The sequence below is a fragment of the Geotrypetes seraphini genome, chromosome 5 (assembly GCF_902459505.1).
Source record: "Geotrypetes seraphini chromosome 5, aGeoSer1.1, whole genome shotgun sequence".
In the NCBI taxonomy this organism is placed as follows: domain Eukaryota; kingdom Metazoa; phylum Chordata; class Amphibia; order Gymnophiona; family Dermophiidae; genus Geotrypetes; species Geotrypetes seraphini.
In genome coordinates, this window is record NC_047088.1 from 114503397 (window position 1) to 114925697 (window position 422301).

The 422301-nt window shown below is 42.4% G+C and overlaps 2 protein-coding genes across 2 annotated transcripts; both read right to left on the minus strand.

The window, feature by feature from the left end:
• Positions 1-23779: 23779 nt before the first annotated feature.
• LOC117361348 (class E vacuolar protein-sorting machinery protein HSE1-like) lies at positions 23780-63157 on the minus strand. Its single transcript, XM_033946544.1, has 6 exons — positions 63063-63157; positions 57146-57171; positions 50143-50181; positions 48302-48367; positions 34364-34662; positions 23780-24211 (listed from the first exon to the last, which is right to left on the minus strand). Exons 2-6 carry the CDS (start codon positions 57150-57152, stop codon positions 24161-24163), a joined length of 462 nt encoding a protein of 153 aa, XP_033802435.1. The 5' UTR covers positions 57153-57171; positions 63063-63157; the 3' UTR covers positions 23780-24160.
• Positions 63158-74958: 11801 nt separating this feature from the next.
• Positions 74959-366926, minus strand: FTCD (formimidoyltransferase cyclodeaminase). The gene is made up of 14 exons (XM_033947252.1): positions 366755-366926; positions 349667-349850; positions 345731-345859; positions 343036-343124; positions 299621-299800; positions 283971-284108; positions 256804-256935; positions 249751-249812; positions 224968-225097; positions 139513-139674; positions 130610-130656; positions 121495-121633; positions 85476-85571; positions 74959-75753 (listed from the first exon to the last, which is right to left on the minus strand). The coding sequence occupies exons 1-14, from the start codon at positions 366806-366808 to the stop codon at positions 75667-75669; spliced, it is 1629 nt and encodes a 542-aa protein (XP_033803143.1). The 5' UTR covers positions 366809-366926; the 3' UTR covers positions 74959-75666.
• Between the last annotated feature and the right edge of the window lie 55375 nt (positions 366927-422301).

The window sequence follows — 422301 nt, forward strand, 5'->3', positions numbered from 1 at the left end:
GGTAGTACATCTACTACTACATCAGGGTGATTATATCAGCAGCTTTGCAAGGCTTAAATGCCAGGACACTACAAGGAGCAGCTTTGAAAGGCTAAAAGACGCCGGTAACACTGAGAATGATATGAGAAGCAGACCTGAAAGGCTAAAATGCAGGGACTGGTGATGCAAGCATAAGACTGAGATAAGTGGATATTTAAAAATGCTATTGGATATGTTTATTCACTTCTGCTCTAATGGCTATGTAGTTAATGAAAAGAATTTGAAGATATTTGAAAATATTTGAAAAGTTATTTATAATAATCTGGAGTTTAAGTTTTTAAAAATGAAAAAAAAAAGAAAAAAGAAAAAAAGGAAGATTATATAAAATAGATAATGAATAAAGGAAAGGGGAGGTTTTTATGCCAATAACTGGCGCAGGAGCAAGATAAAAGCTTTTCATCTGAAGAGATATACAGTATAGTTCCCTTATTCTAAGGCTTTTCCTACCCCACTAAATAATAATAAAGGATACCACTGGCTACTATAGTGGAATTTTCTGTTTTAGTATTCTATAATGGCATCTTGGTGCCTGGATGCCATTACAGAATTGGCACTCAGTGTCCCTTGTATCTTAATAGATCAATTAGTCTATACGGTTTCACTGGCCTCTATGTCAAGTAATGCTCCTACTTTATTAACAGGCTTTCTCTTTGTCTTTCATCTTAGAGAAAGGGAGTGGAAACATCAGTATTTTCATGTTAATATTATTCCAATGGTCTATGAAGAGATGAGGGAATAACATAATAATACTTTAGGTGCCCTTCATCAAGCAGTGGTGTTATATAAATACCATTTATATTAAATGGAGAAATCTCAGGTAGGTATATCTGGTAACTCCATATCCAGCACTAGCTTGACCCCCCCCCCTACCCTTTCCATTTTAAATGTCTGAAGTCTTAGACAAGTTGGTTGTTCAAGGCCATGGATGCAGCCAAGGTTGATTCAGCCTGTTTTGTTTTCCTGGAGCCATCCAGTCAGCCTGGGCTTCTTCTTTCAAAGTCTAGGTTCTCTTCCTCCACAAAAAGCTGCCATTTCTTTTAGCTTATAGACTAGCAGCAGTAAAATCCTACCCTGACATGAATTATAGAGTACTGTGTGAGCATTTGGTGTCTGTCACAATAGATGTAGTTGCTCCTGGAATATGCATTGGTACCCTTAAGCTTCACTGTATTTTTCAAGATGGATAGATATCTTCATTTTATTGTCTTCCTCCATCCAGTCCCATAAGGCTATATGATTCAGCCTGCCCTGAACGATCTAGAAACTCTCTCTTGTTATGAGGGCTCTGTTGAATTGAATTTCTCATAGTTAAATATTTGCCCCAGTGTACAGAGTGACGAACACACGTATTCAATTTGGATTATATGGAATTTGTTAATAAACTGTTTTCCTCCCAACTTCATAATCATGTTACTCTTTTGTATATTTTGGGGATAATATTCAAACTGCATGCATCAGGTCAAAGTCTTTATGTGTTTTTAACCTCTTGATCTTTGCAGCAATTTTCAAGCATGTACTTACTTTTTGTTTGAAACTTGCTGCAGGTACAAAGTAGATGGGATGTTTTTAACATTCTGTTCTCAGGTATCTCTCTTATTGCATATATATATATATATTTAGACTTTTCCAGTAAGACCTCCAATACAAAATTCATAGCCTTGTAACTTCCTGGTACAGCAACAAATACAATTTAACCCTCAAAACTCCACCTCCACTTAGTTCCTTCGCCTCAACAGGGTGGTTAGAATATGGAACATAGGAACTCTATGAGCATCGGGAGCAGCGCGGAGCATTCAGCGTGGCTCCCTGCGCTAATAATGGCTATTGCAGTTTAGTAAAAGGAGGGGATAATTAGCTAGTAATTAGCTCTTAAGAAATAGTCAGAGAAATCCTTGGAGGGTTACCTTCCAATTACAACTACAACATTGCAAAATAACAATAAAAATTAAACATTACTATAACATAACATATAACTAGCAATCTTAGGGGAACTTAGAGTACATATTCCAACTTCTGTAACAACTAAAGAAAGATATCACCAATATTAAGATGCAGGCAGCAGCCCAGCAGCAAGATGGGGGCTATCCAGTTTTTTGCACTGAGTGTCACATGTTTGATTATCTCCCAGTTGGTGAGAGGTCTTATATGTGTGCTCATTGAAAAGAACTCCTACCACTCAATGAACAGGTCTAATCTCTTGAGGCTAGAGAGCAGAATAGAAGCAGCTAAGGGAGACAGAGAGGTACATAGAGGAGACCTACAAGGATGTTGTAGAAAAGTCCCATCTCTAGTCTGGCAGCTTTTGTGCTGCCTTGGAAGAGGGAAGTCTTCTTAAAGGAAAGCATCACCCTGATGAAGTAGGAGGCAATCCTGTAGCCTCGACCTACCTACCAGGGGAAGCAATGTCCTCTTGCACCAAGGATGTATCTCCAGGGGCTTCTGCCCAAGAGGGAGGGTTAGGACAGCCGTTATAGTGGGAGATTCAATCAGGCATGTAGATAGCTTGGTGGCTGGTGGACGTCAGAATTGCTTGGTTACTTGTCTGCCTGATGTAAAGGATACCATGCAGGATACTAGAGGGGAAGACTCACTAGAGGATACCGTGCAGGAAGATAGAGGAGAAGACTCACCAGAGGATACCGTGCAGGAAGATACAGGGGAAGACTCACTGGATCACAGGCAAGACAGATCGATAGGGACACAAGAGGGAAGAAAATGCAAGAAAAGAACAGGCCTCAAACTCAAGTGTATGTACATGAATGCAAGGAGCCTAAGAAATAAGATGGGTGAATTAGAAGATAATGTTGACATCTTCGGCATCACGGAAACATGGTGGACTGAGGAAAACATCTGGGACACTGTGCTACCAGGATACAAACTATACTGCAGAGACAGGGCGCTCAAAAAGGTGGGGGCGTTGCCATATACGTCAAAGAGGGAATTGAATCTACTGGAGAGACTACACCACAACTGACAGATAAGTTAGAGTCTCTATGGGTCAAAATTCCAGGAACAAATGGACTGGAAATGAAGATTGGCATCTACTACCGACCCCCAGAGCAGTCCGAAAAAATTGATGGAGAAATGACAGACGAGATTAAATGCAACTGTAAGGGAGGCAATACAGTTATCATTGGTGACTTCAACTATCCGGGGATAGACTGGAACCTAGGCACCTCCAGCTGCGCTAGGGAGACCAAGTTCCTGGATGCTGTAGGTGATTGCTTCCTGGAACAACTTGTAAAGGAAAATTCAAGAGGAAATGCAATTCTGGACTTAATTCTAAATGGACTGTGAGGACCGGCACAAGGTGTAGAAGTAGAAGAGATGCTGGGAAGCAGCAATCACAATATGATCCACTTCGACCTGGATGTAGGGGAGAAACATCAGTCCAGAATGACGGCTACGGCGCTGAACATCTGAAAAGGGAATTAAGAAAGGATGAGACTCATGGTGGGGAAGAAGATTGAGAAGAGGATAAAGCAAGCTTGGTCCCTTTTAAAGGGCACAGTCACCGAGGCGCAAAATCTATATATACCGCATATCAACAAAGGATCCAAGAGGAAAAAGAACAAATAAATGGTGTGGTTCACTGTAGAGGTGAAGGAAGCGATCAGATACAATAAAACTTTGTTCAAGGAATGGAAAAGGTCAAAAACGGATGAAAACTGGAATAAGCACAGACAACATAAACGTAGGTGCCAAAAGGCAATAAATTGGGCCAAAAGAAACTATGAGGAAAAAATAGCTAATGAGGTGAAAAACTTCAAGTCATTCTTTCGCTATATTAAGGGGAAACGACCTGCGAAGGAAGCGGTGGGACCGTTGGATGACCAGGGAGTGCTAAAGGAGGACAAAGAAATCGCAGACAAACTGAACACATTTTATGCATATGTATTTACTGAAGAGGATAAACACAGCATACTGGAGCCCATCAGGCTATATGCTGGAAACGAAGACGGGAAACTGACAGGATTGACGGTCAGTTTAGAAGAAGTATGCAGGCAGATTGATAGGCTTAAGAGCAATAAATCCCCGGGACCGGATGGCATCCATCCGAGGGTCATCAAGGAAGCTACAGACCGGTGAGTCTGGCCTCGGTACCGGGAAAGATGGCAGAGGCGCTGTTAAAGGACCACAACATTGATCACCTTGATGGACCAGCCAGCACGGTTTCAGCAAAGGCAGATCTTGCCTGAAGAACTTGCTGCACTTCTTCGAGGGAGTAAACAGGCGGATAGACAAGGACGACTCGGTCGACATTGTATATATGGATTTTCAGAAAGCGTTCGACAAGGTTCCACATGAACGACTACTTCGGAAAATTGCAAGCCATGGAATCGAGGGTGAAATACGTGGATTAAAAACTGGCTAGAGCATAGGAAACAGAGAGTGGGGGTAAATGGACAATACTTGAACTGGAAGAGCATCACCAGTGGGGTGCCGAAGGACTCGGTGCTTAGACCCGTGCTCTTCAACATCTTTATAAATGATCTGGACATTGGTATGAATGAGGTGATTAAATTTGTGGATGATACAAAGTTATTAAGAGTAGTGAAGACACAGGGGGATTGCGAAGATCTACAAAGTGACATAATCAAGCTCGAGAAATGGGCATCGACATGGCAAATGAGGTTCAATGTGGATAGGTGCAAAGTGATGCATGTCAGTAACAAAAATCTCATGCACGAATACAGGATGTCCGGGGCAGTACTTTGAGAGACCTCCCAGGAAAGAGACTTGGGGAGTTCTTTTTTTTTTTTTAAATAATATCTTTATTAGATTTTCAAACTACAATTGTGCAACAAATAATTCATGTACATAAAATATCTCAAGACAAGCACAATAAACTTTCAGACATTAATATATAGTTGAATTCCCCCCCCCAAATACTCAAATAAAATAAAACCCACAAGAAACTATCCATATATACCCTGAATCAAGTTCCAATTCAACTCCCTTCCCCCACCCCAACTCACCCTGGATGTGTATGTTTACAAAGTCTATAAAATCAATTATTCTTCCTTACAAAATTTAGCCAATGGCTCCCAAACATCCATAAACTTTCTGTAATGCCCTTGCCATGAAACGTTCCATTTTAAAAATGTAACACAGAGATTCCCACCAAATATTGTAACTTAATAGATTCCAATCCTTCCAATTCCTTAAAATGAGCTATATGGCTTTTAACTCTCATCAATGTACCAAATAAAATTGTTTCGTTTTGACTTTCAATTCTTGCGCTGCACTGCTGGCTCAGGATTATATCTACACAGGCATTTGCTTCATACCATTTTTATTGTGGTTAATTCTAAACCTTATCAACCATGGAACCCAGAAGAAGGTGTGGTCTCTGAAACACGGACCATGTTGGGTCCCTTGGTTTGTAATATTTGGTACAATAAATGTAGCCTGCATCTTCTACATATTAGTCTGCAGTTTTTCTTTTGTTTTTTGCTTGCTCCTACTGTACTGCAGACCCTGTTGGATTTTTTTGTTGTTTGCCAAATAAAATGGTGTCATAGGTTAATGCCACTGGATTTTCCAATATGTTGTTCACTTGATCCCATATGGATCCCAAAATTTAAGTATCAAGGGACATTAGTATAATAAATGATGCATAGTCCCAGTTTCGAGATGACAGTACCAGCATCTATTAGACTTTGAACTATCTAATTTCTGTAACTTAACAGGGGTCCAAAATGCTTTATGTAATAAGAAAAACCATGTTTGTCTCATAGATGCAAACACCATACATTTCATCTTCCAAGTCCAAATTTGTGGCCATTGAGATGCAGAAATCTGATGCTTTATCTCAATGCTCCAAATGTCACGTAGATCAGTCTTTGGTTTCTTATTCAAAAATCCAGATATTAATTCATACCACTGGCAGCCTGGTGTCTCAGAAAATCCACCTGAAAACATAGACTGGAAAGCTATATTGATTTTTAAGATTTTTCCAATCAGGGAACCCCTCCTGAATGGCTTGCTTCAACTACAACCATCTATAGTTTTGTGATTTATTAAGACCAAATATGTGTTGCAATCGTGAAAAGTCAAGCAGCTTACCGTCTGATATTACATCATCCAAAGTGCGTATACCTGCCTTCGTCCAATGCTTCCAGATGACCTTAAACCCACCAATTTGAATCTTGGAGTTCAGCCATAGGGACTGACAAGTGGATTTATGGATCGGAATAGGTGTTACATTATTAATATATTTTAATGTCTGCCATGTATCCATCAAAATTCGATTGTCTTTATATAATTTTGGAAACTTGATACTTAAAACGTGACACAATCTCAGCGGAGACAGGAGTTGCCATTCCAACCATAACCAATCAGGAAGATTTTCCATGAGCTTGGGGAGGATCCAGTACATACCCTGACGCATAATATAGGCTTCATGGTATAAAAATTTGGGAAATTTACCCCACCCTCCGCAATTGGTTTTTGTAAAGATACTAAAGCAATTTGAGCTACATTACCTAGCCAAATAAATTGGTAAGCATACTATTTATTTTTTTGTAAAATGACCCCTGAAAAAACACTAGCAACATACCCATTTGGTAGCAAACTACAGGCAAAATCATCATCTTAACCGTTTGAACTCTCCCCCACCAAGACAAATGTAAGGGGTTCCATTGCTCACACATTTCTATGACCTTTAGTAGTAAGGAATTTTAATTTACTTTCATTGTTTCTTCCAATGTACTTTTTATCCAAGTACCTAAATATTTTATACCCTCTTTCTTCCAAAGAAAGGGGAATATATCAAATAATCCTTTTGGACAATACACATTCAATGGAAGAACTTCTGACTTACTCCAATTTATTTTATAACCAGAAAATTGTCCAAATCGACCAATTAAATCCAGTAAATGTGGAATGGTAGTTTCTAGATTCCTCAAATGAAGCAAAATATCATCTGCATAAGCAGAGACTTTATATTCCCGACCTACATAAGGAATACCCTGAATCTCCTTTGACTGTTGAATAGCCAATAACAAGGGTTCCAAAACAAAGAAACATAGAAACAGACGGCAGATAAGGGGCATCAAGTCTGCCCACCCCAATAACCCTCCCCTACCTTTCTCTGTGAAGAGATCCCATGTGACGATCCCATTTTGTCTTAAAATCAATGTCAAACAGCAAAGGAGATAACGGACACCTTTGTCTAACTCCCCTCTCCAGACGAAAACTGTCTGAAAAATTATTTTTAATATATAATCTGGCAAAAGGGGAGCTATACAAGATTTGAATCATTTGTATAAATCCAGAACCAATACCAAACCAATCCATTGCTTGAAACATAAAAGTCCATTCTATCCGATCAAAGGCCTTCTCTGCATCCAATGTTACAGAGAAAGCTGGATCTTCCATAGCTTTTGTTAAGTTTAGCATATGAAAAGCTAATCTGGTGTTATTTGAAGAATGTCTTTGAGCAACGAACCCCGTTTGGTGGAGACCAATGATATGAGGGAGAGCCTTAGCCAAGTGTAAACCCAATAACTTAGCCAAAAGTTTTCCATCTACATTAATCAAAGAAATAGGCCTGTAATTTGAAACCAACATAGGATCTTTATTTGGCTTTGGCATGACAATTGTTAAAGATTTTGCCATAGTACCATTTTGCTCAACTTCTAGTCAGTTGAGCCTGATATAAATTTAATAGATAAGGTAAGAAGGTAATTTGAAATGATTTATAAAACTCTACAGTGAACCCATCACCACCTGGAGCGGATCCAAATCTAAGGGACTTCAACGCTGTTTGTAGTTCTTTTAGTGAAATAGGCAATTCAAGAGATCCCTTTATATGCTTGGGAATTTTAGGTCCCTTAATTGATTTTAAAAACTCTAATCTATCAAGTTTTTTTATTTGAATAGAGCTCAGAAGAATATAAAGCTTTATACTACTTCAAAAATTGTTTTAAAATATTTCCAATTTGAAAATGGGTTTCCTCATACTCATCTTTGATAGCCATAATTTTTATTTTCCTTTTTTTAGCTTTAAGATAATTAGTTAATACTCTTCCCGCTTTATTCGAGTTTCCATAATACAGAGCCTGTTGAGCAAACAACTCTTTCCTAGTCATTTTAGAGGAAATCTCATTATATTTGTATTTAGCTTTTAAGAGGGCCTGTAAATTATTTTGTTCCCATTTCAAAGCCAGCTGTGACTCTAAGTCCTTAATATTTTGTTTCAAATTAGCGAATTCTATCTTAAGTTGCTTCCTGACTTGAGCCTAATATGAGATAATTTGCCCTCTCATGGTAGCTTTAAAAGCATCCCAAAGTATTTCTAAAGAGATTTCCTCCGAGGCATTAAGTTGAAAATATTCCTCTATTTTTATTTGGAATTCCTCAATAAATTTTGCATCTGCAAGCAATGCATTATTAAATCTCCAAACAGGTCTATTAAATTCTTGATCCTCAACTTTAAATTCAATCCAAACTCCACCATGATCTGACAAAATGATTGGATCAATAGTGGCTTTTGTGATCTGTTGTACAAATGTGTCTGATACAAATACATAACCTATATGTGAAAATGATTTATGCACATGGGAATAAAAGGAAAACTCGTGAGCATTATAATGAAGAATCCACCATATATTCTTCAATCCACAAGACTGAACCAAATTATCCAATCCTAATGATTTTAACATCCTACTAGGTTTTTTTATCCAGCAATGGATCCATTACAGCATTGATGTCCCCCGCCACCCCTAAATCAGAGGCAGCCAGTGGTAGAATCAACTGTTGCAGAGCCTTGAAAAATTCAATTTGATTTGAATTAGGGGCATATATGTTAATGAGCTTCAGCGTATGTTTCCCCATGCTCATGTTTACTTGAACCCATCTATCTAAAGGATCAGCTGAAAGGAATTTAAATGTAGCCAGACATTTTTTATTAATTAAAATAGCCACTCCCGCCTTCTTGCCCACTGCAGGAGTGTAAAAGCAATGTTTAACCCATCCTTTTTCTAATTTACTTGATTCTGAGGCATTTAAGTGCATTTCCTGAATGTAATATATATCTGTATCTTCTTGTTTCAAGAATTTAAGAGTTTTTTGTCTCTTAATTGGATGATTAAGGCCACTGACATTTAATGAAAACAATTTCAGTGTCATATATATTCTAGCAAAAATGGGACCCAAAAATATAATCCAACATGCTTAACCCTTACTAGCATTATATAAACATTACACATCCTTATACCCCTATAAATAATCCCTCCCCCTACCCCATATATAATACGAACCCTTGAAAGCACCTATTTAGTTCGGTAACTCAAAGACCCCTCTCAGACCTGCTTTAAATTCTTTTCCAAATTCAACCTTGTATCCCTTACAGATTACTGCATGAATCAACTTCTCATATGACACTACTAATTAATGATTTATAATATATATGAGATAATCTTTATAACTTATCAATTTATCCCAAAATAAATTATTGCTCTGAAAGTCTTAAAAAACTATAACTATAAATAAATAACAAATCTTAAAAAGAGCCACAGAAACTCCCCTCCCCTCTCAATATCATTCCACTACACCCCCATTATATTCAGTTAATATTAGCAACATTATCTATATCAAGGACCGGGAGCACTCGGGGCAGAGTGGGAGCAGAGTAAGGCACACTCTGGGCATGGGAACGAACTCCGCCTCCTCCCCTCCCGACGGTGCACCGCTGAGCCAGTTGGAAGGCTCAGTGGGATCTCCCCAGCAGTTTAAAAGTTTGTTTTTGCCGGTTTCAGTTTCTTTTACCTCTCGACGGACCTCAACACCTCCCTCCACAACCCACTCTCCTACCCAGACACTAAACACAGCCAACAACCTAACTACTGGAAACTACACTGCCCCTACCAGAAGCCCCACCTCCATAATGAAGCTAATTCCACAAAAAACACCCAGATTATCCTATTAATAATCCTTCTCATATCCAGCTGTAAGGTAGAAGCAAACAACCTACCCAACATTCCCACTAGCTCAATTGCAATCAAAACCCTTCACCCTAACAGGAGAGTTCCAATAGACAGAAACTCCAACCACCAAACAAGCGTTCAACACCCCATAACACCAGCATGGGAAAGAAGAGCAACACAACCCAAGACCAAACCGCACCATAACCCAAATTCACTCATCTACCCTAAAACAATTCACAACCACCAAACAGAAACCATCACACTTAACTGTGCCTACTTAAACGTCAGAGCCCTAGGTCCAAAAACAGAACTTATAAAAACCTGGATAAAAAACAAAAACCTATACTGCCTCTTCCTCACAGAAACCTGGCTAACATCGGACACAGACCCAAGAATTACAGAAGTCTGCCCTCAAGGATAAAAAATTACAGTGACCTGAAGAGAGAAAAAAAGAGGAGGTGGATTAGCGATCTTACTCAAAGACTCCCTAACCTTAAACATATTGGAAAAAAACTTCCACCCCTTACATGGACCTTTTAGCATGTTAAATCTCTTCCACCACACTGAAAAACTCACTAAACTGCATGCTCTGTTATATAACACCGGGAAACTGGGCCATGGTTAGATCCGAATTTGAAAACTTCATATACCAAAACTCACTTACAGCAGCACACAATCTTATCCTAGGAGACCTAAACCTTCATCTTGAAGACCATTCATCCAAGCCAGTAGACAATCTACTTTCTTTACTCAATGCCCTATCCTTCCAAATTTTAAACCCACAAACTACTCATGAGAAAGGACACCAACTGGACATTGCAGCCTTCATGACCCACCAAACATCTACTTCAGAAATTCAAACGTCTAATGGAACCTGGTCCCCATCCCTTTGGTCAGACCACTACACTTACACCTTCAACATCATCTGGACCAAAAACAAATCCAAACCAATATCCAAAATAGTAACCTACACATCACGCAAATGCATCGAGCCCGCCATTTTCTGGTCAAAAGTAGACGAAACAATCCAAGAAGATAACCCCAAAGACTTCATTTCACACTGGAGCTATTTGAGCAACAACATCCTTGATGAACAAGCCCCACTTCGAACCAAAACCAGAACATGCAGATGATCAGACCAATGGTTCGACGAAGAATTACTCCTACTCAAGAGACAATGTAGACGTCTGGAAAGAAAATGGAGAAAAACCAACCAAGATCACACGAAAACCGCCTGGAAAAAAATTAACAAACAATACAAACTTCTATTAAAAGAAAAGAGAAAAAACATTACACCAACCTAATAGGCACGGAAACCCAAGACAACAAAATCTATTCCAAATATTAAAAGATCTAACTAACACCATACCCTATTTGACCACTAACAATAACTCCTCCCCTTCAGCCTCCCTCCTAGCTGAACACTTCAAGAATAAAATTACAAACACCAGAGCTACTCTCATTAGTAACCCAACCCACCTACTCGAAGTCACAATACTCCCCACAGAAAATGAATCTTGTGCTGCAGACAGATCTTGGTCCCAATTCCCTAAGATACATTGGACCGAATTCAACAAACTCTACAATAAGTACAGCCACGCATCATGTGATCTCAACCACTGCCCGCCATATCTCCTGTCATCAGCGAGCACTAAGTTCCGTACCTTACTCCTACACTGGATACAAACCATGCTCACAGATGGCATTTTTCCGAATGACCTCAGCGAAATCATCATCACCCCAATCTTAAAAGACCCAAAAGGACCAACAGACCTCTCATCCAACTACAGACCAATAGCCTCAATACCTCTATATATCAAACTAACAGAAGGATTAGTAGCCAAATTCCTCACCAACTATCTCGAGGACCATAACTTACTCCATCCCACGCAATCTGGCTTCAGAACTAACTTCAGCACAGAGACATTACTAGGCTCCCTTATCGACACAGCAAGACAACACCTCAGCATTTGAAAAAAAATGCTGCTCATACAGTTGGACCTGACGGCGGCATTTGACCTGGTAGACCATAACATCCTACTGCAAATCTTGGACTCAATAGGCATCTCAGATAAAGTATACTCATGGTTTGAAGGTTTCTTAAAATCCAGAACATACAAAGTAAAATCAGACAAAGAAAAATCCAAACCTTGGTCCAACTCCTGTGGTGTTCCACAAGGGTCCCCACTGTCCCCTACTCTCTTCAACCTATATACGGCCTCTCTTGGCATTTACCTGAACAAACAAGGCCTATCCTCTTATAGCTATGCTGATGACATCACCATCCTCATTCCTTTCGACCAACCAATGCTTTTAATGTCAGACACACTACACAGAACTCTAGCTACAGTTAGGACTTGGATGGAAGACCACAAACTGAAACTCAACCCAGACAAAACTAAATTCATCTTCCTAGAAAATAACAAAATCCCAACCATAATCAACTTAGAAATCAACTCTATCAACTACCCTTTGCAAACCACCCTAAAACTTCTAGGTATGACTATTGACAGAGGCTGCACCATGCAACCACAAATTAACAAAACAATACAGAAATCTTTCGCAGTTATGAGAAATCTTAGACAAGTCCGAAAATTCTTAGAAAAAACACAATTTCAGCTCCTAGTACAATCTCTAATCCTAAGTATCCTAGACTATTGCAACATCCTCTACCTCCCCTGCCCTGCAATAATGATTAAACAACTACAGACAATTCAGAATACAGCTCTGAGACTCATCTATTCATTGAAAAAACATGATCACATTACTGAGGCATTCATCAATTCTCATTGGCTTCCAATCCAGGAAAGAATACAATTTAAATTCTACTGTATACTATTTAAAACTATAAATGGAGACAGCCCAACCTACCTAAACAACCGCCTCATCCAAACCACCTCTATTAGGCATAGAAAAACACCCCCCCCCCATTCACTTACCCCCCAATCAAAGAAGTAAAACGGAAAAAACTATACAACGGACTACTGGCCACTCAGGCAGCGAAGATAGACAACCAAGTCTCCAACCTATTGACAACAACCCCAGACTACAAGATGTTCAGAAAGGAAATAAAAACTATACTCTTCAAGAAATCCCTTAATAAAGCTTAATACCATGATAAAGCTTAACCCCCCTCTTACCATCCCCTCCCTAACCCCAGATCCTACTTTTCCCTCTCTTGGAAACCTTCTCTGATCTAACGTTGTAACCCTTCTTCCATAACTCTTTTTGTAATCCGCTTTGAACTGAAAGATAATGGCGGAATAGAAATCTGTAATGTAATGTAATATAATGTAATCACTCTACAACAGAACAACCTGTATGGACAAAAATATATATCATTCCCTGCATTTGATCTATTAAAACACAGCCAATCAAAACAAGTTCCCCACATATCAAGCAATCTTTTCCATATACTCCAATCACTCTCACAAAATTAAATCAACTTAAATTAATAACCAACAATAAAAGTTACTCAAAAAGCTATTTCATTCACATTCATGCTCTGTCAAATCCAAATGAATAAATTAATATTGAATGAGTAGATAATCCAAAGAGACTATAAAGAATCATTATATTTCATATCTACCCCCTCCCACCCATCTTACAAAACCATTCATCCCAACCCCCACCCCACTCTCTACAAAGGTTCCCCTTAAACATCCATATACTACCAAACACACACCAATATATGCACATTGCTAATCTACAACAGAACAACTTGTATAATCCTTAAGCAAAGCTCAGGAAGAAGCAATGTCAGCATTGCCAGGGTTCCTGATGCTCCACTAAATAAAACCAGTTTTGTAGTCTTGTTCGGTCCAGGTGCAAAAGATAGTAACATAGTAACATAGTAGATGACGGCAGATAAAGACCCGAATGGTCCATCCAGTCTGCCCAACCTGATTCAATTTAAATTTTTTTTTTTTTTTTTCTTCTTAGCTATTTCTGGGCGAGAATCCAAAGCTTTACCCGGTACTGTGCTTGGGTTCCAACTGCCGAAATCACTGTTAAGACTTACTCCAGCCCATCTACACCCTCCCAGCCATTGAAGCCCTCCCCTGCCCATCCTCCTCCAAACGGCCATACACAGACGCAGACCGTACAAGTCTGCCCAGTAACTGGCCTAGTTCAATCTTTAATATTATTTTCTGATTCTAAATCTTCTGTGTTCATCCCACGCTTCTTTGAACTCAGTCACAGTTTTACTCTCCACCACCTCTCTCGGGAGCGCATCCACCACCCTCTCCGTAAAGTAGAATTTCCTAACATTGCCCCTGAATCTACCACCCCTCAACCTCAAATTATGTCCTCTGGTTTTACCATTTTCCTTTCTCTGGAAAAGATTTTGTTCTACGTTAATACCCTTTAAGTATTTGAACGTCTGAATCATATCTCCCCTGTCTCTCCTTTCCTCTAGGGTATACATATTCAGGGCTTCCAGTCTCTCCTCATACGTCTTCTGGCGCAAGCCTCCTATCATTTTCGTTGCCCTCCTCTGGACCGCCTCAAGTCTTCTTACATCTTTCGCCAGATACGGTCTCCAAAACTGAACACAATACTCCAAGTGGGGCCTCACCAATGACCTGTACAGGGGCATCAACACCTTCTTCCTTCTACTGACTACGCCTCTCTTTATACAGCCCAGAATCCTTCTGGCAGCAGCCACTGCCTTGTCACACTGTTTTTTCGCCTTTAGATCTTCGGACACTATCACCCCAAGGTCCCTCTCCCCGTCCGTGCATATCAGCTTCTCTCCTCCCAGCATATACGGTTCCTTCCTATTATTAATCCCCAAATGCATTACTCTGCATTTCTTTGCATTGAATTTTAGTTGCCAGGCATTAGACCATTCCTCTAACTTTTGCAGATCCTTTTTCATATTTTCCACTCCCTCTTCGGTGTCTACTCTGTTACAAATCTTGGTATCATCTGCAAAAAGGCACACTTTTCCTTCTAACCCTTCAGCAATGTCACTTACATACATATTGAACAGAATTGGCCCCAGCACCGAACCCTGAGGGACTCCACTAGTCACCTTTCCTTCCTTCGAGCGACTTCCATTAACCACCACCCTCTGGTGTCTGTCCGACAGCCAGTTTCTGACCCAGTTCACCACTTTGGGTCCTAACTTCAGCCCTTCAAGTTTGTTCAACAGCCTCCTATGAGGAACTGTATCAAAGGCTTTGCTGAAATCCAAGTAAATTACATCTAGCATATGTCCTCGATCCAGCTCTCTGGTCACCCAATCAAAAAATTCAATCAGACTTAGTAGATAAAAATTCAACTAGACTTAGTAGATAAAGACAAACTGTTCACACTCTACAAGGTAGGGAGAATGAGAGGGCACTCTCTAAAGTTGAAAAGGGATAGATTCCGTACAAACGTAAGGAAGTTATTCTTCACCCAGAGAGTGGTGAAGAGCTGGAATGCTTTTCCGGAGTCTGTTGTAGGGGAAACACTTTCCAGGGTTTCAAGACTAAGCTGGATAAGTTCCTGATAAACTGGGACATACGCAGGTGAAGCTGGACTCATTTAGAGCACTGGTCTTTGACCTGGGGGCCGCCGTGTGAGCAGACTGCTGGGCACGATGGACCACTGGTCTGATCCAGCAGCGGCAATTTTTATGTTCTTATGTTCTCTGACTCCCCTGTCATATCATAGCTTAGTGATCTGCTAATGTATCATCTGCTTAGTTATCATATCACAGTTAGCTGAGACAAAAGACTGTTAGCTCAATGGTTTAAAGTACTGGTTTCATTGTCCCAAAAGCCAGAATCTCAAGTATAGTTAAATAAATGTGACATGGAGTCAAATACTGTTTTTTATATCAAATGCAAACTCCACTTTTGGAATTGCTCCTAGTATTGCTAATGTTGTGCTGTTTGAGATGAAAATTAGATTTGATTGGTCTGTAGCTTGTCATTTTTATTAAAATGAGTATTGTGTCAGCTGAAGTACATGAGAGAGTCGAACCCACACCAGGGTCACACGCCAACCTTCATTCTAACCGCTGTGCTACACAATGAGCCATAAAATCATAGCAATTCAGGTTTGATTATACTGTTCTGTTTAGGTGTTGTTACGGCAGTAGCTATGGTGTGCTTGCGGCTCCATAGCAGAGCACTGGAAGCACACCATAATGGCTGCAGTTAAGCATATCTTAAGCTGTCAGGGTAGGAAACTTCCACCCTGACTGAAAGAAGCCATTTTTGGCTCACCAAGTTAAGGCACCTCATTGCACCTTATTCATCCTCTCCAGCTGTCATATAATCTCATTTTCTCAAATATTATGCTGGTTGCAGGCTGTGAGGCAGGAGACATGCCAGCTACCCTATTTGCCACCCCCTAAGAGCCTCCCCACTTCTCTCCTTTGCAGCCTGGGCCTCATGGAACACTAGATAAGACAAAGGTCAATGTGATGAAGTAGCTGAAGTGGTGCTTATTAAGGAAACACTAATACCTGGTTGCTACTCTATGTAAATAAGCACAAGTTGAAAACTGGTTTAAGATTTTTATTGCACAATCTAGGAAAGCAGCATGCAAATGTAATGTCAGGCAACTGTAGTTCCATCAGATGGATGAGAGGTATGCAGAGTAAGCCACTCCTAGGTCAAAATTATTACTGTGGTAAAATTGTTAAGATCCTATAATCTGCTCCTGGTAGGAGAAGGTAGGCTGTAGAAAAAGGAAGATGGATTAATAATAATAATAATAATTATTATTATAATAATTTATTTTTCTATATACCGCCCTACCAACAGTTCTGGGCGGTTCACAACAGAAAAAGAAAACTGAAACATTTCAGTGAAAAAAATACAATTTCATAGAAAACAATACTTCATACAGCAGTCAGATACATTAGTTAAAATACAGTTTCAAATATTACTAAAAAATAAAAAGTTTAGAAGAATAAAAATAGAACCACATCGTAAAATTTAAATGAACATTCTTGTTTATCAAATAAATAAGTTTTTAATAATTTCCTAAATATAAAGTAGGTTTGAGCAATCAGTGGATTTATCCAGGAGTTCATCTTCCCAGCCTGATACTCCAATGTCCTGTTCAAAAACTTACGTTTATTGGTGAGTTTTAGGCTCTCTTTTACAAAGGTTTGCTAAATCAATGCATGCGATAACTGCTAACGTGCCCATAGGATAACATGCAAACGTTAACATTTAGCACATGCTAATGGCGCCCTAAATGGTATCGCTTTAAACATGTGGTAAATGTTAATGTGTGCATGTTATCTATGGGCATGTTAATAGCGCATGCGTTGATTTAGCGCACCTTTGTAAAAGAGAGCCTAAAACTCACCAATTTACTGTTCTCTCATAAAATCATCAATGACTACACCCGTCTGAAGGAAAAAAAGTGTGAAACATGTTAGTATTTTGAAAATGTATATAATTCATCACAAGGGCAAACAAAGCAAACAAAGGTTGCAGTACATCATTCTCACCTATTCTTTCTGTTTTGGTATTTGAGCTTTTGGCTCTTTGGCCAGGTACAAGCTAGTGTGCTGAACCCAGTTTTAAAAGACCTGCTCTGGTCTCTGTGAAACACAAGGGGAGTCACTAGTCACTCTGGGAACTTGAAATCAGGAGAAAATGGGGAATATGTTATAAAGATATCTGTGGCAAAAATAAAAAGCAGAAGTTGTGGGAGAATATGTCACAGCACAGTCTCAAAATAACAGCTAGAATGAACAGAAGCACAAACACTGTTCCCTTTTTATAATAAGGATGCCTAACAATTATGACTCTAAAAAGATTTACCTTTAGTTCTATGAGGAAAAGCACTGCTGTAGGTTCCATATATTCATGTAACTTGCATATCCATTTTCCTGACACCAAAGTTTCAAACAGCATGGGTGTTTTTTCAGCAAACACACCTGGAACCAAATTTTATCATCAAGAAGTCTCAGACCTGCTAATGACCCTGTGGAATGGAGAGAGTTGTGGCAGATATCAGGGGGACAAAAAGTTAATGGAGAATCACCATAAGCAATAACACAGAATGGGAGTCCAAAAGAAGAAATCAGTTCTGCCTGAGCTTTTATCTAATTAAGACACCTAAGTAGCTAGCAATATATCATTCTCACCTGGATTTTGTATCTGAGCTGCTAACAAGGAGTTCCTTGCATAGGTGCAGCATATTCACCTGAAAAGATGAAACAGGTTAGAAAGACATCAAAATTGCAATCAAGAAAGGTAAGGTCTCAGAAATCAGCATAAGCAATAACACAGAATAGGAGTCCTAAAAGAGAAAACGCTGCTCTGATGGACCTTCTTATACTAAGCATGCCTAAGTAGCATATGACATCATAGGCACTGTTAGGACTTCCCGCCAGAAATCTTTCAAAACTGATTGTGCGTGCTCTGAGTGTGGTTTGGACAAACACACCTGTACTGACTTTTAATCATTTCCTTCACTTTTCAAAGCTTTGACAAGAAGCCATTTGTCATCTGCTTAGTCTGTAGAGACTCTGTTACCAAATTCTAAATGAAGTTCCCTCTATAGCTCTATGCCTTATGGCTCTGCTTTTATCTTCCATACATCAGGGTTTCAAGTTTTGAGTGCGGTTAGCAAATATTTTATATTCATTTTTCTACCAAAAATCCTTCAAACTCTTTGGCCATTCCTTTGCTTAAACATATTTGGGTTGAGCTTAAAAACGATCTGCAGCAATTCTCAGATATCTAAAGCAGCCTGTTCTCTCATCCTAAACCCCCTCCCCCACCCCAACACACACTCCTCAGGCATGAAATGACACCCGCAATTCTAAAGCCAAGCTGAATTTACCAATAGTAATGTCTCTAGGATACATCTCAAAACATATACCTTCCTTCAATACCTGTCCAAGCCCTCTGAAGTTTTATTAAACTTATACCTGTTGCCTTATGCGGATATTGCATAAAAAGAAATACATTCCTACCATAATGGCTTGTAGTTGAGAGCAGATGAATGTCTGATGAACTTGTGCCTGCGAACTGCAGAATGCTGATGAAAAACAGCAAAGTCCACCACTTATGAGAGTTGTTAGGATGCTGTTAAAATGAATGAATGTGGGATTCGAACTGGTGGACTGGAGAGGATAGACAAGATGCAACAAGGCTTTAACTTGGTGAGCCACAAATGGCTTCTTTCAGTCAGTGGAGAGGTTTCTTACCATGAGAGCTTAGGATGCCCTAGCCATGGCAAGATCTAAATAAATGTGTCTGAAAATTGCACAATGCTGTAGAAAAACAGCAAAGTCCACCATATATATGAGCTATGAGAGCTTAGGAAGCTGTTAAAATGAGTGAAGGTGAGGGTGGGATTTGAACCGGTGAGCTTGAGAAGATGGACAAGGTGCAATGACTTGGTGAACCAGAAATGCTTTCTTTGTGGTGATTGTGATATCATTCCTAAGCAGATGATACATAGGCAGGTGAGTATGCTATGATATGACAGGGGAGTCAGAGAATCTGCAGTGGTGTAGCTCAATGTGTTAAAATCCTGTGTTGAATCTTGCAGAGGTTGTGAGTTCAACACCCAGCGCATCTTTTAATTGTGGCATTCTACCTTGCAGGTGCACCTTGATGATCTCACAATGAGGTCAGCTTTGTGCAGCTGTACAGCTCCATTTTGCAATGAGGGAAAATGCATGTTAAGGTCTGTATCTGGTTTTTCTATTTGTAAGCTTTGAGAAATGAAGTAATGTGTGCAATATTTATATCTTTTTCATGTTCTTTGCTTTCAAACAAGAGCTGATTGCAGCATAGTTTGGTGAGAAAAAAGGGGTTCTTTTTAAGCAGGAAAGCCAAAGGTGCTGTAATTAGTAAATCATCTAGCTGTTTGGGCAGAAAAGTACTATGTTTTGCATGCAATATGTTTGTATTGATGTGCCCTATTGATATGGTGGCTTATTAAATCTATTAGGAGGAGAAAAAAGAGGAAAAAACAGATTCCTGAAGTCTATGTAGAAAATATCATTTCAGAAGCCCAAAGCACGTCTATGTTCTGCCCATAGAAACTCGCATTCAGTCCAAGCAGAAACCAAGCAGAAACCACACTTAGACCAGCTTTTCATTCGCCTACAATTTCCATGATGTTTAGATGCGGTCTGATGCCCAACTAGTGACTATCTGGTGCCTATCCTTAATAATTCCCAGGTTATTCCCTCATTACGCCCACATCTACATACTTGGATGTGAATTTTCTAAAAACTCGCGTCTACCTTGCGTATATATTCTGAGAACGCCTACCTGATGCCTAACTCTGTCTAAGTCCCAATTAACGCTTGTTATGACCCTTAAATCACTCATTAACCACTTAAATCAGACGTCTAAACCACGCCTAAAGTTAGGCGCAGTTTGCAGAATCGGAGCCTTCATGTCCCACTTGGGGACAGGTATAGTAAACCACCCAAGCCTTGAGGTGGACAGCTCAAACACATTCTAGGTTAAAAGATATCATATCCATTGTAAAGGGATATCTGAATCCTAACTGTGAAATTAAACAGTGTAATGCAGCTTGCCTTGTTAACATTTATTGTACTTTTATATGCTACAATCGATAAAAAAAATTTGAACTTAAAAAAACAGTGTAATACAATTTATATGACCATTAAGCAAACCTCATGGCAAGAACAAATTGAGCGAATCAGGAACAAAGTATTAATGACACTTTATTTTGGATAGGGATTTTGATTACAGGGAGAGATCCTATAACATGTTGCTTCAGAATTAGACTCAACAAAAGTAAGGTAGTCAGATACACTGAGAAACCATTTTCTAAACACAAGCATACACCTTTTCAGACTCCTAAGGATCCAAAGGTAATTCAGGTCATAGAAGTAAAAGACTTGAAACAGACCATAGAAATAAAGATAGAAAGGCTCAAATGCTTGAGTAAAATGGGTTCAATTACTGAGAAATGTTTGCACAAGAGCAATTCGGTCTGTCCCAGTATGACAATTTTTATGTTCTTATGAGTACCAGTGTGTTTTCAAAATAAAAATTATGCACATACTTCAGCTTCAAAAATTACTGTGAGAGATGTGCATATATTTTCACTTGTTTTTTATTTTTTTTTTTGGCTTACATCCTTTTCTTGGGTTAATTAATATACATGCTTGCATATTTTATCAAATATAAGGTAATCCCTCCCTATCCCTGGAATACTTCAACTCTAAATAAACATTAATTACACTGTATGTGTTCCAGTTTACCTGTGTATCTGATTGGAAAGCAGTCTTCTAAGATCCTCTTTCTGCACATAAAACACGGTTTTATCCACTAAAAGACCAGTTACAGATCAATCTATATTATATTCAAGGACACACAGGCTATTGCTGCCCATCTTTGGGGTTACCATATGGCTCCACAAAAAGGAGGATGAATTGAGACATCCAGTTTTTACTTCCATTGTTTTCAACATCTTGAGTAAGAGGCTTGAGTGTTCTGGGACTCTGGAGGTGGTGGAAAAATGTGGCTTTCCACCTGATTTTATTCATATTTTACATGTTATTTATACTACTCCATCTGCGAGAATCTTGACCAACGGGGATCTCTCTGGACATTTTGCCCTTCAAAGAGGTACTAGGCAGAGGTGCCCTATCTCCCCCTTGCTTTTTGAGTTGGCGCTAGATCCACTCCTGATTGCCATAAGACTCAATACTAACATCCATGGCTTCATCTTTGGGGCAGAGTAATACAAATTGTCTGCCTATGCAGACGACATTCTCCTCTATTTAACAGATCCTGAAACCTCTTTGTCTGCTCTGATTGATCTTATTGACCTAGTTTCCATCTTTTCGGGATATAAGATCAATTGGGATAAGACGGAATGTGTGTCACTGAATGATCACTTTCTTTAACATGGGTTTCCTCATCCATCAAATATTTAGGAATAAATTTCAGTAAAGACCTATATACCTCAGCCAAGATAAATATGGATCTTATTTTGAATTAACTTAAACAAGCTATTCTCACATGGTCCCCCCTACACCTTTCTTGGTGAGGAGGCTTGAATCCCATAAGATGGTTTTACTCCCCCAAATCCTATATCTCTTGAACATGTTTCCGTTACTATTTCCTGCTCCTTTTTATAAATCTTTGGAGAGACTACTTGCCAGGTTCTTGTGGAATGGTAAATCACCTAGAATATCATTGCTGAAATTGAAAACCCCCAAACTTAAGGAGGCAATGGATTTTCCTGACCTCCTCCTATATCATAAATAATTTATTCTATGACACGTCCTTGAGTGAATCTTACCTCCTCATTTATCTGCTTTGCCTAGATGGCTTTCTTTTGAGAATCATTACATGAACCCCATGTCACTGTCTAAACTTCTTGGAATGACTCTCTCTAAACATGAGAAAACTAACTCCATCATAAAGAGTACTTATGAATCCCTCAAATTTTTGGATTCCACAATAAAAATCCCCATTTCCAAGTCATTTAACATTCCCCTGTAGAATAACCCAGCTATATTGATAGACAAAATCTTACTATTTGGGATAGTTCTTTTTTTATTGATCCCGAAACCAAAAATTGGATACCCTTTTCCCAGGTTAAAATTTCCCATGCATTAGCTGACTCCCAGTTCTTCCCCTGGTTACAACTGAGATCAGCCCTTCGTAAGAGTACCATTTCTTCATTAAAAGGTGAAGCCTCCATTTTTGATCTTTCACTAAAATTATATGCTGGTGGACACTCTGCCCCCAAAATTTACAAACATTTCAAAAATATTAGATCTATCAACCTCTCATCTCTCTGTTCGATCTGAGAAACTGACATTCATGCTGAGATCTCAGATTCAACATGGGATTATTTCTAGCGATCTCTTTACAATTCTTCTAAATCAGCATCTACTATTCAATCTCTATTCTTCCTCACACACAGAGCCCTGTGGATCCCTATACGCTCTCATCATATAGACCCTACTTTTTCCAAACTTTGTTGGTCTTGTGGGTTACAGTCAGGCGATTTAAAACATCTTATTTTTGAATGTTCACACTTACAAAAATATTGGACAGACGTCTGGTCTACTACAACTGAGATTCTTCCCATTTCTAGTTCCATTTCTTTGAATATTATCATATTGAAAGGAGCCTACTTTAGCACCAGTTTGCCAGACACCTCTTGCCCGTTATTAGACACATTACTGGTTACTGCTATAAAAATTGTTTTTACGGCTTGGAAAGATCTTTCAAAAGTTTCTCATGCACACTGGTGGAATATAGTATGCCTCACATATAGATATGAATGCTATTCTGTTATGAGAAAAGGTTTGATTAAGGCCCTAACGCCTTCTTTGAAGAAATGGTCTATACTTAAGGATTATTTGCTGTTGATTCCAATTCCTGTACAATTCAACCTATGTCCAGTGCTTAGCTTCTTGTATAACTTGGCCTACATTATATGCATATCCTTGGTTATATTTCTTGTTCCTTGTATTTATTATTATTGTATAAAAATTTCTCAATAAATAAACTAAGACTAAAAAAAAACCAAAAAAATACTTTCTGGGACTTCTGCAGCAGGAGGCAGTGTGCTCAAAATCAACAGCAGACATGAGATGTAGGCCATGGCATACTAGGAATTCCTCAGTAGTGGGTCAAATTCTCTTCAACCTCAAAGTAAGTGACACAAGCCTTACAATAGGTGACTTTAACAGTACTCTGAATATCAAAGAAAATGTGACAAAAATCAAGAGATTTCAGGAGATTTCAGGATAGCTCCAAAACTGTTCTAAGAGTTTTGAATTGGTGCTTTCCTTATGTACACCATCTTACAGTGAGACACTAAAGTTTTAATTATCACCCAATCTGTCTCTTGTAAAGTTGCAATCAACAAATTTATTTAGTCACAGAAGGAAAGAATACATATCGTATACATCGTATATTAATTTCCTGACATAATAAAGTTCAAAGAAAACATGATGTAGGGTTGAAGATGAAAGAAAAAACATTTTTTTGCAATACAGAAGAAAGCAGTACACACTCAGGCTGATGTCATAGGAGTTATAGGCAGGTAGCCAAATGTGTACAGATACTGAGAGGGTGTCAGCAACAGAAATATGAGGAGAGAACAAAATGCATGCAGGGCCTGCTAGGCTGTTGGCACAGGGATATATGGAGATAGTCTCTGCATCAGGTGCTGTATGGATTTATGCTCCAGTAGATAGTCACATCATTTGCTTAATCAGAGCTAGAGCCCGATCCAGAGCCAGAGCCCGATCCAGAGCCATGCTGTAAATACAAACAATACAAATATAAACTTGCAGAGATACAGCATGATGATATATGGTGACTGTTCCAGCAGACACTCTACAAATAGCAGTTACTAGCAATGAGAGATCAGGCATTCGTCCCATAATGGCATGCCTCTCAAACTATCGGATAACAAACCCCTCCTTACCATACAGTCACCTCTGTAATCTTCAATTTATCTCCATAGACATTCACTATCAAAACATTAACATTGAGTTAGTTTGTTCAATGGCGTAGCAAGGGGGGGCGGTCCGCCCTGGGCATCATCTTGGTGGGGGTACCGGCACCTCTCCTTCTCTCCATCTCTCCCTGTACCTCTTTGGTTCTTCGCTGGTGTGAGCAACATCGCCATCCTGCTACTCGCACCGGCCTCGGCTCTACCTCTGAAGTCACTTCCGGGTCGCATGAGGAAATGACCTCAGAGGAAGACCCGAGGCCTGTGCGTGCAGCAGGTTGGAGATGCCGTTCATGTCAGTGAACAGTTAAAGAGGTATGGGAGGAGGGGAAAGGAAGGCACATGTGCTGGAGGGGGAGGTGGGAAAGGAGGCTGGGCGCGCCACCGACCCAGGCATCTCCTAACCTCACTATGCCAGTGAGTTTGTGCATACCATGACAATAATGAAGCACACTCGTAAATCAAGATATACTTGCATCTCTTAAATTTACTGCTAGTTCTTGTTTCAACACTTCAATTATGACAAAGAGAACTTCCTTCTGGAGTTCATAACATGTAACATACACAATTAACACAACAAGGAGCATTTGGATGTTCTTTTTAATCAGGCCAGCGATTCCCAATACAATTGTGACAATCTATGTATTTTTTTGCCATATGATCTTGCTCTCATTGAGTTTGTTGGTATCTGAATTGTTCCTTGGAACCAACACTTCTGTTAATAATATTGGTTAACAGATAGAAAACAAAGAGTAGGGTTAAATGGTCAATGGAGAATGGTAGACAGTGGAGTTCTCCCAGGGTTCTGTGCAGTGATCATTGCTTTCTAACATTTTATAAATGATCTAGAGATGGCAATAACTAGTGAGGTAATTAACTCCCCCCACCCCCCTTTTTTTAAAAAAAAGCCTCACTAGCAGCTGCCGCATGGCAAAAGCCCCAAAGCCCTTTAGATTCCTATGGGCTTCAGGGCAGTTACCGCAGAACTCACGCTATCGAGCTTTGTAAAAGAGGGGGTAAATTTGTTGATGACACAAAATTATTCAAAGTTATTAAATCAGAAGAGGATTGTGAAAAATTGCAAGAAGACCTTACAAGACTGGGCATCCTGATGGCAGATGATGTTTAATATGAGCAAGTGCAAAGTGATGCTTGTGGGAAAGCAGAACCCAAATTATAGCTACATGATGTAAGATTCCATATTAGGCATCACCACCCAGGGAAAGGATCCAGGTGTCATCAATGAAAAAGTGAAATCCTCAGCTCAGTGTACAGTAGCTGCTAAGAAAGCAGATAGAATGTTAGGCATTATTAGGAAAGGAAAGGAAAACAAAATTAAGAATTTATAATGCCTTTGTGTCACTCCATGGTGTGATCGCACCTCGAATATTGTGTGCAATTCTGATCATCATATCAAAGATATAGCAGAATTAGAGAAGGGTGACATAAATGATAAAGGGAATGAGACAACTTCCCCATGAGGAAAGGCTACAATGGCTAAGGCTCTTCAGCTTGGAGAAGAGACGGCTGAGGAGAGATATGATACAGTAGAGGTCTATAAAATACTGAGTGGAGTAGAATGGATAGACATGAATCATTTGTTTAACTTTTCCAAAAATACCAGGACTAGGAGGCATACAATGAAGCTACTAAGTAGTAAATTAAAAACAAACTGGAAAAAATATTTATTTTCTCATCATGTAATTAAACTCTGGAATTTTGTTGCCAGAGAATGTGATAAAATCAGTTAGCTTAACAGGGATTAAAAATGGTTTGGATCAGTTCCCAAAAGAAAAGTCCATAAGCCATTATTAAGACAGACTAGGGAAAATCCACTGCTTATTCTTAGGACAAGCAGCATACAATCTGTTTTACTCTTCTGGGATCTTGCCAGGTACTTATGACCTGGCTTGGCCACTGTCAGAAACCAGATACTCAGGGGTCCTTTTATCAAGCTGTGGTAGGGGTTTAATGCGCATAATACCGCGCGTTAAACCGCCTGCCACGCTAGCCGGCCGCAGGGGTTAGCGCGTGATGAAATGTCCAACGTGCTAACCCCGCTAGCGCGGCTTGATAAAAGGACCCCTCAGTCTGCCCAGTATGGTAATGCTTATGTTCTTATGTTTCAATATTCAGTGTGGTTTGCCAAATTAAACCATGCCTAGCAGGCCAGCCAGTGAAATTCAGTGGCACTTAACTGGGCAGTACAAATGACAAAACAAACAAAAAAACCAACAGGATGTGCAGTAAAAAGACAGTGAAAGCAAATGAAAACAATACTGCAAGAAAATGTACAGGGTACAGCAGTTTATTAAAATCACAAAAACAAAAAAATCTAAAAACAAAATGCATGGTCTATTCCACAGGAACATTGGGACCAGTCGTTTAGGATTTATACTTTTTATGCAGTCCATGTATTTTGTTTTTAGATTTTTTGTTTTTGTGATTTTAATAAACTCATGTACCCTGTACATTTTCTTACAGTATTGTTTTTGTTTACTTAACTGGGCGGTGACACTCAGTGGCGTACCTAGGGTATGTGGCATCCGGGGCCCATCATTTTTTGACACCCCCCCATCTATATGAAAAATATGATTTTTAGTAACAATCTACATATCGCACCACAAGAGTGTACCTAGGAAAAGGCTGCATCTTAAACACTGCAGTGAGCACTAGAACACCAACACATACATTGTAAAACTAAACAAGCCAGATCCCGCACAGTCAATTGATTCTGTAGTCTATGCCAACTGAAAACTGTGTTCTTTTCATACACACAGAACAGAGATACACCCTCGTCCAAAATGGAATAATCACAAACTAAAAATAGAAATATGTAGACAAAAGTTAAACTGATCCGCCAAGAAACCAGACCCTGGATACAATGCAACACCACAAAAAACAGTAACACATGTCCTCTAATACAGTGCAAAATATAAAGACAGTAGATGTAAATTTGAAAAAAGATACATAACAATCACCACTTTATAAATTAACAAATAAAAATAAAACAAATAATGAGAAATAAAAAAATACCATTTTATTGGACTAATCCCCGTAAGCTCGGTCCCCATCCCCGCAAACCACCTGATTCCATCCACACAAGCCTTGAATTGTTTATATTAAAGTATAAAAAGAAACAATATTCTGTACAATTGTCAATTTATAAATCAGCGTCTTCTCCCCACTCTCTTCCCCATTTCCCTTCAGCATCCTCAGCCCACTCTCTCTCCACTTTCCTTCAGCGCACGCACATAAAAACAAGCAAGTAATTTTATATCATTTTCATTCTATTCATTCATAGAAATTAAAGTCTAGATAATGCCAGTCACATAACAAAACATGATTTTACAAAAATAATTCCCTGCAGTCAAGCCTGCAAGGATTACTAGATGTCTTTCAGCAGCTCCCCTCCCTCCCTCCCCCTTACCTTTGTGGCCAAGTCAAAATGATCTACCAACAATAAAATTTTAAAAACACAAAGCACGCTGTACGCAGAGAAAATGTTAATTATCATTTATATTCCGCGGGTTTTCAAAGAGGTCAAGGCAGATGACTTTATGCAATGTCACCTCAGTAACAACTATACAAAAATAGACAAATATTCCCCCTCCCTTTTTACTAAACTGCGATAGCGGTTTTTAGCATAGGGAGCTGCGCTGAATGCCCCACGCTGCTCTCGACGCTCATAGGCTCCCTGCGCTAAAAAACTCTATTGCGGTTTAGTAAAAGGGGGCCATAGTGCAAAATATAGACAGCAGATATAAATTTTCAAAATGGACACATTTTGATCACTAAGTTGAAAATAAAATCATTTTTCCTACTTTTTTATCTGGTGATTTCATGAGTCTCTGGTCCTTCTTCTGGTCCTTCTTCTTTCTTCTCCTCCCCCCCCCCTTTCTTTCTCTCTCCCCCCTGGCTCCCCTCTTTATTTCTGCCTTTCTTTCTCTCTCCCCCTGGCCCCCCTCTTTATTTCTGCCTTTCTTTCTCTCTTCCCCTGGCCTCCCTCTTTATTTCTCTCTCCCCCTGGCCCTCCTCTTTCTTTCTGCCTTTCTTTCTCTCCCCCTTGACCCCCTCTTTATTTCTGCCTTTCTTTCTCTCCCCTTGGTCCCCCTCTTTCTTTCTGCCTTTCTTTCTCTCTCCCCCTGACCCCTCTTTATTTCTGCCTTTCTTTCTCTCTCCCCCTGGCCCCCCCTCTTTATTTTTTCCTTTCTTTCTCTTTCCCCCTAGCCCGCACAAAGCCATCGTGCCAATTTCTCCACTTCCACGATTCTTTCCCTACCCTCACCCCCAAGCCAGCAGCCGATTTCTCCCTGCTCCTTCCCCGATGTCCTGAACTTCATCAGGCAGCAGCAGCATTCACAATTCACTGCTGTTGCCCGCTTCAGGCCTTCCTCTCTGTCGGGTCCTGTCTTCATGAAAACAGGAAGTAGGCAGGATGTCAGAGGAGGGGGCAGGACCGTGGCGGAGGAAACAGTCGAAGCAGGCAAAGATCTCTGGCATCGCGATCTTGCTGCAGGCTGTTTCCAGACGCGACACCCGGCGCAGGGGGGGGAACTGGACCAGACCGGGAGCACCCCCTCAGGGCTTGGCACCCGGGGCGGACCGCCCCCCCCCCACCCCTCTTGGTACGCCACTGGTAACACTGAATGTCAGCTCTGACTGCTACAGCACTGTCCAGTTAGTGCTGGGGTGGACTGTGGCAGAGCTGAAATTTAACTATTAGCAGTGATAATGAGTCTGCTAACTAGTTAAATAAGTGAATAAAATTATGACAAAAATCCTAACTTTACCCACTGAGTTAACTGGGCAGAAGTCCAAATATCAGCTGGTGCCCGATTAACTTCTGGATTACTGCACTGATTAGGATAGCCCAGTGTTAGTGCCCGGACATGACCTGGCATTGGATACCTGGGCTTAATTCAGCCCATTACTGTCTGTGGCTTAAAAACTGCAGACCACTACAGGCTGAAGGTCAGGTCCATCATTCTTATGTTTTTTTCTTTTCCACAATCTATCTGGTTTTCTTGCTTCAAGCTTTATATTGGTGGAAATAGGGCTATCCTAGATGATCACAACTTTTTCATTCTCCAAAGTACTATCAGGATTATGATCCCAATGTTTTTTCTGAGGCAACAATGTTACAGTGTTTAAAGGGGTAAAAGGTCATAGATTTGACATACCGCCTTTCTGTGAGTAGAATCAAAGCAGTTTACAGTACATATATAATATGCAGTTACTTTTTTCTGTCTCTAGTGAGCTCACAATCTAAGTTTTGCTGGGGCAATGGAAGGTTAAGTGACTTGGTCAAGGTAACAAGGAACTGCAAAGGAAGTCGAACCCAGTTCCCCAGGTTCTCAGCCCACTGCACATAGTTTCCACTTGATAAAACATTCTACTTTATTGTGACCTTCTGTATATAGGAGTTTCTTACATCAGCACATCACAGTTAGTAATAAGATGTGTAACTACTTTTAATTTTGTGCTACAGAATTTCCACTGTATATTTTGCCACTTATTCTTAGAACCTAACGGATGTAGCGGTATATAAGAAATAAATTACATTACATTACATTATTCTATGCTACCTATGAACCAGGGGCAGTGGAATGCCTTTTTATTTTGGGGACACCCAAACTCCATTCCCAGCCCTTTGCTACCATCTAACATCTCTCTCCTTCTGCCCTCTCAATCCCCCTCCCACTTCCAGCATCTCTCTCCTTCTCTACCTCCCTCATCCCCTCTTTAATATATCTCTCCTTTCCTCCCCCATGATTTCCAGCATTTTTCTCCCTCCCCACCTCCCTCATCCTCTCTCTCCTTCCCTCTCAACGTCCCCTTAAGCATCTCTCCTTCCCTCTCTCCCAACCCCCCATGGTGTACATCATTTCTCTCCTTCCTTACATCCTTTACTTCCTCTTCTGCATCTCTCTCATTCTCACCTTCTTCAGCATCTCCTTCCTTTCATCCCTCCCTCCCCCATGATTTCCAGAATTTCTCCCTTCCCTTCCTCTCAACTCCCTTTTCAGCATATCTCTCCTTACCTCTCTCTAATCCCTCCTTCCCTTCATCTCTCCCCTCTTCAGGATTTTTCTCCATCCCTCCCATGGGGATTAGTGATTATTATATTTTAATGAACTTTATATGTATGTGTTCTTGAAAGAATGTTAATGGTGTCTTATATACCACTATATCTCCAACTGGATTCAATGTGGTTTATAAAACAATTACAAAAACTTTACAAAGAGTAAATTAAGAACAAAGAGTGAATAAGGACAAATAATAGAAATTAAAGACATTATAAGGCATCATGTGTTGAGCAAGACCTATATGCTGTACTATTCAGATTTGGAGCTCTTTTCTTACTTTAAGAACATAAGAACATAAGAAATGCCTTCACCGGATCAGACCGAGGTCCATCTAGTCCAGTGCTCCGCACACGCGGCGGCCCATTTAGGTACTCCTTTCTGGAGACCCGACTTTACCGTATCCCTCAATATGATATGCAAGAAGGTGTGCATCCAACCTGCGCTTAAACCCCAGTACAGTAGTCTCCGCCACAACCTCCTCCGGGAGTGCATTCCAAGCACCCACCACTCGCTGTGTGAAACAGAACTTCCTGACATTTGTCCTGAACCTGCTGCCGCTCAGTTTCAGGCTATGACCTCTTGTCCGTGTCATATCCGAGAATGTTAGCAATGCTGCTTCTTGGTCTCTTATATCAAATCCTTTTAATATTTTTAAAGTTTCTATCAAATCCCCTCTCAGTCTTCTCTTCTCGAGGGTAAACAATCCCAGTTTCCTGAGTCGTTCTTTGTAGCTCAAATTCTCCATTCCTTTGACAAGTTTCGTGGCTCGCCTTTGCACTTTCTCCAAAAGAGTTATATCCCTCTTGAGGTATGGAGACCAGTGTTGGACATAATATTCTAAGTGCGGTCTGACCATTCTTAATTTTAAATTGTACACCCCTGTATTTTTATATATAGCCAAGTGGTATAACAAATATAATAAACTGTAACTGTTCAGCATCTCTCATCTCCATTCACCCCTCCCCTCCCCGGGTCTCCATCACTGCAAAGCATTTATTCCCTTACCAACTGTCATCTGCAAAAATGGTATCATGCAGATGGCCAACATGGGGCCTTGAACATCTGTGTATGCTCAAGGCCTGAAGACTCCTGCCTTTTCCAAACTTCCTATTTTGGATGGGTTGGAAGCCAGCAGGTCTTGAGCATGTGTAGATACTTAAAGCCTGTACCAGCCAACCATGCTGATGGCTTCTTTCCAAAACCTATGCCATGAATCATTATGATATGATTGAAGTCTACGAAATCTTGAGTGGGGTAGAACGGGTACAAGTGGATCGATTTTTCACTCTGTCAAAAATTACAAAGACTAGGGGGACACTCAATGAAGTTACTGGGAAATACTTTTAAAACCAATAGGAGGAAATTTTTTTTCACTCAGAGAATAGTTAAGCTGTGGAACATGTTGCCAGAGGATATGGTAAGAGTGGATAGGGTAGCTGGTTTTAAGAAAGGTTTAGAAAAGTTCCTGGAGGAAAAGTCCATAGTCTCTTATTGAGAAAAACATGGGGGAAGTTACTGCTTGCCCTGTATCAGTAGCATGGAATATTGCTACTCCTTGGGTTTTGGCCAGGTACTAGTGACCTGGATTGACCACCGTGAGAACGGGCTACTGGGCTTGATGGACCATTGGTCTGATCCAGTAAGGCTATTCTTATGTTCTTACCCGTGGAGGGGCATAATTGAAAGGGACGTCCAAGTCTGTTTACATCCATCTCGCAAGTCGTCCACAGTTAAAAAGAGCCTAAGACACATTTTCGAAACATATGTCCAACTTTTTTTTACTTTTGAAAATCGTCTAATTATACGTCCTGCCGATCTGATCATCCAAGCCACTAAATCATCCACATTATACCACATTTCTGTCCAACTTTCCGTCCAAGTCCAAAACGCCTAGAACAAGCCCTGTTGGACGTGGGAGGAGTCTGCAAAGTGATGGACTGCACACCCAGACATGCCACCTAAATAGTGGGGTACCTTACAGGGCACTGCTATGAACTTCACAAAAAGGGTGCCATGTCTTCTCCTCATTAGGTGACGGTGAGCCCCCCAAACCACCTCCAGAATCCCCTAGACCCACTTATCTACCACCCCAATAGCCTTTATGGCTGCAGGAGACACTTATATGCCAGTAAAAAAGGGTTTTGGGGGTGTATAGGGGAGTGCACATGTTTAAGTATCAATGCAGTGATTAAAGAGGCTTATGGGCATGGGTCCTCCCTCTCTATGGGTTCCTAACCCACCCCCAAGATGACTTAAGCTGCCTCTGGGCTGGACGACTAGGCTTTCCTATGCCAGGCGGCCAGGTGATGATGGTCTGGAGGCTGAAATTTAAAGTTGTGAATAAAATTTTTATGGGGATGTGGGGGGTGGTTGGTGATCACTGGGGTAGTGTGTGGGGGTCTGTGTTATGTGTTTGAAGTGCTTAACTGATTCAGTGCACAAAGCTACGGGCAGTGGCTCCTACGGGCATCCTGCGCCTGAACCGGAAGCCTTCTCTCTGACGTTGCAACATCACCGGGAAGGCTTCCAGATGAGGCACGGGACATGCAAAGTGCAATTAATACTATTATGGGGGCGGGGTCTGGGGTGGAGATTGGATAGAGATGGGCGGGGTCTGGTCCATGACTTAGCCCAGTGTTCTTCAACCGCCGGTCCATGGACCGATGCCGGTCCACAGAATAATTCTTTTATTTCTGCCGGTCCATAGGTGTAAAAAGGTTGAAAAACACTGCTCTAGAGTTAGGCACCAGACATTTGGGTGCTAAGCGTCAATTCCATAACAGCAATTCCTAGCATATTAAACCAACATTTACAGGCCTAACTTTAGACATGATCACTTATGCCAGCTCAAAGGCTGATGTGCTTGCATCTACCTGCATGCAGTTAGGCATGTAATTGCACGTCTTCTATAACATGTGTGCTCAAGTATTAGACCCACCCCTGACCCACCCATGCTTCTCCCCAGTTGCACGCTATGGATTTTACACAGATATTATACAGAAAATCAACTAAGGTCTGTTGCACACGGGTTCATTGGTGCCCGTGTCTGTTATTGTTAGTTAACCACAGTTATTAGCTCATTATTACTGTGTGGGATGAACATAGAAGTCTCTAATTAGAAAAGGAATTGTATAAAACAAACTAAGGCTGGTACTGGGCAATCCTATACTGTCTTGGTCCCAAATATGGTGATTTGGTTCAGGATGAGCTGGGGAGGACTTTGATAGCAGCTCCAGTTAGGATAGACTGGAGTGGGCTTCAATGACAACTCCAGCAGTGGGAACCTAAGGACAGTACCAGGAGGACTTCTATATTAAGGAAATATTAAATATTTTAAAGAAAAGATAATTTAACCATAAATATACTGTATAATGAGTGTACCTATTGGGCAGACTTGATGGGCCATTCAAGTCTTTATCGGTTGTCATTTTTACTATGTTATATTAAGTTACATGTGCAACTGACCTTATTTTATAACTTGTGCACACAACTTTGCACACTAAGAATAATGTTGGGCGCCCAATTTTACAGAATTAGAGGGAAATAGTAAAACAATAAGGGGCTCATTTTCAAAGCACTTAGACACACAAAGTACCATAGTAACCATGAAACTTTGTGTGTCTTAAGTGTTTTGAATATATGTCTCTAAGTAAATCATTGGTATTTCAAAAGGTTCAAGTGACCTAATGGATTCCTTCATTTGAAAGAATCTATCTGCTCAGTTACTGCAATAAAATTCAATACAAACCAATTTTATTTGATCTTAGAATTGTTTCTTCTAAAATGCACATGGCAACTTTTTGGTTTAAAGACAATCCTAATACACTTACAGAAACTACAGAAATAGATTTAGAAAAGTTTTCTTACCTTTCCTCTGCGTTTTTGCTTGTTTTTCTTATTTTTCTTGTAATAACCATGGGAGTAACCACTAGGAAGATTCTGAGGTTGACAGATAGAACATCCTCCTTGTGTTCCATGGTGCCCATGTCCTTGATGTCCACAAGTAGAGTAACCAGTTTGGCAAACTCCAGTTGGAGGTGGATGACCATAACCTGGATGCTGCTGCTGCAAACCTGGGCCTGGTGGACATATCACAGGAGGAGGAGGAGGAGGAGTAGGAATAGGACATACTTGTATGTTTTGAGGAGGTAGCTGGTAAGATGTTTCTATTAAAAAAGAAAAACATTTAGAAATTACAATATATTCCTTCTATCCCTTCCACCTCATTCCTGCTTAAAAAATGTATTGCAGAGGCATTTGGAACAGCAAATCAGACTGGGAAAATAAAGAGATCAAAATAAGTTAATCTTTCTTCATTAAACATATGTGAAACAATGGTCCCACTGTGTCCAAGGAAAGAGAAATCAAAGCACCAGAATGTCATAGCACCCCAACATGCCTGGCACACTCAAGAACAGGACAAAAATCTAGAATGAAAAATTATGTCCCCTATGCAACTATCTCATGTATTAAGTATCAGGCTACCTAGATATGCTAAGGACAATATAATTTTTTTGGTACATGGAAAACAACTAAATTTATTGATAAACTAACAGATGTTCCTATAATGAAATTTACTTTGCAGTCCTTATGATTAAACTCCATGATTCAAGTAGGCGGTGCTGGGATCGCAGGCAGGTACTCAACCAGCTTCTCTTAATATTTCCAGATATTTTAACCTGTCTTCCTCTTTCTGCTTTCTTTTGTAGTTTATGAAAGCTAACCTCTTTTTCCTTACCTTTTTAGCTATTGCTTTTGAGAACCAAAGCAGCCTTCTTTTCCTCTTACTTTCCTTACAAAATGGTTTGTTGCTCTTACAGTTGCTCCTTTCAGTTTTGTCCACTTATTTCCTATTCTGTAATTCGCTTATCCAGTAATTTGCTGTATCCTGTAACTCACTTTATTCTGTAATTCGCTTCATTCTGCAAGTCGCCTCATTGTCCAGTTCTATTCTAAATTTCACAGATTGATCAGATTATTCCTTGGGTTGCATACATGAGATCTATACCACATACTTAAAATTCATATTTTCCTTTTATCTATTTCTTATGTAATAAGTTGTACCCACACTTCTTGCATTCTGTAATTCGCTGATTGTCCAGCCTTCATCGATGTGAACCGCCTAGAAGTCATTCGACTGTGGCGGTATAGGAGAATAAAGTTGTTATTATTATTCGGACATTGGATGATGTTATATCTAATGAGAAACTGCTTGATTTTTCACGGCTGCAACAATCATTTGGCATTCTAAAGTCCCACCAGTATAGGTGGTTGCAGTTGAAGCAGGCTATTCAGAGTAGGTTCCCTGAATGGAAAAACTTAAAAACTTATTACAGCTTGCAGATCATTTGCTACCAGACAGATCTAGTAGGACATCAGGCCACCCAGTGGTACAAATTGATTTCTGAATTTTTAAATAAGAAGCCAAAAAATAGTCTTAGAGACAGTGGCGTACCAAGGGGGGCAGGGGGAGAGGCGGTCCGCCCCAGGTGCATGCCTTTGGAAGGGGCACAGCCGGCCAGGTCCGGGTCCTCCTGCTCGACTGTGCAACTGGACCTGCACCTCCTTCCTTTCCCCCGGTCCGCGCCACTGCAGTCTTACCTCTCCGCTGCTGCTGCTAATCGCCAACAAAAAGTCTTCTTTCCAACGTCAATTCTGACATCGGAGAGGACGTTCCGGGCCAGCCAATTACTGCCTAGCTGGCCCAGAATGTCCTCTCCGACGTCAGAATTGACGTTGGAAAGAAGACTTCTTGTTGGCGATTAGCAGCAGAAGTGGGGAGGTAAGACTGCAGCGGTGCGGACCGGGGGAAAGGAAGGAGAGAGGCTTTTTTTTTCCGTGGCATGGAGGGAAGGATATAGGCAGGCAAGCTGGCTGGCTTTAGCGCGACAGGGAGGGAGGGAGATAGGTAGGCAGGCAGGCTGGCTTTGGGGGTAGACAAAATCTGGAAGGCAGTGGGGGACATAAGAAGGCACTGGGGGCACAAAGGACACAGGACGGAGGCACCGGGGGCACTAAGGACATGGGAAGGAGGCCCTGGGGGCACTATGGACAGGAGACGGAAGCACCGGGGGCACTAAGGACACAACTCCCTGCGTCTGCCGGGTCCACCCCCTCCGACGTAACTTACTTCTTCCGGAGCAGAGCCAGTAGACAAGTCATCTCAGGACCTTCCAGCATGCGGCTGCTGAGTCTGCTCCAGAGCAAGTACGTCGGAGTGGGGTGGACTGGTAGCTGGCAGCTACAGTCATCACGGGACCTTGCTGCATGAAGGGAGAGAAAGGAGCAGGTGGAGGGAAAGAAAGAGGGCAGGTGGTATGGAATGGTAGTACTGATGGAATTGATGTACAGAGAAAGGGGAGAGACATAAGGGGGAAGGATATTGGAGGGAAAGAAAGGGGGCAAATGCTGATTGAAGAGGGGTGGATGGAGAGAGAAAGGGCAGACATTGGATGGTATTGGGGAACCTATGCAGATACTTTGTCCATCAAAAGCTGCAAAACCATGCAGAAACTGACAATCCGGAAACTATGTGGTCAAACCTAAAATCCATCCTGAACGAAGCATCTAGCCGCTACGTAAAAACATTAAGCAAAAGCCGGAGAAACAAAAAACCACAATGGTTCAACAAGGAAATTTCGGACCTCATTAAAATGAAAAAAGAAACATTTATTACCTACAAACATCTTGGGAAAAGGGAGGCAAAAGAAGACTATCTGGCCAGATCTAAGGCTGTCAAAAAGGCAGTCAGGGAAGCCAAACTTCAAACAGAGGAAGATCTAGCACGGAACATTAAAAAAGGGGACAAATCCTTCTTTAGGTACATTAGCGACAGGAAGAGAAACAAAAATGGAATAGAACGCCTTAGGCAATCAGATGGAAACTACGCAGAATCTGATACTACCAAAGCAGAACTGCTAAACGAATACTTCTGCTCAGTATTCACCTGTGAAGCACCGGGAGATGGTCCGCAACTACAAATAAGAAACAGCCAAAATGACCTGTTTCGTGACTACGAGTTTACACCTAGTAATGTCTACCACGAACTTTCAAGACTCAAAGTAGACAAAGCCATGGGACCAGACAATCTACACCCCAGGGTACTCAGAGAGCTGAGTGAAGTTTTGGCTGAACCAATATCCGTACTCTTCAATCTTTCCATGCGCACGGGAAAAGTACCCCTAGACTGGAAAACAGCTAACGTAATTCCACTCCACAAAAAGGGCTGCAGAACGGAGACAGGAAATTACAGACCGGTGAGTCTTACATCCATAGTGTGCAAACTCATGGAAACACTGATCAAACAGGAACTTGACAAAATTCTAGACGAAGAAAAGTTACGCGATCCACATCAACACGGATTTACCAGGGGAAGGTCCTGCCAATCTAATCTGATTGACTTCTTTGATTGGGTAACCAGTCATCTGGATGCCGGTGAGTCCCTTGATGTGATATATTTGGACTTCAGCAAAGCTTTTGATAGCGTCCCACACCGCAGGCTGTTGAACAAACTAAAATCGATGGGATTAGGGGATACATTCACAACATGGGTAAGGGATTGGCTAGATGGTAGGCTTCAAAGGGTGATGGTAAACGGTACCCCCTCCAAAACGTCAGCAGTGATGAGTGGAGTACCTCAGGGCTCCGTCTTAGGGCCAATTCTATTCAATTTATTCATAGGAGATTTGACCCAAGGACTTAGAGGAAAAGTATCACTGTTTGCCGACGATGCCAAACTATGCAACATAGTTGGCAAAAGCAGTGTGCCTGACTTTATGACGCAGGACCTAAGACAGCTTGAACAGTGGTCATCAACTTGGCAGCTGGGCTTCAATGCTAAAAAATGTAAAGTAATGCACCTAGGCAAAAAAAATCCACACAGAACTTACACACTAAATGGTGAAACCTTGTCCAGGACCACGGTGGAACGTGATTTAGGAGTGATCATCAGCGATGATATGAAGGCTGCCAATCAAGTGGAGAAGGCTTCATCCAAGGCAAGACAAATGATGGGATGTATTTGTAGGGGTTTTGTCAGCAGAAAGCCTGAAGTCATAATGCCACTGTACAGATCCATGGTGAGACCTCATCTCGAGTATTGTGTTCAATTCTGGAGACCACACTACCGAAAGGATGTGTTGAGAATTGAGTCGGTTCAGCGAATGGCTACCAGGATGGTTTTGGGGCTCGGGGAACTCACGTATGAAGAAAGGTTGAGGAAACTGCGGATGTACTCACTGGAGGAGCGAAGAGAGAGAGGGGACATGATTGAGACCTTTAAGTATATTACTGGGCGTATAGAGGTGAAAGATGATATCTTCAGTCTTACAGTACTTCTTCACTGAAAGGGTGGTAGATCATTGGAACGAGCTGCCTCAGCGGGTGATTGAGGCCAGCAGCGTGTTAGACTTCAAGAGAAAATGGGATATTCATGTGGGATCTCTAGGAGAGTAAGAATCAGGGAGTGGGTCATTGGTATGGGCAGACTCGATGGGCTATGGCCCTTTTCTGCCATCAATTTCTATGTTTCTATGTTTCTATGATGGAAGTGCAGATGGGAGAGATAAGGGAGCAAATGCAGGAAGGAAATGGGAGGAGATAAAGAGGGGAGCAGACGCTGGATTGAAGTGGACAGAGAGAGGTGAAGGTACTAGATGGAAGGGTTAGAGAAAGAGGGTACATGATGGAAGGAGGGGATAAATAAAAGGAGGGCACATGATGGGGAGAAAAGGATTGAGTTAGGGAAACACTGGAGGGGTGAGGGAAAGAGGTGACAAGCTTTAGGTTGACAGTAAAAAAGGAAATTGATGAGAGGGTAGTAAGAACGTAATCTAGACAGATGCAGAAAATAGATTGAAAAGGAAAATGAGGGAAAAAAGGAAATTGGATTGCAGAGGAGAGGTGTGGGAGAGGGAAGAAGAGGAGAGAGATGCCAGACCAATGGGGGTGAAAGGAGAGATGGAAAGGGGAGGCATACAGTTTCTGGAAGGGGCATAGAAGGAGAGAAGTTGCCATATAGGGGAAGAGAGATGGCAGCCAGGGATGGAAGGAAGAGAGTAACAAGAAAATGAGGAAAGCAGAAACCACAGAAGACAAAGGTAGAAATTTTTTTTTAATTTATTTATTGCTTTAGGAGACATGTGTCACTGTTTCTGTGGTGCACTGTATGCAGAGTCCAGCTTCTTACCGGTTCAATTTAACCTTTATCTATGTATTTCTATTTTATCCCCCCTTTTACAAAACTGTGGAGCGTTTTTTAGCGCCATCTGTGGTGGTAGCAGCTCTGATGCTCAGAATTCTAGGAGCGTCAGAGCTGTTACCTCCGTGGCTAAAATCCACACTACAGTTTTGTAAAAGAGGGAGGGGTTAGTTTGTGATTACATATTCCATACTAGGCGAATGTGTTCTGTGTGTTCGAAAGACACGGTTTTTTGTTAGGATTGACTGCACTAGTCTGGCTTGTTTAGTTTTACAATGGGTGTATTGATGTTGTACTGCTCATTGCAGTATGTTAAATGCTGCCTTTTCCTAGGTACTCATGTGTGACGTGTGTATTGTTACTAAAAATCATGTTTTCATACAGATGGGGGGTTGTCAAAAAATGATGGGCCCCGGGTGTCACATATGCTAGGTACGATAGAGTAAACACTTTCAACACTGAATGTGAAGATGTCCAAAAATGTAAGACAGGAACAGCATAGACCTAACTCAATCCAAAAAATGAAGGAAAAAGCCTCAGAAAGGGCCCTCCCACCTCATCAAAACAACTCAAAGAGGTGGTCGAGCGTTCATCTCACTGGCAAAAAACCTTCATTGTGTGATAAAGTCTTAGGCTGTGCTGTAATGTGCCAACAGAAATTAAATAATAGAGGAAATATTCCACTTACCTTCACTGATCGGTACACCAATGGGATCGGTACACCAACGGGATACACCCTGAGACAGTATGAATTTATGAAATGCTGGCCACCGTTGGTGTACGCTTGACCACCTCTTTGAGCCGTTTTGGTGAGGTGGGAGGGCCCTTTCTGAGGCTTTTTCCTTCATTTTTTGGATTGAGTTAGGTCTACGCTGTTCCTGTCTTACATTTTTGAACATCTTCACATTCAGTATTTACTCTATCATACATTGGTTTTCATCACATCTGAGTTACCAGTGGCTATCTACATATGCTAGGTACGCCACTGCTTAGAGATATTTGGAGCATTGAGATAAAACAGTATATTTCTGTGTCTCGTTGGCCAGGAATATGAATTTGGAGGTTGAAATGTACAGCGTCAGCATCTATGAGACAAACATGATTATTTTTATTACTTAGGATTTTTTTGGACCCCAGTTTGATTACAAAAAAATAGATAATTCTAAATCTAATAAATGCTGGCATTTGTCATATTAATATAGGGACTTTGGATCATCTGTTATATTTTTGTCCACTGATACTTAGTTTCTGGAAGTCAATTTGGGGACAAATAAATCTCATTCTTGGGTCATCTATCCCCTTATCCTATGAGGGTGTAATTTGTGGTAGGTTACTTCATGTTAAGCCTACTTTAGACAAGTATAAAAGTCGCCTTTTCCTGATCATGACAGGAATAGGTGTTCAACTGATCACACATAATTGGAAGAACCGTGACAGGATTAATTATACTTTTTGGTGGGTAAATGTGTATACCACATATAAGTATGAAAGAATGATGGCGTAACGTTTGGGGACTAGTAAGCCCTTTAATGATGTATGGAGTCCATTGCCTACTTTTGTTGCATTACAGTAAGGGTCATGTTTCTTCCCTTTTCATTAGATTTCTTTACACATCCAGGGAGGGCGGGTGGGGGAAGGGAAATGTACTTTGAGGAGTTAAATTATTTAATTATAATATTGAAATCACTGTATTAATAATTAAGATGAGGATGGGAGTAAATGATTATTAAATGTAATAATTGTATAGTTAGTGCATTTTATGCAGTATTTATGATTTACCAATTACATTGCACTATCAAAGTTTGAAAATCAATAAAGATTTAAACAAAAAAAGAACAGGACAAAGTGAACACAGTTCTGTTTTTCCTAAGGCTATGTAAGAGATGTTTCAATAAAAGCAAATAAACACTTCCAGTATTTATAGATTTGTCCTAATACTTCAGTGTCAAAGCTGCATGTTTGATCTAAAAGACCAGTGTTTCCTCCTCTGGGTGATGTAACTGAAAATATTACAAAGCAATGGCCAATCAGGGACTTCCTTAGGCTCAACCCTATGTGAGGAATCTACAGCAACCCTATGTGAGGAATCTACAGTAAGCCATTACACAATAGTAACAAATATATATTATGGCTGAATATATTATGAAAGTTCTAAGAGAAGAGGATATTTCTCTGGGTAAGTGAAAATTTTGTTCTGTGTATTAGTGATTTTAAGATTGGGGCTAACAAACAAGAGGGGGAGCTATTTTAGATTTAGGGGCCTAAGTAGAATGCAGAGTATACTAATAATGGGGTTGGATCAGTGGGGAAACAGTGATCATAACATGTCTAATTTGAACTGATATCTGGAGTGAAGTTACTAAAGAAACCGACTGTAGCAGCATCTAATTTTTGAAAGGGTGACTGATAAAATGAGGAAAATTGCTAAAAAGAAGCTTAAAGGATCAACTGCAAAAATTAGAACTTTAAATCAGGCATGGATGTTGTTTAAAAATATCAAAAAGCCTAAGAATGTATGTATTTGAGGAGGGGGTCAGTCTCAAGTGCAAATCAATCTCAAAGACCTGCTCCTGGTCCTTTGTATTCTATCTTTGCACATGCACACCTACCATTCAAAAGGAAGAAATTGTATTAAGTTAGATTTAATATGGTTTACACAGGGTGACTAATCAGTTCATGGGAATTTCTTTAAAAAAATTTTATATAAGGAGTTCACCTGGGTATATCCTCAGCGCATGAGCGCAGAAAGCATCCTACAAGGTTTTACCCACAAACATCATCTTCTGTCACTCCGTGAACCTTTTAAGTGCCTTTTTTTATATATGAAAAAATAAACAATAAAGAGCCATATGCAAGTTTAGAATCAAAGAAACCATCAGTGTATCAATAAAAATGATCATATCAAACAGTTCTTGATAATAGCAGTTTCCTCCACTAAATCAAATATGAAGAAAAACTTATCATCATAAAATGCATTGGGTTAGTCCTTCGTTTTATTTCTATATATTATCATGAAAAGTAGACTAACACTGGCACCACACCATTTCACTGTATAATATGTAAATGACAGAAAGGCAGTACAGTCAAATTTCGGTTTGCGAGTGTTTTGCAAGACAAGCAAAACATTCCTGCAAATTGAGCTTCGCAAACTGAGCGTTGACTCGATTTGTGAGGCCCCCTCCCCCCATGATCCAGCATCCCCCCCGCCGCGATCCGGCATCCCCCATTCACCCACCCAATCACACAAACACAATCCCTTACCCCGATCTGGCACCGGCACCAGCACCAACGCACAGGACATGCCAGTGCTGGTACCCGAAGATCCTCCCTTTTGCTTGGGCTGGGCCTTGAGCATTTGCGCTTGCTCAAGGCCTTCTGGTTTTCGCTCTGTTTAAGTTCTTCAATTTCTTGCATGCACAGGTTGGCAGAGTGCTGCAATATAGGGACAAATTCCAGTTTGTAGAGCCTTTTTGGAAGGCTTGGAGATGGTGGTGTCATCGGCAGGGCCTTAGCCCCAATGTTTCTCCATTCCTGTTCCTGGAAGGCAATTCCAATTTTCCCGCTCGATGTTGAATATCTGGGCCCAGTCCCGGCCAATTCAAAGGCATGACCTCTGTTTTAGATAGATTTAATTTGTATCCAGAGCAATGAGAATAAGAGTCAATTATCCTCAATACTGAAGGAATGGATTCTGGAGTAATGTATAGGAGAATGTCATCTGCATATGCAGAGAGTTTGATTTCTAAATCTGCAGAATGAAAACCTGTTATTTCAGTAGCTGAGCGAATTGCAATCAATAAAGGCTCCAGTGTGAGATTGAAAAGCAGAGGAGACAGGGAACAGCTCTGCCTAGTGCCTCTGCTAGGGTTGAAAGGAATGGAAAATAAATCATTATCATATATTCTATTAGTCGGAGAGGAGTACAGCACCGTAACCATTTCAATAAAAGGTGAGGAAAAACCAAACCATTGCATGACCTGGAATAAGAAGGGCCATTCAACCCTGTCAAATGCCTTTTCAGCATCTAGCCCCATGGCTAGTAACGGGTAATCTAAGGAGCTGGACAGGGAAATAATATTAGTAAATATTCTGGTGTTATCGCCGAACAAACATCCAGCCATAAAACCAGTCTGGTCCTGATCAATCAGTTTAGGGAGGATTTTTTGTAATCTATCAGCAATCACTTTTGCATACAATTTAGCAACCACATTAATTAGTGAGAGTGGCCTATAATTCTGCACCTTTAAAGGGTCTTTCCCAGACTATGGTGGTGGCCTCTTTAAAGGAACCTCTAACATCATCGGTGGTAATCATGTAGTTAAAGAACTCTGGCAAATGAGGTGAAATCCATTCCTGGAAAGTTTGATAGAATTCAGTGGTCAGTCTATCGGAGACTGAAGAAGTGTCTCCCATCAGTTCAGAAGTGTATAGTTTAGAGTAATAGTTATGAAACTGGGACAGAATACCAGGAGTGTCTGTAACTAGTTCATTATCATCAGTGTGAATTACTGAAATATTAGATTTGTTGTGCTTGCCCTTCAAGTATATGGCACACATTTATTGCTATCAGTATAATATTTAGCAGATTGTTGGAAAACCTGTGACGCAGCCTGTTTGCTCAAACAAACATTATATTCATAGCAAGTTGAATCTCCAGGGTGTTTTATTGGGTCCAAGTGTGTGTACAGTAAAGAAGAGCGCAGCATGGTCTGAGACACTAATCTCTTTAATTTCAGTAAGAAGGATCAATTTGACAAGGGAAGGACTGATAAGGAAGTAATCTTTTCTCGAGTAAGAGGAGTGGGGTGCAGAGAATAAAGTGAAGTCATGGTCCTCTAGATGGGTAATACGCCATGGGTCAGTAAGCTGGAATTGAGAAATAATATCTTGTAATCTATACCAGGCCTTAGTCTTCCTGTAGGTGTATATGGATTTTTAAAAATCTTTGAGTGGGTCTTGGATTAGATTGAAATCACCTCCAAAAAAGTGGGTGTCCTGATAGCTAGTGAGCTGAGTGGCTATGTCATCAAATAATTCACAGTCATCGATGTTGGGGCCGTATATGTTCAGGAAAACTATTTCAGAGTGGTTCAAGCTTAATTTGACTGAGGCCCATCTACCATTAGTGTCAGTGTCATGGGATACAATCTGAATACCCCCAGTTTTCCTAATGATGGTGAGAACTCCATTTTTTTTGTCAATGGCAGGGGAGAAAATTGGCGGGAAAGCCCAGGGCAGAGATCATTTGTTAGAGGCCACAGCATCCAGATGTGTTTACTGACAGATTGGATACATAGCTCAAGATTTTCTTTAATTTAATTGGATTATTCAATCACTTAACGTTAAGAGTGCAGCATGTCAGTGGCATATAATGAGTTGTGAACAATACCATATCAGATAAAGAGAGATATTACAATGATAAAAACCAAATGAAAAAGCAAATATTAATAGAAGTAGCTGAAAGATCATAAATATAAAGCCTGCTTTAAAGAAAGAGCAGGAATACATGTCTATGTGGCTTAACACGGGTCAGTGAGCCACGTGAACACAACAAGCAGAAGCAATCTGCAAAACCAGTAATAAAACAAATGAATTAAATCCTGCAAAGCAGGAACATGGAGCATAACAAATCAGCCCAGTAACAAGGCAACAGAGAGTCACTACATTAATGAAATAGAGCAGTATGAATAGCAATATACAGCAAACAGTTACCATCCATAATACTTATCAGGTACAATCAATTGTACTCAGTGCTAGTTGTTCCAGGTAGTCGGCGAGCTCTTTAGGATTAGTGAAGTCTTTTGTACTTTTGTTATATGTAACACGAAGCTGGGAAGGGTACATCATTCCAAACTTGGCCCCTAACTGCTTCAGTTTGCGGTGGTATTCCAACAGCAGTTTCCTCATTTTCGCAGTGTGTTTCCCTAGATCTGGGACAAATAGAAGGGTATTCCCTTCAAACTTTATAGGTGCCTTGACAAGTGCCTCCTGCATGATGGTCATTACTTGGGTGTACCGTAGCAGTCGCACAACTGTGGGCCAAGGGTATTTGGAAAAACATAACTTACTCCACCCCTCACAATCAGGATTTCGAACTAACCATAGTACAGAAACACTACTTGTCTCACTTCTAGATACAGCCCGGCAACACATCAGTAAGGGAAAAAAGATGGTGTTAATACAACTAGACCTCTCCGCAGCATTTGACCTAGTTGACCACACCATATTACTACAAATACTCGACACCATAGGGATCTCAGGCAAGGTCTACAATTGGTTTCAAGGGTTCCTCAAATCAAGAACCTACAGGGTAAAGTACAATGATATAAAATCAGAGCCATGGGCAAACCCCTGCGGAGTTCCACAAGGATCACCACTCTCACCTATGCTCTTCAACCTCTTTCTCTCCTCCCTAGGAGCCACTCTAGATAACCTAAATGTCACATCCTTCAGCTACGCAGACGACATCACCATACTCCTCCCCTTCGACCCATCAGATACCACCACCACAACAAAGCTGGAAACAACCTTAGATACAGTAGAAAAATGGATGATGGATCACAAACTAAAACTAAACTCAGAAAAAACAAAATTCCTCTTGCTCGAACAGGCCAAAACGCCTACCATCACAGAACTGAAAATCAAAAACACCAAATACCCAATACAACCCGAACTAAAACTCCTAGGAGTTATAATAGACAGATGCTGCACAATGCAGTCCCAAATCAACAAGACGACCCAGAAAGCTTTTCTAACCATGAGAAATCTACGTAAAATCAGAAAATTCTTCAACCCAGCACAATTCAGACTAATTGTCCAATCCCTAGTCTTAGGTCTGCTGGACTACTGTAACTCCCTCTATCTTCCTTGTCCAGCCACTATGATAAAAAGACTCCAGACCATACAAAACACCGCCCTCAGACTGATCTACTCACTCAGAAAATATGATCACATAACTACTGCCTTCTTAGACTCCCACTGGTTACCCATACAAGCACGAATTCAATTCAAATTCCACTGCCTATTATTCAAAGCGTTACATGGCTCTTCCCCTTCCTACCTAAACAACCGCTTAAACCAGATCTCCACCTCAAGACACAGAAGAACCCCAAACCCTTTTACTTTTCCCCCACTCAAAGGCACACTACGCAAGAAATTGTTTGACAACCTTCTGGCAACACAAGCAGCAAAACTCAACCATACCATCTCCAATCTGCTGATAACATCGGACGACTTCAAAACATTCCGAAAAGAAATCAAAACCCAGCTTTTCAAAAAATTCATCCAAATATCTTAACCATTCTTCACCTACCTCAAGATATTACTTCCCCAAATAACCCACCTAAACACCTTCCAAGCAAACAGACCCCAAAAATTAGATGGTAATCTTACCTACTCTAACTATATTCTCTTTGTCCATATCACACAGTTCGGCACTGTCATTTTACTATCCAACCCCTAATTCCCCTTAGGAATGTATCCAGCTATCTCTCTTCTGTCAAAAAAAAAAAAAAAAAAAAATTGTATCTTCACTGGAAAATGTCCAGTCAAATCTTTTGTAATCCGCCTTGAACTGCAAGGTATAGGCGGAATAGAAATCCGTAATGTAATGTAATGTAATGTAATGTAATGTATTTGCCAGCACTATTTGGTAATGAATTTGTGGGAACCCTTTGGGCTCTGTCGATTTCAAATGGCAGATCGAAGATAAGGTCAAACAGCTTTGGTAACATTTTAGCCAGAAATTCAGCCATGTTCCGGCCTTCTCATGCCTCTGGTAGGCCCAATATTCTGAAATTGTTGTGACGTGCATGGTTATTAAAGTCTTCCAATTGGGCCTCCAGCAATAAAATGAGCTTCGTTTGTCTCAGGAGCTCTTTGATATTGTTTTCTGCAGTGGTGACTCTGACATTGGTTTCCTCTGCTTTAGATTTTAAAGAGGCAAATTGAGAGTTAAGAGCAGCCAGCTCGGTTTTGATTTCCTCCATGTTGCGCTTCACCTCTGACCGCATGAAACGCAGCTCTTCAAGGATGGTCTGGGAGTTTTCATCATCTGCCTTGCTACTGGCCAATTTTTGAGTTGAGACTGGGTCAGTGTTTCTCTGTTTGCCTGATTTGCTAGTAGCCATCACTAGTGGTTAGCGGAAAAGCTGAGCCAAAGTAGAATCGGACGGCTGCAAACAGGGTAAATCGATCCTGTAATGTGGTTTTGCAGGAGCTTTAGCTCTATGCGTCCTCTATGTTTGGTGCTCACTAGTGCCTCCCCTGGCTGGAGTGAGCTTTGACGGAGACTCCAGTAGATAGAACCTAAGCACACTACCAGGTAGAGTTCTGGGTTTCTGGCCTAGAAATATCTAAGAAAAAGGACCATTTTAAATTAAATGATTAATTTATAGAGCGTGTATGGTTGGACAGACTAGATGGACCATTTGGGTCTTTATGTGCCATCATTTACTATGTTACTAAAGACCCCCTGAATTTCTAAAAGAAAACTCTGCAGGGATTTCAACATTGCAGTTGCTACACATGTGCAAATAACTCAGAATCCCCAAATCAGAGAAAATATGGTCCCAGGAACAGGAAAACCACAATGCTAAGACACTAACCTGTATAAAGCACAGTACCAGCAGGGTGCACGTCTGCTATTTGAGAAGATTGTCCAAAAGATGTTCCTAAGAAAGTAAGAAAAAGATCAATATTTACAGTGCTAGTCTAATGGTTCTGCATTAATGCTGTACACTGCTAGAAAAGATCTAAGTCAAACTCATTAAAATGTAATAAGAAGGATTGGCAACTACACCTTAGGCTTAGTGGGGATGGGCGGACCCGCTATACCTAAGGCCTGATTGGTCCAGGCTTTTAGAGCCTGGCCAATCAGGCCTTAGGCTTAGTGGGGATGGGTCGGGAAGGGGCAGGTCCATCTCATTTCAACGAGGCGGGCCAGACAGACTGATGGCAGCAAGACCCGGCTGGCCGACCAACAATTAGAGGTTAGTTGGGGGGCAGATTAGTTGGGGGGAGGTTAGGGGGTCATCAGGAGGTGTTAGCGTGGGGGGGTCCAGAGGTGGGCGTCCTCTGGCAGGTGGGGTTGGGCACCCTCCTGCCAGTGATCGGGGGTATCGGGTGGGTGGCCTTCCGGCAGGAGGGGTTAGCCACCCTCCTGCCGGCGAACGGGGGGGTCAGGCGACCGCGGCCACTATACTTATCGTGGCAGGGAGATCCTAGCTGCGATATGTATAGCGGCAGCATCTACTTACAATGTAGGCCAGCATTTTGCTGGCCTACATTGTAAGCGTCTCTCCCTCTACTAGGGAGACGTGTAGGACCACCTAGGTTCGCCTGCCTTTAGGTGAGCTTAGGCGGTCTTGTGGGCCTCCCTAGGCTCCTGGAGGCACCTTCAATATAAGTGGCCTGCCTGGAGAGCATTTTTTTTTTAACGTGCATCCCGATTGGCTGATTAGACAGCTGTAGGACGCCTACAGCTGCCTACAATTGGGACGCACTTTGCAGAATCAGGGCCTCTGTGTATAATAGGCCTTTTATTCTGCAAAATAAGGGAAGAATTTGGTGGTAGCTAGATATCAAGAGAGTGAAAACAGAGATGAGCATAGTCGTTTTAGCACTATGAGAAGATAACTTGCCTTCAAAACACTTCAATCTCATTCCTAGTCTCTTTCCTGTTCTGTGACCATTAGAATCACATGCTCCATTGAGTACTATGCCACAAATACATAGTTCTGCAATTTTTTAGTATTGAAACAGCTGCCAATCAGTAGACTCTTCTTTGAGCCTTTTTAGATCATTTCTCACACAGTCTATTGCTTGTCATCTACAAAAAGGCTGATATTTCCCCTCTATGCCCTATGGAATATCATTCCATTTACTATCACATATGTGTTAAATATCCTCCTTCAGTTTCTGAATCAGCTCATTATCTTAAGTCCCAACCTAGACTGCTTAATTTATTTATGAATCTCCTGTTTGGGGCACTATCAAAAGCATTGCTGAAATATATACAGTATATACTAGAGCCAGGCTCCACCTTCAGTCTAATTTTATGGTCAACCAAAGAAATCAGATTTATTGGTCATGATCTGTTTGCTGGACTGCTTGATTCAAGATACGTTTTTACCATTTTGCCTAGCAAAGTCTCCACAAATTTTCCCACTTTCCCATTTTACCAAATTCTGAATATCCAGCCTATAATTTTCAACCTCTTCACTCTATCACATTATAAAGAAGGGCAGCACCTACACATCCAATCTGCAAAAATATCCCTTTTTGAAAAGATCTGTTTCTTTCTAAGATTCAACAGATCTTCTATGAGTTCCCATAATATCATATGATGTATTCTGAACAGTTCCATAGCTACTGTCCACTTTCAATTATTGTAGTTTCAAACTCATCTGTAAAATAGTGTGGTGTCTTTCCCCATTATTATACATACCTTTGGCAGAACTGCTTTCATAAATTTGGTAGGTGAACTCTATTGGTAATAAAAGAAGAGAAAAATTTTACAAGATTATTAAAACTTGAATTCTGATAGAAAATCAAGCCATGGTCAAATGATTTTATTTTCATTTTTTATACATTTCTACTGTATATTTCATTCTTAGAGAAATGAATATGAAGGCACCTTTAATAAATTTTTACATAAATAAACATAATTTGCACTTGCAGTATGTGAGGTATTTCCATATAACTATATGTGCAATCATCTTTATGGGTACCAATTAGTTTACATGCAATATTGATTTGTACTTTTGTGGAGATTAGCTTTCATTTTATATTTTAATGAAAGATTCTTCTTTGGATAAATTTATGATAATAATATGTTAATATCTTCTAATGTGGACTGGGATATAACAAAATATTTTCTTATCTTTTAAAATTACAATTTTTTATTGTAATTTGATTATTCTAAATATTTTATGGGACAAGCAAGTATATATATCTGACTTCTGTTTATTGCACCACTGATAATGTATTTGTGATTGTGAATTACCTTTATTTATGTTTATTTGGATGTCTTTCAGATAGTTACAATCATATTTTATCAGTTTAACCTTGCAATATAACCATTATTAGGTACTGTTTGTGTTCATTATGCCTAATTTATTGTCTTCAATTGAATTCACCATTATCTGGTAAACTAGATAAGAATATAACTTAAGATTTGCCGCTGCTGGATCAGACCAGTGGTGCATCGTGCCCAGCAGTCCGCTCACCCAGCGGCCCATAGGTCATAGACCAGTGCCCTATTTGAGTCTAGCCTTACCTGCGCATGTTCTGGTCCAGCAGGAACTTATCTAACATTTTCTTGAATCCCTAAAGGGTGCTTTCCCCTATAGCAGCCTCTGGAAAAGCATTCCAGATTTCTACCACTCTCTATGTGAAGAAGAACTTCCTTACGTTTGTACAGAATCTATCTCCTTTTAACTTTAGTGAGTGCCCTCTCGTTCTCTTCACCTTGGAGAGGGTGAACAATCTCTCTTTCTCTACTAAGTCAATTCCCTTCAATATCTTGAATGTTTCAATCATGTCCCCTCTGTCTCCTCTTTTCAAGAGAGAAGCGGCTCAGTTTCTTTAGCCTCTCATTGTACGGCAACTCCTCCAGTCCCTAAACCATTTTTGTCGCTCTTCTCTGGACCCTTTCGAGTAGTACTATGTCCTTTTTCATGTACAGCGACCAGTGATGGACGCAGTATTCCAGGTGGGGGGTGTACCATGGCCCGGTACAGTGGCATGATAACCTTCTCAGATCTGTTTGCACCTTCTTAATCATTCCTAGCATTCTATTTGCCCTCTTCGCCGCCGCCGCACATTGCGCAGTCGGTTTCATTGACTTGTCTACAAGTAATCCGAAGTTTCTTTCCTAGGGGATTTCTCCGAGTATAGCACCGGACATCCTGTATGCGTGCATATGATTTTTGTCACAGACATGCATCACCTTGCACTTATCCATGTTGAACTTCATTGGCCATTTTGTGGCCCATTCCTCGAGTGTGATTATGAATTTTATAAAATATGTTTTAAGTTTTAATCTCTGCTTTCTATTTTTGTACTATTTATTTAATTGTCCATTTTCTATTTATGATGACTAATTATGGGCTCCTTTTACTAAACTGCAGAAGAGCAAGAACAAGCTATATGCTTCGATGCTCATTCAATTTCTATGAGCATCAGAGCATTTCCTCGCAGAACTGGGGTAAGAAGCTGTTCCACAGTGCAGTTTAGTAAAATCCAGCATATGTTTTGATTTTTTAATTTATCTATTCATATCAATTTTAGACCCTTGATGCAGGCATAAGTTGAAATCCAGTCCATGCCGAGTGCTTAATAAATGGTTTGCATTCACTTAAGTGTTTCCTGTGTTTCCTTCAGTGGTAAACTCCTGTTGTTTCTAGCCATAGCCACAGAATAGGGAACAATTAGGAATAAATATTCAAAATTCCTCTGGACTACTAATATAACCAGCTAGGTTTGTGGATAACAATTCACTTATATCTATACAAACAAAAAGATATACAAATGTTTGTTGAAAATGGACACTTTTGCAACAGGCTCCCTAACCTCTTTAGAAAGTATGAGATTAAGTTACACCAATTTTAAAAGCTAAATATGTGTGTTTAAATTATTTTGTAGCAATACATTAGCATTTGAATCTAGGAATGCCATGATTATTTTTCCCTCTGACAATTGTGATAAGGAAGCTCATGTGCTCGAGGGGAGAGATTAGGATAGGACCCAACACAGTTTCATATGAAAAAAACACTTTTTATTCTTTTTAGTTTGCCTCACACTTTACAGAAAGCTAGCTTGGCTTACCACAGCCATGCAGTATAGGCATTGGTCCTTTTCCCATAGCTTTCCCTTATATTCTCCTCCCTGCCTGAGAACTGCCCCTGTGGCTCAACAGGAATGCTGAGCTCAGTGCCTCCTGGAAGCTGTAGTTTTTGCACCCCTGGGTCAGCGCCCTCTGCCGCTCAGTGAAAGAACATCATTACTGAGGGAGAATCTCTGACTCTTTTATATATCCTCCCCCTCAGCTCAAACCTAATGGGTTGAGCGCTTGCTTCTACTTGGGGATTCTCCTGAAAAGGCTGAGGGGTACTCACTCTAAGGGCACCCATCTTCTTCTCCCCCAGCATGAATCTCTGAGACTGCCCTAGGGCTCTCATCACACATACACCAACTTTCACCCTCCATTATAAGCACTGTTGCCATTGGGCCCAATCATGCCAATGACTTTGAATTTTGGACTCTGGATCATCCATGCTGTTCCTGGAAATTGCTCCCTTAGTCACCAAGACTTCCTGGGCTCTCTACTGTCTTTGTTGCAGACTTGATCCCTACCTGTACAGGCATCCCTATCTGTACCATCATGGCTCCTGCTGCACTCATCTCTTCTTTTTCCTGTAGTCCAGAGTAGTCATCAGGCTACTAGTCATCACTTTCTTGGTTCCCTCTCCCACTGAAGAGCCTCAGGTCAACACATCCTTTGACTACTTCTATATTTTACCTTTGGCCACATTACCGCTTGTAGCTGTAGATATGGGTTTTGGTTTAGGACTATGTTTACCTTTTATAACCAAATTAGAGTCCTTTGCTGATTTAGTTTTAGCCTTCTCTCAACTCTTTTTCTCAGAATTCACATGTTTTGCTTTCCTCAAAGCAGGTCTAACATGTTTTATTCTTTCCTTATATTTAGGTTCCATTCCCCTCCTTGGACTCACTCCAGTTTCTCCCAAGGTATTCATTCTTTTTGGGAAGACTTCACTACCCTCCATCCGGGGAGTTTTGTCAGGTCCTACAGATTGAGATTCCTTCCCATCTGTGGTTATTTTACTGGTATCTGCGCTTCTAGGCATAGGATAGAATTGGACTGTAAACCACAATGGATAGCCACTTCTAGAGAACTCCACCGTGGTATTCTTTACCTTTATCTCATCACCAGGCATGCATGCCTTTCTTAACTCCTTCCAAAATTCTCTAGAGGTTGTCAGGCTCCTCTCTTCAGGGTCACCCTGGGTGCTCTCTTCCCAGGTAGTCTCTTTCAACCCCATAAGGGCATCAGGAAGCCACTTCCCTGGACCTGGGCTGATTCTTATTCCATTCTATGGGTCTGTCTCATTCTTAGCTGCTTCTAAATGGCTTGCAGCTCCAAATCTAAATTTTCTACTTGCTTCTGGCACTCCTGCCCCATGGCAGTCTCGGTAGCAAGCTGATCCTAGGTCTCCTCCAAATTCTGGGACGACACATAATTCCCTTTTCTTAGCTGAGTGCACTCTTGCTGGATTTCCCCAGCCATCTTTGCCCCTCCTCCTCCTCCCAGAGGTGCATGTCTTGTAGCTTCCTTTGGAGCTTGCAATTCAGATCTTCCAGTCCCCTTGCCTTGGCTTTCATTGCCTCACAGTCCTGTTCTGCCTCATTTAGCTGCTCCTTCAGTCTGGTATATTGCCAGCTTGGCACTATTGCTTCCAACTCCTGCTGCAGCTGCTCCACTTTGGTATTTGCAGCCTCTGCTTTGGCTTGATAGTCATTCCTCTGGACTGTTACAAGGCAGACTTGTTCCTTTAACTTTTGAGACAATACCTCATTTCTTGTTCTGAGGTTGTCAATTTCCTCATTCAATTTTCACTATTTTATTCTTATATACTTCCATCTCAATCAGCTGAGTCTGAACAGCTTTATATTCTTCTCAAGCCTCTTCCATAACAAAATTTGCAATAGAATAGATACCCAGGATGGTGTGAATAGCATCAAGAAAGACCTGGCGAAGCTTGAAGAATGGTCTGAAATTTGGCAGCTAAAATTTAATGCTAAGAAATGCAAGGTCATGCATTTGGGCTGCAAAAACCCAAGGAAATGGCACCGTTTAGGGAGTGATTGTATATGATGACCTTAAGGTGGCCAATCAGGTTGAAAAGGTAATGGCAAAAGCTAGAAGGATGCTAAGGTGCATAGGGAGAGATATGGCAAGTAGGAAAAAGGAGGTACTGATGCCCCTGTATAAGACTTTGGTGAGACCTCATTTAGAATATTGTGTACAATTCTGGAGGTCGTACCTTCAAAATATATAAAAAGGATGGAGTTGGTCCAGAGTAAGGCTACTAAAATGGTGCATGGTCTTCGTCATAAGGCATATGGGAACAGACTTAAAGATCTCAATCTTTGGAGGAAAGGCAGGAGAGGGGAGATATGATAGAGACATTTAAATACCTACGTGATATAAATGCGCATTAATCGAGTCTCTTTCATTTGAAAGGAAGCTCTGGAATGAGAAGGCATAGGATGAAGTTAGGAGGTGATAAGCTCAGGAGTAATCTAAGGCAATACTTTTTTACAGAAAGGGTGGTAGATTCATGGAACAGTCTCTCAGAAGAGGTGGTGGAGACTCAGACTGTGTCTGATTTCAAGAAAGCCTGGGATAGGCACATGGGATCTCTTAGAGAGAAGAAGATAATGGTTACTGCGAATGGGCAGACTGGATGGGCCATTTGGCCTTTATCTGCCATCATGTTTCTATACTTTCATTTTGCCTAGACAATTGGCCTCAAACCTGATTGGCTGGGGCTTGAGATGATTGACACAGGAAAGTCCATTGTTCACGAATTTGAATTTTGGTGGGAAAGTCCATTGGTCACAACTTTAAATTCTGACAGGAAAGAGGCTAGAAATATATTGGGACTGTTCTGGTTCAGGGAGGGAGGATTTTCTGAGGTTATATTTGAAATCTTTTGAGAGAGAGATAGAAGGCATTTGTCCTCAGCCCCAGTGCTTTTTGCTCTAAATTTCTTTTGGATGAGCGATTGCCATGCTTTGTGTGGGAAGAGCCCTTTATCTCCATTGAAGTTATTGGAGTGTCTTGCTATCTCTGTTGCCTCTTTGATTCTTCTTGGCCACCAACAGTCTTCTTTTTCCAAGATTTTTGTATGACTAGTTGCCTTGTCATGAAGGACTACAGCTGATTTTTCTATGTTGCACTTTTTGTTCTACTGTGACCCATTTTAAGTACAATCCACTTGCCAACCCACCCTCTAGCACCACATTTAAGAACTTTAACAACATAACTTTGAACATTAGAGATTTTGCCCATTTCATAGAGATCCTGCCCATTCCCAGGGCGTAGTTTGGGTAGAGAAGATATGGCAATTCTATCAGCACATGCATGCTCATAGTTATTATAGCTGTCTCTCTGCAGTTCCCTTACTTTCTAATTGTCTTTAATGAAGTCAGTCACATTGGTGGGTCTAAATGTAGAATTAGAATGGATGACATTGATTTAGTTTTGAGATTTTATTAAACACCTTGGGCTCCTTTTACTAAGCTGCGCTAGCGGTTTTAGCGCACGCTAGGCGCGCACTACAATGCCGCATGCGCTAGACGCTAACGCCTCCATTGAGCTGGCGTTAGTTTTTCTGCATAGCGCAAGGATTAGCGCACGCTAATCTTCAGCGCATGCTACAAATGCTACCGCAGCTTAGTAAAAGGAGCCCCTAGTTTTGCATGGTGATGAGCATGCATATTCCTTCATAAAATTGGCTCCTAGTAGTACATAAGTGCAAACACACAAATTTATAGCTGATTTGAGGGAGGTACAACTTTCTGTGCAAATAAACTCATACGTCATAAAATGCATACACAACTCACTGCTTTACTCAAATACCACCTGTGAGAATAAATATGAGTGCTTTTGTCAGTACTTTTAGTCAAACATACATCCTCACAATTTTATTAAGCCTATTTTTCACATGTAAAACATGCTTTACACACAAGAAAAGTAATAGCATTAGCCCATGTATTTTGTTCATTTCTAAGTGATTAAATTATGAATGTGGTATAGTCATTATCTATGGTTGAAATTTTGACAAATGTGTGCAAATACAAGCATTTTCTAGCAAATTCTATATAATCTGCCAAAAGTTAGGTGCCTATAGTGGCACACTTGCCCCCTCTTTTACAAAGGTGCGCTATGCTTTTTAGCGTGCGCTAAACACGCGCTAAATGCTAGCACGTGCATGTTATGCTATGGACATGTTAGCAGTTAGCGCACGTGTTGATTTAGCACACGCTAAACACGCGCTAGAACACTTAGTGCACCTTTGTAAAAGAGGGTCTTAGTCAATGTAGGCACCTAACTTAATTGGTTAATATGCTTTTTTTTATGCTAATTGTTACTTAACATCTCATAATTACCCTTATTTGGACTTAATTGAAAGATAGGGCCTAACTAAAAAAAAACCCCACACAATTCTATATAAAGTAGGCGCCTAGTCCAAAGTGCCTACCTACAAGTAGGTGAAGTTAAGGGCGGATCATGAGCATGTTTTCAAGTTAGTTGCCTCTTTTTGAATTAGGTATGATTTTTTAGGCGACCTATACAGAATTGGGCCCTTTATAATTACCAAAGTACCCATCCATACACATGTACTTATTTGTACTCCTACCTGACATTTTGGAGGCCCAGTTGAACCTGAAATAAGTAGAAAAGAGTTGTTGATTTTATAATGTGCAAAGACTCTATTGTGACTGGTCATACTAGTGTTGCATATGTCTACAGTGGCATAGCGAGGGTAGGGTTCACCTGGGACGGAGGCATACTTCTGTGCCCTCCCTGCCATGCATGCACCCCCTCCACCAAAACTGGGACCCCACAAAATCCTGGTGTTCTAGTAGGCTGGAGAGGTTGTATCAGACTCTCCCCCCCCCAGCTTGAGAATCCTTCACCCTGATACCAGGATGCCCACTCCCTCCTGCCTTGAAGTACCACCTCTTCATAATGGTGGCTCTTCCCCCTCCCCCCAATTGGCTAATGCGGCTAAGGCCCCTCCCTTAGGCATCTCTCCTGCCTGATTTTCAATGAAAGGTACGGGGGAGCAGTGTCGGGGGTGGAGGGTTCTCGAGCTGGGGGAGAGTCTGATCTGAAAACCCCCAGCCCATTAGACCACCAGAATTTTGTGTCAGAGGTTGAGGAGACTGGAAGTCAGGCGAGGGGGGGGGTGCTTGTTCTCTGGGGTGTCGAAGGGAAGGCATGCGCATGGCAAGAGATTGGAGAGGAAGAGAGGTGCCGGTACCCCCACCAAGATGGCACCCGGGGCAGACCATACTACACCACTTCTTAGCTACGCGGGCCCTTACACTGAATATCGGCTAGGTCCTGAAATAACTACTTTTGAGTTTAAAAGCCCTCCTGATCCTCTCCAGTCCACCTCCCCAAGGTCTAGGTAAACCCATCCAGGCCTACCTGTCTCCCTAGTGGTCATAGTGGAGTCATTGGAGGCAGCAGAGACCCCTTGCAAAATGTCTGCCATGACCTCTTACAACAGCTCTTGGTACTACATGAAGTACTGCAAGCTGCTGCAAGAGGTTACGGCAACCATTCTGCAATTGCAGCCACAAGGAGCAGGAGCAAGGTAGCTGAATATTGGCCAGAGTTCTACCTAATACAAGAGAAATTCCAAAGTTTTGCTTTCTGAAGTAGTAACAAAATAGTTTGCACAAACAGCAGCTACCAGTAGGTATATCATGTTTAGAAAAAAAATTGTATCAGCCCCCAGAATTACAGGCGCATACAAGTGCTGGAATGCTATTCTGTTCTTTCCTTAAAATGTTTGTCATTTATGTGCAGAATAGCACTGGAACACATGAACAAATGTACATGTAATTCTGCGTGCTAATATTGTGTATACTTATGTATGTATGCATCTCTCAACAATCCAGCATGTTTACTGTCTGTTGTAGCACATCTCCTCCTCAGTTCTGCTTTTGATTTCAGGGGGGGACGAGAAGGGAGGTTTAAGCTCATGCTTTATGGGAAGTCAAAAAGAGAGTTACGGGTCTTATATGCTCACAGTATAAAGAAGAAACGGACATGAAATCCTCACTATTGCTGACCACATAAGAATAAGTTAATCTTTTACATCTCTTCAGACCTTGCATTAATATTTAGGGCATGGCACTCAGCCCTTTGGTCTTTGCATCTGTGCTGAATAACTAATATCTTCATTAGCATGGATTTTTCATCTGTGCTGAATGAATATCTAGTATAGATTTAGATTCACTGTATGCTGCTTTCTATGTGAGGCTTTGTGCATGCTTAGCTCATGTGTAAGACCCATTTTTGCATAGGATACCCACAAAATATTGCATTAAAATTGAACTGGTGCATAAAGCCTAGTATATTTTATTGCACTGGCCCCAGACACTTGATGCAAATGCCTCATAGACTACCAGGAGGCAGTGACGTGTATGCAATGGAGCAATCTCCTCTACCCCATTACTCAACTAAGAATTAAACTGTGCAGTTGCTATGCACCAGATTATAAAAATGTCACAAAATTAAACTGTCCAATCCAAAATTAGCCAGTTGGCAACTCTGTGCTACAGGTGAAGGTAATATTCAATCTACTGATCTTATGAAGATATATATCAAAGCTAGTTACCCAATTCAACAAAAAATTTACCTGAGTATATTGGACTGTATGGAAATTACCTGCCTCTGCCCAGTGTGACCAGCCAGGTGCTGTGCCTGCCAAGGTCCCAGGAAAAGCCGGAAGAAAGGGTACTGAGAAGCCCAGAAAGGGGTTTGCCAGGGATAGCTACCAGGACCAAACTGACCCACTGGAGGATGACACTGGCCCAGAATGGGGGGAAGAGGAAGCCCCGCACTTTCACCACCATGCACACAGCAGGGTTAGGGACAAGGGTTTTAAACCTCCTTCTAGGAATAGTCAGGAAGGCTCTTTCCCTAATGTCCACCGGGGGAACCGGAGAGAAGCCTCTTGAAGAGAAAGCTCAGCTAGAACAGGGTGTTGCTCCCTTTTTGAAAAGCCAGTAGAGGCTAGCAAGCAAGGGGGCAGGTTAGGAAGGAAGCTCAGGTCTCTCCCTAAAGAGGAGTTTTCCAGTGCCAGCAGGGGTTATACCTGTGACCCTATGGAAGTGGAAGAGACCGGATCCACTCAAGAGCTGTTGGAAGCAGAGGAAGAAATGCAACTGGAGTTGCAAGGAGAGCTGGTCCCTGAGGGTTTGGAAGTGACTCCCGAGCCAAAGGAAGTAGGCTTGGCAACCCTTTTCAGGGACTGAACTTAAAGCTGTGAGGTTTTTTTTTTCTGTTTGCTATTTTTTTGGGCTGTTTGTTTTCGTCAGCCAGCTATAGTGACTGTGTGAACTGTGAGAGTTTTGGGTTCTGCACTGTTCTGTTCCTCAGCACAGTTTGTTTAAAGCTGGGAATGTTTAATGGGGAGAGGTTTGCTAAAAACCAGGAGGGATTTTTGAAAGCTGTTTAGTGCTTTTTGCAAGGCAAATCTGAGACACTCCCCTGAACCCAGCAGTGCTACAAAATAAGCTGGAGGCTTGTGCTGAGACTGAGCGTGTTTGAGACATTAAAGCAGGAGAACTGTATTTTGAGAAACCTGCTAGGAGCAGGCTTTTGGAAGCCTTAGTGTGAGGAGCTCTGGTAAGAGCAGAGTCACAGAGCTCAATACTGACTTTGATGAGGAGAAAATCCTGACAGCAACCAGAGTTTTCCTTTTCGATATTTTTGTTTTGTGTTTTGCAAGTTGCAGCATTTGTTTTGAACTTTGCCATTCTGATATTAAATTTTCATTTGAAGAACCAACCTCGGAGCTGTGTACTTTGGTTCTGGTTTTTGTTGTTTTGTTTAAATTACTTATAATACAGTGTCTGCAGGGTGACTCCTTACTGAGTCACACGCCGGTGCGAGTTTGGCTGTAACCACTAGGGGCAGTAAGGAGTCCCGTGGCTAGGCTCTACTGCCGGTTACACCAGCTAAACCTATATACATGCTTCTATATCTTGTAAGCTTTTAGTCAAAATGATGGGAGACATTCCTGGTAAGGGAAAGTTTGCAAAAGTATATACAAGGAGTTAAAAAAGGATGGAACAGTTTCCTTATTTGGAATGACTTATATTAGGGCTTCTCAGTTTGGAGATAAGATAGTACAAAGTACCCATGGACTTTGCATCTACAAAGGCTAGCTGAACGGGCCTAATATTTATTTATTTATTTATTTAAATGGAGCTCATACCTTTGTCAGTAGTAGGTGAATTATATTTAGATGCAATAGTTATTTTTCTGTCCCAAGAGGGCTTACAATTATAGACCCTCTTTAAAAAGCAGCGGTAGAGGTTTCTACCACGCCCAAGGTGCTAAATGCTCTGACACTGCTCCAACACTCAAAGGAATTCTATGAGCATCAGAGCAGTGTTGGAGTATTTAGTGCTGGGCTATGGTAGAAACCTCTACTGATGCTTAGTAAAAAAAAAAAAAGGGGGGAAGGAGGGTAAGTTCATGGAAGATTAAGTAACTTGTTCAAGATCAAAAAAAGTAGCAGTGGGATTTGAATTGGGCTTTTCTAGTGGTCAGCCTGGTACTCTACCACTATACTACTTTTCCACACTTGTGAAAGAAAAAAATTAATTAGCATTGTTCCTTTCTTTATGAAATTCCGCCCGACTAATTCTAGCCATTCTCATAACAAAATAGCTTTAGTAAAATTGGGAATTATACTCTTTAAAAAGTTTCTTTTATAAGGACACATTTGAGACATAGATAGGATAATTCATTTATCATTAATGCTTATGTTCTAATACCTAATTTCAATCAGATCTTATGTATAGGTCGAAATCTTCTTTACCTTCTTTACCTTCTTTACCTTCATGATTATTCTGTGTTACCCTCAAGATGTTCTTTCTCTAAATGTTTCTTTATTTTCTTTAAAGATTGTAGTTCATCCCCCTCTTCTTTTGTATCGGTAATTATTTGTACGTAAATACTGTATGTCTATTTGTATACAATTGTTTTATTTTTGTCTCCTATTTTTAAATTGTCAAACGCATTGAATTATTTGACATTGCGTGTACAACAAATTTTTAATAAATTTGAAACTTGAAACTCTAAGGGGTTCATAATCGAAACAGAAAAACATCTAAAAACCGGCCTAAATCGGCACTTGGACGATCAGTAACAAAAGTCGTCCAAATGCCAATAATAACAGGGTGTTAGACGTATTTAAAAACGACTTAGGCCTTCACAGTGCTGCTGAATGACCAGAGCTAAAAGGGGCATTTTAGGAGGAGTGGTGAGGGTGGGATTTGGGCAGGACGTGGGCCTCCTAGACTTAAGTCATACTGCATGTATAACTGAAGGTTTTACAACATTGCCTAGACGGAACTTGGACGTTGTGACTTAGGCCATCTAAAAGCAGGTCTAAGTCCACAAAAGGTATCCAAAGTGACCTGATAAGCACTGCAGACACAAAGTGCAGACCCCCATATACAGCCCCAGTCATCACTGACCCACCCCAAACCACATAAAAAACGTAATAACAACTTTACATATCTGCCTCCAGAACATCAGCACCTGGCAGCTTGGCATAGGAAAGCCTAATAGAGCTTCACAGAGGTAGCTTAAGTGGTCTTGGGGGTGCGTTAGTGAACCATGGAGAGGAGGACCCAGGCCCATAAGCCACTCTAATCACTGCATTCATGGAGAAATGTGCATCCCCCCCAAAACCCCAAAACCCTTTTGTACTGCCATATAAGTGGCTCCTGCAGCTATAAGGGCTATTGGGGTGGTAGATATGTGGGTCTAGTAGATTCTGGCCCCCTTCCATGCCCAAAAGGTCTTTTTCTAAGCGTTTTTGAGTTGGACGAATTTTTGGTTGAAATGGGGTATAAAGATAGACGACTTAGCGGTCTGGACGATCAAATGGCTGGATGTACAGTTGGACAATTTTCGAAAAAAAATATGCTGGACATATATTTTGAAAATGGACCTTTTCCCATGTCCGACTTTGGACGACTTGTGAGTTAGGCCAAAACGGACTTAGACGTTTCTTTTGATTATGCCCCTCTATGTGAAAAATTAATATTTTTTGACTACCAATAGAGGAATAAAAGATTATTTCTAAAAAATGAGAACATATAGTACAAAAATTCACAGCAAGCGATCACCTAACATGCCTTTCATGTATTCTCATGCCTTTCCAGTGATATGGAAAATTTTCCCAGCTGTCACTTTCTTTGCTATATAGCAACATACAAGGGGCCGCTGAAAAGTTCTCAGCCCAACCAAGAAGAGAATGATGTGGAGCAATGAAACTTACAAGTTATTCCATACTTTCCTTGACACATTTTGTTTCAGTGATATGAAATGAAATGAGAAGGGTAAAAAAAAAATGTATGAAATAACTTGTAAGTTTCATGGTTCCACATCATTCTCTTGGTTAGGCTGAGACTTTTCAGCGGCCCCTCATATATGAACATTACTCACACTGGCCCAATTATCCAGGAAAATAAATGCAAACAGAACCCAGAATACAAAAGTTAAAATGTGAATATTACCTGTGGTTAGACTAACAGCAGTAGGAATCTCTCTTTTGTGTTCTTTCCTCTTATTCTCACGCTGCTATGTTGATACTGCAGTGTGCTTTTGGGAAATCCAGGCACCTGCTTTTAAATACTTGCTGCCCAGTTCTATTAGGCTCTACCTATCAACTAAAAATATAATGAAGGTGGTAGCCAATCAGGAGCAATAGAGGAAGGGCTCGATAATGAATTCTCTTTCCCTCCCTATCTCTTCTTAACATTTGTCTCTCTCAAACTTTACCTTCACTGCCAGAGGCAAACAAGAGAGCATAGAAAAACAATAGCTTCGCTCTATAGAGGCATGACTACCTGAGCATATGACCAGAGTTGATTTGATGGTGATTGCAACATTTGTGGTTGTATTAACTCACATATTTATTGCATGACAGGATCTCAGTTCCTCCTGGGTTTTCTTAGTCGAGATCTATGTGCTAGAATGAGTATTGACAAGATCAGGACAATTAGAGATAAGTGTAGAATTTGGTTCTCCAAGCTAGGGATCAGTCTGGAAATAGATACTCCTTATTAAGGGATGCTGAGAAAAAGTCCAGCAGTGAAAATTAATTTAAACATCATTCCAATCATTCAATTGAAAAAATCAAAAAATAGAGAGAGTTTCAAAATAAAATATCTGATTGCTGAACACTGGCTACCAATTTCATACTGTGTCCCATCAGGTCTTCTATTCTGACTTACCTATTTTCACATAGATAACACGCACCCGTGTAAAACGCGCACACGGGTATAGCGCGCGAAAAACACAAATTTATGTACAGAAATTTTTATATACCGCGCACACCCGTAGACTGCGCATGCTGCCCGACTCTCCCGTCGCCGCCTGACTCTCCTTTCGCCCGCCCCGACTCTCCTCTGGCCACCCCGACTCTCCTTTCACCCGCCCGACTCTCCTCTCCCCCTTGAAGTCCTGTCCCCACCCTGAAAGCCTGATGCCCCCCCGACGTCCGATTCACCCCCCCCAGGACCACTCGCACCCCCACCCCGAAGGAACGCTCGCACGCACCCGCACCCCCACCCCGAAGGACCGCTCGCACGCACCCGCACCCCCACCCTGAAGAACCGCTCGCACCCCCACAGCCTCCCAACCCCCCCATCATGTAGAAGCTCCTACCGGTGTCCTGCTGCTTCCTCTTAGCGGTCCCGACTCCCCGACACGATCGGGGCAAGAGGGAGCTCAAGCCCTCTTGCCCCAGCCAACTGCGGCACCCCTGACACGATCGGGGCAAAAGGGAGCTCAAGCCCTCTTGCCCCAGCCAACCGCGGCACCCCCGACACGATCGGGGCAAGAGGGAGCTCAAGCCCTCTTGCCCCCCCGACTCCCCGACACGATCGGGGCAAAAGGGAGCCCAAGCCCTCTTGCCCCGCCCGACTCCCCAACTCCCTAACAATATCGGGCCAGGAGGGAGCCCAAATCCTCCTGGCTCTGGCGACCCCCCCCCCCGCTAGTTGTTCGGGCCAGGAGGGAGCCCAAACCCTCCTGGCCACGGCGACCCCCTACCCCCACCCCGCACTACATTACGGGCAGGAGGGATCCCAGGCCCTCCTGCCCTCGACGCAAACCCCCCTCCCCCCAACGACCGCCCCCCCCAAGAACCTCCGACTGCCCCCCCAGCCGACCCGCGACCCCCCCTGGCCGACCCCCACGACACCCCCACCCCCCTTCCCCGTACCTTTGTATAGTTGGCCGGACAGACAGGAGCCAAACCCGCCTGTCCGGCAGGCAGCCAACGACGGAATGAGGCCGGATTGGCCCATCCGTCCCAAAGCTCCGCCTACTGGTGGGGCCTAAGGTGCCTGGGCCAATCAGAATAGGCCCGGGAGCCTTAGGTCCCTCCTGGGGGCTGGGCCTTGGGCACATGGTCGGGTTGAGCCCATGTGCCTCAGGCCCCGCCCCCAGGTGGGACCTAAGGCTCCCGGGCCTATTCTGATTGGCCCAGGCGCTTTAGGCCCCACCAGTAGGTGGAGCTTTGGGACGGATGGGCCAATCTGCCCTCATTCCATCGTTGGCTGCCTGCCGGACAGGCGGGTTTGGCTCCCGTCTGTCCGGCCAACTATACAAAGGTACGGGGAAGGGGGGTGGGGGTGTCGTGGGGGTCGGCCAGGGGGGTCGCGGGTCGGCTGGGGGGGCGGTCGGAGGTTCTTGGGGGGGGCGGTTGTTGGGGGGAGGGGGGTTTGCGTCGAGGGCAGGAGGGCCTGGGATCCCTCCTGCCCATAATGTAGTGCGGGGTGGGGGTAGGGGGGTCACCGTGGCCAGGAGGGTTTGGGCTCCCTCCTAGCCCGAACAACTAGTGGGGGGGGGGGGTCGCCAGGGCCAGGAGGACTTGGGCTCCCTCCTGGCCCGATATTGTCGGGGAGTTGGGGAGTCAGCGGGGAAAGAGGGCTTGGGCTCCCTTTTGCCCCGATCGTGTCGGGGAGTCAGGGGGGCAAGAGGGCTTGAGCTCCCTCTTGCCCCGATCGTGTCGGGGGTGCCGCGGTTGGCTGGGGCAAGAGGGCTTGAGCTCCCTCTTGCCCCGATCGTGTCGGGACCGCCAAGAGGAAGCAGCAGGACACCGGTAGGAGCTTCTACATGATGGGGGGGGGGGGTCGGGAGGCTGTGGGGGTGCGAGTGGTCCTTCTTGGTGGGGGTGCGGGTGCGGGTGGGAGTGCGTGTGAGCGGTCCTTCGGGGTGGGGGTGCGGGTGCGTGCGAGCGGTCCTTTGGGGTGGGGGTGCGAGCGGTCCTGCGGGGGGGTGTGAATCAGACGTGGGGGGGAACTATGTAAAAAAAATTTTGTACAACGCGCTCACACGTATAACGCGCAAGGGTGTGCGCGGTACGTAAAAACCACGTATAACGCGCGCGTTATATGCGAGAAAATACGGTACTCCTTTTTCTCTATGGTTTCTCACTCCCATATGAGCCCTCTTGCACTCTCAAATTCTCTCAGCATAAATTGCTGGTTGTTCCATCTCATTGGATTTTATTTTTTTTATAGTACCTGTCAATCATGCTTTGTTTTGGCTCCAACTTTATGAAATAGATTGCCTATTGACATCCACACAGAAAAAAACCTTTAAAAATTTTAAGAGATTGCTGAAAAACTATACATTTACCATGGCCCTTTCTACTCTGCTGTGTTTCGCTGCTGACTCTGGCCTGTTTGTGCTTCCCTTCCTCTCCTTTTATGTTTTAGATATTTTTACTAATCACCTTGATCTCTACTGAATTTTTATTAATGTCATAATCTAATCTTCCTAATGAGATTCCCAATAAACTTTTCCCCTTTTATTATTCTACTGTACACTGTTTAGATAAGTATCTTTATGAGTGTAATATAAAATAAAAATGAACTCTGAACTGTACGTAACTATGAGCTATATGGCCTCACGCCAGTGCTGCTGGGAGATCCCTTGGCGCTTATATTCAAGCTAGTGAATAGGTAAATTTATTTGGATAAATATATTCAGATATGTTGGATCAGATATTCAGTTGATTTAACCAGACAAGTCTTACCTTTTCAATATATAGCAATGAAAAGAGAGTCAAAGCTTAAATCACAAAAGAAGAAAAAAAGCACCAAGGGCCGTCAAATAGATGATAATCAAAAGTATTGTTTAATGATGAACATGACACGAGCTGAGTTTCGGTGTCAAACATCTGTATCAGGGATCAACCAATCATGGACTCTTAGAAATGATGGTCCGAAATGTACTGTCAAAACTCAAAAGCTCAAAAAACTTCTCATCACAAATAAGATCAACCAAATCAGCGCTAAGAACCAGCGTCCTTACTAAAGGAGTCCGTATTTGATTGGTTGACACCTGATGCAGGCATTTGACATTAAAACACAGCCCATGTCAGGTTTGTCATTAAAGGACTCTGGTTTTATCTTGATTATACCATACTAGATGGCCTTTGGTGCTTATTTTCTTCATTCTTCCATACCTCTTGAATATAATAGGTTAAAGTTATTGGGATAACTTCAGGCCAGCTATTGGGGTGATCCAATTTACCTAGTTAAGATTTTTTTTTTTATTTATGCAATTTCAAATTTATATTACAAGAATAAATCTTGAATCAGAAAGTAAGACTGAATACAGAAATAAATAATAAAAAAGAAATCCTCATAATCTATAAGAAATAATCTCTTCACTTTAAGGGTTTGAGTAACGCAGCAAGGAGTAATTAAAAGAAAATAAAGAAATAGGAAATAAATCATATACTGTGTTGTTTCTTAACCATAAAAAAATGACATACTTGTACTTTTCCTAGGTTGGAGAACAATGAAGCACAATTAAAGAGGAGTAGATGACCCAAGTGGTATCTTATCAGCAAGAAGCAGAGTCAGAGAATATTTTAAAACCAAACAAATTTCCTATCCTTATATTTCACAATACATTTTCAAGAATTTTTTTTTAAGTTACTCTCATCTGTAATACTCTAGGATGTCATAATAAAAACTGTTGTCCCTTCCCCTGTGTAGCAAATGCTACATCAGGAAATATATGAATTTTAAGACCACAGAACCACAGAGGGGTCGATATTCACACCACACGGATCATGGATATTCAATGCCCGTCATTTGAAATGGCCTGGCATTGAATATCCATGGTTTTTGACAAGCATAAACTAAGCCAGCTAAGTCAATATTCGGTGCTGGCCAGTTAAATTTATAGTGGTCAAAATAGGACTGTTATTTACGGGTGGCAGGTCAAATGCGCGCAAGACAACAGCGCGCTGACAAAAATGTCAAGACAAGTGAGCGCAAGACAATTCAGCGCAAGGATAACAGCGCGCAAGACAATTGAGCGCAGGGACAACTCAGTGAATGACAATTCAGCGCGCCTCGAAATGGCACATGGCGGAGGGCACGCACATGTTCACCATGTCACCATGTTATCAGTATGGTTCCCTTGCCTCTTTGTGCTTTGAATATAAGTCACGTGAATGCATTTTCGTGGTTACGTTTCCTCTTTATATATGTGCTCAGAACAGCCCTCCTTCCTTTCACTGCCTGACTGTGTCCGTTATAGGTATAAGCTCTGGTTTTGCTAGAACTTGCTCTATAACAGATATTTGTCTTGCGCGGATTTTACTCGCCTTTGGTGAGAGCAACACTACTTCCAAATTTCTTCATTTGCAGGTATGTTTATATTTTCAGTTCATGGTTCATAGACAAAAGCGCGCGGACAAATGCACACGGACAGTATATTTTCATTTCATTACTTTTGAAAGCTATATATAATGCGTGCTATACAATCGCAAGATAACCGAGGGTATAATAATAAAACTCTGAGTGCGCTTGTTCAGATTAAAGTTTTGTTTGTGGTCATTTGTACACTCACATAATTAACATTGACCTGAGTGTAGCAACTAGAATGGAACGCTCAGCGCACATGCGCGGATCAAAGTTTGGTCATTATTGCACCCGCATCTTTTCCTCAGTTCTTTGGCACTCAGTTATCTTGGCGCTCACTTGTCCGCGCGTTGTTGTCCTGCGTGCATTTGATTATGAACCGTTATTTACGTTACCTGATTTGGCTGCTAAACCTGGCTTGTCTGAATTGAAAATTGCTGGTTATTACATGATATAGCCAGTTAACTTTTAGCCACTAATTGAGAATATTCAGCAAAGATAACCAGTTTTCTCACACCGAATATTTGCATGTAACCAGTTAAGCACTATTTAGCTGGTTAGTACTGTTTCTGGCTAGTTAAATAAGGCTGAATATCAGCCAAAGAATCTGTTTATGAAAAGAAAGTTCTTAATATCCTATCTCAGTCAGACTTCAGAGTTAAAATCACAATCAAAATAACCAGAGTAACTTGCTGTTCTATTGATTTTTACAAGAATGTTGTAAGACCCATATCTGTAATGTCTAAAACAGGATCCAATGAGTTCACTGTAGTCACTAGTGGCATGGAAGTCTCTGGAAGCATATATCTTTGAAGGAGTTTAGAAAATATTTCATGGAAATATTAATTTGGCACCTTGGGAAAGTTTATGAAATGAAAATTTTTATTCCACTTTACATTTCCCATAAACTGAGTTCTGTTGTGAAGCACACTCTGACTTTAGTCTCAACAAACTGAATACAGTTAGAAATAGTTTCTATTGTTCCTGAACTCTTACCATAGTTTATAAAAATCTTGATTCTGCATATGCAACAAAAAATTAAAGAGCTAACAGCTTACCATATAGAGCCTAGAGAAATGTTAGTGAGCTGTTATAATATAAAAATAAAAGCGGAAGAAACCTCTTCTTTTTTCCTCCAGTTTCCAGCTCAGGTATCCACCAGCTCACCACCATTCTCCACTGGTTGCTCCAACTTCATTCACTGGAGGTGCACTTCATCAGCACCCTCTTCTTTCCATGTGGCAGGGTTTGGGGAAGAGAGTGGGACTGCCCTACACCTGGGCTCAAAGATGTCTCCAGCAACAGAGAGTAACCTCCTTAGGCCCTCCAAGCAGTGATTCTCTGGGCACTCCAACCATAGATAAGATCAACAGTAATAGCAATCAACTGGGCATCCTTACCATCTCAGATGCTACCTTTCATTTTCCCCCCCATAATAGGTAGAAACAAGGATAAGAAAACTCATTCAGCATTCAAGCTGTGCTGCCAGCCATCTTGCTCCACCCCCCCCTCTTTTTCAGGGCAGGAACTAATGCACTGTTCTTATCCAGTTAACTGTACAGTATGTAGCAGCACTAAGGAAGTAATTCTATAAGGAGCCACATATATTTAGACAGCAAGTATGTGCAAAAATTCCAGTATTCTGGTCATTTATTCCCTTATGTGAGCATATTACCCCCAATTCTGTATATGCCGCCTTATTTTGTGTGCACAAATTGGTGCCCACAGCCAATTTGCATGCACAATTTAATTGGCCTAATAAGTGCAATAATTGGCATGGCAATTAATCTCATAATTGATGCTAATAGGCATTAATTAAAAGTTACACATGCAATTTGGTAAGTTTATTTTATAAAGTGTTAAGCATCATGCCCAGTGCGCAAATCTGAAAAGGAACAGCCTTACTGGGTCAGACCAATCCTCCATCTAGCCTAGTATCCCATCTTCACGGAGGCGTGATTGTTGGCAGATTGTGGGCATTCTTAAAAGATATGTGCATTATTATAGAATACACCTGATCACAACTTGGTCACAGGCATTAGGCCTGGTTTTAGCTGGCCTAAAGGGGTACAACTAAAATTTATGTGATGCACTAGGGCTTAGTATGATTCTATAAAAGGTACGTGTACCTTGTAGAATTACACTAAATGCTGTTATAGTTGGTGCTTAATTTTTTTTGTTGCTATATATAGAATCAGGCCCATAGGGTCAGATTCTGCAAAAGGCGAAGCAATCAGTAGCCACCGATCACACTATTCTGCCTTTGCAGAAGCATAGCTAATGACAAAGGCGCCAGAAATGTAGGCCAGGGTTTTATAGGCCTACATTTCTGGGCTAACTTTGATGAGAATTATGTCTTCAGAGATGCCTAATGGTGCCTAAGGTTATTTCCAATGTAAACCACACCTACTCTAACCATATGTTCCGTTAGGCATCTCTGTAGATTCAATCACAGCATCCTTTTTTGCAGGCACCTCCAGAAATGGAACGAGGCTACTTGCAAGCAACATCAAGAAAGAAATTGAGAAGCTTTTAAACTAGGAAGAAGGGGAAAGCCGACAGTCGACCGAGAGAGAGAGTCGATGGTTCGGGAACCAGTATTCCCAAAGAATACCGTGCAAGAAGATAGCGGGGAAGACTCACCGGATCTCAGGCAAGACAGATCTAAAGGGGCACAAGAGGGAAGGGGTTTTATAGGCCTACATTTCTGGGCCTAACTTTGATGAGAATTATGTCTTCAGAGATGCCTAATGGTGCCTAAGATTATTTCCAATGTAAACCACACCTACTCTAACCATATGTGCCGTTAGGCACAGTGGCGTACCAAGAGGGGGGCAGTCCGCCCCGGGTGCAAGCCCTCAGGGGGTGCTCCCGGCCTTGGCGTCCAGTTCCCCGCCCCCCAAGTCCAGATTTTCCCCCCGCACCGTTTGCGGTGGAGAAGAAGCCCGCAGCGGGATCGCGATGCCAGTGATCCCTGCGCTGCTTCGGAGCTGCTTCCTCCGCCGCAGTTTCGCCCCTCATCTGATGTCAGAGGAGGGGTGGGACCGCGGCGGAGGAAGCAGCGCAGGGATCGTTGGCATCGCGATCCTGCTGCAGGCTGCTTCTCTCCGTAGGTGGTGTGGGGAGGCCAGGGGGGGCGAGCGGTCCTTCGGGGTGGGTCAGAACATGAGGCCTTCAGGGTGGGATGGGCAGGCAGGCAGGCAAGCCTTCAAGGGAGGGGGGTGACAGGTAGGCCGGCAGGCCAGGGGGACAGGCAGGCAGGCCTTCAAGGGGGGGTGACAGGCTGGCAGGCAGGCCAGGGGGACAGGCAGGCAAGCCTTCAAGGGGAGGGGGACAGGCAGGCAGGTAGGCCTTCAAAGGGGGGACAGGCAGGCAGGCAGGCCTTCAAGGGGGGGTGACAGGCAGGCCAGGGGGACAGGCAGGCAGGCAGGCCTTCAAGGGGGGGACAGGCAGGCAGACCTTCAAGGGGCGGACAGGCCTTCAAGGGGGGACAGGCAGGCTGGCAGGCCTTCAAGGGGGGACAGGTAGGCAGGCCTTCGTGAGGGGACAGGCAGGCAGGCCTTCAAGGGGGGGACCGGCAGGCAGGCAGGCTTTCAAGGGAGGGACAGGCCTTCAAGGGGGACAGACAGGCAGGCCTTCAAGGGGGGGACAGGCCTTCAAGGGGGCCAGGCAGGCAGGCAGCCTTCAAGGGGGGGGATAGGCCTTCGGGGGGGTGCAGGCCTACGGGGGGGGACAGACCTTCAGGAGTGGGATGCAGACCTTTAAGGGGGGGACAGGCCTTCAGGGAGGGTGGCCCTGTTGTAGAAGTACACGGAGGGAATGGGGGGGTTCAAAGAGATGCGCATATGCCGGACTTTGGGTGGGAAGAAATAATGGTTCTGAAAATAGAGAAGAGGGAGAGAGATGATGGACCATGGTTTTTAGGGAGGGAAGGAACAGAAAGGGAGAGAAGTTGGACACAAGGGATGGTGTGGAGGGAGGGATAGAGATACTGGATAGGAGGGTAGTTGGGAAAAGAAAGTGAGAGATGGTGAACCCTAGGGTGGTGGGGAAGGAGGGAGAGATGCTGGATGAAAGGGTAGTTAAGAAAAGATGAATCTGTGGAGGGAGACGAAAAAAGGAAAGATACCAGACCTCCTGGGGAGGGAAGGGAAACGGGGAGGACAGAGATGGCAGATGGATGGTTAGTACGCAGAAAGAAGGAAGAAGGAGACCCTGGCAAGCAAGTTATCAGAAGACAACCAGAGCCTTGGACCAACAAGATTTGAAAAATAACCAGACAACAAAAGGTAGAAAAACTAATTTTATTTTCTGTTTTGTGATTACAATATGTCAGATTTGAAATGTGTATCCTGCCAGAGCTGGTGTTAGATGTGTCAATGTGTTGAGAGGAAGAGGTGGTCTGGGAAATTCTGCTGAGCAAACTCCGGGCCCATTTCCACCCCCCAGTTAGTCCACTCCACTCAACTGGTTCACACACTGAGTGGGTCTTTGGGTGTTGTGCCTGGGTAGTTGTTTTGGGATCTCTTTCAGTGGTTTGTCAGTATCTCCTTGTGGTCCAAGGAAGGAAACTTTGTTAACCTTAGCACTGACCTTCAGAATATTTTTGTAACAGCGCTGCTTGTGTGGCATTAGGCTATGTAGTGATCAAAAGAAAAAAACAGACCTTTGCACATTTTTGCACGATATGATGGGTGTATGAGGAGATTCACACTTCCTGCACAGCTAAGTCCTTGTGAAGTTACCTTGTTCTTTCTGTATTTGACATCTAGCAAGGTCTCTGTTTGGAAGGAAAGATCTAAGCTTAAAAATGAAGTGGCCAGAAGTTATGGTAAAAGCAGATAGCATTGCTGATTTTAAGAAAGGTTTGGACAAATTCCTGGAGGAAAAGTCCATAGTCTGTTATTAAGACATGGGGGAAGTGTCTGCTTGCCCTGGATCGGTAGCATGGAATGTTGCTACTCTTTGGGTTTTGACCAGGTATTAGTGACCTGGATTGGTTACCATGAGAATGGGTACTGGGCATGATGGACCATTGGTCTGACCCAGTTAGGCTATTCTTATGTTATGTTCTCATCTGTAGGGGCCTTTGTTTTCACTTCTTATTTTAATGTATTTTTTTTCTGGGAACTTATCAGTGTTTTTTATAATGGGAACAAAAATGGAAGAGAATTAATGTGTGTGGAATGGGGGGGGGGGGGGTTTACTAATTTCTTCAGCTAAATAATTCAATCCACCTCAACCAGACATAGGAGAACTCAGTCACCATTCACATACCCTCCAACCAAAATCGTCAAAAGAAAAAAAACTGTTTGACAACCTCCTAACACTCGACTCCCAACTCTACAACCTATTGACCTCGACCACAGACTACAAAACCTTCAAAAAAGAAATAAAAACCCTTCTATTCAAAAAACACATAAAACCGAACTAACACAATCAGAACTGTCCCAAGCATCACCTGCAACTACTCCATATGTACTTCTGATGTCATGACAATTCAGACATAATTTATGTTATGTTTGGAATAATGGTTCCATATATGAGGTTCAATAAAAGAAAATTTTCACTGCTTGTTTCTATTATGACCATTTATTCTGTTTCATGGTTATTACAAAAAATATTTTTTTACATGGGGGGGTGTCAAAAAATGATGGGCCCTGGGTGCCACATACCCTAGGTACGCCACTGGTTAGGCATCTCTGTAGATTTAATCTCAGCATCCTTTTTTGCAGGCACCTCCAGAGATGGAACGAGGCTACTTGCAAGCAAGATCAAGAGAGAAATTGAGAAAAACAGTCACCAGCGGCCAGAACCGCTCTGTGCGTAACAGATCTCACAGGATTAGCAGACTAAGGAGACTTTTTCCCAGAACTGCGCTTGCATTTCTCATCAGCAAAGCTGCAGAAACAAACTGAACTTCAAGGGGAGTGGCCGCACAGGTGACCTCGCAGAGGGGATTGGTTTTATTTTTAAGTTCTGCAGCTAAGGCTAGAATAGATGCACTACCCGCTAGTTCAGCCTCCAGAGGGATTGTACAAGAACAGCATTTTTTAATTAATTTAGGTGCTAGTAGGGCACCTATATTTATGCACTGGTTTTAGAATTTACCCCTTAATATTAATTGAATTCAGTTAAATCACAATTAATGAAAAATAGCAATTCAAATTGTCATATTGCACAATGGACCATTAGACAACACCTACAAGCTGTGATAGCATCAGAGCATCAAAACTATACACAACCTACTGTACTGTATGCACTCATAATCTAAGCAATACACATCAAAAGAATCACGACCGATTGCTTACCTTTTTGATGTCAAATTACTAAAAGTAATTCCTAACCACAAAATTACTTCACAAATATTACTGATGTTTATAAACAATTAAGGCATGTATAAATATCATATGTTGTCGGATTAAATAAATAACTGAAGCAACAGTTGAATAAAGTTTTTGTGAGTTTTCCATTAATACAGGGGTAGGGAACTCCGGTCCTCAAGAGCCGTAATCCAGTCGGGTTTTCAGGATTTCCCCAATGAATATACATGAGATCTATTTGCATGCACTGCTTTCAATGCATGTTCATTGGGGAAATCCTGAAAACCCGACTGGAATACGGCTCTCGAGGACCAGAGTTCCCTACCCCTGCATTAATAGGTAATTAACTATTTTGCATACTTTTGCATCACATTTTCTCAGTGCAGATTTAAAAATATATATTTTGAACAAATTAATTGAATCCAAGTCTTTATTTTGATTAGTTTTGGTTCTTGAACTTGCAGAATTCCACAGAGAACACTAAAACTATACAAAGCTCTTTTGTATCACCCTACAGAGAAATAAACCACCTCAACCTTCAGTGTTCAGAAGAGCAGAAACCAACATTACTTCTATATGTGAAGGTTATCTGTGAATAGACTAATTTAATCTGCTTTCCTCAGTGCATAAAGCTCCTCTGCATAAGGCATTCATGGTTTGTTCTGGAGTACATTTCCAGGTTTTTGGGGCTGCAAATCAATCTTGTTGGGAAGATAAGAAATATGAACAAATGAATCTATTATTTAAGGCAAAGATATGTAAATATATGTTCATAAATGTTCATTCTAGATAGGCTGAAAACCAAACCATTTTGTAGTCCTGGATTATTAAAATTACACATTTCTGAGAGTTTTACTGCATTGAAAGTTGGATATTGTTCCAACAAACTGCTATGCTGTATGCATGTGTATATGTGTGTATATATATATATATATATACATACATACACAAACACACACATTATTGAACATCCAGAGTTTCTTCAACAGACAGGTATGTAAAGTTCTTTTAATTTCCATGAATTAATTTCATATTCCTAACATTTCTTATTGCTATAATAAAACTGAATATGTAAGACTTCCATAGTGGATATATGCAACCATTGTTATCAGGTCCTTCTTTTCTCATTCAGTTCGCTTCTCCAGAACCTCCAGCACCTGCTCAGCACCAGCTTTTGCTTTGTCCAGCAAGTCAGAGATCTTTTCATTAGCCTACATATAAAGCAAAAGATAATTAAGGAATCTATCTGTTGCTGAGTCTAAAAGGTGAGAAAATCTTGCTGATTCACTGGCCAAGCAAAACATTCATCTTTCAGAACACAACATAGGATCTAGTCAAGGAACAACTGACTGAGCCCTTACTGTTCTCTGATCAACCCTGTAATTGTTTCATAATATATAAAATTAAGAAAATGATGTCATAATAAATGCTTACTTCCTTGTTATTTTGCCTGTCAAAGGGATTACCAAAGTTGCTTGTGACCACTTCCCCAGATTCTACACTTATCTCAGAGACATAGATAAGAGTTCATGGAAGAGATCTTAATTATAGGGAAGACAGTTTTAAAATATGGCCCAGATTCTACAAATGGCGTTGTTGGCTAATGTGACCATTTATTTTTTTTCATCAAAACGGGACATCTATTAATTATCAGTCCCGCCCCCAATCCCACACCAGCCCCGCCCTAATCCTGCTCTAGCCCCGCCCACAATCCCACCCCCAATTTCTTCCATTCATATTTAATGTACACATAATATCTTATTAATTCATAATGGTAACCATAAAATTTTAAAAAACCACAAAGCACACTTTACGTAGAGAAAACATTAATTATCATTCATATTTGGGGGGTTTTTAACGATGTCAAGGCAGATGACTTTAAAAATGCAATGTCGCCTCAGTAACTATAGAAAAATAGACAAATATAGTGCAAAATATAGACAACAGATATAAATTCTCAAAACTGACACATTTTAACCACTAAATTGAAAATAAAATCATTTTTCCTACCTTTGCTGTCTGGTGATTTCATGAGTCTCTGGTTGCGTTTCCATCTGACTGTGCATCCTTTCTTTCATTTCTGTCTTTCTTTCTGCACTCAGGCCCAACAATTGTCCCTTTCTATTCCCTCCCTCCTTCCTTCCTATGTCCTTAGTGCCCCCAGTGCCTCTTTCCCATGGCCTTAGTGCCCACAGTGCCTCCTTCCTATGTCCTCAGTGCCTCCTTCCTACGTCCCCCTCACTGCCTTCCAGCTTTTGTCCTAACCACTCCTCCGAAGCCAGCCTGCATGCCTGCCTACCTCCTTCCTTCCCTGCCGTGCAAAAAGAAAAAAAAGCCTCCCTCCTTACCTCCCTCCAGCACCAACCCAAACCACTGCTGCTGCTAATTGCCGCCCAGAAGCCTTCTTTCCAATGTCAATTCTGATGTCAGAGAGGAAGTTCCGGGCCAGCCAATCGCTGCCTGGCTGGCCTGGAATGTCCTCTCCGACGTCAGAATTGACGTTGGGAAGAAGGCTTCTGGGTGGCAATTATCGGTGGCGGACTGGAGAGGTTGAATAGGGCACTGGAGGGAGACTATTTTTTTAATTTTGTGCGGCAGGGAGAGAGTTGAAGCGATAGCCTGTCCTGTTGTCCCTGCGCACAGCTTCGGGACGCTGTCACTGAAAATGGGACATTTTGGCATCGTGAAGCTGTGTGTGGGGACAACGGAACAGGGGACCTAAAAACGGGATGTTCCCATTCAAAACGGGACGTATGGTAACCTTATTGTTGGTGGCTGCCTTAACAGCAACCGCTGCTCACATGTCAATCACTAGATGGTGCCATTTAGAGATTCGTGCCTTCAGGAAATTTAGGCACCAGAAATGTAGGCCAGGGTTTTCAAGGCCTACATTTCTGGTACCTACCCTTGACGTGAATCACACCTACAGAGGTACTTTATGGCAACTAACACCACTTCCGGTGTTAGCCATGCCTACAATTGCATTAGCCGTCATAAAGCACCTCCATTAGGTGTGATTCTGGTGCCTATTTAGGCACCTACAAATTTCTTTTAAAAGTACTTGTAAATGGTGTTTTGTATTTAGGTGTCAGTAAGACACCTACCAGCGCCTAAGTTAAGGCACCGTTTATATAGGGTGGACCACAGAAAAGTAGCCCGCCTCTAACAAGATGAATGAGCAAGTGGATTGTTTTTATTCACTTATCCATAAATTACAACAAATGGTGAAAGTGGTCCCCATTCACATGCCTTTGGGCATGTCGGATCAAGTTGGCTGATACTGCTTGCATCTCTTGAACAGTGATGCTGCGGATAGTGTTTGTGATGATTTCCTTGAGTTCATCCAGGGTATGTGGATTGTTGGCGTACACTTTCTGCTTTAAATTTCCCCACAGATAAAAATTGCATGTGGACAACTCTGGGGAACACGGTGGCCATAACCCCTTGCTCACAGTTCACTCCTCTTTAAACAGTTCATGAACCCGTGCCAGTGAGTCGCATGAGGTGTGGCATGTTGCCCCATCTTGTTGGAAAGAGCAGTACATTTTTTCTTCTGGTGTTAGTTGGTCATAAAATTGTTCAAAGATGTCCAGGTAAACCGTTGATTTGAAGAAAATTGGGCCCACTATTCGTGTTCCTGACACTCCGCACCGGTATTAAAGGCAGGCTACTTTTCTGTGGGTCTAAATGTCCATGGATAAAACAGTCTTTTATGTGTAGGGCTTGCATTTTTATACAATTGAAAATCCAACGTCCTCTAAATTTTGTAAATGCATTCAAACTTAGGCATCTATATAATAAAACCCTAGCCGCGCATGCGCACTCTTAACTGTGTGCTTCCATGATCTGTAGGTTGTGGCCACTGGAGTTTGCATGCGCGAGTCCCCAGCCTTCTTCCCAGCACCTACCTACACTGCCGACAGGACTGGCCGCCAACGCTGGACTCTCCACAATATTCGGCTCCTCTCACCAGCCGCACCAGCGTCGGAGAAGGCTTCCAACACTGGCGGGGATCGAGAAGAGCCGCGGCAACACCTCGTGGGAAGGGAAGCGCCGAAAAATCTCTCCAGCCACTACGTTCTTCGCGGTCCCGAATCCAGCAGCATGTCTGATGATGTCTGATGATGTCATCAGGGACATGCCAGAGTAAATCAGGGCAGTAGAAGGTCCCGAAGCAGCGTGTGTAGAGTGCTGCACACGCTGCTGGAATCGGCAGATTTGTCGGCACCATGGGAAGGGAAGGGGGGGTAAGGGAAACGCTACTGCTGCACAGGGAAGTAGTGTGGGGGGAGGGAAGGCTGCTGCTGTGGCTGTTGCACAGGGAAGTGGGGGGGTAAGAAAGACAGACAGCTAGCACCCATTAATGTAATGGGCTAAAATACTAGTCCAGTTATAAAGTGAAAGGAAAATGGGTGGGATTTGATACACTATCCTTCTGTGGTTAAAATCAAAGCAGTTTATATATTATATACAGGAAAATATTTTGGATTTCAATCAGTGGAGAGCTAAGTGACTTGCTCAGTCTCAAGGTGATGCAGTAGGAATTAAACGCAGTTCCCCTGGTTCTTGGACCATTCCACTAACCATTAGGCTACTTCATCCATTAGCTTAGGGCCAGTTACACATATAAAACAATTAAAAACAATTAAAAATGAATAACTTGTACTAATTTGCAGTTGCAAACATAATAGACTTCTGCCCTTATTCTATAAAATAGCCCACCTAACTTCTTTTATGTGCAAATGATATTGAAGTGGGAGCATAGGTATGGCATAAGTAGTCAAGCCTAAAGTCTAGTATATAACTGCAGACTTGTGCTAATATTCTACAACAAATTTGGTGTTTAACTCTGCCATTATAGAACACTAGCTTAGCATCCAGATTTCTTATCTAACTTTTAGTGATCTATATAGAAATAACTCCACATGGTTAAAATACACGCAGTGGTGTAATGAGGGTGGGGCGCCTGGGGAGGCGGCGCACTTCTGCGCTCCCCCTCTGACATGCGTGCCTCTTCCCCCGCTGCCAAAACTGGGACCCCCCTAGCATCCTTATGCTTGCTTTTAAATATTATCAGAAGTAGGAGATCAACTGCTTTTACACCTAAGCAGCCTATAATAGGAGCCCTTGCCCCGATCCAACCAGGCATGTGAGCTCCTCCCCCTATATCCCGTTTAAGAGATCAATCTACCTGCTTTAAATATCAGCAGCAGTAGAAAAACAATTGCTTTTACATACAAGCAGCAGCGAGACCTACCGCAACCACCAAGAGCCCACAGACCCGATCCTGCCAAGAGTGTGAACTCCTCCCCCTGCAGTCCATTGGAGAGATCAATCTGCCTGCTTTTAAATATCAGCAGCAGTGGAGATCAACTGCTTTTACACCTAAGCAGCAACGAGACCAGCCACAACCACCGAGAGCACACAGACCCGATCCTACCAAGAGTGTGAACTCTTCCCCCCATGCAATCCGCTAAGAAGATCGACTGTCGGCTCCGGGCGGCTTTCCCGCAGAGGAGAGAATCCTGCATTCACCGTGGGCCTCATCTGGGGCAGCCTCCTTGGAACGGCTGGGGCACGGGCAGTGTGTCTGGGAGGGAATGCATGGATGGGAGAACATTGCAGGGGAAGAGACATAGGCATCCTGGGACTGTCTGCCAAGTCTCTTCCCTGAAGAAGCCCTTTCTGGAAACGTCAATCGCTCCTCCTAAACTTACTTGCTACACTTCATCACTGACGCTGATACCGTGGATTGAAGACAAAGTTTTATTTTATTTTTCTTTCCAGCTTATGATTTATCTTTAATCTTATCTATTGTTTTGCCTTTTGTCTTTGTTTTGTTCTATTTCTATCATTTAAATTTCTCCAGAATTCTACTGTTCAACGGCTCCCCCTTCTGCTTCTATTCCTTTCTCTCCTCTATTCTACCTTCCAAAGTATTTAGATCAATGCTGTCTTGTTAAAATGTTTATTTTATTTTTATTTTTCCTCTAACTCTACTTTTCACTTCTCTATTACCCTCCAGGTACTTTAGTTAGATTGTGAGCCTTCGGGACAGTTAGGGAATTTTTCAAGTACCTTTCTTATTTCTAATCTTAATGTATATTTTCTGTAAACCGCTTAGAACCTAACAGATGTAGCGGTATATAAGAAATAAATTACATTACATTACATTACATCCTCCCAACACCAAGCGCACCTGTCTTCCAAACATCCCTCCCCACAAAATCCTGGTGGTCTAGTGGGCTGAGGGGTTCATTTCAGACCCCCCCCCCAGCTCAAGAACCCTCAACTCCTGACATCCCCCCTTGTATCTTTAGTCAAAAAGCAGGCAGGAGGAATACCCACTTCCTCCTGCCTTGAGCCGCCTCTTCAAAATGGTGGCCATTCCCCTTCCGGTGCATCCTGGATGCACTGGAAGGGGTCTAATGTTCTGATTGGCTCAGGCACCTAAGGCCCGTGTGCTATTCTTTCCTATTTGAATTATGGCGTAATTTTTCTATTTTGATTTTTATTATTGTATATACACCACTTTGGCCTGCTTGTCAGTAAAGGTGGTATATAAATTTAAACAAACATAAACAAACTCATTCCCAGCCCCTCCCCCAAACATGTCAATGATGAAAAGGTTATGCCAAGGTCCATGATATCAAGGACAAACGAGTGCTGCTTAAAGATTGCTGCTGATGGTAACATAACACTATGAGTACAGCTGCTGAAAACAACAAAGGTGCCAGACTCAAAAATTACTAGACACACAATGGCCCTGAACTCACTATTGTTTTGGAAGAACTCTGTTTCCATGGAGCACTTAGCATCCTGTAAAAGGGAGCATACTGCTACCAAAGAATCCATGGAAGAGCAAGGGTCAGCTTTTGTCCCTTAAGCCAAATATCACTGCTAGGTGGAGGACCTAAAAGGACCTATAGTCCCTCCAGCCTTTAGCTATAGAAGGTCTAGCCCAGGCCGCATAGTAGCACTGAAAGGAAGAAAACAATAGTAGCAGGTTGACTGAAGAGCATGCAGAGCTGCTAGGTTATAGCTAGTGTATGAAATATTACTGAACTAGGTACACCATTAATGAAGACAGTTTAAGACAGGTAACTTGGTAGCCCTAAAGAAAAACCCAGTGACTGTGAATACACAATAGTGAACAGCACTGCTCCCCAGAATTTCTGAAAAAAAGACAGAGTAATTGCAGAAACAGCAGAAAATACTCTGTGCCACCACTTGCAATGACCAAACTTGGGACATGTAGCACCAAGTACTGAGGTATGGCAATGCTGTCCTAAGAGTAAAAGAAGCAGACATATATGCAAAAACATTTTTTTAAAGATTCTCGCTGCCCCAGAACTGAAATAAGCTACCTGATGTTAGCCTTATAGCCACAGGCTACTACTGTTTCATCTTCATCCCAACCAGATCACCCATAACTAAGGTGACCATATGTCCCATTTTCAACGGGACAGTCCCATTTTCGGACCGACCATCCCGTTGTCCCGACCCACCACTTCGGGACACCGAAATGTCCCGTTTTCAAGGACAGCATCCCGAAGCTGTGTGTGGGGAAACCAGAATGGATGATCACTTTCCCTCCCTGCCGCGCTGATTCAAACCCTGGTCCGCCACCGCTGATGCTTCTTGCCTTCTTCCCAACGTCAATTTTGACGTCGGAGAGGAAGTTCTGGGCCAGCCAATCGCTGCCTAGCTGGCTCGAAACTTCCTCTCTAACGTCAAAATTGACATTGGGAAGAAGGCAAGAAGCAGCAGCAGTGGGCCAGGGTTTGAATCAGTGCGGCAGGGAGGCAGGCTGCAGCGGTACACGGATGGGCGGGCAGGGGGTTGAATCAGGCACTGGAGGGAGGGAAGGAGGTAGGCAGGCAGGCAGGCTTCGGGGGAGGGACAAAGGCAAGGGAAGGCATAGGAAAGAGGCACTGGGGGCACTATGGACATGGAAAGGAGGCACTGGGGGCACTAAGGACACAGGACAGAGGCACTGGGGGCACTAAGGACACAAGACAAAGGCACTGGGGGCACTATGGACATGGGAAGGAGGCACTGGGGGCACTAAGGACACAGGACAGAGGCACTGGGGCACTATGGACATGGAAAGGAGGCACTGAGGGCACTATGGACATGGAAAGGAGGCACTGTGGGTACTAAGGACACAGAACAAAGGCACTGGGGCACTATGGACATGGGAAGGAGGCACTGGGGGCACTAAGGACACAGGACAGAGGCACTGGGGGGCACTATGGACATGGGAAGGAGACACGGGGGCACTAAGGACACAGGACAGAGGCACTGGGGGCACTAAGAATACAGGACAGGGGCACTATGGACATAGGAAGAAGGCACTGGGGGCACTAAGGACATAGGAAGGAGCACTAAGGACATGGGAAGGAGGCACAGGGGGCACTAAGGACATAGGAAGGAAGGAGGGAAGGAATAGAAAGGGACAATTGTTGGGCCTGAGTGCAGAAAGAAAGAAATTAAAGAAAGGATACACAGACAGAAGGAAACGCAACCAGAGACTCATGAAATCACCAGACAACAAAGGTAGGAAAAATTATTTTATTTTTAATTTAGTGATCAAAACGTGTCAGTTTTGAGAATTTATATCTGCTGTCTATATTTTTCACAGAACTTAAATGTCAGGAACTAGACCTATTTTATTTATATATTTTTTTAATTAATAATTTTTTATTAAACACAAGGAAAATATACATGAACAGCAGAGCTCTAAACTGCACAACAAAAGAAGTAGGAGCACAGAGTTTCTTCAGCGCTCCCCGCCCAACAATAGCAAATAGCACAGCAAAATTCCCCCACTACCCCCATAACCCCATAAGAGATGCCTTAAACAGGAAGGGGTCAAACAGAGCCTTAGGCCCCTCCCTAGTGCATCTGGGGAGGGGCCTAAGGCTATGATTGACCCAGATGCCTTAGGCCCCTCCCATAGAATAGACTCCAATTGTGTGATCTCAGAGCACCTAGTTGTAGATTTGCCCCAATTAATTACAAAACTGCCACTTATATACCTAAGTACTGTACCTAAATGTTCAAAATCCTGTGTGATTTCACTCTTTTTTTTAACATAAATTTTTTTTTTAAAGACTCTTTTATCATGCAAGCATTTTCTAAAAATAAAAATAAAAATTTCAAATTGTGACCATCCAAACCTAGATCTCTTTTTTTCTATCTAGAAGATCTGTGCAAAATCAAACTTTCATGTGCCTTATCTGAATTTAGGTCACACCTTTTCAAAGTAAGTTACATTCAGGTACAATAGGCATTTTCCTGTCTCTGGAGGTCTAATGTTCTTTATCTGAACCTGAAACAATGAGAGGTTGAGAAACCTAACTTGGATCCCTGGAAATGTCCAGTTATCTTTTTGTAACCCAAAACTCCTAAATTTTTCCTGGAAATGTCCAGTTAGTCCCTTTTGTAATCCGCCTAGAACTGCAAGGTACGGGCGGAATAGAAGTCATTAATGTAATGTAATGTAATGATGCTGATTTTGTTCTTGCCATTCTAATTCTGCCTTCATGGCCCCAGCACTTTTAGAAATCTAAATTTAGGCACCTGTTTAATAAAATGTAGTAAAGTTTTGCACTTAACACATACTAGATGCAATAATTAATGTGCAGTAAGTGCAAAGCCTGTGTGTTAATTGTTGAGAGTATTCCCAGGATGTTTCCACAATTTACTGCACAGAAATGTACCTTAAGTGACAGAGGGCTAGATGCACAAAACATGGTCGTTAAGACCGTGTGAGTCACTGTTGGCTGATATTTTTGGCCAACTCTGGAACAGTGACTTGATGTTCCAACAAGTTTGCATGCAAATGATTTGCACAGAGGTTCCCAATAATCCTGTCTGATCAGTCACTGTGAGAGCAACTTTGACACATGCATAGAGACAGTTTGGGGATGTCCAAATGACTAAACGGCAGGAGAACCCCCAAAACAGCCTCCTGCAACTCAGCTATTGAAGCTTTTTTCTTTTTTAATGGCACAGATGTTGTACATGTGTTACACACGCACAATATCTGCACCATTAAAAAAATAATAATAATAATCCCCCCCCATGAATAATCCCAATATCAAAAAATTGGCAGGAGGGATGCCCACTCCCTCCTGCCACCGCAAACCTCCCCCACAGTGACCCATAAATCAGCAGGAAGGATACCCACTTCATCATGTGGCCAAAAACCAATCTCCCCCTACAATGACCCCCCAACCAACCTCTTCCTTCCCCTTCCTAAAAAGGAAAGGAGACACCTACTTTCTTTTATAGAATTCTAGAGTAATTGTTGTGTACTTAGGCATGAGCACTTACACCAGGCAATATAAATATTAGCACCTAAGTGCTGCAGATCCCAGAATAACTTACAGCTGGGATTTAGCGTCAGAGGGAAGGCTTCTTGATCAGCCTTCCCTCTGACGCTAAATCCCAGCTGTAAGTTATTCTGGGATCTGCAGCACTTAGGTGCTAAATCCCAGCTGCGGACAGCATGTAGGAACCGCTGCCTGCAGCTTTTTGAAGACTGCAAGTTCGGCTGCACTGAATAATAAAGAAGGAGAGAGGAGGTGCTACTTGAACTTCTGGAGCCGGGCCCGGAGATACTCTCTCACAGGAGGGAGAACATGGGGGACAGGGGTGAGGAGGGGGCGGAACCATGGAGCAGCGGGTCCAGGGGCCCAATGTACTTGGGTGCCTAAGGCCCACCGCAGAAGTAATCCTGCTCTGGATATTTGTAGACTAATGCTTAGGCACAATTATGATGGTTATGTGTATATGTGCAAACACTATTGCAAACATTTACTCAAGAAATGGGGGGGGTCTAAATGTTTTTACCTATGTTATAGAACTGCATCCATATATCCTTTAAACATTTGCCTAATAGATATAAGAAACAGTATTACTCTACCTGCGCTTTGAAGTCATCATCTCTGATATCTTTCAGGTTAATTGTAACATTGAAGTAGGCACCAAATATTGCAGTCTCTAAAGCTTTGGCTGCCACCTGCATTGAAGAGAAGTATAACTTCATGTCATTATTTTAAAAAGAGAAACCCATACAACTCAAGACACTACACCTCTAGAGCTCCCAAAAACATCTATAATTTCATGAGCTGGACAAAGTAGTAATATAATTATAAGACTGTTTAATATGAAGCAGCTTATAAAATTAAAAATATCCTTTTACTAATTATCCCCCTCTTTTACAAAGCCACACTAGCATTAGCCGCACTGCACCAAAGTACCAAAGTCCTTTAAATCTCAATGGGCTTCAGAGTAATTACTGCAGCAGCAACCACTAGCATGGCTTTTTAAAGTGTGTGTGTGGAGGGGGGGTAATACCAAATTTCCAAATTTATTAAGAATTTGTTATCCTGCCTTATCAAAATTCAAAGTGGTTTTACATAAAATATAAGCAAAGCAAACATGTGCAGTGGGAGACAAGATGGCTGCGGTGTAGTGAGGATGCTTGCAACACGTTCTCCTGCTGAGCAAACTTTTTCAATCCCGCTTATCGGAGTTATCCAATAACAAAATGCCTAAAAGAAGAGGAAGAGCGGTTGTCACAGCCCAGCAACCTGAGCTCACCTCGCGAAGGCAGGAGATGATAGTGGGCTTCTTTACGTCTTCCCCTTAGGGCGAGCCAGCTGAGCCGAGTCAGAGGGAAGTCTTGGTGCTCGGGAGCAAGGTGTCGCTTAGCCCTGCAGGACCAGTGATTCCCCAACAGCCACAAGAGAGGGAAACGACAGCAGCTCAGAAGGGACAGGAAGCAGCTTCCCTAGCTGAGCTGGAGGGCTTACCGGCGTCCCAAATCTCGCAGGCAGAGAAATCAATGATGGAGAAGGCAGCGATGGCTCCAGCAGTTGAAGGACAGATTCCAGCGGTTCCCCTGTTGGTAAGGCCAGCGGAGATCACTTTGGAGTCTATCTGGACGGCTTTAGACTCACTTTATAAATTGTGTGCAGGAACTCTACCACTGGAAAATGCACAGACAATAAGAATTGACTCTCTTCAGGAAGAAATAAAGTCTCAGGAGGGAAAAGTGGACCGCTTGGACCGAGTTCAAGGGCTGCAAAAGACTCAAACTACTGCTAGTAAGGAAAGTTGAAAATTTGGAAAATTATACTAAAATGCTGAATTTGAGAATACTTAACTTTCCTAAAATTCTAGCAATGTCTCCTAAGATTTATTCTATAAATTTCTTAAGGACTCATTTAAATACCCAGAGACTGGTTTTCCACATTTACATAGGATATATTATCTTCCTGTTTCTAAGAAGGCTTCTCAACCTGAGGTCTCATCTGATCCATCGAGTCCAATGAATTTAACAAGAATATTGGAAATCTCGGAGGACGAAGTTACTTCATACTCTACACTTCTGTTAACATTTGTCTTTCAACAAGACAAAGATAATAATAATAGCAGTTTATATACCGCAGGACCGTGAAGTTCTATGCAGTTTACAATAATTAAAAAGAATGCTACAATTGAGTAGGACTTACATAGTTGGAGATTAGTGACTAACAGAATATGAGAGCAGTTGTTGTGGGAGGGATTGTGCGGATCAGCTACCTAGGTAATTCAAGAACAGATATGTTTTTAGGTGTTTCCTAAATTCAGCATAGTTGTTTGTATGCCTAAGTAATTTTTCCAGGTCTTTGCCCCATAATGCTGCTTGATAAGCAAGAAGATGTTGATGGTGTCTTTTAAATTTACATTCTCTGACCGGTGGGGAGACGAACTTCGGTGTGTGAGCTTCTCTTATGTTTGTTGGATGAGAAGGAGAAGAGGTCAGTTATATATTTAGGGGCTAAATCGTATAGTGCCTTAAAGCAGAAACATCCCAGCTTAAACTTTGCACGTGCAATCAGTGCAGGAGTTGGTAGGAAGAGGTTATGTGATCAGACTTCTTCAACCCAACAATCAGCCTAACCGCTGTGTTCTGCACCAGTTGTAGTCTCTGCAAGTTCTTCTGGGAGATTGCCAAGTGGGCTATATTACAGTAGTCCAGATGGCTTAGTTAAAGGGATTGCACCTGAATTCTGAATGATGAAGCGTCAAAGTATGCTTTGATGGACCGAAGCTTCCAGAGAGTAAAGAAACCCTTTCTAACCAATGAGTCTACTTGGTCTTTCATGGTTAAGCCTTGGTCAAGTATTACTCCCAGAACCTTCTAAGAGGCACTTCTTAGACTGTTTTTTAGGCTTAAAGAAGTGACCTTTATGGATTCTAAGATCTCCATGTTCCCAGATGTCTCAAAGTTAACTCAGACCAGGAGAGAGTTCCTACTACTGAGACAATCCGTACTTTCTTTGGGGGCTAAATTTCAGCTTAGATATCCTTGTAAATGTTTGATCCTTTCTTTGTAAATGTTAGATCAACTTTCTTTTTCTTTTTTTTTTTACCCCTCTCAGTTACGTTTTTGTTTTTTAGAAGGAAAGGGAGTAATACCTTCCAGTGCCTCCACAGTGATGTAGGTCCTAATGAATAATGTAGAAGATGTAACACTAATGATTTTTTTCTTTACCCTTGTTAAATATCAAATCCCATGATAATGTGAATTGTCTCTCCTAGATTGTGGGCTTTATTTGAGAGATTGGTAATATATATTGAATTTCATTTGTTTTTGTATCCTTTTCCTTCTTAATTTGTATGTAAAATCTCTTTTTTTTTCCTTATATATATACTGGTTTATGTATATCTATAAAAGTATAAATAAAAAATTATATATATATATATATGTGTGTGTGTGTAAGCAAAACAGGTAAACAATCAAAAACTTTAAAATAATACAACAAAAAACATCAAAAACGAGATAACAAGACTTACAAGACTGACCTAAACAAACTGGCATGAGAGGAAGGGGGAAGAACTACAATTGATTGGAAAGGAAAGAACAATAAAAGGGAAAACAAAAGGACGGGGGAACAGAGGATTCTGTCAGAAAGGCTGGCTAGCATTGAATTAAAACATCCTTAAAAGGACGGTCATACTTCAAAAGCATCTTTAAAAAGAAATGTTTTTAGGCTAGACTTAAAATTATCTAATGTTATGATCTCTCTTAAATAGTTTGGAGCTGAGTACCAGAGCGAGGGGATAGAAACATAGAAACATAAAAAATGACGGCAGAAAAGGGCCATAGCCCATCAAGTCTGCCCACTCTAAGGACCCACCCCCTTGATTATACTGACCCACCCCATGGTATTAATATGTCTTAATGAAGGGACTGCAAACAGATTTTGGTTAAATGATCGAAGAGTGCGCTGAGAGGAGTGAGGTATCAAAAGTCTATTGATTGATTCAGGCTGCCCTGTTTTTCTAATTTTGAATGTCAACAACATAATTTTGTAAGTGATACGGTGTTCAATAGGAAGCCGGTGTGCTTTGACCAGAGGAGGCGTGACGTGATCAAATTTTTTTGCATTGGAAATGATTTTGATGGCAGTATTTTGTACTATTTATAGGCACCTAATTTCTTTCTTAGTAATTCCTTTATAAAGGGCATTACCATAGTCCAGATTAGAGAATGACACGGTGGCGGTTTACCCGCGGCCACCGCATTTTAGCCGCGGGTCACCCGCCGAAAACGGGGAAGAAAACTAGCAGTCGCTGCGGCGATGGGGACAAGGCCATTCACCGCCCGCGGGGCGGTGAATGGTCTTGTCCCCCGCAGTGAGGCATGAAGGATCGCGCGGTCCCCGCAGCTCACACCCGCCCACCCAATCGATTCCAGTGTCCAGCCAGTTCTCTCCCCTCTCCTCACCCCAGTCCGCAGATCCTCCTCCTCGGCGACCCGCACGCTACCAGAGAGCCGCGCACACCCGCCGCTGCTCAGCCTCGATCTTCTGCTCTGACGCAACCGGAAACAGGAAGTTGCAGCAGAGCAGAAGATCGAACACTGAGCAGCCGCGCGTGTGCGGCTCCCTGGGAAAGCGCGCAGGTTGCCGAAAAAGAAAACCCACAAACCAAGGTGAGGAGAAGGGAGAGAGCCGGCCAAACACCAGGATCGACCGGGCAGGCAGGTAGTGGCCGCGGGGACCGTGCGATCGCTAGTGTTCCCGGCTCAAATTGGAAGGAGGGAGTGAAAGGAAAAAGGATTCTGGGCCAAGGGGATGAAGTCGGAAATAAAAACCCACAGCAGGAAAGAAAGGGAAGGACTGGCAGGTGAGCCAGATGCTAGAAGCGGGGGGGGGGGGGGGGGGGGGAAGAAAGAGGGAAAAAAGCTAGATGGGGTTGAAAAGAAGAGACACACTGGTATGGAAGAGGAAGATAGGGGAAATCTGGACACAGGAAGGTAACAGAAAGAGGGGAAATTATGTGCATGGGGCATAGGGACAGAGACATAAAGGGGACATGCCATGGGGATGGTATATGGACACAGGGGGGGCAATGACAGATACATAGGGGAGATATTAGAAATGGAGAAAATAGGAGCACAGAAGCGAGATGGTTTGTGGGGATGGGACAGGGACCGAGCTTGCAGGCTCCAGTGGCTTGCACAAATTGCATTGTAACGTGCCATGAAAATAAGAGGAAGGAAGGTAGATAGGCCACGCGAGAGGAGCTGAAGGGTAGTAGAAAGGAACAGATGGTAAAGGAGGGAGGGAAGGGTGGTGGTGGAAAGGAATAGAACAGACATTGAAGGAGGGTGGAGAGGAACAGACCCCCAAGGGAAATGTGGAAGACAGAGTGGGAAGAAGACAGATGCCAGACTATGCGGGAGCGGAGGGAAGAAGATGGGTGCTAGACCAATTGGGGGGGGGGGGGGGTTAAGGGAGAGGCACAGTAACAGCAAATGGAAGACGCAGAGAGAAGACACACAGTGGATGGAAGGAATTCAATGAGAAGATGTGGAAAGCAGAAACCAGACAACAAAGGTAGAAAAAAAAATTATATTTATTTATTTATTTTTTGCTTTAGGATAAAATAGTATATTAGTTGTGTTGATAAAAATTTATAAACAAAGCCCTGCCAGCTGAACATCTCTTTCTCTAGTTCAGCAGCAGGAACTTTGATTTATAAGAAAGGAATAAGCTAAATATTACAGTACTAAGGCTTATATGGATGCAGCGGGGACGGTTACGGGGCGGTGAATGGGATGGCAGTGGCGGTGACAGGGCAGTGAAAGGGATGGCGGTGATGGTGACGGGGCGGTGAAGGGAACGGCGGTGACGGGGCAGTGCAGAGGATGGTGGGCCGGTGACGGGGCGGTGACGGGGACAGATTTTTTCCCCGTGTCATTCTCTAATAGCTAGCTAAGAAGCCAACCAGGGGAGGTGGGTGGGTTGTGAGATTATCTGCCTGCTGTCCCTGGATAACATCTGTTATGGTAAGTAACTGTGCTTTATCCCAGGACAAGCAGGCAGCATATTCTAACATAAGGGTGACCTCCAAGCTAACCAGAATGGGATGGTGGGAATGTTGGCAATTCAGGAGAATAAATTTTGTAATACTGCCTAGCCAAAGTGGCCATCCTGTTTGGAAAAAGAATCCAGACAATAATGAGAGGTGAATGTATGAACCGAGGACCAAGTGGCAGCCTTGCAGATTTCCTTGATAGGAGTAGATCTAAGGAAAGCTACAGATGCCGCCAGGGCTCTGACTTTATGGGCTGTGACTCAACCCTGTAGATGCAGCCCAGCCTGAGCATAGCAGAAAGAGATGCAAGCAGCCAACCAGTTGGAGATGGTGCACTTGGAAACTGGATGTCCCAACTTGTTTGTATCAATGGAGACAAAAAGTTAAGGAGCAGATCTGTGTGGCTTAGCCCTTTGCAAGTAGAAAGCCAAAGCACGCTTACAGTCCAGAGTATGGTGAGCTGTTTCTCCAGGATGAGAATGAGGCTTTGGAAAAAAACACTGGAAGTACAATAGATTGATTGAGATGAAATTCTGAGACCACTTTAGATAAGAATTTAGGATGAGTTCAGAGGACCACCTTGTTATGATGGAATACTGTGAAAGGTGGGTCTGCAACTAAAGCTTGTAGCTCACTGACTCTGCGAGCAGATGTGAGAGCAATGAGGAAAATTATTTTCCAAGTGAGATATTACAGATGAGACGAAGCCATTGGTTCAAATGGAGGCTTCATCAATTGAGCAAGAACAACATTGAGATCCCAAACCACCGGAGGTGGCTTGACATTGAAAAGTCCTTTCATAAATCTGGAAACTACAGGATGAGCAGAAAGGGGTTTCCCTTCTATAGGCTGATGGAAAGCAGCAATTGCACTGAGATGGACTCGAATGGATGTCGATTTGAGACCTGATTGAGATAAATGTAACAGGTAATCCAATACTGAAGACACGGAGGTAGATTGAGGCTCCTTGTGATGAATCTAGACCATTTCTGGTTGTAACATTGACTAGTGGTACGCTTCCTAGAAGCCTCTAAAATGTCCTTGACAGATTGAGAGAACTTTAGAGTGGCAGTTACGTTGAGAGGTACCAAGCTGTCAGGTGTAGAGACTGCAGGTTGGGATGAAGCAGAGACCCCTGACTTTGTGTAAGCAGAGACGGAAAAACTGGTAGTAGGAATGGCTACCTGATGCTGAGTTGAAGTAGAAGAGAGAACCTAGGTTGCCTGGGCCACCGAGGAACTATCTGAATCATAGTGGCATGTTCTTGTTTGAGTTTGACAAGTGTCTTGAGAATAATGGGAATGGAGGAAATGCATACAGAAACTGATTCGTCCATTCGAAAAGAAAAGCATCTGCCTCCAGACGGTGAGGAGAGTATATCCTGAAACAGAACTGAAGCAGTTTGTTGTTGTGGGAAATGCAAAGAGATCTATCTGAGGAGACCCCACTGAGAAAAAATGTTGATGGAGAGACGAGGAATTGAATATCCATTTGTGAGGTTGTAGAAGATGACTTAGTTTGTCTGCTAGACAGTTTTTCTCTCCTTGAATGTAGACTGCTTTCAAATAGGTGTTGTGATGGATTGCCCAATTCCAAACCTTTTGTGCTTCCTGGCAGAGAAGGAGAGATCCTGTTCCTCCATGCTTGTTGACATAGTACATGGCAACTTGATAGTCTGTACAAATAAAGACTACTTGATCGTGAAGAAAATGTTGAAAAGCTTTGAGATCATTGAATATCGCTCTGAGTTCCAACAGATTTATGTGACATCAACGTTCTGTCCAGGACCAATGGCCTTGAGTACAGAGACTATCGAGATGAGCCCCCTCCAAGCATAGGTCGAGGAATCTGTCGTTAGGACCTTCTGATGAGGGGGCGTTTGAAACAGTAAACCTCTGGAGAGATTGGAAGAGAGCATCCACAAGTGGAGAGACTGTCTCAATGGAGTCACTGCAATGTGCTGAGAGAGTAGGTCAAAAGCCTGCACCCACTGAGATGCCAGGGTCCACTGAGGAATTCTGAGGTGAAGTCTGGCACAAGGAGTCACGTGAACTGTAGAGGCCATGTGACCTAGGAGAACCAACATGTGCTTCGCTGAGAGTAAAGTGATGGATGATACGTTGTGACAAAGTCAAATAAGAGCATCCTGACGCTGTTGAGGAAAGAATGCTCTTAGTTGTGCAGTGTCCAGTACAGCTCCGATGAACTGTAGAGTCTGATAGGGCTGTAGCTGGGATTTGGGAAAGTTGATTTCGAACCCTAAACTTTGGAGGAACCAAGCAGTCCTTTGAGTCGCTCCAATAATCCCCAGGAAAGAGACTTAGGAACACTGGTCGACAAGTCAATGAAGCCGTCCGTGCAATGCGAGGCGGCGGTGAAAAGGGTGAACAGAATGCTAGGAATGATTAAGAAGGGGATCATGAACAGATCAGAGAAGGCCATCATGCCGCTGTACCAGGCCATGGCACGCCCTACACCTGGAATACTGCATCCAGCACTGGTCGCCGTACATGAAGAAGGACACGGTACTACTTGAAAGGGTCCAGAGAAGAGCGACTAAAATGGTTAAGGGCTGGAGGAGTTACCGTACAGTGAGAGATTAGAGAAACTGGGCCTCTTCTCCCTTGAAAAGAGGAGACTGAGATGGGACATGATCGAAACATTCAAGATAATGAAGGGAACAAACTTAGTAGATAAAGACAGGTTGTTCACCCTCTCCAAGGTAGAGAGAAAGTTAAAAGGGGATAGATTCTGTACAAACAGTAAGGAAGTTCTTCTTCACCCAGAGAGTGGTAGAAAACTGTAATGCTCTTCCAGAGGCTGTTATAGGGGAAAACACTTTCCAGGGATTCAAGACAAAGTTATACAAGTTCCTGCTGAATCTGAATGTACGCAGATAAGGCTGGTCTCAGTTAGGGCACTGGTCTTTGACATAAGGGCTGCCGTATGAGCGGACTGCTGGGCACGATGGACCACTGGTCTGACCCAGCAGCATCTATTCTTATGTTCTTATGAGCCAATCGTCCAGGTATGGGAAAACCTGAAGACCATGGTTATGCAGAGCTACTGCTACTACTACGAGGCACTTGGTGAACACTCCAGGAGATGATGCCAGGCCAAAAGGCAGCACTCTGTATTGAAAATGATGATTTCCCAAATGAAATCTGAGGAATTTGCGAGAGGCTGGATGAATGGGAATGTGAGTGTAAGCCTCTTTGAGATCCAGAGAGCATAACCAATCGTTCTGATCTAGAAGGGGATACAAGGATGCTAGAGACAACATCCAAAATTTTTCTCTGACATTTAATTTGTTGAGAGCTCTGATGTCCAATATAGGTCACAGATCCCCCGTCTTCTTCGGAACTAGGAGGTAACAGGAGTAAAAACGACTTCTCATGGTCAGATAAGCGCTAGGTAGCTGCCTCAACAGAGTCATCAAACAACTCATTGCCCTGGCATGGGATGTTAGCTAGGCGATCTTGAAGATTTGGGTCCATATCCACAGTGCGGAGCCAGGCAAGACGGCACATTGCCAATGAGAATGCAGTGACTCTAGAGGACATTTCAAACGCATCATATGCAGCTTGAACCATATGCATGTGAATTTGACTCAGAGTGTTATGCATTTGTTGAAACTCTTGAAGTCGATGTTGAGGAAGATATTTTTAAAAATGAAATGCTTGAGATAAGAGGTGAAAACAAAATTGTAGTTCAAAATTCGGTTTGTCATCATTGAATTTTGATACAGCCGACGACCAAACTTGTCCATGGTCCTGCCCTCTCTTCCAGGAGGGATGGTGGCATAAACCATGGCAGGATTGATTCTTTTTAAAGAAGACTCCATGAAAAGAGATTGATGGGATAATTGAGACTTCTCAAATCCCTTACAATGGATCATCCTGTAACGAGATTCAAACTTTGCTGGCAAAGCAGGAACAGAATATGGTGTCTCAAGATTTCTTTTGAAGGTTTGAGAAAGAATGCCATTCATTGGTAATTTAAGAGACTCCCTAGGAGGATGAGGCAAACCCAATTCTTCCAAATACTCCTTAGAGTATTTTGAGTCAGATTCCAAAGTGATGTTAAGATCTTTACTCATTTGGCAGAGAAACTTGATAAAGGATACCTGATCTGAAGAGGTACGACCTCGAGGAGAAGGTGACCTGGAGGTTCCTCTCATCACAGAGAACGAGGGTGAAGCCTCTCTGGATTATTGATATCTGAGATCTGAATCCATAGGCAAAGATGGCCCACTCATAGAATGTGACGAGAACCTCGGAGGAGAGGAACTCGACTGACGAGAGTGGTGAGGCTCTCAAACACATTTCCTCGACAGAGCAGTTGGTGACCTCGAGGATTCTCTATGCCTTGGTAAATGAGACCTGTCTCAAGAAGACGACCTGGGCCTCGATGAAGACCTCAAAATATGCTGTGGAGAACTATGCGTCAAATCTCGGTCCCGTGACTGAGTCAGATCCGGCCTGGAAGATGAATGTTGAGGAGTCCTCGACTTATGCCTCAAAAAGGGCAACGCCTTATGTGAGGAAGGAGGACTGGAAGTTAGAGAACAATGTTGAGATACCAAAAAGGACTCAACTCCTTGTGTCACAGTATCTCGAGGCATTCTTAAGGACTCAGCTCCTTGTACACAGTGGGTAGATTCAGCTCGAGGCACTCTTAAGGACTCGACTCCTTGCACAGAGAGGGTAGATTCAACTCGAGGCACTCCTAAGGACTTAACTCCTTGTATAGAGTGGGTAGATTGAGCTCGAGGCACTGCCAAGGACTCGACTCCTTGTAATACTGCTGAGTGCTCAGGCTGGACTGCGGGAAGCAGAGTCGAGGTAGGAGTTAATTTGGAAAGCATGTTACCGAACTCCTGATACAGAAGAGTTGTCAACATATTCTGCAAAACCGGCACAGAGACCACTGAATCTGGTACATTTGGTGTGGCTATGGTCTCCAAGGAAGACGACCTCGAGGAAGAACGATGCCTCAATTTTGAGTCCAGCTATTTGATAAGTCTTCCCTCGTTTTTACTATGTACTGTAATGTCTGTTAAGCATGAATTATGTGAACCAAGAAAAGACTTTTCCTCCAATACCTATAGAGATCAGTTTAAACAAAAGGACATTGTAGTCTACCCTCCAATCTTCTGGTACCATGCATATGGGAAAGAGGAAACCGAACTATAGCTATGTGATTCTGGGTTCTGTGTTAGGAGTCACTGCCCAGGAAAAGGATCTAAGTGTCATTGTTGAGGATACATAGAAACCCTCAGCTCAATGTGCAGCGGCTGCTAAGAAAGCAAATAGAACGTTAAGAATTATCAGGAAAGGAATGGAAAACAAAGATGAAAATGTTATAATGTCCTTGTATCGCTCTACGGTATGGTTGCACCTTAAATACTGTGTGCAGTTCTAGTCACCGTATCTCAAAAAAGATATAGCGGAATTAGAAAAAGTACAGAGGAGGGCAACAAAAATGATAAAAGGGATGGGACAACTTCCCTATGAGGAGAGGCAAAAATGGCTAGGGCTCTTCAGCTTGGAGAAGAGACAGCTCAGGGGTGATATGATAGAGGTCTATAAAATAATGAGTGAAGTGGAAAGGGTAGATGTGAATCGCTTTGTTCACTCTGTCCAAAAATACTAGGACTAGGGGACATGTGATAAAGCTACTAAGTAGTAGATTTAAAACAGACCGTAGAAAACATTTCTTCACACAATGTGTGATTATACTCTGGAATTCATTGCTGGAGAATGTGTTGAAATCAGTTAGCTTAGCGGGGTTTAAAAAAGGTTTGGATAGTTTCCTAAAAGAGAAGGCCATAGGCCATTATTGAGATGGCTTGGGGAAATCCATTGCTTATTCCTAAGATAAGCAGCATAGAATTTGTTTTGCTACTTAACATCTAGCTAGGTACTTAGGACCTGGGTTGGCCAGTGTTGGAAACAGGATACTGGGCTTGATGGACCTTCGGTCTGTCCCAGTATGGCAATTCTTATGTTCTTAAGGTTTCTTAAGAAGTGGTGTACCTACTTTATTACTATTTTGAAACTGGCTGTATAAGCACCAAAACAACAAATGACTGGAGCCATAGGCAGCGGAATGCTTTTTTGTTGGGGGAGGGGAGCAAAAGTTCCACCCTAGACCCCACCCCAGACCTGGCTCCCATAATAATAGTACTAATTGTAAATGCCATTTCTTCCATTCATTTTTCTTATACACACAATATCTTATTAACAATACATAATGGTAACCACAAAATTAAACTACACAAAGCACACTCTTTTTCCCCTCCCCACCCCTGCATAGCATTTCTTCTTCTCTCTTCTACCCCCATGTGCAACGTCACCCTCTCTCTCATTGTCCACCATCCCTTTCTCTCATTCCCTCCCTTGCTGCAACTCCCTCTACTGCCATATCCAACATTTCTCCCTCTCTTATCCCCCAGACTTTGTGCAGCATCTTTCGCCCCTGCCCACCAGCCCCATGCTCAACATTTCTCCTTCTATCACCCCTCTCCAGCACCATGCCACATCTCTTCCTCCATTCCCTTCACTACCATGTCCAACATTCCTCTCTCTTGCATCACTTGCTATCTGTCCCACTGTTCGCTCTCCACCACCATATCTAACATTTCTCCCTCATCTCTCTCTACTTCGTTCCTCTCCCACTACCATGTCCAACAATTCTCTCCTTCCCTATACCTAACAAGTCTCCTCTTTCTTCCTTTCCCCATGTACACTGTCTCTTTCCCTCTCACTCACACCCATGCTCAACAATTCTCCCTTTCTATTCCCTGCCCCACCTCAGCATCTCTTCCCCACCCTCCATCCTATGTCCCAAGTTCATGCCCCCTCCCTTCCTTCTGTGTCCCAAGTTCGTGCCCTCTATCTCCCTTCTGTATCCCAACATGTGTCTGGTGGATCTCTTCTTATGGTTACTAAAATTTTGCCAAAGAAAATCTGACACCTGCCCCCATGCCCTCCCATGTCCCACCCTCATGCCATGCTCCAAGTTCCTTGACACACATCCTGGGTATCCTTCTCTCACCCCTCTACAACCAACTATCCACACTAGAGCTGCCATCTAAATAGAAAAAAAGCTACTTCATGTACAAACATTCTATGATTATTTCACATACAGTACTTTACATAACAGAAACAGAGCTCCAGTAACCAAACTCTGGAAAAACAAACTACTATAGAAAATTTGTCATAAGAAGGCAGCACCAATGTTCAGGACAGGGCAGAGGAGTAGCCTAATATGGTAATTAGAGTATTCCCCCCCCCCCTCGAGCCTGACATATATATATATATATCTCTCACCAGTTCTGAATACCCAGGGTTTTTTTTTAAAGCAACAGAGTGCATGCCTGGTTAATTTGCTATTCAGAGCTTATCAGCCATTCATTAGTGTATAAATATACGACAGCTGGGGGTCACGTGATGACGCGCTGCTGAGCGGTGGCTCTCTGCCTGAGCTCCTATCTCTCCCCGCTCCTTTCTTATTTTATCTCGGCATGAAGTGATTAGTTTCGCTCTCATTTTCCCTCGCTAACACTGCCTCACTGCAGGAATCAGCAGGAGTGCGATTTGGCTTGAACAGACACGTATTCGGGGTGTTATGCCCGCTAAGCTCCCGTGACCGCATAAACTTCGGCAAACCATGCTCTTGCCCAATATGACGTCGGAGGGGACTCCAGCGTGCACCACTGTTACCCTGTAGGATGAGACGCTGCGGGAACTTACCAGACATCTGTCTGCCCTCATAGATGACAAACTTGCTAAATTTCAGGCTTCTGTTGACGAACTGAAAGACTACATAGAATGACACGGGTCTCAACTAACCCAGCTGAAACAGAGAATGTCGGCACAGGAGGACCACGGTAATCAGGATGCCCCTCGCCTGAGGGCCCTGGAGTCTCAATGCGCTATCCTGCAGGCCTGATTGCAGGACCAGGAGAATCGCAGGCAACGTAATAACTTGAGGGTGCTCGGGCTCCCGGAGCGAGTTTGGGAGGTGGATCTCTGGAACATCATGGAGCAGTGGCTGCCAACTCAGGTGGGCTTAGATATGGCGGAAGCCCGAGCGGTGGTGGAGTGAGTGCACCGTATTGGGCCCTTCTAGCAAAGAGAGCCTAAACCTCACCCTGTGATTGCCCGGTTGTTAAATGCAGCGTTTAGGGATCGCATTTTGGCCTTATACAGGAAGGCGGGCTCACTGGACTATGAGGGCGGCAAATTGCTCTTATTCAATGACTACTCGCCAGCTGTAGCCACAAGCCACCGCGCTTTGGCGCCTTACTGTGCTGAATTGCACAACCAGGGGGTCCGCTTCACTGTTCTGTTTCCAGCGAAGGTTCGCATCCACACGGAGTCTGGCCCTCATCTGTGCAACACCCTGGAGGAATTAAAGTTCTACACTGAGGGCCTTCGTGGAGGGGCGGCCTCTTGACCTGAATTTGCCGCAGGGCCCAGGACGGGCTGTTCTTTGGATTGTGCTTTCCTGCTGTTCTCTTTGGTTTTGGTTCCCTTTTTGATTGGGTCTCCTCAGGGTCATCTCTGTTGCGGTTATTGGAACCTCTTCATTGCTGATGCCTTCAGTTCTTGGGATGAACTGTAGCGGGGCGGAGTGAGGACTTCTTTTCTGCCTCAGCCATTTTCTCCTACTCCACATGCAGCGTTCTGGTGTCCTGCTCTGCTTCTGGGCTGCGAGCGCCTAGCTCTGCTTGCTTGCAGGAGACAGGCCCTACCTTTTGGTGGACTGCCTGTGAGGGAGGACTGATTCTGCCACGGGGGCCCGGTGGATCGGAGTGGAGTTGGATGCCAGGGGCAGTCGGGTGGTGTCTGGAAGTTGCCGGGTGCTCTGCTGTGGGTTGCCTGACATCTTGATGGGGGTTGCTAGAGAGTCCCCGGCTGGACCTTTGCTCTGTACTTGTTGATTTTTTTTTTATTTTTTTCTTTCATTATCTCTCCCTGGTCTTACCGAGGAGGCGGCTGATTGCTGTTTTGGGTTTTTTTTGGGGGGGGGTTCTGTCTCCTGGCTGCTGGATGTTCTTTTCCTCCATGTTTACTATTACTGAATGGGTGCTCATATGGGAGCTCTATTGCTGATTTCATGATTGTTCTTTCTTCATGCTGGGATATCAAACGGGCCTTTTTTTTTCTTTCTTTCTTTGGGAGGGGAGGGGGGAGGTTGGGAGTGGGTATTTATTGCTATTTTAATCTGGTTAGTGGTGGGGGGTGGATGATAGTGGAGGGTGGGGGGTGGCAGAGTTTATATGGGGGATGGGGTGTTTAGTGTTGTGGTGGGGTATGTTTGTACTGGGGTTTGGGTTGTTTGACTGGAGGGTGGGAGAGGGGGCGGGGGAGGGGGCGGAGTGGGTTACCCTCAGCGACTGGGGTTTCTCTTTTTTCTTTTCCTGGGGGCTTGGCTTGGAGGCCCACTGGGGAAACTCTTTACTGTTTCTATTTCTACTGATTGTTCTTTGTTTTTCTCATGGCTACGGCTGACATGACTTATATTACTCTCAATATAGCTGGCCTTCATTCACCAATCAATCATAAGAAGGTGCTTATGTTTTGAAGAGGGAGAAGGCTTCTGTGGCATTTCTACAAGAGACACACCTCACCTCTGGTGAGCATTCCAAGTTGGTGCGGGATTGGGTGAGTGAGGCTGCCTATTCATCCTACAATTCTAGACAACGGGGTGTTGCTATTCTTATCCACAAAACTGTAGTAGCGGTCCTGCATAAGATTATCACGGATCCCCAGGGTCGTTATGTTATTTGAGCTGGCACCCTCCAGGATCGACACGTAGTACTGTGCAATATTTATGGCCTGAACGTTTATGCTCACTCTTTTTTTTTTCCATAGTTTTAGCCCAATTGGTAGCACTACCCAATTATGAACTTATAGTTGCAGGAGACTTTAATATTCCTAGTGACCCTTCCACTGACTGCAAACCTCCTTGGGTGGTGCGGAGCGACAATGAAAGGCTTGGAGTGAACTTTCTGAAGGGCGAGTTAGGCCTCGTGGATGTCTGGTGGGTGGGCAGACTTCACTTTTTATTCTGGGGTGCACCACACTCATTCTAGACTGGATTATATCTTGTTGCCATCTCAGTCTATTGGACGAGTGGTGTGCTCCCATATTACTGATGAGAGAGAAGAGGAGCAGTGAGGAGAAAGGCAGCGTTTCACTGCTCAGTGGAGAGGAAAAGGCAGTAGCAGAAGGCAGTAGCAGAAGGCAACCAGGCTCAGGGAAGCGGTGAGAGTTCGCTCCGCCCCCCCCCCCACCGCGTCAGAGGCAGCGCCGGACTACCCCTTAAAGGGGGAGGAGCCAGCACGGCACACGCGGTGCCGAAGAGAGAAGAGGAGCAGTGAGGAGAAAGGCAGCGTTTCACTGCTCAGTGGGGAGGAAGAGGCAATAGCAGAAGGCAACCAGGCTTGGGGAAGCGGCGAGAGTTCGCTCCGCCCCCCCCACCACGTCAGAGGCAGTGCCGGACTACCCCTTAAAGGGGGAGGAGCCAACGGCACCCAGCCGTTCGGCGCCCGGCAAAGGCGCGCAGCAAAGGCGCTCGCCTTAGCGAGAGCGCCTTTGCGAAGGGCCTCAAAAAGGGCCAAGTTACTACACCCAGGAACACCAGGGAAAGACTGAAAGGTACGGAAGAAGCAGGCGCAGAAGGAACGACACACACAAACAACAGTAAGGTAAGGTAGAGCAAAGGCAGCACACACAAGAAGAAGGCAAGAAAGCAGGCACACAAAGAACAAACACAAACAAAGTATAGTAAGGTAGAGCGAAGGCAGCACACACAAGAAGAAGGCGCAGAAGAAAGCAGGCACACAAGGAAAACGTAATCTTAAGTGTTATCTTAAAGTAGGAATGACTATGGAAGCAGAGGGAAACCAGAAGATGAGCTTTCCAGTGTTCTGCACCGGCTGTCATATGTATGACTACCTCCCCTCGGGGAGACAGTCGTATGTATGCGGTCGGTGTCAGGAGCTGGAAAGCTTGAAGAAGGAAGTCAAGCGACTAGAGGACAAGATACAGGAACTAGAAGGACTTTACACCACGGAAGACCCAGTCAGTTCAGCTGAAGATTTCACGAGCGAGAGACACATCGAGGAGGAAGTCAGGGAACTTGAGAAATTCATTGAAGAAGCGTACAAGAGGAGGGTGGAAGAGAATGAACTTCAGATGATAGAAGAAGCTACACCTACATCGAAGGGAGAACAAGAAGCAGAAGACCTCAAAGAAGACACCCACAGAGGGAAAACGCACGAAGGGGAGAAATTGGCCAGTCGATGCCCAGAAGAAGAGAGAGCAAAGCACACCGAAGACATTGACCTGAGACCAAAGCGAACATTGAAGAAGGGAAAATCAGCTATCCTAGTGGGGGACTCGATCCTGAGGCATGTGGACAGCCACATAGCAGGAGGGAGGGAGGACCGACTGGTGACCTGCCTCCCAGGAGCGAGAACCAAGGACATCGTGGACAAAATTGGAAAGATCCTGGAAGGAGCAGAGATGGAAGAGACCGCAGTAATGATCCACATTGGGACGAATGATGTCAGCAGGAGAGACTACAGAAGAAGTTCACTGATAGAACAATCAATAAATGCGTGGATGAGGAGATGGTGTGAGGAAGAAGGATTCCACTTCATGAGGAACTGGACGACATTCTGGGGCAAGAGCAAGCTCTACAGGAGAGATGGATTGCACCTGAGCACGGAGGGAACTAGACTTCTAGCAAACAATGTCAAGAGAGAAATAGAACAGGCTTTAAACTAAGAAGAAGGGGAAAGCCGACAGTCGACCAAGCGTCGATGATTCGGAAGAAGGTATCCCGTGAAGATACTGAGGGGAAAAAAGGCTGGGAAGAAACAAGGGACAAATTACAGGAGTCGACTAACCAAGAAGAGGAGGTTAGAAAGATTGTAGCTAAAGAGAAGAATCTAAAGACCGAAGGACAGGGAAAGGAAATAAAGGCAACAAAATTCCAGGAGCTAAATTGCATATATACTAATGCAAGGAGCCTAAGAAACAAAATGGGGGAATTAGAAGCCATGATCATTGTGGAGGACATAGACATCATTGGAATCTCTGAAACATGGTGGAATGAGGAAAGCAAATGGGATACAGCACTGCCAGGGTACAAGCTCTATCGCCAGGACAGGTCAGGACAGAAAGGCGGTGGAATAGCACTATACATAAAAGAAAGCATACAATCAACAAGAATGGACACAGCGGAGACGGCCAACAAGCTAGAATCGCTATGGGTTAAAATACCAGGAAGGAAAGGGCCTGAAATAAAGATAGGCCTATACTATCGTCCACCCGGACAAACCGGAGATATCGATGAAGAAATGGAAGCCGAGATGAAGCGAGAATGCAAAGGCGGTTAACACGGTTATTATGGGAGACTTCAACTACCGGGATAGACTGGAGTCTTGGAAGCTCAAGATGCGCTAGGGAGACAGAATTTCTGGAGGCTGTACAAGATTGCTTCATGGAACAGCTTGTTAGAGAACCGACAAGAGGAAATGCCACTCTGGATCTAATCCTAAATGGGCTAAGGGGACCTGCAAAGGAAGTGGAAGTAGTGGGACCGTTGGGAAACAGCGATCATAATATGATCAAGTTCAAGATGGAAGTAGGAATACTGAAAGGAAAGAGAACCATAGCGACAACTTTTAACTTCAGGAAGGGAAACTACGAAGCAATGAGGGGCATGGTAAAGAAGAAACTTAGGAACACTTCCCAAAAATGGCAGACGGTAGAACAAGCCTGGTCCTTTCTCAAGGACACGGTGAGCGAGGCACAAAATCTATATATCCCCAGATTCAGAAAAGGGTGCAACAAGAGTCGAATAAAAGACCCGGCGTGGATAACTAAAATAGTGAAGGAAGCGATAGGCAATAAGAAAAATTCATTTAGAAAATGGAAAAGGGACAAAACTGAGGTAAACTGGAGAGAGCACAGGAAGTATCAAAAAGAATGTCACCGTGTGGTTCGAAAAGCCAAAAGAGAGTATGAAGAGAGACTAGCCAGGGAAGCACGAAATTTCAAACCGTTATTTAGATATGTTAAAGGGAAACAGCCGGCTATGGAAGAGGTGGGACCGCTGGACGACGGAGACAGGAAGGGAGCGGTGAAGGAAGAGAAAGAGGTCGCAGAAAGACTTAACGTTCTTTTCGTCTGTATTTACAAGCGAAGACACAACCAATATACCGGAACCTGAACAAATCTTCAATGGCAATCAAGCACAAAAGTTAACATCCATAGAAGTGAACCTTGATGATGTGCGCAGACAGATAGAAAAACGAAAAACTGACAAATCCCCGGGTCCGGATGGAATCCATCCAAGGGTGCTGAAGGAACTAAAGGAGGAAATAGTGGAACTACTACAGCAAATTTGCAACCTATCTCTGAAAACAGGTGTGATTCCGGAGGATTGGAAGATAGCCAACATTACGCCCATCTTTAAAAAGGGATCAAGAGGAGACCCGGGAAACTACAGACCGGTGAGTCTGACCTCTGTTCCGGGGAAAATGGCGGAAGCACTGATAAAAGAAAAAATCGATGAACATTTTGAAAAACACGAACTTCTGATAACCAGCCAACATGGTTTCTGCAGGGGGAGATTGTGCCTGACCAACTTATTGCACTTCTTCGAGGGAATTAACAAACAGATGGACAGAGGAGACCCCATAGACATCATATACCTAGATTTCCAGAAAGCCTTTGACAAGGTGCCTCATGAACGTCTACTCCGGAAACTGAAGAACCATGGGGTGGATGGAGACGTGCATAGATGGATCGGAAATTGGTTAGCGGGTAGGAAACAGAGGGTAGGGGTGAAGGGCCACTACTCAGACTGGAGGAAGGTCACGAGTGGTGTTCCGCAGGGCTCAGTGCTTGGGCCGCTGCTATTTAATATATTCATAAATGATCTAGAAACAGGAACGAAGAGTGAGATAATAAAATTTGCGGACGATACCAAACTATTTAATGGAGCTCGGACAAAGGAGGACTGCAAAAAATTGCAAAGGGACTTGGACAAATTAGGGGAATGGGCAGAGAGATGGCAGATGAAGTTCAATGTTGAGAAGTGTAAACTATTGCATGTGGGAATCAGAAACCCGAGGGATGGGAGGGATGTTATTGAATGAGAGTACCCAAGAAAGGGACTTGGGGGTAATGATGGACATGATAATGAAGCCGACGGCACAGTGCGCAGCGGCCGCTAAGAGAGCGAATAGAATGCTAGGTATAATCAAGAAGGGTATTACAACAAGAACGAAAGAAGTTATTTTGCCGCTGTACCGGGCAATGGTGCGTCTGCATCTTGAGTACTGCGTCCAGTATTGGTCACCATACCTTAAGAAGGATATGGCGTTACTCGAGAGAGTTCAGAGGAGAGCGACATGACTGATTAAGGGGATGGAAAGCCTTTCATACGCTGAGAGATTGGAGAAACTGGGTCTCTTTTCTCTGGAGAAGAGAAGACTTAGAGGGGATATGATAGAGACTTACAAGATCATGAAGGGCATAGAGAGAGTAGAGAGGGACAGATTCTTCAAACTTTCAGAAAATAAAAAAACAAGAGGGCATTCTGAAAAGTTGAAAGGGGACAGATTCAAAACGAATGCTAGGAAGTTCTTCTTTACCCAACGTGTGGTGGACACCTGGAATGCGCTTCCAGAGGACGTTATAGGGCAGCGAACGGTACTAGGGTTTAAGAAAGGATTGGACAATTTCCTGCTGGAAAAGGGGATAGAGGGGTATAGATAAAGGATTACTTCACAGGTCCTGGACCTGGTGGGCCGCCGCGTGAGCAGACTGCTGGGTGCGATGGACCTCAGGTCTGACCCAGCAGAGGCATTTCTTATGTTCTTATGTTCCCTTCAGTGATCATGCACTGTTACTTTCACTCTTAAATGGCAGGGCCTTGCCTCTGATCGTATCTGGCGTCTTAACCTTACACTCTATCTTGACAAAACTTTTCAGTTCAATCATTTTTATTAATATTTTTGTTACAGAATATAACCTTGCTGAGGAGTGGGACCAATTTTGCCGCACCAACATGGGAGGGGAAGTCTTGGATACTATCTTTTGGGAGGCTGCTAAGGCATACCTTCGGGGCCAAATTATCGCCTAAACGGTGAAACAGATGAGGTGCCGGGACGCAGCCCTAGTGTCGCTTGCCCAACAATTGCGACTTAGTAAACGGACCCTTCTCTCACAGCCATCGGAGGCTTCCCGTGCACAGTATCTTAGTCTGCGCAAACAAATTGATGCCATACTTACAGAGCGCGCTATGACCCATATTGATGTTTATAAGTTCCGATTGTATCGGTGGGAAAACAAGGCTGGTAAGCTTCTGACTAACTTGGTGCGGCCATTCCGGAAGGAAATCCGCATTTCCCGCATCAAGGACAGTCGTCATAATGTTCATACGGAAGAGGCGGCGATCCAGGACCAATTCATTCGTTTCTATAAGGATCTTTATGGACCAGGCCCTAAAATCTGGAGGCTAGAGACTCCTTTTCTCATGATCTTGATCTACCTCAGGTGTCGGCCTCTCAATTACAACTGCTCAATGCCTCGATTTCTTGTGATGAGGTTCGAGTGGCGATGGGGAAACTGAAGCTGGCAAAGGCTCCTGGCCCTGATAGAATGGGGCCTGAGTTCTACAAAATTCTGCACGCCCGGATAGGGCCCGCCTTAGTTGCCATGTTTGCTGACATGCAGAAAACTGGGCGTATTCTCCCTGAACAAAGCCATGCTCATGGTGTGGCTCTACCTAAACCGGGAAAAGATCCTGAACTAGTGGGGTCTTATCATCCGATTTCTTTATTAAACCAAGATATGAAGCTCCTTACCTCAATTTTGGTGAACCGGTTGGCGCAGGTAGTACCCTCCCTGGTCCATGTTAATCAAGTTGGCTTTGTTCCCAGGCGCTTTGCTTCCTCTAATGCCTTACGGTCCTTGGCAGTGCTCAGGGAGGATAGGAGTCGGGCGGGAGATGATCTTTTGGCCAGCTTGGATGCTGAGAAGGCCTTCGATAAGGTAACCTGGCCTTATCTTTTTTGGATCATGCAACAATTTGGTATTTTTGGGCCCTTTCATCAGTGGATAGTCAGTCTTTATACCGCCCCCACGGCGCAGTTGCTTATCAATAAACATCGCACTGCACCCTTCTCACTTTATCGGGGTACACGGCAGGGTTGTCCCCTTTCTCCACTTCTATTTATTCTTTCTTTGGAGCCGCTGGCCCATAAGATTCGAAACAGCCCGGATATATCGGGCATGCGGGTCGATCCTTTTTGCGGACGACATGCTGCTGTTTGTGAATAGGGCACAAGAGATGATCCCCTGCCTGTCTGCTCTTATCGAGGAGTTCAGAGCTTTTCAGGTCTCTGCATCACTTTCGATAAATATGAGGGTCTGCCTGTTTCCTCTTTGTGTGCTTCGTGTTCTGACCCGGCTTTTCCGTTTCGCTGGGCGAGCGGGGCACTTAAGTATCTGGGCATTTTTCTTAGTGCGGACTGGTCCACTGTTTATCGGCGTAATATCTTGGCCAAGTTGCAGAGCTTGCAGGATCTTCGTACCCATTGGGGGGACTTACCTCTTTCCTTATCTGGGAGGATTGCTTTGGTAAAGATGGTCCTCTTTCCTAAGCTTCTTTACTCCTTGCAGATGATCCCTTTGTGGCTTAGGCCTGCCGATGAACGCTCATATCGGTCCTATATAAGCTCTTTCATCTGACACCGTAGGAGAGCATGTATAAGATGGTGGCAGCTTACCCAGAGCAGGGACAGAGGGGGATTGTCCCTGCCGGATCTTCGCTTCCTGTGCTGGATTCACGAACTTTTCACCACCGAGGCTCGTTTTGCTCCTGCAGGATTATTTGACTCTTGGGTGGCTCCTTATGCCGCGCTGGCATGCTTGACCTGCCCTCAGTGGCAGCATGCTCGTCTGGGTTTCAACTCTGTTTGGTTGCTTCCACTGCGGAGGGCATTGAACTGGTGGAGGCATCGGGTTGGTAGGGGATAGGGTAATTGGACCTTCCGGATGCTCAGTCATAGCCCTGACTTTCTGCCTGGAGTGGGGGCCTCTAGGGGTGTTGCGGCGCGGTTTGGATCCCGTCTCTTCTTGGATCATGTGTCTCTGGTGGGCCCTACCCCCTTTGTCTTTCCTGTCTATGATACCTTCCACACCACCTGGGATCTGCCTACTATGCCCTTTTATGCATATCTGCAGTTGTGCCACTACTATTTAGATCATCTCCGTCGTTGCCCGGGTGGAAGTTCTTTTTTAAAAGTGGATCAGATATTCTTGGCCCTCCCTCCTGCTCTCAACTCTTTGTCCTTCTGGTATGGGACGGCGAGGGCAGAGATAGAGGATATACAGCTGCCTATTTTATCATCTAAATCAGTGGTCTCAAACTCAAACCCTTTGCAGGGCCACATTGTAGATTTGTAGGTACTTGGAGGGCCTCAGAAAAAAAATAGTTAATATCTTATTAAAGAAATGACAGTTTTGCATGAGGTAAAACTCTTTGTAGTTTATAAATCTTTCCTTTTGGCTAAGTCTTAATAATATTGTCATTTATAGCTAAAGAGACATATGATCAAGAAACTGTTTTATTTTACTTTTATGATTTTGATAAACATACTGAGGGCCTCAAAATAGTACCTGGCGGCAGGCCGCGAGTTTGAGACCACTGATCTAAATGGTCCTTGGAGCTGGGGAAGGAGACTACCCCGAAGGTGCTCAAAGCATGCTTCTCTAATATTGCTCATGGGGCCCGTAGTGCTCAGCTCCAAGAGATCCAATTTAAGCTGCTCCATCGCACTTATTTCACTCGGTTGCTGGGGTTGCGGGCTGGTCTATGGGAATCTGCGGACTGTGTGAAATGTAAACGTATGCCCAGGACGTTACTGCACATGCTCATTAAATGTCCGGCTTTGGGCGTCTATTGGAATGGGGTCCTGGATTTTCTTGCCAGGATCCTAGGGATGCCAGTCCAGTGGTCCTATGGGATCTTGGTGTTGGGTTATGATAAGGAGTTCTTGGATCATGGATTTACCACTGCCCACTGGCGCTTTGTTTATGTTGCCTCCCTTGTAGCTAAACGGGGCATACTTCATAAATGGATGGATGAGGAGCCCTCGGAGTTGATGGGTTGGAAGTGGTCCCTTCAAGAATTGGCACATTGGGAGAGGTGTAGCCTCAGCGAGCCCGCATTAGGACATCATAGCTTATATAGGTCACTGTGGGATCGGGTCATTGCTGATGCTTTTTCCTCAGGATGCTGCCTGATTTCTTCTTCCTGATGTTGTCTTGTTTCTGTTTCTTTTTCTACTTTTTCTATTCTCTTCTTTCTTCTTTCTTCAGTCGCTGAGGAGGGGGGGATTTGTGGGGTTAGGGGGAGGGGTCCTTATTTGTTTGTTTGTATGAAAGGGATTTCTTAAAAATTATAGGAGTAAACTGACAGACCATGTTGTTGCTTTTCGTATTTCTTTCTTTCTTCTTAGCTGGTCCCTGGGACTGGGACCCTGTTTGGCCTGTGTTGTATTGGTGTCCGATTGGGGTTTCCACCTTACTATGTTTTTCTCGGGGGGGGGGGGGGCTGTACCATGTATTTTTGCTTGTGCTGTTTATGGATCTTGTTCACAGCTTCCATGCATTGGATTTGTTTGTATTTGCTTCTTAATAAACATGTTTCAAACTAAAAAAAAAAAAAAAGAGATACAACAGCTATTTATGCGATCCTATGTATGTGTCGGTTAGCTCTGAATATCAAAAGCTAACCAGTCTCCGCCCCTTGGAATGCCCCCAACTTAATTATTTTGCACTTCAGTGCTAACCGGTCTTTTTCAGCAAAGATAACTTGTTGAGTGCTTCTGAAAATGACTGGATAGCCACCAATAAGTGAGTTAACCAGCCAGTTAACTCTCTTTGATATCAGCCCCAATGTGTCCATGGCTTCAAAGGTAGGGCAAGTCCCTGGTTTCCTTGGAAGTGGCTGTCTTTATCCTGCCTCTCTTCCAATAGCTTTTGAGCCCTCCCCCTTCTTTTCCTCAGGAATTTTCTCTAGTTATCCTTTTCTCTTATTGGAGGCTTTTGTCAGGGACTGCATTTCCCATCCTCCCCACAGGATTCTTCCCTCTGGCTTGCTTCATCCTTCCTGGGGAATGTGCAGCCTTCCTATACCTGCCCTCCCCCCACCTCATTCTCTTGTCATTCTCTCAGGTAAGGGCTAGTTTTCTATAATACTCCCAGGGCTTGGCTGCCTGCCCTCAGCATTTGACTCCTCCACAGCTCTTAAAACTCAACCTATTGATTCCTGTGAGAGAGTGAGGGGTACTCCCTCACCGATGCTACAATTATACCAATAAACAGTAGGGGGTGCTAGATTATTGGGATAGCAATTAGACCACTGGACAGTAAGGCTCACTAGTCTAAGAGGAAGTCACCTTAGGGGAGGTGAGATAACCCTGCTAAGTCATAGGGGCAGGACTCAAGTTAGGAGGTATACATATGCCCCATAGTGGAGTGGAGTGAGTTGAGGAGGTACCACAGCCAGAGACTTCCTGAGAAAAGGGCTCTGAGACAAGAGGTCTCCCTTAGAAGAGATAATCTCTAGCTGTGGGCTGAGGCAGAGCCATGGGAAGTGAAATGATTCAAGTGACTATAAGAGAGACTGTACAGGTGAGATAACTTCTCTTTACTTGGCTAAGGTAAGCCACTTTTGTATAGTGAATAGACTTTTGTACTTAGTATTTGGGGCGTGGTAGTCAGTAGTCACAACCAGATCTGGGATCCTGTAAGCCACAGGCCCTTATAGGAATCACATGTGAAGTAACAGGATCAGGTTTGTAACTAATAAAGACTTTGTTGCAACTTTGAAGTGTGTCAGACTGGATGTGTACAGGTCTAATCTTCAAAGTCTGCTCAGGCTCTTAGAATTCCCTTCTTGACACTCTCCTTTAATTCAGGGTTGAATATCAAACGGAATCCAAGGGCCATTCCTCCCCTCCCCCCAATATCCTCCACAAAGCAATGATCAGCAATTGTATTGTTTTTCCATATCCAAGGTAAATATTCACAAGACCTGTCATAAGACTTGATATATAGAAATTCTTATTCACAAAAATATGAAATGCTAACCATTGCTAAAAGATTTATTAACTACTGTTGCAGAGTTTTCAAAAGGTGACTGGAAGTGTATGCTATGCCACTAGCAGATGCTGAAGAAAGGGATTGACTGGAAATGTATATTATGCCACTAGCAGATGCTAGGAAAAAAAATAAATATTATTAGGAAAAGCTGACAGAGTTATGAAGATGTTCAATAGTTCTGTTAACATTAAAAGTTCTTGTTTTACTAAACTGCCTCCAGTATCTTCTGTGAGTTACTAGTTGATACTCATGACATCAGCAGCAGAGTTAAGGCTGAACCTTCATTTAAAAGATACCTAGAAATTAACATAGGTTCAAATTGGAACATAAAACCTTATGTAACTCTACAATAAAAAATAAAACCGCTTCACTGACCATTTATAGATTGTATTTATTTTTCAGAATCAACTTTCATCACTAAACTATACATACAGGAGTGCTCAAAGCAGTCATCAAGTTCAATTTATTTAATACACCGCAAATATAAAACAAAAATGTTAAAATCTAAACATTTACAATAAGTATAAAACAAGGGAATAAAAAGCACAGTTACTTACCGTAACAGGTGTTATCCAGGGACAGCAGGCAGACATTCTCTACATGTGGGTGACGTCATCAACGGAACCCCCTAGCGGACGTTTTCGCAAGCAGACTTGTTCGAAGATCTTCAGGCTTGCGATTGGCCCGCGCATGCACACGTGCCCCTCCCGCCCTGCCTAGGGCATGCGTCTCCTCCGCGTGTACTCAGTTCAGATAGCTAGCAAAGAAGGCAACCAGGGGGAGGTGGGTGGGTTGCAAGAATATCTGCCTGCTGTCCCTGGATAACACCTGTTACGGTAAGTAACTGTGCTTTATCCCAGGACAAGCAGGCAGCATATTCTCTACATGTTTGTGACCTACAAGCTAACTACAATGGGATGGAGGGAAAGTTGGCAATTTAGGAGAACAGATGCTACAAAACAGACTGGCCAAAGCGGCCATCATGCCTGGCGAAAGCATGCAGACAGTAATGCGAGGTGAACGTATGAACCGAGGACCAAATGGCAGCTTTACAGATTTCCTCAATGGGTGTCGAGCGGAGGAAAGCAACAGACGCCGCCATCGCTCTGACTCCTTCCGAGACACTTCCAGGACATCCAGGACAGGCTGGGAGAGCTGGAACGAGGGTATTAAGTCTGGAGGAACCAAGCCGTTAAGTGCAGAGACTGGAGGTTGGGATGAAGCAGAGAATCCTTACTCTGTGTAAGCAGAGAAGGAAAAATAGGCAGAGGAAGAGGCTCCCCGGAACTGAGTTGCAACAGAAGGGAGAACCAAGGTTGTCGGGGCTACCGAGGAGTTATCAGAATCATGGTGGCATGCGAAGACTTGTGCCTGACGAGAGTCTTCAGAATCAGAGGGAATGGAGGGAACGCATACAGGAACGCGTTCGTCCAATCCAGAACGAAGGCATCTGCCTCGATCCTGAGAGGGATGTAAACCCTGGAGCAGAAGCAGGGCAACTTGTGATTGAGGGGGGGACGCGAACAGATCGATGTCGGGAGTCCCCCAATGAGCAAACACCTGATGCAGGTGACGGAGTGGAGAGACCACTTGTGAGGCTGCAGAAGACGACTCAACTTGTCTGCCAGACAGTTTCGCTGGCCCTGAATGTAGACAGTTCAAATGAAGATGTTGCGGTGGATGGCCCAATTCCAGAGCCACATCGTTTCCTGGCACAGGGACCTAGACCCCGTGCCCCCCTGCTTGTTGATATAATACATAGTGATCTGGTTGTCCGTGTGAACCAGCACCACTCATTCGCAAAGCAGATGACAAAAAGCTTTCAGAAGAGGAAAATCGCTCGATGCTCCAGAAGATTGATGTGACAAAGGCGGTCGGCACGGGACCATAGACCCTGGGTGCGCAGACCGTCCAGATGAGCCCCCTAAGCATAGGTCGACGAGTCCGTCGTGAGGACTTTCTGCGGAGGAGGAGCATGGAACAGAAAACCTCTGGAAAGATTGGAAGAGAGTATCCACCAACAGAGAGACTTCCTCAACAAAGAAGTCACGACAATGTGTCGAGAGAGAGGATCCCGAACCTGGTTCCACTAGGACGCCAGAGTCCATTGAGGAATACAGAGGTGAAGTCTGGCAAAAGGAGTCACATGAACCGTGGAGGCCATGTGACCTAGGAGAACCATCATGAGCTGAGCCGGCGCCGAGTGCAGATGGGTCACCATTCAGCACAAACGGATAAGGGCCTCCTGACGAGGCTGAGGTAAGAAGGAGCGGAGGCGCTCTGTGTCCAGGACCGCTCCAATGAACTCGAGAAACTGGGACAGACAGAGGTGGGACTTGGGAAAGTTCACCTCGAAGCCGAGACTCTGAAGGAGCAAGATAGTCTGTTCCGTTGCTCGCAGGACTTCGGTGCGAGAGGACACCTTGATTAACCAGTCGTCGAGGTAGGGAAACACCTGTAGGCCACGGAGGCGCAGGGCCGCAGCTACCACAACCAGACATTTCGTGAAGATCCTCGGAGAGGCCGCCAGGCCGAAGGGAAGAACACGATACTGGAGATGGAGATCCCCCACCTGGAATCTCAAATACCGGCGAGAGGCCGGGTGTATCGGAATGTGTGTGTACGCCTCCTTGAGGTCCAGTGAGCACAGCCAGTCCCCCTCGTCCAAGAGGGGATACAACTTGGGAAGGGTGAGCATTCTGAAATGTTCCTGTATCAGAGACTTGTTTAGAGCACAGAGGTCCAGGATCGGATGCAAATCCCCTGTCTTCTTGGGTACCAGAAAGTACCAGGAATAAAATCCGGAGTTCCATTGTTCTGTGGGAACCTCCTTGACCACCCGAAGGTGAAGAAGGGTCCGAGCTTCCTGTAGAAGGAGAGGAAGCTGAGACTGAGCAGAAGGAAACTCTGTTGGAGGCAGGAACGGGGGTACGCGACTGAAGTGGAGGGAGTACCCCTCCTTGATGATAGACAGTACCCAACTGTCGGTGGTAAGATTCTCCCACTGGGCATAGAAATGATGAAGACGGGCCCCGATGGGAAAGGGGGAAGGCTCCATGAGGAAGGGAGCCCGAAGGCCCGGACTGTAATTGTCAAAAAGACGGCCCGGTCTTCACCAGGGCCGACGGCTGAGCCTTAGGTTGACGTTGCTGCTGCTGCTGCGGAGGCCATTTTGAAGGAGGCCTAGAGAAAGCAGGAGTGGATTTCTGTGGATACCTCCGGAGAGGAATTTTATATTGGCGAGCCGGAGGGGCCTTAGGCTTAAGTTTCACCAGAGACGCAAAGGACCGCTCATGGTCTGAGTGGCATTTCGTGGCTGCCTCAATGGACTCATCAAAGAGCTCATGACCCATACATGGGAGATTGGCAAGACGATCCTGTAGATTCGGATCCATATCTACGCGCCGGAGCCAAGCGAGGCGACGCATAGCGATCGCAAAGGCTGTGACTCTCAAGGACAATTCAAAGGCGTCGTAAGAGGCCTGAAACATATACAGGCGGAGCTGGGAGAGGGTCTCCATGAGGAGACGAAGCTCCTGACACCGAGGCTCAGGCACCACCTCCGGGAACGAGCGGAGGGCAACCGAAGGTAGGACGTGAAGAAGAAATTGTAGTTAAGGACTCGGTTTGCTATCATCGAGTTCTGATAAAGATGACGACCAAATTTGTCCATCGAACGGCCCTCCCTGCCAGGGGGGACGGCAGCATAGACTTGAGAGGGATTAGACTTCTTCAAGGAAGACTCAACCACCAAGGATTGGTGGGAAAGCTGAGCACCTTCAAACCCTTTAACCGGGGTAGTCCGGTAAAGGGACTCCAACTTGGAGGGGATAGAAGTGATAGCATATGGCATCTCCAGGTTCCAGAGAAACGTCTGTCAAAGAACCTGATGCAATGGTAGGCGAAACGCCTCACGAGGCATATTGTCAACTCCCAGTTCCGCCAGGTATTCCTGGGTAAAGCGGGAGTCGGACTGAAGATCCAAGTTCAAAGCTCTGCCCATGTCAGAGATGAAACAAGAAAAGGAGGAGGTCCGAGAAGAAGATTCACAGCTGAGAAAGAGGGAGAAACCTCCCTGGAATAGTAAGCCAAAGCCTCAGAGTCCCGTGAATGGGAGACTGAAGAGGTTCGACTAAGGCACATAAGTGGCGTCGAAGAACGGCCCCATGCCATATGGACCGGGGAAGACCCCGGAGTCTGAGAAAATCACTGAGAAAGCTTCGGAGAAGACGGGGTATATGAAAAATCCCCAACAGGCTTTGAAGCAGGTCCCCTGGAAGCCCGCAAACTTCTCGATGGGGAACAAACACTAGAGTCCAATTCGAGGACAAGCGTGTGCGTAGATTGCCTCGAGGTCGGAGATCTGCTCCGACCAGGCGGGGAAGACTGGGGCATTTTAGAAGAGGCAAGCCTCGCCCCAGTAATGGGGGAAACACGGGCCCCCTGCCAGGACCCCTGAAAAGTCTTCAGCGCCTCAGGGGAGGAAGAATCGCTTGAGGGAGCTCAACGAGTCTTGCGGGCGAGGCCTCGAGAAACGAGGGGACGCTCAGGCTGGACCGACCGCGACTGGGTCGAGATCGAGGTCGGGACTAGTTGGCTCACCACCGAGGAAAGCTCAATGGTAATGATAGCATTAAGCATGTCCTCGAACATAGGCACCGAGACCAAAGGAAGGTGGGTCAGAGGTGCAGCAGTGCGCTCCTTCGGGGGCGACCTCAAGGAAGAGTATTCCCTACGCGAGGAGGCACGCTTAGAGTGATGACTCGAAGGTGCCAATGAGGCGGCGCTAGCATGAGACTCAGAGGTAGGCTTCTTTGCTGGCACACCTGAGGAGGAAAGAGGAGACTTACCCAAAGCCGGAGTAGCAGAAGAGGCCGAGGCCGACAGGGACTTCGAGGCCGAGGACTTCTAGGTCGAGGTACCCAACGAGGGTGCTGAGGCCAAGGCGCCCAACGAGGGTGCCGAGGCCAAGCTCGAGGCCTGCCCTGCAGGATCCATGGGGCCAAAGAGTTGTAGAATCTTGGCCACCCTTCGACGAAGAGCCCGCGGTTGCAGAGTCGCACAACGGGGACATGACTTAGCGCAGTGCTCAGCACCCAGGCACTCAACACACCAATGATGGGGGTCGGTGATGGAGATAAACCGGTTACACTGAGTACAGTTTTTAAAGTCTGAATGAGGCTGGGACATAAGAAAAAGTACGGCCGCGGCCCCGGGAGACCAGGCAGCCAGATGAGGACCGGGAACCCGGTTGAAAAAAATACAAACTGAAAACAAGAAAGACGCGAGCACAGTGACTGAAATCAAAATAATAAAGAAGCCACGGTGCAAGAGGGACAATGAGATTTGTGCAGCAAGGGAGCAGTGCTTCTGGCTCCGTGGAAAACATTGAACTGAGGACACGCTGAGGGGATGCATGCCCTAGGCAGGGCGGGAGGGGCACATGCGCATGCGCGGGCCAATCGCAAGCCTGAAGGTCTTCGAGCAAGTCTGCTTGCGAAAACGTCCGCTAGGGGGCTCCGTTGATGACGTCACCCACATGTAGAGAATATGCTGCCTGCTTGTCCTGGGATAACAAGACAAACTAGTACATTTAAAGGGAAAGACAATATGGTAAATTACAATAAGAATTGCAAGGAAAATAAAGAAAGGGAGAAAAAAATAAATAGGAGAAAGGGCATGATCTATTAGAGAGCTCAATAAGAAAGCAGTCTTATTGCAAAATAGGCTGAACATATGCAATTACAAGTCACCTACAGTACTTTCAGGCCCGAGTGTCAGGTATTGCTCTCTTTCATATGACTCAGATACTTTCCTATAGGTAGGATGTACAGGACATAGGCAGCGGAATGCTTTTTTGTTGGGGGGGGGGGGCCCGCAAGCTCCACCCCAGACCCCGCCCCCATAATAGTACTAACTGTAATACCATTTTTCCATTCATTTTTCATATATACACACACAATATAATCTTATTAGCAATACATAATGGTTAACCACAAAATTAAACTACACAAATCACACTGTATGTTTCTCAACATTCATTCCTACCAGAACACCTGGCCTTGGTCACACATGCAGAACACAGATAACCCTTATGCGAATATAGGACCAGAAACTAAAGTACTAATATATACAAACAAAACCATAAGATGCAAGATTCTGCATGCAGTACAACCCCCAGAGAAATATAAACAAATGCATTTCTTCATGAACAGTGCAAAATATAGACAGCAGATGTAATTTCTTAAAACTGACACAATTCAGTTACTAAATTGAAAATAAAATCATTTCCCCTACCTTTGTTGCCTGGTGATTTTGGTTTTCAAACCATCTTTCTTCTGTCTGTGCTCTTAACTGTGTATCCAGGGCACTTTATCTATTTGCTTTTTTTCTCTCCTTCACTTTCTGCCATACATCCATCTTTTTACTGGAATTCGTTCAGGGACACTAATGTGTACACCAAGGTCAGAAAGAGCACAAAATAACCAAAAACAAAAACTGACCTTATAAAGGTAAGAAGCCTTTAAAGAGTGATCAAAAAATTATTTATAAAAATACTCAGAGATATGAAACTCTGAAGGGAAGGCTGAAAAACCTCCCTTGGGTAAAGAGTTTATCTTCCAGTCATTGTTTTTCCATAAAAAATTTTTGATCACATTCTGGAAAGGCTAAAAGTAATTTAATATTTCCAAGATTCAAAGTCCAATGGTTTTTACTTTTCGTGAATACTATGCAAACGTCACTGCACAAGGAAAGCTAATGAAAAATGCACTTAGCTTGTTAAGCAGGATTGAGGGGGTCCCAACATGGCCCAGTTTCGATCCCTGCTTCAGAGTGGTGTTAGTTCAAACAGGTTGGTTCTTTTTTGTTTGACAGCTGCAAGTCACGAAGTTACACCACACTAGCACCAGTTTTCACCCAGGAACCTGTTTGAACTAGTACCACTCGAGTCCCCTGAAGCAGGGATCAAAACGGGGCTACGTTGGGACCCCCTCAATCCTGTTTAACAAGCTAAGTGCATTTTTCATTAGCTTTCCTTGTGTAGTAACGTTTGCATAGTATTCACGAAAAGAAAAAACCATTGGACTTTGAATCTTGGAAATATTAAATTACTTTTAGCCTTTCCAGAATGTGATCAAAATTTTTTTTATGGAAAAACAATGACTGGAAGATAAACTCTTTATCCAAGGGAGGTTTTTCAGCCATCCCTTCAGAGTTTCATATCTCTGAGTATTTTTATAAATATTTTTTTGATCACTCTTCAAAGGCTTCTTACCTTTATAAGGTCAGTTTTTGTTTTTGGTTATACATCCATCTTTAGCATTAACTTTTAATATTCAACTTTCTTCCATTTTTCTGCTTTCTTTTCAAAATCTACTTTTCCATGTCTTCCCTTCCCATCTAACCATGTGTACCATCTCCTCCCTTTTTCTTCTTCCCTATTCCCATCTGTCCATAAGGAGCATTTCTTCTTATTTCTTCACTGTCGCACCCATTGCTGTGCACCATCTCCTCACTCTGTCTCCCCTTCCACTCAATCCCTCTCCCATGATTAGACTTCTCTGGCATCTTTCTCCTCTCCTTCTGAGGGAAGAACAAGCTAGACAGGAAGGATGGACTCCACCTTAGCAGAGACGAACAAGGCTACTTGCAAGCAACATCAAGAGAGAAGTTGAAAAGTTTTTAAACTAGGAAGAAGGGGAAAGCCGACAGTCAACCGAGAGAGAGAGTCGATGGTTCGGGAACCAGTATACCCGGAGGATACCATGCAAGATAAGGGGAAAGACTCATCAGATCACAGACAAGACAGATCAAAAAGGACACAAGAGGGAAGGAAATGCAAGAAAGGAACAGGCCGCAAACTCAAGTGTATGTACACAAACACAAGGAGCCTTAGGAATAAGATGGGTGAATTAGAAGCTATGGCACAAAAAGATAACGTTGACATCATAGGCATCACGGAAACATGGTAGACTGAAGAAAATGTCTGGGACATTGTACTACCGGGATACAAGCTATACCGCAGAGTGGCTCAAAAAGGGGGGGTGTTGCCATATACGTCAAAGAGGGAATTGAATCTACTGGAGAGAACACACCACAACTGATGGATAAGTTAGAGTCTCTATAGGTCAAAATTCTGGGAATAAATGGCCTGGAAACGAAGATCAGCATCTTCTACCAGCCCCCGGGGGAAGTCCGAAGAAATTGATGGAGCAATGACAGACAAGATTAAACGCAACTGCAAGGGAGGCAACGCAGTTATCATGGGTGACTTCAACTATCCAGGAATAGACTAGAACCTGGGCACCTCCAGCTGCGTAAGGGAGACCAAGTTCTTGGATGCTGTAGGTGATTGCTTCCTGGAACAACTTGTCAAGGAAAATACTAGAGGAAATGCAATTCTGGACTTATTTCTAAATAGCCTGCGAGAACCGGCACAAGATGTAGAAGTAGAAGGGATGCTGGGAAACAGCAATCACAATATGATCCACTTCGATCTGGACGCAGGGGAGAAACATCGGTCCAGAACAACGGCCACAGCACTGAACTTCCGAAAAGGGAATTTCGAAGGGATGAGACTCATAGTAGGAAAGAAGATTAAGAAGAGGATAGGCACTGTAAAAACACTAGAGCAAGCTTGGTGCCTTTTTAAGGAAATAGTCACTGAGGCACAAAATCTATACCACGTATCAACAAAGGATCCAAGAGGAAAAAGAACCAGCGTGGCTCACTGTAGAGGTGAAGGAAGTGATCAGAGACAAGAAATCTTCATTTAAGGAATGAAAAAGATCAAAAACGGATGAAAACTAGAGCAAGCACAAACAACATCAATGCAGGTGCCATAGGGTGGTAAAAGGAGTCAAAAGAGACTACGAGGAAAAATAGCCAAGGAGGCAAAAAACTTCAAGCTGTTCTTTCAATATATCAAGGGGAAACGTCCCACGAAGGAAGCGGTGGGACCATTATATGACCGTGGAATAAAGGGAGCACTAAAAGAGGAAAAAGCAATTGCTGACAAACTGAACACATTTTGTGCATCTGTATTTACCGAAGAAGATTTACACAGCATACCGAAACCCATCAGATTATATGCTGGAAACGAAGACGGAAAGCTGATAGGATTGACAGTCAGTCTAAAGGAGGTGTGTAGGCAGATTGATAGGCTTAAGAGCGATAAATCACCGGGACTGGATGGCATCAATCTGAGGGTCATCAAGGAACTGAAAGGGACCATAGCTGAACTGCTTCAACTAATAGCCAATCTGTCGATCAAATCGGGAAAGATTCCAGAAGACTGGAAGGTGGCATATGTTACACCGATCTTCAAAAAAGGTTCGAGGGGAGATCCGGGAGACTACAGACCACCGAGTCTGACTTCGGTACCGAGAAAGATGGTAGAGTCGCAGATAAAGGACCACATCATTGATCACCTTGACGGACATGGGCTGATGAGGCCCAGTCAGCATGGTTTTAGCAAAGGCAGATCATGTTTGACGAACTTGCTGCACTTCTTTGAGGGAGTAAACAGACAGATAGACAAGGGCGATCCGATAGACATTGTGTATCTGGATTTTCAGAAGGCGTTTGACAAGATTCCTAATGAACAACTATTTTAGAAAATTGCGAGCCATGGAATCGAGGGTCAAATACTTACGTGGATTAAAAATGGTTGGCAGATAGGAAACAGAGAGTAGGGGCTAAGTGGACAATACTCAGACTGGAGGAGCATCACCAGTGGGGTGCCGCAAGGCTCAGTGCTTGGACCTGTTCTCTTCAACATCTTTATAAATGATCTGGGCATTGGTACAACGAGTGAGGTGATTAAATTTGCAGATGATACGAAGTTATTCAGAGTATTGAAGACACAGGGGGATTGCGATGATCTGCAACGTGACATAATCAGGCTCGAGGAATGGGCATGAACATGGCAAATGAGGTTCAACGTAGATAAATGTAAAATGATGCATGTAGGTAACAAAAATTTCATGCACGAATACAGGATGTCCGGGGCGGTACTTGGAGAGACCTTCCAGGAAAGAGACTTGGGAGTTCTGATCGACAAGTCGATGAAGCCGTCCATGCAATATGCGGCGGCGGCGAAAAGGGCGAACAGAATTCTAGGAATGATAAAGAAGGGGATCACGAACAGATCGGAGAAGGTTATCATGCTGCTGTACCGGGCTATGGTGCGCCCTCATCTGGAGTACAGCATCCAGCACTGGTCGCCATACAATCTAAACAATGGTAACTTTTTGAATAAAGACCTATGACCTTTGACTACTAACAGCAATTATCAATCCATGCCGTGGATACAGTTAAGGGGAATGGTTAATCTGCTGGCTATTCTGTGCATTAAATAAATACCTGCAGGTCTGATTTGCAAACGATGTTCCCAAATGTTCCCATTTCCTTAAGGATTGGCCACAAAGAATCCACCTTTTCAGCCATCGACATTGGGACGCCAATTGCATTCTTCAGTGCATCCTGTATCGCAGCATCACGTCTGCAGGAGAATGAAAACATGAAAGGGAAGGTACATTTTTTAAAGCACTATCAATTAAGATTAGCCTTGCATTTCTATCATACTTGGCATTTTGATTGTTTCACATGCACTATATATTCTGTCTGTAAAAATCTGCTTATTGAAATGCTGTGAGTCTTATAGGTCAGATTTACTAGAAGATTCAACCACACACAATACCATACACTATCATGCATCAATGCAGCCACTGTATTTAGCATGGGCCCTATTATATGCAATGCAACCTATTTATTAACACCACAAGTTAAGGTATTAACATATATAAATGTGATAACATACTTTTTGAATAAAGACATATGTCCTTTGACTACTAGCAGCAATGATCAATCCATGCTTAGACCTAAGAATTGTGAGCCAGTGCCCTTGTACCCTACGGAAGGAAGTCCCAGGAAAGAGGTTCCCCTTAAAAGAACTTCCCCTTAAAAAAAAGAAGCCCCTCTCTGTCTCAGGGAAAGAGAAGCCCCAGAGTAGTGCTGCCCAATTCAGGGAATAATTTTTTGATTCAATTCGATTTGGCCCATTGAATTGATTTTTCAATTTGATTCAATTTTCCTGCCCAATTGGGTGTTTTTTTCAAACATCCTGGCGGGTTTATTTTGTAGCCTCTTCACCCACCCCACCCCCCTTTGCCCTCTCCAACCCCACACTAGCACCATGGTGTAAACAAAATAAATAAAAAAAGACTTTTCCTCTTTCTGTAAGGTCCTAGCTCATGCTCGCTGTCTAACACCAGCTCTGGCAGGATACACATTTCAAATCTGACATATTGTAACCACAAATTAGAAAATAAATTTATTTTTTCTATCTTTTGTTGTCTGGTCATTTATTATTGAAATCATGTTGGTCCCAAGCTCTGGTTTATATTTGTCTTCTCTTAACTAGCTTGCAAGGGTCTCCTGCCCATTTTATATTTTCTTCTTTCACCATGGTCACCATCCATCTTCCATCTCTGTACCTTCCCTTCCACTGCTATATCCAATATTTGTTTCTTTCTCACTGTCTACCATCTCTCTTGTGCCCTGTGTTAAACCTCTCTATTTTCCTGCAGGAAACGAAGACGGGAAACTGACAGGGTTGACGGTCAGTCTAGAAGAGGTATGAAGGCAGATTGATATGCTTAAAAATGATAAATCTCCGGGACCGGATGGCATCCATCCGAGGGTCATCAAGGAACAGAAAGGGGTTATAGCTGAACTGCTTCAACTAATAGCCAATCTGTTGATCAAATCAGGAAGGATTCTGGAAGACTATAAAGTGGCAAATGTTACGTCGATCTTTAAGAAAGGTTCGAGGGGAGATCTGGGAAACTACAGTCTGACCTCGGTACCGGGAAAGATGGTAGAGGCGCTGATAAAGGAACGCATCATTGATCATCTTGATGGACACAATCTGATGATGATCAGCCAGCACGGCTTCAGTAAAGGAAGATATTGCTTGACAAACTTACTGCACTTCTTCGAGGGAGTAAACAGGCAGATAGACAAGGATGACCAAGTCGACATTGTATATCTGGATTTTCAGAAGGCGTTCGACAAGGTCCTACATGAATGACTGCTTCGAAAAATTATGAACCATGGAAAAGAGGGTGATATATTCACATGGATTAAAAACTGGTTAGCGGATAGGAAACAGAGAATGGGGGTAAATGGACAATACTTGGATTGGAAAAGCGTCATGAGTGTTGTGCCGCAGGGTTCAATGCTTGGGCCCGTGCTCTTCAACATATTTATAAACGACCTGGAAATTGGTACAACGAGCAAGGTGATTATATTTGCAGATGATACAAAGTTATTCAGAGTAATGAAGACACAGAAGGATTGCGAAGACCTGAAATGTGACATAAACATGCTTAAGGAATGGGCTGCGACTTGGCAAATGGGGTTAAACATGGATAAGTATAAGGTGATGCATGTCAGTAACAAAAATCTTATACACAAATACAAGATGTCCGGTGCAGTACTCGGAGAGACCCCCCAGGAAAAAGACTTGGGAGTACTGATAGACAAGCCAATGAAGCTGTCTGTGCAATGTGCGGCGGTGGCAAAAAGTGCAAACAGAATGCTAGGAATGATTAAGAAGGGGATCACAAACAGATTGGAGAAGGTTATCATGCTGCTATACTGGGCCATGGTATGCCCCCACCTGGAATACTGCATCCAGCACTGCATTGCCGTACATGAAGAAGGACATTGTACTACTCGAAAGGGTCCAGAGAAGAGTGACTAAAATGGTTAAGGTGCTGGCGGAGTTGCCGTACAGTGAGAGATTAGAGAAACTGGGCCTCTTCTCCCTTGAAAAGAGCAGACTGAGAGGGGACATGATCGAAACATTCAAGATAATGAAGGGAATAGACTTAGTAGATAAAGACAGGTTGTTCACCCTCTCCAAGGTAAAGAGAACGAGAGGGCACTCTCGTTAAAAGGTGATAGATTCCGTACAAACATATGGAAGTTCGTCTTCATCCAGAGAGTGGTAGATATCTGGAATGCTCTTCCAGGGGCTGTTATTTGGGAAAACACCCTCCAGGGATTCAAAACAAAGTTAGACAAGTTCATGCTGAACCAGAACGTACACAGGTAAGGCTAGACTCAATTAGGGCACTGGTCTTTAACCTAAGGGCTGCCACGGGAGTGGACTGCTGGGCACAATGGACCACTGGTCTGCAATTCTTATGTTGTTATATTCTCCATTATCATCTGCAACATTTCTTTCTCTCCCCTTGCACCATCTCTCCCTGCTCTCCACTCTATGTCCAACATTTCTCCCTCTCTCTTCTCCATGCATTTCTCTCTCCCCTCCACCATATGCAGGATTTCTCCCTGTCACCCCTTTCTACCTCTTTGTTGCATCTTTCCCTTCCTCTCCTGCATCCCTTGTCCAACAATTCTTTCTCTCTCCCCCCCATGTGCAGCAGCTTTCTATCCTTCCTATCCTCCTATGTAGTAGCTTTCCATCACTCCCTCCCAATCCCCCTGTGCAGTAGCTTTCCATCCCTCCCTCCCATCCCCCAGTGCAGCACCTTTCCATCCATCCCTCTCATCCCCCTGTGCAGCACCTCCCAAACAACTCCCTCAAGTTTCAAGTTTATTAGGTGACTTGATTAATCGCTTAATCAAACATTCTAAGCGATGTACACTATAAAATTTACAATTATTAGAAAACAATACAATACGTACAAATACTTAAATAATGGTAAATTGCTCTTAATTTTAACATTACTAAACATAGGGTAAGGAGGGATGAAATACAATTCATAAAGTAAAGAAGAAACATTGAGGGAAAATACAAAAGGGAAACAAAGTAAAATATAATACTCCAATAATAAAATTATGTTGTAAAGGCATCTTTAAAAAGGAAGGTTTTTAACTCGGTTTTAAATTTTCCAAACTCTTTCTCCTCCCGTAAAAAAATAGGGAGGGCGTTCCAAGTCTGCGGTGCTGTACATGAAAAAATAAATTGTCTCCTCCTATTAATAATTTTTAATGAAGGAATAGATAGCAGATTTTGTTCGCTAGATCGTAGAATTCTCTTTGCAGAATATGGAATAAGTAACCTAAATAAAAATGCAGGGGTCTTATTGTTTAGAGTTTTAAAAATAATTATGCATAACTTATAAGTGATTCTATGAATAACAGGAAGCCAATGAGTCTTTTTGAGGAGAGGTGTTACATGATCAAATTTTTTAGACTTAGTTATTAATTTTATAGCTGTATTTTGTATAATTTGTAGTCGTTTTATATCATATAATGCAATTCCTTTGAATAAAGAATTGCAGTAATCAATTTTAGACATCACCAAAGAGTGAATCAATATAGTAAGTGCTTTGGGACAGAGAAATTTAGAGATGGAACAAATTTTACGTAACCTATAAAAGGTAGTTTTCACAATGTTACTGATATGATCATGATAATTAAGTTTATTATCAAAGATTACCCCTAAAATTTTTGTATTTTTAACTAATTGTAGGGGAGCGTTATGAATTGAAATTGGAGAAACAAGAGGAAAACTATCCTTCCAAGGAAATAGCATAACATTGGTTTTTTTGATATTGAGTGCCAGTCTGTTTTTATCTAGCCAATGATGAACTTGATCAAGTTTTCCATTAATGGCCGAAATTTCACTTATGTTATTATTATTTAAGGGGTGCAATAATTGTATATCATCGGCATAGGCAAAAACATGAAATCCTACGGATTGGCATAATGTCATCAGTGGTGCTAGAAAAATATTAAAAAGCAAAGGTGAAAGAATAGATCCTTGTGGAACTCCATGTGAAATCTGAGAAGGTAGGGATGAAGAATTATTGAAAATAACTGTAGATGTACGATCACTAAAGTAAGATGTGAACCAGGCTAGAACTTCATCTGTAACCCCAATAGATTGAAGTCGAGCAAGGAGTAACTGGTGATCAATCGTATCAAACGCTGCTGAAAGATCCAGAGAAATTAACAGCACCGATTGATGATGATCTAAGAAATATTGAATAGAAGTTGTCATACCAATAAGGGAGTGTTCTGTACTATGGTGTTGTCTAAAACCGGTTTGATTCGGATGTAACACATTAGTTTGTTCTATAAACTCTGAAATTTGGTTGAAAACAATTTTTTCTGTTAATTTTGCCAAAAATGTAATATTAGATATTGGTCTATAGTTAGACAGTTCATCGTGATCTACATTTTTTTCTTTAATAATTGGACGGATATATGATTTTTTTTCCAATCTAAGGGCACCGTATGTTGATTTAAACTCTCTGTAACTAATACATGAATCAAAGGCCCAAAGATGTCAAAATATTGTTTAAGAATTAGTGGTGGTATTTGATCAGCTTTTGAACTTTTGATATTCAGAGTTTTTAGAGTAATTTCAATCTCATTTATGCTAGGCATTTTGAATTTTGAACATTTAGAGGATAGTAAATCTGGATTAATCTGTTCAGAATCACTTGAAAGTGGTAAATTTTTGAATGATTTCCTAATGTTGATAATTTTTTCAGTGAAATAGTCAGCAATTTCTTGGGCTGTAGGAACTCTGCTACTTGAATCATTATGTATTTTATTATTCGATGTTATTTTATTGAGGATGTTATAAAGAATAGAAGGGTTTTTAGCTTTTAAAATTTTTCCAGAATAGTATTTCATTTTGGTTTGATTTATTTTTGTTTTATAAATTTTCACATGTTCCTTGTATGTCATAAGATTATTCTGGGATTTATCCTTCCTCCACCATGATATCCAACATCCGGGCCTCCCAAAGCAGCAGCAGTGGTGGCAGTGGCCGGCAGGAAGAGGCAGCGCTCTGAACAGTCTGCTTATGGCCTGCCCCGCCAAGGCTTCCTCTGCCACATCATCAGTGATGTGGCAGAGGGAAGGTTCTGGTGGGGCAGGTCAGGAGCATCCTGTTCTGAGCACTGCCTCTACACACCGGCTACCACAGCTGCTGCTTTAGGAGACCCAGAGGTGTCAGGACTCACTGAATCAATAAGACCGATTTTTTTAAAAAGTGAATCGGTGAATCGATTCGAATCGGCATATCGGGCCGCACTACCACTGAGTGAATCATTTTCCTAAAGCCATAAACTTACATAGGGAGAAGAGAAGTGTAATTCAAAACACTTTAGGAACCTGGAGAGACCTAGGGAAGGGCAGGACTGGGTTCCATGGCAAAGGAAGAGATGAACCTTTATTTTTAAGGAGGTTGACCAATCCCTGAGAAATAGCTGCAAACCTATCTCCTTCAGGGAATAAATTGAGTAACAGCTGAATACACCAATAGCAGAGGAAGAACACGTGGAAGTGAGAGGAGCCCACGTGAGAGGAGAAGAGGCAGTGACAAGCAAGAGGTTTACTGAAAGAAATGCTCAGGGAAAGGAGATGGCAAAGGCTAGAGGTTTATGAACAACCAGAACCTATGCAGGTAGAAGCTCTGGAGAGAGAAATCCTAAGCTGGATTAGTTCGCCAGCTGAAGGTGAGCCAGTCATCTTTTCCATGCAGTGGTGCAGTAAGGGGGGGGGCGGTATACTCTGGGCACCATCTTAGTGGGGTGCTGGCACCCCTCATCCTCTCTGCCCCTCCTGCTCTTTCCCACTCATCCCCCCGCTGCGTGCACGCCTTCACTCTCCCCACCACCATCACCACCACCGTACCTCTAGGTCTTCTCACATGAGCAGTAACTCCAACCTGCTGCTCACGCCAGCATTGGCTCTCCCTCTGATGTCACTTCTGGGTCCTGTGCCCAGGAAGTGATGTCAGAGGGAGAGCCAACGCTGACAACAAGTTGTGATGCTGCTCGTGCTGAGGAACTTAAAGAGGTATGGGGAAGGGGAAGGGCTCACGCGTGTGTCAGGGGGGTAGGGAAGGAGCAGGGAGGGGTATATCTCACCCTTGTTGTGCCACTGTTCCTATGCATTTGGAATAAAAGGGAATTAATCTACCCTGTTAGTAGAAAAATTTCCTGACTTTTGTTTGTGAGCAGTGTAAGAAAGAAAAGACTGCTGAGATAATAGGTGGGAAAAAGTTTTTTAGCTTTTGTTTGTGAGTAATGGGAGACACAAGAGACTGCCAACCAAGCTAGCAGATACATCCATTAGTATGTTTCAATACAAGTTGTGATTTTTTTTTTTTTTTTTTGCTTGGCACTGCTGCAATTTTGGGAGAAATCAGCTACAAAGGAGAACTGGGGGAGGGCCTAGTAATTACTGGAGTTGGGTGGGTTCTCCCTTCTCCGTTGCAGTTTATACCTGACTGGAATTGGGGTGAAGTTAAAGGTAACAATATTGCTGTTAATCCAGCCCCCCTCTAAACTGTTTTTTCCTCCCTCTCTCCCCTCCATCCATGTTGTTTTGCCAGCCCTCCATTTACACTGTTTCTCCAGCCCCTCCTCTCCCTCCTCTAATGTTGCTTCTCTCACAACCTCTCTAGCTCCCAACTTCCTCACCTACCTCCTCCCTGGGCCCGAATGCTGCAATTTAATCTTTGAGCAGCCATCAGCAGCGAGATAAGCCTGCTGCAGACGGCCTGCTCCTGAAGCTGCCTCTCTGCAAGTCCTGCCTACATGGGAATAGTAAGTTGCAGCAGAGAGGTGGTTTCCGGGGCAGGCCAGTAGCAGGCATACCTCATTTCTGCTGCTGACTGCTCGAAGATTAAATTACAATAGCCAGCCCTGGGAGGAGGTAGGTGGGGGGAGCTGTAAGAGTCGGCTAAACCTGGAGAGACTCCCCCATTTTAAAAAATGGGCACCTGGACAGTCCTTGAAAAGGAGGACATGTCCGAGTTTTCCTGGATATCTGGTACCCCTATGTGAATGGAACATAAACCTTTTTTAATAATGCCCTGAAAAACACATTAAGATCCCAAGAAAGGAATGGAAGTTTTACCAGGAGCCTGATACCCTTTAGAAATCTGGCTATGTTCAGCTGAGACACCAGTGTAGATATGTGGTCTCGAGCCTTAAAACAAGAGTGTCCCGCTACTTGGACTCTGAGGGATGCTACCGTAAGTCCCTTGTCAAGGCTGGCCTGGAGGAAAGCTAACATCACAGACATTGGAGCAGAGAAGTGCTCCTCATTTTCCTGGATGCACAGTGCTAGAAAGTTTGCCAAGCCTTAGCATAGGCAGAGATCATTGTTGATTTCTTAGACCTGAATAGTGTAGCAATGTCTACCTCTGAATATCCCTTGCACACTAATGCCTCACACTCAAGAGCCATAAGAGCAAAGCAATCTGGATCTTCTATAACCAATGGTCCCTGAGAAAGAAGGTCTGGCTGCACTTACTGTCCAAGTCTGGGACCTGTCTGAAAATGCACTACATCTGCATACCACAGTCTGGGGCCACAACAATGACCTTTCCTCGATGGCTTGCGATCCTGTGGAGGATTTGTCCTATCATGGGCCACAGAGGGAACATGTACAACAGCTTGCTCTGTAATCATGGCTGGACCAGAGAGTCCAGACCCAAGCTTCTGGGCTCAGACCTTCAACTGAAGAACCTGTCCACCTTCTTGTTTTGTGCTATTGCCATGAGGTTGAACAATGGGCGACCCTAGCGACGAACAATGGTTTGGAAGCCTGATGCAGACAGTATCCACTCGCCTAGATCCAAGTTCTGTCTGCTGAGGAAATCAGCTTGGACATGTTCTCGCCTGCTACATGTGCCGCTGAGAGTTCTTGAAGATGAAGTTCTGCCCAGTTGAACAGTAAGCGTGCTTCCATACACAGCTGGGTACTTTTGGTGCCTCCTTGGCAATTGACATAGGCCACTGCAGTAGCATTGTCTGAGAAGACTTGGACTGCCTGACCTTCCAGAATCTTCTGCAGCTTCTGTAAAGCCAGTCAAATGGCTCGAAGTTCCAGCCTGGTGATCGGCCAATGACCCTGAATCGGTCGATGGTTGTAGTGAGCTCCCCAGCCAAAGGGACTGGCATCCATCGTCACAATTACCCAGGAAGCAGCACTTAGGGATATGCCCTTGATTGATGACTAAGGGTGGAGCCACCAGTCCATACTGGCCTGGGCTTCCAGAGGGGGTTCTGGAGGGGGGATGGAAACAGTATTTTAGGAAACTGTTTTTTTACAGCAGTGAGTGTATGTGTGTGTTGATCATTCATCATTTTCTGAATTAGAATAGGGCTTTTCTTTTCATGATGATCCTTTTTTCTATTACATGTTATGTCAAACCTTTATTTTTCTACTTACATTGTAAGGTCTTGCTGGTTTATCATTGCAGAGGGAATTTGAGCTCTGCTCAGCTAAATAAGGAGATGCCATTTTATTATTACAGAGTGCTAAACAGTTATTTTATAGACATCTTTAACCTACCACAGATATCTAGTGGTGATTTCTAGATTAACATTAACACTTATTCCTACTTGGTACATGAAGCAGTGCAGGGTTCTTGTTCTGAGGATAATTTTACTTTCTGTGTTCTCATGATGCATACCTGAATTTATCCTCAGTACCACCAACTCTAGGAAGTTTTGTTGCAACCTGTAGAGCATATATACAGAACAGTGATTAATGGATAGCATAGTGATTAAGCAGATTTTTTTTTTTTTTAAATCAATAAATATGCTAAGTACTTCTTTGCACAGTGACTGACACAGCAAAGAATATCCCAACTGAACAGCAATCCCTGATGAACTACCCAGACACAAAACCACCACCAGAGAAGGAAAGCCAACAAGAATCCACACAATGAGGTGAGAATCTTCTCCCATTAAAGTTTAAATAACTTATCTAAAAAAAGTTTTGTATGAAAAAGGACTAAATGCAGAAAAGAGGAAAAACTGGAAAACAGACCAAAATAATAGAGCCCCTAGCCCAATCTAAAGCTCCTAGTGCATCTCTCAGAATTAAATATCCTCATTACCTAGATCACAGAAACAACAACTTAATACTCGACGATCAGGTAATCAACCCAACGATTTCTTCTCTCTTGGTTAATACTACAAATTACTAACATCACTATTCTCCATCAAGTGAGCCAACCCTTCTCATACTGTCACACAGCAAACTGACTACGATGAAATGGGTACTTTTAATATGCATATGCCTGATGTCAAGATCATCTGGGAGGTGTGTTGCAGGGTTGGCACACAGCAGCAAGGATTTTTTTCTTTTAAGTTTGCGGTATGACTATGATAGTGTGAAGGTTGGGGATAGTGGCATAGCCAGACTGCTAAATTTGGGTGGGCATGAAACAAATTAGGTTGGCACAATATTTTCTCTGCTCCTCTCCTACCCCCACCCCCACTCTTTACTCCTCCAATGGCATATCACAATTCAGAATATAAATAACTGTAGCTAATAAGGATCCCCAAGCTCTGTGTGCTGAAGACTTCTACTGAAGGTGGCCAGAACTCCCTTTTTTATCAAGTTTGGCAGGCAGCAGCAATGTTCCTGAACCACTGATGTTGGCATCCTACTCAAGCATAGTTATCGGTGACTCAAGGATTGTGCTACACATGCTGAGGTTGGTAGAAGAAAATTCTGGCCGCCTTTGGAGAAGGTTCTCAGCTGGTGGCACTTGGAGACCCCCACCAGCCACAGCAAGAGTCAGGGCTGGTATAAGACATGCTGGGGTCCAGGTCACAAAATAAAGACCTCCTGATTTCCTCTCTTACCTTCTCCCCTTCAATCTCCCCCACCTATCATTACTATCCTACCAACATCCTCTCACCAAATACAGAAGAGAATCCCAAACATTGAACTGGAAACCCTAAGACATTAAACTTCATATGTACTACAACACTAAAGAAATAAAAACAAATGTGTTTCCTTTAATATTTAACACAATACAAAGACATCTGCTATGCACATTTCTTAAAGTATTTCATTTAATACATTCAAACATTTCTACTTTTGTTTTCTGGACATTTTATTTTTCTTTCGTGCTGCTTTCCTGCTAATTCTCTTTCCAGTGACTACTTGTCCATTTTTTTTCTCATCTCATGTACTTCTCCCTCACAACACCTACTTTGACATACTGATCTTTCTTTTTAGCTGTTTCCTTTTTTTTTTTCTTTACTGCCTCTCTGTTCATTCAAATTTCATCCTTTTTCTCATTTTTTTTTTCCTTTTTAGCTATCTATCAAATTCAATCTCCTGAGGATTTCCAGTAGACCTCCATGTCAAATGGACACATATAAGACTGCTCTGTGTCCCTCCATCACCCCTTCAGTAATTTTAGCACTGCTGAGGGGCTGAAATATCACGGTGAATTGTTAACAGATGTCAGAGCAGTGGAGTCCTCGAAAATGCCTTGGGTCCTCAAAGAGAAAGTTACACCAACAATAACAGAGTTATACACATACAAGGCCACTAAACCTGGGGCTTTAAGCAGTGCCATGCCAACCAAAAGAGCTCTGCCAATGACAGTCACCACCACATCAGGTAGCTGCAGCAGCAGAGAATGAATCCTTAGCACATGTACTATCTGTGAGCCTGTAACCACATCTCACTGGAAAGAAAGGGCTGAAGAAGAAGTCTCCAGCTGGGGGAAGGGGAGAAGTAGCTAATTATTCCCTGTCACGAGAGAAAAACATATCCCTGCCCTGGACACTGGGAAGAACACAGGTTTGTTCCTTTCCCAGAGCCACAAACTCAGATAGGGATAATTCAGTTTTAACCCAAGAGACTTTAGGTTCCTGGGGAGGCCAGGAGAATAATAGGACTTTGTCCCATTGTAGGAAGGGCAGGAGGAATTTCTTTCCCCTAAATGTTGACCATTCTTCTGAGGACTGAGATAAAGCCCCTGAGAATAAGCTGATGAGCAGCAGACCTCACCAATAGGTGAGGAAGAGCCCATGGAATTAGGTGGGGAAGACATGGGGAAGGGGGAGCGAGTCTAGGGGCGATATGCCCAGGAGAGGAGAAGGACAGTGTAGGAAGATTTTGAAAAGTCATTACCCATGTACATACAAGGGCCAGAAAGAGATGCAGGAAGCTTGGGGAGCTCTGCTGAGGAAGGTGAACCTTTCTATGGACTTTTAAATAACAAAGGCTATCCTAAATAAGGTATGTGCCTGTTTGAAAGTTTACCTGTAACCTGAGCTCCCCTTGAAGCCCCAGAAAGAAGGGGAAAGGTTGGTTGGGGTTTTATAAATAGTGCTTGAGAGGCAATAGTGTCAAGACAGTTGAAAGGGGACAGATTCAAAACAAATGCCAGGAAGTTCTTCTTTACCCAACGTGTGGTGGACACCTGGAATGCGCTTCCAGAGGATGTAATAGGGCAGAGAACGGTACTGGGGTTTAAGAAAGGATTGGACAATTTCCTGCTGGAAAAAGGGATAGAGGGGTATAGATAGAGGATTACTGCACAGGTCCTGGACCTGTTGGGCCGCCGCGTGAGCAGTCTGCTGGGCACGATGGACCTCAGGTCTGACCCAGCGGAGGCATTGCTTATGTTCTTATGTTCTTATGATACAATGGCAGCTTCTCTCCTTGTGTTTTTCTTTTGAGACTTTTAAAACATTAAAAGGATCCACCTATCTTGGAGGATTAGGGAGGGCCTGATAAATACAAGGGTTTGGGTGAAGTTCTCCCTCCCTTTTTCCAGTCTGTACCTTGCTAGGAATAGGGTAAAGTTTAGAGGTAGCTGAAATGATTTTTGTTAACTGAGTGATGTTTAATCTTTGAACAGAGCTGTATGAAAAATGAAGCTAAAGCAGTGGTATACCTTTGAAAGGAGATGCATGGGAAATGAACAGATTTTTTTTTTTTTCAGGGGGGGGTGTATTTTAGAACTGAAAGGGGTTTAGCAAGAATAGGATTGAATCTGGGAGCCTCTGGGCCCCAGTTGTTCTTTCTGTTTTGGGGGAGAGCTAGAATATAAAAGATTTTTCTTTGAATTATCAAGGACTTTTTTTGGGAAAGCGCTGCTTGTTTTGTTCTACTGTCCTGGACAAAATAAAGTTGATTTTTGAGACAAGATTAACTAGAAGACTCTGTCTGTTTATTGCTTGAGGAGAGTGGAGGTATCCTTGCCCTTGGAGAATATCAGTTGAGGAAAAGGCCCCAACTGGGAGCCTGCTTGGGGAGTGGCCAGGCATCCACCTAGCCCTTGGTGACATATTGGAGCTGAAGTCCATGAAGCTTGAAATTGCAGAGCTGGTGGTAGGAAAGTTGGCTGAAAAAATAGCAGCGTTATCGGAGAGACTGGATCAAGCTGAAGGGTATCTGCATACAATTTGCTCGCTCGCCCACAGTTCTTATGTATACTAGGATTGACTATTTTAATTTGTACAGGTCTATAGTTCCCAAATCACAGAAGCCCAAATAGGTAGCTTGATGATTTTAGATCATACTCCTTGCTGGGTGGAGGTATCAGGCTTGCAGGATGAAAAGCATATTAACTACTGATCCTCAAATAATACCTTTTTGCAAAGATAGGAGCTATGCCAAGCCTTTGTAAAAGTCCTTTCTGATTGTTTTGAATTGAATTTGGGCAAAAGAACTTCCATGCAGATAGTTTGGGATGCCCTTAAGGCAGTGACGAGGGGATTTTTTAAATATATATATATATATATAAAGAGGGCATCCCTAGAAAAAAAGGTTAAAGGAAAAAAAAAATAAGCAAGTGGAAGGGAAAAGTTCAAGAACTGGGGATGGGCATATGCAAACTGGGATGCAGTGCCTCAGTTGGATTTTGCATTTTCTGATCACCTGTCCTTTCTTAATTCTAAACTGAATGCAGTACATGATGAAAGGAAAAATACAATAAGTTTCCAATTAGCTTATCAACTTTGGAAATTATAGTATGTTCTCTCTATTCGCAGCAGTATGGTTCCTGAACATCTTTGCGAACCACAAATTTTCAAATAACAAAACAATACATCTGTGGGGAAAATAGATACAGTAGTGCCTCACACAACGAACTTAATTCGTTCCAGGAGCAAGTTTGTCATGCGAAAAGTTCGTTATGTGAAACGCGTTAAGCGCAGTGACTAACGACTGCCTGCAGTGCCTGCGCGGAAGGATGCAATACATCGGCAGCGATCGTGGAAGCTCGGGCGACTTCGTTGTGTGAAACGAAGTTCGTTGTATGAATCATGAAATGAAGTTTGTTGTGTGCAGCGTTCGCTGTGCGAGGCGTTCTTTATGCGAGGCACCACTGTACTAGGTTCCAGCCATATATGTGATTCATCAAAAACACAGAAAGAGAATAATGGACCCTATAGGAAAACCAGGGTTAGATTACTGTATAGGACAGCACTTGACAAAATCCATATAGAACATTCAGAATGTTGCAAACATATATATATATATTTTTTTAATAGTACTTGTGGCTTGCAACTCACTCCCTGGTTGCATGGTAGCCATTTTCAAAAGCAAATGCGAAAGCAAACGTGAAAGCAAAGGCCAATTTTAAATGCGAAAGTCTGTGAATACATGAAAACAGTGGCACAAAAAACAAATAGCAGTCGCAATTTGTACACTCGTGGATATGCAAAATTGCAAATATTGGATGCATGAATAGCAAGAACTCACAATTAGAAAGAACTAAATTATTTTTATGATCAAGAATTCCAATGGCAATTACCTAATCCAATCAGCATTAATAAGGGAATGATAGAAACACAGAAATATAGAAACATGATAGCAAATAAAGGCTGAATGGCTCATCCAGTCTGCCTGTCCACAGCATCCACTATCTCCTACTCTCCCTAAGACAGAGGTCCCCAACCCCCCATCCATGGCCCACTAGCAGGTAGTGGCCATCTGACAGCCGGGCCATGAGAGCTCTCCTTGCGCAACAATCTAATCTAATCTAATCTAAACCTTAGGTTTGTATACCGCATCATCTCTACATTCGTAAAGCTCGACACGGTTAACAAGAGTTAGGGTAGAAAGGAACTCCACAGCCTTGCGATATATAAATTGATTATTATTATCTTTCCATCCCTCCTTCCCACCCCACACAGCAGAACCCTGCCAACCCTCCCACCGTGAGGCCGACATACCTCCGTTCCAAACAGCAGCGGCGGCGGCACTGAACAGGCTGCTTCTTTGCCTTCATCACTGGGGCCTTCCCTCTGCCACTGCATCACTGTGATGCTGCGTCACAGTGATTCTGCTGACACTGCTGTTTGGAACGGATTCATGTTGGCCTCGCTGTGGGAGGTTCAGCAGGGTTCTGTGCGGGATGGGATGGGAGTGAGAGATAGAAAGATGCTGCGTAGGGGACTGGGTTGGCAGGGTCATTGGGGTTCTGCAAGCTCAGGGCTCCCACTGAGTCTGTATTATGGTAAGTTGTATGATTTCTGTTACGATATTATAACAATAATAATTGAAATATAATGTACAGTATATTGTGTATAAAACTGCCCTACAAACCTGCCTCAAATTCCACCCCCCTCCCCCTTACTGATCCCTGGAAAAATTTGCTTCTATAAAAGTGGTCAAAAATGGGATCACTGCCCTAAGAGATTCCACGTACCTGTCCCATGCTTTCTTGAATTCAGACAGTGTCTTTGTCTCCACTACCTTTACTGAGAGACTATTCCACGAATCTACCACCCTTTCTGTAAAACAAATTTCCTTAGATTACTCCTATGCCCTCTCATTCGGCAGATGAAAGAGACTTGCCTCATGAGCATTTATGCCATGTACATATTAAACGTCTCTATCATATCTCCCCTTTCCCACATTTCCTCCAAAGTATACATATTGAGATCTTTACCGACACCATCCTGTTTAAACCTTTTTAAAGAATGGTCTCCTGAATTCTACACAATATTCTAAATGAGGTCTCACTAATGTCTTATACAGTGGCATCAATACCTTCTTTTTCCTACTGGCCAGACCTCTCCCTATGCACCCTAGAATCCTAGCTTTCACCATCATCTTTTCAACCTGTTTGACCACCTTAAGATCATCACATACTATCTCACTCAGGTCCCGCTACTCTTTCGTGCACAAATGCATGACCTTGGAGTTTTTAGCTGCCAAATTTCAGACCATTCCTCAAGCTTCGCAAAATCCTTCCTCATGTTATCCAAACCATCAGGTGTGTCTACTCTATTGAAAATTTTGGTTATCATCCACAAAGAGGCAAATCTTACCTGACAGCCCTTCAGCAATATCGCTTACAAAAATGTTAAAAAGAACTGGCCCAAGAACTGAAATTTGATGCATACCACCGGTAACATTCTTTTCCTCAGAGTGATCTCCATTGACTACTACCCTCTGTCGCCTTCCACTCAACCAGATCCTGTCCCAGTCCGTCACTTTGGGGCCCAAACCAAATACATTCTGCTTATTTGTTAGACGCCTCTGTGGTACACTGTGAAAGGTTTTGCTAAAATCTAAATACACCACTTCTAGCGCATTCCATCTATCTAAGATTTCAGACATACTATAGAGACCTGAATGTCAGGGAGGACTGTATGCCTAAATTTTTGTAGGGATTTAATCTGCCTAAACTAACACCTGAACAGCAAGCCTGTTCGGACATAGATGTTATTCCTTAAGAGATTATTCCTGAAATTTGGTGCTTACCCTCAGGCAAATAACCTGGGCTAGATAGATTTACAGGTAAAATTTATAAAGCTTTTGCCAATTAGTTGGCACATTTATTGCCATTGGTGGTCAATTTGGTTCAGAGTGCAAAGCCACTTCTGATCTCCCCGAAGAATGCTTGAATTGTGGTTCTGCCCAAACCAAAGAAGGAACTATCTGAGTGCCTGTCCTACCATTCTATTTCCATTCTGAATGCAGATGCGAAGATTGCAACCGAGGTGTATGGGCTCTCTGGTGTACCCAGATCAAGTGGGTTTTGTTTCTAACATTCACAGAATGATTGACAATGTTTGTGGCTAAAAAAAGACAAGGTGCCAGCATGCTTTCTAAGTACTGATTCTGAAAAGGAATTTGAAAGGGTGAACTGGGGCGGGATTCAAGAATAAGATTCTTGGTAAATTCAGGTATGGGCAACAGTTCTATGGGTGTGTTCAGGCTTTATACGCAATGCCTAGAGCATGAGTATACATTAATGGATGAAACCCTTCTGTATGTACTTTTGAGCAGGGAACATAAGAACATAAGCAATGCCTCTGCTGGGTCAGACCTGAGGTCCATCGTGCCCAGCAGACCGCTCACGCGGCGGCCCAACAGGTCCAGGACCTGTGCAGTAATCCTCTATCTATACCCCTCTATCCCCTTTTCCAGCAGGAAATTGTCCAATCCCCTCTTGAACACCAGTACCGTACTCTGTCCTATTACGCTCTCTGGAAGTGCATTCCAGGTGTCCACCACACGTTGGGTAAAGAAGAACTTCCTGGCATTTGTTTTGAATCTGTCCCCTTTCAACTTTTCTGAATGCCCTCTTGTTCTTTTATTATTCGAAAGTTTGAAGAATCTGTCCCTATCTACTCTCTCTATGCCCTTCATGATCTTGTAAGTTTCTATCATATCCCCTCTAAGTCTCCTCTTCTCCAGGGAAAAGAGACCCAGTTTCTCCAATCTCTCAGCATATGAAAGGTTTTCCATCCCCTTTATCAGACGCGTCGCTCTCCTCTGAACCCTCTCGAGTAACACCATGTCCTTCTTAAGGTGACCAATATTGGACACAGCACTCCAGATGCGGACGCACCATCGCCCGATACAATGGCAGGATTACTTCTTTCGTTCTGGTTGTAATACCCTTCTTGATTATGCCTAGCATTCTGTTTGCCTTCTTAGCGGCCGCTGCGCACTGTGCCATCAGCTTCATTGTCATGTCCACCATTACCCCCAAGCCCCTTTCTTGGGTACTCTCATTTAATAACATCCCTCCCATCGTATAGTTGTACCTCGGGTTTCTGTTTCCTACATGCAATACTTTACATTTCTCAACATTGAACTTCATCTGCCATCTCGTCGCCCATTCCCCTAGTTTATTCAAGTCCCTTTGCAATTCTTTGCAGTCCTCTTTAGTCCGAGCTCCACTAAATAGTTTGGTGTCGTCTGCAAATTTTATTATCTCACACTTCGTCCCTGTTTCTAGATCATTTATGAATATATTAAATAGCAGCAGCCCGAGCACCGAGCCCTGCGAGACCCCACTGTCCCTCTATCTGTTTGCATTGGTCATGGAGTCCTTTGTAGAAGCTGTTTGTGGCTATATTAATATTTATTTATCCAAATCTCTATTCTACACAATCCTGCATTCTTGGTGGATTGGGAGAATATGAACATACTTTCCAAGGAATGCCTCCACTCATGTTGGATAAACTTATGCACATAAAGGTATTTTACAAAATGCTATTTCTGCATATGAAGCACTTTAATTTGGAATACCACCTTTTACAATTATCTCTACTATGATCTGATCCATTTTTCTTTTCCATCATAAATATCACTCACCATATAATTGTTGAAGGCATTGGAATCAGCATCAACCATAGTAAGGAGCTCCTTCATTGCATTGTGAAATGGCATGATCAGCTGCCTCATTGTCCCATCCAAGTATTCAAATTGGCGCTTTCCATAAGTCATCTGCCCTACCATGCAGCCAAGTGCAGACCCCTAAAAGAGTAATAACATAATTTCACACTATATGAAACCACTATTGCTAACACTATAAAGCATATTTTCCAAATATCCTTGAGAGTTTGCTCCCATTTCAGTAAAATGCCTCTACAATAAAGCACAGTTACTTACCGTAGCAGGTATTATCCAGAGACAGCAGGCATATATTCTCACATGTGGGTGGCATCATCCACGGAGCCTGGTACAGACAGTGAAAAGTGACTTCAAGAGTTCATAAGCTTTTAGACTGCCCGCACCATGCATGCGCGAGTGCCTTCCCGTCTGACCAGGGCTTGCGATACCTCAGTTTCATAAGCAAGCTAAGAAGCCAACCAGGGGAGGTGAAAGGGATGTGAGAATATCTGCCTGCTGTCTCCGGATAACACCTGTTACGGTAAGTAACTGTGCTTTATTCCAGGACAAGCAGGCAGAATATTCTCACATATGGGACTCCCTAGCTTACTGCAATGAGATGGAAGGAGAGTTGACCATTAAGAAGAAAACAGATTCTGTAATACTGTTTGGTCTATATGACCATCTCGTCTGGAATATGATTCTAGACAGTAGTGAGATGTGAAAGTGTGGATTGAGGACTAAGTGGCTGCTTGGCAAATCTCATCAATGGGAGTAGATTGTAAGAAAGTCACTGAGGCTGCCATCGCTCGAACTTTGTAATGTAATGTAATGTAATGTAATGTAATGTAATTTATTTCTTATATACCGCTACATCCGTTAGGTTCTAAGCGGTTTACAGAAAATATACATTAAGATTAGAAATAAGAAAGGTACTTGAAAAATTCCCTTACTGTCCCGAAGGCTCACAATCTAACTAAAGTACCTGGAGGGTAATAGAGAAGTGAAAAGTAGAGTTAGAGGAAAAATAAAAATAAAATAAACATTTTAACAAGACAGCATTGATCTAAATACTTTGGAAGGTAGAAAAGAGGAGAGAAAGGAATAGAAGCAGAAGGGGGAGCCGTTGAACAGTAGAATTCTGGAGAAATTTAAATGATAGAAATAGAACAAAACAAAGACAAAAGGCAAAACAATAGATAAGATTAAAGATAAATCATAAGCTGGAAAGAAAAATAAAATAAAACTTTGTCTTCAATCCACGGTTTCAGCGTCAGTGATGAAGTGGAGCAAGTAAGTTTAGGAGGAGCGATTGACGTTTCCAGAAAGGGCTTCTTCAGGGAAGAGACTTGGCAGACAATCCCAGGATGCCTATGTCTCCTCCCCTGCGATGTTCTCCCATCCATGCATTCCCTCCCAGACACACTGCCCGTGCCCCAGCCGCTCCAAGGAGGCTGCCCCAGATGAGGCCCACGTTGAATGCAGGATTCTCTCCTCTGCGGGAAAGCCGCCCGGAGCCGACAGTCGATCTTCTTAGCGGATTGCATGGGGGGAAGAGTTCACACTCTTGGTAGGATCGGGTCTGTGTGCTCTCGGTGGTTGTGGCTGGTCTCGTTGCTGCTTAGGTGTAAAAGCAGTTGATCTCCACTGCTGCTGATATTTAAAAGCATGCAGATTGATCTCTCCAATGGACTGCAGGGGGAGGAGTTCACACTCCTGGCAGGATCGGGTCTGTGGGCTCTTGGTGGTTGCGGTAGGTCTCGCTGCTGCTTGTATGTAAAAGCAGTTGTTTTTCTACTGCTGCTAATATTTAAAGCAGGTAGATTGATCTCTTAAACGGGATATAGGGGGAGGAGCTCACATGCCTGGTTGGATCGGGGCAAGGGCTCCTATTATAGGCAGCTGGTCTTGCTGCTATTTAGGTGTTAAAGCAGTTGATCTTCCTAGCGGACTGCAGGAGGTGTGGAGCTCACACTCCTGTCATGATCTGGTCTATGGGCTCTTGGTAGTTGCGGTTGGTCCCAATGCTGCTTAGGTGTAAAAGCAGTTGTTCTCCCACTGCTGCTGATATTTAAAAGCAGGTAGATTGATCTATCCAATGGAATGCTGGGGGAAGATCTTATATGTCTGGCTGGATCGTGGCAAAGGGTTCCCGGTAGTGGCGGCTGGTCCTATTGATGCTTAGGTGTAAAAACAGTTGATCTTCTTATCGGATTGTAGGGGGGGTGGATCTCACATTCCTGGCAGGTTCGGGTCTGTGGGTTCTTGGTGGTTGCGGATGGACCCGCTGCTGCTTAGGTGTAAAAGCAGTTGTTTTCCCAATGTTGCTGATATTTAAAAGCAGGCAGATTGATCTTTCCAACAAATTGTATGGTGAAGAGCATACACGTCTGGCTGGATTGGGACAAAAGCTCTCGATCGTGGCGGCTGGTCTTGGTGCTGCTTAGGTGTAAAAGCAGTTGATCTCCTACTTCTGATAATATTTAAAAGCAAGCATATTGATTTTTCCAACGGAATGCTGGGGGAAGAGCTTACTTGTCTGGCTGGATCAGGGCAAAGGGTTCTCAGTAGTGGTGGCTGGTCCTGTTGCTGCTTGGGTGTAAAAAACAGTTGATCTTCCTAGTGGACTGCAGGGGGAGGTGGAGCTCACACTCTTGGTTGGATCGGGTCTGTGTGCTCTTGGTAGTTGCGGATAGTTTCCGCTGCTGCTGAGGTGTAAAAGCAGTTGATTTCCCACTGTTGCTGATATTTAAAAGCAGGTAGATTGATCTCTCCAATGGACTGCAGAGGGAGGAGCTCACATGCCTGGCTGGATCGGGGCAAAGGGCTCTTGGTAGTGGTGGCTGGTCCTGCTGCTGCTTAGGTGTAAAAGCAGTTGATTTTCCTAGCGAACTGCAGGGAGGGTGGAGCTCATATTTTTGCAGGACCGGGACTGTGGGTTTTTGGTGGGTTGGTCCCGTTGCTGCTTAGGTGTAAAAGCAATTGATCTCCCACTGCTGCTGATATTTAAAAGCAGGCAGATTGTCCAGGGAGAGGAGCTCAGCCCGAGCATAGCAGAAGGAAATACAGGCCGCTAGTCATTTGGAAATAGTTCTCTTGATGACAGGCCGGCCTAGTTTGCTGGAAGATGAACAGTTGAGGTGAAGTCTTATGTGGTTTAGTCCTTTGCAGATAGTATGCCAAGGCACACTTACAGTCCAATGTATGATAAGCTGCTTCTCCCGGATGAGAATGAGGCTTTAGAAAGAAGACTGGAAGCACAATAGATTGATTCAGACAGTGGCGTACCTAGCATATGTGACACCCGGGGCCCATCATTTTTTCGCACCCCCCCCCCATCTGTACGAAAAACATGATTTTTAGTAACAAGCCACATGTCACACATGAGTACCTAGGAAAAGGCAGCATCGTACATACTGCAGTGAGCAGTACAACATCAATACACCCATTGTAAAACTAAACAAGCCAGACTAGTACAGATCAATCCTACACCGTCAATCCTAACAGAAAACCATGTCTTTCGAACACACAGAACACAGAAAACACCTTCGCCTAATATGGAATATGTCAGCACAAACTAACCCCTCCCCCTTTTACAAAACTGTAGTGTGGATTTTAGCCACGGTGGTAACAGCTCTGACGCTGATAGAATTCTGAGCATCAGAGCTGCTACCACCATGGCTGGCGCTAAGAAATGCTCCACAGTTTTGTAAAAGGGGGAATAAAATAGAAATACATAGACAAAGGTTAAATTGAACCAGCAAGAAGATGGACTCTGAATACAATGTAACACCACAGAAACAGTGACACATGTCTCCTAAAGCAATAAATAAATAGAAATTTTTTGTTCTACCTTTCTCTTCTCTGGTTTCTGCTTTCCTCATCTTCTTGTTACTCTCTTCCTTCCATTCACTGTCTCTCTTCTCTCTGCATCTTCCATTTGCTCTGTTACTGTGCCTCTCCCTTTCTCCCTCCTTCCAAATTGGTCTGGCACCCATCTTCTTCCCTCCACTCTTCCCATAGTCTGGCATCTCTGTCTTCTTCCCTGCCAGTGTCTTCTCCCAACTCTCTCTTCCCCATTTCCTTTCAGCATCTTCTCCCCACTCTCTCTTCCCCATTTTCCTGCAGCATCTTCTCCCCACTCTCTCTTCCCCATTTTCCTGCAGCATCTTCTCCCCACTCTCTGTTCCCCATTTCAATTCAGCATCTTCTTCCCACTCTCTGTTCCCCATTTCCATTCATCATCTTCTTCCCACTCTGTCTTCCCCATGTGCTTTCAGCGTCCTTCTCCCCCCTCTGTTTTACCCTGTTTTCCTCTCCACCCCACCTTTTCTCCCTTTCTCCCTCCCTGCCCCTTACCTTCGTGGCGCTTTCTCGCCCCTCCCCCCCAGCCCGGACAACAGGCCCGGTCCAACAAACCTCCCTGCCCTGTGGCTGACGATGTCTAAACTGCCTTCTTACAGCAGCCGGAGCATTGTAATTGCATATGGCTGCCGTAAAGGTCATCTCTGATGCAACTTCCGGTGAATGCAAGGGATGCCTTATTGTATCTCTGAAATGCCTCCGGATATACTTGACTACTCTTAACTTGCTAATATAACTTGAAAGCCTTTTTCTGTAACATCGCTGTCTGTGTACAGTCTCTTCCTCTGTAAACCGCTCTGAACTGCTATGGTATTGCAGTATACAAAATAAAGTTATTATTATTATTATTATTATTATTCAAGTACTGTAGTTGAAATATCTTCTTGAGAAATCCAGGCTAGCTGGATACTCAGGATATATGGATTATGGGCAGGGGGCTTATTCAGTCTATCTGCACTAACATTCCCCGAGTCAGATTGTTTAATATAATATCCCAGAGTCCTTTGCTGACATTCTGGTTAGACCAACAGAAATGCTGACAGCTATTATACAGTAATGTAAGGCTGACATAGCCCACATTGGTTACTTCCTCCACTATTTCTTTTTCAGTGCTTACAGTTTGATTTTTGATTACAATTGTTTCAGAGTGTATTATGTTAATGTGTGTTAGTGTTCAAATGCTGTATTACAGCAACAAAATATGAAAATGTAGATGTTTTATAACTTCATGGTACATGACACGAGAAAATGTAGGGTTAGAGAGAAGCAATTCTTTAAATATATTCTCTGTGAGAGTAATTTTGCAACAGCCTGCGTACTGTAGGTTAACAAAAAAAAAAACAACAACCCATAGCTAAAGTTCACCTAAAAGCTTTAGGCTAATTTTCAAAATAAAAGTACACACATACTTTCATTTGAAAATTACTCCAAGAAAAACATCCCCATATATTTATACCTGTTGATGTGTACATATTTTTTTCCAGGAAATCTTATATACAGGTAAAAAGTCTTTATAAAATTATCCCATTACACTTATACAGGTGTTATAAAAAAGACATGCATAACTGTCAATTGTTCCTGCCACATATATGTAGAAAGTTATATGTTGAAAATGGAAACTCCTCACTAATCCCATCTCTAGGAACACCTCTAATTGTATGCACCTAGGTGTCTTTATAAAATAGCCTATTCACATAAAACTCCTCTCCTCCAAGGCAGAAAAAACTTCCTCTACATACAAGCCAGGCGTGTAATGGCATAACTTTATAAACACTTTTTGTGTATATATGCCAAACACATTGTGTGGTGGTGGTCAAAAAGCAGCCAGAACTTTAGGAATTATTAGGAAAGGAATAAAGGATAAAACAAAAAAATATACTGTGCACAATGTAACCACATTGACTACTGCATGCAGTGCTGGTCATCACATCTCAAAAAAAAGATTACACTAGAATGATAAGAGGTACAAAGAAGGGGGCAACCAAGCTGATTAAAGGGATGGAACAATTCTCATATGAGGAAAGAATGGGGCTCTGCAGCTTAGAGAAGAGATAGTTGAGGATGAGAAGGTGCATATGCGTAATCACTAGTGTGCACCATAAGTTTTGTTCATTATGTTCTGGTTTTGTAAAACTTTAATAAACATTTTTGAACTGAAAAAAAAAAATCCTGAAAAAGTAAACGGAATTCAATTTTTTTCTCTTTCAGAAAGTTCAAAGACTAGGTAGCATGCTAAGAAGTAACTACCATATATACTTGAATATGTTGATCCGAATATAAGTCGAGACCCTCTTTCCCCCCCAAAAAGGAGGAAAAATAGTTGACTCAAATATAAGTCGGGCGGCTTAATATTCAAGTATCATGCCCCGTCAAGCTATGCACCCAGCCCCCTTCCTTCCTCCCCTGTCAGCCTCTGTGCCCAGTACCCTTCCATCCTCCCCTCCTCTTCCCTGTCAGGCATTACACCAGTCCCCTTCCTTCCTTTCCCCCTCCCCTGTCAGGCATTGCACCAGCCCCCTTCCTTCCTTCCTTCCCCCCATCTCCTGTCAGACTTTGCACCCAGCACCCTTTCTTCCTTTCCCTGTCAGACTCTGCACCCTCCCTCCCTGCCCTAGCCTCATAGGTACCTCATCTGACGATCCGTAGTGGAGGTGCATCGGGCAGGACCGAACTTTCCACGTTCCTGCCTGGCTGCCGGAGTTTCTTTGGCCAGTGAGCAACATGAGCGGGAATGCGATTTTGCGCTGCTGCTCAGTACTGAGAGGCATCGCAAGAATTCGTGGAACCAGTAAAGATGCCTCTCAGTACCGAGAAGCAGCACAAAATCGCGCTCCTGCTCGTGTTGCTCAGCGGCCGAAGAAACTCCAACAGCAGGGCAGGAACTTGGAAAGTTCACTCCTGCCTGCTGCATCTCCACCGCGGATCACCAGATGAGGTACCTATGAGGCTAGGGCAGGGAGGGATGCGGGGACAGAGCCTGGCGGCGGCCTGAAAAAAAAAAATTCTGGAAGGGGCATTGACCCGAATATAAACCAGGACCCCCATTTTTGGGCCAATTTTTCCCCCCCCCCCCAAATCCTGGTTTATATTCGAGTATATACAATAAATAGTACATTTAAAACAAATCAGAGACGATTATTTTCTCACCCAACATATAATTAAGCTCTGGAACTCATTGCCAGAGGACGTAGTAAAAGCAATTAGAATAGCTGAGTTTAAGAAAGTTTTATAAAACTGGAAGAAAAGTCCATAAACTGTTATTAAGATAGACCTGAAAAGCCACTGGAATTTTTCTAATTCTGTGATTTTGCCCGGATTAACCCCTGTTGGAATACTGTTGGAAACAGGATGCTGGGCCTAGATGTAACTTTGGCCTGACTTAGTATGGCAATTCTTATGTTCTTATACATGCAAAATGCCTCTTAGAAAATTACAACTTGAAAAAAATGTTTTATAAGCAAATTATAAATGGCTTGCAAGGATTTGGGGATGTGCCTATGCTGTTAGGTGGAGACTTCAATAAGAATATAAGAATAGCCAAACTGGGTCAGACCAATGGTCCATCTAGCTCTGTATCCTGTTTACACAGTGGTCAATCTAGGTCATAAGTACCTGGAAAAACCCCAGTCACAACATTCTATGCTACAATCCCAGGGCAAGTGCTGGCTTCCCCATGTCTGTCTCAATAACAGACTATGGACTTTTCCTCCAGGAACTTATCCAAGCCTTTTTTAAAATTCATCAGTTGGTGGTTTTCAATATGGGGACCAACTTAAAGATCTCAATATATATACTATGGCGGAAATGCGGAAGAGGGGAGATATGATGACCACTAACCATTTTAGTAGCCTTCCTCTGAACTGACTCCATCCTGTTTATATCTTTTTGAAGATGCGGTCTCCAGAATTGTACACAATATTCTGAGGCCTCACTGCTGCAACCATTGACTCCATATGCAAATCAATCCAAATTATATGTAAGTTCTGTCAGCATTACCTTATGTAAATAATATTTTGTCTGCATAAAACAATGGTCTGAATATTGTTCTCCCTGAATTCAAATAGAGGTATATACATGGTTTTCGCATTGCTCAAACATCTAGGAGCTATGGGGGAAAGTATCCTGGGGAATATATTTGGATATACCAAAAATAATGCTTAAACTTTACATTTTCAAATCTACATAAGGTGTTTATCATAATAAAGAATTCTGCCCACACAAAAATCAGGTATAAAAACACCTGATGAACCTCAGAGGGGTGAGGTGCGACAGATAATCTCTCAAGTAGATACAACTTGAGAAATGAGAAAAAGGGATCTCATTTTTAAATTTTTATTCAAAATGGCTATAGCAATGACACTGAAAATTTAGAAAAAAAATATGAAAAGGGAAATAGTTGAATATCTTCAGTATTGCCTCTGTGTTTGCAAAGTTTTTCATTAAGAACACCTTTCATTGGCATAGCTGTTTTCAAATGATTGTGAATGTCTACATGTAACCTGTTCTGAGCTTCTGGGAGAACGGGATAGAAATAGAAATAAATAAATAAAATGAGCTGATAGATATATGCTGCTAATGGGCATATATAACTGAGAAATTATTTGACACTATTCTCCACTGAAAGACTCAGGCCCCGATGCTCATAAGCTTTCCATACCAGTAAGACTCGTTAAAGCATCAGCATGAATACCGCATTGATCAGCCCCTGGAAGAATCTGTGGTTGATCCTGAATTGATCACCCCATATGTCATGCGATAAGGGGAAAAGCCCCACCCTCCAATTTAGGTGGTGTTGAGTGGAATTTATCAGAATGAGAGCGAGAGTTGGAAAATAATCTGTATGTCCCAGTAATAATGTTATCTTTTAATCCCCTGTTTTATCAGTTATGTTTTTATTAAATTCATTGTACACCGCCTAGACGTAATGATAGGCGGTATATCAAATAAATAATAAACTTGAAACTTGAAAGCAGTCATACTGGCATGGAATCTCTCCTCCCGATGTTCCTAAAGGTTCTTCGTGGCTGCTGCCAATCCTTGTAGCAGCCACAGAGAACCCTATGCAAATGCAAATACATTACACTAAAAGGAACGCGCCCCCCTACCCAAAAAACCTCACAGCTAAGCAGGCAGCCCCTGCTTTCCCTGCCAGCTCACCTTGACTATGGTGCCAAAGCTGCAATTAGCTGAGCGGAAGGGGAAGTCCCAATCAGCTGAGCCAATAGGTCTCCCCGAAATCACCAAGCTTTGGGGCTTCCCTTGCACTCAGCTGATCAGGGCTTTCTCTGATGGCTCAGCTGATTGCAGCTCCGGAGCCACGATAAAGATGAGGGGGCAGAAGGGAGAGCTGCAGCAGTGGCAGGCAAATGGAGATGCAGAAAAATGGATGGAACTGATGATAGAGAGAGGGATGGGAGAGGAGCTGTGCCTAGTATGATATGCTCTTCTGAGCAGGTGTAGGCACAGTTCCTCTCCCTTTTACTGGGGCTGTTTCACACAAATAGTATGCATATAATTTGCAAGCTATTGTGCTAAGCTTCACCCGATAAAAAAAATTGTTCCCAACATGGTATTTAATACTGTGTTGTTGGTGCTTTGACCATCGGGGACTCAGGGATCTATAGTATTATGCTACCTGTTAATGGGGCAATTAATACCCAACACTGGCACTGCATTAACTAATATAGCATATTCACAGTTAACATATAGTAATTTTCATGTTAACAGATAATGTGAAATGATGCGGAAATGGGTAAAGATTGTGGTTTAGAGTTAATAGTGTTAGAATACATTGTTAATGTAGCAGGTAACGTGGTGCACCTAATCTAATCTAATCTAAAACTTGGATTTGTATACTGTGTCATCACCTAAAAGGAGCTCAAACTCAGGGGCGGAAAATTTCATGGCGACACCAGAAAGTATTTCTTCACAGAGAGAGTGGTTGATCATTGGAACAAGCTTCCAGTGCAGGTGATCGAGGCAGACAGCGTGCCAGACTTTAAGAATAAATGGAATACCCATGTGGGATCCCTACGAGGGTCAAGATAAAGAAATTGGGTCATTAGGGCATAGACAGGGGGTGGGTAAGCAGAGTGGGCAGACTTGATGGGCTGTAGCCCTTTTCTGCCGCCATCTTCTATGTTTCTATGTTTCTATGAGCTCGACTTGGTTAACAAAATAGCTGTGAGACAAAAGAATCATAAAAAAATAAATAAATAAAAATAAGAAAACTCAGTTTAAAAACATAACCAAGCTAAAAAAAAGTAAAATATTAATGGATAAAGATTATTTTGATAATCTAGACCAGTGGTTCCCAAACCTGTCCTGGGGGACCCCCAGCCAGTCAGGTTTTCAAGATATCCCTAATGAATATGCATGAGAGAGATTTGCATATAATGGAAGTGACAGGTATGCAAATCTCTCTCATCTAGACCAAGGCTGCCCAAGTCCGGTCCTCAAGATCTACTGGCAGGCCAGGTTTTCAGGATATCCACAATGAACAAGCATGACAGAGATTTGCATATCAAGAAGGCAGTGCAGGCAAATCTCTCTCATGCATATTCATTGTGAATATTCTGAAAACCTGGCCTGCCAGTAGATCTCGAGAACCGGACTTGGGTAGCCCTGGTCTAGACTGAAGGTCTAAATATTGTTGGAATAGTAATGTTTTCATAGATTTGTGAAATAATTGAAAAGAATGTATTGTTCTAATAGAAAAAGGAATGCCATTCCAAATTTCAGTCAATCTGAAAGAAAAGGACTGGCTCAACTTTCCAACTGATTTTACGCTCTTAAAGCAGGGGTAGGCAATTCCGGTCCTCGAGAGCCAGAGCCAGGTCAGGTTTTCAGGATATCCACAATGAATATGTATGAGATGGATCTGCCTGCACTGTCTCCTTGAGATGCAAATCTATCTCATGCATATTTATTGTGGATATCCTGAAAACCTGACCTGGCTCTGGCTCTCAATGAGTGAATTGCCTACCCCTGCCTTAAAGGAAGGAAAAGAGAGTTTATACTTATGTAAAATTAACAAAACTTTTTAGGGCTGTTTCAGTGAAACATCTTAGTTCAACTATAACTGAGTCAATGTCATTGCTGCCGATTACCAAAATCATACTTTTGTTATGGCTGTTTTATTTAGCCCTCCAAACTTTGCAGACAAGCAAATATTGAAGAACCCTGAAGATATTTATTGATGAAAGTTTGTTTTCACTGACTGCTTTGCCAAATTGGAAATTAGCTGGGATGAACAACATGGTTTCAAGATTATCCACAGTTAAACAGGATAGTGTCTGACTTTGTCTGCAGCTTCTATTTGTTTCATAGTAAGTGCTTCACAGAGTGCAGTGATGAGATGCCGTACAAGAAAGAGCAGCTGATTACAGCAATAAGAACCACTCTTTGAGCTGGGAGTCAGTATAAGTTAAGAAGACGACAGACAGGAACAGAACAAAGTAATGGGGGAATGAAAATCTTACTAGGAATTAGGATGGCCTGCAACTTCGGGGTGTGTGGAAGAAGGCTAGCATTGCTGAGTCAAGAAGATTGAGGCTGGGGAGAGAAGAGTAACATAGTAACATAGTAGATGACGGCAGATAAAGACCCAAATGGTCCATCCTCTCTGCTCAACCTGATTCAATTTAAATTTTTTTAATTTTTTCTTCTTACCTATTTCTTGGCAAGAATCCAAAGCTCTACCCAGTACTGTGCTTGGGTTCCTACTGCCGAAATCTCCGTTAAAACCTACTCCAGCTCATCTACACCCTCCCAGCCATTGAAGACCTGCCAAGCCCATCCTCCACCAAACGGCCATATACAGACACAGACCGTGCAAGTCTACCCAGTACTGGCCTAAGTTCAATTTTTAATATTATTTTCTGATTCTAGATCATCTGTGGTCATCCCAAGCTTCTTTGAACTCAGTCACAGTTTTACTCTCCACCACCTCTCTCGGGAGCGCATTCCAGGCATCCACCACCCTCTCTGTAAAGTAGAATTTCCTAACATTGCCTTTGAATCTACCACCCCTCAACCTCAAATTATGTCCTCTGGTTTTACCATTTTCCTTTCTCTGGAAAAGATTATGTTCTACGTTAATACCCTTCAAGTATTTGAACGTCTGAATCATATCTCCCCTGTCTCCCCTTTCCTCTAGACTAGGGTATACATATTCAGGGCTTTCAGTCTCTCCTCATACATCTTCTGGTGCAAGCCTCCTATCATTTTCGGCGCCCTCCTCTGGACCGTTTCAAGTCTTCTTATGTCCTTCGCCAGATACGGTCTCCAAAACTGAACACAATACTCCAAGTGGGCCTTACCAATGACCTGTACAGGGGCATCAACACCTTCTTCCTTCTACTGGCTATGCCTCTCTTTATACAGCCCAGCATCCTTCTGGCAGCAGCCACTGCCTTGTCATACTGTTTTTTCGCCTTTAGATCTTCGGACACTATCACCCCAAGGTCCCTCTCCCCGTCCGTGCATATCAGCTTCTCTCCTCCCAGCATATACGGTTCCTTCCAATTATTAATTCCCAAATGCATTACTCTGCATTTCTTTGCATTGAATTTTAGTTGACAGGCATTAGACCATTCCTCTAACTTTTGCAAATCCTTTTCATATTTTCCACTCTCTCTTCGGTGTCTACTCTGTTACAAATTTTGGTATCTTCTGCAAAAAGGCACACTTTTCCTTCTAATCCTTCAGCAATGTCACTCACAAACATATTGAACAGGATTGGCCCCAGCACCGAACCCTGAGGGACTCCACTACTCACCTTTCCTTCCTCCAAGCGACTTCCATTAACCACCACTCTCTGGCGTCTGTCCAACAGCCAGTTTCTAACCCAGTTCACCCTTTGGGTCCTAACTTCAGCCCTTCAAGTTTGTTCAACAGCCTCCTATGAGGAACTGAATCAAAGGCTTTACTGAAATCTAAGTAAATTACATCTAGCATATGTCCTCGATCCAGCTCTCTGGTCACCCAATCAAAAAATTAAATCAGGTTTGTTTGGCACGATTTACCTTTTGTAAAGCCATGTTGCCTCAGATCCTGTAACCCATTAGATTCAAGGAATCCTTTCTTTCAGCAACACTTCCATTATTTTTCCAACAACTGAAGTGAGGCTCACCGGCCTGTAGTTTCCTGCTTCATCCCTATGACCACTTTTATTAATAGGGACCACATCCGCTCTCCTCCAATCCCCAGGAATCACTCCCGTCTCCAGAGATTTGTTGAACTAGTCTTTAATAGGACTCGCTAGACCCTCTCTGAGCTCCCTTAATATCCTGGGATGGATCCCGTCTTGTCCCATCGCTTTGTCCACCTTCAGTTTTTCAAGTTGCTCATAAACAATGGGGCAGAATCTACTCCATTTTCTCATGTAACTTTGCCAGGCAATCTCAGTCCTTCTCCAAGATTTTCTTCTGTAAACACAGAACAGAAGTATTTGTTTAGAAGTATTTACTTTTTCCTCATCACTCTCCACATATCGGTTCCCAGCATCTTTTAGTTTAGCAATTCCATTTTTCATCTTCCTCCTTTCACTAATATATCTGAAAAAAATTTTGTCTCCCTTTTTTACATTTTTAGCCATTTGTTCTTCTGCCTGTGCTTTTGCCAGACGTATCTCTCTCTTGGTTTCTTTCAGTTTCACCCTGTAGTCCTTTCTGCACTCCTCTTCTTGGTTTTTTTAATATTTCACGAACATCTTTTGCCTTTATTTTCTCCGCCACTAGTTTGGAGAACCATATCGGCTTCCTTTTTCTCTTGTTTTTATTGATCTTCTTCACATAAAGGTCCGTAGCCATTTTTATCGCTCCTTTCAGCTTAGACCACTGTCTTTCCGCTTCTCTTATGTCCTCCCATCCTAACAGCTCTTTCTTCAGGTACACTCTCATTGCATTAAAGTCCGTACTGGGACAGTTAGGGATAGAGCAGGAAGAAGAAAATAGTTGGGTTATTACTTATTAATATCTGTGTGTGTGTAGATTGCAAAATATTTTATACAGAAACATAGTAAATGTCAGCATCCAGTCCATCCAGTCTGCCCAATAAGATGGCCAAAGTTGAATCTGGAACTTCACAAGATCTCTCTCTCTCCCTGCCAATTTTAGAGCACAAACTGCAGAAGTCTGCCCAGCGTTAGTCCTACTTCCCAACTACTGGAGTTGCCTTGAAAGCCCACTCCAGTTGTTTATTATTTATTGAACTTGATAAACCACCTTAGTTGCAGCACAGTTCAAGGCAGTTTACAATAAAATATTTCAAATAAAAAAGGGACACCATTAAAATAGGATAGTGCACTGCTTTCATACAGAAAACATAAAACCATTCATGGATGTGTTCTCTAATAGTTATAAAGTTAACACAAAGCTCGTTCAATGAGATAAGTTTTCCAAAGAGTTTGAAAATGAGAATATGATGATTCCAGACGTAAACTAGATGGTAAAGAGTTCCATAAGGCTGGAGCTATTGCAAAGAATGCGGAATTTCTAATTCTCTCCCATTTTGTTTTTAAGGGGTATGGGATTATTAATCTATTGTCCCGTAAAGAGCGAAGAACCTGTGATGGGGAATATGGAATAATTCATGATGCCAGATAATCAGGAATACCTGTGTGTAAGGTTTTATACGTCAAAGTTAATATCTTGAATTGTATCCGTGAATGGACTGGTAACCAATGTAACTGTTTTAGTATGATCATATTTCCATGCATTGTTAAGCACTCTCACTGCCATATTTTGTAATGTCTGAAGAAGTTTCAATTGCGTTTTAGGCAAACCCACATGGATTGCATTATAGTAATCTAATTTTGAGTTTATAAACACAAAGTTTTAATACTGATTCCTTATCAACAAGATTGCAAATCACTTTAAGTCTCCATAGGGCATAAAAGGCAGATTTAACCACAGCTGATATTTGCGAGACGAAAGATAACTGGGAATCAATTCCCAGATAACTAAACAACATGACTACCTAAATCTTGTTTTCCAAAATGTAGGAACCAATGATGGAATTGATTTTTCATCTGTTATCCAACAAGTAGTAGTTTTTTCAGGATTAAGGACCATATAATGATCTTATAGCCACAATGATATCTTTGAAAGGCAGGTTTGTAAACAAGAAAGATCCAAGGAGTTTGGTGAAGTGTAGTAAACCAGCAATATATCATCAGCATAATTTTTAAAAATCTGACATTTCAAGATTGAATAAGTAATGTTAACGAACTAAGAAATACATTAAACAAGAGAGGTGAGAGTACTGATCCTTGTGGAACACCACACTTCAATGTATGAGTAGATGATCTATATTCAGCTTGCTCTACTTAAAATGAATGATTTGATAGAAATGATGTAAACTAGTCTAATACTGTATTTGAAACATCCAAATTTTTAAGTTTATTCAAAAGCAATGCGTGATCAATTAGATCAAATGCTGAAGAGAGGTCTAATGAGACAAGCAATGCTATTTGACCTGAGTCAAGGTGATTGTGTAACTCACTAACCAATACTGTCACTATTGTTTCAGTACTTTGCCCTATTCTAAAACCTGATTGTCTAGAATGAAGAGCATTAACAGACTCAACATGATTTTGTAGTTGATCAAAAACTATTTTTTCCAACAGTTAAGCAAGAAAAGGTAAATTTGAGACTGGCCAAAAATTATTTAAACAGGAAGGATCTGCTTTCAGCTTTTTTAAACAAGGTTTTACAGCCTCTTTCAGTCCTGAAGGAACAATACCAGATTGTAAACTTTGAGATATAATTGAATGGATTATAAGCAATAGTCCCAAATTTGGTAACTTCAACCACTGTGAAGAAATTGGATCCAGAGAATTTGTAGTAACATGAATGTTGTTTGGAATCTTCCTAACTGACTCCATAGAAAGAATGTTAAAAAAGGACCATGTTGATCCTAATGTCTGATTTGTTAAATGCATAGAAGAATCTAAAGAATCAGCAGGATATGAAAACTTACTTTGTAAATTATCAACTTTTTGAACAAAGAAATTAGCCAAATCCTCAGATCTTGGTTTGTCAAGCTTATCATGTGGCTTTGAGTTAATTTATCAAAAATTTTAAATAATTCTGTTGTAGAATTATTTACTTCCTGGATCTTTTTTGTATAGTATTCTTTTTTTGCTAGATCGATAGAAATGTCCTACAGCTTTACACTTCAATAAAGAATCTGTTGTTTTTTGTTTACACCAAATATGTTCTGCTCTACATGCTTGTCTTTTTTTTATAATAGAAGACCTTTATGAAACCATGGACAATGTGATCTTGAAGATTGTGAATGATACCATAATGGTGGCAAAGAATCTAATCTTTTCTTTAGGAGATCATTCCAAAGTTGTAATTGAACCTCTGGGTTCAAATCTTTAAAGTCATTTGGAAAAGAATCATCAAATTTAGGAAGTGTATTGGGATCAACCTCATGTAATTTCCTAAACCAATAGTCAGGGTTAACATGAAGTTTCAATCCATGTATTATTGAAACTTCAAAGAATGGACGTAAATGATCTAAGATAAAGACAATGAAGTTAATGAGGACAAATTTACCATAGAAGTTGAATGGGTTATAATAAGATCAAGTGACTGACTGGCAGTGTGAGTGGGAAATGTGATGGGTTGGATAAGATCAAGATCATCTAGTAACAGTGAAAATTGTCTGGATCTTGGATGGGATAATGTTTCTATGTGGGTATTAAGTCTCCCAATATAATAAGATTGGGGTACTTGACGACAGCTTCTGTAATAGATTGATAAATTAAATCCCATTCCTGCTTTCTCAAAGATGGAGGACAATATAAAAGAAGAATGAAAAAACTTTTGTCCCTTAATTTCTTTGCAGGGAAGACCATGTAAATGAGACTTTCAAGATAATCAATAGTCCAGCCTCCCCCCCCTGCTACACATGCGTGATAAATAGATGGTAGAATAATTTTGAGGAAGACAACTAAACAGATACAATTCCTCCCCCAGAAGTAACTATGTTTCAGTTAAGCATAACATGTCGAGATGATGGCCAATGATCAAATCATAAATGAAATGTTTTCTGTTTTAGAGAATGACAGTTAAATAGTGCCATAGAGTATAAATAAGGCTGTGTATATGTCGGGGCTGCTGAAGCCTGTGTAGAAAAGGTTTAAGTTTAATACAATTACTACGAACTTGGAGAGCCTTTATCCAGTTGAAACTGATTTTTAGCATTGGGGGGCAGATGAAAGCCCCATCATACAGTAATTGGCAGTCCTTGCGCATCCATTTGTAGACTTGATCTGTTTTTTGTCATTTACAGGTCCCAGGATAAAGAAGTCTGCCAGCATTGGTCTTATTTCCCAACCTCTGAAGCTGCTGTCAGTGCTCACTCCATTTATGAGGTCATTTAAGTTTTGCTTTAATTGGATTCCATCCTTTTTCTATATGGTGTTTCACCATGTTTATCCCATGCATTCTTGAAGTCTATCACCGTCTTTGTCTTCACAATCTCTCACAGGACATTCCAAGTATCCACCGCCCTTTCTGTGAAAAAGTATTGCCCAACAAAAAATGGTTACATAGAAACATAGAATATGATGGCAGGAAAGGGCTGTAGCTCATCAAGTCTGCCCACGCTAATGACCCACCCCCAGACTTCACCCGACTAGAGATACCACATACATATCCCATTTCTTTTTAAAATGGAGCACGCTGCTGGCGTTAATCACCTGCAATGGAAGTTCATTCCAATGATCGACTACCCTTTCGGTGAATAAATACTTCCTGGCGTCGCCATGAAATTGCCCGCCTTTGATTTTCAGCGGATGACCTCTTGTAGTTGAAGGTCCTTTAAGAAAGAAGATATTGTCTTCCACCTCAATGCGGCCCTTGATATATTTAAAAGTCTCAATCATGTCTCCCCTCTCTCTACGTTCCTCGAGCGAGTATAGCTGCAGTTTATTTAGTCTTTCCTCATATGGGAGGTTCTTGAGTCCTGAGACCATCCTGGTGGTCATTCGCTGAACCGACTCGACTCTCCGCACATCTTTTTGATAATGTGGTCTCCAGAATTGAACACAATATTCAAGATGAGGTCTCACCATGGATCTGTACAGGGGCATTATGACTTCGAGCCTCCGGCTGATGAAACCTCTACGGTTGCATCCCACCATTTGTCTAGCCTTGGATGCAGCTTTCTCCACCTGCTTGGCAGTTTTCATGTCTTCACTAATGATTACTCCCAAATCACGCTCTGCCCTAGTCCTAGCTAAGGTCTCACCATTTAGAGTGTAAGTTCTGCACGGGTTCCTGCTGCCAAGGTGCATGACCTTACATTTTTTGGCATTGAAGCCTAGCTGCCAAGTCGAGGACCAATGTTCCAATAAGAGCAGGTCCTGTTCCATACTGTCGGGCAAGGTGTTGTTATCTACTATGTTGCATAGTTTGGCGTCGTCGGCGAATAGTGTTATTTTACCTTGAAGCCCTTGAGTCAGGTCTCTTATGTATATGTTGAAAAGGATCAGTCCCAAGACCGATCCCTGTGGCACTCCACTGGTCACCTCCGATGTATTGGAGGGGGTACCGTTAACCACTACCCTCTGGATTCTACCGCTTAACCAGTCATTGACCCATGTCGTCAATGTCACTCCCAATCCCATTGAAGTCATCTTGCTCTACAATCTGCGGTGCGGGACGCTATCAAAAGCTTTGCTGAAGTCCAAGTACACGACGTCCAGAGACTTCCCCATATCCAGTTTCCTTGTAACCCAGTCAAAGAAGCTGATCAGATTGGATTGACAGGACCTTCCCTTTGTGAATCCATGCTGGTGGGGATCCTGTAGATTCTCCTCGGTCAGGATGGTATCTAATTCATGTTTAATAAGTCTTTCCATGAGTTTGCTCACTATTGAGGTGAGACTCACCGGTCTGTAATTCGCAGCCTCTGTTCTGCAACCTTTTTTGTGCAATGGAATGACGTTAGCTGTTTTCCTGTCCATGGGGACTTTTCCGGTACTTAGGGAAAGACTGAACAGCATGGATAGCGGTTCCGCCAGGACATCACACAACTCCCTAAGAATCCTGGGGTGTAGATTGTCCGGTCCCATGGCTTTGTTCACCTTGAGTTTTGATAGTTCGCCATGGACGCTGCTGGGTGTAAACTTGAAATTTTGAAACGGGTCTTCCAAGGTTTGCCTTGCCTGCAGTTGTGGACCAGTCCCCGGTGCCTCACAGGTAAAGACTGAGCAAAAGTATTCATTTAGTAGTTTGGCTTTATCAGAATCCGTTTCTGCATATGTCCCGTCTGTTTTCCTGAGGCGTACTATCCCATCTGTGTTGCAGACCATTATCCTAGGCCATGCTGGTAGCATGAAATTATTTTATAATTCTGCTTGGAGTTAAAATATGTAACAGGACGTATTTAGTATTGTTGGAGATAAATTATTTAGGTTTGCTGGAATTATTGCCTGACCCAAGACAGGATGTGATTTAAATTATGGATTTATAGTAAAGTGAACTTCTATTTGAATTTAAGTTAAATTAGTAATTTTGATGGATTTAAATCCTGACTTGGTCTTTGAACCAGCACAGCCATCTGTTCAGAAAAGTGTTAAATGCACCCATTCAATGGAGTACAAAAAGGAAGACCGACATTCAGAAAGTGTTATGTACAACTATTCAGATAAGACAAAGACATGGTCAGAGTGGATAACAGAGTTAAACAGAACTCTACTACCCCATAATAGAAGGTGTATCAGTGGGCCAGTATCTCTTCACACCAAATTCATATCTAGACTACTCCAGTCTGCAAGAACAATAGAAGCTCATTACACCATTTTAAGCCACTCAAAGAAGATTCAATCAGATGACTTCTTCTGCCTAGAAACAGAGGGATCTACCATTTTAAATCACTCAGACATAGATTCACACCATATCCAACAAGGACAGTAACAATACTCTGTATTGGGACACAATTTTTAAGTCATTGTAATTCAATCATGACACAAAGGGAATTGAAAGACTGCTTTATGATTGGATGTGATGTCTTGCTTTATGATTGGATGCAATGCTAGCCTCAGGGATGGAACAATTGCTATGCATCATGGGTCCAGTTTTCAAACCGGCCACATCTATAAAGACACACGCTCTGCCTTCTCTCTTCCTCTTTTCACTGGATCACCATGCTGCAACATCATTCTCTCTCTGCAACCATGTGCTTGGCCCTATCATGCGGCCTCTTCTCCATTTTAAGGACTATTCACATCAGTGAGTAACTTTTTGAATCCAGATAAATGGATCCTTCTGCTTTAGTAATAATTTTGTCTAGTGTATCTTTGCTTAAAAATCCTATCTGTAACTGCTTTACCTGCTTGATTTTAATTTTATGCTTAATCTTGCTTGGTGAGAAATAAAATTCTAGTTTGTTTGCAAATGCTTTGAATCCTGGTCTTTTTAACTTAATACATTATTATTATAGAGCTAAATTTTAATCAAGCAAGCTAATTTTCCCCATATTAATATTTCTTTATAAATTATATTCCTCTCTTTGAGAGGGTGTATAGTTTATTGGTAGAGTTCCATCCATTTAATAATAATATTGTAAAGCTGGGGAAGATACTGTAGCTGTGTGGTGGTAGAGCAGGAAGAGTAAGAGACAAGCTCTATAGCACAGATTCTCAAGGGGTACACATATCGGTGGCAGGGAGTATGTGACAATGACAGGTCTCCAGCAACTGCCATTGTCATCACCACTGCCTCAATTTTGTCTGTCTTCCCCCTCCTCCTCCCCAACCAGCAGCAAGTTTTAACTTGCCTGTACAGCTGCTAGCAATAGTGCAGCAATTTCCTCCGGAAGCTTTGGAGCTTTTGCTAGGCTGGGCCCACTTCCGAGTAATAAGGAAGTTACATCATTGGAGGTGGGCCTGACCTAGCAAAGGCCCTGAAGCTGCCAGAGAAAATCAATGAACTACCGCTGGCAGCTGTGCAGGCAAGTTAGAAGCTTCTACTCATGGGAGGGTGCGGTGGTGCTGCTCATCAGGGTGGGGGGAAGAGAGGTGCTGGTGTTCATTGGGAGGAGAGAGAGGTTCTGCTGCTACTGGTACTTGTTCAGGAGGGAGAAATGAGAGGTGACCCTGGGCAAGTCACTTAATCCCCACATTGCCCCAGATACACTAGATAAAGAGTTTGAGCTCACTGGGACAGATAGGGAAATATGATAAAGTACCTGAATGTAAACCACTTAGAATATAAGTGGTATATAAATAAATAAAAAGGGAAGGGTGAGAGGTGCTACTGGACCTGGATGATGGAGGTAGATAGAAGGTGAGAGGAAAATGTGCTGCTGGACTGGGGGCAGGAGAAATTAGAGGGATGGATGCTGCTGGACCGGGGTGATTGGGAGGTTTGAGTGTGAGGTGCTGCTGTTTAAGGGGCAGGGTAGGTGAGAGGTAGAGGTGATGATGGGTTGGGGGTAGAGGAGGGAGAAGAAGAGGCGCTGATAGACTTAGAGTGGAAGAGGAAAAGGTGCTGTTGGACTGGGGAGAGGTTAGTGGAAAAGGAGACCAAGCAAGAGAGACTGAATCAGAGGAATGGGATCACTAGATTCAGGGAGGTAGAGATGCAGATTGAATGGGGAGATAAAGGAATAAAGAAGGAGACATTCAAGCCATATGGTGGTGGGGCAGAAAAGAAGAGAGGTGATGCACAGAGACATGGAGGGAGGATAGGGACAGAGTCACAGAGGGATAATTCTAGATGGAGAGGGGATGAGGACATAGAACATAAGAATTGCCGCTGCTGGGTCAGACCCAGGGTTCATCGTGCCCAGCAGTCCGCACACGCAGCAGCCCTCTGGTCAAAGACCAGTGCCCTAACTGAGACTAGCCCTACCTGCATATGTTCTGGTTCAGCAGGAACTTGTCTAAGTTTGTCTTGAATCCCTAGAGGGTGTTTTCCCCTATGACAGACTCCGGAAGAGCGTTCCAGTTTTCTACCACTCTCTGGGTTAAGAAGAACTTCCTTATGTTCGTACGGAATCTATCCCCTTTCAATTTTAGAGGATGCCCTCTTGTTCTCCCTACTTTGGAAAGGGTGAACATCTGCCCTTATCTACTAAGTCTATTCCCTTCAGTACCTTGAATGTTTCGATCATGTCCCTCTCAATCTCCTCTGTTCGAGGGAGAAGAGGCCCGGTTTCTCTAATATTTCACTGTATGGCAACTCTTCCAGCCCCTTAACCTTCTTAGTCGCTCTTCTCTGGACTCTTTCGAGTAGTACCGTGTCCTTCTTCATGTATGGTGACCAGTGCTGGATGCAGTACTTCAGGTGAGGGTGCACCATGGCCCGGTACAGCGGCATGATAACCCTCTCCAATCTGTTTGTGATCCCCTTCTTTATCATTCCTAGCATTCTGTACACCTTTTTCACCGCCGCCACACATTGCGCGGATGGATTCATCGACTTGTCGATCAGAACTCCCAAGTCTCTTTCCTGGGAGGTCTCTCCAAGTACCGCCCCGGACATCCTGTATTCGTGCATGAGATTTTTGTTACCTACATGCATCACTTTACACTTATCCACGTTGAACCTCATCTGCCATGTTCATGCCCATTCCTCGAGCCTGATTATGTCACGTTGCAGATCTTTACAATCCCCCTGCGTTTTCACTACTCTGAATAACTTCATATCATCTGCAAATTTAATCACCTCACTCGTCGTACCAATGTCCAGATCATTTATAAAGATGTTGAAGAGCACGGATCCAAGCACCGAGCCCTGCGGCACCAAACTGGTGACACTCTTCCAGTCCGAGTATTGTCCATTTACCCCCACTCGCTGTTTCCTATGCTCCAGCCTGTTTTTAATCCACGTGAGTATTTCACCCTCGATTCCATGGCTTGCAATTTTCTAAAATAGTTGTTCATTAGGAACCTTGTCAAAAGCCTTCTGAAAATCCAGATACACAATGTCTATCAGGTCGCCCTTGTCTATCTGTCTGTTTACTCCCTCAAAGAAGTGCAGCAAGTTCGTCAAACATGATCTGCCTTTGCTAAAACCATGTTGACTGGGCCTCATCAGCCCGTGTCCGTCAAGGTGATCAATGATGCGGTCCTTTATCTGTGACTCTACCATCTTTCTCGGTACCGAAGTCAGACTTGGTGGTCTGTAGTCTCCCGGATCTCCCCTCGAACCTTTCTTGAAGATCAGCGTAACATTCGCCACCTACCAGTCTTCCAGAATCTTTCCCGATTTGATCGACAGATTGGTTATTAGTTGAAGAAGTTCAGCTATAGTCCCTTTCAGTTCCTTGATGACCCTCGGATGGATGCCATCCAGTCCCGGGGATTTATTGCTCTTAAGCCTATCAATCTGTCTACACACTTCCTCTAGACTGACCGTCAATCCTGTTAGCTTTCCGTCTTTGTTTCCAGCATACAGCTTGATGGGTTCCAGTATGCTGTGTAAATCTTTTTCGGTAAATACAGACGCAAAAAATGTGTTCAGTTTGTCGGCAATTGCTTTGTCCTCATTTAGCGCTTCCTTTATTCCTTGGTCATCCAATGGTCCCACTGCTTCCTTCGCAGGTCATTTCCCTTTAATATATCGAAAGAACAGCTAGATGTTCTTCACCTCCTTGGTTATTTTTTCCTCGTTGTCCCTTTTGTCCCATTTTTCCGCCTTATGGCACATGCGTTGATGTAGTTTGTGTTTGTTCCAGTTTTTGTCCGTTTTTTACCTTTTCCATTCCTTGAACAAAGTTTTCTTGTCTCTGATCGCTTCCTTTACACCTCTACAGTGAGCCATGCCAGTTCTTTTTCCTCTTGGATCCCTTGTTGATACGCAGTATATATAGATTTTGCGCCTTGGCGACTGTGTCCTTAAAAAGGGACCAAGCTTGCTTTAGCGTTTTTACAGTGCTTATCCTCTTCTTAATCTTCTTCCCTACCATGAGTCTCATCCCTTTGTAATTCCCTTTTCAGAAGTTCAGTGCCTTGGCTGTCGTTTTGGACCGATGTTTCTCCCTTGCATTGAGATCGAAGCGGATCATATTGTGATCGCTGTTTACCAGCGTCCCTTCTACTGATCACAGGGGAACAAGGGCACAGAGTTAGATGCCGGAAAGGAACAGATAGGGATGCAGAGGGAAGGTGGAAGGTGGACATGGACAGAGAAGATATGTCAAATGGACAGGACACCCTGCAAAAGCAAAAGAACCCCCTCTCCCCCCCCCCCCCCCGAGAAAAACCAAAAAGACACTGCAATCACAGTGAATGGAAAAATAACATACTCACACAACAAAGATAGAAAAAAGTACTTCTTTCTGAATGTATTATTGGAATGGTCCTGTGTAGAATCTTGCAGCAGTCCCATTGTTGCTCTTTGAATCCTGGAAGTTACTGCTGTTATGATATAGTAAGGTCCTAACTCCTTTTTTGCACAAGGTAATGCATAATGTTTTGCAATGGCAGGATTGTATATTGGCCTTACTGAGATGATATCAAAACTTTTTAATATATATGTTTTGCAGTAACTAGTATGTATTTTGTGTGTGTTTTGTGTGTGTGTGTGTGTGTGTGTGTGTGTGAAATTGGTCACTAATGTCAATAAATGCGGATATCATCCTTTTCTCCTGTTCTTACAAATAGACCCCATCTACGTGTCATTGTTCTTTTAACTCAGTTTGTATGAATTACACACCACCTGCCAATGGGCCAGTTTATGAAGCTGAAATAAACAGATCATGCCAAGTATGTCTTAGTCTGCATGCCAGGTGCAGTGACCTGTATTTGTTATATATGTTGCCTAGTTAGTTATTGTTTAACAATAAAATGTACATTTTTAAATCTCTGCTGCTCATAGCTTGGGAGTACTTGGTTGAAAATGTTTCAATCTAGGACAGTGGTCTCAAACTCACAGCCCGGGGACCACATGCGGCTCGCCAGGTACTATTTTGAGGCCCTTAGTATGTTTATCATAATCACAAAAGTAAAATAAAACAGTTTCTTGATCATATGTCTCTTTAGCTATAAATTACAATATTATTATTAAGACTTAGCCAAAAGGAAAGATTTATAAACTATAAAGAGTTTTACCTCATGCAAAATTGTCATTTCTTTAATAAGACTATTAACTATTTTTTCTGAGACAATGAAATTACCTACAAATCCAAAATGTGGCCCTGCAAAGGGTTTGAGTTTGAGACCACTGATCTAGGGGGTAGTTGAGAAACACTGCTCTATAGTCCCTGGTTTAAAGAACCTTGACATGAGTGTGCAAGGGATGTGTGTCTGGGATGGCACAAGATGGATGTAACGTATTTTTTGCTCCATAAGACACTTTTTTCCCCAAAAAAAGTGGGTGGAAAAAGGGTGCGTCCTATGGAGCGAATACAACCCGCCCACCCCCCGGCTGATACCTTATTTTGACCACCACCCGCTGCCACTGCTCCTGGGCTCTGCTCCTGCCGCTGCTCCTGCCCGCTTAAGTAGAGGAAAGGAAAGGCCAGGTGGGTGCAGCAATTGCAAGCTGCCGGCCCAGAATTCTGACGTCGGACTGAAGGTCTGGACCAGCCAATGGCTGGCCCGGACCTTCAGTCTGACATCAGAATTGATGTCAGGAGTAAGACTTCTGGGCCGGCGGCGTGCAATCGCTGCGCCCACCTGGCCTTTCCCAGCAATTTGCTCTGTGCCGGTTCCCTCCATCCGCTGCTGAGCCAGGAGTCCAAACCCCCCACCACTGCTGCTTCGTTGATATATCCTCACAGCGGCAGCAGCGGGAGGTAATTGAATTCAGCAGGCGGGCAGGCGGGCAGGCGGGCTTGGGGGGGAGGAGCAGAAGAGGACAAAGGCTGGAAGGTAGTGAGAGAAACATAGGAGGGAGGAAGGAATACCAGCAATTATTAGGCCTGAGTTGGAGGGGGGTAGAGGACAAAGGTTGGAAGGCAGTGAGGGAAACATAGGAGGGAGGGAGGAAGGGATACTGGTAATTGTTGGGCCTGAATGGAGGAGGGAAGAGGACAAAGGCTGGAAGGCAGTGAGGGGAACATAGGAGGAAGGAAGGAAGGGATAATTGTTGGGCCTGAGGAAGGAAATAAAGAAAGAAATCACAGACAATGGAGGGAGGGAAGAGGACAAAGGTTGGAAGGCAGTGAGGGAAACATAGGAGGGAGGGAGGAAGGGATACCGGTAATTGTTGGACCTGAGTAGGGGAGAAGAGGACAAAAGCTGGAAGGCAGTGAGGGGAACATGGAAGGGACAATTGTTGGGCCTGAGTGGGGGTGGAGAGAACAATGGCTGGAAGACAGTGAGGGGAACATAGGAGGAAGAAGGAAGTTTCAAGTTTAATTAAATTTGATAAATCGCTTATTACATACTAAGCAAGTAACATTAAAAATATATAGTGTACAACCTTAAAAGAGGGATAAAAAACAAACTGACAATACAGATGAACTTGGATACATAAGGAAAGGGCAAAGGTGGGCAAAAAGTTACAAAATTACTGTTTTTCTAGTAAAAAGAGAACAAAAGCCGAGTAAGGGAAAAAAACATTAGGATTGGGATAAAATAGGTAAAAAGAGTTATTTTAAAGATTAAAAGAAGCTTTGAAAAGAAAAGTTTTTAAGTTGGTTTTAAATAAATTAAGATCTTTAACTTCTCTTATGTATAAGGGGAGAGTATTCCAGGTAAGAGGGGCCATAACTGAAAATATGTCATGACGTCTGGTTCCAATAATTTTCAAGGAAGGAACCATAAGCAGCCCTTGTGTAGTGGACCGCAGGGAACGAGTCGAGTTATATGGAACTAATAACCGGTTTATGAATTGTGGTTCATTAGTGGATAATGTTTTTAATGCTAAAAATAATATTTTGTATGTTATTCACTGATTAATGGGAAGCCAGTGTGAGTCTATTAAAAAAGGTGTTACATGATCGCATTTTTTACCATTGTGAATAATTTTAATTGCAGTATTTTGGATTATTTGTAAACGTTTTTTTCCTTTTGATCTAATTTAGATATGACAAGGGAATGTATTAAAATGTTTAAGGATTTCGGTTCTAGGAACTTAGACATCGAGCGAATTAAGCGCAAACGATAAAAGCAACATTTGACTACATTGCTGATGTGCTCTTGATAAGACAGGACAACTGTTGGGCCTGAGGAAGTAAAGAAAGAAATCACCAGACAACGGGGGGAGGGGGGGGGGGGGGAGGAAGAGGACAAAGGCTGGAAGGCAGTGAGGGGAACATAGGAGGAAGGAAGGAAAGGACAATTGTTGGGCCTGAGGAAGGAAAGGAAGAAATCATCAGACAACCAAAGGTAGGAGAAATGATTTTATTTTCAATTTAGTGATCAAAATATGTCAGTTTTGAGAATTTATATCTGCTATTTTGCACCATATTTGTCTATTTTTCTATAGTTGTTACTGAGGCCCTGTCCCTGCCTACTACTAGACCACCAGAGCGGGGACAGGGTATAAAGCCTGGCAGAGAGGGGGGACAGGGTGCAGAGCCTGGCAAGGAGTGTGGGTGCAGAGCCTGGAAGGGAGAATCTGGTTAAGAATGTTTTTATCTTGTTTTCCTCCTCTAAATTTAGGGTGTGTCTTATGGTCAGGTGCATCTTATGGAGCAAAAAATATGGTATATCATTAAAAATTCCAAGGAAAGTTATACTTATACTAGTGTTTAAGCCCATTACATTAACGGGTGCTAGAATAGATGTCTGTCTGGGGATTTTTTTCTATGTCTCTCTCTCCTTGGATGCTGGCTGGCTGGCTGGCTGTCATTCTTTCAGTCTATGTCTCTCCCTGGCCCCCTGCCTGCCTGTATTTCTCTGTTGCGCCATACCTGCCTGTCTCTCTGTGGCCCCCTTCTGTTTCCCCCCCCCTCCCAGAGAAAAGCATGATTGCTGTCTGCTCCCCAGCACATCCCTCCCCCCAAAGCAGCCCCCTTTCCCTCTCCCCCTGCCCCTGTTATGCCATGTCTGCCTACTCCGTAGCCCCCTTCTGTTCCCCCCTCCCAGAGCAAAACATGATTGCTGTCTGCCCCCCAGCACACCCCTCCCCCTTCCCTCTCCCCCTGGCCCCCTGTTTTGCCATGCCTGCCTGCTCCGTAGCCCACTTCTGTTCCCCCCATGATTGCTATCTGCCCCAGCACACCCCTTCCCCCAAAGCAGCCCCCTTTTCCCTCTCCCACTGGTCCCCTGTTGTGCCATGCCTGCCTGCTCTGTGGCCCCCTTCTGTTCCCCCCCTCCTGTTATTACCCTCCCTCCATCCATGGTTCACGTCAAAGGGAACGTGCTACCGAGGTGGAGAGCGGCCTGCGAGGTTCACTACAGCTGACTGGCGAACCTCGGCAGGCTGCTTTGTTGAAGAGGAGCAGGGGCGGCGGCAGCGGTTTGTGAGAGAGGGAGGCAGGGGGGATCGCCGGCGTGTTCCCTACCTCCATGTTCCAAAATGGAATTCAGCACGGAGGGACACAGCATGGCGCAGCGATCACGAAACCCTAAGTACGCATGCGCGATTAGGGTTTTATTATAGAGGATGAGTGCAAGTGGATATAGTGAGAAAAGGTACATAAAAATGTAAATGCATACACATCAGCTCTCCACCTCTTCCTCCAGTCTTCCTTGCAAAGAATAGCAGGTGTAATTGGTCATATATAGGATCCTCTCTTGTATACAGGTTTCTTTATCTAGCATTTAGCTGACAGATCCAATCTTGATTGCAACTGAAGGAATATTTCATTATCGAATAGTTGGCCAAGTATTGGCATGTCCCCAAGACATGATCAGATGAGTTCATTATACCACTGTACAGATAAGGGGATAAACCTATTCCAAATAACGGCAGATGGATCTGTGGCACAGTATATTCTCAGCAATTCATGGTACTAGGATTTCTGACAACAAAAACATTTAAAGATGGGTGGGATTGATAGTCAAAGGCACTTATCCAGTTAGTAGCTGCTGCTACACAGATACTGTAAGTGCCAGTCAGAAGAATATTAAACAGCAGAAACCAGACAGTGCTGCTGAATATTTCCTCTGACTGCTTAAGCACTATCTGAATAATGCTGGGCAGTCAATAATCAAAGTCAGAGTTTATCCAGTTAGCAATGATTTTTATACTGCTAACTGGATAGTTGACTGGATAAAGTTAGGAGAGCAAGAACAATCTTAACATTGTTTGTTGGAAAATCCTGTGGCTCTATCCTATGATACTATATTATTTGGAATGTCAATGAAGAAGAAAAGTCAAATTTCTGCAAAGAATAATAGCTACTACTTATTATGACAGGAGTTGCCATTCAGTAGATTACATTTAATTGGAAAAATTGGAATAGATTAAATTATACTTTTTGGTGGAATTCACTATGTCATATATACAAGATGGAAAGAATGTTAGCCTTGCAGAAAGGTAATTTTAATAACTTTCAGGAGTTTTGGAGGCCATTAATAGAATATTGCAATGAATAGTTATTGGACTATCATTTTCCCCTAATAGGTATAATTGCAAAGTATGGGGGAGGGGATTTCTGATTTGATATTAAATTAATAGGACAGAATATATTATATGATATATGTACTACATATGAATTAGTAGGATTGGAAGGGAGGGTTTAAATATTATGATTTAAGTTAAATTGATAGAGAATCAAGTGATATTGTTTAAGTTTAAATGTTATTTTATAATACACTTGTTGTAAGATTTAAAATGAATAAAGAATTTTTTTAAAAACCCCAAAAAAAACATTGATGCTAACCAAATAGCACCAACAGTTAGCATTTATTTAACTGATCTAGAATTGGCCAGTATGCAGAAACCAGCACTGAATATCCATTTTGAGATTTTTTTTTTTTAACTATGCCAGCTGGTTCTTAGATAAAAATGCTTACTGTGGCAGGTGGAATATCAGGGGGACAGTATCTCCCTAGGCACCAAAATAATAGCCTTTTACTCATATTTATCTTATAAACACTATTTAACAAGTTGATATAATAATATTAATGCAAGAAAAATATTTACATAACTTATTGACTTTAAAAAAGCATTTGACTACATTTGGCAACAGCTTTAATCTAAAGCTACTGCAAACTGGAATCAGCACAAACCCTATGGTAATTAAAACATGCAGATAGAAAGCGTCAAGTGGGGACAATGAACAACAGGAATATACAGTAAAGTCTGTAATGTCTAAGTTGACTTGAAAAAGGAGTGATATCTTATAAGAAAGTACATTCATATTGTTGACAACTAGAATGCATCCTTGGGAGTGTGGGCTTTTATAACTGGGAAGAATGGATGGGTCACATGCTCTTTATCTGCTTTTATCTACAAACTTAGGGCTCCTTTTACTAAGGTGTGCTAGCGGTTTTAGCGCGCACTACAATACCGCACGCACTAAACGCTAATGCCTCCATAAAGCTGTCGTTAGTATTTTTTGTTTAGTGCGTAGTTAGTGCACGCTAATCTTTAGCACGCGCTAAGAACGCTAGCGCACCTTAGTAAAAGGAGCCCTAAGTATTATATAATCTAGGCAATTTTCAGCATAATGGAGAGATTAGACAATGGTTTAGCTTTATTTTCAAGGTCTGTAGCACTAGAGAAAAATCAAGATATGAGACAGATCTGTCATTAGTCAAGTTTCAAGTTTTATTTTAATTTGATGAGTCGCTTAATTTAATTTTTACTAAGCGAATTACAACATAGAAAAAAAAAATAACATTTATTTTAACATAATGCTTAAAAATTTTTAAAACAATAGTTAAGACCAACAGACATACAGACCAACCGAGACATTAGGTAAAAAAAAAAAAAAAAAGGGTAGAACTGCAATTCAATATTTTTAGGGTACAGAAGAGAACCATAAATGGAAAAAAAACATTAGGAGGGGGAAGGTGAAAACCTGTAAGGTAATGTAAAATTTATTGAACATAATTTATAGATTAAAGGCGTCTTTAAAAAGAAAGCTTTTTAAATTACTTTTAAAATGACTCAAATTATTTTCCTTTCTCAATTGCTGAGGTAAAGTGTTCCAAAGTTGTGGAGCCATCACCGAGAACATATTAGTCCTACCCTATTACATTTATGTTAGTGATCTTTGAGTCTTCTTTGATTTCTGTTTTATCTCGTATGGATTTGAGTTTAGGCACTATTTCCATGGTATTCCCCTAGAAGAATGGGAAAGATGGAAGAGTATATTTAAGTTACAGGAAGAAAAAATGATGGATCTAATACAGTATCACGATGCCAGGTCTGTTAACTCAACAAATGGCAATTAGCTTAGTTGCACAGTAGCTGCAGTCAGAGATGTTAGACTGAGTCAGGATGCCAGATGTGGGGAGGGGGGTTCTCCTAAGAAATTCTCCTCATAAAGCAACAGCCATTTTATCTAAATAGGTCTCTTGCATATAATTTGCTGCTATTAAGTATGAGTTAGTCATCTTTCCCAAGTTACAGTGAATATCTACTCTGTTCTCTAATCTATAATTGCAGTACAAACCAAAGGTCCATCATATCCACCAAGCTCAGTATCCTGTTTCCAAAAGTGGCCAATCCAACTCAGGGTCTTTCTCCAAGGCTGCCTTAATAGTGGTTTAAAGACTTTTCTTCCAGGAATTTGATCAAACCTTTTTTAAACCCAGCTACACAGTCTGCTTTTACCAAACCCTCTGGCAATGAATTCCAGATCCTAATTATGTAGTGAATAAAAAATATTTTCATTCCTTTTATTCCCATCATTCAAAGTGTTGACTGAGACAGATACTGGTGAACCAAACGTTCTATACCATTAAGAGCCAGATAATTGAACTTCCTTTTGGACAAGGTAAATCATAAAACAAAACAAGCTGGACTGCTGTAGAAAAACTAAACTATCTCCATCACAACTGCAAAACACAGAGACCCTTACATAAAACAGATTAAGCAAAATAAAAGTACAGACCTGCAGAACAAATAAAATGTAAATCCCAAGAAATAAAACTGCATGCAGTATCTCCTATATTGCATACAATAGAAGACCCTTAAAGAGCCATCTTAAAACCTATGTCCTGCTCAAGGATTAAAATGGATTAAAATGTTTCCTTTTTAAAGAAGCCTTCGAATATTGACCTTTTCTTTTCAGATTTTTATGCTCCAACAATAAACAGGTCCCTCCCTTCCCTCCTTTTGCTTTTTTTCCTTCAATAACTTATTGTAGCTCTCCCCTCTTTCCTAATATTATGTCTTGATTATATTAGTCCACTGTTTTATTTTTATCCCCCTTTTTATTATTGTAAAATGCCTAGAATTTTGGATAGGTGATCAATCAAATTTAAATAAAACTTGATAAACTTGAAGGATGAAGTGAGACAGGAGGGCATGGCCAGGAAGTATACAGCTGAGGCCATAGCTAGGTTGAGGAAGCCAATAGAAAAGCAGTAACTAGGATGACCAGGTTACCCATTCCAGAAGGGAGACTTTTGGCCAGTTCTGGATTTCTGCCAACTTCATCCTGGTGCATTATAGGATCTGATTTCAAGGATAGAATCATGGACTACAAATACTATATTGCATTGGAATGTAATTTTAAAACCAGGATTGGACAAGAAGTCTCCCTTCTGGAATGGGTAACCTGGTCATCACCACCCCTCTCCCCACAATGATCATGGCAGGAGGGATGCCCGAAGATGTACTAAGCCAAATCGAGAAGTTAAAAAGATGTACTAAGCCAAATGGACAAGTTAAAAAAGTGATAAATTACCTCGATCGGATGGTATACATCCCAGGGTACTAAAGGAACTCAAACATGAAATTGATGACCTGCTGTTAGTGATCTATAACCTGTCACTAAAATCATCTGTAGTACCTGAAGATTGGAGGGTGGCTAATGTTACGCCAATTTTTAAAAAGGATTGCAGGGGAGATCTGGGAAATTACAGACTGGTAAGCCTGACTTCAGTACTGGGCAAAATGGTGGAAACAATTATAAAAAATAAAATTGTAGAACATGTAGACAAACATGATTTAATGAGAGAGTCAGCATGGGTTCAGCCGAGGGAGATCTTGCCTCACAAATTTGCTTGACTTCTTTGAAGGTGTGAATACACATGTGGATAAAGGTGAGCCGGTTGATATAATGTATCTAGATTTTCAGAAAGCTTTTGACAAAGTTCCTCATGAGAGGCTCCTGAGAAAATTAAACTGTCATTGGATAGGGGGCAAAGTTCAGTTGTGGATTAGGAATTGGTTATTGGATATAGAGAATGGCACAGTGGCTGTTACCCATGGCTAGCTGTGGGTAACCTGCCAAAAAGGTGGGGAAAAAAATGGTTACCGCTGGTACAGGGAGAAGGCCATTCAGCACTCCATGGAGCAGTGAATGGCCTTCTCTCCACAGTTAAGGCCTGGAGTGCACAAGGTCACCGATTGTGCAGTCCAGCAGCTTCCTCCCTCCAGGCATCTCCCTCCCTCCTCCCTTCCTCTCACCTTCAGGCAATTTTTAATTTTTGTTCTACAAGCAGCCGGAGCCTTGAAGTCACGTGTGGCTGCTGGAAAGTCCTCCTCTAACGCAACTTCTGGCTTCCAGTTGCATCAGAGTAGCACTCTCTGGCAGCTCCAGTAGCTTGTAGAAAGAAACTTTAAAATTGCCTGAAGATAAGGGGAAGTAAGGGAGGGAGATGCCCGGTTAGATAGCGGGAGGGAGAGGGCTGCTGGACCTTGCAAAGGGTGCTGGGGGGAGAGGAACAGATGCTGAAGGGAAATGGGGAAGAAAGAGTGGGGAGAAGATGCTGAAGGGAAATGGGGAAGAGAGAGTAGGGAGAAGATGCTGAAGGGAAATGGGGAAGAGAGAGTTGGGATTAGACGCTGAAGGGAAATGGGGAAACGAGAGAGGGGAGAAGAAACTGAAGGGAACTGGATGGAAGGAGGGGATAAAGAAAAATAATGCTGAATTGAGGAGGCAGATACCAGATCTGAGGGGAGAAAAGGAGGAGAGAGATGCTAAAAACCACCTTGGGGAGGGAAGGAAAGATGGAAGGGAAGAAGATAGAGATGCCAGACTATGGGGAGAGCAGAGGGATGAAGGTGGATGCCAGACCAAAGGGGGAGTGGAGGGAGCGATGGAAAGGAGAGGCATATTAACAGAGCATATGGAAGAGGCAGAGAGAAGGCAGACAGTGGATAGAAGGAATTGAATGACGAAAGCAGAAACCAGCCAACAAAGGTACAAAAAAAATTCTTTTTTTTTTTTTTTTTTTGCTTTAGGATAAAGTAGTATATTAGTTGTATTGATAGACATTTATAAACAAAGCACTGCCAACTGAAGATATCTTTCTCTAGTTCGGCAGCCAGAACTTTGATTTCTAAGAACATAAGAATTGCCGCTGCTGGGTCAGACCAGTGGTCCATCATGCCCAGCAGTCTGCTCCCGCGGTGGCCCCTAGGTCAAAGACCAGTGCCCTAACTGAAATCAGCCCTACCTGCGTACATTCCAGTTCAGCAGGAACTCATCTAACTTTGTCTTGAATCCCTGGAGGCTGTTTTCCCCTACGACAGCCTCCGGAAGAACGTTCCAGTTTTCCACCACTCTCTGGGTGATAAAGAACTTTCTTATGTTTGTACAGAATCTATCCCCTTTTAATTTTAGAGAGTGCCTTTTCATTCTCCCTACCTTGGAGAGGGTGAACAACCTGTCTTTATCTACTAAGTCTATTCCCTTCATTATCTTGAACGATTCAATCATGTCCCCTCTCAGTCTCCTCTTTTCAAGGGAGAAGAGGCCCAGTTTCTCTAATCTCTCGCTGTACGATAACTCCTCCAGCCCCTTAACCATTTTAGTCACTCTTCTTTGGACCCTTTCGAGTAGTACCGTGTCCTTCTTCAAGTACGGTGGCCAGTGCTGGACGCAGTATTCCAGGTGGGGTCGCACCATGGCCTGGTACACCATGGCCCGGCATGATAACTTTCTCCGATCTGTTCCTGATCCCCTTCGTAATCATTCTAAGCATTCTGTTCGCCCTTTTCGCTACCGCTGCACATTGCGTGGATGGCTTCATCGACTTGTCGACCGGTACTCCCAAGTCTCTTTTCATGGGAGTCTCTCCGAGTACTGCACCAGACATCCTTTATTCGTGTACAAGATTTTTGTTACCAACATGCATCACCTTACACTTGTCCACGTTAAACTTAATTTGCCATGTCGCAGCCCATTTCTTGAGCGTGTTTATGTCCTGTTGCAGGTCTTCGGAATACTCCTGCGTCTTCACTACTCTGAATAACTTCGTATCGTCTGCAAATTTAATCACCTTGCTCATCGTTCCAATTTCCAGGTCGTTTATAAATATGTTGAAGAGCACAGGCCCAAGCACCGAACCCTGCGGCACTCCACTGGTGACGCTTTTCCGTCTGAGTATTGTCCATTTACCCCCCACTCTCTGTTTTCTATCCACCAACCAGTTTTTGATCCACGTGTGTATTTCACCCTCAATCCCATGGCTCGCAATTTTTTGAAGTAGTCATTTATGCGGGACCTTGTCGAATGCCTTCTGAAAATCCAGATATACAATGTCGACCGGGTCACCTTTGTCTATCTGCCTAACTCCCTCGAAAAAATGCAGCAAGTTTGTCAAGCAAGATCTTCCTTTGCTGAAGCCATGCTGGCTGGTTCTCATCAGATTGTGTCTGTCAAGATGGTCAACAATGCAGTCCTTTATCAGCGCCTCTATCATCTTTCCTGGTACCGAGGTCAGACTCACCAGCCTGTAGTTTCCAGGATCTCCCCTCGAACCTTTCTTGAAGATTGGTGTAACATTCGCCACTTTCCAGTCTTCCGGAATCCTTCACGATTTGATCGACAGATTGGTTATTAGTTGAAGTAGTTCAGATATAACCCTTTTCAGTTCCTTGATTAATCTCGGATGGATGCCATCCAGTCCCGGAGATTTGTTGTTTTTAAGCCTGTCAATCAGCCTGCATACCTCTTCTAGACTGATCGTCAACCCAGTCAGTTTCCCGTCTTCGTTTCCTAGGTATAGCCTATCGGCCTCCAGTATGTTGCATATATCCTCTTCTGTAAATACAGATGCAAAAAATGTGTTCAGTTTGTCGGCTATGGCTTTGTCCTTCTTTAGCACTCCCTTTATTTCATGGTCATTCAACGGCCCCACCGCTTCCTTCACAAGTTGTTTCCCCTTAATATATCGAAAGAACGGCTTAAAGTTTTTTGCCTCATTGGCAGTTTTTTTTCTTGTAGTCCCTTTTGGCTCCTCTTACCGTTTTATGGCACCTGCGTTGATATTGCTTGTGCTCTTTCCAGTTTTCATCCGTTTTTTACCTTTTCCATACTTTAAAAGAAATCTTCTTGTCTCTGATTGCTTCTTTCACCGCTACAGTGAGCCACGCCGGTTCCTTGTTCTTTTTCCTCTTGGATCCCTTGTTGATACGCGGTATATATAGATTTTGCACCTCGGTAACTGTGTCCTTAAAAAGGGACCAAGCGTTTTTATAGCATCTATCCTCTTAATCTTCTTCCCCACCATGAGTCTCATCCCTTTTAAGAAGTTCAGCGCTGTGACAATTGTAGAGTTAAATAGTCATTTTCTCAATGGAGGAGAGTAAACAGTAGAGTGCCGCAGGGATCTATACTGGGACCGGTGTTATTTAACTTATTTATAAACAACCTGGAAATTGGAACAATGAGTGAGGTGATTAAATTTGCAGATAACACTAAACTGTTCAAAGTTGCTAAACGCATGCGGATTGTGAAACATTGCAGGCAGACCTTAGGAAATTGGCAGATGAAATTTAATGTGGTCAAATGCAAAGTGATGCATATTGGGAAGAATCACCCATATCACAGTTACCTAGGGACCACCCTGGGGGTTAGCACCCAAGATAGGGATCTGGGTGTCATTGTAGACAATATGATGAAACCTTCTGCTCAGTGTGTGGCGGCAGCCAAAAAAGTAAACAAGATGCTAGGAATTATTAAAAAAGGAATGGTTAACAAGACTAAAGATATTATAATGCCTCTATATCGCTCCACTGTAACCTAACCAGGAGTATTGCGTTCAATTCTGGTCTCCTTATCTCAAGAAATATATAGTGGCACTAAAAAAGTTTCAAAGAAGAGCGACCAAGATTATAAAGGGGATGGAACTCTTCTCATATGAGGAAAGACTAAAAAGGTTAGGGCTCTTCAGCTTGGAAAATAGACAGCTGAGGGGGGAAGATATGATTGAAGTCTACAAAATCCTGAGTGAAGTAGAACGGATATGAGTGGATCGATTTTTCACACCACCAAAAATTGCAAAGACCAGGGAATACTCAATGAAGTTACAAGAGAAATACTTTTAAAACCAGTAAGAGGAAATATCTTTTCACTCAGAGAATAGTTAAGCTCTGGAGTGCATTGACAGAGGTTGTGGTAAAGGCGGATAGCGTAGCTGGTTTTAAGAAAGGTTTGGACAAATTCCTGAAGGAAAAGTCCATAGTATTATTAAGACATGGGGGAAGCCTCTGCTTGCCCTGGATCGGTAGCATGGAATGTTGCTACTCTTTGGGGTTTGGCCAGGAACTAGTGACCTGGATTGGCCACCTTGAGAACGAGCTACTGCGCCTGGTGGACCATTGGTCTGACCCAATTAGACTATTCTTATGGTCTTAAATGATTTGCCCAAGGCCTAGTCCTGCCTTAGCTTAAGTTGGCATCACTGTTCCATCTAAGCTGAGCGGGTGTCCTCTAACTGCATTGCTACCAGTAGGGGTAGTGTGTTTTCAATCACTATGCAGGACCAGGTGGACTCATTGGTCAGAAAGGGTCTTTTTACTCTTTGGAAACTTCAGTCCATTAGAGCATATTTTGATGCTGTATCTTTCAGAATTCTGGTTCAACCCCTTATACTGAGTCAACTTGACTATTGAATTATAGCCTACCTATCAATTTCCAAGAAGAACTTGCAACGACTACAACTGGTGCAAAATGCGGCAATCAGGATGATTTGGGGTTTGAAGAAGTTTGACCATGTAACTCCTTCCTACCGAATCCTGCACTGGCTGCCAATAGAGGCTCGGGTGAAATTCAAATTTGGATGTTTCTGCTTTAAGGTACTTTCTGGCCTAGCCCCCAGTTATATAACCGACCTTTTCGCTTTCTCAACCAATCGTCTTAAGAGAAGCTCAAACTTGAATTTGGTTACCCCACCGGTTAAAGGATGTAAATTTTAAAAAACTCCATAAACATTTCTTCTCTTACCAGGCAGCGTTATGGGGTAAAGATCTGAAACAATTACTCATGCTTGCAAATACTTATGGGGAATTTAGGAGAAACCTAAAAACATATTTGTTCCTATAGTACTTAGGTACACTGAACAATCTTTCCCCACAATAACTGACGGCTAAATCTCAACTCTACTAGCTCTACTCAATCTGTAACTTTTTAATTATTGTAAACCGCATAGAACTTCACGGTATTGCGGTATATAAACTGTTATCATTATTATTATTATTATGCACAGGAAGATTACCTGGAGTCCTGCAGAACTCACACATCCCACACTATTGAAAACATGATAGTGAAATAGACCCCCAGCACCCTACGGGCAGGGCTGTAGGTGGTAGGGATCAATGGTGGTTGACACTCAAAAAGAAAGTGGAAACAATGAAAATTGGAGATCTGTATTGCTTCAACCGGCAGATAATAGAAATGATGAATAAATCAGTTATATATAAGTGGCTTTTTTATTGCAAGAAATGAAGGCAAATTGAAAAAAAAAACAGATTTCTTTCTTGTGACTGTAAGATCCAGATTCAAAATGATTAGTGGGGTCTCTGGCAGTATGCAAGTCATGAAGCTCTAATAAAATCTGAATAGCCAGTTAAAGTTAGGGCAAACCCAGTTAGTACATTAAATATTGCTGCTAAATGAGTATATGCCAACTCTGCCCAGGTTCTACTCCTGGACTGTTCCAGCACTACCCAGAGAGTGCCAAGATGGTCTGTCTGGATATTCAGCAGCATTATTCAGTTAGTACCACTGAAAATCTGGGTAAGAATCCAATAAGTTTTGCTGAATATTTCTACAATTAAATTAACCCCCATAATTCAATAATAGGGCCCCTATATAATACTCTAATTCTTTAATGTTGACTTTTCCATAAGATATAAAAGTTAAGCAAACTAATCATCAGTTGGATTTACTATTAATCCAGATAATTATATAACATATTACTGTTACACTGTTCTGAAATATCACCAACAAAAGAATAAAATTTCTCACAAACAGAAAAAGCTGCCGGAAAAGTTAAATTGAGTTCCTACTCAAGCACCAAGCCACTGACCATATCTTTCTCTTACAGAAACAAATTAACAAATGGGTAAATAATACCAACTCATGGAAAATATTTACAAGTTTTATTGACTTTAATAAAGTATTTGACGCAAAATCTGTTACAAACTAGAATGAGGGAAAGCACATGATATAATTAAGTTAATATAATCATCAATCAAGTGTAAGATAAAGATAACCTTGAGTACAGATAGCTTCAGGTAAGAACAAGGTATGACACAGTAATGTGAATTCAACCCCTACCCTTCAGGGCCAGTTTGTTCTATAAATGTTCAAGGACTACAAACATAGAATAGAAAATACATTTTAAAAATACCTCAAGATGTAATCTAGTCAACCTACTTTTTTCAAACTGAATTTACTGTACCTATATTATGTCACAAAAATGTCTGTCTACTTTACTCAATCCTGCAACACTGTCCTGCGTGAACTGTGACCTGTCAAATCTAGAAATCAAGCAGGGTCAGACCAGATTAGTATTTGGATTGGATATCTCCTAAGAAGTCTAGATTCTATGGGACTGTAAAAAAAAATAGTAAATCACTGCAGTAGCTTGTCATGAAATTCATGTCACATGGTAGACATAGATCATAAAACATTTGCTCTTACAAAGGACAATTTTTCAAAGGCATTTCTGCAAAAAAACAGCTTTTTTTTTTTTTTAAACCTGCCCATCACAAATGTGACTACAACTATTCATGTAGAGCAGGGGTGTCAAAGTCCCTCCTCGAGGGCCGCAATCCAGTCGGGTTTTCAGGATTTCTCCAATGAATATGCACGAGATCTATTTGCATGCACTGCTTTCATTGTATGCCAATATACCATGCATATTCATTGCGGAAATCCTGAAAACCCGACTGGATTGTGGCCCTCGAGGAGGGACTTTGACACCCCTGATGTAGAGCAAATACATACATCTGCACCTGCAAATCATGGAGACATTCCCAAGAAGTGGTCATATTTTTGAATTTCCTGAATAATGCAAGTAAGTTTTCATGGAAAAAGTACCCTCACAAATTAAAGGTGCAAATTTGTGCAAGTATTTTTCCTAATTGATTTTCCCTTTTGCAAGGAATCCATGGATTTTAGACAGTAGCAATTTTTTTTTTCATTGCTCATATAAAAGATCAAAAAAGAAGAAAAAGAATTGGCTCACAATAAGAATTCTCCCAGAAGGGAAAGATTGAAAGGAAAATGTAAGATTGGAAATTAAATTAAATTTAATAATATTAAGCAGGCCTCTAATACACAGGCAACATTCTGCTTTTTATTGTTAAGCTAAGTATTTATACTTTCAAGTTCTGGGCTAGTGTGCTATTTGGTTATAATGGATGCCATTTAAGATCTTTTGAACTACCACAGAATGCATGAATTTCATGAATTTCATCTGGTTTTTCTTAATGACTGAATTGACTTTCATTTAATGAATTGCTAGTACCATTTTCATTCTATGAACTGTTATCACCACCTAGTCCATTAACTTTTTAGCGAATTTTTGATTTATGAACTTGCATGAGGAAGGAATTGATTCTTTCACTGGACACTTTGATGAACTTTTTTCTATTTTTCTTATACACTTTTTATATTTTTTCACTAGGGCGTTCTCATATTAACTTTTTGATATACTGTTTTTTAAATTTTGCACAGGCACTTTATGCCATTGACACTTTATTTCACTACGTCTTGGGAGACTATTCGCTTTATCCCAGGAGTGAACGGTTGAAAGGCATTTATTTATTTATGTTTGTGTTTTTTTCACTCATAACAAAGGATAACATGATGTATGAGGCAGTCCTTATCTAGACCTCTGTCTGGTTGATGCTAGTCATCAGTAAGTTACTGCCTGAGCCCTAAATACACTCTGCATGCCACCCGAATGGCTCAAACTGATGTCCATTGTACAAATGGCTTATGTATTAGAGGCCTGCTTAATATTATTAAATTTAATTTAATTTCCAATCTTACTTTTTCCTTTCAATCTTTCCCTTCTGAGAGAATTCTTATTGTGAGCCAGTTCTTTTTCTTTTTTGATATTTAGGTTGGACTTTATTGGCTACTGAGTCCTTAGGGTTTTTGCGGTTAAGCTATTGTTGGTCATATAAAAGATGACATGAATATATTTTCCTACAGACTAGCACATCAGGGGATGGTGGCACAAATTTACAAATAAGGAAATATAATAACCGGAATAAAGCCCAAGGGAAAGAATGGAAAGACAAAGGGTCTATTACTAGGTGAAAAAAGTGAAGCAGTATTAAATTAGATATCTTTTGAATAGTTGAGAATGCTGATTGTAATATCTGTCTAGGGATTATTTATCCTCTGTTTAAGGCTCTGTGGCTATTTTTATCCCACCCGATCAGCATGTTATGTATAGTATAAGCACTTTTACATAAACCTTTTGAATTTAAAATGGTTTTACTCCCTTGCTGCATTTTGGAGATAATTTCATAAGCTAAACATCAGGACTTAGATCACCTATAAAAAATGAGTAAGTGTTGCCCCAACATGTTCCTATGACTGTGAGTGCCACTCCTACAGCCACTTCATCCCACAGCTTTGGAACCAACTCTCCCCTCAGATCACAGAATTAATTGATGGCCTTCTGAAAAGCAGTGAAGACCTTTCTCTTCAACTAAAGGTCCAACCGCAAACAGTTCCCTCTGATCACTCTCCCGCCAACAACCACCAGCTGGCGACCCCCTGGTCCAATCTTCTGTAATGCCCCTCCAGGAATTCCCTATGAATGTTCTCAGCCTTGCCCTTTTGTGACTGTATTGTGTAGTATTATATTGTATTGTATCACCAAATGTTCTGTCCAATGTAGCTTCTGTGAATGTTGGCTTATAACCTGTTCTGAGCTCCCGGGAGGATGAGATAAAAATTGAATTAAATAAATAAATAGTCTGCGAGTCTGATTGTATTTACTGTCTACCCAGGTCTGCCATCTGCCCACTGCCACCCAGCTCTCAGCCCTCTGTCTTGCCTGCCACCACAGCCCTCGCAACCTGGTCCCATACTCACAAGTGCAAATGCCCACATGTCCTCCTATGTCCTCCCTCTTACCATCACATGACATCAGTCACTCCCTGACCCACCCTCCAGCATTCAACTTACCCCTCTACTCACTTCTCCTTCCCCGTTCTGGGTGCTCCATCTCTTTTCTGGGAATCAGCCAGATTGTTCTCATGCCCTTCAGTCTGTTTGAGCTATCAGTATTGTCCAAGCTGGAGAATGAGTTCTCTGTCTCCATGTCTACTTTCTCTGGCCATGTCTACAAATAGAGGGAACACCGGGGGGGGGGGGATCTTAGGTCCTGTGATGTGCCACTTAGTGCTGTGTTGCAGCCAGTGTCGCATAGTGGGCCCCAGGAACCTTTGGAACAGGTCTTAGCCATGTGCCATTGAAAGGCATCTTGGATGCCTCCAAAGGATGTAACAAAAGTTCCCTGCCACATCCCTGAATCCATTATCTTGGCTAGTGGTTGCAATGTTGTGTCTAAAGGATTGTTTCTGTTGTCATATGCTCCCACCTTTCACTGAGTACTTCCATCCAGCAGGTCAGTGTCCACATAACACCTGTCATTTGCTCTGTGACCTGTGCTATATTTTGCTTCATCAAGTTAAGAATGCTTTCCTGTAGGACAAGCTTGCTCTTTCTCTGCTGTATATCAAAGGTTTTTTAATTTCCATTTAATTGACATAGAAAGAAGTAACAATCCGATACATCTGGCTAAAGGAAGACAATATTAGCCAATTTATTTTTTGAGGCTGTGCTAGAAAGTGTTAAAATAACATCTGTGGTTCCTGATCAGTCAATGGAAAAGTGGCTAGATTTGTGGATTATGTAAATGGTGAACATAAAAAAGTACAGTGGATAGCATTCTTGTAAGGACCAAGCCAAAGAAATTTATAAACATGTCTCTCAGGGCCAAAAAAATGTGAAATCATTTTCTGCTAGTTCTGGCTGGCTTGCATATTTTAAAAGGCAATATGCGCTTAAAAATGTAAAGCTATCCAGTGAGGTGGATTTAGCTGACAATAAAGTTGCCAAATAATTTTTAAAATACCAGTTAAGTGTAATAGAAGAAAATGATTATGCATCAGAGCAGGTCTTCAATGTCGATGAAACTGGATTGAATAAGATAAAGGCTTCAAATGACCAATTAAAACTTTAGAAAAGGTTTTTAAATCAGATTTTATTTGACAGTTCATATTCAGACTAGGGCCAGTGAGCATACCTAGATTTTTCATGCACTCGACAGTAGGCATAGATCAAGAGACCACAGCAAGTGAGGAAGGGATCTCATAAAGTGCCAGTTGAGTACCATGATTTCAGTTTTATGACATTTAAAGCTAACTTACTGATCCAGCCAGACAAGTAAGCTCTTCCCCCAGCATTCCGTTGGAAAAATCAATATGCTTGCTTTTAAATATCATCAGAAGTAAGAGATCAACTGCTTTTACACCTAAGCAGCACTAAGACCAGCCGCCACTATCGAGAGCTTTTGTCCCAATCCAGCCAGACGTGTATGCTCTTCACCATACAATTTGTTGGAGAGATCAATCTGCCTGCTTTTAAATATCAGCAGCATTGGGAAAACAACTGCTTTTACACCTAAGCAGCAGCGGGTCCATCCGCAACCACCAAGAACCCACAGACCCGAACCTGCCAGGAATGTGAGATCCGCCCCCCCTACAATCCGATAAGAAGATCAACTGTTTTTACACCTAAGCAGCAATAGGACCAGCCGCCACTACCGGGAACCCTTTGCCACAATCCAGCCAGACATATAAGATCTTCCCCCAGCATTCCATTGGATAGATCAATCTACCTGCTTTTAAATATCAGCAGCAGTGGGAGAACAACTGCTTTTACACCTAAGCAGCATTGGGACCAACCGCAACTACCAAGAGCCCATAGACCAGATCATGACAGGAGTGTGAGCTCCACACCTCTTGCAGTCCGCTAGGAAGATCAACTGCTTTAACACCTAAGTAGCAGCAAGACCAGCTGCCTATAATAGGAGCCCTTGCCCCGATCCAGCCAGGCTTGTGAGCTCCTCCCCCTATATCCCGTTTAAGAGATCAATCTACCTGCTTTAAATATCAGCAGCAGTAGAAAAACAACTGCTTTTACATACAAGCAGCAGCGAGACCTACCGCAACCACCAAGAACCCACAGACCCGATCCTGCCAGGAGTGTGAACTCCTCCCCCTGCAGTCCATTGGAGAGATCAATCTGCCTGCTTTTAAATATCAGCAGCAGTGGAGATCAACTGCTATTACACCTAAGCAGCAACGAGACCAGCCACAACCACCGAGAACACACAGACCCGATACTACCAAGAGTGTTAACTATTCCCCCCTGCAATCCGCTAAGAAGATCGACTGTCAGCTCCGGGCGGCTTTCCCGCAGAGGAGAGAATCCTGCATTCACCGTGGGCCTCATCTGGGGCAGCCTCCTTGGAGCGGCTGGGGCACGGGCAGTGTGTCTGGGAGGGAATGCATGGATGGGAGAACATCTCAGGGGAGGAGACATAGGCATCCTGGGACTGTCGGCCAAGTCTCTTCCCTGAAGAAGCCCTTTCTGGAAACATCAATCGCTCCTCCTAAACTTACTTGCTCCACTTCATCACTTCATCATGCTTCTATTCTTTTCTCTCCTCTCTTCTACCTTCCAAAGTATTTAGATCAATGCTGTCTTGTTAAAATGTTTATTTTATTTTTATTTTTCCTCTAACTCTACTTTTCACTTCTCTATTACCCTCCAGGTACTTTAGTTAGATTGTGAGCCTTCGGGACAGTAAGGGAATTTTTCAAGTACCTTTCTTATTTCTAATCTTAATGTATATTTTCTGTAAACCGCTTAGAACCTAACGGATGTAGCGGTATATAAGAAATAAATTACATTACATTACATTACTTAATACAGTGAAAAATGCATAGTGTAATATGAGGAAGAGAAAGTGGTGCTAAATGATTTTTTTTTTTTAAACCTGCATTCACTTAATTTTACTATTCCCTTTCTCTGCACCATTTAGTTCTGCTATATTTTATTTATTATTTAAAATTTTTGCATATTAGCAGCATAAAGTCTGCTATTGATGCCTAGGCCTGATAGCACAGTTATTTACCATAACAGGTGTTATCCAGGGACACCAAGCAGATATTTTCACACATGGGTGACGTCACCGACAGAGCCCCAGTACGGACACTTGAAAAGTGAATCGCAACTTTAAGTTTTAAAAAGTTCGCGATCAGCCTGCACCGAGCATGCGCAAGTGCCTTCCTGCACCGGAGCTCAGTTGAAGTAGAAGGGAGAATGCTGCCTGGCCACTGAGGAGCAATGGGAATCATGATGGCTGACTCTCATTTGACTTTGAACAGAGTGTTTAGTATGAGAGGAGTGGGCGGAAATGCGTAGAGAAACTTGTTCATCCAGTCAAGAAGAAAGGCATTCTGCTTACAGATGGTGAGGAGGACTGGAGTAGCTTGTGATTGTGGGGAGCTGCAAAAAAGTCCATGTGTGGAGTGCCCCATTGAGTAAGATTGGATGAAGAGCTGCAGAGTTGAGAGTCGATTCGTGAGGTTGAAGAATTCTGCTGAGGTTGTCTGCTAGGGAATAATTCTCCCCTTGAATGTAGACAGCCTTTAATAAAAGATTGTGAGCTATCGCCCAAAGCCAGATTTTCTGTGCTTCCTGGCATAGGAGGAGAAAGCCTGTACCTCCTTGCTTATGTAGTACATTGCTACTTGGTTATCTGTGTGAAGGAGGAGGACTTGAGGGCACAAAAGATGTTGAAAAGCCTTGAAGGCACAATACATTGCGCTGAGCTCTAGGAAATTGATATGAAATTTCTGTTCTCTGGTAGACCAATGACCCTGGGTTTGAGGGTCGTCCATATGTGCTCCTCAATCATAAGGAGATGTGTTTGTCGTGATCACCTTGAGATGAGAAGGCAAGTGGAATAGGAGACCTCTGGATAGATTGGAGGAGGTCATCCACCATTGAAACGACTGCAGAAGAGATAATGTGACAGAGATATGCTGTGATAGCCAATCTGTCACTTGAGACCATTGGGAAGCAAGGGTCCACTGAGGAGCACGAAGATGTAGTCTTGCTAGTGGAGTCACATACACTGTGGAAGCCATATGGCCGAGGAGAACTATCATGCGTCTCGCCGAGATGGTCTGAACAGAGAACATCTGTTGACAGAGGCAGAAGAGAGCATGAAGTCAATCTGGAGGGAGAAATGCTCTCATGAGAATCGTATCTAGTATAGCCCCTATGAACTGAAGGCGTTGAGATGGAATGAGATGGGATTTGGGGAGATTAACTTCAAATCCCAATGCTTGAAGAAAAGCAATAGTCTGAGATGTTGTCAAAGCCACTTCCTGAGTCAAAGGAGCTTTGATCAACCAGTCATCCAGGTAAGAAAAGACTTGAAGACCGTGGGATCGGAGAGGTGCGGCCACTACAATCAGGCTCGTGAGGACTTTATACTGATAGTGATGCTGATTCACTTGGAAGCGGAGATATTTTTGGGAAGCTCGATGAATTGGAATATGAGTATAGGCTTCCTTGAGATCCAGACAGCATAGCCTGTCATCCTGATCCAGCAGAGGATAAATCAGGGCAAGGGAGAGCATCTGGAATTTCTTCTTGATGAGAAACTAGTTGAAATCTCAGAGATCCAGAATGGGTCGCAGTCCTCCCGTCTTTTTGGGAATCAAGAAGTAACGGGAGTAGAATCCCTGATGTTATTGAGAGAGAGGAACTTCCTCAGTGGCATTTAGTAGGAAGAGAGATTGAATAATAATAATAATAATTTATTGTTTATATTTCGCCAAAGCCAAAGTAGTTTAAGGCAGTTTATAATAAGAAGAGCTGGACATTCAGCGAAAAGAACAATGAAGTCTTTGAGTACATGAATATTGGTAGGGGGAAGGAGGTAGAGTAAAGTCACATTGTGGGGCATCTAGTACAAGTAAGTGGGATGCAGGGAAAGGCTTTAGGAATTCTGAAAGAGAAGAGAAAACTGTGCAGGATCCAAAATAGACTCTCTTGGAGGATGATCCAGAGGAAATGTAGGTAGATTTATGGTTGTAATAAAGTAGCACTAAATAAACAAGTTACGTGTCTAGTTTTCTCTAGGGGAAACCATAAACTCCTTACCCAAGGTTCATTATATTTGCCAGTATATACTAAGAATAGAGACCAAGGCTATGTGAAATACTTTATTATAGAAATATAAAAATATATAATTCACAAGCCAGCTGTAAATAATAAACTAATTATTTATTCACAATGTCTCTGAATACATATATATCTCATTACATAATTATTACACAATAATCCCTAAGTAAATGAGTGAATATACTAATTCTTACACACTAATAATTCCTTATAATAATAATTCCTGATTAGCAGCTATCTATTACAGTTCATCACCAAGAGTAACTTCACTTCCTTATCCCATACAACAATAGAATTCTTTTATCTAACCCCAGCTGATATGATAGATAATTTCCTTATCCTTACCATCAGATTAGGCCTTAGCCCGGGAGACAGAAGCCGTCTTCTCCTCAGCAAGGAAGATATGAATTCTTTGATCAGGAAAAAGTCTGGTAGTCACTGGAACAGCTGTAAATTAGGTTGGCAGCAATAGTTTCCTTTATGTGATAGAATCCAGATCTGTATAAAAGTTTGGTTTCTCTCTCTCAGGCAGAGAGTCACAAGAGGTAACTTTTCAGGTCTTAATTATTATAGAAGACTAATATTTTAGCCCATTACATTAACAGGTGCTAGAATATATGTCTGTCTGTCTTTCTTTATTTCTGTCTCTCTCTCCCTCCCGCTGTCTTTCTTTCTGTCTGTCTCTCTCCCTGGCCCCCTTTGTCTGTCTGTCTTTCTGTGTCTCTTCCTGCCCCTGTGTCTTTCTTTTTTTCTTTCTGTCTCCCTTTCTATCTGTCTGTCTCTCTCCCTGCCTCCTATGCAGCAGCATTTCTCTCCCCCCACTTCCCTGTGCAGCAGCCACAGTGGCATTCCCTCCCCCTCCATTTCCCTCCCCCCATTCTACTTCCCTGTGCAGCACCTAATATTTGTGGCCTGGTTGATTCTTAGATATTAGCAGATCTTAGCCTGCTGGCTGGCACCAAAAGCTCTACGAAATGTGGTCTCAGATACAGAAAATCAATTATGCTGGGGGCCAGGGGCTTTATCTTATCCATGAAATGCTGCTGGAGCTTTGTTTACAACTGATCTACAATTAAGAGTACCCCCTCCCCCCCAAAAAAAAATCACCCTTTGGACAACCTTTGTAACTTTGGAAGCAATGGAAATAAGGGACACAGCTTTTAAATAAGTAGCTTAGGGGCCCTTTTACTTAAAAAAATAACCTCATTCAGGACGTGTGAAAGTATTCCCTCCCCCTCCATTTCTCTCCCCCTACACTACTTCCCTGTGCAGCAGCAGTGTTTTCCCTACCCCCTTTCCCTTCCCGCGGTCTGGCCGGCTCCCTTAGTCTCTTCCTGCCCCCTTCCCGCGGTCCCAACAAACCTGCGACTCCAGCAACATCTGCAGCACTCTACACACGCTGCTTCGGGGCCTTCTACTGCCCTGATTTGCTCTGCCGCGTCTCTGATGATGTCATCAGGCACGTGCCAGAGTAAATCAGGGCAGTAGAAGGCCCCGAAGCAGCGTGTATAGAGTTCTGCAGGCTGCTGGAGTCGGCAGGTTTGGAGTCAGGACCGCGAGAAGGTAAGGGGGGCGGGAAGGGACTTAGTGAGCCGGTCGGATCACGGGAAGGTAAGGAGGGGCGGGAAGGGACTAAGTGAGTCAGTCGGATCGTGGGAAGGGAAGGGGGCGGGAAGGGACTAAGTGAGCCGGTCGGATCGCGGGAAGGGAAGGGGGGGCGGCAAGGGATTAAGTGAGCCTGAAGCCGAGCCGTGAGTGTGGGGCCGTTTCTGCAGCGGGGCAAGATGGAGAGGTGGAGAGCAGGGAGGCTTGTCTAGCATGCATGCGCACTCCTACCGCCACAGGCCGACAGATCAGGGATCAGGGAAGCACATGGTAAGAGTGCGCATGCGCGCTTAGCATTTTATTATTATAGATGTGCAGAGAAACCTATGATAAGATGCAAGTTCACTCACACCCTAACATAGACTAATCAATTAATTAGGTGCCTTCTACTTGGATCTCATCAGATGACCTCTCAGGACCAATCCAGAAACAGAATTTGAATGAATAGCCTTTCTGTATAGAGTCTCACAAAGGCTGTGTAACAGAGGCGCCTTCAGAGAGATAAGGACAGCACAGGAGCAATGCCTCTCCCAAGATTCAAACAGCCTGAGCATGTAGGCATAGCTGAATGTCCTTGACTAGTTCTGGTACATGCCCAGAATGCATCAGGCATCATAAACAGCAAAGATGTTTTCTTCTTTCACTTCTTGCATGGTTCATGCTGGAATGATTTCTTGCAGACAATGGTTCAGGCTTTATGACATCAGAGAGGCCTAACCTTCAGGTGTGAATAAGGAAACACCCCTACAGAAGGATATGAAAATGGAGAGCAAACCCCTGCCAAATGATGTCTAGAACCTAGAGATCTGTGGTGATGAGCTCCCAACGATTAATGTAATGTTGAAGCCGTCCTCCGATCGGCTGTGAGAGAAGTTGGAGAATAGGAACGGTGGCTGTGCTCCTGAGGAACATATCAAAAAGGCTGTGTAGGTTTTTGCTAAGCCTGCTGCTGTTTAGGTTGTTGACGTGGTTGTTGCTTCTGTTTCCTAGGTTGAGAAGGAGCAGGTTTAGCAGTATGCCAGCGTTGAAATGATGAAGCAGGCCAGATAGCTCTAGGAGGTGGAGCCTTCTTTTTTGGCTTGACCAATGTGTCCCAACAGGTCTCATGGGCAGAAAGCTTCTGAGTGGTCATGTCCATAGATGGGCCAAAGAGCTCATCCCCTAGGCAGGGCGCACTGGTCAACCAATCTTGATGATTAGCATCAAGCTCAGAAACACAAAGCCACGCCAAGCGTCTCATAGCTACCAACATGGCTGCTGCACGTGAAGTGAGTTCAAAAGTGTTGTACAAAGTGCAGACCATAATTTTCCGCAGTTGGAAAGCAGAAGCAATAAGTTGTTGAAAAGCTGAAGACTTACATGATGGAAAAGCTGAAAATTGTTTTATCAAGTGTTTTAGATAAAACGAAAAGTGAAAATTGTAATTTCCAGCTCGATTGGCCAAATTTGTCCATTGCCCTACCCTCTCTGCCAGGAGGGACAGAGGCATAGACACTAGCACCTCTAGATTTCTTTAATGTGGATTCCACCACCAAAGATTCATGAAGAAGTTTAGGTATTGCAAAGCCTGGAAGAGGAACCACTCTATACAGGGAGTCCAACTTTTTAGGAGCCACTGAAACAGAGAGACGTGTTTCCAAATTCTCTTAAGATGTCATGTAGTGGAAGTTTTAGCAGATCTTTAGATGGCTGGTCATAATCTAAAGCAGTGTTCTTCAACCTTTTTACACCCGTGGACCGTCAGAAAAAAAATAATTATTTTGTGGACCGGCAAACTACTAGGACTAAAATTTAAAAATCCCGTTTCCGCCCCATCTCCGCGAGCTCGGTCCCCACAAATCATCTGATCCCATCCACACAAGCCTCAGTTATGATTTTATATTGAATGTATTTTATTAAAGTATAAAAAGAAACAATATTCTGTAGAATTGTCATTTTATAAATACAAATAATTCAGAGCAAGGATCAACAAAACCCCTGTCTCCCCTCCCCTTCACATATATCCCCTCTACTATCAAGAAAACTGAACAAGCCAAATTATTACAGAATGCTACACAGAAATATCATGCTAACAGAATACTGAAGTAACACATGACAGGAATAGTTTTAGGGGAGTGCAACTAGGGCAATTGCCCCCTGGTCAGAGAGCGCCCTAAGCCAGCTGAAAGCTAAAGAAGCACTGCCTGGGTTTTGCAGTCCCCAGTTATGTCTAACACCAGCTCTAGCAGGATATATATTTCAAATCTGATATATTCTAATCACAAAATAGAAATAAAATTATTTTTTTTCTACCTTTTGTCGTCTCTGGTTTCTGCTTTCAATCTTTTTTTCACTCTCTTCCTTCCAGCGTATGCCCTCTCTGTCTCTTCAATCCAGCATCTGCCCCTTCCATCCACTATCTGTCCTCTCCCCCTTCCATATGGTATCTGTCTTCTTTCTATGTCCCTCTCCCCTTTCCATCCAGCTTGTGCCCCTCTCTCCTATTTACATGATTCATTCCAGCTTCACTGCTCTCTTCATTTTTATCTCTCCTACACCAGATCTATCATCGTTGTCCCTCTGCTTATTTTTCTGCTGACCCCTTCCTATCATCAATCTCTCTACTTTCTCATGCCTGTGTCTCCCCTTCCCCTCCTCTAATCTCTCTGCCAGCTGTTTCCTTCCTTTTTTCATTCTCCCTTCCCTCCTCCTCCTGTCCAGCAGTAACTCTCTTCCCTTCCTCCCCTCCCAGCAGCATCTCTCCGTCTCCCTCTCCAGTAGCAGCTGTCCCTTTTTTTTCCTTGCCCAGCAGCTTCCCAGATTCCTTTCCCTCCTCCCCTCCCAGAAGCATCTCTCCTTCTCCCTCTTCAGTAGCAGCTGTACCTTTTTTTCCTGGCCCAGCAGCTTCCCAGATTCCTTTCCCTCCTCCCCTCCCAGAAGCATCTCTCCTTCTCCCTTTCCAGTAGCAGCTGTCCCTTTTTTCCCCTGCCCAGCAGCTTCCCAGACTGATAGTGGTTTTCTCCCCTCCCAGCAGCTCTTCTTACTTCCCAGCGCAGCGATTCACGAAGGCAGCCTCGGGTCCTTTGTTGTGTCGCGCCGCCTCTGAGGAAAGAGGAAGTTGCATCATCAGAGGCAGCCGCGACTCAGCAAAAGCCCCGAGGCTGCCTTCGTGAATCGCTGCGCTGGGAAGTAAAGGAGAGCTGCAGAGAGGGGAGAAAGCCACTGTCGGAGGCTCCCCAAGATCTCTCCGGCCCAGCGCACGCTTCCGATGCTGATCTTGCCGGTCCTGTGTGGACCGGCAAAAATTTCCTGCGGACCGATACCGGTCCGCGGACCGGCGGTTGAAGAACTGTGATCTAAAGCCTCCAAGAACTGTTTGGAATATTTAGAGTCTGCTTCCAGAGGGATGGAAAGCTCTTCAGACATCTGGCGAAGAAACTTGGAAAAAGATGACCGCTCCAAAGTAGGCCCTTGTGGAGAACGTTGAGGTGAGGCTAACGCCGAAGAATCCTCATCCTCAGAAGAGAGTGGTTCCTGCTCTGAGTCCCCAAACAAATCTGAATCATGAATGGAATGCGGACGGTGTCAAAGACCCGGTGTCAAAGCTACCAGATGCTTGGTCTTACTAATGGCTTTTCAGGACCGCACCGGAGTCGCCTCCCTGGATGTTTGTGTTGAAAACGACAGGTGCTGTGGAGTGGGATCAACTGACTCCCATGTAGATGGTCTCCGCACCGGCGGAGCATCAATTTGAGGTGTGGTCAGTGTCGCTATCTGCTCAGACTGAACCGCCTGGAGAGCCAGTGTTGACTTGGCCTAGAAAGTCGGTACCAATATGGCCATAAGTTGGGCTGGCACCAGCATTTGAAAATGCTCACCCTATTCCTCCCTACGCAACTTATCAGTTTTCTGCTTAAAGGAGAGCATCGGTACTGCTGGCTTTTTCGCCGGTACCTCTGGTGCAGAACTCTGGTCCGGGATTGAGGAAGCCGATGTTGAGGCACTCACCGAGATCAGGACCAGGCGCTTATGGGAGTTTTTGGAGGTCGGCATGACTAGACTCAATGCCATGGTAGGGGAAAACTTCTTAGCCAGCTTACCCACAGAAGGTTGCGACACCCGAGATGTTTCTGCCGGTATCGATGTACGCGGTGTTGTCTTGGTCGGCACCATCAATGTCGGTAGTGATGTCGGTTCCCCTTCCATAGCGACACCGAACAGGAGTTTCTGTTGAAGAAGGCGATTTTTCAAAATCCTCTTCTGAAGAGAATACTACTGGGTACAGGTCTCCGGGCGGTGCTTCGGTACCAAACACTGGAGAAACCAGTGTTTGTGGGTCAGTCACAGAGATGGGACAAGCACAGCGACCACACTTCTTAAATCCCATCTGCGGGCATGACATTGACGGGAAGACCGCCTTAGCAAAATCGAAATTGGAAGCCAAGGTGGTACAATAGGCCCCGCCGGGCCAAACCCACGAGAGAGAAAAAATGACTGAAAAGTCACTGACGTGAGAGCGAGAAGGCAAAAAAGTTTTCAATGGCCATTGAAACGCATCTTCTTAACGCTGCAGAAACTAAGAAATCGAGGTACTGCGCGCCTACGTCGGGCGGGAAGGCACTTGCGCATGCATGGTGTGGGCCGATCGCAAACTTTCTAAAATTTAAAATTGCTATTCACTTTTCAAGTGTCCACTTTTTCAAGGCTCCGTCAGTGACGTCACCCGTGTTTGAGAATATGCTGCCTGCTTGTCCTGGGATAAAAGAGTTTACAAAGATGGGCAATATAGATATTGAATAAGGGGGGCAGATAAAGCAGACCTTTATGGATCCTTTGTAGGTAACACAAACTAGATAGATTAATCAGACCACTGTCTCACCTACTGCAGGCAACTAGACAAAAAAGGTTTAAACCAGGCTAACACAATCCCTTTGACTATCTTATTTCTCCTAAACACTGATTTAGCTGGGCAGGAAAGACTGTTGCCTAGTTCAAGTGTAGTGAGCTGGCTATCCCTGGATTTTCAGTACTGAGATAGTTTGAATCATTTTTGCGTAAAAAAACATATTCGGTAAAAGGAAAGACATCTATCTCAAAAAAGTATCAATTATCTTGTGGAGTCCCCCAAGGATCTGCCTATCTATCTATCTATCTATATATAAAATCAAATGTGTGTGTGTGTGTTCCTGCTGTTTTTGTATGTATTACATTACATTACATTACATTAGTGATTTCTATTCCGCTTGTGCCTTGCGGTTCTAAGCGGATTACAAGTTAGAAGACTGGACATTTCCAGTAGCATTGCAGTACATGTAATCAAGAATGCGTTAAGTTACAATTGTTATTCTGGACTTTTCCAGGATAAATTGGTAGCAGATAGTAGATAGTGATAGGTTGTTTAGACGAATAGAGATAATATTGTCCGGATTCTGTTGTTTAGACGTATAGATATAATACTGTCCGGATTCGAGGTGTTGCTGGTGGTGGTGTTAGGGTAGTCTTGAGAGCATTTTCTAATACTTTTGTGAGGTTATGATGATGGGAAGTGTTTTTTGAAGAGATGAGTTTTGATTTCTTTTCGGAATACTTTAATGTCTATTGATTTGGTCAGCATAACTCTGAAACGCATGGACAGATTTCAACCAAACCTGGTATACATATGACCTACTATCTGGGAATAAATACTGTGGGAGTGGGAAAGGGGTGGCATGTAAAAATTATCAAAAACGACAGATATTAGTGTCTAACTCATAGTTTTGGGGCTCACTGAGATGAATACTGAAACTCACGATGCCATTTAAGTCCAAGTTCAGCCCCGTAGAGAGGGGCATTCTTGTGGGAATAGGATGACATGAAAAAATAATCAAAAACCACAGATATTAATGTATAATCCATAGTTTTTGGTCTCCCTGAGAGTAATACTAACACTCCCAATGATGTTTAAGTCCAAGTTCAGCCCCATACAGAGGGCCATTCTTGCTGCTATAAATGAAGTCCACAAAATAAACAATCAAATACTTCCCGTTTTATCAAGCGTAATCACTGAATACAAGTCTATCGATACCATAAGATTGAGATAAATAAATATGCGGGCAATGCGGGGTAATCAGCTAGTTTCCTATATTATTTAACATCTTTTTAGCACCATTAATTTCTCTGATTCAGGAGTTGGGTTTTAGAGTATATTGCTATGCTGATATCTTGTTAGTTGCTAAAATTGATCCAGTTCACCTAGATTTAAATCCTCTGGAAAAAAAAAAGACTTGTAGCAATTGCTCAATGGTTATCTGACCATAGATTAGTCCTCAGTATTGAGAAATGTGTGTCTTGTTGGATCACAGTACATTACTTACAGCCCAATTTGGAAGTTGAAATTTATAGAAAGAAAATTCCATTAGTAGGAAGTTTCAGCTGACCTTTGAAAAACAAGTGTCAGAGGTCATACAAAAAGGATTTTATTCACTAAGAGCTCTCAGGATAATAAGGGGATTATTTTAGGAGAAATATTTACATACCCTTCATGCTTTAATAATCTCAAAACTAGATTATTGCAATATCATATACTTAAGAACATCAAAGAGGAATCTGAAAAGATTACAGACTATACAGAATAAAAGTTTTAGGCTTTAAGAAAAAAAGTTTTGATAGGATAACACCTCTTTATGTGCAATATCATTGGTTACCTGTTTATTATAGAAATCAATTTAAAGCTTTAATTCTTTTGCATCGAGTTTTCTATTCTTTACAGCCTGACTTATTTGAATTCTTTTCTAATTCCTTATGCACCATCAAGAACTTTAAGATCTATACAAGATAATACGCTAGTACTCCCCTCTATGCATAGAGCTAGGTAGGAGTGTACATGAAATAAAGCGTTCTATTTTTCAGCTCCAAATTTATGGAATCACTTGCCCCGAGAGTTAAGATTAGAGGCAAAATTTAAATCTTTTAAAATTAATGTTTAGGGGGGGCATCATGTGGCTGTTTGCAAGATGGCCGCTTAGAGTTTTTGCTCTGCTCCAGCCCACGATATAAATTTCTTTTTCAGCCCCTTTCCGTGACATTTCAGATCAGTAATTTATATATTTGCTACCATCAATGGCGTCTAAATCGTCCAAATCCGATGGATCTCCTCAACTCGGCAATACGCCATCTCACAATGCATCGAAGAGATCCAAGAACGAGCCCCCGTCTCCTCTAAAGATCCCGAAGATTCAATCTCTGATGATTTACAAATATTGAGAGGCCTAATGCAGGAAAATTGAGAGGCCTAATGCAGGAAAATTTAGCTGCTACTGCAGATATCAAATTGGAAATAAGTAATATTATGTTGCAGCTAAAACAACATAGTGCACGCATTGATCTTACCCAAGAAAAGTTGTCAGCACATGATACCCAGTTCCTGGATGTCCAGCAGGGCCAAAACAAAATGTCTGTTTTACAACGCGACGTTGAAGATCTTTCAAACAGAATGCATCGTAATAATGTGCACATAATCGGGCTCTGTGAGGGGGCTGAAGGGAAAGATATTATTTCGTACCTGCATGCTTTTATCCCGGAGTTTCTGAAAATTAAATTCAATCCCCCTCCCCCCCTTGGAAATAGAACAAGCACACAGAGTGCCCTCGGGTCCTCCATCCCTGACAAGACCTCCAAGACCGATCGTTTTAAAAGTACTGAGGTACTCACAAACACTGCAAATTTTACAATCTGCCAAATCCCAGCCCTCACTACTACTGGAAGGTAAGAGAGTGTTATTTGTTCCTGACCTCTCGAAATCCTCTGCACAGAAAAGGAAGGCTTTCCTTTCTATGCGCCCTCATTTAAAAAGCATCGGTGCACAATATAGCTTGTTCTATCCAGCCAGAATGCGGATCACTTATCGTAACACTACAAAGAACTTTGACGAACCTACAGATTTACAGAAATATCTAGATGACAACGCTAGTGAAATGACCTGAAACACCAGATCTGTTGATCTCTCTTTTTTCAGGGGCTCAACACTCTTGCTTGCTTCAGCGGGCTGGAGGGGGTTATGCTGAGCAAATCTTGTCAGCATGTGACCCCATGATTGGTTCATTGTTTTTTGTTCAGCACTCTTTCATAACAGCATGAATACCCATTTTTAAATTCTTTTTTTCCTTTTTTTCTTTCTAAGTTTGTACCCGTAAAATATGGAGCTCTACTTGACCTTTTGTACATCTTTTCCTGCAAGCCCGTGACTGTCGCTGCTACCTTCACTATATATGGATACAGAAAGGGATCACCGTCATGACACTTCCTACTTACTCATTTCTTATTCCTCCTTGAACGGTTGATATAAATATCGTCTCCCTCAATGTTAAGGGTATTAACAGTCCCATCAAAAGAAAAAAGATACTACACTACTTCAAACATCTTGGAGCCGACATCTGCTTATTACAGGAATCTCACCTCAGCACAGAGGAGGCACAGAAGCTCTCCGATGGCTGGATACAACATTGTTTTGCTGCCCTGGCACTTGGAAAAAAGAACGGTGTCATCACCTTGATAAGAAAATCACTTAACTTCCAACTCTCGTCCCACAAATTTGACCCAAATAGCCGATAGACTTTCCTTGAGGAATCCATTGAAGGGAGGCCACTGAATATCTTTAATAGCTATGCTCCAAACTCAGATGACCCATCCTTCTTTCAATTTTTTCACACCCTCTGCAACTCCCCCCTATCTACCAATACCATTATTGTAGGGGACCTCAACTTTCCGCTGGGCCTGTTTCTAGATAGATCCTCCACATGTAAACCAGCAAAACTTCAAATATGTGCTTCTTTAACCAATTTATGTTCAAATCTATTTTTATTAAGCAATAGTAAACACAATAGTCATAACAACCATGGTATGCATTTTCAACAAACACCCGCGGAGGACTGGACTCTTATGCCCTCCCCGGACCCACCTCACCCCCACCCCACAGCAAAGAATCCCCAACCCCCCACCCTCCCTACCCCAACCCCCCACAGATACCGAAAACTCTTAGGCAGGGAACATCAAAGACACATAGAAGCACAGATTCAGAGGTGAAGTCTATTCAAAACACGGCTACGACTCTCAGGAGTCAAAATATTCAGATACGGAGTCCAAGTGTGAACAAAGTCTCTGCTCCGGCGTCGAGAAGAACAGGCCAAACGGGCCTCCCAACCCAGGAGTTCATGAAGGCGATTCCTCCAATACCAGAAAGAAGGTGGTTCAGAAGAAAGCCAGCAACACAGGATACATTTCTTCCCCAAAATAAAGCATTTACTAAGAAATAATTTTTCATAAGAAGTGTACATATGCAAGGAAGAGAAATGGGCAAACAGCATAGACTGCACTGAGACTGGCACAGGGGTCTGTAACAGGCCCTGTAAAAAGGAGGCCAGCTCAGTCCAGAATACCTGAATCCCCTCACAACTCCAAATACCATGAAAGTAAGTGTTCACCTCCAACGAACAGCGGGTGCATAATTGAGTATCAATACATCCCATATGGTAAGCCTGACTCTGGGAAGCATAGGCCCTCAGAACAGTGCGAAAATGACATTCACGTAATTCAGCACTATGTACCAAGCCTGCAGTGCATCTCAGGGCTGTTAACAAAAATTTGTCCCCCAATTCCCTACCCAAGTCCCGCTGCCAGGCCTCCCGAATTCCAGGGAAAACCCTCGGCGGGCAGAGAGCCAGGATCCGGCTATGCAAAACAGAGATAGAGATCCTGGAATCAGGATCTGCAGTCAAAAAAGTACAGATCCGGGTCCCAAAATCCCCTTGCAAAGAAGTCCCCTGGAGGGAAGCCACATAGTGACCGAGTTGACAATAAGCAAAAGGGAGTCCAATCTCAGGTACCCCCCTCCCCGCTAATTCAGCACAAGGTAAGAGAGACCCATCATCCCGCAGAACATGCCGCAACTGTTCCACCCCCCGAGCCCTCCAACGACAAACACAGAAGGTCCAACCCCCGGAGGGAAAGCTAAATTCCCCACCAACGGGAGAAGTGCACTAGTATGTGAGTCCTGATTCCACAACCGAAGGATTTGATGCCACACTGTCCACAAGGACCGAAACAAGATACTATGCCTACAGAGTCGTGGCAGTTTAGATAACGGGGCATGGAGGAGATACAATAGATGAAGAGGATAGAAATGATCCCGCTCCAAAGAGAGGTCCGTATAAAAAGAGGTACCCAACACCCAATCACTAATATGACGAAGCAAACAGGCCTGGTTATAAACCCTGAGATCGGGCACCCCCAAACCACCCCCGTAGGCAGGCCCCACCAACAAGGACCATTTCAATTTAGGTCTTCGTCCCCCCCAACAAAACCGGATCAATAGGGAGGTGAGGGAACGAATATCCTTCTGCAACAACGAAAGGGGAAGAGTCTGAAGAACGTAAAGCCATCTCGGGAAGACAACCATACAAAATAAATGAATTCGTCCCAACAAAGACAGCGGCAACGCCTGCCATTTGGCTAGCAACAGTTTAGTATCCGCACGGAGTTTATCTAAGTTAAGACGATACAGTTGGGCCACATCCATAGTCAGCCAGATCCCCAGATATCTAAAAGAGGAGTCAGCCCAGCGCAACGGGAAATTATCCCCCCAAAACCGCCGAAGATGAACCGAGGAAGCCAGCGCCTCGGATTTTGCAAAATTCAAGACAAAGCCAGAGAAATCTCCATAGTCCCGAAAGCTCTCCAATAGTACGGGCAAGGAACGTTGCGGGTCCGTTAAAAAGACCAATAAGTCATCCACAAACGCCGCCATTTTAAAGTGGGAATCTCCCAAGACCAATCCCCGAATATCCGCATTGGCCTGAAGCTCCCGAAGTAGAGGGTCTAAAGAAAGCATGAACAGGAGCGGCGACAAGGGGCAGCCCTGGCGAGTCCCTCGGCAAATAGGAAAAAAACCAGAGCAAGTCCCATTAACCAAAATCCTCGCCTCTGGATCACTGTACAGCGCCTGGATGGCACCAAAAAAGAAGGGGCCCAAACCGTACGTCCTCAGCACCGCAAAAAGGTAACCCCACCGCACCTTATCGAACGCCTTCTCGGCATCAAAACTAATGAGCATGGCCGGGCTATCGTCCTGTCCCACCCGTTCCAATGCTAACAAGATACGCCGGATATTCTTAGCCACCGGCCTATCCCTCACAAACCCCGCCTGAGAGTCAGAGATCACCGATGGCAAAACGCGCGCCAGGCGGATAGCCAAAAGCTTCGCCTCATAGTTCAACAGTGAGACAGGACGGTACGATTCAGGCAACAGAGGGTCTTTACCAGGTTTCGGGAGAACTATAATAGACGCTAGAGTCACGTAATGAGGGAGAAAGCCCTTAGCAACACTCAGATTATAAACCTCAGCCAACACTGGCGCTACGTCCGTCACCAACAACTTGTAGAACTCACTCCGAAACCCATCCGGGCCCGGCGCCTTTCCCAGCGGACTGACCCCAATCGCCCCTTCTACCTCCTCTGCGGTAATGGGAAGATCCAAGACGGCAGCATCCCGCTGGGAGAGACAAGGCAAATCGAGGTTGTCAAGATAAAGTTGCCCATCCAAAAGCTCTGGGCCTGGATCTGTATACACCTCAGCAAAAAACTCCCGCATTAGTTCACATATCTCCTCCGGCCGATGATGCAACCCCCCAGAAGAGCCCCGAAGAGCCGATATGCTCTCAGGTCCTCCCCTCGGATGCGCCAGGCGGGCCAACAATCGACTGCTCTTATTCGCAAACCGAAATAAATGAAACTTAAAGTAACTCCCTCGTCCGCAGAGCCCGGAGATGCAACAGTTCATTCAGTTCCTGCTGGACCTCCAAAAGCTGCGCCCTAAGCAGAAATGAGGGCGCCCTGCCGTACTGGCGTCTCAACACAGTCGCCTTCCGCTCTAGAGCCAGAATCCGCCTGTGCTTCAGCTTCGACTCCCTGGCCACATAAGAGATGACATCCCCCCGTAAAACAGCCTTAGCCGTCTCCCAGTAGAGAATGGGATCATCATGATGCTGTTGATTATTAAGTTGGAAATCACGCCAGCGCTGTATCAAAAACTCATGAAAACGGGTATCCCTATACAAATAACAGGGAAACCGCCAGGACCCTCTATTGTTCGGAGAGTCTCCCCAAGTCCACCGAAATCCCACCCAAGCGTGGTCAGATATTTCGATGGGGCCCATATCAACCCCTAGTACCCGGGGAAGCAGTGCGCGAGAAATGAGGATAAAATCAATTCGGGAAAGCGTCCCGTGCGCCCTGGACAAGTGGGAGTAATCCCTCTCCAACGGGTGAAGCACTCGCCACACATCAAGCAATCCCAAGGTGGATTCCAAAAGTTGACCACCCATATAAAGTTTGGAGGTCTCTCTACCCCCCGAAGCAGAGCGATCCAACTTTGGATCCGGTACCTCATTAAAGTCCCCGCCCACCAGCATCGGAACATCTCCAAACTGCAAGAGTTGATTGCGAAGCCCCCTAAAAAACCTGACCGAAGGATTGTTAGGAGCGTAAACATTACAGAGCAAAAGTGGCCGATTATCAAGTAACACTAAGGCAGCTATGTAACGCCCCCCAGGGTCACAGAGCACTTTCTGGGTGAGTAGTCGAAGACCCTTACGGATCAAAATAATAACACCTCCCTTTCCCCCCACGGCGGGCGCCTCCAAATATGAACCCACCCACCAGGTACAAAGCTTGGCATGTTCCACTGAGGATAAACGGGTCTCCTGTAAAAAAGCAATAGAGGTTTTAGAACGATTCACACGTTGCAATATTTTGGAGCGCTTAATAGGGGAGTGGATCCCCCCAACATTCCAAGAAGTTAAAGTGTATTCCAGAGCAATCCGCTCAGTAGCCAAATCACACAAGAAGAAAGAACCAGTAGAATGCCAGAGAAGCGTCCCCCGGCTTCTCGCCGCCTCTAGCCCCAAGAATCAAGCCATACCCCTGCCACCAAGTCAATCCCCCTAGCACAGAACCCCCCAACCCATCCCCCCCAAATTTCCACAAAAAGCCCCACCACAGAACCCCTGAAACCCTTCGAAACCCACCCCCACCCCCCCAACTCCCCCCCTCCCCACCCCTCTATCCCCCCTCCACAACCTACCCTCACCCAATCTACACCCAAGACATCCCAAAAAGGGCATCACTTCCAGGCAACCAGGTACACCCACGGGAATAATGACCAGTACCCCCCGACCCACAAACCCCAAAACACAGAGAATAGCAAAAACATCCTCCCTCAGCCAAACCCCCCGAGACACTCCACCCTCCCCTCCCTTCCACGAACACCACAGTCACAACGCCTGCCCTCAAGCACACTCACCAAGCCCAATCTCCAGTGCTCAAATAACCAGATAGGCCTGAACAAACCCAAACTAACCGAGGACAAGTAGGCCAACCCCCCTCCATCCCCCCACACATCAACCAGGCAGTCCCTCAAAATACACAGAGACCCAACGCAGATGGGAAGGAGAGAAACCCCCAGTCCAAACTCAAACCATAGACCCGGACCCAGATATGGGTCTCCTCAGTCCACAGCCGCTCCCTGCAGTGGTTCTTCAGGTATCATCTCCGTCACAAAACGCTGTGCGGCCTCCAAGGTGTCGAAATGATGAGCTCTTCCCAGATGTGTCAACCTCAGGCGAGCCAGGTATTGCAGAGAAAAAGCAATGTGGCGCTGGATGAGACGGGTGCATAAAGGTGAAAACCTGCGCCGCGCCTGAGAGACCTCCGCGGAGTAGTCCTGGAAACAAAAAATGGGCTTGTTGTCATACAAGAGCTTCTTGCCCTGTCGCAACGCACGCAGGACCTCCATCTTATGATGATAATTCAGGATACGGCAAATGACCACTCGAGGTCTGTCAGCATTCTCTCTCCGCTGCCCCAAGCGATGCGCCCTCTCCACCCGCAAGGGGCCCGAGGAAGATGATAAAGACAAAGACTCAGGCAACCAGCGTTCCAACATTGCCCCCAGCTCCACGTCCCGCACCGATTCAGGCAGGCCAACAAACCGAAGGTTATTGCGGCGGGACCTGTTCTCCAAGTCGTCCACCTTGGCACGCAATGCGGCCAACGCTGTACTGTGGGCAGACTGTTCCTGGGCAAGCTGCTGGACGCGATCCTCCGCAGCACTCACCCGCTGCTGAGTCTCCTTGACCTCTGACGTAAGGGAGGCAAATCTCTGGTCCAGCGTGTCCAGTTTATCAAGTATGCGTTGCAGTTTGTCCCCCAGGGAGCTCTCAAGGGCAGCCTGAACCTCTGCCGTAACCGCGGACACCCAGGATGAGTGAGGAGCCTCCGGCAATGGGGGCGCCACGGGATCCGCCACCCTGGCCTCCGGCAGCTTACTCCGCTCCCGATCCTTCCGGACCGCCTTAGTCGCCATGGCGATCTTCCCCTAGGCTCCCAGATCCTGCCGCACCACCAGGAAGCTCACCAGCACCGGGAAAAGACTCAACCCGGAATCCGGCCTGCAGGGGAAGAGCCACACCGCGGTCCGGGGCTCAGAGTCCAGCCACACGCTCTCTGCGGCACCACGAGGCTACCGGGAGTCCCGAGCCCGAACCGCAGGGCCGCTAGGAGAGCGAGTTCAGAGTTGCACCGCGCCTCCTGTAAACTCCCCAGCTGGGGGAACCCGAAATTAGTCCTGCAGGGGGAGAGCCGCGCTGCGTTCCTGTTCAGCAGAGTCGCAGCCTCACGCTGCCTGCGGCGCCACGTGGCCGCCGGGCGTCCCGATAGTTTAAGGCAGAGCTGTTATGAAAGGCGCTTCTGAGTCGCGCCGCTTCTCCCGCAGACTCTCCAGTGCCGCAGCCGACCCGAACCCGGGGGGAAAAAGCTGATTAAGTGCCGCGCCGTGGTCTGGTGTAGCGGAGCTGTAGCAGCACGCTGTCTACAGCTCCATGTTTCCGCCGGAAGTCTCTTTAACCAATTTAATGCATACATATGGATGGACTGATATTTGGAGGATCTTGAACCCCACCGCTAAAGACTACACCTTTTTCTCCGCACCTCACAAAACCTTCTCCAGAATTGATTACATATTGGGTTTCAAAGATCTTATATCCTCTATCACATCTGCTAAGATACATGACATCACCATCTCAGATCACGCGGCCATCTCTTGTTCCATTCATTGGTCCATCGTCACCTCTCCTAGAACTTGGAAACTAAATAATATTCTTCTCCATGATGATGATTTTATCTCCCACTTCACCACAGAATCGAAGGCTTTCTTCTCCAATAATCTAAACTCTGTCTCCAGCTACACCACCCTTTAGGAGGCCTATAAATCGTGGCTCAGAGGTGAAGCAACCAGCTATTCAGCTTTCCATCTCAAACAGAAGAAACAAGCTCTTCTACAATTGGAATCCAACATATGCACGCTGGAAGCCCAATATGATCCTTCTTTATACAAAAATCTATAACGCCTTAAATTTCAATATAATGAAATTTTCAACAACCTAGCCTCGGTTTCTCTGTTTCGCCACTCTGTCACGTATTATGCATCCTCCAAATAAATCTGGTCACCAACTGGCTATGTACCTAAAAGGTAAACGGATGAAACGAGTGACTCATATCAAATCATCCTCTGGAAAAATTAATACCTCCACCATAGACATCTTAGAAGAATTCCACACCTTCTACGAATCCCTATACACGTCTGAATCATCATCCTCAACTCAACACTTCATGGATTTTCTCCACTCCATAGACCTGCCTTCTATATCTGAACACCAGACTCAGACTTTGCAACAACCCATTACTTTCTCAGCAAAAGCACCTGGACCTGCCGGCCTACCATCAGAATTCTACAAATCATTGTCATCTCTTCTGTCACCTCACCTCCTGCCCTACTATCAAGATCTCATTGCTTCTCCTAGTAACTTGCACCGCTTTCATGAAGCGAATATTATTGTTCTCCCAAAACCGAATAGAGACATTCAATTAGTTAAAAACTATCACCCAATCTCTCTACTAAACCTGGACTATAAAATATTTGCTAAGCTGCTGGTCTTCAGGCTAGAATGAATTATGCCCTCTCTAATCCATAGAGATCAAGTGGGCTTTATGAAAGGAAGATATAGTACTGATAATATCAGATTACTATGTCATGTTCTCCACTCTGCCCTGTCTACTGATCATCCACTACTGGTTGCCTCCCTTGACGCTGAAAAAGCTTTTGACAGGGTAGAGTGGAGATATCTATTCTGTGTACTGTCTCGCTTTGGTCTCCCAGAAGACTTTACACATTTGATTTCCTTGCTTTACAATAACCCTGTTGCTAGTTAACGATGAATCCTCTGCCCCATTGCCCTTCATAGGGGTACTAGGCAAGGATGCCCAATGTCCCCATTGCTATTTAATCTATCTTTATAATCCCTACTATCAGTCATAATATCAATCTAACATCAAGGGCATAACTATGGCTAAAACGGAATTTAAACTATCGGCCTATGCCGACAACGTCTTGCTATACCTCTCTGAACCCGAAACCTCCCTCAAGTCCCTAGTGCAACTAATCTCCTCTTTCTCCAACATATCTGGCTATAAAGTCAACTGGGACATAAAAACATAATAAACGCCTTCACCGGATCAGACCCTAGGTCCATCTAGTCCGGTGACCCGCACATGCGGAGGCCAAGCAAGGTGCTCCCTGAGGGAGACCTTGATTACCCGTATCCCTCAATGTGATTTGCAAGAAGGTATGCATCCAACTTGTGCTTGAATCCCAAAATGGTAGTCTCCGTCACAACCTCCTCCGGGAGAGCATTCCAAGCGTCCACCACTCGCTATCCGAAACAGAACTTCCTGATATTTGTTCTTGACCTGCCGCCCCTCAGTTTGAGTCCATGACCTCTTGTTTGTGTCACATTTGACAATGTGAATAACGGTGCCTCTTGCTCTATTTTGTCGAATCCTTTTAGTATTTTAAAAGTCTCTATGATATCCCTTCGCAGTCTCCTCTTTTCGAGGGTGAACAGTCCCAGTTTTCCGAGGTGCTCTTTATAGCTCAAATTATCCATTCCTTTTACTAGTTTCGTCTGTTAGTAACCCCAGGTCCCTTTCTTGCTCGCTTTTGCCCAATGTTACACCTAACATTTTATATTCCTGTTCCTTGTTTTTCCTACCCAGGTGCATCACTTTGCATTTTTCTATGTTGAACTTCATCTGCCACTTTTCCGCCCATGTCTCCAGCTGGTTCAAATCCTTCTGGAGATCCTCGCTGTCCTTTTGTGACCTAACAGCTCAATCACCAATGCAAAAAGCAGAGGTGAGAGTGGGCACCCCTGACGCATCACTCTCTTAAGCTCAAACGGAGAAGAATATGCCCCATTAATTTTGACACACGCTATCAGCCTGTTATAAAGTGTAAGAATCCTGGCTATAAACTGACTGCCTAGCTCAATGTGTCACAACACCGCTGCCATGAACTTCCAATCCACATGATCGAAAGCCTTTTCTGCATTCGTCATGCTTGCCACACTAGGTTAAGTACCCTCCGGATCCCATCTATTTTAATTTTTCTTCTTAGCTATTCCTGGGCAAGAATCCAAAGCTTTACCTGGTACTGTGCTTGGGTTCCAACTGCCGAAATCTCCGTTAAAACCTACTACAGCCCATCTACACCCTCCCAGCTACTGAAGCCCTCCCCAGCCCATCCCCCACCAAACGGCCTTCCACAGACACAGACCGTGCAAGTCTGCCCAGTACTGGACTTAGTTCAATATTTAATATTATTTTCTGATTCTAAATCCTCTGTGTTCATCCCACGCTTCTTTGAACTCCGTCACCGTTTTCCTCTCCACCACCTCTCTCGGGAACGCATTCCAGGCATCCACCACCCTCTCCGTAAAGTAGAATTTCCTAACATTGCCTTTGAATCTACCACCCCTCAACCTCAAATTATGTCCTCTGGTTTTACCATTTTCCTTTCTCTGGAAAAGATTTTGTTCTACGTTAATACCCTTCAAGTATTTGAACGTTTGAATCATATCTCCCCTGTCTCCCCTTTCCTCTAGGGTATACATATTCAGGGCTTCCAGTCTCTCCTCATACATCTTCTGTCGCAAGCCTCCTATCATTTTCGTCGCCTTCCTCTGGACCGCTTCAAGTCTTCTTACGTCCTTCACCAAATACGGTCTCCAAAACTGAACACAATACTCCAAGTGGGGCCTTACCAATGATCTGTACAGGGGCATCAACACCTTCTTCCTTCTACTGGCTACGCCTCTCTTTATACAGCCCAGCATCCTTCTGGCAGCAGCCACTACCTTGTCACACTGTTTTTTCGCCTTTAGATCTTCGGACACTATCACCCCAAGTCCGTCTCCCCATCCGTGCATATCAGCTTCTCTCCTCCCAGCATATACGGTTCCTTCCTATTATTAATCTCCAAATGAATTACACTGCATTTCTTTGCATTAAATTTTAGTTGCCAAGCATTAGACCATTCCTCTAACTTTTGCAGATCCTTTTTCATATTTTCCACTCCCTCTTCGGTGTCTACTCTGTTACAAATCTTGGTATCATCTGCAAAAAGGCACACTTTTCCTTCTAACCCTTCAGCAATGTCACTCACAAACATATTGAACAGGATTGGCCCCAGCACTACTCACCTTTCCTTCCTTCGAGCGACTTCCATTAACCACCACTCTCTGGCGTCTATCCAACAGCCAGTTTCTAACCCAGTTTACCACTTTGGGTCCTAACTTCAGCCCTTCAAGTTTGTTCAACAGCCTCCTATGAGGAACTGTATCAAAGGCTTTGCTGAAATCTAAGTAAATTACATCTAGCATATGTCCTCGATCCAGCTCTCTGGTCACCCAATCAAAAAATTCAATCAAGTTCGTTTGGCACGATTTACCTTTTGTAAAGCCATGTTGCCTCAGATCCTGTAACCCATTAGATTCAAGGAAGTACACGATCCTTTCTTTCAGCAACACTTCCATTATTTTTCCAACAACTGAAGTGTGGCTCACCGGCCTGTAGTTTCCTGCTTCATCCCTGTGACCACTTTTATGAATAGGGACCACATCCGCTCTCCTCCAATCCCCAGGAATCACTCCCGTCTCCAGAGATTTGTTGAACAAGTCTTTAATAGGATTCGCCAGAACCTCTCTGAGCTCCCTTAGTATCCTGGGATGGATCCCGTCTGGTCCCATCGCTTTGTCCACTTTCAGTTTTTCAAGTTGCTCATAAACACCCTCTTCCGTGAACGGCGCAGAATCTACTCCATTTTCTCGTGTAACTTTGCCAGGCAATCTCAGTCCTTCTCCACCTGACGCCCTCCTATAAATCCCACATGGTCAGGGTGTATGAGCACTGGCATGTATACTGAAAGCCTATCTGCTAGTACCCTAGCTAATATCTTGGTATCTATACCCAGCAAGGATATAGATCTATAGCTTCCACACTGAGTAATATCCTTAGCCAGTTTGAGCTAATATCTTGGTATCTATACCCAGCAAGGATATAGATCTATAGCTTCCACACTGAGTAATATCCTTACCCAGAGATCATAATGCCCGCCAATTGCATAAAGAAAGATAGCTAAACTTTCAGGTTGTTAAATAACTTTCAAGTTGTTAAATAATCTCAGTAAAAGAGGTGCTACCAGGAAACAAATATTTTTTATAGAATAACCCCGTGAACCCATCCATACCCAGTGACTTCCCAGGCTTAAGATTATGGATCACCTTCTGAACTTCCTCCACCGTAACATCCCCATCTAATCCCTGTGCCTCAGAATGAGTGAGTATTCTAGACCTATCTCCGATAAGTACTGCTCCAAGGCTGCATCCAAGCCCTGGGGTATACAGCTCCCAATAAAATTCCTGAAAACAGTGTTGAATATCTACATCCTCTGTCAGCATAGAATCCTGTATAGATCTGATGGACATGATATTGGATTGAAACTGTTGGATTTTTAATACAGTGCGCCAATAATTTGCCTGCTCTATTGACCAATTCAAAATATTTCAAGCGAAGGCAGTCTAGTTTAAACTTAATGTTGTCATCCTCCAATTTCCCCAAGGCCAAACGGGTTTCCTATATACAGAGCCTAAGCTGCCCCTCCCCCCCATCCCCTTTTATGCTGTACAACCAATTTTTGTTCCTCCAATAACCTAATCTTTTTCTTGTGGGAGGAAGGCAAAATAAATTCACCCCCATAACGCAGTCTTCAAGCTTTCCCATATTGTGATGGAAGAAAAATGATCTACATTATTATGTGCTAAGAAATCCATAATAGAGTGCTCCACTTTCTGAAGTATCTCAAGATCCTTTACAAGACTATCATTAAGTTTCCAATAGCAGTCCTCTATCTGTGGAGTTCCCCACTTCAGATCCATCCAGATAGGGGCATGATCTGACCACACAATATCCTCAATTTTTGTATCTATAATTTTCCCTCCCCATCCCTTATCCAGACACAACATGTCAATGTGAGTGTAAACATCAGCGGCGGAGAATAATAGTTAAAATCTCTCCCCAACATATGCTGTGAGCACCAGCCATCTACCACATTTAGAATATCCAAAAATTTCTTTAACCGTTTCCAGTCCCCACTATGCCCATCTAGGATCAACTACAGGCTAAAATCCCCACCCCCCCCATCCACCCCACACCTCACTATCATGGACCCCTCCTGAACCATCAGTACCTTGGCCAAAAGTTCTTCAAAAAATTATCCCTTTTTAATATTTGGTGCATACAAATTCACTGTGGTCACCATCTCCCCAATCACCACCCCCATCCATATAATCCACCTCCCTGCCTCATCCTTCCATTCCCCAGCCATAGTCACTTTCCAATGCTTTGCAAATAATAACCCCACCCCCGCTTTCTTCTTTTCCAACTTGTTAGAAACCCAAGCCTTAATTGGGTAGTCCTGAGATTGAATCAGCTTCTCTCCAGACTTCAGCAAGTGATTCTCTTGTACACAACACATATCTAACCGCAGGTGCTTCATCTCTTTCAACAATAATTGGCCCTTATGTGGCATATTTAAACCTTGCACATTCAAACTACTCACACATAACTTACTCATCCTCATAAAACCAAAATACCCCCTCTCTGAGTGCACACCATCCCATACAGGTTTCCCCAACCTCCCCCTCCCTCTCCCCTCCACCAAGATTCATGTGACTCCACCTGACCCTATGTGCCCCATCGTACTGCCCCCCATTCTCATCCCCTTTCCTCATCAACCTCCACATTCACACCCCTGCATTATACATTACCCTCCATTCATATATATCCCCAAAACACTCCCAACAGTCCAGCAGCCATGCTGCTGCATCACCAGAACCTGACAATAAGTGTCCAAACCAAAATGATCAAACTGCATCATCCTGTTCATGTATTGGATAAAGCTGCCGGATTCTCAGGCACTGGGGCTGCTCCCAAACCCTCTTTCTGCTTTCTTCTGGATCACGAGGACATCACCTGCCAGCGAAATTTCTCCAACTGTTGCACAGAAAATTTGCCAGGCATCACATCTGCCACCGCCTTCAGACCCTCTTTGCGCAGGTAACCTCCCGTCTCCACCACTGTCGAAACTCTCTTGTCGATACCATTAACCGTAATTAACAGTCTAAATGGGAACAGCCAACGATATCTGATATTTTTCTGCTTCAGGGCTGCTACAATTGGGCGAAACTCCCTCCTTTTCTGCAGCATGATTGCAGACAGGTCCTGGAAAATTTCATTATGAGACTGCCACTGAATAAACTCCCATATCCCCGGCCTTTATAACAGTCTTTCCTTATCAGTAAAATTATGCAGATACGCAGTGGTATCCCATGGCAGCTCACTCTTTCATGGGCCCAGTGTTCTATGTGCTCTGTCCACTTTCAAAGAAGTAGTGGTCTCCTGGCCTCCTTGCCCCGGATCGAAGAGAAAGCAAAAGATGTCTTGCACCACTCATGTGGCATCCTTAAATTCTTCTGTGTCTGGTACTCTTCTAATAATAATATTATAATAATAATAATTTTATTCTTATATATCGCCAAAGCCATATAAGTTCGAGGTGGTTTACAGCAAGAGGCGCTGGACAATCAGCGAAGAGGTTGCAATCAAAGTCAGCAATACAATCTTACATAATAAAGAATATAAAAGCTAAAAGGTTAATAGAGTTACAGGATTGAATAAGAAGTGGTGAGTAGATTCTTAGTTAACAAATCAATTGAACAGACTTGTTTTTAATAGTTTTCTAAAATTGAAGTAGGATGAAGAGTGCGCGAAAACGTTACTAAGCCGGTCGTTCCATTTGTCTGCCTGAAAGGCAAGAGTTCTGTCCAAGAATCTTTTGTAGTGGCAGGCTTTTATTGTCGGATAGGTGAACAGATGAATTCTTCGTGTGGGCCTAAGATAATTTGCAGATTGAAGTGGGAAATCAGGTAAGTGGGAGCCAGACCAAATATTGATTTATAACATAGACAAGTGAACTTAAACAGGATTTGCGCCTCTAGGGGCAGCCAATGGAGTCTTTGATAGTAGGGGCTTATGTGTTCCCATTTTTTCAGCCTAAAGATCAGTCGAACTGCTGAATTTTGAATAACTCTGAGTCTTAGAATGGTTTTTTTGAAGGAACCCAAGTAAATAATATTGCAATAATCGAGCAAGCTCAGGATGGATGATTGAACCAGTAAGCGGAAGGATGGTGCATCAAAGTATTTTCTGATGGTTCTGAGTTTCCATAGAACCGAAAAGCATTTTTTAACTAGTAAGTCTGTGTGTGCATTTAGAGTGAGATGGCGGTCCAAGGTGACTCCCAGGATTTTAATGGAGTGGTCAATAGGGAAGTCCTGACCATTCAGGGAGATCAAGGAGTCTTTGATTTTGTCATTAGGGCTTGCCAGGAAAAATTTAGTTTTGTCGGTGTTGAGCTTCAATTTGAATTCGGTCATCCATCGTTCGATTTCATTTAGAATGGATGATAGATGAATCTTTATCTCGGAGGTCAGAGAAGTAAGGGGAATAACAATGGTGATATCGTCAGCATAGATATAAAATTTAACCTTTAAGCTATGTAGTAGGTTCCCCAATGAGGCAAGATAGATATTTAACAATGTGGGGGGAAAGGAGAGAACCCTGCGGGACTCCGCAAGAGTTAACCCAACTAAAGGATATTTTATTGTCACTGTAGACTTGATATGACCATTTGCTCAGAAACCCCCAAAACCATTTTAATACGTTACCTGAAAGACCAATTGATTCCAGACAGGCAATCAGAATAGCATGGTCAACTAGATCGAAGGCACTACTTAGGTCTAGTTGCAGGATAAGAGCACTTGTACCCTGGCTGAATAAGGTATGGAGGAAGTATAGAAGTGATGCCATGACAGTTTTGGTACTGAATCCGGAACGAAAACCAGACTGATAGTCATGCAGTATGCTAAATTTGTCCAGCTACAATACTAGATCCTGGTTGACCAGTCCTTCCATTAGCTTGACGAATAGGAGAGTGCTCGCAATTGGTCTGTAATTAGATGTCAGTTTGGTAGATTCTCTAAGGTTTTTTTACGATTGGGGTGATCAAAATCTGGCCTAGATCCTCAGGGAAAGTACCGGTTAGTAAGAGAGATGAGAGCCAGTTGTATAGCTTGGCTTTGAAAGAGATAGGAGCGACTTTCATAATGTTTGGGGGGCAGCAATCTAATCTGCAGTAGGAAACGGAGTATTTCACGGAATGTTTGGAGAATTGCTGCCAGGATGGTGTAGTGAAGTTATTCCAGGCCATGTCTACCCTAGGGTCATCTTAGTGTTGGGCAACCGGGTAGTCCAAAAGGTTGGTTGAGGAGCCCGCTAGTTTGGATCTCAAATTGATGATTTTGTTGTTGAAAAATTCAGCCAGATCATCTGCAGATGGTGGGGAATCAAGGGTAGGACAGGATAAGGCCTGTATGTCATATGTATGCGGACATTTTGCCTCCGGGATCTATTTTTTAGATCCTCTATTCTGGATATACAGTCCTGCAGTTCTTTTTGAACTTCTCCAACTTGCCCGCTCAGGTCTTGTATCAATTCCTCTTGTTCTCCTACCCTCCGCTCAGTTTCTTCCACATGCACCAGCATGTGCCTAACGAACTTATTGCACTTCTTCGAAGGAATTAACAAACGGATGGACAGAGGAGACCCCATAGACATCATATACCTTGATTTCCAAAAAGCCTTTGACAAGGTGCCTCACGAACGTCTACTCCGGAAACTGAAGAACCATGGAGTGGATGGAGACGTACATAGATGGATCAGAAACTGGTTGGCGGGTAGGAAACAGAGGGTAGGGGTGAAGGGCCACTACTCGGACTGGATGAGGGTCACGAGTGGTGTTCCGCAGGGCTCAGTGCTCGGGCCGCTGCTATTTAATATATTCATAAATGATCTAGAAACAGGCACGAAGTATGAGATAATAAAATTTGCGGACGATACAAAACTATTTAGTGGAGCTGGGACTAAAGAGGAATGCGAAGAATTGCAAAGGGACTTGAACAAATTGGGGGAATGGGCGGTGAGATGGCAGATGAAGTTCAACGTTGAGAAATGTAAAGTATTGCATGTTTGAAACAGAAACCCGAGGTACAACTATACGATGGGAGGGATATTATTGAATGAGAGTAACCAAGAAAGGGACTTGGGGGTAATGGTGGACATGACAATGAAGAAGATAGCACAGTGCGCAGTGGCCGCTAAGAAAGCAAATAGAATGCTAGGCATAATCAAGAAGGGTATTACAACAAGGACAAAAGAAGTTATCCTGCCATTGTATCGGGCGATGTTGCGCCCGCATCTGGAATACTGTGTCCAATATTGGTCTCCGTACCTTAGGAAGGATATGGCGTTACTCGAGAGGGTTCAGAGGAGAGCGACACGTTTGATAAAAGGGATGGAAAACCTCTCATACGCTGAGAGATTGGAGAAACTGGGTCTCTTTTCCCTGGAGAAGAGGAGACTTAGAGGGGATATGATAGAGACTTATAAGATCATGAAGGGCATAGAGAGAGTAGAGAAGGACAGATTCTTCAAACTTTCGAAAAATAAAAGAACAAGAGGACACTTGGAAAAGTTGAAAGGGGACAGATTTAAAACGAATGCTAGGAAGTTCTTCTTTACCCAACGAGTGGTGGACACCTGGAATGCGCTTCCAGAGGGCGTAATAGGGCAGAGTACAGTACAGGGGTTTAAGAAAGGATTGGACAATTTCCTGCTGAAAAAGGGGATAGAGGGGTATAAATAGAGGATTACTGCACAGGTCCTGGACCTTTTGGGCCGCCGCGTGAGCGGACTGCTGGGCATGATGGACCTCAGGTCTGACCCAGCATAGGCATTGCTTATGTTCTTATGTTCTTAAATTAGCAGTCTTTTCTTATTTCCTTCACTGCATCCTTGATCTTTCCTTTTACCCCAGCTACATCACTGTTGATCTCAAATGCCCACCTTTGGAGGTCAGCTTTTGTAACTGCTGCCACTGATTCAGTGCACTGCAACTTTGGCGAAACGCCCCGCTCTGACTCCTCCTACAATACACTCTCCCAACTTGCGCACGGATGCACTGGAGACTCCGCGCACATGGCGAAGGCCGCTTTTCTCCAGCCCTTTCTCCTGCAGTTTCCCATCATCAAATCTCTTTTTATATGGCATCCGTACTCACCTCTCGATAGCCAAAAACTATACGGGTGTGCGGCACTTAGTTCACAGCTTCAGATTGTGAATGAGATGAGGTATTATATTGTGGAAGGTTAGAGCACTCATGTTAGCCCTCCATCTAGGATGGTGACATCACCGGTAGAACCCCCTTACTCATGTTTTGTAAACCGCTTAGACCTGTAACTAGTAGTATAACAAGATTAATAAACAATAAATATTACTACAGAAAATCCAATGTTACAGCTGTAGCACTATCTAGGCAGTTATCAAAAATAATGGTAGGCTCACTGGAATTGAATGAGCGTCAGAGCATTTTGCACAGCAGCAGCACTATCGTGGCTTGATGAAAGGGGGCCCATGAAACTAAACGGAAGAGGGTCCCTTGCAGCATTTACAAATAAAAAAATACACAGAAGAGAAGGTGGGAAAGCTGAAAAATCTGTGAAAAAAACAGGTGAATTCTGAGGAGAGTTGCATTCTCATATCTATTGTACTAAACTGCACAGAAATTGTGACAGAGGATCTGCCATGATACTAGTGTTGCTGGATTTTTCAGCAGCCTTCGACATCATGGATCATAATTTCATGGTTACAAGATTTGCAGAAACAGGTATCTTTGGCACAGTATTTGCATGGTTAAAATCCTATTTGTCAGACAGACAGCAATCAATTCTTTCAGCAACAACACATCATTATCTTGGGCCAGGGCCGGATTAACCAATATGCCCAGTAGGCACGTGCCTAGGGCCCGAAATGGTCAGGGGGGCCCGATGAAAGAAGGCATCAACATTGTTTTTTTCCAAACGGCAATGAGACCCTCCAGCATCGATCAGCAATGCGCCCCCCCCCCCCCCCCCGATCAGCAACGCGGGCCCCCCCCCCCATCGACAAGCAAGCAAAGCGGGTAACAAAGGCAAAAGGAACTGTAATTTTGCAACGGTACTGCTTGTCCAAAGCTTCCCTCTGACGTAGCTTCCTGTTTCCGCCTGGACGCATCAGAGGGAAGCTTTGGACAAGCAGCACCGCTTGCAAAATTACAGTTCCTGCTTGCATGTCATACTTTCTGTCGATGGGGGTGGGGGGAGGTCTGTCACCAATCGGTCCGTCGATACGGGGGGGCGCGTTGCCAAAATCGGAGTGAAAAGTGAATAGTGAGATGAGTCTGGGGTGAAGATAGAGAGAGCAGGGCAGGGCAGATGATGAATGTGGGAAGAAAGGGGCAGGGCTAAGGTGATCATACGTCCCATTTTCATCGGGACAGTTCCATTTTCGGACTGACCATCCCATTGTCCCGACCCACCACTTCGGGATACTGAAATGTCTCATTTTCAGGGACAGCGTCCCAAAGTTGTGCGCGGGGACACCGGGACAGGCGATCGCTTTCCCTCCCTGCTGCGCCGATTCAAAGCCCAGTCCACCGCTGCTGTTTCTTGCCTTCTTCCCAACGTTAATTTTGACGTCAGAGAGGAAGTTCCGTGCCAGCCAATTGCTGCCTGGCTGGCCCGGAACTTCCTCTCCAATGTCAGAATTGACGTCGGGAAGAAGGCAAGAAGCAGCGGTAGCGGACCGGGCTTTGAATCAGAACGGCAGGAAGTGAAGAAGGGAGGCTGACAGGCAGCAGCGGTACACAGGGAGGTTTGAATCAGGCACTGGAGGGAGGGAGGGAAGGAGGTAGGCAGGCTGGCTTCGGGGAAGGGGGTGGAACAAAGGCTGGAAGGCAAGACATAGGAAGGAAGGACTGGGGGCACTATGGGCACGGGACGGAGACACTGGGAGTACTATGGAACAGGACGGAGGCACTGGGGGCACTATGGACACAGGACAGAGGTACTGGGGACACTATGGACACAGGACAGAGGCACTGGGGGCACTATGGACACAGGACGGAGGCACAGGGGGCACTATGGACACAGGACAGAGGCACTGGGGGCACTATGGACACAGGACAGAGGCACTGGGGGCACTATGGACACAGGAAAGAGGCACTGGGGGCACTATGGACACAGGATGGAGGCACTGGGGGCACTATGGAACAAGACGGAGGCACTGGGGGCACTATGGACACAGGACAGAGGCACTGGGGGCACTATGGAACAGGACAGAGGCACTGAGGGCACTATGGACACAGGATGGAGGCACTGGGGGCACTATGGACACAGGACGGAGACACTGGGGGCACTAAGGACACAGGACAGAGGCACTGAGGGCACTATGGACACAGGACGGAGGCACTGGGGGCACTAAGGACATAGGAAGGAAGGAGGGAGGGAATAGAAAGGGACAATTATTGGGCCTGAGTGCAGAAAGAAAGAAATGAAAGAAAGGATGCACTGTCAAAAGGAAAGGCAACCAGAGACTCATGAAATCACCAGACAGCAAAGGTAGGAAAAATGATTTTATTTTCAATTTAATAATCAAAATGTGTCAGTTTTGAGAATTTATATCTGCTGTCTATATTTTGCACTATATTTGTCTATTTTTCTATAGCTATATTTTAAAGTCATCTGCCTTGACATCATTGAAACCCCCCCAAATATAAATGATAATTAACATTTTCTCTGCGTATAGTGTGCTTTGTAGTTTTTTATTTTATTTTATGGTTACCATTATGAATTAATAAGATATTTTATGTACATGAAAAATGAATGGAAGAAATTGGGGGCGGGATTGTAGGTGAGACTAGGGTGGGATTGGGGTGGGGCTAAGGCAGGATTGGGGCAGGACTGACAATTAATAGATGTCCCCTTCTGATGAAAAAAATAAATGGTCACGTTAGGCAGGGCAGATGATAGAAGTGGGGGAGAACTTGTACCCAGCCCTCACCTCCTCACCACTGCTACTGCTTTCCCACATGCTGGATGGGGGGGGTGAAGATAGTTAGTGAGATAATGGAGGGGTGAAGGAAAGGAGTGGCAAGCTGTGAGCAGACACATTGAAAAGAGGGAAACTGAGGGCTGAATAGTAAAAAAAGAATTTAATTTAGACAGAGGCAGAAAATAGAGAAGGAAGCCAAAGAAGAAAAGTAAAGGGAAGAGAGAGGAGAGATGCCAAATAACAGGGAAGGACACAGAGATATCAGATCCAAGTGATACTTTTTTGGTTCTTAACACAAGTAGACAAATACCTGACTTCAAAATATCTTTCAAGAAGTATGAACTCCCTCTAAAATCACAAGTCAGGAATCTGGATTTAATGCCCTCTAGTGGTTATATGATGCAATTACATTACAATTAAATGTATGAGATGTTATAACCACAGTCAGATGTTTCAATAGGTTTCCTCTTCAATTCACAGCAACACAGAGGTTAAACAATTAAATATTTGTATTTATTTGTTGCAACAAAAACCCCCAATAACAATTGAGAGTGAAAGGAAACTAAATAGATATGTCCAACAAGTGTTGTTATCAGAAGTTGTTCAAACAAGGTAAATTAAATTTAAATAAAAATGAATAGCAAGGCTAATTTACCATTCACATGTGATCAAATTTATATTGATTATACCATTATAGGACAAACATATTATGTCTTTCAGCTTAGAACCAACTTTGTTCTAGTATATCCAAAACCAGAGAGTGTTTCTCAGTCCCAGAGTTCATTAAAATACAAAAAGTGTAAATCTGTGTGCACCGCAAAAATAAAGTATTTTTAAAACCCTGTTTTCCCCAGTATCACCACTTTCTTGTGCTGGGTACTACTGAGTCGTTATCCTATCTATTGTCTTGTACCAGCAGTTCCTCTGAAGATCTGATTGGTTGCTACTATCCTATCTGTAAACATATCAAAACCCTAATCTGTCTGAAAATAGGAGGAAATAGCATAAGAAATGCCAAGTTAAATGCAAAGTGCTGATAAGGAAGGCAAAGAGAGACCTTGAAAAGACGATTGCAATGCAGGCAGAATACACAAAATAAAAACTGTTTAGGTATATTAGAAGCAAGAAGCCAGGACAAGAAAAAGTTGGCCATAGTGGACAAATTAAATGAATTATTTGCTTCGGGGGAAATACCAGTACCAGAAATGATATTCAATGCAAATGGGTCAGAGAAACTGAACCAAATCTTTGTAACACTGCAAGATATAATGGGGCAATTTGGCAAACTGAAGAGTAGCAAATCACCTAGACAAGATGGTATACATCTCAGAGTATTAACAGAATTTAAAAATGAACTTGCAAAGCTATTGTTAGTAATTTATCTTTAAAATCCAGCATGGTACCCATGGACTGGAGGGTGGCCAATGTAATACCAATTTGTGAAAAGGGTTCCAGAGATTATCTGGGAAATTATAGAGTCTGATGTCGGTGCCAGGCAAATAGTAGAGACTATTATAATGAACAAAATGACAGAACATATAAATATCAATTGTTTAAGGCTCAAAACAAAAATAATTACTAAATGTATGAAAAAATATGTTTTGTAAGATTTTAGTTATTAGTAGGGAACTGTCAGCTTTGGTTTTTGGTATATATGGTCTGGATGTTTCCCTACTAATAACTAAAATCTTACAAAACATATTTTTTCATACATTTAGAACATATAAATAAGCATGCATTAAAGAGACAAAGCCAAATTGGATTTAGTCAAGGGAAATCTTGCTTCAATCTACTACATTTCTTTCAAGGGGTAAATAAATATGTGGATAAAGGTGGAGCCAGTTGATACTGTGTGTCTGGATTTTCAAAAGGCATTTAACAAAGTACTTCATGAAAGACTCCTGAGGAAATTAGAAATCCATGAAATAAGAGGTAATGTCCTATTATGAATTAAGAACTGGTTAAAAGATAGAAAACAAGAGTGGGTTTAAATGGTCAATATTCTCAATGGAGGAAGGTCAATTGTGGGGTTCTCCAGAGCTCTGTGCTAGGACCACTGCTTTTTAACAAATTTATCAGTGATCTAGAGATGGGAATAACTAGAGAAATAATTAAATTTGCTGATGACACAAAGTTGTTAAATCGCAAAAGGATTGTGAAAAATTGCAAGAGGACCTTGTGAGACTGGAGGGACTGGGCATCAAAATGGCAATTGACATTTAATGTGAGCAAGTACAAAGTGATGCATATGGAAAAGAGGAATCTGAACTATATCTACATGATCTATGGTTCTACGTTAGGAGTCATTGACCAATAAAAGGATCTAAGTGTCATCGCTGAGGATACAATGAAACCCTCAGCAAATTGTGCAGCAGCAGCAACTAAGAAAACAAATAGAATGCTAGAGTCCATCATTTCTTCCAAACTCTCATCATACTTAGAGAGATTCTCTATTCTTTTACCCTATCAATATGGCTTTTGTCCTAACTTCAGCACCGAATCCCTACTGTCTTGCCTGATTTCAAGGGTTCAACAACTTCACTCTCGAAACAAGTTCGCCATCCTCCTACAATTTGACCTTTCCACTGCTTTCGACGTTGTTCACCATGATATTCTTGTTTACCAACTCTCTGAGATAGGTATCAACTCCACAGTCCTAGGTTGGTTCTCTAAATTCCTCCGCTCTTGTTCTTACATTGTTAACATGAATGGCACCTCATCCTCCCCCTGGAAACCGAATTGTGGAGTCCCACAAGGCTCTCCATTATCCCCTATCCTTTTTAACATCTATATGTCCTCCCTAAAACTCCTCCACCTATCCCCCCTTGAAACAATTTACACTTATGCAGACGACATCCTCGTCCTCATCGAGACCGATTCGAACCTCACCGACCTGTCTAAGAACATATCCTCTTGTATAATGAACTTACAATCCTGGGCCCACACTGTGCAAATGAAATTGAATGAGTCCAAAACAAGACTTCTTTGGCTCGGTCCAAAACTAGATCACCTACCCACCTCCATCCCATTACCCTCTGGCTCCTCTCTGCAGCTTGAGTTCTCGAGCAAGGTCTTGGGCATCATCAATGATTCCACATTGTCCTTCAATGACCACCTCCAATCCTTGGTAAAAAAATGCTTTTTCAGCCTTCACATGCTGAGGAAACTTAGATCCTGCTTCCATCAAAAACATTTTACCCTCCTTGTCCAATTCATCATCCTCTCCAGATTGGACTATTGCAACTCTATCTACTTAAGCCTAACTAAGAAAAACCTCCACAGACTCCAACGGATTCAGAATGCCGCGGCCAAGCTCATCTTCGCTAAAAGTAAATTTGACCATGTCTCCCCGCTCCTGGCCAAGCTCCACTGGCTTCCGATAATCGCCAGGGTCCACTATAAATGTGCCTGTTTAACTTTCAAAATCCTATATGGTATCCTCCCTCCCTTTATCCCTCTTTCTTGGAATTCCTCAAACCCTAATACCACCAGATCCTCCCACAAATTAAAACTTTCCTTCCCCTCGCTAAAAGGCATTTCCCACACAGGAAAGCTAGGGACCTCCCTTCATTTCAAAATCACTGAGCTCTGGAACAACCTTACCTCCCCTCTTCGGAACTTGAGCTCTCTCCAAGTTTTCCGCAAACATCTGAAAACCTGGCTTTTCTCAAAAAATGTAAGTCTCCCTCCAATTTAGGAATCAAGGAAACTCTTATATCTTGGCATCCCAAGTCCTCTAAATTTTCTTCACACTTCTACCTCTAACCCTCTGTTGTAGTTCCTTCTTATTCCTCCTACTGTAAACCGCGTCGAGCTCTACGAACGTGGAGATGATGCGGTATACAAACCTAAGGATTAGATTAGATTAGATTAGAATGTTAGGAATTATCAGGAAAGGAATGGAAAACAAAGATGAAAATGTTAAACTGCCTTTGTAATTGCTCCATGGTGCAGATGTACCTCGAATACTGTATGCATTCTGGTTGGCACATTTGAAAAAAGATATAGTGAACTTAGAATAGGTACAGAGAAGTAAAACGAAAATGATTAAAGGGATGGACTATGAGGAAAGGCTAAAGGGGCTAGGGCTCTACAGCTTGGAGAAGAAACAGCTCAGGGAAGATATAAAATATTGAGTGTAGTGTGACAGGTAGATGTGATTCACTTGTTTACCCTTTCCAAAAATATTAGGACTAGGGAGGTGAAGAGGAGAAATATGTAGAAGCTGATAAAGAAAAGATTGAATTGCTTAACAAATATTTCAGTTCTGTGTTCACGGCTGAAGCGCCGGGAATGGGAACACAGAAGACAAACATTTATATGTATGGAGGAGTGGTTTTCAGAGGTTTGTATTCATGAGGAGCTACCTAAAATAAAGGTAGACAAAGCGATGGAACCGGATAGTGTATATCCAAGGGTGCTGAAGGAACTTAGGGAAGTCCTGGTGATTCCACTGACTGACCTTTTCAATGAGTCTCTAGAGTAGGGAATTGTATCGTAGGACTAGAGAAGGGTGGTTGTGGTCCCTTTACACAAAAGTGGAAGTAAGGAAGAAGTAGGGAATTAGAGGCCGGTAAGTCTGACTTCTGTGGTATGCAAATTAATGGAAACACTTTTAAAACAGAGAATGGTGAAGTTTCTAGAATTCTGTGGATTATAAAACTGGAGGCAACATGGATTCACTAGAGGTAGGTCTTGTCAGAGGTAGCCCACATTTGAATTCTGGAAATACAAACATTTATATTTAGATCAAAGTTGCTCAGCTTTGGATCTAATTCTAATAAAATAAAAATATCGTCCACAAATGTAAAAATTGTTTCAGAAGCGACTAAATTGAGTTTCTTTAATGTAGACATAGACATAGGCGTCGGAACTGGGGGGGGGTGGCCACAGGGCCATGGCCTCCCCCAAATTGCCACTTTAAGCCTGGTGGTCCAGAGGTACAGTGGGCAAGAGCAAGCTTTCCGCGCTCCTGCTCCACTGCTAACCTGGTCGGTCACAGCTGAGCAGCAGCTTCTTTGACTGGGAGGGAGCAGTCTGACAGGGGGGGCTGGGTACAGAGTCTGTTGGGAAGAGAGAGGCTGGGTGCAGAGTCTGACAGGGGAGGGATGGAAGAAAGGGGGCTGGGTGCAGAGTCTGACAGGGGAGGGAAGGAAGGAAGGGGGCTGGGTACAGAACCTGACAGGAAGAGGGAGGGGGTCTGGGATCAGAGACTTACAGGGGAGGGAAGGAAAGGGGCTGGGTGCAGAGTCTGACAGGGGAAGGAGGGAAGGGAGTTGGGTGCAGGGGGTAGGGCGTTGGAAAGATAGGGAGGACAGATGCTGAGGGGGTTGGGAAATACATATACTGAACATACTGGGAGAGGGTTGGGAAGGACAAATGCACGGGCTGGGAGGTTAGGAAAGGAGGAAAAGACAGATGCTGCACAGGTGGAGTAGTGGGAAGGGAGAGAAAGAAATGCTGCTCGTGAGGGAAGGAAAAGGAACAGAGAATTATTGGGCATAGGTGTGTGGCGTGAGAGGGAAAGAAAGATGATGTATATGGGGAGAGAAAGAAAGAGGGAGAATTGTTGGACATGATAGTGGTGGAGAGGAGGGAAGGAGAAATGTTATACTGGAGGGAGGAGAAATGACCCAGAGAAGGGAGAGGTGACAGACCACAGAATGGAAGGGAAGGAGGGGAGAGAGAGAGATGCCAGACTGCAGAAAGGAGAGGAGAGAGATGTTAGATCTCGGGAAGAGGAAGGGAAGGAGAGAAAAATGTCAGATCATGGGAAAGGAGAGATGGGAAGGCATGGAAAAGTAGATTTTGAGAAGAAAGCAGAAAAATGGAAGAAAGTTGAATAAAAGTTAATGCTAAAGATGGTTGTATGGCAGAACGTGAAGGAGAGAAAAACAGCAAATGGATAAGGTTGCCCTGGATACACAGTTAAGAGCACAGACAGAAGGAAGTGCAGCCAGAGACTGGGAAAGATGGTTTGAAAACCAAAATCACCAGGCAACAAAGGTAGGGGAAATGATTTTATTTTCAATTTAGTGATTGAATTGTGTCAGTTTTGAGAAATTACATCTGCTGTCTATATTTTGCACTATTCAGAAAGAAATGCATTTGATTCTATTTCTCTGGGAGTTGTACGGCATACAGAGTCTTGCATCTTTGGGTTTATTTTGTATATATTAGTACTTTTAGTTTGTGGTCCTGTATTTGCATAAGGGTTATCTGTATTCTGCATGTGTGACCAAGGCCAGGTGTTCTGGTAGGAATGAATGTTGAGAAACATACAGTGTACTTTGTGTAGTTTAATTTTGTGGTTAACCATTATGTATTGTTAATAAGATTATATTGTGTGTATATATGGAAAAAATGGTATTACAATCAGTACTATTATGGGGGCAGGGTCTGGGGCAGAGCTTGTGGGGCCGCCCAAACAAAAAAGCGTTCTACTGCCTATGGTCATATAAATGTTAAAATGTAAAGGAGACAACGGGAAACCCTGTGGAACTCCATAGGCAGACTTCCATGGGGGCACATGTTTCACCATCAATATATACTCTTAGGTGCATAGGTGACGCAGGATCGAAACAGTCCACTTCGGAACCTGTAATTCAAGATAAGTTTGCCTTCTGAATTTTTTTGAACAACTTCTGATTAATGATTGTATGAGAAAGCTACAATCTGTGGGTACACAGCTGCATGAAGACTTTTCAATATCAACTAAATATATTGAACATAACCTTGAGTCACACAACTGGTAACATCCCTTTCCTCAGAGCGATCTCCATTGATCACTACCCTCTGTTGCCTCCCACTCAACCAGTCCTTGACCCATCCCAAAGGCACTCAGTTTATTTATTAGATGTCTATATGGAACACTATTAAAAGGCTTTGCTAAAATCTAAATACACCACATCAAGCATACATCTTCTATCCAATTTTTTGGTCACCCAGTCAAAGAAATTGACCAAATTTGTTTGACAAGACCAACCTTTAATGAATCATAAGAACATAAGCAGTGCCTCTGCTGGTCAGACCAGAGGTCCATCATGTCTAGCAGTCCACTCAAGCAGCGGCCCATCAGGTCCAGGACCTGTATAGTGATCCTCTATCTGTACCCTTCTATCTGTATCCTTCAGGAAATTATCTAATCCCTTCTTGAACCCCAATACCGTACTCTGTTAATGTCTTATTAAAGAAATGACAATTTTGCATGAGGTAAAACTCTTTATAGTTTATAAATCTTTCTGTTTTATTCTCTATTCCTTTCCTAATAATTCCTGACATTCTATTTTCTTTCTTGACTGCTACTGCGCACTGAGCAGAAAATTTCAATGTATCATCAATGATGAATCCTAAAACCTTTTATTGGCTGGAACCCTGCATTATGTAGCCATAGCTTGGGTTCCTCCTCTCAAATTGCATCACTTTGCACTTGCTCACATTAAATGTCATCTGCCATTTGAATACTCAGTCTCCCAGTGTCAAAAAGGTATTTTTGCAATTTCTCACAATCTTCTTGTGATTATCAACTTTAAATAACTATGTCATCAGCAACTTTGATCACCATCCCTTTGCACTCGTTCAATTTAAATTTCATTTAGATGCTAGTTTTCTAGAAATCTTGTTTCCTAAAAGCACAACATAGGGAAAAGTTTAGTCTTCAGTGGGGATCATGCCCCTTACATTGTTAATATTCTGCAGCTATTTAACAATTACATGGTGATTTTTATTAACATCCCAGGAGTAGAAATACCTATGCAAAACTAATTTCACTCATCTGAGCATTATGAATTCAAGTCTAGCATTTATCATGGCCATGGTATATTAAAATAGATGAATGAAAGAACAAACAAATGAATGAATAAACAGTTGTGAGAACTGAAAACCTGACAACTGGTGCCATTACTCACATATTTCATCCTCTTTTGTCTATACCTAGAAATGATGAAAACTCTTATATCCATACTGTGCATGATATTACCATCCCTTTGATAAAATATTTCCATATTATGAGATTACCATAGCAGCCACTGCAGCAGACACAGATCCTCCACCAGGAGTTGCAGATCTGGCACCAACATTCTGCACAAAGTCAAAAAGAGGCTGGGATATCAAGCTGCTTTCCGTTATAGTGTTTTGAATCATATATCTGAAAGAGAAGACAAATGTCATAAGTGCCCTCTCCTATTCAGTGCTCCTAACCAGACCCCTGGTCTTCCAGGATTCTATGGCCTGACCCCATTGAATAGCTATGGGAGTCCAAGAGCAAGAATGAAGAGGAAGCAGACAAGTAGTAACACAGCTTTTCCCTTCTCAGTGGCATACCTAGCATATGTGACACCAGGAGCCCATCATTTTTTGACACCGCCACCCCGCCCCCATCTGTATGAAAAACATGATTTTTAGCAGCAATCCACACATCACACAAAAGTGTACCTAGGAAAAGGCAGCATCTTACAACACTGCAGTGAGCAGTACATCAATACACCCATTGTAAAACTAAACAAGCCAGACTAGTACAGATCAATCCTGCATAGTCAATCCTAACAGAAAACCATGTCTTTCGAACACACAGAACACAGAAAACACCTTCACCTAGTATGGAATATGTATTCACAAACTAACTCCTCCCCCTTTTGCAAAACTGAAGTGTGGTTTTTAGCCACGGTGGTAATAGCTCTGACGCTCATAGAATTCTGAGCATCAGAGCTGTTACCACCACGAAAAAGTTAATCCAGAGAGCAATTATAGAGTTGATATTAGTCAAATCATTAATATAAAATTTATTAATTAAGTGAAGGAAAAGATCTCAGAGTTGCCACTCCTAGGATCATAATAATATAATCCAATATGGAATAGTGGCGTGGATATCTTTCATAGATCATAAAAACCTTCACTCACATTGTATAGTGGTTTGACTAATTACGTCAACGTGATAATCGAAACTAAAACTCTCTACATCTTATTTAATAAAAAAGTACTTGAATAAAAACTATAAATAAAGTGACAAGCGCAATCCACAGGTTAAAGTGACTGATGCATTGGTTGAATATATAAACTTTAAAGTGGCTGGTGCTACGACTGGCCTATTAAAGTGACTAATGCTATAAAGAACCTAATTAAGGTGGCTAATGCTTTCTGCTACAAACTGTGCAAAAAAGGCTAATGCTGGCTAGATACTTTCCTAATTATAAACTCTACAGTTGAAAAAGTGACTAGTGCAAAAAGCTAACATAACCATGCTGATAAACAGTGCAATAAGCTCAATTAAAGTGTATTGATAAACACTTCAAAACACTCACTAACTGAGAATTAGGTAGTGATTTAAACTGCCACAAATCTTATATTGAATCAAAAGTAACAAATATAAATTGAGCTTTTGCAAATGGCAAAAAATATGGTTTATCAAATGGAAGGCTGCTAGAATAGCTAACCAAAACTATAGAGGCAAATAACAGTCAAAAAGCTGATATGATAGTCAGCCTAACAGTATAAGCCAAAAATGGCACTTATCTTTTAAAGATAGAAAACGGCAAAAAGATTTAAATGCCGGTGTAACGCTGTGTATCTTAATTTATCCGACGGGACCCGTTTCGCCGCTATCATGCGGCTTCATCAGGGTTTTTTGGATAACACTTTCAATACAAGCAATTAAGAACTTTAATTGAGCTTATTGCACTGTTTATCAGCATGGTTATGTTAGCTTTTTGCACTAGTCACTTTTTCAACTGTAGAGTTTATAATTAGGAAAGTATCTAGCCAGCATTAGCCTTTTTTGCACAGTTTGTAGCAGAAAGCATTAGCCACCTTAATTAGGTTCTTTATAGCATTAGTCACTTTAATAGGCCAGTCGTAGCACCAGCCACTTTAAAGTTTATATATTCAACCAATGCATCAGTCACTTTAACCTGTGGATTGCGCTTGTCACTTTATTTATAGTTTTTATTCAAGTACTTTTTTATTAAATAAGATGTAGAGAGTTTTAGTTTCAATTATCACGTTGACGTAATTAGTCAAACCACTATACAATATGAGTGAAGGTTTTTATGATCTATGAAAGATATCCACGCCACTATTCAAGTTTCAAGTTTCAAGTTTAATTACATTTGATGAATCGCTTATTACAATATCTAAGCGATGTACAGTTTAAAAACCAACAGATTGTGGTAATACATATAGTTTAAATGGGCTAGACAATAGACAGACAATTTGGACAGACACGAATGAGTAGGAAGGAGGGGAAAAGTTACAATTATGATATTTGTTAAAATTTACATAAAAAGGAAAACACATTAGGTAAAAATGGGGTGAGGTAAGGTAGAAATTTTATTAATTATTAGAAGAATGCAATAATTTAGAATAGATCTGTCATAAATCAAATGCGTCTTGAAATAAATATGTTTTTAAAATTTTTTTAAAAGAAATAATGTCTTTTTCGTTTTTAATAAAATTTGGAAGGGAGTTCCACAATGAAGGGGCCACCACAGAGAACATATCATTTCGTCTTGTGCCGATAATTCTCAACGAGGGGATTGAAAGCAAGTTCGATGAGGATGATCTTAGAGAGCGAGAGGAGTTGTATGGGACAATCATTTTTGATATAAATTGGGGTTCGTTAAAGATTAATGTTTTATAAACCAGAAATATAACTTTGAAAGTGATTCGATGAGAGATGGGAAGCCAATGTGATTTAATAAATAATGGGGTAACATGATCATATTTTTTTGCTTTGTGAATTAGTTTAATTGCAGTGTTTTGGATAATTTGGAGCCGTCTCTTTTCTTTCTGGGTTATGTTGATTAAAAGGGAATTACAGTAGTCTAATTTTGAGATGATTAGAGAATGAACTAGAATATTAATTGATTTGGGATCTAAAAAGGAGGAAATTGAACGAAGAAGCCGTAGTCTGTAAAAGCAAGATTTAACTATTTCACTAATATGGCTATGAAATGAAAGATCTACATCAATTATTACTCCAAGAATTTTCAATTGGGGTACAGATTCAAGAGGAGTATTGTCTAATATGAATGGTGTTTTTGAAGTTATGTTTCCTTTCCAAGTAAAAGCATTGTTTTTGATTTTTGAGTATTCAGGGCTAGTTTATTATTGCTTAGCCAGTTTTTTATTAGTTCTAGTTTGTCATTGATAATTTTTATTTCTTCCGCGTTTTCTGGGTTGAGAGGGTGCATGAGTTGAATGTCATCTGCGTAGGAAAAGGCTGTAAAACCTAGTGACTGTGAGATAGTAATAAGAGGGGATAAAAAAATATTGAATAGAAGAGGAGATAGTATTGACCCTTGTGGTACTCCATATGATGAGGTGAAATTTGCAGAATAAACGTCATTAAATTTAACTCTAGAAGTACGGTCTGATAGAAAAGAAGTTAACCAATTAAGAATTTGGCCTTCTATGCCTAATGATTGCATTCGATTAAGTAGGAGTCCGTGATCAATTGTGTCGAATGCAGCGGATAGGTCTAAAGAAAAGAGAGCTACGGATTTGTGGTGGTCGAAATAATAGTGGATATTTGTTATGAGGCCGATCATAGAATGTTCCGTGCTGTGATGTTTGCGAAAGCCGGTTTGGTTAGGATGTAGTGCATTGGATAATTCGATGAATTCTGAAAGTTGTTCAAAGACAAGTTTTTCGGAGAGTTTCATTAAGAAAGGTAGATTGGAAATGGGGCGGTAGTTGGATATGTCGTCTTGACTGGTTTTGAAGTTTTTTATAATTGGAGTAACGATAGAGGTTTTCCACGAGATGGGGACGGTTACAGAAGAAAAACTGTTTTGGATAAGGGAAAGAATAAAAGGACCGAAGTAATGAAAAAATTTCTTTAAATAGAACGGTGGAAAAAATTCTAAAGGAGAGCCTTTTAGATTGATTGATTTTAGATGTCCTTCAAGTTCCTTTAAGGATGGTATTCTGAAATTAGTACATTTGGCTGTTGGAATGAAAGTATTTGTGTTTGAATTTTCCAATGCAGGTGAGATTGTTGTATTATTTTTGAAGTTTTGTCTAATCATAATGATCTTTTGGCAGAAATAATCAGCTAGTTCTTGTGCTGTTAGGGTAGATTTTTGAGTAGATAGATTCTTTTTTTTATCTGGATTAAAAGATTTTAAAATATTAAATAAGACCGAAGTGTTTTTTGCTTTTTGAATCTTATTATTGTAATAGGATTTTTTCGCCTGGATAATTTTATTTTTATAATGAATAGCATTATCTTTAAATCTTTGGAGGTTAATAGGAGTTTTAGAGGAACGCCACTTCCTTTCTGAGGCACGAAGTTGTGTTTTTAGTTGAGATAGTTCTTTAGAATACCATGGGTTATTATATTTTCGAGTGGATACTGTTTTAGTAATTAACGGTATTTTGGTATTTACAATGGATTCTAGGGTTGAGTTCCAGAATTGAAGTTGTTCTTCAATGGTTTTAAATTTTTGAATGTTTATGGAAGGACTGAAATATGGTGTAATATCAGAGTTCTCCAATTTGGAAAAGTCTCTGTATGAAAATGTTTTAATTTCAGAATGAAGATTTGGGGTAAAAAGTTCTGTAAGATAAAAGTTTACAGAGATCAGATTATGATCAGACCATGGAACTGAAAGAATATTCGGAGCTGATTGGGAGATTGATTGAGAAGTAGGTATCAAGATCATATCTAGTATGTGTTGAGCTTAGTGCGTGGGTTCATGGATTACGTAATGTTTTCAGATTTAAGTCTTTGAAAAGCTTTATAGTGTCTGAGGTATTTGGGTTATTAAAATTATCGAAATGAATATTGAAATCTCCCATTATGATTGGGCAATTGGCAGTTGAACAGAAGTCGAAAAGCAGGTTATGGAATAGTGTTAATTTTGAGTATTCAATTGGAGGGGGGATGTATAATAAGAGAAGATCAATTTTTTGTTTTAGGTTAATTTTTAAGATATTCAATTATAGAGTTATTGATGGATTGATCTTGAGGTTTAATTAAGTTTTTTAGAAAAATTATGGCTAATCCTCCACCTTTACGGTTATGACGGTGGTTCCATATAAAATCATAATTAGGGGGGCAACAAAAGGAAAGGTAGGCTTCCTCACCTTCGGAGAGCCAGGTTTCGGTGATACAAAGGATGTGTAAGTTTTGTTGGAGAATGGCATCTTTTAAAAGGTGGTATTTGGTTTTAAGGGATCTTGAGTTGATTAAGCCTAATCTTAGATTCAAAGATTTAGAAGTATTGAATGTTTGAAGTGATAAAGTAGTATTTGGTACTGAGTCGTTTAATTGAGAGGTAAGGGTAGTTATTGGTAAAAGTGTGCAAGGTGCTGATCTAGGGGATCTATAAATGGTAGGTCTATTATTTAATTGAACTGGGATGTTTTGGTGGTTCAAGTCCATGCTAGCATTTATCTTAATGAATATATTTAGGGAGTGTGAAAAGAGAAAAAGAAATGCCAAAAGTATGTAAGTAGCTCGCATAAAATTGGATATAAAAGGCATTGAAAAAGTGTTGGAATGGAGGTTAATGAGGGCGCCCTTGGGAGGCGAACGAAGGAGCGAACTAATCGGCATGCGCCGCTAAGGATCCTATTAAGTAGCACATGCGCAAACCTGATTGGGGGTGGAGTCCAGCGGGCCGCCGCTTTGCGGCGGCAGAGGAGAGGAGAACAGATAGACTACAAAGTAAAGTAAAAAGCAATGAATATAACTTAAAACAGATAAAAAATCATTAAAACAGTAAAACAAATTCTTCGTGCAGCCTGGAGGTGAGGTGAGTAGAAGTGAGTAGATATTATTATGATCCTAGGAGTGGCAACTCTGAGATCTTTTCCTTCACTTAATTAATAAATTTTATATTAATGATTTGACTAATATCAACTCTATAATTGCTCTCTGGATTAACTTTTTTGTGGATCTTATGATTACTAGTTAATCTTTACTCTTTTTGAATTACCTCTGTTACCACCACGGCCAATGCTAAAAAACACTTTACAGTTTTGTAAAAGGGGAGGTAAAATAGAAATACATAGACAAAGGTTAAATTGAAGTACAAAGAAGCTGGACTCTGCATACAATGCACCACCACAGAAACAGCGATGCATCTCCCCTAAAGCAAAAAAAATATATATATAATTTTTTTCTACCTTGTCTTCTCTGGTTTCTTTCCTCATCTTCTTGTCAATCTCTTCCTTTCATCCACTATCTACCCTCTCTCTGCCCCTTCTATATGGCATCTTCTCTCCTTCTATTCCCGTTCCAGAAACTTTATGCCTCCCCCTACCATTTCTCCCTTCACTCCCATTGGGCTGGCATCCATCTTCTTTTCTTCCCTCCTCCAATGGGCTGGCATCTCTCTCCTCTCCTCTTCTTCCCTCTCCCACACCCCCATGGTCTGGCATTTCACTCTCTCCTCTCCCTTCCCCCCACTTCCATCAGCAACTGCCCCCTTTCTTTCCCTCCAACCCAATTCCATGCAGTATTCTTCCCCCTTATGTCTCTTTCCCCTTTCCCTGCACACCAATTCCATCAGCATATGCCCTCTTTCTCACCCTCCACACTTCCATACTACCCTGACCCCTTCTTACCCTTCACCACGTTTCCATACCACCCTGACACCCTTTTTCTCTTTCCACCACCCTGCTATGCTCCATTCTCTCCCCATCCAAATCAGCAAGGTCCCGCAATGACTGCTTTTGCTGCCTCTGCTCTGGAAAAGGTAAGTGATGTTGGAGGGGGGTGGGCTGGCAAACACAGGGAGTTGCAGCAAGGTCCCATGATGACTGCGGCTGCTGGTCCACCCCTCTCCGATGTCACTTACCTCTTCCAGAGCAGAGGCAGTAGACGCAATCATCGCGGGACCTTCCTGCACTTCAGTGCAGCTGCCAACTCTGCTCCAGAATAAGTACCTGCTGCAAAACCTCCCCAACCCCAAGAAAACCAGAATAAGTACGGCAGCCATGCTGAGGTGCCGTTTAGAGCAGTGCGGGAGATTCTGGACCCGGCCAGCTGTGCACCCCCTTGGAGCATGCACCCAGGGCAGACAGCTCCCCCCCCCTTGGTATCAAGTTTCAAGTTTCAAGTTTCAAGTTTATTTGGATTTGATTAATCGCTTTATCTTATTTCAAAGCGATGTACAAAGTAAAATTACAAATTAAAATAATACAGATTAAGAATGTGGACAAAACAGACAAAACTTATTTAACATTACTAGAAACAATTATGGTAAAGGAGGGAATGAAGTTACATTTTCATAAAAAGAGGGGTAAAACATTTAGGGAAAGTACATAAGGTTGGGGGGAAAACCTATTCTTGAAGTTATTTTAACGTGAAATTATTGTTGACTTATAAAAGCATCAATAAATAAAAAAGATTTCAGATTACTTTTAAATTTTTCTAGGTTAGATTCTTGTCTTAGATAGTAAGGCAATGAATTCCAGGTTTGTGGAGCGGTAACAGAGAAAATGTATTGACGTCGTGTATTTATAATTTTAAGAGATGGAATTGTTAATAGATGTTGATCAGTTGATCTGAGAGTCCTATTCGTTATGTATGGGATTAGAAGTTTATAGATAAAGGCTGGAGTTTTAAAAGATAAAGATTTGAAAGTAAGTAGGCTAAGTTTATAGATGATTCTATGAGCAACGGGAAGCCAATGAGCTTCCTTAAGGAGTGGAGTTACGTGATCAAATTTTTTTGCTTTGAAGATAAGCTTAACGGCAGTGTTTTGTATTATCTGTAAGCGTTTAATTTCCTTTTGGGCTATGCCTTTGAACAAAGCGTTACAGTAATCTATCTTTGAGATAATGAGTGAGTGGATGAGAATATTAAGGGAATTGTTATTGAGGAACTGTGCTACAGATCGAATTTGGCGAAGCCTAAAAAAAGATGATGTTATAACATAGCTAATATGGTTATGAAAGGAAAGTTTGTGGTCAAAGATAACTCCTAATATTTTAATATTAATTACTTCTTGAAGTGGATGATCTTTGATAGTAATCGGGAATTTGAGTTTAGGATTGTCTTTCCAAGGAAATAGTAGTACATTGGATTTATTGATATTTAGGGCGAGTCTATTAGTATCTAACCAAGTATGAATCTTCTCTAATTTCGCATTTATCTCTGAAGTGTTTGATGGATTATCGATATCAATAGGGTGCAGAAGTTGAATGTCGTCAGCGTAAGCGAAGACATTGAAACCGATAGATTGGCATAGAGTTAATAATGGTGCGAGAAATATATTAAATAAAAGCGGAGACAGTATGGAACCTTGTGGGACGCCATTTACAGTAGTAGAAACATTAGAAGTCGAGTTATTGAAACAAACTGATGAGGAGCGATCCGAAAAATATGATTGAAACCAAGAAAGCACTTGGTCTGTAATTCCTATTGATTGAAGTCTGTGTAGTAATAGTGCATGATCGATAGTGTCAAAAGCTGATGAAAGATCTAATGAAATTAACAGAACAGATTGATGATGATCTAGAAAATAATGAATTATTGTAGACATGCCTATTAGTGAATGTTCAGTTGAGTGGTGTTGCCTAAAGCCTGTTTGGTTTGGGTGAAGAATGTTTGTTTTTTCGATGAAGTCAGAGATCTGATTAAAAACTATCTTCTCGGTTAATTTGGACAGAAATGGTAAGTTGGCAATAGGTCTATAGTTTGACATGTCTTCTAAACTAGCTTTATGATTTTTAACAATGGGATAGATGATAGAGTGTTTCCAAGATTTGGGAACGATACCTAGCTTTAGACTTTCACTGACCAAAGTAAGAATTTCTGGACTGAAGATTGTGAAAAATTTCTTAAGAAAAAAAGGAGGAACTAAGTCGTTAGAGGAACTTTTAATATTAATTGAGTTAACAATAGATTTTATCTCTGTTAGGTTAGGAATGTTGAAAGTAGAGCATTTGGAAGAATATACACTGGAATCTATTTGCACTGGATTGGAAGAATTTAAACTAAAAGTGGATCTGATTTTATCAATTTTCTCGATAAAAAAGTTAGCTAATTCCTGGGCAGAGAGGTGAAGATCATTTTCTTGATTTTTTGTTTTTTTAATAGAGTATGTAATAGAGTTTAGTATTCGATAAAGAGTAGAAGAGTTATTAGCTTTCTGAATCAGTCCTGAATAAAATTTTGTTTTGGCTTGATTTATTTTTGATTTATAAAATTTAGAATGGTCTTTGAATAGTTCTAAATTACACAATGATTTATCTTTTCTCCATTTTCGTTCAAGCGATCTTAATTGTTGTTTCATGAGTTTAAGTTCTGCTGTGTACCAGGGGTTGCCACTGTCTCTTCTTACATACAATTATCTAAACTTGAAGGAATAGGATAGTAGCAGTATGGAATTTCAGATCACATCCTCTTCCTCTGATTGCTAGATATGTGTTTCCTGATGTTAACTGTGTGGAGCATGCTACTGTTGCATGTTTCAAACTGTGACACTTCAACTTCCAGCAGAAGAGGATGTGGGTGCGACCCAAAGCACTGTACTGCTATTGTCTTCTTCCTAACTTCAAGTTAAGATCCTTGTGGGTCAGAAGGCGATGAGAGACAGTATGAGAAGAAAGTAGGTGTCTGAATGGGACATAGAGGAAGGACTGAAAGGCATAGAGAGGGGAGTGAGGATAGAGATGTGGGGTGTAAATGAAGGGATAAGAGTGGTACAGCATGAGGGAATCAAGCTGTACATGGAATTAAGAGGATCAGCGAGGATATAGGATGTGAGAGAAGAGATCAGGGTCTGGAGGAGTATGTGAATGGATTCTCTATCCCACCCTCTTCTGGTCCATGATCTCTCCTCCCTGAAAAAGAATCTCCAGTGGCATAGTAAGGGGGGTGGTCTGCCCCAGGCGTGGTCTTCCTAAGGGCACAGCACCTCTCCTCTCCTTGCTATGCGCACATGCCCCTTGCCTTCCTCTGTGCCTTTGTTACTTCCCCAGCATGGGGTTGCTGCCCACGTCGGCATCGGCGTTCTCTCTAACGGCACATCTGGGACCCACACCTAGGAAGTGACATCAAAGGGCTCATGCCAGAGAAGTTAAAAAGGTACAGGGAAAGGGAAAGGGGTGTGCGTGCAGCAGCGGGGGGAAGAGGGCAGAAAGGGGGCTCCATCGCCCCGGGCACCGCTCACTCTTACTACACCACTGCGAATCTCCCTTCTTTCTTATGGCTAATGCTCATTTCATCTCTTCACACTCTTCTATGATTTCTTCATAAGAACATAAGAGTTGCCATACTGGGACAGACCAAAGGTCCATCAAGCCCTGTATCCTATTCCCAACAATGTAAAATCCAGGACGCAAGTACCTGGCATGGCAAGATCCCTGATATTTCCATCTCCAAGATCCCACTTCATTTCCTATCTTTCTTCTCTTTATTTTTCTGATCCCTTCTCCATCTTTCACATTTCTTTCTTTATGCATTTATTGAAGGATACATTCCTCCTCAAATTGCCAAGGTTCATGGCGAGTTACAATTAAACATGCATAAGTAATATGAGCACACAAATAAAGAAATACATAGCACACAAAATAAACTTAACATCTTCCTACCTATTGATGTACAGATAAGTTGCCACATTTCTCCTCTCATATCATCTATGAGCCTATCAATCTGATGAGTAACATTATACAATCTTATACTAAGAGACAGAAAAGGGCAACCTGAATAAGTTGGTTTTCATTTGCAGGAATTTTGTTATTCCTGCAAATCTTGCACTCTCCTTAACTGACTGGGCAGTGCATTCCACAGCAGTGGTGCATAATAGGAAAAAGCTAACTCCCTAGTTACTTTATTTCTACTCACATCCAAAGAAAGCAAAACATAAGTATTTGGAAAATCCACATGAAGTGTATAGGTGGTTTAAGCATTATCAGGCATATTATTAAACGCTCTGCAGTCAAACTGTAAACCTGCTTAAAAACAAGACATTATATTTAAGTCTATAGTTAATAGGCAACCAGTAGAATATTAATGCTGGGGTAATATGGTCAAACCTCAAGATACTTAAGATTGTCACACACCACTATTCATGGTCAAGTGTACAGGCTTAAGCTGGTACACCCTATAAGATAATATTGTCATAGTCTAAGCTAGGCTTAATTGCTACGTTTAACACGGTATAGAAATCACTAGTATTCAATATCAGCCACAAATGATACAGTACCTGGATTATGTAAAATGCCTCAGACATTATTTTGTTGAAATGTAGTCTCAAGATGAGATACCTATCCAACACCATTCCCAGGAACATAACCTTGTTCTTTGCTAAGATGTCTATGGAGTGAAAAATTTAGCAAATTGATCCCCTAACTTTAGTTGGTTAACAATCTAGATAGTTTAAATATCACCGCTATTTAGATAATAATAGTTGTCATACTGAGGCTTCTCACAAGCACTATCAAACAGTAGAAAGCTTCAGCAAGAACAAGGAGTTTGTTAAAGGCTTCTCTTCTTCTCTATACAATAGAAACAATCCATAACCACCAGTTCTCATCCTCTGGGGTCATTTTAGGCAACACAAAGCATGGCAGAGTCACCTGGGACATAGGTCCCTGCAGCATGTGGAATACCTGAGCCAGAGAGCTCTGCTGTACTTCTGGAGATTTTTGCAAAGCTTTTTTTTTTTTTTTAATTGTATGTTTATTGGGTGAACAAATCACAAGAGAAACAAACAGCAGCCAAGCCGAATACAGGACTGAAGGAGCGGCAGCGTAGGAAGGGTGCCACTAGTTGGCAATTGGTGGCTTATTTGGAGGGCTGGAGTTCTTTCTAGACTGGGCCTGATTTTAATGCAGGGGGGAGGGTGGGGGGGTTGTCTTTGTGTCTTTTTGTAGTTCTGTATAAAAACATAAACTTTGGACTTTTCCTGAGAGTTCTTTGTATGCTTGTTTGATTTTTGCCTAGCGGCACTGTTCATCTGTATTACTGCAAAGCTTGGTTTTGCTCATATTGTCAAAATAAAATTTGCCTGCACCGTGTACAAGTCTGCAGTTTTGGTTTGTTTGCTCATATTGTACCAGCACAATTCAATGAAACTGCAGCTGCTGCTTCAGTTGCGCTTCCAATAAGGCCTATGGTAATTTTTCCATTCTGGCTTACTCGTAGAATAGCACGCAGTGTATATTTGACTTCATTATAAAATCCAGGCCTCAATCCAGCAAGGTCACAAAGAATCAGGACTTTCACCAAATTCCAAGATACAGATTTTCCTACTTCAATCAATCTTCTGTTACCTTAAACATAACTCAGGGAAGTTCCAGCAGCTCTGCTGTTTACAGTAACCTTTTCAATGATTCCCTGAGTGATCCCAGAGGGCTGGAGAAAGGTAGATATGGTCCCTCTTCACAAAACCAGAAGTAAGGAGGGAGTTGGGAACTACAGACAGTTAGTCTGACATCTGTGTTATGTAAAAATATGGAAATACTTCTAAAACAGAGAACAGTGAAGTTTCTGGAACTCATTGGATTGCAAGACTCAAAGCAGCATGGTTTTACTAGGCAAATCAGATTAATTTCTTTGACTGAGTGACTGGACAGTTGGATCGAAGGAAAACATCATGTGTCGTATATTTAGATTTTAGCAAAGCCTTTGATCCAGCTCCAGTTAGAGTTGTGCAGGGACAGAAATCAAACCCGTCCCCGCTGGAATCAAACTTGTTCCCACCCCCACTGGAATCGAATAAGTCCCCGCCCATCCCCACAAGTAATTTCTTCCATTCCCGTCAGTCCCCATAAGCTTTAGAAGTAGTTATTTCCAGTGGCGTAGTGGGGAGCAATCTGCCCTGGGCACCGTCTTGGTGAGGGTGCCAGCACCCCTCCTCCTCTCTGTCCTCCCACTTCCTTCCCACTCCTCCACCCACTGCAGGTGCACCTTCACTTCCCCCTCCCCTCTCCCCTCCCCACCGTACCTCTATCTCTTTGCCGGTGTGAGGAGTAAGTCCAATCTGCTGCTCGCACCAGCTTCGGCTGTCCCTCTGAAGTCACTTGCACCTAGAAGTGATGTCAGAGGGACAGCCAACAAGGGCAGCAAGTTGACAATGCTGCTCACGCCAGGGAAGTTAAATAAAGGTATGGGGTAGGGAAAGGGTGCACACGTACATGGCAGGAGGGGCAGGGGGGAGATGTCACCGCCACAGTCACCTCTCACCCTCACTACATGACTGGTTATTTAATTATGCTACTGAATTAAAGGCTCTGGTAGAGACCCATTTACAAATAAGCAATGACACTATTAATTTGGAAATATTAATTGGGAAGAATACTATACATACTTTATAAATGGGTCTCTGCCAGATCTTCTAATGTAAATATAAAATATAAATACTCCAGCTGATGAGGATGCTCAAGCTATGTCAGCTGAGGACTTCCTCTGAAGGTAGCCAGAGTCCCTTTTGCCAAGCATGGTAGGAGGAACCCAATGGACAGAAACCGCTTGAGGAAGTATTTGCAGAAGACAGGAATGCACAAATAAGAGAAACTAGTACCAACTTGATGGAAAAATAAATCTCAGACAACAAAGGTAAAAAAAAGGATTTATTGACTGAAATATATTAGCTTTGGGAAATGTATATATGTCTTTATATTGTGTTCAAAATATGAATCTGGAATAAGAAGTAACCATGTGGGTGATGCGTGAAATAGATACAAATATGAAAACACCTACTCTATGCTTGAATCCAAACAGTCAAAACTTAATCTAGTTAGCAGTGCTCAGAACCACGCAAGTTGTAAAAAGAAGATCAGCCCTTTAAGATGAGTACACATTAATTTTTTGTATCATTCGATATTTTGAATAATTGGAGTGTTCACCAAGTGCAATGATTGAACATTGAAGACACTGCCTTTGGGGGTTTCACCCCATTGTGATCTTCTTTTTTCATCAAGTTGGTACTAGTTTCTCTTTTTTGTGCACTCCTGTCTTCTGCAAATACTTCCTCAAGCGGTTTCTGTCCATTGGGTTCCTCCTACCATGGTCCAGCATTTCTGTCTTCCCTCGGCATCTCTCCTCCTTTGTCTCTCTTTATACATCTCACCGAGAACTCCATACCTCAGATAAGTTGTTTTTATCTGTACCCTTCTTCTCCACTGCAAATTCCAGACTTTGTTCCTTTCATCTCGATGCCCCTTATGCCTGGAACAGATGACCTGAGTCTGTGCATCACACCCTTTCCCTTGTTCAAAAGTAGGCTGAAAATCCACATTTTTGAGATTATCTTCACCCCATGACCTTACTCCCTACTGCCCTCAGCTCATCACCTAGCCAGCAGCTTAACCATCTTCTGCTAACCGTAACCCCTACCCTGACATTCTATTTGTCTATCTTGATTGATTAGATTGTGACTCTGTACAGCACTGCATATGTTTGCTAGTGCTCTAGAAAAATGGACCTCTTCTCTTGTTCAATTGAATATGAAACATAGAAACATAGAAAAAAGCGGCAGAAAAGGGCTATAGCCCACCAAGTCTGCCCATTCCAAGTATCCTCCCCCCCCTGAGTTTACTCCCTTAAAGATCCCACGTGAGTATCCCATTTTCTCTTAAAATCCGTCACGCTGCTGGCCTTTATCACCTGGAGTGGGAGTCTGTTCCAATGATCCACAACTCTCTCGGTGAAGAAATACTTCCTGAAATCGCCATGAAACTTCCCTCCCCTGATTTTTAGCGGATGCCCTCTGGTGGTTGAGGGTCCCATGAGCCGGAAGATATCATCTTCTGACTCGATGTGCCCCGTGATATACTTATACGTTTCAATCATATCTCCCCGTTCCCTTCTTTCCTCAAGTGAGTACATCCGCAATTTCTCTAGTCTTTCTTCATACGTGAGATCCTTGAGCCCCAAGACCATCCTGGTGGCTGTTCGCTGTACCGACTCGATTCTCAGCACGTCCTTTCGGTAGTGAGGTCTCCAAAACTGAACGCAGTACTCTAAGTGAGGCCTCACCATGGCTCTGTACAACGGCATCATAACTTCAGGTCTCCTGCTGACGAAACCTCTGCGGATACACCCCATCATTTGTCTTGCTCTGGAGGAAGCCTTCTCCACTTGATTGGCAACCTTCATGTCCTCGCTAATGATCACTCCTAGATCGCGTTCCGCTGTGGTCCTAATCAAGGTTTCACCATTTAGTACATAAGTTCTACGCGGGTTTCTCTTTCCCAGGTGCATTACCTTGCATTTTTTAGCATTGAAGCCAAGCTGCCAAGTAGTTGACCATTGTTCCAGCAGCAGTAGATCGTGTGTCATATTATCAGGTAATAAGCTTCTGCCTACTATGTTGCAAAGTTTGGTGTCGTCGGCGAACAGCGATACCTTTCCCCTAAGTCCTTGCGTCATATCTCTTATGAATAAGTTGAATAGAATCGGACCCAGATCAGCTTTGTTTAATTTAAGAATAAAAAGTTTAAGAAACAAAGAGTAGCAACATTCCATGCTACTGATCCAGGGCAAGCAGTGGCTTCCCCCATGTCCCTCTCAATAACAGACTATAATAATAATAACTTTATTTTTTCTATACCGCTACAATCTTGCAACTTCTAAGCGGTTTACAGTGAAGAGAGCTGGACAATCAGTGAATTACAGAATACAAATAGGGAAGATGTCACTGAACAGTCAGTGATTACAGAGTACAATTAGTGAGAAACACAAGAGGGCTGGACAACCAGCGAATTCCAGAATACAAATGGCGAAGATGTCACTGAACCATCAGTGAATATAGAATACAATTAGTGAGAATAGACTTAGTAGATAAGGACAGGTTGTTCACCCTCTCCAAGGTAGGGAGAACGAGAGGGCACTCTCTAAAGTTAAAAGGGGATAGATTCTATACAAACATAAGGAAGTTCTTCTTCACCCAGAGAGCGGTAGAAAACCGGAACGCTCTTCCGGAGTCTGTCATAGGAGAAAACACCCTCCAGGGATTCAAGATAAAGTTAGACAAGCTGAACAAGAACATGCACTGGTAGGGATAGTCTCAGTTAGGGCGCTGGTCTTTGACCAGAGGGCCGCCGCGTGAGCGGACTGCTGGGCATGATGGACCACTGGTCTGACCCAGCAGCAGCAATTCTATGTTCTTATGTTCAACATGCCCTTCTTTAACATCCCTTCCCAACCTCCCTTGACCCCTTACAAACCAAAACCAAACTCTATTGCCTTCTACCTCCCCCCTACCTCCCACCCTTGAAGGACAGCATATTTAAGCAACCAGGGGCTGGATGCTCAAAATTGTCTGATAATTATCTAATGATCATCGCTAAGCCAGTTTGGCTGGTTTAGTGATGACCTAATTTTCTGACCCGATGTTCTAAATGTCTCACTGTGTGTTTTTCCATACATTCATACATTCTCTGACTCTGCCATGCAAATGACCTCATTAGTGTTAGGATGAGGTCATTAATATTAAAATGAGCCATCCGATTGATGGCCTAACATACAAAGGCATGCATTAAATTTAGCCAGTGGTGTACCTAGCATATGTGACATCCGGGGCCCATCATTTTTTGACACCCCTCCCCATCTATATGAAAAATATGATTTTTAGTAACAATCCACATATTGCACAACAAGAGTGTACCTAGGAAAAGGCAGCATCTTAAATACTGCAGTGAGCACTAGAACACCAACACATACATTGTAAAACTAAACAAGCCAGATCCCACACAGTCAATTGATCCTGCAGTCAATGCCAACTAAAAACTATGTTCTTTTCATACACACAGAACATAGATACACCCTCGCCCAATATGGAATAATCACAAACTAAAAATAGAAATATGTAGACAAAAGTTAAACTGAACCGCCAAGAAACCAGACTCTGCATACAATGCAACACCACAAAAACAATAACACATGTCCTCTAATACTGTGCAAAATATAAAGACTGTAGATGTAAATTTGAAAAAACTGATACATAACAATCACCACTTTACAAATTAACAAATAAAAATAAAACAAATAATGAGAAATAAGAAAATACCATTTTATTGGACTAATCCCTGGAAGCTCGGTCCCCATCCCCGCAAACCACCTGATTCCATCCACACAAGCCTTGAATTGTTTTATATTGAACTTATATTAAAGTATAAAAAGAAACAATATTCTGTACAATTGTCAATTTATAAATCAGTGTCTTCTCATCACTCTCTCTTCCCTATTTCCCTTCAGCGTCCTCTGCCCACTCTCTCTCCACTTTCCTTCAGCGCACGCACAGGAAAAGGAACAAGTGTTCTGATTTTACAACTAGACTTCAGCAGCGCTTACGATCTGGTTGATCACGAAATAATGCTACACTGCCTATACGGAATAGGAATTACGGGAAGAGTAAGAAACTGGCTACAGGGTTTCCTAAAAAAGAGATCTTACCGGGTGATTAGTGGAGGGACGTACTCAAACATGAATTTTGATTGTCCTGACAAATTGAAAGACTTTTTAGATGATTGTGAGCATTTGATGATATTATAAGATGAAGATAAAAAGTTCCAATGGACTTGTACTTTTTTATTTGAAGGATTGAAAAGAAAAGAAGAAAAAAGGAAGTAAAAAGATAAAGTTAAGATGTGTTTATATTTTATGTTTGGAGAAATGGAATCCTTTTTGAATTCAACTGAATTAACTGTCCTCAAACACACAGTAATATTAGTTAACATTCTATTTGGATTACTTGGAAAGAAGATGGAGAAAGATATGTAAATTAGAGAATTTCTTTCTGTGCAGATTCTATTATATCATCTTGTTCTAAATGCGCTATATGGTATGAGTGTGCCATGTTTTTAATAAAAACGCTGAGGATTTATTTAGGGCCATATAGGAAAATTCTTAGGAATCTACAAAGAAAAACTTTACATTGTGCTTCTTACTTGGAGAATGGTTCCTGGCAATCCGTCTTCATAATGCTATGTAGCAGCAGTGCTGGAAGAGCCCAAGTGATCGGTGAAAAATATGATGGAACTACAGCAACAAACAGGGAATATTCTGAGTATCTCTCAGTTTTTGAGATGAAAAAGTGGGGGAAAATACAATGATATGGAAAGTGTTTAGTTGTTTTAGTATCATTTGCTGCTTTGCTTTCTTTTGTTTTATTTTTAGTTTATAGTCTCATTAGGGTTTATATGAGATACTGGTTTAGTCCAACAGAAGTATGTGAGCATTGGAATCCGTTACATCTTTCATGGTGAGGGAGAGTGCAAACAATTAAAATGATGATTCTGCCTGTAGTTTGTTACCAAATGAGTATGATACCAATATTTTTTCAGGGGTCATTTTATAAAAAACTTAACGGTATTCTTACGAAATTTATTTGGCTGGGTAAAAGACCTAGAATTGCTCTAGTATCTCTACAAAAGCCAATTGAGGAGGGAGGGGTTAAATTTCCAAATTTTTATAGGTACCATCAAGCCTTTATTTTAAGCCAGGGTATGTATTGGATCCTCCCAGAACTCTATGATAATGCTCCAGATTGGTTATATTTGGAGTGGTGTCTAATGTTTCCTTTACATTTAGTTCATGTTGTTAGTATAAAAATGCCTAGAAGATATAAACAGAACAGAATTTTGATTAATACATGGAAAACTTTGAGATACATTAGTAATCTAACATCTATTCCAATAAGCAAATCAACAAATCAATCTTTATGGATAAACTCCAAGATTCGAATTGGCGGAGCTCAAATCTTATGGAAACAATGGATTATAGCAGGTATAAGAACTTTAAATGATGTTATTTTAAATGGTAAACTGCTTGACTTTTCACAGTTGCAAATTAGATTTGGTCTTGATAAATCACAAAGTTTTAAATGGTTGCAGCTGAAGCAGGCTATTCAGGTGGGGTTCCCTGAATGGAAAACTCTTAATACTCAATATAGTTTGGAGTTCCTATGTTTCCAGGCTGATTTCATGGGACACCTAGCCGCACAGTGGTATAAATTATTATCTGGATTTTTAAATAAAAAGCCAAAAACTGGTCTGAGAGACATTTGGAGTATTGAGATTAAGCATAATATTTCTGCTTCTCAATGGCCATGAATTTGGTCTTGGAGAATGAGATGTACAGTGTCAGCATATATGAGACAAACTTGGTTCTTTTTATTACATAGAGCTTTTTGGACCCCAGTTCGTTTACAAAAGTTGGATAGCTCTAAATCTAATAGATGCTGGCACTGTAATCTAGAAGTGGGGACATTGGATCATCTAATTTTTTATTGCCCCTGCATTAGGAATTTTTGGAATTCAATTTGGTCTCAAATAAATTGCTTATTGGAAAATCATGTGGAAATATCATATGATACTGTTCTGTTTGGTATGTCTATGAGGAAAAAAAGTCAATTAAGCTTTTGATGATAATGACAGGTGTTGCTATGCAACATATTACTAACAACTGGAAAAATTATAGTAATCTCAATTATACGTTTTGGTGGAATTCCCTGTGTCATATTTACAAGATTGAAAGAGCAATTGCAATACAGAAAGGAAGTTATAAAAAATTTTTAAAGATATGGAGACCGATGGTTGATTTTTGTAGTGAATGTATCTTTGATAATATACATAGGGGGGTGGGGGGGATTGGAAGATAAGATGTAGCGAAATTGAAATTTTGAAGGAATATGATAGTTTTAATGATTGTATAGAAAGATGGGAGGGGGGAGGATTTTTAATTAATTTACATATTAAGAATATAATGTATGATGTTCAAATGTTATATGATAGTATTTCATGTTGTTCTTTTTGTGCACTTGATGTAAGTTTGAAAAAGAATAAAGAAATTAAAAAAAAAAAAAAATGAGGGCACAGATTAAAGCTCCCCAAGGGTTAAAAACAAATCTGAAAAGCTGAAAAGAAGATCAGTGAAACAAATGGTTGTTTATGCATTCGCACTGGTAGCAAAGAATGTTCAATTGGCCCTCCCAAAGTCAAGTAAATCTGAGGTTCTTCCTTTAAACGTTCACTGTTCTAAAGGATTATTTGACACGTTCCCTTTCCTTTGGAAGGAAGGAGATATAAACTATTTAGGCATTTGGATTCAGAAGACGTTGGAAGAGACGATGCAAGTAAATGAAAAATCCTTATTGCTAAAGGTCTCAGAAATGTGTGAGCATTGGAACCCATTACATATATCTTGGTGAGGGAGAGTTCAGACAGTAAAAATGATGGTTTTGCCTGTAGTTTGTACTAAATGGGTATGTTACCAGTTTATTTTCAAGGGTCCTTCTATAAGAAACTGAATAGTATTCTTACTAAATTTATTTGGCTGGGTAAAAATGCTAGAATTGCTTTAGTACAGGGGTGTCCAACCTGCGGCACCGTGAAATATTTTGTGCAGCCCGAGTCAAGGGTGATGCAGTGTTTTCCTCTGATGCCCCCGGGTGTTTACAGTCTTGCCGGCTCCCTCCTCTGTCTTGCTGCAGCATTTGCGCAGCCCCAGAAACATTTTTTCGGCCAGTGCAGCCCAGGGAAGCCAAAAGGTTGGACACCCCTGCTTTAGTATCTTTACAAAAGCCAATTGCGGAGGGCGGGATAAATTTCCCCAACTTTTATAGGTACCATCAGGTCTATATAATGCGCCAAGGAATGTATTGGATCCTCCACGAGCTCATGGAGCATCTCCCAGATTGGCTGTACCTAGAATGGAAAATTATGTCCCCTATGCGACTATCTCATGTATTAAGTATCAGAATACCTAGATATGCTAAGGACAACATTATAATATTGAACACATGGAAAACAATTAAATTTATTGATAAATTAACAGATATTCCTATAATGAAATCTACTTTTCAGTCCTTATGGTTAAACTCCAAGATTTAAGTAGGCGGTTCTGGGATCTCCTGGAAGAATTGGATGCAGGCAGGTATTCGGACATTGGATGATGTTATATCTAATGGGAAGCTGCTTGTCTCAACATTATAGTGGTTGCAGTTGAAGCAGGCTATTCAGAGTGGGTTCCCTGAATGGAAAAACTTAAAAACTTATTATAGCTTGCAGATCCTTTGCTACCAGGCGGATTTAGTAGGACATTTAGTAGGATTTAGTGGTACAAATTAATTTCTAAATTTTTGAATAAGAAGCCAAAAAATAGTCTTAGAGACATTTGGAGCATCGAGATAAAACAGTATATTTCTGTATCTCGATGGCCACGAATTTGGACTGCAAGGTTGAAATGTACAGCGTCAGCATCTATGAGACAAACTTGGTTATTTTTATTACATAGGATTTTTTGGACCCCAGTTCGTTTACAAAAACTAAGTCTAATAGATGCTGGCATTGCCATAGTGATATAGGGACTTTGGATCATCTGTTATATTTTTGTCCATTGATACTTAATTTCTGGAAGTCAATTTGGGGATAAATTAATCTTATTCTTGATTCAACAATTCCATTAACTTATGAAGCCATAATTTGTGGTACACTTTTAAACGTTAAGCCTTCTCTGGATAAATATAAAAGCCGTCTATTTTTGATCATGATGGGAATAGCTATTCAAATGGTTACACATAATTGGAAGAGCTATGACAGACTGAATTACACATTTTGGTGGGCAAATGTTTGTACCACTTATTTTTATTTTTTTTAGTTCAATCATCTTTATTGGTATTTTTTTTTAAAAAATGTACCACTTATAATGAATGCGGAATGTTTAGGGTTGAGTAATACATTTAATAAGGTGTGGAACCCATTGACTACATTTGTTGCATCGCATTAATTGTCATGTATCCTTCTTTTTATTAGATTTCCTTATACATTCAGGGGTGGGGGTGGGGGGAGGGAAATGTATTTTGATTATTAAAATTTAATTAATTGTAATATTGAAATAACATAGTACATCTTCTTGTATTAATAATTGAGGAGGGGAGAAATGATTGTTTTATGTATTAATTGTGTTTTTAATAGTGTGTTTTATGTAGTGTTTATGTTCAATTAATTGTATTGCACTGTCAAAATTTGAAAATCAATAAAGATTTATTTAAAAAAAAAAAAAAGTTTTTCGAAGGGTCTCCTCCTGCCACTCTGCTGCTGTTTCTCTCTAGCTCTAGCGTGAACCTTTTTGTTGAGATATCAGCTATTAAATTTCAGTTCAGAATCTTGTCTTGCAGGGCTCCGACACGGCAGCCATTCTCATAAGCTGCCGGCGGCTGCCCTGAAGTTTTCTCTCTGCCGCAACTTCTGATTTCAAACAGGGCAGATCGCCACAGAGGGAAAGCTTTAGGGCAGCCAACGGCAGGGTGTGAGAATGGCTGCCGTGTCGGGATCCTGCTGAAAAGTAGCAGATCAGGAAGCGAGGGAGATAGAGGGAAGGGGAAGAAAAATTCAGACCACAGGGCTCAGGGCAGCTGCCCTGTTTGCTCCCCACTAACGCCGGCACTGGGACCCCCTTAACAATTTCAGGCCTTAGGCACGTGCCTCCTGGGCCTGCCCCTGGCAGCAATAACAAAGACCAAACCTACCCTACCTTCAATTGTGGTCCTGCTAAATCAGACGGCATGAACAAAGACAGAAGCTGCAGGACCTTTCCTCTTGTCTGCATTGCTGTTCACTATAAGCTCTGCCCCTCAAAAATAGGAAGTCACTTCAGAGGTGGGCGAGATCAAGATCGGCAAAGCCTATAGCGATGCAGGCAAGAGGAAAAGTCCTGGGGCTTCTGTCTTTCTTTTTGCCTTTTAATCCGGCACTGCCAACACCACCATTGCTATACACCCAACTGCGTCGATCTTGCCGGCTCTACGCAGACCGGCAGGAATTTTCTGCAGACCAGCACTGGTTTGCGGACCGGCGGTTGAAGAACACTCATTTAGGTTACCCCTTGGTACATAGTAATGAGATGCAAAACATGCAAATGTATGTAGTTGCATATAAAGCAGCTCATTGTTATTGGTAAATACGATAATGCAGCTACAGCGATTCCACTGTGTGCATGCTGTGTTATAGTCAGTAAGGTAACCCCAACAAAAACTGAGGTTATTTTACTGCCTGGTTCTCCCAGACCACATCTTAAAAGAGTCAATATTCACCAAAGCTGTCCCTCCCCTCACCACCCTACTCCAAGTGAGTGACAAAACAGCATAGGCAGCCACCCCCCACCCCAACCACCCCCGATGAGAAGCCCCCCCTTGATCATTAAAAGCCCCTCAAACCATGTAACCCAGGACTCCCATCAACATTTCTGGGGTCTACTGGGGTCAAGCAGGAACAATCCACAGTTGTTTCTGTTTTTGCTGGTGCAAGGTTCAAATTGGTGGCAACGACCCTAAGTGATTGTCTCTTGGTACTACTGCTAGAGATCATGTTTCGATATAGAAATGTGACCCGCTAGTGGTAGTACCACAAGACTACTGAAAGAAATTGCCAGCGCCTAAAAGGGCAGAAGCAACTGGGGATTACTGCTGTTTAACCCAACTAGACATTAGGGAAGTTGACAGTAAGCTTGGCGTGGGGGGACATTGTGATCTAGAGGGTAGTTTTGCAGGTGTGATTGAGGAGGTATTCTAGGCCTCAGAGTGCTTTTTTCATTGTGGAGGGATGGGGCAGCTTCAGCAAGCACCTGCCCCTTTAAAACGTGGCCCTGGAGCATTGACCCCCCCTACTTTGAGGCCCAGTGCTCCTGGGTTGGTAGAATGCTGCTGTAGTGCTGCCCGATTCAGGAAAAAAACTTTCGATTCGATTCGATTCAGCCTACTGAATTGATTTTTCAATTCGATTCGATTTTCCTGCCATCAGAGAAGGGGCGGGACCGCAGCAAAGAGAAGACGCTCCGAAGCCGTTCAGCAGCTTGCAAAGATCGCTAGCGCCAGCGATCTTATTGCAGGCTGCTGAAGTTAGGGAGATTGATTCTGGAGGCCAGGGGGAAGACGGAGAGCACAGCAGCGGGTAAGCCACATCCCAATTGACCCTCCCCACTCGCCCTCTAAAGCAGAAGAGGCAGGCCAGCAAAAGGCAGTGCTGCCGCTCCTGCTTTAGAGGGCGAGTGGGGAAGGTCAGTCAATGAATCGGGAGGCCGATTTTTTGGTGGGGTAAATCGATATGAATCGGTGAATCGATTCGAATTGTGAATCGGGCAGCACTATGCTGCTGTTTGTGATTTGGCTCAAAATTAGCAATATTCATTTTCCTAGGGCTGTGTCCAATGGCACGCAAGATTCTTGGTGTGCCCGCAAGATACCAGTGAGGAGGGGAGGTGTTGGCACCAGCTGACTGCCTACAGGATGTGCCTCTCACAGCAAGAGGCACATTCTGTAGGCAGTCAGCCAGCGCCGTCATCTCTCCTACTCTACACGCCTCTCCTCTTACACCAACTCCCCACTGGCGGCTCAGGGCCCCAACTGAATGGACCTTATGCATGTGTGGAGGTCAACGTGCATGTGTCATCATCGCATTAACATCCACATTTCTGGATGTCCTCGAGTTGTGGCACAGGGTTTAGTGTGCTTTGGCTTCCATAAGTTTGCAAGACACCGACCTAGGGAGTCAGCAACCTGCAGTACTGAGCTACTGCAGATTGACGATTCCCATGGTAAATCAAAGTGTGGTAAAATCCACATTTTACCACCCTTTTGAAAACTATTGTGTTTTCAAAACCACTTATGCTGTTTTAATTTACCCACAAGAAAATAAACAATAGGTGCAAGGAACTTTTTATGTGTATATTTGCACTTTGAAATAGCGCAAAGACCATAGGTAAAAAGTACCCAGGAACTTTGATGAGTTTGAACATTTCGTTACTTGTGAAGTCATATCACAAGTTTTCAAAGAAAATACGCATTTTAATATTCAGAGAATTCTTGCGCAAAAAGTAAGAAAACTACAATAGGAAAAATTCCTTACTCGATAATGTGTTCCTTGGGATTAAAGGGATCCAGGGAATCTAGTCCAAGTCGGCTGATAACCTAAAAACACAAGATAACGTTTGAGAACAAAGCATCTACACAAGCCTCACATAAAACTACAAAGTTCTGTACAGTATTATGTATGTACTGTAGCAAAGCAATTATACTATACCTACTGCTCATTGGCTAGTGTTTATTTATTTATTCAATTTTCTATACCACTCTCTCAGGGGAGCTCAGAATGGTTTACATGAATTTATTCATGTACTCAAGGATTTTTCCTTGTCTGTCCCGGTGAGCTCACAATCTATCTAATGTACGTGAGGCAATGGGGGGGAAGGGGGTAGGTGACTTGCCCAGGGTCACAAGGAACAGCGTGAGTTTGAACCCACAACCTCAAGGAGCTGAGGCTAAAGCTTTAACCACTATACCACACTTTCCTTAGTTAACTGACATTAACACAAAGTTAGATATGACATGTTTCTGCAAAGTTTAATACAACATTACTTTTTATTAGCTGATCTGTTATGTTTAAAAAATCATAACTGTTCTGCCCCCACATTCCTGGGAGCAGGTTGCTTGTATTGAAGTATGTAAAAAATGTTTGTATTTTTAAGGCAAGCTCCTAGTGTTCATTTCTTTAGGTATGCTGGGCTCACTTCCATCCCCCCTTTCTATTTTTCCTCTCCTGACTGAGCTCAAAGGGCACATGGCCATGGAAAACGTATTGTTCTCCATCTAGTTTGCAACTTTGGAGCTGCTAGTCTCTAAGTATGGCAAAATAGTGCTAAGTTATGAAGTATACATTATCTTCCAAAGAACAAAAGACTTTTAGAGAGTTGATGTCCAAGATGAAGACTGTATTAAAACATAAGAACAAAAGAATTGCCGCTGCTGGGTCGGACCAGTGGTCCATCACGCCCAGCAGCTCACGTGGCGGCCCCCAGGTCGAAGACCTGTGCCCCAACCGAGACCAGCCCTACCTGCGGTAGGAACTTGTCCAACCTTGTCTTGAATCCCTGGAGCGTGTTTTCCCTTATAACAGACTCTGGGAGGGCATTCCAGTTGTCCATCACTCTCTGGGTGAAGAAGAACTTCCTTACGTTCGTACGGAATCTATCCCCTTTTAACTTCAGAGAGTGCCCTCTCGTTCTCTCTACCTTGGAGAGGGTGAACAACCTGTCTTTATCCACTAAGTCTATTCCCTTCATTATCTTGAATGTTTCATAAGAACATAAGAAGTTGCCTCCACTGGGTCAGACCAGAGGTCCATCGCGCCCAGCGGTTCGCTCCCGCGGCGTCCCATCAGGTCTATGACCTGTGAAGTGGTTTCTGAGCATTTCTATAACCTACCTTTACTTCTATCTGTACCCCTCAATCCCCTTATCCTTTAGGAACCTATCTAAACCTTCCTTGAACCCCTGTCTTCTCTCAGTCTCCTCTTTTCAAGGGAGAACAGGCCCAGTTTCTCTAATCTCTCACTGTACGGCAACTCCTCCAACCCCTTAACCATTTTAGTCGCTCTTCTCTGAACCCTTTTGAGTAGTACCGTGTCCTTCTTCATGTATGGCGACCAGTGCTGGACGCAGTATTCCAGGTGAGGGCGTACCATAGCCAGGTACAGCGGCATGATAACCCTCTCCGATCTGTTCTTGATCCCCTTCTTAATCATTCCTAGCATTCTGTTCGCCCTTTTCGCTGCCGCTGAGCATTGTGCAGACGGCTTCATTGACTTGTCGACTAGTACTCCCAGGTCTCTTTCTTGGGGGGTCTCTCCTAATACTGCCCCGAACATCTTGTATTCGTGTGTGGGATTTTTGATATCAACATGCATTACCTTACACTTATCCATGTTGAACCTCATTTGCCATGTCGCTGCCCATTTCTCAAGCATGGTTATGTCACATTGCAGATAAATAAATAATCCACATAAAAATGTCTTGGGCCTGAACCACTGGAAACATATGGACCTAACACGGTCCGTGTTTTGACACTATTGTCTTCTTCAGGGGTCCTATGAGTAAAATATATAGATATGAGATGATGTGTGTCTTGATGTGTATTGTGTGAAAGACGAATGCGGTTGAAACCAAGTGAAAAGGAATGTTTATACCATATATACTCAAATATAAACTGGGATTTTTGGGCCCAAAAATTGGCCCAAAAATGGGAGGCCCAGCTTATATTCGAGCCAACACCCCCTCCCAGAATTTTTTAGGCCCCCCACCTCCCTGCACTATCCTCATAACTCTGCTGATCCCTGGTGGAGGTGCAGCGGACCCTCTGCCGATCCTTGGTGGAGGTGCAGTGGGCAGGAGCAAGCTTTCTGAACTCCTGCCCCACTGCTAACCGGCTGCTGCAGATAGTTTATTTGGCCGCTGAGCGGCACTAGCAGGAACACGATTTGGCACTGCTGCTGGGTGCTGAGCAGCTTCCTTACTGATCAAGTACAACCAAATTCATGGGGAAAACTTCAATTCGCACAATTTTTCAACTTTAGATTTTTCTGGACAACCTTTGAAAGCAAACATGGAAGATTGGCTCAGCCTCCTGGACAGGACAATGTGGTGGTGACACTTCTCTCACTCACCGTTTGTCCTTTTGTGGAAGGAAAGCCCAGCTGTGAAAAGGAGGAGCTGGAAGGGGAGTGGGGACTCTGAAAATGACAAACTAAAGAAAAAGCAAATTCTGTAGCGACAGTAAAGGAGAGGTAAAAAAACTGAAAACCTAGCTGAAATAACTACCAAGAAAACAGCAGAGCTAAACTCAGCCTTTCATGCATAACTCAAGGATTTCTTGTGCTAACAAGGGGGCTTGCAAGAATTTCCATCAAGATGGCAATTTGTTAGTGCACTTTATTAACAAATTATTTATTGCAGTACAGCCACTCTGCTCCCACGTTCATTTTGAAACTCTATATACACCCCAACAACCCCAAGGTGCCTGACACCTTCTTGCACTGGCTACTTTCTATCCCCACTTTTGCGCTTCTGATGCACCTGCATTGTAGAAGCAATTGAGCACACCGGTCTCGCCAAACTCCAGGGCGGCCACTACACTCTCGCACACCTCCCACAGGCACTGCAGCGCCACTGCCTTACATGTCTGCAGCCCCGCAGGGCTCACCTCATTGATCACTTAGGCCACGTTGTCCTCTTGCTACTACTGCCCGTGGCACAGCCTCCTCCCTTGCCCCCCCCCCCCCCCCCTATTTGCTGCTTGGCAGGGGACCCCGCTACAGTCCTCATGCCAAAAACTGCCCGCCTTGGGGAGCTGCTGCCAGCGAATCCAGTGATGGAGAAGGGCTAGTTAGGAGAAGAAATGCCCGGACCATGAGGACCCAAAAGGTCCTAAAGCACCGCACCAGCAGGCCCCCTGACCATTTTGGGCCCTAGGTATGTGCCTACTGGGCCTACCCTTTAATCTGGCCCTAGTTATGTGAATGAAGCAATGGATGGCAGCTTTAAACAGATCTACTAATTCTAATTGAAAGCTTATAACGGACAGCAGGAAAAAAAGCTCCATTCCTGAGGTTGCACAACATCACCCTCATTTACAACTAATAGCAGAGTATCTGCAGTCAGTGGATCTTACTGAGAAGAGATATACCGACAATGTTCATAATTTGTGGATCATGAGCAGGTCCATCTGATGCTTTATATGCCTACATACTCACTCTGGGTTGGGTGATAGTAGGTAATGTCTGCCTTAATAGGCTTAGGAGTCCAAATTTAGATGTGTACAAGATATGTTTATTGGCCAATAGGTGGATCACCTTGTTCAAACCTTGTCAGAACCATCTGCAAGTGAAAGAGATTTACAGCTGGGAAGAACCAAACCTTGGCTGGTTTTAATCAGTCTTAGATATACAGTATATCAAAAAAGCCTGACTTCAATGAAAAACTGACCCTTGAGAGCGATTGGTTTATATATAATGCGCTCAGAAATATGAAACTCCAAAAAGGAAGGCTGAGAAGCCACCTTAGCGGGAAAGAGTTCACCTTCCAGTCATCGCGACCTCATATGTAACCAATCACTCTCTGAGACTTGGTGGAAAAGTTATATCTTGTACTGGAAGGTGAACTCTTTCCCGCTAAGGTGGCTTCTCAGCCTTCCTTTTTGGAGTTTCATATCTCTGAGTGCATTATATATAAACCAATCGCTCTCAAGAGGCAGTTTTTCATTGAAGTCAGGCTTTTTTGATATATATCTAAGACTCTTTTCTGACTTCCATCTTTATATCTATGATCCCTGGTTTTCTAAGGAAATGGTTTTTTAATCAGTGGCATAATAAATGTAACTCCCCAATTTCTTATTTATCCTATTTGTCTGTCTTGAATACATTGTATGCTCTCTTACATGTTTTTGATCAGCACTACATGCATCTAATAGCACTATAGAAATGATTAGAAAATAGCATTAGTAGTAGTACATTTAGAAAAATCCACTTAAAAATATCTGGATAACTTATTCAGCTGGTTTTATAAAAAGGTTTGGACAAGTTCCTGGAGGAAAGGTCCATAGTCTGCTGTTGAAACAGACATGGGGGAAGCCACTTTTTGCCCTGGAATGCTGCTACTATTTGGGTACGTGTGACTTGGATTGGCCTCTGTGAAAACAGGATGGGTCATTGGTCTGACCCAGTAAGGCTATTCATATGCAGTGGCGTACCAATGGGGGGGCGTGGGGGCGGTCCGCCCTGGGTGCAGCCTTAGGGAGGGGTGCACAGCCAGCCCGGTCCCTATCGCGCTCCCATCCTCCCAGCGAGAGTAGCAAACCTCCCTCCAGTAGCGTCAGCTGCTTCGCGGCTTTCTACTCCCTCTGCTATATCACTGATGACATCATCAGTGATGCTTCACCTGCAGGAGAAAGCCGCGAAGCAGCCAACGCTACTGGAGGGAGGTTTGCTGCTCTCGCTGGTAGGGTCGGAAAGGTTCACTTGGGGGGGAGAGATAGGAGGATCAGCGGGGGTTCGGCCGGAAGGGAGAGAAGTGGTCTGCCTTGGGTGCTCCAAGGCCTGGTGCCATTATCTTCTTCGGGCAGCAGCAGCGTTTACAATTCGCTGCTGTTGCCGGCTTCAAGCCTTCCTCTCTTCCGGGTCCTGCCTTCTTCCTGCTTTCATGAACACAGGACCCGATAGAGAGGAAGGCCTGAAGCGGGCAACAGCAGTGAATTGTGAATGCTGCTATGCCTGATGAAGTTCAGGACACCAGGGTGACAGAAGGAGGAAAGGGTGCAGAGGGGGAGAGAATTGGGGAGAGTGTTGCTGTGCCCAACTGGAGGGAATGAAAGGAGATGCCAGGGCTTGGAGGGAAGAAGAGATGCCAGGGCATGGAGGGAAGGAGGAAGGTATGCCAGATCAAGGGAAAAGGAAGGGGGAAAGGAAGGAGGAGATGTCAGAGCATGGAGGGGGAGGAAGAGATGGCAGAAAAGGAAAGGAGAGAGATGCCGGGAATCAGGGAAGGGATGATGCCAGACCGTGAGGTGGGAAGGAAAGAAAGGAGAAGAGACAGATGCCAGAGCATAGGGGAGGGGGTGGTGACAGAGAGAGAAAAACGGAGAGGTGACTGAGTTGAAAATCAATCATGTAGAAAGGAGAGAAGGGGCACGGGATAGATAGTTTATGGAAGGAGCAGAGAAAGAGGGAAGATGCCATATGGAAGAGAGAGAGGGTACACACTGGATAGAAAGAGCAGAGAGGGTAGTGAATGGAAGGGGCGACATAGAGGGTGAACAGTAGATGGAAGGAATAGAGAGAGGGAAACAGACACTGAATGGAAGTGTGGGGGAGAGGAAGGACAGCTGCTGAATGGAAGTGTGAGGGAAAGGGGGAGCAGATGCTGGAAGGAAGTGGGGAGGAGAAAAAAAAGGGCACATGCAGGATTGAGGGAAGAGGATAGAGTTAGTTACTGGAAGGGGTGAGGGAAAGAGGTGGCAAGCTATAGGTAGACACAGTGAAAGAGGGAAATTGAGGACTGAATAGTAAAAAAGAATTAAGACAGAGGCAGAAAATAAATTGAGAAGGAAGACCAGGGAAGAACAGGAGGAAGGGAGCAGAGAGAGAGAGATGCCAGAGCAGGGGGGAAGGAGAGGAGACAGATACCAGACCAATGGGGGTGAAAGGAAAGATGGAAGGGGGAGGCATACAGTTTCTGGAAGGGGCATAGAAGGAGAGAAGATGCCATATAGGGGCAGAGAAATGGCAGACAGTGGATGGAAGGAAGAGAGTAGCAAGAAGATGAGGAAAGCAGAAACCAGAGAAGACAAAGGTAGAACAAAAATTTTCTATTTATTTATTGCTTTAGGAGACATATGTCACTGTTTCTGTAGTATTGCCTTGTATGCAGAGTCCAGCTTCTCGCTGGTTCAATTTAACCTTTGTCTATATATTTCTATTTTATCCCCCCTTTTACAAAACTGTAGAGCGTTTTTTAGCACCAGCCGTGGTGGTAGCAGCTCTGATGCTCAGAACTCTATGAGCGTCAGAGCTGTTACCACCGTGGCTAAAATCTACACTACAGTTTTGTAAAAGGGGGAGGGGTAAGTTTGTGATGACATTCCATACTAGGCGAAGGTGTTTTCTGTGTTCTGTGTGTTCGAAAGACATGGTTTTCTGTTAGGATTGACTGCAGGATTGATCTGTACTAGTCTGGCTTGTTTAGTTTTACAATGGGTGTATTGATGTACTTCTCACTGCAGTATGTAAGATGCTGCCTTTTCCTAGGTACTCATGTGTAATGTGTGGCTTGTTACTAAAAATCATGTTTTTTGTACAGATGGGGGGGGGGGGGGTGCAAAAAATGATGGGCCCCAGGTGTCACACATGCTAGGTACGCCACTGTTCATATGTTCTTATCTTTAAGCAGTGACAGATCCCTGAATATTGCCCTCAAAAGGTACAAAACTCCTTAGGCTCTCCACACACAATCATAAAGAAATCGTCACTCCCATTTCCCTTGTGGATATAGTAGAGAAACACATTTTCTTAACTTCCAATACTCAAACATCAGGCAATAAGGATGAAATTATCCAGAGGAAGGTTTAAAGTTACCAGACGTAATTTGTGTTCCTCTTCCAGGATGAACAAATTTTCCTTCTGCATGTAAAACTCTGCTGTTTGCAGCATGGCCACAAGAGGAACAAGACCCACAAGCTGGGATCCCACCACAGGCAGGTTCAGAGCCTGTGAACAACAAAAAAAAAGTGAGAAGCAGGAATGAAAGACTGTGTCAATACTGTATAGGAATGAAAGGAAATTTCTCTCCAACTTAGGTTTATCAAGTATTCACAGACCATAATTGGCTTCCATCAGGGGAGGTCTAGATACAAAGCAAAATGGGACGGTAAGAAGCAAAAGATGGAGAGGTCTCTTCTAGGCCTCAAAACATGAAGGAACATACAGTATGATATAAAATCAGTACAGCTATTTATTTATTTATTTCATTTTTTATCCCATTTTCCACAAAGAGCTCAGAAAGGGTTATAGGTTAAACATACATAAAACACAGTTAACAGGTTACGATTTGCCATAATTACAATATAAGTTTATGGTACAAGTTTTTATCCTAACTCTATATATACTAGGGTATGTGGTATGCAGGGTATGCCTACTAGGAGTGTCCCTAAGGTAGCAGAGTCAGTTGAGGCTGTTAAAGATATTCCAGCTTTGAGAAAATCCTGAAACTGGTGTTTTCTCCGGAAGCACCAGAGGGAGCAAGAGAGCAGATTGGTCTGAAGTGCAATACACATTGAAATGAAAAAAAATAATTTTAATCAGGAAACAGGCAGTTGCAGAATGCCATAGAACTCCTTCACCTGGTGGTTGGGAGGGGGGGGGCACTTGCCTATTAAATGCTAGCTGCACTGCTAAGAGAGGGGGAGGTGTCATAGGACAGGAAAAAGAGAGCGGTCCAGACTGAGGAAGTAGCCAAACCACATGGCCATGGAGAAGCCAGGGCTGAGGGCCAGGCAACAGGAGAATTGCCATAAGCCATGGACCTAAGAGAGGCATATGCAGACCAACAAGCCAAAAGGGCTGTTTGAACTAAGGCAAGTGAGATTATTATGAAATGCTAACCGTGTTTAAAAGTGGAGTGGTTTTGCCTCTTGCTGATGACCAGTGCTAAAGACTTTGAGTTTCTTCCTTTATAATAAAGAACTGTTTGCCACACAGTATTGTGTGATACCCAGGTTCTAGGAGGAACCATTGAAAGTTTTATTTTTCTTGGGGGGGGGGGAAGGGGTTCTCTGGGATTGTGTAACAGACTGGCTAGTGCAGAAGCACAGGAGCTGTGCTGATTAGCCCAGCACAGCTCTGAAAAGAAGTTTTTTAAATTTTCTTTCCTGCTCTAACCCACTGAGATTTATATGTTTGAACTCAGGGTGAGAACAGAACTCTTTTGCAAAGATTCTACCTACAAGTGGCTTAAAGAACACCTGAATAAGGGCACACCTGAAGGGAAGACTCTGAGGCATAGAGAAACCTAGGAACTGTTTCCAAACGTTTTTCTTTTGGTTATTGCAAATATAAACTAATGCTGACATTTTATTTAGATTAGGAGCATTCTGACACTGTGAACTGTATTTTCATTTTTGCCTTTTGAACTGTTCTGTTTGGACTTTCTTTTGAGGCTTGGAAAAGCCAGGTACCTTTTTGAACTGAGTTATAACAAAGCATAGTTCATATTTCAGTTACAGATGGAGTGTGGTGTCTTAGTGGTTAAACACCAGTACGCAGTAGTCTCCTAAAACCTGTGCGACTCCTAGAGCCGCATGCTAAAACCTGTCACGTGCCACTCAGACCAGCTGTGACAGGGTCTAATGCCAATATGCATAATATATAGTTTATAGGTTACAATTTGCCTTAGCTATCCTTATAGTGCAAGTTTTTTCAATAAAAATTATTATTCTAATTTGACACTCACTAAGGCTCTAATACCAATATACGTGGAGGGACATAATCGAAAAAAACATCTAAGGCCCTAAACGCTGAAAGTAGCAGCAGGGAAAATGTCCATTCTCAAAAAAAAAATCCAAAATGAGGTTTTATTTGAGAATGGCCTGCCTCTATGTTCAGCTGTTTAAACGCCCAGACCACCACTACATCTACCCTTATGACACATTACCAACTAAAAATATAGCCTGTCTCAAATGCCCAAAACAAGACCTTTTAGGCGAAGGAGGGGCCAGTCGTTTGCCTAAAAACTGGATTCTATAACTGGCATCTGTCAAAAACAACACCGGTTACAGAATCACCCCCCCCCCCCCCCACCCCTGCAATGATAGCGGCAGGAAAGATGGCTCATCTCCCCTGCCACGATCGCCCCCACCTCTGAACTGCCATGACCTGCGGCAGGAGAGATGCACAATCTCTCCTGCTGCGGTTCATGGCAGTTAAAAGGGGAGGGGTGATCGCGATCGCGGTAGGAGAGATGCCCAATCTCTCCTACCTCGATCGTGACTCCCCACCCCTGAATCAATACCGGCAGGAGGGAGACCAACCCCTCATGCCGAGATGTGACCCCCCCCAAACCCCCGAACCAATACCGGCAAGAGGGATCTCCAACCCCTCCTGCCGAGATGCGACCCCCCCCCCCACTCCTGAACCAATACCGGCTGGAGGGAGCCCAACTCCTCCTATCGATATGCGACCCCCACACCCACTCCCAAACCAATACTGGCAGGAGGGAGTCCAGCCCCTCCTGCTGAGACGCAACCACCCCACCCCTGAACCAATATCATCAGGAGGTAGCCCATCCCTCCTGCCCACAGCACCCGCCCCCCCCCGCGAACACCCCCCAAACCCACTACTAGCCTCCCCAAACCCCGATCGGACCTCCCTGAACACAGTGACCCCTCCCCAACCACCACCCCCGACACCCCCCTCACCCCGTTACCCCCCTCCACTTACGGTTAGTTGGCTGGGTGGACGGGGCCTTAGGCACATGGGCTGGGTTAGGGTTAGCCCAGGCACCTAAGGCCCCTCCTGTGGGCAGGGCCTTAGGTGCATAGCCCAATCAGGCCTTAAGGCCCACCATTCAGAGGATAGAAGGGCCTACCGGGCGGACGGGCTTGGGACATGTCCACCAGGCCAACTAACTATAAGTGGAGGGGGAGGGGGGTCACGGAGTTTGGGAGGTGCAATTGGGGGGCTGATCGAGGGTTCGGGGGCATTCACAGTGAGGGTGCGCTATAGGCAGGAGGGCTTGGGATCCCTCCTGCCTGTATTTTAGGGGGGGGTGTGGGGGTCGCCTCTCGGCTGGAGAGGTTGGGCTCCCTCCTTCCGGTATTGGTTCGGGGGTGGGGGGTTGCATCTTGACAGGAGGGGTTGGGCTCCCTCCTGCCGTATTGATTCGGGGATTGGGGGGTCGCATCTCGACAGGAGGGGTTGAGGTCCCTCCTGCCGATATTGTGTGGGGGAGATGATTTGCAGCAGGAGAGATTAGCTATCTTACCTGCTGCGATTGCGATCCCCCGAACTGCTGCGAACCGCGGCAGTTTAGGGGGAGGATCATGATCACGGCAGGAGAGATGAGGCATCTCTCCTGCTGCGACCATTGCGGTGGAGGGTGGGTAGGTTGCTGGGGCCGCTGAGCTGATCGCTGCAGCTGCAATCAGCTCAGTGGCCCCTTTTCGACACTTATACCTGTTTTGACTTGCTCTATATGAAAACATATAAGTTCCGACTAGGCAACCTGTTAAAGGTCTTGGTTCTACTTGCTAAGTCTAGGTCAGCCTACCTCCCGCCCTTTCCCCTCCTCTAAAAACGCCTCTTTTAGATCTAGGCGTTTAGAGGCAGGGGAAAGGCCTAAGCTGGTTATACATATGTCTAAAACCATCTTTGATTATTGGTACTTGGACGATCTGACTTTATGATTATCCAAGTACCGATTTAGGCCACTTTTTGGATTTTTTTTAGTATGAGCTCCATAGTGTATAATTTAATGGTTAAATTTTCCATAGTTATCGTGGAAGAATTTTCAAATCAAGTTTTTATCCTAATGTAACACATACTGAAATCTAGTACCGATATATATTTCTTTGTAATTCATCTATAGTACAATAACAATTAGATAATATTAGATAAGAACATATGGTTTGCCGCTGCTGGGTCATACTAGTGGTCCATCGTGCCCATCAGTCTGTTCCCGTGGTGGCCCTTAGGTCAAAGACCAGTGCCCTAACTGAGACTAGCCTTACATGCATATGTTCTGGTTCAGCAGGAACTTGTCTAACTTTGTCTTGAATCCCTGGAGGGTGTTTTCCCCTATAACAGCCTCCGGAAGAGCATTCCAGTTTTCTACCACTCTCTGGGTGAAGAACTTCCTTACGTTTGTACGGAATCTATCCTCTTTTAACTTTAGAGAGTGCCCTCTCGCTGTCTCTACCTTGGAGAGGGTGAACAACCTGTCTTTATCCACTAAGTCTATTCCCTTCATTATCTTGAATGTTTCGATCATGTCCCATCTCAATCTCCCCTTTTCAAGGGAGAAGAGGCCCAGTTCTCTAATCTCTCACTGTACGGCAACTCCTCCAGTCCCTTAACCATTTTAGTCACTCTTCTCTGAACCCTTTTGAGTAGTACCGTGTCCTTCTTCATGTATGGCGACCAGTGCTGGATGCAGTATTCCAGGTGGGAGTGTACTATGGCCTGGTACAGCGGCATGATAACCTTCTCCGATCTGTTTGTGATCCCCTTCTTATCATTCCTAGCATTCTGTTCACACTTTTCGCCACCATCATGCATTGCGCAGATGGCTTCATTGACTTGTCAACCAGTACTCCCAAGTCTCTTTCTTGGGGGTCTCTCCAAGTACTGCACCGGACTTCCTGTATTCGTGTATAAGATTTTTGTTATCGACATGCATCACCTTACACTTATCCACATTGAACTTCATTTGCCATTTCGCGGCCAATTTCTCAAGCGTGTTTATGTCTCTTTGTAGGTCTTTGCAATCCTTCTGTGTCCTCACTACTCTGAATAACTTTGTATTGTCCGCAAATTTAATCACCTCTGTTAAGAAGTTTACATTGGCTTTCTCTTCAATTGAAAGTTCAGTTTAAATATGCCTGCATAGTTTTTAAAATCTTACATGGTATCTTTTATTCATTGGGCCCTCTAGCTTTAAATTCTTTGAGATCTTCAAGTTTCAAAACTATCCATGTATTTAAACTTTCTTTCCCCACTGTAAAAGGTGCCATATCTATCAGTAAAATTGTTCATTCTTTCCCCTATTTAGTAACAGCAATTTGGAACAACCTACCTTCTCAAATAAGATCCTGTCTATCCCTTCAAGTTTTTTTGAAAAATTCTAAAAACTACTCTGTTTCAGCATTTTCTAGCAGATAATAGATAGAATTGACCTCATGGAAACTTAACCACAACTATTGTTAACAGAGTCCAGCCTTGTTTCTCAGGGATGACTCAGTATACAAGTCCAAGATGTAGTTTAGTTCCAAAAGGATGGACTCCACCTTAACCGGGATGGAACCAGGCTGCGGGCGCTAATGTTTAAAAAGAAGATAGCCCAAAAAACAAACAAACTGTGGACGAATCACAGTGTTCTTGACCGTCCATTATTTCTTCAATGCCAAAAAACATTAAACTGAGATGCACGGGAAAGCCAACAATTGTCCAGATGGAAGGACAATCAGTGGGACACTGTATTACCTGGGTACAAATTATATTGCAAGGACAGAGTAGATCAAATTGGAGGGAGGGGGGTTGGGCTATATTTTAAATAAGGAATTGAATCAAATAAAATAAACATTCTGCATGACATAGATAGCAGTGTGGAATCCATATGGATAGAAACTCCATGTGTGAAGGGAAGGAATATAAATGTAGGGTTATACTACTACCCCCCGGGACAAAATGAGCAGACAGATAAAGAAATGTTTTCAGAGATTAGAAAGCTGGAGAATTGGGCAGCAGTATAATAGCAACAGTATAATAATGGGTGATTTCAATTATAACAACAATCAAAACATGTCCTATCAAAGAAACTGAAGGGGCCACCCCAACACAACTAGGCCACATACAAACACCAACCAGCACACTCATACAAATATGCACACATACAAAAAGTGCAAGAAAAGTAGAGAAAAACCTCAGTTCAGCTTCATAGGTTAAAAAAACACTCCAGTTTTCAAATACATTAAATCTTGAAGACACTTCCAAATCAGTCAATGGTGTGAATTGAAAATACATTGGGACACTGCAGCTGCCTGGTAACAGGCCACCTTCTTCAAAATAGAATCAGCACACCACTAGCAAAGTGTGTGAGTCTGCAACCTCACAAAGTCCACAGCAGATCCAAAAAACTGCAGCTATTCATACCCAATTACTCCAACATTGACTGGTTAAATGTTACATCAGGGAGAGCTAAGGAGGTAAAATTCCTAGATGTTATAAATGACTGCTTCTTGGAGCAACTGGTCCAGGAACTGAAAAGAGGGGGAGCTATTTTAGATTTGGTCCTTAGTGAAATGTAAGGAATAGTACAGGAGTTAACTGTGTTAGGTCCGTTGGGAAATAATGATTATAATGTTCAAATTTGAGCTGATATCAAGAGTGACGTCCAAAAGAAAACTACTGTAGAGGCATTTAATTTTTGAAAGGGTGACTATGATAAAATGAGGAAAATAGTTAAAAAGAAGCTAAAAGGATTAGTTGCAAAGGTTAGGACTGTAAACCAGGCATGGATGTTATTTAAAAATACCATCGTCGAAGCCCAGACCAGATGTATTCCACGTATTAAAAAAGGTGGAAACAAGAGCTGGTTAAAAGGTGAAGACTATTAGAGCAAAAAAAAAAAACCCCATCCTTTAAAGAATAGAAAAAGGATCGGAATGAAGAAAATAAGAAGAGACACAAGCACTGGCAAGTTAGATGGAAAGCATTAATAAAGAAAGCTAAGAAAGAATATGAAGAGAAACTTGCCAAAGAGGCAAAAACTCATAACAATTTTTTTAAGTACATCAGAAGCAGAATCCATGTGAGGGTATTCCCTGTGAGGGAATCCATGGACCGTTGGATGATCAAGGAGCAAAAGGAGTGCTCAGGGAGGATAAGGCCATTGTGGAGAGACTGAATGAATTCTTTGCTTCAGTCATTACAGGAGAAGATGTAAAAGATCTACTTGACATGAAATGGTTTTCAAGGGTGATGATGCAGAGGAATTGAAAGAATCTTGGTGAATCTGGAATATGTACTAAGCCAAATCAACAAGTTAAAAAGTGATAAATCACCTGGACTGGATGGTATACATCCCAGAGTACTATAAGAACACAAATATGAAAGTGCTGACCTGCTGTTACTGTAACCTGTCGCTAAAATCGTCTATAGTACCTGAAGATTGAAGGGTGACCAATGTTATGCCGATTTTTAAAAAGGGTTCCAGGGGAGATCCGGGAAATTATAGACTGCTAAACCTGACTGCAGTGCTGGGCAAAATGGGACCTTTATGTTTTTTAAGACTCTGCACAATAATAAAGTAACTGTGTGGTTGGATTTTGACATCTTGCTTGTCTCTTTTCTTTGTTTGGAAAGAATTATAAAAAATAAAATTGTTTGAACACGTAGACAAACATGATTTAATGAGAGAGTCAGCATGGGTTCAGCTGAGGGAGATCTTGCCTCACCAATTTGTCTGACTTCTTTGAAGGTATGCATAAACATGTGGATGGATAAAGGTGAGCTAGTTCATTTAGTGTATCTAGATTTTCAGAAAGCTTTAAGACAAAGAGTCATGGGATAGGTGGCAAAGTTTAATTGTGGATTATTAATTGGTTATTGGATAGAAAACAGAACGTAGGATTAAATTGACATTTTTCTCAATGAAGGAGAGTAAACAGTGGAGTGCCCCAGGGTTCTGTACTGGGACCAGTGCTATTTAACTTATTTATAAATGATCTGGAAATTGGAACGATGAGTGAAGTGATTAAATTTGCAGATGACACTAAACTGTTCAAAGTTGTTGAAACGCATGCAGATTGTGAAAAATTGCAGGCAGGCCTTAGGAAATTGGAGGACTGGGTGTCCAAGTGGCAGATTAAATTTAATGTGGACAAATGCAAAGTGAAGCACATTTGGAAGAATAACCCAAATCACATTTACAGGATGCTAGGATCCACCTTGGGATTTAGCACCCAAGAAAAGCATCTGGGTGTCATTGTAGACAATACAATGAAACCTTCCACCTAATGTGCAGTGACAGCCAAAAAAGCAAACAAGATGCTAGCAACTATTTAAAAAGAAATGGTTAATGTTATAATGCCTTTGTATCGCTCCATGGTGCGACCTCACCTGAAGTATTGTGTTTAATTCTAGTCTCCTTATCTCAAAAAAGATATAGTAACTAGGGTAAGCTAACAAACCCCACCCTTAGTCACCCAGGAATAATGACAATTGTGCAAATATTACCAGTTCAATATTGTTTATTAATATTAACAGCAAAATCTCGTATGATAAGGCATTTGCACAATGGAGGCATATATAGTCAGGCACAGGGGTGCCCACACTTTATGGGCTTGCGAGCTACTTTTATAATGACTAAGTCAAAATGATCTACCAACAATAAAATTTAAAAAAAACACAAAGCACAATGAAAGGCAGAGAAAATGTTAATTATTCATATTCCGTGTTTTTTCTAAGACGTCACGGCAGATGACTCTATGCAATGTCACCTCGGTAATAAAATACAAAAATAGAGAAATACACCCCATCCCTTTTTACTAAACCACAATAGTAGGTTTTAGCACAGGGAGTTACGCTGAATGCCTAGCGCTGCTCTCAATGCTCATAGGCTCCCTGCGCTAAAAAACGATATTGCTGTTTAGTAAAAGGGAGCCATAGTGCAAAATATAGACAGCAGATATAAATTCTCAAAACAGACACATTTTGATCACTAAATTGAAAATAAAATCATTTTTCCTATCTTTGCTGTTTGGTGATTTCATGAGTCTCTGGTTGCACTTTCTTCTTCTGACTGTGCATCCAATCTTTCTTCCTTTCTTTCAGCCTCCTGTATGTTTCCTCTCCTCCAGACCTCATTCTCTCCCCCAACTTTTTCTTTGTCTCCCTGTTCCCCCTTCTTTCTGTCTCCCTGTCTGCCCCCTTTCTTTCTTTCTCCGTGCCCTCCCCCAAGCCACTCGGTTTGCTGCCACCGCCATCGGGGAATAGCCCCCAAGCCACCGCTGCCCCAAGCTTTCCCTGCAGAAGCGTCGCACTGACCAGCATTCCGCTCCCTGATGTCAATTCTGACGTAGGAGAGGAAGTTCCGGGTCAACAAGGCATTTCTCCTCATTCCATCCGCCTGAGCCCCATCTCTCCTTGATCCAGCATTTCCCTTCTGTGTTTGTCAGAATTACCATTCCACCTATTTTCCAGCATCACCCTTCTTTGTGTCCATCTCACCTATATCCCTATCTCACCACTTTTTCAGAATCTTCATTTGCCTCTGTCCTTGTCTTTACCCCATGTTCACCATTTGCCCTTTCAATGTCTTTATCTCCCCCCTCCACTTTTTCAGCATTACTTATATGTCTCTATTTCACCTCCTCTTCATGTCCCCTCTGTATCTCTATCCTTATTCAGTAGGTCCTGCTTACCCTTTCTCTTCTTTGTGTCACTATCTCCATTTTCAGCTTTCCCAAAACCCTTTTCTTTTGTTACTGCACCCGGTAGCCAGAATCTTTCCACCCTCCCTCCACTCCGGCCCAGCCCAGTTTGAAATATTTCCTTTTGTTTCCCTCCCCTCTCTCTCTCTCTTCTCCTCCCTCACCCACGAGTCCTGCATCTGGCCCTCTCCCTTCTACCTGCACCTGGCAACACCCCCCTGCTCCGCGGCTCTCTTCAGCAACTCGTCAGCAGCGGTGATCAAGACAAGCTGCCGACATCGAGGCCTTCCCTCTACGAGTCCCGCCTTTGTGGAAAAAGGAAGTTGAAACAAGCGGGACTCGCAGAGGGTAGGCCCCGACGTCAGAAACTTGTGTCGATCGCTGCTGCTGAGTTGCCGAAGAGAGCCGCGGAGCAGGGGGTGTGGCCGGAAGCAGGTAGAAGGGAGAGGGAGATAGGAAGGCTGTAGAAGCTCCGGAGCATGACACCGACCCCGGCCAGGATGATTTCTTTTTCAGACTGCTGCTGCTGCTGCCGCTGCCACCCCCCACCCGAAATGACAAAAACAGCCTAATGCCCGCGTCAGCGTCTTTGACGTCGGGGAGAGGAAGATCGGTAGATCGGGACGGCAACACGAGTCTATCACGGAGCCCGGGATGGGCTCTGCAATCGACTCACGTTGCCTTCTTGAACTACCGGTTGATCGCGATCGACGTGTTGCGCACCCCTGGTCAGGCATGTCAAAGTACATCTTTCCTGACAAATATGAACTCAGAGAACCACTCCCACAAGGTTCACTTATATACTTTTGCAGTGTCTAGTATGACATCACACCTGTCAACCAATCAGCCAACAGAGGCTAGCCTTAGATTTTTGAACAAAAAATTCCTTTTAACATAGTTACCAAGCTCAAAGAAAGTTTTGTTCAATTATACACAGCCTTTTTTGAATGCATAATACATTAGAGGAAAAGTTTGAATCCAAAATCAACTCTCTGTCAGGTGCTTTGGAGAAAACTGACAGTCTGGAATTTCACAGACACTAAAAGAAAAAACCCCCATATATAACCTCCCCTAACGAGAACTCCCAATATGGGCTAAAGGAGCCCTCCCTTAACAGCTGCAGACTGAAGAGAGTTTTTATGGTAGGCTAGCTTAAAGGTCATATAGGTCAAACTACAGATGCTGCCTCATGATTTCTTCAGGTTTAAAATATATAAAAATTATAGTTTTTATGTTCAAACATAAATGCACACACATAATCAAACACATTCTTACACATTCGGGGTCCCAAATACACCACACTCATATCTAACACATATTCAATACTTTAGAACATATTCACTTTCTTCTATACCCAGCATTGGAATGCGAAATCAGATATCTTCCCTCCAACTACCACAAGCCAGACTGAGAGGTGTGGCCTTAATTAAACCATGAAGTCAAGGTGAGAAACTGCAATATGTTTTAGACAAAGAAGAGACACAAAGAAAGAAAAAGATGGAATCAAATTAATTCCTCTATAAGTGTGTTATATATCTGATTTCCCCTATGATCTTGCTTAATCCAGCAAAGTACAAAATAATAGTAATAATAATTTATTTTCTTATATACCGCCCTACCAACAGTATTAGGCGGTTCACAACAGAAGAAAAACTGAAACATTTCAGCGAAAAAATACAATTTCATAAAAACAATACTTTATACAGCAGTGAAATACAGCATTAGTTAAAATACAGCTCCCAATTACTAGAAAATAAAAAGTTTAGAAGAATAAAAAATAAAAAACCACATCATAAAATTAAAATCAGCATTCTTGTTTATCAAATAAATAAGTTTTTAATGATTTCCTAAATGTAAAATATGAGTAGGTTTGAGCAATCAGCGGATTTAACCAGGAATTCATCTTCCCAGCCTGATACTCCAATGTCCTGTCCAAAAAGGTTTTGTAACGGCAGGCCCTTGGGGCAGGGAAGATGAACATAACCGAGTTTCTGGTACCTTTTATTGAACAAGACAATTTCAAATATACTTTTTCCTTCCTAGTAACCCCTAGTGTTTTCCCGTTATTCTCTAATGTCATGTTTTCTGGCCTTTGCCGCAATCCATATTCAATTTGTTTATATTTGTGTACCAACTTTTCATAAACTTCTAATTGAGCATGGCCTTAACTATCACATATGCATTGCTAACTAGATTTGCCCAGAATCATATGATAGACAGGTGTCATATGTAGAAAAAATCTACAACGTATTCAAAAATTTATATCCATTCCAGTGCAGCACACTATCCATTCCAGTGCAGCATATCATAGCCCCTGGCTGCTGCCAGTGCCACTACTCAACAGCGGTACTAGAAAAGTTTCAAAGAAGAGTGACCAAGATGATAAAGGGATGAACTCCTGTCATTTGAGGAAAGACTACAAAGGTTAGGCTCTTCAGCTTGGAAAAGAGATGGCTGAGGAAAGATATGTTTGAAGTCTACAAAATCCAGAGTGGAGTACAAGTGGATCACTCCATCACAAATTGCAAAGACTAGGGGACACTCAATGAAGTTACAAGGGAAATAATTTTTAAAACCAATAGGAGGAAAATGTTTTCACTCGGAGAATAGTTAAGCTCTGGAACACATTTTGAGAGGTTGTGGTAAGAATAGATAGCGTAGTTGGTTTTAAGAAAGGTTTGGACAATTTCCTGGAGGAAAAGTCCATAGTCTGTTATTGAGAAAGACATGGGGGGAAGCTATTGCTTGCCCTGGATCAGTAGCATGAAATGTTGCTACTCTTTGGGGGTCTATCAGTCTAGGTCAGTCCTGCATATGGCACTTTCCCTTTATACCTTGACACTTTAGCATGTCAATTTGGTCACATATCACATTAAGTTTGGCTCTCTTTTTTCATGCGCCACGCATTTCATACACTCTTAGTATTCTTCACAGTATAATTTTATCACTTTTTTCCACATGCATACCAAAAATAGAAACTTTCATTTTTTTTAAAAAGCACACAATTAGAATCTCTCATTCTTCACAATTCTTTCATTTTAATTCTTTAATCATTCTTTCATTCATTTTTCATCTTTACTCCTCACACTTTTCACATCTCTTCAGACCTTTTATTCTTATTATTTTCTTATTATTTTTGTATTTATTTTAATTTTTTTTTAATTCTTTATTCATTTTAAAACTGACAAACAAGTGATTAATATTGACATTACATTACTAATAAAATATACAGCACTTGACATTCTTATACCTATAATCCATTAAAGTAGAAATTATAACCCTTTCCCCCCACCCAACAATTCTTCAACAGAAATCCAATCATTAAATAAAAATATCAATCATCCAATTTCCCCCCTCCCCCCAATAAAATACATGTATCCATCAGAAAGGAAAATGATGTTCATTCATTACAATAATTCTCTAATGGCCCCCAGATCTTTATAAAGTTGTTATAATTACCTTTCTGTACAGCAATTGCTCTTTCCATTTTAAAAATGTGACAAAGTGAATTCCACCAAAAAGAATAATTAAGATTTGTATAATTTTTCCAATTAGCCGTAATGTGCTGAATTGCCACCCCTGTCATTATTAATAGAAGTTTGTTATTATAAGATGAAATTTGACTTTTTTTCCTCATAGCCATGCCAAACAGAATAGTATCATAAGAAAAAGCAACATGATTTTCAAGTAAACGGTTAACCTTCGTCCAAATTGAATTCCAAAATGATTTAATACAGGGACAGTAAAAAAGTAAATGATCCAATGTCCCTTCTTCCAGATTACAATGCCAGCATTTATTAGACTTAGATCTATCTAACTTTTGCAAACGAACTGGGGTCCAAAAAGCTCTATGCAACAAAAAGAACCAAGTTTGCCTCATAGATGCTGACATTGTACATCTCATTCTCCAAGACCAAATTCGTGGCCATTGAGATGCAGAAATTTGCTGCCTTATCTCAATACTCCAAATGTCTCTAAGACCATTTTTTGTTTTTTTTATTCACATATCCAGATAATAATTTATACCACAAAGCGGCTTGATGTCCCAGGAAATCCGCTTGAAAACAAAGGAACTCCAGACTATATTGATTATTCAGATTTTTCCATTCAGGGAACCCTACCTGAATAACCTGCTTCAGCTGCAACCATTTAAAATTTTGTGATTTATTAAGACCGAATCTATGTTGCAGCTGTGAAAATTCAAGCAGTTTACTATCTGAAATAACGTCATTTAGAGTTCGAATGCCTGCAATGATCCAGGTTTTCCATAAGATTTTAGATCCGCCATAATTAATCCATAAAGATTGATTTATAGATTTACTTACTGGAATAGGTGTTAAGTTGCTAATATATCTCAATGTTTTCCATGTATCTGATAAAATTCTGTTCTCCTTATATCTTCTAGGTATTTTTTTTTAATCTATTCATTTTCAAATCTTACAAGTGTATAATAATCAATCAGAAAAATTTTTAACAAATCACTTGACAATCTTACTTATAATCCTTAAAATATATAAATATAAAAGAATCCCTTCCCACCCACTATTCTAATACTGGGCACATGAACCAAATTTAAGGGAAACAAGAGACGCCATTCTAAATAGAGCCAATCCGGTGCATTCTCAAAGAGTTCTGGGAGGATCCAATACATACCTTGACGTAAAATATAGGCTTGATGATACCTATAAAAATTAGGAAAATTTACCCCACCCTCCTCAATTGGCCTTTGAAGAGATACTAAAGCAATTCTATGCATTTTACCTTGCCAAAGAAATTTCATAAGGATACCGTTAAGTTTTTTATAAAAGGACCCATGAAAAAAGACTGGTATCATACTCATTTGATAACAAACCACAGGTAATATCATCATTTTAATAGTTTGAACTCTCCCCCACCAAGAAATATATAATGGATTCCATTGCTCACACAACTCTGTAACTTTTTTTAATAAAAGTTTTTCATTCTCTTTAACTGTATCGTCTAAATTATTTTTAATCATAATACCTAAGTACTTTAAGCCATCTTCTTTCCATACAAATGGAAAAGAATCAAATAATCCTTTAGAACAATACACATTTAAAGGAAGAATTTCAGACTTACTAAAATTTATTTTGCAACCTGAAAATTTTCCAAATGTATCAATCAATTCTAGCAAACATGGAATAGTAGTTTCTGGATTTCTCAAATAGAGCAGAATATCATCTGCATATGCTGAAACTTTATATTCCCAATCAGAATGAGGAATACCCTGTATCCCCTTTGTTTGATGAATGGCTAATAACAAGGGTTCTAATACAACATCAAACAACAAAGGAGATAAAGGACAGCCTTGTCTAACTCCCCTCTGCAAATTAAATTTCTCTGACAAATTATTATTAATATTCAATCTTGCAGAAGGGGATCTATACAATGATTTAACCATTTGTATAAATCCAGGACCTATAGCAAACTAATCTAATGCTTGATACATAAAATGCCATTCAACTCTATCAAAAGCTTTCTCTGCATCCAAAGATACAGAAAAAGCCGGATCATTCATATTTTTGGCTAAATTTAGCATATGGAACGCTAATCTAGAGTTATTAGATGAATGTCTTTTAGCAACAAATCCTGTTTGGTTCATATCAATAATTTAAGGGAGAGCCTTGGCTAAGCACAAAGCCAATATCTTAGCCAAAAGTTTACCATCTACATTTATTAAAGAGATAGGCCTGTAGTTTGAAACCAAAGTAGGATCTCTGTTTGGCTTAGGCAAAACAATAGTTAATGATTCAGCCATAGTACCTGTAATACAACCCTTAGAACATAAGAACATAAGAAATGCCTCTGCTGGGTCAGACCCGAGGTCCATCGTGCCCAGCAGTCTGCTCACGCGGCGGCCCAACAGGTCCAGGACCTGTGCAGTAATCTTCTATCTATACCCCTCTATCCCCATTTCCAGTAGGAATTTGTCCAATCCTTTCTTGAACCCCAGTACCGTACTCTGCCTTATAACGTCCTCTGGAAGCGCATTCCAGGTGTCCACCACACGTTGGGTAAAGAAGAACTTCCTAGCATTTGTTTTGAATCTGTCCCCTTTCAACTTTTCCGAATGCCCTCTTGTTCTCTTATTTTTCGAAAGTTCGAAGAATCTGTCCCTCTCTACTCTCTCTATGCCCTTCATGATCTTGTAAGTCTCTATCATATCCCCTCTAAGTCTCCTCTTCTCCAGGGAAAAGAGACCCAGCTTCTCCAATCTCTCAGAATATGACAGGTTTTCCATACCTATTATCAGACGTGTTGCTCTCCTTTGAACCCTCTCGACTAACGCCATATCCTTCTTAAGATACGGCGACCAATATTGGACGCAGTACTCCAAATGCGGGCTCACCATCGCCCGATACAACGGCAGGATAACTTCTTTCGTTCTGGCTGTAATACCATTTTTGATTATACCAAGCATTCTATTCGTTCTCTTAGCGGCCGCTGCACACTGTGCCGACGGCTTCATTGTCATGTCCACCATTACCCCCAAGTCCCTTTCCTGGGTACTCTTATTCAATAACATTGTATAGTTATTGTATAGTTGTATCCCATTGTATAGTTGTACCTCGAGTTTCTGCTCCCCACATGTAATACTTTACATTTTTCAATGTTGAACTTCATCTGCCATTTCGCCGCCCATTCTTCTAATTTGTTCAAGTCCCTTTGCAACTTTTCGCAGTCCTCTGTAGTCCGAGCTCCATTAAATAGTTTGGTGTCGTCCGCAAATTTTATTATCTCGCACTTCGTTCCTGTTTCTAGATCATTTATGAAGATATTAAATAGCAGCGGCCCGAGCACCAAGCCCTGCGGGACACCACTCGTGACCCTCCTCCAGTCGGAGTAGTGACCCTTCACTTCTACCCTTTGTTTTCTACCCTCCAACCAGTTTCTGATCCATCTATGTACGTCTCCTTCCACCCCATGGTTCTTCAGTTTCCGGAGTAGACGTTCATGGGGCACCTTGTCAAAGGCTTTTTGGAAATCTAGATATATGATGTCTATGGGGTCTCCTTTGTCCATCCGTTTGTTGATCCCTTCGAAGAAGTGCAATAAGTTCGTTAGGCACGATCTTCCCTTGCAGAAACCATGCTGGCTGGTTATCAGAAGTTCATGTTTTTCAAAATGTTGATCGATGTTTTCTTTTATCAGTGCTTCTGCCATTTTCCCCGGAACCGAAGTCAAGCTCACCGGCCTGTAGTTTCCCGGGTCACCTCTTGATCCCTTTTTAAAGATGGGCGTAACGTTGGCTATCTTCCAATCTTCCGGGATCTCGCCTGTTTTCAGGGATAAGTTGCAAATTTGCTGCAGTAGTTCCGCTATCTCCTCCTTTAATTCCTTCAGAACCCTTGGATGTATGCCATCCGGACCCGGGGATTTGTCAGTTTTTAGTTTTTCTATCTGCCTACGAACGTCCTCAAGGCTCACTTCTATGGATGTTAATTTTTCTGCCTGACTTCCGTTGAAGAATTGCTCAGGTTCCGGTATGTTGGACGTGTTTCCGTTTGTAAATACAGACGAGAAGAACATGTTAAGCCTTTCTGCCACTACCTTCTCCTCCTTCACCACTCCCTTCCTGTCTCCGTCGTCCAGCGGTCCCACTTCCTCTCTAGCCGGCTGCTTCCCTTTAACATATCTGAAGAATGGTTTGAAATTTCTTGCTTCCCTGGCTAGCCTCTCTTCATACACTCTTTTGGCTTTCCGAACCTCACGGTGACATTCTTTTTGATGTTTTTTGTGCTCTTTCCAGTTCCCCTCAGTTTTGTCCTTTTTCCATTTCTTGAATGATTTTTTCTTATTGCCTATCGCTTCCTTCACTGTTTTGGTTATCCACACCGAGTCTTTTGTTCGATTCTTTTTACACCCCTTCCTGAATCTGGGGATATACAGATTTTGCGCCTCGCTCACCATGTCCCTGAAGAAGGACCAGGCATGATTTACCGTTAGCCATGTTTTGGAAGTGTTCCTAAGTTTCTTCCTTACCAATTCCCTCATTGCTTCGTAGTTTCCTTTCCTGAAGTTAAAAGTTGTCGCAATGGATCTCTTGCCTTTTGACACTCCTACCTCAACCTTGAACTTGATCATATTATGATCGCTGTTTCCCAACGGTCCCATTACTTCTACTTCCTTTGCAGGTCCCCTTAACCCATTTAGGATTAGATCCAGAGTGGCATTTCCTCTCGTCGGTTCTCTAACAAGCTGTTCCATGAAACAATCCTGTGTAGCTTCCAGGAATTTTGTCTCCCTAGCGCATTTCGAGCTTCCAAGCCTCCAGTCTATCCCAGGGTAGTTGAAGTCTCCCATAATAACCGTGTTGCCGCTTTTGCATTCACGCTTCATCTCGGCTTCCATTTCCTCATCGATATCTCTGGTTTGCCCTGGTGGGCGATAAAATAGGCCCATCTTTATTTCCGGCCCTTTCCTTCCCGGTATTTTAACCCATAGAGATTCCGGCTTGCTGGCCGTCTCTGCTGTGTCCATTTGTGTGGATTGTATGCCTTCTTTTATGTATAGGGCTATTCCACCTCCTTTTTGTCCTGTTCTGTCCAGGCGATAGAGCTTGTATCCCGGTAGTGCTGTATCCCATTTGCTTTCCTCATTCCACCATGTTTCAGAGATTCCAATGATGTTGAAGTCTTCTGCGTTGGCCAAGGCTTCTAGTTCCCCCATTTTGTTTCTTAGGCTCCTTGCATTAGCATATATGCACTTTAGATCCTGGTATTTTGCTGTCCTCCTTTCTTTTCCCTGTGCTTGGTTCCATGTTTTCTTCTCTTTTTCTGCAGACATTGTAACCGCTTCTTCTGGGTTAGTCGACTCCTGCAGTTTGTCCCTTGTTCCTTCCCAGCCATTTTTCCCCTCGGTATCTTCACAGGATACCGTCTTCCGAATCGTCGACCCTTTGTCAACTGTCGGCTTTCCCCTTCTTCTTAGTTTAAAGCCTGTTCTATTCCTCTCTTGACGTTGTTTGCTAGGAGTCTAGTTCCTGCTGCGCTCAGGTGCAGTCCATCTTTCCTGTAGAGCTTGCTCTTGCCCCAGAACGCCGTCCAGTTCCTCACGAAGTGGAATCCTTCTTCCTCACACCATCTCCTCATCCACGTATTTATTGATTGTAGTTCCTCCTGCCTTTTCACATCTGCCCTCGGTACTGGTAGGATCTCTGAGAACACTATCTTCTGGGCCCTCATCTTCAGCTTCCTTCCCAGACTCTTGAATTGTTCTAACAGCGTGCTTCTTTTGTAGTCTCTCCTGCTGACATCGTTCGTCCCGATGTGGATCACTACAGCGGTCTCTTCTGTCTCCGCCCCTTCCAGGATCATTCCAATTTTGTCCACGATGTCCTTGGTTCTTGCTCCCGGAAGGCAGGTCACCAGTCGGTCCTCTCTCCCTCCTGCTATGTGGCTGCCCACATGCCTAAGGATCGAGTCTCCCACTAGGATCGCTGACTTTCCTCTCTTCAATTTTCGCTTCGGTCTCAGGTCAATGTCCTCAATGTACTTCACTCTTTCTTCTTTTGGGCCTCGACTAGCCAAAATCTCCCCCTCTTGTGGTAGTCCTCTGTGGGTGTCATCCTTGAGGTAATCTTCTTCTTGCTCTCCCTTGCATGTTGGTATCCGTGTAGCTTCTTCTTTCATCTGAAGTTCGTTCTCTTCCACCTTCGTCCTGTATGCCTCTTCAATGAATCTCTCGAGTTCCCTGACTTCCTCCTCAATGTGTCTCTCCGTGGTGTGAAATCCTTCTAGCTCCTGAATCTTGTCCTCTAGTCGCTTGACCTCCTTCTTCAAGCTTTTCAGTTCCTGACACCGACTGCATATATATGACTGTCTCCCCGAGGGGAGATAGTCATACATATGACAGTCTGTGCAGAACACTGGAAAGCTCATCTTCTGGCTTCCTTCTGCTTCCATTGTTATTCCTTCTTTAAGATATCAGTTGAGATTACTTGTGTCCGCTTTGTGTCCTTTCTCTCTCCCTATCCGCTGTTGGTGTCCTCCCTGACTCTCTCTTTGTGCTGGTGCCCTCTCTTTCTTTCACTAACTGTCTCTGGTGTCTCTCTCTCTCTCTACCTGCTGCTGGTGTCCTCTCTCTCACTCTCTCCCTCTGCCTGCTTGTTATACTTGTGTGAACGGCTTGGCCCTTTGTGTCTGTCTCTTTCTTACCTTCTGTGCTTTCCTTCTGTACTTGTCGCTTCTTTACCCTTCTGTCTTACTCCGTTGCCTTGTCCCTTCTCAAAGGCCCTTCGCAACGCGCCGAACGGCTGCGTGCCGTTGGCTCCGCCCCCTTTCAAGGGGGAGTTCGGGCTCTGACCTCGCTGACGCGTGGGGGTGGGCGGAGCTAACTCTCGCCGCTTCCCCTGCTGTGGATCGCTTCTATTCCCTGCCTTTTGTCTCCTGCCTCTCTCCTGAAGTCTTCTTACCTCCTCTCTGCCTTCTGCCTGCTTTTCAGCTGGTGTTCAGGTCAGCGTGTGCTGCGCGCCGTTGGCTCCGCCCCCTTTCAAGGGGGAGTTCGGGCTCTGACCTCGCTGACGCGTGGGGGTGGGCGGAGCTAACTCTTGCCGCTGCCCCTGCTGTGGATCGCTTCTATTCCCTGCCTTTTGTCTCCTGCCTCTCTCCTGAAGTCTTCTTACCTCCTCTCTACCTTCTGCCTGCTTTTCAGCCGGTGTTCAGGTCAGCGTGTGCTGCGCGCCGTTGGCTCCGCCCCCTTTCAAGGGGGAGTTCGGGCTCTGACCTCGCTGACGCGTGGGGGTGGGCGGAGCTAACTCTCGCCGCTGCCCCTGCTGTGGATCGCTTCTATTCCCTGCCTTTTGTCTCCTGCCTCTCTCCTGAAGTCTTCTTACCTCCTCTCTGCCTTCTGCCTGCTTTTCAGCCGGTGTTCAGGTCAGCGTGTGCTGCACGCCGTTGGCTCCGCCCCCTTTCAAGGGGGAGTTCGGGCTCTGACCTCGCTGACGCGTGGGGGTGGGCGGAGCTAACTCTCGCCGCTGCCCCTGCTGTGGATCGCTTCTATTCCCTGCCTTTTGTCTCCTGCCTCTCTCCTGAAGTCTTCTTACCTCCTCTCTGCCTTCTGCCTGCTTTTCAGCCGGTGTTCAGGTCAGCGTTGCTAGTAAGTTGTGACTGATATAAATTTAACAAATGAGGTAAAAGAAGAATTATTATTATTTATTTTAATTTTAATGTCAATTTACTTTTAAGGATCCCTGAGGAAGGCTGAGTATTCGCTGAAAGACGGACCACATAGGGTCCGAGTCTCACTTTTTGTGAGCATGTATCATCAGTGATGCAAATTGTACCAAAATAATTTTTGAGGTTTCTTATAATTGGTTTTTAATTTGACTATTTGAGTAAATAATTCTTCCTGGACATCCGGAGACTTGTGTTCTACTTTGTGGTTTTAGCTTTCAATCTTGTCTGTGGAACACCGGCCCTCCTTCTTCTTTGCTTGGGTTTACTCTTTGGGTTTTTGCCAGGTACTAGTGACCTGGATTGGTCACCATGAGAACAGGCTACTAGGATTGATTGACCATTGGTCTGACCCAGTAAGGCTTTTCTTATGTTCTTATAACAAGGTGAAAACATTCTTGTTTGATTAATTCCTTACTACTCAGCCTCCCTTCAATTCTACAAGCCTTCTGCGATTGCTACCCCTTCTGATTGTTACCCCTACTGCCATCCTGTGATTGCCTACCCCTCCTACTGTCTTTTATCCTCCCTTCTATGCAGGATTTCCTTACCCTGCCTCCCTTTCTACTTGTAGCATTGCATTCTTCGCTTTGATGTCAAGTATCAACTAGTTCCCATGCTTCCTCATGGGCATCTTAACTTTTAAATCACTTTGAGCCTGTACTGGATAAGTGTGATACAGAAATTCAGATTACATTAGATTAGATTAAGATAACTGTTTTCACCACATTCTCTGGCAACAAATTCCAGAGTTTAATGACACATTGAGTGAAGAAATAGTTTCTCTGGTTGTTTTAAATTTATTACTTAGTAACTTCATTGCATGTTCCCTACTCCTAACATAAGAACAGCCTTACTGGGTCAGACCAATGGTCCATCTAGCCCAGTATCCTGTCTTCATGGAGGCCAATCCAAGTCACAAATGCTGGCAAAAACCCAAATAGTAGCAGAATTCCATGCTACCGTCCCATGTATGTCTCAACAGCAGACTATGGACTTTTCCTCCAGGAATTTGTCCAAACCTTTTTTAAAACCAGCTACATTAACTGTTCTTACCACATCCTCTGGCAAATGCTTTCCAGAGTTTAACTATTCTCAGAGTAAAAAAATATTGCTTTTAAAAGTATTAATCTGTAACTTCATCGAGGGTCCCCGAGTCTTTGTAAATCTCGATCCAGTAAAAAAATTGATCCACTTGTACCCGTTCTACACCACTTAGGATTTTGTAGACTTCAATCATATCTCCCATTAGCCGTCTCTTTTCCAAGCTAAAGATACATAACCTTTCTAATGTTTCCTCATATGAGAGGAGTTCCATCCCCTTTATCATCTTGGGCGCTCTTCTTTGAACTTTTTCTAGTGCCACTATATCTTTTTTGAGATAAGGAGACCAGAGCTAAACGCAATACTCAAGATGAGTTTGCACCATTGAGCGATACAGAGGCATTATAACATTATTAGTCTTGTTAACCCAACCCTTTTCTAATAATTTCCTAGCTGCCTTCTTGGCCACCACACATTGGGCGGAAGGCTTCAGAGTATTGTCTATGATGACACCCAGAACCTTTTTTTGAGCACTGACCAAGGTGGTCCCCAGCATCCGATAATTATGATTTGGATTATTCTTCCTAATGTGCAAGACTTTGCATTTGTCCACTACATCAACTGGCTCGCTTTTATCCACATGTTTATTCACACCTTCAAAGAAGTCAAGCAGACTGGTGATGCAAGACCTCCCTCGGCTGAATCCATGCAGACTATGTCTCATTAAATTATGCTCATGTACATGTTCTATAATTTTATTTTTTTATACTTGTTTCCACTATTTTGCCAGTCTGTAATTTCCCAAATCTCCCCTGGAACCCTTTTTAAAAATTAGCATAATATTGGCCACCCTCCAAACTTCAGGTACTACAGACAATTTTAATGACATGTTACAGATCACTAACAGCCGATCAGCAATTTCATGTTTGAGTTCTTTAAGTACCCTAGAATGTATACTAAGTATTTTTGGAAAGAGTAAAGAAACAATTCACAGTATTTTATAGACTTCCATCATATCTCCCTTGAGCAATTTCTTCTTCAGGCTGAAGAGCCCTAGCTGCTTTATCCTTTCCTCATAGGGAGGTCATCGAATCACCTTTATTATTTTTGTTGCCCTTCTCTATACCTTTTCTAATTCCGCTGTATCTTTAAGATGTGGCATCCAGAACTGCACACAGTATTCAAGGTACGGCCATACCATGGAATGATATAAAAGCATTATAATAGTCTCGTCTTTGTTTTCCATAGCTTTCCTGATAATTCCTAACATTTTAGCCACCGCTGCACACTAAGCTGAGTGTTTCAACATATCATCAACAATGACACCTTGTACCGGATGGTGATTCCTAATGTGGTACCCTGTATCACTATAGCTATAGTTTGGGTTCCTCTTTCCCATATCACTTTGCATTTGCTCATATTACTAATAAGTTAGATTTTAATCCAGTCATACCTTAATAGTTCAGAGCAACCAACAAGAAATATAAATTGGCTGGTCAAATCCAGGTATATCAATTAAAAAATTTTCTCATTTATAAAAACACACCATTCTCCATTTTGATGTTCAGTCTCACAAAGTACTCTTGCAATTTTTTATAATCCTCATGAGATTGAAAAACTTTATGTCATCAGCAAATTTATTTATCTCACTAATTATTCCCATAGATATGTTTAAAAGCACAGACCATGGGAACACCACTATTACCACTACTTATCACTTATATAATGCTGAAAGATGTACACAGCGCTGTACATTTTGGACAGCCAAGACATGACATAGAGGGTAGGAGAAGCAGAATCCAAGATGAGTTGAGTTAGGAGTTGAAAGCACTCTCAAAGAGATGGGCTTTTAAACAGGCCTTGAACACTACCTGAGATGGAGCCCGCCATAGGGATTCGTGCAGCTTGTTCCAAGCATATGGTGCAGCAAGGCAGAAGGGATGGAGTCTGGAGTTGGCAGTTGAAGAGAAGGGCACAAATATCTACTATCTACTTTTCTCCATTGAAAACATTGACCATGTAACCTTATCTCTGTGGGGGGGTGTTATCTTCTAACCCATTCTTAATCCATAAGACATCATTTCTAATTTCCTCAGAAGTCTTTCATGAGGTACTCTGTGAAATGCTTTTTGAAAGTCCAGATACCCAATATCGACCAGTCACCTTATATCCATGTTTATTCACCCCTTTAAAGAAATATAGTACGTTGGTAAGGCATGGAATATATCTGATCTGAGCTTCCAGGTTGGTATTTTGTAATAATATTCACGTCTGATGTAAATTTTTCACCTTTTGCAGCTGTTTCTTTAAGTTGATTTTTTACATTTCCCCTCATGTTTTTATAGTATCCTTTTTTAAAGTTAAATGCTGTTGTATTGGATTTTCTGTGTGTACATATTACAGAGATTATATTAAATCTGATCATGTTATGATCACTGATATCAAATGGCCCCAGCACCATTACCTCCTGCACTCCACTAAGGACTAGAGATCTATAATTTCATAAAGCAATCCTTGATTTCATCAAGGAATTTTACCTCCCTAGCATGCCTTGTGTTACATTTACCCAGTCAATATTGGAGTAATTGAAATCACCCATTATTATTGTGTTACCCTAATTTTGATAACACTTCAGCATCTGTCTGTTCATGCTGGGGACTCAAGTTCCACTTCAATTCTTTCTTTCTTTCTTTATTATTATTATAATTTTTTTTTTTTTTTTTAAATAATAGAACTGAGGTTTCCAGAAACAGAAAAATACCTACTGTACCTAACTATATATATGATACCTGTAAGCCTAAAGGCTATTGAAGTGGTATACATTCAGATACAGTAGGTATTTTTTAGGTTCGGGGGGATCACATTTACAAAAAAAATTTTAAAGTACTATAGTGGGGTTTGAGCCTGTTGTGTTCCTTGGCTTATGGAGGTCCACTGCATTAATTAGGCTACTCTAACTGCAGAGATGTCTGTGTGGTCATATTTTTGAAAATTATGCCAGACAGATGTTCATACACCTGATTTTTTTTGTCATTCAAAAGTGGGACATTTCACTCTGAAAAATGACCACTAATTTTGGACATTTTCAGTGCAAAAGTGTCCATCTCACAGCCATAATTAAAAAGGGAATCTAGATTTTTTTCTGTTTAATTTTTCTGTTTAATTTTCTGTGAGCTGGCCAGGGGGTTGGGGGTACCTTATGAGCAGGATGGGGGGGATTTAGTCTTTTTTTTTTAGTGCTGCTCAGAATTTGCTATTGAGCCACTATTTTCAAAGGGAGACTCAAACCTCTGGGGTTAATTGAACCCCCACACATGTAACAATGCTCTACCCCAGCATTGCTCAAACTTTCTTGAGCCGGGACACACTACAGGTAGTGACCACGGCTTGAGGCACCCGGAAGTGCGCAGACGTCACCGTGATAACATCATGCACATGTATGACATCATCACATCGACGTCAGTACATGTGCAAAGACCCTCCAGATGGGCCCCGAGACGCCAGTAGAAGGTGACAGCAGGGAAGAAGGCCGGAGAGAAGGAAAGGCACTGGCACCAGCTGATTGCCTACAGTAGTGTTTCTCAACTACTTCAATCTAAGTACCCCTAAGTCTAACAAATGTGAACTGAGTACCCCAATTACAGACTTTCTTAGGCCCAATCAAGCCCTGCCCCAGATCCCATCTCCTTTACTAATTGTAATGCAATTTTTTCCATTCATTTTTCATATACACACAATATACACAGTAGATAAAGAATTCTCAAAACTGATGAATGATTTTTGTGCAACCAGATTATGGAACAGAACATGCTATTTGTGAAGCCAGATTATGAAACATAACACGCTTTAAAACCACGGGCTAGCACTGCATTTTTTGCAGAATAGAATGGAATTCATATGCATATGTATAGATATTTTACAGTTCTGCAGTTTTATATTTTTTATTTCGATGGTTGAGGTAGTAACCTCGATACTAGGATTTCAGGGCGGCAGAGAGCAGGAGAGTCAGCAAGGACAGTAAGCAACTGGTCCTCAGCAGTCGCTTCATTTCGGATCGGCAAACCCAATCGGTGTTTCTTCTTCTGCTTAGTGAATCGATGGCTTCCTACTTATGCATGCCATTTCCCCTCATTTGCATTGGCGGATCGGATTGGGTGGGAGATTGATTGGGCAGGTGGTTAGTGAATCAGGTCGGGGAACGATCACAAACTGGTCGGGACATGATCGGGACACAATCGGTGAGTATAGTGAATCTAGGCCTTAGATACATAAAGTACCATAGGGTTACCATGGTACTTTAAGTGTCTAAGTATTATGAAAGTGAGCTATGCCTCTTAGGGGAAGAATCTCAAATGTTCTCAGTAAAATCCGACAGGCCACTGTCATGGCCACTTCTGTAATGATTTCAAAAAGGTGAGTCATTCTTCAAAAAAAAAAAAAAAAAAAAACCACACATGCAAATGAGGTTGGCAGAGATGTGTCGATCATGGTGATAGTGATCGGTACATGCGCAGAATAAAAGCACAAATTTAAAATTTAAAAAGACCCCAAATTGAAGATCGGAAGGAGGGATGCCCACTCCCTCCCGCTCCTGCCATCAAGCAACCCCCCCGCCCCCCCGACAACCCCCAGGCAGCGGGAGGAATGCCCACTTCCTCCTGCCGCTGCCATAATAGGAGAGGCCTTAAGCAACATGAGCCAATCAGAGCCTTAGGCCCCTCCCCGATGCATCCAGGGGAAGGCCTGCTATTTTGAAGAGGTGGGCATGTTGGCCAGAGGTATGAGGCATCCTTCCAGCAGGCCTTTGTAAACAAGGTAAAGGGGGGGTGGCGGCGGGGGTATGATGGTGGCGGCGGGAGGGAGTGGGTATCCTTCCTGCTACTGGGAGGGAGGGTTGCTTGACGGCAGCAAAATTTTCTGGCAGGTTTGAGCTGTCAAGTCTTCTTTCCTGTCAATGCTTGAGCCAATCAGTGTTCAGGCACTGACCAGAAAGTAAGGCTAGGACAGCTCAGACCTGCCAGAAAATTTTATTCAGAAATGTAGGACAGCGAGGTTAGGGAATCACTTAGCGAAAATAGAGAATTGCCTGGAGTGCTCATTTAAATATTAATGACCTCATTGTAATACATTTGCATGGCAGTATCAGAGGCTGCTAGCAAGCTTGGAAAAGATCACAGTAAACTGTTTTGATCATCCGCCGCTAAAATACATGAACGCAAAACTGGCTGGAACCGGTTTAGAGACCATGTTAAAGTTTTGAGACACTTCCCCTGAATCTCTGCTCTACTCCACATTTGAGATGTTGTTAAACATCCACTGTTGCTTCCCAAGTATCAATAAATAATTATTGGCTTCTTACTTTGGCTTCCTTGCAGACCTCCTCGTATACTCCATGCATGCCAGTGATCTCAAAATCCAGCAGATTGGTAGAAACCTGAGTAAGATTCTTCTCATCTAGGAACCAGCTTATTGCTTGCACCTTCCTCAAGCGGCCAGGCTAGAAGAGATAAAAATGAATTATGCTGTATCACAGCCAAGTATCCTCATCTCTCCCATCCTCAATGTAGCATCACAATTATTCTTCATCCACACACTTCTTGATTTCAGTAGTGAAGGAAATATGTTTGTTTTAAAACAAAATGAAAATTAAAAAAAAAACAACCAGGCTTTTTTGTTAATTTGAGAGAGAACTAAGGCCCCCTTATATCAAGCTACGCCTAGAGGATTTTAGTGTGGACTGACAAGGTAAGTGCACTGCCACTCATAGGAATTTTGTGAGTGTCCAAAGCATTTACCACGCCAGCCCACGCTGATAAAAAGGGAGTAAAAAAAGATCATGGCAACATTTTTTAAAATTTCATTTTTAATGTATGCTATTTGCAAATTGTTTAAAAATATATCTTAATAAACTGCCCCCTCCCCTTTTACAAATCTGTACTAGCGGCTGCTGCTGCGGTAACTGCCCTATAGAGATTTAAGACATGTGGATGGATTAAAGTTTGCCAAAATATGTCCAAAATGAAAACTGATTGGTGTGCATGCATCTAGTTCACATTAGATGGAATTAGCAGGAAAAAAATCCATATTAATATTGGAATAATTGTGCCACTGAGTAAGGTAGTTTCTCCTGGATTTATTTTTCTACGGATAAACAAAATGTTTTTAAAAATCCCACAATTAAACCTGGAATAATCACAAATGTGAAATATACAGGGAATGAAGCCAAACAGAAAAAAAACAAAATTGAATAAAGCTGGAGTTGATCCCCAGAAGAAACCAGAACACTACTAAACAAAATGACCAAAACCAATTTTATTAGTCTAATTCAGTAGAAACCCAACATGACTATATTTCAATATATCTTTATCAGGGGTTAAAACTATAACAAATAAAAACATATATTATGTAAATTTAGAAAAAAACAACAAATGACCAAATTTATATTAAAACTCAGAAGCACTATATAAAACATTAAGATATGTAAACATATTGCCTTTTACTACCATCATTTACTGTGGGATTCAGGAACCTGCATGATCTCAATAGTTCATATTGCTAAATCCCATGGTAAAAGAATAACAATGCTTCTGGGCCGGCAGAGCAGGTTGCTCCCCCACCAACTTACCACCCTCTCTTGACTGATGCTGAAGCCTAGCCAACCACCTACAAGGTGGAAGTTTCCCACTCTCCTCCACCAACCATTTGTCCCCATAGGCCCAAAGGGCTACTTGTAGAAACACTGGAGGTCCAGGGGGGTTCTCCAGCAACAGCCACAAAATGGTGCCCCTAGTGGAAGTCACGTAAAATGTGGGGGAGTAGGGGTTTCTACATTTTGATGCGTGGGGATGGGTGGGGCTTCAGCCAAGGGGGCGGTATGCCTGGGGAAAACCTGCTCTGTCAGCCCAGGAGCATTGGGCCAGAGCTTTGCATCTCAATGCTCCCAGGCAGTGAAAAAATTCCTCTTTTACCATGATTTTGTATCCCTAACAATTTACAATCTCACATAAGGATATTTGCAAGATAAGGAGATGCAAAACATGCATTTTAATGTTTTGCATCTCATTGTAACCCATGGTGACTTAAATATTACTTTAGTTAATATTGTCAGGCTGTGTTAGAGCCTTTTAATTTGCATTAAAAGAGCAAATAAAATAACTTAAAGCCCTAACACAGTTTGATAACTTCCCCCCTAAAACTTACTTGTAACTAGTCTTATAAAATATATATATCAGATATAAATAAACAAATTAGAAAAATCCCATAAAACATATGATCACATATAAAGGTATACATCCAATATTATATATTAAAAAGGGAAGAAGTGACATCACCGACATGGCTGGACTGCTTTGAATGGAGCTCCGATGGAGCCGCACACAAAATTAGCAAAACACCTCACTTACAGTGCTCCCCTCCTAGATGAAAGAAGGCAGAGAGACACCAGCCATGTCTCCCTGGTGAAAATTGTACACCTACCATTATGCAGGGGGGAGGGTAAACAGGGACCACTGAAAAATAAGGGCATGAGCCCAGCAGACATGGGCAAGATGGTAGAGGCCGCAGAATCGAGGGACATCCTGCCAGAAATGAACCTTTATCCAGCAGCGGGACCCAGTGGAGAGCTGAGTGAACCATCAGGCTCAATTAAAGAACTACTGTTAGACATTAGAACGGAAATGCAAACCATATGCCAGGATATTACAATGGTAATTACGGACCTTAAGCATGAACTGGTGGAGCTTGCTCGGCGACAGGACGAAGTGGAAACACGTGTGGACGGCCTAACAGAGGATATAATTGAAGTTTAGCAAGAAGTGGATAAACTGCGCACTGGAGAATCAGCCTTGTGTGATAAAATTGAGGATTTAGAGAACTGCACTCGGGGGTGTAATCTGCAAATCCAGGGAGTGCCAGAGGTGGCGTATTTCCTAGACACGCGGCAACAGGACATTTGTGCTGATGTGCTAGCACAAGCTAGAGGCCGTGAGGGATCCCTGACGGACAATGATATAGAACGGGCGCATCATGCCTTGGGACGCCCAAAGGCTAATTTGCCAAGGAACATCGTAATATGCCTTGCCAGCTTTAAACTTAAAGAAGAAATTTTTTATGCAACACGGTAGCTGCATGTCTATCACTGGAAAGCTGCCAAAGTGGAAATATATCACGATGTGGCGGCTGCCACACATTATAAATGTAAAGACATGTAACCGATGACCACCTACTTAAGAAAGGAGGGCCTTTAATACCGGTGGCTTTACCCTTTTGCATTGGCGCTTATGGTGAGGGATACCACCAAAAAAGTGAACACATTGGACAGCATTGAAAACCATGGCCATACCAAACCTTCCCAACAGACCGCAGAGTACTGAGGGGATCCAATCAGGGACTTCCTTAGGCTCACCCCTAAGAACATAAGCATAAGAACATAAGCAATGCCTCTGCTGGGTCAGACCTGAGGTCCATCGTGCCCAGCAGTCCGCTCACGCGGCGGCCCAACAGGTCCAGGACCTGTGCAGTAATCCTCTATTTATACCCCTCTATCCCCTTTTCCAGCAGGAAATTGTCCAATCCTTTCTTGAACCGTACCAGTACCGTACTCTGCCCTATTACGCTCTATAGAAGCGCATTCCAGGTATCCACCACACATTGGGTAAAGAAGAACTTCATAGCATTCGTTTTGAATCTGTCCCCTTTCAACTTTTCTGAATGCCCTCTTGTTCTTTTATTATTCGAAAGTTTGAAGAATCTGTCCCTCTCTACTCTCGCTATGCCCTTTATGATCTTGTAAGTCTCTATCATATCCTAGGAAGTCTCTAATTAGCACAGGTGCCTCAGGCCCCTCCCTCATGATGCACTGAAGCGGGGCCTAAGGCCCAGTCACATCCAGGAGGCCTACAGAGCAGGAGGGACTGAGCACCCCTCCTGCTCCCAACATTATGAGGTATGGGAAGGGGTCAGGAGGGGGAGGGTATCCCTTCTCCTGGATTTTTGTCATGGTGGGGAGAGGTATTTGCCAGCAGGAGGGATTCAACATCCTTCCTGCCATTTTGTTTTTTATTGTTGTCGGGGAGCCAGCCGATGGCAGGAGGGAGTGGGCATCCAGGGTATAATACCCAAGGTATAATGCCCAAGGAGTGACACAATCTTTTTTAGGTCAAACACGATCACAAAACAGATGGCCTTTCCACCAAGCACCCACAGTAACGCACCCTGCACCACAACAAGCCCGACCGGTGACACGTTCACGACAGAGATGGCAATAATCAGTATTTCATCTAAGTCCCTAACACCATTACAGATCGATGTATTACAATGGGGTCTATCATTTGCACGCACATCACGCATGGACAGGTTCACAATTTTTGAAAGTCTGAAACACTTTTTTTGCGTGTTACGTTTGAAAGTGTTTTTCAAGGATCTTTCTCCGCAGGAAGATATGTCCAGAGTTAGAGGTCCCACCCAATGGGTTCCCCCTGGAGCAATAGATTCGGCTATCGACACATTTCAAAAACTGGTGATGAAAGACATACAAGAAAATTCAGCACCACCAAAATTTATCTAGATCAGAAAGGTTAGCTTTATCAGAATTGCAAGACGATACGTATCTGATCATAAAAGCAGCAAACAAAGTGGTTCTGTAGTAGTGATGGATTATGATATGTATGTCCATGAAGCTGATAGCCAACTGTCTGATGTAGCATTCTATTGCCCCTTAGATCAGAATCCATCTAACATGATAAAAAGTGAGATAGATGCAGTGCTGGCAGAGGCTCTATCTTTGGGTTACATCACCAAAAATGTATTTCAATTTATGACTGTCCAGCATCCGGTAACATCAGTCCTGTATCTGCTGCCCAAAGTTCATAAAGATCTACGAAATCCCCCTGGCCGCCCTATAATCTCATCGAAAGGGTCCTTACTTGAATCTTTGTCCATATATGTAGACACATTTTTACAATCTATTGTCCCTTTGGCAGCATCATTTATAAGGGATGCCACTGATTTCATGCTAAAATTAGATGTGTCAAATCCACGCACAAATATTGAAATTATTATCAAGGTGCCAGAACATTCAACATATAAATATAGCCAAAATATAAACTTATTTAAGGCTATGAAGCCACCTTGTGTATGATTTTCAAAAATATTTTTTAGAATTTTTTACCAATTTTTTACCCGACCCTCAGTGGCACCACTCAGGACTCAAACTTCTCATTGTCCTGAGCTTTATGTGTCTGCTCGTCATCGGGACATTTTTCATAGAGCTTTCCGCTATTTATATTTCTATTTATGCTTTTCTTATAAAGATACTTTCTTATAAAGATAAATACTTAGCTTAAAATATGGCTAAGTCTTCTTGGTTAGAGATGTCAGCACTAATAAGGGATGTCAAAGCCGACATGTTTCGCCTCGCTTGCTTTTTCAAGGCTCAATCCCTGTAAACCACCAACAAAACCATAAATTAAAACCCATTTTAATTCACCAGTGCAGTGCTTACTATAGAAAACGTATTTCAATTATATGTTTTTTAAAAAACTAGCTCTTACTTAAGCTTAAAGCTTCCACATTTTCTACTCACCCTTAGCCATCTACCTCCGCTGTAACAATCTGTCCTTTACAGCGGGGCCGACAGCGTTCTCTAGTTTAAATATCATCAGAGCTCCAATCAGCCAGCTGATCAATGATGACGTGTCAACTGACGTATCAGAGCTCCCATTACTGTAACTCTTTCTTTTTTATTTCTTTTTCTTTTTCTCTAACTCCTCCCTATTTTATTCATCAAGATCCTAAATCAGACTAGAGATAGCCATTCAAGCTCTGTATTAAGTCCAAAAGGGGTAACTGTGTTCAATGTGTAGATCCAACGTTGTTCCTTATAGTTGAGTGTTTCTTCCAGGTTAACCACCCCCTCCCCCTCTTTTTCCTTACAATGATCAATCACCCTCCATTTTAAATGGCTAGAATCATGCTGGTATTGTATGCAGTGTTCAACTATCGGAGCTTGCAACGTTTTAGTTTTTATCCTTGACTTGTGCTCATTTAATCGCACATGAATAGGACGAGATGTCCGTCCTACATAAACAAGGTTGCAGGGACACATCAATATATATACTACATTTTCCGTCCGGCAGGTGGTATTAGTAAATGCCGTGATAGTTTTCTTAGTTTGAGGGTCTGTCCATATGCTACCCTCAATGGTGCTATTACACCATTGACAGCTCCCACATTTACTATGGCTGCCCACTGTAGTATCATATCTGCAACCTAGTTTTTGTTGTATTAAGGTCTGCCCTATTGATTTGCCTTTCCTAAAAGCAAACATTGGAAGTTCCGCAAAAACATTATGAAGTTGTAATACCTGCCAGTATCGTTTTATCTGGTGTATAAGTGCCTTAGCTGCTTCAGAATACGGAAGCACGCAAATAAGTCCATCATCCACTTCTGGGTGACTGTTCTCTGTTAATAGTAAATCTCTATTAGCATATTTAGCTCGTAAATATGCACGGCGGATAGCTTTTACTGGATAACCTCTCACCTTAAACCTTTGCTGTAACTCATTAGCCGCTTTTTTAAATTCTTTAATATCTGAAGAGACTCGTCTAACCCTAAGGAACTGGCTAACTGGAAGGTTAAATTTAAGATGGTAGGGGTGGTAACTTGAAAAATGTAACAAAGAATTTCGGGCTGTGGGTTTCCTGAACAGTTTTGTAGTCAATTGAGTATTTTCTTTAATAAGACGCATGTCTAAAAAATCCAATGTTGTAATATCATACGTAGGAGTAAACTGAAGATGAATGTCCCTAGTATTTATCCACCTAAGAAATTCATATAGAGTGTGGCCACTGAGGGAGCCTTGTCTAAATTTGTAGATTTCTTTTTAAAGAAGGAAGTGATGAAGATCTCCTCTTATATTAAAGATTCCTCCCATTTTCTTAGGATTCTAACTCAAATCACACAAGTTGAGTCAACAACTTTTCTAGTAACCCTTGATGTGGTCTCTTTATATACTAAAATTCCCCAACAAGGGGCTCTTGAAGTAGTAAAAGAGGTTTTGTCTAAAAGAGATGATCAACGGATCAGCACAGATTTTCTAACTACATTAGCCCAATGGGTGATTGAGCAAAATTATTTTGAATTTGGAGGTACCTATTACCAACAGATCCAGGGGGTGGCTATGGGGGCCACTTTGGCTCCCTCAGTGGCCACACTCTATATGAATAAATTTGAGGAGAATGAGATATATCCTTCTAATTTCTTTAACAACATTCTGCTTTGGAATAGGTTTTTAGATGACATTTTCTTTCTTTGGAAGGGCACTGAACAAGAATTGCTAGAATTTCTTAGGTGGATAAATACTAGGGACATTCATCTTCAGTTTACTCCTACGTATGATATTACAACATTGGATTTTTTAGACATGCGTCTTATTAAAGAAAATACTCAATTGACTACAAAACTGTTCAGGAAACCCACAGCCCGAAATTCTTTGTTACATTTTTCAAGTTACCACCCCTACCATCTTAAATTTAACCTTCCAGTTAGCCAGTTCCTTAGGGTTAGACGAGTCTCTTCAGATATTAAAGAATTTAAAAAAGCGGCTAATGAGTTACAGCAAAGGTTTAAGGTGAGAGGTTATCCAGTAAAAGCTATCCGCCGTGCATATTTACGAGCTAAATATGCTAATAGAGATTTACTATTAACAGAGAACAGTCACCCAGAAGTGGATGATAGACTTATTTGCGTGCTTCCGTATTCTGAAGCAGCTAAGGCACTTATACACCAGATAAAACGATACTGGCAGGTATTACAACTTCATAATGTTTTTGCGGAACTTCCAATGTTTGCTTTTAGGAAAGGCAAATCAATAGGGCAGACCTTAATACAACAAAAACTAGGTTGCAGATATGATACTACAGTGGGCAGCCATAGTAAATGTGGGAGCTGTCAATGGTGTAATAGCACCATTGAGGGTAGCATATGGACAGACCCTCAAACTAAGAAAACTATCACGGCATTTACTAATACCACCTGCCGGACGGAAAATGTAGTATATATATTGATGTGTCCCTGCAACCTTGTTTATGTAGGACGGACATCTCGTCCTATTCATGTGCGATTAAATGAGCACAAGTCAAGGATAAAAACTAAAACGTTGCAAGCTCCGATAGTTGAACACTGCATACAATACCAGCATGATTCTAGCCATTTAAAATGGAGGGTGATTGATCATTGTAAGGAAAAAGAGGGGGAGGGGGTGGTTAACCTGGAAGAAAAACTCAACTATAAGGAACAACGTTGGATCTACACATTGAACACAGTTACCCCTTTTGGACTTAATACAGAGCTTGAATGGCTATCTCTAGTCTGATTTAGGATCTTGATGAATAAAATAGGGAGGAGTTAGAGAAAAAGAAAAAGAAATAAAAAAGAAAGAGTTACAGTAATGGGAGCTCTGATACGTCAGTTGACACGTCATCATTGATCAGCTGGCTGATTGGAGCTCTGATGATATTTAAACTAGAGAATGCTGTCGGCCCCGCTATAAAGGATAGATTGTTACAGCGGAGGTAGATGGCTAAGGGTGAGTAGAAAATGTGGAAGCTTTAAGCTTAAGTAAGAGCTAGTTTTTTAAAAAACATATAATTGAAATACGTTTTCTATAGTAAGCACTGCACTGGTGAATTAAAATGGGTTTTAATTTATGGTTTTGTTGGTGGTTTACAGGGATTGAGCCTTGAAAAAGCAAGCGAGGCGAAACATGTCGGCTTTGACATCCCTTATTAGTGCTGACATCTCTAACCAAGAAGACTTAGCCATATTTTAAGCTAAGTATTTATCTTTATAAGAAAGTATCTTTATAAGAAAAGCATAAATAGAAATATAAATAGCGGAAAGCTCTATGAAAAATGTCCCGATGACGAGCAGACACATAAAGCTCAGGACAATGAGAAGTTTGAGTCCTGAGTGGTGCCACTGAGGGTCGGGTAAAAAATTGGTAAAAAATTCTAAAAAATATTTTTGAAAATCATACACAAGGTGGCTTCATAGCCTTAAATAAGTTTATATTTTGGCTATATTTATATGTTGAAAATTAGATGTGTGACACGTCTAACATGGATAACCTTTTACTGATATAGAAGCATTATATACAAATATACCACAGGAAAATGCTCTACAAGTGGTTCGTCATTCATTGTGACCTTGCTAAAAATTGTTCTAAAAAATAATTTTTTCTTATTCCAAGATTGATATTTCTTATAAAAAAGGGGAACCACCATGGGGGTTACTGTTGCCCCGTATGTCGCCAATTTGTACATTGGTGCATTTGAGGAAACATTTTTACGATCTACCCCATGGAAATCACACATATTGTTCTGGAAATGTTTCATTTATGACGTTTTTATTATATGGTGGGGCAACAGTGCTCAATTGGGGATTTTCTTTACTTGGCTGAACCAGTATGATGTCAATTTGAAGTTTACTTTCCAGTTCCATCTTTAGAAAACCCACAGATAAAAATACTTTGCTCCACTATACCAGTCACCATTCATCTACGGCAAAAATATCCCGGTTGGGCAGTTCCTCAGATTACGTAGGATTTGTTCATCAATTGATGAATTTGAATTTCAAGCAGAGATCTTGAAGCAGAGATTTCTAGCATGAGGCTATCCAATTTCCATCATAAAAAGGGCATATAAATGAGCTAGATGAGTAGAAAGGACCTACCTCTTACATCCCCAGCAAAGGTCCACGTCTAGCCAGGTTACCTGCTTACTTCCATATGTCTCTGGTGTTCAAACGGTGAGGCAGAGTATATTGAAGTTTTGGCACGTTGCACAACTTCATAGTATATTTAAGGATCCTCCACAGTTTGCTTATACCAGAGGTAAGAATCTAAGAGAGATTTTATCACCCTCCTTTCTTCAAATTAGATCCGACTCCACACATATAGATAGACCTTCGGGCCATTTTTCATGTGGACAGTGCAGTCTTTGCAATTGTTCAGGCCACATACTACAATTGAATGGGCACACCATTACTTTAAGTCATCAGTCGACATGTTTAACAGTGCAGGTTGTGTATGCTATTTGGTGCCCCTGTGGGTTGGTGTAAATAGGCGAGACCACTTGTGTTCTTAAACTGCGACTTATTGAACATCGATCATGACTTAGGCAAGGTGACACTGCAGTCCCCTTACTGTCACATTGCCTAGAAGCCAACCACATCTTTGAAGATTTGAGATTTGTGGCTCTTGAGACTATTGCCTTATCTGAAAGGGGTGGTGATCTTAACGCTGCCCTTCTGAGAAAGGAAAGGCGTTGGATATTAAGTCTGGGTAGTTTGATGCCTGCAGGTCTAAACAGAGAATGGGAATCTCTGATTTGATTTGGGCTTGTTGGACTTTCAGGGTCCAACCCTAGCAAGTTTGTGGTGGACAGCATCGGTTGTGGGGTTAGCCTTAAATTGTCTAGCGCCTGGTGCGTGGTTATGTATTGTTTGTATCTTTGTGTGCTTTGAAATGCGAATGGTACCTTTTGCAGTTTAAGTAAAGCCCTCATTGTATATGTTGTGTGATACGGATAGTGAGGACTAATTGATATGCCTGCTCTAACGAGAGATTTTGAAATCAGTATTATGTTTCCAACTTTAGTGACGGCCGCAGTTTTTTGTGCTATTGTAGCAGTGTCAATTGAAATTTGTATTGTTTTTTGTGATTAAATGAGTTTAAACCTTTGCGGTTCCGCTTAGACATGCCCACTTTAGCGATTTTCTAACATCTTGACGTCCTGACGTTCCCTCACTGAGCTGCCTCTATTTCATTTAAATGCTGTGGCACTGGCGCCATTTTTGCATCCAAAATCACTGCAGCAGGAGCGCGTTGAAAGAACTGTTCACGTGGCTGGAGACTCGAACATCGAGGCCAAAAGAATTGCCAGAATGGATTCTCTTTCCCACATCATTGGGCTAGAGACTCTGTTCTGTGAATTCAAATAACAAACGAGGAAAAGCCATGTAAAATCAAATGGTTTATTGACAGAGCTTCCACAGTCTGGGAAGAGAAAGCCCTCAAAATTTCAGTGCTCTTCAAAGAGAGAAAACAAGGCAAACAGATTTATACCCTAAGTGACATCATTTGTAATAATTATCATGCTTTAGAATACAATGGCACAGTTGATCAGATGACTTCCTTTCCAAATATACCTTACGTCAGTGTTAACACTAAAAGTCCATTCTATTAAGTTTTTAAACCCAGCAGGTGGCAGAGTATCACTTTTCTTCCTAAATCAGTTTTGATCTTTGACCTTTCCAAGTATCAATCATGTCAGTTACAAAGCCCTACTTCCTCAAAGTAGTATTGTATTTTCTAATCTCTAAGAACAAGATTCTTTGTAAAATACCCAAATTTCCTGTTCCTCTGAGAACCTTATTCCATAGATGTATGTGAACAATGGTACATAAATCTATGTCTCTTAAGAGTCACAAAATCACTGTCGCTAGTGCTGTTTAGCACTCTACAACATCGGGACAGGCAGTCCCGCTGCTGCCGGACCCAGCCAGCTGAGAGGGTCCTTGGGAGATCCTTTTAACAACGGTCCAGCCGCGAGGAAGCCTGTCGCTAGTGCTGTTTAGCACTCTATAACATCGGGACAGGCAGTCCTGCTGCTGCCCGACCCAGCCAGCTGAGAGGATCCTTGGGAGATCCTTTTAACAACGGTCCAGCCGCGGTACACAGCCCGCGGTCGCGAGCCCCGGGTCGCGAGCTGAAGGGGCGTGGCTAAAGGGGCTTGCTCCTTTTGAGCCCCTTCGGAGTCCAAGAGGAGTAAGGATTAGGGTTACCGAATTTTCAATATGGGTAAGAGGAAAGCCAAAGCAATACCAACTGCTGGGACAATAGGCCCGATGGATCGCCATCTCATGGTTCCTATCTTGCCACATGCTGAAGAACAGGTAACTTCTAACATTCAAGCTGTCTCTTTATCCTCTGGGGAACTAACACCACCTCCTCAACCATTATATTCTTCACGGTTAGAAGAAACTCCTTCCCCTTTTAAGGAAGGAATAAGTTCTTCTTCCCTTCAATTATCTTTATCACCTGGTCTGGAGGTTTCAGGACAATCCTTGGGGCAAACTAAAGAACTAACCCCAGTACAGATGATTACTGGGCAAGGCTCGGACGCTCTCCCCAGGGATAAAGTGATCACTCTAAATGATGTTTGGCTTAGTATTAATAGAATAGAGTCATCACTACAAAAAACCGTTTTGAACTTATGTCAATTTTCATCTGATGTAACTGTGAAAATTAAAAAACAAGATATTAAAATTGGAGAAACAACTGTGAAGGTTGAAAAGATAGATCAGGCAGTAGGTAATTTACAAGCCAGTGCTGTTTCTAATATAAAGGATAGTATGATGATACTTGCTAAATTAGAAAAAATGGAAAATTCTATCAGAGTTAAAAATCTTCGCTTGTTAAATTTTCCAATCACACATTACCTTTCTCCGATGGAACTCTTGAGAATGTATTTGAGGGAGATATTACAATATAATAAAGTGGAGACCTTTGAGGTTGATAACCTATATTACATCTCAAGAACTTCCAAGGAAAAGGCAGATGAAGGTGGAATGGATAGAATAGTGCTACCTGATAGTTTGAATGTATCACAGTTTCTGGAGTCATCTAAAGACATAATTGATAAACGAGCAACTCTTCTCGTGACCTTTAAGACAGAGCTTGAAAAACAAGATATTTTAAAATTATATTTCCTGAAAAAACAAGAGATGTTTTGTGGTCAAGGGGTGATAATTTTTCCTGATGTCTCTAGACAAACTCAGTTCAAGAGGAAACAGTTCCTTCAGCTAAAGCCTAAGGTTTTGGCAGTTGGAGCTACTTTCTTTTTGAAATTTCCATGTAAATGCCTGATTTCGTATGGAAGTGATAAATATGTGTTTTTTGATCCAGTCCAGTTGGAAGATTTTATTAAAGAAAAACCTTTGTTGAAAGTTTAATTTCTAATATCGAGTTTACTTTTGGAGGATGATGTATAATACAGTATATATAAAAGCCGTTTGCCTGTTCCTAGATAGTAGACAGATAGATTTGATTTGATGTTTTATTTTAAAATACTGGCGATCAGCTATAATGTGGACTAGGACATGGTTGATTAGTTTCCTTATATATTTTGTTGTTCCTTGTATGGAATTTACATTTGCATCTTCTTTGTGTTCATTCATGAATGTTTGTTACTAAGGTATTGTAATGAATCAAATAAATAAAGATTAAAAAAAAAAAGAGTCACAAAATCAACCAAATCAACCTTCTGAACTTCCTAGCATTAGCTGAAATGTAGAATCAGCAATTTAGACAGGGAATGCCAATCTGTGAGCTAGCTAAATCTATTTATTACAAGGCCTCAAGGCTGAGTTTCCAATGCAATGTGCAGATAATTGTATTTTTTTAATGTATTCACTTAAGTTTGATTCATTCACAATCTCAGTTTTCATATCATCGGTAACAACTGTCACACCTGTAAATTCCAAAAATCTTCAACAGAACAGAATATGAAGGTAAAAGTTAACTATTGCTATGCAAATCTCTCTGTCTTTTAATAAAGTCAGTAAAGTATGTGACATTTTGTGTATGTGCATAGCCTTTAAAATTTTAAAGTGCTGCTGACTGTTTAGTATGTCAGTACGGGACTCTAGTTTGTTCTCGCTTTCACATAATGATAGTTTGCTTTTGCTTGCTCGAGTGGTTTTTAGTGCAGAAGTTGAGAGAGTGATGAAGTACTACTGACAGGGGCTCAGTTTTTCATCTTGGGAGTCAGGAAGTATAGTTGTTAGGCGTGTGGTAGACTATTTGGGATCTTACTATAGATTCAATTATTAAGGTATATTTTAGTGTCCTCCATCCAGGTGGTTTTATAGTGCCGTTGAGATGTTTGGGGCAGGACAGAGTGTGCAATCTATTGTGGATATCTAACAGGGGGTGTTGTTTGTTCACTTAATTGAAGGGTGTTCTGGAGAAGGTTTTAGATGATGGGTTTATAGATTTTAGTAAGGTTGTATATATTATGTTATGTTTGTTTCTTGCCGTTCAGCAACAGCTATATTATCTCCCGATGAAGGTTGGCTTTTGGCTGAAATGCTCTGGACGAAGTAGAGCGTTGGATATTTATTGAAATACTCACCAATGTTGACACTGGCAAACGGCCATTTAAATAAGTGTTGCTGTTCCTTCCATCAATATATATACATATTTTTTTTCTTATTCTTTTCCCCTTTTTTCTTCTTTTTTTGAAATTTGTTGTTGCCTTGTGGCATGAAAACAGAATAAATTAAAATATTTTTAACCCTAGTTAGATAGAAATAAAGTTTACATTTAAGGGTGGGATGGAGGTTTGATGTAAATGATAGAAATAAGAGCCTTACTCTAAATGAGAGGGGTCAAAATGACTTGAAACTCCAAAAACCAGACCTGCTTTCTATTCTCCAGACACCTGAAGGGTTTGGGGCTAACTGAGCCCCTTATACCAAATGTTTGGTTGGAAATTATAAATAGAGTGTTACATCAGTAAGTGGGAACTCGTGTGGAGAACCAACTTTTGAACCGTACTGGTTTGGGAGATGCCCCTGAGGTTGCCCCTGATGAAGGACATGAAACGGGGCTTTGTAGGGCAATCAGCTGGCACCCCACATGATATAACAAACAGCAGTTTGCTGATAAGTTCCTGTTTTTCAGCCATTTTATTAAAGGTTTAAAATTCACCAGGCTTTATATTTCTCAGGAGCTTTTTCACCAACGTCATTTAAAAGCATTGTTGAATTGTTGATTGATTTATTTTAATCCTATTTAAATTTAATTCTCCACACTATATAGACTCCAGGGTTTTTGGTGATTGATAACAATTTTTGCATTCACTTATAGTCTAAAGAGAAAAAGAAAAAAAGCAGTTAAAAAAAATTTTTTGCACTATGAATTACAGATTTTTAGATTAGCCCACAGAGTGTTTTAAAATGATATGAGTGGGTAATATCTGCCAAACACGTTGGTGCATTTGGTGGTGTTGAACCCTGGTGAACTTGGATAAAACCTTCCACACGAGTTCCCACTTACTGATGTAACACTCTGTTTATAATTTCCAACCAAACATCAGTTAGCCCAAAACCCTTCAGGTGTCTGGAGAATAGAGAGCAGGTCTGGTTTTTGGAGTTTGATGTAAATGATTACATGGCACCTTACCAATTCAGGATAAGGACCTGAAATAACATATATGTTATAAAAGGTTCCATGTACTGAGCTTGTAGCCTCCATATGATACTTCAACCTCCTAGTTTATTTATCACTTGGGAGAGTTTGTTTATAAGCTGGGGTGCTGTATGAACGGCTTGAGTAAGGTATTAGTGATATATCATATTGAGCTATTTATAAACTGTGACATGTGTGTGTAAAAAAATTGGGGGGGATTTTTTTTTTTTTTTTTTACTATCCCCCCCAAAAAACCCTTTTTGATGATGGTAACACAGTTACTGACAGGTCTGTAGCAGTCGGGTTTGACAATAGTAAAACCCGATGCAAAATAGCCAAGCAATTGTTAGTGAATCAATCGCTTGGCTATTGTGCATGGGAGGATTGGATTAGAGTGGAGAATGATTGGGCAGCAGTTTAGTGAATCGGGTTGGGGAACTGGTTTTGCGATCGTCGGTAGAGGATCGGAAGGTTTAGTGAATCTAGCCCTTAGTTTATATCGCATTTCTTAGCAATTGTAGTTAAATCAAGGCGATTAACAAAGTTAAAAACAATGGGTACAAGATTTTAAAAATTAAAAAAAAAAAACGAGTTTGTTAACAAACTGGGACAAAAGGATTTTCAGGGAAGGGATGAGTTACAATATTTATAAGGGAAAGGGAGAAATTAATAAAACTATCTGACTGACTAGAATTTAAGCTGTGAAACAAGAAATGAAAGACTGTTTTAAAGATGCCCTATTCTCCCCTACTCCCTACCTGGTCTTTGCCACGACCTTGCTCCCGAATGTCCAATGCGATCCTGTGCGCCAGCTCCTTGGTGCATAACATGTTGATATTATATGCAATGAGAAACTTGCGGGCTCCAGAGATAGTTGCTCCCCATCTCGGCACAAAAGTAGCAGGTCCAAAGTCTGGCATCCAGTCCTCCATCTTCAGCTAGGAAAGAATAAAAATAAAAGAGCTGTGTAATGTAATGTAATGTAATTTATTTCTTATATACCGCTACATCCGTTAGGTTCTAAGCGGTTTGAAGAAAATATACATTAAGATTATAAATGAGAAGTAAGAAGGTACTTAAAAAATTCCCTTGCTGTCCCGAAGGCTCACAATCTAACTAAAGTACAGTACCTGGAAATTAATAAAGAAGAGAAAATAAAGATGGTTGAAAAAAGAAAAATTCTATGTGAATTTATAGGATGGAAATTAAACTGTGGAACAATTAAGTGTAATTCTTAATTGTAATTTTGGACAAAATAACAGAAGAGGGGCTGGACTGAGGAAGTAGGATATGGTACAAAGTCTGAATGGATAATATGCAAGGCACAATGACTATACAGGTACTTATCGACTTACGACCGCAATTGGTTCTGACTGGCAGGTCTTAAGTTGATCAGGACGTAAGTCGGCCTATGTTAAATTAAGGCAAGAATATTAGACTCGGTAATGATATTTTAATCATTTTGATCATCTTAAAGCTATCTGTTAACAACATTTTCTTTCTTTCTAAGTCAAATTACAGTACAATTGTGGAAAAACATACAAAATCAGAAAAACAGTACAGTAAAGTACATTTAATTCCTGGCACCACTGGTTCTTGGCTGTGGGTTGTCGATATCTCCTTCATCAAGAGATGCTGCGGACAGGGTGATGGGTAGAGTTGCTCTTTTCATAAACATAGTGAGCTTTGTCTAAATTGTTTGCTTTTTTTTCTCTTCATAAATTTCGTAATAAGGACGCAATGTGTTGCGTGCCATCTGTTCAATCCTCGCAAATCGTTCAATATTTGGATCCATGTCTTCAAAATGGGTGAGGAGTTTATTCAGTAGAGATAAACCTTCTGACAATCCCTTTGTGGTGAACATTCGTTGTGGCATCTCATCCTTTTGGTCTTTCTCTAATTCTCTTATTTTTTTCTTCAGACACTCTTTCTTCTTCTAATTTTATCAGCTCTTCATTCGTAAGTTCCCCTGATTCCCGGTCTAGCAACTCCTCAACATCTTCCATTTCAGATTCTAATGAAAGGTCTTTTGACAGTTTCACTATTTCTTCACGAATCTCATCAAGTTCTTGTTCATTGTTAAATCCAGCAAAGATATTCACATAGCACTTAACACACTTCTTCTATATACCAGTCATACACTTTTCTGTCACTGAGTCCCAAGCAGTAGCAAGATTTTTTTATACACTTAAGAATGCTATACTGTTTCCATTAGTCATGTAGTGATAGTTCAAGGTCGGCCTCTATAGCAGCTATGGCTTGGGTGAAAGTGGTTCTTAAAATAGTTTGCCTTCAAAGTAGCAATCGCCCCTTCCATCGGTTGAATAAGTGGCGTAGTGTTTGGGGGCAAAAATAACACTTTCACATTGGGATAGAGGTCAGTTAAGAGATGTGGATGGCCAGGCACATTATCGAGCAACAGTAAAATTTTGAAGGGAATTCCTCTCTCCAAACAGTACTCACGCACTTGAGGAATAAAACAATTACTGTACCAATCCTCAAATAAAGCCTGGTTCATCCAGGCATTACGGCTTGATCTATAATAAACTGGCAAAGTGTGCTTGTTCACATTCTTAAATGCACATGGATTTTCAGAATGGTAAATTAATAAGGGCTTCAGCTTGAACCCCTTAATATTCCATCCAAGCAGTAGAGTAAGTCTATCTTTGTGTGCTTTAAATCCTGGCATGCTTTTGGCTTCTTTGTGGATGTAAGTGCGTCATAGCATCTGTTTCCAATATAACCCAGTTTCACCCACATTAATGATTTGCTCTGCGAGGTAACCCTCAACCTTGATTATTTCTTCTAAACTATCAACAAACTTATTTGCTCCTTCCTCATCCGCACTCGCTGCTTCTCCAGTTACCCAAACATTATGCAACTGGAATCTATTTTTAAACCTCTTAAACCAGTGGTCTCAAACTCAAACCCTTAGTGGGGCCATATTTTGGATTTGTAGGTACTTGGAGGGCCGCAGAAAAAATAGTTAATGTCTTATTAAAGAAATGACAACTTTGCATGAGGTAAAACTCTTTATAGTTTAAAAGAAAGATTTATAAACTATAGAGTTTTACCTTATGCAAAAATGTCATTAACTATTTTTTCTGCGGCCCTCACATTTAAAGTTTAACATCTTTCTTTTCTCAAAACTGACACATTTCAATCACTATATTGAAAATAAAATCATTTTCCCTACCTTTGTTGGCTGGTGACTTTATTTTTCTGTGCTTTTAACTATGTTTCCAGAGCCTTCTTGTCCTTTGACTGTTTTTCTCTCCATCTTCACTTTCTGCCTTGCATCCATCTTTGAATTAACTTAATATTAAATTTTTCTGCTTTCTTTTCAAAATCTACTTTTCCGTGTCTTACCTTCCCTTCTATCTCTCTCTTCTTCTGTCCCTATTTCCATGGTCTGACATCTCTTTCTTTACTCTCCCTCCCTCCTTCCTTTCCCCTGGTCTGGCATCTGTCTCCTTCCCTCCCCCAACTTTTTATTTCTTTCACCCTGCCCCCTTCTTTCTTTCTCTCTCTCTCTCTCTCCATGCCCCCTTTCTTTCTATATGTCTGTCTTTCTCTCTCTCTCCGTGCCCTCTTCTTTCTTTTTTCTTTCTCCATGCCCCTTTCTTTCTGTCTTTCTATTTCCATGCCCCTTTCTGTCTGTATCCCTTCTCCCTTCTTTCTTTCTGTCTCCCTGCCCCACCCCCTTTCTTTCTTTCTGTCTCCCTGCCCTCCCCCAAGCCACCACCATTGGGGAACAGGCCACCACCGCCACAGTTGGGGAATAGGCAAGCGCCGAGGTCTTAGCTCTCCCAGCTTATCTTCCCCAGTGCGGGGCTGACCAATTCTCGCCACATGACATCAATTCTAACGTCGGAGAGGAAGTTCCGGGCCAGCCAGGCAGCAATTGGCTGGCCCGGAACTTCCTCCCCGACGTTAGAATTGATGTCGGGTGGCGAGAATTGGTCGGCTCCGAACTGGGGAAGATAAGCAGGGAGAGCCAAGACCTTGGCGCTGGCCTGTTCCCCGATTGCGGTGGCTTGAGGGAGGGCAGTGAGAAGGGAAGGGAAGCAGATTGGGGACCCCTGCTTTAGGTGAGCCACAATCGCAGGCCGCAAAATAGTCCCTGGGGGGGCCGCGTGTTTGAGACCGCTGTCTTAAACCAACCAGTACTTGTCACAAAATCTTGACTGTAGTCTTCTCTGGCACGTTCCTTTAAAGTCCCAAGCAGACTTCTGGCCTTCGACTGTACTTTTAAGAGGCTTAACGGCGTCCGCTTTTGAATCTGATCTTCCATCCAAATGTTTAACAATTTCTCCATTTCATGGATGGGCCCAGTATGTTGCTTCGTAATCACTGTTGACTGCAAAGGTGCAGAACCTTTCACAGCTTCATGAATTCTATTTTTGTCCTTTATAATCATCGACACAGTAGAGTGTGATAACTTTTTATCACATGCGATCACATTCATTTTCTTTCCTCCTTCATACTGTTTTATTATCATCATTTTGGTGTCTAAATCTATGGCCTTTCTTTCCTTTTTGGAAGGCTGAGGAGTGGACAAAAACAATTTCCTCTTGGTAGTCATGCTTAGGGTTCAAAATCACCAAAACAACAAAGTACAAACTCACATAGGGCAACACCCCTGCGTATGTTATTACGCTGTGTAGCGAGACTTGGGAGAGCGGAAGACGCGTTGTAAGGTTGAACTTGCATAAGTCGTAACTTGCATAGGTCGTAAGTCGACGAGTACCTGTACTGGTAAAATAAAGTTCTCTAGCATACTAGCACAGAAAGAGTATATAAAACAGAATGGAGAGACTGAAGTATGCACAGGTGTAAGCTGCCATGATGACAGAAACACAGACACACATATACAGTATATGGTAATGAAATCAGGCATCATGAAAATGCATGACAACTGTACAGTATGGAGAGGATATGGAACACAGGAAAATAGTATATGACAGGGAAAGAAGATGCAGTACAGTCTCTATTATCCAACCTTCACTGATCCAACCATCCTGCATATCTGACAGATCCCCTGGAGATATCATTGTGTTGCTGCATCACTGTTAAGAAGCACCTGACTTCTCTTTCCTTTTTCTGGTGTAACACAGAGGGAAGTTTCTCACCTGAGACAAGGTTTTGTACCTGGGACCCTGTTTTTACTGCAAAACAAAACTGTTGTGACCTGGGACCCTACTTATACGGTGAGATTCTGGAGCACAGTGAGTTAATATCTAATAAAATCTTTGTTTTAGAGCAAGCACATATAAAGTAATTATATATTAGCACTCCAATCATGCTACAGAATGTGCTATAGTTTTGTTAATAAGCAATTTTTGAAAATTGAATACTCTGTTTATACATTGAATACTTTGTTTATACATTGTTTGAGGGGGTACCATTGTTTTCCATGTTATCTGACTTTTCACTTATCTGCCAACAGGTTGGTCCTGTTTACATTGGATAATCAAGACTGTACTGAGCACTAAACGAGTGACGGGGGAACACAAATACCTTACTATGGGAGGATGGGAAACGCAAGCACAGAGAGAGTAGGATGGGAAATTCAGGCACTGCATCCACACAAAAACAGTTTGCTCAATATTCAGCCTGTAGCAGTCAGCATATTTTTTGAAACGCTAACCACTGCAGGCAAAATGAACCGCAGATATTTAATGCCAGACCATGTCTGGGAACTGACACTAATTATCTGGGGCTAGTTGAAGGTGCTACTCAATAAAGGGAATGCATGGAACAATCAAATTATTAACACCAAAGAATCATTTCCACTTATCAGATATGAATTATGAAACACTGAATTACAAAGCACATTAGTAGAAATAAATGGAAGAAATTAAAAAACAAATAAATAATAAATGCAAAAGCCTCTGTTCTCACAAACCATTCAGTGCCTCCTCATAGGCACAAAAACTTTCTTCCATAACTTTCAGTATTCACAATTGCTGTGTAAATATATAAAAGCTTAATTAATGCGTCTTACAAAAACTTATGTGCTTAGTACATTCAACTTCATTTGTCCATTCTTGCAAGCTAAAAGGTTCTGCCAATGGTGGCCAGCGTTTCACTATGCAATTTGATTATGCAATTTGACATGAATTCTGCCTTCGACTTGGTGGACCATGGGAACTGTTACAATGCTTAGATGCAATTGGAATCAGAGGAGAGGTGTTAAACTGGTTTCGAGGTTTCCTTATATCCCGCACCTATCAAGTAGTTTTAATCCCGATCTCTCCAATACATGGAGCAATCCATCTGGTGTATTCAGGGATCACCACTATCCCCATTGCTTTTCAATGTGTACATGTCTTCATTAGGTGTGCAATTGTCCCAACTGGGGATAAAATTATTTAGCTACGCAGATGACTTTATGATCATTATCCCATTCATTACCTCTCTCTCGGAAGCTTCCCCTAAAGCAACAGAAGTACTAAATTTGATGGAGCAATGGATGATTGAATACAGACTAAAGCTTAATTCAGAAAAAACAAAATTTTTTGCAGCTTTGCCACACCCGCTTGACATTAAAACATCAATGTGCATCAATAATCTTAACTGTCCTATTCAGTCTACTATGAAGGTATTGGGAGTTACATTGGACCAGAGCTTGACCATGAAAGACCAGGTGGATTCCATAGTTAGAAAGAGTTTTTCACACCCTCTGGAAGCTTCAGTCCATTAGAGCATACTTTGATGTTTCATTATTTAGAATTCTGGTACAATCCTTTATACTGAGCCAACTTGATTACTGTAACATCGCCTATTTGGCAATTTCACAGAAGAATATGCGGCGATTGCAACTGGTACAAAATGAGGCAGTCAGGCTACTTTGTGGGTTGAAGAAGTTCGATCATGTAACACCTTCCTACCAACTTCTTCACTGGCTGCCGATCGAGGCGCGGGTGAAGTTCAAGTTTGGATATGTTTGCTTTAAGGTACTATACGGTTTAGCCCCTAAATATATAACTGACCTTTTCTCTTTCACAACCAACAAACATAAAAGAAGCTCACATCTGAATTTTGTTTCCCCACCGGTTAAAGGATGTAGATTTAAAACTCATCATCAACATCTTTTCTCACATCAAGCAGCATTATGGGGTAAAGATCTGGAACAACTGCTTATGCATACTACTTATGGGGAATATAGGAAATACCTAAAAACATATCTGTTCTTGAAGTATTTAGGTAACTGACCTATACAATCTTAGTCCACAACAACTGATCCCCAGAACTGTTAATCACTAACCATTAACTTTGTTAATTTTACTCAATCTCTAACATCTTTTAATCATTGTAAACCGCATAGAACTTCACAGTCCTGCGGTATATAAACTGTTATTATTATTATTATTTAGTACAGATGTTTCAGAGCTATAGGGACCAAATAAAACTATAAACAGGTTATGCTGAAGTGTGTACCTGGGTAGGGTTACCATATTTAAAAAAGAGAAAACCCCAGACATATAACCTCGCCTTGTTCTGCCCCAACCATGCCCGGTTCTGCCTCTAGCCCCACCCAGTTCTACCTCTAGCCCCACCCTACCCTCCAGCCCCACCCCTAATAAGCTTCCTCTCTTTGCGAGGAGCTCCAGCTGTGTCTGCAGGGCCTGGAGCATGCACGTATGCATGTGATGTCATCCGCGCATGCTCAGAGACCCTCCAGATGTGGCCAGAACTTTTAGGGGGCTTTCTAAAACTCGGACAAACACAAGTTTTTGGAAAGTCTGTCTGGGAGCCCAGACATTCCTCTAAAAAGAGGACATGTCTAGGTTTTCCCAGACATCTGGTAACCACTGGGAACCAGTGCTGACTATTCAAAGATAAGTGCTTTTAAAGTTTTTGCACTATCTTATTAAAAAATCTGTATATTTATTTCTTTAAATAAAAAATTTTGAAGAACTAAAAAAGAATATTTAAATATGTGACTTAAAATGTAAACACCTGCCAGTTGCCAATGAATGAGAGCTTGACTGATGAGATGCAATATACAAATGTTTGCTAGATGATTCAGTCTCTGAGGCACGGCTAAGTTTACTAAGAAATAACTTAGGAAGTAACTGTGTACTGTAGAACATAAAAGTTGCCTTAAATGCAAAAGATTTAAGGAACCTATTGTTCAACATTATATTGAAAGTAATCATGTCTTCAGATCTGAGATGTTGTACAATTTAAAAATCTGGAGCAAACAGAAATGTTTTAATCAGACAATGAATTTTTAAACTAGCTGCTTTAGAAATTGCAGGTTTGATTAAAGACAAACAAAGGTGGCAGCTGTAGTCTCCAAAGTGCATAAATTACCAACCACAGCCTCACAAAGTGCTTTGAGTCAACAAAGCAGGGTATGCAAACAATTAGAGCTGATTTTTTTTTTAAACCATGCAATTAAAGAGGTAACTCTTAAAAGCACATATAATTACATAATATAATATAGTAAATAATATATAATATTGCTGTAATGTCTTTAATAATAACAGTTTATATATCGCAGGACCGTGAAGTTCTATGCGGTTTACAATGATTAAAAATTGCTACAGATTGAGTAGAATTAACAGCTCTAGAGATCAGTTGTTGTGGACTAGGATTGTATAAGTCAGTTACCTAAATACTTCAGGAACAGATATGTTTTTAGGTATTTTCTAAATTCCCTATAAGTAGTAGGCATAAGCAGTTGTTCCACATCTTTAACACATAATGCTGCTAATTTATAAACTTTATTAAAACATTACATTTATAATTTATAATATTCAATATCATCTCTTTTCAATCATTGAACTAAGCTGGTTAAGAACATAAGCAATGCCTCTGCTGGGTCAGACCTGAGGTCCATCATGCCCAGCAATCCGCTCACGCGGCGGCCCAACAGGTCCAGGACCTGTGCAGTAATCCTCTATCTATACCCCTCTATCCCCTTTTCCAGCAGGAAATTGTCCAATCCTTTCTTAAACCCCAGTACCATACTCTGCCCTATTACGCTCTCTGGAAGCGCATTCCAGGTGTCCACCACATGTTGGGTAAAGAAGAACTTCCTAGCATTCGTTTTGAATCTGTCCCGTTTCAACTTTTCTGAATGCCCTCTTGTTTTTTATTATTCGAAAGTTTGAAGAATCTGTCCCTCTCTACTCTCTCTATGCCCTTCATGATCTTGTAAGTCTCTATCATATCCCCTCTAAGTCTCCTCTTCTCCAGAGAAAAGAGACCCAGTTTCTCCAATCTCTCAGCGTATGAAAGGTTTTCCATCCCCTTTATCAGACGCGTTGCTCTCCTCTGAACCCTCTCGAATAACGCCATGTCCTTCTTAAGGTACGGCGACCAATATTGGATGCAGTACTCCAGATGCGGACGCACCATCGCCCGATATAAAGGCAGGATAACTTCTTTTGTTCTGGTTGTAATACCCTTCTTGATTATGCCTAGCATTCTGTTTGCCTTCTTAGCAGCCGCTGCGCATTGTGCCGTCGGCTTCATTGTCATGTCCACCATTACCCCCAAGTCCCTTTCTTGGGTACTCTCATTTAATAACATCCCTCCCATCGTATAGTTGTACCTCGGGTTTCTGTTTTCCACATGTAATACTTTACATTTCTCAACGTTGAACTTCATCTGCCATCTCGTCGCCCATTCCTCTAGTTTGTTCAAGTCCCTTTGCAATTCTTCGCAATCCTCTTTAGTCCGAGCTCCACTAAATAGTTTGGTGTCATCCGCAAATTTTATTATCTCACACTTCGTCCCTGTTTCTAGATCATTTATGAATATATTAAATAGCAGCGGCCCGAGCACTGAGCCCTGCGGGACCCCACTCGTGACCCTCCTTCAGTCCGAGTAGTGGCCCTTAAATCCTACCCTCTGTTTCCTACCCACCAACCAGTTTCTGATCCATCTATGTATGTCTCCTTCCACCCCATGGTTCTTCAATTTCCGGAGTAGTCGTTCATGGGGCACCTTGTCAAAGGCTTTTTGGAAATCTAGATATATGATTTTGGGCATGTGTATTTGGTGCCTTTTTTTCTGATCCATAAAAGTTTGGTCTTGGAGGCGTTCAGTTGTAGTTTGTTGTCTGTCATCCAGGTTTTCATGTCAGAGAGGCAGTGTTGGAGGTTGGCGATTTGGGATGATCAGTTTTCACCTAGTGGGAGGAGCAGCTGGATGTCATCGGCGTAGGAGTGGATTTTAACATTGTACTTCTGGGCTATATCAATGACATGTCTGATGTAGAGGTTAAATAGGAGGGAGGATAGAAGGGCGCCTTGGGGAACGTCATATTTGATAGGCTTGGGGTTAGATTTGTGCACCCCTAGTAGGACAGTTTGGGTCCTTTGGTGGAGGAAGGAGGTGAACCACTGGAGGGCAGAGTCCTTGATTCCAAGGTCATAGAGTCTAGATATGAGGAGGCGGTGGTTAACAGTGTCAAAGGCCGCACTGAGGTCAAGTAGGACTAGTAGAGCATCGACCAGCTGTCATTGATGATATCTAGGAGTACTGACTCTTTGCTGTGGCCTTTTCGGAAGCCGGATTGAGCAGGGGACAGAGCAGCTTGTTCTTCAATGGAAGGGTGTAATCGGTGGAGCACAATTCGTTCTAGGCGTTTGGAGACAAATGGGAGGTTGGAGACCGGGCGGTAGTTGCCGGGTTCATTAGGGTCGAGGGTGGGTTTTTTGAGAATGGGTTTGATAATAGCCGACTTCATGCTGAGAGGTACTGTCCCTGTGGAGAGGGAGGAGTTAATGATGGGGAGGATGGATTCTGCCATGGCATCTTCTGTGGACAGTAGGAGGATGGATGGGCAGGGGGTCGAGGATGGTGCTGGGGGGCTTGCGTTCTCTTAGGGTTTCAAGAACCTCAGCATGGGTGGCCATATGAAGTTGGGGGAGAGTGGTAGAGGATGGGGTATTTGGGTTGGTGTTGGTATCAAGGAGTGGGGTTGGTATCAAGATTATTGCGGATGGTTTGTACTTTGGACTGGAAGAAGTTTGAGAGAGTCTCTGTTGGGTTGTTGTGGCTTTTTCCTTGAGCGTTGGTGAGGAGTTGGTTTGTGAGGGCGAACAGTTGTCTGGATCTAGCAGGGGCTATTTGTAGGAGGTGAGAGTAGTAGGCTTTCTTCGCTTCTAGGATGGCAACTTTGTAGGTGACAGATGTGTTTTCCCAGTGGGCTTTGGTTTCTGAATTTGAGTGTTTGATCCAGTTCCTTTCTGCTTTCCTCAGTGATCATTTTATGGATCAGAGGTCACTGGTGTACCAGGGACCAGGTGTTTTATTGGTGGTTATTCGTGTTATTTTTGTCTGGGCGAGGCTGTTATAGAGGGATTGGATGTTGGAGTGCTACGTGGAGGCTGCTAGGTTGATGGAGTGGGGATGTTGGGTGCAGGTTTTGTTTAGGTTGCGAATGCCTGCGGCAATAGCTAAAGGGTTGACTGAATTGGGGAATTGGCATCGGGTGGGTGGGGTAGGGTCTCTCCATGGAGCTGGGGTAGTTTCGAGGAGGAGTTAGAATTCAATGAGGTGGTGGTCTGACCATAGGACAGGTGTAGTGGTGCAGATTGTTTGTTGAGGCTCTGCAATCGGGTCTCTAAGGGTGAAGATTAAGTCTAAGATGTTTCCTGCTGAGTGAGTAGGGGTGGTTACAGCTTGGTGAAATCCCAGGTCAGTGAGGGAGGAGAGGAAGCTGTCACTTTGTCCTGAGGTGTTGGGGTAGTCTGGGAAGTTGAAATCTCCCAGGATGGTCACATGTTTGTGGGAGATGGATAGTTCGGTGATGAATTCGAGGAGGGCCTCTAGGGTTTCTGCTGGGGAGTTGGGGGCTCTGTAAAGTAGTATGAGGGTGATTTTGAGTTTGTGGCCTATGGTGAAAACAAGAGCTTCTAGGGAGGGAATGTTGCTATAATAATAATAACTTTATTTTTCTATACCGCCATAGTCAGGCGACTTCTAGGCGGTTTACATTGTAAGAAGGCTGGACATTCAGCGAATAACAAAAGGTCTTAATACAATACAATAAGTTTACTTACAATACCGTACAATGAGTCTAAATAACAATACAATACAATACATTACAATGAGTCTAAATACAATACAATACAATAAGTCTAAGTACAATACCATACAATGAGTCTGAATACATACAATAATCTAAAAGGGAAACTTACGAATTAATTGGAGTTCTATGGGTAGAGAATGCCTGAATACATGAAAGGAGCTTCTTGAGAGAAAGAAAAGAGGCATTTACAGGGGGGGAAGTCCTAGTGAGGGAGGGGACAGTTTTAGTCAATGAATTTGGCAAAAAGGGCGGTTTTGATCGATTTTTGGAATGCGCTGTATGTCAGATTGGGTTCGTTTATGTAGTTTTTCAGCCAAACTTGTTGTCTGTTCGCTTGGAACTTAAAGGTTCTGTCCAGGAATGATTTGTATCTGCAGCCTGTAATCTTTGGATATGCAAAGATGTTTTTGTTTCTGGTTGCTCGTGTGGGGTTATGTAGGATGAAGTGAGTTTGTAGGTAAGAAGGTGCTAGTCCCCAGGCTTGCCTGAAACAGGTGCAAGCAAATTTGAATAATATTCGTGCTTCTATCGGTAGCCAATGCAGCTTTTTATAGTAGGGGCTGATGTGGTCACTTTTTCTTAGTCCGAAAATTAGGCAAACGGCGGTGTTTTGTATTAGTCTTAGTTTTTTTATTGTTTTTTGTGGGATACCCAGGTAGATGATGTTGCAGTAATCAAGGATGGATAGGATCAGTGCCTGTACCAGCAACCTGAATGATGTTGGGTCAAAGTATTTTTTTATGGTCCTTAGTTTCCATAGTGTGAAAAAAACATTTTTTCACTAGTGAGTTTGTGTGGTCAGTCATAGTTAGGTGTGTGTCTAGAGTGATACCGAGTATTTTTATGTTTTTGGATATTGGGTATTCGTGATTGTTTATTTTTATCGATGTTCTCGTAATTTTGTCATTAGGACTAGCCAGAAAGACTTTTGTTTTCTCTGCGTTTAGTTTCAGTTTGAAGTTGGTGGTCCATTTATCGATTTCGGTCATTATGTTTGAGAGGTTGTCTACAATTTCTTTTGTGATGTCGTTTAAGAGGATTAGAATGGATATGTCGTCTGCGTAAATGTAGTGTATTATGTTTAGTTTTTGTAGGAGGTGACCTAAGGAGGCAATATAGATATTGAAAAGGGTGGGCGATAGTGGGGAACCTTGAGGCACGCCTGACGGGTTTTTCCATGGTTTGGAGTAGTTTCCATTGCTGATTACTCGGTAGGATCTGTTTGTTAGGAATTCTTGGAACCATTTCTTTGCCTTTCCAGAAATTCCCATTACTTCAAGGCAGAGTAGCATGATTTCATGGTCTACCAGGTCGAACGCGCTGCTTAGGTCTAATTGTAGAATCAGTGCGCTTTTGCCTTTGCTAAAGAGATCATAGAGGTGGTTCAGTAAGGAGGCTAAGACAGTTTCTGTGTTGTATCCTTTCCTGAATCCTGATTGGTGTTCACTAAGGATGTTAAATTTGTCCAGGTAGTTTACTAGTTGAAAGTTGACCAATCCTTCCTATATCTTTGTGAAAAGCGGGATGCTTGCTATGGGTCTGAAGTTGGATGTCAGTGCTGACGAGGTTTTCTGATCTTTAGGGATTGGAGTGATTAGTATGTGTCCCATTTTTTTGTTTAATGTTCCGCTTGTAAGAACGGTTGTTAGCCATGCGAATAGTTCCTTTTTAAATACTGGAGGGGCAACTGTCATGATTTCTGGGGGACATGTGTCAAGTAGACAGTTAGATTTGGTGTACTTGTTGAATAAATTTAGGAACTTATGCCAGTTTGGGTATTCGAGGTGGTCCCATACCATGTCTACTCTGGTGTCTAGGTCGTGGGGTTCGAGGTATTGAAGAGCATTTGTTGTGGTTGTGGGTAGAGTTGCTCTTAGTTCAGCGATTTTATTTTGAAAGAAGTTGGCTAGGGTTTGTGCCGATGGGGTGGGCTCGTTGTCCTTTTTCAGTATTTGTGTTGTATCGGTTATTGTTTTTACTAGTTTGAACAATTCTTTGCTGTTTATTTTTGAAGTACCAATTTTTTTTTGCATAATGCTTAGTGCGTTTTTCTTTGATCAGATTTTTGTATATTTTCATTTTTTGTTTCCAGTTTGACTTGTCTGACTCAATGTTTGTTTTTTGCCAGATTCTCTCCAATTTTCTTAGTTCCTGTTTGGTGGTTAGTAGTTCACCGTCAAACCATTCATTTGGTGGTCTATTTTTCTTTTTGTATGTTTTATATGGTGCTATATGGTCTAGGAGTTCTTTGCTGTAAGTTTCCCAACTTGTGGGGAAGTCCTGAATTTCATTGGTTATGGGCTGTAACTCGTAGTGGGTCCAGAATTCGGTTGGGTTAATAATGCCACGGCTGGTTATTGTGTTCGTGTTGACGTTTTTGTGTTTTTGTTGTGTATTCTGTTTTAGCCAGTGTAGATTGAACTTGCCAATGTAGTGGTCTGACCAGATGCATTTTTCCCAGGGTCCTGGGTAATATTGTATTTTGGGGTCTATTGTTTCTTTGTTGGAGAAGGTGATTAAGTCTAGTTTGTGGCCTTTTTCATGGGTTATTTCTGCGTCTGGATTTGGAAAGTCCAGTGACATTAGGAAGTTGGCGATTTCAGATATTTCTGGTTTTGTCTTTTGTTCTAGGTGAGTGTTGATGTCTCCCAGAAGCAGGTTGTATGATCCTTTTAGGGTAGCTAAGGTAAGGAATTCGGTGAATTCCTCTTTTGCGTTTGGCCATTTTTTGGGTAGGATATAGAATAAAGTTGTGGTTAGTGATTCTTCTAACTGTGCGTTAGTGATTTTGCAAGTTAGTATTTCAAGGTTTTCAGAAGATTTGGAGTCGGTCTTGATGTAGTCGAAGTGTTCTTTTAGGATGATCGCTAGTCCTCCTCCTTTTTTCCAGTTTCTTGATAGTGGGATAATTTTGTATCCCTGAGGTAGGATTTCTTTCATGATGGTGTCAGAGTCAGAGATCATCCATGTTTCTGTCAGAAACAAGAGATCAGGTTTTGTTTGTAGTATCCAATCATTTAATATGTGGGCTTTGTTTCTCACGGAGCGGGTATTTAGGTAGTATCCCTTAATGTTTTCGTAGCTGTTTGCTGTAGGGATTTCGGAATATGGTAGCTTTTTTATGTTTCTGTTGCAGGACTTGTTCCTGAGTGATTTGCGGTGTTTGCGGGTGGTGTTTAATACTGTGATTTGATAAAGGCCTTGTTTTGGCTGGTTTTGTAGGAGTTGGAGGGGGTTGGAGGGCTTATTTGGTTTGACTGGTCTGAGCCAGGAGATGGGGTAGGTGTGCATAGGTTGGGGGGGGGGTCTTCATTGCCCCAGCATTTGGAGCATAGTAGGTATAGTATCCCTAATAGTAATTGCTGTTTATTGCAGATTGCCATGTTGTGTGATGGGATGTGCGATTCGGGTTGTGAGAAGTAGGGACTGATTGCCTGACTGGGTGTTGCAGATAGGGACAGTCAGCGATCAATAGAAATGGGTAGAGGTAGAGAGAGACTGGTTGTGTAGTCAGTGTAAGCTGAGTGTAAGGAACTTAGTTAAGTTGCGAGAGCAGGTTGAGCGTGGGGAGAACTTACGGTGTGAAAGTAGGGAAGGATTATATCTGGGGTAGAAGGATAATCATATGGTACATAGTGGTAACAGGTTAAGTATAAGGAGAAAGACAGCTGTGACTGGTTATGCAAGTAGTACCAGGTCATGCAGTAATAGCCAGTAATCGGTCATGCACTAATTGGTCATGCACTAACCAGACAAGTCATGTAATAACAGGTTGTACATGTGGTCGCAGGTTTTCATGCAATAGTAGGTTACATGCAGTAGTAGGTTACATGCAATATACGGTTACGTAATATACCTATTATACATGCGGTAGCAGGCAGTACATGCTGGCTATACGTACTGGACAGGCAATATACGCTTGTACATGTAGTCTAAACATGCAGATTCTAACTGTAAGGAGTACTTATCGTTTGTTCTGGAGTTGGGCTTTTCGTGCAGGTGCTTCGCGAAAGTGCGTGCAAAGGTGCACGCGCCTTTGCCGTGCGCCTTAGCCGGCGCGCCGAACGGCTGCGCGCCGTTCTCTCAGGCAGGGTCTTTTGGTATTGCCGAGGGGGGGCGGAGCTGGCTCACACACCCGGGTTAGAGGGGGGCGGCGGTTTCGCTGGAGGCTCCGTGGAGGAGCCGGCCCCGAGTTGAAAATTTGCTGCCGGTTGCAGCTGTGGGTGTCTGCCGAGGTCTGAGAAGAACCGGCCCGAAAGAAAACCTGAGAACTCTGCCGATTGCAGGCTCAGATCTGGGCTCCCGTTCTCTCAGGCAGGGTCTTTTGGTATCGCCGAGGGGGAGCGGAGCTGGCTCACACGCCCGGGTTGGAGGGGGGCGGCAGTTTCGCTGGAGGCTCCGTGGAGGAGCCGGCCCCGAGTTGAAAATTTGCTGCCGATTGCAGCTGTGGGTGTCTGCCGAGGTCTGAGAAGAACCAGCCCGAAAGAAAACCTGAAAACTCTGCCGATTGCAGGCTCAGATCTGGGCTCCCGTTCTCTCAGGCAGGGTCTTTTGGTATCGCCGAGGGGGGGCGGAGCTGGCTCACACGCCCGGGTTGGAGGGGGGGCGGCGGTTTCGCTGGAGGCTCCGTGGAGGAGCCGGCCCCGAGTTGAAAATTTGCTGCCGATTGCAGCTGTGGGTGTCTGCCGAGGTCTGAGAAGAACCGGCCCGAAAGAAAACCTGAGAACTCTGCCGATTGCAGGCTTAGATCTAGAGTTTATCAGTTTAGATGTGGTGGAAGTCTTGACGATGGTAGTCACTCGACCTCCTTTCCCAGAGGTGCGTGAGCAGGTTAGGGCCTGGTATACTGGAGGACACAGTTCGCCTAGTGCTATCCCATCGTTGTCTTGGAGCCACGTTTCAGTGATCATGAGGGCGTCCCAAGTGTTGTCACAGAGGAGGAGGGTTTTGTTGTTAACTGATCTTGCATTGATGAGTGCAAATTTGAGAGTATTGCTGGTGGGGGCTGATGGGGAGGGTAGGATGGGGATGAGGTTGGCAGGGTTCCTTTTACGGTTGTTTTTGTGTTGGGAGGCGAGATCACCGTGTCTGCCTTGGCCTATAATGATGGGGTTGGTGAAGTATAGTGTTGTAAGGAGGGTTGGGGATGTAGTGAGAAGGGGGTGGCTTGGAAAGTTGGGGACATGATATGAGTGGGGGAGGTTTGTGGAGCTGGACTGGAAGAAATTCAAGAGAGTCTCAATATCAAGACCTGGCTAACTCCTTCCCTTGCAGCTGGAGCCAAATGGAGAGTCTAGTATGACAAAACTAAAATGAGAACTTGGTGCCAAATTGCAACTAGTTAGACAAATCGGAGGAAAAACTGAAGTTAGATGAAGACTGAGCAACCAATTGCTTCTAGTGAGATAAAAGCGGAAGTGGAGCTAGACAATTGCTTAACAGCTTAACAGCTGTTTGTTTCATGTGAGACTTGGTTAGAGGTAGATAAAAGCATCTAGCAAAGGAACCGAATAGCATCAGAAGTTCAAGACCTTCCTACACAGTGGTGTCGGGTGAGGGAGGAGGGCGGAGATGACGGGGCTTCCTATATCCCTTTGTTCTGACGAGCAGCTTCTGGGGGAGTTTTTGGCAGCCCTCGAATGGTCTGGAGAGGGATAGGAGTTTCAAGAAGGGCAGAGACTAGTCCAATCTGATTGAAGCGTTGGGGCAGTTCCCATTGGTAGTGGAGCTGCTCTGAAGCAGGAGATTTTAAGTTTCAAACGCTGCTAGGGATGTCGGGAGGCGGAGTTCGTCTCCCACACCATCCCAACTGAAATCCCTGCAGCAAGGCGGGTTGTTGAGGCACTGGGCAGCTCCCGTTGGTAATGGAGCTGCTCTGAAGGAGGAGATTTTAAGTTTCAAGCGCTGCTAGAGATGTCGGGAGGTGGAGTTCATCTCCCACACCGTCCCAACTGAAATCCCTGCAGCGAGGAAGGTTGTTGAGGAGCTGGGCAGCTCCCATTGGTTCTTAGGTTTTCAGTAAACCAGGGAGAAAAGATTTTGCGGGGAAAGTATTTGATTTCTTTGATTGAGGCTAAACCTTCGTAGAGGGTTTTTACTTCAGTGTGCCAGTCTTTGGTGACTTCATCAATAGATTTAGAATTAGGTTTTGATGTTTCTCCTGGGTTGGAAAGGCTCAATCCCCTAAGTCGATTGAGTCATTGTTGTAGATTTTCCTAAGCTGGAGTTTCTTCATGGTTAGTGCTTGTTTTGCTGTGTGGGTGTGGTTGAATGTGATTAGATGGTGGTAGGGCCAGTGTACTGGTTTGATGAAGCAGACTTTTTAAAATATCATCAAGCCTTCATATTGCATCAGGGCTCATTATGGCTTCTTAATAAAACTACATCTAACCCCCCCTCCCCCCCCCCTTGGCTGTCTCTGGAAAAAATCTTATATGGTACCAACAATCTTGCTTGCATCCTGTCAATATCCTCCTCTCTGAAAAAATATAATTGTATTTTCCGTTCAACGTATAAGGTTCTCTTACATTTTGATAGCATTATGAAAATCAAATGGAAGGACACCACATTGATTTCATTATGGAACAATAACACTTTTAAAATCAATATCGCCTTGAATTGGCCTATTTGGCAAAAATGTGATATCTGACACTGCAAGATCTTTTATGAATCAATGGTTGGCTTTTGAAGAAGTACGTGATAAATTTAATCTACCAGCCAATCAATATATTAATTAGCTTCAATTAAAACTGTGTGTGCTTCAATTCCAGAACTTCTAAAATTGAAATCAATACCTGATCTCCTTCAAAATATTATTACTGTAGCCCCACTTAAAGGTGTTGCCTCTAAATGGTACGCTTTATTGAGACAAACTTCACCTGTGTCTATATCACTAATGATGAGTTCATGGCATCCAGATTTAGACATTTCTGCTGATGATGAGCTTTGGCAGAAAGTGTGGAACAGAGTATTCAAATCTATTAGATTGGCTCCAGTCCTTCAATTAATATACTTTCTACTACATCGATCTCACTGAACTCCACATAAACTCGCTAAATTTTCCAAAGAAGGCTCCAATCTATGCGGGTCCTGTGGAAAATTTGAAGGTACACTGCCGCACATGTTATACCAATGCTCACATATTAAATTGTATTGGGATAAAGGCTTGAACACCATATCCACCATTCTAAATATTAATGAACCCTTATATCTTAAAATTATTATACTTGGACAACATGGTCTCACATACTCTATGTCCAAGCCCAATGTCCATTGACTTAACATCTTATTATTAAAAACATCTTGCACTGTTAGAATGACTTATCTAAGGTAGAATACATCATTTGGTGGAACACAGTATGCATAACCAACAAATTTGAAAGTGTAATAGCTGAAAAACATCATTCTATTAGTTCTTTTCTCAGAGTATGGAGACCTGTTCAACTTTATTGTGACTTGGACCGTCGACATAAATTACCTCAATGTAATATTTATAAAATATAGAGAGAGTGAGTCACTTCTTAACATTTAATTAAGTCATTTGGGATGCTCATTATAATGCTCATTGGGAACTCCTCCATGTTTCACACATATAATCTCAGCTGAAATTATATGTACTGGCCTGCTGGATTGGGTTGACATGAGACACTGGTTGTATTAGCTTATAATTAATACTATCTCCCTGCTTATTGACTGTGATATGTACAACTAGTCTGTTTCATGTTTGAGTTATCTTTTGTATATTTATATTAATTATCTGTATACTTTGTATATTTATTTTGAAAAATAAAAATGATTCATGTTAAAAAAAAAAAGAAAATGCAGGTTTTAATGTAAAGATTGAATGGCAACATTTTTTTCTAAGTATTAAGAAGGGTGAAATGCCTTTACATTTTCTATTAGGCATGGTATAAATTTATTGACCATTCCTTCACTTAAGATTATTAATACCAGACGGCAGTTTATCTTCTCGGTGACTGCTCCACAGACTTGGAACGCTCTTCCAATTTACTTACGAAAGGAGCAGGATTTAGGAAAATTTAAAAGTAATCTAAAAACATTTATTTTTAATGATGCTTTTAATATTTAATTCAATAATTTTAAGGCCAGTGATTTTAATACTTCATGTTTTATTGTTATTTGTTTCCCTATTGTACTTTTCCTTTGTTTTGCTTTCCTTTAATCAATTGTATTCAAAACCCTATCTTATCTTGTGTTATGAGAATAATGTATTAGTCATTTACCCGATGTTATTATTTAAAGTTTGTATTGTTTGTCTCTCATTGAATGTATTTTAAATTGTTCATCGTTTAGAATTTGATTAAGCGATTAATCAAGAGAAATAATAAACTTGAAACTTGATGCCATAATTTCAGTTAACCTGCTAGGGAGTGGCCATGTCAAGCCAAGCAAGTAGGCAGTTTAGCTGAGATAAGTAAGTCATTTTCAAAGTGCGAGTTCTTTTAGAAGGAAATTTGTTTAAAGTTGAGTAATAATTGAAAATATTTTCTTTATAGTTTTGTTTGGTTCCTTTAGCCCTGAAGCTCCTGCCCTAGTGAAATGCTGGCCACCGATGATGGGACTTTTTAGCCCACAAGAATGGGCAAATCAAATTGAATGCATTAAGCACAGTTAAGTTTTTGTAGGATGTTTATGTTTATTTAAGATTTAATATACTGCTCCTGCATTTTACTGACCTAAGCGGTTTACAAAGTGTCAAACTAAAATGAAATTAGGTACTTAAGAAAAACTACCCTTTAAGCAAGCTGTTTATATATTCCTACTGAGATTATTACATTACATTAGAGATTTCTATTCCGCCATTGCCTTGCGGTTCAAGGTGGATTATAAAAGAATTACAAAAAACGTATTACATGAAGAAGATATCTGATAAATTTCTAGTGGAGATCAGGAGTAGATGGGGTTTCTTTGGGGAATCAGGAAGGTATTTGGAAGTGGGAAGGAGCTAGCGGTATTAAGTAATTTGCAAGAATTTCTTGAAGAGTAGAGTCTTTATTTCTTTTCTGAATGTTTTGTAGTCTGGGGTCATAGTTAGTAGATTGGAGATTTGGTTGTCGAGTTTTGCTGCTTTTGTGGCTAGGAGGCCATCATATAGTTTTTTCCATTTGACTTCTTTGATTGGAGGGTTCGTGAATGGAGTGTGGGTTTTCATATGTCTAGTTGATGTAATTTGGATGAGACGGTTGTTCAGGTAGGTTGGGCTGTCGCCGATTATGGTTTTAAAAAGTAGACAGTAGAATTTGAATAGTATTCTTGCCGGAATTGGAAGCCAGTGTGAGTTGAGATATGCCTCTGTGATGTGGTCAGGTTTCCTCAATGAATAGATAAGTCTCAGTGCTGTGTTTTGGATTGTTTGTAGTCATTTTATCATTGTTGCTGGGCAGGGGAAGTAGAGAATGTTGTAAAAGTCTAAAAGACCTAGGACTAGAGATTGTACTAAGAGCCGGAATTGTGTTCTATCGAAGAATTTTCTAACTTGTCTTAAGTTTCTTGTAACTGCAAATGATTTCTGTATTGTTTTATTGATTTGTGGTTGCATGGTGCAGCATCTATCTATCGTCATTCCTAGTAGTTTTAGGGTGGGTTGAATGGGATAATTGATCAAGTTAATTTCTATATTGGTTATGGTTGGGATTTTGTTATTTTTGAGGAGGATGAATTTTGTTTTGTCTGGGTTCAGCTTCAGTTTATGATCTGTCATTCATGTTACTACCGTTTCTAGTGTTTGGCGTAGTGTGTCTGTCATAGGGAGCTTCGGTTGATCAAAAGGTATGAGAATGGTGATGTCATCTGCATAGCTAAATGAGGTTAGGCCTAGTTTGTCGAGGCAGTATAGAGATTGAAGAGAGTGGGGGATAGTGGGGATCCTTGGGGTACGCCACAAGGGTTGGACCAAGATTCTGATTTTTCTTTGTCCGACTTTACTCTGTAGGTTCTGGATTTGAGGAATCCTTCAAATCATGAGTATACCTTATCAGTGATACTTATTGTGTCCAAATTTTGCAGTAGGATGTTATGGTCTACCAGGTCAAATGCTGCGGTCAGATCCAGTTGTATGAGCAGCATTTTTTTTGCCTGTGCTGAGGTGGCATGTAAGGATATGGTGGACTATAAATTACGACAGGTGTACACCTGGCAGGGCCTCCGCGTGTGCGGATCGCCGGACTTGATGGACCGAAGGTCTGATCCGGAGATGGCATTTCTTATGTTCTTATGTTCTTATGTTGTCTAACTGTGTCAATAAGGGAGCCTAGTAGTGTCTCTGTGCTGAAGTTGGTTCTGAAGCCAAATTGCGTGGGGTGGAGTATGTTGTGGTCTTCCAGATAGTTGGTGAGGAGTCTGGCTACTAGCCCTTCTGTTACTTTGACATAGAGAGGTATTGAGGCAATGGGTCTATAATTGGATGGTTGATCGTTTAGGGTCTTTTAAGATCGGTATGATGATGATTTCGCTGAGGTCAGTTGGGAAAAGGCCATTTGTGAGCATGGTTTGTATCCATTGTAGAAATAGGGCATGGAACTTTGTGCTGGAGGTTTTTAAGAGATATGGTGGGCAGTGGTTGAGGTCACATGTTGCGTGGCTGTACTTTCTGTAGAATTTAAGGTCAGACCATTGTATATTGGGGAAGTAGAACCAGGTTCTGTCTGCAGCTGTTGATTCTTTTTCTGTAGGGGGTATTGTGATTTCGTTTAGGTGGGTTGGGGTACTGTTGAGGGTAGCTTTGGCATTTGTAATTTTGTTCTTGAAATGTTCTGCTAGGAGAGTGGCTGGGGGGTATTGTTAGTGGTGAAGTAGGGTTTGGTATCAGTTAGATCTTTTAGTATTTGAAATAGTTTTTTGGTGTCTTGAGTTTCTGTGCCTATTAAGTTTTCTCTTATCCTTTAGTTGTAGTTTATATTGTTTGTTTAGTTTTTTCCAGGTGGTTTTTGTATGTTCAAGGTTAGTTTTTCTCCATTTTCTTTCTATTCGTCTACATTGTCTTTTGAGTAGGAGTAGTTCATTGTCAAACCATTGGTCTGATTGTCTGCTGGTTCTGGTTTGTAATAGGGCTAGTTCATCAAGGGTTCACCATTGTGAAATGAAGTTTTTGGGGTTGCATTCCTGTATTGTATCATCTATTGTATTCCAGAATTTGATTGGCTCGATATGTATGTATGAGGTGTAGGTTACTTTTTTGGATTTTGGTATGGTTTTGTTTTTGGTTCAGTTGATATTGAAGGAGTATGTGTAGTGGTCTGACCAGAGGGATCTGGACCATATTCCATTAGATGTATGAATTTCTGATAGAGATGGTTGATGGGTCATGAAGACTGCGATGTCAGGTTGGTGATCTTTCTCATGAGTGGTTTGTGGGTCTAAAATCTGGAATGATAAGGCAACGAGAAATAAAAGGAAGTTATCTACTTGTTTGGATGATTGGTCTTCAAGGTGTAGGTTTACATCTCCTAGGATTAGGTTGCTGTTAGTGAGTTTCTTCAAGTTCAGATCTTACTGTGGTCCAGTTTCCTGGTTTTATGCAGCAGAGCATGCAGTTTAGTGAACCTTTTAGTGTGGAGCATGAGAGTTGGCATGCTAGAAGGTCCATGTATGGTGTGGATGTTTTTTCAAGTATATTTAGGGTTAGGGATTCTTTGATTAAGATTGCTAGTCCTCCTCCTCTTTTTAATCTCTGCAGACCACTGTTATTTTGTATCCCTGTAGGCAGACTTCAGTTATTCTGGGATCTGTGTCTGATGTTAGCCAGGTTTCTGTGAGGAAAGGGCAGTCTAGGTTTTTGTTTTTTATCCAGTTTTTCATATGTTATTTTTCTTGAGCCTATGGCTCTGATGTTTAAGTAGGCACATGTAAGTGTGGTGAGCTCTGTTTGAGGGTTGTGGGTCATTATTGGGTAGATGAGAGATCTAGAGTGAGGGTGAAGTTTGGTCCTGAAGTTTGTTGGTCTTCTTCCCCATATTGGAGCGATGGAGTGTTGAATATCGGGGTCTGGTGGTTTGAGCTTCTGTCTATTGATATTCTCCTGGTTGGGTGGTGGATTTTGTTCATAGTTGAACTGGTGGGTGTTGGGAACAGGTTGTTTGCTACTGCCTTCCAGTTGGCTAAGAGAAGGATTATCAGCAGGGTGATCTGGGTATATGTTTCTAAGATTAGATTCATTGTGGAAAGTTGGCAGGGTCAAAGTAAGAGTTAAAACAGGTAAAATTGAATTAAATTAAAGATACAAAACACCGCAGTGAGGCTCATATTCAACCTGAAAAAATTCAATCACATCACACCTTTCTACCAAAAACTTCATTGTCTGAAAATTGAGAGCGGCTACCTCACCAATCAGTTTACATTCACCAGATCCGGACAATCTACTCGATCTCAATCATTTTTCACCTTTCCCTCAATTAAAGGATGCACCTATAAGAGATTCATCAGCAGACTCCTACCCTACCAAGCAGCCTCCAAAGACCCCGAATGGAGTAAACTGGTCAGATCATCAACCTCATACATGCACTTCAGAAAGCTCCTAAAAATGCTCCTCATCCCCAAACAGGATGACCCACCTTAAATTTTCCAAGAAAAGACTCCCAACCCACTGACTCTATTCCATGTTGTTGCTCCAAGATAGGGGTGTCAAACTCAAATCACATAAGGGACAAAAATCTAAAACACAGGCTAAGTCATGGGCCAAATTGTTTTATTACATACTTAGGGCTTGTTTTACAAAGCCGCACTAGCGGCTGCTGGGCGGTAACGGCCCTGAAGCCCATAGAGATTTAAAGGGCTTTGGGGCTGTTGCTGCACGGCTTTGTAAAACAGGCAGTTAGTCTTAGTAGAAGTATAGATCCTTCCTCACCCTGAGACACCATTCTAGCGATTCACCTGGTTATTTTCACCTCATAGATGTTACCATACTTAATCCCAACTTTATTCAAATAGTCATTCTAGGCATAGGCAGCGGAACACTTTTTTGTTTGGGGGAGGCCTGAAAGCTCCACCCCAGACCCGCCCCCTTAATAATACTAATTGTAATACCATTTTTCTATTAATATTTCATATACACACAAAATATAATCTTATTAACAACACATAATGGTTAACTACAAAATTAAACTACACAAAGCACACTGTATGCTTCTCAACATTCATTACTACCAGAACACAGAACCAGAGCGGCAAAATTTAGTGCCTGGAATTAAAAACATCCTGCATGAACCGCTTGTAGACCCCCAAAAAGTCCTGCTTCTACCACTATACATCAAATTGGGCTTGATGAAGCAGTATGTAAGGGCTCTACCAAAGAATGGGCCCTGCTTAAAGTACCTTTCTAAGAAATTTCCCTTCATCACACAAGAAAAATTGAAAGCTGGAATTTTTGTTGGTCCTCAAACAAAGAAACTGATGAAGGATAAAGATTTTGATAAAACAATGAATGAGAGAGATAAAGACACATGGACCGCCTTCCAATCTGTTGCTGAAAATTTTCTAGGGAATAACAAAGATCCTAATTACAGGGCCATTGTTGAAACAATGTTGGAAAATTTCAAGAAGTTGGGTTGTAACATGAGTGTAAAAGTTCACTTTCTATATTCCCATATTGACTACTTTCCGGAAAATCTGGGACATTATAATGAAGAGCAAGGTGAACGATTTCACCAAGATATTAAGGAGATGGAGAGGAGGTACCAGGGGAAATGGAATGAAACTATGATAGCCGACTACGGTTGGATATTAAAGAGAGACAGTCAAGATCTTCAAGGATCTGCAAGAAAATCAAAGAGGAGAAAGTTTGAAAATTAATGGAACACTGCTTGCTTTTTGTTTTGTTACAGGTTAGTCAAGAAATAAATTAGGGAAGTTTTTTACAGTATTTTTAAAATGTGTTTGGGGGGGCGTGGCTTGGAAGCGCAGCCGGATGGTTGAGTGCTGAGTGAGCTCTGATATCACAAGCTTTATGAAGGAAATAATAAGTCACTAATTTAGTTTTATTTTAGTGATTTTGAGTGATTTAAAGTCTGATTATGGCTACAAATAAACAGATGAAGAACGAAGGAGCTAGCACAAGTGGTGGAGGTGCTAAAAGATCAAAGCTGGATCCTGCGAAAGTGCCGTTGCCGAAAGAGGATAATGGTGACATTTCTGCTCAACTGAAACTAATAACTGAGATAGTTTCGGACAACGCTAAAAATCTGAAGGAGGTGAAAGAAGAAATGAAAAGTCTCACAACGAGAATGGAAAAATTTGAACTAAAAACGGACCAGATGGAAAAAAGAATGTCAGCAAATGAAGCTGAGTTAAAGAAATGTAAAATGTATAAAGAAAAAGTGGAATTTCTCTCTAAAGAAATGGAAGATATTATTAACAGGAAAAAACGGAATAATTTGAGAATTATTGGTCTCCCTGAAGGTGTTGAAAATAATGATGCCATCACCTTTCTTGAACAATTTCTTCCTAAGATTTTACCACTCAAATTAAAATTTCCTTTAGAGTTTGAAAGAGCTCACAGGATTCCTGTTAGAAGAGTTGGCAAGGATTTAAGACCACATCCTTTGATTTTTAAGCTGTTAAGGCACCAACAGGTGATGGAAATCATAAAGCTTGCAAAGGAAAATAAGAACTTAAAATGTCAGGACGCAAAAATTCACATAGTTCCGGATTTTGCTAAGAGGAAAAAAATTTTGGATTTACGGCCACAAATGAGGAAATTAGGAGCTAAGTTTGGCTTATTATACCCTGCTATAATGAGGGTAACCTATGCCAATAAAACCATGAATTTTGATTGTCCTGACAAATTGAAAGACTTTTTAGATGATTGTGAGCATTTGATGATATTATAAGATGAAGATAAAAAGTTCCGATGGACTTGTACTTTTTTATTTGAAGGATTGAAAAGAAAAGAAGAAAAAAGGAAGTAAAAAAATAAAGTTAAGATATGTTTATATTTTATGTTTGGAGAAATGGAATCCTTTTTGAATTCAACTGAATTAACTGTCCTCAAACATGCAGTAATATTAGTTAACATTCTATTTGGATTACTTGGAAAGAAGATGGAGGAAGATATGTAAATTAGAGAATTTCTTTCTGTGCAGATTCTATTATATCATCTTGTTCTAAATGCGCTATATGGTATGAGTGTGCCATGTTTTTAATAAAAACGCTGAGGATTTATTTAGGGCCATATAGGAAAATTCTTAGGAATCTACAAAGAAAAACTTTACATTGTGCTTCTTACTTGGAGAATGGTTCCTGGCAATCCGTCTTCATAATGCTATGTTGCAGCAGTGCTGGAAGAGCCCAAGTGATCGGTGAAAAATACGATGGAACTACAGCAACAAACAGGGAATGTTCTGAGTATCTCTCAGTTTTTGAGATGAAAAAGTAGGGGAAAATACAATGATATGGAAAGTGTTTAGTTGTTTTAGTATCATTTGCTGCTTTGCTTTCTTTTGTTTTATTTTTAGTTTATAGTCTCATTAGGGTTTATATGAGATAATGGTTTAGTCCAAGGATTGCTTCTTTACTTCCGGCTCACAGAAAACAAGGAAGTATTACAAGTGCATTAGAATTTGAAATATATTAAGAACTGCGTGTTTGTTCTTTGGACAGCATTTTATGAAGAGTTAGATGAGAATTCTGATAACATATTTGTTTTTTTGTTTTTTGAGAGATGTATATTATATAATTATTCTGTTCATTATATTGAGGAATCTATGTTATGGATGGGAAGATGATATCATTTTGTGGTAAGAGTTTAAAAGAAGATAACACATATTAGTTAATTAAAATAAGATGCAAAAGATGGTATTATATTAGGGAGGAAATGAATTGAGAGAAATAGGTTTCTTTATTTCAAATGAAATTATTATTAATTTAACTTATCTTTGCAGTTTTAAGAAGAGTTAATTTGAGAGATGAGTCTTTAATAATATAATATATATATGTCATCTCATTTGAATGAAATTAAAATGTATGAGATGTAGTATAATGATTTTTTATTTCTTGTTTAAAGATATGTAATAATCGCTGATTAATGAATGATATATGCACTCAATTCTTTTTTGGCTTATTATATTGATATAATTATTTGCAATGTTTAAGCTTGTGGGGTATATCTCAGAACTTACCATCAAATGTGCGTTTTCAAGTTCTCAATGATGAATAAGAGTGGGGGATGGGATAGGGAGGATTGGGGTTACAGGTATAAGGTTTTGTATAAAAAATTAGAATTTTGGAAAATGATGCATATTCAGGAACTGTGGAATAATTTGATTTACTTATTTTTGTTAGATTATTCTTATAAAAAAGGTCATGAGTAACTTTAAAATTTTTTCTTTAAATGTGAATGGACCCAACCATCAGGTTAAAAGGAATAAAATATTAGCATTCTTAAAAAAGCAGAATGCGGATATTTATTACATCCAAGAGACTCACTTTTCTATATTAGAATCAAAAAAATTGGAAAAGAATTGGGTGAAACATTGTTTTTTGCTCCTGCTGATGGGAAAAAGGCAGGGGTAGCTATTCTTATTAATAAGAAATGTACTGCTAATTTTAAAATGGTAGGTTCAGATCCAAAGGAAAGATGGGCCCATGTAGAGATGAGAATGGGAAATAATACCCTGGCTTTGTTTAATTTGTACGCCCCTAATTCGAATCAAAATGAATTCTTTAAGATAGTACAGAGATTGTTACTCCCACTGGCTGCTTCCAAATTGGTTGTGGCTGGAGATTTTAACGCTGTTATGGATCCATTATTAGATAAAAAACCTTGTAGAGATATAAAATCATTAGGGTTAGACAATTTGGTACATTCATGTGATTTAAAAGATATATGGCGTATTCTTCATTTTAATAATCAGGAATTTTCCTTTTGTTCACAAGTTCATAAGTCTTTTTCTAGAATTGATTATATTTTTGTTTCAACTCATTTAGTTCAACAAGTGTTAAAAGCTTCTATAGACCCAATTATTATATCTGATCATGGGGGTGTATGGATTGAGCTTCAAATAGATCAGCAAGAGTATAGTAGACCTATTTGGAGATTCGATAACACATTGCTTGTTGATACAAAATTTTTAGATGAATTAAAATTAAAAATTAATGAATATTTTCAAGATGAGGGGCGTGGCTTCGACGTGCTGAGAGATGGCTGTGTAGGAGATCGGCTCTGTGAAAGCAAAAGTTTGGTTTACTGAACAGAATGGTTTACTGAACTTTTAAGGGGAAAATAATAAAGAGAATTTTTTAAAAAAGAAGCATTAAGATTGTTAAAATGGCATCGGGGTTGGGTAAAGGAAATAAAAGTGCGATGGCAAACGGATCAAGCGGAGGTAAAAGGTCAAAACTGGAAGTTCCTTTGCCTGTGGAGGAGGTTGATAATAGAGAACTTTTGCAGGAAATTCAAAAGGTACAAGAAATTGTGTTAGAGAACTCAAGATATATAAAAGAAGTTAAAGATGAGATAGCAGGGTTAAAAAGCAGAATGGATACTGTAGATTTAAAAATGAATACTCTGGAGAAAAAGGTGGAAATAACTGAATTGGAATCAGGGCAGTTTAAAAAGGCTCAGAAAGAAATTGAAATATTAAAGAGAGATTTGGAGGATTTGTCGAACCGCGAAAGGAGATGCAATTTAAGGGTTCTTGGTCTACCTGAAGGGGTAGAAAAAAATGATTCAGTTATATTCATGACTAGCTTTTTAATGAAGATTCTACCTATAAAAAGCAAATTTCAGTTAGAAGTGGAACGTGCACATAGGATCCCAACAAAAAGGCTAACTGCACAAAAAGGACCCAGGCCAATGATTATAAAGTTGCTCAGATATCAGCAAGTAGCTGAGATATTAGCGTTGGCTAAGGAAAATAAAGATATAAAGTGTCAGGACTCAAAAATATCAATAGTGCCTGATTTTGCAAAAGTGACAGCTCAAAAAAAAAAGCTGTTACTGGAAATGTTATCTGTTGAACATATTTTCTTTTAAGAATACTGATATATTTTTTTTTTTTAATGATGCTGAAGAGAGAAGAAAAGATTTGTTATAATATTCAGAAATTCAATTAATAGTTCAAATGACTTTAAAAAAAAAAACTGGACATTCTAAGGATTGCAATAACCTGGTTTTGCCTGAAGAGAAGGGAGCGCTGTGTACTACAATGAGTGAAGCTGAGATATAAAATGAAAATGAGCTTTTGTCGAAGGCAACCACTTTCTTGCAGCAACTGGTTTTGGAGTGCTGTCTGATGTCTTTATCATCTTGACGTGGACCTACTGCTACCTATATTAATATATTAGTGGCCTCATTTGCTCTTATTATTGAAATTTGGCTTTTGTTAATGTTTAAACAAGAAAAGGATTAAACAAAAGGAATACAGCTGGTGTTATAGAACTTGCCTTTCATTGATGCCATAAATAAAACTGTAGAATTGCACATTGTACAGTTCAGACTGAAATCAGTGCGATTTCGTAACTCTGCACAACAACATATGTTACCATAGTAAAGTAAGTTAGAATGTAACCCCAGGATGTTTTTAAGCAAAGAGCACAAACATATATACAGCTCTTAATGAAGAAAGGAAATGGGGGAAAAAAAAAAAAAAGACTCTAAATGTTGAGTAGGTTTGATGAATATGGCAAACTGAAATTTAGAAAGAGTGTGAGTCTGTACAATACGACCTGCTCTTTGAAAGTTGTCATATGTTTAAATGAAATCAGCAATGAAAAACAGAAGTTAGAAGAAAAGAAGAGGATTAACATGGAAGACGGCTTTTGGAAGAAAATTGGACAGATTATTTTTGGCGGGACAATAATATGTAATAGAGTATTAAAAGTCATATACTAATGGAGTTTTTGGATACAAAAGTAGATATTGATTATATAGGATACAGGGATTTTATGGTCAATATAGAGATTATAAAATAAGATTTACTCTCTGAGTATTTAACATATGAAGATTTTAATATATATTATATTCATATATATATATATACATTTTATAATGTTAATATGTCATCTAAACTCCCTTATATATATAAGGGAGTTTAGATGACATATTAACATTATAAAATGAAAATTTAATTATTAAGTTATTACATATGGGATATGAATTAATAAAGAATGTAATATTAAGTGTGAGTGGATAATGTGAATGGTGTGAATGCCTAGAAAAGGAATTAAGATTTTGTGATATATATTAAATGAAATTGAAAAGGTTTAATATATTCTTTTAGGATGTACTAGAGAATGTTCAGAGATACATGGGGTAAATAGAGAAATATTATATAATGCATAAGGCATATAATAGAATACAATTAGATACTTATATGAGATTAACATATGTGATTAAATTGAAGTATTTCTTATGTGATTTAAGAATTTTTAAGTTTTAAAGAAACTTAGAGAAGAAGTAAATACCAATATTTTTATTTTATGGTAAGGTACACTAATATTATAGAACAAAAGTATTTAAAGACTAAAAATGTCTTGGTTTCAATAAGATAGAAGTTGAATATAATTAATATACAGAATGGGTTTGATTTTGGATTGGGACAAAAAAAAAATAATGATATAGGAGACAATAAATATTACGAAAATGAGATTTGGAATATTATGTAATTTTACTCCTTTGCTTAAGATGATTCTCTTTTTATTATTAAGGTCTTAAGTTAATGATTGAATGGGTTTAATTTGCCTGTGGGGAGTTTTTCTTTTGCTTGGCCACTATGGGCGTTTCGAAGTTTGCATTTATTTTGGGGAGGGGAGGGGTGGGAATAAGGAAGGGGATATGGGGAGGGGTTAGGAATAAGGGTTTAAGGGTGTGCTTAAGTTTTTGGTATGAGGAAAAAGTTTATATTCTATTTTAGAGATGGATATATTTGTATAATAAATTTCAGTTATATAATGGGTTTTAAAATTTTCTCCTTGAACGTAAATGGCCTCAATCACCCAATAAAAAGAAAAAAGGTATTGTCATATCTTAAGCAACAGAATATAGATATTTGTTTTTTACAGGAGACACATTTGTCTGGGTCAGAATCCATGAAGCTGTCAGATAATTGGATAAAACAATGTCTATATGCACCAGCGATAAAAAAAAAAAAAGGCAGGAATAGCAATCTTGGTTAACAAAAAATGTTCGGCAACATTTAATATGGTTAAGGCAGATCCTCTAGGAAGGTGGATACTTGTTGACATGAGCATGGGTAATACTACAATGGCGTTATTAAATATATATGCCCCTAATTTGAATCAAAGTGAATTCTTTAAATCTCTACAACAATTAGTATTTCCACTGGCTGCTACTAATTTAGTGGTGGCAGGGGAATTCAATGCTGTTATAGATCTAATAATGGATAAAAAGCCTAGTAGAATTATGAAATCAATGGGTTTAGAAAATTTAATACAATCATGTAATTTAAAAGATATATGGCGTATTCTTCATTTTAATGATCAGGAATTTACCTTTTGTTCACATGTTCATCAATCATTTTCAAGAATTGATTATATTTTTGTTTCAAATCAGATGTTGCAGCAAGTTGGAAAAGCTGCCATAGAACCAATAGTAATATCAGATCATGGTGGTATATGGATAGAAGTGAATTTAGTGGATCAAGATAATTCCAAACCTGTATGGAGGTTTGATAATGCATTGCTTGCTGATTCTAAATTCTGTACAGATTTTCAGGTCAAAATGAAGGAATATTTTACACTTAATGATTTAGAGGAAATATCGATTGAAATTTTGTGGGATGCTTTCAAAGCAACTATGAGAGCAGTGGCGTACCAAGGGGGGGGGGGGCGGTCCGCCCCGGGTACCAAGCCCTGAGGGGGTGCTCCCGGTCCGGTCCAGTTCCCCCCTGCGCCGGGTGTCGCGTCTGGAAACAGCCTGCAGCAAGATCGCGATGCCAGAGATCTTTGCCTGCTTCGACTGTTTCCTCCGCCACGGTCCTGCCCCTCCTCAGGGAGGGGCGGGACCGCGGCGGAGGAAACAGCCGAAGCAGGCAAAAATCTCTGGCATCGCGCGATCTTGTTGCAGGCTGTTTCCCCAGGGCAGTAGCGTACCAAGGGGGGCGAGGGGGAGGTCCATCCCGGGTGCCGCCTTAGGGGGGGGGTGCACAGCTGGCCCAGTCCCTATCGCGCTCCTACCCTCCCAGCGAAAGCAGCATCGGCGCCATTATCGAAAAAGGTAATGGCACCAGGCCTTGGAGCACCAAGGCAGACCGCTTCTCCCCCCTCCCAGCCGAAACCCCGCTGACCATCCTATCTCTCCTCTCCCAAGTGAACCTTTCCGACCCTCCCAGCGAAAGCAGCAAACCTCCCTCCAGTAGCGTCGGCTTTATCCTCCCTCTGCCGCATCACTGATGACATCATCAGTAACGCGGCAGAGGGAGGAGAAAGCCGCGAAGGAGGTTTGCTGCTCTCGCTGGGAAGGTCGGAAAGGTTCACGGGGGGGGGAGATAGGAGGGTCAGCGGGGGTTCGGCTGGGAGGGGGGAGAAGCGGACTGCCTCGGTGCTCCATTACCTTCTTCGGGCAGCAGCAGCGTTTACAATTCGCTGCTGTTGCCGGCTTCAGGCCTTGTTCTCTGCCTGGTCCTGCCTACTTCCAGTTTTCATGAAGACAGGACCCGACAGAGAGGAAGGCCTGAAGCGGGCAACAGCAGTGAATTGTGAATGCTGCTGCTGCCCGATGAAGTTCAGGACATCGGGGAAGGAGCAGGGAGAAATCGGCTGCTGGCTTGGGGGTGAGGGTAGGGAAAGAATCGTGGAAGTGGAGAAATCGGCACGATGGCTTTGTGCGGGCTAGGGGGAGAGAGAAAGAAAGGAAAAAATAAAGAGGGGGGGCAGGGGGAGAGAGAAAGAAAGGCAGAAATAAAGAGGGGTCAGGGGGAGAGAGAAAGAAAGGCAGAAAGAAAGAGGGGGACCAAGGGGAGAGAAAGAAAGGCAGAAATAAAGAGGGGGCCAGGAGGAGAGAGAAAGAAAGGCAGAAATAAAGAGGGGAGCCAGGGGGAGAGAGAAAGAAGAAGGACCAGAAGAAGGACCAGAGACTCATGAAATCACCAGACAAAAAAGTAGGAAAAATGATTTTATTTTCAACTTAGTGATCAAAATGTGTCCGTTTTGAAAATTTATATCTGCTGTCTATATTTTGCACTATGGCCCCCTTTTACTAAACCGCAATAGAGTTTTTTAGCGCAGGGAGCCTATGAGCGTCGAGAGCAGCGTGGGGCATTCAGCGCAGCTCCCTACGCTAAAAACCGCTATCGCAGTTTAGTAAAAAGGGAGGGGGAATATTTGTCTATTTTTGTATAGTTGTTACTGAGGTGACATTGCATAAAGTCATCTGCCTTGACCTCTTTGAAAACCCGCGGAATATAAATGATAATTAACATTTTCTCTGCGTACAGCTTGCTTTGTGTTTTTAAAATTTTATTGTTGGTAGATCATTTTGACTTGGCCACAAAGGTAAGGGGGAGGGAGGGAGGGGAACTGCTGAAAGACATCTAGTAATCCTTGCAGGCTTGACTGCAGGGAATTATTTTTGTAAAATCATGTTTTGTTATGTGACTGGCATTATCTAGACTTTAATTTCTATGAATGAATAGAATGAAAATGATATAAAATTACTTGCTTGTTTTTATGTGCGTGCGCTGAAGGAAAGTGGAGAGAGAGTGGGCTGAGGATGCTGAAGGGAAATGGGGAAGAGAGTGGGGAGAAGACGCTGATTTATAAATTGACAATTGTACAGAATATTGTTTCTTTTTATACTTTAATATAAACAATTCAAGGCTTGTGTGGATGGAATCAGGTGGTTTGCGGGGATGGGGACCGAGCTTACGGGGATTAGTCCAATAAAATTGTATTTTTTTATTTCTCATTATTTGTTTTATTTTTATTTGTTAATTTATAAAGTGGTGATTGTTATGTATCAGTTTTTTCAAATTTACATCTACTGTCTTTATATTTTGCACTGTATTAGAGGACATGTGTTACTGTTTTTTGTGGTGTTGCATTGTATCCAGGGTCTGGTTTCTTGGCGGATCAGTTTAACTTTTGTCTACATATTTCTATTTTTAGTTTGTGATTATTCCATTTTGGGCGAGGGTGTATCTCTGTTCTGTGTGTTCTGAAAAAGACATAGTTTTCAGTTGGCATTGACTACAGGACCAATTGACTGTGCGGGATCTGGCTTGTTTAGTTTTACAATGTATGTGTTGGTGTTCTAGTGCTCACTGCAATGTTTAAGATGCAGCCTTTTCCTAGGTACACTCTTGTGGTGCGATATGTAGATTGGTACTAAAAATCATATTTTTCATATAGATGGGGGGGGTGTCAATAAATGATGGGCCCCGGGTGCCACATACCCTAGGTATGCCACTGTATGAGAGGACAAATTATTTCATATTCTGCATATAATAAGAAACAGTTAAGAAAGCAGTTTGTAAGCTTGGAAAAAGAGATTAAAAATTTAGAATTACAATTGGTTAACAAGTGGGAACAGGCTGCATTTCAAATATTGTTAAAAAAAATGTGAATATAATGAGGCATTATATCATGTGGCATTGTCATATGATACAGTTTTATTTGGAATGTGTATGAGAAATAAAAGCCAAATATCTGCAGTAAATAATAAGCTTTTGATGATCCTTACAGGAGTAGGGATACAACAAATAACATTGAATTGGAAAAATTGTTCTAGACTAAATTACAGCTTCTGGTGGAACTCAGTGTGTCATCTGTACGAAACGTTTACTTGCAATACAAAATGGTCATTTTAATAGATTTAAAGATGTGTGGAGGCCAATGATTAATGTTAATTTATTATTCTTTTTCCTTATATGATAATTGACAGAATGGGGGGATGGGGGATGGGTGGGTTATGATAATTTAATATATATGTGCATAATTTAATTGATTAATATACATAGGAATTATATTATTCATGTATAGATATGAGATGGGGATGGGATATAAATCTTTTAGGTATATATTGTTATGGAATTATCAAGTGATAATGTAATATGTTGTGTTCATATTTTAATGTACACTTGATTTATATGTTAAAATGAATAAAGATTTGGAAAAAAAAGAATATTTTCAAGATAATTTATCAGACAAAATTTCAATGGAAAATATTTGGGATGCTTTTAAGGCTACTTTAAGAGGTAATATTATTTCTTACTCTGCTTATATTAGGAAACAAATTAAGAATCAATATTCTAAGTTAGAAAGAGAAATTAAAGTTTTGGAAGTTAAATTGATAAATAAATGGGAACATGACACTTTACAAGATTTATTAAAAGCAAAAGGTAATTATAATGAATTAGCGTCAAAATTGATAAGAAAGGACCTTTTTTATCAACAAACTTTGTATTATGGAAATTCAAATAAGGCGGGTAGGTTATTGGCTAATTACCTTAAAGCAAAGAAAAGAAGAACAAAAGTTATTGCAATTAAAGATGAGAAAGGTGAGATGCATTCTCGAATTGAGAGCATTTTAAGTAAATTTTTAAAGTTTTATAAAGAACTATACTCTTCTGAATCTTATGAGGGTAAAGAGAAGGATGGTATAGATTTTTTAAATTTAATTATTGGTCCGAAAGTTCCAGATCATATAAAAAGGAGTTTAGATGAGCCTATATCATTAAAAGAATTAGAAACGGCGTTGAAATCTCTTAGAGTTGGATCCGCTCCAGGTGGGGATGGATTTACAGTGGAATTTTACAAATCATTTCAAGTTTCTCTATTACCTCAATTATTAAATTTATTTAAATCCCAGTTGTCTAAGGGATGTATTACAGGTACTATGGCGGAATCAGTAACAATTGTTTTGCCAAAGCCAAATAGAGATCCTACTTTGGTTGCAAATTACAGGCCCATTTCATTAATAAATGTGGATGGTAAACTTTTGGCCAAGATTTTGGCTTTACGATTAGCTAAGGCTCTCCCTTTTATCATTGATATGCATCAAACTGGTTTCGTGGCAAAAAGATACTCCTCTGATAATACTAGATTGGCTTTTCATATGTTAAATTTATCTAAAGAAATTGCAGATCCAGTTTTTTCCATTTCTTTAGATGCGGAAAAAGCATTTGACAGAGTTGCATGGTCTTTTATGTATGAAGCACTTGGTTGGGTTGGTATTGGTCTGGGATTTATTCAAATGATTCAAGCTTTGTATAGCTCCCCTTCTGCAAGATTGTACATTAATAATAGTTTCTCTGATCGGTTTACTTTGTGGAGGGGGGTTGGACAGGGTTGTCCGAAACATGGTTCACAGACTCTCATGGATGGGATATAACCATACCAGGATACAACCTGATTAGACAAGATAGAGAGGGTAGGTTAGGTGGTGGGGTAGCACTTTATATCAAAGAGAACATTAAGACAACCAGGATCACAGATATCAAGTATACTGGGGAATCCATCTGGGTAAACTTGGCCAGAGGTGGAGAAAAATGCCTGTACCTTGGTGTGGTATACAGACCTCCGAGACAATCGGAGGAAAAGGACGCAGAATTAATTGAAGACATTGAGAATATCACCTTACGGGGGGAGGCTGTTCTATTAGGAGACTTCAACATGCCTGATGTAGACTGGAACACACTATCAGCGACAGCTTGTGATAGCAGAAGGATATTAACATCCATGAAGGGAGTACGGCTCAAACAAATCGTACTAGAGCCCACTAGGGCCCAGGCCATCCTGGACCTGGTACTTACGAATGGGGAAAGCATCTCGGACGTCTCGGTGGGAGAGACGCTAGCCACCAGTGGCCATAACATGGTATGGTTTAACCTTAAGAAAGGCTTCCGTAGATCACAAACAAAAACAAGGGTACTCAATTTCAGGGGCACGGACTTCGCACGCATGGGAGATTCGCACGCATGGGAGATTTCGTCTACCAGACGCTGCAGGTTCAAGAAGTAACTGATAGTGTGGAAGCTATGTGGACAACCTTGAAATCGATCCTTCATGAGGCAACTATTCGCTACATAAAATCGGTAACCAAACAACAAAGAAAAAGGAAACCCCAATGGTTCACAGATGAGTTATCATACCTCGTCAAGGAGAAGAAAAGAGCATTTCTATCATACAAACGCATGGGGGAAAAAGAAGCAAACATTGAATACAGGACAAAGTCTGCAGCGGTCAAAATAGCAGTCAGGGAGGCCAAACTTCGTATGGAAGAAACTCTAGCGAAGAACATCAAGAAAGGGGACAAATCCTTCTTCAGATACGTTAGCGACAGGAAAAAGAACACAAACTGGATAGTACGCCTTAGAACGCCAAACGGGAATTATGTGGAAACTGACTCCGATAAAGCCAAACTACTGAATGATTACTTCTGTTCAGTCTTTACCTGCGAGGCACCAGGGCACGGGCCTCGGCTGGATGCAAAGCAAAGCATGGATGACCCATTTCAGGAGTTTGAGTTCACACCAGCTGATGTTTACAGAGAACTGTCAAGACTCAAGGTGAACAAAGCCATGGGACCGGACAATCTGCACCCAAGAGTGCTCAGAGAGCTATGCGATGTTTTGGCGGAACCGTTAGCCATGCTCTTCAATCTCTCCCTAAGTACGGGGAGGGTCCCCCTGGACTGGAAAACTGCCAATGTTGTTCCTCTGCACAAAAAGGGTTGCAGAGCGGAGGCTGCGAATTACAGACCAGTAAGTCTCACATCAATAGTGTGTAAACTCATGGAAACTCTACTTAAAGGGAAATTAGACACGATATTGGATGAGGGGAATCTGAGGGATCCCTGTCAACATGGATTCACTAGGGGCAGGTCATGCCAGTCCAATCTCATCAGCTTCTTTGATTGGGTGACAGGAAAGCTAGACTCAGGAGAGTCTCTGGACATAGTACTGTATACTGTATGTTATTCAAAACCTTAAATGGAACGGCACCCACCCACCTAAACAACCGTCTAAATAGGAACCTCTCAACCAGACAGAGGAGAACCCAATCCCCTTTCTCCTTCCCCCCTTTTAAAGGAACTAAACGCAAAAAGATGTATGACAACTTACTTGCAACACATGCAGCTAAATTGGACCCCTCCATCACCAACCTACTGACAGCATCAACTGACCTCAAGGCTTTCCGCAAAGAAATCAAGACCCTACTATTCAAGAAATTCACCCAAACGTCCTAATCCCTTCCTTTTCCCCTCTCTTCCCCTCTTAGAATCTACTCATCAAAATTGCTTTAGACCTTACGCCTTAATTGTAATTTGTATTTCTCTTCCTGGAAATGTCCAGTTATCGTTCTGATGTAATCCGCTTAGAACTAAAAGGTACAGGCGGAATATAAGCCAGTAATGTAGTGTAATGTAATGTAATAGTATACTTGGATTTCAGTAAAGCTTTTGATAGTGTCCCACACCGTAGACTATTAAACAAGATGAAATCGATGGGGTTAGGTGAGAAACTAACTGCATGGGTCAACGATTGGCTAAGTGGAAGACTTCAGAGAGTGGTGGTTAATGGCACCCTCTCTGAGACATCGGAGGTGACTAGCGGAGTGCCGCAGGGCTCAGTCCTGGGACCATCCCTTTTTAACATATTCATAAGGGACTTGACCTGAGGGCTTCAGGGAAAAATAGCGCTGTTTGCCGACGATGCCAAACTGTGTAATATAGTAGGTGAAAGCGATCTCACGGATGGTATGGCACAGGATCTGATCAAGTTGGAAAACTGGTCCTCAACATGGCAGCTGGGCTTCAACGCAAAGAAGTGTAAGGTGATGCATCTCGGCAGCAGAAATCCATGCAGAACATACACCTTGAATGGAGAAACACTAGCTACGACCTCAGAAGAACGGGATTTGGGAGTAATCATCAGTGCAGACATGAAGGCTGCCAAACAGGTAGAGAAGGCCTCATCCAAGGCAAGGCGGATGATGGGATGTATCAATAGAAGCTTCGTCAGCCGTAAACCTGAAGTCATAATGCCACTGTACAGAGCCATGGTGAGACCTCATCTGGAGTACTGTGTGCAATTCTGGAGGCCACATTACCATAAAGATGTACTTCGAGTTGAGTCAGTCCAGCGAATGGCCACTAGGATGGTCTCCGGACTCAAGGGTCTCTCATACGAGGAGTCACTGGGCAAGTTGCAGCTCTACTCTCTAGAGGAGCGCAGGGAGAGGGGTGACATGATTGAGACATTTAAGTACGTCACGGGTCGTGTCAAGGTGGAAAACGACATATTCTTTCCTAAGGGACCTTCAGTCACAAGGGGGCACCCACTCAAACTCAGAGGAGGGAGATTTGGTGGTGACACCAGGAAGTATTTCTTTACAGAAAGGGTGGTGGATCATTGGAACAAACTACCGGTGCAGGTGATCAAGGCCACTAGCGTGCTCGACTTTAAGAATAAATGGGACATCCACGTGGGATCTCTACTTGGGTCGAGCAGCACTCTGACTTAATGGGGTGGGACAGTAGAGTGGGCAGACTTGATGGGCTATAGCCCTTTTCTGACGTCATCTTTCTATGTTTCTATGTCCGTTATCTCCTTTGCTTTTTGATATTTTATTAGAACCCTTGTTATTGGCCATTCAACAAGCAAAGGGGATACAGGGTATTCTCGTTTCTGATAGAGAATATAAAGTTTCAGCATATGCGGATGACATATTGCTGTATTTGAGGAATCCAGAATCTACCATTCCATGTTTATTGGAGTTGATTGATACATTTGGAAAATTTTCAGGATATAAAATCAATTGGAATAAGTCTGAGATTCTTCTTCTTAATGTACATTGTACTAAAGGTTTATTTGATGCTTTTTCATTTACCTGGAAAGAAGAGGGTATAATGATAAAAAAGGTATAATGATAAAAAAGACGCTGGAAGACACTTTGAAAGAGAATGAAAAACTTTTATTAAAAAAAATAACAGAAGTATGGGAGCATTGGAATCCGTTACATCTTTCATGGTGGGGGAGAGTGCAAACAATTAAAATGATGATTCTGCCTGTAGTTTGTTACCAAATGAATATGATACCAATATTTTTTCAGGGGTCATTTTATAAAAAACTTAATGGTATTCTTACGAAATTTATTTGGCTGGGTAAAAGACCTAGGATTGCTCTAGTATCTCTACAAAAGCCAATTGAGGAGGGAGGGATTAAATTTCCAAATTTTTATAGGTACCATCAAGCCTATATTTTAAGCCAGGGTATGTATTGGATCCTTCCAGAACTCTATGATAATGCTCCAGATTGGTTATATTTGGAGTGGCGTCTAATGTTTCCTTTACATTTAGTTCATGTTGTTAGTATAAAAATGCCTAGAAGATATAAACAGAACAGAATTTTGATTGATACATGGAAAACTTTGATACATTAGTAGTCTAACATCTATTCCAATAAGCAAATCAACAAATCAATCTTTATGGATAAACTCCAAAATTTGAATTGGCGGAGCTCAAATCTTATGGAAACACTGGATTATAGCAGGTATAAGAACTTTAAATGATGTTATTTTAAATGGTAAACTGCTTGACTTTTCACACCTAGCCTCACAGTGGTATAAATTATTATCTGGATTTTTAAATAAAAAGCCAAAAACTGGTCTGAGAGATATTTGGAGCATTGAGATTAAGCATAATATTTCTGCTTCTCAATGGCCACGAATTTGGTCTTGGAGAATGAGATGTACAGTGTCAGCATCTATGAGACAAACTTGGTTCTTTTTATTACATAGAGCTTTTGGACCCCAGTTTGTTTACAAAAGTTGGATAGCTCTAAATCTAATAGATGCTGGCACTGTAATCTTGAAGTAGGGACATTGGATCTTCTAATTTTTTATTGCCCCTGCATTAGGAATTTTAGGAATTCAATTTGGTCTCAAATAAATTGCTTATTGGAAAATCATGTGGAAATATCATATGATACTGTTCTGTTCGGTATGTCTATGAGGAAAAAAAGTCAATTATCAGAACATAACAATAAGCTTTTGATGATAATGACGGGTGTTGCTATTCAACATATTACTAACAACTGGAAAAATTATAGTAATCTCAATTATACGTTTTGGTGGAATTCCCTGTGTCATATTTACAAGATGGAAAGAGCAATTGCAATACAGAAAGGAAGTTATAAAAATTTTTTAAAGATATGGAGACCGATGGTTGATTTTTGTAGTGAATAGGCATCTTTTTTCTTTGATAATATACATAGGGGGGTGGGGGGGATTGGAAGATAAGATGTAGCGAAATTGAAATTTTGAAGGAATATGATAGTTTTAATGATTGTATAGAAAGATGGCAGGGGGGGAGGGTTTTTAATTAATTTACATATTAAGAATATAATGTATGATGTTCAAATGTTATATGATAGTATTTCATGTTGTTCTTTTTGTGCACTTGATGTAAGTTTGAAAAAGAAAGAAATTTAAAAAAAAAAAAGTGTTTGTAATCAAAATTGACCTCATGTGAAATGGTGTTTGAATACATTTGTGTTTACAGTAGTTATAATCGTGAATACATAACTTCTTATTTTGTGTAAAAATCCGACATGATTGGCAAAAATGGAAGTCATTTCTAGAATCAGCATAAAAAATTGATTCAAGATTTTAAGAAATCATCTGAGTAAAAGTTTTAAAATGCAGACTGGTGTTTTCAGATGCTGTAGAATAGCACATCCTTCTTCAATGAAGGCTTTCAACAAAGTATTCAAAGGCAAGGAAATAACATTCCAAACAAAGATCAGATTTGTCCACAAACTCATTTTCTCAATGGTCAATTATGAATGCGAAAGCTGGACACTACAGAAAGAAGATTGACTCATTTGAGCTTTGGTACTGGAGAAGGATTTTATACATGCCGTAGACTGCCAGAAGAACTAACAAATCAAACAGACTATGTCACTCAAAGCCCAAATGATGAAGTTACGACTGTCTTATTTTGCTCACACTGTCAGAAGAGAAAGCTCATTGGAGAAAGACATGTTTGGGAAGATCAATGGAACCAGGTGAAGAGGACAACCTGGAATCAGATAGTTGGACACATTAAACTAAACTAAACCTTAAGTTTATATACCGCAGGAGGAGTATAGGGAGGAAGAGTATAGGGAGGAAAAAAGCATTACATTTTTGTGACAAGCCTAGTTTTTAGGTGCTTTTGGAATAGTTGGAAGGAGCCCAGATTCCGTAATGGGGCAGTAAGATTATTGGATTGACAGGTGCGTTGACTCAGATAAGAAGATGACCAGCAAAGAAATGTTCAATTCTCTCCTATCAAGTACTCCTATCAAGGATGCTGCAAGAGATCACAGCAGCCATTTTAATGATGCAGCCACTAGAGGTAGGAACAAGTAAGGTTTGCATCTGCCCCATGGACCACCAGGAATTTAAGATAGGCTTGAGAAGGTCTATTGTGATTGGTGAGGTTGAGGGCAGGATGGGAGGGGGATCTTGATGTCACAGGCTAGAGAGGAGGGTAAGGCTGCCAAGTGTATCCAGATCCATAAGACAGATTGATCTAGGCCTGGGTTTACCTCAGTACATGCTGGGACTTGTTGTCTTGCTTTTCTTATGGAATGCAACAGGGAAATCAGAACTACAAATCTGTATTTGCAACATGATAAACCTAGGACTGGATCAACCTGTCCTGTGAATCTGGATCCACTTAGTAGTCTTAGTGGAGGAGGATCAGAGAGTCTACAACACCATATTTAGGATTACGCGAGTCCCAGCCAATGATCAGTTGGGGCCCGCATAACTGTTTTATTCAGACTTTGGCTATATATTGGGTAGGACTCGTATAAGCTCCAGTGGCCAGTGCTGGTGTGAATATTCAATGATTGTGCCCAGACATAGCCCAGCATTGAATATCTGGGGCTAATGTAGCCAGCAAAGGTTAGCATTTTAAAAAATTCTGAATGCCACCATTGGAATAACAGCTGAAATGTTTTGTTTGTGAAGCTTTTGACTTCCTAAAGTCCCTGCCTCCATGTCTGACCTACTATTTGAGGTCTCAGGAGAAAAGGCCAGGGGTATTAAAGGGACGTAGTGTGGCTGTCCCACTGACCACTGGAAGGCATTCTGTCCAGCATATAGCACATGAGGTGCTGCTCCATTAGGATATGACAATATAAATCCTGCTGCTATTACCTTCTCAGAAAGTGCTTCATACTGGCCAAGACGGATGTTAGGCAGTGACTTCCGATTCTCCTGCTGTGCAGCCTCTGCATACAGATAAACTGTGGAGAAAAAAGTAGATCACTGAAACTAAGCAAACCTGTCGCTGTCCTTTTATGAGAGAGCAAAAAAAAGAAACTAACTTGTTCCTATTAGCCCCATTGCCACCCAAGTAGAACCCTGCCAGAAACAGAAAGACTGCTTCCCACAGAGAAGGAGACATCATTTGATCCTTACAGAGCCATGGTGAGACCTCATCTGGAATACTGTGTGCAATTCTGGAGGCCACATTACCGTAAAGATGTGCTTCGAGCCGAGTCGGTCCAGCGGATGGCCACTAGAATGGTCTCCGGACTCAAGGGTCTCTCATACGAAGAAAGACTGGGCAAATTGCAGCTCTATACTCTAGAGGAACGCAGGGAAAGGGGTGACATGATTGAGACATTTAAATACGTCACAGGTCATGTAGAGCTGGAAGACGACATATTCGTTCCCAAGGGACCCTCGGTCACAAGGGGGCACCCGCTTAAACTTAGAGGAGGGAAATTTAGTAGTGACACCAGGAAGTACTTCTTCACAGAAAGGGTGGTAGATCATTGGAATAAACTTCCGGTGCAGGTGATCAAGGCCACCAGCGTGCTCGACTTTAAGAATAAATGGGACATCCACGTGGGATCCTTACGAAGGTCGAGCTAAGGAACTAAGTCATATGCACTCAGACTTAATGGGGTGGGTCAGTAGAGTGGGCAGACTTGATGGGCTGTAGCCCTTTTCTGCCGTCATCTTTCTATGTTTCTATGTTTCTTCTTGAAGAGACCCGAGAGGTTGGAGAAAGTCCCAAAGACTCAATTTCATTTCACAGAGACTGGTTCATCCTAACATTCCAATATTTCAGTCAGAATTGCCAAAACAGTAAGGAACCATGTTTTAAGAATATTTACAAGAGGACCTGACTAGGAATGCAAATCAAGGCACTTAGCTCATAATGTTACAAATAGTGATCACCAATTGAATAAATTTATACTCTGAGCCTGAGGTAATGAATCCCACAATGGATAGGTCCACTGGCACACCATCAGTGGGAGAGGAAACATCTAATGATTTGTCAGTTTTTACCTTGATCTTAAGCCTGGTGAATACGTGGATATTGCTTCACCCTCAACAGCAAGATTATACATATCTCTCTGGGGGCCCACGGTACATATTCGCAATTGGATTATATTTTTAATCATTAGCAGTTTTTTCACTCATTTCTTAGGTAGCCTTGGGCCCTTGAGAGATATCTGACCATTGTATGGTTTGGATGGATATTGGTCTGCCTACCTTTTACCAAAATAAATAGAATTTTATCATTCTTATATCAAACAATTTTAATAGGTAAAATGTATTTATTTAAAAAATGTATAAACCGCTTAAGTCTAAATGGTGTATATATCAAACCTACATAATTATAAAACAAACATAATAACAAGTAAACTAAACTAAAGCTTAACTTTATAAATCGGGTCATCAGCCTAAGGAGCTCGACTCGGTTTACAACAGATAAAAACTAAAGAAAGTAATAGCAAAGGTTTCAAAGAAATTAGTTTTCAAAATATTTGGCAAAAAGAAAAGTTTTTAGAAATTTGTGATAAAATACTATCATAAATTTAAATTATTCCTCCTCAACCATTCTCTACCATTAAGATTGGAAACCACCCAAACCTGGAGAATCAAATCCCACTAGGTTTACAGAAAAGCATCTACAAATAGTTGTGTTTTTAAGAGTTTCTTAAAAGTCATATGATCCCTACATACTTTCGCTCCAGGAAGGGAGTTCTATAATTTTTTTCCACCTATAGAAAACATAGCCATCTTTGATCTGACATAATCAACCCCCATCTTCCTTCATGCTAATCAATCGCATCCCTCCCTCGGATCTCAAGCTTCTCACTGGTCGGTAAACTATCCACAGATTTTGAAAACATAAAGGAGCAAATGAATATAATACTAGCTGAACATCCAACACCACCTTGTAGTATACCTGCTGTTGTACTGGTAACCAATGTAAAGACTTCAAAACTGGAGTACTATGTTCATTCCTAGGAATACCCATAATCAGTCTTGCAGCTGAGTTCATTAACAGCTGCAAAGGTTTACACCTCCATTTTACAAAGCCAAGATTAAGCATGTTACAATAATCAAGTCTGGTTAACAACAACCATAGAATGAAAATCTCTATGTAGAAGCATCAATTTCAGTCTATATAGGATATGTAATGTAATGTAATGTAATGTAATTTATTTCTTATATACCATGTAGTTTTGCATACCCTCCCTGGACTACCTTTCAAATCTGCTTCCCCAAACAAGTGATACTGCCCCATTGGCTGGATAAGTGTGGACCTTCTTTACAGCAAAGGAAGCTGCACATGATCACCTTACTTAAATTGGAGCACACTCATACAGAAAGAACCACAACATTTTAAAAAGAATTATCAGTAGTACCTCAAGTTGAAGGAGATTCCCCACCTAGGTTTCTCTCCCACATTCACTACGTCAGACACCTTTCCATTTACTTTCACTGATTCCATTTACTTTCACTGATTCCAGATTCACAGGATGAGGGGTAGAAACCAATATCTCCTAGCTTTTCTATTCAGGAAAGAACAAGACTTGCTGCAGCTCACCAGGTACTTCCAATTCTGAAGCCAGCTGCTGCCCAAAGCGGCGGGCACAGAAGACACACTCCTCCATGGACACATCTTTCACAGGAATGAAGGGGCAGACATCAAGGGCACCTATTCGTGGATGCTCACCTGCAAAGAAGGAAGAAATATTTAGAAAAGGTATAAAAAAAAATAGGGAGAAAAGCACATCATTGAGTGAGACAGGCAGAGCACTAATGAGTAATGTGTAAAAAAAAAAGGAGATGAGTATTTCCATATGTAATAAGATAATAAATGACAGCAAATAAAGATCAAGTGGCTCATCCAGTCTACCTAGCAAAGTGCTCAGTTATAATTACCACACTGTGCAGATTGCTTCCCATGCAATTCTTTTTTTTTTTTTAGTTCAAAATTTTTATTGTATTTTAAGAATACAGACAATGATCAAGAATAAAATGCAAAATGGAACAAACAAAAGATGCATGAAGATTGAACAGGAATATATGCATCTGGGAGAGAATAAAACTCTGCTACAATAAAAGTATTCAAATAACTCAGTAGCAATGTAGGATGAAAGGAAAAAGAAAGAAAGGAAGTGAAGAGAGGGGAAGAGAAGTGTAGGTGAGAAGTAATTGAATCAGTAGAAGTCGGAACAGTCAAGGGAGAGGTTGAGAATGAGATTGCATAAAGGTGTCCAAGTATTGCCAAGGAGAATGTAAAGTGGAGGACAAAGTAGCAAGTCTCGATAATCTTGTTATATTTAGTTTTTCAGATGCAAATTGTTCATATCGATGATATAAGCAAAGTGAGTTCCACCAAAAAGTGTAGTCCAGAAGAGAGGCTGATTTCCAGTTTTTGAGAATGTGCATAAGGGCCATGGCAAACATCATGTCGATCAGCTTAGGAGGACAGATTGAATGAGCAAAATGTGGATGTTGTGAGCGAAGAATAATCATATCAAAATGAAGATAATGTGAACACAAAGTAATAGCTTTTATAGTTTTCCATACACGAGACCAGAAAGATTGGAGTGCGGTGCAATGGTATAACATATGGTCCAAAGTTCCTTCGGCAGACATACAGTGCCAACAATTAGGATCTGGTCTCAGTTTCGCCTTCCACATACGATGAGGTGTCCAGACCGCTTGCCACATGAGGAAATATAAGGATTGGGAAACTCTGGATGAGAGGAGTGGGCGATTGGTTTTGGTCCATATAGTCATCCAATCAATTGATGAAATCAAAATATTGAGCATGGAGGTCCACTGTTGTAAGTCTGAAGAGGAAAGTATATAACGGTGATCCCAAAAAAGTTTGTAAAACAGAGATATAGCTCCTCCGCAGGAAAGGGCTTTGTCACTCCACTTGTATAGAGTATACGGAGAAGGAGAGTAAACAGTGTGCAGATTGAGAGAGATAATAGCTGAGGTAAATAAATTCCATTGAGAGTGGCTAGGTTTGAATAGAGGATTAAGAGAGCAAAGAGTAGAAAAGGGGATGATCAAATTATCATGGAAAAGTTGACCAACCATCCAGAAGCCAGCATTTTGCCAGTGTTTCCAGCAAAAAGGTTTGCCATTATGTGTAAGTTTTGGGTTATTCCAGAGAGACATAGCATGGCTGTCAAGAGAGGAGAGTTCCGCTAAGTCATCCAAACATCGTATAGCATGTTGTGTCACACTCAATAAAGAATAGCATTTCAAGCGATGGGGGATATTCATAGTGCAGAGGGCTAACAAGGGGTATGGTTGGCAAATATATGTTTCCATTTCTAGCCAGGGGAGGAGATCACTGAGAGGTTGAGGTCTAATCCAGCAGGAACCATATTTTGCTGAGGAGGCCATGGAATAAAATTGAAAGTCAGGTTCATGCCGCCATTTTCTTTGGAAGCGTTTAATTTGGAGTAAGCTATACGTGGTTTTTTATTGTTCCAAATAAAAGAGGAGAGTTTACGATTAATCCATTAAAAAAGGGATTTGTTGATTCTAGAGGGGAGCATGGATAGAATATAATTGAGTTTAGGGGCTAGGTCATTTTAACTGATGCTATTCTGCCCCACCAGGAGAGAAACATTGGGGACCAGTTGGATATAGTCTTATTGACAATGGATTTAACTTTGGAGAGATTGAGTTCCATTACACCATTTTTCTTTCTGTGGGAAGCAGGGGACGAGATAGAAGAGGAGTAGCCATTGATGGAAAATTTAAGTGAAGCTGCAGAGGGAAGATGGGTTTCCTGGAGGAAGACTACATCAGGATGTTTGGAATTAATATAATTAGAGATTTTTTTCCTTTTGATGGGGTGATTGAGCCCATTAACATTGAATGACATTATGTGTAAATCAGCCATATTCAATATAAAAGAACATACAATCAAGTATATGCAAATAGAAGCAATACCAAACAATATTGTTCCGAAGATATCTAGTCCTCAGGGTAGAGAGAGAGGAAAGGAGAGACAGGGAAGATAGGGAAAAAGAAGAAGCACATAGCATAGGAATGTAAGACAAACACATGTAATATGTGTATAAAACAAACAGTTTATGGGTGCACCTGCAGAAGAGAGTGAGAGACGGTAGGAGTGACATAGAAAACAGCTCCACACCATTTCAAGAAATTAAACACTGTGGTTCCAGCCAAAAAGAGTAATAACATCAGATATTCAAGTCATAGCATTCTTTACAGAAAGGATAAATTCTTTGAGGTCCTCCAGGTCAGTGTATGAGGTGGTGCGATTGTTGTATGTGACTTTCATACGCGCTGGATACATAAGACTGTATTTGGCTCCCATATTTTTAAGATCTTGACAGTGAGAGAGGAAAATTTTCCGTTTAGATGCAGTGGACTTTGCAAGGTCAGGAACAATGTAAAACCTTTTTCCTTGGTAAAGAAGCTGTTGATGCGATTTGGCAGCATTCATGATTTGCAGCACATGAGGGAATCGCAGTACCTTCGTGACGATTGGCCTGGCAGTAGATTGATGAGCAGTAAGATGAGATGGGACCCGGTGGGCGCGCTCTATTTCAAGCGGGGTTGTGAAGGTAAGGCCCAGTATTTTCGGGAGGAGAGAGGTGAGGAAGGCAATCATGTCTGATCCCTCAGACGATTCAGGAATCCCGATGATTCGTAGGTTATTTTGACGGCTGCGGTTGGCTATATCTTCAATATCCCTTTGGAGGGCGGTGATTAGTTTTTCATGCTTGTCCACGAGGAGAGATTTAGTTTTTAGTGCATCAGTCTGTTCCTCTAAGACATCAAGGCTATGTCTAGCGTCGACGAATTGCGAGTTGAGTGACTCAAGTTCCTCACGCACCATTTTTGTTGCCTCAACTTGTTCCTCCATTACCAATTTGAAGAGCGCATTTCTCGAATCATGATATCGAGTTGCGACTCCTTGTGGCTGGGCGCCATTTTTTCCGGCGATTCAGTTTTGGGCCGCTTACCGCTCAGAGTCTGAGTCGGGGGTCGAGTCGCCTTTGGAGTTTTTCGGTGGCGACATGAGTGAATGTAGCTCTTTGCGGGGAGGGTAAAGAGGCGTTATAAGGCATGGCTGGAACACACTAAAATCAGCAAAATCGGTGCGGGTGTGGAGGAGCGATCACTCCATGTGTCCGTTCACGTCGCTGCACAGGCTCCGCCCCCCTTCCCATGCAATTCTATTTAAGACTTTAACATTCCCTCCCCCAGCTTCTTCTGAGGATGGAAATCTGCCACAGTGTTACCTTCCACCCAGTAAATAACAGTGGAAAGCCAGAACCAATGTTCCCCTTTATCCTTCAGTTGTATCCTTGCTGCACCAAAACCAGTTTGTCTTGGTACTCCTCTCTAACATTCACTAACTTCCACAGCAAATTAAAGTAATGTCCTGCCTGAACTTCAAGTATTTAATCCTTTCTCTACTACAGTTCTGTGCAGGAAGCCACCCTCTCTAATATAGATCTGGATCACAAGGATTTACCTTTATGGTTTGTCATGTTGATTAGCTGGAATGCTATCCGGGCTGCACTGAGGGCCCCCTGAATGACGGCATTGGGAGAACCCACAAATGTGTACACAGTCCGGTTGGTAGAAGGACCAGTATCTACGTCCAAAAGCATACAGCCTTCTGTTTGTGAAATAGCATCAGCAATAGCATCTATAACCTACAGAGAAACAGACATATTTTCAAATATGGCAAAGGGAAAGGAGAATTGTTTAACAAAAAATCCAGGTCTCATTATTTATTTTATTAGTCACTGGCTGTGAGCTAGGAAACTAAGGGCTCCTTTTACTAAGCTGTGCTAGCGTTTTTAGCATGCACCAAAGATTAGCACGCGCTAACCCCGCGCTACACAAAAAATATTAACGCCAGTTCTATGGAGGCGTTAGCATGTAGCATGTGCTAAAACCGCTAGCACAGCTTAGTAAAAGGAGCCCTAAGAAAAAAATGTTTAATCTAATCCTCATTATTATATACTACATCTTCCTTAAGATTAGGGTTTGACATGATTTACACAGTGACAAAAAAACATGAGCAAATACAGTATAGGAATACTTTAATAAAGAAAACATATAATCAGACACCATATGGTTTCTAAAAAAAGTAAAGTTTTCAAATGTCTTTGGAACCAAGAATAGGAACTGATATTATGAATATAGATTGGTAAATTATTCCAGAGAGATGCAGCAATATGAGAAAGAGAGAGTGTTCAAGAAACATATTGAGGCAAACACCTTTGAAAGAAGGAAACATTAATGTGTTTTTTTGTTTTGTTTTGTTTTTTTAATTCTTTATTCATTTTCATCTTACAAGTGGAAAATATTACATCATATAAAACATTTACAGAACACTTAAGAAACCATAAATTATCATTGTACATACATAATTAATTCCCCTCCTTACCTCAATCAAAAGTAATATATAAATAGTGCAATCTTATTTACTTATTAACCTCTAAATAAAAATTTTATACCAACACCCCATCCCCCAATGTTCAAATATATTGTCAGTGGAAAAATGATGTCTACTCGTTGCAATAATTTGCCAATGGCCCCCAGATCTTTATAAAATTATTATAGCATTAATGTGTTACAATTAGATCTATGAGTCACATTTCCAGAAAAGAAAAAAAATCCAAGGAAGAAATTAAGAGGTCCTTTTACTAAGGTGGGCTAGCTGTTTTAGCGCTCGCTAAACGCCAACACGTCCATAGGATATAATGGACGCATTAGTGTTTAGCGCGCACTATAAAAGCTAATGCACCTTAGTAAAAGGGGGCCTAAGTCCAGAGTCATGTCAATTTTGTCAATTTTAAAAAGCACTAGTGAGAAAAAATAGTACAGTTTCATGTGGAAAATCAACAGCTGCTCATAGCTTTAAATTTTGTGTAATATGTTATTTACCTACCTGGAATTTTTAGGAAAGAGAGAGAGAGGCAAGTCTAGAGAGTAAGGGAGACATTGTAGATACAGTTTACAATATCAGTGGTGAAGCTGATGAGATAAACCCATATTATCCAAAAAGACCTAAACAATTTGATCAGAGCTCTTGGTCTTACCAAATTCAATGCCAAGCTTTTGACATCTAGACTCAAGCAGAGAAATTTGGCTGAAAATGTGCAAGTCACAGATCAGAGGAAATGTTACCACGTTTTTCCACCTTCTTCATCCATCAAGATGGGCTCTGCTTCTGCCACAATGTGACCAGTCTGTTTGAGGCAATTGGAATCACCTATAACCTAAAAGAGTGGCATTTTTTTCATCGACAGCTCATCCAGGAGCATCAAAGCCATGCTGCTCCATAACAGGAACCTGTTCCTGTCTCTTCCACTGGTTCACTTAGTGCACCTTAAAGAGGATTACAACAGCATCAAGACCTTACTAGGTAACTTGAAGTATGATGAGTATGGCTGAGAGGTCATCTGAGACTTCAAATTGGTGGCATTCCTAGTTGGTCTCCAAGGAGGTTTTACAAAGTTTCCCTATCTCTGACTTTGGGACATCATGGACACAAAAATGCACTACCAAAAGTGGGACAAGCCACAGAAGACTGCTTTCTTTCTGGGGAGAAACAATGTCAATTGAGAACCACTGATGAACCCCCAGAAGCTGCTGATGCCACCACTGCACATCAAATTGGGTCAGAGCTCTAGATAAGGAGTCAGCAGGCTTCGTGTATCTTCAAAACATCTTTCCTAATCTGTCTGAGGCACCGGTCAAAGCTGGTGTCTTCATTGGACTACATATAAAGATGATCCTGGAATGTAAACTATTTTCCGACCGTGAAGGGGAGGCAGGAGAGGGCAGCCGGAGAGGCGAAGGAAATCACTCGCAGTATGCTCTGACCGCCTCTTCCTGTACTAAAGTTGGGCCTCACCAATCAGGAGCTGCATGTCAGTAGCTGCCCTCTCCTGCCTCTCCCAGTTGCTCCTGCCTAAAAACCGTATTCGCGGTTTTTCGACATTCGCAGGGGTTCCTGGAATGGACCCCCGCGAATATCAGGGGAGTACTGTACTTGCTGAGTTTAATGTTTTGGGGTTCCCAGTTCAGTTTTGGTATTCATTTTTCTATTTCTAATTTGTGATTGTTTTGTATTTGTGTGTGAAGAAGTTATTCAAAGTTGTTTTATATGTGGTAGTAATGATGGGTGGAGAAATTGGGAAAGGGGCAGGTAGAAGAGGGGCCCCCTCTTTAATTTCTGCCCTGGGCCCCAGCATGTCTGAAACCAGTCCTGCCCTCACCTTCTTAGTGTCCTTTCAAAATCAAAGACTTTTTCAGAGGGGCCCTGGCATGGTAGCCATTCTCACAGCCTGCAGGCGCTGCCTTGAAGCTTTCCCTCTGCTACAATCCACCTCCCTCTGATGCAACTTTCTGTTTCTGCCTGGGCAGATTGTGGCAGCGAGAAAGCTTCAGGGCAGTGCTGGCAGCTTGTAAGAATGGTTGCCATGCTGGGGACCCTCTGAAAAGACGATTTCAACTTTGAAAGGAGACCGAGAAGGTGAGGAGAAGGGATGAAGGGAGATGGACAGAAGGGAAGAGATGCGGGGAAAGATGAGATCAGAGGGAAAAGCAGACTGGGAAAAGGGAAGGAGAGTGAGATGCCAGTCCATGGAGAGGAGAGAGATGCCAGGCTGTGGGAAGGAAAGGAGAAAAATGTCAGACCATAGGAAGAGGGGGGGGGAGGTAGGGGGGGGGGAAGGGAGAAGACAGAGATAGACCTCAAGAGAGGGGGAGAGAGGGAGGGTAAACATGGAAAAGTAGATAGATTTCACCTAAAGTCCAAGAAAAAGTCTCTCCCTGTTTGGATGACATTACTGCCTGGATGTCCTACTGTGATCTGAAACTAAATATGTCCAAGACTGAGCTGCTCATCTTACTTCCTAAACCCTCTTCTCCATCTCGGTAAATAATACTGTCATTCTTACAGTCTCCTCTGCTCTCAACCTTGGAGTTGTCTTTGATTCTGACCTCTCATTTTCTACACACATCCAAAAAACTGCTAAGACCTGTCACTTCTATCTCTTCAATATCACCAAAATTCACCCTTCCTCTCTGAACACACTACCTGGACCCTTATCCATGCTCTCGTAACCTCACGCTTAGATTACTTCAATCTACTTCTAACTGGTCTCCCACAGTGTTGCCTCTCCTGCTTGCAAACTGTGCAAAACTCTGCTGCACGACTCATCTTCTACCATCCTTGCTACACTCATATCACCCTTCTCCTTAAGTCACTTCTCTGTTTAAATGTAGACTGAAAACCCACTTTTTTTAATATAGCTTTCAATCCTCTACCCGCCAATCCAGCCAGCTGATTAACCGTTCCCTTAACTGTACCCATGACATCCTGTTTATCTGACCCAGAAGCGGCAATTCTTATGTTCTTATGGCTGTTTAGATTGCAAGCTCTTTCGAGCAGGGACTGTTTTCTTCTTTGTGACAACTGGAAGTTGCATCAGAGCAGAAACTTCCACCCGTAGATGCATGTGACTTTAAGCAGGCTCCGGCAGCTTGAACAAATTACACTGTAAAGTAAAATGCGCCACAAAGGTAAGAGGGAGGGAGAAACTCGGACGGCGCGAGGGGTGCTGAAGGGCGGTGGAAAGGAACAGACGCTGAAGGGGGGTGGGGTGGAAAGAAACAGACGCTGAAGGTAAATGTGGAAGAGAGAGTGGGGAGAAGACGCTGAAGGGAAATGGGGAAGACCCGTGCTCTTCAACATCTTTATAAACAATCTGGACATGGGTATGACGAGTAAGGTGATTAAATTTGTGGATGATATGAAGTTTTTCAGAGTAGTGAAGACACAGGAGGATTGCAAAGATCTGCAACATGACATAATCAAGCTCGAGAAATGGGCATTGACATGGCAAATGAGGTTCAACGTGGATAAGTGATGCATGTCGGTAACAAAAATCTCATGCACGAATACAGGAGACCTCCCAGGAAAAAGACTTGGGAGTTCTGATTGACAAGTCAATGAAGCCGTCCACGCAGATCGGAGGTTATCATGCCGCTGTACCGGGCCATGATGCGCCCTCACCTGGAGTACTGCATCCAGCACCGGTCGCGGTACATGAAGAAGGACATGGTACTACTCAAAAGGGTCCCGAGAAGAGCGACTAAAATGGTTAAAGGGCTGGAAGAGTTGCCGTACAGTGAGAGATTGGAGAAACTGTGCCTCTTCTCCCTTGAAAAGAGAAGACTGAGAGGGGACATGATCGAAACATTCAAGATACTGAAGTGAATAGACTTAGTAGATAAAGGCAGATTGTTCACCCTCTCCAAGGTAGGGAGAATGAGAGGGCACTCCCTAAAGCTGAAAGGGGATAGATTCCGTACAAATGTAAGGAAGTTCTTCTTCACCCAGAGTGTGGTAGACAACTGGAACGCTTTCTCGGAGTCTGTTATAGGAGAAAACACCCTCCAGAGATTCAAGACAAAGTTGGACAAGTTCCTGCTAAACTGGAACGTATGAAGGTTGGGCTGGAATCATTTAGAGCACTGATCTTTGACCTAAGGGCCGCCTTGTGGGCAAGATGGACCACTGGTCTGACCCAGAAGTGACAGTTCTTATGTTCTTAAGAGAGAGTGGGGGGAAGACGCTGAAGGGAAATGGGGAAGAGAGAGTGGGGTGAAGACGCTGAAGGGAAATGGGGAAGAGAGAGGGGGGAGAAGATACTGAAGGGAAATGAGGAGAGAGAGAGAGAGGGGAGAAGACGCTGAAGAGAAATGAGGAAGAGAGAGAGGGGAGAAGACGCTGAAGGGAAATGGGGAAGAGAGAGAGAGGGGAGAAGACGCTGAAGGGAAATGGGGAAGAGAGAGTGGGGAGAAGACGCTGGAAAGGAAGAAGGCAGAGATGCCAGACTATAGAGGGAGCGGAGGGAAGAAGATGGGTGCCAGACCAATTAAGGGGGTGGAGGTAGAGATGGAAGGGAGAGGCACAGTAACAGAGCAAATGGAAAAGGCAGAGAGAATACAAACAGTGAATGGAAGGAATTCAATGAGGAGAAGTTGAGAAAAGCAGAAACCAGACAACAAAGGTAGAAAAAAATTCTATTTACTTTCTTTTTTTTTTTTTTTTTGCTTTAGGATAAAGTAGTATATTAGTTGTGTTGATAAAAATTTGTAAACAAAGCCTTGCCAGCTGAACATCTCTTTCTCTAGTTCAGTAGCCAGAACTTTGATTTATAAAATGACAATTGTACAGAATATTGTTTCTTTCTATACTTTAAGAAAATAAGTTCAGTATAAAACTATTTGAGGCTTGTGTGGATGGGATCAGATGTAGAGAATGACACGGGGGGGGGGGGGGTGTCTTTCATTCTTTGCTCCGGAGTCCAGTTGAGCTGATTGTAAAGGAATCTACGATCAGCTGAGCCAGTAAGACTGCGAAGCTACAGGCGAAGCTGTATGTGGCTTCCCTTGAGATCAGCTCAACCGGACTCCGGAGCAAAGAACCCGGTTGAGTATGCAGTTCTTTCTCCTGTATATCCATTAGGGATACCCTAAAAGCTTTACCTGTTTGCAGTCCTGAAAGACAGAACGTGCACCCCTGTTCTAAGTGTAATTATTAAGATAAAGAAAACAGGTTCCATGTAGTTATTAGCTTATTTTTCTTCCTCTCTGGGCTGTGCCTGTGCTAGGTTAAATTATATTTCAAGGAAGGAATAAGCTAAATATTGCAGTACTGAGGCTTGTATGGATGCTGTGAGGGATGGTGGTCACAGGGACAGGGCGGGGACAGTGGTCGCAGGGACAGTGGTTGCAGTGATGGGGTGGGGACAGTGTTTGCGGGGACGGGGCGGTGACAGGAACAGTGATCGCGGTGACGGGGGACAAATTTTTTCCCCATGTCATTCTCTAATCAATAGTTCATTTAAATCTCAAAGGGGCCTGTTAGAGGCATGGCGTAGGCAGGAATAGGGTAGGCTTAGGACCTGGACATTTTTCTGCCATAATCAAACTTTTAAGAATACATCCAGGGCACAATTTAGATGTTTGGGGCTAGAAGAATTATTGCAGCAGTGGTTGTGGTGTCACACCTGGCCATGGTTTCAAGCTAAGTAAAGATCTTTACATTTCCTGTGCACAGTGGTGGGTTTATTGCCCAATTGATAATTACATTTTTGTTGTGGAGTTTTTCCCAATGAGAAGAATATATGCAGTTTACAATCCTTCGAGATTGCTGTTATTATAAAATAACTTGAGGCTTTTTCTCCACTTATTTAAACTAAATGGTTATCGTGGTAGCACAGCCCACCTCTGGCGAGTAATATTTGTATTGAATTGTACTATATTAAAAGTGTCATAAGCGCTCCTGGTCAGACACTTCCTACACTGCGATGCTTATTGGCTAGCTAGCAAAGTTCTTCAGCCTGCTCCAGAGAAAATGAGTCTGCAAGTTTAACATATTACATACCAGAGACTTCAAACAAATGCTCATGCAGAGCTGATAGGACTAGATACAGAGAATAATCATCGAGACCTCAAAGACTTCCTCTCAAACAAATCCAAAATCCTGACCTTTCTACCTTGGGAAGCTGAGGTATGAGTCTTGAAAAGGTGCTGCTGACCTTTTCAGAATAATCACCTCACAACGACAACCCAATTGCTGTATATAATATAGGTTTATTAATAATAGCCTAAAGTCAGCTTACATGGAACAACAGTACAGCAAATTGAGCCAATGGATAACATACAGAGTAGCCGGCTACTGTTATGGATCCATCCTGAAGCTTAAGCCAGCTGGTATGCTACTTATATACTTTAGTTCAGTAGTCTAGAGTATTACCTAGTTACAGATTACATTCTCCCTCAGTCTTGGAGCTTTTGGCTCTGAGCACAGAAAGTGGTGAGGAAGCTGGGCCCTCTCAAATCCAGGAACCTTCTAAATACAAGACCACTTATCCATCTTCTTGGGTGCTACCTGTACTGAGAGAAAAGCTTCCCAGGTCTTCACCAGTAAAATTTTTAGAATAGGATACAATGGTATTGTGATCCCCTTCCCTGGGAGAAGTCCAAGACTGCCAACACTTCAGCCCTAAGCTCCTCTTTCATCTCCAGCTTAAATGGGATTGTGGAAGCCATCTCCTGCTCAATACCAGTGAAAGAGAGAGAATCAGATGGTGACTTTCTTCTCTCTTGAGGTGGCAAAGGATCAGAAGGTACTCTGTATGATTCCCCCTCCAAGAAGTAATATAGGTCCTCATCTGAGTCCCATGAGCAGTCCCAGTCAGACTCCTCATCCAAATATAAATGAAAGGAGAGGGTCAGGGCCTCCACTCAGCTCAGTGGCTCAATGCCCACATCATGAAGGGCACCAAGGTACAGTTCTACCATTCAATTCCAGGAATTCCTCCTCTGATGTCAAAGGTGGCACCATATATACTGACGCTGACACTGGCGTATCTCAAGGTATCAATGTCAAAGATCATTCCACAGACCTCGTATGAGCTCGTATGAGGTGGAAGCGAGGGCTGAGTTTCAACTGGCGCAAGTGCCTTCAGTGCCTGAGCAGATTGCAGTTGGAGGATCTGTGATAACTCCTGAGTATAGCTCAGTATCGTTCATATGAAATAGGCATCAGTAAAAGCTTGGGAGCTAGTGGAGACACAGCTTGCAAAGGAGTCAGTGCTGAATTAGAAGTAGGGACCTGGCTACCTGGAGACTTACACACTGGCACCTCTTCTAGATGCTTCTTGAGTATAGGAGTGTACGAAGACTGGCGCACTGTATGCCAAAAAGATCAATGCTTGTGTTTCTTGGGCTTCACCCAGTACTCAGCATCACAATCCTTCGGTGCTGAGGATGACAATAACCTGGGTCCCTTCTTGATGTCGAGTTCAATGCCAATGGGTCTGAGGGCCACTAATAGCACTCAATATTAAATGAGGTGAAGACCCTTTTGATGCTATTGCATTCCCAGTGTTTCCCAATGTCTGGGCAGTCATCGATGCTGAAGTCAATGGATGGCTTTGAGGAGCCAAACAGCTTCTCCTGTTGAACCTGCCATTTGCAAATAGAGAACTAGAATAGTGGTGTGCGGTCCGGGCCTATAGGGTATTCAGTGAAGGTTCTGACCGCCAGCTGCTTGTTCCTGGCTCCTCCTTACCACTGCACACAGCTTACTCCCATCTCCTCCTAATTGGGCTGTGGGCTGCTTGCCTAGGCAGTTCTCGGTGTTGTGCAGTCAGGGATTGCTACAGCCACAAAATCCTATGACTGCCAAAGGCTGACCAATCCCAGGCTAGCACAGTGTGGGCTCCTCCTTCTGTTGCATCCTGTTGTACTGGAGTACATTGTTCTGTCAGGGATTCAGTTTCCTGGAATGAGTCCCTTAGGTGTTTTGTTTTTGCTTTGCCATAATTTGACTGGTTGGGCTGGCAGAACTTCTGAGCATGAAAACACCTACAGGATTCACTCAAGGCACTGAATCTTGTGGTATTCAGCCTATGCCTGGTAGGTCTGTCCACAGAGCAGTGCAGAAACCTGGAGCAAAGGCACTAGAAACAGCTCACTTTAAACCCTAAACTAACCATTTTGGGGACTTTTCTTCTTTGGCCTCTAGAGGGAGCAGGAAAGAAGATTTGCCTGTTCCACAACTTCCACACAGCTCTAGTTTAGTTCCCAGCAGTCACATGCAGGCTGGAAGCAGAACCAACCGGAAATCCTTTTCACCTGAGAGTTTGGGGCATGGCTGCAGGCTATTATATCAGAGAGCAGAACTGCTAGAGAGGGAGAAGGAAAAGCAAGAGCAACAAAGAAGGCAGGAAGGCTCAGGGCTGAGAGCTCTGGATAACAGTGAACAGCCTGAACGCATGGAGTTGACAGAGGCTGGTCCGGAGCCACCAAACGTAATGCCACAGGATTTTCAAACCATGGAGCTGGAGCTGTTTCCTGAGCCCTGCTGGAATTTTGCTGTACTGAAGGCAAGTGAATTAAACTGCCTAAATGTTTGACCTGGATACTGTTTGACTAAGCTTGCTAAATGCCTATTGTTGAGTAACCCTGAAAAAGGTGTGGTGCTGGGTGGCACCTGTAAGAACTTTAAAGAACTGTTTTTGGATTTGGAGGGGGGTTCTTTCCCTCCAGGTGGGGGAAAGGCTGTTACCAGTCCCAGGAAGTGGGGACTGCTCTGTGTCTTCTGTGGTGGGTTTGAGGGCAAATCATTTGCAAATTGTGACCACACAGAGCACACTCCCTGGCCAGCAAGTCAGATGCTGGGGCCTAGTGCCCTAGCACTAGCGCAGGCTGAGGTAGTGATATCAGCCCAAAAGACTGTTTTTGAAATATTTGAAAGTTTTGAACCATTAATCTGATGGAGAACCAGCAGCAGCTTTGAAAAGCCTGAATTAGGAGTTTTTTTGGATTTGATGATGTTCTCAATACTGAAGGACCCAAGGAAAAGGGTTTCCAAGAACTTTATTGGCTGGCCCTAATCCAGGGACTGTTTGGAATTACAGTTTGTTTGCTTTGGACTATACTTTATATTTTTGAATATCCTGACAAGATTTATTTTATTTCTTCCAATGTGGAACTGTTGAACTCTAGGCAAGCTGGTTGGTTTGAATGTTTTATGAATAAACCCAGACCTTGGCTTGATGCAGTACATTTACCTAGTGTTGTGGTGTTCTCTTATGGTGGTGGTTTGGTGGTTTGTTGTTGTTTTTTTTTTTTTTTTTTTTTTCTTTCCTTGTGCAGCCCGTAGCAGCTCACAAGAGTTTTCTTTTGTTACTGGTGCCCTAGGACCCATTGCCCTGAGGCTGCCGGTGACAATCTCAGGTTTTACATGGGGACTATGCTGTGTTGTGAGAGAAAGGCTTCTGACACAGAGACTGAAGGAAAGAAGGGAGAAGAGTCAGGACTGCTAGGGACTATAGAGACCTGTGGCTCTGACTAAGGTCCAGTTGATTCGCGGTTACTGATCTAGGTCGAGGTTTGTGTGGTTGGGTGGAAGAAGCCAACTGGTAGATCCTTTCTTGCTACCCTTTTATTAGCCATCTCACACAGTGACAGGCTTGCTCCAGGGTCTTTTCTCTGCTGTATTCCAGTAGAGGAAAGGCCGTGGAGCAGGCCTGTTACTGTGTGAAGCAACTGATAAAAGTTAGTTAGAATTCGTTGTGGCCTACACAGCTGCTAGACCTACAGGGAAAGGCCCTGGAGCTCTGTGAACTGGCGCTTAAAACTAATGTGCAGGCACCAATGGGGTGAAAAAGGTAAAGGAGGCCTTGGAGGTGCAGGACCGTGGGAAAGGAGAGGTACTGGACCTATGAGGGGGGAGTGGCTGGAGGGAGAGAGGGGAGAGGTACTTGAGCTGTGGGGGGGGAGGTTTGGAGGGAGAGGAGAGGTACTCGTCCTGTGAGGGGGTGGGTGGCTAGTTGAAGGGAGGGGAGATATAATAGACATGTGAAGGAGAGGTTGGCTGGAGGAGAAAGGTAGTGGACCTGTAAAAGGGGGGGGTTAGTGGTAGAGAGGAAGAGAGGTACTGGACTTGGGGGGTTGGAGGTAGAGGGAAGAGGAAGAGTGGTACTGGACCTGAAGGTGGATAGGTACTAGACATGTGAGGGACTGGTTGGCTGGCTGGAGGAAAAAGGTACTGGACCTGTAAGGTTAGTGGTAGAAGGGAGAGAGGTACTGGACCTGGGGGGGGCGGGATTGGAGATAGAGGGAAGAGTGGTACTGGACCTGTAGAGGGGTGGGTGGAGGGAGAGGGAAGAGAGGTATTGGAGCTGTAGGGAGTGGCTAGAGGAGAGCCAATTTTTGTTGTTGTTCAGGGGCCATAGTCTGGACTGGGCCAGCATTACTTTAAAAAACAAAACAAAACATGGAATTGAAGGTGAAATACTCACATGGATTAAAAACTGCCTGGAGCATAGGAAACAGAGAGTGGTGGGAAAATGGACAATACTCAGACTGGAAGAGTATCACCAGTGGGATGCTGCAGGGCTCGGTGGTTGGACCCGTGCTCTTCAACATCTTTATAAACGATCTGGACATTGGTACAACAAGTGAGGTGATTAAGTTTGCAGACGATATGAAGTTATTCAGAATAGTGAAGACACAGGGGGATTGCGAAGATCTACAAAGTGACATAATCAAGCTCGAGAAATGGGCAGCGACATGGCAAATGAGGTTCAAAGTGGATAAGTGCAAAATGATGCATGTCAGTAACAAAAATCTCATGCACGAATACAGGATGTCTGGGGCGGTACTTGGAGAGACCTCCCAGGAAAGAGACTTGGGAATTCTGATCAACAAGTCAATGAAGCTGTCTGCACAATGCACTGCGGCAGCAAAAAGGGCGAACAGAATGCTAGGAATGATAAAGAAGGGGATCACGAACAGATCAGTGAAGGTTATCATGCCGCTGTACCGGGCCATGATGCGCCCTCACCTGGAGTACTGCATCCAGCACTGGTCGCCGTACATGAAGAAAGACACGGTACTACTCGAAAGGGTCCAGAGAAGAGCGACTAAAATGGTTAAGGAGCTGGAGGAGTTGCCGTACAGTGAGAGATTGGAGAAACTGTGTCTCTTCTCCCTTGAACAGAGGAGACTGAGAGGAGACATGATTGAAACATTCAAAATACTGAAGGGAATAGACTTAGTAGATAAAGACAGACTGTTCACACTCTGCAGGGTAGGGAAAACAAGAGGGCACTCTCTAAAGTTGAAAAGGAATAGATTCCGTATAAATGTAAGGAAGTTCTTCTTCACCCAGAGAGTGGTGGAGAGCTGGAACGCTCTTCTGGAGTCTATTGTAGGGGAAAACACCCTCCAGGGTTTCAAGACTAAGCAGGACAAGTTCCTCCTAAACTGGGACATACACAGGTGAGGCTGGACTCATTTTTGAGTACTGGTCTTTGACCTGGGGGCCGCCGCATGAGCAGACTGCTGGGCACGATGGACCACTGGTCTGACCCAGCAGCGACAATTCTTATGTTCTTATTTTTGTGACAGATTGTATGTGTGTAACACACACATCATTTATGCCCTCCTGTTCAGCTCTTTTTTAATGCTACTGGCACCTACAGACCTGTTGGAGATTTCAGAGCATTAAAAATTGGCACTTCATTTTGTGCATCATGTGGGTATCGATCGGAGTGCTCATTTTGATACTGATTAGCTAATTGTAATGTATTTACATATGATTATCGGAGGCTGCTACAATCATAGAAAAGACCGCGATTTGTCATTTTAGGCATTGATAAACGCAATGCTTCGTCACTAAACAAATTAAAACTGGGTTAGCAATGACTGTTAAATGCACGATGAGTTTCCGGGTCATTGTTTTTTCTCTAATTGTACAAATTCTCTCTCTGCTAAACTCTGGCTTTAGAAAAACCTCTACATTGTACACAGAGCAACTTTTTAAAATCTAGATAGTAGTTTAATATCTACTCCCCCCCCCCACACACACACACTCCCTCCCTCTTTTCATTAACTGGGAATCCCTAAAACAAACACATACAGTGATAGTAGAATGTTTCTCTGTATCTCTCCCTAGAGTACTCTGGGAAGAAAACAAGTGCTATAGCATATGTTTAGAAGGAATAGTCCAGAGTTGTGAAGTTTTTGTGGCACACTGACTTCAAACTGGTTGATTTGTTTTTTAGGGAATGCATGAGAAATAAGAGTGTATTTCTGGCTATACACATAACTAAAAAAGTACATGCATACTTTCATTTTGAAAACTGGTGCAAAGTGTGCATGTAAAAAAAGTATGTGGTCTTTTCCTAATATGAAAAATTATGGAAAATTCCCTATAATTACTTAGCTGTGGTAAAATGGTGTTAGAGCACCTTTACATGGGCATTCTTGTGCACTAAGGCCACAGACATTATTTAATTAATGACCATGAGCTAAAGTTTCCATTAGTTCACTGCCATTTTGAAAAATAACCACAAGAGCACTTATCGCCACCTATTTTGTAGGCAGTAAGGTCTCTTGCATTATCTGTATGTTAACTAGTTAACGCACAGTAATGAATATGTACTAATTAGTTAGCGCAGGAACGTCCACTTTTCACCCTTGACACCCCCCCTAAAAATTTCCCAAAAAGTATTTACTGTATAGTTAGCATATTTATATCTAGACTAATGCGTTGATGCTTTAGCACAGGGGTGCCCAAAAGGTCAATTGTATTCGAACAGTAGATCGCGAAGGCAACACGAGTCAATTGCAGAGCCCATCCCGGGCTCCATTATAGACTCACGTTGCCTTCGCGTTCTACCGGGTTGATCAGCCTTCTTCTCTCCGACATCAATTCTGACGTTGGAGAGGAAGTTCCGGGCCAGCCAGGCAGTGATTGGCTGGCCCGGAACTTCATCTCTGACGTCAGAATTGACATCGGGGAGAGGAATGCTGGTCAGCCCAATGCTTCTGCGTCAGTTAGCAGGGAGAGCTTGGGGCCCTATTACCCGATGGTGGCAGCAGTGGCTTGGGGGAGGGCAAGGAGAAAGAAAGAAAGGGGGCAGGCAGGGAGACAGAAAGAAAGGGGGGACAGAGAGAGAAAGAAAGGGAGGCAGGGAGAAAGAAAGAAGGGAGGCAGGGAGAAAGAAAGAAAGGAGGCAGGCAGGGAGAAAGAAAGGAGAGACAGAATTAAGGGAGAAAGAAAGGGGGGACAGGGAGAGAGAAAGAAAGGGAGGCAGGGAGAAAGAAAGAAGGGAGGCAGGGAGAAAGAAAGAAAGGGGGCAGGCAGGGAGACAAAGAAGAAAGGGGAGACAGAATGAAGGAAGAAAGAAAGGGGAGACAGAATGAAGGGAGAAAGAAAGGGGGGGACAGGGAGACAGAGAAAGAAAGGGAGGCAAGGAAACAGAAAGAAAGAAAGAAAGGGGGCAGGGAGACAAAGCACAAAGAAAGGGGGCAGGGAGACAGAAAGGGGAGACAGGGAGAGAGAAAGAAAGGGAGGCAGAGAGACAGAAAGAAAGGGAGGCAGGGAGACAGAAAGAGAAAGAAGGGAGCAAGGAGAAAGAAAGAAAGGGGTGCAGGGAGAGAGCAAGAAAAAGTTGGGGGAGGGAATGAGGTCTGGAGGAGAGGAAGCATATTGTAGGCTGAAAGAAGGGGAGAAATATTGGATACACAGTCAGAAGAAGAAAGTGCAACCAGAGACTCATGAAATCACCAGACAACAAAGGTAGGAAAAAGGATTTTATTTTCAATTTAGTGATCAAAATGTGTCCATTTTGAGAATTTATATCTACTGTCTATATTTTGCACTATGGCCCCCCTTTTACTAAACCTCAATAGCAGTTTTTAGTGCAGGGAGCCTATGAGTGTTGAGAGCAACGCGGGGCATTCAGCGAAGCTCCCTGCGCTAAAAACTTCTACATGGTTTAGTAAAAAGGGAGGGGGTATTATTTGTCTATTTTTGTATAGTTGTTACTGAGGTGATATTGCATAGAGTCATCTGCCTTGACCTCTTTGAAAAAACCCAGAATATAAATGATAATTAACATTTTCTCTGCGTACAATGTGCTTCGTGTTTTTAAAAAAAATATTTGTTGGTCATTTTAAAAGTAGCTCGCAAGCCCCAAAAGTGTGGGCACACCTGCTTTAGCACATCCCACATTAGGTCATTTTTGTTGTGTTAAGTGTGTGTTGCAGCTTTTGCTCTGTTGGATGTGTTAAGCAGCTTAGTAAGGACCGCTAAATTAACAGTAAAAATTGCTACCATTCTACTACTACTACTACTACTATTTATTATTTCTATAATGCTGAAAGGTGTACTCAGAGCTGTACATTCAACATGTAATAGATGTTCCCTGCTCAGAAGAGCTTACAATCTAATTAGGACAGACAGACAGAACAAATGGGACATACTCCAACTCATTATATTCAGTCTACCATTGTCCACCACTGAAACCTAGTAACATAGCCAAAGGTGGGTCTGGATGGACCTGGGCCCACCCACTTTAGGCTCAAGTCCTTCCAGTAGCTGGGCACCTTTGTTGCATCTGGCAGAGGTCCCCAAGTCCTGCTAGATGAAGACATCCCAACTCTATCCAGCACATCTTAGTCAGTCCCAGGTATAGTAAGCCACCACCAATATCGGTTCCCTCCCCCAGCATATGTTTAGTTTTAGTGCATGTCTAAAAACTGACCATGTGTTGGGTGCCACCCACATAAGCTGCCAGCAATTGAGCTGTGCTGGAGGGTGTCTTTGCAGATGTCTTCAGCTGGTAGGGCTTGGGATCCCTAATAGCTCACATGTTTGGTATTTGAGTTTGTGTGGGGGTGCAGAAAGTGGAAGGAAGAGGGAGGGGATCAGCAGCGGGGATTAGGCCACTGCTAAAGCTAGGAGAAAGGGCAACAGAAATGAGAGATTGTGAGATACAAAGCAGTTACATAACAGACACATCAAAAATGCACACAATGCTATAATATTGTATTCACGCTGATTGCACTGGCTTAACTGTGACTGGATCTACAAATATGGATTTTTAAAGGGTACTGGAGATTTAGCTTGAAACGTTGAGTTGGGATGAAGAGGCTCATTAATCAGTTACTTTGGTCAACTTTTTTTGTATCTTTTAGGGGAATGAAGGATTACATTTTCTAGAAATGTCCTTCTGTTCTTTCAGCCTTTCCACTCCACCAAAATCTACCTTTACTAGTCTCTGGCAGCCATCATAACCCCATTTTAATACCTTTCCCTTTCCACTTTCTAGCCCAGAGCTTGCCAAAACTGTCCTAGGATGCAGCAAGTTGAATTTTCAGGATTTCCACAGTATGTATGCATGAGATACATTTTCATGTTTTGGAGGCTAATCATATGTAAATATATTTCATGTATATTAACAATGAATATCCTGAAAATAAGAACTGCTGTGACGTCTTGAGGACAAACTTGGAAATCCTTGTTCTAGCACAATCAACATAATGATTCTGCTCAGCCAGAGGCCACTGAGGCTCTTTCCAGGACTTTCTGACAGTTAGCTGCCACCATTGTACTGTGGAAGAGATTCTTTCTTAATCTAAAGCTGTATAAGCTATCAGCAAAATCCTCCACCTTGCTCCGTAGAAGAAGCAGAGACGAGTAAAAAAAAAAAAAAAAAGCTGAACTTTAGTACTCAGATATATGGACATTGCCTTCAAAAAACAAACATTAACTCCTCTTAAATCCTGAGAATGGATTTCACTGATGAGTACTTCAGGTATTTTAAATTTTGGGGTGAAATTTACTGTATTTCTATGAGGAAACATTTTTATGAAATGGTGCCTATTGGTCTCCTAAGTCAGAGTATTGGATGGATAGGCCAGCATTGCACATTTTGAATCATTATCAGTTACTTTATATTATTTTCATTGTTGTATGATAAATAAGATAAACCATTTTGGTTCTCCTTTTTCAGGAAAAAAAGATGTATATACAAATAGCAACAGAAATACAGAGTAGTCTATAAAGCAAAAACCAGACAGCTTCCCATACATCACCACTCATTGGTGCCAATTAAACCCACATAAATAAAAAGGTTCCCCATGCCTTCCTGAACTAGACCCATATAGACATTCTCTGGTGTGTGTTATTTACCTCCATTAAATAGTTATAAAAAAGCACATTTACCTTTTTATTCCTTCCTTCTGAGAAATTGGGGACACATTCCACTAGTTTAGCCATTGTGCAGTTTTCTTGGTAAGATTTCTTTCCTTACTCTGGAAGTATGCTCTGCAGGAAAGCAGCTGTTAAGAATCTAGTCTGCTAAGCTCACAAACCCCCTCCCCATGCTCATTCCTGCCTGCTCTTTCTATCTGTAAGTAGGTTTCTCATTAACTATCCTATTTACCAGCCAAGAATTTGCATCTACTGTCAACTGACACACAAAGCAGGGCAGAGGGAAAGAGATTGACTAGTACATTCTGTTTACCTCTGTAGAGAAAAGTTGCCCCCTTTCCGTCCTCCTCCCTCACTTGTGCAGCTCGGTTCTCAGTCTCCACTGGTACTGTTAACACCAATGCCTAGCAGTGTGCTACATCTGTAGTTTATGGGCCAAAGGGACACCAACAATTTCATGTCATATAATGCAGACTCAACCATACTAATTTTATTCTCTTGTATACATGGAGATGTACTGGTGCTGTTAAGGAAATTTAAAATACATTGAGGGGTATTTTTGATTGTGCATCTAAGTCCAACTTTGGACATTTCCTGCAAGATGACCAAATGTCAGGGCGGGAAACCAGAAAAATAGCTGGCTTTCACTTAGAAGCTAATTGCTAGATGTTCAAAAATTTTTCCAAAAATGACCTATTTGGACATCTTGGCCCTTAAGATTTCTAACTTTTTAGTCATTTTCAAGTACAAAAATGTCCAAGTTCAAAACATCCAAATCAAACCCATAAAGCAGACTCAACATGATTGTGTTTCGGGCCAGTAGGGCCTGCCTCAGGAGACTTGTTATTAAATGATAAAACCCTAGATGTATTAATCCAGATGTCCAAATATTGCAATAAATGCTCTTTAAAACCACCAAAGTGATGGCAGGCAACGAGTGCAGCAAAACCGCATAGGACAGTCCAATGCGGTTTTGCTGCACCCATTGCCTACCATCACTTTGGTGTTTTAAAAGAGCATTTATTGCAATATTTGGACATCTGGATTAATACATCTAGGGTTTTATCATTTAATAACAAGACTCCTGAGGCAGGCCCTACTGGCCCGAAACACAATCATGTTGAGTCTGCTTTAAAATAAAAGGATTGAGCACCATCTGGTCTCCATGTGCTGCTTCTTTCACATCTTTGGGGAGTGGGGGGGGGGGGCATACTTTCATCCCTCCAGTGGTCATCTGGTCAGTTAGATGCTTTCAAAACAGGTCAATCTCAGAACGTCCAAATGACGTCCTGGACTTCTTGAAAAAAGGTTTTGATAATCCCTGCAAGACCTCTACATGCTAAACACGCCTAAAACACACTTCTTACATACCCCCTTAACATTTAGATGTCCTAGAGAAGTGTTTCTCAACACACGGTACGCTTACCTTTGGGGGTACGTGAGCCACTTTTTGGGGGTGCGTGGCCTGGCCACTGGAGATCCTTCCCTGCCCGCCAGCTGCTGAAGTCACTTACGGGGATTCCTCCCCACCCGCCCGCTGCTGAAACCATTGCCTGTCTGAACACCCGCCACACCACCCCCACCCCCGAAGCCATCCCTGTTACTTTGTCAGAGCCAGACTCGCTCCATCCTCTTTCAGCAGCAACTCCATACAGGGATGTAGGTAGTGATTCACATGCTGAATAGCTGACCTGCAACCTTCTCTCCGACATCAGAATTGATGTCAGAGGGAAGGATTGTGGGCTACCACGTGCAGCGTATGAATGGCTGCACGTGCCGTCCCTGCACAGAGTTTGTGCTGGGAGAGGATGGAGTGAGTCTGGCTCTGACAAAGTAACAAGGATGGCTTTGGGGATAGGGGGTGGTGCGGTGGGCGGGCAGACAGGCAGTCGAACAGAGATCTCCAATGGCTTCTATGGATGTGTTGGCTTCGGGGGAGAGGAGAGGGGGCAGGCAGGGATCCCCAGCAGCACCTGCAGGGTTTATGGATGGCTTCGGGGGAAGGAGGGTGTAGGCGGAGCAGGCAGGTGGTGCCACTTAATTTTGGGACAAAGGCTGGAAAGCAGTGAGGAAGAGGGGGGCACAAACTCGACACAGAATGGAGAAAGGAAGGGGGCACTATCTTGGGACATAGGGGGGAGGGAATAGAAAGGGAGAATTGTTGGGCATGAGTGGGAGTGAGAGATGTACCCATTGGGAAAGAAAGGAAAATTGGGCATGGAGAGAGAGAGGAGTGAGGTAGAGATGCATGGGGAATAGAAGCATGAGAGAGAGAAATGTTGGATTTGATGGTGGAGAGGGACCAAAGGGACAGATTGAAGGGAATGCAAGAGGGAGGAATGTTGGACATAGTGATGGCGGAGGAGATGTGGCAAGGTGTTTGAGAAGGGTGATAGAAGGAGAAATGGGCATGGGGCTGGTGGGAAGTGGTAAAAAATACTGCACAAGATCTGGGGGATGAGAGAGGAAGAAATGTTGAATGTGGCAGTAGAGGGGGTGGGAGAGATGCCTGATTCTCTCAAGACAGAGAGAGAGAGGGAGACTTGTTGCCAATGGGGCAGAGGAGAGAGGAAGAAAAAAGTTGGGCTCATGGAGGGGGCAGAGAGAGATGTTGGTTGGGGAATGGAATGAGGTCTGGAGGAGAGGAAGTATTCAGGAGACAGAAAGAAAGAAATATTGGATGCACAGTCAGAAGGAAGTGCCACCAGAGACTCATGAAATCACCAGATAACAAAGGTAGGAAAAATGATTTTATTTTCAATTTAGTGATCAAAATGTGTCAGTTTTGAGAAATTATATCTGCAGTCTATATTTGTCTATTTTTCTATAGCTGTGACTGAGGTGACATAGCATATTTTAAAGTCATCTGCGTTGACCTCTTTGATAAAAAAAATAATATAAATGATAATTAACATTTTCTCTGTGTACAGTGTGCTTTTTTTTAATTTTGTGGTTACCATTATGTTTTAATAAGATTATCTTGTGTGTGTATATATGAAAAATGGATGGAAGAAATTGCATTACAATTAGTACCATTATTATGGGGCGGAGTCAGGGGTGAAGCTTGAGTGGGTCTGGGGCAGAGCTTGGGTGAGGGTATTCAGTTGGTATTTGCTAAACTTAGGGGGTACTTGGTTTGAAGAAGTTGGGAAGCACTGTCCTAGAGAGTGAATGCCCTGCAAGACATCTAAAAACTTAGTTTTGAAAATCAGCACTTGAACTTTATGGTGATTAAAACATCTCAGTGCCAATTTATGCTGTTTTTTGGACATCTGCATTTAAAAAAAAATGAGTCCCATTGTAAAGTTCCCACTTCAACTGAACTGAATAGGTGCATTAAGTCTTGATTTTACCCTTTGTATGCATACAATTTACTAATCATGAATCACATCCATAACTAGAGTTCTCCTTTTAAATATTTATAACCTTATCGTATTTGATGATAAACAAAATTATCCATTGCATTATACTATACTCTTAATGATTTGTGTGTCCTTAACTGTGTTTATTTAGATTTTGCTCACACATTTTTTCAGTAATAACATTCAGGTATGATAGAACATAAATCCTCCAGGGACAGAAAATATCTAACACTGGGTTTTACTAAATGGCATTAGAGGGTTGGTTTTTTTTTTAGCAAGGGCCAGTGAAGTAAATGCTCCAACGCTCACAGGAATTCTATGAGCATAGGAGCATTTACCTCACTGGCCCACACGAAAAACCTCTAGTGCTTTTAAGTAAAAGGAACCCAAAGTTTTTATCTGAGGTGATGGAAGATTAAATGAGTTGCCTAAGATCACAAGGAACAGAAGTGGGATTTGAACAGGCTTCCTTGGTTGTCACCTCAGTGCTCTAACCACTAGGCTACGCCTCCACTTGTGACTCAATTGTCAATTCCAGCGAGTAAAGATCATCAGTGAATGCTTTGCTGGCCATTGTCAGCCTTATTCCCAGAAATTCAATGCTGGCCAAGTCTGAGCTTTGGCATTGAATATCCAGTTTATGTGGTGCTGGCTAACACAAGTTAAGTTGATATGCAGAACTTAACCAGTCATGGGTTGCCGCAGAAAGATAGAACTGTGTTTTATTCAGTCCCATTTATGCAGTTACCCTGGCTGGTTAAGTGCTGAATATCAGCCAAATGCTGATTCTGCTTCCTGAACACCCCCAAAATAGCTGGCTTTCACTTAGAAGCTAACTGCTAATTTTCAGCAGTGATAACCGATTAAGTGCGACAGAAAATTAACAGCAAGCCCTGAACAAGCAATTTAACCGGTTAGCATACATTTCTGGTTGGTTAAATCATTTAGAATGTCAGCCAGTCTATGGATAATTTTATAACAAGGAGCCTAGGTGTTGAGATACATAGGTGGAGATATTGCACCAGTTTTATGCATCTATGTGCCTTTATAAAATTATCCCAGGTAAAACATTTAAACCTACTCTGAGGATTTATTATATAAAAACTCACTTAAGTATCAGTACTGCTCCCACTTCACTATTCCCCATCCCCAGAATTATTTTATTTTATCTTCTGAATGTATTATTTTGGCAACACACAGTGTTATTGACTTGACAATTTTATACTATACTATGCTATACTATGTTTCTGTATACCTATGTTATAAAGTTGTAGGGGGATGCATGCATGTATAAGAGCCATATCTGAGCACACAGAATGCTGTTTTACATACTTAGTACCTTATAAAATGACTTACACATGACTCTATAAAGCATTGCATACGTCTGCTTATGATATACAATTCATAATAACAATATTAAACAACTTACCATTCTCCTTTCCTCAGGGGAGGCCATGCACAGTTCAAGCTCAGTTTAAAAAGAAAACAGACATATTTTATTATATTTTAACTTGTAATTCCAGTTATTTCTCTCTTTCAATCCAGTATTCAGTTTTATTTGCAGTTTAATTTCATTTATTTAGATGTTTGAATTATTTGTTGGGGAAAGTAATGCTTTCCATCCCACATGTACTACAAGAAGCTTCTCCTGTTCCCCATTTCTTAGATTTCTCATGCATTCTTTTTATCTTTGTTATTCACCCACACAAACATATTTAGGTTGGTGTTCGGGGTTTACTTTGGGATGAAACAGAGGATAAATGTTAGCATATGTAATTTTTCTTACTTGTGTAGCAGGATTCCCAAGAATGTATCCTTCTATTTTCCACAAGGAAGAACATTATGAAGCACCTGTTCCTAAGCTGAACCTGCTTGCAATAAGATGTAATGGAGGCTGGACCTGTTACTGGGTAGAAATCTTCATTCTAAATTGGAGAGAACCATAAAAGGGCCACCATACATGCAGGAACCCATGTCTTCTCTCAACAGAAGGAGTCCAGAGAAGATGATGAGGCTGTGGTCACAAGTGTATAGCCACAGGTAGGCATGGTAGAGCACAAGAACCTCCACATTAGGATTAAGTGTCGTCCCCCCACCAACCCCAAGAACTCAACCAATCAAGTATCTGATCTTTTGGCAGCAGGTACAACCACAGAATGATAATAGTTAAGCAGGACAGGTTTGTAGGTATAACAGCATAGATCTTGGGGATGGATATAGGGGCTTGCTGACTGAGTTTGGTGTACACTATATCACACCTCTAACTTGGCTCCATCCCCTGCTGTGGTCTGCTGTTACATTTTCTTTTTCTGGTCTAGGATTACAGCACCAGCAACCCTCGGTATGATCCATTCACCCAGGCTTACCTGCTGGCACTGCAGCTGCCACATTACCATAGAGAAGACCCTGCCTCCTTTCACAGTGGTAGTGACCACACACCTCTGATCTGGTCTTCCTCATCCTGCTCTTAATAACTACCACAGCAACAGTTATGTAATGCTCCCTTAGCACAGAAGATGAGGTTAAATCCTTCTGGTGAGCATCGGACAATCACCACTCTCAGTGGATTATACTAATGCTCAATACTGAGGGTGACTTGAGATACCCTTGATGCCCATGCATACCCAGCATTTGATGTAGCTCCTGGTCCCATGGAGAACAATGATGATATTGATGGTCATCTTTGAAAAGCTTTTCCCCTCTGCTATTTTCTACCATGATTCCCTCTCTGCCATGTGTAAACAAAGAATACCATGAGAGGGATCCTGGTAAGGTCACAGGCACTGCAGGCACTATAAGTTGGTATTCATATTAGATATAGACAACTTATCTTGCAGTGGACCACTTCTTGAAGCCACTGGGGATTTTCTTTAGGATACATCATAAAGCTTAAGAATTGCTATATTGGTTCAGACAAAAGGTCCATCTAGCCCAGTATCCTGCTTCCATTAGTGGCCAAGCCAGATCACAACGACCTGGCAGAATGGCGAAGTTACTTACCTGTGGCAGGTGTTCTCCAAGGATCACAGGTCAAATATTTTCAAAACTGTGTGATGTCATCTGAAAGATCCCCATTATATAATACACATTACCCATTGTATCAAAGAACAAAACTCCAGTCTTCAAGGATCCTCAAACCACCACTGAGTATCTTAACTTCAAGTGGCTTAGTTCCTCATCAGTCCTGCTAGAGTATACACTATTTTTTGTAATTTTCAATTTTATATTATTTATTTTCAACCTTAAATCTCTTGTTTATTCATATTGTTAGATATACAGGTACTTAGCTTTTAGTATCTATTCATCCCCATAGCCTACGCGTTTCGCTACTCTTTTTCAAGGCGGGGAGATACATTGTACAGTTAACACTTACTTATTCATTACTGCCACTACTGAGCCAGCAATGAATAAGCAAATGGCCCTGGACCTCCCTCACTCCATCCCTTCAGCAGCTAACTTTTATGGGCCAGCAGCAGTGGTAGCAGTTCCTACTTATTGCCTGCAGCTGACCTGAAAGCCTTCTTTCAGCTGCATCCCAGTGGCTGCAGGCAGCAAGTAGGAATCACTACCACTGCTGCCTGCCCTTTGAAGAGGCTAGCTGCTGAAGGGAAGAACTGAGGGAAGCACATGGGCAAGGAATTTTACCCCCATGCCATCTGTCAAAGCTTTTGGAGAAGCTCATTAAGGTAGACACAGGGGAGAGGAACTTCAGAACTCAGGCTGGACAACGGTAAGAAGGAAGGGAAGAGATGGAGAATTGTTGGATATGGGGATGGAGGGAGGAAGAGACACTGCATGGAAAGGAGAGATGCTGGGAGAGGGGAGAGATGGTGTGTAGTGGTGAGAAGGGCAAGAATGGAGAGAGATGCTGTGTGATGGTGAGAAGGAAGAGATGCTATATGGAGGAACAAGAGGGGGAGAGATGCTTCAGCTAAGGGGGAGAGAGTGGAAGAAGAAGGGAGAGATGCATGGGAGGAGAAAGAAAAATTAGGTTATACCTGCTAATTTTTTTTCCATTAGTCCTTCACACTATTCCAGACCAGTGGGTTAGAAATCACAAAGAAGAGCTGCCCTATAAAGGTTCTATCCAATAACAGCTCCTCTAGTATTGAAATCAACAAGCAGAGGGAATCAAGAGAAAACGACCCTGGCCTGTGCTGCCTCTGCCACTCAGCAAATTGGCCAAATGGAAATTACTGTGAAAGGGCCAAGGCCCACCAAGAAATGAACCTTACCACTTCCATTTCTTGCTTGAGTGCCAGCATAATATTGTGTGGGTTTTTTTGTTTGGTTTTTTTTTTTAGAATCTATGCAGCTCAGAGTACTCCCATGAGCCCAGAGCAACAATTGAAGACTGCCACAGCTCCAGCAGTGAAACGTAGAGAGAGAGGGAGGGCCTCTGGAATAGTATGAAGAACTAATGGAAAGAAAATTAGCAGGCAAGACCTAATTTCTCTTTCCTTAGCATCCTTCCCACTATTCCGGATGAGTGGGATGTTTTAAAACATGCCCTAATGAGGGAAGGTCCTTGGAGCTGCAGCCCGCAATAGTTCCGCTCCAAAGCAAGCATCCAAACGTGCCCTGGCATCCACTCTATAATGCTTGACAAAGGAATGGATAGACACCCAAGTGGCCACTTTGCAAATCTCCGAAGACAACAAAGTGGATTCACCAAGAGTTTCATGGAGTGGTCATCAAATACGCCAAAAAGATCGCTTCTTTCAGCCATCTTGCAATCTTAGACTTTAATGTGGAGGAGTCACATTTCGGACCGTCCCAAAAAACAAACTGCTGATCTGAACTCTGGACATCATTAGTGACCTCTAAATACCTGATAAAGACTAGGCGCATCTCCAAGAGATGCAAACTGTTGAACTCATCCCCGCAATCTTCCTTCCAAAAGGAGGAAGATCGATCAACTGATTAAGATGGAATGTCTACACTGTCTTGGGCAGAAAGGAGGGCACTGCCCACAGAGACACCCCAGCCTCTGTGAAGTGCAAAAAAGGCTCCCGGCACAAAAGTGCTTGAATTTCTGAAATCCTCCTGGCAAATGCAATTGCCACCAAGAATACTGTCTTCAGTGTGAGATCCTTGGTGGTAGACCTCCACAATAGCTTGAATGGAAGCCCTTGCAATGCATGAAGAATCAAATTGAGGCTCCACACTGGATAGGTGGGACAGAGAGGCGGCTGAAGCTGCCCAACTCCTCTCAAAAATCTAACCACATCCAGGCGCGCCACTATGGAGGAATTCTGTACCTGACCTCAAAAAATGCCAGCATTGCTACCTATACCTTCAGGGAACCCAACGCCAGCCCTTTATCCATATCATTCTGGAGAAACCTCAGGTGAAGGTCGATAAGGCCCACTCCATGTACCACACTGAAAAGGTACACCATACCCTAGCATAGGCAGTCAAAGTAGAATATTTCCTGGCATGTAACAGAGACATAATTACTGAGTCCAAATAGACTTTCAGCCACAACCTGGACCTCTCAAGGGCTAGGCCGTAAGACCAAAGGGGTCGGATTCTGCCACAGAACCCCCAACTGGGAGGCAGGGTCAATGGAGACTCATCCAGGAAATGAATCAGATCAGCATACCAAGGCTAGTGAGGCCAATCCAGAGTGACCAGAATGATCTGTCCGGCATGCAATGCTACTCATCGAAGGACTTGGCCCACCATCGGCCATAGAGCCAGGAGGAGGGCAACCGCCATCTTTCCTCCCTGCCCTGCTGACCCGACCATCGGAACCTGCATTGGGGCCTTTGGCTCCACCCCAAGACCCGACCAGCTCCTCTTCAGCCCTTTGAAAAGGGCCTGCCTAACGGCGCACCGCCATTCGGCGCGGCGTCTAAGGCTCGTGTCAAAGGCAGCCACCCGCCTTAGCACATGCCTTTGCGGGAAGCCGTGCAGTCCCTTAACCCAGAAACTTCGCCCTTCTACTGGTCGGATAGCAATCACTGCATTGTTCTCTGAGAGCACTGAAAAAAAGCCCAGCAACTGAAACTCTGCCCCCCAGCACTCCGGACCGGTTCAGCTAGCAGCCTTGTTCTGGCATCGAGCCAACCATCCGTCGGAGCCTACTGGGCCTGCAGAGACTGCTCACAGTCTGGACCACTGATAAGTATCTGCATGGACTAGCCAACTTAGGTTTTACCCAGGTTTTCTTGGGATCTGCTTATGTATTAGGATCTGTTCTTACCCTTAAGCCTTAGGAACGGTTTAAGTCTTAGGATCTGAGTAAGTCTCAAGATCTGTTTTCCCAGGTTTTCTTAGGATCTTAAGTTCAACCTGACTCAGGTGATAACTTTTTCATTCTCTGTTGATCACTTATTGCATGATGGCACCTTAAAGTAAGCATATGATCTGGTCTCTTATGTTTTATTGGATCTGTTACAAAAGCTGGTCAACTGATGCATCATATACTATCCCTATCCCAGTCTTTACAAGGACTCGCTTTACTAATTCAGTACCTCTTAAAGCCAAAAATCGGGCTCTATACGACTATTCTGAATGGGGTCTCTTCCAAATCCCGACTGTACCCCCTTCACGAAAACCTAGCAGACCTTATTGCAAAAAACAGCGGATGCTGAGGAAGATTACCTATGCATTTGCCACTGACCCTCCTGACCATCTAATTCTTCAAGGTTTCTACTTAAATATACGATCTATTAGGAACAAAGCGCAATTGGTCAAAGACTGGCTGGAAGAGACCAAGCCTCATTTTGTCCTCCTAACTGAAACTTGGCTGGTCTCAGATAGCGACATTATTATTCGCGACTGTCTGCCTCCTGGGTTTAAAATTATATCTCAACCTAGAAACAGGGGAAAAGGGGGAGGAATAGCTATTATCCTAAGAGATTCCTTCGAGGCTACTACCCTAGTTTCTTATTCCTCAGCGGACCTTGAAATCCTCTCTTGTAAACTCTGGTCTGACCAGTTAGAAGATGGCTTACTAATTACCCTATTTTACGTTCCTCCCAAGAAATGGCCCACAGCCAAGGATAATTTCTACGAGTTCCTCCTTACAAACTCAATAACAGGCCCTTATAACCTACTGACCGGTGATCTGAATATTCACCTAGAACAGACAGAGCAGGGTGACTCCAAAGATTTACTATCCTTCATCTCCTCACTAAACTTCTTTGCACCGGCCCCTGAAAAGACCCATCAAAAAAGCCACCATTAAGATTTAGTGTCCTTTTCCTCCAAAGAACTAGTCAATCCCAGGATTAACTGGAAACAAGCTTCCTGGACTGATTCATTGTGGTCAGACCACCGATTATGCAATTTTCAAATTAGCTGGCAAGCAAGATGCCCACCAACCAAACCCAAGAAGAATAAAAGGAATAAGAAAATGACAACTAGCAGAGGCCCGGTGAATCCAGTGGAATTCTGGTCACACTACGACTTAAACTCTAACCCAGATACTGACTCCTTCTCGGTGGATTCTTGGACTAATATGAGTACACAGATACTAAACGTAATGGCCCCGATCAAACTAAGAAAAGTGAGAAATAAGAATTTGGAAGGCTGGTTTGACGCTGAGTTAGGAAACGTGAAAAGGGAGTTATGGAAACTCGAAAGACAATGGTTGAAATCAGGAGATAGTGTAGAGAAATTGAATTGGAGACTAAAACTAAAAGAATACAAAAAACTAATAATAAAGAAACGTACTAATTTTTACGCCCAAAAAATAGGCTCACCTAACACGAATAGCAGAAACCTCTTCAAATTAGTCAACAAGCTTTATGATACTCAGGCCTCCTCCTGCTCCACCTTAGACTCCCCACCATCTGCAGACGCGCTGGCCAAGTTTTTTAACAACAAAATTAAAAACTTAAGATCCGAACTAACAGTCCCCACTACCAACCTCAGGACCTACCCAGTTGCTCAATACAAAGACGGACTTAGGGCAGACATGTCCTGGAATAACTTTACTACTTTGTCCTGGCAACAGTTCTGCAAAGCTTACATGAAATACACTGATTCCTACTGACTGATTCCTACTGACTGACACCTACTAGACTGCTGCCCACCAAATATTATGAAAGTAGCTCCAGTCACCTTAAAAGCCAAGCTATACAATTGGCTTTCCTCTCTACTACTGACCAGTATATTTCCCGAGGATCTAGGTCAGATTTTGATTACCCCAATTGTAAAAAACCCTAAAGAATCCACAAAGCTGACATCAAATTACAGACCTATTGCAAGCACTCCCTTATTTGTAAAGCTGATGGAAGGTTTGGTCAACCAGGACCTAGTAATGTACTTAGACAAATTCAACATACTACACGACAACCAATCAGGCTTTCAATCGGGGTATAGTACTGAAACAGTCATTGCATCATTGCTAGATTTCCTTCATAGTCTATTTAGTCAAGGTAAAAGTGCTCTAGTTCTGCAATTAGACTTAAGCATTGCCTTCGATTTGGTCGATCATGCCATTCTGATTGAGTGTTTGGAGTCAATTTGCCTTTCAGGTAATGTGTTAAAATGGTTTCAGGGTTTTTTGACTAAACGATCTTATCAAGTCTATAGTGATAATAAACAATCCAGCAGCTGGGTAAACCCTTGCGGAGTGCCGCAGGGCTCTCCCCTAACCCTAACATTGTTTAACATTTATCTCACCTCACTAGGGAACTATTGCAAAGCATAAAAGTCAAATTCTATATCTATGCAGACGATATCACTATTGTCATCCCTCTTACATCCCTGTCATCAGAAACAATCATCTGTCACTCATCCTGAAACAGATCGGATTATGGATGACTGAATTCAAACTAAAACTCAACTCAGACAAAACCAAATTTTTCTTAGCAAGCCCAAATGACAAAATTAAAGACTCAACAATTTTGGTGAATGGTCAGGCCTTCCCTGTTGAAGATTCCTTAAAAATCCTGGGAGTGACTCTGGACCGCCACCTTACCCTAAATATACACACAGATTTACTGGTTAGGAAATGCTTCTCAATATTATGGAAACTCAGAACCATCAGAAAATATTCTTAGCACACTTGACTACTGTAACATCATTTATTTGGGAACCTTCAAAAAAACCCTCCAAAGACTCCGAATCATTCAAAATTCGGCAGTTCGTCTGATTTTTGGGCTGAGAAAATGGGAACACGTTAGCCCCTACTACCAGAAACTTCACTGGCTACCCCTGAAAGCACGAGTTTTGTTCAAGTTTTTCTGCTTTTGTTATAAATCAATTTTTGGCCTGGCCCCTACGTACCTGGTTTCTCAATTTCATCTGGACAGTCCTATTAGGCCCACACGCAGAATTCACATGTTCTCTTTCCCATCCTTAAAGGACTGCTGCTACAAAAGATTCCTGGACAGAACTCTTGCCTCCCAGGCAGGTAAATGGAATGACTGGCTGGGTAACATTATCATGCATTCCTCATCCTACTTCAATTTTAGAAAAGCAATAAAAACAAATTTGCTCAATCAATTGTAACCTAATTATCTTATAATGTATCACTGTACCTCAAATACGATGACTTTGTATTGTACCACTTCACTGTATTGTACCACTTCGCTGTTTGTCCAGTACCTCTTATTGTAAACCGCCTCAAACTATCATGGCTTTGGCGGTATATAAAAAAATAAATTATTATTATTATAGAGAAGAACCCCTGCTGGCAAGGGCACCAGGAGGGCATCCAGGCCCAGACTGGCTGGTTCCCTCCAACGGCTGAAGAAATTGGGAACTTTGGCATTGCACCCGGTCACCATCAAGTCAATCTGAGATTGACCCCAGTGACACATTATCAGGTGAAAGGTCTCTTCTGACAGCTCCCATTCCCCTAGGTCCATAACATTACAGCTGAGAAAGCCTGTCTACACAATCAATTCTCTTGCAATGTGAGCTGCCAACAAGCAGAGCAGGTTTTCTTCCACCCAGGACATCAGCATTGCCACTTCTTTTGCCAGTTGCTGACTGTGAGTTCTTCCTTGCTTGTTGACATATGCCACCACTATGGCATTGTCTAAAAACACCCAGACTGGGAACTGCTGCAGTAACTTGGCAAACTCCTTCAGGGCTAAGTGAATCACTCTAAGCTCTGCTTCTCCACGGGAGACTTCCTGAGCTATGTGTGACAGATAGCGAGACTCTCAACCGCCGAGGCTGGCATCCATTGTCACTACCTCCCAGTGTTGGATAGGAAAGGGGAATCCTCTGGATAAATTGTTTAGGGACAGTCACCACTTCATACTCCTCCTAGCACTGGAGGTCCATTGAAGGAGAATGTTGTAGTCCTGAAAAGCCAGAGATCAAAGGTTCAGAAGAAAGTGCTGAACATGGTGCATGTGCGCCTGAGCCCACAGCACCAACTTCATCCCCACTGTCATCATGTCCAATAGCTGAACATAATCCCACTTGAGAGGCTAAGCAATCTGTATAAGCAAGTGGGTTTGCATCAGCAACTTCTCCTGTCTGCGCTCAGAAAGAAAAATCCTTTCCTGCCTTGTGTTGAACTGGACTCTCAGAAATTCCAGCTTCTGAGAGGGAACCAGCCTGCTCTTGTCGAAGTTGATCATCTCACCTAGAGGCTGAAGGAACACACCAGATGCACCGTCGCTGTCTGACTGTCCTAGAAGGATGAGGCCTGAATTAGCCAGTTATCCAGATACAGATGAACTTGAATCCCCTGGCGGTGAGGAAAAACTGCCACCATGATCATGACTTTTGAAAATGTTCATGGGCCAGAGGCTAGTCCAAAGGGCATTGTCTTGAACTGGAGATGATGCCCGAGGATCGAGAACCATAGATGCTGATGTTGGGGCCAAATAGGAATGTGAAAATAGGCCCCTTTGAGATCCAGAGCTGTAAGGAACTTTCCTAGTCAAACGGAAACCATCACCGATCAAAGGGTCTCCATGTGAAACCTGGAGATGCGGAGGCTATGATTTAGGAACTTGAGGTCGAGCACCGGTCGGGAAAATCTCCTCCTCCTTGGAAACCACAAAATAAATGGAATAAAATCTGGCTCCCTGCTCCTTCAGTGGAACTGGGACAATGGCATGCAGATGCAGCAACAACTGCAGAGTTTCCTGTATGGCTAACTGCTTGGCACCTTGCTCTCTGAGGGACTCCAAGAAGCAAGGTTTGACCCAGCAGAAGAGCTCCAGCTTGTAACCATCTCTGGGAATGACTGATTCCCATTGATCAGACGTTATAGTGGTCCACTCCTATAGAAAGAATTGCAGCCAGCCCCCCCAATGGAACAGGAGAGGAGTGGGCCAGCCTCATCTCATTGCGCACTATGGGAGGAGCTGGTGGACTTTCCTTACTGAGCCCTAGTACCTTTTCTCTGCCTGAAAGGAAGGCTGCCTGTTGGACAAATGAGTCCATTAATCAAACTCCTGATGCCCAGGCCGATAATTCCTACTGCTAAGAAATGCAAGGTCTTGCATTTGGCCTTCAAAAACCTGAGGGAACGATACAGATTAGGGAGTGAAGAGCTTGTGTGCACGGCAGAAGAGCGGGACTTGGATGTGATTGTATGTGGTGATCTTAAGGTGGCCAAACAGGTTGAAAAGGTGACGGTAAAAGCTAGAAGGATGCTAGTTTGCTTAGGGAGAGGTATGGCTAGTAGGAAAAAGGAGATATTTATGCCCCTGTATAAGACTTTGGTGAGACCTCATCTATAATAATAAAACGCTAAGCGCGCATGCGCACTCGTGCCACGTGTTCCCTGATTCCTGATCTGTCGGGATGTGGCGGCACGAGTGCGCATGCACTAGATGGTGCAGCGTGAGGAGCCGGCACTTAGGGGAAGGAGAGCAGGCCCGGGATTCGGCCGGTCCCAGCCAGACAAAACCCCCCTTCCTCGCCGCACCCAGGCCCCGGTGGTCCCCGCCGGCAGAGGCAGAAAGACAACTCGGCGATGGGTTGGCGTGACAGCGGCATGGGCTGCAGCCGCCTAGCGCCGCATAGTGGCCCAGACCCAAGGCGGCCGACAATTGGCTGGGGCGACGGCACTCAGAAGCCTCAGCTGGGACCGCGAGACTGTTAGGTGGGTGGGCGCTGTGGCTGTCCCAGGCTACTGGCACTGCACCTCCCCCTCCTCTCCCAAAAGACCAGGTCTCATCAGTGAGAGCTCTCGATAGTCATAGTTATGGAGGAATCAGTGGGGGCAGGAGCAACTATGACAGCTCCTTCCTGTAAGAGGTACTAGATCACCAGGGCAGTTAAAGGTAGTTTATGGGGGATGCCCTTCAAATGGGAGGAAGGGCCAGCATGGTGGAACGCATTTTCTTCCAGTGGGGTAAATGGTTGACCCAGCCTACTGGAGACCGTCTTTTTGTTGGGGTGGGGTGGATTTGGGCCCAAGAAGACTTGATCTGGTAGCAAAAAGGAAGGGGGGAAGCAGTGGCGTACCTAGCATATATGACACCCAGAGCCCATCATTTTTTGGCACCCCCCCCCCCATCTGTACGAAAAACATGATTTATAGTAACAAGCCACACGTCACACATGAGTACCTAGGAAAAGGCAGCATCTTACATATGCAGTGAGCAGTACAACATCAATACACCCATTGTAAAACTAAACAAGCCAGACTAGTACAGATCAATTCTACACCGTCAATCCTAACAGAAAACCATGTCTTTCGAACACACAGAACACAGAAAAAACCTTCGCCTAGTATGGAATATGTCATCACAAACTAAACTCTCCCTCTTTTACAAAACTGTAGTGTGGATTTTAGCCACGGTGGTAACAGCTCTGACGCTCATAGAATTCTGAGCATCAGAGCTGCTACCACACCGGCTGGCACTAAAAACGCTCCACAGTTTTGTAAAAGGGGGGATAAAATAGAAATACATAGACAAAGGTTAAATCGAACCAGCAAGAAGCTGTACTCTGCATACAATGCAACACCACAGAAACAGTGACACATGTCTCCTAAAGCAATAAATAAATAGAAAATGTTTTCTACCTTTGTCTTCTCTGGTTTCTGCTACTTGTTACTCTCTTCCTTCCATCCACTGTCTGCCATCTCTCTGCCCCTATATGGCATCTTCTCTCCTTCGATGCCCCTTCCAGAAACTGTATGCTTCCCCCTTCCATCTCTCCTTTCACCCCCATTGGTCTGGCATCTCTCTCTTCTCCTTCCCTCTCCCACACCTCTCTTCTGCAATCCCTTTCTTCCCTCATTTTCCTTTTTTAATTTATTTTCTGCATCCATCTAGATTATGTTCTTACTACCCTCTCATCAATTTCCTTTTTTACTGTCTACCTACAGCTCCCCACCTCTTTCCCTCACCCCCTCCAGTATTTCCCTAACTCAATCCTTTTCCCCCATCATGTGCCCTCCTTTTATTTATCCCCTCCTTCCATCACCTGCCCTCTTATCTCTCCCCACTTCCATCATCTGCCCTCTTCTCTCTCCCCCCTTCCATCATCTGCCCCTTCTCCCCACTTCCATCATCTGCCCCTTCTCTCTCTTTCCCCCACTTCCATCATCTGCCCTCTTCTCTCTTCCCCCTCCTTTCATCATCTGCCCTCTTCTCTCTCCCCGCTTCCATCATCTGCCCCTTTTCCCCACTTCCATCATCTGCCCCTTCTCCCCACTTCCATCATCTGCCCCTTCTCTCTCTTTCCCACCACTTCCATCAGCATCTGCCCCCTTTCTCTCCCTACAACCTAATTCCATGCAGTATCGTTCCCCCTTATGTCTCTTTCCCTGCAATTCCATCAGCATCTGCCCCTTTCTCTCCCTCCACCATGCTTCCATACCACCCTGACCCCCTTTCTCACCCTTCACCATGATTTCATACCACCCTGACCCCTTTTCTCACCCTTCACCATGATTCCATACCACCCTGATCCCCCTTTGTCACCCTTCAGCATGACTCCATAGCACCCTGACCCCCCTTTGTCACCCTTCAGCATGATTCCATAGCACACTGACCCCCCTTTCTCACCCTTCAGCATGATTCCCTACCACCCTGAACCTCCTTTGCCACCCTTCAGAATGATTCCATTGCACCCTGACCCCCCTTTGTCACCCTTCAGCATGATTCCCTATCACCCTGACCCCCCTTTGTCACCCTTCAGCATGATTCTATAGCACCCTGACCCCCCTTAGAGAAGGAGAGATAGAAGCAAATGGAAAAGTAGAATCACTCTGGATAAGGATTCCTGGACATAAAGAGGCGGACACACAAATTGGCCTCTATTATCGACCTCCGGGACAGACTGAGGTAACAGACAAAGAAATGATGGAGGAAATTAATCGTGGATGTAAATCAGGCAATGTGACGATCATGGGAGACTTCAACTTTCCGGGGATAAACTGGAATTTGGGAACATCAAACTGCGGCAGGGAGATAAAATTCCTGGAAATGATAGGAGATGGCTTCATGGAACAAATGGTAGGAGAACCGACTAGAGGAAATGCAGTCCTGGACTTGGTCATAAATGGTATTTCGGGAAGAGCAACTGATGTAAAAGTTAAGGCCCCGCTAGGGACAAGTGATCACAACATGATCTATTTTACCATTAGCATCAGAAAGGGGAAACCAATCAAGAATAAAGCCACGACCTTTAACTTCAAAAAAGGAAATTATGACAGCATGAGATCCATGGTTAGAAAACGGCTCAAGAAGAACAAAGCAGTAAACCAAACAGTTGATCAAGCATGGTCTCTACTGAAAAACACCATCACAGAAGCACAGAATCTTCACATACCGAAGATATCTAAAGGAAGGCGAAGGAAGAACAAAGCAGAACCAGCGTGGTTATCAAAAGAGGTGAAAGATGCAGTGAGGGAGAAGAGGAATTTGTTTAAAAAATGGAAACGAGAAAAAACATCAGAGGCCTAGAACTGTCACAAAATCGACCAGAAAAAGTGTCATAGAGTGGTAAGAGATGCCAAAAAAGTCTATGAGGAGAAGATAGCACAGGAAACCAAAAACTTCAAGCCCTTTTTTAGATATATAAAGGGTAAGAAACCAGCAAGAGAGGCAGTGGGCCCTCTGGACGACCAAGGAATGAAAGGGTCAATTAAGGAGGATAAACAGGTTGCCGATAGGCTAAATTCATTCTTTGCCTCTGTCTTCACTAATGAGGACTTTTCAACAGTGCCAGACACAGGAAAGATATTCACCAGAGGCATAGAAGAAGGCCTCACAACAGTAAATGTGATGTTGGACATGATATATTCTCAGATTGACAAACTGAAAAGCGACAAATCCCCTGGACCGGATGGAATTCACCCGAGAGTATTAAAGGAACTTAAAGTCGAAATTGGTGAATTGCTATAATCTGTAGCTAATATGTCAATTAGAACCGGACAAATACCAGAAGACTGGAGGATAGCAAATGTTATCCCAATTTTCAAAAAAGGTTCAAGAGGTGATCCAGGAAACTATCGACCTATGAGCCTCACTTCGGTTCCTGGGAAGATAGTTGAAACACTAATTAAAGACAACATTGTACAACATCTGGAGGATCACAACCTAATAAGGGCTAGTCAACACGGCTTCAGGAAAGGGAAGTCATGTTTGACAAATTTACTACAATTCTTTGAGATAGTGAACAAACAAGTGGATAGTGGAGAATCAGTGGACATAATTTACTTGGACTTCCAGAAAGCGTTTGACAAGGTTCCACATGCAAGGCTTATGAAGAAACTACTAAGCCATGGAATAGGAGGAGAAGTGCACAGATGGATCGACAAGTGGTTGGAAAACAGAATGCAGAGGGTTAGCATAAATGGGAAATTCTCGGACTGGGAGAGGGTGACTAGCGGCGTGCCCCAGGGCTCGGTTCTAGGGCCTATCTTGTTCAATATTTTTATAAATGATCTAGAAGAGGGAACAACTTGTAATATAATAAAGTTTGCAGACGATACAAAACTATGTCGGGCGGTTGACTCTCAAAGGGACTGCGAGGAACTCCAGAAGGATCTGAACAAGCTAGAAGCATGGGCAACTAAGTGGCAGATGAATTTTAACATAAACAAATGCAAGGTGATGCATCTATGGAAAAAAAACATAGAACACGAATATAAGATGTTGGGAGCGACATTAGCAAATTGTGAACAAGAAAGGGATTTGGGGGTACTGATTGACAGAACCCTAAAGCCTTCGGCTCAATGCGCAGCAGCAGCGAAGAAAGCAAATAGGATGTTGGGCATGATTAAGAAGGGGATTACGAGTAGATCAGAAGATGTAATAATGCCACTTTATAGAGCAATGGTCAGACCGCAATTGGAATACTGTGTACAACACTGGTCTCCATACCTCAAGAAAGATATAACTCTGCTGGAGAGGGTACAGAGGCGAGCCACGAAACTTGTCAAGGGATTGTAGAATTTGAGCTACAAAGAACGCCTTAGGTAATTGGGACTATTTACCCTCGAGCAGAGAAGACTGAGAGGGGATTTAATAGAGACTTTTAAAATAATAAAAGGTTTTGATAAAATAGACCAAGAAGCAGCGTTACTAACTTTTTCAGATGTGACACGGACAAGAGGTCATAGACTGAAACTGAGTGGCAGCAGGTTCAGGACGGATATCAGGAAATACTTTTTCACACAGCGCGTGGTGGGAATTTGGAATGCTCTCCCGGAGGATGTTGTGACAGAGATTACTGTTCTGGGATTCAAGCGCAAGTTTAATGCACACCTTCTTGCAAATAATATTGAGGGCTACGGTATATCTGGGTCTCCATTCGGGAGTAAAGGGGCCGCCGCGTGTGCGGATCGCCGGACTGGATGGACTGATCCGGTGAGGGCTTTTCTTATGTTCTTATGTTCTGGTCACCCTTCAGCATGACTCCATAGCACCCTGACCCCCCTTTGTCACCCTTCAGCATGACTCCATAGCACCCTGACTCTCCTTTGTCACCCTTCAGCATGATTCCATAGCACCCTGACCCCCCTTTGTCACCCTTCAGCATGATTCCATAGCACCCTGAGCCACCTTTGTCACCCTTCAGCATGACTCCATAGCACCCTGACCCCTCTTTGTCACCCTTCAGCATGATTCCATAGCACCCGGAGCCACCTTTGTCACCCTTCAGCATGACTCCATAGCACCCTGACCCCTCTTTGTCACCCTTCAGCATGATTCCATAGCACCCTGACCCCCCTTTGACACCCTTCAGCATGATTCCATAGCACCTTGACCCCCTTCCACACCCTTTCATGCCACCCTGACCTCCTTTCTGTCTCCATTCCAAAGATCCCGCAATGATTGCTTCTGCTCTGATGGAAGAGGTAAGTGACGTCGGAGGGGGCTGGGCCGGCAGACGCAGTTAGTTGTAGCAAGATCCCGCGTTGACTGCGGCTGCCGGTCCACCCCCCCCCCCCCGACGTCACTTACCTCTTCTGAAACAGAGGAGGGAAACGGCGCAGTCATCGCGGGACCTTCTTTACTTCAGCGCGGCTGCCGACTCTGCTCTAAGTATGGCAGCCGCGCTGAAGTGCCGGTTGAAGCAGCATGGGAGGTTCCGGATCCGGCTGGCTGTGCACCCCCTTGGAGTGTGCACCCGGGGCGGACCGCCCCCCCCCCCTTAGTACGCCATTGGGTAAAAGAAGTTTCTGTTTCAGCCAAAAATGCACTTGCATTTTTGGCCGAAGGATGAAACATGAAATCTGATTTTAAGTTGGTTTTGGTGTCAAAACCAAAACTGAAATTTGGTTGACTTCCAGAAAATAAAAAGGAAGATTTAAAGGTTTGGCGCTGTTCCAGGAAATACAGTAGCTTGCATATTTAATCTATAGTGTCCTGAGAAAATATTGTCTTGAAACAGTCTCACACACATCATGAATTAGCAAGCAGTGCTCCAAAACAGGTTTCTATCATTGCCCTGAGTTTTGTATAAGGCTCAAAATTAGGCAACAGTGAAATATAATAACTGGCTGTTGCCCAATGTTTGCCTAAAATTGTTATTATATTTCGTTTTTGAACTTGTACAAAACTCAGTGCAATTATAGAACCCTCATATGCCAGGTCTGAAAAGAACACCTGATAAGTGTATGAGACTGTTTCAAGACAAAAGTTTTTGTGCCTCTCCTATTTTTGGCATTATGAAGTTCTTGCAAAATATTTTTTTCTTCCCTTTTCACGTAGTGCTACTCCTTAGGACACTCCACACAGTCGTGCAGCAACAGAAAGAAAGACAGACAGGGGGAGAGAGACAGAAAGAAAGAAAGAAAGAAAGACAGACAGGAGGCCAGGGACAGAGACAGAAAGAAAGAAAGGGGGCAGGGAGAGAGACAGAAAGAAAGAAAGAAATGCCTAAGTCTACACATCTATTCTAGCACCCATTAATGTAACGGGCTAAAAAACTAGTTTAGAATATTGTGTACAATGCTGGAGGCTGCACCTTCAAAAAGCTATAAAAAGGATGGAGTCGGTCCAAAGGAAGACTACTAAAATGGTATGTGGTTTTCATCATAAGGCATATGGGGACAGACTTAAAGATCTCAATCTGTATACTTTGGAGGAAATGCAGGAGAGGGGAGATCTGATAGAGACGTTTAAGTATGTAATGTAAATGCGCACAAGTCAAGTCTCTTTAATTTGAAAGGAAACTCTGCAATGAGAGGGCATAGGATGAAGTTAAGAGGTGACTGCAAGGGAGGCAATGCAGTTATCATGGGTGACTTCAATTATCCGGGGATAGACTGGAACCTAGGCACCTCTGGCTGCAGTAGGGAGACCAAGTTCCTGGATGCTGTAGACAATTGCTTCCTGGAACAACTTGTCAAGGAAATACAAGGAAAATACAAGAGGAAATGCAATTCTGGACGTAATTCTAAATGGACTACGAGGACCAGCGCAAGATGTAGAAGTAGAAGGGATGCTGGGAAGCATTGATCATAATATGATCCACCTCAACCTGGACACAGGAGCAAAACATCGATCCAGAATGACTATGGCACTGAACTTCCAAAAAGGGAATTACGAAGGAATGAGAACTCATGGTGGGGAAGAAGATTAAGAAGAGGATAAGAACTGTAAAAACGCTAAAGCAAGCATGGTCCCTTTTTAAGGACACAGTCACTGAGGTGCAAAATCTATATATACCACGTATCAACAAGGGATCCAAGCGTAAAAAGAACAAGGAATTAGCATGGCTCACTGTAGCAGTGAAGGAAGCAATCAGAGATAAGAAGACTTCATTTAAGGAATGGAAAAGGTCAAAAACAGTTGAAAACTGGAAAAAGCACAAACAACATCAAAGAGTGTATCATAAGGTGGTAAGAGGGATCAAAAGAGACTACGAGGAAAAAATAGCCATGGAAGCAAAAAACTTCAAGCCATTCTTTCGATACATTAAGGGGAAATGATCCGTGAAGGAAGACCATGGAATAAAGGGAGTGCTAAAGGAGGACAAAGCCATCACCCACAAACTGAATACATTTTTTGCGTCTGTATTTACCGAAGAGGATATACACAACATACCGGAAGCCGACAGGCTATATGCAGGAAACGAAGATAGGAAACTGACGGGGTTGACGGTCAATTGAAGAGGTATGCAGGCAGATTGATAGGCTTAAAAATGATAAATCCCCGGGACTGGATGGCATCCATCCGAGGATAAATCCCTGGGACTGGATGGCATCCATCCGAGGGTAATCAAGGAACTGAAAGGGGCTATGGCTGAACTGCTTCAACTAATAGCCAATCTGTCGATCAAATCAGGAGGGATTCCAGAAGACTGGAAAGTGGCAAATAATATGACAATCTTCAGGAAAGGTTTGAGGGGAGATCCGGGAAACAACAAACCAGTGAGTCTGACTTCAGTACCGGAAAAGATGGTAGAGGCGTTGATAAAGGACTGCATCATTGATCACCTTGAAGGAAACGATCTGATGAGGACTAGCCAGCACGGCTTCAGCAAAGGAAAATCTTGCTTGACAAACTTGCTGCACTTCTTTGAGGGAGTAAACGGGCAGATAGACAAGGCTGACCCTGTCAACATTGCATATTTGGATTTTCAGAAGGTGTTCGACAAGGTCCCGCATGAACGACTACTTAAAAAAATTGCGAGCCATGGAATCGAGGGTGAAATACTCATGTGGATTAAAAACTGGCTGGCGGATAGGAAACAGAGAGGGGGGTAAATGGACAATACTCAGACTGGAAAAGCATCATGAGTGGAGTGCCACAGGGTTCAGTGCTTGGACCCGTGCTCTTCAACATATTTATAAATGACCTGGAAATTGGTACGATGAACGAGGTGATTAAATTTGCAGACGATACGAAGTTATTCAGAGTAGTGAAGATACAGAAGGATTGCGAAGACCTGCAACGTGACTTAAACACACTTGAGAAATGGGTCACGACATGGCAAATGAGGTCTAATGTGGATAAGTGTAAGGTGATGTATGTCGGTAACAAAAATCTTATGTCCGGTGCAGTACTCGGAGAGACCCCCAGGAAAGAGACTTGGGAGTACTGATAGACAAGTCAATGAAGCTGTCCGCGCAATGCGAGGTGGTGGCAAAAAGGGCGAACAGAATGCTAGGAATAATTAAGAAGGGGATCACGAACAGATCGGAGAAGGTTATCATGCCGCTGTACTGGGCCATGGTATGCCTCTGCCTGGAATACTGCGTCAAGTACTGGTCGCCGTACATGAAGAAAGACACAGTACTACTCGAAAGGGTCCAGAGAAGAGCAACTAAAATGGTTAAGGGGCTGGAGGAGTTGCCGTGCAATGAGAGATTAGAGATACTGGGTCTCTTCTCCCTTGAAAAGAGGAGACTGAGAGGAGACATGATCGAAACATTCAAGATAATGAAGGGAATAGACTTAGTAGGTAAAGACAGGTTGTTCACCCTCTCCAAGGTTAAAAGGGGAAAGATTCTGTACAAACGTAAGGAAGTTCTTTTTCACCCAGAGGGTGGTAGAGAACTGGAACGCTCTTCCGGAGACTGTTATAGGGGAATATACTCTCTATGGATTCAAGACAAAGTTAGATAAGTTCCTGCTGAACCAGAACATACGCAGGTAAGGCTAGTCTCAGTTGGGCACTGGTCTTTGACCTAAAGGCCACTGAATGAGCGGACTACTGGGTATGATGGACCATTGGTCTGACCCAGCAGCAGCAATTCTTATGTTCTTATAGACTCTGGAGTAATCTAAGGAAATACTGCCAGTCTGCCAGAAGATGTGGTGGAGCCAGAGACTGTGTTTGAATCCAAAAGGGCCTGGGATAGGCACGTGGGATCTCTCGGAGAGAAAAAGAGATAATGATTACTGCAGATGGGCAGAGTAGATGGGCCATTTGGCATTTATCTGCCATCATGTTTCTATGTTTCTATGACTGGAACTAGATGAGGTCCATGAGGAGTTGTTTGGTCTGTCTTTGATTAGATGTTGACGTTTAGTCTCCTGCAACTAATTCACCAGATTGGTGAGGTCCGCCCCAAAGAGGCAACACCCTCTGAAAGGAAGCCTCACCAAATGGGATTTTGAGGCCGTATCCGCAGCCCAGTTCCTTAACCATAATTGTCTGCAGGCAACCACTGCCAAAGACAGACCTCAAGGAAAAGCTCACAGCATATCGTATACTCCTTCTGCCATGTATGTGAGTCCCACCTCCATTTAGCTTGACAATTGAGGATCTTGCACCTGAGTGCACCTGAGTGCCACTCCAAGCAGGCCCGCACCATAAAGGAACAACATACTGATACCTGGTGCCCTATCACAACTACTTCAAAGGCCTGTTTAAGCACCTGCTTGATCTTCCTGTCCTGCAAGTCTCTCAGAGCAATCCCCCTTTCCACAAGAGGGGCCACTAGAACAGGGGTGTCAAAGTCCCACTGCACTAGGGCATCCACCCTGGGAACCTGAAATTTCTCCTTCTCCTCTAGCAACAGGGGATATAACTGAGTCATAGTCTACCCTCTTCCAGTCCTATGTCTGGGGATGGCCAATCTTCAGAAATCAGCTCCTGTATGTCTGGGTACATTGGAAAGACCTTTAGGGACCCACAGAGCCATCTCATCACCGAAACCTTAGAAACATAGAAACATAGAAACTGACAGCAGAAAAGGGCCACAGCCTATCTAGTCTGCCCATACCAATATCCCACCCCCTAACTCCCTCCGTGAAGAGATCCCACGTGCCAATCCCATTTTTTCTTAAAATCGGACACGCTGCTGGCCTCAATTACCTCTAGTGAAAGACTATTCCAGCGATCAAACCACTCTTTCGGTGAAGAAATATTTTCTGGTGTCACCATGAAATTTCCCACCCTTGAGTTTCAACGGATGCCCTCTTGTTGCCGTGGGACTTTTAAGAAAAAAGATATCTTCCTCCACCTCGATATGGCCCGTGACATATTTGAACGTCTTGATCATGTCCCCGCTCTCTCTGTGTTCCTCGAGTGAGTATAGCTGCAACTTATCCAGCCGTTCCCCATACGGGAGATCCTTGAGTCCTGAGACCATCCGGCTGGCCATTCTCTAAACCGACTCAACTCTCCGCACATTTTTGTGGTAATGTGGCCTCCAGAATTGTACACAGTATTCCAGATGGGGTCTCACCATGGATCTGTACAAAGGCATTATGACCTCGGGCTTACGGCTGACGAAGCTCCTACGGATACAACCCATGATTTGTCTAGCTTTGGATGAAGCTTTCTCCACTTGATTGGCAGACTTCATGTCTTCACTAATGATCACCCCCAAGTCTCGTTCTGCTACAGTCCTTGTTAGGGTCTCACCATTCAGGGTGTAAGACGTGCATGGATTTTTGCTGCCAAGATGCATGACCTTGCATTTTTTGGCATTGAAACTTAGTTGCCAGGTCCTTGACCAATGCTCCAGTAGGAGCAGGTCATGTGTCATACTGTGCTTTTGTCTGTTGTGCTCTTGCCCACTATGTTGCATAGTTTGGCGTCATTGGCGAATAATGTAATTTTACCTTGAAGACCCTTAGCCAAGTCACTTACGAAGATGTTGAATAGGATCGGGCCCAAGACCAAGCCCAGCGGCACTCCGCTGATCACCTCCATCGTTTCGGAGGGGGTGCCGTTTACCACCACCCTGGTGCTGTTTACCACCAACCTTCTGCCCCTTTGAAGCTGATGTGGAGGGATCCTCAGTGGACAAGGTAGCCAGTGTGTTGGAAATTAAAATGTTCACTTTGTCCCTGCGAAAGAGGTATCAGGTGGATGCTCTCCTTCCTCCAGTGGCTCCCAACTGAGAACTCCTCTGAACAGAGGCCTCCTCTGGAGGGGAAGACATGGTCCTGCCTGTCCACCTTATCCGGCAGGTCTAACCACTTGTGCTTGTCACCTCGAGGTATACATGGCGCTTGGCACCTCAAGGAATACATGGAGCTTAAGCCTAAGGCTGTCCCAGCAGGTCCCGAGCAAGCTGACTTCAACTTCTTGCCAACTGTGGGGCAGAGAATTGCAGCAGACCATTTGCCAATGCATGGCTTCAATTTGGCCGCCACCCCCATGCTTTGCTGAGAGAAAGAACCAGCCGCAGCTTCCCCCTGCACCGGCTGGTGTAACAGGTGCATGCAACTGTCCATGGTCAGAAAACTTTGTCTCTCTCATCAGCTCCACACCAGAATGTGCTTTCCTGGCCCTGCACAGGAATTTTCCAGAAGCCTCCTGCCTCACCTGATAAAGGTGAACTTTCTGTTGGTGTAACGCAGGGGTAGGCAATTCCGGTCCTTGAGAGCCGGAGCCAGGTCAGGTTTTCAGGCTATCCACAATAAATATGCATGAGATAGATTTGCATCTCAAGGAGGCAGTGCATGCAAATCCATCTCGTACATATTCATTGTTGATAGCCTGAAAACCTGACCTGGCTCCGGCTCTCGAGGACCGGAATTGCCTACCACTGGTCTAACTAGATAGAAGTTTGCAGAGACCTGTACATGCAGGCTGAGAGATTTGGGAAGCGACATGCTGATATGGACAGGATGGAAAATTTGCAAAGAAGCAAGGAACTGAGGCAGCCAGTTCTGGAATGGAATGTACAGGAGCAACAGATAAGATGTATATACAATGTGGTCATTGCATAAGGGAGGAAGGGGGCTGAAAGAACAGGCCTTGGGGAAGTTATAAAAAAGAGGCATACAGTCATGCAAAGGGACTAGGACAAAGGTGGTCACTAGGGAGTTGTTAAGAGGAGGGAATGTCTAGGTAAAGGCAGGTACGGAGCAAGCATTTTAGAGTATATAAGAAGTGAAATAGAATAGAAAATCAGGACTCTCTCTTCACATCACCGTGCAGTACTGTGTATTGATTCCTCCTCATGCAGAATATTATAGCTGATTTAGCTTCTCACAATAAAGCTGATACTAATTATAATTTGATTTGATTTTCTGCATGAGTGATTTTCTGCACGAGTGCGTCTGTGTGGTTACTCTGTTGAGAGAGTTAGCAGCCCCTTCTCATGCCCCATGGCACAAACAGCGCTTGGCCAATTTCACGGGTATTGACCTCTTTAGACATCAAAGCTCCCAGCTCTCCCCCAAAGGGATGCACCTCTTTCCCCTGCTGCTGCACTGCCATCAGGTGCCGCAGCTACCCAGCTGCTCTGAGAAACCAGCCACCTGACTCTGCTTCAGGACAAAACTGCCCAATACTGGTTTCTGCTTACTTAGCTTTTTTTTTTTTTTTTATCTTACTTAAATCAACACAAAAAAAAAACCAACAAATAGAGCTGCTAAAACTAGGGCGGAGGTAACAGAGGACAGAAGGCTGGTGGAGAGGAAAAGATCAGATAGAGGGAGAGCAGTAAGAGGCAGAGGGTGGCACCACCGAGCTTGCCCTGCAGGCCCACGAGAGTGATGCTCAACTGGGAGCCAGTTGCCCAACCGGACCAGGAGTGGCCTGTCACAGATCCAGAGCTGCTAGCTATGACTTGTCCATGGAGATAGAAAAATACTTGAAGAGCTGTTGCTAGATAGAACCTATATAGGGCAGCTCCTCTTTGTGATTTCTATCTCCACCTGCTAGTCAATGGACATAACTATCTCACTGGTCTGGAATAGTGGGAAGGATACTGTGGAAGGAAGAGATGCTGCAAGGAGGAACAACAGAGTAGAGATATGCTGTGTGTGAGGGGGAAAGGGGCAAAATTAGGGCGAGATGCTGCAAGGAGGAAGAGATGCAAGAGAGGAGAGAGATTTTGCAGTAGAGAGGGAAAGATGTTGGATTTAGGGTGCAGAAGAAAGGGAAGAGAGAGAGATGGGATAGAGGAAGGAGGGAAGAGAGAGGGGGAGGTGTTGGATAGATAGGAGGAAGCTTTGGAAAATGAAATCTCATAAAAAGCCACACTCTTATATCCAAAAGTCGTAATAAAATTCTTCTCAATTATATCATTTAGCATATTTAACACATTTCAGCCATGATCTCAGCGGTTACACTCAAACATCATATTTCATTTAAAGTTCGAGTATTTAGTAGCAAGCCTCCTCATTGGTCAACTTTCATCTTTGCTTATAAATAATGCAACTTAATGCCATCAATAACTTATCTAAGCAGACTGAATGGGACTCAGATGTGAATTTGGAAAATGTACATAACAGTTGCCATTCTACTTTGTTTACTTGAAAGGAAATGCATTTCCCTTTCTATTTCTCCACTGTTGCAGTACATGCTGTTAACTTCTTGGGTTTCTTTAGTCTATCGGCTCAACAGAGGATCCCTCTTAAATTTCATTTAATGGGCCTCCGGGATTGCCAAGCGGGACCTAACCTGGACATTTTAGCGGCCGCTTGGGCGGAAGATCTGCAGTGCTCTTTGATAGCTCAACACAGGGCCGCCATCAGGGCAGTACTACCAGTCCTGCATTCAGGGGCCTGGAGCTGACAGGGGGCCCAGGCTCCCCAGTGTTCTCCCCAGCGCTTTTCAGCCGGGTGCAACGCCCAGCAAATTTAGATGCCCGCCCGGCTGTCATCTGCCGAATCCTGTTGCCGCCACAGCTTAATGCGCAGCCTGAAGAGCCGCCGAAAAACCCGCCGGACTTTAAACAAAAAAAACCCCCAGCAAGTGACTCGAACCCGGCTTCCCTCCGAAACCAGAAGTTACGTCGGGGGGGGGGGTAGAGAAGAGAAGCCGGCACGGACCATTAGACCCCCGGAGCATGCGGGAGATAGGCCAGCCAAGGAGGGAAGCTTACTTCGGGCCTTTCTCGCTGCCGGGTCCTGCCTACTTTCTGTTTCCGTGAAGGCAGGACCCGGCAACGAGAAAGGCCCGAAGTAAGCAAGAGCAGCAAGTTGTAAACTTCCATCTGTCGCTGCCCTTTGGGAGATAGATCAGCGACCAAGGGAAACTTGCAACTTGCCTTTGCTGTAGCGAATCTGCCGGGTGTGTGAGACGGGGGGGGCGAATGGGAGGAGTAATGCTGCTGCACCCAATTAGGGGGGAGGGGGAAGATAAATGCTGCTTCTGCTGTACCCAATTGGGGGGGGGAAAGAGAAATGCTGAGGATACTGCTGTACCCAATGGGGGGAGGGGGAAGAGAAATACTGCTGCACCCAATTGGGGAGAGAGAGGGAAGAAGGGAGAAGGAAGATCAGGAAAAGGAGGAAAGAGATGCAAAGACCATGGGAGGGAGGGAAAGGAGATACCATACCATGGAGTGGAAGAGAGAGATGTCAGGGCATATGGAGGGGAAGCAGGGCCAGATTAAAGGATAGGCCCAGTAGGCACAGGCCTAGGGCCCGAAATAGTCAGGGGGGGCCTGCCAGTGCTGTGCTTTGGGGCCTCACCCTTGCTGGATTCTGACCCTCCTATCTCTCCCTCCTTCCCTCATCAGTGACGTGCCAGAGGGAATCACGGCAGGAGAAAGCCCTGAAGCAGCCTACTTAGAGTAGAGCAGTGCTGTTTAGAGTCTCGTGATGGGAGGGAGAGATAGGAGGGTCGTGGGGGGGGGAGAGTAGCAGTCTGCCCCAGGTGTTCGACCTGGCGTCATGAACTTCTTCGGCTAGCATCAGCATTTATAATTCACTGCTGTTGCCAGCTTCAGGCCTTCCTCTCTGCCGGGTCCTGCCTACTTCTATTTCCATGAAGGCAGGACCCGACAGAGAAGAAGGCCCGAAGCTGGCAACAGCAGCAAATTGTGAATGCTGCTTCCTGAAGAAGTTCATGATGCCAGGTCATGGGTGACAGAAGGAGGAAAGGGAGCAGAGGGGGAGATACTTGCTGCACCCAACTGGAGGGAGAAAGAAGATAAGGGAGGGAATGAAACGAGATGCCAGGGATTGGAGGGAAGGGAGGGAGGAAGAGATGCCAGGGCATGGAGGGAAGGAGGAAAGTATGCCAGACCAAGGGAAAAGGAAGGGGGAAAGGAAGGAGGAGATGTCAGAGCATGGAGGGGGAGGGAGAGATGGAAGAAAAGGAAAGGAGTGAGATGCTAGAGAATCAGGGAAGGGAAGATACCAGACTGTGGGGTGCGAAGGAAAGAAAGGAGAAGAGAAAGATGCCAGAGCACAGGGGACGGGGTGGTGACAGAGAGAGAAAAATGGAGAGGTGGCAGAGCTGAAATCAATCATGTACAAAGGAGAAGAGAAGGGGCACAGGATAGACAGTTTATTGAAGGAGCATAAAAAGAGGGAAGATGCCATATGGAACGGGGAGAGGTCAGACAGTGGATGGAAGGGGCTGATGCTGTATGGAAGACAGAGCGGACAGATGCTGGCTAGAAAGAAGAGTGAAGACAAGATGATTAAAGCAAAAACGACAAAAGGTAGAAAAAATTGTTTTGTTGCTTTACGTAGAATCAAGTAGTATTGTATCTATTGATTAAAGTTTATAAATAGGAAATGAAATAAGGCAGTTTTTTGGGGACTAAACCCCTTTCCTCGGGTCAGGACAGGATACCATAACAGCAGGGGTGCCCAAATGGTCGAGCACAATCGACCAGTAGATCGCAAAGGCAATGTGAGTCGATCACATTGCCTTGGCAATCTTTTTCTTCCTGCCTCCCTGAGCCAGGCCAGACGCGTAGAAGTGCCGGACTCACAAGACTTCACTTCCGACTTCAATTCTGACATCAGAGAGGAAGTTCTGGGCCAGCCAATCGCTGCCTGGCTGGCCTGGAACTTCCTCTCCGTCGTTAGAATTGACATAAGAGGTGAAGTCTTGTGAGTCCGGCGCTTGTACATTCCTGGCCTGGCTCGTGGAAGCAGGGAGAAATCGGCATGGTGGCTTAGGGGGTAGGGAAAGAATTGGGGAAGTGGAGAAATTGGTGCGATGGCTTGGGGGGGCAGGGGGAGAGAGAAAGAAAAAGAGACAGAAAGAAAAGGGGAGGGGCAGAAAGAAAAAAAATATTGGATTTATAGTCAGAAGAAGGAAGTGCAAACAGAGACTCATGAAATCACCAGACAAAAAGGTAGGAAAAATGATTTTATTTTCAGTTTAGTGATCAAAATGTGTCTGTTTAGAGAATTTATATCTGCAATAGCGGTTTTTAGCGCAGGGAGCCTATGAGCATCGAGAGCAGCACAGGGCATTCAGTGCATCTCCCTGCTTTAAAAACCGCTATTGCAATTTAGTAAAAAGGGAGGGGGTATATTTGTCTATTTTTGTATAGTTGTTCCTGAGGTGACATTGCATAGAATCGTCTGACTTGACCTCTTTGAAAATAAAAATGATAATTAACATTTTCTCTGCATACAGTGTGATTTGTGGGTTTTTTTTAAATTTTATTGTTGGTAGATCATTTTGACTTGGTCATTTTAAAAGTAGCTCGCAAGCCCAAAAAGTGTGGGCACCCCTGCTGTAGAGCCATTTCTTGTATGACTGGATGAGCTATATTTATCTTTTTTTTTAGTTATTTAAATTCATGCAGAAATAAATGGCTAGATTGAACCTAATGACTTCATTAACGCCTGTCCCTTTTTTTAACTTCTATGCCATTTGAAAGAGGGCAAATACTTCTTAAATTTAGTAAAAATATTCTGGCACAAGTGTTAAACCTTAAAAAAGGAAGTCATATTGAGCATTGGAAAATAATAATAATAATTAACTAATAAAAATAGGGTTCCTTTTACTAAGTTACGATAGTGGCTTTAGCGTACGCCACGCACGCTAGATGCTAACGCCAGCATTGAGCTGGTGTTATTTTTCCCACGTAGAGCAGGGGTTTGTGCGCGCTAGACATATGTTAGTTTAGAATAGATAGGTATAGATTAGTTTAGTTTAGGTTAAGTTAGGGCCCTGCTGAAAGAGTCTACCTTGACGTGGTTGCAGGCTTACAAATCTTTTGGTCAAAGAGTGCGGTGACAGAGAAAAGTATGTGTGTATTCGGCCCAGGGATGAAGGGGGGGTCGGGGGGGAAGGGGTGCGTGGGGGACCCAATAGGATTGCTCAGTAAGGGGCCCAGAAATTTCTGATGGCGGCCCTGGCTCAACAGATACAACAGGTGCTGAAAACCATCAGGAGAGTGTCTGCTAATGTTACTCACTGGGAATTACAATTGAAGGTGGTTCTGCGGCTCTACATTCACCCTGAAAGGGCAGCTCGGATGGGAATTACTCTCATTCATAATTATCCCAAGTGCATACAGGCTCTTGCTTCATTGGGACACATGCTTTGGACTTGTCCTTTAATTCTCCAATTCTGGCGTGATCTGAGCAACTATATCTCATCCCTCTGTGCCAGACGTTGGTCTCCTATGCCCAGAACCTTATTTGGTTATTATACTATTGCTACACCGAAATTGAAAGGGATGACAGCTTTTGTAGCGCAGACTGTGCTTTTGGGAAAGAAAGCCATTTTGACAAACTGGATATTACAGGATCCCCCGACTTACAGTCAGTGGAGATCTTTGATGATAGTGCAAACCTCTTTAGAGCGGAGACAGGCTGGTGACCTTGACCAGGGCCCAGGCCGCCGCTTCTGTCAGATTTGGGAACGATTTTGGATGGACCTTATGCCCCAGGCCCGTGGACGATTACTGAACCCATGAAGGGGGTTACACACCACTTGTCAGAATGTTGGGTGTTGACACTACTGTTGTTGGTGGGGGGGGGTGGGGATAGAGGGATGGTGGGGGTTTGAGTTGTGCACATGTGAGAGTTTCTGGATTACACTGCTAAGACTCTTTACTTGCACCTTTTTCTTGAAACCTTTAATAAAAATATTTAAACACATAACCCCACCTATACTTAGTTGTCAGTGGTTCAAGGACGCTGCCACCAATTACAGAGTCTGGTAAAAGAGAGGTCTGACTACCTTTAGAGGAGGTCCTCATCTGGTGAAACTTGGAGCACCTCACTAGCTAAAACAAGTATCAAGACCGGTGGTAGACATGGTAGAGCTCAGGTTAGAAAATAAAGGAGGGGGCCCATTACAATCACACAAAAATATCCTCATCAAATATGGAACAAGAGATCACAAATTAGAAATAATAACACGTAGATAAAAATTGAACTGGGAAACCCAAGAAGTTAAGAACATAAGCACTGCCTCTGCCGGGTCAGACCAGGGGTCCATCGTGCCCGTCAGTCCGCTCCCGCGGCGGCCCCCAGGTCCATGACCTGTAAGTGTTCCCTACCTAACCTAAAATGTCCAAAGCGAATAGGGTATGGACATTTTAGGTTAGGTAGGGAACACTTACAGGTCATGGACCTGGAGGGCTGTCCGCGGGAGCGGACTGCCGGGCACGATGGACCCCTGGTCTGACCCGGCAGAGGCAGTGCTTATGTTCTTATGTTCTTAACTTCTTGGGTTTCCCAGTTCAATTTTTATCTACGTGTTATTATTTCTAATTTGTGATCTCTTGTTCCATATTTGATGAAGATATTTTTTGTGTGATTGTAATGGGCCCCCTCCTTTATTTTCTAACCTGAGCTCTACCATGTCTACCACCGGTCCTGACACTTGTTTTAGCTAGTGAGGTGCCCCAAGTTTCACTAGCTGAGGACCTCCTCTAAAGGTAGCCAGACCTCTCTTTTACCAGACTCTGTAATTGGTGGCAGCGTCCTTGAACCACTGACAACTAAGTATAGGTGGGGTGTTCAAAATTTTTATTAACATTTTGTAATTTTAACATGAAATAACCATAAAATGATACATAGCATTAATGCGAAACATAAAATCTCAACAAAAGAAGTTTAGCTCTTCAGTAACATCATATACAATAAATCACTAGTCAAATAAAAACATATGGACAAAAATAATATGAGAAGTAAGAAAAGGGTGAAAATAAAAGAAAATAAAAACACATAGATGGTCAGATGATACAGATGCAATTTTTCTGTACATATTGGTCATGAAAATAACAATTAAGATGCAAACATCCAGGAATTGTTGTGTTTTTCAATTGCATATTGCTCATATTTTTTGTAGAGACATAAAGAATTCCACAAGAAAGTGTAGTCCAGCAAAGAGGCTGATTTCTAGTTCTTCAGGATATGTTTAATAGTTAAGAACATAAGAACATAAGCAATGCCTCCGCTGGGTTAGACCTGAGGTCCATTGTGCCCAGCAGTCCGCTCACACGGTGGCCCAACAGGTTCAGGACCTGTGCAGTAATCCTCTATCTATACCCCTCTATCCCCTTTTCCAGCAGGAAATTGTCCAATCCTTTCTTAAACCCCAGTACCGTACTCTGCCCTATTACGTCCTCTGGAAGCGCATTCCAGGGGTCCACCACATGTTGGGTAAAGAAGAACTTCCTAGCATTCGTTTTGAATCTGTCCCCTTTCAACTTTACCGAATGCCCTCTTGTTCTTTTATTTTTTGAAAGTTTGAAGAATCTGTCCCTCTCTACTCTCTCTATGCCCTTCATGATCTTGTAAGTCTCTATCATATCCCCTCTAAGTCTCCTCTTCTCCAGGGAAGAGAGACCCAGTTTCTCCAATCTCTTAGCGTATGAAAGGTTTTCCATCCTTTTATCAGATGTGTCGCTCTCCTCTGAACCCTCTCGAGTAACTCCATATCCTTCTTAAGGTACAGCGACCAGTACTGGACGCAGTACTCCAGATGCAGGCGCACCATCGCCCAATACAACAGCAGGATAACTTCTTTCATTCTGGTTGTAATACTCTTCTTGATTATACCTAGCATTCTATTCGCTCTCTTAGCGACCGCTGCGCACTGTGCCATCGGCTTCATTGTCATGTCCACCATTACCCCCAAGTCCCTTTCTTGGGTACTCTCATTCAATAAGATCCCTCCCATCGTATAGTTGTACCTCGGGTTTCTGCTTCCCACATGTAATACTTTACATTTCTCAACGTTGATCTTCATCTGCCATCTCGTCGCCCATTCCCCTAGTTTGTTCAAGTCCCTTTGCAATTCTTCACAGTCCTCTTTAGTCTGAGCTCCACTAAATAGTTTGGTGTCATCCGCAAATTTTATTATCTCACACTTCGTCCCTGTTTCTACATCATTTATGAATATATTAAATAGCAGCGGCCCGAGCACTGAGCCCTGCAGAACACCACTCGTGACCCTTCTCCAGTCCAAGTAGTGGCCCTTCACTCCTACCCTCTGTTTCCTACCCGCCAACCAGTTTCTGATCCATCTATGTACGTCTCCTTCCACCCCATGGTTCTTCAGTTTCCGGAGTAGGCGTTCATGAGGCACCTTGTCAAAGGCTTTTTGGAAATCTAGGTATATGATGTCTATGGGGTCTCCTCTGTCCATCCGTTTGTTAATTCCTTTGAAGAAGTGCAATAAGTTAGTTAAGCATGATCTCCCCTTGCAGAAACCATGTTGGCTGGTTATCAAAAGTTTGTTTCTTTCAAAATGTTCATCGATGTTTTCTTTTATCAGTGCTTCTGCCATTTTCCCCGGAACCAAAGTCAGACTCACCGGTCTGTAGTTTCCCGGGTCACCTCTTGATCCCTTTTTAAAGATGGGCGTAAAGTTGGCTATCTTCCAATCCTCTGGGATTACGCCTGTTTTCAGGGATAGGTTGCAAATTTGCTGCAGTAGACCTCTATCTCCTCCTTTAATTCCTTCAGAATCCTTGGATGGATTCCGTCTGAACCCGGGGAATTGTCAGTTTTTAGTTTTTCTATCTGCCTACGCACATCTTCAAGGCTCACTTCCATGGGAGTTAATTTTTCTGCTTGATTTCCTTTGAAGAATTGCTCAGGTTCTGGTATGTTGGTTATCTTCGTTTGTAAATACAGACGAAAAGAACATATTAAGTCTTTCCGCGACTTCTTTCTCCTCCTTCACCACTCCCTTCCTGTCTCCGTCGTCCAGCTGTCCTACCTCCTCCCTTGCCGGCTGCTTCCCTTTAACATATCTACAGAAAGGTTTGAAATTTCGTGCTTCCCTGTCTAGCTTCTCTTCATACTCTCTTTTGGCTTTTCGAACCACAAGGCGACATTCTTTTTGATTCTTCCTGTGCTCTTTCCAGTTCCCCTCAGTTTTGTCCTTTTTCCATTTCCTGAATGAATTTTTCTTATTGCCTATCGCTTCCTTCACTATTTTAGTTATCCACGCCGGGTCTTTTGTTCAACTCTTTTTGCACCCCTTTCTGAATCTGGGGATATACAGATTTTGCACCTCGTTCACCATGTACTTGAAAAAAGACCAGGCATATTCTACCGTTTGCCATTTTTTGGAAGTGCTCATAAGTTTCTTCCTTACCATTTCCCTTATTGCTTCGTAGTTTCCTTTCCTGAAGTTAAAAGTTGTCGCTATGGTTCTTTTTCCTTTCGGTATTCCTACCTCAACCTTGAACTTGATCATATTATGATTGCTGTTTCCCAACGGTCCCACTACTTCCACTTCCTTTGCAGGTCCCCTTAACCCATTTAGGATTAGATCCAGAGTGGCATTTCCTCTCGTCGGTTCTGTTGCAAACAGGGAGTCAATCAACTTTGGAGGGCAATCAGAGTTGACAAAACAGGGATGTTGAAATTGAAAATGATCATATCAAAGGTTAGCACAGATGTACAATTAGCGATATCTTTGATAGCGCTCCATATCCAGGACCAGAAAAGTTGGCTAGAACTACAATGAAAAAGCAAATGATCCAAAGTTCCATCATCTTTATGGCAATCCCAACAAGTGGAGTTTGGTCTCAGTTTAGCCTTCCACATACGGAAGGGAGTCCAAATTTCTTGCCACATAAGAAAATACAAGGATTGAAAAATTCTTGAAGAAAGAAATGGGCGAAATAATCACCAATCTATGTCTGAGATATGAGTTGGGAATTTGTTCGACCAATGATTTATGAAATCAGGTGAGAAAGTATAGTGGTGAAGTTGTAGGATCCAGTAGATGACAGAAACATCTTTGCACCTGAGCAATAACTAAATCACTCCAACATTGAACACTGGGCAATGTGCTGTCATAATCAAATTTCAAGACAATATTTTTGATAGCAGAAACAGCCATTGTGCATAATGTTTGATTTGTAGGAATTGTTTACAAAATGATAAGGAGATTACAGAATCTTTACAAAATAATTGTTGCACATACCAGATTCCGGCCTTTTGCCATTTTTTCCAGAAAAAAGGTTTACCTTTATGCTTGATTTTTGGATTATTCCAAATTGACACAGAAGAGCTACTAAACACAGAGATATCAGCTGATTTGTCTAGATAACGTAAAGCCTGTTGTGTTGCATTCAACAATGTAAAATTTTTAAGTAACTTGGGAATGTTCATAGTGCATTTTATAAAATAATCACCAAAGTTATACTAATTTAGAACCCGGAATAGGAATGGCCACTCGACAGGATTAAAAACCTTTTCGCCATCCTTCGGTTAAACTGTTCCTGCGTAGTGTAAGAATCTGTCCACTGATGCTGAAGAATTTCTCAACTGGTGCACTTGATGGAAGGCTCATATTCTTCAAAATAATCACTTCTTTCACAGTTGGTTAGCGCTGGAGACTGGATATATCACACACAGCATTATTCAAGAAGAGGTCTAGTTCTGACTTCACAGCGTTGTCCCCTTTATTTGATTCATAGAAGCAGAAGCTTCACTGGAAGATGGTGCTGCATTAGGAGTTGTGTTTGCAGTGTCAGCCTGAGCTTGCATTGCTTACCTAAGCAAGTATTTGACATGAGCTCAAGCAGTATCTGACTGGATCCAGCACAGCTTGAATTATGGATATGAAACACTTGTTATCAAATCATCCTTAGCTTCAAATGGACCAAAGTGCTTAATTATTCCATTAATTAAAGCATCAACATGTGAGCTGGCAAATTTCAGCGAAGGCATGATGAACCTAAGATGTGCTTGCAAAGAAGAAATCATTGGCAGAAGAAGTCCCATGAAACACTGGTCTTCAGCCTGCAGTGTGTGTCTAGTGCCATAGCAATCGGTTTCATCACCTTAATATACTCTGCCATGAAAGCAATTTTATTTGAGAGGAAAGCTGTTAGGGAAAGCTTCTCACGAATGTCATGGAGCATAGTTTCAGACTTCTTCTCCATAATAGAATATACTTTACCAACAGCATCTAATAACATTTGGTACAGCAAGTGTGGTTTCCAAAGTTTTGTACACTATTTCAGCTGCCCGTGGATTTTTTACTGCACTTGTTCCAGAGAACACTGCATTTTGTGAAAGTTCTACAGCTTAACTTCTTATAATTTGCAGCTTCATTGGCCCCTTCTGAATCAGACACAGAAATCAAGTTCATTGTGTGGGTACTACAACGATGGTGAGATGGAAGTGCATACTCTGTTGTTTCTGCATCTGTTTGGTTTTCTAGGATGTCTGAAATGTTTGTGAAGGTCACATTTCTATTGTCTCGGCAGCCATTTTGAATAAAACAAAGGTGGCTACAGCAGCAGCAGCAGCAAGGGGCAGGAATGAGTGGGGTTCTTTCCTGTTCCCAAAGAGGACACTTGGCCACCAGGACCATAAGGTAGGTCTCCAGAGGGCTATGTTAAACTTTTCCTTCTAAGGTGAGCACGTACCAAGGGGTAGGGTGGGGGAGTGGTCTACCGGGGGGTACTCCCAGGGTTGGCATCATAGTCTTGGAAGGACTTGGCAGTCTTCTCCACTCGCTGCTCCTGCCTGCATTGGGCCTTCTTCTCTGCTGGTTCCTGCCTTCGCAGAAACAGGAAGTAGGCGTGACCAGCAGAGAGGAAAGCCTAATGCCAGCAGGAGCAGCAAGTTCTAAAAGTTGTCACTGCTGACGTAGAGAGAGGTACCATCTATTAAAGGGGGGTAGAGAAATGCTGCACCTGATTGGTGGGGGAATGGAGGGGTAAGGAAAAAGCTGTCCAATTGGGAGGGGGTACACAAAAAGTATACCACACTACTCAACCGGAGAAGTGTAATACATTACACAGGCCTCAGAATCGGAGCCTACGTACAGCTGCCCAATCACAACCGAAAAGTCAGCGTAGTTATGCTCCTACATGCTCCAGTCATCGGCCAAGAACTAAAATTTTAAATTCAACTACCTTATTTTAACTTTATTATTTTAACTTTTTTTATTGTTATAACTTAATCGTTCTATTGTGTTTTTCTTTTTACTTTAATTTAACCCCTTTAAAAACATAAATATATTACTAATACGCATTTGCATTTATCCGGTATATTGAAACGGTGACAAAAAAAGAAGTCACTTATCTTATGTTTAGCTGAGAAATCTCTATATTTATCTTTCAGCATGCCGTGCTGCTTTCTATAAATGCCGACGCGGTCAGCGTTTCGCCGACTCCTTTCCCATCCGCTGCTTCAGGGCCAGCAACCAGGCATCAGAACTAAATTTCCTCCGTCAGGGAAGGGAGAGGAGAGATGCCAGCCCATGGGAAAGTGAGAAAGAGATGGAGGGAAAGGAAGAAGAAAGATGCCACAGCAAGGAGAGGGAGGGAGAGATGGAAGAGAAGAAAAGGATAGAGATGCCAGGGCATAGGGGGAGGAAAGGTAAGGACTCAGAGATGATGCTAGACAATGGAATGGGATGGGAAGGAAGAAAAAAATAGAGAAGAGAGAGATGTCAGAGCATGGGGGAGGGGGTGGAGACAGAGAGAAAAATGGAGGGGGTATAGCTGAAAAGAATCATGCACTTTATAAAAGAGAGAAGGGGCACAGGATAGACAGTTTATAGAAGGGGCATAGAAAGAGGGAAGATGCCATATGGAAGGGGGAGAGGGCAGACATCAGATGGAAGGAAAAGAGAGGGTTGACAGTGGATGGAAGGAGCAGAGAGGGATGGCAGATGTAGTATGGAAGGGAGAGTGAGGACACCCGCTGGATGGAAAGAAGAGAAGATGAGGAAAGCAGAAACCACAGATGACAAAAGGTAAAAAAAAATATTTTTCTTGTTGATTTAGAACAAAGTATGTAATATTGTAGCTGTATTGATAAATGTTTATAAATAAAAAATGGAAATAAGGCAATTTTTTTATTGAATTAATTTCAATACATTTTTTGCTAACTTTCGGAGACCAAAACCCCTTCCTCAGATCAGGACATGATACCGTAACAGCAGTATTTTTTTATTTTCCATTTTTTGTTGCTTGGAAATGGACATTGTCTATTTATGCTGTTTAATTTAGCATTACAGTTCACACTGAGAAAAGTACTAAGCCATGTGCTATTGGTTTGCTTTTACGCTGGGGGGGAAAAGCAGTAAGTTATTTGTCTGTGATATTCTGAGGGCTGTCCTTTTATGTTTTGCATATGAATAATTAGGACTAAAATATCACTGAAGTTTGGTTTTCTGTGCACAACGCAGAACCTAGCACACCTCACATGTTGTACTTTTATTGATTTTCTTTCAATCAAAATAAAAGTTACAACTCCCCCCCCCACACACACACATATACACACACTATAGGCTTACAATGTTTATTTGCAATGCCTTAGAGTAGACCCATAAAATTGCATAAAATTATCTTTCTGCTTTGAGTGGGGAGATGCGGGGAAGAAAATTTAGACTGTGAGGACAATGAGGGGACAGGGATGAAAAATGCACTTCACTGTGGGGATGGGGAGGGGATGGGGATGAAAATGCAGGGGCAGAGATGGGATGAAGATGAATCTTTGTCCCATAACTCTCTAAATGTCCTATTAAGCTGTTGATTTTTTTAAAATATATTTAGTCTTTATTAATTTTCACTTTTACATCATCAATACTTTGGAGACAAACAGAAATTCTTGGAATAAAATAAAAAAAGGCTGAAAATACATTAAGAACTAATTCACACCTTTTGCCTACAACATTTAGGTAATTGTGATCCAAAATTAGGAAAAACGTAAATATCTATAAATAATAAAGGAACACAAATGCATTGAAAGTTTGCTCCAAGACCTGCCCCTAGCCAGTCTACAGCAAACATATGGAATTTACACTATGACATTAATTTCTACTCTAGCACCTCAAGCTGCTTAGGGTCAAAGAATTTAAATTGTTTGCCTTCATAAACAATATAACAATTACAAGGAAATCTTAACACAAAGTTAGCAGATAAAGCCTGAACCTTAGCCCGAAGGGCCAAAAAGGCTTTTCACCTTATCTGTTTATCTCATGCCAAGTCAGGAAATACTCTTATTTTAGACCCTAGAAACTGAGAACCCAAATGTCTAAAGAAAAGCTTCAAAACATTATTACGATCAAGTTCAAAGGCAAAGGTAACCAGGATTGTAGTCCTAAGCTAAGGGTAACCATTCCAGAGAGAATTCCAAAAAGGCAGTAAGTCCTAGGGGTTCTTCATTCTCAGCTGTTACCTTCAGGTTAGCAGATCTTCTCAAACCCTGAAGGTATTGAGCACATGTAATAGGAGGAAGTGCCTCCGACGGCATCTTCAAAACTTCCACCAGAAATTTCTTAAACATATCCACAGTTGGCACAGTGGAGACTTAGGAAAATTCAGAAATCGTACGTTAAATCATCTCGATTGATTTTTCAAGGTACTCTAAGTGTTTTGCAATATAATTTCTCTTTTACCACCAAAGATTCATATGTCTCCACTTCCTGGAGCCTAGTCCTAAAAGAATCCATTTTTTGTCCATGTTGATTAGCAACCTGTGCTTGAAACAAGACTGCTTCAGAAATATTCAAGTCCACAGTATTATGTCTAACTTCTTTTAACAGAGAAGACTGTATGCCATTAATGGCATCCCACAATGAATCAAGTGTCACAACGGCTGGTATTGACTTTTCCCACTCCTCTGAAACCAGTTACCTGGATCTTAACTTTCATTAGATTACTCACTGTTTCCTGACCCAAGATCTGGAAACAGCTTGCATCAGCTCTTCTTCTTCCTTTGGAGCAAACTCCAGATCCTCAGAAGGCAGCCCCCTTGCTCACAGGGGATATCATCCTGCTCGGGTTCCCCTGCCGAACACTGAACTTCTGATGAACTTTCACCCAGGCTTGGGGGGAGCAGTTTGTTCTACGGGGCTTAAATAACTCCCCCCGCCCCCACTGCTGCCTGATGCAAAAACCCTGGGTGTGACTGAAGGAGAAGAGGTCACCTGTTCCACTGGAGCTCAGAAAAAATCAAGAGTCGGCCATCTCAGTCCCGGAGTGGATGGTGCCATCAGGATGCTGTTGATTTAATGCTTTCCCCAAAACAGGGCAGAAATGAGAGCTTTAAAGTTACTCTTCTCCCTCTCCTTCCTTAACAGTCTCACAGGCCTTTCATGCAGTAATAATTCAAAGAAAACAAATCCTTGTTTAACACAACTCTGGGTCATAACTATACAAATGTGCCTTTAGCCCACCACCCACTTTCTAGGTTTTCCAACTCTGAGTACCTGCTAGTCACCTGCTGAGCTGTTTGTTACATTTCAACCAACTAAAATTCAAAGTTACAGTTCAAGATGAAACTCAGTCACCTAGGATTACCATAAGTCCGGAAAAACCCGGACATGTCCTCTTTTTTAAGGATTGTCTGGGTGCCTGTTTTTTTAATGGGGGGGACTGTCTGGGTTTAGTTAGCACTCCTGACTCCCCCTAGAGAACTGCATGAGTACAGGGGCAATGGGGATCCCCTCTGCACTTGTTCTCTTCAGACCACTGGCAGTGCTACTTCCTACACACTGCCGACAGCTGAACCAGAAGCCTACCCTCTGACACAAAACATGTCAGTGAGAAACCATCCCTCAGATGCAAAATGCATCAGAGGGAAGGCTTCTGGGTCAGTCGCTGACAGCATATAGGAAGGGACACTGCTGGTGTCTTGAAGAGAAAGGCCTGTATGGTCTGGACAGATGTTGCACGGGCTGGGGGTGGGTGGGAAGGGAGGGAAAGAAGTGCTACACCCCTACTGTCCATACCATCAACATTAATTAACCATCATCATGCAATCATCAAAACAATAAATACACCTCCGCTTATAGGCACATAATGCTACTCTCCATCCGAAGAAACTAGACCCAGCTCATGTAACAACTTTTGTAATCTAGAACAAATTGTAATTCCTTATTCTCCACCAGTAGTAAATTGACTCAGTTGCTATGTAACATCTCCTGTGATATTGAATGTACGATAATTCTTCAATATAATCTGTAATTATCTCTTCTCCTGTAATGTAATTCTACTGGAAACGCCCAGATATCTTCTTTATTGTAATCTGTGGCTATGTTACATCTGCTGCGATATTGAACGTATTGTAACTCTTCACTGTTAATTGTATTCTACTCTTCTCCTGTAATGTAACTCTACTGGAAATGCCCAGATATCATCTTTATTGTAATCCGCCTAGAACCGCAAGGCACAGGCGGAATAAAAATCCCTAATGTAATGTAATGTAATGTAAAGCCTGAAGGATTTTTCCATGGTTCAGTGAGCCACCCCACCTTCCAGCTTTTCTTTGGCTCTAATGCCAACCCAACTGGAATGCGGCCCTCGAGGAGGGACTTTGACACCCCTACTCTAATGCATACTGCATGGTAACCCAGGAAAACAGACTCCTTTGTACTGCTCCCCTTGCCTGCAGACTGACACTTGCTATTGGCTAAGTCAGTGGTTCCCAACCCTGTCCTGGAGGAACACCAGGCCAATTGGGTTTTCAGGCTAGCCCTAATGAATATGCATGAAGCAAATTTGCATGCCTATCACTTCCATCATATGCAAATCTCTCTCATGCATATTCATTAGGGCTAGCCTGAAAACGATTGGCCTGGTGTTCCTCCAGGACAGGGTTGGGAATCACTGGGCTAAGTTACTGAGTCCTGCAAATTATTCCCTTCCTTGAGTCAGGCCAGATCTTCCTTATTCCCCTAAGTTCTAACCACTGTTACCTCTAAACCAGGGATTCTCAATCCAGACCTTTGGACACGCCTATACAATCAGGTTATCCCTAGCAATTGGAAGTATAATATTGAAGCACCATCACTCATTGGCAACATTGCAGTTGAACTCCTGATCAGCTTAGAAGGAACGCTGGTTCCAGCCTGATCCCGAGACAACCTGGAGTGTTTTAAAGGCCCATTACTTTCAATTAGTTTTCCCTTGTTCAGCTAACTGAAATCCTTTGTCATAATTTGCATAGTAAAGTATTTATATTGAGTATGCAAATATATTCTTAACCTACTTTTAATGGAGTTCTTTTCATTATTTATGATTGATCTCATTTGTAGTCTAAGTGGTATATTAAGAGTTTTAATAAACATAAAAAAATGCTTTGCCCTCTAAGAGTCTCCCTCCTGACCACTACAATATCCAAAAACATATATGTCTCATTAACTTCACAAGCTAACTAGATAAATTTTCTGAGACACTAAATAACATAACTTTTGGGTTGACTTCTCAACCTCCTGCTAAAGGTTGCCCATGTAAAATGATGGCGAGTCAGAGGAGTGGCAAGTAAGTTTAAATTTACCTGGATAATAAAAGTTAAAATCCAAATAATTCAGCTGTAGACATAGCACGCCTTGGATATCCAAATAAAGATATCCAACACCTTTAAGCAGTTACATTCAAGCAGCATTTTGTCCAGAAATCTTTTTATATGGATATCAATCAGATGAAATATGACTCTCAAGATCCTTTTGAGAGCTTTCTGGTTACAAAGTCTAGTCTTTTTTTAAAATTTGGATTTCTTTTCTTTTCTTTCATCACTTTTAAACAACTAACCTTATAGCAGTTGCTTCCGTTATTTCAGACTTCAGCTTATAGTCCGTGACTTAATGCAACCAATGCACTTTTTACTGGATTACTTTGATTCTCTCTCTGTTCCTTCTGTGTCAGCTTCCAGTCACAGTATAAGGAGCGCACACTAACACTATATTCCTACCGCTGCATAAAATTATAGAAAATATAGCTAACAGTCTTCAAAAGCCTTATTTAGTATCTGATTGGCTGACATTTGCATTTGAGTTCTCTCTACCAATCAGTGCCAAGTCAACAACCCAAAACATTCTGAGAGAGTTCAACAGTCAAAACAGGATAGATTAATGACAGATACAGTGGCCACTTTGAAATGAGACTGTGGATTCAGATTTTAAAATATTTTATTAGTATAACAAATTTTACATTTGTTGCCAATATAATAGAAAAGTGCTTAAAAATAAAAGGGATAAAATGTATAAAATAGTGGCATCAGTAGCCCTCAACACATACATGAAAGGAAAAGCATTTTCTTGTAATTTGCAAACTAGAGCTTTTTTTTTTTTTTTTTGGGGGGGGGGGTACTCACATGCAAGGCCATCCTCAAGGGATGGGATAGCTATTCAGGGACCCACCTCCACTTTAGCCATGTCTCCCAGAACTGACTACACAGAGTCAATGAAAAATCAAAACTAAAAATATTATACCAGTCCTTAGAACATACTTATTACCAGGAAAAGAGAACAATGTGGACCGTTACAAATCCCTAAACAAACTATCTCCCTCTTTTACTAAGCCTCAGTAGAGGTTTCTACCGCAGTCTGGAGCACTAAATGAGTCAGAGCAGCATTAGAGCATTTAGCGCCCCAGACTGCGGTTAAAACCTCTATCACAGCTTAGTAAAAAAGGGCCTATATGCTCACAAAATCCCTCACCTTGGTCATATATGCAGTATATAGATAGAGCCTTATCAACTAAAGAATAAATTAGCACTTATTAGAAGTAGAATTGTGCAGACAAAAACTAAACTAGGAAGCCCAAGAAGCTGGGCTCTACTGCAGTATAGCACTAGAGAAATAGAAACACAAATTTCCTCCTTTACTTTGCAAAATACTAACACTGGGTTTTACTATACTGAGGAAGAGCTTATTACCATGGGCCGGCGAGATAAATGCTCCAATGCTCATTTAGTTCCTATGAGCGCTGGAGCATTTACCTCGCCGGCCTGTGGTAATAAGCTCTTCCTCAGTATAGTAAAATCCAGCGTTAGTATTCTGCAAAGTAAAGGAGGAAATTTGTGTCAGGGGGGGGTCGCTGGGGCAGGAGGACCTGGGATCCCTCCTGCCCATATCATTTCGGTGGGGGGTGGATCGCGGCAGGAGAGATTGGCTATCTCTCCTGCTGTTATAGCGATCACCCCTCTACCCGAACTGCAACAAACCGTGGCAGGAGAGATTGGGTATTTCTCCTACCGCGGATCGCAGCAGTTCGGGTAGAGGAGTGATCGCCATCGCAGCAGGGGAGATGATCCATCTTTCCTGCTGCAATCGTTGCAGTGGGGGTAGGCATGTTGCTGGGGCCACTGAGCTGATCGCGGCAGCCGTGATCAGTTCAGCAGCCCCTTTTTCGGCACTTATACCTGTTTTGACTTGGTCTAAGTCAAAACGTATAAGTGCCGAATAGGCAACCTGCCTAAACTTTTGCCTATGTATAGGTCGGCCCACCTCCCGCCCTTTCCCCTCCTCTAAAAATCCCTCTTTTCGCTCTATGTGTTTAGAGGCAGGGGAAAGGCCTAAGCTGGTTTTAGATACGTCTAAAACCAGCTTTGGTTATGGGTACTTGGATGATCAGGCTTTTAGATCGTCCAAGTACCCATTTAGGCCACTTTGTACTTTTTTTATTATGAGCCCCTTAGTATATTTGACACCCAGAGCCAATCATTTTTTAATATTTCCCTCCTCTATATATAAAAAATATATATTTTTAGTAATAATCCATGAGTCACACAAGAGTGCACCTAGGAAAAGACAGCATTTTAAACACTGCAGTGAGCACTAGAACATCAATATATCCATTGTAAACCTAAACAAACCAGATTAATATAGATCAATCCTGCACAGTCAATGCTATCGGAAAACAATATTTTATATATTCAGAACACAGATTCACCCTTGCCCAGTATGGAATAAGTATTCACAAACTAAAAGTAGAAACATGCAGACAAAAGTTAAACTGAATCACCAAGAAGTCAAACCTTGCATATAGGGGGGGGGGGGCGCTGCTGAGCCCGCGGAAAATGGCAGCTTGAAGGAAGAGCTCCTGCACTGTTACTTCAAAATCGCTATTCTGCTCGCATAAAATCTTTCTCTCTGCACTACTAAAACAGCACAGTGATTCAGCACATAATCGCACTGCAAATTCAACCCGGGAAAGTCAACGAGCATGTCGGACAAGAAGATAAACAAGCGGCACAAGCCTGAGCCGCCCTCGCCGTCGAAAACTCCGCTTCCTGACACTCCTGCAGTCAGCAATCGCGAACTTTTAGACGAAATAAAAGAACTCAAAAGCATGGTGCCTGACACGAAGTCAGACACTGAAGAAATCAATGATAAGCTGAGCAACCTCACTACTGAATTCTTAGCGATCCAGACACGTGTTGCCTCACTAGAAAACAAAATGGAGGTGAATACTACCAATATAACTGATCTCATAAAGCAGACTATACGCATTTCGGCTCTGGAACGTGAGTTGGAAGATAGCAACAATCGCTCTCGTAGGAGCAATTTCAGAATTCTCGGACTGTCTGAAGAAATTCCGGATCGCGACCTGATCAAACATCTGACAACATGGATTCCAAAAATCCTAGATATTACTTTTGCCCAGGAATTTGAAATAGAAAGGGCACACTGAGTACCTTCACACCGCTCCTCATCTGACCGATACCCTAGACCGGTGGTGGTGAAACTTCTCCGGTACCAGCAGGTCATTGATATAATGCAGCGTGCAAAGATCCGCGCTCCTCTAAAGCATGAGGGGGCTGCCATACTTTTCGTCCCTGATCTCAGCAAGACGATGGCCTACAAACGAAAGCAGCTCCTCTCCTACCGACCCCAATTGAAGCAGCTTTCTGCTAGATATGGGCTTCTTTATCCAGCCCGAATGAGAGTGACTCTTAATAACACCACAAAAGATTTGCTAAATCCTGAAGATCTGGCTGCCTTCATTGAGCAACACTCACCAACTCCTATTCATCAGGTTTGAAGTGTGCTGTGCATTACTCTGCATGTGTCCCTTTCACTGACTGTTAAGTCTAATTAAGGTTAATTGCCTTTATTAGTTGCATGCTAGCACGCTGGGACTTTGCCTGTTGAGCACGCTGTGTTAAAGCACATGTTTCCTTTGCACTGATTGATGCCCGCTCTGTTCTTGTGTTTTGAATACTGCTAGCATGTTGTTTATCTTTGCATGAATGCACTATACTTATAATGACACTGGCAGGCATGTCTTCACTCTTTCATTATATGCACCTCCTGTGTCTCTTCTTTGGGTGATGCCTTTATAAACACATTAGATTGCTTAATCTAGAATTTTGAAATGTAATGTGTTCCTGCATGCATGCCACTTTTTCAGTCTTTGATGACTGCCTTATGATTAGATCCCTATTGCTAACATCAAAGGAATGTTTCCGGTGTTTTTCAACTATTTTACTGTTTTGCATGTAGATATGTTTCTCTTAGAGCAGAATATGCTTGTTATGAATTCGTACCTTCAGGTGCTTCCCTCTGCTATTCTTTGTGGCTCCCAGCTGTCTTTTCTCTCCCCCATAGGTTTTTCTAGTATTGTGATCATACCATAAACACTTATGTCACTTAAGTTACTATCTTTGAATGCTAAAGGGCTAAACAATAAGATCAAAACACGGAAATTATTGTCTTATGCTGAACATCTTAACCCAGACTATTCCACATATGATAGTGTAATTTTTCCACCATTTGAATACCCTTATGCTTTTTCAAATTTTAAATACAGTTTTAAAGGATCCTCAGCGGCACCACTTGGAACTCAATAATATTTCATTGTTCCAAGCTTTATGTGTCAACTCGTCATCGGGTCCTAATTGTTCTAATCAATTTTGACAAATATTCTTCACTTCTGCATATTATCAAACACTTTTCAAATTCAAATATTTTTATAAGCTATCACTTAGCTTTTAGATGTGGTCTCCGGCTAGGGGAATGTCATACCGACATGTTTCGCTAGAAGTAGCTTTATCAAGGAATTTCCCCCCAATAATAAGCCGTCAGCCCTTATGACCACTCAGTCTTTAGAGATTGATTAGAACAATTAGGACCCGATGACGAGTTGACACATAAAGCTTGGAACAATGAAATATTATTGAGTTCCAAGTGGTGCCACTGAGGATCCTTTAAAACTGTATTTAAAATTTGAAAAAACATAAGGGTATTCAAATGGTGGAAAAATTACACTACCATATGTGGAATAGTCTTGATTAAGGACCCTTGTGGAAAATCAGATTGTGTTATTGGTGAACATCTTAACCCGGACATAATCATGTTTCAGGAAACTCACTTAGATGAGTGTGGTTCTAAAAAGATACAATTACCCTGGGCTTTGCCCCCTTATTTTTCTCCTGCAGTTGGAAAAAAAGGTGGAGTACTAATCCTCATAAAGAAATGACAGGGATTGGTTGTTCACTCCTCAGCTTCAGACCTTCATGGTAGATGGGTTAGGGTACGCATCACTTGTGGTGTGAATGTAATTACTTTATACAATATTTATGCTCCCAACGCAGATAACCCGGAATTTTTCCATGAGATCACAGCATCTGTTCTTGCACAACCCACTAGTACAATTATACTAGGAGGTGACTTTAATCTAGTGCTGGACCCCTCTAAGGACCGTAAATCTCAAGTCCTGTATAAAAAATCAAGAGCTTGGTTTGCATTGCAACAAATGTGTACCAACCTGAAGCTGTCGGACATTTGGAGACTCAAACAGCCCAGCCATTCTGAATATACTTTTTTCTCACATCCTCATCTCTCCTATTCACAAATAGATTATTTCCTCATTGGTCATCCTCTAATACCCGAAGTAACAGAATCTACTATCCACCCAATATCCGTCTCAGATCACGCTGCTATCACCATGACTTTTAATATCACGCTACCTGCAGTTACACAAAAGCTTTGGAGATTTAACTCGACTCTATTACAAGACTCCGGATTCACTGAGCATATCAGAACAGCCATCAATGAATACTTTCATCTTAATCAACCGGAACATACCTCTTGGAACTCTTGGTGGGATGCCTTTAAGGTGACCATTAGAGGGCATATCATTTCTTATGTGGCTCACAAACACAAAACTCAGAGAAATAACTTAAATCAAATGGAACTAGAAATCAAACGACTGGAAACCCTACACCAGCAAACTCCTTCTGACATGTCACTCTTGATACAACTAGGTAAACAGAAATTTCAGTATAACACTTTATTGAGCAAATCTGCTGCACATATGGTCTTTCAAAAATCTACATCATACTTCGCTGAAAGTAACAAATGTGGACATCTTATTGCTACTTTTCTGAAAAACAGATCAGAAAAATCTGACATAGCTAGTATAATTTTGAATGATTCGACTATTCTAACTGATTCTGCTGATATATCTCAAGCCTTTATGAGATACTATCGCACTTTGTATACTTCTGAATTGCCGGAACATTGTCCTGCCTCTTCCTTTTTAGATGACCTTCCACATCCCAAGCTAGACACAGTTGACTCTGAATTACTGGATTCACCTATAACTGTAGAAGAAATATCCAGTACGCTTCATATGATGGCAATTGGGAAAGCTCCCGGTCCAGATGGTCTCACCGTAGAATTCTACAAGGAATTTCAGGACTTAATATTACCACAATATCTTAGATTCCTGGATCACCTAATTAAATCTGGCCACCCATCTGGCTCATTTACTGAAGCAAATATAATAGTTCTGCCGAAACCTGGTAAAGATACATCTCAAGTTACTAATTATCGACCCCTCTCTTTAATAAACGTAGACGCCAAGCTTTATGCTAAACTTCTTGCAAGTAGAATTCAATCGGTCATTACCAAACTCATAGATCCTGATCAATGTGGATTCATCAATGGCCGTCACTCCTCAAATAATACACATACTTTCTCAACTATTATTTCTTTGATACCCAATATCTATTCTTCTACAGATCAGCAAATGTTAGCTGTGGGCCTGGATGCTGAGAAGGCATTTGATAGGGTGGAATGGTCTTTTCTTTTTAATGTAATGCAATAGTTTGGTTTTTTATCTAACTTTATTCAAAAAGTTAGATTACTATATACATCACCCTCTACTAAGACATTCATAAATGGCAAATTGTCATCCGCATTTAATCCTAGCAGAGGTACGAGACAGGGTTGCCCTCTTTCTCCACTTTTATTTGACCTTGCCCTTGAACCTCTACTTATTGCTATCCGTAATAACTCTCATATTCATGGTTTCAGGCACCTAAATCAAGAAATAAAAGTTTCAGCATATGCTGATGATATATTGTTATATATTTCGCCTACATCTCTTTCCCCACTATTATCCACGATCGAAAAATATTCTCTAGAGTCTGGATATAAACTCAATAAAAATAAATCCATAATCATGCCCCTCAACTGTCCCGACACCAAATATGAAACTCTACAACTTGGTTTTGAATGGTCAGAAACACAAATGAAATATTTAGGGGTACTATTTGGGCCAACTATTGATGAAACTAGTCACCTTAACGCTTGAAATGAAAGGATAGATTTTCTGTCTCTGTCTATGAAAGGACACATTTTAAGTTTTCTGTCTCTGTCCATGCTGGAAGTAATCAAATGTAGAATGTTGGGTGTTTACTCCCTTAATGGTTTGGGAAGAGGTCATTTAATTTATGTTAACTAGGTTAGTTGTCTGAGACATGAAGGCTCAACCCCCCACAGCTCTTAACACCTTTAAGATTTAAACAATGAAGTACATATCCTGCTCACGCACCCCCTCCCCTCTCTTGTCCATCCCCCTTTTCCTGTGATGGTTACCACTGACCCATGTGAAAGGATATATAACTAAATGTATTCTGGAAATAAAACAGGTAATTTCTTTGGGCTTTCTGTGAATCCTTCTTACCTAAGGAAATTGCCTCCGGACGTCTGTAATAGATGATAGAATGTTTTTGCAGAACGATTTCGGGACCAAGAAACGGATCCTGTACGTTTCAATTTGGGGGCTACGTCCGGAATGGACTTGACATTACCAATATTTTGTGAGTATTTCTGAATTTTGAATTCTGTTCTTTAATACTCACAGGTATTGGCATCATGTTCCAACCCTTTATTTAAATTGTAGGGTTTTCGGTAAACCCGCCGCGGTTATTGTCCTTTTGGCAAGGACAAATATTAATGTGGAGTTTTCGGTAAATTCCCGCCGCGAAAATAAGCAGCTGCCATTCTTTCGGGAAGAATGAAATTAAGTGAAGACTTTTGGAAAGTCTCTATTGTGGAGTTATAGAAACGTCTGCACATTCTGTCATCTGTACCATTCTTTGCATGTGCTTTTCTCGTCTATCGCTTAAATAAGATTTTATAGAGTATAAGATTATATTGTATATTATTAATGTACCTCGCTTATAAGGTAAGGTAAGCGAAAATTTCTGCATTGTTATTTTGTTTTTTTATTGAAAAAATTCCTGCATTGTGATATTGTTTTTCTAATGGGTCATAAAGGCACTTAGGATTCTCCACCTCCTAGACAGATGAGACTTTATTCGCTTCAGTAATAATAATAATAATGGTAATAACTTTATTCTTCTATGCCGCCACGGTCTTGCGACTTCTGGGCGGTTTACATTTAAGAGAGCTGGACATTCAGCGATTTACAATATGTGGAGGGAGTACAGAGTACAGAGACTATTAGGAATCAAAATTACAAAATATAATGTTTGCTAAGAATTTCGGAGCTGACCTGTAAAGAAAAATCACAGCTTTCCTGAAAAAAAAAAAGGGAAAAAATTACAATGCACAGTTTGTTTAGAGATTCAGAAACAGCACGAATTAGGATTTCAGAGAGCATTGTGAAAAGAAAGAGTACTTGGTGAGGTTCTGTTTAGGTGATGTATCTGTCAAATAGGGTAGTTTTTATGAGTTTTCTAAAAGGCATTGTAGGTCAGTTCGGCTTTATTAATGTGACTGTCTAGCCAATGTTGTTGTTTATCTGCTTGGAGCATGAAGGTTCTGTCCAGAAAGGTTTTGTATTTACAATTGGTTATGCTTGGGTATGCAAAAAAAGATAGCTGTTTCTGGTTTGTCTTGTTGGGTTGTGGAGTGCAAAGTGGGTTTGTAGAAACATATGCAGGAGAACTTGAATAATATTCTTGCCTCGACTGACAGCCAGTGCAGTGGTTTGTGGTGGGGATGACATGGTCGTTCTTTTTTAATCCATATATCAAGCGGACAGCTGAGTTCTGAATGATACCCAAATAAACGATATTACAATAATCCAGGGTAGAAAGCACTAGTGATTACACTAGTAATCTAAACGAAAGTGGGTCAAAGTATTTTTTGATGGTCTTTAATCTCCATAGCATCGTGAAACATTTTGTTGCCACTATATTCGTGTGTTCAATCATAGTGAGGTTTGTGTGTCCAATGTGACTCCCAATATTTTTATTGTGTTGGTAATCATGGTCTTTTATATGTAGCGTTGAATTGGTAATTTTATCCGTTGGGCTTGCAAGGAAGATTTTTGTTTTTTCTGTGTTAAGTTTCAGTTTGAAGTTGCTTGTCCAATGTTCTATTTCGGTTATTATATGAGTAATGTATTTTGAGGTTTCATTTGTTATGCTGTTCACTGGGATTAGGATGGAGATGTCGTAGATCAGGTTTGGTTTTTGCAATGGGTGTCCTAGAGCTGATTCAGTGGCAGTCTTTGTCCTTTGTTGTAGTGACAAGCAGGCTGACTAGTTTTCAGCACTGTTTGTAGGCCAGTAGGTTTCAGGTTTGTTTGGGGAACTTACAGAAACAAAATGAAAAAGGGTAGAAATACATTTGTGTAATTATTAAAACAGACAGTCAGAAAGGCATATATTTAAAAACAAAGCAAAACAAATTATAATGAAAAAGAAAGAGAGAAGGATGAAAACAAAAGGGAGGAAACAAAAAATAAATAATCTAGCACTTTGTAGAAAAAATTAAAATGAATAAGAAAAGCAAGGAGCAAAGTCCCATTACAGTCCTTAAAAGGACTATTATACTCCAAATGTGTCTTTAAAAAGAAAGGTCTTCAAGCTAGTTTTAAATTTATCAAGTGATGAACTTTATTAGTATGCACGGTGCCAAGGTGTCTTAAAGAGGGAATGGATAACAGGTTTTGATAAGAAGAATGTAATGTGTGATGCAGGTTGTGGGAGATTAATAACCTGTTGATGAAATCAGGTAGACCGGAAGCTATGGTTTTATGTATCAAGTTTCAAGTTTCAGGTTTATTAGGTGACTTGATCAATCGCTTAATCAAACATTCTAAGCGATGTACACTTTAAAATTTACAATTATTAGAGAACAATACAATACGTACAAATACTTAAATAATGGTAAATTACTCTTAATTTTAACATTACTAAACATAGGGTAAGGAGGGATTAAATACAATTCCTAAAGTAAAGAAGAAACATTGAGGGAAAATACAAAAGGGAAATAGGTAACACAGGTATAACAAAGTAAAATATGATACTCCAATAATAAAATTATGTTTAAAAAGGAAGGTTTTTAACTCAGTTTTAATTTTTCCAAACTCTTTCTCCTCCCGTAAAAAAAAAAATAGGGAGGGCATTCCATGTCTGCGGTGCTGTACATGAAAAAAATAAATTGTCTCCTACATGAAAAAAAATAAATTGTCTCCTCGTATTAATAATTTTTAATGAAGGAATAGATAGCAGATTTTGTTCGCTAGATCGTAGAGTTCTCTTTGCAGAATATGGAATAAGTAACCTAAATAAAAATGCAGGGGTCTTATTGTTCAGAGTGTTAAAAATAATTATGCATAACTTATAGGTGATTCTATGAATAACGGGGAGCCAGTGGGCCTTTTTGAGGAGAGGTGTTGCATGATCAAGTTTTTTAGACTTGGTTATTGATTTTGTAGCTGTATTTTGTATAATTTGTAGTCGTTTTATTTCATATAATGCAATTCCT

Coding starts and splice junctions, on each gene's coding strand:
- FTCD (XM_033947252.1), bottom strand. CDS start 366,808: ATGGCTAAACTAGTGGAATGTGTCCCCAATTTCTCAGAAGGAAGGAAT. Junction 345,860..349,666: donor CAACATGACAAACCATAAAG/GTAAATCCTTGT, acceptor CCTTCTTTGCAG/GTGAGCATCCACGAATAGGT. Junction 225,098..249,750: donor CCCAAGGAACACATTATCGA/GTAAGGAATTTT, acceptor CTTCTCTTTCAG/ATATATGATTCAAAACACTA.
- LOC117361348 (XM_033946544.1), bottom strand. Junction 34,663..48,301: donor TGGTACTGTGCTTTATACAG/GTTAGTGTCTTA, acceptor CTTTTTTAATAG/AAACATCTTACCAGCTACCT. Junction 24,212..34,363: donor AGCAAAAACGCAGAGGAAAG/GTAAGAAAACTT, acceptor TTGTATTTACAG/CATGGCTCTGGATCGGGCTC.